The sequence below is a fragment of the Crinia signifera genome, chromosome 5, assembly GCF_055691185.1.
Source record: "Crinia signifera chromosome 5, ASM5569118v1, whole genome shotgun sequence".
In the NCBI taxonomy this organism is placed as follows: Eukaryota; Metazoa; Chordata; class Amphibia; order Anura; family Myobatrachidae; genus Crinia; species Crinia signifera.
The window spans coordinates 313958185-314534900 of NC_139221.1; the positions used below are offsets into that span (position 1 = coordinate 313958185).

General features: G+C 47.7%; 6 protein-coding genes across 8 annotated transcripts in view; 3 read left to right on the forward strand and 3 right to left on the reverse strand.

Annotated features, from left to right (window-relative positions):
• Positions 1-45888, reverse strand: part of GLCCI1 (glucocorticoid induced 1) — a 59439-nt gene extending 13551 nt beyond the window's left edge. Inside the window, exons 1-4 of one of the 2 annotated variants that reach the window (XM_083144829.1) lie at positions 45458-45888; positions 9118-9269; positions 6783-6872; positions 4131-4244 (exon numbers count right to left, since the gene is read on the reverse strand). In XM_083144829.1, coding sequence (XP_083000955.1) covers positions 4131-4244; positions 6783-6872; positions 9118-9269; positions 45458-45755 — 654 coding nt within the window. In that variant the 5' untranslated portion in view covers positions 45756-45888. The remainder of the gene's footprint in view (positions 1-4130; positions 4245-6782; positions 6873-9117; positions 9270-45457) is intronic. The other variant, XM_083144828.1, reaches the window with a different exon arrangement.
• A 54364-nt stretch (positions 45889-100252) lies between these two features.
• Positions 100253-115268, reverse strand: UMAD1 (UBAP1-MVB12-associated (UMA) domain containing 1). Its single transcript, XM_083144830.1, has 4 exons — positions 115064-115268; positions 111327-111432; positions 104536-104612; positions 100253-101506 (listed from the first exon to the last, which is right to left on the reverse strand). The coding sequence occupies exons 2-4, from the start codon at positions 111406-111408 to the stop codon at positions 101249-101251; spliced, it is 417 nt and encodes a 138-aa protein (XP_083000956.1). The 5' UTR covers positions 111409-111432; positions 115064-115268; the 3' UTR covers positions 100253-101248.
• Positions 115269-115564: 296 nt separating this feature from the next.
• RPA3 (replication protein A3) lies at positions 115565-119048 on the forward strand. Its single transcript, XM_083144831.1, has 4 exons — positions 115565-115772; positions 116763-116837; positions 118156-118264; positions 118584-119048. Exons 1-4 carry the CDS (start codon positions 115674-115676, stop codon positions 118664-118666), a joined length of 366 nt encoding a protein of 121 aa, XP_083000957.1. The 5' UTR covers positions 115565-115673; the 3' UTR covers positions 118667-119048.
• A 9641-nt stretch (positions 119049-128689) lies between these two features.
• Positions 128690-164656, reverse strand: WASHC5 (WASH complex subunit 5). Of its 2 annotated transcripts, none has more exons than XM_083144834.1 (29): positions 164548-164656; positions 161240-161471; positions 158578-158723; positions 157818-157902; positions 157260-157360; positions 154332-154524; positions 153979-154131; positions 152233-152346; positions 151674-151845; positions 151338-151465; positions 147707-147836; positions 147265-147377; positions 146928-147094; positions 146670-146745; positions 144886-144996; positions 143239-143379; positions 142179-142259; positions 140936-141037; positions 140649-140828; positions 139810-139934; positions 138868-139030; positions 135969-136071; positions 134313-134392; positions 133841-133944; positions 133151-133280; positions 132046-132142; positions 130088-130241; positions 129640-129727; positions 128690-129014 (listed from the first exon to the last, which is right to left on the reverse strand). In XM_083144834.1, exons 2-29 carry the CDS (start codon positions 161423-161425, stop codon positions 128958-128960), a joined length of 3480 nt encoding a protein of 1159 aa, XP_083000960.1. In that variant the 5' UTR covers positions 161426-161471; positions 164548-164656; the 3' UTR covers positions 128690-128957. The 2 variants fall into 2 exon arrangements, with proteins under 2 accessions (XP_083000960.1, XP_083000959.1); XM_083144833.1 differs by lacking the exon at positions 164548-164656 and adding an exon at positions 164255-164378.
• On the forward strand, positions 164357-345661 carry NSMCE2 (NSE2 SUMO ligase component of SMC5/6 complex). The gene is made up of 7 exons (XM_083144835.1): positions 164357-164508; positions 172528-172673; positions 230322-230428; positions 248242-248395; positions 339968-340068; positions 344019-344125; positions 345192-345661. The coding sequence occupies exons 2-7, from the start codon at positions 172535-172537 to the stop codon at positions 345301-345303; spliced, it is 720 nt and encodes a 239-aa protein (XP_083000961.1). The 5' UTR covers positions 164357-164508; positions 172528-172534; the 3' UTR covers positions 345304-345661.
• A 45966-nt stretch (positions 345662-391627) lies between these two features.
• Positions 391628-400101, forward strand: TRIB1 (tribbles pseudokinase 1). The gene is made up of 3 exons (XM_083144836.1): positions 391628-392882; positions 395637-395929; positions 397844-400101. Exons 1-3 carry the CDS (start codon positions 392592-392594, stop codon positions 398310-398312), a joined length of 1053 nt encoding a protein of 350 aa, XP_083000962.1. The 5' UTR covers positions 391628-392591; the 3' UTR covers positions 398313-400101.
• The last annotated feature ends 176615 nt before the right edge of the window (positions 400102-576716 follow it).

Here is a 576716-nt window from a genome sequence, read left to right on the forward strand (position 1 = left end):
AAGACTGCCTGCGTGAGACGTCATATCCATAGGAATATATGTGATCAGAACAGCGCTGTGAGACGGTGTATTATGATCGCACGCACCGATGGATATGCTATTTCATACAGTTTCATTGTGAGATCTCTTCTCTGACAGATCTACTTCCTAGTTCTAGCTCCAAAAGGAGACTTCAGATGACCTAAAATATTCTATTACAATATACAAGAGAACATTGTGCTGTAGTATAAAAGGAACAAATAGCAGAACACACAACCACTATGGAGTCTGCCATTAAAAATACCAAGTGTTGCAGAAAAACAAAGTTATTTTTGAGACATTAGTGTCCGGTAATCAACAGGTCAGATGTTGGTTCCATATAGGCCGGGGGCCCAGGCGCGCACACCAGAGGCCCAGGTCCGCTATGACCAGTTTCATTATTCTCACAATGGGCCTTATTTTGGTTCATTCTTTCTGACAAAATCCTTCTTAGATGGACAAAACCATGTGCACTGCAGGGGGGCAGATGTAACATGTGCAGAGAGAATTAGATTTGGGTGAGTAATTTTGTTTCTGTGCAGGGAAAATACTGACTGCTTTAATTTTACACTGCATTATAGATCTCACTTTGAAGTAAAACCCCACCCAAATCTGCCCCACCCGCAGTGCACATGGTTTTGCCCATCTAAGAAGGATTTTGTCAGAAAGAATGAACCAAAATAAGGCCCAATGTCCAATAATGCGGCATTCACAAACTCAGGGGCAGATTTATTAAGCTCAGTGAAGTGATAAACTGTCTGGTATTTATCACCGGCCAATCAGCTCCTACCTGTGAAGTTACAGTCTTGGTTTGAAACATGACAGGTTGGAGCTGATTGGCCGGTGATAAAAACCAGACAGTTTATCACTTCACCAAGCTTAATAAATTTGCCCCTGAGCAGTCACATGATGTGACTATCAGGACTGCATCGCCTCAAACGTTCTCAGAGGTAAACACGACTACAATATACTATGTACCATGTACAATATACTATGTACCATGTAATACAAACAGATGCAGGTAGATTTTCCTTGATTCTGTGAAATGCAACCAAAATCTAAAACAAGACACTGAAGCATTTATGCTGAATGGCTATGGGGTAAAAAAATAAAAATAAAAAACACAAATCTTAAAATGTAAAATGGTTAAATATATACTTTACATACAGATGTGTGCTCATACACCAGGCCAAAATACACCATGCGTCACAAGACACCGGGTGCAAGTGAAATGAGCCAAGCGGGGTTTCTCGATTTCTTTTTCTTTAAAAAAAAAAAATTAAAATTTGCATCTTATTTAACACCGCAGCTCAAGAGGATGTAAAAAAAGATGAAGCACAGCTGAACTTGGCATGGGCACTGTATGTACAGACTGTACAAGCAGTGCATTTAAAACAAATCAGTGGGGTGGAGTAAGAAATCCAGGGGGTCAGAATCCCAACACTGAAAATGCAGATGGCTTCTGGGTTGGTATTTTATCCCTACCCATCCAGCATTCCAAGCCGAAGCCCTGCAGCCTGTACCTAACCCTCATACTCACCATGGGGGATCCATCATCATCCTCCTGCTTCTCAATCAGCGCAGTCATGTTAAAAAAATTTTAATCGGATTGTTCACTACAGTGACCGAGACACACATTTGAGTGTAGGAGACACATGGAGGCTAACGGAGAAGGATGTTCCGTGTGACGGCAGCAGCAGCCGTATGAGGACACCTCTGTACGTACACCATTGCTCAGTAATATTACTGCTACAAAAGGAAATTACTAATTTGATATTAAACTATTGCACGGAGTATTTCAGACACCTTGTGCTACAGCGTGCAATTACATTGAAAGTGTGGAAAGAACGGGTCGATTTCTACACTTACCCGGGGAGAGGTAGAGAGATGAGTCTTCCTACACCGGTATAAATGTACTAAAGCTTTTAAAAATAATTTAAAAAAAAGTCGTTGCTTATAGCAACCAGATTCTGGCTATCGTTTCTCTATTGCATCCTAGAAAATAACAGACAGAATCGGATTGGTTGCGATGGGCAACATCTCCCCTTTTCACTATACAGTGTGAGAGAGACACTCTGGGAAGTAGCATCCTATCTTTCTGAACACAGGGGGGGGGGGTTGGTTTAAGCTGACATGTGCCGACATGTATTATTTTGTGTTAAACATCCATGTGTAGCCTGTGCGTACGAACACGGCGTGCGAGTGGGGGGGGGGGTGCGTATCGGCATTCACGGTGCGATGTCTCGTGTACTTGCAAGGCTCCAAACTTGCAGCCTTGCGAATCAGCCAGAATAAGGTTCTTTAAAGTTGAGAAAATAGTACATCCAGAGCTGGTGCCCCTACAGGATTCTCAGAGTACTGCAGTCTCCTGATTAATCAACTCTACCATGATGGGGTGTGCGATGTTCGCATTTATGGATTAAAGTAGGGGTGGCCAAACCAGTCCTCGAGATCTACCAACGGTCCACGTTTTCCAGGTTACCAAGCCGGTGCACAGCTGTAGTCATTACAAACTGTCACATTTTAAAACATGCTGCATTCATTCCTACTATAGATCCACAGGTGGCCTGAAAAACATGCACCATTGGTAGATCTTGAGGACAGGTTTGGCCACCCCTGGATTAAAGTATTTGAACAGCACATTGCAAGTCCTGTCCCTCACCACATAACTGAACCAAACGATGACCTATAAATTAATTTGACTTAACGGAATACCTTTTTTCTAAATTCCTCCATAAGTAATTTGCCCTGGAAAAAAAATCTGATACTTGGGGGCGCTGTAATTCTAAAGTTTGGGAACCGATGATCTATACACAGCCGAAACTGTGACTTTTGCATTTTGAAGGAGGCCTTTGTGACCTTCCCTCTGCAGATATGTATCCTTAACTTCCACGGAGAACTCCATTCTGGACCTGTCCACCCCAAAGCTTCAAAGCCAAATTCCAAGATTTGAGTTTCAAAATGGGCCAATGAGAACGGGATCTGAAAAGAGACGGTTTTCTCGGTACTGGATTTTACTACCCCTGGTGTCTTCACAAATAGGAACCTGATGGTCTTCTTGGAACTGCTCCAAGCACTTTTTCGTCACCTTGTTAACACAAGCAAAGTATGCAATATCTAACAGTCCCCATCTATAACAAAGACTTTGTGGAATGCCTTGGACAGGTGCATTAACACCATCTTTAAGAGTTGCCATGACTGGGAAAGGAACAATAGTGGTGCTGGGCCTACTACATGGGCAGAACTCAACAGCCTACATCTCGCTGTCCAGAAAAATTCTAAATCAATTTCAAGAAATCAAGACTTCCATCTTTGGCCACTCTTCATCCCAGAGTCGGACCTCAAAAGGTGTGAACCACTGCAATATGCTAGGATTTTGATGGCCTTGTTGTAGAGACGGACGCTCTTTGTGTGCTTGGGCAGGGATCTCCGGTCTCCATTGGTGCAGAGTGGGAAATGGTACAAATTTACCCTAGTATGACCCCTTTGGTATAAGCTACATCATGCCCACAAAATACTGCTTTTAAGCCCAAGCTGGTTCTCCTACATATTACGTTGCAACAGATGGTCACCAACAGCACGGAGGTTGATCATTAGCCAAGGCTGATCTGCCCAAATAAATCCCTCATAAGAAGTGGAAGAGATGGCAGCGAGAACTACCCAGACTGCACTTCATCAAACCCCAGCCACAGAACAGCTGCCTGATTGGCTCTGAATCACCACAAAGTTGAAAGGGTAAATAGAAAAAAAAAATGGGGAGCGCATTATTCTCGTTGTGCATTTAACTCGCAAATAGGGGGCTATTGAAATATCAGTGAAAAAACTGGTTGTGAAACATAAAAAGAAAAACCCATAATCCACACCTTAAAAACACATCGGTTTGGAACAAAACCGCCGCCTATGTAATGAGAAAAACAGAAACCAGTGATGATAATATTCTGCTCCACATTTATAGTTTGGTTTTCCGTGAGTAAAAACACGACTTGAGTCACGCCCAGATTATAGTGCACTTAAAGAGCAATTTAGATACCGAAAGAGATACAAGATAACTCTGCATCTAATTTACGACTTACAGGCTTTGCCCTGGCACTTCACGCGATGAGCACACTTACCTGAGTATGAGCAATTGCTATATGGTTTCCTTGAAGAGGCGAGGGACTGTCCTTATCCTTGATGTGACGATTGTTGTTCTTCGTACGCTGGAGTTGCTGTCGCAGCTTGGCGATCTGTGGAGAAAATGCAGGGAAAGTGCACCATTTAATATCTCTGCGCCTTGAAGCCACATGCAGAAAGACTTACAAAGCTTTAATGACTTTCGGTAACTTACGCGTTTCGCTACTCAAGGTAGCTTTGTCAAGACCTTTGATTAAGCTACCTTAAGTAGCGAAACACGCAAGGACCTTCTGCTTTGTGCTGCTAACGCTACCCTGACCATGGAATCAAGTCCGGAGCAGCCCCAACGAACTGTGCTTTAATTGCTTCACTGGATAAAGGGAGTCATTTTGCACCATCCTTCCTTGCTTGGGAGTATCAAGGCATTGTTCCTACTTGCAAAATTCCAACGTAAGGATAAAAATGGGACACCATCAATAATCATCTACAGGTGGTAACTATAGCTCCCAAAACCAGCTGCATTGTTTAACAGGGGTATATGAAGGAACATACAATCCAGGCTAATACAACCACATAGGGTAACCAGTACTATTATCCACTATTGTTTTCAATGTGTTGTGTTTATTTGAGAATTTTATATTCAATCTGTAAAGACAATCCAATCTTTTTTTTTTTATCATCTTTTAAAAAGGTATAATTTAGCGCTGCTTTTCTTTCTTTGTTGTTTTTGTTACTAACTATACAGTACTAAATCCTGGTTTAGCAGCTGCTGGTACAACCATTCGTGACTGGTGCCTCTAGTATCCGTTGCTTCCTAGCGGAGTATAGGACATTTCTTTTCTGAGAGCAGTTAAGAGATTAGAATTTCTTAGAACTGATTAGTATAAAAAATAAATAGAATTATATGTGATCTTTAAAGCTCAATTTACAAGTTGTCCATATAAATCCATTTGGATTTGGAAGGGGGAGGGGACTTAGGATGTCGCCATGTCCAACTTGTCATGCTCTGCCCACTTCCATGGCTCATGTAGACCGATGTGCATTTAGATGCAGTTTAGCAGTCAATAAGCAGAGTAAAATTAAATGAATGTAAGTTTTTCTACAAGCTACTTGAAAAAAAAAAAAGGTTTGTTTGTTTTGTTTTTTATTTAAAAAAAGAAATTAAAAAATAAAATACTTCCGTAAAAAAAAAAAAAAGTCTGACGTTCTAAACTGTTTTCACCGATGCGGACACGACGTAGTGAAGAAGTGAACATGCTCGTTGTAATTAAGCTAACTAGAACAATACGGATGTCTAGGTTACTGAGAGTGGGTGTAAAGTAGCTAGCGAGCAGCGTAACGTTAGGGGCGTGGGCGCAGTATGCATGACACATAGTAATTTGCAGCCTGTGCTTTTATGTGAACTGCGCAGCTCTTGTTGGGGATGACAGATTGGGGGTATTCAGGATGGTAATAGCTGATGACCTGAAATGACATTCAGTGCTCAGGCACATCTTTCTCCTGCTGCACAGCTCTGGGAGATGGGGCTTACAGCAGCTCCATCGAAGGAAAATCTTCCACCTACAGATGACTAATTTACTGGCGAGCAGACTAGGTTGTACATCATACATGTTCTTAAAGTGGCATGCTACAAATATATCCAGATATTTAACGTAAGACTAATTCTAATATATACATGCAAGCACATGTGCCCATGTTCATATTTGCTGCAAGTAGAGGAAATTGCGGGTTGTTTGCAGCGGCCACTGTGCCCACGAACTTGCGCGGGTACTGTGCATGCACCAGTGACCCATAGATCTTAATGTTGCATAGACTCCCGCAAAGGAGTCACAAGCAAGGGTGCGAGTAGTTGACACTTTGACACATATTCGCAACCACAGTCCAATTTTTGTCAAGGATGAATGTGGGCACTTCTGTCTAAAAATTGTTTTTTACATATGTCGACTTTTTTAGTGGCATTTAGATACATGTTTAAAATATTCCACCGTTATCAATTTGTTCTGAATTTTGGGAAAATCAATTTATCACTTCCTCACCCGGACCGATTTCTTGTATCAGTTATGGGATGGTCAGCTGACCTCTTTAGTATAGTTTTAAGATTACATATGTACTTTGATCCATTTACGCTCCCCTTTCCCCCTTTTTTATTCCTGCTTCTTAGTGGTGGCATCTCAGAACCTTGTCTAGAGTAAGTCAAATGGACTTTTCCGTTAGTCAAAAATCAGGCCAGACCCAAAGGATTGGCAGCCGCATATAGCCAGCGGCCTGGGGGTAATGAGTCCAGCACAAGAGAACATCCCTTTTAACCAGAGGTGACCAAACAAGTCCTCGAGATCTACCAACAGATCACATGTACCCAGACCACCCAGCTGGAGCACAGGTGCAGTCATTACTGCCACATTGCCCAGACCACCCAGCTGGAGCACAGGTGCAGTCATTGCCAACTGTCACATTTACAAACACGTGCTCCATTCATTCCTAACTGCCACATTCTACAGATCCACGGGTGTTCTGGAAAACATGAACTGTTGGTAGATCTCGAGAACCGGTTTAGCCGGCACTACTGTAAACAAGAGATGAGTGAATGGACTAGCACTGGTATGCGTGTAGGTGGAACCGCTCTCCTACAATTAGTAAGGCGAATACAATACCTCTTTCAGTTGGTCTGCACTGCCCCAGGACGCAGATCGCTGATGGCCGGCCTTCTTCTCTACGCCCTCGTCGCCCCAGCAGCTCGGTGTCTAGGGAAAAGGACACGTTTAAGGTCACAGTAAGACGTGCCATCCATCGTCTAAACAAGACAAACCATGTGTTCTTCCATATACCTAGATCTACCTACGGCATGACACGAAATAACCAGAATTCATTGGTTAGAATTGGCCATATCCGATGCCGAATGGCTGACCATAAGATGGTTGACAGTCATTAGATCAACACCATTGTGTCGTCATACAGGAAAGTCGACAGGGGACAATGTCCACATGGGTCAAGGTGGACAAGGGACTAGGTCGACATGGGTTTAGGTAAACAGTCAAAAGGCCGACATGGGTTTTTTGACAGTTTTTTTGAGCCGACGTGCCGACAGGCGGTATTTCATGCCCTAGTGGATGATCGTGGGAGAATAAAATATAGTGTGCTGAGCATAGCAAGGCACCGTGCCCGAAGCATGGGGAGCGATGCAAGGGGATGCGGTACACTTAAAATTGTGTCCATGTCGACTGTATCGAGATTTGGTTGAAAAAAAAACCATCAAAAACCCATGTCGACCTAACACGTGTCGAGCTAACCCCATGTCGAACTAGACCCCGGTTGACCTTCCTGTATGTCGACCAAACTGTGTCAACCATCTTATGGTCGGCATAACAATCCCATTCCCCACAAACCACTGCTAGTGATGTTCCAGAGGCAAGGACACGTTCCAGAGGGCACAATAGGAGGTGGGGGGTATAAAGAAGCTTTGAAATGCCAAGGTGATTGTTCTCCTATGTGTCCAACTACCCCAAAAAAAAAAAAAAAATCTGCATCATTACAACCTAGATGTAGATCAGTCTCTGGAGCAGCGGACAAGCAGGTCCGATAAGCAAACAGACTGTAACGTTACCAATTAAGTGGAGGGATCACAGCTTCACCTCCCTTCTGTTACAGTCTCCTGTTTCTCTGCAAGTAAGAACCCACACTCCCACCTCTGACAGAGGACATTCCGCCCCAACTGTACCAGGTAAAACAGGTCCGTCATGCTAGAGCCGCCCGGTCAGAACCGCACTTGAGGATTGGACGCCACAGACTGAACTCCCACCCAGTCTGGGTCATTCTGTATCACTTAGTAAGGCGAGGGTTAAACAGTCACTAGCGTCAGCTCCAAGTGGCATCCTATGGAAGGATGGGAACTGAACTTAACTTCGTACTCTAACACGAACGCCAACTTTCAAACCATTTCCTGGGACCCCATATTTTTTTGTTAAACCCACATACATATCACATGCATTACATTAGCTTACTCTCTCACGCCGCAAAGCAGCATACGCAATCTAGCTAGAAAACAACCGGAGTGTAGGAAAGGGTCTCTGACCAGGGTTGCGCATTCGACTAAAACCCAGCTAAAAGTAATGCAGAGTATTTCAGGGATAAGAGTAAAAAAAAAAAAAAAATCCAACAACTTTATTTGTCGGTTAATTATGACAAACATGAGTATCCAGCTCGGCGTCAGGCCGAGGGTCTGTGCAATTGCAGGATTACCATTAACACAGATATTGTGCAGGATGGATGATCAGCAGGGCCTCCAGCACTAAAACAAACGTGCATTAAACATGTAAAACGCAGGAGTCTGCAGCTTTCCAAGCTGCCTAGAGGTGCGGAAAGGCTGACTGCTATTCTATTACTAATTCTAAGCCAGTGTGAAATATTAAAGAAGCCTCTCAAGTCACTGAGTATTATCAGCCAAATTCAGCATACCATGACACAGCAAGATACCCAGCTGCTGCTCGGGACCGTTCCTACCAACTGATGAGGGAGACGTAGGATACGCCAACAGCCCTGATCTTCCAAAGCAGCATATATCTATTAATGGGAAGTAAAGCCGGCAATACGCACACCTTTGTCTCACGCAGAACTTCGGCGGACCGACGCGAAAAGATACGGCCACAAAACCGTCATAAAATCACAAAAACACTGAATAAATTTGTATGACACCACAAAAAGAGCCATTGTGCCATTATCTTCTTCATTATAATCAGGGCGTTGTGTTGTCACAAATGTAATTCATGTGATGTCACAGTCACCAAACTGCAGGAAGTTCCGGATGTGGAGAGAGTTTAAAAAGGACAATTTGACTTCTGGGTATCCAACGGCCCTTTTAAAAAATGGCTCGCTGCGTTAATCTAGGACGTATAGCGTATCTGTACAATAGGCCCAATCTGCACATGATCCCGGTACGGAGAAGAGACTAAACCCACTGCAATATAAAACACAGAACCCTGAAGACGTTACCTGGGTGGACTTGTCATTCATACACGAAGGATGGTGCACATGATGGTCCCGCGGCCAATGTCCGCTCAGGTACGATCCAGTTATCGTGTCCAAGGAAGAAGTCCGTCTTATGGTGTTCGATGTTCTTAGGTGATGGGAATTTGACCGATCAGCTGTGAAATTAAAAGGGGGAGAAAAAGAATATGAGTTTCGTAATTCAGTAATTATTCCCACCGGTGTAGTGTGGTGGAGATCTGATGTGCACCACCTATTGTAGCAGAGAGACCTTGTGGTCGCAGAACTCCTTGGTAACTTCCAACAACAGACTACATTGTACAATATATACACATACAAAAAAAAACAAAAAAAACAAACAACACAGAACTATATAAAAAGCATTTACAATCATTGATATTCAGTTCTCCCAGACCGCGCAAACCCTCCCAATCTCATGCAGGTAAGGCTCATTGGTTGGACCAACAATAGAGAAACATGCGCTGGGTCGACATGGCTTAAATCGACACGGATGGAAGGTCGACAGAAGCATTAGGGCAACAATGACGACAGTCAAAAGTTCAGCATGGGCTTTCCACTTTTTTGGGGCCTGAATGTCAACATGGTCGACATGGACACCAGATCTATTCTTCCTCCGCACCCTAGTGGATGGTAGGTCATGAAATACCGCCTGTCGGCTCAATAAACAAGAGACAAAAACCCATGTGGCCCTTTTGACGTTCGACCTAGCCATTATCGACCGAATGCTCGTGTCGAACTCCTGTCCATGTCGGCCTAAGCCTTGCCGACCGTTAGTGGTCGACCCAACGCATTGTCGACATACATTGTGTCGATCCAAAGACCGTATACCCCTCACGCAAGGCAGCCATTCACCTGCAAAACAGTTCTGAAGGTCTTAACTGAAATCCACATGACCAAAATGAGCAAATGGCAGAGGCCTCAGATACACGCAGCAGCCATCTTTACCCACAAGGCTAGAGATCAGCTCATCTAGCCTTCAAAAGGTTTTAGGCAGCCCAATTCAAAAAGGATTCCGGGCTGACCTACAGCTGCACCCAAAACCTGTATGTGGGGGAAGTAGGACAGATACTGGACACAGTACACACAACGTACGCAGCTACATCGGGGAAATACCAGCTCAGACACACAGGGATTATTCATACCATGCCAACTTGGATGTGAAAACAGCTGTGGTCAAAACGATTTCCCCTATAACCCTTGTACTAAACCTCACCCCTTCCTAATATTTATGTGGGATCCCCTTCTGGGACACGTACCACTGACTCTGGGCCCAACGTATACATACAGTATAGCTGGGACTTCACGCAATCAGCATTGTGGCTCAGACCGGACCATAGATTGAAAAATATCCTCATTAGTGCATAGACAAAGGGGGACTTGTTCCATTTATCGTGGTTCTGGTGCTGCTAGCCAGGGCTTCTGCAAAAGCAATGTATTGGGAATCGACTAGAGTTAATTAATGGGTTACATGAAATGGAAACAAGTTTTAAACTAGAAAAGAATTCACGAGATGCTCGGAAACATGAAAACCGTCACACTTTCAATTTACAATCCAAAAGTTAAAACGCAACGCTTTCATTCATGCGTACCAGATTGGGCGGTTCAAAAAGAGCGCAGTTAAAACAGTATATAATTGAAATACACGGCAGAACAGCTTACTGTCCCCAGCAGGGGGATTCAATACAGCTCCAAGCCACGCCCCTACTGGTTTCGTCGTGGTTATCACATTGCACAGCGCCATAGGAGTATGGATCATAAAAGGTTGTCAGTCAATAAGTGAACACCAAAACAGCGACATGCACATAGTCCACACGAAAAAGGTCACCAGATTTTAAAAAAAGTCTAAATTAATTTTTCATGTTTTTTTACATTAACTTTGACACCTGAGCACTTGGTTTGCCCATCCCACGATGGCTGGTTGCCATGTTTCGGGGCCACCCTACCTGAGTGATCCGGACACCCCTGCGTTGTTCGGACTACTCCTACAAAACACTTTGTTTGATGCCTTGTCAATGGCCGCCCTCTCCCAGTTGAGCTGCAATCGCGGCGAGACCGCAGTTTGAGTGGCCGCGAAGATGCAGAACTCCACAATCGCAGAATAGTGATTTAGCTTAAGATACTATACATCTCCTGCTTCTGTCCTTCCCCATTCCATCACTGAACACACACCTGGTGGCGGTCAGTCGTTCTGGTGGATCACAGCAATAGAAAACCCAATGATCCCAATAGAGACCAGCTCACCTGTGGTGCCATTTTCAGACACTAGGGGCAGCACAGAGCAAATACTGATAGCAGCAGATACCAGCAATGGTTACTAAAGGTTCCTGTAACAGTGCCCATTTTATATGACCCTAATGTACAACAGGTGTCCTTAAGATGACAACATCTACGTGTTAAGCTTGGATGCTCAGAAAAAAAGGGATTTTTGTAAGAACTTACCGTTCGAATCCCTTTCTCTGATATGGTCCTGGTGACACAGCTCAACACTGGGATGTAGGAGGGTCCGAAGGAGCCAGGCACCTATCCTAAAGTTTTAGAGGGTAGGCTCCTCCCCTACTGCATCCCTGGACTCTTCAGTTCATCTTTCAAAGCCACTGGAATACATTAACTCAGTACAAACGCCTGCACATATTATATGCACATTTTATAACAGAAAACTGTTAACTTTTAACCATTTTAACATGAACATCATGAAACTTCTGGCATACTTACTGAGCGTAAGGGAGGGATCGCTGTGTCACCAGGACCATATCAGAGAAAGGGATTCGAACGGTAAGTTCTTACAAAAATCCCTTTTTCTCTTTCAATGGTCCTGGTGACACAGCTCAACACTGGGACGTTCCAGAGCCGGTCCTTTGGGAGGGTACGCTCAGGTCTGCAGCTCTCAGCACTGCTCGCCCGAATGATGCGTCCTCCGACGCGAACTCATGGAATCTATAGAATTTGGCAAATGTGTGAACAGATGACCAAGTGGCAGCTCTGCAAACCTGCTCAGCTGTGGCCCCATGTCGAACCGCCCAAGAGGTGGCAACTGACCTGGTGGTATGCGCATTTATTTTGGCCGGTACTGGTCTACCCACTTTGGTGTATGCAAAGGCTATCACAGACCGCAACCACCTAGCAATAGTCTGCTTAGATGCAGGCCAACCAATTTTGTGTACGTCATACAATACCAACAATGTGTCAGTCTTCCTGACACTCTTCACTCTGTCCACATATATGCGTAAGGCACGCACAACATCCAAAGTTCTCAACTTGTCCCTTTTGAACCCTCTGGGGGTTGAAACACAGGTAGAACTATCTCCTGATTTAAATGGAAGGTAGATACCACCTTCGGTAAAAACTGAGGCACTGTTCTTAAAACAGCCCTGTCATCATGAAAAATTAAGAAGGGAGATTTACATGACAAAGCTCCCAATTCTGAAACTCTTTTAGCAGATGCTACTGCTAACAAAAACACTAGCTTCCACGTGAGAAACTTAAAGTCAGCCGACCTTAAAGGTTCAAAAGGTGCCTTTTGAAGGCATTCCAAAACCAGTGATAGATCCCAAGGTGCTACTGGTTGCTTGTATGGAGGTTTCAACCTGGATACTCCTTGTAAAAAGGTTTGAATTTCCGGCAAAATGGCTATCTTTTTCTGGAAATAGATGGACAAGGCCGAAATCTGTACCTTCAGTGACTGAAGGCTTAGGCCCGATGAAAAACCATCTTGTAAGAATTCCATCATTCTTGATAGCTTAAAATGAGATGTATGAGCCTTTCTTCTCTCACACCATCGAATGTAAGTCTTCCAGACTCTATAATAATTTGCCGAAGATACAGCTTTTCTGGCTTTTATCATCGTCTGTACTACTGCCTCAGAAAACCCTTTTCTTTTCAAAATGGTGGTTTCAATAGCCAGGCCGTCAAAATCAATCGATCAGAATCCAGGTGATTGAATGGGCCTAGTCTTAGAAGGTCTGGTCTCAGAGGTAGTCGCCATGAGTCCACAGACAACCTCTGAAGCCTCGAGTACCAGGACCTCCTTGGCCAATCTGGGGCCACTAAGATCACTGGAACCTTCTGCCCCTGTATTTTCTTCAGAAGTCTCGGTAACATTGGTACTGGTGGGAATGCATAAAGGAGATCTCCCTGCCAGTGAATAGTCATGGCATCCACTGCCTCCGCCAGTGGATCCCTCGTTCTGGCATAAAACCTGGGCACTTGACGGTTGACCCTGGATGCCATCAGGTCCACATCCGGGATTCCCCACCTCGAGGTGATCTGGTGAAACACCTGAGGGTGTAAGCTCCATTCCCCTTCCTTGAGCTCCTCCCTGCTCAGGAAGTCGGCTTCTATGTTCTCTATTCCTGGAATGAATATAGCCGATACAGCTGGAACATTCTGTTCCGCCCATAGGAAGATTCTGGACACTTCCCACATGGCCAATCTGCTGCGTGTACCTCCCTGGTGATTCAGATACGCCACAGCTGTGGCATTGTCGGTCTGAATCCTCAAAGGGAGGTTCTGTAACCTGTCTCCCGCCAAGGAAATCACTTTCCAGACAGCTCTCAGCTCCAAGATGTTGATCGGTAACGCTGATTCCTCTGCCGTCTACAAGCCCTGAAGCCTGAGATCCAGGACTACTGCCCCCCAGCCCCTGAGACTGGCGTCGGTAGTTACTATCAACCAGTCCCAGGTCTGTAATGACCGACCCCACTGAAGGGAATCTACTTCTGTCCACCATTTCAAGGATTCCTGAGTGTCCGAAGACAGCACTATCATCTCGGATTTCATGGTCAAAGTGTTTCCTGACCAGGCTGACAAAATGTTCCATTGGAACCTCCGAGAGTGGAATCTGGCAAATTGAAGCGTCTCGAATGACGCCACCATTTTCCCCAGGAGCTTGAGGCACCTCCATGCTGAAATGCTCTGAGCCCTGAGAATCTCCTGGACTAGGGTGACCAGATCCCTGGCCTTTATCTCCGGGAGGAAAACCCGATGAAGATGGGTGTCCATTATAACTCCCAGGAATTGGAGTCTTTGTGACGGTACCAACTGAGATTTTTGCAAATTTAAAATCCAGCCGTGAGCCTGCAAAAAACTGATGGCCTCTGCCAAGTGACTCTGCAGCATGGCTGCTGACTCCGCTTTGAACAGGAGATCGTCCAAATAGGGTATTACTGTGATTCCCCTGAGCCTCAGCACCGCCGCCATCACTGACATTATCTTTGTGAATACCCTTGGCGCGGTTGCTAGCCCAAAGGGTAACGCCCGGAATTGTAAATGCAGGTCTCCTATGGCAAACCTAAACAAGGTCTGATGCTCCGGGTGTATAGGGACGTGCAGATATGCGTCCTGGACATCCATGGACGCCAAAAATTCTCCCTGGTCCAGACTCAGGAGTACTGACCGTAGAGACTCCATTTTGAAATGGTCTACCCATAAATGAACATTTAGAGACTTCAAATTTAGTATTGGTCTGAAAGACCCGTCTGGTTTGGGCACCAGGAACAGCGTGGAGTAAAAGCCTTTCTTCCACTCTGTCTTGGGGACTAGTGTAACCACCCCTTTTTCCAAAAGGGAGTGCGCTGCTCTCACAAGAGCTGTACGCAGTCGTGCCTCCTTTGGTAAGGATGTGGGAATGAACCTCTTCGGAGGTGGCCCTCTGAAAGGGATTTTGTAACCCTGTGTTATGATGTCTAGCACCCAGGCATCCTGGCCTAGAGAGGCCCAAGCGTCCCTGAAGAGTGTGAGACGCCCGCCCACTTTTGTCACTGTCGGGCAAAGCCCCCGACAGTCATGCAGAGGGTTTATCCTCTCCTTTATTGGCAGGCTTCTTGTGAAAAGAGCCAAATTTTGACTTTTGTGTCTTGCCTCTAGAGGGCTGAAACCTTCCCCTGAAAGACTGTCCTCGAAAGGACGCACCACCTCTAGGGGAGGGCCGAAAGGACGGCTTAAAAGCAGAAAATCTGGATGTCTGCTTTGCTGAGGAGGCCGGCAGGAATGTACTTTTGCCGCCTGTGGCCTGTTTTATAATCTCCTCTAATTCGGTACCAAAGAGTACCTTTCCTTTGAAGGCTAATGTTTCCAGAGCCTTCTTGGACTCATTGTCTGCTTCCCAGGCTTTAAGCCAAAGCACTCTCCTGGCATTAATGGAGACTGTGGACACTCTGGTTGCCATTTTAATAGCTTCCTCCTCTGCTTCAACTGCATATTCTGCTGCTGCCTTAATCTTTTCTGCAAGCAGTAATGCACCCGGGTCAGCCTGCAGCATGGTGCATAATTCACCAGCCCACTCTATCATGGCCTTAGAAACCCAGGCTGAAGCAATAAGGGGTCGTAAGGTAAACCCCACCCCTTCAAAGATAGCCTTGAGGTTTCCCTCCAGCTTTTTATCCACAGAATCTTTAAAAGCTGCACCGCCTTGTACTGGTAATACAGTAGCCTTGGACAAACGTGCCACTGAAGCGTCCACAACTGGGACCCTTTCCCAGAGCTCCGCATGAGACTCTGGCATGGGGTACAGACTAAGGAATCGTTTTGGCATCTGAAGCCTCTTATCAGGAGTTTTCCAAGCCCCTTCTAACAATTCCTGTAACCCCTCATCTGAAGGAAAAGTAACAGCCTCCTTCCGCTGTCGCTTAAAAACACCTTTAACAGGAGTCTTATCCTCCACAGTCAGCTTTAAAGCCTGCTTCACAGCTACAATGAGATCCTCTATACCAGCAGCAGAGTTCTCTTCCAAATCATCACCCTGATCCCAGGGGATGTCAGTATACTCTCCTTCCTCTTCATCTACCACAGTAGTTAAAGCATAAGACCTTCTAGGGGTCCCTGCCACATCATCCATTTTGTCCAGCATTTCACTGAACCTGTTAATCCCTTTTGCAGTATCCTGCATCACCTGGATAAGTGCAGGATCTGCCTGGGTAAGAGGCAAGGAGCCAGACGACTGCTGAGATGATGGCATAGGTCTCTGTGATTCTACCAGCCCATCACTCTGCCTGTCCAAAAGCTGCACCAAAGCGTTTACTGACCTGCCTAGGGCCCTGGCCCACGCAGGTTCCATCTGCTCTGCCCTATGGGGATCACTGCCCATGGGTCTCACATCAGCGCAAGTAATACATAAGCCCCCCTTGGCCATCTGCTCAGGGACAAACTTTTGTGTGCAAACATTGCACGCGCTCAGTGCATTAAGGGCTCCCTCCCCCAAAACCACAGCCTGATGCTCAGACATGATGCAAGTGATAAATGTATATCTATCAGTATACACAGTGCAAACAATGTACAAGCGTTTATACAGAGCAATGCACCCAGTCACTTATCTGTCTGTTGGTTTCAACTGCGGGGAAGCGATGCCCAGGAAATCCAAGTCACTCTGCCAGGATCAGTAAGCCAGCTCAGCTCCGCTGCAAGCGTTCTGAAAGGCGCCAAAGTCAGAGTGAAGGAAGAGACCACAGGTCCCTGCTGCTGCGGGGTCCGTGACCTTTTGGCGCCAACCACCCCCAGCAAGCCGCTCCTTAGGTAGGATTTCCTAGTTCCAGTGTCTCCCCCTCAAATGGGGATCACTTGGAACATGCCTGTCACAACGCTGCTGTCCTCTCATCTAGGAGCTCAGCGTGTAAGCTCCGCATAAAATGGCCGCCGCCATCACGGAGCGCCTGTCCCCCATGATCCCCACCTAAACGTGGAGCCGGTTTCAGGGTACTCCGGAGCCCAGGCAGCCTTTTAGAAAAGGCTATAAGCGCTGCACAGGGAGACCAGACAGTGTCTCCCCTGTGCACAGTGAGCTGACAGGACGCGCTTCTGTCAGCTCCTGCTGCGCAAGCAGTGTGAGGATTCACTATGAGAATCCTCACACTGTGCCTACCTAGCTAGGGTAAAAGTTAATAAAATAATAAAAATCCCCTAACTACTCTAATTCTTCGGCTGCTCCTGCAGCCCTTTAGAATAGCACCCACTCCAGTGGGCACCTAACACGAACTGAAGAGTCCAGGGATGCAGTAGGGGAGGAGCCTACCCTCTAAAACTTTAGGATAGGTGCCTGGCTCCTTCGGACCCTCCTACATCCCAGTGTTGAGCTGTGTCACCAGGACCATTGAAAGAGAAATATGTATTGATTTCTAGGGTAGTGTGCATGTAATCAATGATCTCTCCTAGGCCCGGATCAGTGAAAGGCCTCCTCCTTTGCATTCCTTCCTTCCCTCTGCAAACACTTATGAACAAAAGAGGACATAGAAAAGGTGTGTGGCCTGCTCAGAACTTACCACCCCAACGCTAAACATGTTATAATCCATGGCCGAGTCACATCTAGTACCGATTGGTTGGCTGAGTGCAGTCCACCCACTCCACCAGATTGGCCACTTTACTCATACAACCTCTACCATTGGTGCAGAACTCCAAGTGCTTATTTGTAAGGAACCTTCAAGATGACAGGTTAAGTTGTCCATAGCAACCAGATTCCCACAAACCTTTATCAAGCACATTCTGTAAAACAAACACGAAAATAAAATGGATTCCGACGGGTAACATTTCCATCTGTCTTTAGGTTTGATACACCCCACACCTATGTATGAAGGACACATGGCTGCATTCTGTGGGCCCCACTTCTGGATGAGCTGTTGGTAGAACAACCCAACTTGCAACAGTCCTTTAAAAAATTAACATCAGCAATAAGCCCCACTCTTTTTACAAGGTCCTGAATGACTGCTATTACCAGATGTAGTCCTCTAATCCAGGGTTACCAAACTATTTTGCTTCGGGACTCGTTTATAGACAATAAATAAAACATATCTCAGCAAGTTACCGCAGAATGGTCTCCACACGGGTGGTCAAAATACCACACATGCATGGCGAAGATTGTGGAGGCACAAAGTGATGCATGTGAAGTGATAATGAAGTAACTGATTTTTCAGACTCCTTGGATCACTTACTGAGAGATTAGAGGAGTCATCAGCCTGGCGGTCAGCAAGATGGAGTCCTGACTCAATGCTGAGATGGCCCCGACCCAATTTGGGACCAGCTGCTCTAATCCCATCATCACCTTTCCTGTGTAGAACCTAGTTTCCCTGTCAACGCCCTACCGGAAACCCTGCAGATCCAAAGTAGGTGGTAACAAACCACCACCAGACACCGGCAAAGATGGTCTGCAGACGTTAAACCAAGAACCACAAGCAAGGGCGGATGAGACCGCTGGTGGCAGCAACTGGGGTGCAAATGTAGATTTGAGCATCTGGTAGATAAGCAACAACAGAATGGGGTGGGGGGGGGGGGGGAATTCGATAACGGTAGTCTGCAAACGGCAAAATGGAACCATGGATAAATGGACAAGGTGGTCAGCATTCTACCATAAGGTCACAGTGAATATTTAAGGTTTAACTCATTCAAATTTGCAGCGTCGGGTGAAATGAAACCATCCTGTCGACTGTCCAACAGTCGGGGCAGAGTGCTGGCTGGCTGCCTTCCAGGAGAACTCTCAGCACAAACACTAAGCTGGACTTTACTCTCAACAAGAGGACTGAGGTCATAGTGGACCTCTCGCTTTCTAAGAACTATAGAGAAACGCATGAGCCGCCTTGAATACAAATAACATCAGGTCATTACGAGCAAAACAAACAGTAAGGAATGAGCAGGCTCTTCTCATTGTAAAAACCTCCATAGAATTCCACTACAGAAGGGGTGGGGAACCTTTTTTGTGGCAAGGGCTGTTTGCATGGGGAAAAAATCCCTTGGGTGGGCCATATGTAAAAATGTCACTTACTATTTGTCCTGCTGCAGCCGTCCCACACTCCGGCGGCTGCCTCTCAATGAGACTCCGTGTCTCCGGCTGCTGCAGATTAAGAGGAATCTCGCGGGAACTCCTCTGTACTTCACTCTCGGAAAGCCGCGGAGCGGGTGGTCGGGCCACGCAGACTGCCTACGGGGGCCATTTATGAGGTTCCCTACCCCTGCACTACAGCCATCAGTAACATCAACAGAAATGGATAGGATAATCATTTCAGAATCAGCTTTATTTGCCAGGTATACTTGCATAGAAAAGGAATTAGATTTGGATTGCTCTGCAACAGCCAGAACAGTTACAGGTAAACAGTGACAGTACAGATGTATCTAACATGTACAGATATATACTAGATGGGGGACCCGGACATGGGGAACATATTTACTGACAGCAAGATAGGTAACAAGTAATAACAGTTCAGATATAGGACACGTACAGATATACACTAGCTGTATCCTGATGGGGGACAAGGACATGGGGAACATGTAGTTACTGAGCTGTGCAGCACCCAGGCAGCCATTCAGCAGCACCACTTGGTGATTGCACCAGCCAGGTAGGTAGACAGTAATAACAGTATATATAGGACACATACAGATATGAAACACTACCGGGGAGACACGGGGTACTTATTCTGGCTGGGTGGCACAGATACTAGGGCGTCATTTTGCCTTCACTACTTCCAGGGCAGCAATGGAAGGGCTTAAACAGGCCCTCTCCCTTTCAGAACACCATGGCCAAATGGTAGGGTCCAAAATCTGACCTGCTGTGGGGATGGTCCAGCATGTCAGGGGCCCCTTGCCGAAGGAAAACCACAGCTTGGGAGGGGGGTGTAGAGTGAATAGAGTGAGCACGGGGGGACCCCCCCTCTCTAGGCTGAGGTCCATTTCCGCTGCCCAAACAACCAGTTGCAGGACACGTTACCTCCTCCCTTGGGGGTGCTCAGGGAGGGGCGCCGCTAAGATCTCCTGGTGCAGCCTGGAGCAGGAACCTCTCGCCACCTCCTCCTGCAGGCTGGAGATTTCCACTAGCGTAGCAGAGAGAGAGGGGGGGGGGGGGCGGGTCCCAAGGACCATATTCCCTGGTAAGTCCCTGCCTTAACTTGTGTGAAAGGGGTATAAGCAGTATCATTAGTAAATGAGTACAGAATGCAGGGGTCATCTTAACAATGTTATCAGGCCGACATCCATGGGGTGACAGGAGTAGGACAAAGGCTATTAATACCAATCAATTCACAGCCAAAGGCGATGGGTTTACAAACAATTTTGGGCACAGAGGAAGTAGTAAGACCCATAAATGGATTCGCAAGTGCCCTGAGATTATCAAAGCAATATACAATGATTATATGGCTTTGTAAAGATGAATTCATCTGTTTAAATCTTTAGGCATTTAAAGATATTGTCAATCGTGTAGGAAGGAGTAGACGATAAAGTTGTCCAAGTCTAGTTCCCCACTGAGATGTTTCATGCATACTGTAGCAAATTATACAGCCAATGTGCGTCTAAGCAGAAGTGGCTGGAAACATTGGCTGAACAATTCTTAGCTATCGGTAGGTAGCAATGGAACCTGTGTCCTTCAGTGTCCAAAGCCCATCTCCGGATACAGAGGTAGGTATTCAATTAAAAGTGTCACCCTGTGCAGCGAATCCTGTTTAGGATGCGCTGCACATTCGCAGGGTTCCGGATTCCCTCTATTCAATGCGTCAGGGGCTCGCAGCGAATTTTAAACACCGCCCCATTCCTCCACCACCATTGAAATACACCAGCGAATTGCAGCAAGCATGAAATGGGGAACTGGCCAGCATTCACTGTTCGCTTTCGGGGAACAGTAAACACTGAATAAATAGGGTGAATCAGATTGTCGGTGAAAACATTCACCGCAGGGAGTGAAAACAGCTCGATTCACCGAAAAAAAAACGATAAATCGGGAGCACTGAATACTGCCCAGAGAAACCATATTAAAGAATTTTTTTTTTTTTTTAATTACATTATCACACTGCACATCTAATAGTACTATACCGTACATCTGCCAGTTTCCACGGTCACTTGCGTTTTCTCTCTGCCTCCTCCTTACCCTCTAACCAGAAGTCGTCTGGTGAGTTTTCGGAGAACCAGCAGATTCTCCAACCGGTCCACAAGTCAACTGGTAACATAAGACAGTGCACCTATGGCAAAAACCCCTGTGGAACGTCCCTCACTAGCAGTCAGCCATTTTGTACAGAAAGTGCTGTCCTATTGGGTCAAGGCTCGAGACAACCAGAATCTAAAGGTGATCATGATTCTTTCTCTGTATCAGATCATGCCTGGAATCAAAAACCGGAGGGCGCCTGCTGATGCACAGGGGCGAGCTAGGTGGCAGCAGATGTGTGGCTTATGGCTCTTGTTGGATTGGTCAGGGATGACGGACTGGATGGAATAGGACATTGAACTTGGTCCACACCTTGTGGCAAAGAAGAACTAGTTTCTTTTAGTTGACCTTGTAATATTTTTTCAATGAGATGTTGTAATCTGGCGCCTCCAAATATACAACAAAGTACCTTTAGATTACCCACTATTCACCAAGGTGACCTGGTACCTAGAAGGGTTACTAGGCATGCCACACGCATTGCCCTGTATCGGTTCCACGCAGCCACAAGGCACTGTCTGCAGCTTTCTTACACTCTTCCTGCAAGCAGCAGATATCAGAGAGGAGCCAAGGTAGAACTGGCACGAGCCCGGTGCAGACAATCACACTGCAAGGCACGAGTACTATGCAAGATGCTGTAACATCGCTTGGTCACACGGATGACTGCTGATACTGAGGAATGATCTGCAGCAGCCAGATACGGCACAGGGGAGATAAGGAGCAGCATCGTGCTAAAGGCTGAGAGAGTTATTTACAAGTTTCCATAAGTCCCCAGGGACTTAGACCTAGGGAGGTGCGTTACCGTTAGTTACTGCTGCAGGTCTTCCTTCCACCACTTTGATATGCATGGTGCCAATGGTGGCTTCCTGCACCAGCTGCTGGTTTGCAGACTTAAGTGTTTTGAATAAAGGAAATATCTGATGTTCTTCAGTCAATCAGCAGAGTATAAATATATTTGGGCAGGAAGCACCACTAAGAGACCGTCTATAGAAGGGAATAAAAGTGCAACTTAACACTAAAAAAGGCTACAAGGAGAGAACTTGGAAGTAACAAGAACATTGGTCTTTGTATATAATCGCTGCATCAGCCTCTATTAATATTTAAGGGGACATGTCCAGTTTGCATGAGTGGGGCATGGTATATTTGGTATACTCATGTTGACCATTTGTGTCGACCTATCAGTCTGTTTAAAGCAGGGTGTTCCTGGGGAATCACCATGTAGGTGCACTGGACAGATCAAGGTCATCTGATTTCCTTGGTCTGCTGCCCACACGCATAACGACCGGGGGGGGGGGGGGGGGGGGGGGGGGGGCGCGGAGACATTCCTGCCCGAAAGTCTCGGCAGTTCAAAAAGTACCTCCGCAGGTCTATGATTGCAGGCAGGCCAGAAGACTGCAACACTTCCAATAGTTAATGTAGATCGGTCTCCAAGGCCCTTTTACAGTATTTCACATACAACAGTGTCTAAAACAATTATGGAGACCGGATTAGCACACAGTACAGTACCTGCGGAGGGACTTCCCGAACTCCCTGTATATTTCTTATTAACAGTAATAGACCTTTATACTTTCATTCAATATTTATGTGTTGTTTTGGTTTTGTTTTTCGGCTACAAGCCCCATTTTTCTCAGCATAAAAAGAGGATTTTTTCCAAGAGGCGGGTAGGGGATTATAGTTGGTCAAACCCACATCCCTCGTATGTAACACATCCAAACTGGAGTGAAAATGGTCACAGTAAATAAAAATTCTAAATAAATTCACTCTGCGGAAGCAAAAATATATACAAGTGGAACGATACATTAACATAGCATATGATTTACTGTTTACATTACCCACATGAGGAATAAACACATAAATGCCTATATAATACTGCTTTCACATTGCAGAAATGGGTAATGACACGGTATTCTTAAATGGGACTTTAAAACGGGTCTGAGCCTTGAGACCTTTCACATTGCAGGTGAAAACCGTTTTAAAAATCATTTAATACCATTCAAACATTCAACCCGTTTAACCCCCAAGGGACACGTTTCAAGCCATTGAAATAGAGCTGTTCAAACTGCCAAAAAAACGGCTTTAAAACGTGTAGGACTCTGCTTTTTAACCGTGTTAATCCACCGGTTAACTTTAACCGGTAAATCAACTCTGGCACTCACACTGCAGCCTTAAACGTTTTAAAATGGAAAAAAAACGGCAATATACCGTTTTAAAAGTGCGATGTGAAAGGGGTATAAATGGTGATGACCTTATACATAAACGAGATCGGCCAGGAACGGTGCAGTGCATCTAACAGTACGTATACAAGGGAACAGGTGAAGGGAATCCTCATACTGAAAAGACAACCAGGGGTATATACTGTAGGCCACAGAAACCGGATTCAATTCGTCCAATCTATAAAATGATACCTGAACTCCGGTTGCTATTGGCAACATCTGGTTGCTATGGTTTCATAAATTTCCCTATGAGATTAAGAAAAAACCAAAAGCAGCGGTTTATTATAATGTGAGGAACGGGCTCCTGCGAGATCCCCATTGGAAATCTACATATAAAGATACTCATATATTTGATAGCTCTGTAATGCCAAGCAAATCGGTCCCCGCAGGGTCTGTATGGATAGATGAAACTAGATGGGAAACTAGAATGCAGCCCTATTAAAGCTACACAAGGGTCCTGATTCAGGCTCAATCGGCCCGGTTTCCGATTGCTTGGGCCTGCGCATGCGGGAATTTGCCCATGTGCAGACACCCTGTGCAAACGGGTGTTGGGGCAGGTTCCCCTGGGCACGCAGGCCCCGTTTCCCATATCGGAGGTCTGTGCATGTGCTCTCTTAGGAACGCCTTCGGTGAGTTTCACACTTTGTTGAGGGAGGGGCAGAGAGGGGATCGCCCGCCATTTTATGAGCGGGTCACATGACATCAACACCCGCCCACTTTTCGGTGATCTGTGGTGGTAATAAAAGTCAGTTCAGACCGACTTATCACCGAAGAGGGGAGAAATCATTCGATGGTCGGGGATTTGTCACATGCTAACGCGGTGGATGCGGGCAGAGCTGACCTGTTCGCTAGCCTAGCTTACAGGTCAGAATTCCAAAGCCTGTAACAGTACAGTTAGGAGCTGATTGGGTGATACTTTCTTCCACATCGCAATCCCAGGTCCGGCACTACTTATAACCCGGGTCGAATTATCGGGTTGGTCGACCCAGGTTATTATCTTTGGTGCATTCATACCCTTTTCACACCGCACCCCGCACCCGGGTAACTGCTGGGTTGGTGACGTGTTGAGGTGCAGTGTGAGGTCACCTGTGCGAAAGGATGGTTAGATGAACCTTGGGTACGTTTCTCAGAAGGCCAGGTGACCAGAGATTACACCTATAACCCCTGGTTACCTGGAAAACACTCATATCTGCATCACACCAGACAATCAGAGTTTGTCGTGTGCTGCAAACAATTTGCATTTAATTTAATGATTGCTAAACAATATATACATGTCAGTTTCCAGAACATGCAAAAGGTGGCAGGCAGACACAGCCTTTCCTTCCGGTTATGTGTTAGTCACTAGTCAGAGTTTCTCAAGTCACAGGAAAGATTAGCGTTACATAAAAGCCATCGCAGGGACATTAAACTGCATCGCGCACCTGAACATACACTATACACAGCAGGATTGCTTATGTTCAACTACAGGGCCCTGGTTAATCCACTGCCTGACTTATTTCACTTTTGCAGTGGGCGCTGAGAAAATCGGCCCAGCGGTACGTAAATCCCACCAAGCTTAAAATAGAACACGGCTTTCATAAGACAATAGTTATTAAAACATCCATAAATAGACGTATAAAACTTTCAGGAGCTTATCAGGCTGGCCTGTGGGGGACAATACTTTACCACGCACAGCAGACATCCTGTCTGGTAATGCCACTGAACGGTGCTGCAGCCAGCCTCTCCCCAGCCTGTAATGGCTGAGAATACAGAACAGCTTTATTCCCTCCCCTTCTGTCCAATACTATAACCCCATACACACAAGATTCATTTTTTTTAATCTATTGTTTAAAAAAAAGTTGTGTGTATGCTCACTATGGTTTACGATACGTGCTGCCGCGCATTAACTCCCCTCCCCCTTTGTTCGTGTTGTCTGCTCGATGTTGGCTATACAGTCAACAAGGCATGACGTTACTGATGTTATCATTTACCAATATTGTTCAGTGTGTAATGTTCATTCTAGCACCCTTCAAAAACACATGAAGTTGCTCTTCCCTGCCTGAGGTGTCACTAGCACATTCATGGCCTGCATATCAGTGCTGAAATACAGACCACACTGTGCTAGAATGAACACTAGACTGTATGCACAATATCGTTCGGCCGGGCTTACCAGTTGTACACATATTCCGTAGCGCTTTACAGAGAATATTAGAACATTCACATCAGTCCCTGCCCCAGTGGAGCTTACAATCTATATTCCCAACCACATATACACGCACACAGACTTTCTAGGGTTAATTTTTGTTAGGAGCCAATTAACCTACCAGTATATTTTTGGATTGTGGGAGGAAACCGGAGTACCCGGAGGAAACCCACGCAGGCACTGGGAGAATATACAAACTCCACACAGTCAGGGCCGTGTGGGAATAGAACCCATGACCTCAGCACTGTGAGGCAGTAATGCTAACCATTACACCATCCGTGCTGCCCCGTATATATAACACATGGTGGGAATAGAACCCATGACCTCACTGCTGTGAGGCAGTAATGCTAACCATTACACCGTCCGTACTGCCCCGTATATATAACACATGGTGGAAATAGAACCCATGACCTCAGCGCTGTGAGGCAGTAATGCTAACCATTACACCATCTGTACTGCCCCGTATATATAACACATGGTGGGGATAGAACCCATGACCTCAGCGCTGTGAGGCAGTAATGCTAACCATTACACCATCCGTACTGCCCCGTATATATAACACATGGTGGGGATAGAACCCATGACCTCAGCGCTGTGAGGCAGTAATGCTAACCATTACACCGTCCGTACTGCCCCGTATATATAACACATGGTGGGAATAGACTCCGTGACCTCAGTACTGTGAGGCAGTAATGCTAACCATTACACCATCCATGCTGCCCTGTATATATAACACATGGTGGGAATAGAACCCATGACCTCAGCGCTGTGAGGCAGTAATGCTAACCACTACACCATCCGTACTGCTCCATATATATATAACACATGGTGGGGATAGAACCCATGACCTCAGTGCTGTGAGGCAGCAATGCTAACCATTACACCATCCGTACTGCCCCGTATATATAACACATGGTGGGGATAGAACCCATGACCTCAGCACTGTGAGACAGTAATGTAACCATTACACCATCCGTACTGCCCTGTATATATAACACATGGTGGGAATAGAACCCATGACCTCAGCACTGTGAGGCAGTAATGTAACCATTACACCATCCGTACTGCCCTGTATATATAACACATGGTGGGAATAGAACCCATGACCTCAGCACTGTGAGGCAGTAATGTAACCATTACACCATCCGTACTGCCCCGTATATATAACACATGGTGGGGATAGAACCCATGACCTCAGCACTGTGAGACAGTAATGTAACCATTACACCATCCGTACTGCCCTGTATATATAACACATGGTGGGGATAGAACCCATGACCTCAGCACTGTGAGACAGTAATGTAACCATTACACCATCCGTACTACCCCGTATATATAACACATGGTGGGGATAGAACCCATGACCTCAGCACTGTGAGACAGTAATGTAACCATTACACCATCCGTACTGCCCTGTATATATAACACATGGTGGGAATAGAACCCATGACCTCAGTGCTGTGAGGCAGTAATGTAACCATTACACCATCCGTACTGCCCTGTATATATAACACATGGTGGGGATAGAACCCATGACCTCAGCACTGTGAGACAGTAATGTAACCATTACACCATCCGTACTGCCCTGTATATATAACACATGGTGGGAATAGAACCCATGACCTCAGCACTGTGAGGCAGTAATGTAATCATTACACCATCCGTACTGCCCTACGCATTGTATATAAATCTGAACTTCGTCTTTCTTCACACAGGGTCATTCCCCTTTAAGAACAAAAAACCATTAATTAGACTTCAGCTATTTATGAGGAACATGGGACAGACAATGCATGTGTGTGACTGATAAGGCCTCAAAATAGCTTGGTCATTTAAGCCTTCGCTGCTAAGAAATGTATAAAAATAAAATCTCTATCGTCATCTACATTTTATGGAATGTGATATGAACGGGCTAAAGGGTTATGATGCTTTAGTATATTATGTCAACATTGACCATGTCGATGTGAGAATGTTGCGATCAAAGAGTCAACATCACAATATCAACAATATATTTTCCAGGTACTTATGTGAATGTGAACTCCATATTTAAATTCTACATTTTTTAACCGTCAACATTCTGTTGGGTACTCTTTACCTAGCAGGGCGCCCGTCGCGGGCATCGCGGGTACATTTATGTATGGCCGCGACGCGACCGACGCGACCGACGCGATGCCCGCGATTTCCCATTGAAACCCATGTTAAACATGGAAATCGTGTCGGTCGCGTCGCGGCCGGCCATAAATGTACCCGCGACGCGATGCTCCCGATTTCCCATAGGAATCAATGTTAAAAGGCGCGATGGACCCGATTTTACTGTTAAATGGCTCAATGGACCCGATTTGGCCATAGAAATCAATGTTAAATGGGCCACAGAGCCCATTAACCCTTAAATGACCCCCCCAATTTTTAACGCCACCCCACGATCCACGCGAACCCGAAGCGTGGCGAGCGCAGCGAGGCCGCGAGGGGCGGCGGTACACGTCCTCCGACCTTTTCATGCCCTACTATCCACTAGGGGCGTGGAGTGAGAATATAATAGTGTGGCGAGCGCAGCGAACCACCGAGCCCGAAGCGTGGCGAGCGCAGCGAGCCCCGCGAGGGGACGCGGATACCTTCACAGTTATACGCGTCCCCTCGCGGGCTTCACAGGTGTCCGTGGCGACGCCGACACCTGTGAAGCCCGCGAGGGGACGCGTCCACCTGTGAAGGTATCCGCTGCGCTCGCCACGCTTCGGGCTCGGTGGCTCGCTGCGCTCGCCACACTATTATATTCTCACTCCACGCCCTAGTGGATAGTAGGGCATGAAAAGGTCGGAGGACGCGTACCGCCGCCCCTCGCGGGCTCGCTGTGCTCGCCACACTTCGGGTTCGCGTGGATCGTAGGGTGGCGTTAAAAATTGGGGGGGACATTTAAGGGTTAATTGTGCTTATTTGGGCTCTGTGGCCCATTTAACATTGATTCCTAGGGCCAAATCGGGTCCATTGAGGCATTTAACAGTCAAATCGCGGTCAATCAGCCTTTTTAACATTGTTCCCTATGGGAAAATCGTGGTCATCGCGGCCATCCCGATTTACCCGCGATTTTTACCCCCGACGACCGCGATTTCAATCGCTGGCACCCTTCTAGGTAAAGAGTACCTTCTGTTGTCAGGTAGAACGTAGCTATGGACACTGGTTTAACAATCATTGACCAGAGTGGGACGGACCTCTCGCTGAAAAACGGAAGCGTGCATCGAGTAACTACTTATTATATTCCAATAACTCAGAAATGACCACATATTCCAGAGACAGCAAGATCACACAATGCCACAACACAAATTACTGGACTCTAATTGCTTGCATTAAAACTTGGGTATCAACCAATGCCCAGCCCGGGAATAAGATCTCACTAGGACAGAGAATCCTCCAAACCTCGACGAGCGTAACACGCCATACCCATGTGCAAACTGGGCATTTGAGATCGAAACTGCCCAATAGCTGCCAATACCACAGTGCCACCATACCCAGCTTTGTATAAATAGCAGCTGCCGGATCACATGCTGCAGATCCATATTTCACAATAGCCTAAGATCATCTTGTTATTAACCTATTAGAAAGGTGTGAGGAACAATGAGAGGACACTTTTCCAGGTATTCCAGCAGCTAGGACAAGGCTGCCCTGTGCACGAGACATGTAATAAGTACCATTGGGTTCCACCTAGCAATGCTGACAGCCCCCTCCTCTCCATGCTATTACCAGCAGAGCCTAGAGGAAAATAGCTTATTGATCTCATTAGACAATTAACTGTTGGTGTTATGTTCTTCTGTATGTGTTCGTAATGAAGGATGGGGGAGGTGTTTGCACAGTGGGGTGGGGTGGGGGAGGGGGGGGGCGACGGACGACACAATTAATGCCACTGTAGAGGCAGCGCGAGGCACTATAGCTGTCAGGTAATAGTGGGTGGTCAGGCCCGGAGGTATGATTTGGTGGCAGTGAGAGGCCCTATAGCGGTCAGGTAATACTGGGTGGTCAGGCCCGGAGGTATGATTTGGTGGCAGTGAGAGGCACTATAGCTGTCAGGTAATACTGGGTGGTCAGGCCCAGAGGTATGATTTGGTGGCAGTGAGAGGCACTATAGCGGTCAGGTAATACTGGGTGGTCAGGTCCAGAGGTATGATTTGGTGGCAGTGAGAGGCCCTATAGCGTCAGGTAATACTGGGTGGTCAGGCCCGGAGGTATGATTTGGTGGCAGTGAGAGGCACTATAGCTATCAGGTAATACTGGGTGGTCAGGCCTAGGGGTATGATTTGGTGCCAGTAAGAGGCACTATAGCTGTCAGGTAATACTGGGTGGTCAGGCCCAGAGGTATGATTTGGTGGCAGTGAGAGGCACTATAGCTGTCAGGTAATACTGGGTGGTCAGGGCCAGAGGTATGATTTGGTGGCAGTGAGAGGCACTATAGCTGTCAGGTAATACTGGGTGGTCAGGCCCAGAGGTATGATTTGGTGCCAGTGAGAGGCACTATAGCTATCAGGTAATACTGGGTGGTCAGGGCCAGAGGTATGATTTGGTGGCAGTGAGAGGCACTATAGCTCTCAGGTAATACTGGGTGGTCAGGCCCAGAGGTATGATTTGGTGGCAGTGAGAGGCACTATAGCGGTCAGGTAATACTGGGTGGTCAGGCCCAGAGGTATGATTTGGTGGCAGTGAGGCACTATAGCGGTCAGGTAATACTGGGAGGTCAGGCCCAGAGGTATGATTTGGTGCCAGTGAGAGGCACTATAGCTATCAGGTAATACTAGGTGGTCAGGGCCAGAGGTATGATTTGGTGCCAGTAAGAGGCACTATAGCTATCAGGTAATACTGGGTGGTCAGGCCCGGAGGTATGATTTGGTGGCAGTGAGAGGCACTATAGCTGTCAGGTAATACTGGGTGGTCAGGGCCAGAGGTATGATTTGGTGGCAGTGAGAGGCACTATAGCTGTCAGGTAATACTGGGTGGTCAGGCCCAGAGGTATGATTTGGTGCCAGTGAGAGGCACTATAGCTATCAGGTAATACTGGGTGGTCAGGGCCAGAGGTATGATTTGGTGGCAGTGAGAGGCACTATAGCTCTCAGGTAATACTGGGTGGTCAGGCCCAGAGGTATGATTTGGTGGCAGTGAGAGGCACTATAGCGGTCAGGTAATACTGGGTGGTCAGGCCCAGAGGTATGATTTGGTGGCAGTGAGGCACTATAGCGGTCAGGTAATACTGGGAGGTCAGGCCCAGAGGTATGATTTGGTGCCAGTGAGAGGCACTATAGCTATCAGGTAATACTAGGTGGTCAGGGCCAGAGGTATGATTTGGTGCCAGTAAGAGGCACTATAGCTATCAGGTAATACTAGGTGGTCAGGGCCAGAGGTATGATTTGGTGCCAGTAAGAGGCACTATAGCTATCAGGTAATACTAGGTGGTCAGGCCCGGAGGTATGATTTGGTGCCAGTAAGAGGCACTATAGCTATCAGGTAATACTAGGTGGTCAGGCCCGGAGGTATGATTTGGTGCCAGTAAGAGGCACTATAGCTATCAGGTAATACTGGGTGGTCAGGCCCGGAGGTATGATTTGGGCAGCTAGAGGCATAGTATAGTTCTATGGTATATGGAAGGGGATGCGGTCATCTATTAGAATGAACTTAGGTCTACAGTCATTAGGTCGACCCCACTAGGTCGACTGGCAGGAAGGTCGACCTGACTTAAGGTCGACATGGGCCAAGGTCGACATGACTTAAGGTCGAATTTGCATAAAGGTCGACTGGTCATAAGGTCGACATGGGGTTTTTCACTGTTTTTTGAGCCGACATGTGCCGACAGACGGTATTTCATGCCCTACCATCCACTAGGGCGTGGAGGAGGTTATTAAAGCTGTGGCGAGTGAAGCGAGCCACCGTGCCCGAAGCATCGCGAGCGTCCGATTCTCATTGCCAACTGTGTCCATGTCGACTGTGTCGACATTCGGATAAAAAAACTGTGAAAAACCCATGTCAACCTTATGACCAGTCGACCTTTCTCATGTCGACCTTTATGCACATTCAACCTTAAGTCATGTCGACCTTGGCCCATGTCGATCTTAAGTCAGGTCGACCTTTCTGCCAGTCGACCTAGTGGGGTCGACCTAATGACTGTAGACCTAAGTTCATTCTGACAGATGTACCGATTCCTATGGAAGCTAGGTGTGCGAGCAACCGATTCCTATGGAAGCTAGGTGTGCGAGCAACATCTGTAACTGACTGCTCAGGCATGGATAGCCTTAAAACCTGTACTGTCAGGGGGGGGGGGGGTCCTCTGGTGGTGAGCATTTACGCACCCAAATTCACCGGGAGTAGCCACGTGAAGCACCTTCTCCTGTGCAAACTACTGGGCGAGCTGCAGTTACTGTAGGGTGCCCAAAAGACTTACCAAAAGGAGGGTGCGGGAAGAAATCTGCAATAAGTGATGGACACTCCAAAAATCAAAAGAGCAGTTGCGGGTCATTTTAGATAGGAGCAATGGGTGAAAGAAACAATTTCATTTTCTCCCTAAACCTGGGTACACACACAAAGATTTATCTGTCCAATCTGTTTGTTGGGAACAAAAATCAGTTTCTCCCAAATTATGGAAAATGGATAAAAACCATTGTTCTTATTAGTTTGCCAAATCAAATCGCTTTTACCAATTTGTCTAAATTACTGTTTCCCAGTGTTTGGGAGCAAATGTACGATTCTCATTTCATCCCATACATTGTCAGATTTGTATTGCCACCAGACAGATTGGAAAGATACATCTATAGGTGTGTACAAACTAGACCAGGAATGGGAAAGCTTTGGACCTCCTGCTGTTGCTGAACTACACATCCCAGCATACCCTGCTACAGTTTTGCTATTTGGCCACGCTAAAACTGTTGCAGAGCATGCTGGGATGTGTAGTTCAACAACTGCTGGAGTGCCAAACGTGTTCCCCACATCCCTGCACTAGACGATAAATTAAACAATATGCAAAGTAACGACCATCGTTAACAATATTTGTGTATATTTGGGAGAGATGTACGGAGTCTGGAAAAGTGAATAAATGAAAAGTGATAAAATTGCCAACCAATCAGCTCATAACTGTCATTTTTTTTCAAATACAGCCTGTACTGTGACAATTAGGAGCGGACTGGCCGGTGATTTATCACTTTTCAAGATTAGTACATCTGGCCCATTGTCTGATGTGTTCACACTATCGTTAACGATGTGCGCTCCCCGTGTGTACATGCAGGACAACAGAGGATCGCGCTACCACTGCACCTCCAACCCCCTCCCCGCACTACACATGCCGATGCCGGCTGCACCAATGTAACCAGTCTCTCCCGAACCGTGCTAGGTACACAGTGTAATGTGTACCCAACTTAAGGGGTACAGGAGTGAGTAAGTTTGGGAACCACTAGACTGGTCGGTAATAAAACAATAAAAAAACACAACCACACATAAACGCAACAAGCGAATAAATTCTATTAATTTGGCCTGACAGCAGCTCGAGCTGTTAAACCCAAACATCATAGTTTGTAACATTTAAACATTAACTTCTACAGAACAGTTTTCGCAATATAACGCTTCAAGACGGACTACAGATCACACAAAAACAATAACCATATCGGGCAGTACGGATGGTGCAATGGCCATAACTGTGTGGAGTTTGTATATTCTCCCCGCGCTTGAATGGGTTTCCTCTGGGTACTCCGGTTTCCTCCCACAATCCAAAAATATACTGGGAGGCTAATTGGCTCCCGACAATTTTAACCCTAGAATGTCTGTGTGCGTGTGTATATGTGGTAGGGAATATAGAATGTAAGCTCCACTGGGGCAGGGACGGATGTGAAGGTTCATATATTCTCTGTACAGCGCTGCGGAATATGTGTGCGCTATATAAGAAACTTAATAAACAAACAATAGGTTACATGAAAGCAGTCAATCGAGTTTTATCTACTAAACGCAGCTACAGCCTCCATCATCCGGCTGATGGGAGAAAAACAAAAGGTAAGTGGTAGTTGCTATAGCAGGAGATTCCGAAATAAGCAAAACAAACGACAGCCCTGGATTTACTAAAGGAGTTTGTTTTGGCTGGTGCTGGCAGGGCCTGGAGCGAGAGACCGTGTGTCCCGGGGAGGATGAACCCACAGTCACCAAGCACTGAACACACAGTCCTCCAGGATTATAAAGTGCTATCTGCTTACCAGTGAGCCTCGTGGTCTCTCTCTCCCCCCATCTGCTCTGTGCATGCAGGCAAGGCTTCCTAATCCGCTCTGCAACTATATGCAAAGGAGGGAGAGCCCAGCAATGAGAAACTTTAGTCAGGGCCCAGATTAAATAGACATTTACTCTACCAAAATGGCGTTCTGTTTTCGGTTTAAAAAAATTGAACAGAGCTCAAAACATACATTAAAGCCTGGAGTTTTCCAGGCCTGTGCGTCGCACGCGGACTGCCAATCTGTGGGATATTATTTTAGCTTGACTTCTGCGTGAGCGTTCACTCCCAGGATACTCTCTAGAATTTCCATCCGAGCTTTGACCTTGATTCCATTACTTTAAGCAGAATTGTAAAGACATTTTTTTTTTTTTTTAAATTGTATAGAAGAAAAAAAAAATTGCATTTGCAAATAGACGCATAAAGGAGAAATAACAACACGCGTGTAAAAGCCTTCAGCACTTTATAAAGTATAAAAGGCCAGGGCATGCACCCTTTGTGGGCCGCTCTGCTGCACAGTACAGAAGTATATCCTTGTCTGCTTGGCCGCAATCAATTCAACTAGGGGGCCGATTTGTCCCCATTCCAATGGTGGGGGGGTGTGCATGCATATATGACATGGCATATATATCACACTCGCCAAAGGTGTGTTCGCACGGGTAGGGGAGGGAGGTGGTATCAGAGAGGGGGGGGGGGGAGAGACGCCCATCATTTTATGTACATTCCCCTGGAGACGCAGGTGTGGTGATGCCTGTTGGGGGCGGGTGGCTGACATCACATTACGCCAGGGTCCGCCCCCTTTTTGTCGATCTACGGAGGAAATAAGAGTCCGTTCTATTTAGAAGGGGAGAAAAATCATTCGATGGTCATGGAAAATGCCAAAACAAGCCTTGAAGACGATGAGATCGCTTGCAGCAGTTACAGCCTCAAACAATCAACAACAACACCGCCATAGTAACTGTATGAAGGGCGGGGGACAAAGGACAGATACCGTATACATCGCCCACATAGTGCACGCACAGAGAGGCTGCAGAGCATTGCAACTGAACTTTAAAGCACTAATAAAAGCCCTTTTGCAGGTTTTATGGACTGGTTGAGCTGACAATCTAAATGGCAGTTCTCTTTGGGAAGCGTGTGTGTCAGTCTCAATAGGTATTCAGTCCCTGGGTCAACAATGACTAGGTAGACCAATAATGGTAGACAGTGACTATGTCGGTACCTAAGAATAGTCAGAATACCCTACAGACATTGACAGGTCGACAAGCTTTAGGTCAACATAAGTGTTTAACACTTTTTTTTTCTTAAAATGTAGTTTTTCATACTTATTATCCCTGATATTTAGCAGAGGGATGATGCAATGATCAATGATTAATACCCCGCCCCAACAATATCGCACTGCAGATGTAAAGCCATTGCTTTCTACAGCCCTTCCCCATAAACGCTGACATGTCAGACTGACACACCCCCCCCCCCCCCCCCTCCAGTCCTTCCTGGTGATCAGTGACAGGAGGTCCGGCAGCCTCAGTGCAAAGGGTGGCTGCTTTTGTCGACATGCCCGGCATCTATGTAATGTGGTCATGCGAAGGCAGAAAGTTGCCCTGCGCCCCTTTCCCCCCCCCAAAGCCAAGATCCGGGACACCGTTCCACTCGGCTCTCCAGTGGCAGAACAGTGGGAATGGGGGCTGTCAAACATGGCTGCCTCAGCCAATAACAACCAGCCTTATCCCTATTGGCTAACCGCTGCTGCAGCAATCCTGCAATACCTAGTGTAACAGGTCGTGGCCTCCTTTTGGCTCTGGAAAGCAGAAGTGACACTTGGTCCCAAATGTCAGCCCTGTGTCTTCCCACCCAATAAAGTATACGACCATACGTTACTGGGCCGCCTGATCTCGTCCGATCTCAGCAGCTAAACAGTAATTGGCAGGATCAGTACCTATTGGGAGACTGATGGGGAATATCTGGTGCCGTATAAATTGAGGTGAATCCGAAACACTAGGCACCACAGGAAGGGCCACTTTCTGTCCTTTATTCCCCCTTTTTTCTCTATACTGTATGGTCCACAGCAACGTACCCATAAGTGTTGTGAACGTCATTTAATGTGTATATTGCTTGAAATTTGCATTCGATTAAATTTACGGGGGGGGGGGGGGGGGGGGTCCCCAGGGAGAAAACATTTTCGCCCATTTCACTGTGATTTATTGTGATTTAACGGTAATATTTGTGATTCACCGTGTAATCATTCCAATATATTTTGTGTTAATGACTTGTAATTATTTACGCCTTACCCTGACGCGCATATATTTTAAGTGTATATTATTAAAAGTTATGTATTAATCTAACCATTACTCACCTTGTATACTACTTTAAAAGAGTGCCCCAAAAACCTACATTGTTCTTCCTTTTTGTCCTCTCTTTGGACAACCCCTTCTCAATCAGCTTCACCGCTGAACCTTTTGGGAGCACCACCAACCCAGTACCACTGTCAATTACAGCCACTATTGGTCTAATGTTGGTACACCAGGTATCTTTCTATATGTTTCTTCTACAATTTTTCAATAATACATGTGTTTGCTTGTGACGATCCACCCCTTTCCTTTGAGCAAGCCAATAGAAATCAGCCGATTGTTACCTATACTGGTATTGCCAGTGCATCACGATCGACCAGTCAATCATTATCAACCCATTGGCTAAAGATGCTCACATACGGTGCGATTCTCACTTTTTAGTTCAAACCGCATTGCACCTAGTTAAAAATCACACTGGGTTTATTTTGCCTTGCGATGCGCGCTCCCGTGTAGTCCATATTGCAAGGCAGACTAGTATGTGCAGGAAGGCATTTTTGTGCTGCATCGCATCATGTCTAGTTCCAATTACACCCTGTAGGGCAGGGATGGGGAACCTTCGGCCCACCAGCTGTTGTTGAACTACACATCCCAGCATGCCCTGCTACAGTTTTGCTATTTGGCCATGCTAAAACTGTTGCAGGGCATGCTGGGTTGTGTAGTTCAACAACATCTGGAGGGCCGAAGGTTCCCCATCCCTGCTGTAGGGAATCGCATGCGATATGAACTCTACATACACAAATTACATATTGTAGTCTAGTCCAAATCTTATGTAGTCCAAATAACCGTGTATTAAGTTCAAATGACATAGCACTGGAGTCCAAATCGCATAGCACACATTGTATGGCTCAAATCGCTCCTAGCACACATCTCACCATGAGTGGGCACCATCTCTTATATATTTAGCCAGATCTGTCACTCAACCCCTGTGGAGAACGTTCCTGTGTAAAACAGTTTCACTTTCATGTGTCTGACGTTCCACCCCCTTGACATCACCTCCCCCCGCCCAGCCAGGGCTACAGTACACGCCCACCATCCACCATTACTCCACAGCCACCATCCACCATTACTCCTGCACATCCCTACCCTCTGCCAGGACCCCCGCGACCCCCCTCCCGCGATTCGCGGCCCCCCCGCGACCCCTCCCGCAAATCGCGGGACCCCCGCAACTCCCCCTCCCGCGATTCGCGGGACCCCCGTGCCCCCCCCTCCCGCCATTCGCGGGACCCCGCACCCCCCCTCCCGCGATTCGCGGGACTCCCGCTTTCCACCCTCCCGCGAGTCGCGGGACCCCCGCGACTACCACGGTATCCGGACTATTGTTAGACAGCACTTACATCGACAGCCATTACATCGACACCATTAGTTCGACACCTCAATAGGTCGACATGGTTTTAGGTCGACATACCATTAGGTCGACATGTTATTATGTCGACAGCTCATTAGGTCGACAGCTCATTTGGTCGACAGCTCATTAGGTCGACATGTTTTTAGGTCGCCACTGCCATTAGGTCGACTGTGTCTATGTCGACAGTCAAAAGGTCGACATGGGTTTTTTCACTGTTTATTGAGCCGACATGTGCCGACAGGCGGTATTTCATGCCCTACTATCCACTAGGGCGTGGTGGGAGAATAAAATAGTGTGCCCGAAGCATAGCGAGCGGCTGCGGTACACTTCAAACTGTGTCCATGTCGACTGTGTCGACATTTCGGCCAAAAAACAGTGAAAAAACCCATGTCGACCTTTTGACTGTCGACATAGACTCTGTCGACCTAATGGCAGTTTCGACCTAAAAACATGTCGACCTAATGAGCTGTCGACCTAATGAGCTGTCGACATAATGACATGTCGACCTAATGGTATGTCGACCTAAAACCATGTCGACCTATTGAGCTGTCGAACTAATGGTGTCGATGTAATGGCTGTCGATGTAAGTGCTGTCTAATATCCGTCCCAGACCCGACCACCCCCTCCCGCGATTCGCTGGACCTCCGCAACCACCCCCTCCCGCGAAACGCGGGACCCCCGCGACCCTCCCACAAATCGCGGGACCCCAGCGACCCCTCCCTCCCGCGAGCCCCCTCCCGCGATTCGCAGGACCCCTGCATCCTCCCCTCCCGCGATTCGCGGGACCCCTGCGTCCCCCCCTCCCGGCATTAAAAGGGCCCCCGCGACCCCCCTCCCGCGATTCACGGCACCCCCCCCCCCCCTACTGTGATTGCGACCCCCCCTCCCGCAATTCGCACCGCCCCCTCCCGCCAATTCACGGAACCCCCCGTAGCGCCCCCCTCCCGCGATTTGCGGGCCCCCTCGGCACTTCTCGCGATTCACGGCACCCCCCACACCCCCCTTCCTGCAATTCGCAACCCCCACGACCCCCCTCCGCGATTCACGAAACCCCCCGTAGCGCCCCCCTCCCGCCGATTTGCGGGCCCCCTCGGCACCTCTCGCGATTTGCGACCACCCCGTAATTCACACATTCGGGGACCCCCCTCCCGCGATTCATGCCCCCCTCACGCAATTCACGGCACCCCCCATACCCCCCTTCCTGCGATTCGGAACCCCCCACGACCCCCCCTCCGCGATTCCTGCCCCCTCCCGCGATTCACGGACCCCGCACCACCCCCCTGCGCCCACCCTCCCTTGATTCACGCCCCCCTCATGCAATTCACGGCAACCCCCCACACCCCCCTCCTGCGATTCGCAGCCCCCCACGACCCCCGCCTCCTGCGATTCATGACCCCTCCCGTGATTCACGGACCCCCGCACCACCCCCCCTTGACTCACGGCACCCCACGCGCCCCTCCCGCAATTCACAGACCTCCGCAACCCCCCCTCCCGCAATTCACTAACCCCGACAACCCCCCTCCCGCAATTTGCGGACCCCCCTTCCCACGATTCAAGCCCCCCCGCACCCCCGCCCACGATTTGCGGACCCCCGCCCCCTCCCGCTAACCGCGGATCCCCACACACCACCCCCCCTCCCGCAATTTGCAGACCCCCTTCCGGCAATTCCACCCCCCAGCGGACCACCGCGGCCCCCGCTCCCGCATTTCACGTACCCCCGTGACAATGGGGGGATCCTGTACCACCACAAGCAGGTACCGCCCCTAGGTGGGAAATCCGGGCCTGGCTGCCGCACTGCAGGTTTCCCCACTGCCCTCTGCACCAGCGCCACAACTTTTATCAATGTCTTGCCCACATACCACTATTATACAGCCTCCTGCTCTCATGCACGCTCACTCCCTCCAGTGGGAGGAGACGCTCACCCACTGCCGGAGCTGCATACTGTCCCCCACCCTCCTCCAGTTCTAGGGATGCCCATCGACCATCAATGATTTTCAAATAATCGATGGTTTATGGCCGATGTTGAATACTTTTGCCATCAATGTGGGAGGACACTGCCCTGCCTCCTGTTCTCCTGCCCCGTAACTTCCGCCAGTGGAGACCCGCTCACCCTGTGTTGCCCACATTCCCCTATCATGCTTTACCGCCCAGCCTCCTGCTCTCATGCACCCTAACTCCCACCCAGTCGGAGGAGACACTGACTCCTGTATTTCTGTGCTGCCTCCCTGGACCCTCACCCACTGGCAGAAGCTGCACAGTGTCCACCACCCTCTTTAGTCCCCCGTATGCCCACACACCCCTATCACTACCCAGCTTCCTGCTCTCCTGAACCGTAACTTCCACCACTGGGTAATCGCTGACGCTGTGTTGCCCACATATCCCTATCATGCCTCATATCCCAGCCTCCTGCTCTCATGCACCCTAACTCCCACCCAGTAGGAGGAGACACTGACTCAGGGCCACCGTCCGGTACTCCTGTGCTGCCACGCTGGACCCTCACCCACTGCCAGAAGCTGCAATACAGGGCATCTTTCATACAATTCTAACCATATTTCTCACAATACAAATGTTCACAAATTAAGGGGGCGCAGCCCCTTACGCCGGTGTGAAGAGCGCCCGTAGGGCGCGATGAATCACCTAGTTAGAACATAAAATGCCATCTCAGAATGACATTATATGAAGAAAAAAATATATTATTTCAGCCTGAAACTGTGGTGACAGAGGGCTCTTGTCCAATCGTTCTCTGTAGTGGACCTTTCGAAATCCGTGCAATTCCTCTGCCCTGCCTGTGGCGTCACTCTATGGCTGGGGTAGGGTTACCACCTAGTCCCTTTAATTCCGGACACATGTTAATTACACAGGTTCTGTGGCAGTTTAAAATCAGGTGAAGTGGAGTCTTAAAGTCAGCCAGCCACAGAACCTGTGTTATTAATATGTGTCCGGAATTAAAGGGACTAGGTGGTAACCCTAGGCTGGGGTAGCCAACCCTGGTCCTCGAGAGCTACCAACAGTGCATGTTTTGCAGGTCCCCTCACAGAATCACAAGTGAGCTAATTAGCTCCATCTGTGGATCTTTTAAAATGTGTCAGTGATTAATGAGTGCAGCAGCTAGGTTGTCTGAAAAATGTGAACTGTTGGTAGCTCTCGAGGGCTAGGGTTGGCTACCACTGCTCTATGGAGTGTCTAGCACAGACTGATCTGTATTTCAGTACAGAGATACAGACCAAACTGTGCTTTAAGCACCAGGAGCAAAAAGAGTGACACCCCAGGTAGGAAAGAGGAACTGCATGGATTTTCAAAGGTGCATTGTGCTAGAATGAGTGCGATTCAAGGGTGTCCCAGTTTAAAGGGATAGTATGGTAAGCTTAGTTATATTATAGCAGGAAAACCAATGGACAAAAAAATATCTACTGTGCCAGCCCTACCGAAGATTTACCAAACCAAGACGTTGTAGTATCTGTGTGTGGTTTCATTCCAGAGAACAATGTATACATACACACACACACACACACACACACACACCATCTATTGTTTTCCGAGAGTGAGAACTAGATTTAGGGCAGAGAGACGTTACAGGCTGAGGCGCACGTAATTGCTAAATTATTATTTGGACAAGTGTGTTTATGACACAGGCCGTCCCTTCCTGTGCTGTCTATGTCAATAAACCACTGCAAAATATACACACTACAACTACAGTAATACACGTGTCCTGGGAGAGCTGCAAAGCTGGTTTATGGCGCGCACCAATTAAGCTTCGTGTTCTAATTAGAAAGACTGCTCTCCATTCACCCCTGCAAATAGGTCTCTGGTGTTTTATGAATGATGTCACTACTAGAAGAAAACGCATTAATAAAGTTAAAGCCCATCTGTACCCCATGCGAGAAATACTACCAAGATAAGGATGTTCCGAATACACGGATGAAAAGCAAGAAGGATAAAAGCTTCTGCTCTAGACATCTTGTCTGATCCGTGAATGTTTGTGCCGGCCTCTAGCAAAGGAGTAAACACACAATTACTATAAATGAGTCCAACGTCATTTCATCACCTCAAGGGCCTTGTAACAGATTCCCAATGGAAGAAAGCTGGAGTTGTAAACGTACATATTTCCCTGCAAGTCTGAACAGCACACGCCTGTATTTATCACATGGAGAGATGAACGGAGCAGATTACTGATGCAGGACTGCCAGGCTATCACTCTGGTTACAGTCTGGGGCTGTTAGATAACCAATAACTACAGTAGTTAAAGGGATTTAAATCAGCTGAGTTTTAAAGACTCGGGGCATGGGGAGGGGAAGTGGAGGCAGAGGATACTAGGTGTTTGTAGGGGCCTGAGCACGGGGCAGGCAATTGGAGGGGTAAATTCTGCAGTGGGGTTCATGCACGGGGCAGATGAGAGAAGGGGCAGATGATGTAGGGGGAAGTCACAGCATGGGGCAGTTGAGAAAAGGGGGCAGATGCTGTAGGGTAATTAGGGCAAAGGGGAGTGAAAAAATAGGGCAGGTGCCGTAGAGGAGTTACTACATTGTGCAGGTGGGAGAAGAGGGCAGATGCCGTCATAGATTTAGGACATTGGGCATATAAGACAAGAGAACAAATGCTGTAGAGGAATGGGGGGGGGGGGAGCAGATGAGGTATTGGTCATGGCATGGGGCAGATAAGACACTAGAGCAGATTCCATAGAGGAATCATGGGACAGATGCTGTAGTGGAGTCAGGGCATGGGGCCGATAAGACAAGAGGACAGATGCGGTAGTGGTCATGGCATGGGACAGATGCTGCAGTGGAGTCAGGGCATGTGGCAGATGCTGCAGTGAAAGCCGGTATTACGGGATTGAAGTAGAGGAGATAGATGCTGCAGGGGAGTCAGAATGGTGCAAGTACAGGTGACAGATGCTGAAGAAATGTCAGAAGGGGCAGGTGTTACATCCAGGCAGTGGAGTAGAGGTGGCAGATGGTGTACAGGAGAAAGGGCATGGGCCAGATGAGAAGATGTAGCAGATTCTGAATACAGTCAGAGAGTGAGGCACAGGGTGGTGGAGGCGCAGGGCAGATGCTGCAGTGTAGACAGGCCATGGGGCAGAAATATACAAGGGTAGATGATGCAATGCAGTAAGGGCCTTGGGGGAGGCAGATGCCAGCCAGAGCATGGTGTGGGTGCAGATGCTGTGGCTCAGCCACGGCATGGGGGGGGGGGGGGGTCAGATGCTGTGCCAAAGTCAGGGAATTGGGGGGGGGGCAGATGCTGTGCCAAAATCAGGGCATTGGGGGGGGGGGGGGGGGGGGCAGATGCTGTGACAATTTCAGTGCATGGGGGGGTGGGGGGCAGATGCTGTGCCAAAGTCAGGGAATGGGGGGGGGGGGGCAGATGCTGTGCCAAAGTCAGGGCATGGGGGGGGGGGGGAGATGCTGTGACACAGTCAGGGCATGGGGGGGCCTAGATGCTGTGACAATGTCAGGCTATGGGGGGGGGGGGCAGATGCTGTGACAAAGTCAGGGCATGGAGGGGGCCCAGATGCTGTGACAAAGTCGGGGGATGGGGGGGCAATAGCTGCAGCAGTCAGGGCATGGGTGGGGGCAGATGCTGTGCCAAAGTCAGGGCATGGGGGGGGGGGGGGCAGATACTGTGCCAAAGTCAGGGCATGGGGGGGGGTAGATGCTGTGACAAAGTCAGGGCATGGGGGGGGGCAGATGCTGTGACAATGTCAGGGCATGGGGGGCAATAGCTGCAGCAGTCAGGGCATGGGTGGGGGCCACATGACTGGAAGGGACAGATCGATACAGTACTACAGGGGAGTAAGAAGCAAGGGGCAGGTGCTACAGTGAAGTCAGGGCACATGGCAGGTGATAGAGGGAGCAGGTGCTGCACAGGAGTCAAGGTCACAGGGCAGGTGATTTAGGGGACAGGCGCTGCACAGGAGTCAAGGTCACAGGGCAGGTGATTTAGGGGACAGGCGCTGCACAGGAGTCAAGGCAGAGCAGTCAAATGCTGCAGGGGAGTCAGTCATAGCATGGCACAGGGGTCAAATGCTGCAGGGGAGTCAGTCATAGCATGGCACAGGGGTCAAATGCTGCAGGGGAGTCAGTCATAGCATGGCACAGGGGTCAAATGCTGCAGGGGAGTCAGTCATAGCATGGCACAGGGGTCAAATGCTGCAGGGGAGTCAGTCATAGCATGGCACAGGGGTCAAATGCTGCAGGGGAGTCAGTCATAGCATGGCACAGGGGTCAAATGCTGCAGGGGAGTCAGTCATAGCATGGCACAGGGGTCAAATGCTGCAGGGGAGTCAGTCATAGCATGGCACAGGGGTCAAATGCTGCAGGGGAGTCAGTCATAGCATGGCACACGGGTCAAATGCTGCAGGGGAGTCAGTCATAGCATGGCACACGGGTCAAATGCTGCAGGGGAGTCAGTCATAGCATGGCACACGGGTCAAATGCTGCAGGGGAGTCAGTCATAGCATGGCACAGGGGTCAAATGCTGCAGGGGAGTCAGTCATAGCGTGGCACAGGGGTCAAATGCTGCAGGGGAGTCAGTCATAGCATGGCACATGGGTCAAATGCTGCAGGGGAGTCAGTCATAGCATGGCACAGGGGTCAAATGCTGCAGGGGAGTCAGTCATAGCATGGCACAGGGGTCAAATGCTGCAGGGGAGTCAGTCATAGCGTGGCACAGGGGTCAAATGCTGCAGGGGAGTCAGTCATAGCATGGCACAGGGGTCAAATGCTGCAGGGGAGTCAGTCATAGCATGGCACAGGGGTCAAATGCTGCAAGGGAGTCAGTCATAGCATGGCACAGGGGTCAAATGCTGCAGGGGAGTCAGTCATAGCATGGCACAGGGGTCAAATGCTGCAGGGGAGTCAGTCATAGCATGGCACACGGGTCAAATGCTGCAGGGGAGTCAGTCATAGCATGGCACAGGGGTCAAATGCTGCAGGGGAGTCAGTCATAGCATGGCACAGGGGTCAAATGCTGCAAGGGAGTCAGTCATAGCATGGCACAGGGGTCAAATGCTGCAGGGGAGTCAGTCATAGCATGGCACAGGGGTCAAATGCTGCAGGGGAGTCAGTCATAGCATGGCACAGGGGTCAAATGCTGCAAGGGAGTCAGTCATAGCATGGCACAGGGGTCAAATGCTGCAGGGGAGTCAGTCATAGCATGGCACAGGGGTCAAATGCTGCAGGGGAGTCAGTCATAGCATGGCACAGGGGTCAAATGCTGCAGGGGAGTCAGTCATAGCATGGCACAGGGGTCAAATGCTGCAGGGGAGTCAGTCATAGCATGGCACAGGGGTCAAATGCTGCAAGGGAGTCAGTCATAGCATGGCACAGGGGTCAAATGCTGCAGGGGAGTCAGTCATAGCATGGCACAGGGGTCAAATGCTGCAAGGGAGGGCACAACAATGAAGCACCTGGGGAGTGAGGACATGGAGCAGGTGAATAGGGGGCAGATGGCACATGTACTTGTGGGGGGGGGGGCAGATAAGATGGGGCATGTGCTTGGGGGGAGCAGAGGAGATGGGGCATGTGCTTTGGGGGGGGGCAAGTGAGATGGGGCATGTGCTTGGGGGGGCAAGTGAGATGGGGCATGTGCTTTGGGGGGGGGGGCAAGTGAGATGGGGCATGTGCTTTGGGGGGGGGCAAGTGAGATGGGGCATGTGCTTGGGGGGGCAAGTGAGATGGGGCATGTGCTTGGGGGGGCAAGTGAGATGGGGCATGTGCTCGCAGGGAAGGGGGGGGTCAGATGAGATGGGGCATATGCTTGGGGGGGGAGCAGATGAGATGGGGCATATGCTTGGGGGGGGGGAGCAGATGAGATGGGGCATATGCTTGGGGGGGGAGCAGATGAGATGGGGCATATGCTTGGGGGGGGGGGAGCAGATGAGATGGGGCATATGCTTGGGGGGGGAGCAGATGAGATGGTTCATGTGCTTGAATGGGGGGGGGGTTATGGGCAGATCTGAAGTTGCCGGAAAAGTTACATGAAGGCTGCATGGCTGGTCAGATGGACAGAGCAGCACTTCTAGTGATCCCAGCCCAGAACCCTGCCAGCTACTGCGGTACTACAAGTCCCAGCATGCCCGGGCAGCACGCTGCTGCACACCTGCTCCGCCACGCTGACCTCGGAGCCGGGGGTCCCGTTCTCACCTTTGCTCCCGGGGGAACCGGCGTTTCTCCTCTCCGGGGAGGTGCTCCTCCTCCTGCGGACTCTGGCCGCCTCCGGGCTGCTGTGCGGATGGGGGAGCAGCGGGGAGGGCGGGGTGCCGTGCGGGGGGCTCGGGGGGCCGGGTTCGGTGTTGCTCCCCACGGAGGCGGACGGGGAGCGGCTGGGGCTGTGCAGGAGCTGGAAGGGCACGGTGGCCCGGATGGGCTGCAGGAGGCGGGCGGAGTTGCCGTTGGGGGGTGAACCGGAGCCGCGCTTCACTCGGGGGTGAGTGGAAGACATGAGGGCGGCGGGTGCACTCGGGGGTCCCCCCCGCGCTGTCACTCGGCCGCCGGTGACGATGCTGCTCCACCTCGGCCCCCGGATGGCCGGCGACTGTCACACAGCGGGGAGGAGGGAAGGGGCAGGCCCGAGCCGTGACGGGGGAGCGAGAGCCAATGGGAAGGCGAGATGTCTCAGCTGCGCGGTCAGGGGGCTGGGCCTGTAGTGTGGTGTGACGTCAGCAAGAGTACACACTATAGATTACACATGGTATTATTACACTGCTCTGCCCACTGTGTATGTGTCCTGCTACTATACTATATACTATACTGCCCACCAGTGTATGTGTATATATATATACACAGCACATACATACTGCTCCCCTCACACAGCACATACATGCACATATATGTCTTGTTACACTCACACAGCACATACTGTACATGTCATGCTCACACTATATACACTGGTGGCCAAAATTGCAGACACTTTGAAATTTTAATGTTTTTCAACTTTGAATGCTTATAAAAAATGTTACACTTCATGCAGTGCAGTGATTCATATATCAAATTAAAGGGAATTTAATGCTAAATTCAACACAATAAACAGAGGTCAAATATTTACATGTGTGAGATAGGGTCGTATTTTGGATGTTTGGTACTCTTTACCTAGAAGGGCGCCCGTCGCGGGCATCACGGGTACATTTATGTATGGCCGCGACGCGACCGACGCGATACCCGCGATTTCCCATTGAAACCAATGTTAAACATGGAAATCGTGTCGGTCGCGTCGCGGCCGGCCATAAATGTACCCGCGATGCCCGCGACGCGATGCTCCCGATTTCCCATAGGAATCAATGTTAAAAGGCGCGATGGACCCGATTTTACTGTTAAATGGCTCAATCCACCCGATTTGGCCATAGGAATCAATGTTAAATGGGCCACAGAGCCCATTAACCCTTAAATGTCCCCCCAAATTTTTAACGCCACCCCACGATCCACGCCAACCCGAAGCGTGGCGAGCGCAGCGAGCCCGCGAGGGGCGGCGGTACGCGTCCTCCGACCTTTTCATGCCCTACTATCCACTAGGGCGTGGTGTGAGAATATAATAGTGTGGCGAGCGCAGCGAGCCACCGAGCCCGAAGCGTGGCGAGCGCAGCGAGCCCCGCGAGGGGATGCGGATACCTTCACAGTTATGCGCGTCCCCTCGCGGGCTTCACAGGTGTCCGTGGCGAGGCGGACACCTGTGAAGCCCGCGAGGGGACGCGTATACCTGTGAAGGTATCCGCGTCCCCTCGCGGGGCTCGCTGCGCTCGCCACGCTTCGGGCTCGGTGGCTCGCTGCGCTCGCCACACTATTATATTCTCACACCACGCCCTAGTGGATAGTAGGGCATGAAAAGGTCGGAGGACGCGTACCGCCGCCCCTCGCGGGCTCGCTGCGCTCGCCACGCTTCGGGTTGGCGTGGATCGTGGGGTGGCGTTAAAAATTTGGGGGGACATTTAAGGGTTAATTTGGCCTATTTGGCCCCAAATCGGGTCCATTGAGGCATTTAACAGTAAAATCGCGGTCAATCTGCCGTTTTAACATTGTTCCCTACGGGAAAATCGCGGTGATCGCGGGCATCGCGGCCATCCCGATTTACCCGCGATGCCCGCGATGACCGCGATTTTTACCCGTGACGACCGCGATTTCAATCGAATCGCTGGCGCCGTTCTAGGTAAAGAGTACCGGATGTTTTTAGATGCATGTAACATGATTTGGAGACAGATTGAATGTGGGGAACAAAGGACACGTCAGAGTTGAGGATGACCCCTAGGCAACGAGCTTGTGGGGTACGGTAGATTGGCAAGTTGTCCATAGTGATGGAGATATCAGGATGGTAACTGTTCTTGGATGGTGGAAATATAAGTAGTGCCGTTTCGGAAATATTGAGTTTGAGGTAGCGAGAAGACATCCAAGATTACAGAAAGGCATTCAGAGACTTGGCCTACAACCACTGGTGACAACTCTGGTACACCCTAAAAGAGGGGCAAGTCCCAAGCATTGCCGCTAGTCTCCTGCGACAATCCCCCTGCCCCCGGCATTGTACCTCACCTACCACTGTGCAATGCGTGTAATTTCGGCATTGCATGGCAAGGGGTGCGGCAACAATGATGCCATCATGTGGGCCAATCTCCAAACAACGTATTACCTTTATAGTTCAGCCCCCATCCAACCACTTTCTCATCACGGAGCTGGCTGGGAGATCCAACCCTGTTTTTCCTAGGATGTATTGGGAATCACTGACTGATTAGCAGCACCTGGTGATTCCTGTTATATGTGTGTACAAGACAGAAAGTTGGTGTTCACAATGACAGTTAGTGTCAGGGCAATAGGCTTGCGAGAGCCAAGGGATTTCGTTAGGGATTCTCTGGAAGTACCCTTATTTTGAGTACTGCCATTGCTGTAACCTGAGAACTGCCATGCTATAATTTAAGAATTACAATCTGTTATCCTGGAATTCTGTCTACCTACTGAGAATAAAAAAACACACTTCGGGGGAAATTTACTAAGCCAAATACGGCTTTTTAGGCGTATCAGTATTTTCAGGATTTACTATCCTAAAAATACATTAATTCGTATTCATGGCACATTTGTAATTTTTTTTACAAATACCAATGTATACGCCATCGATAGAATACGAATCGGAATCACCTTTCAAAAGAATGATGATTCCTAATTTACTAAGTGGCCGTATTGAAAATACGGCTGCTAATTTGCGGCAATTAGCGGGATACGGATGCTATTTGCAAGCCAAATACGCCAGGAAAATACACTTAATTTTCCTGACGTATTAGCGGCATTCAGGAGACGGAGCCAACATGGAACGAAGAGGACCCAATCTATGCCGGAGGACCCTGGTAAGTATAATGTCCTTCCACAGGTACCCCTATGGATTTCTTCAGGACGGAGGCTCAAGATAGGTAAGTATCAGTATGTGTGGGCTATGTATGTAATAAAGATTTATTTTTCTGGTGTTTGTGTCACTATTTGTATTGCTATGGAAGTATAAGTTCCAGCGGGCCCATTAATGCCCCTGCATGCGGGGGAGGCTTGCTGGGACTCATAGTTCATCAGCGGTAGTTTCTATTTTTACACCATATATCAACCCAGTGCCCACCGTCCAGGGGCACCGGGGACAGCCCCAGGCTTCAGCTTGGGTAGGTAAATTCTGGAGGGGGAGGATCCCTTCATTGGGGGGTCTCCACTCCCCCAAGAACCCTGCCCAGGCTGACAGGTCAGGGGGTTAATGCTTTGGCCTGGGGCACTTGTATAAAAAGTCTTCCCCCAGCCGTAGCATTACCCTGCTGGCTGGTTGGGCCTGGTGCTGGTTCTTAAAATACAGGGGGCCCCTATTAATTTTGTCCCCCTGTATTTTGGGAACCAGGACCGGCCCTTGGGCCTGGTGCTGGTTTTAAAAAATACAGGGGAACCCATCGTGATTGTTTCCCTGAATTTTTAAAACCAGGACTTGCTCTTTGAGCCTGGGTCTGGTTATAGCCGTGGGGGTACCTCACGCCGTTTTTTTTATTATTATTATTATTTATTTTTTTACCACTGCAGCCGATACGAATTCGTATTTTAAAATACAAATTTTTATTTAAAAATATGAATTTGTATTTAAAATACGAATTCCTATCGGCAAAAATACGAATCCATACGCCATGGGTAAATACGACTCAGTCAAATACTACTGATTAGTAAATTTTCTTCTGGAATACGAATTCGTAAATTCAATACTACGGCATACCTCCCAACTTTTGTAGTTGGGAGGTCGGGACGTTCACGCGGCTAAGCCCCGCACGCTCCCGAAAAGGGGGCGCGGCCTCACGAAAAGGAGGCGTGGCCTCGCGGGATGATGCAAACTCCGTTTTCGCAGCTCGGCGCACAGCGTCTATTCTTGGCAGGCTGGGGGGGCTCCCAACTGTCCCCCCCACCGCGGATATATCGGGACGTTCCCGCGGTAAGCGGGACAGTTGGGAGGTATGCTACGGCGATGCCAGTCGAATGCATTCGTATACGAATTTTTGTATTCGTAGTAAATTAGTAAATTTTCCCTTTCAGCTTTAACCAATGACTTTGATTAATTTTCACATTTGGCACCCATTGCCAGAGATTGCAAAATGTCAGGGACCCTGGCAAGAAAGTTAGCAAAAATTGTTCTTCATTACAAATTGTGCAGTTGGCTGTAAATATTGTTATTGTGGTGTGCCTATGTGTCTGGTTAGCCCAGGCATGTCCAAACTATGGCCCTCCAGCTGTTGTGAATCTACTCATCCCAGCATGCCTTGCCATAGTTTTAGCATTCAGGCATGATGGGAGTTGTAGTTTCACAACAGCTGGAGGGCCATAGTTTGGACATGCCTGCCTAGCCTGGTAAATCCAGTGGCAGTCAACCTTAATGGGTCACTTTAGTGTAAAATATTATTTGCTGTTTTGTGTTAAGTGGCCGATGAAGCAGGCAAGTGTATGGTAATCTTTTTTGTAAGTCTTCTAAGTTTGCCCTTAAAGGGAAAATGCAGGCTACTATGGAGCCATTAATAAAAATGGTGGCTAAACTGTCTCCAGGGCAACAAACCCAGATACAGGGGAAACAAGCTCAGCTGCAGTTGCTGCAGGAGGTGCAGCAAGCTCATATTAAAGACCAGCAGCACCTGGCTGAACAACAGCAAACCCAGACACAGGGGCAGAAAGTCCACATTAAGATGCTGCATGAGGAGATAAAAGAGCTTAGAAATGGTGGGCAGGAGCGGAAGAGGCTACCGCAGCTCACCCCTGCTGATGACATTGAGGCATTTCTCTGCACACTTGAGCACACAGCTATGCGTTTGGGATGGCCTGAGGAGGAATGGTCTAAAACATTGGGTACTCCAAAGACTAGTTGGGGGTTCTTGAATATAATATTGGTAATGGCGGAAGAAGAAGTCTCCCGATGGCGGAAAAAAGTCTCCCGTTGCCATGGAGATGAACTAAGTTACACCACTTCCGGTTCAGTCTGCAGCATCATCAGCATCTCCTTGTGCTTTTGCTCAACCAGCAATCCACTGGGAGCTACCCGCACTGCCCTCAGACTTCAGTGATCATCTGCCCTGCACTGACGCGGGTGGAGGAAGCAGAAGTATTAATCCTACAGGCGTTAGCGGGAATCCGGAGACAGTACACAGTCAGCGGCCAGACAGAGAGGGGCCCGATTCCTGACCGCACACTACTCCACCGCTACTCCTTAATATATGGATACACATACCGCTCATTTCCACTCCACCAGCAAGTACTGCGGATAATTCAAATTGAGAGGAGGTGATACTTATTAATGAAAACCCTAATCCAGGGGTACGGGAGAGGAAAAAGGTTGGGAACTGCTGGTCTAAAAGGCTTGCTCCCTGTTTAACAGGGGAGCCACATAAGGCCTATTTCAATATGTCTATTTCAATATGCCAGTATATCCTTCTAGCCTTAAGAAGGCTATACTTCAAAGCTCAAGAGTTTCACGACTGGCAGCTGAATGGCTCAGAGCCTCTGAGGATTCAGCTGGCCAAGATATCCAGGCTGGCTTGGGCCTGGTTGCATCTGGATAAAAACTCGGCAGCGCAAATTGTGGCGATAGTCGCGCTGGACCAGGTCCTGTGGGTATTAGAGCGGAATGTACAACAATGGGCCCTGCAGGCCAACCCCCAAACTTTCCAAACATTCAGTGGGGCAGCGTTAACCTGATTGCTGGGCTCCAAACACACACAGCCCAGTGAGTAGGTCTAAATATGACCCCATAAGTGGTTTCGTTTATCTCGATTCACGCCAGCAACTCTCCAAAATGATGCAACATTTCCATGCGTCTTCTTAGCCAATCCCATTCACAGGTCAGGTACGCCCCTCACATTTCTATACCGTGCATCCACGGTGATTCCATATGAAGAATTGGGTTATTCATAACAGAGCCCTGCAATCAGATAGTCGCCGCCCCACCAGAGTAAAATCCGGCCCGGTTCTGGGTTCTTTCACTGAATGGCTCAGCGCATGAAAGCTACAAATTGTGAGCATGCTCAACCAAACAATAATCGACCACCCTGTGAAATCGCACAGCTGCGATCAGGTCTGAATGACCCCAAACTCAGAAAGCAGTCATTGTTTACTTAGTCTACAGAGCAGTCATTGTTTACTGAGTCTACATAAAGTCATTGTCTAGTATGGAGCAGTTATTGTCTACTGAGTCTATCGAACATCTTTGACTATTGAATCTATGGAGCAGACATCATCTACTGAGTCTACGATGAAGTCATTGTCTACTGAGTCTATAAAAACAGCCATTGTCTACTGAATCTATCGAGCAGTCATAGTCTACTGAGTCTACGGAGCAATCATTGTCTACTGAGTCTCCGGAGCAGTCATTGCCTACTGAGTTTATGAAAACAGCCACTGTCTACTGAGTCTACAGAGCATTGTCTACTGAATCTACAGAGCAGCCATTGTCTACTGAGTCTGTGAAAACAGCCATTGTCTACTGACTCTACTGTCTACTGACTCTAAAGAGCAGTCATTGTCTACTGAATCTACGGAGCAGCCATTGTCTACTGAGTCTATGAAAACAGCCATTGTCTACTGAATCTATGGAGCAGTCATTGTCTACTGAATCTACGGAGCAGCCATTGGGCGGTATTCAATGATGATTTTGGCGATGTGCAGCGAATCCTGTTTAGGATTCGCTGCACATTCGACACTGGTCGCCGTGTTCCGGAGCCTCGCCGGCTCCAGTATTCAACGAGTCAGGGGCTCGCTGCCCCTGACCGGCGAATTTTAACTCCTGCGCCGATGCCGCAGGGAGCCTGAGGACGGTGGCAGGCAGGGAGATGGAAGTCTCCCTGCCTGCCCCAGAACGTTTGTGGGGGGGAGGTGGGCTCCCCGGGTGCCAGGCAGCACAGGCTGCCCCCCGGGGGTGCCAGCAGGGGACCGGGTATATTCACTACACCCGATCATGCATATGTAATGATCGGGTGAAGTGAATATATGAATATCTAATGAGCGGCTCGGCTCCGGCCCCCTGCTGTCTGCTCTGTGTAAAAAAAAAAAAATGAATAAAAATAGCATGCCCCTCCTCAGAATAAAATTCCTGATTTTTTGCCACCAAATGTAAAAAACAAAACACTTTATTTTAAAAGTTCACATTTCACTTCACCATAAAAAGATAGCGATTGCTACTCGGTGAATCATGGCGAAAAAAACCTTGAAATGTATTCGCCATCTGGTCATTGAATAGGGTGATTCACCGTTTTAGTCAAAAATTCGCCTTACAGCACAAAATCGCCATAAAAACCTGGCGAATCAGCCTCATTGAATACCGCCCATTGTCTACTGAGTCTATCGAGCAGTAACTATCTACTGAGTGTAGGGAGCAGTCATTGTCTACTGAGTGTAAGGCGCGGTCATTGTCTACTGCATCTACGAAAGACTCATTGTCTACTGAATCTACGGAGCAGTCATAGTCTACGGAGCACTCATTGTCTACTGAGTCTACGGAGCAGTCATAGTCTGCTGAGTCTACGGAGCAGTGATTGTCTACTGAGTCTATGGAGCAGTCGTTGTCTACTGAGTGTCAGGGTCCAGGTATCAGGTGTCTCAGTGAGCCAGTGAAGGATTCTGAGAACTTGAAACTGGGGGTTTTGGTATAGTGATGGTGCATGTACTCTGAAACGTGGTACACTGAGGACACAGCTAAGGAGAGTGTTGGAGGAGACTCTGTACAGAGGTGCAGAGTCTAAACCCACTGGTGGTCTTCTCAAGGGACCCCCGCAAGGGCATATGGGTTTCGCTGCAACCTATGGGCAGGTCGCAGCCCTCTGTCAGAGTCACTCTGCACCTACCTGGACCTGGGACTGCCGGGCCACACACTACATTACAGCTATGAGGTGACCATGGGACATCATTCCAGCCCATTGCACTACCAGCAACACCAGCAACGGATCTGCAACAGAGTACTAACCGCGTGCAAGTGATGCTTTTCCTGACACGGAGTCTACAGAGCTGTCATTGTCTACTGCGTCTACGGAACAGTCATTGTTTACTGAATCTACAGAACAGTCATTATCTACTGAGTCCAAGGAGCAGTCATTGTCTACTGAGTCTACAGAGCAGTCATTATCTATTGAATCCATGGAGCAGTCATTATCTACCTGTTAGGGTTTCAAAAAAGTCAGTCTTTTAAACATGACTTTACATAAGACATGTCTCCTCCATGCTGTTTTTTCTCTGAACCGTGGCTGCAGTAATAATCTGCTATGTGAAGTTACTGTTGTCTACAGCTCTGCAGGATTGCATCATGATCACTTGTACACTTGTCCAACTTGTCTGATGGACAAGTTGGACCTTATTGACTTGAGATTTATCCTATGTGCAGGAGGATCAATCTTTTTGTTAGACCCAATGCGCATGGGAATGTGCATTGGGTCCTACAGCATCAGGCACACCAGATTTTGTCAGATAAATTGGCCCATTCCATCTGAATTGGGTCAAATCGGAAAAATCTCACAAGTGTAAAGGCCCCCATACATTAGGCCAACTTGTCCTTAGGACAAGTCTGACCCAATTCTCCTGTGAGTCGCCCGGCAGCTCCCAGGGAGGCTCACATACAATTTGGCACTTGATGGGCCATTTTTTACATGTGATAAATCGCTTGCGATTTATCACATGTAACGGGGAGCTGCAGCAGGCGGTGAGGAGCAGAGGGTGGGCGGATGTTCATCATCATCTGCGGGACGCAGGGGCGTACAGCAGGCGGCGAGTGCTTTCACTAGCGGGCGGCGAGTCCTGACCTGGCGGTGAACGCAGATATCATCAGCGGGATGGGCAGTGCAGTGGCGGGCATTAGATTTTTAAAATAACCTGTCAAATCACTGGCCGTTCTCTGATTGGCTGAGAGCTCTTTCAGCCAATCAGAGAACGGTCAATCATTTGACAGGTTATTTTAAAAATCGAATGCCCGCCACTGCACTGCCCTTCCCGCTGATGATATCTGCGTTCACCGCCAGGTCAAGACTCGCCGCCCGCTGCACGACCCGGTGTCCCGCAGATGATGATGACCGCCCACCCCTCTGCTCCCCCAGTCAGGCATATATACAGGGAGGTCGGACGTGATCTTATGTGCTGACCGTCCGACCTCCCTGATCCAGCACTGGACCGCGCATCGGATCGGATCAGATGTCACACACCTGCGATTTTGGGCCGATTTCACCCAGTTATCAGCCCAAAGTGCCGAAATCGGATGAAATCGGCCCAAAATCTCATAGTGTATGGGGGCCTTAAGGGACAAATGTAATAGGGTGTGAGAATCAGAAAGTGAGAGATTTTGGGAGAGTTTTACCATTTTATTAAGGTGGCAATTATTTACACTGGATAATCCAGGTTAATTTTGCCATGTAATTGATTGCCGCTTTAAAAAAATAGGAACACTCTCCAAAAATATCTCACTTCTGATTTTCACACCCTATTACATTTGGTTCTATAAAGAGATCATTCATGAATGTAATATGTACTGACAAATAAGGGAATGACCACCAAATGTAGGCCCAGGTCCAGACCGGGACAAGGGTTCATCCAGTGAACCATCCATCGCATGTTTGGCTGAGTGTAGAAAAGTTGGAACATTTGCAGTGTACTTAAAGGAAGACATATGCAGAATCTTACCACTCAATAGGTCAGATGTATTAAGCCTAGAGAAGAGATAAACTGTAGATAAAGTGAAAGGAGATAACACACCAGCCAATGAGCTGTGTTTGAAAATGACAGTTGGGAGCTGATTGGCTGGTGCTTTATCTCCTTTCACTTTATCTCCAGTTTATCTCTTCTCCAGGCTTAATACATCTGCCCTAATATCAGAATTGTCAAAGTATTAGAAGCAGAGGGTGGAATCATAATGATCTGATGGTCTTCAAACATGCATCCTTCTAACCCTAGAAGAGATGAACACCAATGTTTATTCCAATATATCAGGGAGTGCACAGAGCAATGAATGGTGGAATATGAAGAATCCCATGGTCCTCCCTTCAACTCTGCCAGGGGAAAGCCTACTCAATTACTGATGCTGAAGATCGATGCGATGATTAGAATTCTACCTCAAAGCTCAGATTATTTTGCAAGTCCAGAGCTTGACATCCCATGTCATAGAGGCCACCATACCAACAAGCTGTGCTAAAGAGTTACATGTCTTAATACCACATGTACCATTCAAGTGCTTACCATTGCAGGTAACCACAAAGTTGTATTTTGCCATTGCCACCAAAAACTCTATTTTCAAAATTATAAGGAATAACGTAAGGAATCTATCCTATGTGTATGGTGGCCTCTTGGAACTTGGGCTAGCTTGGTACTAACTCATGAGTTATTTATCAGCCTTTAAGGCTAAGAACAGCTTTGGATGCTCATGTATGCTGTGGGACTTTCAGGTACAGCCCATAGGCACTGGACCATCACCTGGACAAAGGGCCAGTTGAGGGAAGCCTAAGATGCAGCATGGTCCTTGTGACATCTGCACCAGGAACAGTTAGTACTCCGCTTTACAGAAGCTCTCCACTTTGCTATCTATGTAGCACATCAGGGGTGGCCAAACCAGTCCTCGATCTACCAACAGTTCACGTTTTCCAGACCACCTAGCTGGTGAGCAGGTCAAGCCATTAAAAACTCAACTGGGTACTTCTTTACTTTCACGGCGCCAGCATGGCGCCGCGCTACTTCCGGGTTACGCTCACCACAAACTAAGTAAAATAAACAAAGTTAACGCCATGCCAACATGGATAGTTCATACCTCCACTATCCATGTTGGCATGGAGTTGATTTTAATTAGCGTGGCGAGCGTAGCGAGCCACCGAGCCCCCAGCGTGGGCGAGCGAAGCGAGCCCCGCAAGGGGACTCTGACGCGCGGCGCCATGCTGGCGCCGTGAAAGTAAAGAAGTACCCTCAACTGTCAAACATGCAGTGAATGAATTCATAACTGATACATTTGCAGATCCACAGGTGGTCTGGAAACATGAACTGTTGGTAGATCTGGAGGACCGGTTTGTCCACCTCAGTAGTACATGATACCAGGGCCGAAACTAGGGTTTCCGGCGCCCAGGGCAAGGCAGTCATTTGGTGCCCCCCCCCCCCCTTCCCCTGACAACATACATACCTGTGTGCTGCCAGCGGGGGTCCGGGGACAGGCAGCGGGGTTCTGGGGACTGGTGTAGCCGCTGTAGCGGAAGCTTGACTCTGTCCGTCTCTCCTGCTAGCGTGGCGGCGGGAAGCGCTGATGACTTTGAAAAGACTTGCCGGATGCTGATTGTCTGAATTCGGCCAATCAGCGTCCGGCAAGTCTTTTCAAAGTCATCAGCGCTTCCTGCTGCCGCGCTAGTAGGAGAGACGGATGGAGTCAAGCTGCCGCTACAGCGGCTACCCGGAACACCGCTGCCTGTCACGGACCTCCCCTGGCTGTCCCCGGACCTGACAGCACCCCCCTCCAGCGCCCGGTGCGCGTGACCCCCCCAGCCCCCCCCTAGTTACAGCCCTGATGATACATCCCATGTCAAGTTATTTATTGTTATTCTAGAAATTATTTTACTTTAAGCTTTTAGTCTTGTGTTTGTTTCTGTGCTGTTATCATAATACTGTTCGGGCCTGTCTGCAAGTCAGATGTAGAGAGTGATACAGAAAGCCTTGTGGTGAGCAGAGATAAGTTATCAGAACCTCTGCGACGTTCCTGGACTCACGTAGAGGCATGGTGAGATGATGTAATGTGGTCCATTCATCTGGCTATCAGCCTATTCGTACAAATGCATGTATAAGAAAATCCCAAATGAGGAAAGCTATTAAAGTAGGGTGGAAAATGCAGAAGGGCTCATGCTGTGTTATGAATCATTGCAACTCTCTACTGTATATGGGACTCCTGTATTTCCCAGAGGTTTGTCCTCGTAGGCTTTGAGTGGCTCTCATAGCACCAGGAAACAGCCAAAAAGGATCCTACGTAAAAACAACCAATTCTGAACACGAATATGATGTTTAAAATTGTTTATTAGTTCAAGTTTTTAAGATCCTTATACAAAGTTCTGCTGTTTTTTTTTCTATGTGAATGGGACAGCCGGGCAAGAACACACCATTACATAGAGAAGGAGTGACCTATTCGACAGTCCATGATCCAGGAGTAAAGACTGTACAACATGTGCCATTGGTTGATTCAAAGAACATATTGCTGCCACCACTTCACATTCAACTTGGTTTCATGAAGAACTTTGTGAAGGCAACGGATAGAGATGGGCAAGCATTTCAGTTGTAAAGGTGCCCATACACGTACCAATTACCCGGTACTTTTTGTGCTAAGATAGCATCGCATCCCATGCACAGCATATGCACAACGATGCTATTTTAGCACAAAAAGTACCGGGTAATTGGTACGTGTATGGGCACCTTTAGGTTTCGGGTGTGACCCCGCAGCCGGGCCTGCTGTTTAGGACAGCCACGGCAAAACCCTACTCTGCCTCTGTTGTACCCCCCAGGCTGGGTGACCGACTCCTGCAGATATTCTAGGCTTTGCCTGTAGCCGCCACGTTTGAATGGGCGAGTTAAGCCCGCCCAAGCTCCGGTGCAGCCAGGAGTTAAGGAAGGACAAGGAGTCAGGGACCCCCCTAGGGTACGGCCAAGAGGAAAGCTGGCTAAGGGTCCTAACTGAAATTAACAAACGGCAACTTGCCAAACCCTGGCTAACGCAGCTAAGCGCCAGCGACCTGGTCGCCACAACCCGCGACACCAGTCGCCCAGGGAACAAAAAGAATAAGATACTAAATACAGAAGCACCACGGATCAAAGGGAACAGGAAGTCCCAGACGGCCTGGGAAACGGAAGAAATGAACCAAATAAGAGCTAAACAGATGTACCAACATCAAGGACCTGCCTAATCGGCAGACAGAAAAACGGGGAACAGGGCAATGAATAATAATAGAAAAAAGACCAGAGGAAACTACCCCAAGTAGGGCAACTCACGGTACTCGGAGGACCCGAGGGAATGATGTCCACGAGGGTAACACTGGGAACAGCGGAGAACAGACCGGACAGGAGCTGGCAGATAGCACCAAACGGAAGCTATCACCGGCGAGGACTGCTGGGCTGACTCCCTTGATAAGGAAAGCAGGAGCCAATGGAGAGCAGTCCCTGTACTAATTTCCCCCTCGGACACCTGCGGTCCGTCTCCTATTTAGCCTATTATAGGCTGACCTGCCTCTCTGCCTGACATCGTCTGCCGTTGCTAGGCAACGGCGCTGCCGCAGGCAGGAAGTCCCCCCGGCGTCCTGCAGCGTCCCAGGTTGCTGGGAGACGCTGGTTAGGAGGGCGGGCGTAGCGTCCTGACGCCGCGTCCTCCGGCGTCCCTGGTTGCCTAGCAACCGGACGTCAGACCTGGAAGGACAGGCGGCTGGACGGACGCGCCGCTCTGTCCTTCCCTGAGCGCTCCTGCAGCGCATAACAGTACCCCCCCCCCTTGAGGAGGGGTTAGCAAACCACTATACCCAGCTTTCTGAGGAAACTCCCGAAAGAAGCTTGCTTTAAGTCTAGGGGCGTGCAGATCACTGTCGGAAACCCAGGACCTCTCTTCAGGCCCATATACCTTCCAATGGACAAGGAAATACAAGGAACCTCGAGAGACCCTGCAATCCAGGATCTTTTCTACAAGAAATTCTGATTGTCCATGGACATTAACTGGGGGTTTACCTAGATCTGCTCTTCGAGGGAATTTCCTAGAAATAAAAACTGGTTTGAGAAGAGAGGCATGGAACGTATTAGCTATCCTCAAAGCCCTGGGGATCTGTAACCGAAAAGCGACAGGATTGACTCTCTTAACAATGAGAAATGGGCCAATAAATTTTGGGCCGAATTTAGAAGTTCCTTGTCGCAGTCTAATGTTACGCGTCAACAGCCAGACTTTATCGCCTACTCTAAACTTGCATGGCCGTCTTGACCGGTCAGCGAAAACCTTCTCCCGAAGAGCAGCCTTTTTTAAAGCGTTATGTACCTCCTTCCAAATGACCCTTAAACGGGCAGTAGAGGAAGAGAGTACCACTGGTCCCTCTGGAGCCAGGGCAGTGGCTTTGGGATGAAAGCCATAGTTGGCTAAAAAAGGCGAAGTCTGAGTAGCCGAGTGGTGGGAGTTATATACGAACTCGGCAATGGGGAGAAACTCCGACCAGTCATTCTGTGTTTTAGAAACAAAAAGACGCAGATATTGCTTCAAGGACTGATTAAGACGTTCCGTCTGCCCATTGGATTGGGGATGATAGGCGGAAGTCAAACTCAACTTGATTTTTAGCGCCTTGCAAAAAAGTTTCCAAAACCGGGCAATGAACTGCGGACCCCGATCAGAAACTATATCGGTCGGTAGACCATGAAGTTTGAAAACATGAAACAAAAATAGCTTGGCCAACTTATTGGCTGAAGGCAACTGGGGCAAAGGAACCCGGTGGGGGATGCTTACAGCATCCCAAAATGCGGTAAAAACCCAGATAACGGGGTTTTTACCGCATTTTTAGCTTAGAGAATCTCCCCCTCTGTGAGGGCTGATTTAAGCAGCATTTGGGCGGAGAACCGGAGTTATCTTGGCGCCAAAAGCTGGGGGGAGGAACTGCAGGCAAGCGCCTCCTCTCCCTTACTGGTCTTCCCCCACCGGTATAATGAGCCTGTGTACAAATGGAGACCAATCCCCTGCCCAATGGGGACTAGTCTCCTGCCTGCGCTCTGTACCCTGGTGGTATAGTGGAGTCCCTGCTATTGTGGGCAGTGTCCACCCCAGCGACTGTGGGACGCCTCCCTATCCCACAGCCATGGACAGCGATTTGTTGCTTTAAAATAAAAGTATTTATCCTCCCCGATCTCCGGCCAGGCTGTCCTGGACGCGCTGCTCTGGCTGTGCTAACACCAGGTATGCTTCATTTAGCTGCAGGGAGGTAATGGACGCCGGCGGAGGTGTCGGAGCGGCAGCGCTGAAGTTGTTCTGACTGTCAACGCTGACTGCTCAGTAAAAAGAAAGCTGGGGATTGCCTGAGGCAATCCCTGGAGAAAAAATGGAGCACTGATATCCTGTACCTGGAGGCAGGGTTATAAGAGGAGAGGAATCAGGCATGCTGGGAACTTTCCAAGCTTTGGAGATTGGTACCTGATCCTCTGGATCCACCTACTACCCCGATGTCATCCCTGTGGGACCAGGAACCCTGAAGAGGAAACAACAAATGTGAACAGCCCAGCGAGTGTGTAACTCGCCGAGGCCATTGGTTGCCAGGGTCTGCACATGTGCAAATACGCACTTGGGCATGCGCCGACCCCCAATTGTGCCCTGTTCTGAAAGAATCAGAATTAGGCCCTATGTTGGGACCATCGGTGTTTACTGGTCATGATTAGCAGGGGGGATGTCTTGGTGGTCTACATTTGCCACAAGAATAACGTACAGACCTTCCTCAGCCTTGGGGTCAGCATTGGAGTCAGTTTAAAGGAATGGCAACGAGTTATGAATAATAACTGATCACGCGGCTGCGAATTCATACAGTGGACGATTATCGCTGTATTGCGCATGCGTGACGCCGTGCAGCGATGAAGTCCTGATACTTTTTCTATTCCCAAGCTAAGTTTGCAAGGTGATTGACAGGACGTAAACACCTGCGAGTGGTATCCGGTAGTTTAGTGGGAGTGTAAAGGAAAACACTAGACGTGCCAAATAAAACCCCACTGAGAGTGTCAGGGAAAATGCCGATGGGGCCGGAGCCTGTTAGTAGAGTGTTTGCCATGTCATCACAGGCATCATTCGATGGTGAGCCCACACATGGGGCGGTTTCAGCCAAAATCGGCGGGGATATGGTCGCTGAATTACCATATTCTCGTGCATATATGGCGACGGTCGTTGGGAGGTCGCTCCGGCGGCCAGCCCTACAGTTGGCTTCCGCCGGCAGCGTTGTCCGCTGATGAAAAATGGGACACTCCGCGATTTAGTCAAAATCGCTCAGCGACCAAATCACTCTGTGTGTACGGAGCTTTACGAATGGATTAGGACATTTTTTGCATGGCTGCAAAGCCGTTCACTTCCATTGGCATGGTGTACACGTTAATTTATGAAGCAGGATTTCACTATAGTGGGGCAGCATTCTCGGATGGATCAGGCCTGAATTACCCCTTTAGTATTGAAGCGTGAGAGGCGAGATATGTCATCTTCAAGATGTAAGTGAGAGTAGCTGGAGAACACTACTGCACGTACTCTATCTTCAAGTTCCTACATGGAGGCTTCAAACCCCTAACCAAAATGGCCACCAACCCTATTTGTGCACATGCGTTGTGCCAACTTGTGAATTGGTTGATGCGTACCAGTTGGAGATGGACATGTTCTGCTTAGCTCCTGATTGCTGTCTCAGTTATCGCTACAGAGCCTGGCACAAATGGTATCCGCACCCTACCAAGATACAGTCAACGGCTGGTGACCTGTATGCTCTTCTTAAGCTCAACAGAAGTCTGTGTGTGCCAAAGTCTGTGAGTCCTGCTTTACAGTCACACCGCTACTTCAATAAACAATCTTACTCGTTAAGTCCTGGACTGTTTGTTGACTCAAGGCTACCACTGGTCTGAATATGCATCCTGCCATATACCAACGCCACCTGTACACACATAGGGGGTTATTCTGGTTGATTTGCTCGGATGCGAATTTGAGTAACCAATGAATAATTTTGGTACTTGTGTAGTTTCACGGAGGCACTTCCCTGCAGATCGCATCATATGCAAATCGTATGCAAATATCACTGAAGCGTGGCGAGCACAGGGAGGGGTGGCGGTATGAATCCTCGCGACCTGTTCATACCTCCACTACCCACGTCGGCGTGGCGTTGTGTTCATAAAGTGTGGCGAGCGCAGCGAGCCAGAAGCGTGGCGAGTGCATTGAGCCCCACGAGGGGACACGGATTTCTTGAGGTGTATTCTGCGCCCCCCCCCACACGGGGCTCACTGCGCTTGCCATGCTTCGGGCTCGTTTTCCGCGTCCCCACGCCGGGCTCGCTGCTTTCGCTACGCTCACCACACTTTATAAATTCAACTCCACGCCGACGTGGATAGTGGGGGTATGAACAGGTCGGGAGGACGCGTACTTCATGGATAGTGGGGGTGTGCTAAACCGCATTGCAGATAGAATCGTATGCAAATCGTATGCAAATATCGCATGCGATTTGCATACGATCTGCTTACGATCCGCTGGGAAGTGCCGCCATGGGCGGAGGGGGGGCGTGCGTTTGCTAGGGTGGCATTAACCTGCAGGCTAGACAGACAATATACGCAGTCTAGCGAATAGGTCTGAATTACCCCCCCCCCCCCCGTAGTTCTTTAGTTCATTCTCATATAAAATCCCGGTAATCCCGTCTCGTATTCTACACTTCGAATATTGAAATATTTATACATATTTGTGCTGTTTACAAACGTAGGTGGAAGTAACGCGTCCCATCAGCGGCTATTTTAAGGCTTTACCTCAGCCTGTCAGACGGTCTCAGCGCCTACTGTATGCTCTGACAGATTAGCCTTATATTAAAACGGATGGAAGGAACTCACTGCACCATTAACGGAGCATTATCCCGAGAGAGCAGCTGCCTTCCCGAGTGTAAAATATGCCCAGAATAAAACGTGTTTTCTTTTTATAGTAAATGCAGGAATCGTGTCACAGCTTTTTTTTTCCGCTGTATAAAGCAAGAAAATGTACTCAGAAGTATTGCCGAATCCAGGCCACAGTTACAGGGGAATAACAGCAACATATACAGTAATACGTCCATCTGGCGCAATCACCAAGGACAACACTGGTTGGGGGAGGGGAAAATACAACCTTTTATGATTTCTATCCATTCAAGAATAGAAAATTCTGTATAAATATATATCCATGCAGATTATCTGAAATGAGGAGGGTGGGATATACAGGATTATTCCTCATTTTGGGTATAATATTTAACAATAAGTCCACCATTTGGTTTCCGTCTGACTCAGCTGCGTTCTCAGAGCTTTATACTATATCAGTGACCACATCTATTATGTAAAAATCAGCTACTATATCCATCTATTACAGGACAGGCCAACCTGTGGCTCACCAGATGTTGTGAAACTACAAATCCCAGCATGCGTTGCCACTGTTGTAACACTCCCTTATAGCAAAACTGTGGCAAGGCATGATGGGATTTGTAGTTTCACAACATCTGGAGAGCCACAGGTTGGCCAGGCCTGATAGTAGGTGTGCAGTGAGAGACTGGGAGTTAGCCACGCCCTCCCTGACAGCTCTCACTGGCTGCCTGACACCCAGAAACAGCTTCTCGTCTCCCCACAGTGCTTAACTAGTAACCCACATCCTCTGTCTGAAGAGCACATGGCATTATGATATAACACAAGCACAGGAGGATCATGGGAGCAGGAATATGGCTACTTTGAGGCTTCCCCTGCCAGAAGAGGGTAGCAGGATGCCGATGGGGTAGTGACTGTGCCTCCCCTTGCTCTAAAGCTGGCACCATCTGTTAAACATCCCTGGTTACAGCATGGGGGGCATTCAATAAAGGAGCGAGTGGCTTCAATTCCCAAACAAAAGACCATAGCTGGTTAGAGGAAGAATTCTGGGCTTGACATGACTCCTGCATGCAGCTGCGACCTGGGATCCAACACTGCGACAATTGGTTTGCCGAGTACGCTTCGTCTTGCGCAGCTGATCAACAGAAGAGGGGTCTGCAAGGCCAGGAAGTCTGCATGGTGACACGCTGAACACTGACTCTCCGCTACCAGAAAACAAAGGAGATGGGGAGGCCTCCCCTCACCTTCTCCCAACCCCTCAACACCACTGCCTGTCAATTAACCAACAGCAGAGGGGACCTATGGGCAGCTGTAGACTACAGTTCTAATCTGCATCAAAGTCCTGATACAGGCTGACTCGATAAGCTGGGGAGAGCCCACCCTGCCGAATACCTGATTCCCCGCCCCCACACACACACCCTCCGCTGCCATTTCCCTTTGCATGCTGCCGCTGCTGGAGAAATCATTCGATAGAGGCTAACCATCCAATTATTGTGTGTACTTGTGTATTATCACGGCGACGGTTACGTAGTTGCCGTAGTGTCCCTGTCAGAATCAGTGTAGTGTTCCCGTGGCCAGAGCAGTCAGCGTCCCTGTCAGTATCAGCGTCGTGTTCCTGCAGCCAGCATACGCAGTACTAGCTGGACTAGCGTAGTCAGCGTTACGCAGTTAGCGTAGCCAGTCAGCGCTTATTACATTGTGTGGGAACCATTGACCATTTTAACCTGTCTGACATGACAGGTGTGAGTGTGTTCCTGAAACTCCCCCACTATCCACGTCTGCCCGAAGCCTGGATAGTGGGGGTTTGAAATGGAGGCATTTGCCAGTATGTAACATGGAGCACTGGCAAATGCGTCCATTATTGTGCATGAGACGCACACGCTACCGATACCCTAACCCTGTCCTTCTCTCTGAACCGGACACGGGCAGGATTGCCGTACCCTGCCGCAAGAATTACTGAGATGCACAAGCGTATGAGACGCTCGTGCGTCTCAGGCAGATGGAGTGCCTCTCTGCCAGCGCCCGCATGATCGCCTCTCTGCCGGCATCCGACAGAGCAGGGGATCTGACGGTTACCGGAGCTGTGTGAGAGGCGCTAACTAGGCTTGCCAGGGACGCCGGGGACAGTGCTGCAGCTCGCGGGCGGGGCTGGATTATAATAGGGGCACAAGGGGTCAGTACCCCTGGGCCCCCTTATAGCTAGGGGCCCCATGTGGTTGGCATGTTTTTTTTTTTTTTGAACTAAAGGTTTTGTGCATGGCAGTGGGGTAGTGCTGCAGCTTCACCTATCTGCCAATGTGACAATGATTAATGGTGCTAAGCATTGGGTGCCAAGGCACACTGAGTGCACAAGTGTGCAGTGCATTACTGGGAGTTGACTCTAATGACACTTTGCAGCAGAGGCTGAGACGTTTGAGCTGAGCTCTGATTGGTGGAGCTCATTACATGCTTCTCAGGCCCATGGAGAACAGCAGCAGCAGCCGACATGGGAGGGTTTTTAATCAGAGGCAGCACTAGGACTGTGAGGTCTCCTACAGAGTAAGGTGCAGAGGGACAAACACAGGCTTTTTGTGTGATATGTATTTATGAGTGTGTGTGTGTGTGTGTGTGTGTGTGTGTGTGTGTGTGTGTATGTATATATATATATCTATCCCCTGCAGTTACCCATTGACCAAGTTTATACTGCCTTTACTCTGTGTTTTGACAGTGTAATAGTCTCCCATGCAGTTTGCGGCCAGTAATGACAAGTGCAAGGGGGCCCCCCTGTCTAAAGTGCCCCGGGCCCCCCGAAGGCTTAATCTGGCACTGCTCGCGGGGACAGTACGGTGACTACGCTGCCTGATGGGGACACTATGCTGACTGCGCAGGGCTGCCGCGGGGACATTGCACTGACTACGTAGCGTAGGATGTCGCCATGATAATACACAATTACCATGATTTCTCCTGGCTTCGCAAAAAAAAGTCAGTGTAAACTGACTGTTATTAGCGAGCGCCGCCCGGGATGAAGACAGGGCCGGCGACTGACATCGTCCTGCCCGCATTCCCATGGGAAAGTCCAGTATTTTCATAGGGATACTCCCCGTCCCCCCCAGGCTTCCCCTATCCTTGCGAATGGCTCAGCATCTATGCAAGTCGCCAAAGCCATTCACAATGGGGAGCTGCACATGCGCCTAATATACCACGCACATACGCAGTCCTCAAACCATCAGAACGTCAAACCGTCCGAACAAATCAGAATAACCCCCTAAAAACTTAGCTAATAACACGTTGCACATGCGCAGTCCCCAAACCAATGGAACATCAAACCGTCCAAACATATCTGCTGTTATTTTTCTAATCTTCACCTGACTGATTAAAGCTAATGTGTGATTGGCTGGTGAAGGTGCTGCCAGGGTTACAGACCACAGTGGCATTCTTCTCCACGCTGGAGCGAATCGGTGCCCTTCCAACCGGCTTGTTTGTACATGCTGCCTGCACCAGAGCACAAAGGCAGCAGCTATCATATACAGTGTAGTGCTGGTGCAATACCATCTGTCTTTGTGTACAACCGGCAAACTCTCATGACTAATGTTCCAGCTATTTAAGTCGATAAGCAGAGAGGCTGCTTTGGCATAAACTAATAGGTGTCCAGTCCATGGAATGCAAACTGCACAGAAACAGTTGTGTAAAGTCAACATAGTCACAGTACTGGGTGTAACTGTCCTGCCTGAGCTCCTCAATGGCACTTATGGAAATATGAAGCGGAGATAAGCAACCGTGTAGAACCGGCTGGAAAAACAGAATACGACAAGGGGGAAATATCCATTAAAGGGGAACTGTAATAAAACCAATGTGAAGGAGGGGGTCTGCTGGCATGCCGTCCCCCCACCACTGCTAGTCACTGCCGCTGGGGCCCGTTCCCACTGCCGGTCCCAACCCCCGTCCGCATAGCTTCTACGGTACTGCACATTGATTCGCTGTCCCCCAGCCTCCATGGGCTGCTTCGGCAGCAGTCCATAGAAGCATATTCACTGTCCCGGGTTTGGCGCATGCACAGAACCCGTTTTTATGGACTGCCCCTGCAGCAGCCCATAGAGGCATCTCAGAGGGAGGGAACACCTCCTAATGGGACTGCCTTGGGTGACTGGCAGGTCGGACTTCCAATAGGATGTCACTGCCAGTCACAGTGCAGCCATTGCAGTCTCACAGGGTCGACAAGCATTATGTCAACATGCATGAAGGTCGACATGCAGGATGGGCGACATGGGTTAGTTTGACAGGGTCATTAGGTCGACACAAGCATTAGGTTTACTTGGGGAAGGTCAACTGTCAAAAGGTTGACATGGGGTTTTTCACCTTTTCTTTAGCCGACATGTGCCGACATGTGGCGACAGGCGGTATTTCATGCCCTACCATCCACTAGGGCGTGGTGCGGGAATAAAATAGTGTGCTGAGCTTGGCGAGCCATGCGAGGGGACGCGGTGCTACGTTTTACTATCTATGTCTACTGTGTCGACATTTGGGACAAAAAAAGTGAAAAGTACCATGTCCAGCTTTTGTCTGTCGACATTCCCCTTATTAACCTAATGACCCTGTCGACCTAACCCATGTTGACCTTCAGTCATGTCGACCTTCCTGCATGTCAACCTGCGTGCATGTCGACCTAATGCTTGTAGTCCTGGTTGCTGTCTACCCAATGATCCATACCCGCGCAAGCGTTCGTGGGCGGAACGCCGGCATTTTTTGGGAGTGCTCCAGAAAACTCCGGCTGCGCTCAACCGTTGGCAGGGAGAGCCGTTGATGTCAGCAGCTGTCCCGATCCCGATCTCTAAGTCTAGACTCGGCAGCTGCGAACATTTCATGGCGAGTGATTGCGAATGGATTTCACCCTATGTACGAACGCATTAGCGGGAATTCACACTGGCGGGGAGCCGTTTTCCTGAACGCTGGGCTGCAAAGATTCGCAGACCAGTAAACCGGTCTGAATCAGGCCCACAGAGCGGGCCCTGGTGCCAGAGGAGGTGTGACCTAACATGTACATGTGACCACACACACATACTCATTACCTTCTATTACTATGCTCTACAGTGGTAGCACCTGTAACGGAGCATTCCATCTCTTCCATGGTTGGTCCTTATCCCCTTCAGACCTGGACCGGGGTAATCACACAGCGCATGCACAGACATAATGCGGTCACACCCCGGAGGGATGCATTCGCAGACTGGTAGAAGTCAACCCTTACTTCCTTCTACAATTAAATTGTGATCGCACTTTGCATTCTGCCCTAATATTGTGTTCTGTTCCCCCGTCTGCCCATCCATCCTTCCATTCCTCCCTTCTGTCTGTCCTGCCCATTTATGCCCCCTTCTGTAGTCAGGTAGTGTCTCTCCTGCTCACTCTCACTCCCTTTATTTCTCTCACCCCCTCTCTCCCCCTTGACACCCTCTCTCTCTCTCGCTCTCTGACACTGTCTCTACCTATTTCTCTCTCTCTTTGGGGCAGATGTATTAAGCGTCGTGAAGAGAAGTTATCTCCACTTTATCTCCAGTTTATCTCTTCTCCAGGCTTAATACATCTGCCCCGCCTTATTCTGATCGGTGCGGATATTCCCGCATGCGGACGGACCGCCGATGTTGATTGTCTGCGCATGTGCAGAGGTCACTCTGCGCATGTGCAGGCGATTTCGCCGCACGGATTCTTTATACGCCGCACAGGGGGCGTAGAGGGGCGTGAGGGGCTACTTAGCCTCATTACCCTATGCATACGCCCCCCGTTTCATGGGCGTTCCCATGCAAACGCGGGGCGTATGCATGGTAATGAGGCCGTGACGCGTGGGTACGGGGCGGGCATCTGACATCGCCGGATGTCAGCTGCCCGCCCCCATACATGATTTCACACGGACAAGTGTCCGTGTGGTCTTGTGTTGCGGGACCTGGTGGAGCGTGCGGCCCTGCATTCGATGTTCGGCGACCATCGAATGCAGGGGCAGCTCCCAAGACGGAGGAGGCGTATCCCCGTCCAATTTCATGCGGATCGCCACATATCCGCGTACGGACGGCAGGTGGCGATCCGTATGGAAGGCGGGGATTCGCCTGCACGGTTGCGGCCGCATATTCTGATCGGGCCGCACCGATCAGAATAAGGCCCTTTGTGACACTGTCTGTCCCTCTATCCCTCTGACATTATCTTTCCCTGACACTTTCTCCCTTTCTCTCTCCCTGACACTGTCTCTCTCCCTCACTGACACTGTCTCTCTCTCACACACACACACACACACACACACACACACACACACACACACACTGTCTCTCCTTGAACCTCTCTCTCCCTGACACTGTGTTTCTCTCTATCCCTCTCTCTTCTCGACTATCTTTCTCTCTGACACTGTCTGTCCCTCTATCTCTCTGAAACTATCTCCCTGACACTGTTTCTCCCTTTCTCTCTCCCTGACACTGTCTCTCTCACTCACTGACCTCTCTTCCTCTCCCTAACACTGTCTCTCTCACTCACACACACACACTGTCTCTCCTTGAACCTCTCTCTCCCTGACACTGTTTTCCTCTCTATCCTTCTCTCTTCTCAACTCTCTTTCTCTCTGACACTGTCTCTCTATTCCTCTCTCTCTCTCCCCCTGACACTGTCTCTCTCCCTGACACTGTCTCTCTCACTCACACACACACACACACTGTCTCTCCTTGAACCTCTTTCTCCCTGACACTGTTTTTCTCTCTATCCCTCTCTCTCTCGACTCTCCTTCTCTCTGACACTGTCTCTCTATCCCTCTCTCTCCCCTTGACACTGTCTCTCTCCCTCACTGACCTCTCACTTTCTCTCCATGTCTCTCTCTCATACACTGTCTCTCCTTGAACCTCTCTCTCCCTGGCACTGTCTTTTCTCTCTCCCTCCCTGACACACTCTCTCACTGCACTCACAGCCCTCCATCTCTCTTTTTCTCTCTCCCCCTGATACCCTCTGTCTCCCACCTTCCCTTTCAAGATTTTGCTATGGGGCTCAAAATCTTCTAGTTTTGCCCCTGCCACATATGATATGTGGCATTTGGTTTTCTTGCAGCCACCACCAGCCCCCTTATACCCCTCCATTGGAGGGCCCCCATCCCCCACCACCCAAACCCCCCACTACTGGATGTAATTTTATACTAATGACAAATAAACACCTTTGCTTTCAATATACTGCACATTGTTGTTATTCACTAACCCTATCTATACACGCAGGATATATCACACTATATCTCACCTCCAAAATCAATCTAAAGCCAGAGCGCTAGTCAATTCTTGTTATTTATATGTGGCATTTGCCAAGTCCCAAAATACACGTGGGGGTCTGTCCAAACCACAAGAAAAAGGGCGGATGTTTTAGGCATGTTTACATACAATACATACCAACACCACCTTTAGGGGGTGATTCATTATCATTTGGTCCCCAGCAGTCCAACAAATTGAATTATTTAGATAGGGACATTTGCATCTATTACAACTAATTAAGGTGAAAAAGCCACCGAGAAAGTTGGAGGTTTCCTTAAATATTTCAGTACAATCATTCCTCAGTCCTTTCACATCATCATCTACGGTTCTACAAGGCTGAACAGTGTAATGTGGGCTAGGTGACATGAGGGAGATTGCTAGACTAATGAGGGAGAGAGGGAGATTGCTGTTATTTCAGGGAGTCTCCTGCAGAATGCAGGAGGGGAGGTAACTATGATGTAACAGTGTAATGTGGGCTAGGTGACATGAGGGAGATTGCTAGACTAATGAGGGAGAGAGGGAGATTGCTGTTATTTCAGGGAGTCTCCTGCAGAATGCAGGAGGGTTGGCAACTATGGGCTGAACCAACATCCATAAATGTATTTTTGTTGATGCACTGTTAGCACAGGGGCTGACAGTCTTCCCTTGGTGGTTTTGTGGTCACAGGTGTGGAACGCACTGGCAGGAGCTGAGCAGTTCTGACCATACTGGGAGTCAGTCTTCCCTGGGTGGTTTTGTGGTCACAGGTGTGGAACGCACTGACAGGAGCTGAGCAGTTCTGACCATACTGGGAGTTAGTCTCGGAGACTGATGATCGTTGGCCTAATTTGATAAATCTATACAAATGTAGGACAGAACAGAGATGCTGGGGGCAGATGTGATCCTACTACCTGAAACCGTCACAATGTGACGTGAATGGAGTGTTCCAATTATCCCCATGAAATGCCTGTGACACGCGTCTATTTATAAACGCAGCCAGCGACATATTGCTGAGAGCCTTTGTGGATGTGGCACTGTTTCCCCTCCGCAGGGATAATTCTATCCTCTGCCTTTGACAAATGATTGAAAGTGCACACGTAAAAATCTGACGTTTCCTACGTCATCGGGACAGATTGACATTTGCAAACACCGTGGCTGTGATAATAGATGCGGATAAATGTCTGTATTCATAGATATCGCCGTTTATGAGGTGGCACAGTCCTGGTCCACATGTGGGGAGAACGCAATTTCGTCTATACACCCACAGAGCTTTTATCCTCAGTGTCTACTCCCAGTTGCCGTCCTGTTACACCCGCTGAACACTGAGAAAATGCAGGTGAACAAGTATAATGAACTCGAGAACTTGAGGTTCTTAGTCCCAACTGTCCTGGTTTTCCCAGGAATGTTTTTTGGGACGTTCCCATCTTCTGCCTGGCATTATCCTGCGGCGGGGGGTGGGTGCGGGGGTACAGTTGGGAGTAGCCCCCCTGTCACTCCATGCGCACAGCGTCTATTGCTGCAGCCAGAGGGGCTGGGGTATGCCTCCAACAGCACCAAAAATGGGGCATGGCCTTGCGAGTACAGACCACGCCCCCACCGTTTTGGAGCGTGCAGTCTGCCCCTCCTCACAGCACTCAAATGTTGGGAGGTATGTTAGCATAGTACCACGCTCGTGACCTCATCAAGTGGGGTCGTAACATTCCTAAGGTTGAAGTTTAGGGCACGGGACCCCCTGGGCCAGCACAACTCCAGTGGCGCTGAGAGGGGGGGGGGGGTTCATTTTGTGCCTGGCCCAGGTCTGATGGAGGGGCCTGGGTCTCGCTACCCCCTCTCCAGCTGCAGAGAGCCAGGCAGTGGGAGAAGAGAGCACAGTCTCTCTCCTGGGCCCCGTGCATGCTGCTCAGTGCTGTGTGCTGAGTGGTGGAGAGGCAGCTCTCTGAGCGGTCCGAATTCGGCATGTGCACCAGCGGGCGGTGTTTCAGGGATAGCTAAGCAGCGAAAAACCTCTGAGCCTTACTGAATCAGTCCCTATGTTTAATACTGTGTCATTCCCAATTGATATCAGGATAGTATGTAATTAGGGCAGAAGAAAGCTAAGCCGAGCTTGTTCTCTGCCCATGGTGCGTCCGTTTCACCACAACCTCGTCTTATAACAGTGTATAAATGCCAGCTCCAGTTCCCCAGGCCCCTTCTGTGTCACTGCCTCAGCAGCTAAATGCCGTTTTTAACAGCCTGCGTCACATAATGAATTCAGCCAGCTTACAGCTATAGGGAAATAAGAGTGGGCCGAGGCTCCTGGACCCAGCGTAAGGGGTGATACTATGAATATTTCAGCAGAGGAGATGGGAAACGGCATTGTGGGGGATGGGCTTTGCGTTTCATATTAAAAGTATTTGGATCATTGCTTATTCTAGCACTTGACAACTTAAAGAAAAAAAAAAAGGCCACAGTGCACTGTAATATGTGGGACATGAACACAGTGGGGCTATGGGAGTTATGGAACGGCAAGATTACACTGAATAATTCATACTCCTGGTATTCAGGAAACCATTACATAGCGTCTCAATGTGGCGGCGGAATGACTGTCTCAGCAGGCGCAAGATGAATTGGCCGAAGCTGGGAAGTCTCTGGACCATGGCAGTCACCGGTCTAAGCAGCTGAGACTTCACATAATGCCCATCAAGGCAGGGTAGTGGGGGGACTTATCAAAGGTACAGTAACCCATAGCAACCTATGGATCAGACATCTGCTTTCATTGTGTCACTGAAACATGTAAAGCTACAGTACCTGAGGTCAGTGATGTCATTTTGCGCCGACCGCCCAAAAAAGTTCTCCCCCCCCATATATTAATTATAGTTTTTGTACCAACATGCTCATTACCAGGGGTTTCTTGATTGTTGCTAGGGGTTACAAGTTAGTTGCCAGTGGTATCACGCTCGTTGCCAGGGGTTACAAGCTTGTTGCCAGGGGTTTAACCATACCTCCCAACATGACCCATTCCAGGAGGGACAAGATGCTCTGTTTCTGGACATCCCTGCTAGTGGCAGTTGCAGAGTTGCAGGGCTGTAGTAGCACAGTCCAAAATTCAGATAGGGGAGCTGCATCAACTGCCACCCTAAACTCCACAGTCAGGGAATCACTGGCAGGTGTGGCTCCTCTATTTGAATTTTGGACAGTGGCGCAGTCCCACCTCTGCAACTGCCACTGGCAAGGAAGTCCTGGAGCAGAGCATTTTGGGGCGCATTTATCATTCTATAGCGATCCCGGCGTGATGACAACGCCGGGCATCGCATTGCGGTATCATCTGATACCGCAGGAATTTAACATTCTGGGGGCGCAGGGACAGGGCTCCGATAGGAGCCCTTCCCTGCAAAGCCCTAACCCGGAAGCCGGGAGGTCAGCGCATGCGCCGTTATGCGCTGACCCCCGCCGACCTCTCTGACCGCACCGCCCTGCTCGGGCAGTGCGAAGTGTAGCCATAGGCTACAATGGGCTATCGCCACATTAGAATGGCGATAGCCCAGGGGTGCGATGCCGGGCTGCCCGATTTTGATACATCGGGCAGCTTTGCATCCCCCATAGAAACCTATGGGGGATGCGGCCGGTGGCGGTGCAGGGGGGGATCGCAGCAGGGATCGGAGATTCCTGCTGTGGTCACCTTTAATACATTTCAAGGATACATAATATTTGCGGTTAACCCCCGAAAACGGGTGTTTTACTTGATAAATGGGCCCCTTTGTCCCTCCTGGAATGGGTCATGTTGGGAGTAGGGATGCCAATCCCAGGGCATTTTTTCAGTCCCGGGATTGAAAAATGCTCAATCCCGGGATTCCCGGGATTGGCATCCCTTATAATAAAAAATGCCCTGGCTGCCCACTATTTACTTACAGTAAGGAGCAGGGTATGCTGAGTGGGCGGGCGGGAGGGCTGCTGGCTGGGTTGCCGGGAGCCGGGAAGGTTGAGCGGGCGGGCTGTTCGGCTGTGACCTGCGCAGCGTGACCTCTGACCTCGTCACGCTGCGCAGTACAGCACTACCGGCCATGGGAGAAGCTGGGCAGCGAGTGCTCAGATGCTGCCTGGAATTAGACTGCGCATGCGCTTTGGTAGCCGAATCTCGGGATCCCGCCGATCCCAATCCCGGGATTGGCCACCCTAGTTGGGAGGTATGGTTTAAAACTCATTGCTAGGGGTTTCACACTTGTTGCCAGGGGTTACATGCTCATTGCCCTTTGTTTCACGGTCCTTACAAGCTTGTTGCCAGGGGTTACAAGTTTGTTGCCAGGGGTTACATGCTTGTTGACAGGTATTTCATGTTTGTGGCTAGGGGTTTCTATGTTTGTTGCCAGATGTTTCATGCTCATTGCCAGGGCGTGGCCTATGGATCGCAACACTTCCTTGAGGTCACACCCCTGTTTTGCCGCTGTGGGGGCATGGCCAGCACTGTGAGAGCTGCTGGCCTTGCCCCCAGCCCTTCTGCCTGCGGGAATAGACGCTGTGTGCATACGGGTGACAGGGGGGGACTACCAACTGGCCCCCAACGCCGGACACTGCCAGACTTGAGGCGGGACACGGGAACGTTGTGACAGTTGGGAGGTATGCCAGGGGTTCCATGCCCGTTGCCAGGCTCACAGCGCACCAGTGCTCCTGGAATCCGGCACTTCTGGGTAGCGCGGTACATGCCTCACTCCGTTGACAGACGCAAGAGGTCCCGTTTCAGCAGGAATGGACAAAGGTTCTCTGTACTGCGCTGCGGAATATGTGTGCGCTATATAAATAACTGGCAATAAATAAGGAGGCCCCTGTGCAACTCATGTTTCTCTCATAGGCTAAATGTATAATGGCAGGGTACAGTGACGTATAATATTTGTCTAGGTTTCAAGACAATGTTTACTTTTATATGTTCCAGATGGACAGAAATCCGAGCCAACTATATACACTTTATTGATATTGTCCTCCATTTTACACCCCGTCCAATAGTTCCTGAAGAAGAGATGTAAGCGGTAAATACGGCGGGTGCGGAGACAGTAGAAATGTGATTCACAGCTAAATGAGTCCTCGTACCTCCCATCCTACTTACTTCAGTAGGGATGACTCACCGTACCAGCCAGTCAGCCGCTAACTGCCATCTTTCAAACACAGCCTACAACATGACAATAGCTGATTGGTTGGAACTTTGGGCCTTATTCAGCCCTGACCGCAGGGCTACGAATTTGCATCGCATGCGATTATCAGATGAGCTGCATTTGCAGTGTTCGTGAGCCGGAGGCATTGCCCGGCCCTTGGGAGGGAGCAGCCTCCTTCTCCCCGCATCCATCGCATCACCTTGGTGGCTGCGAACATGGAGAAAACCATTCTATCGTGAGTGATTGCCAATGGATTCCTCCCTGTGTGCACGGCTGCAAACTTATCCGCACCGTGCACAGGGGCAGGGATACACTCCGGCTGGGCGGCGTTTACCTGGTCACTGGGCTCCAAAAATTCCCAGGTCTGATTCAGGCCTTGGCATGGCCATGACCAGCTGTTGTGGAACTACACATCCCAGCATGCATTGCCACAGTTTTAGCATTCCCTAATAGCAAAACTGTGGCAAGGCATGATGGGACTTGTAGTTTCACAACAGCTGGAGGGCCATAGTTTAGTCATGCCTTCCGAGAGGATTTGATATATCTCCACCTAGGCACACACTGTGCTCCAATCAGGGTTATCAGCCAAAGTGATTGACAGGAAGACAGCATTTTGGGGTGGTAACAGGGAGGGGTTGGGTGCACTAGCAGTTGAGAACTTACTTGCTACTGTGGAGCCCACTGTGTCCCAGGATACATCTGCTCATTGACAGAAGCACCCGGAATCTGTGTGATGACCCATTTTGAGATCAGACGTCCAGCTGTCACAATAAATATTGGGTATCGCTCCTCTTATTTGCCTGGTGTGTGCCCTGGGTTAGGGATCATTTAGGCCATTGCTATGTTAAAAATGGCTATTCTCTGGGAATATTATTACTTTATATAGAGTCGTTTAGTCATCTTCCTCCGTAATATTCTGTAGCTGACTCAGTTTTATGTTGTAGAGTTATACAGTATATGATGCATTCGATGCTTTAAGCTACACAGATGTCTTATATACTCTGTCCAAGAACCTAAAATAAACACAAGCAGATGGTGCAGTGAAACTACGCGTGAGATCCAAGGTCAATGTGTTTACTCGTCATCTGCTCCGTGTTACATGCACTGATATAACGAGAGATGGCAGAAATCTGGGCCACAGCGTGTAAATAACTCACAGGGGTTATTCAGCACAACACGTTAGTAGGGATCATGTAATCATCAGTGAGAAACATCCGCGCTTCTAGGTGCAACGTTCACAATCTCCCTGACACGCTTTTTCCAAAGTAGGTAAGTCATACTTAGCTACAAAGAGGCAGAGGGAGGGGATGCGGGGCCCCGCTAAATACAGCCATTCCGGGAGGGTAAATCATACTTACCTACCCTCCCGGAATTGCCGTATTTAGCGGGGCCCCGCACCCCCTCCCACTGCCTCTTTGTGGAGGGGGGCGGGGCTAAAATGACACAAATCACTTTGGACTACCCCTTCCCCAAAGAGCCGCAAATCATGGCAGTTACTGGAATGGGGGCAGGGCTTGATGACGTCAAGCCCCGCCAGAAAAGCTAAAAAGTCTCCTCTCTGGGCTTCTCAGGCAAGTATGAGGTACGTAAACAGGATTGCTTATTTCTAGGACAGCCAGCTCCGAGCAGCGGGGACACCAGGGGTGTCATAAAAGAGGTGGGATCTATGTTTGAAGGGCATGGCCAGCATGATCAAGTCATCCTGGCCACGCCCCGTCATCTAGTAACAGGCATTGCACAGTGGGAGGTGGGGCTACGCAGAGCCAGCCCTAGGCATAGACAAACTAGGCAAATGCCTAGGGGCACCAGCAGCTTCTGCTGATTAAAATGATATGCAGCATGCCTATATTCTGTGTGTGAGTGAGGCTGTATCTGCATATGAAATAGTGTATTCATGGAAATCACTGTAACATAGCATTCCGTATGCAGGTACAGCCACAGTCGCACACAGAATATAGGCATGCCGCAACGGAATCTGCTGCGCTATATAAGAAACTGTTAATAAATAATAAATAAATAATATCATTTTAATCAGCAGAAGCTCCTTGTGTGTCCTGGTCACATAACAATGCAAATAAGACCAATTTTCAGCAAAAAAGGCACCCAACGTTAGCAGAACTGGCCAGGAGCTGCATGGCCTATTGAGGCAAGATGTATGAGGAAACATCAGTATCCAAGCAGAGGCAGAGGTCACAGTGTTAGCGGCTGTGCGAGTGCTGTCTGCGGGTGGGTTGGTTGTGCAATAGTGTTCGGCATATGTGTAAGGGGCATTATGTGTATCATGTATAAATGCATTAATAATGTGCGACATATGTGTAACATGCATTAGGTGTGTCATGTGTATAAGGGCATTAATAATGTGCAACATATGTGTAATGGGCATTATGTGTGTCATATGTATAAGGGCATTAATAATGTGCAACATATGTGTAATGGGCATTATGTGTGTCATTATGTGTATGAAGGGCATTAATAATGTGCAACATATGTGTAATGGGCAGTATGTGTGTCATGTGTATAAGGGCATTAATAATGTGCAACATATGTGTAATGGGCAGTATGTGTGTCATGTGTATAAGGGCATTAATAATGTGCAACATATGTGTAATGGGCAGTATGTGTGTCATGTGTATAAGGGCATTAATAATGTGCAACATATGTGTAATGGGCATTCTGTGTGTCATTATGTGTATGAAGGGCATTAATAATGTGCAACATATGTGTAATGGGCAGTATGTGTGTCATGTGTATAAGGGCATTAATAATGTGCAACATATGTGTAATGGGCATTATGTGTGTCATGTATAAATGCATTAATAATGTGCGACATATGTGTTACAGGCATTATGTGTGTCATGTGTATAAGGGCATTAATAATGTGTGACATATGTGTAAAGGGCATTATGTGTGTCATTATGTGTATGAAGGGCATTAATAAAGGTTGGCATATGTGTAAGGGGCATTATGTTTATAAGGACATTAATAATGTGTGTCATGTGTAAGGGGCATTACTGTGTGGTATTATCAGGGGTGCCGAGAGAAAGGGGTAGGGGGTACAAATTACCCAGGCCAAAGTCTGATGGAAGTGCCCAGTGGGGGCCCCGGGCCCCCTCCCCTTAAGTGACAGCAGCAGCTGCAGCTCTTCTCCTCTGCCCAGCACACACTGCTTTGTGCTGGGTTGCAGTGTGGCCATGGAGGTGCTTAAAATACAATATTTTATCAGGATTTTTTTCTAAGGGTATAATGTGAATAATGTGACGAGTAATGTATATAAGGTAAAGTGGTACTACTGTGTGATGTAATGTGAATAAGGGACACCATCACATGATATAATGTGAATAAAGTTGCACTACTGTGCGGTATAATTTGAATTGGGGGGTACTATTGTGTGGCCATGCGACATTCCCAGCAAGAACACACCCCTGTTTGGGCTGCGCACCGAATGTGTGCACTGTTTCTATTTAAAATATTGCGGGAAGGAGCACCAAAATGATGACTGCTATGATGAGGGTTGATGGTGCTGGGAAAGGGGAGCAGGTCAGAGGCGGAACTAGTGGCGGTGCTAGGGGGCACTAGCCAAAATCTTGCCTAGGGCGTCATTTAGGTTAGGGCCGGCTCTGGGGCTACGATACATGTCATTTGATCTCCACGGAGGGATGGGAGACTGGCGGCAATGTGGGGGCCTTGCCTTCCTTTCTGGGGGGCTGGGAGGCGATTCCAGGAGGGTAGGCAACCCTGTAAGTATAGTACAGCTCACCCTGAGACTGCAGCCAATTGTGGGCCTGTTTCAGCATACCTCCCAACTGTCGCGTTTTTCGCGGGACCGTCCCGCTTTTTTGCGACTGTCCCGCGTCCCTCCAGGGGCCGGCAGTGTCCCGCGGCGAGGGGGGGGCACAGTGTCTATTCAGCGCAGCAGATGGAGAAAACAGGGCGTGGCCTAATCATGGCTAATTTGCATATGCAAGGGGGCCATCCCCTTTTCGGATGCGCGTGCAGCTCTGCCGCGTGAGTCCCTACTTTAGAGGAACAGAAGTTGGGAGCTATATTTCAGTGACATAAGCTAATGCAGCGGCTGTCCAAATATCACAGATGCTGGGAGTTGTACAGTGACAACCATACTTGTCATCTGTGACCTGCCACTTGTGTATAGAGCAAGGGAGCTGGACTCCGGGAACATGGCACCCGCTACACATTCCCGGGGACATCTCTATTGCGCATTCGCAAATCAATGGAAAATGTCCGCGCCTGCCTTTTTCCTGGTGATTTTTGCCATTGCACTGTAGGAGCAAACGAGAGGTAAGTATGATACAATGGGTGCAGGCTGTGCGGTGTGTGAGCCCTCCTGGTCTCAGGGTCTGTATTCACCACACAGTTTCTATAACTAGAGGTAGCGAGGTTCAGGGGATATTTGAGGAAAAATTACTTCATAGAAAGGGTAGTGGACATATGGAATAGCCTCCCATCAGAGGTGGTAGAGGATAATGCGGGGTACACACCAGGACGACCCGCTCACGATGCACATCGTGAGCGGGTCGTCAGTGTCTCGTCCAACCCGCTCACGGTGACGCGGGGGGGCACGACCCGCTCACGATGTGCACCGTGAGCGGGTCCGATCCGATGGCGACCCGCACCCGGCTGTATGGTCGTCATTGAGATCCTACCTGCAGCAGGTAGGATCTCAATAACGACCGACCGACCCGCGGGACCGCGCATCGGATCGGTATCGGTCCACACCAGGACAGAAAAGGGCCCAATCAGCACACAATCTACATCCAATTGATCGGAATTGGATCGAGATTGTGGGGATCGGGCCCTAGTTGTCCTGGTGTGTACCCAGCATTAGACAGTAGAGCAACTTAAACATGCTTGGGATAGACATAAGGACATCCTTACAAAGACATAAGGATCAAATAGGGTTTGAGGTAACAATATGGTTAAAAAAGGGGCAGACTAGTTGGGCCAAATTGTTCTTACTTTGCACCCATTAAAAATAAGCAAGTGGCACAGATACAACGTAGATTGGACAACCACTGAGTCAGCTGATCAATCCAATATGGCGGTGTCCATGCAGAGCTGACTTAAGGGGAAATGTTAACACTCAGATGATAACAACTTGCTAGAGCCTGTTTTATATTTACAGTTCTGCTCAGTGGAAGCACGCCAGCCGAGAGGACTCAGGGTCCATTGTGTGACGTGTCCAATGATAGCCATTATCAGGGCTATTTTTCTGCAGGCGCCAGCAGGAACTGTGGCCCTTATTCTAGTTCACTCTTTCCTACAAAATATTTCTTAGATGGACAAAACCATGGGCCCTTATTCTGATCGGTTCGGAAACGGCCGCATGCGGCCGTTCCGCCGATGTTTTCGCACTGCGCATGTGCAGAGGGCACTCTGCGCATGTGCAGGCGAAATCGCCGCACACTTCTTTTGACCGCCGCAAAGGGGGCGGATAGGGGCGTGAGGGGCTACTTAGCCTCATTTCCCTATGCATACGCCCCGCGTTTCATGGGCGTTCCCATGCAAACGCGGGGCGTATGCATGGTAATGAGGCCATGACGCGCGTGTAGGGGGCGGGCAGCTGACATCGCCGGATGTCAGCTGCCCGCCCCAATACAAGATTTCACACGGACAAGTGTCCGTGTGGTCTTGTGTTGCGGGACCTGGTGGAGCGTGCGGCCCTGCATTCGATGTTCGGCGACCATCGAATGCAGGGGCAGCTCCCAAGGTGGAGGAGGCGTATCCCCGTCCACTTTCATACGGATCGCCACATATCCGCGTACGGACGGAGGTGGCGATCCGTACGCAAGGCAGGGATTCGTCTGTGCGGTCGGAGCCGCATATGCGGCTCCGGCCGCACCGATCAGAATAAGGGCCCATGTGCACTGCAGGTGAGGCAGGTGTTACTTGTGCAGAGATAATTAGATTTGGGTGGGGTTTTACACCTGCCTCACCTGCAGTGCACATGGTTTTGTCCATCTAAGAAATATTTTGTCAGAAAGAGTGAACTAGAATAAGGGCCACAGTTCCTGCTGGAGCCTGCAGAAAAATAGCCCTGGCCAATATCATTTATATTCTTACAGACATGGCTAAGTCTTCCGCATTGGAGTGTCAGCTCTTGTGTGGCCATTGTCAAAGGATTTCTTGAAACAATCCTGAGTGCGCTGGTGGTGTTTAAAAAAGGAGGAAACTTTACCGAGACATGGGAAAAAGGTGTGACGGCCATTTTCCTAAAAGATTTCCACATGCACCATACCTCCCAACTTTGGCAGCTCAGCAGGCGGGACGCTGCTGCTGCGCGCCGCAGGCGCGCCGAAATTGTCGGGGCGTGGCCTAAATTGGGGGCATGGCCTATACTCGCGGCTCTCCCGCAAGGTCACGCCCCCATTTTGCCGCTATGGGGGCATGACCCAGAGGCTCTGTGAGCCTCTAGCCATGCCCCCTGGCTGCGGGAATAGACGCTGTGCGCATGCGCACAGCGTTTATTCCCCGCTGCTTAGCAGCTGACAGGGGGGACTCCCAACAGCCCCCCCACACCACGGGACACTGCCGCCCGCGGGTGGGACAGCGGGACAGGCCCTGATAATCGGGACTGTCCTGCTAAAATCGGGACTGTTGGGAGGTATGCATGCACAGTAGAGATGTCCCCTGGAACAAGAAGCATCCGCCATGTTTCCGGAGCCCTGTGCATGCACAGTAGACACTGGCACAATGTCAGCTGACAGAGTCTATAGCATTGCTTTCTCTCTGCAAGCCTCATCACTAAGGTACCTTGAAGTATGACAGCTAGCTTGCTGGTACTTTGGACTTCATGCTGGTGCATGCACACCCATGCAAAGTGTCTGGGCATGATTTAAAAGACACGCAGCGCTGCATACCAACCAGAATCATCCCTTTTATCTCTCTCCTCACAACTTTGGACATAGACCCATATTCAATGACAGCATCCCTTTTACTGGCTGTAAATACATATCAGTGCATTCACTGGTATACATGAAGCTCACACAGGGTTTGCAAAGCTAGCTGGGGATTTTAGGACTTCAACTCGCTGAGCAGATGTCACTCCCCCCCCCCTCCAGCACCGACACGCAGACCTCAACTGTTACAACGATGATTTCCTGTATAGCGAATGCTGTCACCATCTGCAGAAATATTTTGATATGACCCATTAACCTTTTTCTACCTTTTCATTGCACTCAATAGAAGCCACAAATAAAAAATAAAAAAAGTGGCGAAAACAGAACCGTCTCTTCTATGCAAATCCTGTCATTAAAAAGTGCAATGCGGTATGCAGGTGTAGGTCAAGTAAATGAAATGTTTAACGGCAAATGTGTATATCCTGTGTTATGGGGCCTGTGGTGAGCTGTCAGATGTCTGAAGCCGAGCACTTTAGTTCTGTGGAGAAATACCTGCAGCATTTAGATTCGATTTACTGAAACTTTTTTGAAACGGGAAAAAAATAAATGAATAAATAATACAGTAACCCATAGCAACCGATTGTAACTCCTGTTTTACTGGATCAGTTAAACAAACTGCTTAAAGTTGCGCTGTCGTTACCATTTCCTCCTTCTTCCTTAAAAGTGTCACATGGTGTTTAAAGGTGCATCCACACTGTACAATTCCATTGAACCATACTTGCCGACTTTGGCATACTCCTCTCCGGGAGAAGCCCGGAGAGGAGTGAAAGGGGGTGGGTAGAGGCTTCGTTTTGGGGGCGGGGCATGGGTGATGTCATCAAGCCCCGCCCCCATGACGGGCTGAAGCCTCAATTTGCGGGTCCGTGGGTGGGGCTAAAAATGACGCAAAATTCCGCAAATTGCGTCATTTAGCCCCGCCCCCTCCCCAAAAGTCATAGTTTTTAGACCGCGGGGAGAGGGGGAGCCGGGGTTGTAGGGAAATGCGGGAGACTTGCCCCCCTTCCCGGGGGACCGGGAGGGGGACCCGATTTGCGGGACCCTCCCGGCCATTCCGGGAGGGTAGGCAAGTATGATTGAACCCAGTGTCCTGGATGAAAGATATTGACGAAAGATCTAGCTACAGTTTATAGGCTCTTTTGATAAAGCGAGGGCTGCATAGGCATGAGGACATACAAGAGCCTTGCAATTTTGTGATTGGTATAATAAAGTTAGTGAAATGTTTCTTACCCCATAGAGTCCAGTGTTGTAGGTGTAGCCAATCAGGTGTAGAATGGGCGGTAGCTTATGCAGGGGTATATAAGGGGTAGTCAGGGTTTCCTTCTTCCTCTTTGAGTCTGGATTCCCACCCTCCTTCCCTTGCTTTCTTCAATTACCACCCGGCCTTTCGGCCTTCACACAATTTGGTTTCACAAATATCAATTTATAATTGGCGGGAGGGCGCTCTCGATCAGCAGTCCAGTTTGAAGTACAGGAGGTCACTGTGCGGTATTGCCACCCTCTGCCAGGACAGCTGGTGAGTCCTGCCCCTGAGGGGGGACGATGGCCACTTACTAGAACTGTCCTCACCATGCAATAGGAGGGGCGGTAAGACCGTCACAGTGCGGGCTGTGCCTTGAATTCAATGGGGGCGGTTCATCGCCCTGGTTACAAGTTGGGGCGTTGTAGTCGCCGCCATTGTTAACGTTTGTGACTTAGCTGGTCTCCAAGCGTTCTCCAAGCCATCCCCTTATCAATAGGGTCATACCAACAATAAATACTGTTGACCTTTTAAACTTATGCAGTGGTTGTCTGTGTGGTTATTTCAGGTTAACGTGTCCATGTTTCTAGGGGTAATAAATGTTAATGTTAAGGTAAAGGTCAATCACAATAATTCAATAGGCGCCTTATGAAAATTGAGCTGCATGCAGTTGATGAACAATCTTGATGAACAACTGGCGGGTATGCGCATCATCGTTCATCTGTCGTCAACATCTTTCGTCCAGGACACTGGGTTCAATGGAATTGTCTTTTAACAAAATTGGTCAAAAAAAAAATTGTGTGTATGCACCTTAAGGGGTGAATGTACTAAGTATTGGAGAGAGATAAAGTGCCAGCCAGTCATCTCCTGTCATGTTTAAAACATAGCCTGTAACATGACAGTTGGGCAGGGGACCGGTGCAAGAGGAGTGGCTCGGTATAGGGGGAGGTGAGGGGCATGGTTGTACGATCAAGTCATTGTGGTCATGCACCCCACTATACTATGATGGTGCAATCTGGTGTGAATTGCGTCATTAGTCACTGGGAGGTAGATGTATGAAGCAGTGACAAGGGAGGAGAAGTGATAAAAAAAAAAAAACTTTATCCCCAGCCAATCAGCTCCTGACTGTTAAGTTACAGGCTGAATTTAAACAGTTAGGAGCTGATTGGCCGGTGATAAAGTACCAGGCATGTTATCACTTCTCCTCCCTTTTCACTGCTTCGTACATCTACCCCTAGGTCCGCCCACTTCACTCGACAAGTGTACGGCTGGGAGGAGGCCCGATCCGGGAGACTTGCCCACGCTCCTGGGCGGTGCCTGATTTTTTATGACCGGGTGACATACGCAGCCTAGCAAATAGGTCTGAATCAGGCTCATTGTCTGTCCTGCAAGAGCCAAGAGGCCTGAGATGAGTCTGAGGAGATGATTTACAGTCATGGGGAGAATTCAGTTGTATTCTCACACCCTTATCTACCGTCTAAAGTGACGGGTGATATTCAATTGTTTGTGCATTAGGGAGCCCATTACACCATTACTTATCACACGTGCTGTCCCCAAATGCTTCTGGATGTGCTTCCCTAAAGACCAGATTTCTGCTTGCCACCTCCAGAGAGACAACAGAGTGACCTAAAAGGTCCAGGAGACTCCCACATTTCTGTGAGTTCAACGGCACTCCTGTTAGACCAAAGCTCGTTTTCGGTTGATCCGACAGTAACTGGACAGCCGACTGTCAATTCAAATACGACTTTTTGAAAAGTCGGATCTAACACCCTTCAGTAGTGTTCCCGCTAGGCTGTTTTAGCGGGGCGCTGCGCCCTGTTCGATTTTTAAAGGGCAACATGCGCCCTGCCCCTCTGGCAGCTCCCCGCTAAAACAGCCTGCCTCCTACTCCTATGGTGGTACCGGGGAAGACCGGCACCGCAGTAGATAGCGGTGCCCGGCGCTTCCCCGGCAGTGCAGAGCCTTCAGGGAGGCCAGGCCTGCCCCCTTCAGTGACGACGGCGGTCGGGCCCGCCCCTTTTCTTGACGGCGGTGGCCAGGCCCGCCCCTTTTCGGCATGGCACGTGCACGCCCCTTTTGTGACGTTGTCGGCCCAGGACCGCCCAGAACAGTGACGTCGGCAGGCCCGGTCCGCCTCCTCGATGCTGCCCCTGTTCAGCGGCGACCTGTCCGCCCCTGTTCCTAGAAGGAACACTACTTCAGTGCTGTCGTTAACATCAGCATTGAATAGATGAGTGCCTCATTTCACTGATACATTGCTCCCATAATTCTGTAACATGTAATGGAATTCATGTTTCCCATATTGAAAGCTCGAGCACAGGGATGAGATAATGCACCCTAGGCATCAATAGCCGCAGAACAAACCGCGCACAAAGGAAAACATTTGTGTATTCTCTTACTTTGTGTACTCTGCTGGTGTCACTGTTTTCCTTGGCTTTGTGTCGCATGCAGTCATGGCATACCATCACAGCGAAGACACAATAGTGTTGTATCCAAGTCACAAACGATAGCACCCTGCTGAATACACACCGTCCGTGCATTCCGCTGTGAGATGCATTTTCCTGGGGTCAGGGGACTTACGGCATCTACTAATGCAAACAGGTTTCCTAACCTACGAACGGGTTTGCTAAACGATCATAGGAGCAAATAAATCAGTTCAGGCTGAGTCTATAAACAGTTTGTTAACAAAAAAAATTCTTCTCAACTTTCTTTCTTTGTGGGGAATTTAACTGCCAGCGCGCCAGCAGATGGCGCACAACCAAGGGCCTTATTTTGGTTCATTCTTTCTGACAAAATCCTTCTTAGATGGGCAAAACCATGTGCACTGCAGGTGGGGCAGATGTAACTTGTGCAGAGAGAATTAGATTTGGGTGGGGTTTTACTTCAAAGTGAGATCTATATTGCAGTGTAAAAATAAAGCAGTCAGTATTTTCCCTGCACAGAAACAAAATTACTCACCCAAATCTAATTCTCTCTGCACATGTTACATCTGCCCCCCCTGCAGTGCACATGGTTTTGTCCATCTAAGAAGGATTTTGTCAGAAAGAATGAACCAAAATAAGGCCCCAAGTTATTTAATTGTTCTCCATTAAGGCGCGTTAAGTGAGGTATTAGGGCATGGGTCCTCAAACTGCGGCCCTCCAGATGTTGTGAAACTACAAATCCCAGCATGCCTTGTCACAGTTTTAACACTCCCTTATAGCAAAACTGTGGCAAGGCATGCTGGGATTTGTAGTTTCACAACATCTGGAGGGCCGCAGTTTGAGGACCCATGTATTAGGGCACTCAAACAGGTCTTTTCACTTTTCCCCCATTCCTTTATTTGAGTTTAGCCGCTATGCTCAGCACATGACCGTGATGAGCCTGATCAATTAAATATATCGCCACATGGTCTCCCATGGGCCATGCATCCGTAACTGTAAACAGCACACACACTAGACCAGGCATGTCCAAACTATGGCCCTCCAGCTGTTGTGAAACTACAATTCCCATCATACCTTGCCACAGTTTTGCTATTAGGGAATGCTAAAACTATTGCAAGGCATGCTGGGATGTGCAGTTTCACAACAGCTGGAGGGCCACAGTTTGGACATTCCTGCGACTAGACGATCTGCACAAAAACATTGTTAACCTGATGTGCATGCCATTTAAAAGTGAATCTAGTGTGTATGCACGGTTACAGTTGGGAGGGGGCTTGGCCTACACCAACTCTAAACTGCACGGTGACAATGAAGCAGCCAGTACATTTCCTGCACAGAATAAAAATAAATGTGCAGTATTTGCATCTTGCATTGCAACACGGTTTGCCCGGAAGCAAAGTTACTTTCTTGTTTTTGCTTTGCTGCCAGTGCTGCGTTAGCTCTAATGTTAATTTTATTCTCATTCAAAAGAGGAAAATGAACAGAATCTACACTGGGACACTACAATTGCCTGAGATTGGGTATCGCTGTCATCTGTAGAAGGGTGTGTACAGTTCTATCCAGACTGGATCAATAAATGCATTGATCTTTATCTAGTCTAGGAAAGTGGAGAAACGCGCTTCTGACAACAGGCTTGGGGCCAGATTCTCTAAGCTTCAAAAGTGATAAAATGGAGAGTGATAAACAGCCAGCCAATCAGCTCCTGCCTGACATTTTTTTCAAACACAGTCTGTGACATGGCAGGTAGGAGCTGATTGGCTGGCTGTTTATCACTCTCCATTTTATCACTATTGAAGCTTAGAGAATCTGGCCCTTGGTCACTAAGGTATAAAGTACCCAACACCCAGATACGAAATAGTTAAGTAATAAAAAAATTACTAGGACTGGATAAGGACCAACGTTTCTTCTTGGCAAATACACACTTCAAACTGAAGAAATAATTATACCTGTCAGAATTTCCGCTCTACATTCAGAAAGTCCTTTGTAAATGGCAGCTGTATTTCTACATAATCTACATTCCGAGTCAGTAAATGTGTGGTTACATATATAAGCTATTCTCCTTAGTAGGGATTTATATTCCAGGAAACACTTTTACCTCAGAAATCATACGTTATTTTACCCGGCTAGATTTTTCATTTAATGGGATTTTATTTGCTTGTAAAATACGCAGAACATTACCGCCTCCTGTGAGGTCATCATGGCAGCTGGCAATCACAGAAAGATGAGAAAACTGGGGCGGGATGTAATTCCAAATGAGTTTGACGGCCAAGCGGGATGCTGGCTGAAATTGGCCATTTTGTTTAAAGGGGCAATCAATTACAAGGCAAAAAAAAGGTCAGAATTCCTCCGGCATCCCACACGGCCACCAAACCCGGGCGGCATTACATCCCGCTCTACGGGTGTGATTCCTTGGGCCAACCAGACATAGGTTGACAGTCAAGTTCTTTTTATGTCAACAATAAAATGGGGAATGGGCTATGGGTTTTAACAAAAGTGGCGTAACTAGATATTTTGCACCCCCCCTGCCAAAAAAGTTTCCTTTACCCATACATCAATTTTTTTTTAACCGACATGCTCATTGCCCTGAATTTATTGCTTGTTGCCAGGGGTTCTATGCTCATTGCCAGGAGGTTACATGCTCACAACACACCAGCACTCCCAGAATCCAGCAGTTCCAGGTAGCGCTGTATGTACTGCCCTCCCCTGATAGACACTAGAGGTCCAGTAGGTGCCCATTTTTGGAGGGCCATTGTAGCAGACTACATGCAGACAATCAGGCCGCATGAAATCTGCAGAGACCCTGCACCGGCTTTCCGCCACCGATTGGACTGAGTGCCCCAGTTATGCCACTTACTGACAAACAAGCAGAAATCTGCAATGTACACAATTGCCTTTGCAGCTGCGAATTATAGATGGCGCAGCCGCCTGGATTTGTATTAAAATGCCCATTGGCGGGGTCTCAGATCCACTGTTTGTGAGAAAGACACAACCATCGGATGCAAATCATAGACGTTTTTGAGTTTGTGCAGCATCGCCGTGGAAATCAAGGCGCTGGAACCGTGGTAACTGCAGTTGCAAGCTGTGACAAGCCCTCGAAAAGATAGCACGTGGCCCTAAAACTAATAAGATTCCCAACAATAATCGAACTGTAGCTAAAGACGCCTGCTGTCGGCAGTGTGGTTACTTTCTAACTGACATATCAGTCCCCAAATGTGTTGAAAGCCATTTTCGGAGTGACACCGGCATACTGATGAAGCGAACAGTCTGCGTTCAGAATTCCCAAGCTTCGAGTATGTCCCGACACTTTGCATGCTGGGTAATTACAGAAATCTGTGCCCCCCAGGAACTCTGTGCCTTCTGTCACAGCTAAAAAGGCACCATACGGGGACATATAAAAACTAGCAGCTCACCTGTTTATTGAGCTTTATCTGTGAAACCAAGGGCATCTCAAAGCCTCAGTGTAGTTCGGTTACATTCCTTATAGTACTGTCAACGGTAGAATGTGGTGTAAGGAGAACGCAGCTAAATTGCCCTTAAAATGAGGTTATTATGAAGAAATATAAGCACTCCTTAGTCCTTAGCGGACTTGTTCTGCAATTCCCAAAGTGCATGCAAGTTGGCAAAAAGCGGATATAGTGCCAGATATGTATTAAGCCTGGGGAAGAGATAAACTGGAGATAAAGTAGAAGAGGATAACGCACCAGCCAGCTGTGTTTGAAATATGACAGTTCAGTAGCGCACGCAGGGGGGTTTCTGAGTACCCAGAAACCCCCACAGGGCCCTAGGCTGAAAGTTGAGGGTCCCCTCTTTCCATGGGTACATGAATTTTAAAAATCGGCCCTTGGGAACCGGAGATATCTAACTTCAAAACAGTGGTCCCCATCCAAGCCTGTTAATTGTTCTTCCCAGTCAGATATTTCAGGTTCTGTTTGACTTAGAGTTTTTTTTGAGGGTATATTCCAAAAGCTGGGACTCTCCCCCTTTGATGGACACTAGTAGCTTGTCTCTACTGTTCCCAGAACCAGAGATATCAGCCTTCCAGCAGCTGATTACTGCTCCAGCTCCACACACCTGGGGCGAAATGTAATAGGGTGCGATTTTTTAGACATGTGCGATTTTTGGTCAAAAACGGCCGAAATCGCACATTTTCCGAAAATCGCACATTTAATAGGTTAAAAATCGCGGTAAAAAGCGCACTTTTTACCGCGAAATCGCACATTTTAAAGATGCGATTTTCAGTCACACTGAAAATCGCATCCAGATGTTTTCCCATAGGAAACTATAGAACTCGCATATGTAATAGGATGCGAGTTCTAAAGTCGCATATGGGACCTTACCAAAAAACGCAAAAAAAATAGACCAGCTTCTTGCTGGCGATTTTTACAGAACCATGCACAAATCTGTGTGATCTGTGCATGGTTCTGTCCAAAAAAAGGCTAAAAGTTAAAGTAAAAAAAAAAAACGGCGTGGGGTCCCCCCTCCAGAGCATAACCAGCCCCGGGCTGAAAGAGCCGGTCCTGGTTTCATAAAATCACAGGAACAAACAAGTTGGGGTTCCGTGCATTTTATAAAACCAGCACCAGGCTCAAGGGCCGGTCCTGGTTCCCAAAATACGGGGGACAAAATGACTAGGGGTCCCCCGTATTTCAAGAACCAGCACCGGGCCCAACCAGCCAGCAGGGTAATGCCACAGCCGGGGGGAGACTTTTTATACAAGTCCCCCCGGCCAAAGCATTTAGCCCTCTGACCGGTCAGCATGGGCAGGGGTCCTGGGGGAGTGGGGACCCCCCCAAAGAAGGGGTCCCCCCCCTCCAGAACTTACCAGCCCATGCTGAAGCCCGGGGCTGTCCTCGATGCCCCTGGGCGGTGGGCATCGAGCTGATATTTGGTGTAAAAAAATAGATAAACTATTGTTTTTTACTGTGGCACTACAAGTGCCAGCAAGCCTCCCCAGCAAGCTGGGACTTGGAGAACCACAAGTCCCAGCCTGCTGGGCATTAAAGGGCCCGCTGGCACTTGTAGTTCCACAGTTAAAAAAATAGTGCACAAAACACACTGACACACATTTTAAATAAAACTTTAATACACACATTACACACATACTAATACTTACCTATCTTCTTCCCGTAGGTAGCCCTGGTCCTGATGTCCTCCGGTCCTGTGTCGGCGTTCCTCTTCATGTCGACGTCCTTCTTGAAGTCGACGTCCCTGTCGGCGATGGCGTCCGGTGTCCGGGTCCGACGAAATCCATGGAGGAAGCTGTGGAAGGAAACCATACTCACCTGTCCCAGCGCGACGTAGTCCAGGTAAGGGTCTTGGAAAACAAACAAACCGACACCCGAATCCAAGCGGACACGACGGAGACGCACGTGTGTTTGTTTACATCGTGCGGCTCCGCCTTCCGAATGCCGCTATTGGCCGCCTTGCGGCCTAGCGGCTCCTGATTGGCCGCTAGGCCGCAAGGCGGCCAATAGCGGCATTCGGGAGGCGGAGCCGCACGATGTAAACACCGTGCGTCTCCGTCGTGTCCGCTTGGATTCGGGTGTCGGTTTGTTTTTTTTCCAAGACCCTTACCTGGACTACGTCGCGCTGGGACAGGTGAGTATGGTTTCCTTCCACAGCTTCCTCCATGGATTTCGTCGGACCCGGACACCGGACGCCATCGCCGACAGGGACGTCGACTTCAAGAAGGACGTCGACATGAAGAGGAACGCCGACACAGGACCGGAGGACATCAGGACCAGGGCTACCTACGGGAAGAAGATAGGTAAGTATTAGTATGTGTGTAATGTGTGTATTAAAGTTTTATTTAAAATGTGTGTCAGTGTGTTTTGTGCACTATTTTTTTAACTGTGGAACTACAAGTGCCAGCGGGCCCTTTAATGCCCAGCAGGCTGGGACTTGTGGTTCTCCAAGTCCCAGCTTGCTGGGGAGGCTTGCTGGCACTTGTAGTGCCACAGTAAAAAACAATAGTTTATCTATTTTTTTACACCAAATATCAGCTCGATGCCCACCGCCCAGGGGCATCGAGGACAGCCCCGGGCTTCAGCATGGGCTGGTAAGTTCTGGAGGGGGGGACCCCTTCTTTGGGGGGGTCCCCACTCCCCCAGGACCCCTGCCCATGCTGACCGGTCAGAGGGCTAAATGCTTTGGCCGGGGGGACTTGTATAAAAAGTCTCCCCCCGGCTGTGGCATTACCCTGCTGGCTGGTTGGGCCCGGTGCTGGTTCTTGAAATACGGGGGACCCCTAGTCATTTTGTCCCCCGTATTTTGGGAACCAGGACCGGCCCTTGAGCCTGGTGCTGGTTTTATAAAATGCACGGAACCCCAACTTGTTTGTTCCTGTGATTTTATGAAACCAGGACCGTCTCTTTCAGCCCGGGGCTGGTTTTGCTCTGGAGGGGGGACCCCACGCCGTTTTTTTTTTTTTATTTTATTTTTTTACCCAAAATCGCATATATGAAAATGCGCACATTTTCATGACTGAAAATGCGCACATTTTCATGACTGGAAATCGCGGCAAATCGCATTTTTTGCCGCTAATTCGCATCTCATTACATATGCGAATTCGCGGCAAAAAACGCGATTTTTAAAGGTGCGATTTGGTGCGATTTTTTTTTAGTCTAAAAAAACGCACCCTATTACATTTCGCCCCTGGTATGTAGTTTTATATACTCATTGGCAGATTGCTCTGCCTCCTGAATTCTGATCTGATCCCCTAGTCCCCAATACCATTTGGTAGGTGGGATTCTCTAGTTTTTAATTCCATTAAAATCTAAGAAATCTATTTCTGGGAACTGGAGATATCTGCAGTCAAGCAAGCTGTCCTCCCACCAGAAAATTATGAATAATAAGCCCACTCCACTATACACCCCTCCTCTGCATATTAAACATCCTCTACCACCCTGGAAGTTATGTATCAGGGCCCCTTCATTCAGCCCAATGCCCCTTCTCCCACCCTATATCCCACCATCTGTGCAGTTAAGGGGTAATTAGTGGAAATTACTGATCCAGGCCCTACATGCTGAGTGGTTGATATAATACCCCCTACCACCCGGGGGACATCAAAGCTTCCCCCACCCCTACTGCTGGAGGATCGGTAGGGGCCCCAATATATTGCTATGCCCAGGGGTCTACACTGCTGTTATGTATGTATGTATATATATATTTGTGTGTGTGTATTATTATTATTATTTATATATATACATTTGATCTACCTATAATACTTTAACTGACCCGACATATACTGGGTCACCTAAGTGTCCATCTCCGTGCTTTGCTCCGCCCCTCTGGAAACCCCCTTCTAAAAATCCTGCGTTTGCCACTGCAGTTGGAAGTTGATTGGCTGGGCCGTTATCTCTTCGCCAGGATTAATACATCTGCCCCATGGTTAAAATGAGACCAAAAGACAAAGGGCCTGATGCGCTAAGCTTCAAAAGTGATAAAATGGAGAGTGATAAACAACCAACCAATCAGCTCCTGTCTGACATTTTTCAAACACAGTCTGTGACATGGCAGGTAGGAGCTGATTGGCTGGCTGTTAATCACTCTCCATGTTATCACTTTTGAAGCTTAGAGCATCTGGCCCAAAGTATTTTTGTATGAAGTCTAAAAATGACTCTTAAACAAGAAAAGTGAAAAACAAAATAGCAACTGACAAAAGTGACTACATAGTGACACTCAGCCTGTGAACCCTGGCACACAGGAACACCCAGACGGTACCTCGGGTTCTGGGTGTCTGTGATGGGTGCGGCAAGAAAGGTGGGACTGTGGAGGGACTGTAGGGATAAGGAGGAGACTGCACAGTGGCAGCTAGCACCAGGGGACTGCATTACTTGCCGTTTGGAGGGGAAGGCGTTACCTAGAAGAGCGAGACAGCCAGCAGACCCTTCTGGCTCGGAACCCGGTGGCAGGCGATGGAAGTTCCACCATCGCACGGAAGTGAATAACCACATTAAAAGCAGAACACTAAACCCGGGTCACCTATTATACACAGAGCGACCCAGGTTTAACCTTTCTTATAACACGGGCGTGATTGTCGGGTTGCTCGACACGGGTTCTAAGATTTGGTGCTTCCACAATGCTCCCCGACCCGTATCGATATACATGAGATGTGTAGGTTCGGATTTACTCGCTTCTTATCGCCACATTATCGGATACATACATAGCCCCAGGAAATGGTGATAAAGCTTCAGCATTTTATTTCACAACCTCTAGATTTCGTCAGACTTCATTCCTCTTTCTGCGCGCTGTATTTCTATAAAAGAAACCATAAATAGTAACTCGATAAAGGCCACAGTAACAATAAATGATAAGGGTTTGGTGTAAGTTTTGTTTTCGGCAGGAACTGAGACCTCAAGAGATGACGAGATGCAGTTTCCCCCCAGGACGCTTCCTGTCACGTTGCAGTATATGGTGTATACAGCACAATGTGATCACACGTACAGACAATGAGGGCCGGAGTCACTCTGATTATCAGCAGTGTCGCAGCGATAGAGAATAGAATAGGGTGCTAAGCGCAACGAGCCATGCAGGGGGAAGCGGGGCGCCGATATGATGTCCGTGTCGACATTCATGACTAAAAAAACGTACAGTAAAAACCCATGTTGACCTTTTGACCTTCCATCCGTGTCGACCTTCAGTAGTCGACCCAATGGCCCATACCCAGTGCGGTTATATACTGCAAGCCAGAACAATAAGCCTGTCTCAGCAAACAGCAGATGTGACGGCAAATGGGGAGAAAGCGGCAAATGTTATGGTGCAGAGAACATGTGTCTGACAATAATGAATGGGGTTCTAGGCTTTGCTATTTGTAGTGCAGACACATGTACGCATATCCAGAAATACACATGAGGTTTACAAGATCTAAAGTATAAAGACACAAAGCGATGTGATTACACAAGTCATCGTTACTGGCTCCCATTCATGATTACAGGACTTCCTTCGGGCTGCACCCAGTGCCAGGTTAAGCCTTCAGGGGGGCATAGACAGGGGGGCCCCCTTGCACTTGTCATTACTGGCCGCAAACTGCATGGAAGTATAAACTTGGTCATACATACATACCACATGAAAAGCCTGGTTTGTCTCTCTGCACCTTACTCTGTAGGACTGTAGGAGAACTCACAGGCTCAGCGCTGCCTCAGATTAAAAACCCTCCCATGACTAGGCTGCTGCTGCTGTCCTCCATGGGGCTGAGAAGCTTGTAATGAGCTAAGCACAAACCTCTCAGCCTCTGTCCTCTTGTGCAAAGTTTCATGGGACTTAGGGCCTGATTCAGATCCGTTCGGTATTCGCACGCAGTACCGATGTTGTGCGTCTGCGCATGTGGGTATCTGCGCATGGTAATGAGGCAGTGACGCGGGAGTGGGGGACGGGTAGCTGACATCACCGGATGCCAGCTGCCCGGCCGTATCCACACCAGCGTACATGCATATATACGCAACTGAAAAGTCACTTATATATGCGTGCACCCTAAACATTATTCGATGGTCGGTGACCATCGAAAGATGTGGGCGGTTACCCGAGCCATGCGAATGGATGTTTATGCAAAACATCCATTCGCAGCTGTTCGGGCGAAGCCGCACTTTGAGGGGGCGGCAGGGGGGCGGTCGTTTGCCGGGCGGGGTTTAGTGAACTCGCAAGGCTGCGAATTCGCAGCCTTCCGAATCAACCTGAATAACCCCCTTAGTCAACTGTCAACTCCCAGTAATGCACTGCACACTTGTGCAGTCAGTGTGCCTTGGTTGGGATGCAGTTAAAATCCCGGAGGTCGGGATCCCGGCGTTCAGAATCCCGACCGCTGAAATCCTGACACTTTCTCCCCCCATGGGTGTCCACGACACCCCTGGAGGGAGAATAACTTAGCGTGTCGAGCGCCGCGAGCCCGCAAGGGGGAGGCGATCCACGTCCCCCCTTGTTGGGATTTTGGCGGTCGGGATTCCGGCGTCGGGATTTTGAACGCCGGGATTCCGGCGTCGGGATTTTGAACGCCGGGATCCCGACTGCCGGGATTTCATACTGAATCCCCTTGGTTGCCTTGCTCAGCACCATTAATCATTGTCAGATAGGTGAAGCTGCAGCACTACCCCACTCCCATGCACAAAACCTCTAGCTAAAAAATACATTTTTTTTAAATACATGCCAACCACAGGGGGCCCCTAGCTAGAGGGGGGCCCAGGGATACTGACCCCCTTTGCCCCATCCGGCCCTGGCTGCAACCACTCTGTGGAATGCCATCCCATGCACAATAAGACTCTCCTCCAGTCTCCAAACATTCAAGCGTTCCCTGAAAACTCACCTCTACCGACAGCCTATAATATTCCAGAACCGCCCACATTACCTTCATAAACCTCTCCTATCCAATCACATCCCCACTGTACAGGCCACGCCCAAATGGAACATTCTGCACATGTTACATTTGTATTACCTGCAGTGCAACAGGTTGCAAGTTGACAGGGTCAAAATGGCGAAAGGGTAAAAAGATTGACAAGAAACCAGTTGACAGGGTCAAAAGGTCAACAAGGAAAAAGGTAGACGCATGACTAGGTCGACATGAGTTTTTCATGTTTTTTTTTAAACCGGATAGTTCTTACTTCAGCATCCATGTCGGCTTTGAGAGAGAATATAATGGTGTGCTGCCGGTACTGAATCACGGGCCCCATGCATGGTGAGCGAAGCAAGGACCGCCAGCTGTTGACATGGTGGTCCATGTACAAGACACCAAAAAAAGTTGTAGAAACTCATGTTGACGTTTTGACCTTGCCAACATATTGCACGCCAACCTTAGCAATTTTACCTCTGTCCATCTAATAATCCGCACCCATGGTTTTGCCCGTTAGAGAAAGATTTGGCTTTTGAGATCCTTACTGAATAACCTCCCTTGGTATACAAATGACTATTTTCCTATTGAATGTAAGCTTTTGAGCAGGGCCCTCCTACCTCTATGATTGACCCAGTTTGTTTTATTACTGCTGTTTCCCATTGTAAAGTGCATCGGAATTTGCAGCACTATATAAGTAATCTGTTAATAAATAATACAAGAAACAATGCAGCCACTGTGTAAGGTCTGAGGATCAGGTAACAGATCCTAAATTCCACATTACAGGTATATTATTGTATTAGAACATACTTGTGTACCTGAAGTACAGATCAGCAGCGTTACTGTCCCATACCGTATGCATACAGTGAGCGCTGCAGTTACACGTTATCTGGGTGTGACGCTGTCAGTACCCTCCCTATGTGACAGTCAGGGACTGAAGAAAACAATCAGCAACCATAACAACCAAACAATTATATGTAATAAACTGCTACAATATCCACAGCTAGGAGATTAGAACCTCGCTTTCTCATATTATATATTTATATATTATTGCTGGGCACATTAACGCGTTAATAACGCGTTAACGCACCAGCACCTTAACGCAGATTAAATCTTTTAACGCCGTTAACGCTGGGGGGGGGCGCCCAGCGGCAGGGGTAGTGGCATCGCGAAGGCGCAGAGTCTCTGACAGCAATACAGAGACCATGCGCCTATCCAAAAATGTCCGCCGCCAGAGAAGAAGACACGCTAGAAGTACTTCTGTACCTCTAGCGGCTGTCTCCTCTGCTGCGGTGGCCATCTTTGGAGGGGCGCTGAGTCTCGACTGTCAGAGACTCTGCGCAGGCTAGTGGGGAGGTGCTGGTTGTTTCTGCTGCCGATCAATGCCTAGCACTGCTGCCGTTGGTGGGGAGACACAGATCTGACTGGTGGCGCTGCTCCCCCTCACAACTAAGATTTATCTCCCCCTTCACAATGAGCATTTAACCCCCATGGCAGCAAGCATGTATTCCCCCCTGGCAATGATCATTTCACCCACTATGGCAGCATGCATGGAAAGACCATGTAATCACCCCTGGCAACGAGCATGGAACCCCTTGCAACGAACATGGAGCCCCCTATGACAATGAGCATGCAATCCCCCCTTGGCAACAAGCCTGTAATCCCCCCTGGCAACTAGCATGGCACTCTTGGCTACGAGATTGTAGGTAAGCAGCACCTTTGTGCCTAAAAATGCGATTAATCGCAAAAATTTCATGCGATTAATCGCGATTAAAAAATGTAATCATTGCCCACCACTAATTATATATATATATATATATATATATATATATATATATATATATATATATATATATATACACACACACACACACCCACACACAGATGGGGCAGCTCTCAATGGAGCTACTCCTGGTGCTAGAATCGCCACCTCGCTCCAGCTGACAGAAGAGGGCGTGTGTGCACAAGACGCGCGTGCGCCCCGTTCCATCAGAGCCCGCAGCCGCCGGTCCCCAGCACCTCCCTACAGCCCCCACTCCCTGAAGCGGAGATGGGCAGGGTAGCCGCTCCCCGGTGCCTTGCCGAGAAGGACGCGCGTCACTGTCCACCAGCCCAGGAGATGTGGCGATGCTGCAGGCTGGTTGGTGGGCGCTCCATCTCTACATCCAGTACACACAATTATAGCAGAACACTTCACAACAGGCTCCGCATTATTTCCTATTCATACATTACCCTCCCTCACTTGAATGGTGTCAGCGAGATAACTAACTAATCTTATCCAATTCATATACTGTATTATAGTACATTCAAACTAAGGGGCTGATTCAGCCCCTTGCGCATGTGCAAACCTAGGGAGCGAACGGCTACGGCGAGTTTCTGAGGCGTTTGCTCCAGAGGGAACGCAGACTCGCGGCTGGAGCAGGGGGAAGGCCCAGCATTTTATGGGCGTCCCCATGAGAATGCTGGGTGGTCCCTTGGGAACGCAGGCTCGCGATGCCTGCTCGGGGACGGGCAGCTGACATCACATCAGTGCCCGCCCGCTTTACGGCCGTCTCCGTCTGAAATAAAAATCAGTTTTCACCGACTTATTTCTTATGGGGAGAGAAATCAGTCGTTGAATTATTTCTGTTCCCTTCGGCTGCCTGCGAGAGGGGAGGTGTTCTGGTACATATCCCCTCACAGGAGATGCGGGCGGTGCACGTTTAATCGGGCAGCGCTGAACTGTCCACTGGGCTGCAGGTGTACGCAGCCCAGCGAAAAGGTTCTGAATGTCAGAGTTAGCAAATCACAAACAAATAGAATTAGCTGTAACAATTCCAACATCAGCTTTCTATAGAGCAGTAATTAAAGCTAACACCTGATTGGATGCCTCCGAGCTCACATCCTAACCTACCCACCCCGTGTCACCCACGTCTTCCTCGCCCGTTTAGTCTCAAAGCGCTGACGAGCAGGGCCCTCTTGTGCTTTCCCTCACGTATACCATCATCACATTACTGCTACCCACAGCACCACACCTTCCGCCTGGACCATCCTGCTACGGACTTCGGTCTTACGTCCTGTAATGTTTTGTCCTAACTGTTACTGTTGTAAGGTGCTGCAAACACTGAATCAGCGTCGACATGCATCAACAAGTCGACATGATGTAAACATATAACAAACTGAGGACAGTTGTACATTATCTTGGTAAGCTATAATCACACCTGGGTTTGTGTCTGTCATATACACACCCTTCAGTCCTTTCTAGACCCCGGTGACATCATAATTTGTCCCTATGATGTCATATCTGTCAAAACATGTTACAATGACTGCATTGCGTGCCGATTATAATTCTCTGGGAAGTAGATAGAAGACACTAGGGGAAGAGAGGATAAACAATGGCAACTGTACTGAATGGTGACGCTCAATCATAAAGTCCTAAAGCAGGCCTAGGCAAACTGTGGCTCTTCAGCTGTTGGGAAACTACTCATCGCCTTGCCACAGTTTTTGCATTCTCTAATTTAAAAAAAAAAAAAATGTGGCAAGGCATGCTGGGATTTGTAGTCACAGGTTTGCCAGGCCTGTCCTAGAAGGATATTTGAATATTTGCCTTACACAAACAACATAAAAATATAGGATTTAAAAGGACAATTACCATTTAATGAAAAAAAAAAAAACCCCAAAAAACAGCAAAATGATACATTTTTCAAAGTATTTATTGTATTATTATGTGTCTGCGGTGCAATATAGAATGAGGTCATAGGCTTGGATTGCCGCAGTTGCTACAGATGGCTGTGGAAAAGGTTTGTGCAAATACTGTAAGTTCTTTGCAGACAGCAACATGAGAGACATAATAACACAACAGAGAAGCGAGAAAACTCTTAGTACATTGCAAACGGTAATTTATACCCAACTTTACACATAAAATGTAGTGTACATTTTATACATACACGCTAGTTACTAGCCCGTCACAATGATGGAGCTGCAGCTCGGTCATGCTGAGAGGTGTGTGTGTACAAGTCTGAATAAAGCTCTGTGGGTCGCCATCTAGTGGCCGCCGGGGCACCACACAGGCACGTTATTAATGCTGTATTTGATTTATTCTGTCACCGGTCAGTGCTTCCACAATGTGACTAACTTCGGAGGTTGTGTAACCAGGATATCGCACTCTGGTCCAGTAGTCCTGAGACCTGTTAACCGCCATACGGTTTGGCATCACATACATACAGGGAATAGTGTTGTCTGCAGATGAAGGAGGCAGCCATTTTGTGGTATGGATGCCTATTCATGAACAGGATTCCCTGAATCAGCGACATCACTGGTTCGTACTAGATAAGTTCCAGTATTATGAATATTGCTTAAGACCACAACATGGCCGCCTGCATCCTATGCCTCAGAAATGTAATCAATTCCTGATGGACTGAAGTGTACTTTGTGTCATGAATATTGCTTAAGACCACAACATGGCTGCCTCCACATGGGACAGTTTCCTAGTGGACTGGTGTGCTGTATCCGCAGCTATGCCATTGGTTCCTAAAGAACAGGCTGCACTCTTACGACCGTTGCTTCAGCCCATGGTGGAAGTAGTGGTTGAGTAGGTTGTAATATTCCGCTGAAGGTGGTGAGTGTTGAATAATACACAAAGTGCCTAAATAAGTCAGTAAGGTTTGTGTAACACGAGACGCAGCAAACCCTTAAAGCCCACACAGCACAGAGTTCTCCAGGGTGAAGTCGTAGTGGAACCTGGCAAAGCTCTCGTCCAGGTGGCATGCTGGGGGAGGCTCTGGCAGCTCCTGACAGATGTTCTGCACCTCCAGGACATGTGGTGCTAGGATAAAAGGAATGTCACTGAGAAGCTCCGCCTTTGCTGGGTTCCCCTCTGACAGCTGGCGGCTAATCTTGGGGGCTTCAGAGTCATTTCTGTTTAATGGAGAGACGTTTCCTTGAGGCATCTGAAAAATAATACAGAAACCACCTGAAAAACAAGCATAGCTTCACATTGAGGGGCCTGTGCAGTGTACTTCTGCTGAGGTTTCTGATCCCTTTCCCCACGTGCTCTATCTAATTCATTCCCTGACTTTTTACTACAAGCGCAGCGCTAATCTCCCACAACATACAGGATATAAAGCTGGAAGTCAGGCAGAGCGCGGATAGGGGAAAGGGAAGAGGAGGGCACACGCCTGGTATAATAGTTAGTGGGTGGGTATACGCTTTACACTAGGGCCCTCTAACGGTTGTGAAACTACACATCCCAGCATGCCTTGGAATAGATTTACCATTCCCTAATAGCAAAACTGTGGCAAGGCATGATGGGCCTTGTAGTTTCACAACAGCTGGAGGGCCATAGTTTGAACATATTACACCCATATTATGCCCCTAGAGAAGAAATACTGATAAATATACAGGGTGGTTTCACTCGCTATTGGACCGAAAGTTCTTCTTAGAACTTTTAAAGTATAGGACACGTATGTACCTTGGTCTATGAGAACTATAAGAAAGTCATAGCAAGTGTTTCCATTAGCATGTAGGGCAGCCGTTCACACATGTGCAAAGTGACGGTCAGCTGTTCACCAACCAAGTCAGGATGTGTTTCTGCTTCTCAGGGTGGTGCTGTGTACTGTGGGGTCCAGAGTCAGTGGGTGCGCGCGCGTGTGTACACAGTTGAAGAAAGTGTATTTCTTGTCCAGACATATTGGAAATCAGAGCTGATAAAGGCATGCCAAAGACAATGTAGCAGTTTGGAGGTTGGAAACTGTGGCAAAGTTCACCATTTAGAGGGGTATTCAATCGCCAGCGACCATCTCCCCGCACCGGGCCCTATTCAATGCTGTCTTCCCAGACAGCATTGAGCAGGGTTTCTCGGCAGAACGACTTTACAAGCTATCTGGCTCGGTCTGCAGCTCGCCTCTTCCTGGCCGCAACTCGCGGCCATGCCCCATTCTCGCTCCCCGGCAGGCGGACATTGACATCTAGCGCAGTTATCCATCTTCCTGTACTTGGACATTGAATCCCGCCTGCATGTTCTCGGTCGAGCTTACCGAGAACGGGACAGGGTCACGGCAGTCGAGCAAGTTCGACCGATGTGACCTAAACATTGAATACCCCCGTTAGTATCTGTAGAGAAAACTGGCCACCACAGGAACATTACAGGATGTCCACGGAGGAGGTTGTCTTATCGGGTCAGAAGTGATGGTGCAGAAAGTGACAAGTACACGCTGCGGTGTAAATTTACTAAGATGGAAGTACTATGGCAGATGGGATGTTGCCCATGGCAACCAAACAGATTCTATCTAGAAGGTGCTAAATATAGCAGTAGTGGAATATGATTGGTTGCTATTGGCAACATCCCATCTTCAATTGAACTTTACAATTGGACACCAAAAAACAAACAGAATTACACCCGGTTCCCATCCTGATGCTCTTCCCGTCCGCACTGGCTCTCAGCCAATATACTGCTGGCCCTGATCATTTATTGCTACTTTTGTGCAGGTTCTCCCTGCGTAAAAACACACTCACAAGCCCTTATGTGTCGATCCTATTAACCCCGAAGGGTGCGGATGATTGCCGAGTGCGAATCATCACGTCACCGGCCACACTTTACGGTGGTCCGAATTCGCTGAAAAGTGCTCTCGTCTCCATAGGGGTGCGGCAAATATCAGTGAATTTGGTGCAAGTTAGGGTTAATTCGGGTGCCGTTTTCAGCGTGAACGCGGCACCTGAGCGGCAACTCGTGCCCTTCGGGGTTAATAGGATTGGCCCCTTAGAAGGAGGTGGTCTCATTAACGGGATACACCCTCTCGCGCCTCTCCACTGAATACGTGCTAAACTGACAGCAAAGCTAAATGTCCCCATCCACTACTGCGACTTCTCCCAGTGGAGAAGTCGCAACTGATCCCACTTGGTCCCCCCTTCTGCGTGATCCGGTGGATCCTTGGTGCAGAAGTGACAATCTTCGGCTACGTTCCGATGCGTACGAGACCTGCGCATCGTATTGGAATCGGAGATTAAACACATGCGATTTGGGCCCTTTTCATCCGATTCAGATGAAAAGGGCCCGAATTGAACTAGTGGACAATCTGTATCTGGATGTAGACCACGGGATGCGACATATAACTGCACCTCACTACACTCATCACACTGTACCTGAGCAAGGTTTTGATGTATATATTCTAGAGATGTGCAGGTTCTGATTTACTCTGATTTCAAAGCAGGATCTTATTGGCTATCCCAAATCACATGATAGTTGATAACCAATAAGATCCTGCTTTGAAATCAGAGTAAATCAGAGCCTGCACATCTCTAATATAGTCTCATCAATAACCTGAAGCGGAGAACACATTAGATGACTTGCAAACAAAGCAATGCCACCAATGGTTTAACTCCCCGACAAACGATACAGTGCATAAATACTGTGCAGTGTTGCCTAAGATATGGTCAATGGCCACACACAGGAGTAAGAGAGCGTGGGAGGAATCACAAGGGAAATGTATAACATCTCTAACAGACCCTGAAATACACACACACACACACACACACACACACACACACACACACACACACACACACACACACGTTACTATACAGTATCTATATACAGTCCATCTTGTATAACGCTCAGTGCAGCCAGGTCACACAGGGTGGCCCTTATATGACCAGGATGACATATTTCATTAGACACTTGGATATAAATGGACGGTGGATCACGCACATTTACACCGTATCCATAATACTAGCTGTGCAGCATGAAGGACGGAACAGAGAACCCTTGGAGATGCTCGGAGAATGTCTTACATCCTGAATGCTATGAGAAAACCCAGCGACGCCGCTACTGACACACACACTTCCATTATTCATTGACCTTTCTTGGATTCCAAAGCTTTTCATTGTAAAAGGCGACGGGAATTTGGCTCTGAGCCAAAGGCAAAAAGTGCTGCTTGTGATCCTTAATACAGCAATGGATGGAAGGAGGGTTCTAGATTACCTGGTAGGGCAGATTGTAGGGGAGATCGGTCCCAGGATACGGGGGAGTGGCGTCTCGCTGCTCGGCAGGTGTCTGACCTGTACAATACACAAGGAGAGGGCGCACGGTGAGAGGTAAAAGGGACCGCTAGCATGTGAAGGCAAACACAATCACGTCACCGCCCACGGTAATGCACAGCATGTACTAGTCAGACAGCAACAAAGAACTGTATACAGTAACTAAGGGCCTTATTCAGACATGGCGATGCTGACCGTTCATAAATGACGCAGGAGGCAGGGGTGCAGTACGAAATATCGTAGCTGCGCTATGCCTCCTGCCCTGCACTGCCACGCCGCCCAGCAGGTGTCAGATCAGGTGGAAGCGCTATCCTGCCTTAACACATGGGGATAGCGCATATTCCCCTGATCGACACATCATAAATCTACCCCTTAATTACATGGCTGTCACTGATGCTATGTTACGTGGCAGGTACAGATCACTCTATATTATATGGCTGTCACAGTGCTCTCTGTATTGTATGGCAGTCACTGATGCTGTGCTGTATGGTGGTTATAGATCTCCCTATTATATGGCTGTCACAAGGCTCTCTGTATTGTATGGCAGTCACTGATGCTGTGCTGTATGGTGGTTACAGATCTCCCTATTATACGGCTGTCACAGTGCTCTCTGTATTGTATAACAGTTGCAGATCTCTCTATATTATATGGCAGTCACAGTGCTCTCTGTATTGTATGGCTGTCATGGAGCTCTCTATATTATATGGCTGTCACAGTGCTCTCTGTATTGTATGGCAGTCACTGATGCTGTGCTGTATGGTGGTTACAGATCTCCCTATTATATGGCTGTCACAAGACTCTCTGTATTGTATGGCAGTCACTGATGCTGTGCGGTATGGTGGTTACAGATCTTGCTATATTATATGGCTGTCACAGTGCTCTCTGTATTGTATGGCAGTCGCTGATGCTGTGCTGTATGGTGGTTACAGATCTTGCTATATTATATGGCTCTCTGTATTGTATGGCAGTCACTGATGCTGTGCGGTATGGTGGTTACAGATCTCCCTATTATATGGCTGTCACAGTGCTCTCTGTATTGTATGGCAGTCACTGATGCTGTGCTGTATGGTGGTTACAGATCTTCCTATTATATGGCTGTCACAGTGCTCTCTGTATTGTATGGCAGTCGCTGATGCTGTGCTGTATGGTGGTTACAGATCTTGCTATATTATATGGCTGTCACAAGGCTCTCTGTATTGTATGGCAGTCACTGATGCTGTGCTGTATGGTGGTTACAGATCTCCCTATTATATGGCTGTCACAGTGCTCTCTGTATTGTATGGCAGTCACTGATGCTGTGCGGTATGGTGGTTACAGATCTTGCTATATTATATGGCTCTCTGGATTGTATGGCAGTCGCTGTCTCCCTCTGGGGTGAGGCAATGTAGTACAGACAGCAGCAGTGTGTGTCTGAGACAGTGGAGCCTGAATACTCCATTAAACCTGGAGAGGAGCCATTGACCAGGGTGAGGGTGGTGTAAGGTGGCAGTATATCAGAACAGAAGAATGCATTAAGTGTAAAAGCAATTGTTATTTCTATAAATCCTAAGTGCTGTTTTGGAGAAGTGGACGGATTCCAGAACAAGAACCGCAAAGTGTTCCTTTGTTGTGCAATAATACAGATTTGCCATTTCGGTAACACCCCAAACAGCTTTTCTGGCCGTTTATGATAGATTTTTATTGCTGTATGAGGCAGTATAAACAAATTAAAGGGTTTCTTGAGAAAGCTCTCAGCAAAAAGGAATAATATATTTGGGAAGAACATATAAGAAATGACTGACTGACCACAGAAAAACCTGGCAGAACTCAGCACAAGGGGTGAGAGAACCCTCAGTGGGCCAGGGGGTACACAAAGCCGTGTTTTATCCTTACAGTAACCAATCTGACAAACACAGGGCTGACGTCAGGCATACACTGGGAGAGATTACTGCTCATACACAGTGATCAGGACCAGGCAGATGCTGATCTGTAACAGGAGAAACAGAAACTACTGATGATCACAGCAGGTGAGGGCATTAGGCCAGTGGTTCTCAAACTCGGTCCTCAGGACCCCACGCAGTGCACGTTTTCCAGGTCACCCGACAGGTGCACTCCATACTTGTCTACTTTTGAAAAGGAGATTTTTAAATGTTAGCAAAATGCATCAAGCACAGCTCGGTGCACTATTGACGGGGTGAGTCATGATTAACCCAAGGGGAGTGTCTAGCAACACCTATGGGCGGGTGTATCTATTTCCACCCAAGGGTGTGTCCTGCAGTGGCTGATGAAAAAAGTACGAAAAGCGGCGTATCACCAGAGAAAGTTTGTGTATGCTAGGGAGACTATTCGTTCTATCAGTGTGTCAGTTCTTCACTCCGACCCACTGCAGCTCCTGCTCCACTGCCGCTCCGTCCTTGATTCTGCTGCTGCACCTCAGTTCTCCATGCTCCATCACTACAGCCACAGCTACGCTACACACACAACCCCGCGGTTGTGTGGGTAGCGTAGCAAGCAAGACACCTAAATCATGCACACACCTAGTATCCCCAGTCTTTTCCAACCCCGATCCTCATGGGACCCTAACAGTGCATGTTTTCTAGGTATCCTCAGGAGTAACTAGTACCCCCTCTAAATCTATTGTCTAAGTCAATTATTGCACCTGTACTCAAGCTAGAAGATCCAGAAAACATGCACTGTTATAGTGTTCACTCTAGGATTTTTTTAAGGCAGAGTGCTGACCACCAGGCAGGGCACTTTTTTCAATCGGGTGGGCACATTTTAGATTACAAATCTACATTAGCAACAACAACAAAAAATATATAAATTGCACACTGCACTAGGATTACGCCCATTAAACAAGGTCATACTCTGTCGTAAAGACAATTACACATTATGGCACACACTGTAATGCCTCTTACACATAATAGCATACACAGTAATACCCATTACACGTGCATGCTAAACATTGCTGCAAATACACTGCCACTAATACAGGGTTTCCTAAACATGGCCGTCAAGGTATCCTAAAGGTGCCCATACACCTGTAAGATTTATCTTCAGATCTGGGTGGTTGGAATCAAAACATGGTTATGGATGAGTGACAGTTTGTCAGTTTTCCAGCATTTCCAAGCAAATGGTCAACTGTCATTTGCTCTCATCCATAACCATGTTTTTGTTCCAACCAGCCAGATCTGAAGATAAATCTGCGTGTGTATGGCCACCTTAACAGTCCAAGTTTTAAAAATATCCAAGGTTGTGCTCAGATGGTATAACGGTAATCAATCTGACTGAGGCGCTATTAAGTCACCTGAGCTAAAGGTTAATTATTAGATAAGGAAGTGGCCCGCATTATACTTCCAATCTCATAATGAGACCCTTCTGCCCTAGAGGAACCAACTACTACCTGTTTGTATGTTAATTCTCAAACAGCGTACATGATGGGCAGCACGGACGGTGTAATGGTTAGCATTACTGCCTCACAGCACTGAGTTGGGTCAGATTCCCATGGTTATTTCTATATTTTCCCTGAGGTCCCCCTGCTCAGCGGCTGGGAAATTAAAATCAGCACTAATGCTGTGTACACACGGCAGCGATAGGGGCTGAAATCGCTGGGAATATGGTCGCTGAGCGACCATATTGCCAGTGATTGGAGTGTGCACCAGCAATAAATCGCCGGGTGCGCGCTCCCGTTTTCAGCCCCTGAATGGTCGCTGGTCGGAGGAGCATGCTCCCCAGACCAGCGACATCCCCTGCCTCTTCACCCGGCAGTGTTTTAATTTTCATCTGCGACCATCTCTGGTCGCAGATGAAAACGGGACACGGGGCAATATGATTGCGGAGCAATATATTGCCAGCGGTCATATTGCCCCGTGTGTACGCACCTTAACTCCCACAATAAAATAGTCAAAGGGGACAGCAAAATCTTGAGTGCTGCATGACCGCCCGACACTGTTAAAATTTCGACAATCAGAATCCCAACTGACAGGGGCTATTCGCCCTCGTGGGGGTCCACAAGCGCAGCGAGTCACTGAGCACGCAAGGGGCTTCTTTGTGCTCGCCCCACTATCGGAGTACCCGCGTTCTGGATTCCGATGTCGGTCTAACTACCATCAGAATCCCGACTATCCACACACACATATATATATATATATATATATATATATATATATATATATATATATATATATATATATATATATATATATATATATATATACACATACACACACACACACACACACACACACACACACATATATACACATACATATACATATACACATACATACATACATATATATATGCGCTTTCTACATGTCCTGCTTGGCGATAGTTATATAAGTTTGCCATGATGTAAATGTGCATAAAAACCAACATAAAGACCGTCCTGGGATTACTGCTCCCTATTGTGAAGCCACAGTGTCACTTCCACGCTGTATGAGAACAGACTGTTTAGCCGTTACCTATCTGAACAATGCCATTACCCTGACCTGGCTGCGTATCACCATGTGACCACGACACTAATATTATCACAACCTTCATGCCCAGCACAGTGACCAAGTAACCGTCTTGTTTTCTCTGCCATAAATCTAAATGAGTTACTGTAAAAATAACAAGATAGTGAATACTGGGCGGTGTATGCAAACAGGACATAGGAACAGCCAGCAGGTCAGCAATCCTGCTGCTCAGCCACATACTGTACACTGGAACCGGAGATAACCCTGGAACTGTGGTGACTGAAGTCCTTGTGGCCAGCAGCCATTCATTTTACTGTAGCTGTATATTTGTAGCTTATTGTTACCTGGTGTCTTAAGGCCCCCATACATTAGTCCGACTTGTCCTAAGGACAAGTCGGACCTGATTTCCCCCTGCAGCTCCCCGGGAGGGGGACACACGATTTGGCACTTGATGTGCCAAGCTTTGCAAATGATACATCGCATGCGATGTATCATTTGCAACTCCCGGGGAGCTGCAATGTGGAGCGAGCAGGGGGGCCGGGGACATCGAGGCGGCGGGCGGGGGATGCTGCAAGGCGGCTGGGGGGACGGACGCACGCTGCTAGTAGTGCGGACGCTGCGGGGGACACAGGCGGCAGTAACATAGAGCCGGGCGGGGGGAGCCGGGAGCTGTCAGTACTGAAAAAAAAAAAAAGCCCATACAATGAATGGGCAGCCTGTGATTGGCTGAGCGCTCTCTCAGCCAATTGCCGACAGGCTGAGAGAGCTCTCAGCCAATCACAGGCTGCCCATTCATTGTATGGGCTTTTTTTTTTTTCAGTGCTGACAGCTCCCGGCTCCCCCCGCCCGGCTCTATGTTACTGCCGCCTGTGTCCCCCGCAGCGTCCGCACTACTAGCGGCGTGTCCCCCCCCCCCCTACCCGGACGGAGCATGACAGCTCCCTGCTCCGGCTCCCCCTGCCGCCCCCCTCCCTCGCCGGCGTCTCCCGCCCCCTCCCGCGTCCTCAGAGTCCCCACGGCTGAACATAAGATTTATCTTATGTGCAGCCGATCCGACGTCCCAACTCTGACCCGACGGGACCGCGCATCGGGTCGGACCGGGTGTCAAAACCTGCGATTTGGTCCGATTTCACTGCCCGGTCCATCTGGATCGGGTGAAATCGGGGCCAAATCGCATAGTGTATGGCGGCCTTTACTGTAAGGCTGCCACCTACTGATATAAAAGGATACTGCACCACCAGCTCACCTTTACAGCACCGCTATGCTCAAAAACATACAGAAATGATAGATAAGACCGTAATATGCCATTTAATAACTTGTAAATTCCACCTAGACCCCCAGCTGCCCTTAATAGGATGAGAACATTAACTGTCAAACGCGTCCTGTCTATTAAATGTATTAGGCCCAAACACACATTTACCAGTACAAGATGTAAGCGCTGAACTTCAGTGTAGTAGAACGCCCAGGTTCCTGCAGAGGCAGATCTGTGGTTGCCCTGGGAAACAGACACTTCTACGTAGCCTTGGGAGTTCTTTTGAATCAGAATCTACCGATTTATGGGTTGGGATCGTTTGGTCTAAAGCATGTTGGTCGATAAGAATTAGGTCCACAATATTAGGTCGACATGGGACAAGGTCGACACAAGGTCGACACAAGCATTAGGTCGACAGTCAAAAGGTTGACATGGGGTTTTTCACTGTTTTTTACCCGAATATCGACACAGACACAGTTTCCAGTGCACCGGATCCCATCGCTTCGGGAACGGTGCCCCACTGCGCTCGGCACACTTTTTTATTCTCCCGCCACGCCCTAGTGGATGGTAGGGCATGAAATACCACCTGTCGGCACATGTCGGCTCAAAAAACAGTGAAAAACCCCATGTTGACCTTTTGACTGTCGACCTAGACACTGTAGACCTAATGCTTGTAGACCCAATGACCATATCCCTTATTTATTTAGCACTTTCTAGAAGATAATAGATAGAATATAAATCGGTTGCTATGGGCAACATCCCATCTTCGATAGAACTCCTATCTTAGTAAATGAACCCCATAGTGTCTGCTCCATCTCCAATGTATTGTGTGTATGCAACAGCTGACACAGTCTCACACTACTGAGAGTCAAATAAAATGTTATTCAAAGACCAACTGAATGGCGCCATCTAGCTGCCACTTGGTAAACTGTCCAATGCTTGAGTGGAATTATAAATGGTTAACATTGACATGGGAAAATCCCTGTAATCAGCATTAAGATGCTTACAAAGTGGGGTTGCCTTTAATATCCCTACATAACTACTTACCTAGGAAAACAAACTCATCTGTGTCTTTGTCCGGCGCTGGAGTTTTCTTTGCATCTTGGTTTTTCCGGAAAAAACTGAACATCTCCGGGATTTTATCACTGCTCAACTACAGGGAAATTGTAAAGGAGGCATTCACAATTGTCATAATGATAAACAGCACGGTACTCTTTACCTAGCACGGCGCCCACGATGTCCATCGCAGTCATCGGGGGTAAAAAGTCGCGGCCATCGCATGCACTAAAAAAACGGGTGCGACGCGATGCCCGCGATTTCCCATAGGGATCAATGTTAAAAGTGTGATTGGACGCGATTTTACTGTTCAATGCCTCAATGCCCGCGATTTTTCCATAGGAAACCATGTTAAATAGGCCACAGAGCCCTAATAGTCCCCCTGAAGTCTGAAATGGCCCCCACAATTGTTAACGCCACCCCACGATCAACGTGAACCCGAAGCGTGGCGAGCACAGCAAGCCCGCGAGGGGCGGCGGTACGCGTCCTACGACCTTTTCATACCCCCACTATCCACGTCGGCGTGGAGTTGAGAATAGAATAGTGTGGCGAGCGCAGCGAGCCACCGAGCCCGAAGCGTGGCGAGCGCAGCGAGCCCCGCGAGGGGACGCGGATACCTGTGAAGCCCGCGAAGGGACGCGTTTACCTGTGAAGGTATCCGCGTCCCCTCACCACGCTTCGGGCTCGGTGGCTCGCCACACTATTCTATTCTCAACTCCACGCCAACATGGATAGTGGGGGTATGAAAAGGTGGGAGGACGCGTACCGCCGCCCCTCGCGGGCTCGCTGCGCTCGCCACGCTTCGGGTTCACGTTGATTGTGGGGTGGCGTTAACAATTGTGGGGGCCATTTCAGACTTCAGGGGGACTATTTGGCCTCTGTGGCCCATTTAACATTGTTTTCTATGGAAAAATCGCGGGCATTGAGTCATTGAACAGTAAAATCGCGTCCAATCACACTTTTAACATTGTTCCCTATGGGAAATCGCGGGCATCGCGTCGCACCCGTTTTTTAGTGCATTTGATGGTCGCGATGCCCGCGATGGGCGCCGTGCTAGGTAAAGAGTACCAAACGCACTAATAAAACAAATTAGGTAGGAGAGAGGGGGATAATTGGGTAGGAAGAATGAGAGGGTGGGGTATTTGGGTAGGTGAGAGGGAAGTAATCTGGTAGGGGAGAAGAGAAGGTGTGGTAACTGGGTAGGATAGGTAGTAGTAGTTTGTTTATTTATAAGGCGCCACAAAGAACTAAAATCAGCATTCATTCTGACGTAGGTGTCGAAATTGTCGAGGAGACTGAAGATGAAGTAGAGGAAGGGAAGAACAGGGCAGGAGCGCTGGTGAGGTAAAGAGGTAGGGTGAGTACGTGAGGAAGGAGGGCCCTACTCATAAGAGTTAACAGACTAAAAGGAGGTGGGTGTACGAACGAGAAACAATAGGATAAGTAGTAACGGATGGGAATGGATGGAGGGGTAGGGTAGGCAGGATAGGAGGAGCGAAAGATGTTAGGAGGAGGAGGGATAGGCTAGTCGGAAGAAGTGGGTTTTGAGGGAGCGCTTGAAGGAGGTAAGGGAATCAGAAAGCCTGATGGGTGGCGGGAGGTTGTTCCAGTGCAGGGGGGCAGCGCGAGAGAAGTCTTGGACATGGGAGTGGGAGGAGGTGATTAGGTGAGAGGTCAGTCGGCGGCAGAGCGAAGAGGACGGGAGGGAGTGTGGATAGAGATCAGTGAAGAGAGGTAAGGAGCGGTGGAGGAGGAGAGAGCCTTGTAGGTGGTGGTGAGGAGTTTAAAGAGAAACCGGAAAGGAATGGGGAGCCAGTGTAGAGATAGACAGAGGGGGAGGCGGAGGTAGATCGGCGGGAGAGGAAGATGAGCCTAGCAGCAGCGTTAAGATTGGAGAGGGGCGAGAGGTAGCCTGGAGAGATGGATGTTGCAGTAGTCAAGGCGGGAGATGACAAGAGAGTGAATGAGAATTTTGGTCGTGTCAGTGGAGAGGAATGGTCTGATGCGCGAGATGTTGCGTAGGTGAAAGCGGCAAGACTGTGAGAGAGCACGAATGTGGGGGGTGAAAGAGAGGGAGGAATCAATGATGACACAGAGGCAGCGTGTTTGGTCAGTGGAGGTGATCTCGGTAACCAGGTAGGAGAGGAGGGGAGGTAATTGTGTAGACCAGTAGTTCCCAAACTGTATGCTGTGGCACCCTCAGTGAGAAACTTTTATCCTAGGGGCTCCATGAAAAAATTGATCATATGCAAGGGTGCCGGAATTCAGAAAAGTTTGGGAACTACTGGTGTTATTCATAATAAAAAAGGAGCATGTGAGAGTGGAGGGAGGGCTTGGGATGAAAGCAGGTGAGAGCTCGCGAGGAGAGCCGGTGGGAGCGGAGAGTGGGCTCGCGAGGAGAGCGGAGAGTGGGCTCGCGAGGAGAGCCGGTGGGAGCGGAGAGTGGGCTCGCGAGGAGAGCCGGTGGGAGCGGAGAGTGGGCTCGCGAGGAGAGCCGGTGGGAGCGGAGAGTGGGCTCGCGAGGAGAGCCGGTGGGAGCGGAGAGTGGGCTCGCGAGGAGAGCCGGTGGGAGCGGAGAGTGGGCTCGCGAGGAGAGCCGGTGGGAGCGGAGAGTGGGCTCGCGAGGAGAGCCGGTGGGAGCGGAGAGTGGGCTCGCGAGGAGAGCCGGTGGGAGCGGAGAGTGGGCTCGCGAGGAGAGCCGGTGGGAGCGGAGAGTGGGCTCGCGAGGAGAGCCGGTGGGAGCGGAGAGTGGGCTCGCGAGGAGAGCCGGTGGGAGCGAAGAGTGGGCTCGCGAGGAGAGCGCAGAGTGGGCTCGCGAGGAGAGTCGGTGGGAGCAGAGAGTGGGCTCGCGAGGAGAGTCGGTGGGAGCAGAGAGTGGGCTCGCGAGGAGAGCCGGTGGGAGCAGAGAGTGGGCTCGCGAAAGAGAGCAAGTGGCGGGAGGGGTTGAGGGAAGTGTCAGGAGGAGAGAAGGTGGGAGTGGAGAGAAGGAAGAGGGAGTTAAGGGTCGGGATGAGAGCAGGTGGGAGCGGAGCTAGTGGTCGGGAAGAAAGCAGAGGGAGGGGTGACAACAGGTGAGAGAGAAAGCAGGATTTGGGTTGAAAGCAAGTGGGAGCAGAGACAGGGGTCAGGATGAGAGGAGGTGAGAGCTAAGGTAAGGGAATGAGAGCAAGTGGTAGCGGTGGGAGGGGTTGGGATGAGAGATGTGGTCAGATAGATGAGATATATATGTTACATCCTATTCTGTAGTGATAAGGTACTGCTGGTATCGGTACTTCCTCATCTTTGCGGCCACCGCTTACGCCAGTTACATCAGCTGCTACGTGAATCGAGATTGTCCCCTCGCGGGCTCGCCACAACTTTACTAAAGGTAATAGATAGTGGCGTGGACACCGGAGGGTGGCATGGACCACGGAAAAAAACAGTTGCGGCTTAAGCAGTGGCAGCAAAGATGAGGAAGTACCCAGGTATCATTGTATGCTAGTCACAAGTAACCACTAAAGGGTGGGGAAACTGCAAGCGTCAGCAGCACCCCCCAACATTTTAGCTCAGACTAGATGGGCCAAGTGGTTCTTATCGACGCATTGTGCTGCCATGGAAACAGATAGTCTCTCACTACACCAGTCACAGAGTTATGCTGTACAGCAGCTGCAGGGGGCTGACCCCGGCACATGCCCCTCACTAACTGATGTATAATGCGGGTGACTGGTGGTCCCTACAGGAGTACTTACCCACAGCAGCCAGGGCGACGAGCTCTCAGTCCTGACCACGCCCACCGCGAGTGCCACTCACTGTCCGGCGACGTCAGGCACCTGGGTGCAGCAAAGAAACTCTTCCCGGGCACTCGGGCCGTAATAGGTTCCGCCGCCCCCATAGTTCTCAGTCGTCTCCGAGAGAAGATTGCGAGGCCGCTAATGCCACCACACCACGCAATTTACCAGCTACGGCCCCTTTACTCACAGAGCCACTCGCCGTCAAACAACCGTTACCCGCCAATATACTTCGGACGAGACGGTGGCGTGCCCACATCAAACATGGCTCCTCCGGCGCCACAGTCTCCTGCCTTCAGGCTCCCACAGCGTCGCCCTCCCCGATTGGCTGGTTTGGCGCCTGCGTGACCACCAGATCGCCAATCGGAAGAGATCCGAAACTACGCACGCGCGTGTCGACAGGTCTACGCTGTGCTGATTGGATGTCTCTGCGCCAGCCAGGTGTCGCTGTTCGTGATTGGTTACTGGTAGATGCGGTGATTGGCGGTTGCCTGTGTGGGTGTGTCCCCGCGTTTCCCGCCAGGAGCAGTGCTGCTGCTGCTGTGTGACCGGCTCCGGTAACTGCGTGATAATGGCAGATCTTCAGGATGTCCCGCGGGTCAGGATTAATACCAGCATGCTGGCCCAGCACATGGGTCAGCCCGTCTGCTTTGTGGGACGTGTGGAGAAGGTAACACCCCCCCCCCCCCCCTGCTTTCTGTTGCTCGCTGTCATATGGCACCCCATGGTAGAGATGGGCATAATGGCTCACTAAAAACACCGCTGCATATTTGATCGCTCAGTGAAAAGTGTTATTTTGAAAGGTTCCCTGGCTCACAAATGAATAAGCTCTCCTGAAACTCCCACCATGCCTCAAGGTTGAAGTTGGCTTCTTATTCACTTATTATACAAGCTCCAGCGTCTTTCTCAGAACATTATTTATTTAAAGTTTCTTATATAGCGCAGCAGATTCCGTTGCGCTTTACAATTGGAAACAACAGTGATTAAACAAACTATTTAGATACAAACCGACGTAGAGGTAGGAGGGCCCTGCTTGCAATCTATAGGACATTCAGTTTTACAAGGGTTAACGAGTCTTGGGCAAAAAAATAGTTGCCGCATGCTGGGTGGATGGTGGCATCGGGCCCATTTAACCCCTTGGGCCTGATATTTCAGCCCCCGAATCAGCGGGTTGACCAGTCCAGACGGGGATTTCCTTTTGCAACTTCACTGGGGAAGGGGGTGGTTGGGTGCCGCTGTGATCTACTCTTGCTCTTTGGCTCCACCCCCATGTCGCCCAGCATCTGACGTCATAAAATGAAATCCTGGCCCGCTTCTTGCGGACTGCTGTAATGCAACAACAAGCGGCTCAGCTAGTCAGGCTGCTTGTCATTGCACACTGGTGGGGGGGCAGTGGGACAGTCTGTATCGGTTTGCTGGCCGCTTCTGGCCCTCGAGCCGTATTTTGCCCACCCCTTAACCTAGGATGTCCCAAATGGATCCTGGAATGTTTACAGTAAAATTATGACTCGCGTGTAAATACACAAAGAACATTTTTTATAATGATCCATGAGTTGTATACACATCAGATAGGCCCTGGCAGGAAATGTGACTGCTAAGGCTCTTGAAACGTTAATTTCTATTCAATTCTACATTGACTAACATCTATTTTTTATGTTAGGTTCATCCGACAGGCAAATCGTTTGTCCTCTCTGATGGGGCGGGGAAGAATACAACTGTTGAATTAGCAGAACCGGTAAGTCTCTCGCTTTATGATGATTGATGTGAATACCGTTACCAACGAATAATGCCGCACATACACAGTGCGATTTAAACTAGATTGCATCGCATCTAGTTCAAAACGCATGCGATGTGCTAAAGCACTATGCCTTTTGAACTAGATGCGATGCAATCTAGTTCAAAAAGTACCTGCAGCATGTACTTTTTGGACTGTACGATGTGATTTGCGCAGCACAAAACCACCATGTGTGGGCAGCTTAGGAGTTGTGATCTATACTTTCCCTGCTACTATGACTAGTGTTCCCGCTAGGCTGTTTTAGCGAGGCGCTGCGTCCTGCCCGATTTTTAAAGCGCAGAATGCGCCTTGCCCCTCTAGAAGCGCCGCGCTAAAACAGCCTGCTGCCTGCCCGCCGGAGTGCACCGGTGAAGCCCAGCGCCGCCATAGATTGCGGTGCACGGCGCTTTCCCGGCAGCTCGGGGACTTAGTTACGGCCGGGCACACCCCCTTCAGTGATGCGGCGGCCCGGGCACGCCCCCTTCAGTGATGCGGCGGCCCGGGCACGCCCCCTTCAGTGATGCGGCGGCCCGGGCACGCCCCCTTCAGTGACGCGGCGGCCCGGGCACGCCCCCTTCAGTGACGTTGGCGTGCCCGGTCCGCCCCTCCAGCGCCCTGCCCCATTTGGTTCCTAGAAGGAACACTTTATGACATATGTCACCCGATCATACACACATCTCCTATACAGCCCTTCTGCTCAAAAGTTCGAGACTCCACTTCCCTGAGAAGGGATCTTTTGAAAAACCAACGCAGTGTTAAAGAATTAAAGGGGTAAAATAATTATTCTTTGACTGGAGCAAAATTTGATTATGGAAGTCGGATGTTACAGGCCACTTGCAGGAATGTCAACTTGATGCCTAGCTTTACCATAAGTATATATGCACTTACTAGTGCTCAGATTCTGCTACAGGTTTTTCAACACCTGGTGGTCCAGAACCGCTTTTAGTCTGGACACAGGTGGGGGGACTTAATAGGCCAGCGGAGGGTTAAATTGGAGTTGCGTTGCAGGGGAGGGATGAGCGGCGGAGAGAAATACATTCAGAGGACTTGCTCCGCAGCAGGGACACGTTGAAAGTAGCTGGCTGTAGGGGGGTTGTGTTGTGCAGGGAATGCCACCAACACTTCTATCAACTGGAACCAATCTTCAATACTTGCTGAAACAGAGACCTTCATTACACACACATGAAGGAATACCTACACAAATGCGTTTCACAATATGCTCGCTGGTAGTAAAACAAGTTCTTGTTGTTGTACTGAAGATGATTTTGTTTTTTCAAAGCTGGAGGAAGAGATATCCGGCATCATTGAAGTTGTTGGCAAGGTCACACCAAAGGCTACAATAATGGGGGTGTCGTATGTGCCTTTCCGAGAAGAAGCCATCTCTTTCGGTGAGGTAGACTGTTCCGACTATAAGCTGAAGGCTTTTGTGGATACTTTTGACAGCTCTCTCCTGTAGCTGATGTTACATATATGTCCAGTTATGGTTATTTGGGGGGTGGTTAGGAACCTTTTACTATGGGTAATCAAGATATTTGGAAACTTGTCTTCTTGGCTTAACGGGACGTTAAGAACTCACATGGATGCTACAGATAATCTGATGTTGATCTTTTTGAATGAGTCCTTACAATGTGTATTGTTTTTTTGTCCCTGCTGGAAGTTTAACCCTCTGATTGCGTTCCTTACTGTTCCTGTATTTCTATTTTCCAGATATCGGGCTTTATGATGAGGCTTTAAAGATAATTCACGAATTTCCTCAGTATTATCCATTTGGACAAAAAGGATACGAATAACACCAGAAAATAAAATGCACAAAACCCCATAAGAACTGATGGATTTGGATTGCTACAGTTACTAAAGAGTGGTCCCAGCTATTTTACCCGGTCTGCTTTCCCTGGTAATACCTTTGGAGAACATGTGACCTGCTCATACGGAGGAATAGAAGATTTGGAGATAATATAAAGAATTGTTCTGGTTTCGTCAGTCTGTGAGATGTAAATAGACTTTCAGTAACAGCATCACTTGCTATAATTGTTGCAAATGTTAATAAAATGGCAAACCAGCAGTTAGAGCTAATGACTTTCCACAAGTCTGTCGCAGACTAGTTTGCTGTATAGATGTTTGTATGCTTAATACAGTTACTTTTTTTTATAATGAATAAATGTTTTTTTTTTTTCTTACATATAACATTACTTTAAGGTACATTGTAAAAGCGTGTGCTTGGGTGTAAGTGTACAATATTTTTTTAGTAGTTTCAATATAAGACACACCAGTTTGTTATTGGTAATTGTAACTTTTACACCTGCTGTATAACCATGCCCAGATTTGTGGTTTAAGAATTATAAAGTGGCAATATATTTGGACATAAAATCTACCCATGAGGCTCTTTTGTTGCCTTCCTCGATTATCGTGCTTTGCACAAGTGTCACTGGCTGTTGCTCGTGGAGGAATTGATGTTTTCCGTAATATATTCTGATGAAACAAACTGGACTTCAGTATTTTAGGTTTTGTTGATGTCTTGGTTTACAGTTTTCAAATGGGAATGTGAACATTTGTTTTCCTTTGGATTCTAATGGCAGTAAAAATGGTCAATCCAGCTAACTGGAAGACACGAGTTACCATTGCAGCATCGTTGAAATGCTTACAAGGGCACAGCGATTTGTCACGCTCGTGACCAAATCTTGCCTCAGATTCTTGTGCAGCACCATCAGTGTGACAAAGCCACGTGTTCTTGTAGTTAATTGGACCGCTAAGTGATGGCTGTATGAACATAACATGCATGTAGGTTATACTATCACACAATGTGCAGGCCCCATAAAGGCCGTGGGATATGGTCATTGGGTCACCACCCAAGTAGGTTGACGTGGGTTATGTTGACAGGGTCATTCGGTCAACATGTTCTGACAAGCGCTATTTCATGCCCTACCATCCACTAGGGCGTGGTGGGAGAATAAAATAGTGTGCCGAGCACAGTGAGCCATGGGGGGTTGACGTGGTGGTACGTTTCAGGGTCCGTGTGGACACGACATGTGCCGACAGGCGGTATTTTATGCCCTACCATCCACTAGGGCGTGGTGGGAGAATAAAATAGTGGGCCGAGCACAGTGAGCCATGGGGGGTTGACGTGGTGGTACGTTTCAGGGTCCGTGTGGACACGACATGTGCCGACAGGTGGTATTTCATGCCCTCACATTCACTAGAGCGTGGTGGGAAAATAACAGTGTAGCGAACTATCTTTTACTGTTTATGTTGACATTCGGGTGTAAAATAAAAAACATGTCGACTTTAACTAACTGTCAACCTTACCCATGTCGACCTAAGGACTATGTTGACCTCGTTGCTGGAGACCTAATGATCCATACGCCTAGCCCAGGCCTGGTCAACCTGTGGCTCTCCAGATGTTGTCAAACTACAAATCCATAATGCCTTGCCACAGTTTTGCTATAAGGGAGTGTTAAAACTGTGGCAAGGCATGCTGGGATTTGTAGTTTCACAACATCTGGAGAGCCACAGGTTGGCTTGTCCTGCCCTAGCCCATGGTGATACATATTTTTTTTTTTTATGAATTTTATAAATATAAGGGAGCTAGTTTCACATCATTATTAACCAAGACAGTTGTTTGTATAGTCACATATAATATATACCGACGAATAAAGTGGCACTCTGAAGACTTCACTGCAGGTACAAAAACATTATTCTTCGGGACACGTCAGGGGCCACAGGGCTAACGCTGGGTAGTGAGTGGGGGAGTGAGCAATCCAGCACCAGAACTTCTTGCTGCTTCCCAGGCAGCCAGGCTCCTCCCCTCCTCCAGGCCAGTGCCAACATGCACCAGAGAGGGGCTGTACTTTGCAGCCTTCTTTCTAAATCTTTATTAGTCTTTTATTTTTATTTTACACTGGTAGTGTCAGGGTAGCAGCGCTGGGGGTCTATTAGACACCCGCACTACTGCTCCATCACTCGGGCCCGACAGCCTCACACCACTCGCAGGTGTCTGACCACAGCTGGCCCTGGGCATTCGGGGGAGCACGACCATGACCGGGCAGCGTCAAAAGGTGCTCCCTGCTAGGAGTGCACGTGTGTAGCGACCCAGCGGGGGGGGGGGGGGCTGCGCTAGCAGCGGCACAGATGCCATTTGCTAGCAGGGGAGTGGGCTCCCCTCACCGCTCCTTCCCCTGGGGACAGTAGGCGGCGTGCCCAGACAGGTTCCTGCCATTGATCTTTTCCTGCCTGCTACACGTGTGGAGGGACATAGAGAGCTCCCAGCCATCCAGGGTTCCACTCCTTCACTGCCAGGACAATTGGGCAAGTCCCTCCTATACCTCTCCTCCAAGGACACTGGTTACAGCGTTTTAAGCTGCAGTCAGCCATAGCTGCATAAGGAGCTGAGTGACATTTTTTTCTCTGCCTTGTATGCTTGCTGTATATTGTGTACAATTGATTACATACACAAGGGTTTATGTCAAAGCTGTCACAATGCGCAGGTGCAGCCTACAGCTACGGCCTCCTGGCAGGAGCCTGCGTGGGCGAAGTCCCTTACTCAGATGATGTCGCAGCTAGTGGATCAGCTCTCAGCTGCACCTCCCCTGCAGGCTGTTGGGCCATCCTCATCCTTGCCATTAGCCCCCACCCCCTGTGGTGGAGCCCCCTTGGTTGCCTGCTGTATCTGCCTCTGTACATGGTATCCAAAAGTCTTTAAAGGGTAGGATTGACAGCTGCAAGGCTCCAGTCAGGGGTTGTCATCCTGCCCCTCCTCCATCAGGATACTGATTCAGAGGAGGAGGGATAATCGGTAGATGACAAGGATGATGACGACCCCTCCAGGGGGGACTTCTCATCACGTATTGATGTGGCAGCCTTGGTTGCGGCGGTAAAAGAGGTCCTAAATTTACAGGACCCCGCTGACCCGACTAGGTCCTCCGGTCCAATAGCTAGTTTACACTCCCTAGGCGGTTTGCCTCCCTTTACCCCAGGGATGGGGGCAACCTTTGTCCCTCCAGCTGTTGTTGAACTATACATCCCAACATACCCTGCTTCAGTTTTGCTATTTGGCCATGTTAAAAATTGCAGGGCATGCTGGGATGTGTAGTTCAACATAGCTGGAGGGCCAAAGGTCCCCGTCCCTGCTTTACCCCTCCCTCAGGAGGAGAGGGTCGGCTGGGAAACAGCCCTGAGAGTGGTTGCACATGTCACTAAGATTGTGTGATCCTTTACTCTCCCTATTCCAACTGCGTCCCTAAAGGACTCAGTAGACCGGAGGTTAGAGAACTTCTTAAAACTCATTCATACCACTTCAGGGGTGGCGGCTAGGCCTACCCTGGCTTTGGCCTGGGTGGCTAAGGCAATCGGGGAAAGCTACAGCTGCAAAGAGGGGGGGTTTGCAGATGACCTATTGACATCACGAATCAGGCCACTATCTATTTTGGTGAGACACTTGATGCAGCCACCCTGACCTCCTGCGTGTCTGCTTCAGCTGTGGCAGCAGGTCGGTCTCCTGGAAACCGGACTTTCCTTCCGTCCACCCCTACTCCACGTCCCCGTGCGACCTTCCAGTCCTTTCATTTCCAGGGCGGGGGACACTTCTTTGCAAGAACCCAATCCCAGCCCACCAAGTCCTCCAAGGCTAAGGGCAATCATCCCTGGGCCACCAGGTGACCTGACTCTAAGCCCTCCGCATGACAGGGCGTTGCTCCACCTGAAGAATCTCAGGGTGGGGGTTGCCTGCTGCGGTTTTCAGACGTCTGGCGGGAATCCACAACAGACACATGGGTTCTTGATGTGGTCTCCAAAGGCTACTCCATAACCTTTCACGTCGTCCACCAAGCTCGTTCTTTTTCCATAAATTCTCCAAGTGTCTTAGAAAAGTCGCTCTGGCGCAGGCCACCCAGAAGCTCCTTTTGTCTGCGAGTAGATGATAATTTATATTTGCTAAACTGACAGCTGCACATGTTCGGACGGGCGGTGTTTATGGGCTTGTTAGGCAGCAAATGTATGCTGCCTAGAGAGCCAACCTGAATCAGGCCAAAAGTCCTTTCCTGGCTGGCAGATTATTCAATGAAATGAGTGCTACCAACTTTGACCATCAAATACATCCTTCATCCTGATACTGTTACTTGCTATTTTCCTTCCAGTAGATAAACCTGTAGGAGTATCCCCAGCATGGTGAAGGTTAAGCTTTTCTCCCAAACTGACTTGGGCTAGGATGCGTAACTATGTGATGTGCAGTAATAATTACCAGACTCACCGTATTATCTTTAGTCTATTAAGGCTGGTTAGTTGGGCTTCCTTTGTATGTACATTAGTTCATCAGTGCCTCCCGTGTACTGTCTGTTGCCGGACTCCCTGTCACTATTGCCGGGGCGTCTATGCTGTTCTCTGTCACTCAATCTGCCTGCCTACCTGTTACTGAGTCTCCGGGAATTGTGACAGAGTCCGTCCCTGAAGAACCTGCATCAGCGCGGCCGCCGTGTTTTAAACTCGACACACTGTCACTCAATCCATACCTCCCAACATGATCCATTCCAGGAGGGACACAATACCTGGGCTTCCTTGCCAGTGGCAGTTGCAGAGCTGCACCAATGTACACAATTCAAATAGGGGAGCCACACCTGCCAGTGAATCCCAGACTGTGGTGTTTGTGATGGCATGGAAGTCCAGGAACAGAGAATCTTGTCCCTTCTGGAATGGGTCATGTGGGGAGGTATGGTCAATCACAGCTTGGACGCACCTGTGGGTGAGATATATGCAGGGGAAGGCTCTCGCCTACAGCTGTTATCACTTACAGTTAGTACACGCCTCTGGTCAGCTCTTTCAAAGAGTGGTGCCCTCAGGTAACTGGTCCTGTCAGCATTGCTCTGCGTACACATGTAATCCATGCAGGAGATACGCAGATCTTTTGCAGAGCAGAGTGGTTGAGTTGGGAGCTATTTACAGATGAGTAAAGAGATATATGCTGGTGCAGTATGGTTAATAGCTTTATATGTGAGTAGAAGTTATTTATATTGAATACGGGAATATACAGGCAACCAATGGAGGAACTGGTAGAGTGGATCAGCAGACGATGAGCATCTTGCTAGGAAGATCAGCCTAGCAGCAGCATATAGAATGGATTGCAATGGCGAGAGTCTGTTCTTGGGAAGACCAGTTAAGAGACTATTGCAATAATCTATGTGGGATATCATAAGTGCATGGATAAGAGATTTAGCAGTGTCCTGTGTAAGGTATGTTTTTTGAGATGCATGTAACATGATTTAGAGGCATTGAACGTGGGGAACAAAGGACAGTTCAGAGTCGAAGATGACCCCTAGGCAACGACCTTGTGGGGTAGGGTAGATTGTCACGTTGTCAACTGTTATGGAGATATCAGGATGGTAACTGTTCTTGGCTGGTAGGAATTAATTAGTTCATTTTTGGAAATATTTAGTTTGAGGTGGCGAGAAGACATCCAAGATGAGATGGCAGATAGGCATTCAGAGACTCGGCCCAAAACCACTGGTGACAACTCTGAGGTTGATAGATAGATTTGAGTATCATCCGCATACAAGTGATAGTGAAATCCAAAAGTGCTGATTAGTTTGCCAAGAGATGAGGTATAGATTGAGAAAAGCAGAGGACCTAAGACTGAGCCTTGCGGAACTCCGATTGACAGAGGTAGTGAAGAGAAAGTAGAGTCAGAGAAGCGAACACTGAAAGAGTGATCAGATAGGTAAGATGAGAACCAGGAAAGGGCTGTATTATTAAGACCTAGGGAGTGCAGTGTTTGTATGAGAAGAGTGTGATCAACAGTGTCAAAAGCAGAAGAAAGATCTAGCAAATGAGTAGTGCGTAATGGCCTTTAGACTTCGCAATGACCAGATCATTCACCACTTTAGTCAGTGCTGTCTTAGTGGAGTGTTAGGAATGAAAGCCTGACTGAAGTGGGTCTAATAGGGTGTGAGAGTTAAGAAAGTGTGTGAAGCCAAAGTAGACAAGTCTCTCGAGTAGCTTGGAGAGGCATGGGAGCTGATGGGATGGTAGTTAGAGAGAGAGTTAGAATTGTTTTTTTCAGAATGGGGGTAATCACTGCATGTTTGAGCAGAGAAGGAAAAGTACCAGTAGCAAGAGAGAGATTAAAGATTTTAGTTAAAGTTGGTATAAGCACAGGAGATCGTTTTAATGACTTGTGCAGGTATATGATCAAGAGGAGAGGTAGTGGAGTAGGAGGATAAGAGTGTGGATACTTCCTTTTCATTTGTGAGCTGAAAGGAAGAGAAAGTGCCAGAGGGTTCAGGTGGGGAAGTAAGTCAGTTAAGGTGCCCACACACTAGAACGATTTTTGGGCCGATTTTCGATAAATCGGCCGATATATCGTCCGATGTTTACCGATAATCGGTCAAAAGTCGGCCGATTTTTGTCCGATGCGCGCTCCCGTGGATCTTTAGCTTAATCTTCTGATCTAACGTGCTGCACAAAAGATCAGAAGATTTAACAAAAGATCCATAGGAACACATAAGAAAAATCTTTGGTAAAGATGTGCGCTTGCCTGAAATCTTTTGTCCAGGACGGAAAAAAGATTTCAAGGCTAATTTATGCACACATCTTACGATCGCACCTTTAGAGGCTGCACAAGAGCACACCATTTCATCTCAGGTTTTATCAATCTTTTCCTTAAGAGGCAAGTTGTGCACTGATGGTAGCTAGTGGGGGAGGAGGGTACAGAAGAGACTTAAATGTGTTAAAGAGTCGCTTAGGGCAGTGTCCAAAGCATTGCAGTAGGAGTGGTAGATAGTCTTATATGTAAGGCAATTAGTCAGATTACGAGAATTACGCCACTGGCGTTCTATTTTATGTGACTGATTGCATGGTTTTCTTGTTATTTCGGAGTGCTAAGAGTCTGGTACAGGTGGGAAACAGCAGTCAGGAGAAATACATGTAGGAATTGTTGAAAGCCGTTGTTGCAGAGAGGTGGAAAGTTAATGGTGTTAGTATTTCTGAAGGTTAGACTAGGCTTGCATGATTTCTATGTCAGTGAGCTTGGAGTAATGGAGGAGAGCGAGAGGGTAATGAGATTGTGACCAGAGAGAAGCGAGTGTTTGTAAAATCAGAGCACAACCTGTGAATACAAGATCAAGGCAGTGACCTTACCACCTGACACTGGTCATGTGACCTGCTCATCCTTTTAAGCAGTTCCCAGGGCTGCTGGGAATTCAGTGAAAGACATTATATATTGCCTAGCAGGATATCACACATGCGCAGAGGGAGCCTTTGGCTGCTGATATTCCTTGACTGTTCAGAATAGCTTCTTCTGTGATAGCATAACCCATCAATGCTTCAAGCTGAAGAGTTAATCAATGGCAGCAGTCAAATGTGCGGGTCCTGATGGCCAACCCACTGTCACGATCTGGATAATTATACAGACATTCTTACCATCTAAGTGCCTTTCCAGATTGTCTATGCATGCCATGCCTGGGTGCTGTCGGTGCCCTGTGTGCAATCTCCCCTATGTCCATCCAGTACCGCTGACTGCGGCTGTGCAGCAAGTCTCCTTTCTGCCACTGGCCCACAGCTCTCCGCTCCCCGCGGCCTCCCAGTCTGCCACTACTGCTCCAGGCCACAATCTTGTACATTTCTTTCTCGTCAGAGCCAAACATGGGGGCTATCATGTTTGGTTTGGTCACCTGTTCTCCTGAGCCAATCCTGTGAGGTCTGTTTCCCTGTCAGCCAATCCCTGCTTCCCAGTGGGTATATGTATGCTGGGGAATCCAGTCCTAATTGCTAGTGCTTCAGTTGTGTCTCTCTGCTGCAGTGTACTTACTTCCATGTATTCCAGCTACTGTGATCCTCTGCCCAGAGAAGGATACTTAACTAAGTGCAGTCCTACCTAGCTGTTGATGCTCCGCCATTGTTCCCAAGCGATTGATGTTCCACCATCGTTCCTGAGCTACCGATGTCTTATCACCAGTCCTGAAAATCGATGGTTTACCATCACACCCCAGTCATTGATGTTATACCATCTTTTCTGCATTCATCTCTGGCACCAACAGTAACGTACCCAGCTGCATATTGTGGTTAGCAGCCCCTGCCGCATTACAGAACTGCATCAGTATTATCACTGCACCGGTTACCATATTCTGGTCTCATGCACAAAGGCTTCTTTAAACCTCCCCGGTGTATACATCGGTCAGAATCGATGCCTGTGGCCTTTGTCACTCAGACTCAAACCTTGGGCGTGACACCTTTCTCCCAGGAAGGAAGCCTCCAGCTAGCATTCCCATCACATGACGCCGATCTGTCATGTGACCAATCACCAGCCCTCCCCCTGCTAACAGTGCCGTGAGCCCGCTGCCATAGTAACAGCACACAACGGCCTGGTACTGAGGGGGAGAATCCCGCAGCTGTATTCCCGCCAGGAGCCACACCCCAACCTCTGCTGGTCCCAGCACTGCCACAGTTATGGTCAGAACTGTGGAACTACATGTCCCAGCAGCTCTAGGAGTGCCGGGTTTGTGGCAGTGTATGAGGGAGGCTTCAAGAAAACCTAAGTCAGCCCTGTCCTTATTACAGGGTCTGCCATTATTATGTTCTGTGCATGGCTGCTTCTATGGTAGGCTTCCGCCTGTGCTCGTCAGCCATTATTATGTGCCATAGCCACAACACTGCTCTGTGTAGAGAATATTATATAATAACAATATGGTATTACATTCACAAAGCTTGTTATGTGGACTGTTCTGGCTGAGGGATTGAAGACAGAAATTATATTTATAATATTAAATGGATAGGACTCTTGGTTATGCATTTAATAATCCTGGCATTGTAAATCCCACGGCCAGAAGGTATTCACACAGGCTTTGCTTACCACAGTTCAACCGCCCGACCATCGCAACCCTGACCAACAGGCTATTCTCCCTATACGGGGGCCATGGACTCCCTCCCCCGAGGGAGAATAGCCCGTTGGTCAGGGTTGCGACAGTCAAGAAGTTGAACAGTCAGGATTTCGGCGTCGGTATACGGACTATCGGGATTGAGATTTACAGGGGCGATTCTCCCTCGTGTGGTCAAAACTAGGGATGCCAATCCCGGGGCATTTTTTCAATCCCAGGATTCGGGATTGAAAAATGCTCAATCCTCTCGAGATCCCGGGATTGGCCTCCCTAATAAAAAATAAAAACTGCAACAGATCCCAACTAATCCGCCCCAATCCTCCCCATCCCCCCTGCCCTGCACTGTCACTTACACATCGTTGGTGACATGCAGCAGGACCATCTCTGGTCTTCACAGCAGGCTGAGTCGGGTGTCTGGGTCGGGATCGGCACAGCAACGGGGGGCGGGGGGCATGGCGACTGAATTCAGCAGACACAGAAACGGCATGCCGGTGCCTGGGCTGCGCAGCGTGACCCTTGACCTCACGTCACGCCACGCCACGCTGCTCTCTGTGCACAGCCGTACCACCGGGGGTCAGTAATAGCAGCCGGGCAGCACATCTGAGCTATGTAAGGTGCTTTTAAAAAATAGGTTAATTTTGCATTACCGCAGTAATCCCGGAATCCCGGGATTAAGAGCTTCAATCCCAGGATTCAAATCCCGCCTATTTTAGGCCAGGGGGGGGGAGAGGTTTAGGGAGCGCTCCCAAAAAAAAAAAAAAACTTGCCCAGCGGAGGGCGCTCCCTACAAAAAGCCCATCACTGAAAGGGTTAAACTCGGAACCTATTAAAGCCCCTGATACTTGTCTTAGTCTAAACGTATGATATTTTCTATCAATTTATAGCAGCCCAGACAAAGTTACAGGATCAATTCTTCTTGTCCACCCAGAGCCTCAGAAAAAATGGAAACAAAGATGGTTCTACAGAAGGAACTAGAAGCAGAGATAGATCTAAATCTCCACCAGGTCCATTTATAAATCACGTCCACATATGTAAGTGCTATGTACTGTATATGCCTCTTCTCTAGAACAGGTGTGTATTCCACAATGATTGCGGGGAACCGCAGCTCTGGGCGACTGGTCACTGGCTATGTAGGGGCTGTACAGGCCTGACCGGGCACACATCTGCCTAGCTGCGTCCCCATAGAACCACCAATCAGCTTCTCTCACGACGGTCTTCTGTCCAATCACAGGATTGTCCTAAACTCATCAAAGATGAAATTGGGGACGTGAGCTTCAACCACCTGGAAAACAAAACGTGGTCACATTTCAATAGACAGTAGCCTAGCGCTATATATCCCAGAATAACACCAGTACAATATCCAGTATTACCCCGTACACAAATCAGTAAGGTAAAGATTCCCGAGAACTCTCCCATAGTGATCTCAGGAATAAGTGCTGCAGCGGCCATAAATATTCAACCCTCAACAGTGACAGTTCCAAAACATCGTGTGAGTCCCGTAACTGGCATTTAGACTGCGTTACAGACACATCTGGTCCGATCTGTTGGCAAATAAGCTTCACACCTACAATGGGTTTCCCGATACAGTATGTGGGTTATTTTGTTTCTGTGCAGGGTAAATATTGGCTGCTTTATTTTTACACTGCAATTTATATTTCAGTTTGAACAAATCTCATCCAAATGATTGGTTAGGTATTTTATTTCTCGCCCATCTTAGATGAATCTCCCCCAAAGTGTAGAAGTTGCACATGGCAACCAATCGGCTTTTACCTGCCATTTTTCTAGCACAGCATGTAAGGCGAGAGTCAAAAGCCGATTGGTCGGTCTGGACAACTCCTCCGCTTTCTCTCTCCCCAAGTCAAGTCTTGCTACATCTCCCCCACACAGCGCCCTCAGACACATCTTACCCTCCTGGGCAGCTTGGCAAAGTGAACATAATCTTCAAGGAACATAAGTGCCCCAACCACATCTGCCGGCATCTCCGGGATCTTCTGGCTGTAACCGAAAAACCGAGACACAAGTCACCATATCTGAGTGATAAGATCAGCCGTCAGTGTCATTCCCCCAATGACGATACCTATGTACTGCGACCCCCGCTGGTACTTAGTGGAAACATATGTTATAAAAACAAACATTTCTGTAGAACAATGTAAAGTGCTATAAGTAACATTGTAACATTTACTATCATTATTTGTCACACAGGCTGCACTGAGTCGATGAAATCAAGCTGATGGGTAACAAAGCGACTTGTCTCCAGCACACGGCGGCTGCTTGCATGTGACACAACCTGAAGCATTGGGAACAGGGAGAGACGTGAGGGCTAAGCACACATTGCAGGATTTCTCAAGCTCTCACCTTGCGCTCTGCTCCATTGTGGAGCGAATGAACTGGCCAATGAGGGACAGGAACTGCTGCGTGTAGCGGAAGTGGAACTGCTTCAGTACTGTGAGGAGACCCAGCACTAAGGGCGGCCAGTCGATGGCGTCTGTGGGCTTCCTGCAGGTCATACCTGGGAATGGCAGACAGGGAAGCTCAGGGTCTGAAGGAAGTAATGATCATTTCTTCACAAGGAAGGAGAGGGAGGGAGGTGAGTGTAAGAGAGCGAGGGAGGGAGGTGAGTGTAAGAGAGAGGGAGGTGAGTGTAAGAGCGAGACAGAAGGAGAGACGTGAGTGTAAGAGCGAGATGGATGGAGGGAGAAAGGTCCATGGTAGTGCCAGATGGAGGGAGAGAGCGGTGATAAGGAAGATAAGTGAGTGTAAAGGAGAAAAGAGATTGTGGCCTAGCAACAAAGGGTGCCTCGCCTAGCAACAGGAGGGCGCCTCGACATGGGGGGGCACCTCGACCAGCAACAGGGGGGGGGGGGGGGCGTCATCTTGCAAGGGGTGTGCAGTGCGTAGTCTAGCAACAAGGGGTGTGCAGTGCGTAGTCTAGCAACAAGGGGTGTGCAGTGCGTAGTCTAGCAACAAGGGGTGTGCAGTGCGTAGTCTAGCAACAAGGGGTGTGCAGTGCGTAGTCTAGCAACAAGGGGTGTGCAGTGCGTAGTCTAGCAACAAGGGGTGTGCAGTGCGTAGTCTAGCAACAAGGGGTGTGCAGTGCGTAGTCTAGCAACAAGGGGTGTGCAGTGCGTAGTCTAGCAACAAGGGGTGTGCAGTGCGTAGTCTAGCAACAAGGGGTGTGCAGTGCGTAGTCTAGCAACAAGGGGTGTGCAGTGCGTAGTCTAGCAACAAGGGGTGTGCAGTGCGTAGTCTAGCAACAAGGGGTGTGCAGTGCGTAGTCTAGCAACAAGGGGTGTGCAGTGCGTAGTCTAGCAACAAGGGGTGTGCAGTGCGTAGTCTAGCAACAAGGGGTGTGCAGTGCGTAGTCTAGCAACAAGGGGTGTGCACTGCGCAGTCTAGCAACAAGGGGTGTGCACTGCGCAGTCTAGCAACAAGGGGTGTGCAGTGCGCAGTCTAGCAACAAGGGGTGTGCAGTGCGCAGTCTAGCAACAAGGGGTGTGCAGTGCGCAGTCTAGCAACAAGGGGTGTGCAGTGCGCAGTCTAGCAACAAGGGGTGTGCAGTGCGCAGTCTAGCAACAAGGGGTGCGCAGTCTAGCAACAAGGGGTGCGCAGTCTAGCAACAAGGGGTGTGCAGTCTAGCAACAAGGGGTGTGCAGTCTAGCAACAAGGGGTGTGCAGTCTAGCAACAAGGGGTGTGCAGTCTAGCAACAAGGGGTGTGCAGTCTAGCAACAAGGGGTGTGCAGTCTAGCAACAAGGGGTGTGCAGTCTAGCAACAAGGGGTGTGCAGTCTAGCAACAAGGGGTGTGCAGTCTAGCAACAAGGGGTGTGCAGTCTAGCAACAAGGGGTGTGCAGTCTAGCAACAAGGGGTGTGCAGTCTAGCAACAAGGGGTGTGCAGTCTAGCAACAAGGGGTGTGCAGTCTAGCAACAAGGGGTGTGCAGTCTAGCAACAAGGGGTGTGCAGTCTAGCAACAAGGGGTGTGCAGTCTAGCAACAAGGGGTGTGCAGTCTAGCAACAAGGGGTGTGCAGTCTAGCAACAAGGGGTGTGCAGTCTAGCAACAAGGGGTGTGCAGTCTAGCAACAAGGGGTGTGCAGTCTAGCAACAAGGGGTGTGCAGTTTAGCAACAAGGGGTGTGCAGTCTAGCAACAAGGGGTGTGCAGTCTAGCAACAAGGGGTGTGCAGTTTAGCAACAAGGGGTGTGCAGTCTAGCAACAAGGGGTGTGCAGTCTAGCAACAGGAAGGGTGTAGAAAGGGCTACTGTGGTCATGGCTGGACTGGGTGGATCAGATAATAGCAGGCAGCACATGTCAGTACCGAGGTTCTTATTATACTGCAGCTTGGGCAGCTGAGAAATCAGGAACAGGAAGGTGACGATGGGGAAGAAGGACAGCTGCTTAGTGGTGACGTAGATCTGAAAAACAAAATGATAATATCAATAAAAAGCAGCAAATGATTCAAACAAGAATCAGTTCATTCGTTTCGGGATTATTTCTTGGCAGTTACAGTATTGCCCTGCAGTTGCCCCATCTGCGAAACAATCACCGCAGACATACCACGGCACAGAGTGCCACCGATCTCTGTACCAAGTGGCCTAATTATCCTTGTGGTTGTCGCGTATAAGCGCTTGGTGAGCCACGGTCAGAGATAATCACCTTATATAATAAGTTCTGGGGGTATCCGGCACTAGTGACGGCACAGTGTTACCGGGGAAACCACCGTTAGGATGGCTGGGAACAGTGCAGTGACGGACAAGTACTACCCCACTGATCCCCATTACCTGCTATTGCTCCGTGCGGCCTCCTCTCATATTGGAGGAGGTGTGAGGAGATGGAGGGATCGGGGGGTAATTCAGCGCTAAGCACCAGCCTAAGCAGTGGGAGCAGCATGGACTTTATACATAATGCAAGTGAATAGGGTCATACAGGATGAGGCGTCCCTTTAACGAATCAGAACATGATGGAAATCGGTGTAAGATGAGCCCTGTTCTCACACACTCGGTGACTTCTGTAGTGGCTGCAGGTAGCCCTGTGTTCCTTTAGTGAGAATTGGGAAACAGATTGCTCACAGCCACTGTGGAACTACAAGCCCCAGAATAACCTACCAGAACTCCTCCTCTCTATGTTAGATTAGAGCAACCAGTGGTTTCCAGACGTTGTGGAACTACAAGCCCCAGAATAACCTACAATAACTCCTCCTCCCTTCTATGTTAGATTAGAGTAACCTGTGGCTCCCAGACGCTGTGGAACTACAAGCCCCAGAATAACCTAGTTACTTCTATTCTCTTCTGTATTAGACTTGATTAACCTGTGACTCATCTTGCTGCTGTGGAACTACAAGTCTCAGCATGGTAGGCTATACTGTGGCTCTCAGACTATGCACGCACTTGTAGTTCTGCAGGACGTACATGAGAGAGGGTTACCTTATTCAGAGGGTTGTGTGTCCCCGCAGCTTCCAGGTAGGCAGTGATCTCATACAGCAGGGTGTTGTCTTCTTTGGGGCACGGTAGAGTCGGGTCCTTGTAATGAGCCTGTATATCAGATAATATGGCTCTAGGAGGGACACAAGAAAAGCCACAATCAGTATAACCCAGTATCTCCCCCTAGAGGTGGTTTTACAGAGGACATGCTAAGGACTCCTGTCTGATCACTTCCTGTGTCACATGATCAGGGTGACAGATTGTCTTGAAATACCGGCTATAGAATAGAATCGAATCAACTTTATTGGCCATGTATGCTTGCGCACACTAGGAATTTTTTGTGGATTTACAGTGCAGCATCAAGCAGGGATGAAGGGGGGGGGGGAAGGCATTACATCATAACAGTAATGTAAGCACAGGTGTCTGTGCCTGTCCGAATGGAGCAACATTTTAATTGTTAACAGTTAGAGTGCTTTGAGGAACACGTTTGGGACCCTGTGCACTAGACAATGTATCACAGAGGAAATGTACTAGGATTCCGTCCGTTTCACCTGCAGTCTCTATGGGCCTGATTCAGCCCTCCTCGCTGGGTTTCGAGTGTGTTTGGAGCCCAGCGAGCAGGTAAACGCCTCCCTGCAGAACAGAGACCCACCCCCCCCCCCAAAAAAAAGTACAACAGAATTTCTCTCTTACTCATTGAAGTTCTCCAGAGCCGCTGCCAGGTGCTTGGAGTCGAACTTACAGGAGTAATTTAATTCATTCGCAATCTGCCGCCTCAGAATCTGCATATGCCCCACCTGCAACACAACAAAGTAGAAGTCTGGCTGGGTCATGAGAGATAGACCTAGTAGTGTTGTTAGCGCCATCTAGAGGAAACCCCTCTCTCAGTCTGGGAGGTGGCACAGCACAGGCCGAACACACGGAGTGACCAGCCATGTCCTAGAATGCTCCATCCACTTCATGTTATGGCCTGGAGACAGTGCAGTGTGACTCCCACACACCCGCAGTGTCTGTACAAACACAGGGACATGGGGAAAACTAACCCACCGCCTAGAGTAGGTGGTCTGGCAGGAATCATAAAATTAGTAAAAGGTCTTGTGGGAGCTGTTGGGGGTGACCCGGTTATCAGTGGTAAGAACTAGTCAGCAGGACATACTGCTCTTACCTTCATTATGGCATCCAGGTACGGAGCCCAGATCTTCTGTGTTTTGGTGGAGGCTGAGGAATATATTTTGGCAGAATTGGCTGTGGAGAAACAGGACATGTTTGCATGGATTTCCCTTCTGTGCCCGACACATAAGCCCCTGTGTTCTGTCAGTTCATTATTCAGATTTATTTCCAATGTTAGAGCTCACAGACAGGCCAGGTTTTCTGACTGCTGGTAGCCAGACCCAGGTCTGGTCAGCTCCTACTAGCGCATGCGATGCCCCCCGGGGTCCTAGTGTGGGCTGCCAGGATGCAGTGTGTTTGCTGGATTCATGCAGGATGCATCACAGGCAATGGGAAATCTCTGCCGCCAACGCAGAAGGCTACAATCCCTGGATTTACTATCCCGTGGTTTGTCATAGACGCCATTAATCAATTACTTTAAATGGAAACAGCATGAAATGCTGAAGTTTACCACTTTAAATCAATAGGTGCAAACCTACTTTTAGAACCTAATTCAGGTTGGCTTGCTAAGCAGCGGCCCTTAAAAACTGCGCAACTGCCCGAACACCCCCCCCCCCCCCACAGGATCCCCTTAGTACCATGCTAGGCGATATAATTCTGGGCGTTCCCTTGATGCCGCCCCCTACACACCCCCAGCCCTACCTGCCCGCTGCCAGGGTTTGGACATGCTCAGAAAGGCGCATACTCCGACCATCAGGGCTTGGACCGGAATTGGATCGTAGGGAGCGATTCTGAATCAGCCCCTACATTTAGTACACTGACCCTTAAGGCCCCCATACACTAGGGCGACTTGTCCTTAGGACAAGTCACCACCGACTTCCCCCTGAGCTTCCCCAGCTGCTCCCCGGGGGAGCTTGATTAGATTGGCACTTGATGTGCCATTTTTTACATGTGATAAATCGTCTCGATTTATCACATGTAAAAAACCCGGGGAGCAGGGGGGGGGCTGCTGGTGGGAGCAGGGGGGCTGGGGACGCTGCGGGGACACAGACGCTGCGGGGGACACAGACGCTGTGGGGGACACAGGCGGCATAGAGCCAGGCAGAGGGAGCCGGGAGCTGTCAGTGCTAGAAAAAAAAGCCTACTGTATACAATGAATGGGCAGCCTGTGATTGGCTGAGCGCTCTCTCAGCCAATTGCTGACTGGCTGAGAGAGCGCTCAGCCAATCACAGGCCGCCCATTCATTGTATGGGCTTTTTTTTTTTTATTCAGTGCTGACAGCTCCCGGCTCCCCCCGCTCGGCTCTATGCTGCCTGTGTCCCTCGCAGCGTCCCCAGCCCCCCCTGCTCCCTCCACCGCCGCGCCGCCCTACTAGGTCCCAATTCGGGTGGTCGGACGTGCAGCAGGTCCGACCACCCGACGCAGATCCGATGCGCACGGGACCGCGCATCGGATCTGAGGGGACATCAAAACTAGCCGATTTTGGTCCGATTTAGGCCAGATCCGACTGATCTGGCCTAAATCTGACCAAAATCGGCTAGTGTATGGGGGCCTTTAGTGTCAGTCTGTGACCTTTATAGGTCTAGACCTTCATTCTAGGACTGGCTGCTTTCCTAGCGCACGTTACTGTAACAGTCCGCAGACGCATTGCTCCATAACGCCCGATATCAGTGCTCACATCCCGTGACAGCAGCACCACACAGCACTTACCGATAATCCCCTTTAGTGGGCTGACGACTTTCTGCAGAGCGCGCAGGGTGTCCTGAGTGGTTTTATCCTTCAGGATTGTCCTCTGATAAAACCTGAGGAAGTTCTGTACAGACACAGGAATAATAACAGTTGTAGAGGGAACAGCACGGATTTGAGAAGAGAACGGGCTTAAGGATAGGAGGCAACCGTTATACATGGAACAGACTCAGACTGGGATAAAGTAACTCTGTGTCCTACTGTGGGATTCTGGGACATTGGCTCTGATTGGATGAGATCTGGGATATAAACGTTCTGGATGCTGCTGATTGACCTTTATGTGTTTTTATCATGAATTTTTCTCATAAGACACTGAAGGGGTACATTTTAGAAGGTGCTAAATGAATAGCAAGTAGAATCTGATTGGTTGCTACGGGCAACATCCCATCTTCAATAGAACTCCCATATTAGTAAATTTACCCCTAATTGTCTGACCTAGCGCAGGTGTCTGTGCGTTACTGCTACTGTCTGACATAGTGCAGGTGTCTGTGTGTTACTGCTACTGCCTGACGTAGTGCAGGTGTCTGTGTGTTACTGCTACTGTCTGATGTAGTGCATGTGTCTGTGTGTTACTGCTACTGCCTGACCTAGCGCAGGTGTCTGTGCGTTACTGCTACTGTCTGACGTAGAGCAGGTGTCTGTGCGTTACTGCTACTGTCTGACATAGTGCACGTGTCTGTGTGTTACTGCTACTGCCTGACGTAGTGCACGTGTCTGTGTGTTACTGCTACTGTCTGACGTAGTGCACGTGTCTGTGTGTTACTGCTACTGTCTGACATAGCGCACGTGTCTGTGTGTTACTGCTACTGTCTGACGTAGCGCACGTGTCTGTGTGTTACTGCTACTGTCTGACGTAGCGCACGTGTCTGTGTGTTACTGCTATTGTCTGACGTAGTGCACGTGTCTGTGTGTTACTGCTACTGTCTGACATAGTGCACGTGTCTGTGTGTTACTGCTACTGTCTGACGTAGCGCACGTGTCTGTGTGTTACTGCTACTGTCTGACGTAGCGCACGTGTCTGTGTGTTACTGCTACTGTCTGATGTAGTGCATGTGTCTGTGTGTTACTGCTACTGTCTGACATAGTGCACGTGTCTGTGTGTTACTGCTACTGTCTGACGTAGCGCACGTGTCTGTGTGTTACTGCTACTGTCTGACGTAGTGCACGTGTCTGTGTGTTACTGCTACTGTCTGACATAGTGCACGTGTCTGTGTGTTACTGCTACTGCCTGAAGTAGCGCACGTGTCTGTGTGTTACTGCTACTGTCTGACATAGTGCACGTGTCTGTGCGTTACTGCTACTGTCTGATGTAGTGCATGTGTCTGTGCGTTACTGCTACTGTCTGACATAGTGCACGTGTCTGTGTGTTACTGCTACTGTCTGACGTAGAGCAGGTGTCTGTGCGTTACTGCTACTGTCTGACATAGTGCACGTGTCTGTGCGTTACTGCTACTGCCTGACATAGTGCACGTGTCTGTGTGTTACTGCTACTGTCTGACATAGTGCACGTGTCTGTGCGTTACTGCTACTGTCTGACATAGTGCACGTGTCTGTGTTACTGCTACTGTCTGACATAGTGCACGTGTCTGTGTTACTGCTACTGCCTGACGTAGCGCACGTGTCTGTGTGTTACTGCTACTGCCTGACGTAGCGCACGTGTCTGTGTGTTACTGCTACTGTCTGACATAGTGCACGTGTCTGTGTGTTACTGCTACTGTCTGATGTAGAGCAGGTGTCTGTGCGTTACTGCTACTGTCTGACATAGTGCACGTGTCTGTGCGTTACTGCTACTGCCTGACATAGTGCACGTGTCTGTGTGTTACTGCTACTGTCTGACATAGTGCAGGTGTCTGTGTGTTACTGCTACTGTCTGACGTAGCGCAGGTGTCTGTGTGTTACTGCTACTGTCTGACGTAGTGCACGTGTCTGTGCGTTACTGCTACTGCCTGACGTAGCACATTTGTCTGTGCGTTACTGCTACTGTCTGACTACATAATGTGTGTGTGTACATTACTGCTGCTGTCAGAATGCAGCAGTAACTCACGATTGATGCATGACACTTGTATATTTCACGAGACCTGGCGCACCGGGAGGGGATGTTTGGTGCGGTTGCAGCAAATATGTATGAGAACACGTCTGTCTATTGCTGTGCTGAATATCTCGCCTCTGTCCCTTTTCTCCCCAATAAATATTTTCACTATTTCTGTAGCTATATTTGGCTTGCTCAAGGATCCGTACACAGGTACAGTCATTCGATAATCGATAGGATTGCAAATTCACACAATAGCGATCAACTCTGAATAACCCCCATGCAGTAGATACAAAATCAATACAACAAAAATCCTTATTTTATAATGTTACACGTGACTACTGTGGCCTTCTCTCATCATCGAGCGTTACCCTCACCCATCTATCCCTGCTCAATGTTTGCCAAGATGTATGGCAAGACAGATCTTCCTCTCCAGCCGCAATACCCTGCAGATCCCTACACCTGCCTCCCCATCTCCTTCATAATCAAACGCAAACTACTTCCTACTGTACAAAACCCATACTCGCATCTCATTACAGCGTACAGCGGTCCGGTCAGGACCTCTTACACCAGCATCTTGTTTTCATACGGTAAGCTTGGAGAGGACTTGGTTGGCTGAAAATTTATCTTCACCCACGTTATCTCCATGGCTTAGTACATAGACCCCTTTATCTCTCTTCACGTTTTCATAAATCTACCCCTCATGTCCTGATTTCTAGATTTCTTTAATACCGCTACACAGCTAATGGATAATTATAGAGGAACCAATGCGCTGGTGTACCTTTAAGAGGCTCTAGGACACCCAACAACAAACTAAAGCTCCAGCACTTTTACCTGCAGCTCTTTCACAGTCATGAAGCACAGTAACCGGTCCAGGCCATTTAAGCCAAATGTTCCTAGAGAATCCTGGATCTCGGAGAAGAGATGGCTGTTTGTAACTTCTTGGTGGGTCCTCATGTCGTACCAGGTGTTCATCTGATCTATGTAACACGTCACCCTGCAATGTACAGACATTGGGTGAGATGTAATAGGGTGCGATTTTTTTAGACAGCTACAAAACAAAACAAACAAAAAAATGCACCATATCGCACATAGGATTTTTTAGAACAAGCCAGAAATGATCCAATCCCGGGATTAGACTGCCCGGCTGTTCCCAACGCTCCCCGGCTATTGCTGCACCTCCAGCACTGGAGTCTTCTCGCTGCTCGCAGTGACCCAAGCACCTTCGGCGTCATACCGGCCGTCTGCCTCCATTCTGCCTCTGTACCCCCCCCCCCCCCGCCACTCCCCAAAAGTAAGTCAATGTGGGGGGGTGCCAAACCCATTTCAATCAAGATTAACGGGATTGAAAAAATGCCCCGGGATTGGCATCCCTAGTTCTGTCCAAAAAAGTAAAAAAATGGCGTGGGGTCCCCCGTCAGCATAACCAGCCCCGGGCTCTCTGGGCTGGTCAAGTATGGGGGAACAAACCAGCACCAGGCTCTTGCACCGGTGCTGGTTCCAAAAATACGGGGGACAAAACGACTAGGGTTCCCCCATATTTTGGAACCAACATCAAGCTCCAACAGCCAGCTGGGGGATGCTACAGCCGGGGGAGACTTTTATATAAACTCCTCCAGCCAAAACATCACCCCCTGGCAAAGTAGGCCCTGGACAGAGTCCCTGGGGGTGTGGGGACCACTCCCAAATAAAACAGGTACCCCCTCCCACCAGTCTCCACTCATCCAGGGCTGATATTTTGGTGTCAAACAATTATAAGGGTGATCTAGGACTTACTTTGGATCGGTTATTCTCAGGATCTCCCGGCAAAGTCGCCCAATAAAGGTCACAGACTCATCCACAGGAGGGAACTTGGGGATGGGGATGTGAGTGGACTGGTACATGCTTTGCCAGTCCTGAATCTGATGGGAAGAAGAAGCAAAGCGGTTAGGTGGATAAGCACAAACTCTATGGAGGTCACTGAGCTCTACAGGTCTAGGCCTGTTATCTTGCAGGTTACATGGTGGGAACTGTGCAAAGACAGGGACACCTGTACAGGCAGTGATAGCAGCCCAATGCCGGCAATGTGATGTCACCAGGGTAACAGGAAATACATAAGTCAGTCATAGAGGCGAGAGCCACGTCATAGAGGCGAGAGCCACGTCATAGAGGAGAGAGCCACGTCATAGAGGAGAGAGCCACGTCATAGAGGAGAGAGCCACGTCATAGAGGAGAGAGCCACGTCATAGAGGAGAGAGCCACAGCATAGAGGAGAGAGCCACGTCATAGAGGAGAGAGCCACGTCATAGAGGAGAGAGCCACGTCATAGAGGAGAGAGCCACGTCATAGAGGAGAGAGCCACGTCATAGAGGAGAGAGCCACGTCATAGAGGAGAGAGCCACGTCATAGAGGAGAGAGCCACGTCATAGAGGAGAGAGCCACAGCATAGAGGCGAGAGCCACGGCATAGAGGCGAGAGCCACAGCATAGAGGTGAGAGCCACGGCATAGAGGAGAGAGCCACGTCATAGAAGAGAGAGCCACGTCATAGAAGTGGGAGCCAGATGTGATCTGGGCCACAGAACATTGCAGCGGGCGCTGGTAACACACATATCACTGTCCCCAGGGAACATCAGACCTTTGTCCGCAGGAAGTTATTGCACTCCTGTTCCACGTTGTAGTTTACAATACGAGACACTTCTTCCTGCCAGATCTTCAGGCCGTAGATGCTGACATAGTCCTGGATGTACTCAAACGAGCGGTGAAACCCATCCATCGTGGCCGCCATTTCCTTCAGCTTTGGCAGCAGCTCGCTGGGCTAGAATTACAATGAGATAGCTATGAGGAAGAGCAGGACGTTTGCAGATTGGTTCTGCCCAGTAAGGTAACAATCAGACAGAACTGGGCCTCAGCGTCAGGCTGTACCTTGGCTCTAGGGTTGAAGATGAGACCTTTATGTAGGGCCAGAGCCACCCTCTTCACCAGCTCCTTCCGGATCCCGTCCTCCAGCAGCTGTTTAGGGTCCACCTGGAAGCAGCCATATATTACCCACCTCACATCACTTATCACTAAGGAGATTATTCATATCTACGGTGGCCATGGAAGGACATTTCTCCTCCATTCCAGTTAGTGACACAGATAATCTGCTTGCCATGTGCTGACACGGCAAATTAGGCTTTTTCTCCATCATAATTACAGCGCATAAAGCATATAATACTAATACAATATTTATCAAGGGGCTCAGATCATGCGCTCTCTTATGGCTAGCCAAGACTGTATGGTGGCTGGTCATACCCCCCCATCTGGTGTTGGCCACACCCCCAAAGCATGGATCGCCAACACTGCATTCTCCTGGGGGCTTATCGTACCCCAGTTCAACACTGGCAATAGGTGGCTCTGCCATCAACTGTCCATGATATTAAGCCATCAGCAAGAAAACCATACATCGAGTCACTGATGCTTGAATACTACACATGCACAGACCTACAACATCGGACAGTCACTGATGTCCCCAACATTGGGATACCTCTGGCATTGGTGGCCTGCCATCTATGGTATCTTTTTAAAACAAATAAAGACTTGACAGTTAACCATAGACCATCGATGAATCCTTATCTATCGATGGCTATTTCTAATGCATTGACACCTCCTCCGATATGGGAGTGTTACAGATGTCACTGTAAGGGGAGCTTTATGCGATATATCTGATTGTAAACCCTACAGTACTCTAGTTTATAATGTGATGCAGTTGCAAATGAATCACTGGGGCAAACACTAGTGAATAGAAGCAGTTTAAAAACCTAGAACTTATTATAGTACTAGTATATTAGCAAATAATCTCCAGCAGACTGGCCAGTAATATCCGCTACTTTGTTTGATTGGGTTTAACTTAAAGTTTCCTACTCTTGTAGCAAATGTGCAATTCACCACGAGAACAAAACGTCGCATGATATCACTTCTATAAATCTAGGGAACCAATCACCAAATCTAATTATTAGCGTGTAATACTATGGCAGGTCATGCTGGGATGTGTAGTTCCACAAATTTGATCTAAGACAAAGGTAGAGCAAGTGATGTGTGTGGGGTCACAGTGTAATTTCGGAGGCTGCAGTCTGACTGTCAGGGTCACCACTTATTAACCTGCTCAGCCGAATACTTGTCCTCATACCTTGATTATTCCGACTAGCGTGGTCTTCATCATTAGGATCCCTTCAGTAAATATGGAAATGGCGTTGGTCAGTCTGGCCACCTGTGGAATCAACGCAGCGGTCAGTTATCGACAGGTAAAGCAACATTTGTTAGTACCATCTATACCTGCAAAGAAGAATTACATTTATATACATCAGAATAAAATAGTGAAGTTGATCTAAATCATAAAAAAAAATCCTAAAAGATTTCTATTCAAAGATGTGTGATGCTGTATGCATGGTATGGGCAGACTTAGGGACTGTAGGGATACGGATCACCTGCAGGGGGCAGCAATGTAACCACAAGTTTCTCCTCCCTATAACTTCCTGGTTTCCCTTTTCCTCCTTCCAGCACAATAAACAAGAAAGGGATAAAGCAGAGGCAGATACTTATGGGCGAGTCGCTGAGTAAGGAATATAACAGTGAGTACAGCGATTGCCTTTTCCCTATTACCAGTAGGCTGACACGCATAGGGGTCATAGGGTCAACAGGTCACATGAAATAGGTCAACATGATCATTAGATTGACATGGAAAAGGTTGACATGAGTTTTTCAGCGTTTTTTGTATGTGTGTATGTCAGTATGGACACAGTATAAGTGATCCGCGTCATCTCGTCATGCTTATATTCTCCCTCTATGCCCACGTGGATAGCAAAGTATGGAAAAAAAACACCTTTTTTGTATAAAAAAAAAACTTGGGACAGTCATTGGCTCCCATACACTATCAGACTTATGTTCCAACTAGTGCGGAAGGGGCCATCGCCAACATATCCAACATTCACCAGAAGCCTGACCAGCACAGGAGAGGGATGACGCAACGGCAGGCTTCACTTTTACTGGACAGATCCGCACTGGGCTGAATTCTGGACATGCTCCTGTTAATGAGCAGCACACATGACATCACAATGACAGTGACGAGGTCTAGATAAGGTTTCATATACAGAGCAGGACACTCGCCGTCCTGTACATGAGACTACGCGCAGTAGACACCCTTCCTTCATAGACACATACAGCGGCCGGCACATCGGGCTCCTCCTCACCTCATATCTAGCTCCCAGCTGAGCATAGTCTCTCAGCTTATCCTTGTCCAGGCGCGTTGGAACCTCTATTATATCATGGGTCTGGAGCTTAATGATTTTAGCTAGAGATGTAAACATGCTCTCTGGAATAATCTGCAGAACCTGTGGGGAAAAACAATCGTTCAATCCTGATATTCGGTCAAGTAATGTTACACAACACACTGTGGGGGCAGCCATTTTGTGGGCTGAAGCAACATTTAAAAGAGATAGAATTATTGTACCCCAGTAATCAGAGCTGACACTAGGAATTTGGGGCCCAGGACCTCACTCCTGCTCCCTCATCCCCTCCTGCTGAACGCAGTGGGTTCCGAAGCAAAGGCTTCTTAAATGCAGGACACCGGCAGCCAATTAAAATGCAGCACCAACTGGTGAGCCAATCAGAGCTCATGTACCAGCAGCCACTCTGATTGGCTAACGGTACACACGTTCTGATTGGCTCAAAAGCCAGTGCAGAATTTGAATTGCCCGCCGGCGTCCTACATTGAAGAAGGGTATGGGTAAAAACCGGACCAGGACAAAACCCCCGGACCGCTGGACCAGACATCAAACTCTGCATTTTGGAGCTTGTAGCGTCCTGTCCGGGGGTGTCCTGTCTGGAGGTTCTGCCTGTGACACCTGTCACCAGGTAGAGGAGGAGGGGTAGAATAAAGCCTCCCTGTAAGGTCCGGGCATGTAGCAAAAACCGGACGGTCCGGACCACACGGGGAGGCTGTAATCTCCCCTCCCCCATGTCCCTGATGATAGCTATCACAGGGACCCCCCCCCCCCCCCCCCCGGACAAGACACCCCCCGAACAGGACACCCCCCGGACCGGACCCTGTAAGCTCTGGACTGCAGATTTTGATGTCCTGTCCGGCGGTCCGGAGTTTAGTCCGGTCCGGTTTTTACATAGTCCCATTGAAGAAACATGTGCTTCGTTCAGTGCACCGAGCGCAGCGCAGGCAGCACAGCGGAGGTAGTATGTTAATTACACAGTACACAGCAAGTGTCCTGCATCAGGGACGGACAGGTTTGTAATGGAGGAGAGACCAGTGTCAGCGGCTATGCTTGCTGGCCAGAAGCTGCTCAAAGTCCAGAGATGTGGGGGATAAGTCTGGAGATAAACATAGAATGGGGGAAAGAGATTGATGGTGCACTTCTTACTTCCTGAGTAAAAGCTGCATGAAGACACAGATCACTGCAATCACAAAACGTTAGTATATATAAACCAGGGTTGCCGACTTACTCATTCTCCTCTCCGGGAGAAGCCCGGGGAGGAGAGATTCAGTACCCGCTCAGGGGGCGGGGCTTACACGTGACATCACTAAGCCCCGCCCCATGCTGGTAAACCAGCAAATTCAGTGATCTCCGTGGAGGGGGCGGGGCTAAAATGACGCGATTGTGTCATTTTAGCTCCGCCCCCTCCTCTGAGACCCGAGGATTGCGGCATTTTAATGCCGCGATCCGGGGGACAGCGGGGGTCCCCTCTGAATCCGGGAGGGTTGCCCACCCTTCCGGGGGCCCGGGAGGGAGCCCCGATTTTCGGGAGACTCCCGGAAATTTCGGGAGGGTCGGCAACCCTGATATAAACACGGACACCGTCAGTATGTAGGCTAGAGCGTCACCTACCTTCCTGACATAGGACACCAGCTCCCCGGAGTAATACTGAGATACACTGAGGAGATCAGAGCTGTTTGCCTGGTTGATCCGCAGTAAGGGCAAGTCCAGGGCAGATGCCAGCTACAATAAAAACACACTATTGTTATGAGATGACTGGATTTTTGCTGAAAATATCACTACAAGAAGCTACACACTGTACCGTTCTCGTTTTATCTGGTCACCCGGCAGCTGCACTCATTACTCATTGACATATTTTAAAAGATTCACAGGTGGAGCTAATTATTTCACTTGTGATTCAGGGGTATATTAATTAAGCTCGGTGAAGTGATAAAGTGTCTGGTTTTTATCACCGGGCCGATCAGTTCCTACCTGTCGTTTTTTAAACCATGCCTGTAACTTCATTTAGAAGCAGATTGTTTTTTATTACCGGCCAATCAGCTTCTAACTGTGAAGTTACAGGCATGGTTTAAAAAATGACAGGTAGGAACTGATTGGCCCGGTGATAAAAATCAGACACTTTATCACTTCAACGAGCTTAATAAATCTGCCCCTCTGTGAGGAGACCTGCACTGTGAGGGGTCCTGAGGACCGAGTTTGAAAAGCTGGGTCCTAACATGACCCATTCCAGGAGGGATGAAATGCTCTGTTCCTGGACTTTAATCTTAATTTAGGATTGCTGCCACCTCAACACCTTTCTTATTAACTGGTCCAACACAGGTGATTGCAATTATAACAGGGAAGCCTAGAAACCGCGTTTTGTCCCTCCTAAAATGGGTCATGTTGGGAGCTAGGCTTCCATATTGCAATAGCCCAGCAATGGGTACAGGACTTATCTAGAGGTTTCTCATAACCACAGAAACATAACTAAAAAGTTATGTAAATAATGTCTGGCGATAGGCAATAATTTCACACACCAACATGATCAGGGAGAGCATCTAATGTCACTGTGAGGAGCTCTGCTAAACCATGAAGTGGGCGACGGAACAGACGCAGACAGCGAGGAGGACAATTATATAAGCCATTTACAAGACAAAGCCATACCTTGTGAATGATTGCCCCTTTAAAAAAAATCTCTGCGTTCGGCCATCATCCCGTATGGGTGCCGGACTCGTACCGCCATAAACCCGCCCCCTTGTGTTAATAGTCTGGATGAATCCCATTAGGAGGAACACTTCTCAGGCACTTGGTATAATAGATACAATGTCTCTATACAATATCTTATTAAGAAATACTCCCACCAAGCGGGTAAAGATCGTACAATGGATCTCCAGGTAATCCCACCAATAGCAGCACCCCTGCTCTACTAGAGGAAAGCACAATGCAATTATCCTGGATACAGAGGGGTCGATTTATTAAGCTCGGTGAAGTGATAAAGTGTCTGTTTTTTCTCACCGGCCAATCAGTTCCTAACTGCGAAGTTACAGGCTTGGTTTTAAAAATGACAGTTAGGAGCTGATTGGACGGTTTTATCACCAGACACTTTATCACTTCACCGAGCTTAATAAATCTGCCCCAGAGAGTGCAGCAAGCAGAGAGATGCTAGGGAACCCGCTGTGGATTTACTAGTTGGCACAGGGGTGGCGGTTGGGGCTGGTAGGGGGGGGCGTAACTGTAACAGAGGCCGTCCTGATGGAGCCACACTACCATTATAGTACTATGGAGTAGGTGGTGTTCTTGAGATCTTGAGTTGCAATCTGGTGTAGGGTGACTGTATATGGATGGTGACCTGTCTTTAGTCTGACATGTAACATGTACGCAAGTAGCAGGACGAACGTGACTTGCCAAATGCTCACCTTTAGAAACGTGGCTCTAAGTTTGGTGACCATGGTGGGACTGATTCTTATACTCTCCTGCATGATACACGTGTAGCTGGAAACAAAGCAGATATTATTACACTCCGCACCAGACGCACACACAGTAATGGATCAGCAGGAAGATTGCTCTCATTACAGATTCTAGCAGACACTTTCCTGATTACATAAGCAAACGCTCCAGCGGCAGAGATGGAAGGGGAACGGTGGGGATGAGTAATCTGGTACAGGAGCCGTTACCTATCAATCAGCTGCCAGGCGTAGGACAGGTCCCCCACTATCTGCATGGTGATTAGTCCCTCCTCTTTGATGTTGATTGTACGAATCATCTGATGCAGGAACTTCCTTGTATCAGCCAGGAACTGGCACACCTGAAGGTTACTCTCCAGCTGGTGGAACTCCTGGACCTGCAGGGATACATATAGGCAAGAATATGCTGTAGCTGGTTACATAGTACAGTACATAGGAAAAGGTTGCCCAATTAAAGGACACCAAGCTACAAGAGGACTGACTGGAAAGGTTCTGCGTCCGGCCACTACAGCTAGAAGCAATGATTGGAAATAGAAGGGAGCCGAACCTCTTCCAGGGCCTGTATGAGCTGCACGGTTTTCCTCCCGGCAGCAGTGGAGTCTTCGTAGTTTAAAGACTGTATCTGTTTGGAAATCTCCCGGAACCAGGCCTGCAGGTTCTCTGCAGAGGAACACAACATCAGAGCAGGGTACATAGAAATTGGTTAAAATATACATTAAACTCATGATCATTCCATTATAACATAAATGTCAGCGCCGGCGGCTGTGCATGTCTGAATGGAGCAATACTTTAGTTGCTCCATCGGGCACCATCTAGTACCCGCAACACTTGAATTTACACAGAGGTGAGGAGTTTTATTATATAGGATTATTTTTAGAGAGCAAACTAGGATACAGCATATATAAAGGAATGAAAGCAGGCACTAGGACCCTGATGAGAAACCTCAGGCTCACAAGACAAGTAGCACAGGCTATGTAATGTCATCTCACCATTTTTCTCCACTCTAGTGAGAGGTTTCACCCCAGAGAAGACATCTGCAAGCTCCGTCATACGTTCCGAGCCCTCCGTCTTATACTTCTCCCACTTGGTTTGTTTCTCCGACAGCATCTGCTTAAACATCTGAAAGGAAATGTATAATGAGAAGACGCGTCGTGTTCAGATCACATCATCAGGGTTATTGTTAGGGCAGTCTGTTCCATCAGTATCAGTGTCACCATCTGTGTCGGTAGTGATATGGATTTTTAATTATTAATAATTATTTTTAAAGCATACACATATTCCGAGAGTATAGTTGAACACTCACACCAGTCCCTGCCCCAGTGGAGCTTACAATCTATATTCCCTACCACATGTACATGCACACAGACATTCTAGGTTTAATTTTTGTTTGGAGCCAATTGGCCTACCAGTATATTTTTGGATTGTGGGAGGAAACCGGAGTACCCGGAGGAAGCCCACGCAAGTATGGGGAGAATATACAAACTCTGCACAGTTAGAGCCATGGTGGGAATAGAACCCATAACCTCAGCGTTGTGAGGCAGCAATGCTAACCATTACACCGTCCGTGATGTTAACACTATTACAGCAAATACATAATCCCTGTCCTACCTGTAAATGTATGGGACATACTATCATGACTTATGTAGTACTTACCTAACCTGTAGTGGCAGATACACTCCGGTGAGAAGGACATGACGGGACCCCCGTCTAAGGCCATCTACAATAGTCACATTATCAGCACCTTATTCCCAGTAACTCTCCCAATTATAACCCCACCTTTTAAGTCTGTAAGTTCTGACGAGCAGGGCCCTCGCCACACTATCCATATCCCACCCAGTGCGCACCCATTTATGGTTGCGGTTAATGATCATTTCTGTCGGCCACACCAGGGCACTGGGCCACTGAGTGCGACTATTTCCTTGTGGCTCATGTAGATATTTTAGTGATTGAGTTTTCCATCGGTTCTCTCCCTATAGCAACTTGGTGGAAGCAGCTTGTGCTACACACAATGGACAATGGTGCTGTAACCCAGGAGAGAGGGGCCGCCATGCGCAGAGGACACAGTAGATGGCAGGAAAGCGAAGGGCTCCCCAATCTCCGGTAGAAAACTGTATATAGGAAACAGTTACAGATAGGCTAGCAATTATATTTGCAAAAAAAAATAGGTACTTATGTAGTATCTGGGCTGCCGATTTTTTGATTGTATGCCTTAAGTTAAGGCATACAATCAGATGCGATGCGATGCGATGACCCGATTTTTCCATAGGATTCAATGTTAAAATGGACTGAGTCCATTTTAACATGAAATTCAATGGGAAAAAGGGGTCCTTTTCATACCCCTACTATCCAAGTGGGCATGGAGTTGGATATAAACCTGTGGCGAGCGTAGTTAGAGCCATGGTGGGAATAGAACCCATAACCTCAGCGTTGTGAGGCAGCAATGCTAACCATTACACCGTCCGTGATGTTAACACTATTACAGCAAATACATAATCCCTGTCCTACCTGTAAATGTATGGGACATACTATCATGACTTATGTAGTACTTACCTAACCTGTAGTGGCAGATACACTCCGGTGAGAAGGACATGACGGGACCCCCGTCTAAGGCCATCTACAATAGTCACATTATCAGCACCTTATTCCCAGTAACTCTCCCAATTATAACCCCACCTTTTAAGTCTGTAAGTTCTGACGAGCAGGGCCCTCGCCACACTATCCATATCCCACCCAGTGCGCACCCATTTATGGTTGCGGTTAATGATCATTTCTGTCGGCCACACCAGGGCACTGGGCCACTGAGTGCGACTATTTCCTTGTGGCTCATGTAGATATTTTAGTGATTGAGTTTTCCATCGGTTCTCTCCCTATAGCAACTTGGTGGAAGCAGCTTGTGCTACACACAATGGACAATGGTGCTGTAACCCAGGAGAGAGGGGCCGCCATGCGCAGAGGACACAGTAGATGGCAGGAAAGCGAAGGGCTCCCCAATCTCCGGTAGAAAACTGTATATAGGAAACAGTTACAGATAGGCTAGCAATTATATTTGCAAAAAAAAATAGGTACTTATGTAGTATCTGGGCTGCCGATTTTTTGATTGTATGCCTTAAGTTAAGGCATACAATCAGATGCGATGCGATGCGATGACCCGATTTTTCCATAGGATTCAATGTTAAAATGGACTGAGTCCATTTTAACATGAAATTCAATGGGAAAAAGGGGTCCTTTTCATACCCCTACTATCCAAGTGGGCATGGAGTTGGATATAAACCTGTGGCGAGCGTAGCGAGCCACCGAGCCCGAAGCGTGGCGAGCGAAGCGAGCCCCGCGAGGGGACGGTATTCTGTGTCCCCTCGCGGGGCTCGCTACGCTCGCCACGCTTCGGGCTCGGTGGCTCGCTACGCTCGCCACAGGTTTATATCCAACTCCATGCCCACTTGGATAGTAGGGGTATGAAAAGGACCCCTTTTTCCCATTGAATTCCATGTTAAAATGGACTCAGTCCATTTTAACATTGAATCCTATGGAAAAATCGGGTCCATCGCATCGCATCGCATGCGATTTGGTCGGGTGCGATGCGATGGACCCGATTTCAAAATCGGCAGCCCAGTTACTACATAAGTACCAAAAAATAACATTTTTCACAAAGCCCTCAAAAAACAAACAAAGTGTTCTCATCTTTCAAGTATGGAATTTGAAATCTCAGCGATCACACAGTGTGGTAAGGATGGGTAAACTACCTCGATATCGGCCCGATATTTCGTCTTTGGGCAAACAGGAATGACGAATCCGGCATATTGCTCAGTGTGTATGTCCGATTTGCGCATTTCTGTGGTCACAGGTAACATCTTGTGGTTGGCCCTGCTGCTGTGTCAAACAGAAGATGTCGCTAACAATGACATGCTGCACGTTAGACCGCACTGTCACACCCTGCATACTGCACGCGTCTATGCACTCATCGATGCAGGGTCCCATTGCCGATCTGGTCGGCCAGCTACACATCATTCTAGGGTGTAGCTGGCCTACCAGTTAAAAGCATTTTGTCCACATTCCATCTAGTACACTGTAATACAGATGTGTCCTCCTCTATCCAGGCAGCAGACACATTAAACATCCCTTCTAGTTGCGCAATGCTGTGGTGTGACTCGGCAGCGCCAAGCTTCTTTTTGTGCGGCTTTCCCTTTTAAAACGCAACTTATTCTCATCACGCAAATAGGATGCACAAGCAGCGTCTGCTGAGTAAAATAATAAGCAGCATGCATATATTCTGTGTGCGATCATGGCTGTATCTGCATATGAAATGCTATGCGACAGTGTCTTCCTGGAAGACTCTATAATTATTTCAGCCGCGGTCACGCACACAATATATGCATTACGTATGTCGGTTTAATCAGCAGAATGTGCTTGTGCGTCCCGATTAGCGATACAATGAAGGCACAATTTCAGCAAAAAAAAAAAAACACCCAACGTTAGCAGAACTGCTGTCTCACTTCCGCCAGGCATTTCGGGGCTTGATGTATGTGGACACATCTTTAAGTTGAGGCCTAGTAAAAATATAAACGGTAAAAGCAACAGTTTTCCCATCACAGTAACCACAAATTGAGGAATGGGCGGAGTTACCTCTTTCAGAATGAACTCAAACTGTGCCGTGTCCAGCAGCAGCTGGAACAAGACCTTGGAGTTGTACTTGGATTCCGCCAGGACTTGGTCTTTCACTTGGCGAAGACGCTTGTTGTTTTGGTCGTAGGCTGGAATAAAAGATTGTTTACAACAGGTTTCAAATGCCAGAAACTAGTAACACCTATCATGGTCGTAAAATCTAAATGGATTTATTTTTAACTTAAAAGTAATATTTTTCTGCATATACCTTTTTTTATTCACAAATCAAATGCGGCTGAATACCCGACAGATGTGCGGCTGTCTGCTGGAGGAGGCTGTGGTCTGTGCAGGACTTACCTGAATCTGCAGTATGAAGCATCAGCCACCGGATGGCGACGTTGCAGTCCCGCAGGCAGTTTAGCAGTTTGGGAATGTTGTCCAGTACAAACTCCTCTCTCAGGAATCCCTCCTTTAGGAACTGCTGGACCTGGGGGTGCAGGCGTTCAACGATGGCAGCATACCTGGAGGCCTGTTACGGAAAAAGTAAACAAACAAAAATTAAAACATATTTGCCAACATTTCCGAGTGGACCAGTCACCTGCACACTGTAGCTGTGACTACTGTATGGGCTTATTCAATATTGTAGTAACAGTCTGGACAGTAGGATTTCGGTCATTAGCTACGGTGGTCATATATTACAGCCGGTGCACCAGGATCTGGCACGCTCTCACCACTGATCTGCCGACACCGGCTCTATTCCTGATCAGCACACTGAGTTATCAGGAAGGGGAGGACTATCGCACTGTCCTCCGTACTCCGCTCCTCTGGACCTGGTGTTTTATCATACAGTGAGAGCACTGACCACCCATGTCAGGGGACCCATTGAGCAATGAGAATGGCGGACCATCCGCCTTACCTGCTCCTTGATGTTGGGCAGGTCCAGCGTGTAGTTCAGAGCAGTCTTGGCAGCTTTGTAAGGGTCCCAGGCCTCCATAAGGTTTACTGTGATCCCCATGTAAATACTAATCACCTAATGGGGAAACCAAGACATTACAATGAGTCTGTGAGAGGCCACCAACAATCTGTCATGTCAGGTGTGTTCCTACATCGTGGATAGAGAGATATATATATATACACATACATACACACACATACACATACACACTGGCCAGTATTCAATGCCGGTGTGAGCGGCCGGCGAGGGGGTTAAACTGCGAGGATCACAGAAAACCAGTGATCCTCGCAGTTTAACCCCCGCGCCGGCCGCTCGCACTATTCAACGTTCCGGGGGAATCCTCGCAGTCACAAAACTGCGAGGATTCCCCTAAACTGCGAGAGCCGCGGCTAGTGCAGCAAACTCGCTGTAATTAGCCTCGGCTCTCGCAGCTTTTGGAGGCACATTCGCAAATTCCCCCTCGCTCAAAAAACGGAGCGAGGGGGAATTTGCGAATGAGGGGGGTCAGTTGAATACTGACAGGGTGAGCGGTGACTGCGAGCAAAAAGTCCTGCTCGCAGTCACCGCTCGCCCACGGCATTGAATATATGCCACTAAGTCTGCTCAAAGCAAATGCTTTGGTACTTTTTTGTACAATCACGGCTCCCACGATGTCCATCGCATAGTAAAAAATCGCATCGCATGCGATTTTTAACAGAAATGCATCCAAATGCATTGAAATTACTATCAGACATGTTCAATGGACCCCAAATGTAATTTTTGAGGCTGTACAACCCCCACTATCAACGCGAACCCGAAGCGTGGCGAGCGCAGCGGTACGCGTCCTACGACCTTTTCATACCCCCACTATCCACGTCGGCATGGCGAGCGCAGCGAGCTCCGCGAGGGGACATGGATACCTTCACAGGTATACGCGTCCCCTCGCGGGCTTCACAGGTGTCCGCGTCCCCTCGCCACACTTTCTATTCTCAACTCCACGCCGACGTGGATAGTGGGGGTATGAAAAGGTCGTAGGACGCGTACCGCCGCCGCTCACCACGCTTCGGGTTCGCGTTGATAGTGGGGGTGGTACAGCCCTGAAAAATGACATTTGGGGGCCATTGAACATGTTTGATACTAATTTCAATGCATTTGGATGCATTTCTGTTAAAAATAGCATGCGATTGCATGCGATTTAAAAAAAATGCTTAAAAACTGCAAAAATCGCATCCCATCGCATGCGATGGGAGCCGTGAAAGTACACAAGTACCAATGCTTTGAAAGCTAGTCTGCTACCTTGTGATTGCCTCTGTGTCTCTGTATGTGTGATTGCCTCTGTGTTTCTGTATGTGTGAAAGAAAATGTAGTTTCACTAGCTGCCAGCCTCCTCCCAAAATGTTCTTCCTCTCACTCCCCCAAGATATTGCCTGTGGTGCTCCTAACCCCTGGAACACTCTCCCTGATCAGATTCTCTGCCTCTACACAAAGCTTCAGATGACATCTCAAGACCCACTTCTTTATCCAAGCCTTCCTGCTCTCATCCTAACCCACTGCCCCATGTTCCCAGTCTGCACCGTGTCAGCCCTATCCATACAAATGGCTTATCAGAAGCAGTGAATTCTAATGTTTATAGGAAATAGAAGACATGGATTCCGGTAACGCGGGCCTGGAAACCTGACCTGCTTCATGGACACAATATCGTATTAAGAATGGCCACCATCAACTCACCCAGTTATCAGGGAAATATTTATCCACTATCTCCCTCATCTTGGCTTGGTGGGTATGCAGGGTGGAGGGGTGGAAGTAGAGGATCACGTACAGCATGGCAGCTTGCGTGGCGAGAGCGGTGCTCCGGTGCTCGGGTAAGGGATATGCTGACACCTAAACAACAGTTTCACAAAATGATATCAAATGACCAAAAGACAAATAAATGTGACCGCTCAGCCAGCGGTGTCCATACAATGACTCAGGACCAGAGAACCGTACGTTACGCCTGTTCCTGTAAGCAGGTAGGACATTAGGATAAGAGGGAGAGGGAGGAAGGTCCGGTGACTGACTGTGCTTCTAGGCAATGATCTCACCTGATTATAAATATCATCAGATCTCAGTCTGGCAATCACCATGCTGACGAAGGTCTCGCTGATGGGCACACGGCTGAAGTAGGTGTCAGGGTAGTTTGGAGGACGCTTGGACCCTGGCTGGCTGGAGTAGCCTGTGCTCCGCAGCAGCTTGCAGATGTCATCCATGTTGGAGTCGCCAGAAGATCTGGCTGCACTGGAGAACCAAGAACAGCTGATAGATATATGCGGACATTGAAAGGGATGGAGGGAGGAGGGTGCTGTGAGGTATATCTCATATGCTTCAGCCAAGGCGCACAGACTACGGAGAGGAGCCAGCCGGTTACAGTCGCTTGGAACGGCCACCAGGATGATGTGGACACTGACTCGGAGACAAGACCCACGGCATGGCAAGCAGGTAATCATCATTGCCTTGTTTATTCTGTGTACCCTGTGCCCCCATTGTGATAATGAGGCATGTAGCTCATGGGGGAAACCTATTGCCGCTACTACCCTTCCCATACTGTGGTTCCCCTGCCATTGTCTTCTGGATCCACAACTGATGCCACATCTCCCATATGAGGGAAAGACAGGCAGATGTTTGCTCAATCCCACATACATAAAGAGTAGTGTACTGTATGCCTGAGCAGCAATCATTCATCACAACGTGTTCAGCATTAGTGGCGCCCATCATCCGCTACTTATAACTGTCCTTGACTAGCAGAAGATCACTTGGCTCTCAGGAACACATATAAGCCTGTGTCTCGGTCTGCATCTGTTCTCTATTGTGCAAACAAGTCTTGTACTTGGCCCAAGTCAGAACACCCCATGTCCCGGAGCAGTGGGGTGTAACTGGCAGAAGCACCCAACTCTGCATAGGTGTATATGCGAATGCCCACTTTCCAGCCAGTATACCCCGAAGTAACTGACGTAGAACACACTCTGGCCTAGAATGCCCGTCTAGTCTAGTCTTAATATTTTAAATCTAGATGTTGATTTTAGAACAGGGTCTTACCTTGCATACAGACCCAAGTACATGATCTATAGCAGTGGTTCTCAACCGATGGTACACATACCACTGAGCTTGAGTACCACCTACATAGCTTTGTAGGGATACAAACCATCTGGAATCATAGTTATCCCGGATGGGCAGTGTCTGGAAGTCATTGACCAATCTCTGTGCAGGGCTCTTCTCCAGCGGTGTCACGCTATGCGCTGCGGTTGGCTGCTACTTCCTGGCTGCGGTTCTCAGAGACCCTCCCGCTACTCAGACACCCCCTGCTACCTCCCATTGGCTGGGACTACCCCACACGTGGCGGCTCAGCCTATAACAAGGTGCAGTTTGAAGCTGCACTGGAGCCAATTTCCAGGTTACCTACTAGCACCATTATGCCAAGATATGGGCCAATGAATATTACCAGCAGCCACACTGAGGTCACATAAACCATCACCAGGAAATGTCAAATGAGCATATGGACACATAGGGGCAGATGTATTAAGCCTGGGGAGGAGATAAACTGGATATAAAGTGGAGATAAAGTGGAAGGAGATAACGAACAAGCCAATCAGCTGTGTTTGAAATATGACAGTTAAGGGCCCCATACATCAGCAATTAATTGTGACAATTTTCAAATATGGAGATGATTGCCACAATTAATTTTAGATGTGTGGGCTCCCCCTTTTGGCAATCTCAATCAAAAATCGCCAATCGATTGCTTAATCAGGTTTTTAAACATGTTTAATAATCTGGTATTATCTGCAGATCTTTTTTATATGTGTGGCCATTCCCAATTCATCTTCTTCATCTATTTACATTATGAACAGCTGAAATGACAATAGATTAGGCAATTTCCAGATATGAAGATGCAATCTTTAGATGGAAAAATCTGCCGATCACTGAAATAAATCTGTAATGTGTGGGCAAAGTCAGATAGATTGTAAAATCCATTTATCTGGCCAAAAAATCCCTGTATCTGGAAATCAATAAATTGTGATTGCTGATGTATGGGGCCCATTAGGAGTTGATTGGCTGGTGCGTTATCTCCTTCCACTTTATCTCTCCGCCAGGCTTAATACATCTGCCCCATTATTTCCACAGTGGATAAGCCAGCAGGGCTCTGACAGTAAAGGCCCCCATACACTAGGGCGACTTGTCCTTAGGACAAGTCGCCCCTGACTTCCCCCTGAGCTTCCCCGGCTGCTCCCCGGGGGAGCTTGATTAGATTGGCACTTGATGTGCCATTTTTTACATGTGATAAATCGTCTCGATTTATCACAAGTAAAAAACCCGGGGAGCAGGGGGGGGGGCTACAGAGCAGGGCTGCTGGTGGGAGCAGGGGACGCTGGGGACGCTGCGGGGGACACAGGCGGCATAGAGCCGGGCAGAGGGAGCCGGGAGCTGTCAGTGCTAGAAAAAAAAGCCTATACAATGAATGGGCAGCCTGTGATTGGCTGAGCGCTCTCTCAGCCAATTGCTGACTGGCTGAGAGAGCGCTCAGCCAATCACAGGCCGCCCATTCATTGTATGGGCTTTTTTTTGTTATTCAGTACTGACAGCTCCCGGCTCCCCCTGCCTGGCTCTATGCCGCCTGTGTCCCCCGCAGTGTCCCCAGCCCCCCCTGCTCCCTCCACCGCCGCGCCACCCCACTAGGTCCCAAGTCGGGTGGTCGGACGTGCAGCAGGTCCGACTACCCGACGCAGATCCGATGCGCACGGGACCGCGCATCGGATCTGAGGGGACATCAAAACAAGCCGATTTTGGTCCGATTTCGACCAGATCCGACTGATCTGGCCGAAATCGGACCAAAATCGGCTAGTGTATGGGGGCCTTAAGCCAAGACATTTATGGTTACTGTACGTGAACTGTTCCCATAGTCACTCTATGGTAATGGCCATGACAAGGCTGAGGAACCTTGATCTATAATGCAGGTGTTTGCATGCTGTGAGATATACCTGTATCTGTAGTACGAGACCAGCATTCTCTCCCGCACCTCGCCCTCAATCTTCTGATCGATGACCAGCAGCATCACCCCGTACAGGTACAAAGCTTCACACTGACCAGAGAGACCGCGAGAGAGACGTTATTTCACCCTTTCATTTCCTATTAATATTTATCGTACAGAACAAGCCATATAATAGCTACGGGAGAATCTGACCCTGCGAGTTACGGCGCAAGAAAGGAGCCGTCATGAGAGATAAAGGAATAGCCACATAAGGATATATATATATGTATTCGTGTTCATTCTAGCACCCGCCATCTTTGAAAACACATGCAGTTCCTCTTCCCTGCCTGGGGTGTCGCTGTCTGCTGTAGTGCTTCTAGCACAGTGCGGTCTGTATCAGCACTGATATGCAAACCAGACATGTGCTAGAAACACCACAGCAGACAGCGACACCCCAGGCAGGGAAGAGGAACTGCATGTGCTTTCAAAGATGGCGGGTGCTAGAATGAACACTATGTATATTCTATATTACACATGCAGTATGAACATACATCTCGCCATCACTCACCAGCAGCTGCTTCCCATCCTCATTGAGAAGTACGGTTTCCAAGGTTTGCTGGATATAAATGCCTTCGTTCAGATCTTCCAGGTACCTAGAAAAATGTTTTAGAAGTATAAAGTATATTCAGCCTTTTATATTTAGATTGTAAAATGTAACTTTTGTTTGAAATGTTAACCCCTTGAGTGGTGGGATTTGCTGGGGCAGGACAGGTTCGTCCTGCCACAGCAATATCACCACTCAAGGGCAGCAGCCAGAATTGTCACCAATCCACGGCCGTTTACGTGGACACGCCCCCTCTTCGCCGATCACCGGGCGGAACATTGAATCCCAGCTGGTGATATGCAGTTGAGCAAATCGAAAACGGGCCAGGCTCCCGGCTGTCGTGACGGATCGACAGTCGTGACCCAGGATTGAATACCCCCCTAAGAGACTGAGATGATAGGGGGGGGGGGGGTTTGAACATCCAGCTGAGCGTTGCCCTACTCCAGCCCCTTCCCTCCCTTGACAGCTAGCAGGACTGGTGCTTTCATCAAGATCTAGGGGTACATTTACTAAAGCTTCTAAAAAATGAAAAGAGGTGATGTTGCCCATGGCAACCAATCAGATTTTGTATATCATTCCTCAATTGCAGCCTAGAAAATGATAGACATAATCTGATTAGTTGTTATGTGCACCTCTTATCCTTCTTAGAAGCTTTAGTAGATGTATCCCTAGTCCCCCATTTGTAAGCAGACACACAGCCCTGCAGGACGTAGAACTCGCATACCTAATGATATCCGTAATGTATTTGTGGACACTCTCAAAGGCCAAGTAAAACCTGGTCAGGATCTCTATGTTGTTTTCCCGGAATTCCTCGTCCAGATCCTGAAGCTCCGGTTTGGCCTCCAGCCTCCCCTCCCAGTTCTCAGGTCCCTGTGGAGACAAACACTATGTTACACTGTGCGGGTCCTAGTATCAGCCAAGTTCCCTGGCGGCGGTCGCTCTCTCTGTCGCCAGTGAGGATACATCACAGCAAATCATTTCCATTAATGCTCTGGGTAGAGGGAAGGAAGGTGGATGATTGGATGGAGGAGACTAACAGCAGAACTGATTAACACTGTACCAGGCAGTGACCCAAGCTATTACCGTCTGCAGAGAAAGGCGCCATAGCTGATGTACACAGCAGTACATCGTGCCCCTGAGTTCTGCATTCCCAGTTATGGGCTCTGGCAACAGATACAGTATATGAAACATGCATAGAGTATAAATCAGATGCTGATATGTGCTGTAATCTAAGCCCCGCCCTAGAACGCTGGTTACTCTGCAATCTGATTGGGTACTTAGCGGTTTAGCCACACACTGAGAGCTGCATGGATCCAGGCAGAGCGCTGTAGATACTGGGCACAGGCTCCTCCTTATCGCGTCACCAGCATCACTTATGTGCTGATGCGAGTCGGAATAGTTTTCCTTACTGCGGGATCACATCCAATGTAATTGGATTAGAATTCTGTAGGGTGTGGCCGCACACTGGGCAATGGCCGGCCAATATGCCCATAAGCATCCACCTCAGCTGACACAATCTCCAGCACTTACACAAGGTAGAAGAAACTATTTTCTGTGCAGATAGGAGAGAAGCATAAAGTTGCACTAGAAAACACTGGGAGTCTGATTCGGGATCTACATTAATACTGTGCAAGTATAATTCACATCACGCTGGGATTTGTATTAAGATGCCCACCGGTGGCTTTGCAAATCCAAGCGGCTGTGTAAGAATCTGCAGCATCAGTTACAGATCAGTCGATTTATGGTATCTCCAGGTAACCCGATGGATACTTAGAATAGGTGACGGAACTAAGATGCTGGATTTAGTGAAAATACAAACAAATAAACAGTCACTGGCTGTGGACCGACTCTTATAACGGTCGTAATACGTCCACATATTCTAACCACACACCACTTACCACTTACTAACAGTCCATCATTGTTCTCATCAGCCAACTACAGAAACACCAGAGAAGTGTACATCAAACAGGCCCCGGGATTAACGTTCCCCCTACCCTGAGTTTATAGATTATAGAAGTAATGGGGCCTATACACATAGCGATTTACGGGCATTTTCTAAAATTTTCTACATCGCTCTGTGTGTATAGGGGCTTAGCGATATTAATTGTTGCTAATGCCCAGTGATTAATATCCGGCATGCTGGATAAATCTATAATCGCTGGTGTCAGGGCCATTGTTCTCACCGGAGAACACTGGCCCTGACAGATCGCTCAGCAAACATCTCCCTATTAATATATTAGTGTTCCCTCTAGGAAATGAGGGCGGGCAGGGCGCCGCAGCGCAAGGAGGGCAGACCGGGCCCGCCGACGTCACAATTGTGGGGGGCAGTCCCGGGCAGCGACGTCACGAAAAGGGGCGTTCCCGGGCCGCGACGTCGCAAAAAGGGGCGGGCCCGGCCGGCTCCGTCACTAAAGGAGGCGGGGCCGGCACCGCCGAAGTTACCGTGCTGCCGGGGAAGCGCTGGGAATCGCCGGGCAGGCACCACGCTGTTTTAGCGGGGCGCTGCTAGCAGGGCAGGGCGCATTTTGCCCTGTAAAAATCGGGCAGGGCGCAGCACCCCGCTAAAACAGCCTAACGGGAACACTATATATATATGTATGTTACTAGTATACTATATAGGATGTGTCTTGTCTGAGATAGCTTTGTATGTATTATAACCTGGTTCCTGTAATCTGTTTACAGCATTAGGACGAAGTCCGTGCTGACCAAATGCATTGGAGCGGTCTAAAGTCAGCGGTAAAGGCTGGAGCGCAGGTATAGCTGGAAATCGGTAGCCGTGGCACCATTTTAAAGATGTGTAAACATATGCTGAAGGTGCTTTCATCATTGCGCACACAGAGATGTCAATGTGCTCACATAGAGAAACGACCGTTTGCACAGAAACACCGCTGCGCGGAATAACGGAAGTGTAACTAGTACAAGTGGTACAATACTCAGTCGATTTTACACCCACGCGCCAACAGAGTTTAATATGAAATCTAGTCCTTGTAGGGCTATCCCCACATTTTAAACTGCGCTACACCTGGTCATTCATATTTCTGTACATAGTAATGCACAGCTTAACGCCGACGTGCGTTTTGCTATATCGAAGATAAAGGTCAGCAATAGATTAAAATAATACATACAGAGGTGTCCCACTGCATTGTTGCTGTTCATTGTCACAGGACTGTGGAGCGAATGCAGAGTGGCCTGCCTTGCTCATTCACATTGCTGCCGGGTACCATTGAAGTAAATCGGAGGCGGGCGTGAATGTGCACACCGGCTCCCATTTACTTTAATAACATAGCTGGAGCGTGCAAACAGAACCTCCCCAAAATGCCGCGACATCCTTGCTGCAATGCCGTATGAGGTCACATCTGTAGGAGCCAGATCACTTACTCGCTTACCTTGAAGTAACTGAAGTCATATATGATCTCGCCATATTTCTGCTGGTCGGCTTTATCCTTAAGTCTGAAGACAGCAGGCACAAACTCAGAGAGTCTCAGCAGCTCAGCAATAATAGCATTCCCCCGAGAGACAATGCGCAGGATGGCTTGCCCGCAAAGGTTGTTCTCTGCCAGAAAGTCAACCATGTTTATTCACTTTCTGTAGCTGGACCACCCATCTGGATAGGAAAACCTGTGTGAGGGATTCAACATACACAGAAATGACTACAATAATCTAGGAGCGATAAAAAAAAAAAAAATGAAACAGTAATAATGAATTAATTTGATCCTCATCTATACACTAAGAGAATGATGTTGAATTAAACCCATCGGCCATAAAAGATTGTGCCCTGCATGCACAGAACTAAATGTGGATAACAGGATTACGACAGGGCTGTAACTAGGGTGATGCATGTGGACAGGGCCGGATTCACTTGGGGGGGAAGCCATCATACACACTGCAGCTGCCAGAATCCCTACTGTTGGTGCACTCGAGCGGTGCACATGGGGGGGGGGGGATTTCTATATGGACAGGGGGGAAGCTGTATAATGTTATATGTATGGGGGCAGCTATATAGCTTTACACATATCAGGGGTAGTACTGTGCGGGAATAATGTGTAAAGAGCACTACTGCTGAGTGCGTAATGTGTTTAAGGGGTACTTCTGTGTAGCGTAATGTGAATAGGGGCTCTAGTTTGTGATGTAACATGTAGAAGAGTACTACTGAAGAGCATAATGCGTAAGGGGCACTACTACTGTTGTGCATAAAGTGTAAGGGGCACTACTGCTGTGGGGACATAACATCTAAGGAGCACTATTCCTGCATGGGCATAATGGGTAATGGGCACTACTACTGTGGGGGGCATAACATCTATGGAGCATTACTAATATGGGGGTATTATAGGTGCACTACTACTTTGCGGGCACAATGTTCAAGGGACACTACTACTTTGTGGGCAAAATGTGTAAGGACCGCATGGGCATAATGTGTAAGGGCCACTACTACTGTGTGTGGGCATATAATTTAAGGGCCATTAATACTGTGTTGCATAATGTGTAACAGGATTATTATTATTATTATTATAGTGTTTTGCAGGACCGTACAAAAGAACAGTACAGGGAGACAAGTAAAAAGTGTGCCACAATTCAATACACACTACAGATTAGATGTAAGTAGTGAGTATATGATCAACATATTATTAGGGGCTGGTGGCCAAAGATGGAGATGAGTATGTGTACGAAAATGGTATCTGAGTGTTTGAGTATGGGAGAGCTGTGAGTGAAATGTAAAGAGAAGAGGGCTTTGACAACAGGGGGGGGGAAGATGGTCGTGCTCTGAGGAGCTGTATGCCACACAGTATTAGTGGCCCTTACATGATATGCCCACATACACATTAAATAATGTGTAACAGGCACTACTACTATGAACATGTGTTTAGGGGGTACTACTGTGTAGAATAATGTGAATAAAGAAATCTAGTGTGTGATGCAACATGTGTAAGGGGTACTACTGTAAGGCATAACATGTAAGGGGCACTACTAGTTTGTTGTATAATGTGTAGGGAGCAGTACTGTGTGACGTAACATGAATAAGGGACACTACTTTGTAGTGTGATTTGAATAAGGGGCTCTAGTGTGGGATGTGATGTGTATAATGGGTACTACTGTCAGACATAATGTGTAAAGGGGCACTATTATTGTGTGGCATAATATATTGGGGGCTACTATAGTGCAGCATAATGATAATAAGCATACTACTGTGTAGCATAATATGAATAACGGGAACTACTGAGTAGCATAATGGGAATAAGAGGCTCTAGTGTGATGTATATCATGGTAAAGGGGTACTACTGGGAGGCATAATGTGTAAGGAGAAGCACTGTGTGACATTACATGAATGATGGGTGTGGTATAGCCCAGTGGTTCTCAACCTCAGTCCCCAAGGACCCCCAACAGTGCACGTTTCCCAGGTCTCCACAAACAATCAAAGGTGAAATAATTAGCTCCACCTGTGATCTTTTTAAATGTGTCAATGACTAATGAGTACACCTGCTCACCTCCCAAGTGACCTGGAAAACGGGTACTGTTGAGGGTCCTTGCGGACCGAGTTTGAGAACCACTGGTATAACACACCGACAGTTGGGATTCCGACAGTCATTAGTCCGACATCAGAATCCCCATTGCCGGGACTCAGAAAGTGGGGCAAGTGCAAAGAAAGCCCCTTGCGGGCTCGCCACACTGCAGTCACAATGCATACCTCCCAACATGACCCTCTCCAGGAGGGACACAATGCTCTGTTCCTGGACTTCCCTCTTAATGTATGATTGCCATCACCTGTTTAAAACAGGTTGATTGATAAGAAAGGTGTTTCACCACTGGTGATGACAATCATACATTACCAGGGAAGTCCAGGAGCAGAGCATTGTGTCCCTCCTGGAGAGGGTCATGTTGGGAGGTATGACAATGGCTCGCTACGTTTGCCACCTCTTCTATTCTCCCTCTATGGGGGTCGTGGACGACGCTGTCCGTCTGTTGGGGTTTTAACAGTCGGGATTCCAATGTTGGCGTAATGACTGTCAGAATTCCGACTGTCGGTCAGTCATCCGGCACCCTGAATAAGAGATGCTATTGTGCAGTCCTACATGAATAGTATGCGTTGTCTAATGCACTATCACTATTGGGGGAGGGGAGAGATGGCAGGGTGGGGGGAGAGGTTACCCTGTACCCTGTCAGTAGGGGGGGGAGCAGTGTTATCTGTATTGGGGGGAGAGAAGTTACCCTATCAGGATGGGGAGGAGAGGGTAGCACGGTTATCTGTATTGGAGTGGGGAGAGAGATGTTACCCTGTCAGGATGAGGGGGAGGTGTTATCTGTATTAGGGTGAGAGGAGTTACCCTGTCAGTTGGGGAGGGGGGCAGTAATCTGTATTGGGGTGACTCTGTCAGGGGGGGAGGGGGGGGGGGACCCGCTGTTACCTGTATAACGGCTGGCTGGCTGGCCTGGACCCTCAGCAGCAGTTAGCAGAATGTAGTAGCCGTAGAACAAGTCTATCCCAGCCAGAAGCCAGCATCCCCGTCACATGACCCCCGGGCTGTCATGTGACCGGCCCGCCCTGCTGATGATGACAGCCCCGCGCGCCCGCTGCCATAGTAACTTCCACATGGCGGCCTGGTGCCGCTGAGGAGAGAATCCCGCCGCTGGAGTACTGCCACTGCCCGCCCAGACTCAGGTTAGAGCTGCGCCGCCACAGTAATAGTCTGACTCTTACCTCCATATGTACTACAAGTCCCAGCAACTGTACGGCACCCGGGTCTGTGGCAGTCTGCTATTTCTTGTGTTGCTAAAGTAAAGCATTATTTCAGTGCTGTCCTCATTACAAGGGGCTGTCTCGTCATCATCATTATGTTCTGTGTATGGCTGCTTACTAGGTACATGTCTTTTATGGGGTATGGGTATGACTAAGGTTGACGGTCAAAAGGCCGACATGAGCATTAGGTCGACAATGGGAAGGTTGACAGTGAAAACTAGACATGAGTTGTTTTACTCATGGCGACCTTCCCATTGTTGTCCTAATGATTGTCGATCTTTTGACCCTGTTGACATTAGTCATGTTGACATTTATAGTGTCGCCCTAACTATACCCTTTTATAGTAGGCTTTTTCCTGTGCGTGTCAGACATTATTATTTGTCATTAGCACCAACACTGCTCTGTACAGATCATATTATAGGATATCATTATAGCAACACAGTTGGCATAGTGGTTGGCACTGCCACCTCACAGCACTGAAGTCCTCATGAAAACGTTTCCAAAAACAGGTCTGCCAGGTAAATCCCCTTTCACACCGCATCTCTTAAACGGTATATTACCATTTAAGTGCGTTTTTTTGGACACTGGCAGACCCATTTTTGGAAACTTTCCAAATACAGGGTCAAAGCCAGTCTTCAGCCCCCCCCCCCCCCCCTCCCCCCCTCCCCCCCCTGGGTTAACACACACAAAACCCATTTTAACCGTTTTACAAAAACGGCTTTTGTAAAACGGTAAAGTGGTCCTGCACCTTTCAGACCGCACAGATTACCGTTTTAAAACGGTAAAAATTCTGCAAAATACCGGTTTTTAAGTGCGGTCTGAAAGGGGCATTAATGTATCCGAGTACACACACACAGATATCCGTAAAACCTGGACTGCTAGGGTGCCTTGAGAAATTAGTTTTTGGAACCATTGGTATATGCTCTTTAGAACGGCACAGCAGAGGTCTATCATTTCCTAGGCCTAGAGTAATCTAAATAAACAGCTCTACCTGATTATATTTTTTATATACAGTGGGGATTGAAAGTTTGGGCACCCCAGGCAAAAAAAATCATTTTAATGTGCAAAAAGAAGCCAAGGAAAGATGTAAAAACCTCCAAAAGGCATTCGAATTACAGATTAGACATTCTTATAATATGTCAAAAAAAGTTTAACGTCTGCAAAAGTTTGGGCACCCTGCAGAGTTAATACCTTGTACAAGTATCAAAGTATCAAAGCTTGTAAACACTTGGCAAGTATCAAAGCTTGTAAACACTTGGCAAGTATCAAAGTTTGTAAACACTTTTTGTAGCCAGCCAAGAGTCTTTCAATTCTTGTTTGAGGTATCTTCGCCCATTCTTCCTTACAAAAGTCTTCCAGTTCTTTGAGATTCCTGGGCTGTCTGTGGCGCATTGCTCTTTTAAGGTCTATCCATAGATTTTCAATTATGTTGAAGATTGTGAAGGCCATGGCAAAACCTTCAGTTTACACCTCTTGATGTAATCCACCGTGGATTTTGAGGTGTGTTTAGGATCAGTATCTATTTGTAGAAGCCAGCCTAACTTCAGCTTTTTCACAGATGGCATCAAGTTAACATCCAAAATGTGCTGGAATCTTATTGAATCCATTTTTCCTTCTACTTGTAAAATGTTCCTTGAGCCACTGGCTGCAATACAACCCCAAAGCATGATTGATCCACCCCCATGCTTAACAGTTGGACAGAGGTTCTTTTCATAAAATTCTGTGCTCTTCCTTCTCCAAATGTACCTTTGCTCATTCCAGCCAAAAAGTTCTATTTTAACCTCATCGGTCCACAGAACTTGATTCCAAAATGCATCAGGCTTGTCTATATGTTCATTTGCAAAATTCAAATGCTGATTTTTGTGGTGAGGATGTAGAAGATGTTTTCTTCTGATGACTCTTACATGAAGACCATATTTGTACAAGTATCTCTTTGTAGTGGAATGGTGTTCCACAACTCCAGTGTCTGCCAGATCTTCCTGGAGGGATCATGCAGTCAAACGTGGATTTTGACTTGATTTTCTGACAATCCTGCAAGCTGTTCTGTCTGATATTTTTCTTGGTCTTCCAGATCTTGCTTTAACTTCCACTGTTCCTGATGACTGCCATTTCTTAATTACATTCCGAACAGAGGATATGGGCATCTGATAACGCTTTGCTATCTTCTTATAGCCTTCTCCTGCTTTGTGAGCGTCAACTATTCTCAGTTACAGTGTTCTACACAACTGCTTAGAGCAGTGGTTCCCAACCCTGGTCCTCAAGTACCCCCAACAGTGCATGTTTTCCAGGTCACCCGGCAGGTGCACTCATTATTCAGACACATTTTAAAAGATCCACAGGTGGAGCTAATTATGTCTCTTATGATTCTGTGTGGAGACCTGGAAAACGTGCACTGTTGGGGGTACTTGAGGACCAGGGTCGGGAACCACTGGCTTAGAGGAACCCATGGTGCTGATTGTTGGGGCAAGGTCAGATTAGTCTGGGCTTTTAAAACCTTTGAGATTGACATCGCCTGGTCTTTCCAGATGATGATTGAGAACAATCCATGACACTGCCAGGTCTCAGCTGTCCAAAGGGGGCACAGTGCATGCTATAAACTCTGCAGGGTGCCCAAACTTTTGCAGAGGCCATTTTTTGTTTTCTGTTATTTTTAAAGTGTAAATGATGGAAATAAAATCAAACTTTTTTTGACATGTTATAAGAATGTCTAATCTGCAATTTGATGCCTTTTGGAGATTTTTCCATCTTTCCTTGGCTTCTTTTTGCACATTAAAATAAATTTTTGCCAGGGATGCCCAAACTTTTGCTCCCCACTGTATAGATAGACATACAGACAGTGCCCTGCAAGCCATACTCTCCAGCCTAATATGAGACTGAGAACTTGTGTGACTATCAGGTGCAGTTGTCACTACAAGGGGGTAGGTGAATCCAGAGGTGGCATAAAAAATGCACACAGCCGGCAGCGTGCTCTCTAGTGTCTTTCTGCAATTTGATGCCTTTTGGAGATTTTTCCATCTTTCCTTGGCTTCTTTTTGCACATTAAAATAAATTTTTGCCAGGGATGCCCAAACTTTTGCTCCCCACTGTATAGATAGACATACAGACAGTGCCCTGCAAGCCATACTCTCCAGCCTAATATGAGACTGAGAACTTGTGTGACTATCAGGTGCAGTTGTCACTACAAGGGGGTAGGTGAATCCAGAGGTGGCATAAAAAATGCACACAGCCGGCAGCGTGCTCTCTAGTGTCTTGCTGTAAAAGCCATCAGTGTAATAGGGGGTAGCCCACTGACAGGTATGGGGGGGGGAATACCAGAATGAGCATTTTCTGTACAGAGTGGATGTTGAAGATCTGGCTGCATACAACATACCCACTGATATTGCTAGGTTTCCAGGTTCTCCATTTTTTTTCTATGTCCCTGATTAACTATAATCTCTAGGCTTTCTTACATATAAAGTTCTGGAAATAACAACAGAATGGTAAGACATCTTTAAATGGGCAGCACGGAGAGTGTCATGGTTAGCATTACTGCCTCACAGCACTGAGGTCATGGGTTTGAGTCCCACCATGACCCTAACTGTGCAGAATTAGAATTTGTATAGGTACTCTTTACCTAGAAGGGCGCCCACGATTTTGATCTTGGGCATCGTAAGGAAAAAAAATTGCGTCGATCGCATGCGACCAAAAAAGCGACGCGATTACCGCGATTTCCCATAGGGAACCATGTTAAATGTCCCACAGAGGCCAAATAGGCACCCTGAAGTGTGAAATGGCCCCCCCAATTGTTAACACCACCCCACGATCAACGTCAACCCGAAGCGTGGCGAGGGGCGGCGGTACGCGTTTTACGACCTTTTCATACCCCCACTATCCACGTCGGCGTGGAGTTGAGAATAGAAAGTGTGGCGAGAGCAGCGAGCCACCGAGCCCGAAGCGTGGCGAGGGGACGCGGACACCTTCACAGGTATACGCGTCCCCTCGCGGCCTTCACAGGTGTCCGCGTCCCCTCGCTGCGCTCGCCACGCTTCGGACTCGGAGGCTCACTGCGCTCGCCACACTTTCTATTCTCAACTCCACGCCAACGTGGATAGTGGGGGTATGAAAAGGTCAGAGGATGCGTAACGCCGCCCCTCGCGGGCTCACTGCGCTCGCCACGTTTCGGGTTGACGTTGATCGTGGGGTGGCGTTAACAATTGTGGGGGCCATTTCACACTTCAGGGTGGCTATTTGGCCTCTGTGGGCCATTTAACATTGTTTCCTATGGAAAATCGGGTCAATTGGGACATTTAACATTGTTCCCTATGGGTAATCGCGTCGGTCGCAACGCATGCACTTTTTTGGTACATGCGATGGCCGCCCTTCTAGGTAAAGAGTACCTTTGTATATTCTCCCCGTACTTACGAGGGTTTCCTCAGTATACTCAGTTGGCTCCCAACAAATTAACCCTAGAATGTCTGTGTGTACGTGAACATGTGGTAGGGAATACAGATTGTAAGCTCAACTGGGGCAGGGACTGATGTCAGTGTTCAAATATTCTTTGTACAGCGCTGCAGAGGGGATTGGTACTAAATCCCGGCGGTCGGAATCCCTGCGTTCAAAATCCCGACGCCGAAATCCCGACAAGGGGGGGGGACGTGGATCGCCCCCCCCCCCCCCCTTGCGGGCTCGCTGCGCTCACCACGCAGAGTATGTGTGCGCTATATAAATACCTGGTAATTATAAATGGGAACTAAACACAGTTATCGCATTCACATCATCCTAACCAATGTGACCATAGATTGTGCATTAGTACCACTTTTCTATACAGAACCATTGCTCATACACTGCTGTGATGTAGAGGCAAGATCTCATGCGATACATTGCATGGAAAGATCTCATGTGATACATGTATCACATGTAGTGTTCCCTCTAGGAATTTTTGGGGGCAGGGCGCCGCTGCACGGGGGTAGCGCAACTGAGCGTCACTGAAGGGGGGCGTGCCCGGGCTGCCGCGTCACTGAAGGGGGCGTGCCCGAGCTGCCGCGTCACTGAAGGGGGCGTGCCCGGGCTGCCGGGTCACTGAAGGGGGCGTGCCCGGGCTGCCGGGTCACTGAAGGGGGCGTGCCCGGGCTGCCGGGTCACTGAAGGGGGCGTGCCCGGGCCGCCACCGTCGTGCAAGGGGGGCGGACCTGGCCCGGCAGAAGTCCCTGAGCTGCCTGGGAAGCCTAGCACCGCCGAGATTGCAATGCCTGGAGCTTCCCCGGGCACACCAGCAAGAAAGGCAGCAGGCTCTTTTACCGGGGTGCTTCTGGAGGGGCAGGGCGCATTTTGCCCTTTAAAAATCGGGCAGGGCGCAGCACCCCGCTAAAACAGCCTAGCGGGAACACTAACATGCAACCCTGTTCCCTGCCGCTGGGGAGGGGGCCCGAGTCGGAGGTCGGATGGGCAGCTGTTCCGAACTCCGGCTTAGGTTCGACGTGCACAGGACCGCACATCAAACCCGAGGGGGATGTCAAACACATCCGATTTGCGGCGATTTCTTGGCCCAATCGGAATGCGGTGAAATGGGCCCAAATCGGTCTAGTGCAGCAAACTGTGGGTTCCGACCTTCTCAGCATGGGGTCGCAACTCCATGTTGCTGACAATCAGGCTGATGACTTTCCTAATCTCAGTCAGTGATTCAAGGAGTCTGAACAATCTGTTGAATTGTCTGTTATGTTAGACTCCTCCCATCACTCTTTGCCTCCACAATGCTGCCATGTATGTGCTGTCTGCTGACTACACATGTGATGGGTTATGGTACATTAGACTCCTCCCATTACTCTGTGCCTCCACAATGCTGCCATGTATGTGCTGTCTGCTGACTACACGTGTGATGTGATGGGTTATGGTATATCAGACTCCTCCCATCACTCTGTGCCTCCACAATGCTGCCTCTGGCTCCACCTCACCACCTTCTATCCTTCCTGTCGGGGTCCCTCAGGGTTCCGTCCTTGGCCCCCTTCTGTTCTCTCTGTACACCTCCTCTCTGGGTGCACTCATTAACTCCTTTGGCTTCCAATATCACCTCTATGCGGATGACACCCAAATCTACCTCTCCTCTCCTGATCTGTCCCCCACTGTTTTCTCTCAAGTTTCCAACTGCCTCTCTGCCATCTCCACCTGGATGTCTGAGCGATTTCTGAAGCTAAATATGGACAAAACCGAACTTATTATCTTTCCCCCACCCAGAGCTATGCCCCCTACTAATATCTCTATCACTGTAAACAACACCATCATCTCCCCCGTTCCCCAACTCCGCTGCCTGGGTTGTCACTCTTGACTCCTCCCTCTCCTTTGCACCCCACATCCAAGCCCTGGCCCATTCTTGCCGGTTCCAGTTACGCAACATTGCTCGCATCAGGCCCTTTCTCTCACAGAGTGCAACTAAGCTGATCATCCACTCATTGGTCATCTCACGGCTCGACTACTGCAATGTTCTCCTCACCGGCCTCGCTCAATCCCAACTGGCTCCTCTCCAATCTGTCCTCAATGCTGCAGCCAGGCTTATCTTTCTCTCCCGCCGCTCTAATTCCGCCACTCCCCTTCAACAAAATCTGCACTGGCTTCCATTCCCCTACAGAATCCTCTTCAAACACCTCACACTCACATACAGGGCCATCTCTAATTCCATTGCTCCATATATCTCTAACCTCATCTCCATTCATACACCCTCCCGCCCTCTACGGTCAGCTGACGACTGTCGTCTCTCCTCCACCCTGATCACTGCTTCCCATGCTAGAGTACAGGACTTTGCGCGTGCTGCACCCCTTCAGTGGAACGCACTCCCTCGCTCCATTAGACTCTCCCCGACCATGCAAAGCTTCAAACGGGCACTGAAAACTCACCTATTCATCAAAGCGTACCCTTCCACTGCATAAACCAGCTGGTTCTCCGACCCCTTGCCTGTTTACATCCTGCTATCTAACCACCACCCACTCGCTTGCACCTCTTGTAATCTGTCTGTCTCCACTTCCTACTAGATTGTAAGCTCCTCCGAGTAGGGCCCTCTTCCCTCCTGTTGTCAAAGCCCACTTCTCTTCACATTTCACTCACAGCTCTCCTATACTCCAACACTCAGTGACCATCTTTGTCCGCATACTCCTCTCCATCATTGGCATCAAGCCTCTAGTTGTATGTTGATTGAGTCCTCACTACTTACATTTAAGCTGTAATGTGTATTGAACTGTGGCTCTCTTTATTTGTACTGTATTTTTGTTATTTATTCAATGTTATGCCAAGCTTTGTCTCCCTGTATTGTTCCTTTGTACGGCGCTGCAAAACACTTGTGGCGCCTTATAAATAAAATTATAATAATAATGTACGTGCTGTCTGCTGACTACACGTGTGATGTGATGACCTTCTGCAGTATCCTGCTGGGGTCCTGTAATTATTTTTACTGTCTGATCGGGTCCCAGAACAAAATAGTTTGAGGACCCCTGGTCTAGTGCATTAGCACCTTTAAGCTGGTTACACATTAGAAGATATATCTGCTGATTGATTGTTCTGCAGATATATCTCTCCTTGGTTCGGGCAGAGTGTTTTCCATACACACTGCCCAATCCATTGTGACTGACATCACAGCTAGGCAGGTATCGTCATGATGCACCGATACATCTTTAGGTATCTTGCACAGCCGACGTGATTTATGTCTGTGAACTACGTCTTTCACAAATGCTAGTACACACTGGCCATTGGTCCATCGATATATTTTGGCCGTCCAGTTGAATGGTTCATATTTGGGCCAATGTGCAGCCAGCGTTAGAGGTTTTGCTACAACTGTTCATTTAATTTGCCCTTTTGTTTTATTTTCTACCACAAGAGGCATTATGAAGTGCCACGGATAAATGGCAGTACTCCCTGTACTATAGAATATGCAGAGGTACAAATGAGTATTTACTACTGATGTATTTCTTTTATTAGGGTCAACATGGCTGGCCGTGCTGCTTCGCTGATCTCCTTCTCCTCCGTGGACACATCCCTTTCTTCCCTGAAGGGCTGCCAAGCGTATATAGATACAGGGATGGACACGACAGCAGGGGTGGCGCTAGATCTGCTTCAGACAGGATGTAAGTTGTTCCTTTGTTATTCATTCCTAAGTCTTCTATATCAAACACTAGCTGAATGCCCGTACCTCGCTACTAGGAAGCCATCCATCCCCCGCTCCCTGCCGTTTTGCTGACAGGGACGCACAAGTGATTGAGACGCTTGCGCGGCCCAGTCTTCCAGCGTGCGCCAACACATGAAATATTGTGATCGGGCAGGCTGGCTGACGGCGGCTCCATCTGTATATGGCGCAGTCACCAGTGTGGCAAGGTTGAACTTTAGTGGGTGCTTCAGGTCAACCCTTGGACAGTGAGGCACCCCTGGCATGGTTGGCAGATAATGCCAGCTTTAGAGATTAGAGGACCTGTTTCCAGGGCCATGTATGTAACATGTGTACATGGGAAGAAAACATGGCACCTGGTCCCGTGGCATCCCCCCAGCAGTGACACAGTGGGCTAGTGCAGGTGTGAGTAATGCACAGCATCGGGCTTGTGACAGTAATCCCCCAAATGGAAGGGAGATGCACATATACACCTGACCCCTCCCCCACCACCCATACAGCAGAGTTCGTCTTTCCGGAGCGGGATCCTCCGTGCAGTCAATGGGGGACTGTGGCAATAGCTGTAACCTCCCACACTAACGTACCTGCTGACGGTCATGGAATCTAGTGGATGACCCACCACTGGGTACGGTTGGCTACTGCACTCATACTCCCTAGCATGGAAAGTGCCAGTGTCAGCAGAGGAGCAGGCTGGCTGCGTGCGTGGGTCTCCCGCAGCAGCAGCTCCATGGTGCCTGGGATTACTGCACTTTATGTCTGTGGTTGTGGGATTCCGCTGTCACTGGTGATTATTATGCCCACTGAGCATCAGTGCTGTGCTAACCTCTGTACAGGGATCGTACGCAGAAGGATGATGGTGTCACTTGAGAGAGAAAATAGCAAATTTATGGTTTACGGGTTTATTTTGCGATCTATGTGGATGGTCAGTGACGTTTCTAAAACCCAGTCTTAGCAAGCACCTAGGACCTAAGGAGAAGCTACCTGCCTGTTTCAAGATTGTAAGCCTTGTGGTTTAAGATTTCGTGATGAGTCAATCTTGGTTTTTGCCTTTTTAAATATATAGATTTCATGCGCGTTTACAAACCTCTAGATGGCGATCACGTCATTTCCATTCTGTGCCTCATGAGTAGTATTGTATTGAACAGCCACCTCCTTAATGTGCCTTGAAAATTAAATTAAGGCCACATTTCAGTGTGTATCTATCACAAACTCCAAGCACCGGTGTGTGGCAGATAAGTTTAGTTAATTTTCATTATTTTGCACTTGTAGCAGTGGACTTCTACTCCTTTCACACTGCACGTTTTTTTTTGTCCAGTCCACTTGGGTGAGTGTGCAGTGTGAGAGGGCCATTTTTAATACCCTGGGTCCAGCAACCCAACCCGGGGTAAAAGCAGTGTTGTACGTGTGTCGGAGCTGGGTTACTGGGCAGTCTGAACCGGAACCTCCGGTCAAGCGACCTGGATCCCATTCACTACTATGGAGGAGGCAGCAGCGTCAGTACTGCCTCCTCTCCCGCCCCGCACAATGTGCCGCTGCTCCGGCCTGCCTCCGCCTGATGTCAGCGCTCGGCAATACTGTATGCCGGTTTCTGACAGGGAAGCTTTATCGCAAATGATAGGTCACTTCTGTCCCTGAACCGGGTCCAAATTCCAGGGGGCGACCTGGCGTTTGCGATGTGAAAGAGGTAGTGTTCATTCTAGCACCCGCTATCTTTGAAAACCCATGCAGTTCCTCTTCACTGCCCGGGGTGTCGCTGTCTGCTGTGGTGTTTCTAGCACAGGTCTGGTTTGCATATCAGTGCTGACCATTGAATGATTTCTCTCCCCTTCGGAAATGAAAGTCCGTGAAAACATATATATTTTTTTTTTATTTCCGATGCTATCCGCCAATGACGGGGCGGGCGCTGATGTCATGTGACATCAGCCTCCCGCCCCGAGCAGAGAACGCCACGCCTAGTGTGCACTCTTGGATTTTTTTAGGGCAGGGCGCTTTGTTTCAATCAGGAGGGCACATTTTATATTCAAAATTTACATCCAAAACAGAAATGAAAACCTATATAAAAAAAATCGCACACTGCACTGAGATTACACACATTAAACATTGTTATACTCTGCTATGCCCAATACATATTCTGTCATAATGACAATTACACATTATGGCACATACTGTAATGCCTCTTACACGTTATACCACACGCCATAATGCCTCTTACACATTATACCACACGCCATAATGCCTCACACATTATACCACACGCCATAATGCCTCTTACACATTATACCACACACCATAATGCCCATTACACTTTATACCACACACCATAATGCCCCTTACACGTTATACCACACACCATAATGCCTCTTACACGTTATACCACACGCCATAATGCCTCTTACACGTTATACCACACGCCATAATGCCTCTTACACGTTATACCACACGCCATAATGCCTCTTACACGTTATACCACACGCCATAATGCCTCTTACACGTTATACCACACACCATAATGCCTCTTACACATTATACCACACACACCATAATGCCCATTACGCCTGATGGAACACACTAAAAGTTCTCAGCGGCATGTCAGCATGGTGGGGGGCAGCGTAAGGGTGCACAGTGCCACACACAAAAAGAGCTGGGTGCGTTTTGAGGTTTTACAAACTGGCAGGGTGCGGCACCCTGCAAAAGAAGCTTAGAGGGAATACTACACGCCTACGGGGACGCCCATAAAATGGTACTGAGCAGAGTGTGTTGAGCGGAGGAGAGAAGATGTGCTGCTGCGGCAGCCTCTGCTACCTACTCCCACTGCCCGGTCTCTGCAGCAGGGTCTCGAAACAGACCTGGGCCCACTTCCCCCCCCCCCTTAAGTGGACCTTTAACCCCTTGAATGGCCGATGCAGGGGAAGGTCGTTAACCGAGCGCGCATCGTTAACGATAACGTTAACGTCAACACTAGACAATATTGTAAACTGTATTGCCTAGTGTGTATGGGGCTTAATCCATAACCATTTTTTTATATTTTCCTTTTATTTTAGTTTTAAATCCACATGTCAGATTTCGGCATCTTGACTATAACCATTTTAAACTGATTTCAGGCCTTGGAGTAAAGTCATTGTGACCTTATACACGCTTCGTGTTTGCGGCCTTGGTCCTAGCGTGATCTGTGTGTGTTCCACCTGGCTCTGCATTTTCTATTTCCGTCCGTCCGCGTTGGATGTATAAGTCAGAAACTTGTCTGCTTCTCGCGACGCCACTTTCTGCTTTTGTGACCAGAATATTCTCAACTAATATTAGCGAAACAAGGTTGTATTCCCGTAGACCAAAGAAGAAGTAGTTTTAGAACAGCTGTGTCATGGAAGCGTATATATATCTTTTAGTTTTATAAATGGATACGGAAATGTAAGTGAAAGTACTATTCATACAAGATCATTTTAGAACAATCTGTAAATGACTGAATTCCGCCTACCTGGTATGTGACGTTACCTAGCAATTACTTATACCCCTTTCACATCAGCCAAGATCCCCGGGTTGGCCCTGGTAGCAACCCGCAACTAGCGCCGGTGTGAAAGGTTCTTGGGCCAAATTCCTGGGAAAATTTACCGGGATTTCATCCCTGCTAGCTTTTTATTTATTTATTAACTGTTTCTTATATAGCGCAGCATAGTCCGTTGTCCTTTACAAAAGGAGACAGTAATACAACAAACTCCCGTGACCAGCCCGGGTTACTGGCTGGTGTGAATGCTACTGACCCAGGCAGCGGGGTCCGGACAGCGAGTGGCGGGCAGCAGGGTGCGGGAATCTGGGCAGCGGCGACTGGGAGCTTGTATCGCTATTTACCGGGCAGCGGGGTGGGAAGTGCTGCTGAATTTGAAAACATATTGAATAGACTGGCCGTATGCTCTCAGCCAATCAGCGTCCGGCCCTTCTTTTCAAAATGTTTTCAAATTCAGCAGCGTGGCGAAAAGCGCTACAAGCTCCCAGCCACCGCTGCCTAGATCCCTGCAGTCTGGACCCCGCTGCATGCTGCCTGGACCCCGCTGCTTGCTGCCTGGACCCCGCTGCTGCACATAAGTGCCCTCCCAGTGCTGTCTCTCCCCCCTCACACCAGAAAATGCAGGGATGCTGGAATTATGTAGCAGTAGTTTGTTTCAAAACGTAAAACCAAAGTGTAACACATATTCATTTTTTCCATTTGGTTATTGGTGATCAGTGAATTCTGAAACACTTCCCTAAAAGAAGAGGATTTAAATGTCTTTTTATACGGTAGTCAATGGGATTTTAACTCTGAACACTCACATGCTATAGATTGTAAGCTTGCAAGCAGGGCCCTCATACCTTTTGACTGTCTGTAAATACACAGTTTGTTGTATCACTGCCCCCTATTGTAAAGTGCATCTGAATATGCTGCGTTATATAAGAAACTAATAAATAATTTAAACTCAACATCTTGTTTTGTTGAGGATTGTGTAATACATGCACATGTCCTCAAGGCGGCGGCAAATCCTAACAAGCCATCGGACATTAGTGTCATAGTAACTTTGACATTACAACCTGACACTGGGGTAATGTAGACCTCAAGTATTTGACCGTAGCTAGTCACTGGACTGTGGTGAGGCGTGGAAAAATGTGCTGAACTAGTGAGAAAATCTTTGTTTTTATAGCTGTGCGATGTAATGGATTCTTCATTTGTGGTTTAAGTGTCTCCTGATTTAGAATCTTTTGCTCATAGATTCTTGAACGATCTGTCCAATAGTAGTAGTAGTACGTTTATTTATAAGGCGCCGCAAAGTGTCTGCAGCGCCGTACATAGCAAACAAAAAACAAATTCCAAGGTAACGTACAGGGTGTGTTGAAAAATACAGTATGAATAGTGGTATAGCTGGTAGAACTAAAATCAGCATCAGTTCAGAAGTAGGTGTCAAAATTGTCGAGGAGACTGAAGATGAAGTGGAGGAAGGGAAGAACAGGACAGGAGCACAGGTGAGGTAAAGAGGTAGGGTGAGTACGTGAGGAAGGAGGGCCCTACTCATAAGAGTTACATACTAAAAATAGGTGGGTGGACGAACGAAAAACAACAGGATAAGTAGGAACAGAGGGGAACGGAGGCCGGATAGGAGGATCAAAAGAGGTTAGGAGGAGGGATAGGCTAGTCGAAAAAAGTGGGTTTTGAGGGAGCGCTTGAAGGAGGTAAGGGAATCAGAAAGCCTGATGGGTGGTGGGAGGTTGTTCCAGTGCAGGGGGGCAGCGCGAGAGAAGTCTTGGACACGGGAGTGGGAGGAGGTGATTAGGTGAGAGGTCAGTCGGCGGTCAGCGATGGAGCGAAGAGGACGGGAGGGAGTGTGGATAGAGATCAGTGAAGAGAGGTAGGGAGCGGTGGAGGAGGAGAGAGCCTTGTAGGTGGTGGTGAGGAGTTTAAAGAGAACTCGGAAAGGAATGGGGAGCCAGTGAAGAGATAGACAGAGGGAGGAGGCGGAGGTCCAATATGTCTTGCCAGAAGCACAGGTACTTTTAGATGACCTTTAATGATTTTTACCTAGTGTCAACATAGCATATTTTCAATGATGTATCATGTCTTGAAGAGAGATAAAGTGCAGTTGCGTAACAATAGCACCGCGGTGGCGATGAGGTGCTGAGAAAGTGTGGGCGCAGGGGGTCTGAGGCTATTGTTACACGTCTGCAGTCCTGGCTCTCCTCCTGGCTCCTGCAGCTAATGAAAACTGACACTCACAAAATGGCTGCCCCCGTACAGCAGACAGTTTTTGAGGATGCTAGAGGAGGGGGTGGCCTCCTCTAGCATCCTTAAAAATGGTCTGCTATTCGGGGCAGCCAGTTTGTGAGGGTCCATTTTCATTAGCAGGAGAGTCTGGGATTTCAGACCAGACTGGCGGCAGATGTGGCATGATGCGGAGGGGTAAGGCAGGGTTAGGGTTGGGGGCAGTGTTCCCTCTAAGCTGTGCGCACGCACACAACTCGACGAGCGTGCGCACAGACATTACAACAGAGCGCACAAAGCAGCAGTGGTCCCTTTTTGCAGTTGTGGACTCAATCACTGTGTGTTTCACCCATTAACTACATTGTGTGCTGTGTTTTGAATGTTTAAATGTTTAATATGATTTTGAAGTAAAGTTAACACAAATGCTGGATGTCATTTTCCAGTTATATAGAAGTGACGCACAAAAATGTAAATTTCCTTCCAAAGTTGCACAGCCGAAATCTTTTGCCGCACACAGCCTTCTGCCAACAGTTTCAGCAGGGGGGGTGCGAATTTAATAATTACACCACTGATAAAGTGGATTCATTGCCCCAGCAACCATCTCTACTTCTTTCTCCAAGGCTTGGTACAGATGTGCCCACCTACATCTAGCCTCCTTTCAGGTTAAACAGCCCTTCTAGTACCTTTTGGCATTTATTTTATGACTCTTTTTTTTTTTTGTTTAGTTAAAATGTTTTTATTTGCAAAGCAGATTGAAAAAGGATCCATAAGCTGCTTCTGCTGATTAAAATGTTATGAGGCGTGCCTATGTTCTGTGTGTGACGCTGTATATCTACGTAAGAAATGCTACACTATTTCTTGTGCAGATGCAGCGGCAGTCCCATACAGAACAGAGGCATGCCTCACATATCATTTTAATCAGCAAAAGCTGGTTATACGTCCTTTTCCCTGTTTTGCAAATAAGACTCATTAAAAAAAAAAAGGCTACTGGTGCCACAAAGTCACATGGTGATCACGTGTAATGCATAATGTGACATCTATGGCATGGACGATAGATGTAGGCGGACAATGCTGCTTGAGTGTTTTCATCATTTTATATGTATTGTAGTTTCCTTTTGTCTGCGTAGTTATTATTCAGTGAGCACCGAGGGTCAGTCCATAGCAACCAATCAGGTTCTTTTTCTGTTTTATACAGCACCATCTAGAACAGTGGTTCTCAACCCCTGTCCTCAGGACCCCCACACAGTGCACATCTTCCAGGTCACCAGCAGCTGCCCTCTGTATCACCAACTGTCACATTTTAAAAATGCACAGGTGACCTGGAAAACATGAACTGTGTGGGGGGTCCTGAGGACCGAGATCGAGAACCACTGTTCTAGAATATGATCGGTTGTCACGGACAAATGATTCCCCCCCCCCCCTTCGGTAATAAGTCAGTCTAAACTTTTTTTTATATATCCGCCAAATACGGGGCGGGGGCTGGAATCACGTGACGTCAACTGCCCATCCCGAGCCTTCACCGCCACACATGCATCCCCATAAAAATGCTGGGTGTTCCCCTGCTCTAGCTTCATATCCACCCCCGCCTGCCCCCTCTGGAGCGAATGGTGAAACTCGCGAAGCCGTGCACTTGCCCATACCCCAAATGCGGCACGCTACGGGCAGATCTGAATCGGCCCTAAAATATTGAAGCCGTAATACGTTTTGGTGCGGACCTATGTAGATTCCGGCTGATCGTCATGTACAATGTGAGCGTGCCGCCTCTCCGTCTAGCCAGCATTGTGCTGAATGTAAGCAGCGGGGAGAGTTCAGCATCGTATGATATGAATCATAGAGGGAACGTGACATACATGCCTCTTTTTGGGCATAATTCCTTATGAGAGTTAGTGGGAAGAAAATGAAGGTTGTTTTACTTATGCTAAAAGCTGATTATCAGCAGATCTGCCTATTGTAGAAATGTAGACACAGGAGCTGAGGTAACCAGGGCTGGCTAGCGTTTAACTGTTGCAGCGGGCCAGGGAGCGTTCTCCAGTGCGTTTTAGTCTATGGAAGCTGCCATTACGGTTTGGGGGATTATTATTATTTTTTTAAAATGTTTCCAAGTTTTTTTTGTTTTTTTTTGCTCCTTATAGATGGGGCTGGTTTTACCCATTACACATCCAAATGTCACTAATAATACCGGGTAAGGATTGTAGGCTTGCAAGCAGGGCCCTCCTACCTCTCTGGCTGTTAATACCCAGGGGGCTGTGAGTAACGTTGAGTTCCCAGCAAGTCTGCCCAATTTTTAAATGAGGAAATAATTTAAAAGGCAAAACCAACCTGATTTTAATTCATACATAGAACATTGAAGCTGGCCATACACTACTGCGATGTATCGCAGCCGTGTATAGCCAGCCGATCCCCGCGGACCTTTCTGGGCGGCAGGATCGTGTGCGATACATAGCATGTGGCCCTTTAGGCCCCCATACACTACAATGATTTTGCACAATTTCATTCGATTACGACCTTTCGGGCCAAAATATCGTTTGTAAAGTGTCAAATCGTATGTGTTTGCCATCTGATGTGCGGGGTCGGGTAGGAGCACCTAGATCGCTCGTACTGCACCATGGATTGATCAGAATCCGATGGGAAAAGCTGTGCTTTTTGTGCATGCGATATATCACAGGAAGCTTGACTGACGTTTCCAGTCCCTCTAGCCCCCTAATCCAGCCCATCAGATATATCTTCTGGTACAATTGTATTCCACAAGATCTATACACCAAAGTACAAATACAAAATCGGATGGAATCTCTCCCGGGAAGTTCCAAGGGGACTTCAGGGTCAGACATATGGTTGTAGTGTATGGAGCCCTTTTCACATGTGATGTATTATATGCAACCCCTGTTCCCCGCTGACCTCCGACTCAGGTCCGCCGCGCACGGGACCGCAAATCAGACCCGAGGGGACATCAAAGGCACCCAATTTGGCCTGATATCTCGGCCTAAGCCGTTGGAATCAGGTCAGATTGGACTAGTTTATGGGGACCTTTACATTATGGATAATTACAAGGCTTACAAGTTAAAACATTGTGTCTTAGATTAAAAACCCTGGCCTTCTACATGTGTCTAATTTACAAATGTCACAGCAGATACATTACACGGATATCGGCTACAGTAACAGATTACCTGCAGAGGTGGCTGCAGCTCTCTTTTTTTGGAAAGAAATTTCTGCCAAATTCTCTGTGCCCATTGCTGTACCAATATGTCTGCGTCGTCTCACAGAAGTGATTGAGTGTGGGAGAGTTTGGGGTAAAAAGATGTAAACTAGAAAAGGAAGTAAAGGCCCATACACAATGGGCGAGTTTGAGCTGAAAGCCGCTCAAAGTAGCAAGTTTGAGCGGCTTTCAGCTCAAAGCCACCCAGTGTGTATGGCCTGGTCATGTGCGTCGATGCACACTCCCGCATTGTCTGGTATTACCAACAGATGATCGGCTTTGTGGACGGCTTGGCATAGTGCTGCGCTATGGAAAGCCGTCTGCTTGGCCACCCTGGGTTCTCACCCAGTCAATGGAAGACAGTAGAGTGGAGGGGCAGCTCCCTTACTTAGGCCGGTTTCACACAGTCCGGCTCCTGCCGGACGGGAAATTACCGCACGGCTTAAAAGCCGTGCCGCCCCTACAGTGTGTGATGGACAGCCCTGTGTCCATTCACACTGGACGGTCACGGGTAGCAGCCGGATCTTACCTCTGCAGCGTGCGGCTGCCGTGCCGTGGCCGTCCCGTTCTGCCCATTCAGTGTGGTGTGGAAGGCAATGGGCGCCTTCACACACCACGGAATTTGCCGGATACTTACACCCGCCCCCATGTGACGAGTAGGGCGGGCGTACACCCCGTCAGACTGGACATGCCAGTCAAACTGTTTGGACCCACCCCCATGTGACGAGGGGGCGGGGCCACAGGATCGCCAAACCGGACCATGTGAAAGGTCCTGAAATCCGGCTAAAAACCGGACAAAGTGGGTCCGGCTATTTTCCGTCTGGTCAAAACCGGAGTGTATGAAACCAGCCTTACAGTACATCACAGGGGCCCGCTATCTGTATCTCCTGCTCTAGAATGGAGTAAAGGAAGGGAATTACCGGTGAGTATAATCCATTATATTATTGGTTTCTGTTGGAAATGTAGTTTGGCAATAGGTGTGGAGACCAACTAGTATTGTCAACCTGGTATAGTACAGCACCACTATTCGCACTTGTTACAGTACAGAGTTCCTGTCCTCTCTCCACTCGCTGGCAGCACCCGCACTTGTTACAGTACAGCATCACTATCCTCTCTCCACACACTCGCAGCACCTGCACTTGTTACAGTACAGAGTCCCTGTCCTCTCTCCACACACTGGCAGCACCTGCACTTGTTACAGTAGAGAGTCCCTGTCCGCTCTCCACACGCTGGCTGCACCAGCATTTGTTACAGTACAGCATTACTGTCCTCTCTCCACTCGCTGGCAGCACCCGCACTTGTTACAGTACAGCATCACTATCCTCTCTCCACACGCTGGCAGCACCTGCACTTGTTACAGTACAGCATCACTATCCTCTCTCCACACGCTGGCAGCACCTGCACTTGTTACAGTACAGCATCACTATCCTCTCTACACGCTGGCAGCACCCGCACTTGTTACAGTACAGCATCACTATCCTCTCTACACACCGGCTTTCGGCACCTGCACTTATTACAGTACAGCATCACTATCCTCTCTCCACACGCTGGAGTACTTGTTACAGTACAGCATGAATTACTGTTGTTATGAGTCAGTTCTGTACAACTGACACGGTTTGGGGGAAGTCTGGTTTATTGAGAATGTTCTGTACTTCTAGAAATGTCATGGGCTCAATGTCATATGATGGATTTATTCATATTCGCCTGTCATTTGTATCATTTTACAATTCAGGAGATTTAGAAACTTAACATTTGGTTTACTCATGTCTCAAACTCCTCATTGGAAAATAACCAGTTAAAGCCATAACTGATTAATTAGTGGTGTGGTTCCTTTAGGGCTGATAAAGGGGAAATGGTTTACCCTCTGGTGGCTCTACCCAATTACTTAGGATACAACAGAAATTTTTTGTAAATCCACTGGCAAGTTTTCACACAAAAAGAGGTATAAATCACTTCCACAATGATTAATATACTCTCAAATGGAGTCTCTTTGGATCTAAAAGAAACTCAAACAGAAGAAAAGACCATAGTGCAACAATGTTTTAAACGTGATGTGATGATATTATTTATTCAGTTCACTCACATTCCATAGGGAAAAAATGCGCATATCAATAGGTCTTTTTCCTTTTTCAATCCAACATGATCCTCCAAATATACGTTCCCTAGGGGCTCGATGAAAGATATACTGTATAGTGCAACAACGTTTTTTATATATTTAAAATAACATTTCTTTATTACACTCACATGTGGTTGATACAACTTCCTCAGGCTTCTGAGGAAGGGCTTTACCTGCCCGAAAGCGCGCTCAAGCTGAATGCACACCACCGAATGGATCCTACCCTGAGGCCATTGGAGGAAGTTGTATCCCCGCTGAGGACCGCTGGTCGGCTACTTAGAGGGTTTTCACCTGATGTTCCACGGCACAGTCTAAGGATCCTGTCACCCTGATGGGTATTTTGCCTGTTTTTATCAACCACATGTGAGTGTAATAAAGAAATGTTATTTTAAATATATAAAAAACGTTGTTGCACTATATATCTTTCATCAAACCCCTAGGGAACGTAGGGGTTAAAAAGACCTATTGATATGCGCATTTTTTCCCTATGGAATGTGAGTGAACTGAATAAATAATATCATCACATCACGTTTAAAACATTGTTGCACTATGGTCTTTTCTTCTGTTTGAGTTTCTTTTAGATCCAAAGAGACTCCATTTGAGAGTATATTAATCATTGTGGAAGTGATTTATTCCTTATTTTTGTGTGAAAACTCGCCAGTGGATTTACAAAAAATTTCTGTTGTATCCTATGTCCTTTTAAGCTTTTTGGTGAAGGCTTTTTTTGTTTTTCCTGGGCAGAGTGTCACTAATTGCGCCATGGGTGGCTCAGTAAAAATTCTTTCTACCCAATTACTTGCAAATAAGTTCCATGAAGATGGTCACTAATTTCCACTTTATAAGTCTCGCCCCCAATTTTGGCCAGCACGTCGGTCAGAACCCGCAAGCGTGAAGTGTTTCTCCTGGCTGGAATTGAGTAGGTGATGAATAGAGGATGTTATATTTTCTTTTCCTCCCTCTGCCAAAACTAAAGGACTAACTTTGTACTTGTACTACTGTACTGTGCTAGAACATCTAATCTTGTGGCTGTACAGAGCGGAATCTCCATGAGATTCCGTGACGTATATGGGGAGGGAAGCCTGTTCCTGACCGGTCTCTGGGGCTGGTGCATGGCCGTTGACCGTCATAGCAACTGTCATAAAAACAATAGGCTTCCCAATTGCAGAAGCTCGGAGCCCCCGCGCATCAGCTGAGAAAGAGCTCACATTAGCATAAGGTGGTAAATCCGGCATTGGGTGCGGCTCAGCATCAGCCCAATGACATCATTCTCACCGAAACATGATCCCGGATCAGGTCAAACATTCAACTTCCTCCTCTTATATAAGTGTACGTGAAAACACCAATAAAGTTTTGTTGTGATCCGGTTCCTTCTCCATGACTACAGCCGTGGTAATAGCTGTTGCCTCCTCCCAGCATCTCAGGAAAGAGGCAGCCTCGTTTGGAATCCAAGGTCGCCGATGTGGGGGCCGCCTTCCGTGGGGGCCAGCTGAGACGTGGGGAGGAGGGCTGCCTTACAGAGTGTGTACTATTTGCAGGCCTGTGACCTTTTCCTTCTATGCGCTCTGTATTTTAGTCCGAAAGTCAATTAAAGTTTTATTTTTATTAGCATAAGGTTACTTTTCACTATCCCATTAATTTCAACCTTTGCGTCTTTCTCCTGAAATGCTGCTCATTTAAACATTGTTTATAAGTCATGAGATGAGGACTTTGTCACACCTGTACATTGTAATGTTTTTACAATATTGCTATTTTTGCACATTATAAAGTACATTTCTGTGAGGAAGAGAACACGAGCCACAGATGATATTTCATACAGGCTGAATGCTAAATCACATAGCTGAGGATGCATCTGTGTGTGTGTGTGTGTGTGTGTGTGTGTGTTACTGCACACCCTAATTTCAAACCTAATCGGTGTTATCATGCTGAGACTTTTTTGTTCCACACACAGGGAAAAAAATACAGTTGCATGCCACATCAAGTTGACCTCATCCATTGGGTCTTTAACGCTAAAGTTGGGTATACATTACACAATGTGTACCCGGCAAAAGATCATGACTGGTGGGACCCGGTGTGGTATCCAGCAACATTAGGGGCATACACACTTGCCGATCCTGAGTGCTACAGGGGCTAAAGGCGGCATGGCCAGGGCCGGTGCCACCACTAGGCAGCTCTAGGCATTTGCCGAGGGCGGCAGTTTGCAGCAGGTCCCCCCCCCCCCCCCAGATGGAGGTGATTGGCACCGGCGGCCGAAACTCCCCCCACCCCCTCTGGAGCGACTAGGTGGCCTGACCCCCCTCCCCACCCCTGGAGTTACTTAGCGACACCCCCCCCCCCCCAATGGAATGACGCCGCGGCCTACCGGCATTACCCGGCACACTTAGCGGCACCCGGCACCCCCTGGCAAAGCTTCCCCCCCCCCCAGGGGAACTCCGCAGCGGACTGCAGCTGCAATTACCTCCCCCAAACCCCCCCTGTGTAGAGCAGCCGGATCGGAGCACACCTTCCCCCCCCCCCCCCGGCACTGGGCATGGCTCTTGTTAGCGATAGCCTCATATATAATTGAGGACATGCCTAATGACCTCATCCTTAATGATATAGTGCGTATACACTAGATGATATACACAATAATGTCCTTCTGTTATGTATTTATTATGTTTTTATTGTGGATATTTGTTTAAAAACAAAATCTCATTGGGATGCGGTCATTTGGTCTACTGCATTATGGTAGAAAGTCATTAGGTCGAATCCATTAGGTCGACATGCTAAAAGGTCGACATGACTCTAGGTCGACATGGGAAAAGGTCGACATGATTCTAGTTCGAAAGGTCATTAGTTCGACAAGGTCATTAGTTCGACATTGTCTATGTCGACATTCACAAGGTCGACATGGAGTTTTTCACTGTTTTTTGAGCCAACATGTGCCGACAGGCGGTATTTCATGCCCTACCATCCACTAGGGCGTGGTGGGAGAATAAAATAGTGTGCCGAGCGTAGCGAGGCACCGTGCCCGACGCGCAGCGAGCGATGCGAGGGGATGCAGTGCACTTTAAACTGTGTCCATGTCGACTGTGTTGACATTCAGGTAAAAAAACAGTGAAAAACCCCATGTCGACCTTGTGAATGTCGACATAGACAATGTCGAACTAATGACCTTGTCGAACTAATGACCTGTCGAACTAATGACCTTTCGACCTAGAATCATTTCGACCTTTTCCCATGTCGACCTAGACTCATGTCGACCTTTTAGCATGTCGACCTAATGGATTCGACCTAATGACTTTCTACCATAATGCAATAGACCAAATGATCCCAACCCATCTCATTTGTATGCACCTTTTTAGGTTCAAGTCCAGGGTGTGAGACCCACCAATTCAGCACAGGCTAGCCGCCCCAGTCTTTTAACAAAGGTTACCCAAATATTTTAATGAAAACAGATATGTCTAGAGGAATGTTTGGCTCGGCCCCCAATGTTAAACTACCTCCCATTGGTCACCGATCCCTTCAGTGATAATCTCCGTAACGTTATATCCCTCCTCTCGGTAGTAAAGGATATCCCGTTGTATAAGCCTCACCCCGGGTGTTAAATGGTCCTGTTTACTTATGGGTAATCAGGCATATGTGATAGTGGGGGGAAGTGTTACACCTTCACTTTAACGTCACTATCAGAATGATTGAGCGCTATGGGATATAGTTTAGTACAATAACATGCCTGACTGCTGCTTCCTCTTCATGGCCGAGGGTTATACTATTTGGGTGGGTTGGGACAGGGGGGAGATTAGGGAAGATTAGGATAGGGTACTCGCTGGATCACCGATCCAGGACACGGGTTACTCGTTTACCAGCCACTCGCAGTTGTCAAGAGCAAGGAAGTCAACACTTGGGCAAGCAGGGATGATAGTGTCGGCATCTGATCCCGTGAACATTTCTTCACAATCTGAATGTCGACATTCCATTATCAACATCATATGGGTGTAGTACCATAGGTCAGCGTATATACAGTCAGTGTGTATATAATCTCCTGCTGTATTTTATATAATGACAGGAGGTTCTCCGTTCTTTATCTGCCGGTAGTAAAGCCTGAAACGTTACTTGGACAGATGTGAGTGTTAGAAATGTGTCTGGCACATGCAAATGACAGATTATTATGCGAGTTGTTGGCTGCGCCTCATTCGACCATCTGCTGCCAACGCACCGTCTGCGCAATGTTAATAATCCGCGTTCTGTTGCTGTTATTCAGATTTTCTGTGCCGTTCCACCATAAACTACAATTGTATTACACATGCTGATGTATATACAGTAAGCTACCGAAGCAGATTCACCTACTGTTTATATTTTGTCTTTTTTTCCAATGAAGAGAAATAACAAATGAATTAGTTATTAGACGTTATCGTGTCAAAGACCATGTGAAATAATTAATCGAAACACTATTAACCGTTGCTTATATAGCGCAGAAACTGTGATGAAGCAAACTAAAGGCCCCCATACATTAGGCCGACTTGTCCTTAGGACAAGTCGGACCCAATTCTCCTGTGTGCCACCCGGCAGCTCCCCGGGAGGCTCACATACAATTTGGCACTTGATGAGCCAGTTCTACATGTGATCAATCGCTTGCGATTTATCACATGTAACGGGGAGCTGCAGGGGGTGGGCGGTGATCCTCATCAGGGGGACGCCGGAGCGGGCAGCGGGTCCTGACACTTTAACTAGACGGCGGCGCCGGCGAGTGCTGACATGGCCGGGCGGTGTGATCAGCAGCGCTGCGGGTCGGGCAGTGCAGTGGCGGGTATTCGATTTTTAAAATACCAGTCAGCTCTCAGCCAATCAGAGAACGGGCAGTCATTTGACAGGAATTTTAAAAATCGAATACCCGCCAGTCCGCCACTACTGCACTTCCCGTCCCGCAGCGCTGTTGATCACACCGCCCGGCCAGGTCGGCACTTGCCGGCGCCGCCAGCTATTTAAAGCGTCAGGGCCCGCTCCGGCGTCCCCCTGATGAGCCCTGCTGACCCCACTGCTCCCCGGGCCGTCTGCATGCATATGCCTGTCAGGCGGGCAGGCATGTGCACATCGGGAGGTCGGACGTGATCTTATGTGCTGACCGTCCGACCTCCCTGATCCAATCCGATGCGCACGGGACCACGCATCAGATCGGATCAGATGTCACACACCTACAATTTGTGTCCGATTTTACCTGGTTATCGGCCCAAAGTGCCAAAATCGGATGAAATCATCCCAAAATTGCATAATGTATGGGGGCCTTAAGTATTTACAAACAGACATAGAGGTAGGAGGGCCCCGGCTTACAATCTATAGGGAAATAGGCATTGATACACAGGGATACGTGTTCTCTATTACATAAAGTCCACCAGATTGCAAAGGTTCTTAATGGGCCGTGTGATCACTGTATCCCAGCAGTGGTGGCCTGGTGCTGGGCCAGATTAAACCTTCGGGGAGCCCGGGTCTCTTCAGACAGGGGGGCCCCCTTGCTCTTGTCATTACTGGCCGCAAACAGAAGAATATTACACTATCAAAACAAAGTAATGGCAGAATAAACGTGGTCAATGGTAACTGGGGGGAGGGGATTAATAAATATATATACACAGTCAGTGTGCCTTGGCTCCCGATGCTCAGCACCAATAATCAGTGTCACATTGGCTGATAGATTAGGCTGCAGCACTACCCCACTGCCATGCACAATTATTATTATTATTTTTTTTAAATTCTTTTCAACCTCAGGGTACTGAGCCTCCCCTTAATCCGGCCTTGGTTGGTGCGAAAGAGAATGTATGAAGTTATTGGGGTAAATTCAATTGTCTGTTATCCTGGTAAATTGGGGTAAATTCAATTGTCTGTTATACTCCCCTTCAACAAAATCTGCACTGGCTTCCATTCCCCTACAGAATCCTCTTCAAACACCTCACACTCACATACAGGGCCATCTCTAATTCCATTGCTCCATATATCTCTAACCTCATCTCCATTCATACACCCTCCCGCCCTCTACGGTCAGCTGACGACTGTCGTCTCTGCTCCACCCTGATCACTACTTCCCATGCTAGAGTACAGGACTTTGCCCGTGCTGCACCCCTTCAGTGGAACGCACTCCCTCGCTCCATTAGACTCTCCCCGACCTTGCAAAGCTTCAAACGGGCACTGAAAACTCACCTATTCATCAAAGCGTACCCTTCCACTGCATAAACCAGCTGGTTCTCCGACCCCTTGCCTGTTTACATCCTGCTATCTAACCACCACCCCCTCGCTTGCACCTCTTGTAATCTGTCTGTCTCCCCTTCCTACTAGATTGTAAGCTCCTCCGAGTAGGGCCCTCTTCCCTCCTGTTGTCAAAGCCCTCTTCTCTTCACATGTCACTCACAGCTCTCCTATACTCAAACTCTCAGTGACCATCTTCGTCTGCATACTCATCTCCATCATTGGCCTCTAGTTGTATGTTGATTGAGTCCTTACTACTTACAATTAAGCTGTAATGTGTATTGAACTGTGGTGCTCTTTATTTGTACTGTATTTTTGTTATTTATTCAATGTTATGCCAAGTTTTGTCTCCCTGTATTGTTCCTTTGTACGGCGCTGCGAAACACTTGTGGCGCCTTATAAATAAAATTATAATAATAAAATTATAATAAAATTATAATAATAATAATCCTGGCTACCACTAGATGGTGCCCAATGGAGCAATTCAAATGCCACCAGGGGGACATTTTAGCTTTAGCTTGTAGCCTCCTGAAGTTTGAGCTGAAGTGTGTAAAACTCTGTGGTTTGGGCGTTCAGCTCCCTTACCTGCACTTTGGCTACACCCAGTACTAATGGGCGAACACACGGGCATGTACGCTCAATGGAGGGGACAATTGAATAGCTCCACTGAGTGCCCACAAAATAATTGAATCCCCAACCCCCCCCATCTATCCATTTTCTATACCCCAGATGTTTTTGAAGAAACTGAAATGGAACTTCTATATGAAGAGGGTCCTGCTTCTCTACCTTGTATGACGACTTGTGTATGTATATACCTTAATTACGCACAGGGCCTGATTCATGTTGGTATGTAAACAAAACCTGTACAGAGAGTTACAAATTGCAGTATAAAAATGAAGCTGTGAAAATGTAATGGCTTACATTTGTGGCCTACATGCAAAAGCAGCCAGCATTTACCCTGCACAGAAAAATATTACCCCACCCAAATCTAAATCTCTGCATATGTTGCATCTGCCTCCCCTGCAATGCAACATTGTTTTGCCCAGTTGTCTTTGTAGTTTTATTTAGTTTTTTAGCTTTACATACAGACATGAATGTGGCTCATAGTAAGACACTTACAGTATGTACAATTGATTGGTCCAGTTTGCTGGGACCACCAGATGCCTCTGTAATTCTAGTGTTAGAACAATATCTGACATCTCATGAATATTGATTTGGGCCACAGAAATGTTTTTAACGGTCTCCATCTAAAAATCTATTCCTTCCCGTGCGTTGTGTAACAATTGTGTCTCCATTGCAAAATAAAATGTATTCATGCAACTTTAGAAGCCAAGGCGATGGGTTTGAGAAGAACTTTGACACTGGTCCGATGATTCAGGCGCTTTATTGTTTAGACCCTGCTGTTCACTTGCAAAATGACTGGATGATTAACAGTAATAACAGACCCGGACTGTGCAACCAATCTGATTCACAATTGTTCATTTCCTTATTACTAGTATTTGGGCTAAAAACAGATTTGCTGCAGTCTAGATTTTTTATTTTTTTTTGTCTTCCTTTTATTTTGATTTGTTGTTTATGTTGTTTACATGTTGGACTGGAGTTTGCTGTCCCCATACACTTGTGCGACTTCTCTGAACCAGATGTAAATGGGCTAAATTGCAGTAGTATTTGGCCACCTTAAGACCTAATACCCACCCATTAATCTAGCAAATTTTTTTTGCACCATTACTGTACGAATAAACCAGTCAGCGGATCCCATTGTGTTCAGATTTGCAATTCAATTGTCATCATGCCGATCATTATGGTTGGGTGTTTGAACCCCGACCAAGCTAATGGGCGCGCCGCACTCAAAAGTTACATATTGCATGGGTGGTATTGGTGTGTGTATACTGTGTGTGCGTGTGCAGGATTAGTATGGGTGGTATTGGTGTGTGTATACTGTGTGTGTGTGTGTGTGTGTGTGCAGGATTAGTATTGGTGTGTGTGTGTGCAGGATTAGTATTGGTGTGTGGGTGCAGGATTAGTATGGGTGGTATTGGTGCGTGTATACTGTGTGGGTGCGGAATTAGTATGGGTGGTATTGGTGCATGTATACTGTGTGGGTGCGGGATTAGTATGGGTGGTATTGGTGCAGGATTAGTATGGGTGGTATTGGTGCATGTATACTGTGTGGGTGCGGAATTAGTATGGGTGGTATTGGTGCGTGTATACTGTGTGGGTGCGGAATTAGTATGGGTGGTATTGGTGCATGTATACTGTGTGGGTGCAGGATTAGTATGGGTGGTATTGGTGCATGTATACTGTGTGGGTGCAGGATTAGTATGGGTGGTATTGGTGCATGTATACTGTGTGGGTGTGGAATTAGTATGGGTGGTATTGGTGCATGTATACTGTGTGGGTGTGGGATTAGTATGGGTGGTATTGGTGCATGTATACTGTGTGGGTGCGGAATTAGTATGGGTGGTATTGGTGCATGTATACTGTGTGGGTGCAGGATTAGTATGGGTGGTATTGGTGCATGTATACTGTGTGGGTGCAGGATTAGTATGGGTGGTATTGGTGCATGTATACTGTGTGGGTGTGGAATTAGTATGGGTGGTATTGGTGCATGTATACTGTGTGGGTGTGGGATTAGTATGGGTGGTATTGGTGCATGTATACTGTGTAGGTGTGGGATTAGTATGGGTGGTATTGGTGCATGTATACTGTGTGGGTGCGGGATTAGTATGGGTGGTATTGGTGCATGTATACTGTGTGGGTGCAGGATTAGTATGGGTGGTATTGGTGTGTATGTATGCTGTGTGGGTGCGGGATTAGTATGGGTGGTATTGGTGCGTGTATACTGTGTGGGTGCGGGATTAGTATAGGTGGTATTAGTATGGGTGGTATTGGTGCATGTATACTGTGTGGGTGCGGGATTAGTATGGGTGGTATTGGTGCATGTATACTGTGTGGGTGCAGGATTAGTATGGGTGGTATTGGTGTGTATGTATGCTGTGTGGGTGCGGGATTAGTATGGGTGGTATTGGTGCGTGTATACTGTGTGGGTGCGGGATTAGTATAGGTGGTATTGGTGCGTGTATACTGTGTGGGTGCAGGATTAGTATGGGTGGTATTGGTGCATGTATACTGTGTGGGTGCAGGATTAGTATGGGTGGTATTGGTGCATGTATACTGTGTGGGTGCGGGATTAGTATGGGTGGTATTGGTGTGTAATGTATACTGTGTGGGTGCAGGATTAGTATGGGTGGTATTGGTGCATGTACTGTATACTGTGTGGGTGCAGGATTAGTATGGGTGGTATTTGTGTGTATACTGTGTGGGTGCAGAATTAGTATGGGTGGTATTGGTGTATATACACTGTGTGTTGCAGGATTAGTATGGATGGTATTGGTGCGTGTATACTGTGTGGGTGCAGGATTAGTATGGGTGGTATTGGTGCATGTATACTGTGTGGGTGCAGGATTAGTATGGGTGGTATTGGTGTGTATACTGTGTGGGTGCAGGATTAGTATGGGTGGTATTGGTGCGTGTATACTGTGTGGGTGCAGGATTAGTATGGGTGGTATTGGTGCATGTACTGTATACTGTGTGGGTGCAGGATTAGTATGGGTGGTTTTTGTGTGTATACTGTGTGGGTGCAGAATTAGTATGGGTGGTATTGGTGTATATACACTGTGTGTTGCAGGATTAGTATGGATGGTATTGGTGCGTGTATACTGTGTTGGTGCAGGATTAGTATGGGTGGTATTGGTGCATGTATACTGTGTGGGTGCAGGATTAGTATGGGTGGTATTGGTGCATGTACTGTATACTGTGTGGGTGCAGGATTAGTATGGGTGGTTTTTGTGTGTATACTGTGTGGGTGCAGAATTAGTATGGGTGGTATTGGTGTATATACACTGTGTGTTGCAGGATTAGTATGGATGGTATTGGTGCGTGTATACTGTGTTGGTGCAGGATTAGTATGGGTGGTATTGGTGCATGTATACTGTGTGGGTGCAGGATTAGTATGGGTGGTATTGGTGTGTATACTGTGTGGGTGCAGGATTAGTATGGGTGGTATTGGTGCATGTACTGTATACTGTGTGGGTGCAGGATTAGTATGGGTGGTTTTTGTGTGTATACTGTGTGGGTGCAGGATTAGTATGGGTGGTATTGGTGTATATACACTGTGTGTTGCAGGATTAGTATGGGTGGTATTGGTGCATGTATACTGTGTGGGTGCAGGATTAGTATGGGTGGTATTGGTGCATGTATACTGTGTGGGTGCAGGATTAGTATGGGTGGTATTGGTGTATATACACTGTGTGTTGCAGGATTAGTATGGGTGGTATTGGTGTATATACACTGTGTGTTGCAGGATTAGTATGGGTGGTATTGATGTGTGTATACTGTGGGTGCAGGATTAGTATGGGTGGTATTGGTGTATATACACTGTGTGGGTGCAGGATTAGTATGGGTGGTATTGGTGTATATACACTGTGTGTTGCAGGATTAGTATGGGTGGTATTGGTGCGTGTATACTTTGTGGGTGTGGGATTAGTATGGGTGGTATTGGTGCAGGATTAGTATGGGTGGTATTGGTGCATGTATACTGTGTGGGTGCGGAATTAGTATGGGTGGTATTGGTGCATGTATACTGTGTGGGTGCGGAATTAGTATGGGTGGTATTGGTGCATGTATACTGTGTGGGTGCGGAATTAGTATGGGTGGTATTGGTGCATGTATACTGTGTGGGTGCGGAATTAGTATGGGTGGTATTGGTGCATGTATACTGTGTGGGTGCAGGATTAGTATGGGTGGTATTGGTGCATGTATACTGTGTGGGTGCAGGATTAGTATGGGTGGTATTGGTGCATGTATACTGTGTGGGTGCAGGATTAGTATGGGTGGTATTGGTGCATGTATACTGTGTGGGTGCGGAATTAGTATGGGTGGTATTGGTGCGTGTATACTGTGTGGGTGCGGAATTAGTATGGGTGGTATTGGTGCATGTATACTGTGTGGGTGTGGGATTAGTATGGGTGGTATTGGTGCATGTATACTGTGTGGGTGCGGGATTAGTATGGGTGGTATTGGTGTGTATGTATGCTGTGTGGGTGCGGGATTAGTATGGGTGGTATTGGTGCGTGTATACTGTGTGGGTGAGGGATTAGTATGGGTGGTATTGGTGCGTGTATACTGTGTGGGTGCAGGATTAGTATGGGTGGTATTGGTGCATGTATACTGTGTGGGTGCAGGATTAGTATGGGTGGTATTGGTGCATGTATACTGTGTGGGTGCAGGATTAGTATGGGTGGTATTGGTGCATGTATACTGTGTGGGTGCGGGATTAGTATGGGTGGTATTGGTGTGTAATGTATACTGTGTGGGTGCGGGATTAGTATGGGTGGTATTGGTGCATGTATACTGTGTGGGTGCGGGATTAGTATGGGTGGTATTGGTGCATGTACTGTATACTGTGTGGGTGCAGGATTAGTATGGGTGGTTTTTGTGTGTATACTGTGTGGGTGCAGAATTAGTATGGGTGGTATTGGTGTATATACACTGTGTGTTGCAGGATTAGTATGGATGGTATTGGTGCGTGTATACTGTGTTGGTGCAGGATTAGTATGGGTGGTATTGGTGCATGTATACTGTGTGGGTGCAGGATTAGTATGGGTGGTATTGGTGCATGTACTGTATACTGTGTGGGTGCAGGATTAGTATGGGTGGTTTTTGTGTGTATACTGTGTGGGTGCAGAATTAGTATGGGTGGTATTGGTGTATATACACTGTGTGTTGCAGGATTAGTATGGATGGTATTGGTGCGTGTATACTGTGTTGGTGCAGGATTAGTATGGGTGGTATTGGTGCATGTATACTGTGTGGGTGCAGGATTAGTATGGGTGGTATTGGTGTGTATACTGTGTGGGTGCAGGATTAGTATGGGTGGTATTGGTGCATGTACTGTATACTGTGTGGGTGCAGGATTAGTATGGGTGGTTTTTGTGTGTATACTGTGTGGGTGCAGGATTAGTATGGGTGGTATTGGTGTATATACACTGTGTGTTGCAGGATCAGTATGGGTGGTATTGGTGCGTGTATACTGTGTGGGTGCAGGATTAGTATGGGTGGTATTGGTGCATGTATACTGTGTGGGTGCAGGATTAGTATGGGTGGTATTGGTGCATGTATACTGTGTGGGTGCAGGATTAGTATGGGTGGTATTGGTGTATATACACTGTGTGTTGCAGGATCAGTATGGGTGGTATTGGTGCGTGTATACTGTGTGGGTGCAGGATTAGTATGGGTGGTATTGGTGCATGTATACTGTGTGGGTGCAGGATTAGTATGGGTGGTATTGGTGCATGTATACTGTGTGGGTGCAGGATCAGTATGGGTGGTATTGGTGTATATACACTGTGTGTTGCAGGATTAGTATGGGTGGTATCGGTGTGTATGTATACTGTGTGTGCGTAGGATAAGTAAGAGTGTTAGAAGTGTGTGTGTGTGTGTGTGTGTGTGTGTGTGTATACTGTTGGTCACAAGCAGGAGACATGAGTGTGAGACACAGGCAATTCTTGGTCACTGTGGCCTGTATATTGGCCCTAGCCTGGTTTACGAGGTCGCTGGTACCAGTAGACTTGGCATCACAGACTGGAATCGGTGTGATCTGTACCAGTTATTGCAGCGTGTGTGGCCGGGTGTGTCAGTGACGTGTACCCGGAATTAGGTGAGGCCCTTATCCCATGTCTATTGGCAGTATAATTACTATGAATTGTGCATTGTTTTTGTTTTTTCCCAACTTGTAATTTAGATCTCACATTCGCTGAATACATGCAGCAAAGCTTCGTACCCCTTAGTTTGTTGTATGTGGGGACGGCTTGTTGTGTGGCCCCTGCTATATCTCCGCTATACAAGGATGATATCATTGCGGCTTTCTGTGATTCATGCGAGAAACATTTTTCATGCCCTACTCATCTCTCTTAACTAACGACTGCTTCTGTCTCCACTCGGTAATTAACATTCATAAATTCTGGTCTATGGGAAACCTGCACAGATGGCAAATAAAAATCCTCTCATTAAAGAATGACAATCTACCCGAGCGTCTGCACAAACATCCAAGTAACGGCTTCCAGTCAGCGGCTGCCATTGTTGTGTAGTCTGCGCGGGAGAGCCAGGATCGGGGTGAGGGGAGGACACAAACCATACGATATAAACTCTTATTGTTGATCCAAGCATGTGATCACCTTTCCTTCATAGCCACACTGAGGGAATAACCCCAGTTTGGATGATGTGATCTGTACACAGCGGCATTTAGACCCCATGGTCCCTATATACTAAGCTTTGGAGAGAGATCAAGTACCAGCCAATCCGCTCCTAACTGCCATGTTGCAGGCTGTGTTTTAAAAATGACAGCGGTTTGCTGGTATTTATTAACAGTTTCTTATATAGAGCAGCAAATTCCGTTGCGCTTTACAATTGAACACACAGGTCAAACAAAACTGGTGAGTGACAAACCGTAATAGAGGTAGGAAGGCCCTGCTCACAAGCTTACAGATTATCTCTGTCTACTTTATCTCTCTCTCTTAGTACATAGACCTCGAAATAGCTGTTTTTTTTTTTCAGTTTGTAGATGCTTAAAGGTCACTCCAGCTTAACTCTGTTGAATAGCAAAAAGTGGAACCACTGCATAGTACGGATGGTGTGATGATTAGCATTACTGCCTCACGGCACTGAGGTCATGGGTTCCATTCCCACCATGGCCCTAACTGTGCGGAGTTTGTACATTCTCCCTGTGCTTGCGTGGGTTTCCTCTGGGTACTCCGGTTTCCTCCCACAATCCAAAAATATACAGGTAGGTTAATTGGCTCCCACAAAATGAACCCTAGAATGTCTGTGTGTGTGTGTACATGTGGTAGGGAATATAGATTGTAAGCTCCACTGGGGCAGGGACTCAAATATTCTCTGTACAGCACTGTGGGGGGGGGGGGGGGGGGGGTGGTTGTATGGATACTCTTTGTGTGGGGGCTGCAGTGTTGATCTACATATACAGAACTTATTTCCCTCTACGATCCCCATGGCAGCCATAACTCTGGAGATCTTCCCTTTCCTTTAGTTTAGACAGGATGTTTTTTCCTAGGCACCGCCCACCTGGTGGTCTATAACCTCACTCCTCCCCTTCCTCCTTCCTGTCTCCTAACTAGTTTGGATCGGTAGGGAGTGGTATTTTTCTTTCCTGCTAGGGCTTACCTCTATCTCAGCATGGAGCTGAAAGGGGGTGGCTCCCCAGGGGAAAGGAAGAGTATCCGGGACGGGTGTGGTTTACGGTTCCGACACTCGGGATCCTGACTGGATGCTTCCAGACAGCATGGTGAGCGCAGCAAAGCCCCTTGCGGGCTCGCTGCGCTCGCCACGATGCGGGCACGGTGGTTCGCTACTCTCGCCACCTATTCTATTCTCCCTCTATGGGGGTCGGGTTTTGACTGTCGGGACCCCGTCCGGCACCCTCTGGGAGTGTGGCCTGTATAGATTCCTGCCCGTGTATACTAGGACTTGGTACCTTTTAGGGAGTGTGGCCTTTTCATACTCCTGCCCGCCTGTTTATTCGGCTGTAGCTGCCTAAAAACCCACACTGGGCTGCATTGGGGATCGCGGACACTGAGGGCGCCAAGGGCCATTATGTATCTGCAGTTCACCAAGTGCTGAAAGCCTCGTCTGCTTCTGGATGGCCAGAGAGCCCCACTGTGCGGCATGACCCCACGGCGGTGCAATTTTACACTCTTGCAGCTGTTAAACAGCTTTGTGCTGTGTCGGTAAGTCACCCTATGGGGGTAGAACTGTGTCACCACTACTTTTATAATTTATACATCATAGTCCTCTTTGATCCCAGAGCGTCCGATTTTCTCGGGCATATAATTACTGGTCCGAGTGTAGACACGCTGGGCCTGTATCGGGATGAGAGGAAGCCCTGGGAAAGGCAGCATTAGTTTGATGAATCTCCAAGCTTTGGTTTATATGGAAGCTGCAAGCCTGACATGTTTTATGAATGGGTTCTCACGCCCCTCCGGGATGAAGGATGATTTGGCAGATGACACTGGGAAGACGCAGCAGCTGAAACAAAGCGTATTCCTACATCAGCCGGGTTCAGAACTTCCAGAGAAATAGTTTCAGCATCTAAGCAGATTTGTGCTGGAAAACTTGGCAGAGATCCCTTCTCCCGTACACTACAGTGTTGGTGACCGCCAAGTATAAATGGATATTTCTAAATCCATCAGAAAGTAGCAGAATCTGTTCGTTACACTCTGTGTATCGCTGCAAAACATGACACTGGCCATCTGCACCGTATGCCGGCATGTCAGTGAGCAGTGATCTCACACTGCATGTTCCAGATGTGCAGCGCACGCACATCCTGTACAGAGGTGTCCTCCTACATTTTTGGTGGATGCCAAGGCGCGTCCGACTCTTCCAGCATCAGACATCGTAATTTTTTTTCTGTCAACGCATCTTGGTTACAATGCAGTGCACAAAGAGACTGCAATGATTAATGTAATATATGGTAGGGTTCATTCTAGCACCCTGCACCTTTTCAAAATCCAGGCAGTTCCTTTATATACCAATATGGAAAAAAGGTAGCAAAACTACTTAGTCGAGAAGGGCGACTAAGCTAGTAATAGGTCTCGAATCACTAGAATACAAGGATAGTTAACCAGGCTGAATATGTTATCACTGGAGAAACGGAGGTTGAGAGGTGATAGGATTAGTATGTTCAAATACAGGATTGGGAATCATATGGAATTGGGAGATGATTTGTTCACTATACCAGAGGTTCCCAATCTTTTTCTAATCACGGTACCCTAGAGCAGGCATGTTCAACGTTGGCCCTCCAGATGTTGTGAAACTACACATCCCAGCATGCTTTGCAATAGTTTTAGCATTCTCTAATAGCAAAACTGTGGCAAAGCATGCTGGGATGTGTAGTTTCACAACATCTGGAGGGCCAACGTTGGACATGAGTGCCCTAGAGTATTAGAATTTTTTCACGGCACCCCTAGGCCCAACAAAATATATATAAAATTAAGTAGATTGTGCTTATATGTGCTTCTTAGGTTCAGTTATGTGGTAAAGGGCAGGATTTGGTTCTGATTGTAAACATAGTTTATGATTGGCAGCCACCAGCACTGGTTTTATCCATAAATAATTGATCATAAATAATTTGAATTGTCCTGGATGACCAACCCGAGGCACCCCAGGGAGCCTAGGCGCACAGTTTGGGAACCACTGCACTATACTATACTTGCTCGAGGAAAATAAATTCCATACTGAATTAAGAAGAGGATTCTTCACCATTAGAGCAGTAACATTCTGGAACTCATTGCCGGTGGGGGTGATAACAGCAACTACTGTTAATGAATTCAAACCAAAACTGGAGACAGTTTTGGCCACTAAGGGAATCCTAAAGGGGATGCAGTTACAATCCCACCCATAGAGGGAGAATAAATTAGTGTAGTGAGCTCGCAAGAAGGGGGGGGGGGGGTGTGATTCCCCCCCCTTGTTGGGATTTTGGCGGTCCGGATTCCGGCGTCCGTATTTTGAACGCCGCGATTCCGACCGCTGGGATTTAGTTCCAATCCCTCCTAAAGATATGAATTACTCAAGTCAGTAGTTACAAGTTAGAAAGGTTGAACTCGATGGACTAAGGTATTTTTTCAGCCTTAATTACTATGTTACTTTTTCCTGCCTGGAAGGTCACACTCTGGTGTGGTGCTTCTAGCACAGTTTGATCTGTATATCTGTGCTGAAATACAGCGCAGTCTGTGCTAGAAGCACCACAGCAGAGAGTGACATCCCAGCCAGGGAAGAGAAACTGCACAGGTTTTGAAAAGGTGCAGGGTGCTAGAATGATCACTACTTGGCGCATGCATATCTCTCTGGGACAGTGGGGTGTATTTTATGCGGCGGCGAGGGGGGTGGGGTTTGTACGGCGAGGATGGCTTTTTTTTCAGCAAGGAAATGCCGTCCAAGCCCCTCCCCATATTCAAAGTTTTGCTGGAATCCTTGCAGAGGATCCTCTTAAGCGGTGAGGTTTGCTACAAATGCAGCACTTTGTGGCGAGCCCCACAGTTTTGATGGCCGCACTCGCCGTTTCCACCTTGCTGAAAGGAACCAGGTAGGGGTAAACGCAGTTGAATACTTTGATGGTGAGCTATCGGTGCTGCTCGCCGTCATAGCTCGCCAGCAGAGCATTGAATACACCTCAATGTCTAAACACTAACACGCAGCTTTCTGATCGCCTAAGATGCCACTCGTCCGAACGCCCTCCAAATGCTGATGGGTTAACGTCTCCACTGCTTGATAAGAAGCCTGTAAGAAGCAGTGGATATTTCCTGGTCATATTTCATGTAGTTGTTTTTCAATGGACTATAAGAAATATCTGCATTTTTGTTTTGGTACTTGTGTATTATCACGGCGCCCATCGCATCGCATACCACTAAATATGGTATGGCATGCGATGCCATGCAATTTTTAATTGTACAAGCACCCTGATGGGTGCATACAATGTTAAATGCACCCCCATTGTCAACGCGACCCCCACTATCAACGCCAACACGAAGCGTTGCGAGCATAGTCAGCCTGCGAGGGGCGGCGGTACGCGTCCTCGGACCTTTTCATACCCCCACTATCCACGTTGGCGTGGAGTTGATTTTAGATAGTGTGGCGAGTGGACGCGGAATACATGTAAAGTAATCCGCGGGGCTCGGGGGCTCGCTGCACTCGACACACTATCTAAAATCAACTCCACGCCGACGTAGATAAGTGAGGGTATGAAAAGGTTGGAGGACGAGTACCTCCGCCCCTCGCGGGCTCGCTGAGCTCGCCACGCTCCGGGTTGGCGTTGATAGAGGGGGTGGCGTTGACAATGGGGGTGCATTTAACATTGTAAGCACCCATCAGGGTGCTTGTACAATTAAAAATCGCATTGCATGCAATGAGATGCAGTACGATCAACATCGTGGGCGCCGTGATCATACACAAGTACCTTTTTTTTTTTATAGTAATTGTCAACTATATTCTAAACTTCTAAACCACTTTCAACTGATGTATGTACTTAGCTTGGTATTAATGTCCATATTGGGTGTGCTAAAGGTAACCCCAACCCAGACCCTCAGAGAATTGACTGCATTTCTGCAGGTGTCAACATTGATGTTGACCTTTTATCCACGTAAGCATCATGATTGTCAATGTTTTGAATGTAGGCAACATGAATGGGCTGCATGCCCTTGGTTTCCCTGGACTTGGACGTTCCCTGGCCTCATCCTGCTTACCATACAGTTCCTTCGGTTAGCCTACCACAAGGCCCAGAGCCAGGCCCTCTGCGCCCCTCTATACTTACCACTTCTCTCGGAGAGTTCATAAACTCCTTTTTAGATTTCGGTGTTTCCCCTATGTTGGTGACACACAAACTTCTCATCCCCTCCGGATCTCTCGCCATCTGTGTTGGACCCTATCACTGAATGTCTTCCTGCCGTTTCATCCTGGATGTCCTTTCGCCACATGAAACTCAATCTTTCAGGAACTAAGCTTGTAATAATCCCACAGATGAAATTCTGAGGTATTGACCGTTCTCCCTGTGGCTTCTGTCCGCATCCATTGTAGTTTATAAGGTTCCGTCCATATTTTGTACTTCGGTAGACAATCTGCGTAGGTGATTTAAGTAGTGTTTCCAAGCCTTAATTACTCAATCTTTTACCTATATAATGAAATCTTAGTCATTTTGTAAGCTTCTATAGATAGAGACTATTATTTAATGTGAGGACCCCAATGGTTTTTATTTAACCCTTTGAGTGCCAAGTGAATTTGCCAAAGGTGTGAAAATTGCCAAGCAAACATTTTGTAGTCCTCACAATGACCTGTAATGTTACCTTTATAGAGGAAATATTGTCATTTTTTTAAATTTGAATTTATATAACAAATGTGAGGGACGCTGGGATTATTAGCAGATATTTTGAACATCTGTCACAGATGTTGGCCCTCAAAGGGTTACTATTAATTGGTCAGGGCCAGTGTTCTCACCGGAGGGCCCTGACAGATCGCTCAGCACACAACACCGACGCATGCCAGTGTGCTGTGAGATCTTGCTGAGCGATCTAGTATCGCTCACAACGCTTAGCACGTCTCCCTGTGTGGAGGCCCCTTAAGTCTGCTGGCTGACATTTCTTGTCACCGCTTGGGCCACATTTGAGGTTACTTGCTCTCTGATCCGGTTACCCGCACGTCTATATGTGACACAGTGCAGATGTCTCTCACATGCCGTAGAAGTATTTCCAGTGCGTATCCTGCCAATATTTGATGCTGTGTTCCGTCATGTTACGTGCTATGACCGTTCTGGACGTTTTATTTTAAGCCGGTCTGAGCAACTGAAATAAAATCAGTCAGAGATTTCACAATGACAATGGAAAGTTGCAGTCTCACCTCAGACGGGATACGATTCTGTGGCGCTACATGTCTGGGCAGGTTATACATGCGGACTGCACCTTCCAGCTGAGCCATGGTACAATAACCAGCAGCACCTTGGAGGCACTCAGTAAACTATCAGATCCGATTGTGGCAGCAGAGAGAACTGGTGGATTGTGGAAGTGAGGTGGGCACATTGGGTTAGATTTGGGTGGCCTGCCCTTTAAGCTGTGTGGCTTGTTCTCTTCCACTTTTGGATCAGCTGATGACTGCTATGCACTAGGGATGGCCATTGACACTATTGCCGTCAATGGTTGCCCTCGATGGTGATAGTGCAAATGATCATCGATGGTAGGGTACTATATGATGTATGACCATCAATAGTTTTAACTATCGATGGCCATACCTTTTACTTGACTGACTGACCCGTGGACCAGTCAAAAGCTTGGGGGAGGGGCTTTGAGGGTGTCAGGGCCGTGGCTATGCCCGGCCCCTTCGATAAGGAAACAAAAAAAACTATTCTACATCAGTCATAAAGCATCAATGACTTTGAATCATCGATGGTCGATGGCCATCCATGTGATTCACTATTGGCAGGCATCTTACTACCGTATTTTCCATCTTGTTACTCAGGTTTAATATGCAATCAGGATGTCGACATAATGTTGGCAGCAGGATGTTCGACATAGGCAAAAGGACATGTTGATATCGTGAAAATGTTGACTTGAAAATGACATGCCACCAGTGTGACCACGTCAACATTTCATTAATGTCGGCATGCTGAACATGTCAGTATGTATACCCTGTCCACATTCTCATGTTGACATTATAAATGATGACTGTGGGCTACACCTGATTGTAGGGCACGTTTTGTTTGCAATCATGCTGCACTGCAGGTGGGGCAGATGTAACATGTGCAGAGAGAGTTAGATCTGGGTGGGGTTTGCTGAAACAGAATTTTATATTGCAGTGTAAAAATAAAGCAGTCAGTATTTACTCTGCACAGGAACAAAATAACTCGCCCAAATCTAATGCTCTCTGCACATGTTACATCTGCCACCTCTGCAGTGCAGCATGGTTTTAAGTCCATTTGCAAACAGGGTGTGCCCGGCAATCAGGTCTGAATATACAGAACCCAGTTTACCCTAGCATGGGTTTTCTGCCTTATGCCGTGGTCTACTATAATTAGGTTTAAACTGAGTACACACTGGGTGATATATCATGAACGCTATGGACGATATTGTTAACGATGTCTCGTGGATATATTGTCCAGTGTGTACAGGCAATATCATTAACCATGCACGTGGCTGCAGGTCATTAACGACCACCCCTGTCGTTTTTACATGCGACTCAATCTGACCATATCATCAGCAACGGCATGTGGGGGGAGGGTGACGTCACTGACCGATATCTGTCACTGTGTGCGATCAATATCATCTCCTGCAGCACCGCCTATATAGTTCACTGTATGGTCTGCCAGGGGAATTGCTAAATGTGTACACTGCACAAGAGGACGATGGTGATTTATTATAAGAAGCATAACACAGAAATGCTTTATGTGTCTGGTGACTGCAGAGAAACAGATGTGTAATCTCCTTGCACAATTCAATAAATCAGGAACTCTTCTGCTTCTGTATTTGCTGTGATTGTCATATCTTACAGTATTACATGCATCAGCCAAGACACGGAGATTAAATAGGCGGCACTCTGAGATCCATGTAATATCCATGTGAGGTGTGTAATAGTCAGTGCATCTGTGCTGTCCAGCTGTGCAGGTGCTCCATGTAATATCCCAGCTACAGTATACTAATCTGTCACTGATACCCCGGGTACATTACTATAAGGTGTAGTGTAATAGTCAGTGCATCTGTGCTGTCCAGCTGTGCAGGTGCTCCATGTAATATCCCAGCTACAGTATACTAATCTGTCACTGATACCCCGGGTACATTACTATAAGGTGTAGTGTAATAGTCACTGCATCTGTGCTGTCCAGCTGTGCAGGTGCTCCATGTAATATCCCAGCTACAGTATACTAATCTGTCACTGATACCCCGAGTACATTACTATAAGGTGTAGTGTAATACAGTGCATCTGTGCTGTCCAGCTGTGCAGGTGCTCCATGTAATATCCCAGCTACAGTATACTAATCTGTCACTGATACCCCGGGTACATTACTATAAGGTGTAGTGCAATAGTCACTGCATCTGTGCTGTCCAGCTGTGCAGGTGCTCCATGTAATATCCCAGCTACAGTATACTAATCTGTCACTGATACCCCGGGTACATTACTGTAAGGTGTAGTGTAATAGTCACTGCATCTGTGCTGTCCAGCTGTGCAGGAGCTCCCTGTAATATCCCAGCTACAGTATACTAATCTGTCACTGATACCCCGGGTATATTACTATAAGGTGTAGTGTAATAGTCACTGCATCTGTGCTGTCCAGCAGTGCAGGTGCCCCATGTAATATCCCAGCTACAGTATACTAATCTGTCACTGATACCCCGGGTACATTACTATAAGGTGTATTGTAATAGTCAGTGCATCTGTGCTGTCCAGCTGTGCAGGTGCTCCATGTAATACCCCAGCTACACACCGCTACAGTATACTAATATGTCACTGATACCCTGGGTACATTACTATAAGGTGTAGTGTAATAGTCAGTGCATCTGTGCTGTCCAGCTGTGCAGGTGCTCAAAGTAATATCCCAGCTACACACCGCTACAGTATACTAATCTGTCACTGATACCCCGGGTACATTACTATAAGGTGTAGTGTAATAGTCACTGCATCTGTGCTGTCCAGCAATGCAGGTGCCCCATGTAATATCCCAGCTACAGTATACTAATATGTCACTGATACCCCGGGTACATTACTATAAGGTGTAGTGTAATAGTCACTGCATCTGTGCTGTGCAGGTGCTCCATGTAATATCCCAGCTACAGTATACTAATCTGTCACTGATACCCCGGGTACATTACTATAAGGTGTAGTGCAATAGTCACTGCATCTGTGCTGTCCAGCTGTGCAGGTGCTCCATGTAATATCCCAGCTACAGTATACTAATCTGTCACTGATACCCCGGGTACATTACTGTAAGGTGTAGTGTAATAGTCACTGCATCTGTGCTGTCCAGCTGTGCAGGAGCTCCCTGTAATATCCCAGCTACAGTATACTAATCTGTCACTGATACCCCGGGTATATTACTATAAGGTGTAGTGTAATAGTCACTGCATCTGTGCTGTCCAGCAGTGCAGGTGCCCCATGTAATATCCCAGCTACAGTATACTAATCTGTCACTGATACCCCGGGTACATTACTATAAGGTGTAGTGTAATAGTCAGTGCATCTGTGCTGTCCAGCTGTGCAGGTGCTCCATGTAATATCCCAGCTACAGTATACTAATCTGTCACTGATACCCCGGGTACATTACTATAAGGTGTAGTGTAATAGTCACTGCATCTGCGCTGTCCAGCTGTGCAGGAGCTCCATGTAATATCCCAGCTACAGTATACTAATCTGTCACTGATACCCAGGGTACATTACTATAAGGTATAGTGTAATAGTCAGTGCATCTGTGCTGTCCAGCTGTGCAGGAGCTCCATGTAATATCCCAGCTACAGTATACTAATCTGTCACTGATACCCCTGGTACATTACTATAAGGTGTAGTGTAATAGTCACTGCATCTGCGCTGTCCAGCTGTGCAGGAGCTCCATGTAATATCCCAGCTACAGTATACTAATCTGTCACTGATACCCCGGGTACATTACTATAAGGTGTAGTGTAATAGTCACTGCATCTGTGCTGTCCAGCTGTGCAGGTGCTCCATGTAATATCCCAGCTACAGTATACTAATCTGTCACTGATTCCCCGGGTACATTACTGTAAGGTGTAGTGTAATAGTCACTGCATCTGTGCTGTCCAGCTGTGCAGGTGCTCCATGTGATATCCCAGCTACAGTATACTAATCTGTCACTGATACCCCGGGTACATTACTATAAGGTGTAGTGTAATAGTCAGTGCATCTGTGCTGTCCAGCTGTGCAGGTGCTCCATGTAATATCCCAGCTGCACACAGCTACAGTATACTAATATGTCACTGATACCCCGGGTACATTACTATAAGGTGTAGTGTAATAGTCACTGCATCTGTGCTGTGCATGTGCTCCATGTAATATCCCAGCTACACACCGCTACAGTATACTAATCTGTCACTGATACCCCGGGTACATTACTATAAGGTGTAGTGTAATAGTCACTGCATCTGTGCTGTCCAGCAGTGCAGTACAGTCCAGCTACAGTATACTAATCTGTCACTGATACCCCGGGTACATTACTATAAGGTGTAGTGTAATAGTCACTGCATCTGTGCTGTCCAGCAATGCAGGAGCTCCATGTAATATCCCAGCTACAGTATACTAATCTGTCACTGATACCCCGGGTACATTACTACAAGGTGTAGTGTAATAGTCAGTGCATCTGTGCTGTCCAGCAGTGCAGGAGCTCCATGTAATATCCCAGCTACAGTATACTAATCTGTCACTGATACCTCGGGTACATTACTATAAGGTGTAGTGTAATAGTCAGTGCATCTGTGCTGTCCAGCAGTGCTGGAGCTCCATGTAATATCCCAGCTACAGTATACTAATCTGTCACTGATACCCCGGGTACATTACTATAAGGTGTAGTGTAATAGTCACTGCATCTGTGCTGTCCAGCAGTGCAGGTGCTCCATGTAATATCCCAGCTACAGTATACTAATCTGTCACTGATACCCCGGGTACATTACTGCAAGGTGTAGTGTAATAGTCACTGCATCTGTGCTGTCCAGCAGTGCCGGTGCTCCATGTAATATCCCAGCTACAGTATACTAATCTGTCACTGATACCTCGGGTACATTTCTATAAGGTGTAGTGTAATAGTCAGTGCATCTGTGCTGTCCAGCAGTGCAGGTGCTCCATGTAATATCCCAGCTACAGTATACTAATCTGTCACTGATACCCCGGGTACATTACTATAAGGTGTAGTGTAATAGTCACTGCATCTGTGCTGTCCAGCTGTGCAGGAGCTCCATGTAATATCCCAGCTACAGTATACTAATCTGTCACTGATACCCCGGGTACATTACTATAAGGTGCAGTGTAATAGTCACTGCATCTGTGCTGTCCAGCTGTGCAGCAGCTCCCTGTAATATCCCAGCTACACACAGCTACAGTATACTAATCTGTCACTGATACCCCGGGTACATTACTATAAGGTGCAGTGTAATAGTCACTGCATCTGTGCTGTCTAGCTGTGCAGGTGCTCCATGTAATATCCCAGCTACAGTATACTAATTGGTCACTGATACCCTGGGTACATTACTATAAGGTGTAGTGTAATAGTCAGTGCATCTGTGCTGTCCAGCTGTGCAGGAGCTCCATGTAATATCCCAGCTACAGTATACTAATCTGTCACTGATACCCCGGGTACATTACTATAAGGTGTAGTGTAATAGTCAGTGCATCTGTGCTGTCCAGCAGTGCAGGTGCTCCATGTAATATCCCAGCTACACTATACTAATCTGTCACTGATACCCCGGGTACATTACTATAAGGTGTAGTGTAATAGTCACTGCATCTGTGCTGTCCAGCAGTGCAGGTGCTCCATGTAATATCCCAGCTACAGTATACTAATCTGTCACTGATACCCCGGGTACATTACTGCAAGGTGTAGTGTAATAGTCACTGCATCTGTGCTGTCCAGCAGTGCCGGTGCTCCATGTAATATCCCAGCTACAGTATACTAATCTGTCACTGATACCTCGGGTACATTACTATAAGGTGTAGTGTAATAGTCAGTGCATCTGTGCTGTCCAGCAGTGCTGGAGCTCCATGTAATATCCCAGCTACAGTATACTAATCTGTCACTGATACCCCGGGTACATTACTATAAGGTGTAGTGTAATAGTCACTGCATCTGTGCTGTCCAGCAGTGCAGGTGCTCCATGTAATATCCCAGCTACAGTATACTAATCTGTCACTGATACCCCGGGTACATTACTGCAAGGTGTAGTGTAATAGTCACTGCATCTGTGCTGTCCAGCAGTGCCGGTGCTCCATGTAATATCCCAGCTACAGTATACTAATCTGTCACTGATACCCCGGGTACATTACTATAAGGTGCAGTGTAATAGTCACTGCATCTGTGCTGTCCAGCTGTGCAGGAGCTCCCTGTAATATCCCAGCTACACACAGCTACAGTATACTAATCTGTCACTGATACCCCGGGTACATTACTATAAGGTGCAGTGTAATAGTCACTGCATCTGTGCTGTCTAGCTGTGCAGGTGCTCCATGTAATATCCCAGCTACAGTATACTAATTGGTCACTGATACCCTGGGTACATTACTATAAGGTGTAGTGTAATAGTCAGTGCATCTGTGCTGTCCAGCTGTGCAGGAGCTCCATGTAATATCCCAGCTACAGTATACTAATCTGTCACTGATACCCCGGGTACATTACTATAAGGTGTAGTGTAATAGTCAGTGCATCTGTGCTGTCCAGCAGTGCAGGTGCTCCATGTAATATCCCAGCTACACTATACTAATCTGTCACTGATACCCCGGGTACATTACTATAAGGTGTAGTGTAATAGTCACTGCATCTGTGCTGTCCAGCAGTGCAGGTGCTCCATGTAATATCCCAGCTACAGTATACTAATCTGTCACTGATACCCCGGGTACATTACTGCAAGGTGTAGTGTAATAGTCACTGCATCTGTGCTGTCCAGCAGTGCAGGTGCTCCATGTAATATCCCAGCTACAGTATACTAATCTGTCACTGATACCCCGAGTACATTACTATAAGGTGTAGTGTAATAGTCACTGCATCTGTGCTGTCCAGCAGTGCCGGTGCTCCATGTAATATCCCAGCTACAGTATACTAATCTGTCACTGATACCTCGGGTACATTTCTATAAGGTGTAGTGTAATAGTCAGTGCATCTGTGCTGTCCAGCAGTGCAGGTGCTCCATGTAATATCCCAGCTACAGTATACTAATCTGTCACTGATACCCCGGGTACATTACTATAAGGTGTAGTGTAATAGTCACTGCATCTGTGCTGTCCAGCTGTGCAGGAGCTCCATGTAATATCCCAGCTACAGTATACTAATCTGTCACTGATACCCCGGGTACATTACTATAAGGTGCAGTGTAATAGTCACTGCATCTGTGCTGTCCAGCTGTGCAGGAGCTCCCTGTAATATCCCAGCTACACACAGCTACAGTATACTAATCTGTCACTGATACCCCGGGTACATTACTATAAGGTGCAGTGTAATAGTCACTGCATCTGTGCTGTCTAGCTGTGCAGGTGCTCCATGTAATATCCCAGCTACAGTATACTAATTGGTCACTGATACCCTGGGTACATTACTATAAGGTGTAGTGTAATAGTCAGTGCATCTGTGCTGTCCAGCTGTGCAGGAGCTCCATGTAATATCCCAGCTACAGTATACTAATCTGTCACTGATACCCCGGGTACATTACTATAAGGTGTAGTGTAATAGTCAGTGCATCTGTGCTGTCCAGCAGTGCAGGTGCTCCATGTAATATCCCAGCTACACTATACTAATCTGTCACTGATACCCCGGGTACATTACTATAAGGTGTAGTGTAATAGTCACTGCATCTGTGCTGTCTAGCTGTGCCGGTGCTCCATGTAATATCCCAGCTACAGTATACTAATCTGTCACTGATACCCCGGGTACATTACTATAAGGTGTAGTGTAATAGTCACTGCATCTGTACTGTCCAGCAGTGCAGGTGCCCCATGTAATATCCCAGCAACAGTATACTAATCTGTCACTGATACCCCGGGTACATTACTATAAGGTGTAGTGTAATAGTCACTGCATCTGTGCTGTCCAGCAGTGCAGGTGCTCCATGTAATATCCCAGCTACAGTATACTAATCTGTCACTGATACCCCGGGTACATTACTATAAGGTGTAGTGTAATAGTCACTGCATCTGTACTGTCCAGCAGTGCAGGTGCCCCATGTAATATCCCAGCAACAGTATACTAATCTGTCACTGATACCCCGGGTACATTACTATAAGGTGTAGTGTAATAGTCACTGCATCTGTGCTGTCCAGCAGTGCAGGTGCTCCATGTAATATCCCAGCTACAGTATACTAATCTGTCACTGATACCCCGGGTACATTACTATAAGGTGTAGTGTAATAGTCACTGCATCTGTGCTGTCCAGCTGTGCAGGTGCTCCATGTAATATCCCAGCTACAGTATACCAATATGTCACTGATACCCCGGGTACATTACTATAAGGTGTAGTGTAATAGTCAGTGCATCTGTGCTGTCCAGCAGTGCCGGTGCTCCATGTAATATCCCAGCTACAGTATACTAATCTGTCACTGATACCCCGGGTACATTACTATAAGGTGTAGTGTAATAGTCAGTGCATCTGTGCTGTCCAGCAGTGCAGGAGCTCTATGTAATATCCCAGCTACAGTATACTAATCTGTCACTGATACCCCGGGTACATTACTATAAGGTGTAGTGTAATAGTCAGTGCATCTGTGCTGTCCAGCAGTGCAGGTGCTCCATGTAATATCCCAGCTACAGTATACTAATCAGTCACTGATACCCCGGGTACATTACTATAAGGTGTAGTGTAATAGTCAGTGCATCTGTGCTGTCCAGCAGTGCAGGTGCTCCATGTAATATCCCAGCTACAGAATACTAATCTGTCACTGATACCCCGGGTACATTACTATAAGGTGTAGTGTAATAGTCACTGCATCTGTGCTGTCCAGCAGTGCAGGTGCTCCATGTAATATCCCAGCTACAGTATACTAATCTGTCACTGATACCCCGGGTACATTACTATAAGGTGTAGTGTAATAGTCACAGCATCTGTGCTGTCCAGCTGTGCAGGTGCTCCATGTAATATCCCATCTACAGTATACCAATATGTCACTGATACCCCGGGTACATTACTATAAGGTGTAGTGTAATAGTCAGTGCATCTGTGCTGTCCAGCAGTGCCGGTGCTCCATGTAATATCCCAGCTACAGTATACTAATCTGTCACTGATACCCCGGGTACATTACTATAAGGTGTAGTGTAATAGTCAGTGCATCTGTGCTGTCCAGCAGTGCAGGAGCTCTATGTAATATCCCAGCTACAGTATACTAATCTGTCACTGATACCCCGGGTACATTACTATAAGGTGTAGTGTAATAGTCAGTGCATCTGTGCTGTCCAGCAGTGCAGGTGCTCCATGTAATATCCCAGCTACAGTATACTAATCAGTCACTGATACCCCGGGTACATTACTATAAGGTGTAGTGTAATAGTCAGTGCATCTGTGCTGTCCAGCAGTGCAGGTGCTCCATGTAATATCCCAGCTACAGAATACTAATCTGTCACTGATACCCCGGGTACATTAGTATAAGGTGTAGTGTAATAGTCACTGCATCTGTGCTGTCCAGCAGTGCAGGTGCTCCATGTAATATCCCAGCTACAGTATACTAATCTGTCACTGATACCCCGGGTACATTACTATAAGGTGTAGTGTAATAGTCACTGCATCTGTGCTGTCCAGCTGTGCAGGTGCTCCATGTAATATCCCAGCTACAGTATACCAATATGTCACTGATACCCCGGGTACATTACTATAAGGTGTAGTGTAATAGTCAGTGCATCTGTGCTGTCCAGCAGTGCCGGTGCTCCATGTAATATCCCAGCTACAGTATACTAATCTGTCACTGATACCCCGGGTACATTACTATAAGGTGTAGTGTAATAGTCAGTGCATCTGTGCTGTCCAGCAGTGCAGGAGCTCTATGTAATATCCCAGCTACAGTATACTAATCTGTCACTGATACCCCGGGTACATTACTATAAGGTGTAGTGTAATAGTCAGTGCATCTGTGCTGTCCAGCAGTGCAGGTGCTCCATGTAATATCCCAGCTACAGTATACTAATCTGTCACTGATACCCCTGGTACATTACTATAAGGTGTAGTGTAATAGTCACTGCATCTGTGCTGTCCAGCAGTGCAGGTGCTCCATGTAATATCCCAGCTACAGTATACTAATCTGTCACTGATACCCCGGGTACATTACTATAAGGTGTAGTGTAATAGTCACTGCATCTGTGCTGTCCAGCAGTGCAGGTGCTCCATGTAATATCCCAGCTACAGTATACTAATCTGTCACTGATACCCCGGGTACATTACTATAAGGTGTAGTGTAATAGTCACTGCATCTGTGCTGTCCAGCTGTGCAGGTGCTCCATGTAATATCCCAGCTACAGTATACCAATATGTCACTGATACCCCGGGTACATTACTATAAGGTGTAGTGTAATAGTCAGTGCATCTGTGCTATCCAGCAGTGCCGGTGCTCCATGTAATATCCCAGCTACAGTATACTAATCTGTCACTGATACCCCGGGTACATTACTATAAGGTGTAGTGTAATAGTCAGTGCATCTGTGCTGTCCAGCAGTGCAGGTGCTCCATGTAATATCCCAGCTACAGTATACTAATCAGTCACTGATACCCCGGGTACATTACTATAAGGTGTAGTGTAATAGTCAGTGCATCTGTGCTGTCCAGCAGTGCAGGTGCTCCATGTAATATCCCAGCTACAGAATACTAATCTGTCACTGATACCCCGGGTACATTACTATAAGGTGTAGTGTAATAGTCACTGCATCTGTGCTGTCCAGCAGTGCCGGTGCTCCATGTAATATCCCAGCTACTGTATACTAATCTGTCACTGATACCTCGGGTACATTACTATAAGGTGTAGTGTAATAGTCAGTGCATCTGTGCTGTCCAGCAGTGCAGGTGCTCCATGTAATATCCCAGCTACACACAGCTACAGTATACTAATCTGTCACTGATACCCCGGGTACATTACTATAAGGTGTAGTGTAATAGTCACTACATCTGTGCTGTCCAGCAGTGCAGGTGCCCCTTGTAAGATCCCAGCTACAGTATACTAATCTGTCACTGATACCCCGGGTACATTACTATAAGGTGCAGTGTAATAGTCACTGCATCTGTGCTGTCCAGCAGTGCAGGAGCTCTATGTAATATCCCAGCTACAGTATACTAATCTGTCACTGATACCCCGGGTACATTACTATAAGGTGTAGTGTAATAGTCAGTGCATCTGTGCTGTCCAGCAGTGCAGGTGCTCCATGTAATATCCCAGCTACAGTATACTAATCAGTCACTCATACCCCGGGTACATTACTATAAGGTGTAGTGTAATAGTCAGTGCATCTGTGCTGTCCAGCAGTGCAGGAGCTCTATGTAATATCCCAGCTACAGTATACTAATCTGTCACTGATACCCCGGGTACATTACTATAAGGTGTAGTGTAATAGTCAGTGCATCTGTGCTGTCCAGCAGTGCCGGTGCTCCATGTAATATCCCAGCTACTGTATACTAATCTGTCACTGATACCTCGGGTACATTACTATAAGGTGTAGTGTAATAGTCACTGCATCTGTGCTGTCCAGCAGTGCCGGTGCTCCATGTAATATCCCAGCTACAGTATACTAATCTGTCACTGATACCCCGGGTACATTACTATAAGGTGTAGTGTAATAGTCAGTGCATCTGTGCTGTCCAGCAGTGCCGGTGCTCCATGTAATATCCCAGCTACAGTATACTAATCTGTCACTGATACCCCGGGTACATTACTATAAGGTGTAGTGTAATAGTCAGTGCATCTGTGCTGTCCAGCAGTGCAGGTGCTCCATGTAATATTCCAGCTACAGTATACTAATCAGTCACTGATACCCCGGGTACATTACTATAAGGTGTAGTGTAATAGTCAGTGCATCTGTGCTGTCCAGCAGTGCAGGTGCTCCATGTAATATCCCAGCTACAGAATACTAATCTGTCACTGATACCCCGGGTACATTACTATAAGGTGTAGTGTAATAGTCAGTGCATCTGTGCTGTCCAGCAGTGCAGGTGCTCCATGTAATATCCCAGCTACTGTATACTAATCTGTCACTGATACCCCGGGTACATTACTATAAGGTGTAGTGTAATAGTCAGTGCATCTGTGCTGTCCAGCAGTGCAGGTGCTCCATGTAATATTCCAGCTACAGTATACTAATCAGTCACTGATACCCCGGGTACATTACTATAAGGTGTAGTGTAATAGTCAGTGCATCTGTGCTGTCCAGCAGTGCAGGTGCTCCATGTAATATCCCAGCTACAGAATACTAATCTGTCACTGATACCCCGGGTACATTACTATAAGGTGTTGTGTAATAGTCAGTGCATCTGTGCTGTCCAGCAGTGCCGGTGCTCCATGTAATATCCCAGCTACTGTATACTAATCTGTCACTGATACCTCGGGTACATTACTATAAGGTGTAGTGTAATAGTCAGTGCATCTGTGCTGTCCAGCAGTGCAGGTGCTCCATGTAATATCCCAGCTACAGTATACTAATCTGTCACTGATACCCCGGGTACATTACTATAAGGTGTAGTGTAATAGTCACTACATCTGTGCTGTCCATCAGTGCAGGTGCCCCTTGTAAGATCCCAGCTACAGTATACTAATCTGTCACTGATACCCCGGGTACATTACTATAAGGTGCAGTGTAATAGTCACTGCATCTGTGCTGTCCAGCAGTGCAGGTGCTCCTTGTTATATCCCAGCTACAGTATACTAATCTGTCACTGATACCCCGGGTACATTACTATAAGGTGTAGTGTAATAGTCAGTGCATCTGTGCTGTCCAGCAGTGCAGGTGCTCCATGTAATATCCCAGCTACAGTATACTAATCTGTCACTGATACCCCGGGTACATTACTATAAGGTGCAGTGTAATAGTCACTGCATCTGTGCTGTCCAGCTGTGCAGGTGCTCCATATAATATCACAGCTACACCGCTACAGTATACTAATCTGTCACTGATACCCCGGGTACATTACTATAAGGTGTAGTGTAATAGTCAGTGCATCTGTGCTGTCCAGCTGTGCAAGTGCTCCATGTAATATCCCAGCTAAAGTATAGTAATCTGTCACTGATACCCCGGGTACATTACTATAAGGTGTAGTGTAATAGTCAGTGCATCTGTGCTGTCCAGCTGTGCCGGTGCCCCATGTAATATCCCAGCTACAGTATACTAATCTGTCACTGATACCCCGGGTACATTACTATAAGGTGTAGTGTAATAGTCAGTGCATCTGTGCTGTCCAGCAGTGCAGGTGCTCCATGTAATATCCCAGCTACAGTATACTAATCTGTCACTGATACCCCGGGTACATTACTATAAGGTGTAGTGTAATAGTCAGTGCATCTGTGCTGTCCAGCTGTGCAGGTGCTCCATGTAATATCCCAGCTACAGTATACTAATCTGTCACTGATACCCCGGGTATATTACTATAAGGTGTAGTGTAATAGTCAGTGCATCTGTGCTGTCCAGCTGTGCAGGACATCTCCAGGCTAAACCTAATAGTATATCCCCCTAACTCTGTAGTTTGTGCATCCTCCTGTATTGCTCCCCTCTCACTGTCTGCAGCTGCCTATATGTACTCTGCAATGCCTTTTCTCTATTGTAGTTATGTAATTGACAGGTTGTAATTATGTATATTTGTTAATTGTTAAACTTGCCTGTAGCTACCTGTTTGACCCTCGGGACGATCCCCTATGCATGGCACCATTTTAATTAAATATGCTAATCAGGTCTTCATTAACACACAGACCCATTCATTTTAGGTGGAGTTGTTCTTTTAAAACTTCCCTTCAGCCTCCTGACAGATCCTCTGTTCTGTCTCATCAGCACTTCCCTATGTACCATAAGGAGTTATACACAACACTTCTTTCCCTGCCTTTTATGGCTAAGTGACTAACTTTATCCTTAAGGTGTCCATGAGCCAATTAACTACCACAATGTGCCATTATATTCTGATTCATTATCTGACATGTCCATAAATGTGATTGGAAAGTAATTATCTCTAAACTAGAGATCTACTGGTAGGCTAATTGGCTCACAACAAATTAACCCTAGAATGTCTGTGTGTGTGCGTGTACATGTGGTAGGGAATATAGATTGTAAGCTCCACTGGGGCAGGGACTGATGTGAATGTTCAACTATTCTCTATACAGCGCTGCGGAATATGTGTGCGCTATATACGAAACTGGTAATATATAAAATAATAAATAATGTTCTTTGATTCTTTCATTCATTCACCCTTGTGGGGCTTTTAGCCTGTCATATTTTGCCAGGGATCATTCTGCACATATAGCTGTATTATCATTAGCCAGGGCCCCCATCTGAATATGAGGGAACAAACTGTTGGCTGGGTGTACGCACCCATCCTTGGGGGCGGGGGCATGGGGCGGCGGGCTGGCCCATTAGCATATGGGAACGCCTAGTGTTTTATGGGCATCCCCCACCTGAGTGTACACACATATGCGTGCACCTTCCACATGTTTCAATGGTTAGCGACCATCGAAAGATGTGGTAGGGTCCCAGTGGCATGCGAATGGGTGGTTAGGTGAAACCTCCACATGCTGTGCGAAGGATGGCATCTTGCGAATGTTGGGCCGGCATACCACCATTCGCACGGCGGGATCTGGTTGACTCGCAAGGATGCGAATTTGCATCCTAGCGAATCAACCAGAATAATCCCCTAATTGCCTATTACAGAGGTGGCCAAACCGGTCTTCGAGATCTACCAACGGTGCACATTTTCCAAATCCTAGCTGGTGCACAGTTGTAGTCATTACTAACTGTCACATTTCCCAGACTCCCTAGATGGTGCAAACCTGTTGTCATTACTAACTGTCATATTCCCCAAACCACCTAGCTGGCGCACAGGTGTAGTCATTACTAACTCAAATTTCCCAGACTCCCTAGCTGGTGCACAGCGGTAGTCATTACTAACTGTCACATTCCCCAGATCACCTAGCTGGTGCACAGCGGTATTCCTTACCAGCTGTCACAAATGGTCAACTGTCATTTGCTCTCATCCATAACCATGTTTTTGTTCCAACCAGACTGATCTGCAGATAAATCTGCATGTGTATGACCACCTTTACTGTCACATTTCCCAGACCACCTAGCTGGTGCACAGATGCAGTCATTACTGTCACATTTCCCAGACTCCCTAGCTGGTGCACAGCTGTAGCCATTACTAACGGTCACAATTTCAAACCTGCTGCATTTATTCCTACTATAGATCCACCGGTTGCCTGAAAACTGTTGGTAGATGTTGAGGACAGGTTTGGCCTCACCTGGTCTAGTGTTCATGGGGTTTTTACTTTTGTATTTAGAAAGTAGTTCCTAGGCAGCCTGCTTCCACATTCAATGGATTCCCTACCCGTGACGCAGAGGCCGTGTGCCTGGATGACTGATCTCGCCCTGGCTCTCGTACACACACTGCAGACCTCCTTCACTATTGCAACACAGCCCAGCTCAGGCTGAAATGAAAGGGCTGACAGTGGTTGCGCAAGTCAGGTTCCAGTTGCGTAACCCAGCATTACATTTTGCTGCCTATGATAAATCTAACCCACGCGCTCTCAGCCAACACTGCATTGGCTCATCCAGCTGCCGGCTGGCCACAGACCTGTCATAAACACGTTTGATGTATTTACACTCAAACAGGCTTTTACTGTCTTGTGAAAGAATCCAGAACTAAGAGCAAGCGGTTACTATGTGGGAAGAATCCAGATCGTGCCGGAGATTAGATCCTATACTTACATCCAGCACGTCGACATGATAAATGGTAAACCGTTATGTCAGCATTGGGCCTAGCGGTTAGATTTAGAGGTTACAGTTAACATTATGGATAGTCTTCATTCTGTGTATATCAACATGTTATTGGTGTCGACATGGCGAATGTTGACATCAATCTCCAAACATTTATATATAATACCCTGATTCGTTACTTGAGTACTTTATTGTCCAGCTTTCTGGGCAGTGTCGTGATACATATGAAAACATGGCTGCCAAGGTACATGTGAAGCCTGTGTAGAACCGCTCAATTAAAAGTTCCCAGTGTTGCGCTAGTTCTCCGGACCCGATTTGGTCGCGGACGTTTTCTGACTCCGGAGTCATTTTAGGATTTCTGCTAAATGTGAAATATAGGAATTTCCGTCCTTCCCAGGGCCGTTTCCCCCAATCATTCCTGTATCTTATGTAAGTGACAGGTGACCATGCTTTGTTCTGTATTTCCTTTGTCAGCGGGTGATGTGCATATCCTGGAGAGGTCTGGGGGGGATCAGGGTGTTATATTCTGCCTTGCGCACTAATCTTGTATCACAAGTAAAATCCCTCCGCTCTCCTGCAGGAGAGAACCGGTCCTGCAATGTGGATTACACAACATTTCGCACTCTTTCACAAGGAATAGCAAGTTGCTGGACAAGACCCAGGGACAAAGTAACATTAGACACTCCTCCTGTTTTGTGCTGTTCGCTCTTATTGTGGATTTCATTTGGCGGGGAGATGGCTACCTGGTCGATGCTCTCCGAGGATTTGCAAGCGATCCACTCTGAATTAGCCCCAAAGTGCTGGGTTGAACTGCATCAACCAATTTCCGTCTGCCAGACCGCAGAAGGGGACGCGTGTCCTGTTCTGACGGAGCCCGCCACTCCCCTGTTGCTGCCCTCACCCCTAATGCAGCCCACACACGCGCCGATGCCGGCGGTGCGATAGCTGTACGATGGGGTGCGCGCTCCCGCGGCACCTCATCGTACAGTACAAAAAGTATGTGCTGCACATACTTTTTGTACTAGCTTTTTCTAGCACAGCATCGCATCGCATCGCATGCACATCGTATGCACAAGGCATACGATGCGATGCTATGTGTGCTAGTTAAGCCCACAACGCACACTGGAATCGGTGCGTGTGTGGGCTGCATTACTCTACCCATCTCCCTGAAGCTGAGACGGGCAGGGTTTCCGCCATCTGCCACCGAGTGAAGGGGACGCACATGCGTGTGAGATGCTTGCGCGTCCCTGTCAGATTCAGCGCCTCTCTGCCAGCGATCTCCAGCTCAGGGAATCTGCTACAGAGGGCTTATTCCTTCATGAAGGCTGATGCACCTTTCAGACCACACAAAAAAAATGGTATTTTGCCGATTTTTAACCGTTTTGAAACGGTAATCTGTGTGGTCTGAAAGGTGCAAAGTGATTTTACCGTTTCCCCCCCAAAAAACTGTAAAAAAGCAGAGTCATACCCGTTTCAGACCTGTTTTTTTTGGTGTCACAACGGATCTGAAACTGTATTTCTCCCCCCCTCCCCTCTCCCCCCTGGGCAGCGCAGGGAAGGGAATAATCGCGCTGGGGGTCTCTACAGTGTTTGTTATATCAGTGGCGGGGTCCCTGCAGCTACTAGTTCCCATATGCTGCAGGGACCCCGCCACTGATATAACATACACTGTAGGGACCCCCTGCCCCCAGTGCGATTATTCCCTTCTCTGTGCTGCGCTGCCCAGTTAGGATCCGTGCTGTGGGGCTGGCTGGCTGCTGCTCTCCCCCCCACCCCCACCGTGAGCGTTTTGTGGGAGCCCTGCTCCCAGACTTACAATAAGTCCTGTGCTCCTCAGTGCACTGTGGCCGCTCCGGGGGGTGGGATGAGAGGCAGCCCGGAGATCCTCACGCCACACTGATTCATGGGTGGGGGATGCCCACAGTGAGTAAGCCCAGGGGCCCTAATGTTGACACGGCCCGTGGGGAGGTGCAAAGCTGCCCAGAATTTACTGTTTTCACTATCGCTTTCACACCGCAAACCTGCTTTAGACCAGGTATTTAGATACAGTGTGAAAGGGGTTAAACTTGCTCTTACCCGTTTTAAAAAAACGTTTTAAATACCTGGTCTAAGCAGGTTTTGCGGTGTGAAATCAGCATGAGATTACATTCCTCACGTTAGCCCTAACTGCATTTGGGTAACTGGCTGGCAGAGGCACAGAGCGATGGGGCAAGACACAGGAAAGGAAAAGGATAGGAAAAGGAGCAGAGATGGAAATAGCAAGGATCAGGAAGGAAGTCATTTATAAAGACCAGGAGGAAGGAAAAGTAAAAATACTAAAAAGATATTGAAAGAGTAGGAAAGAGCTCAGGGCCTGATTCAGGTTGGCACGCTAGGCAGCGAACATAACCCTTTAGATGGATTAGACCAGGTAGCAGTGGGCATCCCTATACGCAGGTTCACTTCTGCCAATATTAGCATATAGTCGCAATTGTAAACAGCAAAAGACAGAAACTGTAAATTCAGGGTTAGGCCCAGTAGTGCATCTGCCAGTTACAGCAGAACAGCTGCTTCTCAGGTGCCATTGAATCATGCACCAACAGAGAGAGAGCAAATAAGATCAGATAACAACAGGTACAGACAAAAAGATGGGGAAAGAGATGGGGCGGAAGATGGGGAGCAAGTAAAAGGAAGAAACCGCCAACAGTGCTGGGCAAAATAGATAGCAACCTGGAGAATGAGTCCAGAACTCTAAAAACCTAAGGACTACTTTGAGTGAGTTCACTTGATCCTCACAACATAATACTCCTGGCTGCTTAATCTGGATATTCCTCCGTAATAACATCACCTTTTGACATCTGCAAGAACATTCACTATCACTGTTAATGCTTGTATTTGCACTTTCAGTTATGCAAATGCACAGATGTACCTCTAATGCCTCCACCTGTCCTGCACTTTCACTGGCAGTAGATGTCTCCCAAGGCTCTGTTCTTGGTTCTCTCTCTCTCTCTCTCTCTCTCTCTCTCTCTCTCTCTCTCTCTCTCGGTGAGCTCATTGGCCCACTCAACGTCAAATATCAATTTTATGCTGATAATACTCAACTCCTCTCCTTTCCTGACCTCTCTCCCTCTATCCTCACTTATATCTCCAACTGTCTCTCTGCTGTCTATTCTTGGATGATCCAGCGCTTTCTTAGACTTAAAATGTCTAGGACTGAACTGATCATCTTCCCACCCTCCCGCATAAAATCCAACCATCTCTCATCCTAACCTTCTATTTATGCTCACTGCTACCCCTTCTGTGTCACCCCTGTCTGTCTGCCCCTCCCCTTTAGAATGTAAGCTCTCACGAGCAGGGCCCTTTCTCCTCATGCACTTTTCTTGGAATACATATACAGGTATCTCTGCCACCCTGGTAATTGCTTCAGTGTCCTCTACCCTGATGGAACTATCCTTATTTGGATTCGGTATAGAATCCCGGCGGTCAAAATCCCGATGCTGGAATTCCGACAAGGGGGGGGGGACGTGGATCGCCCCCTTTCCCCCTTGCGGGCTCGCTACGCTAATTTATTCTCCCTCTATGGGTGTCGTGGACTCGTGACCTCCAGGATTTCGGCCGCTGGTAAATTGACCACATCCCCCTTATTTACCATCTAATTGTCCTAAATTGTCTTGTACTCTAATTGTTATTTGTTTTGTTCTCATTTATGTATTGTTAGGCGCTGCGGAACCCTAGTGGCGCCATATACACAAACGATAATAATAAGGAGTTTAAAGTAATCTTTTTAAAGAACAAGACAGTGATTTACATCTGACCGATGTCTAATCAGAGATGCTGAATGTTATCACGTTTGACCTTCGTGGTTAGTCATAGCAGTAATCCTCATTGCCCCTAGTGTTAGGGGATACTTGGAAAATCTTATCAAAGAATAATGCATTTTCTTTGCTCTCCAAGCACGCACGTGTAATTATCTGTTCCCAGCAAGAATGCACAGTATCAGGTGCATCCACTGGGAAATCCTAACAGTGACCACATGTTTTCCCAGACTCATTCCACACGGACACCTGCTAAACACATGACTTTCACTCACTTGTCCATTCCCGACCGGGGATAGATACACATTACACAAATGTGGGCCTCTGCCTCAGGAATGTTGGGGTCCAGGGTCCTGTACCTGGAATGTTATGCTTGTTAGCGTGATAATTTATAAGGCATGTTGTTGTACCGTGTGTCCTAATGGGGTTTAGTTGTAGTAGTAGTTATCACATTTACAGGTAGAACAAAACAAAGGATTATTTCCAGCATCTGGGAAATCGCTGTCGTTTTAGTTTATTCCAGAAATGAGGATTTACTGCACCTCCTCCTAGTTTGTCAAGAAGCAGGAGAATGTTGGAGTCATTTGGAAAGAATGCAACACATCCAACTATTGTTTTGTCTCAAGGAACGGCGCTGCCATCCGTAGAAGGACGTCTGCGTACTTAACTCTTCCACTGCCATTGTTATAAGCTTGTAACAAAACTCATTTTACATGAGATTTTATGGTACCAATTGAGCAAGTACGTCTTTTAATGTGATCACTGGTTGCAGATCTGTCATTTGTGTTATTGTACTAGTAAATGGATCCAGTAAATGACAAGTACAACCTCAGCGTTCCCCTCCCTGCCATGTTCTGCCATACTTAGGGGGTTATTCTGGTTCACTCGGAAAGGCACAATCACTCTCTAATGGACAAAACCATGTGCACTGCAGGTGGGGCTGATGGAACATGCAGAGAGAGTTAGATTTGGGTGTTTTATTGTTTCTGTGCAGGGTAAATACTGGCTGCTTTATTTGGTACTTGTGTAGTTTCACGGCGGCAGTTACGTAGACAGAGTAGCATCCTTGTCAGAATCAGCGTAGTGTTCTCGTGGCCAGTGTAGTTAGCGTAGTCAGCGTCCCTGTCAGAATCAGTGTAGTGTTTCCCACGGCCAGTGTAGTCAGTCAGCGTTACGCAGTTATCGTAGTCAGTCAGCATTCTGTCAGCACCTTATTACATTGTGTCAGTTATGGCTGCCGACAAATGAACCATCTTTAACTACTATCCACGCCACCCCGAAGCGTGGCGAGCGGACGCGTTGCGCGTCCTCCAGACCGTTTCATACCACCACTATCCACGTCGGCGTGGAGTTGACTTGATAAAGTGTGCTTGTCACTTGCTCATTAGGTAGTGTATAAAGATAAAACATCGGTCTAATAGGAGTGATATGCTCTATGTATTGTTATGCTTAATCCGTGATTTTTTACTAGGGATTGCCATCGATGGCAATAGTGCAACTGGCCATTGATAGTGCTAAACTATGCAATGGATGACCATCAATATTTTTACCTAGCGATGGCCATCCATTGTGTTTGACTGATTGGCCTGTGGGCCAATCAAAACATGGGGGTGGGGCTTCTTGTGTTTCAGGGGACGGAGCTCTGCTCTATGCCCTGACACTTTAAGAAAAAAAAAAACATTGTTTTGCTGTGCTATCGATGGAGGGAAACCATCTGGTTCTCCCCCATTGATGGCAAAAGCATTCAACATCGGCCATAAACCATCGATGATTTAAACTCCTCGATGGTCATCCCTACTTTATACGAATTCCTTTGCTGTAAATACTAGCCCTAAATACCTGGTATATTAAAAGGAAGCTATGAGCGCGGTATTGAGCCGAGCCAGGCGCCACATATGGCAAAGTAAGGATTGCTGTGTAAGGGACACCTCTGTAGCTCAGTCAAGTGCACATAGAAGACTTTAATCCCTTCCCTGGCACTCCCGAGAATTTTCTGGGCTATGCTCCAGTGCCCAGACTGGCAAACCCGGAAAATTCTCGTGGTCTCTACTACTTAGCACCGGGCATCGCCAGCGGGTGCTGAATCTAGCTTCAGCCTCTGCCCGGCTCCGGCTGCCCTACCCCGCCTCCTCCCCCCCAGCTGTGTGCAACATGACCTTGTAATGTCACGCCGGGGGGCAGGGCCGGCAGCGGCTGCCCCAGCTGTGCTCAGCAGTGCTTTTGTTGTTTTTTTTTATTTTTTTTAGGGAGCGCTCTAAAAAACAAAACAAAAAAAAAACCCTGCCCTGTGGTGAGTGCGCCCTAAAAAAAAAAAAAAAAACACAGCTGAAGGGGTTAAACCTGATTCAGAAAAGTTTGATAGGCTGCGTATGTTACCAGCCTAGTGAACGGATAAATGGCGCCCCTACTGCTACACGATTTATGTACACTTACACATCCCCTCGCACCCCCCCCCCCCCCCCCAGTCTAGACTGACCTTTTATCTTGGCCGAATTTGGGGTTGGCGCTGGCGTCATGTGATGAACCAGGCATCTACAGGGAATGCCCAGCATTTTTGCGCCGATAAAACGCTGGCCGTTCCCCCTGCTTCCGCCCCTGCCCGACCTTTCCCCTCCTCGATCGAACAACCTGGCGAGTGTGAAACTTCCCGAAGCCGTTCGCATCCCGGGGGTTTGCGTGTGCGCATATTCGCACATGCGCAAAACCGATCACCGTAGACTGGCCCAAACTCGCACCGTAAGGTATGCGTCTGAATCAGCCCCTTTGTATCGATTGTGGGATTGCAAAGTGCTGTTATATATTGAATCCCCAACCTCATTGTTCTAAGTTCCAATCTTTATATGTATGCTTAATGGCACCAGCCCCTCACCCTTATCACTACTGATGGTAAAATCACATGACTTCCTTCTCTGGTGTTTGATTTGTGGGTGAGAGGGTGAGTAGTGTGATGTCACCTGGGGGGGGATGTGTGTCTTAATGTGCACAAACAGATATTGTCACGTATATATGCCCGTGTGTTTGCTTTCCGTGTGCGTGCCTTACACCAATTACACTTCCATCGCCTTTGCACTGTATGTGCTGTTTTTGTTATCTTTTATCCGGTATTTAACTTTCTCCATAAACATTGTTTCTGTTTTTTTTTGTTGTTGTGCCTCATGATTACGCCTTGTGAATTGTGTACGCCGACCTTTTAATGCACAATAACTGTGCGCTTGTCCTTCATATGTAATTATAGGTCTCATAATTATCGTCTCGCTCGAAGACACATTACAAAAAAAAGAGTTTCTTGGAAATGTGGGTTTGCGTGTGTAGAGCGAAGTTTTCTTTCGAGGTTTTCAGCACCATGGCAGAAGACTCAGCAGGAAGGAATGTAGTGCACGCGGCTGATCAGGTTTTACCCTGCAAACATTCGTTAGCTCAGATCCTACTGTTCATGCTCACCAGGAAAGTGCAGCCAGGGCCCTGAGTGAGGGTTGCAGGTAGCTGATGTATATAAAGTGAGGCCAGTACACTGTATGATCCCGCAGAAGTACCTGTGAACCCCGCCCCAGTGCCCCCCTTCTCTTACTGCTGCCTCCATAGACGAGAGGTTTGTTAATGCTATGAATGAGGTTATGCAGCACTGTCCAGCTGTTGGCGGATGCTGCAACTCCCGACGACCAAGGGGTATTTTTGTTTTGCTTACCTTTGTTTAACACCATTTGATAGTATTTTAAAGTAAATCAATAATAATGCAGCTGCCATATGGGTCCCATTTCATGCTATATTTATCTATTATCCTTTATTTAGCGTTACAAGGGTTCCACAGCGCCTAACCACGTACATAAACCAGATAACCACAACTTCCTGCACTGTAATATTGGGTCCGAATTCGTCTTCGATGTTCGGGATTAGCACGTGCACGAATATGCGCCTGCGTAATTCCCGGGAGCAAAGCGCTTCAGGGGCAGGCAGGGGCATCAGAAAGGAAAACGTCCAGTGTTTCATGGGCGTCTCCATAAATACGGTGGGCGTTCCCCTGAGAACGCAGGCATGGCGATGCCTGCTCATGGCGGGTTGCTGACAGCGCAGCGCTCGTCCAGAGTTCGGCGGGTAGCGGACGGAATAGAAGTCCGTCTAGACTGACTTTTTTATTACCGAAGGGAAGAAAAATGATTAGATGGTCAGGGACTATCGAATGATTTGGTACTCTTTACCTAGAACGGCGCCCGCGATTGGCATCGCGGGCGTCGGGGGTAAAAAATCGCGGGCATCGCGGTCATTGTATGCACATAAAAAACGGGTGCGACGCGATGCCCGCGATTTTCCCATAGGGATCAATGTTAAAACTCAGATTGGACGCGATTTTAGTGTTAAATGCCTCAATGGCCGCGATTTTTACATAGGAAACAATGTTAAATGGGCCACAGAGCCCTAATAGTCCCCCTGAAGTCATAAATGGCCCCCACAATTTTTAACGCCACCCCACGATCAATTTGAACCCGAAGCGTGGCGAGCGGCGGCGGTACGCGTCCTCCGACCTTTTCATACCCTCACTATCCACGTCGGCGTGGAGTTGAGAATAGAATAGTGTGGCGAGCGTACGCGGATACCTGTGAAGCCCGCGAAGGGACGCGTATAGCTGTGAAGGTATCCGCGTCCCCTCGCGGGGCTCGCCACGCTTCGGGCTCGGTGGCTCGCTGCGCTCGCCACACTATTCTATTCTCAACTCCACGCCAACGTGGATAGTGGGGGTATGAAAAGGTCGGAGGACGCGTACCGCCGCCCCTCGCGGGCTCGCTGCGCTCGCCACGCTTCGGGTTCACGTTGATCGTGGGGTGGCGTTAACAATTGTGGGGGCCATTTCAGACTTTAGGGTGACTATTTGGGCTCTGTGGCCTATTTAACATGGTTTCCTATGGAAAAATCGCGGGCATTGAGGCATTGAACACTAAAATCGCGTCCAATCTGACTTTTAACATTGATCCCTATGGAAAATCGCGGGCATCGCATCGCACCCGTTTTTTAGTGCATACGATGGTCGCGATGGGCGCCGTTCTAGGTAAAGAGTACCAATGATTTCACTCCTGTTTGACCATATGCAAGGAATTTGAACGGCGGGGTGTGGGAGGGGGGGGGGGGGGAGGGAGGGGGGAGGGAGGGAGGGAGAGACACGCTGGAGTTTTTTCTATTCCATTCAGGGATTCATTTACTATCATTGCTACAGTACATCTGTAAGTTATGAACTCATTAATTGGTCCTTGTTAAAAGCATATTTTTTAATCCTAATGCAAATTACATTTATTTACCTGGAAAAATAGGGGTGTTTGTAAAACGTTAGACCAGTAGCGCATACACACTCACGGTGGCATGATGGAGTCTCTCAGTGGCTGCACATCTGGCGGCAGCGCATTCATGCTGCAAATCTCCCTATCCACCAAATCCCAAACGTGCTCTAGTGTACGAGATCTGGCGAGCTCCGGAGTACTCTGCACTCATTGCCATGTGCTTGGAACCAATGTGATTGAGAACCCTGCATCTTTCTAAACTCGTGCAGTTCCACTTCCCTTTCTGGGGGTGTCGCTCTCTGCTGTGTTGCTAGCACAGTTCTGTTCTTCATAAGAGTGCTGAAATACACACCATACTGTGCTAGAAACACCACGTCATAGAGCGACGCCACAGGCAGGGAAGAAGAACTGCATGGTTTTGGAGGATGCAAGGTGCTACAATGAATACTATGAGGTAAATTTTGGAGTTCTAAGATGGAATGTTGCCCCTAGCACCGAATCCGATACTATCGGGGGGTGGCTCCAGAGGCGGGGCTGCAGCACAGTTCAAAAATCAAATAGGGGAGCCACACCCTCTGCCATTCCAAACGGACTCACTGGCAGTTGGTGTTTCTCCCCTATGTCAGATAATGTTTGTATAGTTACATGCCGTTTGTTTGTCCCAGTCCCGAGGCAAGATAAATATTGGTGCCCCCCAAATAGCTCAATCAGTACGGTGTCTGTCTCCAGTAAGACAGGTCATGGGTTCTAATACAGGGTGTGACACTTGCAAAAACGATGTTAGGAGGGGAATCAGCCACAGAAGCGATATCAAAGGCTTTCAATTAACTGGTTCAAACTCGAAGGGTAGAGGTGCCCCATTGAGAGCCGGAGCCCGGCGGCCGATGACTCCATTGCCTCCCAGAGTTACGCCTCTGCTCTGTATACCATCACCTGCCGAAACGGCACTGCTTGGCAGAAACAGACATTCAGGCAACAAAGACGGAGTTCCGCCATTCTGCACATTGACTGTTATTTATAAATAAACTTCTAAATCATTCTTGTCCTTCGTCCGAACACATCACAACTCAGGCATCCCTGTACTGTTTTGTTTAATATTCTACTTTTTATTAATATTATTTTTATCACCAGCAGTAGTATACTTAATGACAGGAGGTGATAACTACAGCAACAGAACCATGTTGCCCAATATAGAAAGTGACTTGAATTGCACAATATGGAGCCTTTTAAGGAACTTGGAAAACACCTACAGTTTAATGCTGGTGTCTGGGGACTGATTTCATTCATGAATATAGAAAGTGGGGTCATTTATAGGAAACAGTAGTGGTGAGGATATATATATGTCGTTTAGGCAATAGCTTAACCAGACACTTACACACTACTCATACTGTGATGTTTGGGGAAGAAGGCGGGTGACGTCACCGAACGATAGAATTCATACTCACTGAACGATATCGTTAACAATATGGCTCGCCTGGGAGGTCAAGGGGAAATCGTTGATGATATTGTACATAGACGATATTGAATAGTGCGTACGCATCTTTAAGCTGCGTATGCATAATACAATTCTCCTGAACTAGATGAATGATATTGTTTACGATATAGTCACGCTTACCATTCAGTGTGTACTCAGTATATCGTTCACCATGTGCTCTCCAGCGGATCGTTAACTGTCTGAACATGCAGACCGATCTGATGATATCAACAGTGACGGCGTGTTCGGCTACTTCCGGTGTGGGGACTCACCATGCTCGGCACACCATTATAATCTTATTTGTCCACTTGTATAGTAGTATCAAGTATTGTGTTCTTTAAAGCCACGGACATTCCCATTTCCTGGCGCCTGTTTTCTATAGCGTGGATTTTCCTTTTAATGAAATTCCAGCCACAACTTGGATTTTTTTCCCCATAGCTCTATCTCTGGGTGTACCTAGATTGTAAGCTCTTGCGTTGTATCTCTCTACCATATATCCGTTATTCCTTGTATGTCCATTCATGTCTGGGTACTGGACAGTAGGGGGAGGTGATACCTGAGCATGTGTATATACTGTATGTCGCACTTGTTACACTGTACAATGGTCTCACCTGACTGAGAATCCCTGTTTGTCTCCCCATAGGTGACACAGAAGATGTGGACGGCATGGAATCTGTCATGTTGGAATACGCTGCGCTGAACAGAGATGTAAACCAATACATACACGCCGTAGAGGAAACCGTACGCCAGGTAATAATGGGAAGCAAGTCCCGGCCTGTCCTCTGTTCTAGCTTGTGTGTGAGTGTGACACAAGGTTCCCTGCCCTTTGTCAGATTTATGTGTTACTCTTTAGGCGATACAAAGTGTTGTGTGTGTACAGTGAGGGGAGCGTGTTTCAGGCTGACCACAGGCTGGGGTGTGCCTGTAATGGGGCCAACTCAGGCAGCGGAATGGAAACAATTCATTTAGAAGTGATTTTATTTAATGGGCGCATTAGTCATGTGCTAACGGTGATCAGTATAAGGGGTGAGAAGGACGCTTGTGTCCTCTCCGGCAGCGGAATGGTTTGTTGGGTCAGAGTGTTCTACTGTCACATAGAATAAACTTAGGATAACCTTGGGCCACTTTCACACCAGAAGCACATTTAGCGGGTTAAAGCTTTTCAACCCAGGAATTTGCTGAAAAACCCGTGTTATTCTGTGGTGTGAAAGGGTCAACACGGGTCTTAAATCCCAGCCTTCCGACCCTGCTCTTGACCAGGGTTGGTGAGCTGGGATTTAGGGGAGAAGTCGCCACAGTGTATGGGGACCTTAGCGGGTGATAGCAGATTGCTGATGTGGATGTTTACCTGATGTTATTCCTCCTAATGTCTGTACATTGTCACCCCGTTATCTGGATAATAACATGTCTGAGGGGCCCATTTATCATAGGATCGCATATACAATGCAGGATCTACCACCCAGCATCGCATTGCAATATGCGCTCCTATCCGCGGGATGTATGTCCCTGCAGACTGCTTTGCCGGGTGCTGGAGGTCTGCATATGCGCTGTTAATGCTGACCTGTGCTGACCACACTGCCCCGCTTGCTGTACGGTTTGTAGCCCATAGGCCACGCAGAATGGCGGTGACCCTGGTACATGATGTGATGCTGTCTGATATTGATGTATCAGGTGGCATCACATACCCCATAGAAACCTTATGGAGGATGTGGCTGCCGGCGGGCAGAAGGGATCGCAGCAGGTATGGAGATTACTGCTGCGTTGTGTGTGTGTGTGTATGTATGTATGTATGTATGTATGTATGTGTGTGTGTGTGTGTGTTCCACGATAACTCTCAAACACTTTAACTTGTCTTCAGACTATGCATACTATTGTATCATCTTAAGGGACGATCTAATTTAGGAGGTGGGTTTAATCGGACGAGCCCAGGGTGCTGTCATAAGGGTCCATGCTATTTCCATTGTATTCATGCATTGTGATGTCGTTGGAAAGCTTATGGCTTTCTGAATACAACCAGAGCTGCTGAAAGCGCCACCGGGGCCCCGGTAAAACAAAGGGACGTGGCCCATGGGAGGGGGTGTAACCACACCCCTGTAAAAAAAAATTGCAGGGGGTACGGGCTGTGTGGCGGTGCACAGGTAGCTGCTGCCTCTCTCCCCCACTCTGCACACAGAACTGAGCAGCGTTTTCTGAGAGGGGAGAGAGGCTGTGCTGCTGTGGCTGATGGCCGAACCGCCCCAGAGCACCCCCCAACCTCCCCGATTGGCGACAGGGAGGATCTGCAACAGCGGAGGGGGGATTGTGGTCTGCCAGTGTTTCACAGCTGGAGGCTCCAAAAGGTGCCTTGTGAGAAAAGGTATAATTTACTAGCAGACATATCACATATCTTCATACACAAGCATGAAAACCAGGGACACGATTACAACATTTTTGACACACAAGATTCCAGCTATTGTACGAAGAAGAATGCACAGATAATCTGCAAATCTGTCACACAATCTGCACGCGAGATGGAAATACTGCATCACTTCCTGGTTCCCTGTATGACCAGCGTTGGGGGCAGGACACCACTGCATGGAGGCGGAGCCTACTGAGGTGGTCAGTCAGCCTCTGGTGTGATCATTAACAGAGGAACAGATCTCCCAGACAATTGTAAATAACCGTACAAACACTACATGGATTTATATTTTCCCAAGTGACCACTTAATGGGTGGACGGCTTTCCATAGCGGGAAAATCACTTGTACGGTCCGAAGGGTCCGAAGGTCAACCCAAGCATTAGGTTGACAATGGGAAGGTCGCCTGAGTGTACCGCATCCCCTGACTCGTCATCCTGTTCTCCCACCACGCCGTGGATAGTAGGGCATGAAATACCACCTGTCGGCACATGCCGGCTCAAAAAAAAACACAAAACTGTATTTCCACCTAATTCTTGTGTCGAACTTCTGACCCTGTCAACCTAAGGCCTTCAGTGGTCCACCCAATGCACAGTATGTCGACCTTAATACGCTTGATCTAATGACCGTATCCTGTTGCTCAGTGGATGCAGAGTGGACAGCAAAGACACCTTCTTCTACTGAAGCCCATATAGATATACAGTAGGTGTGCCATTCATCCAGATCCATGTAGAGTCATTGGCTAAGTCCCAGAATGTGTATTTGTTGCGTTTCCCACAGTTTCATTGGTTGAAATGAGAGATAATTGTCACCACTGGGCCTGCACTGCAGTCATCCAGCGATATCTTCAGTAACTTGGTTCCTTTAAAGATTATCGGACACATTCCTCCAACAGGGATAAATGGCGATTCTGGAAATGTCTCACACGGCCGGATCTGCATTCTTTGGAAGTTAGTAACCGACCAGCTGGTTACGGGAACTTGTCATTATTCCCTAGATCTGGATTATTGTGATGTGTGAAGCAGATCATTTCTGTAAATACCCTTCTGTGTGTCCTATCTGCTCAGCCAGGCAATACATCATTTATAGGAGAACCGTCCTAATGGTTTCTATTTATTTATTGATGTATTAGTGTTTGCTGCCTTGTTCTAGTTGCTATGTAAGGTTATACGGTCCCTTTGTTATGCCCTGCCTGTATTCCGGCAGAGGAGTATATAGTGTACGCCAGTGGTTCCCAAACCTTTTTTGAATCACGGCAGCCAGTAGTATCAGAATTTACTTTTGGGGCACCCCTAGGCCAAAAGATTCTTATGCCCCCCTCCTCAGATGTATTAGGCCTGTTGAAGAGATAAAGTGGAGATAAAGTAGAACGTGATAACGCACCAGCAAATCGGCTATGTTTAACAAATGACAGACAGGAGTTGATGGGCCGGTGCATTATCACCTTCCACTTTATTTCCACTGATCAGTAGCCATGCGCCAGTGGTGCCTCCAGCAGTGCACCACCACTAGGGCACACACAACTCCAGAGTAAAGCTGGGTACACATATGTACAATCGTCGGGCCGTTCTTCCGTTCTGCGGACGAACGGCCGTTCGATTGTATATATATGTACGCAGTCCCGATCCCTTCGTTGCGATCGATAAACGGCCAAAAACGCTCTTGGCCGTCGTCGGTCGGTCGAAGGTTCTTTGCTGCTTAATATTCTTCCGACAGGACGGCTCCATATCGAAAGAAAAGTGACATGTGTACGCACGTTCGATCGATATGCAGCCCGTTACTGCGATCATTCCTCCCAAAAGCAGCACGCCCTCTTTTTCTTTCGATTGTTTGGACGGGAGTACATCGGACGTCGCAAGTAAAATTGTACATATGTGTACGCGCAGATCGGTCGTATGTTTTGGACGGTCGAACGTGTATTCGGTCAATCGAACGGTCGCAAGAAAAATGAAATTGTACATATGTGTACCCAGCTTTACACCCCACCTTCGGTGCATACCATCACCCTGCCCCCCCCTGCCGAGCACTGAGGCCACGCCCCGCTCGGGAGCCCTCAGACGTTCGTGTGTTCCTCTAACCCCCCACCCCCTCTACCCCCCGTGAGCACCCAGAAACAGCCGAAGCTGACAGCAGCAGCCCCAGGGGAGCATGCGCTGCTGCATAAGACCAGCGACTGGAGCTTGAGTGGTGAGTATTTCTGAGGCAGGACAAACCGGCCCTGGTAGGTTTGTCCTGCCCCGGGGAAAACCAGCACTCAAGCGGTTAATATCTCTGCCCTACTGTATCGTATGCGACCCCCCCAGCAAGTGCTGCCGGATTCGATCTTATGTACACAGGTCCACACATCAGAATCGGACCCTTTTCACCTGATTTCTCAGCATTGGATGAAAAGGCCCCAAATCACGCTACTGGATGGCAACCTAAAGGGGCATACACACGTAGAGATCTGTGCTAAGCAATTTTTCTAAGCAATTTTGCTGGTGTCAAGATCTCCCATGGAGAGCACATACACACGCAGAGATTTGTGCTAAGCAATTTTGCTTAAGCAAAAAAAGGCCAGGTAGTGCTTCAGAATGAGAGATTGCGATCAGTATCTCTCATTCTGTACACACACAGAGATTTGCAGTCATTTGCTAAGCAATTTGACTAGATTTTGACTGCATGCACTGACTTAGTTAGCAAGAGATAATTAATCTCTCGGAGCATACACATGGAGAGATCTGTGCTTACTTTCTAAGCAATCTAGTTAGATTGCTTAGAAAATAGCACAAATTTGCTCCGTGTGTACACCCCTTAAGTGCGCTCAAGATCTGACACCTATGGATCTCATGACCACTGCAGAATCTTCCTGCAACTCATGTACAGACCTCGTGTGCTGTTTATGACGCGTACCTGGTCTGTGTGCTTCTGGTTTCTCATAATGCGTAAAACGTTTGGTAGACATCAAAGATTTAATGCAGTTTAATACTGAAAATATATTTGGTGGTGAGGGGTATAATGTGAGAACACTGTATTGTCATGGATGGAGTACTGATCCCTTTGCTGGTTTATATTGCCACTAGTTTCCGACAATATACCTGTAACGTCAGCACCGAGCGGAGTAACACTTGAATTGCTCCGTTGAGCCCCATCTAGTGGCTGCTGGTGTGCTCAGCACTTGAATGCCCCCCCTTAGAGGTGAGTAGCAGAGCCATTTGTTATATAGGATAGTGCAGAGTGATTACTTACCACTCACAGTAATGTGACAGCACAGAGGAGATCAGGGGCTTAGGAATGATTGCGTGTAACCAGATTGCACTCTGTGTTACCTTTTCCTGTAGGGTGATCTGCTGTCTGAGCCGGGAGGATGTGGTATGTGAGTGTACACAGCAGTAGTATCTGTTGTTGCGGTGAAGCTTTCCGGAGGAGACATTCTCTAAGCTCTTGCTGTTCCGGATACATTCTCTTGTTCTGAGCAGATGAGCAAAATTCCCCTAAAATACCCTTCTGTAGTGTATGCGGCATTTCCTCAGCCACAATTATTCTAATGCCTCACTGTGCCCTGCGCCAGTCTCTTACACCTGGATGTGTGTCTGCGCCTCTCGCAGGCCCTGTTGTGATCACTTAGAAATAGGGCTTAAATCGCCCTGTGTGTATGTCCCTTATCAGTTAATAATAATAATATCTGACTGGGGCAACTAGTGATGGAGTACTGATGTGCCGTCAGACACGGCCATGCTGTCTGTATACGCACGTTACCATCTGTCACAGTAGACCGTCATTTCCTGTATACCACCCTGTGTGGTGTGGAAAAAGTATCAAAGTCTGTGGCCTCAAAGTGTCTTTACCCAACAGTATCAGGCGGAATTGTCATTGGGACAATTCATTGAACAATGGCAGTTAATGACTGATTGGGCATACACTCTGCATCAGTGGTTCCCAACCTGGGGTACACTGCAGACCAGTTGGGGGTACTTGAAATAAATATTGGTAATGGCGGAAGAAAAGGAAGAAGTCTCCCGATGGCGGAGAAGTCTCCCGTTGTCGTGGAGATGAATCACGTCACTTCTGGTTCCATCTGCAGTGTTTTGCCTGAACAGCAATCCACTGGGAGCAACACGCGCTGCCCTCGGACATCAGTGGTCATCTGGAGGACGCAGCGGCATTAATCCTGCAGGTGTACACAGCCAACGGCTAGACACAGAGAGACCGATTCCTGACCACACACTGGGGCAGATGTATTAAGCTTGGCGAAGAGATAAACTGGAGGTAAAGTGGAAGGAGATAACGCACCAGCCAATCAGCTGTGTTTGAAATATGAAAGTTGGGAGTTGCTTGGCTGGTGCGTTTATTTATCTCTCCACCAGGCTTAATACAACTGCCGCACTATTCCGCCACTACTCCTTATTTATATTTTGCCATACACTAGTGCAATTTGGCCACTTTTTACTGACTGGATAGAGAAATTGGATGAAAAGTGGCAGAGCAGATTTGACACACAGGGATGCAGTTTTGCTGGTTGTCTAGGTAAAGTATTTGCGGGTGCGTCAGGGTCAGCGACTGAGTCTTTTGTAGCAGTTGCACCGGCGGCCATGTTCAGATGGAAATTATTTGGCTGTATAGGACCCATGGTGCATCTTTGCGGACACAGCGTCAGATGAGCGCTGCAGCCTGTGGGTGTGACCAATGGTTGCGTCATTAGCGTAAAGACGCTATCGCACAGTGTAAACAGATGCAGCTGCAATAGCGTCCACCTCTGAGTCATGCCAATAGCCTTATGCCTGTTCTAATATTGACCCAGGATATGACGTGATACATACGGATGTCCTGTGATCAGAACACAGATACTGGCATCTGTGTTCCTCCCTGCAGCCTGACCCTAAACCTCCCCGCTAGTGCCTAACCCTAACCCCCTTCCCCGCCACCTAACCCTAGCTTCCATTCCCTGGGGGCATTGTCCCACTCCCCGCATACTCACCAATTGGGGAGCTGTCTGTCCAGGTTCTAGTGTTGGGATCCTGACCACTTTGGTGTTCCGGTGCCGGTACGGTAGAGGGCAGTCGTGTTGCCGGTGTGGATGTAATGAATGCTAACTTCATACCGATATGTTAATTATTGTACCTCTATCCCCAGGTTAGGAAGGGAGAATAGGTCACCATGTCCTATTCATGAACCAGACTATATCATATGTCTCACATATTCCTGGAAATGTTTCTAGGTTGCGGCCACATTGTCACTCTGACTATGCATCTGTCACATTAATAGTCACGCCGCTGGGCGAACGTCAGGAAACGAGTCTCCATTGCTCGTTTACCTTCACCGCCCGTAATCTCCACTTTTTCTTTTATTTTAAGCAGATTTCAAGAAAGCTTTGTATAAAGTGCTAACGGGAAAACTTTCTCAGAGCCTCTGGCAGGGAAGCAGGAAACATTTGCATCCTCTTTAGGGCGATCATCTAAGAGGACCTTTCCTGTGTTCTGGTCACAGCTCGCTGGGGCGAGCGCTCAGGCTGCCTGCGACATCAGCAGCGCCGGCCAGTGGTTATTTCTGGCTGCATGGGAAGACATGCGACTTCATTTCATGTCCCGCTTTCCATGCAAAGGTTGCAGGAGCCGCAAACTCTGAACTTCCATGGAAAGCTTCCTCTGTAATAGACGTAGGTCTGTAGGGAAAGTCACGCACTGCAGACATCACGGAGGGTGGGAATGTGCTTGGCTTTGCAGTACTCCTGCCGTTTGTGTACATTCTCAGCCTCCCTCCTACCACCCGCCTTTATGCATGCTTGCAAGAACATCAACTACTACCTCGAAAGCTACATAAACCCTACACAATACACAGCCGCTGGGATGTCCGTGTGTATACAGCACCCGGACAGACTACCGCTCCAAACCCGGCTGCTGCCTGATCTGGCCGGATCCATTATAGTCTTCATCCCCCGATGAGCCGCCACGGCACTGAGGGGATCAGCAATGTGGTGGTAAAGTTATGGGCGGAGACAAGTATATATCATTAGGTCGACAAGATTTCGGTCAACGGTCATTCGTTTGACCAGTGTTGGTCGACACATGAAGGTTGACGTGCATCAGGTCAACACAAGCAAATGTTGACACGGAAAACGTGGACATAAGGTTTTTTTTTAGGGTCTCTGTCGATGAAGGTCGACATGAACACTGTATAAGTGTACCGGGTCCCCTTGCCTGGCTGCGTTCGGCACCCTGTTATACAACATATATATATATATATATATATATATATATATATATATATATATATATATATATATATAAAAAAGTGAAAATCTCATGTCGACTTTTTGCGTGTGTTGACCTTTTTACCAACCGACTGCACGTTGACCTTTTTCATGTGTCCACCCACTGCCTTTCAACCAATAGTGGTCGTCCTAATGAATGTTGACTGAAGGACCGTATACCAGCGGCGATTGGCAGGTGGCCAGTAGGGAACACAAAGTAGTCCATCCAGTGGACGTGTTATGGGAGTGGCGTGGGCGTGTCATGGCAAGCAACTGCGTTCACAGAAGCACAGGCATGGGAGAACATGGTCAGGCGGAGAAAGTGCACGTGCAATGAGGCTGCTGGACGTTTCTATGACGAGGACGCACCAGTTGATATTGCATCACGCACAGATTCTAGAAGTAGGCGTCTCAGACGGTGCACACAAGGGGCGGAGTTTGTAGTGGTATTTGCATACACTCACAGAAGGGGACTTGCCAATACATGCCACTGCCAGGAACTCAGAACCTGGCCTGTCGTTATGTAGCTAATTGTCTTGTAACTAGGCTACATCATCTGGTCCAGCGGATCAGACGGACATATTGGGCACATTGTCTAGTGTATTCCAATTATGTTGCTGACAGTTGTCAGACTTCATTGGAGGCTAGGGGGGGACGGGGCGCTTTTGTGGCCAAGAGGTAACTCCACCTAAGACTTAAATATTGCAGCAATCCTATGAAAACAGACACACTAGGAATAACCACAAAGGTACATTAATAATTAGGCCGGTAAGTGCGGCAAGTCACACAGTCAGAGCTGATCACATATTTATGTTGTATCTCCAGGGAATGAGATGAGACTTCTGGCCATTGTTACTCATCTCTTTATTCCTAATTTTAGATTACATGTGTAACCCGAGGAAGATACTTTCTTCTAAATAAAATGACTTGTGGTCTGTGGTCAGAGATTGATGAATACATAGAACTGTGAACAGCTCCTACTGTCTGATTCTCGCACCTTATTACTTTCTACCCAACCACCATTGGGGCAATTCAATTGTCTTCTCGCTAGGACCAACTCTTCATATCCCGTCATTCTAGTCGGAGTGATGTTCAGTTGATTGTATTGGTGGTGGCCGTTTTTGTAATGGGCATGTGATGGGGTTTAGACACACATCGTTTGTCGAAATATGCCCGAAAGCCAAATGTTTCACACATCTGTGCTTGGCACCTCAGGAGGGTGTGAACAGAAATAATGGGTGCCTTTTGAGATTTGCGTATGATCGGGGAAACAATTGAATAGCTCCGTTGGATACAGGGCACCCCAAAGAGTTCCCAACGGAGAGAGGCAAAGCTCCAATCAGAATGAGATGCACAGAAACAGGGCACAGCTAGAGGAATGTCTTGTGTTACACATTGCAAGGGAGGGGATTGGGAAGGATCACTGAGAATTCAGTTAAAGGGGGTGATCCTTCCCAAGGGTGTGGTACAGGGGTCCTACAGTCAGGTTCCCAACAGTCATTAGCCCCAGGGTGAGCGCAACTAAGCCCCTTGCTCGCTACGCAAGCCACCTATTCTATTCTCCCTCTATGGGGGTCGTGGACCCCCATGAGGAAAAATACCCGACGGCCGTCGGGAAGCCGGCTGTTGTGTTTTGACAGTTGGGTAAATGCCTGTCGGGATCCTGACTGTCGGGACCCCGTCCGGCACCCCTTCCCAATGCCCTATAACACATGTAAAAAAAAATCTAATTGCAATCCCCTCGCATTTTGGCTGACAAGAAGCCGGCATTTGTGGGTAGGATCCGATCTTTTTCCGGCATTGACAGAATAAACGTAGGTATTCCCAGGCATTGGGAGAGGGTCTGTGCCATCAGCTTCAGCCTCGATCAGACTGTCTGTCGCAGTGTTGTGAGAGGGGCAGGGTTACGCACACTTGCGCAGACTGGGGAACTCATTCAATGGATTAGGAATCGTGTACAGATTTGCAGGTGAACAGCGATATTTTCAAATTTGCGCGGGGCAGGTTTGGTTTCTGTCTGTACGGCGGCTATCTGTTCACAGTCATCTGTAACTTTTGCAGATCAATGATCAGGTCTGAATCAGGCCCCATCTAAAAAAATCATCACTTTGAAATCTTCACTTTGTTCTCACGTGTACGTCGGCTGTGTATGACAGCGAGGGAGGCAGCTGTATATGACAGCGGGACACACAGTCTGTTTCCCTGCTCATGACCCAGTAATGGAACGAGATTCCTCTTAGTCTTGGACAAGTCATGTGCTGTGATCCCCTGGCGCCTCTGGCTCTCAGCAGCCGAACCCTGTGGCTTCTGGTTGTTTATTAATCAGGCGGCCATCTCTCCCTGTGCCTTCCTCTGTTACAGAGAAGGGAAGTCCCTTCCACACGGTGGGGCCCATGTACTTTCCACAGCTGTAACCTGCTGCTGTGTAAGAAGCGGCTCTGTGGTGGTGTTATGCTCCCCATAGGTATAGAGGAACCCGCTGTTGTGTGTATCCTGCTGCTGCTGCTGCTCACATAAAGGACCTGCTTCACTTCCATACGGAACGGGGCAAATTTAGCTTAAACTGACTTTTATTTCCGAAGGCAGAAATCATTCGATGGGCAGCAACCACTGAATGATTTATTCTGCTAGCGGAGGCATGCAAGATCGCATGGTACTGAGGGGATCTGATGGTGGGCATTTGGCACGGCTGCGTTTCAGCACTCTGTAGCCAACGGTTTTTGCTGCTTACCTAGCCTTACAGAATCACCTCCAAAGTGCTCGATGATAAAATGTAGAACAATGGGGTTGATGTATGAAGCAGTGAGGCCAGTGGAGAAGCTGTAGGACTCTCAGCAGCTCCTGTTCTCCAAGCGACCTGGCAGGTGCACGCATTACGCACTGGCATTTTTTAAAAGATCCACAGTTGGAGCTAATTATTTCTCTTGTGATTATTGGGGTTATGCTGGTTTAATTTGCTCGGATGAGAATTGGCATCCTTGCGAGTCAACCAGATCCCGCCTTGCGGATGGCGGTACTCCGGGCCAGAGGGCGCATACGTTCATATCAACATCCATTCACATGTCAGTGGGCACCTCCCACATCTTTCGATGGTCGCCGACCACTAAAAGATGTGGAAGGTGCACGCATATGTAAGGTTCTACTTAGGAACCTTACATATGAGTGCAGGTTCAGGAGGAAGGGGGCGGGCAGCTGACATCCAGTGCTGTCCGCTGGCCACCCCCCCTGCATCTCCGTCACGGCCGCATTAGCATGAGAACGCCCATGATATGCTGGGCATTCCCATATGCTAATGGGCCAGCCCCACGACCCCCCTGCCCGTGGGCGCACACACCCAGCGCATGCACATTGCTGAATAAGGTCCTATGTGAGGAGACCTGGAAAACATGAACTTGAGGACTGAGGTTGGGAACCACTGCTGTAGCCTTATGGAAGTTTCCAACTGGTCATCATATGACATCACAGAAACCTGGATCCAATGAGTGTGATCCTTTTGAAATGGGCGAGTGCTTGATACGTTCTCTTTAAAGGTTTATCTGTAAATAATCACGCATAGGACATAAGTAGTGTTTGCACTAAAACAAACTAACCAGGTCCATTGCGCCCTTTTAATAAAATGCTTCCAAACTTGCCTCAACTTGTAACATCCCATCAGTTAAGTGAGAAATTGCTGTCACCCGATTGGTAGCTGGGGCTTACGTCACAGTAGTTTATAGAACTATAGGATTCCTTCTCCAATTATAAACAAGATAACTGTACATCATAAATAACAGACAATTCGTTTATAGCCCGCAGCAATTAGAAGAGAGTTCCAAAAAAAAGTCTGCTGTAGCCTTACATAATCCTGGACCAATGTTCTTGTGAGTTCCTCGTTTCCCAGGGATCTGTAATGCATTACTGTGCAGCTCAGAGACAGACACCCAGATTGTTCCTATAAATCAACGTTCATCTGGACGATATTTCTGTAATACATACTGGCAGACGCTCAATCTGTTTAGTGATATCACTCAGGTGCATGAAAGGGAGAGGTAATACCGAATAAGAAAAAAATACTGAGCGATAGATTTAAAAGTCACATGGTAGTAGAATTCAGAGATCTTGGTTACTTATATTTGCAAATACCTGGGTTGGACCCCAAGCCATTTGTGAAGGCTTCTCTGACCATATGGCTTTGACCTATTGACTGTCTATATAGGTAGTATAGATATAACATCTGTATACACGTCACATTGTGGTGCCATTGATCGTCTCTCTGCAGGAGGAGCGGGGTCCCCTCCTGACAGCCGGCACTGGCATATTGGCACCCCACACTACCACAGTATAATTGGCTGTAGTGTTGCTGATCCTTCTAGCACATCTACAGCAGTTGGACATTATCTAAAGCAGTGATTTTCAACCTTTTTTTCAACTCGTGGCACACCAAACAAGATTTTAAAATTGCCAAGGCTCACCAACCGATCCCCACTGGGAAAATACATTGTGCCCCACAGGAAAAAATAAACCTATTGACTCCCATATGAAAAAACAACAATCACATTGGTCCTCACAGGTAACAAAAATAAAATACAATGGCCCTCACAGGAAAACAAAAGACCAGCGAATATGCGTTAAACTGGCGGTGGTGGCTGTAAATTGGCGGACATCCCTAGATCTGGTGACACACTCGAGAACAGCTCAAGGCCCACTAGTGTACCACGGCACAGTGGTTGAAAAAGACTGATCCTTCCTTGTGTAATTCATCAGTCTGTCCATCAGTATCTCGCCAACACCTGATCCTTCCTCTCCGCCCAGCACTGAACCAGCTGCTGTTGTGACTGCAGAGTTATAGACTCCTGTTATACATATGTCTCTCTTATAGAAAACATATTCCAGCTCTCCGTGTTTGACACCCAGCTCAACTCTCTCGGAATTATACCTTTTTTTTACTTTTTGTTTTTTCTCTGAAAATTCCCTGTGGAATTTCTGTCTCCAAATGATTTGTTAGTGTAACTACAGCTGTAGAGTTCAGTTTATACAATTATGCAATAAAAAAAACACTAGCAGATGTTTACTTTACCACTAGTTCAGTCTGCAGACTTGGTCGGCACGGCTGGTAATGTGATCGCGTTGCTGGTTTACACAGCGGTTAAGCTGTGTTCCACCCACCTGTCTCAAAGCTGAAATAAGAAATGATAATGGCTCAGGGCAGGCAATGCTTAGATAGACAGAAATATGCATTCCTGTATTCTCAGTCCAGAACAGTCTAATGGGGGAGACTGGGGCACGCGGGGCCCACCATGGTATGCAGGGGTAGGGGCCCAAGCTTGTGAGAATGAGAGAATGTGACCAACCACCGCAGGTGGACTTAGCCAACAATTAGAGGGGACTCTCAGAGAACCAGGGCCCCTTTATAAAGGAGTAGGTGGTACTGTGTCAGGACCACCTATTTTGATTGGCTGGAAGGGCAATCTTGGTGTAGTTTCCAAAGAAACAAATTAAGAATCAAAGTTCTTCAAGATTTTAGTCCACTGAGTTATTGATCCCTACAAGAGCGTGTGATGCCCACCTGGAATTTCCCCTGTGGGACAGTCCATTCTTTTCTGGGAGATGTATCAAACCTTCTTCAAGAGCGATAGCCAATTTGATACACTCCAGGGTCTGTACTTTGCAGCGCTGTAACATTCCAAAGGGAGAAGGCACGTGTTCCTTAGATTCAGTAGCAAGTTAAATAAATTCATTGATGAAGAGGACTCTACCTTGTGTAATAATTTTATCAGACCTTATAAGGAATAACAAACACACAGGGGTAGATGTATTAATCGGTGATAAGGGAGTAGAAGTGGCCCATGGCAACCAATCAGCTGCTCTGTATAATTTTTTTTAGTGCTGATTGGTTGCCATGGGCCACTTCTCCTCTGGCTCACTTCTCCTGCCTTATTACTGTTTCATACATCTGCCCCATAGCTACAGGAGGGAACTGATGGGGATGCAAGTGAAGACATGAGAGGCTGCCTTTTGCCAATCCCTGTTCTAAAGTCAGTCAGGCTACCTCTGGCAAGCACATGGAGGGCTGTGGGGCCCCCCAAAGAAATGCCACCCCACACTATTACTGACCCACTGCCAAACCGGTCATGCTTTAGGATGTTGCAGGCAGCAGAACATTCTCCTTGGTGTCTCCAGACTCTGGGCCTTATTTTGGTTCATTCTTTCTGACAAAATCCTTCTTAGATGGACAAAACCATGTGCACTGCAGGGGGGGCAGATGTAACATGTGCAGAGAGAATTAGATTTAGGTGAGTAATTTTGTTTCTGTGCAGGGAAAATACTGACTGCTTTATTTTTACACTGCAATATAGATCTCACTTTGAAGTAAAACCACACCCAAATCTAATTCTCTCTGCACATGTTACATCTGCCCCACCTGCAGTGCACATGGTTTTGCCCATCTAAGAAGGATTTTGTCAGAAAGAATGAACCAAAATAAGGCCCTCTGTCACATCTGTCACGTGCTCTGTGTGAACCTGCTTTCATCTGTGAAGAGCACAGGGCGCCAGTGGGAAATTTGCCAATCTTGGTGTTCTCTGGCAAACGCCAAACTTCCTGCATGGTGTTGGGCTATAAGCACAACCACCACCTGTGGACTTTGGGCCCTCATTACCACCCTCATGGAGTCTGTTTCTGACCGTTTGAGTAGACACATGCACATTTGTGGCCTGCTTTAGGTCATTTTGCAGGGCTCTGGCAGTGCTCCTCCTGTTCCTCCTTGCACAAAGGCAGAGGTAGCGGTCCTGCTGCTGGGTTGTTGCCCTCCTAATGCCTCCTACGCATCTCCTGATGTACTGGCCTTTCTCCTGGTAGTGCCTCCATGCTCTGGACACTACGCTGACAGACACAGCAAACCTTCTTGCCACAGCTCGCATTGATGTGCCATCCTGGATGAGCTGCACTGGGATGCAGTTAAAATCCCGGCGGTCGGGATCCCGGCGTTCAGAATCCCGACGACGGCGAGCGCAGCGAGCCCGCAATGGGGGACGATCCACATCCCCCCCCTTGTTGGGATTTCGGCGGTCGGGATTCCGGCGTCAGGATTTTGAACACCGGGATCCCGTCCGCCGGGATTTCATACTGAATCCGCTGCACTACCTGAGCCACTGGTGTGGGTTGTAGACTCCGTCTCATGCTACCACTAGAGTGAAAGCACCGCCAGTTTTCAAAAGTGACCAAAACATCAGCCAGAAAGCATTGGAGCTGAGAAGTGGTCTGTGGTCACCACCTGGAGAACAACTCCTTTATTGGGGGTGTCTCGCTAATTGCCTATAATTTCCACCTGTTGTCTATTCCATTCTCACAACAGCATGCGGAACTGATTGTCAATCAGTGTTGCTTCCTAAGTGGACAGTTTGATTTCACAGAAGTGTGATTGACTTGGAGTTACATTGTGTTGTTTAAGTGTTCTCTTTATTTTTGAGCAGTGTATATTCCCTACCACATGTAATGGTAGTACCCGGAGGAAACCCACACAAGCACGGGGAGAATATACAAACTCCGCACATGGTGGGAATTGAGCCTATGACCTCAGTGTTGAGAGGCAGTAATGCTAACCATTACACCATCTGTACTGCCCACCATAGTAACCCCCCCCCCCCCCCCCCCTCATTTACTTCCCTATATGTATATTTTGGCTGATAGCTGCAGTTATCCTGGTAACTCGCCTGGACAGTGTTGCAGTAGCATTACCGCCCTTGCAGATAGGCTTTGCTGAGTCTCCCTAGCAAATGGGCCATTCATTTAATGTGATGGTAATCTCCAGTAAGTCACCATGCCTATTGTTATTTAGGATTTGTTAGTTTGGTTTCTGCTGTTTTAGCCCATTCCAGTTTAGTAAATTGCAGGTATCTTGTTGCTTGTTCTGAACCTACACCCACCCGGCGTGACAAAGCTAAGGTAATATTAAATAATGGGGGGGGGGGGGGTCACATGCTGCGTATAATTGTGACATAGGCTCACACCTTGGATCAGTCCTCTTACCGTTGGGATGACAGCCGTGAAAGTACCTGGCAGCTTTCTTTCTCTTTGTAAACACCAAAAAATCGTTGTGGAGGTGATGAAAGAGTCATTAAGGAATGCAGTGTAAACAGGTCACGATAGGCATTTGTGTACGTTGGCTGCGTTCCCTGTATTGTATACGTGATGTTTGCCAAGCCTGAAAAAAGGCTACTAGGTACCACACAATTGTCTGCTCAAATTCCAGTATCCAAGTACACTGAGTATGGGAATAGGGATAGGGGTGGCTTGCCTATTGGACAAGTACTCCCATTTGTCATACACAATAATAACAATTTCTTACAGTATGTGGTGCTTTTCTCCAATACGACTACACAGGGGCACGATGTCAGATGTGACCATGTCAGGAAAAGCCCAACCTAGTGTGCTTGCATCAACCACACCAGGCACATGGGATTTTCCCCACCTATGAGCATGTTGGGTTTTTAGAGTCCACTATCCTTCTCTTAAAGCAGTGGTGTGCGGTCCTCAAGGCACCCCAGCAGTCCAGGTGTTAAGTATGTTCATGTTTAGGTACAGGTGACTGTGCCATCTGTGCACAAGCGGGGATAGCTCTAAATCCTGCACTTTTGGGTGCCTCGAGGACGGCGCTTTTGAACCAGTGTCTTAAAGCAGACTTGTATGTCCAGTGTAGAAAACCATGCTGTGGGTTCAGCAAATATTGTTTGAATAAGAGCGTCTGACAGCCCTGAGGTATGAGGTTCCTTGTGCCACAGTGATGTCGCTAGTTCTGAGCACATTAATCAGCTACACTAATTGTATCGGTTACCATAATACTGGGTTCATATGTTATAGCCTCAGTGTTCACCAGAAGAGCGGGTTCCAAGTTCCACCAGCATCCTGCAACTCCGGTAACTCGAATTGTAACTTCCTTTGGTTCTCATTAGCCCTCTTCAATTTCAGCGACTGTCTATACCTGCATCTCCTCTCACTTGTAATCATACAGCGCTAAGAGCGACCTGCCTCTGGTAGTATGCCGACAACTCCTCTGCTTCCCTACATCTCCGCTGCACAGTGGTTTTTGTGAGCCAGAGGAGGAGTGGCCCATGGCAACCAATCAGCTGCACTGTATAATTTTATATTATGCAAATTAGAGATGTTACTTCAGTGCTGATTGGTTGCCATTGACCACTTCTCCTCTGGCTCTCTTCTCCTCCCTTATCACTGCTTCGTACATCTACCCCACAGTTACTGTTCTCTTTAGTTCTGTGTCCCCTGTATTGTTATAATGTGTACAGCGCTGCTAACCTCTTGTGGCGCCTTATAAATAAAATGTAGTCCTAATAATCATACATATGCCCTTCGTCTGAAAGTTTGTTAATACAAAAACCTGATTTTGTTACATTTAAACCTATTCCTATGAGTAATAAATATAGAGGCAGCTGTATGGAAAAAGATTGGATTTACAAAAGCGCAAATGGCTGTCACATGACCAGTGACCTCACTCATCGGGAGCGGGAAGACATTGCTTTATACCTCCTCTCTTTTCATATTAGATCATTCTTTTTTGTTTGGGATTAAGTGCCTTTTAAATTAAAGCTGTCATTCAATCAGGGTGTTTGGTTTCGTTGTTAATTTGGCTTTTTTTTTTTTTTTATGATTTCTGTGATTGACAAATCCGCTAATAAACTTGTGATTTGTAACGCAAACAGGACAAAGTTGATTAAAGCTTGTAGCTGTGATAAAGTCCAGCTATCCTACACAGCATGTAGACTGCAAAGCGTTTTGTCAATCAGAATTGTATTGTGTGTGTGTGTGTGTGTGTGTGTGTGTGTGTGTGACACAATCATCCATTTTATGGCAGTCAATCTGGTTCCAAAATCCGATGGTAATGTCATACGCTCAAGGATTCCTATGGAATAATTTGTGTGTTCTTTCACCTCTTTCTCTCTGCAGCTAAAACGTGATCCTCCGGACGAGATCCCAGATTTAAAAGAACTTGTTCTGGAGCGTTATGCCACACTTCAGGGCGAGAACACCGATGAGGCCCTGAGGAAGGCCGATAAGTACGTCCAGTTGAAAGAGCAGCTAAGAGACCTGAGAGCACAAAGTAAGGAAACATTAGTTATGGTTTCTGCTGGTTATTGTGTTGTTTAGTGCATTAAGCCTTGCGTTGTGCTTGTATGGTCTCTCCAGTCCCCTTAGACTTCTCCAGTGCTTTTAACACCATTCTTCTGGGGGAAAAGCTGGTTGATTCTGGGGAGGATAATCACCTGGATTACCTTACTAACCACCCACAGTATGTGAGGACCAGGGAGTGCCAGTCCGATACTATGGGGTCTATTCAATGATGTGGGCGAGCGGGGCTTCCTGCTCGCTGTCACCGCTCGCCCTGTCAGTATTCAACTCACCCCCTCATACGCCAATTTCCCCTCGCTCCGTTTTTTGGGCGAGGGGGGGAATCGGCGTATGCGGCTGCAGAAGCAGTGAGACTCGCGGCTAAATACTGTGGGTTCGCTGCGGGTCTCGCTGTTTGGGGGAATCTTCCCCAACCTATGACGGCGAGGATTCCCCCGGAACGTTGAATAGGGCGAGCGGCCGGCGTGGGGGTTAAACAGCGAGGATCGCTGGTTTTCTGCAATCCTCACTGTTTAACCCCCTCACCGGCCGCGGCGAGCGGCATTGAATCCTACAGACTCTATCTGTAGTACAGGGGCGCCGCAGGGAACGGTTTTGGCACCATTTCTCTTTACCTTCTGTACTGCGGATTTCACATATAATACATCAACCTGTGTCATCTGCAGAAGTTCTCTGATGACCCTGCTGTTGTGGGCCTTATCGTAGATGGGGACGATGGGGAGTACAGAGAACTTGTGCAGAACTTTGCTATTTGGTGTCAGGGGAACCATCTTCAGCTTAATATGAGAAAGACTAGGGAGTTGGTAGTTGGTTTCAGGAAACGTCAGTATACTCCCCCAACACCAGTGAGGATTTAGGAAATGGATATTGAGATCGTAAGAACTTACAAGTATCTGGGTTTTCACCTTAACAATAAACTGGACTGGTCTGATAATTCTGCTGCTCTGTACAGGAAGGGGCAGAGTAGACTTTATCTGCTGAGGAGACTGAGGTCCTTTGGAGTGCAGGGAGCGCTCCTGAAGACCTTCTTCAACTGTGTAGTGGCATCGGCCATATTCTACGGAGTGGTCTGCTGGGGCAGCAGTGTTTCCACAGCCGACAATAAGAGACTAAACAGACTGGTAAAGAAGGCCAGTTCTGTCCTAGGAATGCCTTTGGATTCTGTAGAGGTTGTGGGTGAGAGGAGAATGATCAGCAAGAGAACATCCTTATTGGATAATGCATCAAAACCACTCCAGAATATTGTGACTGATCTGTGCAGCTCTTTCAGTGATAGGTTGCTTCACCCTCGATGCTCAACGGAGAGATACCGCAGGTCTTTTCTTCCTGCTGCGATTAGAATGTACAACTGTCATGGTCTGTAGGAGACCTGCATGTTCTTAGGTGCCCACACACTAGAAAGATCTGTGATCTTAAGATGTGCACATAAATTAGTCCTGGACAAAAGATTTCAGGCAAGCGCACATCTTTACCAAAGGTTTTTCTTAAGATCCCATGTGCGTTCCTATGGATCTTTTGTTAAATCTTCTGATCTTTCCTGCAGCACGTAAGATCAGAAGATTTAGCAAAAGATCCACGGGAGCACGCATCGGACAGATATCGGCCGATTTATCGGTAAACATCGTACGATATATCGGCCATCGGCAAAAAAATCGTTCTAGTGTGTGGGCACCTAGATCCTAGATGTATATTGTTTGGACTTCGTATCATGTGTGGCGTTATTATACTATTTTACTCTTATCTGTAATTTTGAACCGTGTAAATTTCTCCATTGTGAGACGAATAAAGGAATTCTATAGATGACCCTTCTCCCTCCCTGTACCACGCTGTGGTCAGGGAACCCGGAATGGCTTTAACATGTTCTTAACAGTTTTTTTTTTTACCTGATATTTATAACCTGTTAAGCACAAAGCATGCAGTCTATCAAATCTTTGTACAGATGAGCCACATCATAAGTAGGATCACCTCACTACACTGAGCGGATGTATACGCTTATACTGTACATCCACCCGCAAGCACCCGCACAGACCAATGCTTGCAAGCGGATGTGTAAACTGTTCTGTGCTGACTTGCCAGGGTCCCACCATGCCCTGGTCTTGAACCTTGGGGGTACGGACCCACTGGGAAGTTGTTTGGTGGACCCATATAATTTTGGCTAGAAATGATGCTGAACACCTCTGTTTTGCTCTGTTAGATTGTGGAGATTATTAGAATTGTTCTGGTAAATTGGGTGCTTAGTTCTGTGGGGGAGCCATACAATGTTGTGGAACGTATGTGCTAAAAACGCCAGCTTCGCCCACATTTGTTATATAAATTCAAATAAATAATTTTGTGTAAAAAAAATGATTATATTACCTCTATAAGGTAAGATTACAGGTCATTATGATGAATAACAAAGTTTGCTTGCCATATTTTCACACCTATTTTGACTAATTCCACATTTACACTTATCTTTGGAGTCCTGGAGGACAGACAGAGGGGAGGACACCACTGTGGAATAGAAATTTAGCTCATAGGGCTGATTCAGAGACTTCGACAGTTAATGTTATGCCGCAGGAGCCATCTTGTGCAAATAGATGTCTCCTGCCGGGTTCTCTGTCCCGCTGCTGCATCCACGGAAGCAGCATCAGATTACTCTCCGGGTTATGCGGGACAGCCGGGGTTTTCATGCTGCTGGGGCCAGGCGTTGCATATGAAACAGAGGCGACACTCCCCTGTTTTGTGACGCGTGCACTGCAAGTGATTTATGACGCTGCAAGCAATCTGAAGGCCCCCATACACTGGGCTGGTTTGTCCTAAGGACAAGTCGGAGCAGTTTTCCTGGAGCCCCCCGACAGCCCCCTGAGAGGCTAACATGCGATCTTAATGTGCCATTTTTACATGCAATAATCACATGCAATGTGATTTATTGCATGTAATACCCCCGGTGAGCTGCTGCGGCGGGGGGGTGGGCAGCGGGGTCCGGCCAGCTGGTGGTGGTGGCTGCGGGGGGCAGGCAGCTCGTGGTGGCGGGCAGCCGCTACTGGGAGCTTGTAGCCACATTTTGCTGGGTGTTGAGTTGGTATGTGGCTGCTGAATATTTTGAAATGATTGGCCCGGACACTGATTGGCTGAGAGAATTCTCTCAGCTAATCAGCGGCCTCCCATCTGATTGCAATCAACGTCTGGCCAGTCATTTCAAAATATTTAGCAGCTGCATCTCGCCCTGCCGCCAGGCAAAATGATGCTACAAGCTCCCAGCCGCCTCCGCTGCTCTGACAGACCCCGCTGCCCAACACTACGAGCTGCCCGCCGCCACCTCCAACTGGCCGGACCGTGCTGCCGACCCACCGCCGCACGGGGAGGGATGTCCCAGGTCGGACGGCCAGCAGGTCCAACGACCGGCTCAGGTCTGATGCGCATGGGACCGACCTCACGCCCCGATTCGTTGGAATCGGCCCAAATTGGTGGCTCAGTGTATGGGCACCTTTACAGGAGACCTGCCTGTGCGCAATACTGATCCTGCGCCTGCCGAGATCTCTCACCATCGGTGTGTGCGCAGACTGACAAGATTGCGTACTGCACTGAATCAGGCCTGTAGTGTTTCCATATTTTTGCTTCTGTGGTCAAAGTGTATGAACCAGGATGCAACTGGTCTGTCAGTATACATTATACTGTATGTTACATGGGGACTACGTTGCTTCCTTTGCTTTGGAAAGTTTACGTGGTGCCTTTTGTTCATCTAACCTGTTTAATGGTTTAGGACGGTGTCTGTTTCATGTGAAGGTTTAATGGCTTGCACAGCAGTTACAGTGTACTGGGTGTTGCAATACTTGGGAGACCTTTGATTTCTCTGTAGACCGAATGCATCACTGGAAAATTGTCAGGTTTCCTGGTTTTGTTTATTAGCAGGAATCTCCGATCCCTCCGGTACCGCCACCGGGTGCATCACCCATAGTTTTCTATGGGGGGTGCAATGCTGCCCGATGTATCAACATCTGGGAACAGCACATTTATCCCAAGGCTACCACCATTCTGAGACTGCAGTAGCCCATTGCAGCCGAGAAGCTACACACCACACTGCTGCCGGGGCAGTGCGGTCAGTGGGGTTGGCGGGGGTGGGGGGCCGCTCTAAGCACTCATGCACAGACCACCCGACTCAGCACATTGCACCTTTCAGAGCCCTTTCCCTGCGTGTCTGGGGTGATACATCCCTGTGATAAGATCATTTTACAATGCGATCTTGGGCGGTAATATTCCACCCAGATCGCGTTGTAAATGCGATCCATGATAAATGAAAAATTCCAGAGCACAATGGTGATGCACCATTGTGCTCTGTAATGTTTCAGAGAGCACTTATTTTTTGAGTCATTTCTGCCCGTTTTGCTACAAACTGTGCATCAGTCCCCGGATCAGCATATTAACGCTCCATGGGGCCATTGGTTCCCCCTGAAAATAAATACCGTGGCAGCATGTTGTGCACAGCCCACAAGGGTGTGCAACATTTAGGTCGACAGTGTCTACGTCAACAGTAAATAAGTCGACCACTGTTGGTCAACCGGAAAAAGGTTGATGCGTCAAAATGGTCGAAATGCCATAGGCCACCATTGACAAAAGGTTGACATGGAAAAGGTTGACACAGATAAAAAATCAAAATGTGTTTTTCCCTCCATCTTGTTGATGTCTGTCGACATCATCTATTTCTGACATGGAGGAGAAATAAGAACAAGTTGGTTTAAATAAAAATAATGAAAAACTCATGTTGACCTCTTCCTGTGTCAACTATTAGCTTGTGTCGACCTAGACACTGGATCAACCAGAACCAAGCCCACTAAGTTACTGCCAGCAGACATTGGACATGCTATCTGCATCTGATAGTATGAGATGTACAGGTACTATACAAACAGCTGCTCCCAGCATCAGACTCAGCTGAGGGAATACAGCAACAAGGGAATCTCTGTCTCTCGGACACAGACTGAGAAATCCCAGCAGGTATACAGGCCGGTTAGGTATTTGCAGACACATCCAATATAAATAATAACATATTTGGGGCTAATCTTGCTCATTACAGCTAAGCAAGGAAAGTCCCTGACCTCAGATCCGAATACATAGTGCACATTGCCGTGTGTGTCAGTGATATCACAGTGTAAAACCAGAATATAAAGGGGAAACAACCAAATTAGCGCGAGGGAACTTCTCCCATGCAGGAGACATCTCAGTAGCAGAAATGCCTCCAACATGCAGCTGAGATTCCAGCACTGTAACCAACGATGTAACCCAGAATCTCACTGGTGATTTTCCATGGAGATGGCGCAAAGTAAGTCACAGCTGACCGACGTAAGGCCGGGATGTTTGCGAGTTAACGCCCTTGGCTCTCCCCTTCCATAAAACATGGGGCCATTACACCCCCATTTCTGGAAATGCACCTCCCCACCCCCTCAACGCCGCTGCATGTTGATCTGGCAAAAGGGAAGATCAGGCGAGTGAACAAGGTCCGTTCTGCGCATGTAACCACAGATTCCAGATGCCTGCATCATTTTGAACACAGTCTAGCACAAAGTACCACCTAGTATGGACTGTACACTTGGGCGACATCTAGCTGTCCTGGCAATATATGCCCAATACTTTACATCTTCCAGGTAGAACAGGTCCATCTACCATTGAGACCCATGAAGAACGCAGGAGTGGTATTCAGTATTGCAGCAAAGAACGTGGTAACTGGTGTCTCTCTAGCAGATCAGCACCGGTGGCCAGACCACTTCCTACCAGTAAACGATGAACACGGCTAATAACAAGGGCCACCCATGCTGAATAAAAACCTTTACTAGCCTATGAAGGAAATGGAGCATGGCGTCGTAGAGGAGTAACATGGGTGGGATATTGGGATAGGCAGACTGCCTTTAATGGAATCCTAGATAGCAAGAGGGAACGTGAGGGAACAGATTGTAGATTATAGTCAAATCCGAATTCTGTTCCGTGTTTTTTTTAAATAACTGATTTGTGCTTTGATATTAGTGTTCATTCTAGCACTCTGCATCTTTCATAATGTGTGCAGTACCTCTTCCCTGCCTGGGGTGTCGCTGTCTGCTGTGGTGCTTCTAGCACTGGTCCGGTCTGCATATATCCGTGCGATTCAGTGACGTCACTGGGACCCGCTAAGCATGCAGGTCGTTTGGCTGTATGTCCAAATTGACCTGCATGTTCTGCAGACCGCAATCCTCACTAACGATGCGCGGGAGGGCACATCAGTAACGATATTGAGCGTACACACTTTACATTATTGTGGAAGATATCACTCAGAAGCCCCTTTGTGTGTATGGAGGCTTAAGGTGCCTAGGACAAAAATCTAAGTGTCCCCCCCTCAATGCTGATAATCAATAGGAACCAGGAAACTGCAGCTAATGTCTCTGGACCCCGTTGCTGGACCATGGACCTGCTCTGTTAATGACACAACTCGGGGACAAGGTTTTATTTTCTTCCTGAGAGGTTTCAAAAAATTTTTAAACCCTCGGAAATGTACAAGGAACATGCCGAGAAGGAAGCATATGATGTTCAGCAATTAGGTGATAAATACACACTATAAATAGAACGCACGCATTTCTCACAGAAATCCCTTTTCCATGTCAGTTGTCGTGACTGCGCGGTGCATGTCATTATCATGCCACTCATCAACAATGGAGAGATCTGTGAGAGGTTAGTGCGCAGTCTGAGGAGTGCGGAGGCGACTCACTAACCCATCCGACGCGTTCATCTGCACTTACCACCACCCGCTACTCATTGTGCTGACAGAGTCAGCAGGGTAATAGACGCCAAGTGGGACAATCAGAAGGTGCTGTAATATGCGCTGAGAATGGAGCATGTGTCTGACAGTGATGCGGGTGCCCAGCCATTTCATTGGCTGAAAACAGCCTCTCAGATCACAGCATACTAGTTTATAGTCTTCATAGTGACGTGCGGTTTTCACAATTTTTCTTTTGATTTTTTTATTGTTTTCGATCCATATAGACTCTGATTGGGAACAGCAAAGTGTGCCGGGTGGAGCGCGTCACATGGCCCAAAGGTTCACTCGTCGTGCTAGGGTACTCACTAAACTAATTCGAGGTCTGTGTCGTCATTGACACCAAAACCATGAAAACTCATTTCGATCTTTTCACGTGTTGACCTTTTCCATTGCTTGTCAAACGGTTGTCTATGTCGACTTATGACATATCAACCCTTTTCCCATGTCAACCTTCTGCCTGTTGACAATACATGATGGACCTATTTACTTTTTTATTTCTTGTCTATCGATCCTTTGATCCACGCTCAGAGAATGAAATGGAACAATGTAGTTATGATTAAGTTATTTCTTGCTAAATACAGGGGCAGAGTTCCTATTTTCTGTCCCCGGTCTGACCCTTCTGCAGCATGAAACGTCTTATGATAATCTGATGTGGGTGCGATTACTTGCCAGGTTGAGCCAGTGGGCTAGCTACTGGTCATGTCTATGAGGTGAAGTACCCCCAGTGACCACTGGAGGCCACTCAATGGACCACATTACTCCTTTGTGTGCTAAATGATGCCACAACAGAAAGTGAGAGCAGTTTTGCAGGGAAACGCAGGCGGGGTTTCCGGTTGCACAGAAACCACCATCCTCTTGGAAAGTTGTTCAAATTATGACAATAGCAATGGAATATTATAGGATTACTAGAGCTGCCACAACATCATGCAGTGTAAGGGACAGAGCAGCACTTGGCCAGAGAGTAGCTACCAGGAAGAAGAGACAGGAGCCTTACCATGAAGTGGGAGAATGTGAGCTTTGAAAGTGCAGTACTGGTTCTATTATGTTTGTGTATTTATTAATGATGGTAGGTTTAACCTTTTTCCTGACAACTTATTTATATTATTTAAAAGTTTAATACAGCCCATAATATAGTTAGACATATATAGTGATAAATATTATTACTGTATTCCATACAGCATCCAGTGTATAAAAAGACCAGTGTGTACATTAATGTCCAGGGTCGGTATTATGTTCCTCTAGCGCTCCCCCACACTCCATCTCTTTTTACAATGGTCCACAGACTGATAATTTGTGTACTGCATTTGGAAACCCTCCTCTAGAAATCCTGCGTTTGCCACTGATCTGTCTCAAACTTGCTGCATACGTGGAGGGGGAGCTGGGAAGACAGAGATTGGATTTAGGAGCAGATAGGGACTGCGGGTGGGGTAGAGCATTTGTGATCCTACCTGCTGCAGGTAGGATCTCAGAACCGACCATTGCAGTGGGTGGGGTTCGTGATCGGATCGCAATCACATCAGCGGCATTTTTTCGCGGCGCGGCCGTCAGCTCGTGAGCGGGTCGTACGTTCCTGTGACGACCCGCTCACGAGCACCATCGTCCTGGTGTGCACTGTTCCTTTGTATGGATTTGCTTTATGCCGCGCAGTTCTGCCTTTTACCCTGTAGATGTCACTATTGTAGTTGCTGCCCATCTCTTCATATTGGGCAGTGGAAAGTCTGTGACCTGCTGTCCTAAACTATTAGTAGCTTACCTGTATCTTTGATTAGTACCTTGCTGTAACCTGTAAGACTATATCCCAGCGTACACGATTCCCTATTGGTGTACAGTCATGTTTATTAGTGACTTCATGAGAAAGCAGCCAATTTATCCGCAATCTTATTGCAGACGGATTGCGAACTGAATTCTGTTGCGCCTATTTGCACTTCCTGATTAGTACACTACCCACTGCCTCATACATGAGACTATCAGGCATTGTTATCTTTGGTGCTTACATTTACCCCATGCTTAGATATAACAAGTGCAACGTTAGAATTCAGCTGTGTGTGCAACTCCGATCCATAATGAGAATGCAGCCAATGATTAACTAAACCCTGTGACATCAGCGCACTTAGTATGATTTATCTCTGTGGTAAGAACCTGTGAAATAGTTGGTGACCTCATGACAGTACAGTGTTTTTAGAACCAATGACATCACTGGTGAAGACATAAAGAGAGTACAGCTCACTAAGAACCAGTGTCGTCATGAGTTCAGCAGATTTTTATTCACTAAGAACCTGTGACATCATCAGAGTACAGCTGGGTTTTTCCACTAAGAACCTGTGACATCATGACCGTATAGCATTTTTATTCACGAAGAAACAATGACATCACTGATGACATGAGTGCAGTGTTTTTATTCACTAAGAACCAGTGTCGTCATGAGTGCAGTGTTTTTTGTTTTTTTTTGCTAAGAACCTGTGACCTCATGAGAGTACAGCGCATTTTTATTCACTAAGAACCTGTGACATCATGAGAGTATAGCGCATTTTTATTCACTAAGAACCTGTGACATCATGAGAGTACAGCAGGGTTTTATTCAGTAAGAACCTGTGACATCATGAGAGTACAGCGGATTTTTATTCACTAAGAACCTGTGACATCATGAGAGTATAGCGCATTTTTATTCACTAAGAACCTGTGACATCATGAGAGTACAGCAGGGTTTTATTCAGTAAGAACCTGTGACATCATGAGAGTACAGCGGATTTTTATTCACTAAGAGCCTGTGACATCATGAGAGTACAGCGGATTTTTATTCACTAAGAACCTGTGACATCATGAGAGTACAGCTGGTTTTTTTTCACCAATAACCTGTGACATCATGAGAGTACAGCTGGTTTTTTTTCACCAATAACCTGTGACATCATGAGAGCACAGCAGGTTTTTTCACTAAGAATCTGTGACTTCACTGGTGACATCATGAGGACAATTATTAATTGAGAACCTCTGAACTCACTGGAGGACACTTCTTTTTTGCTGGATGTATGTACTTCATTCCCATGAAAGTTGGTTCTGTGCTATCGCTCATCAGCAAAGTCTGAGAAGAGTGCATGTATTCATCGGGTGCAAACGCTGGGCCTAGTAACACCTGGCATTTGTTTTTGTACAAATACATGTGATTGTTATCACTTGTGTTTTGCTTGGGTGGTCTGGTCACTGAAGGTGACCTAGGTTTCTCTGAATCTAGGTTTCTCTGAATATATCCATTCGCCATAGATCAGCAGCATTCGGTGTAAACACCATACTACCACAACACACCAGAGCCTGGGTGACAACGCTAGTCCCTATGGGCTCAAGAGTAACAAGGCGATAAAGCACCTAAAGTTTTCGTATTGGCGGCATACACCCTCTTCTGCGTAATACCACATACAGGTGGAAGCGTCTGTGTACATTTCCAGGACAGGAGGAGCAGAGGGAAAGACCTAGAGAGCGGTAACAAAAGCCTCATTCATCATCCTGACAATGTACCAACGCAGATGTAACATTACACCACATAAACAGCACGACAGGTTTTGTTGTGTAAGATTTTCAAATTCTAGAATAACTGCTACAAATGGGACAGAGGCAGCTATTGGATAGTTCTAACAATGCCATACCGACCTCTGGTACCATTACTAGAGTCACGCTAAGTAGACGCAGATGTCAGGCAGTCGGCTCTATTCATTGCCGACATGGGAGACTCCATCGTTAATTTTGACGATAAAGATAATGAACTAATAATGATCATAGATTCCTTTGAACCTTTAGAGGATTAACTTTTGGCTTATGCTGCCAGAATAGTGCTGTAGCCAGTGCTGTCGAGGGAGGGGGGACCGGGTACTTATTACCCGGACCCAGGTCTGATCGAGGAGCCCTTGCCCCACGCCCCCTTCCCCAGCTGCAGAGAGAGAGGAAAGGCTGCCGCAGCAGCAAAGCCTCTCTCCCCAGCCCAGTGGGGGAGAGAGGCGGCGGCAGCCTGTCCCCCGGCACACAGCCCACACCCCCTGCAATTTTATTTTGACATGGTCATGACAACGCCCCTTACCATTGGCCGTGCCCCCACTTGTTGGCCACACCCCCTTTCAGCTGCCCTGGCTGTTGCACAGTGTATATAGAGTAGTGTTTCCATCAGTAAGTTACATTGGCATAGCTATCTATGGGGCTTTTCAGAGTTTAGTACATAGGGGTCAGAATGTCTTATGTATAACATTCATTAGTCTGTTTGTAAGGTTTTGCTTCCACATCCCTGCACTGATTGGGATGAAGCCAATGTGAGGTGGTCCAGATGGGTCCTGGACAGATTATATGTTAGGGTCCCCTCTTGGCAGAACTGTGACCCATAGAGCCTGTCCTGAGCTTTCCGCCGGGTGGATTTGGACGAAAACTTCTTAGAGTGGTGACATTGGGTTCCAGAACACTTACTAGAGGGTTAAGGTCCTGTTCAGACCTCACAATGGTGTAAAAAGAATAAAAATACCTTTCACATTCCAAAAATGACATTTGTTAGTAAATCCTGCAACCGTATAGGTGTTGGTGAGTTCTCTGTGACTGGGATATGACTCCGGCAGCCTGTATATCGCAGACCACTGACCATGTTCTCACATGCTCCTCTCTGTGTGGTCCACCAGCCACATCTGAGCAGTCTCCATGTGCGTAGAACCCGGCTGTACACTGCGGCACGTTTCCATATACACAGGACAAGAATAGAAGTACAATAATCAATGTCAGGATCTTTACTGAATGGAACAAACACACGTCACAGGCCGAACATGAAAACCTCTATTGATGCTGCTTATGAGAAAGCAAACAGCCTCCATCCCCCAGGGCCCGAATCACAATATTGCTCAGATTGATTACTAAGATGCAATTTCCCTTGTCCTGGATTATACACTGTGTTTTGTTTCCATTTCTGTACTCTCATTAGAAGATTAACTGTTGCACTGAAAGCGTTGTGTTACGTCAATGTCCGTGGGACCATAGAGTTGTGCAGGTGGTTTAAGAGGGGTAGACGGGACTCTAATAGGTAGGATAGGCCAGGAGGTGTCTGGCTGTACAGTCTGCAATTGTGTCCAGTTTACTACTACCCCTTTTTCCACTTCCACACCAACCAATCATCTCCTGTCCTTTTACAGGCTGAGTTTGAAATGACAGGAGCTGATTGGTTGGTGTTTTCTCTTTTTAAAGAACCATCCTCATGGACCTACTTATGACCGTTTTTCCCTACAGTAAAAGGACAAGCCAGCCTGCCACAGAACAGACAGCCACGGTTCCCCCAGTCTTGGACACTGGTGGCAGCACAATCAACAGATCAGTGAAATTCGGGCGAATTCAGACTCACTTTCTGTGTGTTTGTGTTCTACACTCCGTGCCAATAGATCCAACTCGGAGCTGGTATCGCATGTGTCTCCCTATGGTGAATGGACCGCACTGCATGTTCTCCTATGCATCTTAAAGGTGGCCATACATCTACAGATCGATTGTCAGATTGGGCTGGTTGGAACAAACACCTGGTAATATCTGAATGACAGTTTTTGGCAGTTTTCCAGCATTTCAAAGCAAAAGGTCAACTGTCATTTACTCTCATCCATTGCCAGGATTTTGTTCCAACCAGCCCAATCTGACAATCGATCTGTAGATGTATGGCCACCTTAACACTTTGCATTTTAAATGATATATTTACAACAAAACCCCATCTCTAATGTAATTTAATTTAATTTTCGGTATCTCACTAGGATCTGTAACTTCTTTGTATTGGGCAGAGACCATGAATACAGACTCTCTCTCCCCTGCTGTGTCACTTACACAACACCATCACATATACAATGGAAGTGTGAATAGTCCTTTGGCCCCCGGTGATGCTGATAATTAGCTTTTGTTTGTGCCCTGCAACAAAAGACTTGTTATCTCGCTCTGTATAAAGGCAGTGTCAGGTCTTTTGCAGTTGTATCAATGGACGGATTCTTAATCATCTCAAGTAACACCCGATTCTGTCTCCATCTAATACTTTTCCAATTACCGCTTTCCCTCGGTAAGCAAAGGAAATGAAGCTCTGTGCTAGGTGCCAGAGACAGGCGAGACTGCATTGTCCTGAGCAGGCAAGGTGACCTTCCTCACTGTGTCTCAGTCCCATATTCTTTCTAGTGCTGATAAGATTTCCATGTCCAGATTTTAGCACGCCCTTGTCTGCATTCACTGGGGCCTGTGTATTAATGATCACAGCAGAGATTAGCACATAGGGGTCAGGCCGTCCTCTCCACTGATAATAATTAGGCAGGCGGTCAGCAATTAGCCTTCTGCAGGAGATTTATCCCACATTCGGTTGTTACAGCATAGCAACAATTCAGAAAGTTATGCTGAAACGTAGTGGCGGATCCAGAGGGGGGGCTGCAGCACAGTGCAAAATTCAAATAGAGGAGCCACACCCACTTCAGTCAGTTTGTAATGGCAGTGGGTGTGGCTCCCCTATTTAAATTGTAAACTGCGCTGCAGCTCCGCCTCTGGAGCCGTCCCTGCAGAAACAGCTGTTTCTACGTCCTTTTTCCGAAACAAACGCTTGATAAATAGGACTCCCAAGCCTTTAATTGGGACATAACATTTGCAAAGCGTAGCCACGCTCAAATCCCATCTGTTTCCACTTCTAATACAAAATAAAAAGAAGCCTGGACTGTGAGATATTGCTTCACACCTTTGTCTTTGGCAGTTACATGGGATTATCTGTCTATGAATGGGACAATTGAGGTGTAGATTACATTGCCACCACAGCAGTGTTCCCTGTATGTATCACTAGGTGCTGGGGGACACTGCAGTAGAGGGTGGCGGTCAGGTGGACAGTGTCCCGTTCCACCTGAATCGAGTGAAGACAGGCCAAATTATGTTAGTGTATGAGGGTCTTAAATTGTAATCTTGTACAATATTGCATAATGTTTATGGGCCCTTGTTATTATTATTATTATTAGCAGTTATTTATACATTGCACACATATTCCACAGCGCTGTATAGAGAATTTTGTACACTCACATCAGTCCCTGCCCCAGTAGAGCTTACAATCTATATTCCCTACCACATGTACACGCACACACAGACATTCTAGGGTTAATTTTGTTGGAAGCCAATTAACCTACCAGTATGTTTTTGGATTGTGGGAGAAAACCCGGAGGAAAGCCACTCAAGCACGGGGAGAATATACAAACTCCACACAGTCAGGGACATGGTGGGAATAGACCCCGTGACCTAAGCGATGTAACCATTACACCATCCGTACTGCCCCGTATATATAACACATGGTGGGGATAGAACCCATGACCTCAGCGCTGTGAGGCAGTAATGCTAACCATTACACCCTCCGTACTGCCCCGTATATATAACACATGGTGGGGATAGACCCCGTGACCTAAGTGCTGTGAGGCAGTAATGTAACCATTACACCGTCCGTACTGCCCCGTATATATAACACATGGTGGGGATAGACCCCGTGACCTAAGTGCTGTGAGGCAGTAATGTAACCATTACACCATCCTTACTGCCCCGTATATATAACACATGGTGGGGATAGACCCTGTGACCTAAGTGCTGTGAGGCAGTAATGTAACCATTACACCGTCCGTACTGCCCCGTATATATAACACATGGTGGGGATAGACCCCGTGATAAAAGTGCTGTGAGGCAGTAACGCTAACCATTACACCGTCCGTACTGCCCCGTATATATAACACATGGTGGGGATAGACCCCGTGACCTCAGTTCTGTGAGGCAGTAATGCTAACCATTACACCATCCGTACTGCCCCGTGTATATTTAACACATGGTGGGGATAGAACCCATGACCTAAGTGCTGTGAGGCAGTAATGCTAACCATTACACCATCCGTACTGCCCTGTATATATAACACATGGTGGGGATAGATCCCGTGACCTCAGCGCTGTGAGGCAGTAATGTAACCATTACACCATCCGTACTGCCCCGTATATATAACACATGGTGGGGATAGACCCCGTGACGAAGTGCTGTGAGGCAGTAATGCTAACCATTACACCATCCGTACTGCCCCGTATATATAACACATGGTTGGGATAGACCCTGTGACCGAAATGCTGTGAGGCAGTAATGCTAACCATTACACCGTCCGTGGTTGCTCTCGCGGTGATCAGCAGCAGCTGTACAGTGAGACGGTACAGTAGGACACCCTGCCTGTACTATGTCATGGCGTCATCACCGGGAAATAGCAGCTCCTATAAGCGTTGTACAGCCCCTATAAGCGATGCGCCATTTCATTGGTTCATGTTTCTCTTTCAATGGTCCTGGTGACACAGCTCAACACTGGGATGTAGGAGGGTCCGAAGGAGCTAGGCACCTATCCTAAAGCTTTAGAGGGTAGGCTCCTCCCCTACTGCATCCCCGGACTCTCCAGTTCGTGTTAGGTGCCCACTGGAGTGGGTGCTATTCTAAAGGGCTGCGGAGCAGCCGAAGAAATAGAGTAGTTAGGGGATTTTTATTATTTTATTAACTATTACCCTAGCTAGGTAGGCACAGTGTGAGGATTTTCATAGTGAATCCTCACACTGCTAGCGCAGCAGGAGCTGACAGAAGCGCGTCCTGTCAGCTATCTGTGCACAGGGTAGACACTGTCTGGTCTCCCTGTGCTGCGCTCATAGCCTCTATTAAGAGGCTGCCTGGGCTCCGGAGTAGCCTGAAACCGGCTCCACAGTTAGGTGGGGATCATGGGGGACAGGCGCTCCGTGATGGCGGCGGCCATTTTATGCGGAGCTTACACGCTGAGCTCCTGACTGAGAGGACAGCAGCGCTGTGACAGGCATGTTCCAAGTGGTCCCCATTTGAGGGGGAGACACTGGAACAAGGAAATCCTACCTAAGGAGCGGCTAGCTGGGGGTGGTTGGCGCCAAAAGGTCACGGACCCCGCAGCAGCAGGGACTTTTGGTCTCTTCCTTCACTCTGACTTTGGCGCCTTTCAGAACGCTTGCAGCGGAGCTGAGCTGGCTAATTGATCCTGGCAGAGTGACTTGGATTTCCTGGGCATCGCTTCCCCGCAGTTGAAACCTACAGACAGCTAAGTGACTGGGTGCATTGACTTTGTATAAACGCTTGTACAATTGTTTGCACTGTGTATATTGAGATATATATATTTTTCACTTGCATCATGTCTGAGCATCAGGCTGTGGTTTTGGGGGAGGGAGCCCTTAGTGCACTGAGCGCGTGCAATGTTTGCACACAAAAGTTTGTCCCTGAGCAGATGGCCAAGGGGGGCTTATGCATTACTTGCGCTGATGTGAGACCCATGGGCAGTGAACACCATAGGGCAGAGCAGAGTGAACCTGCGTGGGCCAGTGCCCTAGGCAGGTCTGTAAACGCTTTGGTGCAGCTTCTGGACAGGCAGAGTGATGTGCTGGTAGAATCACAGAGACCTATGCCATCATCTCAGCAGTCGTCTGGCTCCTTGCCTCTTACCCAGGCAGATCCTGCGCTTATTCAAGTGATGCAGGATACTGCTAAAGGGATCAACAGATTCAGTGAAATACTGGACAAAATGGATGATGTTGCAGGGACCCCTAAAAGGTCTTATGCTATGCCTAATGTGTTAGAGGAGGAGGAAGGAGAGTATACTGACACACCCTGGGACCAGGGTGATGATTTTGAAGAGACCTCTGCTGCTGGTATAGAGGATCTCATTGTAGCTGTTAAACAGGCGTTAAAACTGTCTGTTGAGGATAAGACCCCTGTTAAGGGTGTTTTTAAGCGACAGCGGAAGGAGGCTGTTACTTTTCCCTCAGATGAGGGGTTACAGGAACTATTGGAAGGGGCTTGGAAAACCCCAGATAAGAGGCTACAGATGCCTAAAAGATTCCTTAGTCTGTACCCCATGCCGGAGTCTCATTCTGAACTCTGGGAAAAAGTGCCTGTTGTGGATGCTTCTGTGGCACGTTTATCAAAAGCTACGGTATTGCCTGTACAGGGTGGTGCAGCTTTTAAAGATTCTGTGGATAAAAAGCTCGAGGGAAACCTCAAAGCTATTTTTGAAGGGGTGGGGTTTACCCTGCGCCCCCTTATTGCTTCAGCCTGGGTCTCTAAGGCCATTATAGAGTGGGCTGGTGAGTTATGCACCATGCTGCAGGCTGACCCTGGTGCTTTGCTGGTAGCAGAAAAGATTAAGGCCGCGGCAGAATATGCGGTGGAAGCAGAGGAGGAAGCTCTTAAAATGGCTACCAGAGTGTCCACAGTCTCTATTAATGCCAGGAGAGTGCTCTGGCTTAAGGCCTGGGAAGCGGACAATGAGTCCAAAAAGGCCCTAGAATTGTTAGCTTTCAAGGGAAAGTTACTTTTTGGTTCTGAGCTTGAGGAGATTATAAAACAAGCCACAGGCGGCAAGAGTACGTTTCTGCCGGCCTCCTCAACAAAGCAGTCATCCAGATTCGCTGCTTTTAGGCCGTCCTTTCGGCCCTCCCCTAGAGGTGGTGCGTCCTTTCGGGGACAGTCGTTCAGGGGAAGGTTTCAGACCTCCAGGGGCAAATCTCAAAGGTCCAAGTTTGGCTCTTTCCATAAGAAGCCTGCCTCTAAAGGAGAGGATAAACCCTCCGCATGACTGCCTGGGGATAAGCCCGGCAGGGATAAAGGTGGGGGGGCGTCTCACACACTTCAGGGACGCTTGGGCTTCTCTAGACCAGGATACCTGGGTCTTAGAGATTATTACCCAGGGTTACAAAATCCCTTTCAGAGGGCGCCCTCCGAAGAGGTTCATCCCCACACCCATACCAAAGCAGGCGCTCCTGCGCACAGCTCTGATGAGAGCGGCTCATTCCCTTTTGGAAAAAGGGGTGGTAATTCCGGTTCCCAGGGCAGAGTGGAAGAAAGGATTTTACTCCACGCTGTTCCTGGTGCCCAAACCAGACGGGTCTTTCAGACCAATACTAAATTTGAAGTCCTTAAATGTTCACCTATGGGTAGACCATTTCAAAATGGAGTCTTTGAGGTCTGTTCTCCTGAGTCTGGACCAGGGAGAATTTCTGGCGTCCATGGATGTCCAAGACGCATATCTGCACGTTCCCATTCACCCGGAACATCAGACGCTGTTGAGATTTGCCATAGGAGACCTGCATTTACAGTTCCGGGCGTTACCCTTTGGGCTAGCAACCGCGCCAAGGGTATTTACAAAGATAATGTCTGTGATGGCGGCAGTGCTGAGGCTCAGGGGAATCACAGTAATACCCTATTTGGACGATCTCCTGTTCAAGGCGGAGTCAGCAACCCTGCTGCAAAGTCACTTGAAAGAGGCCATCAGTTTTTTGCAGGCTCACGGCTGGATTTTAAACTTACAAAAATCTCAGTTGGTACCATCACAGAGGATCCAGTTCTTGGGAGTCATACTGGATACCCATCTCTATCGGGTATTTCTCCCGGAGATAAAGGCCAGGGACCTGGTCACCCTAGTTCAGGAGATTCTCAGAGCTCCGAGCTTGTCAGTATGGAGGTGCCTCAAACTACTGGGGAAAATGGTGGCGTCATTCGAAACGCTTCAATTTGCCAGGTTCCACTCACGAGTATTCCAATGGAACATTTTGTCAGCCTGGTCAGGAAACACTTTGTCCATGAAGACGGAGTTGATAGTGCTGTCCGCGGACACTCGGGACTCCTTGAAATGGTGGACAGAGGTAGATTCCCTTCAATGGGGTCGGTCATTACAGACCTGGGACTGGTTGGTAGTAACTACCGATGCCAGTCTCAGGGGCTGGGGGGCAGTAGCCCTGGATCTCAGGCTGCAGGGCCTGTGGACGGCAGACGAATCAGTGTTACCAATCAATATCTTGGAGCTGAGAGCTGTCTGGAAAGTGATCTCCTTGGCGGAAGACAGGTTAAGGAACCTCCCCTTGAGGATTCAGACCGACAATGCCACAGCTGTGGCGTATCTGAATCACCAGGGAGGTACACGCAGCAGATTGGCCATGTGGGAGGTGTCCAGAATCTTCCTATGGGCGGAACAGAATGTTCCTGCCATATCGGCTATATTCATTCCAGGAGTGGAGAATATAGAAGCAGACTTCCTGAGCAGGGAGGAGCTCAAGGAAGGAGAATGGAGCCTACATCCTCAGGTGTTTCACCAGATCACGGCAATGTGGGGAACTCCGGATTTGGACCTAATGGCATCCAGGTTCAACCATCAGGTGCCCAGGTTCTATGCCAGAACGAGAGATCCGCTAGCAGAGGCAGTGGATGCCATGACTACTCATTGGCAGGGAGACCTTCTTTATGCATTCCCTCCAATTCCAATGTTAGCGAGACTGTTGAAGAGGGTACAGGACCAGAAGGTTCCGGTGATCCTTGTGGCCCCAGATTGGCCAAGGAGGTCTTGGTACTCGAGGCTTCAGAGGTTATCAGTGGATTCATGGCGTCTACCTCTGAGACCAGACCTGTTAAGACAAGGCCCATTCAATCACCTGGATTCCGATCGATTGATTTTGACGGCTTGGTTATTGAAACCGCCATTTTAAAAAAGAAAGGATTTTCTGACGCAGTAGTGCAGACTATGATAAAAGCCAGAAAAGCTGTTTCTTCGGCAAATTATTATAGAGTCTGGAAGACTTATATTAGATGGTGTGAGAGGCAAAAAGCTCACACATCTCACTTCAAATTATCAAAAATGTTGGATTTTCTACAAGATGGATTTTCTTCGGGCCTAAGCCTTCAGTCGTTGAAGGTGCAGATTTCGGCCTTGTCCATCTATTTTCAAAAAAGAATTGCCATTTTACCGGAGATTCAAACCTTTTTACAAGGGGTATCCAGACTGAAACCCCCTTACAAGCAACCAGTAGCACCTTGGGATCTGTCACTGGTTTTGGATTGCCTTCAGAAGGCACCTTTTGAGCCTTTAAGGTCGGCTGACTTTAAGTTTCTCACGTGGAAGCTAGTGTTTTTGTTAGCAGTAGCATCTGCTAAAAGGGTGTCAGAGCTGGGAGCCTTGTCATGCAAATCTCCCTTCTTAATTTTTCACGATGACAGGGCTGTTCTGAGAACAGTGCCGCAATTTTTACCGAAGGTAGTCTCTGCCTTCCATTTAAATCAGGAGATAGTTCTACCTGTGTTTCAACCCCCAGAGGGTTCCAAGAAAAGGGACAAGTTGAAGACTTTGGATGTTGTGCGTGCCTTACGCATATATGTGGACAGAGTGAAGAGTGTTAGGAAAACTGACACTTTATTGGTACTGTATGACGTACATAAAATTGGTTGGCCTGCATCTAAGCAGACCATTGCTAGGTGGTTGCGTTCTGTGATAGCCTTTGCATACACCAAAGTGGGTAGGCCTGTACCGGCCAGAATAAATGCGCATACCACCAGGTCAGTTGCCACCTCTTGGGCGGTCCGACATGGGGCCACAGCTGAGCAGGTTTGCAGAGCTGCCACTTGGTCATCTGTTCACACATTTGCCAAATTCTATAGATTCCATGAGTTCGCGTCGGAGGACGCATCATTCGGGCGAGCAGTGCTGAGAGCTGCAGACCTGAGCGTACCCTCCCAAAGGACCGGCTCTGGAACGTCCCAGTGTTGAGCTGTGTCACCAGGACCATTGAAAGAGAAAAAGGGATTTTTGTAAGAACTTACCGTTCGAATCCCTTTCTCTGATATGGTCCTGGTGACACAGCGATCCCTCCCTTACGCTCAGTAAGTATGCCAGAATTTCATGATGTTCATGTTAAAATGGTTAAGAGTTAACAGTTTCTGTTATAAAATGTGCATATAATATGTGCAGGCGTTTGTACTGAGTTAATGTATTCCAGTGGCTTTGAAAGATTGAACTGAAGAGTCCGGGGATGCAGTAGGGGAGGAGCCTACCCTCTAAAGCTTTAGGATAGGTGCCTGGCTCCTTCGGACCCTCCTACATCCCAGTGTTGAGCTGTGTCACCAGGACCATATCAGAGAAAGGGATTCGAACGGTAAGTTCTTACAAAAATCCCTTTTTATATAAAATTCTACAAATCAGCTGTTTACAGTGATTGTTCCCTGGAAGGAGCCTGAAATGTAATTTCTCTATCACCGGCACACATACACGGTATGTGGTCGATGGGTTGACCATCATTGGTCGCAGACCTTATAGTCAACATATTTTGGTCAACTCATACTTGCCGACTTTTCAAATAGCCTCTCCGGGAGAAGCCCAGAGAGGACAGCCGGATCTCCAGGTCGGGGGGCGGGGATGGGGCTGATGACTGAAAGCCCCGCCCCCAATCCACGCAAACGCCGTGATTCACGGGTCCGCGAGTAGGTGGCTGGGCTAAAATGATGCGAAATGACGCAATTTGCGTCATTTTAGTCCCGCTGTGGACCCGCGAAAACCCGGTAATTAGTTCGGCACGGAAGGGGGGTGCGGTAACTGCCTGGCAATTTCGGGAGGATTTCCAACCTTCCCTGGGGGCCGGGAGGAGGACCCGATTTTCGGGAGGGTAAGCAAGCCTGGGTCAACTATAGGTTTTGTCTTATGTAGACATTTCGACCCTGTTGAACTTTTGCATGTTGCCCTTTTTGGGGTAGTCCTATTGACTGTCTATATAGACATTGTAGATCTATCAGCCGGAACCAAGATTTTTGTTTCTTCTGTTTTATTTCCTGCATGTTACACAGTGTCACCGTATACAGTTACACTGCTGTCCACATCTCTGGTCTATAACCGGAGCCCCGCTGTCACCAGCCATCCCTGCATCTTCGTTCTCTCACAGCAAAACTAAGAAACTGAACAAAATGACAGAAATAAATCTTTGGCCCTTTTCTGACGCCAGAACCTGATCTATGTTGCATGAACGCATGAATTCATTGAAGACTGTAGCCGGTGGGAGAACAGGACAGGAAGGAGTGTCATGTAATACCCTGTGCTCTGTGCTCTCAGCGCTGTTGGGGATTACTCAGGTGATTTGCAGGAAGACTTATACTGTTACAGTAACTGATGCCAGTGCCTGGTAACAGCCGCCAGCTACTGTGATCAGTAATGCCATCATGGCACAGCTATCCAGAGACTCGCATATGTGACTATGCAGTGGCTAAATGTTACTTCATGTGTACGGATCTTTTGAAAGACATTCTCACGTTTGGCCAATGGCTTCTTGTTGTCAGCGGCTATGGCGATCTCTGCCCCAGCCATAAGCACACATGTGCTCTGTTATAGGTTTCATATGCTGCTGATGAGTCTCTGTGTGTGATGCTCCTTATTCTAGGATGCATGTGTCTCCTATCATTGTGTATAATAAGGAAGGCCGGCACAACAGCAGATTATAGTAATTACACCATGCTGTGTATTCTAGTAATTTACAGGAGATCCGGCCACCAGATGTTGCAGTAGGCGCACGCCAAGTCTTAGTCTGGGGGTTATTCATGCTGCAGGGGTGTACATGTGTTTGTACTCATGCCGGACACTTACAGGCATCACGCCGTCTCCTGGATTTCAGCAGGAAAGGAAAACGGCGATAAAATGTATTCGATTATAATATATGAATAAAGTTTGAATAATGCGCATAGCCTGTGCGTACCTCCCAACTGTCCATTGGGATAGTCCCGCGTCCCTCACTGGGCCGGCAGTGGTGGTCGGGGGCAGTTGGGAGTCCCCCCTCTGTAATGGCACTGCTCAGCGGTGAGTAGATGCTGTGCACATATGCACAGCGTTTATTCCCGGAGACAGAGGGGATAGGGCAGTGATGGATAACCTTGATGCTCCAGCTGTTGTTGAACTACACATCCCAGCATTCCCTGCATCAGTTTTAGCATGGCCAAATAGTAAAACTGTAGCAGGGATTGCTGGGATGTGTAGTTCAACAACAGCTGGAGAGTCAAGGTTTGCCATCACTGGGATAGGGGCATGGCCAGAAGCTCACAGAGCCACTGGCCATTCCACAGTGGCGGAAAACAGGGGGCGTTGTCTTGCGGGAGTGTCTCAAGTATACGCCACGCACAAAGTCCCTATTTCATTACTTGTTGTGGATAGGATTGACAGGAATCCAGATGATACACCGACAGTAATAAGGTTGACAGTCAATCGGTAGGCCCCATATTTCGACGTGCATTACAAAAAGGTCAACGCGGTCAATAGGCCAACATGTAAAAGGTGGACAGGTTCAATGGTCAATACAAATATTTATTTTATTTTCAGATTTTTTTTACTTTTTTTTTAAACTTGTTTGTGCTTTTGAGGTTTTTGCTTATTCTCTGTCGACCTATTCACCCTGCTGACCTTTTTTCCATGTCAACCATAACTGAGTCATGTGACCCGATATTGGTCGACCTAATGGTCCACACCCAAAGTGATCACATGTGTTTTAATTAATAGTAAAGTGGCTCTATATAACAATCAAGGATAATGGAGAATAAACATATGCTTTGGGTATACGCAGCTGGACCTTTAGATCGCAACTTGAAATAAAGTCCCCAATTAGAAGGTTGAGCCCACCAGTGTGTGGTCTTTGTTCATAGAATTGAGGTTAAAGGATACATTTACTAAGTATTGAAGATGGCATGTTGCCCATAGCAACCAATCCCATTCTATTATCTTCTAGAAGGTGCTAAATATAGAGTCTAGTTGTTATGGGCAACATCTCTGCTTCAATAGAACTTCCATCTTATTAAATTTACCCCTAATAGTCAATACGGATATTCCAGTCAGGTTTAAAGAATATTACTAGTTGGTGGTGAATAGTGTCCGGTCAGTCGTCTGACAAGAAGACCATAGTGTCCAGTCAGTCGTCTGACAAGAAGACCATAGTGTCCAGTCAGTCGTCTGACAAGAAGACCATAGTGTCCAGTCTGACAAGAAGACCATAGTGTCCAGTCAGTCGTCTGACAAGAAGACCATAGTGTCCAGTCAGTCGTCTGACAAGAAGACCATAGTGTCCAGTCAGCCGTCTGACAAGAAGACCATAGTGTCCAGTCAGTCGTCTGACAAGAAGACCATAGTGTCCAGTCAGTCGTCTGACAAGAAGACCATAGTGTCCAGTCAGTCGTCTGACAAGAAGACCATAGTGTCCAGTCAGTCGTCTGACAAGAAGACCATAGTGTCCAGTCAGTTGTCTGACAAGAAGACCATAGTGTCCAGTCAGTCATCTGACAAGAAGACCATAGTGTCCTGTGACTAGAAGACCATAGTGTCGAGTCGGTCCTTTGACTAGAAGAACCTGGTGTCCAATCAGTTCTTTGGAAGACCTCACCTTATGTAGAGTTCCCGGGACTGGTGTGAAATATGAGTGGAGGTTGCAGTAATGATGTCATAGTTTGTTAGGAATGACTCAACGCTTTTTGCTGATGTATTGCAATGCAAGACTTTTCCTCTTTATAAAGAAAAAGCAGCACAAATGTTGTGCAGTAAGTCAGATGCCAGCTTGGGCCAGTAATTGATAGCCACTTATCACATATACCCTTTAATTGGTCCTTCGTATAAAATAATATTCAGGCCTCAGGTTTGGTTGGGTTCGTTACATTACAAAATACATATAAACTCTGCTTATGTTAAGGGTGAACACAAACCTAGTTTTTAAGCAGAATCATTTATTCAACTGAATCCTAAAGAACCCTCTTATTATCTTGTTTACCCTTCCTTACATTTTCCATTTCACCTTGGTGTTTATAGCCCACGCATTAACCTCACACTCTGGTCTGAGCCTGTATAATGTGACCACAGGCTGCATTACAGGTCTTTCTTGTTATATCGCCACTGGAAATCTGCAGCTGGCCTTTTTTACTGGGTACACATACAGGGGTATATTTACTAAAGTGGATATGTTTCCCATAGCAACCAATCCGATTCTAATTCGCATTGAACTAGCACCTTCTAAAAAATAATAGTTAGAATCTGGTTGTTATGGGCAAAAACTTGACCTCTAAAAACCTTCACTTTAGTGAATAACCGCATGTCCCCCATAATTGGATCATTACTACATCTGGCACCTCACATTTCTTATAGCTGATCTCCCAATTGTAGGCATTAAACTATCGCATCTTTCGTCTTGGACCCAACCATCGCATCTCTTCGATCTTGGACACAAGTTTACAACCATTAAATCGCTCTTATGACAAACACATTATCACCTCAACATGAAATTACAGCCAGTACATAAATCACCCCCGAGGACATACTGCTAAATAGAACAAATCTTGGTAAGGGAGAGAAGAGGTGATCAGACCCGGCTAAAAGCCTGAAATCCTAGTTTCCCAGGTTCTTCCGGGAGATATAAATAGTGATTAGGCCATTTTGGCACTCCAGAATTAATGTCCACAGGTGTTTTTTACCCTGGAGATCGCAAAGTAGATAGATTGCTTACCCTCTCCTTAAATTTGTTATTTTATTCATCAGGCAGCTTGTGGCCACCGTCTGTATCGTGTCTCAGGCTCCGATCCGAAAGCCGTAATGACAGATGGAGCCGCCTTCAATCAGCGGGGGTCTGGCGGTTGGATCGCCAGCTGCCGAAAGGGGACGTGCCCCGGTGCTGGCTGAGAGGCGCTCCATCTGTACTTTCAGCAGACCCCTTTAATACATATTCATTTATTTACAGTTTCTTATACATATTTGATCAGTGCCGCAGATGGGAGAGAAGGACTATCCCCTCAAAAAATGCTTAAGAGATGTAATAAATTCAGTGCTATTGGTATATAAGTTTTGATGGAAAAATATACATAGTAAATTCCTGAGACCTGACCAAAGCAATCCCATTACTGTGCACACACTTCACAATAAAAGCGACTTGTAAACACTCTTGAAAGGGAATCTACAAAAATAATAATTCTAGGATATATATGTTTTTTTTAATCTCTCCTCCCACCCACCCATCCAGTAGCTCTTGTATGCTGGGCTACGATCTATTAAATCCGCCTCTTTCCAGGAATCCAGTAAACAATGTCTGGTCATGGAACGCGCCTGACTGTTGTCTATATTTGGTGGGAAAGTTTGACGGAGGCTGTTTGTTTAACAGTCTAAAAATAAGTGACTTCAGCGATGGCGGAGTCAATATTTTTGTTAAATAGTGCTTCGTATAAAATCCCATTTATAATAACTGCTGACATCCAGGGATCAGGACAGTATTATACATTCGCCAGAAGCGTCCTGCAGCTCGTCCTGTGCCTCAGGTGGCTGTGATGTGCTGTAAACCCCATCACCCGCTACCGTACTCTGGGGTAAATGTTTGGAGAAGTGGTATCTATCCCCATAAGGAACATTATGTGCAAGGTGATAATGTTACAGCCACTCGGCTCCTAACTGTCAGCAAGGTGGCGGGGACCGGGTGCCTATAAGGTCCATTAAATGAAAAACATTTTCACTTTACAAAATTTTTGAGAAACTGAAATTTGAGGGTTTTCTGGATTTTCTGTACCTGCTGAGGCAACTCTTGCCCTGCTGTGGTTGGGAAGATGGATAGTTGGAGATTTGCTGTGCCTGCAGCAGCAGCTTCTACTCTGCTGTGGTTGGGTAGGGTAGGTTGATAGTTGGAGACCTGCTCTGGCTGCTGCAGCAGCTTCTGCCCTGCTTTGGCTGGGAAGGTAAGGTGGATAGTTGGAGACTTAGGGGCGCATTTATCATGATCGCATTTACAATGCGATCTGGGCGGAATATTACAGCCCAGGATCGCATTGTAAAATGCGATCATATCGGGGAGATGTATCATTTTTAAGGGCGCAGGGACAGTGCTCCGATAGGAGCCCGTCCCTGCGAAGCCCTAACCTGGAAGCCGGGAGGTCAGCGCATGCGCGGTTATGCGCTGACCCCCGCCGACCCCTCTTACCGCACTGCCCTGCTCGGGCAGTGTGAAGTGTACATTACAAAGGCGATAGCCCAGGGGTGCGCTGCCGGGCTGCCCGATGTTGATACATCGGGCAGCTTCGCATCCCCCATAGAAACCTTTGGGGGATGCGGCCGGAGGCGCAGCAGGGATCGGAGATCCCTGCTGCGTTCCACGGTTAATACATTTGGGGGATACTAAATATTTGCGGTGAACCCCCGAAAATTGATGTTTTCGGGGATTTAACCGCAAATATTGCTTGATAAATGCGGCCCTTAGTCTGGCTGCTGCAGCAGCTTCTGCTCTGCTGTGGTTGGGTAGGGTAGGTGGATAGTTGGAGATTTGCTGTGCCTGCTGCAGCAGCTTCTGCCCTGCTGTGGTTGGGAAGGTAAGAGGGATAGGTAGAGACCTGCTCTGGCTGCTGCAGCAGCTTCTGCTCTGCTGTGGTTGGGTAGGGTAGGTGGATAGTTGGAGACCTACTCTGGCTGCTGCAGCAGCTTCTGCCCTGTTGTGGTTGGCAAGGGAAGATGGATAGTTGGAGACTTGCTGTGCTTGCTGAAGCAGCTTCTGCTCTGCTGTGGTTGAGTAAGGTAGGTTGATAGTTGGAGACCTGCTCTGGCTGTTGCAGCAGCTTCTGCCCTGTTGTGGCTGGGAAGGTAAGGTGGATAGTTGGAGACTTAGTCTGGCTGCTGCAGCAGCTTCTGCTCTGCTGTGGTTGGGTAGGGTAGGTGGATAGTTGGAGACTTGGTCTGCCTGCTGCAGTAGCTTCTGCCCTGCTGGGCTTGGGAAGGGAAGGTGGATAGTTGGAGACTTGGTCTGGCTGCTGCAGCAGCTTCTGCCCTTCTGTGGTTGGGAAGGGAAGGTGGATAGTTGGAGACTTAGTCTGGCTTCTGCCCTGCTGTGGTTGGGAAGGGAAGGTGGATAGTTGGAGACTTATTATGGCTGCTGCAACAGCTTCTGCCCTGCTGTGGTTGGGAAGGGAAGGTGGATAGTTGGAGACTTGGCCTGGCTGCTGCAGCAGCTTCTGCCCTGCTCTGTTGGGAAGGGAAGGTGCAACTAGAATTGCATAAGCATAAACTTTCGCCTGTCAGTCGGACGGGCCAGGTTGGGAGATGCGGAGATGCACCATTCCCCTATAACTGTGCTGCACATCTGTAGTATTACTGAATGGAGTGGATGAGGATAGTATGGGGGTGACCTGGTGCAGGTTGGGAGATGAGGTAACACACCATTCCCCTATAACTGTGCTGCACATCTGTAGTGTTACTGAATGGAGTGGATGAGGATAGTATAGGAGGATCTGGTGCAGGTTAGGAGATGAGGTAACACACCATTCCCCTATAACTGTGCTGCACATCTGTAGTGTTACTGAATGGAGTGGATGAGGATAGTGTAGGAGGATCTGGTGCAGGTTAGGAGATGAGGTAACACACCATTCCCCTATAACTGTGCTGCACATCTGTAGTGTTACTGAATGGAGTAGATGAGGATAGTATAGTAGGATCTGGTGCAGGTTGGGAGATGAGGTTATGAGGGTCTGACCCTGCTTTTGCGATCTGAAAGGAGTATAATTGTTTTAACCTGTAAACAATTGTATAATTATATGCTATTGTGTGATAAAAAGGCAACACAGTCTGACACGGTAAACCAACAAAGAAGTCCGAAAACTCTTCTCAACAAGAATTCCCACTCATCTGTAAGGAAGTTAAACCCCGCCCTGGACTTTAGTTTACATTGCAAATATTATGGCAACTGTAGTGTGTGTGTGTGTGTGTGTGTGTGTGTATGTGTGCGTGCATTCTTTAAAAGTGGTTAGTTGCTGGATATGGAGTTCACAGGTTTGTGCAATCTGTCACCTATTGGTTCTTAATGACAACGCATTGGGAGATACAGTATTTGCGTCACAGTTCAAGGTTCATTGTGTCACACAAAGTTAGATTTCTTAGGCTAAACATCTTTAAAAAATGCAAATGATTTTATATGTATTTAATTATAACTTGTCTCAAAGTTTACATAATGCTATACAATGATTATAGCTATATTTTATTCAAAGGTTGGTTTAAATGAAATCCCTCCCTGAAATTGGATTGTTTTTCATATGAACCATATTTTATCGTCATGATTTTGGTTGTATTTTAACATTATCAGGTAGCATTGGTTTTATAAAGGGGGGTTGTATATTTATAATTGCTGTAGAGAACCTTTAGTCTACAGCAAAGTTTTTTTGGGGGGGAAGAAAAACGTAACCACAAAAAAAAAAGCCCCCATTAACAAATCAATTGGCGTAGTTGAGAGATCGACTTGTGAAGGGGGGGATGCTGATATTTTTTGCTGGAAGCCAGCTCAGCTAATAAGAAGCCCAGATGCAAGTAAAGGCCCCATACACTTGTCGACACAAACATTAGGTCGACAATGGGAAGTTCTTTACATTTGTTTTGTCTGGAATTTCGACATAAGTCGACATGGACACCATATCAGTGTACCGCGTCCCCTCATGTGGCCCACTTCGCTCGGCACACCATTATATTCTGTCTCCGCGCCCTAGCGGATGGTAGGGTATGAAATACAGCCGTTTTTGGGGAATAAATTTGAAAACTTTATGTTGACCTTCCTTCCCATTGTCGACCTAATGATTGTGTTGACCATCTGACCCTTTCGACCTGAGCCCTGTCGACCTTCATAGTGTCAATTTAGCATCTGTATCCCGTTGATCCATGCAGACGGGTCACCTGGGAGTGAGGGGGATGTTGGGCACAGCTGTAGCACACGGTGTATGACAGGCATGTCCAAACTGTGGCCTTCCAGCTGTTGTGGAACTACACATCCCAGCATGCCTTGCCATAGTTTTAGCATTCCCTAATAGCAAAACTGTGGCAAGGCATGCTGGGACTTGTAGTTTCACAACAGCTGGAGGGCCATAGTTTGGGCATGCCTGATGTATGAGCATACATCGGTGTGAGGCAGAGGTGTCTGTGCCTCTCAGCGGATGGACACTCATTTTCTGTACGTTTTGGTTTTCTAACAATTTTGTGAACAGCTTCTGTATCCGCCCAATGGTATCTAAAGATAGCCTTTTATTTGTCCCCTATAGTAACAGTACACTGTTTTTATATGACAGCCCTGAGGTTGTTTATTTTAAGGCAATATGGAGCCTCTTCCCTCTCCCCCACAATGCAGGTCAGCCCCGGCAGGCAAGCACACCGGGTGGATGACAGTAAGTAATGAGCGCGTGTTTGCACATTTCATGTATTTATTTGCATTAAGAGCTTGCGCACCTCAGCTGTTAGATACACCCTGCAGGCTTGCGCAGAGAACGGGGCGCATCATCCTCTGTGGCACCAAACATCTCCTCTTCTAAACATGTATTACAGCTTGTATAATCCAAAGGCTCCCTTCAAGCTAATAATTATGAGGTCCTTACACCAAGCAACGCTTGGGGAATCTTTCATAGGATGACCAGGCTTGGAGACCAGTTTACTTCATACGGGGAGAAAGGAGACACCATTGTGCCATCTCTGCCCTGTTCCGGATATGTACGCATGGCACGGCACATCCATGTTCACTGCAGGTCACCAACTAGTACCAGTGCACTGATTCAGTGCCTATGCTATATAATCAAATGCTGATGCTTCTCCTTGCCTCTATGGGGAGGATTCAAGTGTTTTTGCATGAAAGCGGCCAGTAGATGGCGCCAGGCGGAGCATTTCAAGTGTTGTTCCGTTCGAGAGCGCAGCTGTCCCCGCCAACATTAATATTACGGCTTTCCGATATTTTGACGGACTTGTAATTGGTTTATTAATGTTTTCTGTACTGGAACTCCTGCTGGATTTAAGTATCATGCTGGTTTAACAGATACGAACAACTCAGACCATGGGTCTCATTTATTCTTAATGAGGCCAGTGAGCCTGGGTTAGCATATCAAGTTCTATAGAACTTTATTTTATAGTACCATACTTCAATAGCCCTTGTTGTTGTTATTCTATGTGAGGGAGCATCGTCGAGCGATGTCAGCTGATCCCTACCCAGAATCCTCCTGGCTCCTCCCCTTCCGCTAATCTCATATCTGTTGCTTTACCAAAAAGCTTTTCACTGGGCATCTTTTTTTTTTTTTTATAAATACTCTCGTACTTATTTTTCATCTACTCTTGTGCGTTTCTGGGCCCCATTGCCACCCATGATAAACCGACCCATTAAAATTCACTTGAAACGTTCTATATTTTCTCCAACCTGGTTTTGGGTGTAATATCCTAATTGCAACCCAGGGTGTAATGTTTTCTTCCCTTGATTCAGCATTAGCGCTGTGCCTGATACCTGCTGTGCACTAGCCACTGTGCCGCTTACACCCAACAGAAGGGAGGAGAGTGCCGCAAGACTTAGAGCTATTTCACATGCTCCGGCTCCTGCCGGGCGGCGATACCCCACACAGCCAAAAGCCGTGCCGCACACAGTAGTTAATAATAGACATGATAGTGTCTATTCACATGGGACGGCCACGTCCCCGGCCGCCTGGTTGCAGCCGGATCCCACCACTGGAAAGAACGGCTGCCGGGCTGTGGTCATCCCCTCAATTGTAAACTTCTCAGTGCGGCACGGCTTCTTGGCCGTGCGGGGTTTCGCCGCCCGGCAAGAGCCGGAACGTGTGAAAGGGGCCTTAAGATCAACAACCCAGCAGCATCATATTTCTCCAGCTCTGATATACAGTGCATCCAGAAAGTATTCACAGCGTGTCCCTTTTTCCACATTTTGTTTCCACATTACAGCCTAATTCCAAAATAGAATCGATTCATTTGTTCCCTCAAAATTCTATACACCATACCCCAATATTTGCAATATAAAAAAAGTGTTGGGGGAAATTTTTGGAACTTTGTAATAAAAAGCTAAGAAATCACATGTACATAAATATTCACAGCCTTTGCTCAGTACTTTGTTGATGCACCTTTGGCGGCAATTACAGCCTCAAGTCTTTTTGAATATGATGCCACAGGCTTATATGGCACCAATTGTCTTGCTGAAAGATGAACCATCGCCCCAGTCTGGGGTCAAGAGCAGGTTTTCATCCAGGATGTCTCTGTACATTACTGCATTCATATTTCCTTCTAACCTAACTAGTCTCCCAGTTCCTGCCACAGAAATACATCCCACAGCATGATGCTGCCATCACCATGCTTCACTGTAGGGATGGCATTGGTCTCGTGCCTGGTTTCCTGCCAACATAATGCCTGGCATTCATGCCAAAGAGTTCAATCTTTGTCTTAATCAGACCAGAGAAATTTGTTTCTCATGGTGCATTTTGGCAAACTCCAGGCTGGCTGCCATGTGCTTTTTACTAAGGAGTGGCTTCCGTTTGGCCACTCTACCATACAGGCCTGACTGGTTGATAGCGGCAGAGATGGTTGTCCTTCTGGAAGGTTCTCCTTTCTCCACAGAGGAATGCTGTGGCTCTGACAGAATGACCATCTGGTTCTTGGTCACCTCCCTGACTAGGGGGCATATTTATCAAAGAATATTGCGTCTAAATCCCCGAAAAGACACGTTTTCAGGGGTTAGCCGCAAATATTAACCCCTTCCTGACACAGCATGTTTTTGCCTTCCTGACAGAGCCCTTTTTTTCAAATCTGACATGTATCACTTAAGTGGGGATAACTTTTTTTTGCTTTTACTTATCCCAGTGATTTTGAGATTGTTTTCTCGTGACACATTGTACTTCAAATTAGTGGTAAATTTGGGTCGATACAGTCTGTGTTTTTTTTGTGAAAAATACCAAAATGTCGTAAAAAAATGGAAAATTTAGCAATTTGCAAAATGTTAAATTTTCTGCTTGTGAGACAAATAATCATACCACTCAAAATAGTTAATAACTAACATAGACCATATGTCTACTTTATGTTTCCATCATTATTTCAACTTCCTTTTAATTTTTTTGGACACTAGGAGGCTTACAATATGAATAGCAAATTCTCAAATTTTCAAGAAAATTTCAAACACTGATTTTTTTAGGGACCAGTTCAGTTCTGATGTGACTTTGAGGGACTTGTATGTGAGACACCCCCATAAATGATGCCATTTCAAAAACTGCACCCCTCACAGTATTCAAAACAGCATTTTGGAAGTTTGTTAACCCTTTAGGTGTTTCACAGGAATTAAAACAAAGTGTAGGTGAAATTTCAAAATTTCATTTTTTTTGCAGATTTGCAATTTTAATACATTTTTCTAAGGAACACCGTAGATTTTACTAGAGAAATGTGACTAAAAATTGATTCCCCCAATTCTTTTGTTTTCATAAATATCCTATATGTGGCCCTAGTGTGCACGTTGACCAAACTACAGGCTTCATAATAGAAGGAGCACCTACTTGATTTTGGAGCCTCCTTTTTATGAGATTATTTTTTAGGCACCATGTAGGTTTCTAGGCACCATAAGATGCTAAAATTTAGGAACCCCCCCACAAGTGACCCCATTTTGCAAACTACACCCCTCAGGGAATTCATCTAGGGGTATAGTGTACATTTCAAACCCCCAGGGGTTTCACCAATTGTGGTACAACTGGGCAGTGAAAATGAAAAATTAAATTTTTTACACAAAAATGCAGTTCTGGCTCAAAATTTTTCATTTTTACAAGGAATGAAGGAGACAAAGCACCCCAAAATCTGTGCCCCAATTTCTCCCGAGTACGGCAATGCCTCACATGTGACCAAAAAATACCATTTGGGTGCATGGCAGGACTCAGAAGGGAAGGAGTGATTTTTGGATTTTGCAGCTCAGATTCTGGTGGAATGCTGGTGGGTGCTATGTCGCATTAGCAAGACCCCCCAAGCACCAATACAGTGGAACCCCCCCACAAGTGACCCCCTTTTGCAAACTACACCCCTCAGGGAATTCATCTAGGGGTATAGTGTACATTTCAAACCCCCAGGGGTTTCACCAATTTTGATACAACTGGGCAGTGAAAATGAAAAATTACATTTTTTTACACAAAAATGCAGTTCTGTCTCAAAATTTTTCATTTTCAGAAGATATGAAGGAGAAAAAGCACCCCAAAATCTGTGCCCCAATTTCTCCCGAGTACGGCAATGCCTCATGTGTGACCAAAAAGTGGCAGGACTCAGAAGGGAAGGAGTGATATTTGGATTTTGCAGCACAAATTCTGGTGGAATGTTGGTGGGTGCTATGTCGCATTAGCAAGACCCCCAAAGCACCAATACAGTGGAACCCCCCCACAAGTGACCCCATTTTGCAAACTACACCCCTCAGGGAATTCATCTAGGGGTATAGTGTACATTTCAAACCCCCAGGGGTTTCACCAATTTTGATACAACTGGGCAGTGAAAATGAAAAATTACATTTTTTTACACAAAAATGCAGTTCTGTCTCAAAATTTTTCATTTTCAGAAGATATGAAGGAGAAAAAGCACCCCAAAATCTGTGCCCCAATTTCTCCCGAGTACGGCAATGCCTCATGTGTGACCAAAAAGTGGCAGGACTCAGAAGGGAAGGAGTGATATTTGGATTTTGCAGCACAAATTCTGGTGGAATGTTGGTGGGTGCTATGTCGCATTAGCAAGACCCCCAAAGCACCAATACAGTGGAACCCCCCCACAAGTGACCCCATTTTGCAAACTACACCCCTCAGGGAATTCATCTAGGGGTATAGTGTACATTTCAAACCCCCAGGGGTTTCACCAATTTTGATACAACTGGGCTGTGCAAATGAAAAATTACATTTTTTTACACAAAAATGCAGTTCTGGCTCAAAATTTTTCATTTTCAGAAGGTATGAAGGAGAAAAAGCACCCCAAAATCTGTGCCCCAATTTCTCCCGAGTACGGCAATGCCTCACATGTGACCAAAAAATACCAGTTGGGTGCATGGCAGGACTCAGAAGGGAAGGAGTGATTTTTGGATTTTGCGGCTCAGATTCTGGTGGAATGAATGGTGGGTGCTATGTCGCATTAGCAAGACCCCCCAAGCACCAATACAGTGGAACCCCCCCACAAGTGACCCCCTTTTGCAAACTACACCCCTCAGGGAATTCATCTAGGGGTATAGTGTACATTTCAAACCCCCAGGGGTTTCACCAATTTTGATACAACTGGGCTGTGAAAATGAAAAATTACATTTTTTTACACAAAAATGCAGTTCTGTCTCAAAATTTTTCATTTTCAGAAGATATGAAGGAGAAAAAGCACCCCAAAATCTGTGCCCCAATTTCTCCCGAGTACGGCAATGCCTCACATGTGACCAAAAAATACCAGTTGGGTGCATGGCAGGACTCAGAAGGGAAGGAGTGATTTTTGGATTTTGCGGCTCAGATTCTGGTGGAATGAATGGTGGGTGCTATGTGGCATTAGCAAGACCCCCGAAGCACGGTGAAATTATGAACCTAATAATCCATAGATGTGTGGTATATTTTAAAACACTCCTTTATACATAGGCCGGGTTTGTCGGGGCAAGTGTCACACTGGAAAATAGTTTGCTTTCTTATTCCCTTTTTATAGCAAACTTTGCACCTTTTTTGTGTCCTGCCCTTTTTTCCAGTGGAGGGGATTTCATCAGGAAAATGCTGCCCTGGTACAATACGGGGGCCAGTACTAGAAGTACTGGGGCCCTCTGCCTGCTGGTTCCCGAATATTAGGCCCTTTATGACTTCCTCTTGAAAGTGCATAAATGTCCCCCTCTGGCCGGTAGAACGGAATAGCACGTAAGCGTTATACAGTGCCATCTGGATGATATACACGGCCAGCTTCTTGTACCAGATTTTTGTTTTCCGCAGGGCACTGTACGGCTTCAGTACCTGATCTGAAAGATCCACTCCGCCCATGTACCTATTGTAATCCAGGATACAATTAGGTTTTGAGGTGTGGGTACTGGTACCTCGTACAGGGACGGAGGTGGTACTGTCTCCGTGAATTGTTGTCAGTATAAGGACATCCCTCTTGTCCTTATATTTGACCAACAACATATTTTCGGTGCATATTCCCCTGCTTTCACCCCTTCTCATTACTTGGGCAATGTGCGTTTTTGGGAGGCCTCTTTGGTTCTTGCGCACAGTACCGCAAGCTGCTGTACCTCTTGAACCAAGGGCCTTAAACAGGGGGATGCTAGTGTAAAAGTTATCCACATAGAGGTGATAACCTTTATCCAGGAAGGGGTGCACTAAATCCCAGACAATTTTTCCACTAACACCTACGAGGGAGGGGGGGCATTCTGGCGGTTCAATTCTTGAATCCTTCCCTTCATATACCCTAAACATGTGGGTGTACCCTGAGGTGCTTTCACACAGCTTATACATTTTTATGCCATACCTTGCCCTCTTACTGGGAAGGTACTGGCGGAATTTAACCCTTCCTTTAAAATGTATAAGGGACTCGTCAATACAAATGAATTTATCTGGGATGTACATCTCTTCAAATTTGGCACTGAAGTGATCAATGACCGGCCTGACTTTGAATAGCCGGTCAAAGGTGGGATCATCTCTGGGTGGGCACTGTGCATTATCGTTGTAATGCAAAAATTTAAGGATCATCTCAAAACGAGCCCGAGTCATGGCCATACGGTAAAATGGGGTGCTGTACAGAACATCTGTACTCCAATATTGCCTATTTTCTGGCTTTTTTACTATGCCCATATGAAACACCAGACCCCAAAACGTCATCATCTCTACTGCATCTACAGGGGTCCACCTAGCAAATGATGACGTGGGGTTTTGAGCAATAAACTGCTGGGCATATAAATTAGTTTGGTCCACCATTAAATTTATAAAATCATCAGAGAAAAATAATTTGAAAAAGTCAATTTCTCTGAGACCTGTGGAATCAAATTGGATTCCTGGCATGGCCAAAAACTCAGGAACCTGGGGCTCAAAATTGTCTGGTGGTGGGGTCCATACGAGATCAATTATTGGGGGGGGGGTCTCAGCTGCTCTACGGGGGCGTCTTTGAGGGGGTCCCTCATCACCAGAGGAGGAAGAGGAGCTTAAGACGAATCCTTCAAATTCCCCGCTTGCCTCACTGGCTGTGTCAGAGTCAGAGGCAAGCATGGCATATGCCTCCTCCGCTGAATACATTCTTCTGGATGACTGGGATGACATTTGGGATGCCATTTTTATTTTTGTGTTACTGGTAGTGAAATGTTTCAACACGTGTATAGTGTAGGGGGGGGGTACAAACTTTATTTCAACCCGGGGGGTATGTAGTGTGTAGTGTGTATGTAGTGCAGAAAAAAAAAATACTTTATACAGGAATTTGATCCCAATAAAAAAAAAAAAAAATTGAAGGGGTTAAAAAAAAAAAAATTGAAGGGGTTAAAAAAAAAAAAAAAAAAAGGTCCTGCGCCAAAAATTGAGCACAGATGTTGGTCAGTAACGTCCGTCACTGAACAGCGCTCAAAGGCAACAGGAATTTGATCAAAAAAAAAAAAAATAGATCAACCCTGTGCCGAAAAAGCTGATCAGTGATGTACGTCACTGATCAGCGCACAGTGGCCACAGGACACCCACAAAATCACAGTGTGTGTAAAAAAAAAAAATTAAAAAAAGACCCCACAGCACCCTTAAAAAAAAAAAAAGGTGATCAGTGATGCGACACTGATTACCAGTGAGGGGCAGCAGGTGCACAACCTTTGGTGCAACTGACAGTGCAACTGGCAGCAACTGACAGGTATATATATAAAAAAAAAAAAACCTCTGCACCCCCAAAAAGTTGCTGATCACCTCAGATATAGTGATCAGCACAAAAGGCGGGGGCAGCAGACACAAAATATAGCACTCTCTATCACTCTCTGTCACTATCTCTCTCTATCTCTCTATCTCTCACTATCTATCACTCTATGACACTGCAGCAGCAGCACTGACAGGTATATATATATATATAAAAAAAACCTGCGCCTCCAAAAAGTTGCTGATCAGTTAATTTATACTGATCAGCACAAAAGGGGGGGGCAGCAGTCAGTTATATAAAAAATATATAGCACAATCTGTCACTATCTCTCTATCTCTCTCTATCTCTCTATCTATAACTCTATCACACTGCAGCAGCACAAAATATAGCACTCTGTCACTAGCCCTCTCTATCTCTCTCTATCTCTCTCTCTCTATCTCTCTATCTATAACTCGATGACACTGCAGCAGCACAACACAGCACAACACAGCACAGGAAGTCACAAGAAGTAGCAAGATCCAGGCAGTGATCAGGTAAGTATTTTGCAAGGTTCAGGTCAGTATACTGCGGCAGCTAGGCACGGTGACCGCACTGCACGCAATTCCAGACCGGAATGGCGTCTGCAGTGCAGTCACCGTTAGTTTAAACCCCCCTCCATGGCTGTGATTGGTTCGTCGGTCCGACGAACCAATCACGGCCTTTGGGGGCGGGTGAGGTGACACCAGTGTCACCCTTACACCCCGCGGTGATTGGTGCTGTACTTTACAGCACCAATCACCTCCGATCCCTGTGTCACCGGCGAACGTTATTCGCCGGTGACACAGAAAACGCTGTGAATGGCTGTTCACACTGAACAGCCAATCACAGCGATCGCCGACGGGGGGGCGGCATCGCAGCCCCCCCTGGGCATGCAGGGACATGTCTGCTGTCAGGGACAGCAGACATGTTTAAACTGTCACCGCGTCTATAGACGCGGTGGCAGTTAAATGGCATGACGTACATTTATGCCATGTGTCGGGAAGTACTTCCCGACCATGACGTAAATGTACGTCAAATGTCGGGAAGGGGTTAAGTAGACCCCGAATGTATCAAAGGGGGACCGCAGCAGGCATCTCTGATCCCTGCTGCGATCCCACCTTCACCGCCACTGGCTGCCTCCCCCATAGGTTTCTATGGGGGATGCAAAGCTGCCTGATGTATCAACATCGGGCAGCCCGGCTTCGCATCCCTGGACTATTGCCATTCTGAGATGGCGACAGCCCGTTGTAGCCTATGGCTACGGGATCACACTGAACCGGCGGCAGCAGCGTTGTCAGCGGGGGGTCAGCGCTAACCATGCATGAGTAGACCCCCTGGCTTCCGTCTCCAGACATCGCAGGGGCAGGCTCTTTTCGGAGCCCTGTCACTGCTCCCTGGGGTATGATACATACCTCCGATGGGTTCGCATTTTTCAATGCACTCCCGGGTGGTAACATTCCGCCCAGATCTCATTGTAAATGCGTTCCATGGTAAATGGCTCCCTAGGGCCGTTCTCCTCTGATTGCTCAGTTTAGACAGATGGCCAGCTCTAAGAAGAGTCCTGGTGGTTCTAAACTTCTATTTAAGTATGATGGAGGCCACTGTGCTCATTGGGACCTTCAAAGCAGCAGATATTTTTCTGTACCCTTCCCAAATTTGTGCCTCGAGACAATCCGGTCTCGGAGGTCTACAAACAATTCTTTTGACTTCATGATTGGTTTTTGCTCTGACATCCACTGGCAAGTGTGGGACCCTATATAGACAGGTGAGCGCCTTTCGAAATCCTGTCCAATCACCTGAATTTACCACAGGTGGACTCCAACGAAGCTGTAGGAACATCTCAAGGATGATCAGTGGAAATAGGATTCACCAGACCTCAATTTTGAGCTTCATGGCAAAGGCGCGAATCCTTACAGTATGTACATGTGACTTTGTTTTTTTATTTTTAATAAATTTGCAAAAATCTCCCAAATTTTTTTTTCCACATTGTCATTACGGTGTGTTCTGAGGGAATAAATTAAATGAGTTTTATTTTGGAATAAGGCTGTAAAGTAAAATAACAAAATGTGCAGAAAGTGAAGCGCTGTGAATACTTCTTGTGTGCACTGTATTTATAATCCGCAGATCTATCATTGTGCATGAAAACTGTCACAGTAGAATATTTAAGTGGGTTGTCTGGTGGAAATGATTTTGCGCAATGTGTTCTGATTAAATACCAGGAAAATGAAAAGGATGATTACTAAATTGCAGCTCTGATTACTGAGTCCGCTTAATTTAATCAGGTAAAAGTTCTCCTTTAGCCCAGACGTAGCTGCCGTTCTTTGGCTCCCGTCTCATCTGATTAGTAATACTGTGTTACATAACTTGGGTCCATGCCTGCAGACAGCTGTATTTGTGCTTGCGGTTTTGTACATTTCAATAAACCTGAATGTGAAAATATCCTTCATGTCTGCAGCTGCCTAACTATTAACGGTTGTTTCATCATTATTGGGACTAACTGGAAGCCGAGATAAATGTCTTTATCACAGGCCTCTGGGACGTTTCACTGTTCAAACAGTCAGACCTTACTGTATGGGACACGAATAATATGGTAATTGTCTTCCTTTATGTAAAGCATCACCGGTACTTGTGTATTATAGCGGCATGCGTTGCGACGCGATATCGCATGATATTGTACAATGTCATACAATTTTAAAATTGTATGACATTGTGTATGGCATACAATGCGATGCGATTAAAAATTGTATAAGCACCCTAATGGGTGCTTACAATGTTAAATGCCACCCCCCACTATAAACGTGAACCCGAAGCGTGGCGATCACAGCGAGCCCGCGAGGGGTGGCGGTACGCGTCCGCCGACCTTTTCATACCCCCACTATCTATCCACGTCGGCGTGGAGTTGAGAATAGAAAGTGTGGCGAGCGTAGCGGATACCTTTATTATTTATCTAGAGGTGCCACTCTTAGTACACACAATTTGTCACAGGGAGCGGCTGTTTCCTCATGACCACCCACTTTTTCCACCAGCACTCCTGGATAATGCTGGGCTTGATCCTTGGCTCATCCCGCAGTGTGTGTAGACGCTGTGTTGGCATTTTATATGGTGTACTCGCCCACTGCAGAGCAAAATGAGAGTTCTCCCCCCACATTTTCCTGCAGGAGACTCCTGGTTTATCGGCTAGTCCTCCGCACCTCCAGGAGAGCAGGCGGATTTTCTGCACATTCCTAGTGAAGCGGGCAGTATGTAGAGATAATACGGGGATTCGTGGCTGCCTGTGGAGAAGGCCAGGCTTAATGATATAGAACATATCCAGAGCACCCCTCGAGGGGGAGACAGATATGTCCAGCTGTGCAGACGTGAGGCATACTGGATCTTTTGTCTAAGAACCCTCAGCCCTCTGGGCCTAAATGATAGCATCGAATTAAACAATATTTAAATTCATCAGAGTATTTTACTATAAATTTGTGTCAATGTTTATTTAGATCAGACTGCGCTTCTTAAAGTGACAGCATCCCAATTATTTGGGATAAAATCACTTTCTTCCCCCTCCTGTTTTTTGATATTTGAAGAGGTCACACATCCTCTTTTGAAAGCGGCAGCAGTCTCATCTATTATTAAATCGATGTAATTATTTTTATTGTGATCCACTTCACCAATTATAGTGATCCAGCGCTCTTAAGTGCCCTTAGGGACACCATTCCTTCTTAATGATACCAAATTGCTGTCTTAGCACCACCCATTCTACATTGACCCGCAACGCAACACATTTTACCGCTAATGTTGCAGGACCTAATAACGCAAACACCCAGCCTCGCCCCCTAAACTGACCAATTGCATCTGCCTGCTTGCTTTGGTCTATTGCATGTTCTGCACCTCTGGGAATTATACTGAACAACACTTGTTTTATTGCCAATTATATTAGAGCGACTCTGGGGTAATATATAATATGACATATGTTTTGCTAAATTGAACACCTAGGGAGGGCATATGTAGTAGTGTCCAAATTTGCCAAAGATGTGGAATGCTGACTGATCTCTGACTTTTTTTTTTTTTTTAAAGCAGCATTACCTTGCCTTGTAAATGATTGCCGTTTTAAGAAACAGTCTGAGATCGGCCGGCATCCTACAAATTTGGCAGGGTTGCCTACTTTTAAAGCCTCCTCGAGAAGCCCGGAGAGGAGACTATCAGCAGCACTTTGGGGAGCGGAGCCTGATTTAGACGTTATCAAGCCCCGCCTCTAGCACGTCAAATCCTGCAATTCGCGGGTCTACGAGGAAGGGGCGGGGATAAATGATAAAATTTGCATCTTTCACCCCTCCCCAAAAGCGGTAAAATAACACTGTGTGTACCTACCGTCCCTGAAATGTGGCAAACTTAGACCCTATTACATATAGCATCTAGAGCAGGCATGTCCAAACTGTGGCCCTCCAGCTGTTGTAAAACTATACATCCCAGCATGCTTTGCCAAAGTTCTAGCATTCCCTAATAGCAAAACTGGCAAGGCATGACGGGACTTGTAGTTTCACAACAGCTGGAGGGACATGGTTTGTACACGCCTGCTCTAGAGTCTTCTGGTAAATTCCCATATGCACACGTTATGGCTAAATTCCCAGTTTACGTAATGTATCCATTAAAAAACGACTTTCTCGTTTTGTATTCAGCGAACCCAAAAGGGTCTGATTTAGACCTGTCTGCTTGACTGTGTATACTCACAGTCTACCGAACAAGTAAGATCCCCCCTTCCGCCTGCATCCCCTCACTAGCATGCGAGAGTATATGTCTAAGAACACATATAGGCGCATGCGGCCGCCCAGGCAAAAAATCGCCCGATGGTCGCCAACCATCAAATTATTTCTGGAGCCCCCCTGCTGCTGCCCCTCACAGTGTGAACGCCTCCGCGAATGTGATACTCTCGTTCCCACTGGGGGTTGGCACATGTGCATATTCGTACATGGACAGACCCCCGCCAACGAAAACAGGGCCGAATTCGAACCCGTCTGCATGGGCCCCTAAATATTGACATTTTTGTTGGGCTGTGTTATTAGCGTCACTTTATAAAAGCCTTACTAATAGTAAGTGTTGGTGCACAGTTGGAGTAAATGGGGGACCGCGGCCTTTGTTATGCAGAGTGCGTTCCTCCCTGTGTATTGATGATTGATCTTCGAGCGCTTTGCAGTGTAGAACAGAACGGCGCTGAGTCATCCGTTGGAAATTGCATGTCTGTGCACGATACTGTATATCTCATGTAGGGAACCACAGAAAGACTCCGTGACACATTTCTAAGAGATTACATAGGGATCTGTGATTCAGCCGAATTGCGGATCACCGCAATGTGTGACTTTCACTGGTCGTATCGGAGCCTTACCCACCTAATGCCCAGAATGTGCTTTCTTGTTGGCACATCACTGCCTGGCATATTCTTCCTCATTAAACTGTTTACCTGTACTGTAAAGCATTTCACTGCGATGATGGTGATAATAATTCTGTGATTATAATATTTAGGATTGTGCATTTTTATTGCATTATATTGCTCAGCATAATTATATGTCCATTATACTGTGCAAGACCCCCCCCCCCCGCCCTCCCAGCAACTCCGCCACGTCTGAATCTGGCCCATTCAGCGAAGGACTAGGGTCACACACGAACATATCTGTAATGGGGGATATACAAATTGTCGTTTTCTAATCACAGCGACTAATACATGTAAAGCTACGTTCCATATCTTTAGATATTTAATTTTCTTGCTTTATTTTGAGCAATATAGATTATAATAGTATCAGAATTCATAATGTCCCCTTCTCTAGAAGTAACTCAGGGATCAAAGGTTCTGGCTTATATAGACTGAGTCACCTTCGGATGTTGCTGCTTTCTAAACCTAGATAAGCCACTTATGTTCTGCGCAGATTCCCCCTCTGAGACCTATAAACCACAGATCTGCACGTAAAGGTTCTCAGAAGTATCCACTGTGCCTGCTTTCAGATTGCACACCTACAGATGGAGCCACGCACCCTCATCTATGCTACCTAGTGATATGATCGCATTTTACAATGCAATCCTGGGCGGTAATATTCCGCCCAGATCGCATTGTAAATGCGATCTTGATAAATGCGCCCCTATGACTTTTGTCTCAATAACACGTCACAGCGCTGCTGGACGCACAGCGGCGCAGTAGGTCTCACAGCATAGTGTTTGGCATTGGTGTCAAACACAAGGCCCGCGGGCCAAATCCGGCCCACCAGACCTCTTCATGTGGCCCGCGCAGCCGCCGCCAGCCTTCACCTTTTATTCTCGATTTTTTTTTTTAAACAAGAAAGCCGCCTCTTCAGCGCATGCGCGGCAGCCTACAAGCCAGAGAACGTCTGCCCTCTAGCGCAGTGCCGCCGGTCGTCAACCCCTCCTCTGCTCCCACCTGCTGTATAGGAGCCAGAGAGAGGTAAGAGCAGGTCCGTCGTGGTGAATGGTGCTGCTGCTGCTGCTGTGCGCTCCAGGTCACATACAGCTGAGTGTGCACTGCACAGTGACCGGGAGCACACTGCCCCCCCACTCCTGGATAGATAGTGCGAGGAGCGCTACTCACAGGAGGGAGGGGGAAATGCGCCTGTGTGAGAGCGCAGCTGTGTCCTTGGTGGTGGAGCAGCTCAGACTGGAGTGGACGCATCAGAGCGGGTAAGTGTCAAACTCTCTGCCTATGTGTGTGTGTGTGCACTGGCACATGGCAGCCCATCATTAATTGCTGTGTCCCATGATAATAAGCAGGACATATGCCCTAAGACTGAGTGCTGCCCCCCTGTGCAGGCAGCGTGTGCCCTAATGCACTGCAGTTCACAGCAATAGCAGGAGGGAAATGCTACTGCTGAGTATACAATAATTGAATGCAGTGACAATAATTTATGATAATAAAGAGTGGACACATAGTCCTACAGATACAACCGTCCCTTTGAGGGTGACCAAACTGATGATGCGGCCCCCCGATGAATTTGAGTTTGACACCCCTGGTGTATGGTGTTACCGGTGAGTACAATACCAGCCATCCTCCACTAGAATCACCAATGCGCATGCGTCAAATGTGTAATGCAATTCTATAGCAAAATAATGCGCATTGCGTGTGCGTGAAGTTGTCATTGAAATGCACCAGAACTACTTTACTGTACAGTATGTTAAATGGACAATTTTTTTCTCAGAAAATACTATTGCATAGGCGTGTGTCACTTTAAGTGGTTTATAATGGGCTATGGTGATAAGTGAGCAAATATACAGTATTGTTGAAGTCTGTACAGTAGCAGGCCAGACTTGGGTTAACAAAATGGCCACCGTGTTTCAACCAGGGCTTCATGGGAGCCCACATCTATGGAGCGAGCAGCTGCTTAGGTTTTACATGTTTAAAATCATTGCTGCTTGTGCGTCTCATTGCGCTAGTTAAAACAGGGGCAATGGGGATAAACAAGCTACACTATGAGCAAAGTAGCAGGCCAAAATCGAGCATGAGCTGGTTCACCAAACGGTAGCCGCACGTGAATTAGCTCCTCCTAGAAGCCCACATGTATGAAGTGAGTGATGGCTTAGGTTTAACATGTCTAAGGGCAATGCTATAGGCTAGTAAGAACACACAGGGGCTGCTGCGTGGCTCCATCTGTAGCACTCAATAAAAGCAATGTGCTGTCTTGCAGAAGTGGGGCGAACGGCATCTTATCAGAAGTGTAGGTATTAGGGTCTAAGGGGTAAATTTCCGGATTATGTTTATAATTTTTCTAGGATTCAACAGAAAGATAATAGACTGAATCTGATAGGTGGTTATGGTGTTATGGGAAACATCACCTTTTTTCATTTTTAGAAGTAAATTGACACCTTGCAGAGCCCCAGGGGGGGGGGGGGCGCCCTGCCGCTCACCCATTTGGGGGGTTTGTGTGTGTGTGATGCGCCGCCGGGTCACTCCACGGGGGGGGGTTGAGCTTGAGGGAAGACCGCCGCCGGCCGGATGGCAGACTACCCCGGAGGGGATACAACTCACCCATTTGCAGTCTCCCGGCGCCGTCATGCTTCCGGCATCGTGAGATCCCTGCACAGCCGCCACTGCTCGGTGCTCCAGGGCCGCTCCCTCCTTGTGAACTAGGCCTGGCTCCCGGACATCTCACTCAACGCCTCCGGCCGGCCTGGTCCTCATCTGCTCCCTGGAGCCATGTCAAATGAAGGGAATACCTCCTCACCACTTCCGAGGCTGCTGCCAGCCCTTCCATCCCCCGCTGTCAATCATCGCCCAGGAGAGTTCCTGCATAGCGCCGCAGGGGATTTCTGATCAGCGCCACCGCAGCAGCTCACCTCACCTGGCTCCAGGGTGGGGGGTACACCTGCTCTGTCCCAAGTGCTGCCCGCCAGTGGCCGGCGCCTTAGGCAAATGCCTAGAGCTGCTTAGTGGTGGCGCCGGCCCTTGGTGGATACCCCCACGAATAAGTTAAACACCTTCCACTCCCTTCCTCTCTATATGGTTAACATCACAGAACTGAACCCAGCTGAACCCATATATATGGGACATTCTGCAGTGGTCTGTGCACCATCAGGTCCTCCACGATGAGAAAGTAGCTGCAACCCTCTTGCCCACATTGGGAGACACAACACCACAATGTGTACTGACCATGGCGGCCCAATGCAGTATGAAGAGACCTAATGTGGGTGTATGGAGTCTGTCCGCACACCTGCCTGTATAATGTACAGTCTATATCCAGGAAAGGGTACTGGCAGCCTCCGTCATACCTTGCCAGAGATATCTCACTTGTCCTCTAGTTAGAACGGTCATTGAATGTTTGTATGAATGTGAGTTTAGCTAATACTGTAATCACAATAAAAATCAATGCCCAGATAAGCTGTTTACAAGGGCCGGCCCAGCTGGGGGGGGGGGGGGGGGGGGGGGGGGGGGTGGGGGTGTGTGAAGTCCCAGCAGCCCCGTGATGTTTACAACGTAAGCCGACCAGTGTTTCCATAGAGCCCAGTGACCATCCCGGGATTTCTAAGTACATCATTGGGACGTGACTACAGATCTGGCAATTATTTCTCAGGATAAATGGGCAGGAGGGTTCTGTGTTACTCTTCCGCTGCCGGCGGTGTGTGCAAAGGTTTCTTACCTAAATTTATTTTAGAAAATGATAAATTATATTTTGTAACGGCAGAATAAAGGGACAATATTACATTATTTGTAGGTACATAGACCCCTTTGTCATCTGATTCCATGCAGACTTTCCGTTTACAATTAAGTTTCTTGCAACAAAGACACTAGCCAATCCCGTGTATTGTATAACTCTCCCAGGGTAACGCTCCCAGGGCCTCATTAACCAATAGGCTGATAAGGCTGGAGCGCTGGGTCCTGGGGGGGTTGCTCACAGTATTGGTATAATAGTTTGCGCTGGGATGGGAGCACCTTCTGGTGCCTCTGGAGTTGGGGCCAAGCAAGGTCTCGTGAGATCTTCTCCAGGAACTGTGGGAGTAGCGGTGCTTGCTGGGATCGGTGGACGCCGGGAAGAGGAGATCGCATAAGAGCCGCAGCTGGCTCCGCCCCCAAGGCTGTGATTGATGTCACTGCCGCCAGCTCTGCTCGAGCGGTAAGTGACATATGAATGGGGTTGAGGCTCGAGCCAGTTACAGATTTTAGCTGAATATATAAAAATTGGCGGTGGAGAAAGGCGGGTGGGTGCAGCCACTCCTTTATTAGCCTGGGAAGGCTGGAACCCTTAGTCAGATCTTGAACGCTCCATATTACATCCTGATACTGGGCGGATGCGGTGGTGTCGGGACGCAGTAGAGCGATTTATTTTGTTCTGCGCATGTGTCTAGATGGGTATAGACTAGGGATGGCCATCGTTGCCATTGCCATCATGGCAATTCTGCAACTGGCCATCGATAGTGCTAAATTATGCAATGGATGACCATCGATATTTTTACATATCGATGGTCATGCATTGTGTTTGATTGATTTGGCCTGTGGGCCAATCAAATCACGGGGGCGGGGCTTCGCGGGTGTAGGGGGCGGAGCTATGTTCAGTGTCCCGGCACTTTGAGGAAAAAAAACAGCAAAACATAATTTTGCTGTCCCATTGATGGAGGGAAACCATCTGGTTCTCCCCCATCGATGGCAAAAGTATTCGACATCGGCCATGAACCATCGATAATTTCAAATCATCGATGGTCATCCCTAGTATAGACCGGGGAGAAACGGGGTCTTAGAGAAATTTGAAAAATGTATTGGGCATTCCTGTGTAGTCACAGGTAGGTGGCATAGAGGATGCATGGAGCTCGTCCGTCTGATATGTTTGCTGCATATAGCGGGTACATTTGCAGATCCAGAACCGTTCACATAGGAGGCCATAATGTAGGGTGCGCGATAAGCGATGCTCCAGTCATTTACAGGATTGTAATAAACACACTGCATATAATCTGAAGTCTGTGCTTTAGAATAATGGGTCAATTCTAATGCCAGAGGCGGAACTACCATTGATGCAGCAGGTGCAGTGCCTCAGGGCCCCCTGAGGACTAAGGGGCCCACTGCGACCCATGTCACCCTCTGCCTCTCCCTGTCACCCAGCTTATCCCGGACCCTACACGTGGCAGGGTGACTTGCTCCGCAGCTATCCATGAGCAGGACAGGCCCGGTGATATGCTATCAAGAACTGAAACTAAACGTACATGCATCTTGGGTAATAAACACAAACCATCACTTTCCTACATTTACTGCCCTGAATTCCTTCCGCTGATTACTGTGTGCAGCATAAATATTATGCAGAAGCTGCCATGGAGACTGTTGTGTTCCCGGCTTGCTAAATTTACTCTCCAGTTGAATATTAACGTAGTGACTGTGGCAGTACATGAAAAGCAAAAAAAATAGCTGAAGTGTGACTCACGATGATTCATCCCTGCGAGATCCGTAGCGCGGCTTAGACACTGACATCCCAACAGCTGGCCGGGAGGGAGACCCGCTGCGTTTCTTCTTCTAGGCAAACTCTCGCCAGCCACCTCCGTAAGAACTGACCCGTTGCTGACAAAAGCATGCACCCAGTGCCATGCATGTTGTGTGTGAAGGCCGGCAATGGTCTGCCATGCCATCATGCAGTATGGCACCGATAATCCTGCTGACATGCATCACTCAACCCGCATTTTAGGAGACCTGATTGATCATCTTCAAATTTGCAGCTGCCCAGATAGAATGAAAACCCGCCTGGTGCAAATCCGCGAGGGAATTGCGAATGCGTTGCTATCCGCTATCCTGACGCCCATCCGGTATGCGGTCATTCGGTAGACATACATTGGGTCAACCACTGAAGGTCAACCGGCCTTCGGCTGGCACCGGAAATAGGTCAAGGTCATGGGTAAGGAGGACAGGGTCAGAAGGTCAACATAAGCTTTAGGTTGACAATGAGAAAGTCAACCTGTCCACATGAGTTTTTCACGTTTTTTTTTACCGACATGTACCGACAGGCGGTATTTCATGCCCTACCATCCACTACAGCGTGATCACAGCACGGTGAGCCGTGCGAGGGACACAGTGCACTTAGACGGTGTCCGTGTAGGGACAAAAAAAAAAAATCTCATGACTTATTATCTATCGACCTTCCCATTGTCAACCACAAGCTTCCGACCCTGTCCACCATAAATTGGGTCGACCCATACCCACACATCCATATGCAATTCGCTCATATCTAATGAGTTTCCCGGTCTGTGCAATGTGAGAATCTCTGAACCTCCCACAAGTGAGCGATAGAATCAGGCTGATGGAGGCCGGGGCTGACGTCACCGGCCCTCCCTAAAAACACTTGGGAACGTCTGCCACAATCAGCGGCTTCTTGGCAATTGCGAGGGATTAGATCATTTTGCTACATTTTGAACATGTTCCTGCTCCTCTTCTCTGGGTGCTCAGTCCCGTCCAGTGCATTATATTTACCCCCTACCCCCGGTCTCTCTGTCAGGGTGTTCTATCCTGTTGCTGCCGTGGGACCCTGCACCTTACACCTCTGCCCCAAGTGCACGCACGGCAAGTTCGTGAGGTGTCCAGTACATTTGTGATGTCATTTTTATCACCCTTTCCAACTGTGTTCTCTTTGCAGAACAGCACCGCTGAGAAAGTCTCACAATTTAAGCTTCATTTTATTTAATTGCTGATAAATGACACAAACACCTAATGTAGCGGTCTACAGATAATATTTTATTACAGATTGTGGCCTCTTCCACGCATACACATACTACCACGCATACACATACTAATCTGGTTCCTTCCTGGGTACATGAACCTACAGATGCATGGGGCGGACTTGCTGCCATAAATACGTATTAAGTGGGAAATTCTTGCGGTGTTGGGATAGATATGGAATTAGCTTCGCTGTAAAACTAGCATGCAAAAAAGCCATGTCCTGTACTGGGTGGACCCTGACATGTCTTACTGCAATAAACCCTACACTATAAACATAAAGCCTCCTGACGTGTGTGAGGCATAATTACTGCTATACTTTCTGCGTAACCTTTGAGTCACATGTAATGTGAGCGAGGCGCAGGTTATTGCAGATTTGCCGGGCTTGGCGGGAGTGCAGTGTGCAGACTCAGTCACCTTTCCTTGGTATCGCTGTGTGAACTTGGATCTGAAGGGTAGAAATATGGTTCAGTGACCTCACTTGGCCTCCCGCTGGCCATGCAGTAGATGCCGCGACCCATGGGAGCACTCCTTGTTAGCAATATAGTTAGCACACACTAAATGATGCACACAGTATGGGTAACAATATTGTATCTTGCAAATATTGCATAGTGGGCAATAAGGATGTCAACATTATATATACCGATGCCGGCATTTCCACTTCCCTCACAACAACCTATAAGTGCAGGACACGTGCCACTCAGCATACGGACCGTAGCTGTGCACAAGTGCAGGACACGTGCCGCTCAGCATACAGACCGTAGCTATGCACAAGTGCAGAACGCGTGCCGCTCAGCATACGGACCGTAGCTATGCACAAGTGCAGAACGCGTGCCGCTCAGCATACGGACCGTAGCTGTGCACAAGTGCAGGACACGTGCCGCTCAGCATACAGACCGTAGCTGTGCACAAGTGCAGGACACGTGCCGCTCAGCATACAGACCGTAGCTGTGCACAAGTGCAGGACACGTGCCGCTCGGCATACGGACCGTAGCTGTGCACAAGTGCAGGACGCGTGCCGCTCGGCATACGGGCCGTAGCTGTGCACAAGTGCAGGACACGTGCCGCTCAGCATACGGACTGTAGCTGTGCACAAGGGCAGGACACGTGCCGCTCGGCATACGGACCGTAGCTGTGCACAAGAGCAGGACACGTGCCGCTCGGCATACGGACTGTAGCTATGCACAAGGGCAGGACACGTGCCGCTCGGCATACGGACCGTAGCTGTGCAGGACACATGCCGCTCAGCATACGGACCGTAGCTGTGCACAAGTGCAGGACACTGGCCGCTCAGCATACGGACCGTAGCTGTGCACAAGTGCAGGACACGTGCCACTCAGCATATGGACCGTAGCTGTGCACAAGTGCAGGACGCGTGCCGCTCAGCATACGGACCGTAGCTTTGCACAAGTGCAGGACACGTGCCGCTCAGCATACGGGCCGTAGCTGTGCACAAGTGCAGGACACGTGCCGCTCAGCATACGGGCCGTAGCTGTGCACAAGTGCAGGACACGTGCCGCTCAGCATACGGGCCGTAGCTGTGCACAAGTGCAGGACACGTGCCGCGCAGCATACGGGCCGTAGCTGTGCAGTACACGTGCCGCTCAGCATACAGATCGTAGCTGTGCACAAGTGCAGGACACGTGCCGCTCAGCATACGGACCGTAACTGTGCACAAGTGCAGGACACGTGCCGCTCAGCATACGGACCATAGCTGTGCGCAAGTGCAGGACACGTGCCGCTCAGCATACGGACCGTAGCTGTGCACAAGGGCAGGACACGTGCTGCTCGGCATACGGACTGTAGCTGTGCACAAGTGCAGATCACTGGCCGCTCAGCATACGGACTGTAGCTGTGCACAAGGGCAGGACACGTGCTGCTCGGCATACGGACTGTAGCTGTGCACAAGGGCAGGACACGTGCCGCTCGGCATACGGACCGTAGCTGTGCACAAGGGCAGGACACGTGCCGCTCGGCATACGGACTGTAGCTATGCACAAGGGCAGGACACGTGCCGCTCGGCATACGGACCGTAGCTGTGCAGGACACGTGCCGCTCAGCATACGGACTGTAGCTGTGCATAAGTGCAGGACACTGGCCGCTCAGCATACGGACCGTAGCTGTGCACAAGTGCGGGACACGTGCCGCTCGGCATACGGACCATAGCTGTGCACAAGTGCAGGACACTGCCGCTCAGCATACGGACCGTAGCTGTGCACAAGTGCAGGACGCGTGCCGCTCGGCATACGGACCGTAGCTGTGCAGGACACGTACCGCTCAGCATGCGGACTGCAGCTGTGCACATGTGCAGGACGTGTGCCGCTCGGCATACGGACCGTAGCTGTGCACAAGTGCAGGACACGTGCCGCTCGGCATACGGACCGTAGCTGTGCACAAGTGCAGGACACGTGCCGCTCAGCATACGGACCGTAGCTGTGCACAAGTGCAGGACACGTGCCGCTCAGCATACGGACCGTAGCTGTGCACAAGTGCAGGACACGTGCCACTCAGCATACAGACCGTAGCTGTGCACAAGTGCAGGACACGTGCCGCTCGGCATACGGACCGTAGCTTTGCACAAGTGCAGGACACGTGCCGCTCAGCATATGGGCCGTAGCTGTGCACAAGTGCAGGACACGTGCTGCTCAGCATACGGGCCGTAGCTGTGCACAAGTGCAGGACACGTGCCGCTCAGCATACGGACCGTAGCTGTGCACAAGTGCAGGACACGTGCCACTCAGCATATGGACCGTAGCTGTGCACAAGTGCAGGACGCGTGCCGCTCAGCATACGGACCGTAGCTTTGCACAAGTGCAGGACACGTGCCGCTCAGCATATGGGCCGTAGCTGTGCACAAGTGCAGGACACGTGCTGCTCAGCATACGGGCCGTAGCTGTGCACAAGTTCAGGACACGTGCTGCTCAGCATACGGGCCATAGCTGTGCACAAGTGCAGGACACGTGCCGCGCAGCATACGGGCCGTAGCTGTGCAGGACACGTGCCGCTCAGCATACGGACCGTAGCTGTGCACAAGTGCAGGACACGTGCCGCTCAGCATACGGACCGTAGCTGTGCACAAGTGCAGGACACGTGCCGCTCAGCATACGGACCGTAGCTGTGCACAAGTGCAGGACACGTGCCGCTCAGCATACGGACCGGAACTGTGCACAAGTGCAGGACACGTGCCGCTCAGCATACAGACCATAGCTCTGCACAAGTGCAGGACACGTGCCGCTCAGCATACGGGCCGTAGCTGTGCACAAGTGCAGGACACGTGCCGCTCAGCATACGGACCGTAGCTGTGCACAAGTGCAGGACACGTGCCGCTCAGCATACGGACCATAGCTGTGCACAAGTGCAGGACACGTGCCGCTCAGCATACAGACCATAGCTGTGCACAAGTGCAGGACGCGTGCCGCTCAGCATAAGGACCATAGCTGTGCACAAGTGCAGGTTGTACACGCTTTGGGCATGGTTATGGTTAGGCTACAGGGCGGGGTTATAGTTAGGCTCTGGGGGGGAGGGATTATGATGTGGTATCGCCTGCATCCCTACCGACGGTCGTCTGTATGTATCCCCCACAAATGTTGTCATTGCTGCATTTTACCCTGATAAAAACAAACCCGGCTCTATATTTGGCCGTACAGTTTGTAACCTTCTAATTAGAGGTCCCCTCTTATTACAGTTATATCGCCTATTATGTACTGATCTATCTGCACGTCGCTGAGCGGGTGAAGGCCTGTGTTGTGTAATAATGGTAACAAGTGACACCTGTATGCTGTGGGATGTTTGCTGACTAAGGATTACAGATATCATTTAGAGATATGTTATGATAGACATCTGTAATATAAAGTAACTTTACATAAATATAGGATTTTATAGCCTTTATCTCAGTGCCACCGTTATCTGCTTGTGACGCCACTGAGCGAGATTTTTACTCCAACCTTGGCTAGCGTCTACATACACTGTAACACTTACATGCCATGTCACAAGGAAACTACCGTTAACTACCTGTTTATGACTAACCTGATTTATTGTATGCATTTAGCATTTTTTTTCTCTCGGTCACTTTAGTGGAAGCTGCCATACTACCTGCCTGGGTTTGGGAAGGTCGACAGTCAAAATGTCAGCATTCACATTTTTTTTTGTCCCGAATGTTGACATGAACACTGTATCATTGCACCACGTCCCCACGTATAGCTTGCAGACCCCTCTGCCTCGCTACACTCAACACTATTCTGTTCTTCCTCCATACCCTAGTGCAGCGGTTCCCAAACTGTGGATCCTGACCCCAAAGTGGGTCCTGACCTTCTCAGTATGGGGTCGCGACGCCATGTTGTTGACCATCAGGCTGATGACTTTTCTAATCTCAGTCAGTGATTCAAGGAGTCTGAAAGATCTGTTGAATTGTCTGTTACTTCAGACTCCTCCCATCATTTTGTGCCTCCACAATGCTGCATACACCTGATGTGATGACCTTTTGCAGTCACTTGCTGGGGTCCTGTAATTATTTTTATCGTCTGATGGGGTCCCAGAGCAAATTAGTTTGAGAATCCGTGCCCTAGTGGATGGTAGGACATGAAATACCGCCTTTCAGCTCAAAAACAAAAGTTTATTATAACCTTTTGACTGTCGAGCCCATGCAGGAACAGATACCCAGACATTATTATATACCAAAATGTAAAGCTGCCATGGATGAGGTTTCCTCTTGTGTCAGGTGATAACTACCTCAGCCATGTTAAATGAGCTGTACAGTTGGTGATCAGTTGATCAGCCATCACCTGACTTCTGTAGAGCCAATCACGTGACTTTATTCCAATCTGTATAATAAAATCGAGTGCTGAAAAAAAGAAACATCACCATGTTGGAATGTAATGACAGTTGGTCTGAATTCATCAGCTGACCTCATGCTCGCCCTTCACTGTGGTGTACAGTCTCACTGATTGTTCTCCACCCCAACTCTATATCACTTTTTTTTTCTTTTTGCAATTTTCCAAAATGAAAGGAGTAAGTAAACACATATAAACCGTTCTGCCAATCAAGCAATAGCCGTAAAGGTGTGTACACGCTTTACCATTTTGTTTACATGATCTGCACAATACCGACATAATATAATGACAGTATCGTGTATATCATCTAGTGCAGGCAAGTCCAACGTTGGCCCTCCAGATGTGAAACTATACATCCCAGCATGCTTTGCCACAGTTTTGCTATTTGAGAATGCTAAAACTATTGCAAAGCATGCTGGGATGTGTAGTTTCACAACATCTGGAGGGCCAATGTTGGACATGCCTGATCTAGTGTGAAGAAGATATATATTTTTTAGAGTGATAACCTCTGGTCAGGAGACCAGTCAGTCCATTCCCAATATATCGCCAAAACAGCCAATTAGCCTACCAGTATATTTTTGGATTGTGGGATGAAACCGGAGTACCCAGAGGAAACCCACGCAAGCTAAGGCCATAGTGGGAATCGAACCCATGACCTCAGCGCTGTGAGGCAGTAATGCTAACCATTACACCGTCTGTGCTGCCCATAATATTTCCCATTTACCCATATAAATTGTTTCTACACCTCTCCGAACATGTGGAAAAGCAGCACGATGTTTAAAAAAAGACCCTCTAAAACCGGGGTGGCCAAACCTGTCCTCAAGAGCTACCAACAGTGCATGTTTTTCAGGCAACCTGTGGATCTATAGTAGAAATGAATGCAGCAGGTTTGAAATGTGACAGTTAGTAATGACTACAGCTGTATACCAGCAGGGTGATTTGGAAAACGTGGACCGTTGGTAGATCTCGAAGACCGGTTTGGCCAGCCCTGCTCTAAAAGATTATGTTTCTCAAAGAAAAGGGGGGATAGCAGGATGGCCGTATTCAGAGTTATTTTTAGTCAAGACAACCATCAAAAAAGGAAGTGGACGTGTACTGGGTTGTATAAATGGTAGGTTGTCAAAATAACAAGCGGTTCGGATCATTAGGACAGGCTTGTCATGTAATGTTATTTATATAAGATAACCCAGAACGTCTCATCACCCTGTTACCACAGAATTTAGTGTCACAGCTCTTGTGTAACCCAGCAGCTGTATTCGGGTTCAGGAGAACTGGCCTGCGGGTCTCTGTATAAATGGACATTTGACTGCAATAATCTATAACTGTGCTTCCTCTTCTTTATTAATGCATGTGGCGGTTTCATCATACATGTCCTGATTCCAATGATTACATTATGTTGCAAGACATAAGAATGTCATTAACCAGAATGCGGCTCCAATTTCCTGTAGGGCAAGTTGAATTAATTGGAAACTCAGCTAAAAATAGCAAATACATGGAAAGTAATTTTAACAGCATTGACCCATTTTTTTCTTGTATTAGATTCTTGTGGGGGGATATTAAAAATAAATGGTTTATATTGGGTGTGTGTTTAGTTATAGTTAGCCAGAAGACAAATGAAGGACACCTGTTGTGCACACGCAGCGAATGGGCAACCATTTTGTGGTGACCATCAACAATCTCAAGACTGTAACCAGTAGTAATGTTTCTGGTTACCAGGGGATCAAAAGAGCAGAGCAGGTGCCTCAGGATGGTGGACTGGCATTGTGAGGCCCCTTTTCCCTCTGGTCCCATAGGGGCTGCAAACAAAATGGCTGCCTGCAGGTTTCGCACCTGACCGAAATCTTAGATCTTTCAAAGAGGAAGTTGGCTTTAACAAGGGGATTAATTTGCACACAGCAAGTGTGTGCTTGTGTTATTGCTTTTAAGGACAGGTTAACGGAGTTTATAATAAAAATCAATTCTACTATGGGAAAATCACTACTGTGTTTCCCTTTAAAACCGTTTGGAAACAAACCCCTACTGTACAATTATGTACCCAAACCCTCAATAATTCCACAAATACTGTACACTGAAATTCTGTACACTGAAATACTGTACAAGTGAAAACAAATACAGCACAACACTACTGTAACACTGGGCAACAGTGAAAAAATTCTGGGTAATGTGAAGAAAATAGTTACCAAACCTGTTAGCAGTTTCCCAACATTTCTGCTGTAAAATGCAATGACTTCAAGTGAATTTAAGGCAGGGAAGCAATTTAACAAAGCAATGAGGAAGGCAAGTCAGATGCCTGGAGCATAGGGAGAGGAATCAGGCAGCAGAAAGAAGTAAAAATGTGTCACTGTATAGGTCATTTGTACGGCCTAGTTCTGTATAGGTCACTGGTGCGGCCTCATCTAGATATTGTGTCCAGTTCTGTATAGGTCATTGCTACGGCCTCATCTAGAGTACTGTGTCCAGTTCTGTATAGGTCCTTGGTACGGCCTCATCTAGAGTACTGTGTCCAGTTCTGTATAGGTCCTTGGTACGGCCTCATCTAGAGTACTGTGTCCAGTTCTGTATAGGTCATTGGTGCAGCCTCATCTTGATACTGTGTCCAGTTCTGTATAGGTCATTGCTATGGCCTCATCTAGAGTACTGTGTCCAGTTCTGTATAGGTCATTGGTGCAGCCTCATCTCGAACACTGTCTCTAGTTCTGTATAGGTCATTGGTACGGCCTTATCTAGAGTACTGTGTCCAGTTCTGTATAGGTCATTGGTGCAGCCTCATCTAGATACTGTGTCCAGTTCTGTATAGGTCATTGGTGCAGCCTCATCTAGAATACTGTGTCCATTTCTGTATAGGTCATTGGTATGGCCTAATCTAGAATACTGTGTCCATTTCTGTATAGGTCATTGGTACGGCCTCATCTAGATATTGTGTCCAGTTCTGAATAAGTCATTGGTACGTCCTCATCTAAAATACTGTGTCCAGTTCTGAATAGGTCATTGGTATGGCATCATCTAGATACTGTCCAGTTATATATCGGTCATTGGTACGTCCTCATCTAGAATACAGTGTTCTGTTCTGTATAGGTCATTGGTACGTCCTCATCTAGAATACAGTGTTCTGTTCTGTATAGGTCATTGGTACAGCCTCATCTAGATACTGTGTCCAGTTCTGGAGTCCATATTTCCAGGATATAAATACATTACAGACAATACAAAGAAGGGCAACTAAAATGGTGCATGGCCTACACCACAAAACTTACTCCGAAAGCCAAAAAAATGTGATATGTATAGTTTGGAGCAGAAAGGCAAAATTGGACACATGGTAGAAACGTTCAAATATACAGTACAATGTCCAGGAGGGAAATATTCTTCAAATTAAGGGTTAGAACATGAGGACATGCACTGACACTGGATAGAGTGGAGGGGGGAAAAATTACTTCACAGGGTAGTGAACAAGTGGAATAGCCTCCCATCAGACGGTTGCCGGATGACTCTCCGACAGTCAGGATTTTGATGGTTGTTTCTCCAAAATCGGAATCCCAACTGCTAAATGCCCAACAGTTGGAATCCCAACTGCCAGGTGCTATGTTCCCTTGTGAACCATTGTCCATGATCCCGCATGATGAGCGATGAGTGTAGCAAGTTCGCAAGGGGCTCCGACGCGCTCATCCCTGGTCAGACTACTGACAGTTGGGATTCCAATGTCAGAGAAATGACTGTCGCAATACCGATGGTTGGGAACGCATAGCACACCCCATCAGACGTGGTAGAGGCTTAGACAGGAGAGCAATTTAAACATGCCTGGGGTAGATATAAGGACATCCTTACAAAGAACTAAGGATCAGATAGGGTCAGGCTTAATGGGCTGGATGGTTCTTATCTGCCATCACATTATAAGTTTCTGTGTTTCCTGTTGCAGTAATTTATTTTGGTCAAATCTTTGGCGCAATCTTTCTGTAATCTATATTGTACGTTATTGGTACACCCAACATACCCGTGGTCCCTTACACATTTTATATTCTTATATTTACGGCATGATATCAATGATGTAGCATCACTCAGGAATGTAGTCGACATTCAAAATGTCTGCCTAAAATGAATGTCAACACATTTGGTAATAATGTTGACACTAATTGAATGTAGAAATTGAAAATCTATCATGAAATTAGAATTAAGCTGCTACCCCTCCTCCCCCCACCCCACACCTGCTGCTCCTTACATCCATCGCCTGGATGCCTGAGCCCTCCAGTATACCCAAACAGCCGACTGCGCCTGAACAGTTTAGCATCAGAATGCAGCTGAATAACCGATCATTCAAACGTGCACAAACGCAATCAAAGATACGAGCGCCTGAAGATCCAAGCTCACTAGTGCATGCAAACACGGCCGAACTCCCGAATACCCAACTGCACAAATTTGCCCAAGCGCCTGAACTCTACTGAGCAGTCGAATCCATTGGCATCCAATAGTGTAAACAAGTCCGAACACACCCGAACATCGGAATCCCTGAGCCCACAAACTCCTCCAAGCAAGAGTTTGGATGTTGGGGTGCATTCGGCCACGCACCCGAGCTCACTAATTCCCAAATACCTAACTGTGCGAATGCACCCAAGTGCCCAAATATTAGAGCGCACCTGCCACATATAAAGAATGTAAAGAGAAATGTAAAAATACAATCAAGATGGCTAAATTCGAGACTGAGCATAAAATAGCTGCAGATAGCAAATCTAATCCCCAAAAATTCTACAGTTATATAAACAGGAAACATTTAAGGAAGGAAAATATTGTGGGCCACTAAAAAATAAGCAGGGTACCCTGTTAATAAAAGAAAAAGAGAAAGCAGAATTATTCGATGGATTTTTTGCTTCAGTATTTACAAGGGAAGACTCTTCAGAAGCTCTCCCACAGATTAAATGCTCGGCTCTTGATTGCTCCCAAACTGTATGTTTGAGGGAGGAAATAGTGAAAAATAGATTAAAGAACCTAAATACAAACAAATCTGATGGGCAGGACAAAATACACCGTAGGATACTAAAATAATTAAGTTCTGTCATAGCACTACCATTATATCTGATATTCGAGGAATCAATAAACTTGGGGATGGTATCAAGGGACTGGTGCATAGCTAACGTAGTACCAATATGGAAGAAAGGTAGCAAAACTAACCCTGAAAATGATAGACCGGTAAGCCTTCCATCCATTGTGGGGAAAATATTAGAAGAATAATAAGAGAGAGTAGCCAAAATTTCTTAGAACGGGAGAAAGTGATAAGTAAGGCTCAGCATGGGTTCGTCAAAATTAGATTGTGTCAGACTAATTTAATTAGCTTCTATGAGGAAGTCAGTAGGGGGCTGGACTTAGGGAAATCTGTTGATGTAATACTGCTTGATTTCGCTAAAGCTTTTGACACGATGCGTCATAAAAGGTTATTAATGATACTAGGTAATTTAGGGTTAGGAGATAAAATTTGTAATTGGATTAAAAACTGGTTGCACAATCGAGGACAGAGAGTGGTGGTAAATGGCATACATTCCAGTTGGGGTAAGGTCCAAAGTGGAGTCGCGCAAGGTTCAATATTTGGACCCACCTTGTTTAATATATTCATTAATGATATTGGAAGTGACATAGTGAGTAAAATTGCAATATTTGCGAAAGACATGATGTTAAGTAAGGAAATTGACTCAGGAGAGGATGTGGAAACACTACAAAGTGGCGTAAATAAACTGGAAAGGTGGGCGAAAAGGTCTAAAATTTAAGTAATTCATTATGGGAACAAAAATGAAGAAGCTACTTATAGGCTAAATGGAGTTATTATATGGAATTCTGCTGTAGAGAAGGACTTGGGGGTCATCATAGATGGAAAATTGGGTAATAGTGCACACTGCTCAATATAGCACACTGCTAGCAGCAAAAGCAAGGGGTGCCAATGTGATAGTGCCTCTTTACAAGGCATTGGTGAGACCACACTTGGAATATTGTGTTCAGTTCTGGGCACTGCACCTTAAAAAGGACATAAATCAATTGGAACAGGTACAGAGAAGGACAACTAAGCTAGTAAAAGGTCTTGAATCACTAAGATAGGTTAACCAGGCTGAATATGTTGTCACTGCAGAAACGGAGGTTGAGCGGTGATATTAGTATGTTGAAATACAGGATTGGGAATCATATGGAACTGGGAGATGATTGGTCACTAACAGGCCTATACTTAGGACACGCGGGCATGTACTGAGGCTCGAGGAAAAGAAATTCCATACTGAATTAAGAAGGGGATTCTTCACCATTAGAGCAGTAACATTCTGGAACTCATTGCCGGTGGGGGTGATTACAGAAACTAATGTTAATGAATTTAAATCAAAACTGGATGCATTTTTGGCCACTAAGGGAATCCTATAGATATAACTTACTCAATTCAGTTAGATAGGTTGAACTCGATGGACGAACGTCTTTTTTCAGCCTTAATTACTATGTTACTATGTTACCTAAACACCCAAATCCCTGAGCACCCAAACTCTACCAAACCTGTGAATGCGCCCGATGGCATCAACTCCCATATACCAAACTGTGTGAGCTTGCCCGAATGTCATAACATCCGAATGCGGCTGCGCACGCCAACTCCCAAATACCCATACTCATGAAGTCCGAAGACCTGAGTCCACAGGTTGTCTTAAGTCAGTCCTAAGGACCCCACACAGTGAATGTTTTGCAGGTCTCCTCTCAGAATCACAAGTGAAATAATTAGCCCCACCTGTGAATCTTTTCAAACGTGTCAGTGAAGTAATGAATTCACTTGTCGGGTGACCTGGAAAACGTGAACTGTGTGGGGTCCTGTGGACCACTGTCCTAGTCCCACAGACCTTTATCTGCATCTTCTGATCTTCCCTGCAGCAGCTAAGATAAAGAAAATCCATCTAAAGATCTGCGGCCAAAATAATGCTGTAGTGTGTGGGCACCTTACGGCTGAAATGTCACACTGTATATAGACCGGTACTAGAGACCTCCATCCTTCATGATGGTAGTAATGCAGAGATCTCTGTTACATACATAGGCTCCATAAGTCACTAGCCGCGGCAAGGCCTCCCTGATCTGGTGCTTCTACGCTACAAGATCATAGCACCACTTTGGCTCTCAATTTAGAAATACATGAACATATAGTATGACACAACCTCCTGTAGGAACCCCCGGGATCTCCCAATATGGCACCACAAGGACCCATACTCTGCAGCTTCTGATCCCATCCATGTCTCACAGAATCCAAGTTGCTCAAATCAACGGTACTTGTGTATTTTAGCGGCGCCCATCGCATCGCATACCAAAAGGCATGCAATGCGATATCGCGCGATGTTGTACAATGTCATACAATTTTAAAATTGTATGACATTGTATATGGCATACAAACCATACAATGCGATGCGATTAAACATTGTATAAGCACCCTAATGGGTGCTTACAATGTGAAATGCACCCCCACGCAACCCCCCCCCTCCCCCCCCCACTATAAACGTGAACCCGAAGCGCGGCGAGCGCAGCGGTACGCGTCCTACAACCTTTTCATACCCCCACTATCCACGTCGGCGTGGAGTTGAGAATAGAAAGTGTGGCGAGCGCAGCGAGCCACCGTGCCCAAAGCGTGGCGAGGGGACGCGGATACCAGTGAAGCCCGCGAGGGGACGCGGATACCAGTGAAGCCCGCGAGGGGACGCGGATACCTGTGAAGGTATCCGCGTCCCCTCGCGGGGCTCGCCACGCTTCGGGCTCGGTGGCTCGCTGCGCTCGCCACACTTTCTATTCTCAACTCCACGCCGACGTGGATAGTGGGGGTATGAAAAGGTCGTAGGACGCGTACCGCCGCCGCTCACGGGCTCGCTGCGCTCGCCACGCTTCGGGTTCACGTTTATAGTGGGGGGTTGGCGTGGGGCTGCATTTAACATCGTAAGCACCCATTAGGGTTCTTAAAAGCACCCTTTAGGGTGCTTATACAATTTTTAATGGTATAGGAGGCCAAAATCACTATGCATGCCATCGGGTACATGGCATGCGATGCGATTAAAATATCGCGCAACCAACATCGGGGGCGCCGCTAAAATACACAAGTACCAAATCAACTTATAGACCTATTGTAGCTACATGTAAGGGAGGGGTTAATATATAAAAGAAACAAAGAAAAGGATTCATGCCATGTCAACATTATGGTGTCGATATAATTGAGTTAATTTTATGATCGTGACAAAACGTATGTCAACATACAGTTGGAGCAGCTCGCATTAGTGCTGCTCCTGGTGATTCAATAGCCGCCGTTCGCCAGAAGGGGGCGTGCACGCACCCCGTTCTGATGGAGCTCTCCGCCACATCGCTGCTGCTCCCCAGTCCTCCCCGTAGCTGCCCGGACTCCCCCCTAACCTTGCCCGTCTCCCTGAAGCAGAGACGGGCAGGGATTCCGCTCCCCGACGCCGTGTAACTGGGAGCTCCATCTGTAACACCCCTGAGAAAGGGCCCAATTTAGATTAGAATGCAGCCCTGCCGATTATCGAATGACTATGTGTGCACACAGTCGATGCAGTGATGGGGAGGTGTTTACCGAAATCTTAAAGCCCCGCGACCAGTTGTGAATCGGGCCCAAAGCCCTGTCCCGTTCTCTCTGCGTTTTTAGATTTGACGACGTGGATTCTGCCTCTTCCGATGAATGGATTTGCTAAAAGTCACTTTGATTTGTGTCCAAGCGCTTGACGTATCCTGCTAGACTTGTGCTTAGTATTCGTCTCTGCACAGATACACTCTGCAAGCTGCCAGGATATCACTCTGCTTATACCTGTAATCTCCAAGGGATTTGGTTCTTCCGCTGATTACATCCTGGCCTGTTCCTGTATCAGATCTTTTACTCTCATGTATTTTTCATTGACTGAGCAGGTTGAGGAGAAACGGAAATGTCTCTCCGTGTTTAAAATGCAAACCTAATTACCAAGTACTTAGAAAGTGCGCTCGCTCAGAAAGGGACACTGTAACGGAGGATGCTGCTTGTCCCTGACGGCCTGCATTTTATCAGGACATTCTATACTTTCACATCTCCTAGGTGACTGGTGCGAGTTACCAAGGCATCCTTCCCCAGGATCAGGCTATGTTTTCTGGGTTACTCTGTTATTTAATGAGGGAACATAACCTCCGATCATGCCGCCGGGCTTTGCTCCTATATCAAGTGCTCCAGATTTTGCAATCGCCCGTCCTTTATGCGGACGGAGCGCTGATTGAGGCCAGTGTGTTCCAATTCTCTTCTGTCAAACATGTGACAGTGTTTATATTGTGCTTGATTAGTGGAGTGGGAAATGGGGAACAAGTAGTCTGTTTACCACATTACTGCCGTCCTCTGGCTTTTTGGGGACTGTCACGTACCTTGCAGTCGTGATGTTAATAACAAGTCGATCGATAAAGCTAGTTTTAATCCACCACCATCAAGGAATAAAATGCACTTACAAGACATCAGCAGTGTATAGCATCACCTACTCCATTCCTTCCAGAAAGTAGAGATTTGACAATAAATGTAATTGACACATTGGGTCTAATTCAGCAAGGCTCGCTTAGCAGCACTCATTCCCCGCTTAGTGAACCCATAAACGCCTCTCACTTGCAGCCGAAGGTCAGAGAAATAATTCAATGGACACTGACTTTTATTTTCGTTGGTGTTCGACGAAGACTTGGGTTGGGGGGGGGGGGGGGGGAAATGATCCTGAATCATCCCTATTACATTGTATGGGTATGCTTACGCCTTAATTATTATTTATTAAAGGTTGCATGATGAATTTGGACGCTTCGTTTGTTTCTTGACGTCACTTTCAAGGAAAAATGACTTCACAGAAAGGGTAGCGGATAAGTGGAATAGTCTCCCGACAGAGGTGGACATAAGGACATCCTTACCAAGATCAAAGTTCAAAAACGATTCAGATTGCCTGAAGTATAAACGAAAGGGCAGATCGGATGGGTCAAGTGGTTCTTATCTGCCGTCACATTCTCTGTTTCCATGTTTATAGGGTTTGTTATATTACATCGACATGTTTAATCTATTGACATTGATAATAGGGTAGCTATTTCCTGGCGTTCAGTTGCCTGAATATCGGCATATTCTCGTGGAGCCAGCCCGCTCTGCCGCAAAGTGGGCGGGGCTGTGACGATGGGCACAGAATCACCATTCGCAGCAGGGGTAGGTTGGGATGATGCAAATTGCCGGCATCACACTCCCCATACCCCCACCTAGGTAATTGCATATTTGTTTATAGTCGTCCATATGCAGTAGAGACCAGCATTTTGTTAACACAGCTTATGAATTAATAAGGAGGATGTAATATCATATGGCTGAGAGTCCATTTGTCGGCTATAGCAATAGTATCGCAACATATGGGGCGAGATGTAATAGGATGCGGTTTCTTTTAGACGTCTAAAAATTGCACCATATCTTTTTTCCCCCGAAATTCACACATGTAATAGAGTCGACTGACATCACAGGGACTCCCATGAGAGGGCTGGGCTATGAGAGGAACCGCTCTGTTGGGGGAACGTGGATAGGGTAAGTATGTATGTTTTTTTTTTACATTGTTTTCACAGTAGAACTACACGTCTAAGCGGGCCCATTAAGGCCCTGCATTGTGGTTCTCCAAGTCCCAGCATCCAGGGGGAGGCCTGCTGGGAAAAAGTGTCCCCCAGCTGTGACATGACACCACTGGCTGTTGGAGCCCGGTGCTAGTTCCAAAAAATGGGGGACCCCCTACTCTTTTTGTCCCCCATGTTTATGGAACCAGGACCATTCTGGCTTCTTAAATACAAGGGATCCACACTATTTTTCCCCCCATATGTTGGAAACCAGGAACGGCTCAATGAGCCCGGGGCTGGCTATCCTCAGGGGAAGGGACCGCATGCAGTTTTTTTTTTTTTTTTTACAGAACCATGCACAGGTCCCACTGATCTGTGCACGGTTCTGTCAAACTTACCAGGCTGGACCTGGTCTGTTTGTTCTCTATATTCTGGACCTGGCCTATTCATGTTTAGGGTACCATTGGAAAAATGACATCCTATTACATTTGCAATTTTGAGGTTTTCTTTTGAGAAAACGGTACTCTTTACCTAGAACGGCGCCCGCGATTAGAATCGCGGGCGTCGGGGGTAAAAAATCGCGGGCATCGCGGGTAAATCGCGGGTACATAAAAATCGTGTACCCGCGATCACCGCGATTTTCCCATAGGGAACAATGTTAAAAAGCCTGATTGACCGCGATTTTACTTTAAAATGCCTCAATGCCCGCGATTTTCACATAGGAATCAATGTTAAATGGGCTACAGAGCCCAAATAGGCACAATTAACCCTTAAATGTCACCCCAATTTTTGTACGCCACCCCACGATCCACGCCAACCCGAAGCGTGGCGAGCGCAGCGAGCCCGCGAGGGGTGGCGGTACGCGTCCTCCGACCTTTTCATGCCCTACTATCCACGTCGGCGTGGAGTTGAGAATAGAATAGTGTGGAGAGCGCAGCGAGCCACCGAGCCCGAAGCGTGGCGAGCGGACGCGGATACCTTCACAGTTATACGCGTCCCCTCGCGGGCTTCACAGGTATCCGTGGCGAAAAGCGGACACCTGTGAAGCCCGCGAGGGGACGCGTTTACCTGTGAAGGTATCCGCGTCCCCTCGCGGGGCTCGCTGCGCTCGCCACGCTTCGGGCTCGGTGGCTCGCTACGCTCGCCACACTATTCTATTCTCAACTCCACGCCGACGTGGATAGTAGGGCATGAAAAGGTCGGAGGACGCGTACCGCCGCCCCTCGCGGGCTCGCTGCGCTCGCCACGCTTCGGGTTGGCGTGGATCGTAGGGTGGCGTACAAAAATTGGGGGGACATTTAAGGGTTAATTCTGCCTATTTGGGCTCTGTAGCCCATTTAACATTGATTCCTATGTGAAAATCGCGGGCATTGAGGCATTGAATGCAAAATCGCGGTCAATCAGGCTTTTTAACATTGTTCCCTATGGGAAAATCGCGGTGATCGCGGGCATCGCGTCGCGGCCGTTTATGTACTGCCCGCGATGTCGCGATCATCGCGATGGGCGCCGTTCTAGGTAAAGAGTACCGAGAAAACATCTAGATGCGGTTTTTGAATGCGCAATTTATTCAAAGGGCGGTATTCAATGTGAATACCGGCGACGTGCAGCGAATCCTGTTTAGGATTCGCTGCACATTCGCCATGGGTCGCCGCGTACCGGAGCCTCGCCGGCTCCGGTATTCAACGAGTCAGGGGCTCGCTGCCCCTGACCGGCGAATTTGAGCTCCTGCAGCGGACGCCGCAGGGAGCCTGAGGACGGTGGCAGGCAGGGAGATGGAAGTCTCCCTGCCTGCCCCACAACGTTTGTGGGGGGGGGAGGTGGGCTCCCCGGGTGCCAGGCAGCACAGGCTGGCCCCCGGGGGTGCCAGCAGGGGACCGGGCATATTCACTACACCCGATCATGAATATGTAATGATCGGGTGAAGTGAATAAATGAATATCTAATGAGCGGCTCGGCTCCGGCGCCCCCTGCTGGCTGGTCAGTGTAAAAAAAAAATATATATATATATTTTTTTTTTTATTAAATATATATTCATGTGCTTACAGCACATGAATAAAAGTAGCATGCCCCTCCTCAGAATAAAATTCCTGATTTTTTTACATCAAATGTAAAAAACAAAACACTTTATTTTAAAAGTTCACATTCCACTTCACCATAAAAAGATAGCGATTGCTACTCGGTGAATCATGGCGAAAAAAACCTTCAAATGTATTCGCCATCTGGTCATTGAATAGGGTGATTCACCGTTTTAGTCAAAAATTCGCCAAACAGCACAAATTCGCCATAAAAACGGCGAATCAGGCTCATTGAATACCGCCCAAAGTATCATGCACATTTTAGCGCAATTCGAACATTACAACATGTACGATTTTAGCAGTTTTTTGCCTAAAAATCACACATTACCAAAACTCGAATTTTACTACATTTGGCCCGTGATGTGTATACATTATGGGTGGCCTATCATTATTATTATTATTATTATTATTGTTTGCATAGTTGTATCAGTCAGTGAGAACCCGGATCTGAGCGGAGACGCCGTGCTTGTGTATCAGTGTGCGATTATTTATAGTTCACCTTCTGGGTTGAGGGAAATTTCTGCAGCGTGTAAGAGCCGGAAAGACAGAAATAGGAACAAGATTCTCTTTTCCAGAGCCTGTAAACAAAGCAATTTCCGCTTTAGCAGTAGGGGTTACAGATGGTAGGATTATGTGTCACCCCCAAAAACAGGGCACTCACTGCTGAGGGTTATGACAGCCCCTAGTCTATACAATTCCTCTTCCAGTTTCCAATAGCATGTGAATGTATGTTTTTATGAATGAATGTTCATTATATTTCATCTATATCAAATCACCGATACAGTATTATGTTACCCATAGTCCTCTATTTCTCCCAGAACTTTCAGAGCATCGTCTGACATTGCAGTCCGTGTAGCTCAAGGCATGACAAAATACCCAGAATTCCCCTGCACTGGGGCCAATGTGTTGATACTGTCATGTCCATAGTTTCAGTGCTGAAATTCCAGAATGAAAGAACCCTAGGCAATGCAATTCATCGGTCAGTGTTACCATGTACCGGACACAGCCTGGGTACCATCATTATTAGCAAAACTCTGCAAATTTGGACTACAATATAAGTATATTAGAGGTGTGGGGAATTATTTGGTTCCGCGCTTTTTATGGGAGCAGCTCCTATAGGCTTAGAAATATGAAGATTTTTGAAGGAGCGCTTGGTGAATTTTATACTACAGTATATGGCTCTTGTATATAAGTGGGGAAAGGGGTGGCTATGAAGAAATTATGTTTTGACAAGTGGTACCTGTAAGGAATAGAAAGGTTAATAAAAAAAGTTTACACCCTTTTGGGGAAAAACTTGGTTTTTGTGTGCTTTTTTTGGATAATTGATACTCCCGGTATCGCTGTCCCTGTCTTACCCTAATTTCAAAGTTTGTACCTTCTCTGTCTCTCTTCTGGTTCGCTGTGGTGGTGTAGGGAGGGCTCCTAAGCGCAAAGACTAGCTGACACCACATATGTATGTGGCAGCCGTTGCGCCGATGCTCCGTCCGTGACGAGTGAACCGGAAGTCATGGACGGAGCATCGGCTTAGAAGCCCTCCCTACACCACCACAGCGAACCAGAAGAGAGACAGAGAAGGTACAAACTTTGAAATTAGGGTAAGACAGGGACAGCGATACCGGGAGTATCAATTATCCAAAACAGCACACAAAAACCAAGTTTTTCCCCCAAAAGGGTGTAAACATTTTTTATTAACCTTTCTATTCCTTACAGGTACCACTTGTCAAAACATTATTTCTTCATAGCCACCCCTTTCCCCACTTATATACAAGAGCCATATAGTATAAAATTCACCAAGTGCTTCTTCAAAAATCTTTATATTAGAGGTGTGCCATACATAAGCTATGGAGGAAGGCTCGCCATCCAGCAGGCTGGCACAAGAGGGCAGTGAATGCTCATTCGGTATGACAGTAGAGCTTGTTATAGGATCTGCTGGAAGGTACATGAGCGAAGTAATCATGCAGTGGCTTAGAAATAACTGGTTTCCTTCTTAAGCCCTGTGAGCTGAGGGATCAGCCTGTGATTTATACAGCTCAGCCTTGCTGTAATTGTCCTTCTATAAATCTGTTCTGCAACGCTTCCTAGTAATTGGGGAAGTTATTTATTCTTTAAGGCTGTGTGTCGTCGCCCCCCCCCCCCCCCCCCCCATTTTTCTCTTTAAAATTCCTCCCTTTAGTTTTAGATGATCAGTACATGCAACAGACTTTAAAGTGGGTACGGGTTGTTAGATCAACAGTCAAAAGGTCAACATGGGAAATCGTCAACCTGAGTTTTTCACGTTTTTGGTGTCTTTCGACCATAGGTCAGCATGGTCATCGTGTAAGTGTACCGCTTCCCCTCGCATGGATCGCTGCACTCACCTTGCTTCAAGCACTAAGATATTGTCCCCCTATGCCCACTGGGACAGTCAGTATGGACAAGTCTTTTTTATTTATTTTTAATCCTAGAAAAACTCATGTCAAACTTTTGACCATTTCAACTTTTTTCAACTTAGTGCACTGGGGGCCTTCAGAGAGGTTGCAGAAGTGTCAACGGGCAAAAGTGAAACTTATTTTAAATGTTTAGGGTAAAGGTATTGGAGGGTAAAGGAGCTGATGATTCTTCCATGGTAGAAGTTTCTAGGCAGAGGAAGGGGAATGGGTGGAGTTATAGGTAGAGATAGACAGCAATCCTATAGAAAAGGTCAAGAGAAGAAATCCACCAATAACCAAAAGTTAAAGTATCGCTCTAAAAAGGAATGAGACAAAATTGTCACCAGCTGATGTGTTGGACTTTAGCAACAATTACTGTCAGCGTTTCTATTGAAGTCATTGCTGCTCAATGGGCATACACTACTTTCTGGAGGAGATTCGGTTGCAGATGATGTTCAGATCAATGTTCGTTTGTGCACCGTCAAAAAAGTATTAACTGTTGCGTATGAAAGTGAGTCTTAGGCCCCATACACACCAGAAAGATTAGCTCACGATTAGGGCTAATTTCGACCGTTGTAACGACGGTTGTGCATGCATTGTGGGTCAATCGTTCGTTTTTCACTCACAATCAGGATCGTTTGCGACGGGATGCGCGCTCCCGTCACGTCGTGTGTCGCATTGGAGATTTTGCCTCCTGCAGCAGAATCTCCAATCCGACCGCAGGTCGGGTGCTGATTGTATGCACATCTGAAGCACATTGTGTGTGCTCCCGTCGTACGGACCGTCGTTCCAATCCGGCTTGTTTATAAAGACACTCCCACCGCAGATTTACTAACGATCCGCACATCCGACGGTCGTACGACCATCGTTACCGATGTCGGATCGTTAGCTAATCGTGTGCACCAGGGAACATGATCGTTCCCTAGTCGTTTACCGGCAGCGGGAGAGCGCACCAGGAAAGTGCACGCCAAATCGGTAGCCGATCGTTAGACGATCCTGGTCGTTCTGGTGTGTATGGGGCCTTACACTATGGGTTTGGATCAATCCAAATTCAGGCAAATACGTCCACCCTTCCAAATAGCACAACAATGGTTGTTTTATACAGCATCTTGATCTCGCACACAAGTGTTCACTGACCCAAAGAGTAACGAGCACCTTTTGTGAAAATCTGCCCTTCGGCCTACCGGATTAAGGGTGCAAGACATGATGCCGTTGTTGGGGTTTAGATGCTGTTGGAATTGCAACCCTGTAGAGTTCTCCTATTACAATTTTTTTTTTTTTGGGGGGGGGGGGGGGGGTCAAATCTTGTATGTTTGATAACATGTGACCACCATCATTAAAGATGTGGCTATAACTGGATTAAAGGTGCCAGTAGTAGTAGCACCACCATTACTCAACGCATCACTTAGCAATTTTGTTTATTAAGGTGACATTGTACCCTGCCATACTATAGTTCAACATCAGCAGTATATACAGCTCACACATAATAATCCATATAATTAATTTTTTATGATCAGGCCTATACACGTCAGCCATGAGACTCCATTGGCTGTGCTTAAAAATGAAGCCTCAACAATCATCTAGAGCAGGTTCCAGGAAAGTTTTTATTCCTGTTTGTCACAAAGATTTATAGAATAGATAAATATTGTTTTGGTAAACATTCAGCAGTAACCATAGTAACATCTATTTGATCTTGCAATAATTAGCTAAGCATTCGGTTGCACAATTCTTTTGCAATATCTGTGCAATCGCTCTCTTGCATAGAACCAGCCTTTGTTTGAACAGTGATGTCATGCAGTTACTTTCTGAGAGTCAGTGTGTGTGGAAATACAAGAAAATGTGTGTTGTAACACTGCCTTCAGTTCACTCATTTCATATTTCAATTCACAAACCTGCATTGAGGTATCAAATTCATGGGAAGATATGTTTGTGGATGATACCTACATGATACCTACTAGATTGTAAGCTCCTCCGAGCAGGGCCCTCTTCCCTCCTGTTGTCCTCTGAGCAGGGCCCTCTTCCCTCCTGTTGTCCTCCGAGCAGGGCCCTCTTCCCTCCTGTTGTCCTCCGAGCAGGGCCCTCTTCCCTCCTGTTGTCCTCCGAGCAGGGCCCTCTTCCCTCCTGTTGTCAAAGCCCTCTTCTCTTCACATTTCACTCACAGCTTTCCTATACTCAAACACTCAGTGACCATCTTCGTCTGCATACTCATCTCCATCACTGGCCTCAAGCCTCTAGTAGTACGTTGATTGCGTCCTCACTACTTATGTTTAAGCTGTAATGTGTATTGAACTGTGGCGCTCTTTATTTGTACTCTATTTTTGTTATTTATTCAATGTTATGCCAAGTTTTGTCTTCCTGTACTGTTTCTTTGTACGGCGCTGCGAAACACTTGTGGCGCCTTATAAATAAAATAAAATAATAATAATACTAAGGGGGGCATTCAATCTCTGTTATTTCCACTAGGGGAAATATCGTCCCCCTCCTATTCAATGCTGCCATTTCTGACAGCACTGAAGGCAGATTACGACAAAACCGATCCGACTTTAAAAAAGAGTTGGATCTGTTTTGTCGGAAACGCCCGTGGATTGTCAAATCCACGGCCATTTTTTAACAGTCCACGGCTGTTTTCTCCGACACGCACACTTCCTGACACTCGACAGACAGAACATCGAATTCCGGTTGTCCAATTAACATTCGAGCAGAGCAAAATTGGCCCAGGATTCCGACTGTCAGGACGTTCCAACATTCGGAATCCGGGGTTGAATACCGCCCTAAAGGGGGTATGGGTCATAGGGTCTGATACTACGAAGGTCGACATACAGTAGTTTGACCACTAAAGGTCGACAGGGCTTTAAGTAAGCATCAGGTCGACAATGGGAAGGTCGAAAGTCAAACAGGTTCATGACACATGTCTAATTCTGTTCATGACATGTCAAACGATTGCTTGTGACAACCGTTCCTCGATCTAGCGTATATCGACCTTTTGCCTGTCAACTGATTGATTGTCAACTTAAGAACTGGGACCAGTGTTGGTGACTTACAGATCAAGAGGGAGATTCTGTAAACTAAAAATGCAGTAAAAACCCGTTATCTGGGTTTTTACCGCATTTTGGGATGCTCTAAGCAAAAAAAAATTCTGGCGATGCACCATAGAAGCCTATGGGCTTCTAACGCGACCCCTCACCGCCCTGCATTGACCTCCCGCCGCCCCGCATCGACCCCCCCTCTCCTCACCTGTGTCCGGGCAGCACAGTGCCCGGACCTGTGACCTCCTCCTCCCTGCACTATGATCCTCTTCTGGGTGCAGGGAGGAAGAGGGATGGGACCTAGTGTTCCCGCTAGGCTGTTCTAGCGGAGCGCTGTGCCCTGCACGATTTTTACAGGCCAAAATGCGCCCTGCCCTGCTAGCAGCGCCCCGCTAAAACAGCCTGGTGCCTGCCCCGGCTGTGTGCACGGGGAAGCGCAGCGCCGCCTTAGCCGACGATTCCCAGCGCTTCCCCGGCAGCACGGTAACTTCGGCGGTGCTGGGCCCGCCCCCTTTAGTGACGGCGGTGGCCGGGCCCGCCCCTTTTCGTGACGTCGCGGCCCGGGCACGCCCCCTTTGTGACGTCGGCTGCCCGGGACTGCCCACAACTGTGATGTTGGCGGGCCAGGTCTGCCCCCCTTGCGCTGCCCCCGTGAAGCGGCACCCTGCCCGCCCTCATTTCTAGAGGGAACACTAGGGACCCGCTGTCTCTCACCGCAAAGGACAGCTCTTAACGCAAGAGCTGTCCTTTGCCATAATTATCGCATATGTTAGAGCATATACGATAATTATGTAGGCGATCTACGGCGGTAAGGGGGCGCGGATGTTAGAGCATCCCCCCCAAGACCGTATAGAACAAGTACAGGGTATATAAACATATCGGCATCAGCAGCCAATATGAACCAAGTATAAAGATGGCATAGAACAGGGATTAGATGCTGCCACAAGAAGTATGGAGATGATTTATGTAAAAGAAGAAGGGCACATGAGGGAGTGAGGGCCCTGCTCGTGAGAGCTTTCATACTAATGGTGGTGGGAAGACAGATAGGGGTGACACAGGTGGGGTAGACAGTGATGCCTTCTTGGTGATAGGGGTGCTGCCCTCTCAGGGGGCAGCACCCTGCCCTAAGACATTAAGCATTAGGTCGATAAAGAGGTCTATAAAGGGAAGTTCGACAGTCAAAAGTCAACATGAGTTTTTCACTTTTTTTCTCCATCTCAGAATGGCGGTAGCACGGGACTGCTGCCCGATGTTGATATTCTCTGTACTGCGCTGCGGAATATGTATGCGCTATATAACAAGCTATTAATAAATAAATATGAATGTATGATATATTGCTGGTCTCCTTTAAATGTGTTGCGCTTTGAGTAGGATTGGAGCAACACTTGAATTGCTCCATCAGATGCCACCCAGTGGCCTCCGGCGAGTAAAACACTTGAATTTTGTATTCCCCCCCCCCCCCATAGAGGTGAGGAGCAGCGCTAGCCTTTTTCTATAGGATTATTATTTAATGAATTTAAAAGGCTTCTCCCCAGCTGTCAGAGCGATAACGGTTATCTGCCTGCACCAGGCCCTTGGACACAACCAAAATGTCCTTACAGGATACGGTCATTTGCTTGACTCTATTAAGGTCGACATGGTCTGAAGGTTGACAATGGGAAGGTCAACAGGTCGACATGAGTTTTTTTAGCCACATGTGCCGACATAGTGCCCCCAAAACATGGCGAGCGGACGCAGTACACTTTGATGGTGTCCATATCGACTTTTAATGCTTGTGTCGACCGTACCCATGTCTACCTATTTCAGGTGTCGACCTAGGAGCCTGTTGATCCAATGCATGTCGACCAAATGATTCATACCCGTCCTTACTGGAGTGGTTCCTGGCTAGTGCAGCGCGATCTGGGACAGTCATCCGAATAAATATGTCCCCCTACAGCCAGCAGACATTTCCTCTATTGCGTTAGATCATGGTAACTACAGCCGGGCAATGCAGATAGCTCCGGGTGTATCGCCTCTTTCCTGCATCAGTGTCCCCAGAATGTCATCATATACACAATGTCATGAGGAGGTTTCAATTCCTTCCCCTTACTCACAGTATAAACAAATGGTGAGGCCTGAAATTATATGGAAGTGTAATCAAGTGACATATTGTCTCCAGCCAACATCCGTCTTAATCATTTTCTCTGACTCGGGGCAAAATGCTGGCATGTGATTCAGGATGACGGGATGTATTTTATCACTTCGCTTAGTCTCTGGCATTCTTCTCTCTTCCTCACATTCCTAATGAACATAGACAAGGCTCAGGGTAACAGTGTCTGCAGAGAGGTCCCGGCAAGCCCGGCCTTCAGATCATTGTCTGAGGGTTCCTCTGTACAGTCGTTCTATTCGTGTTATGGGGACCCCCCAATAATGCCCCCAGTGTGCCGGCTTACATGATATGCAGTGAGTAATCAGGTTCTACGGTTTGGATCATCCATCCTTGTGCCAGTCGCAGGAGGGTGCAGGGTGTATCATTGTGCCAGTTGCAGGAGGGTGCAGGGTATATCATTGTGCCAGTCGCAGGAGGGTGCATCGTGCCAGTTGCAGGAGGGTGCTGGGTATATCATTGTGCCAGTTTCGCAGGAGGGTGCAGGGTATATCATTGTGCCAGTCGCAGGAGGGTGCAGGGTATATCGTTGTGCCAGTCGCAGGAGGGTGCAGGGTGTATCGTTGTGCCAGTTGCAGGAGGGTGCAGGGTGTATCGTTGTGCCAGCTGCAGGAGGGTGCAGGGTATATCATTGTGCCAGTCGCAGGAGGGAGCAGGGTGTATCATTGTGCCAGCTGCAGGAGGGTGCAGGGTATATCATTGTGCCAGTCGCAGGAGGGTGCAGGGTATATCATTGTGCCAGTTGCAGGAGGGTGCATGGTGTATCGTGCCAGTTGCATGAGGGTACAGGGTGTATCATTGTGCCAGTTGCAGGAGGGTGCAGGGTATATCATTGTGCCAGTCGCAGGAGGGTGCAGGGTGTATCATTGTGCCAGTTGCAGGAGGGTGCAGGGTATATCATTGTGCCAGTCGCAGGAGGGTGCAGGGTGTATCATTGTGCCAGTTGCAGGAGGGTGCAGGGTATATCATTGTGCCAGTTGCAGGAGGGTGCAGGGTGTATCATGCCAGTTGCAGGAGGGTGCAGGTTGTACATGCTGCCTGCTCACAGTGGAGGAAGCCATATTCATGAATTACTGTAGGTGAGCCATTAAGGGATAAGACACATAAGGCCCCACATATGCCGGTGGTCGGAACATGCATCTTGCGTGTTCTCGTGCTATGCATGCCCCGGAGATGTGCACACGCTGGTGCAAGTGATGCTTTGTCCTTTACATTTCGGTTACACATACAGTTCAATTTCTTTTTTTCTTTTTAAAAAACAAGGAGACCTAATTTGGGTTTCTTGATCTGGCATCAGCCCACATCTCCGTAACATGAAATAGAACCACAGAATGTTATACTGTACATAGGCTTTCATAATAAAGTCTATGGGGGATATTCAATCTCCTGCAGCCATTCCCGATGGAGGAGATGGCTGCGGGGCCCTATTCAATGCTGTCCTTCGCATTGAACAGGGGATCTCGGCAGAACGAGTGGCTATGGGTGCTGCAGTGCAGTGACCCTATTGACCAACACCGGGCTTGTAAGTTGTGTGGTTGACTGGTGTAGCAAAGGGCCAGGGGGGGAGGGAGCCATGCTGATTAAGGCCCTTATTCTGGACCAGAATCTTCTCATCAATGGTGGCGGCCAGCTTTTCATGGGCAATCTCATGCTAATGGGCCGGGGGGGGGGGGGGGGGGGGGGGCAGCTGGCCGTCCGGCCGTCCACGCATATACAGTATGTGTGCGCCTTCGCCATCATTTGTGGGAGGATCGTGAATGGATGTTACTATGTAACGTCCAATCGCAAGCCCCTGCGAATGAGTCGCCCTTGGGTGAATGGGTGTCAGAATAACCCCCAAAGTGTGTAGTGACCGGTGCCCAGGCCAGCAGTGATTGTTGATCTTTGCCCAGGACCACCAGTGTGTGGCGGCGGGGGCCCAGGACAGTAAATTACGCAGTGTATAGTATCTTGTACATACTGTGCATTGTTCAGTAATATACATCACCAAACCTAAATACACCTCCAAAAATGTGTACACATCCTGCTAATTGGTCCAAAATTGCTGGCCCTCAGCTTACGTACCTTTCGGAGAAGCGCGCACCCTCCTATGACCTACACAAGGTACATCCAGGACACCCCTGCATTCTACTGCTCTGAAGAAGACCGGATGCTCTGCTCCTGACATATGAGAAATGGGGGCATCATCAATTAAACAGTGCGGTGCCATTTAGTAAGCGGCCTCATTAGCACAAACCAGACCATTTCCTAAGCCAGGCCCTTAGGTGCACTCAAAGTTAATAAGTGCATCTAGCTCAGCGGATGCGTGTGATTGGCCGCTTGCGTTCATTGTTAATGTTTCATAATGCTCTGACCTAGATGATCCCGTCCTCAGCAATTTCTGCTGGTCCCCGTCCAGCTCATCTGGCAGATCACATCCTGCCTCTTCTAATTAGTGTCCGTGTAAACAACTTGCCAGCGTTCCCTTCTCTGTGCATGGTGCTTCTTCTCCCTCGTCTGGACATGCTGGACGAGGAGGGGGGCATTAACGCTGCACGAGGGCACGCATCATTAACGACATCAAGCGCACACACTAGAAGATAAAATAAGATGTCTTTCAGTACGGGCTTTCTATTACTTTATCTACAAGTGTGTTTGGGGGCTTAAATTATCTTTCCAATTGTTTGCAAACCACGTCAATAAGTTCAAATGTGATTACTCCACTTAAATATGAATTAACTACAAAATTGCTTTTAACTTGCTTCCCTCATTGGAAGAAAATCACAAATACGGCGGTGTATTAAAATGAATGGCCGAAAGTGTACCTGGTAAACATCAGAAAGATATCCTGAGGAACGAAACGAACCCTCGCTGACTACTTCATTGGCTGAAAGACGCCTCACACGTGTCCGTCCGGTTGGCTATGCAGATTGGCCGTGTACACTGAACAATCCGCCGATATGCCGTTACCATTCGGCCGCAAATTCCATATCGGACCCATTTACCGTAGCTCCAGTTTGTACCCAGCTTATGCCGCCAGTGATGGTCAGTGTAGGGTAAACCTACAGTTAGTAATGTATTGTGCAGTTCTATTAACTATATATTATTAAAAGCTAAATTGAACGATACATATTTACTAAGGTGTGGGTTTTCACAGCTCTCACGAGATCTAAAAGGACAGTAATATTACATGCAGAAAATATTACATTATAGAAAATATTTAACTGTAAAGAGGCAAAATACAGGATAAAGTACAGTAATTTGTTACAGGACCTGACTTTATAGATTTCTACCATCCGGTAGTTCTACCACCAACACCGCAAGTACTTGTGTTACTGCAACATCTTCCAGACTGCGATGGATACAAAGATATATCTCACTGCTGCTTACGTACCAGAACTAGCTGTATAATTCCACTTATACCCCATTCTTACTGACGCAAAAACCCGGGTATTTGCCAGGGCGAGCAGTAATTTCACGTTTCCGGTCTCAGTGTGAAAGGGTCTTTGTGAAATTCCCGGGTGTTATGCCCTGGGAATTAGACACAGGTTTTTTGCAGGGTTTTTCCTGGGTAATACACGGGTGTACTGCAGTGTGAACAGCACAGACCCGTGTTTTTCACACATGATGCCAAAAAACAAGCTCATTGGGGGATGTAATGTGACAGCCAGCCAATAAAAGCTGGTTTTTAAACAGCCAATCACAGCAATTTGTACAAATTTCCCAACACCCAATAAAATTCCACACACTTGTTGGAAGGCAGCTAAGGAAAGCAGTGTGAAAGGGGCAGACACGGGATATTCCCGGGTCTGAGGTGCAGTATGAAGCGGGTCTGTTGAGCTGGGAAGCTCTGTGCCCCGCCCAAAATCCGGGATTTTGCAGGGGCGGCATTAGTGAGACCCCATTATCTATGTCTGTAATATGGAAGTAGGCACTGCTGCGGGTTCTTATAGAGATGCTTTTCCTGCTTATTTAACCGCGGCTTTGCGCAGTAATGGCTGCCGCCCACATCTGAGAGAATGACACAAACAATGTGTATGTTCTGTTTATCCTTCCGCTGAATGATTCATGTACAGTGCAGCAGATCGGACCTAAAGCTTTTTATAGCAATCATTAGCCTTAGTCGGCCTCCTACAACAGGAGCCTTGAGAGGAAAGTAAAATGAGTTCTACAGCATATGATCCTTCCTGTTCCTCGATCTTCCTTTTGATCAGTCGTGTGCTTTATTTCTAGGTTATTATCATTTTATGGGTGCAGAGTGTGCGGTTTGCCCCCATCCCCTGGGCCCAGGAGCCCCTGTACACATAGCAGCCCTTGTAAATATAATGCCAATAGCATGCACAGTACTTAAAATATTGTCCCACTGCATACATACCGTCTTAGCATGAGCCTCCGAGTCAGGCCCATCACTGCCACCTGCAACATACAGAATTACGTAATAAGACAAGAGAAAGGGCCCTGTTCACAAAAGCTTACATTTTACAGTTAGCATCACAGTGATGAGGTCATGGGCTTGTATCCCACCATGTCCCTGACTGTGTGGAGTTTGTATATTCTCCCCGTGCTTGCGTGGGTTTCCTCTGGGTACTCCGGTTTCCTCCCACACTCCAAAAATATACTGGTAGGTCAGTTGACTGCCAACAAAATGAACCCTAGAATGTCTGTGTGTGCGTGTACATGTGGTAGGCAATATAGATTGGGAATTGGGAATTATTTTCTGATCAGCGCTGCGGAATAAGTAACATTTTAAAAGGGCCAAAACCATTGCGATTCGCCCCCCCCCCCCCCATGCATTGAATAGCAGGGTGTGGGTCCACGATAATATGAACATGACGATGCACCAGGACCACCCCCATACCCCTCATCGTCGATCCAGCTGCCTCATCCGGCATGGGGCTGCCAGAAAGTGAGTATGAAGGAAATCCCTGCCTCCGCTAATCCATATTATTGCAGAGACCAGCTTCATCACATACTTTGCAACATAGGGCTTACCAGCTGCTTGGCTTGGTGTGGCATGCTGAGCCTTGTACAGTAGTTTGGTAGCAGCTGGTCACAGGTTGCCAAAGCCTGACTTGTCCAACCACATGAAGATCTTGTAGATACTAATATAACCTCAACATTTCCACCATAGTATTGTGGGGCAGAGACCTTTGTATAACCAAGTAGAAGGTTACAATGATTACGTATGGAAAGGCTGGGGCCATATACTAATGGGTGCCAGATGACTCACCGACGGATACGGTTCGTTTTATCGAATGACATTAGGTCGAATGTCATTTGGTCGACCCCACTAGGTCGAATGTGTAAAAAGGTCGACATGGGTTTATGTCGAACTTCCGACTATGTGGACTGCCATTAGGTCGACTGGGGTTAGGTCGAATTGCTCTTTTTGGGGTTTTTTTGGCCGAAATGTCAACAGTGTCGACATGGACACTGTTGACATAGTGAATCGGACCCTCGCATCGCTCGCTTCGCTTGCAATGCTTCGGGCACGGTGGCTCGCTTCGCTCGCCACAGCTTTAATAACCTCCTCCACGCCCTAGTGGATGGTAGGGCATGAACCACCGCCTGTCGGCACATGTCGGCACCAAAAAACCCCCCAAAAAGAGCAATTCGACCTAACCCCAGTCGACCTAATGGCAGTCGACATAGTCGGAAGTTCGACATAAACCCATGTCGACCTTTTTACACATTCGACCTAGTGGGGTCGACCAAATGACATTCGACCTAATGTCATTCGATAAAACGACCGTATCCCCTCACCGACAGTTGGGATTTCAACAGTCATTTCTCCAACATCGGAAACCCGACGGTCAGGAGCCGTGGTATTTGAATCCTGACTTACACGACCTATTTCCTCTCGTTGGGGTCCACAACCCCCATAGAGGTGGCTAGCACAGCTAGTCTGCAAGGGGCTTGAACGCGCTCACCCAACTGTCGGGTTCCGATGTCGGTGAAACGATGGTCGGAATTCTGCCTGTCTGAGAGTTATACCATACCCATTCTAATACAGTAACACAGAGAAATGCAAACCGTAACTTACATGTAAGAAGCACAAATCTGGGATCAGCTGTGCTCTGTATACTCCCCCCCTCCCCATAGGGAAGCCTCACCCATGGGCAGCTGTCCAGTACAGGATCCATTCCAAGGGATCACAAACATTTGCCCAATTGTGGCCATGGAATAAAAAAATATAAATTCCAATGTGACGTTACTGTAGTACCAGCAGTAAAGTGATGTCATTTTGCAGCAGTATGTACTAGCTGTATTTGTATGACATTACGCCTGTTTATAGGAATTTAACATTCAGATGTTTCCTTCCTTGCTCCCTTCCTTCCCACTTCAGTGCCTAACGTGAAGTCCAAACCTGCCCATTCCTGGGGACACGGGCCGGATCTCACTGGGGGCTTGTGCTGATCTTACACACATTGTGTTTGCAGGTAATTTTTGAACTATGCGATTTTCCCAGAAACCTGCAATCTTGTCATGACTTCAGTACCGGAGGCGTCTCACCCCTGCATGACCAGACCTGAGTATTCTGCTCTCTGTCCAACAAAAGCCGCAGTACATTTGGGGATCAGTTACAAGCGAAGTTCAAACGTGCAGTAACCAATATCAGTTACCACTGAGTGCCGCTCTGTGTGCAGCGGAAAAGGCCTCAGCAGCCTGATGCACACCAGCAGCGTGCCACCTGCATAGTTCTTTATGCATCCAGTATACATTCTCGGGAACACCAGTGTTTAAGCAGGGCTACTTATTACAAGCAGTATAAAGGTCAGGGTTCCCTTGGGAAGCCCCGAATTACAGGGCTTGTGTTGGCTCTGTTGATTGAACGTATTAGTGCCTTCTAGGAATCTATTTTCCTGCAGTCATTATGTCAACATTCACTATATCTTATCCAGAATGTCGACACTTATGTCAACATGTTAAAATGTCAACTTGGACAAAATAATGACACATCAACATTATTGTTAGGCTTACATAAAGGGGAAATAGGGATACTTGAGAAATGCGTTGTCGACATTATGACTGTGTTGACACGATGAATGTCAACATGGTCACTATAAACATAATATGCCGAAATGCCATCCCCTCAATGCATCCTTCATTACCATTTGTCAGATGCCATCTTACTGGCATTTTACTTACATGTTGCAAAATGATTACGGTGCCTTGTTATTTTCTGCTCATCGCCGTTGCAGATTAACATATTATGGTGTCTAATGATTTTAGGGGCAGACCTTCTGAAGAGGGCAAGTGGAGGTGGTTCTGTAGCAATGTGCTAAATAAATAATAGCTGGTTGCTATGGACAAGGTATGATAAACTAAATCCCTCTGGGTTTTTTTATAACTTTTTGTTTGCACACCCCAGGAGGGGCAGTGACTACACCCATCAGCTTAATGTACTGATAGGGGTCGGGGTGTGGTACATATGCGGAATTCCACTGGGATAGACCCCTTTGTGTATCCCACCACGGCTTTATATTACATAAGCTGGCCATACACTGTAGCGAGTTTGCCACTTTTCTCCCCGCTTCCAACAGATCGGGCCGAGAAATCGAGTGAAAAAAGTGCTGCGCGTCCGAACGCCAACTCGGACAGCGTCCGAGCAGTGGGGGGGGGGGTATGGATCATTGGGTTAACAGCAAGTAGGTCGATATGACTGAATGTCGACATGGGTTAGGTCAGCAGGTCATTAGTTCGACATGGGGTTTTTCACTTTCTTTTGTCCCGAATTTCAACAGTCGACATGGACGTTGAAATGTTGCACCGCGTCCCCACGCATGTGAAAAGCACCGTTTCGACCTTCAATCATGTCGACCTAATGCTTGTAGACCTAGTGACCATATCCCGCAGCGGGAATGTGATCGCATACGATATATCATAAGCATGAGACTTCTCTGAGGGGCCTATAGAAAATACCACTGGATAAACTATAACTTCTGTGACACTTTTGTAAACTGGTTTGGCCACTAGCACTTAGTGATTAGCACCGGAGACGCAATAATTCTCCAGCATTATCACCGCTGATCACAAAGGGCAGTAAGTGGTAATTAGTGAACAAAAGAACTCCCCCAGCCCTATCCCCGGGGGCTTCCTGTGAGTGCCCAGGGCAGCGATGCAGAAGTACTACACTGTGTTCCAAGCACCAGTCATCTGTACCTATTAGTACCTTGCACAGCAGTATAAACTGATTTGGCAGGTTTTTCCTAGGCATTGGGTGATGCTGCACTGTACTAAGGACACGTGAGAGGAGATCATTCATTTACCCGTGCCATTCCTGGATTTACGCCATGGCTAAAGCCGTATATACTGTAGATACTGATTGCATTACTCAGACATGCTTCATTCAGAGAGTCCGTGAAAACCATTATACCCATGGACACTTGTATTATAAAAGGTACTGGTCATTCTAGAACCCAGCACCTGTCACAATCTGTGCAGTTCCTTTTGACTGCCTGGGGTGTCACGCTCTCTGCTCTGGTGCTTCTAGCGCAGACTGCTCTGCATCTCAGTGCTGAGATACAGACCAGAGTGTGCTAGAAAAAAAAAAAGCAGAGCAACATTTTAGGCATGAAAGAGGAACTGCACAGGTTGTGACAGGTTCACACTTCTAGAATGAACACCATAAGCAGTAATATTAATCCACTCAAAGGCCTCTGTGAGTCTAAACTTGCTAAGGGCATCTGTATAATGTCAGTGTTTATAGAATGTTGTTTTTTGTTACATACTATGACTTCTTCCTTGTTACTATCACTTTACTTCAATGTGGCCTAATAAGTCTACTGGGTGATTTGAGAGGTCAATGAGTCACACATATTAAATATCTGATCCAATGCACAAAAGGCCTGCCGGCTTAACCCCGGCCTCTGTCTTCCCCACATTCTCCGGCCACTCCAGTGGACACAAGGCACTTGCAGCCTGTGCCCGAGATTCGCATTCATTCCTGTACTAACCAGTACGTCTGTCTAGTTCCATCCTACAAGTGCGCCTGCCCTCCCCGCAGATACGGAATAAATATCAGCAATGAAATCTCATTGATGAAAGCCTTTGAGGAATTTGAGGAGCAGATGCGTCTCCTTCTCATTACTCACCCCTTCCTGCTGCCTCCAAATGGTCCCCGTCTTACTCATCCGCGTGCTGCCAAGAACAAACTGTGGTGCAGGAGACGCAGATTGGCGCATATGGCTGCAGCCGGGAAAACATGACATTCCTGGCTTCCCTTCTTCTGTCTCATTTATGTTTTGCATTTTTTTGTTGTTTTGAATCCTTTGTAGTAAACAGAAAAATGGGCATTTGCTTGTTCTGCGCTTTATCGCAGCCACCAAAACTGTACAGTCGCCCCTTGCGTGGAGAGTTTATCTAACATCGTCTCCGCTCAGATATCCCCATATTACAGGCAGGAGAAAAATAGAAAAAAAGCAGGTAAATGCACCTGGAACTAATCCTGCTGCAAGGCTAGGGGAAAAATCCATTTGTTGTTTTTGCATGCAGGGTAAACACTGGCTGTTTTTACATGCAGCCCACCAATACAGGTGTTAGTTTGTTTTTTTACACTGCAATTTAAATTTGAGTCTGGGAATGTTTCTCTCTAATCTAATTCTCTGCACATACAGTTTTACACCTGCCCTACTGGCAGAGCAGCATGGTGTTAGCCAGGTGCACACTTAGGGCAGAGCCGAATTTCCCATTAGGCACGTGAGGCACCGGCCTAGGGGCGGCACATGTTTGGGGGCGGCACTTGGATGCCTGTGATAGTACTGTCAGCCCAAAATGTACCAATAACTGCAAAATATCCACTGTACTGTACTATATTCCATCTTAAATAGAGTGTAAATGGATAGGACATGCAGATACTGCCCCTATAAACTGTCCTACTTAGTAAACATTATTGTTGTGCCTAGGGGCGCCCTCATCCCTAAATCCGCCCCTGACTTAGGGGTGTATTCAATGCCATGGGCGAGCGGTGACAGCGAGCAGGACTTCCTGCTCGCTGTCACCGCTCACCCTGCCAGTATTCTACTCACCCCACTCATACGCCAATTCCCCCTTGCGCCGTTTTTTGAGCGAGGGCGAATTGGCGTATGTGGCTCCAGAAGCAGCGAGACTCGCTGCTAAATACAGCAGGGTCGCTGCTTTAGCCGCGGGTCTCGCTGTTTGGGGGAATCCTCGCCGCAACGTTGAATAAAGCGAGCGGCCGGCGAGGAGGTGCAACAGCGAGGATCGCTGGTTTTCTGCGATCCTCACTGTTTAACCCCCTTGCCGGCCGCTTGCCGTGGCATTGAATACTACCATTAAACCCCATACACACTGGGGGTTATTCTGGTTAAGTTAACCTGCAAAGGAAAATTCCTTCTCAAATGGACAAAACCATGTGCACTGCAGGTGGGGCAGATGTAACATGTGCAGAGAGAGTTCGATTTAGGTTGGGTGTTACTTCAAAGTGAGATCTATATTGCAGTGTAAAAATAAAGCAGCCAGTATTTACCCTGCACAGAAACAAAACAACTCACCCAAATGCAATTCTCTCTGCACTTGTTACATCTGCCCCCCTGCAGTGCACATGTTTTGTCCATTTGAGAAGGAATTTGCCTTTGTAAGTGAACCAGAATAAGGGCCACTGTCAAGTTCATTAACGTTATCTGCGGTGCTCCTGAGCAACTATCTATTGCATACACGCTAAAACATCTCATTAACAATACTGTTAGTCTGCTGCCCCCGCATATATTGATGGACAAATTGGACGGGATCTGGTATGAGTATCACCATCTTTTGTTCCCAGGCCATTGAGGCTTCTTTAAAAATCAGGAACCAAAGAGAATTGATTCATTTGATTTGGCAGCTTTACATTAGTATACCAATATAAGAGAACTGGTCACCTGCTCACAGAGGAGACATCAGCCTATGAGACGGCCGGACAGCTGGTGACTACATAGGGAAACCAACTGACTAATATTCATGAGGTCTGCCTAATATTCATGAGTAGCTGGCTTTAAGTGATGTGATTGGCTGATTTCGCAGGGATGCATAGTTCCACTTTGTAAGGGAAGGGACAGGTTCACTTTAAGCAGTATGCTTGTATTATTAGGCTGTTCTTATACCAAACACCCTGCACCCATATACGCCTCTCCAGAGTCCCACACTGGAAAAATGGTGCAGCAGCCATATTGCCGGAGACCTGCGCGTACACAGTAGAGCGGGAAGAGCCTGCACAAGGCCTTCTCCTTGCTTGACCAGACAAGGAGACCACAAGTGTCAGAGTGCTGGCGTTGCTGAGCTTCTCTTCCCCGTGAGCAATACTTCTGGGTGTGGACCGTAACTAGGAGTAATAATAACGTGTGTGCGTGGGAAATAGTGTGAAAGATGTCCTCATACCTGCAGTGAAGGAGGTGAGAAAGCTCCAGTTACTCATCTGGAGCAGCTGGCTGACTCACAGGGCCACCCCTGTTATGTCAATGAACAGGATCTGTCACCGCAGAGCACAGAATTAGCCCAGGCTAGTCATCCTTTCTGTGTGTGATGAGTAAGGTGCACAAGGTATAGCATGCATAGGGTTTATTTATAGTGCCTCATGTTTATTCGGTTGATCAGGAGAGATAAGATGGTGCTACTGTATATCCTGGATCATGCCAGATGTTGCCATATACCTCAGGCTGCCTGGTATCTAGGATCTTATGACTTCCTGGTGAACGGTCAGGCTGCATTGTTGTAGATGGTGTTGGTGGGACCTATGTTGCCTCATATGCAGGGCTGTCTATCCAGCTCTGCAGGCCCGTGCAAAGCAATGCATGAGGGCCCCAACACACTCATTCATGGGAACCAATACATTATAAATGAGGCTGGGAGAGAGAGGCAGGTAGTGAATGCTGCTGGGTCAGTGGCATAACTATAAATGTTGCTCCCCCCTGCCCAAAAATGCTAGTTGCTAGGGGGTTACATGCTCATAGAAGGGGAGGGGGACACAGTCTTGTTTCCAGGGGTTTCTTATTCGTTGCCAGTGGGGTTTGTACCTCCAGCATCTGTACCCTCTAAGGCGGTGGCGGCCATATTTGGGTCTGGACAATGTATAAATTGTGTCATAAGTATATCATTGAGTTGCCTCCATAGCCGGCTTTCTACAGTTCAAGGCTCCCGACATCTCCTCTCTGACATACGTGTGATGTAGAGTATCGGCCGGCTGGATTGGCTGCTGGGGTTTGTGGTGTTGGTTGCTGTTAGTCAGTGGTTGTGTTGGTCTTTAGAAGGTAATGTAGCCAGGTCCTGATGTCATTGTTCAGCTGTAATCACATTTAAAGCATTCCCACCACAACAATGCAAAGTCCAGGTTATCCTGAATCATGTGAAACGTAGATCCAGGGCTGCTGTGCCAGGGCGTTCTGGACATTTGCCATTCAATAAACAAATCAAACGTTACGGGAGCAGCTTCGGGAGGTACAGGCACAGCTTCAGAAACTGTATACACTCCGTGTGCAGTCAGCTCTGGTCATACTGCCGATAACAAAGCCTCCCAGCTTCTCACATGTAAGTTCTGTCCTAAGCAGGCCTGACGTGGTGTAGGAATAAATGTATGCTCGTCCCTTCTGGTGTTACATGCCTTTACCCTCTAGATATTGCTAACTTGTTTTCTGCCTATTACACTAATCGCATCCATGCCCCCTCCCTGGATTGCTCACTTGTGGACAAATGCAAGGGAAGAGGTGTTGGAAGATGTGGGAGGGTTGCGTCCTGCTGGGAGAATTTCACACTCCCATTCGGAGAGGCCAGGAGTGCCACCTGATTTTCGGAAACCACTTCCAAGCGGTTCTGGGAGATTAGGCAAGTGCAGTATGCAGAAACCCCAAATATTAATGTCATGTCCATATTAAATGGAAGCTGTCTACCTCGATGAAAGTGCTTTTCGTGCTGCTGCAATCAAAATAAAGTGTTATACTTGGGTAGTCTGGTCATAAATAATGTGCCACTTTAATATGCAGGATTTGGACGTTGTATAGGTTGGATCAGGAATACTGTATGTATGTGGAGACTTGAGTATTATGCTTTGGTTGTGAAGTTAAAGAATGTGAAAAGAGATTGGGAGAATAGGGATTATAACCATAACACGAGCGTGTTCCCATGATCGCCCTCACAGGAGCGTGTTCCGTGTTTGCCCTCACAGGAGCGTGTTCCCATGTCTGATCTCATAGGAACGTGTTCGTGTATGCCGTCAAAGACATGGGTTCCTGGGCCCGCCATCGGAGACATGGCTTCCTGGGTCAGCCGTCAAAGACATGGGTTCCTGGGTCCGCCGTCGGAGACATGGGTTCCTGGGTCCGCCGTCGGAGACATGGGTTCCTGGGTCAGCCGTCGGAGACATGGGTTCCTGGGTCCGCCGTCGGTTACATGGGTTCCTGGGTCCGCCGTCGGAGACATGGGTTCCTGGGTCCGCCGTCGGTGACATGGGTTCCTGGGTCCGCCGTCGGAGACAGGGGTTCCTGGGTCCGCCGTCGGAGACAGGGGTTCCTGGGTCCGCCGTCGGAGACAGGGGTTCCTGGGTCCGCCGTCGGAGACAGGGGTTCCTGGGTCCGCCGTCGGAGACAGGGGTTCCTGGGTCCGCCGTCGGAGACAGGGGTTCCTGGGTCCGCCGTCGGAGACAGGGGTTCCTGGGTCCGCCGTCGGAGACAAGGGTTCCTGGGTCCGCCGTCGGAGACAGGGGTTCCTGGGTCCGCCGTCGGAGACAGGGGTTCCTGGGTCCGCCGTCGGAGACAGGGGTTCCTGGGTCCGCCGTCGGAGACAGGGGTTCCTGGGTCCGCCGTCGGAGACGGGTTCCTGGGTCCGCCGTCGGAGACATGGATTCCTGGGTCCGCCGTCGGAGACATGGATTTCTGGGTCCGCCATGGTAGACAGGGGTTCCTGGGTCCGCCGTCGGAGACAGGGGTTCCTGGGTCCGCCGTCGGAGACAGGGGTTCCTGGGTCCGCCGTCAGAGACGGGTTCCTCGGGCTGCCGTTTCCATCACAATCAGCCGAGTAGGAAATTGTAACATTATGATTACATAGTCTCCTTAGCGGGGAGCAATCGGTTGTCTCAGAATACGCTGTAAATTGCAGCATTCTCATTGAAGATCACTCCTCGGCAAGGCGGTTACATTGCAGAAATACCCTTTGAGTTACGATTATGATGTGAGCACAACATTTATGCTTTGTGTCTCAGAGCACAGCCCCAGATAATACAGTAGTAGCCTACGCTTGTCAGGGATGTTTAGGTTTGTGGAACTGGCATAGAAACCAGTGGAATATTTACAGTAAGGAACTGGTGTTAGTGGGCTTTTGTCTACATTGCTCACACGTAATCGTTTCCAGGAATAATAACAACTTTAATGGTGTAGCAGTGTGTATGTAGCCCGTTATACAGATTTATATAGAACAAAGTCTATCTGCAAAATCCTTTATACAGAATAAAACTCTGTGGGTTGCATTCAATTCTTTTTCACCAGCATTTCAGCTTGCTATCCTGGGGGGTGATGAGCGGAAATGTGCAAAAGCATGGCTAAACCTGACCGTAATGAGCACGATATGCGCAAAATATAGAATATCGACCTACGATACGACAATTGAATACCACCTTGAGAGTCCTACAACTGCCAATGAATATTGGGCTGCAAATGAGCAGGCTGGGCGATATTGATAGACTATGGGCCATACGCATGTGGGTGGCCATCCTCTGATAAAATCATGCTACTTTTTTAATCACTGGCTGTTGACAGGAAGCCAGCGTGTGGGGGATGGTAACCGGCCATTTTACGGGAGTCTCCGAGAAAACCCAGGCCTGCCCAGGCATTTGAGGGGAAGTCATGTGATGTCAGCTCCGGCCCCCGATCCAACTGCTTCTATTGCAGCCGAGTAAGTCCAGGGCTATGCACACACTTCACACACTGGGGAATCATTACATGGTGAGCGGCTGTTATCTGGGAGTGTCAGGGAATACGCAGGCGTGGCCAGGTGTGTGAGGGGAAGTCATGTGACGTCAGCTCTGCCCCCGATCAGCCTGATTCTATCACAGCCGCTGAGTAAGTCCTGTGCTACACACAAACTGCACACACTGGGGAATCATTACATGGTGAGCGGCTATTATCTGGGAGTGCCAGGGAATACGCAGGCGTGGCCTGGAGTGTGAGGGGAAGTCATGTGACGTCAGCTCCGCCCCCGATCAGCCTGATTCTATCACAGCCGCTGAGTAAGTCCTGGGCTACGCACACACTGGGGAATCATTACATGGTGAGCGGCTGGGAGTGTCAGGGAATACGCAGGTGTACCCAGGTGTATGAGGGGAAGTCATGTGATGTCAGCTCCGCCCCCGATCAGCCTGATTCTGATTCTATCGCAGCTGCTGAGTAAGTCCTGGGCTACGCACACTGGAAAGGATCATTCGATGGTGAGCAGCTTGCGCAGGGATTTGCTGCTAATCGCAGGCATGCAATATTTCACAATTCACAGGCTAGCACAGGGCGGGATTTCACTCTGGCTGGGCGGCGTACCCTATACCTGATCGCAGTGCAATCTAGTCTGATACAGGCACTTAATCTGGATGGGGAGGTCAGTTGTACTGGTGCATTTTAGGTTTTTGTGTTTTCTTTTGTGTGTTTTTGTAACCAGCTTGCAGGGTTTGGTTCATGGTGTTACAGAAGTGTAGCTCAGCACCTGTGGAATGTCTGGCAGATGCCCATGTACATAATCACACAGGTCATGGTGACATCGCACAGGAGGTTGCGTAATATTTCCAGCAGCAGAGTTCTAAGCTGTGTGAGAGTCTTCTAGGAAATGATTGAACATTTCTCAGCTTGGTCACCCGTCTGTCTCTCTCTGTTCTAGAAGGGTTTCCATAGGGATGAATGCCATCGAGGTAACCTAAAAATGTGATCTTGTTGAAAAACAAGATTTCCTAATATGTAACATAATAGTCCCCCATTTGTCTGCCCAAAAAATTGCATTACTCCCAAGCTTAGAGGCTTATGAAAATCCCATGATCAGGATTGGCAGGATCCTGGGATTTAGGGCAAAATGTGCCGGGATTACAGGATTTTTATTTTTTCTGCTGGGCCGCGGTAAGCGCCAGCAGCACTTGGCCCAGGCGCTGCCCAGCAACCATGTTGTGTGGCTGCGCAGCTTAACGTTAGAAGTCACACTGCGCAGCCGCACACCTGACTGCTGGAGACCAATCCCCGGGATCCTGGTAATCCCAGGATTGGCCTCCCTAATGCACTGGAACCGCTGGCATCACGTGACTCATTAGAATTTATATACATTTAGGAGGTTCTACTGGTTGACACGCAAAGCTGCGAAATTCACGGATTTGCTGGGCATTCCCATGGGCGCAACCTGTCACCACTAACCCATGGGGGGTGCCTGAACTGCTAGGTGCAAATGGGACAGCAAACAAGCAGTTCACCACGCCCGCTCACACCGTGCGGCTAGACATGCACATAACGGTATATGTGCATGCACAGTCACTAACCATCACACCACTGCACGAACACACAGGGGAGCGTGGCAATCAGAATAAGGTCCATGGTTTGAAATTACACACATTTGTCATCTGCAATTTGTTTACACGACTGGAGATAAGTTATTTTACAAATTGTGTTGTTTAATTACTTTATTTCAAAACTCAAATTTATCTGGAGCTTACCAAGATAAGACGAGTCTTTCCTTTGCTGTGGAGTTCCCCATGGGTCCTCCCATCTGTCCTGCTTCTCCCCCTACTCATCATAGAGTGTGGAGCACAGTGCCGGACTGTTGGGGGTCCCCATGGGGACTCATCCGGTTCAGGAGCAGCGCACCAAATACTGTACAAGTAAGAGTGTTTTTGTGATCATAACTTAGACAACTCCATGTTAAATGCATTTTCGACCTTGAGTCACCATTTAACACCATGTAAGTGATAGTGTCCACCCTCTGCCTGGTTCATGGCTATAGACCGCAGCTGATGGTGACAGACCTCGGGAAAGTGTGTGACCGGTGCAGTAATAGTGATAGTGTAATGTGTACTATGCACAGTGGGTATAGTGTAATGTGTACTATGCACAGTGGGTATAGATTCTCCCACCTACACTGTATGCCGACAGTGATATCTCATGTAACATCATTACCGTGTCTCCTTGTCTTCTAGTGGGGGTTTCCCAGGACTCCGCAGACAGGAATTTGGAAGATGAAGATGAAGACATAGCGGTCACCCAGAGCTCTGCCAATTTCACTTGTCCTATAACACAGGTATAATACTTTGCTTGTTATATGTGCAGACCTGTCCTGATCACCACAGCTATAAACAGTATAGAATCTGGAGTCAGAATTCAGATCATTAGTCCCATAGTAGCCACACCCCCATTGCTTACATACTAGCACATGGTAATAACCACAGTGCCAGGTACACTACATGCGGTCCTGACGGCGCAAGGTACACTGCGTGCTGCCCTTCTTGCTTAGTGCATATTGGACGGAGGTGCCCTCCCTGGCACATGGCTTTCTTTATCTGTTATGTTTTAGCACACAAAGAAGTAAATTTGGGCCGTCTAGTGGTCACTGGAGGTACTTCACTTCACAGAGGTGAGGAGTAGTCAGCCTTTTATATATATATATATAGATAGAGAGAGAGAGATTACAGTATTATGCCCATAAATATTACAATTTTTTCCAACTAATCTTCGTTATTAACATGTCTTTCTTTTCTAACCCTATGGATACATAATTGTGGACACTTAATTCACAAAAAAAAGAAGGCTCTTAAGGTGCCCATACACTATGCGAGTTCATGTGATTTCGGGATGGGATCAATCACACTTACCTGCATAAAAAACCGGGGAGCTGAAGGGCGGTGAGGAGCAGTGGGGCGGCGGCAGGCGCAATGGTGGTGCCGGTGCCCCTCACAGTGGGGCAGGTGGGGGCCTGGGTGCAGCGGTGTTGATCATCAGTGCAGCGGGCAATGTCGGCTATTAGAATTTTAAAATATTGTGTCATGACTGTCCGGTTTCTGAGATATAGAGCACCCTCCACCAATCAGCGGCCGCCGGGAGGGAGGTCGCTGATTGGCAGCTGAGAGTGCTTTATCTCAGCCAATCAGAGGCTGGATAGTCATGACACATTATTTAAAAATTCTAGTAGCCGCTGCTGCCCGCTGCAATGATGATCACCGCCGCCCTCCCCACTGCTCCTTACAAGGACTGCCTCTGCCCCACTGCTCCTCACCAGCACCACCATTGTGCCCGCCACCCGCCCCCACTGCTCCTCACCGCACTTCAGCTCCTTGTTTTTTTTTACATGTGATAAATCGCATGCCATTTATCACATGTTGCCAAATTGTATGTGGGCCTCCCAGGGAGCTGCTGGGCAGTTCGCAGGAGAATTAGGTCCGACTTGTCCTATTGTGAAATTGTAAAACTGAGAGGGGACATTAACGTGAGTCATCGCTGCCATATATCGCAGAGCTGGTTACTAACAATCTGGCAGCCGGGATAGATTATGGATTGTTCCTGTAACAATTGGACTGATTCCATTGGCGGCTACTGTACATTATCCAGCACATGCTGCCGGGAACAGAATGTGTAAGGTTCGGCTCTATCTATTGGCTGTTCTATAAAGACATTGTGCAGACACTTGCTCCTTCCTTGTAACAGTTGTCTGTTCCATGTACTGTCTCTTCTACAGTAGTCGTGTCGAAGGGAACCAGTATCCTGCTCTGAAATAACATTTTGCATGCAATGTTCCCAAACAGAGACATTTTGGGAACGGTAGCATATTCTCCAAGTGTTTGCCAAGAGAGAGCAATGGTATATGTGCCATGTTGGTGTCAGGATAAGACAACAGCATACAGGGCATCTGGTTTGCACCAGGACATATGACTGGCCAGTGTTACTAGTATATAATTACAATAATCTGTTCTTACGTAGTATCACTCGGTGCAGGATGTTGCGGTAGTAACGTACCTGATAGAGGTGCATAGTATCACTCAGTGCCGGATGTTGGGGTAGTAACGTACCTGATAGAGGTGCATAGTATCACTCGGTGCCGGATGTTGGGGTAGTAACGTACCTAATAGAGGTGCATAGTATCAGTCGGTGCAGGATGTTGGGGTAGTAACGTACCTGATAGTGGTGCATAGTATCACTCGGTGCAGGATGTTGGGGTAGTAACGTACCTGATAGAGGTGCATAGTATCACTCGGTGCAGGATGTTGGGGTAGTAAAGTACCTGATAGTGGTGCATAGTTTAACTCGGTGCAGGATGTTGGGGTAGTAACGTACCTGATAGTGGTGCATAGTATCACTCGGTGCTGGATGTTGGGGTAGTAAAGTACCTGATAGAGGTGCATAGTATCACTCGGTGCTGGATGTTGGGGTAGTAAAGTACCTGATAGTGGTGCATAGTATCACTCAGTGCCAGATGTTGGGATAGTAAAGTACAGTACCTGATAGAGGTGCATAGTATCAGTCGGTGCCGGATGTTGGGATAGTAAAGTACCTGATAGCGGTGCATAGTATCACTCAGTGCAGGATGTTGGGGTAGTAAAGTACCTGATAGCAGTACATAGTATCACTCGGTGCTGGATGTTGGGGTAGTAACGTACCTGATAGAGGTGCATAGTATCACTGTATGGAGTCTGCACTGGAGACCCATATACACACCACCTGCCAACTGCTCCCACTGCGACACTGGAGACCCCCACACACCTCCTGCCGACTGCTCCCACTGTGGCACTAGAGACCCCCATAGACGGCCTGCGAATTACTCCCACTGTGACACTGGAGTCCCATATACATTCCCCCCCCCCCCCCGCCGCCGACCGCTGCCACTGCGACACTGGAGACCCGCACACAAACACCACCTGCCGACTGTTCCCACTGCAGCACTGGAGACCCCCAAACACACCCTACGAACTACTCCAACTGTGACACAGGAGACCCGTACACACACCCCCTGCCAACTGCTCCCACTGCGACACTGGAGACCCATATTCACACCCCTGACAATTTCTCCCACTTGCGGCACTAGAGACCTGTACATACGCCCACTGCGGCACTAAAGACCCGTACATACGCCCACTGCGGCACTAGAGACCCGTACATACGCCCACTGCGGCACTAGAGACCCGTACATACGCCCACTGAGGCACTAGAGACCCGTACATACGCCCACTGAGGCACTAGAGACCCGTACATACGCCCACTGCGGCACTAGAGACCCGTACATACGCCCACTGCGGCACTAGAGACCCGTACATACGCCCACTGCGGCACTAGAGACCCGTACAGACGCCCACTGCGGCACTAGAGACCCGTACAGACGCCCACTGCGGCACTAGAGACCCGTACAGACGCCCACTGCGGCACTAGAGACCCGTACAGACGCCCACTGCGGCACTAGAGACCCGTACAGACGCCCACTGCGGCACTAGAGACCCGTACAGACGCCCACTGCGGCACTAGAGACCCGTACAGACGCCCACTGCGGCACTAGAGACCCGTACATACGCCCACTGAGGCACTAGAGACCCGTACATACGCCCACTGCGGCACTAGAGACCCGTACATACGCCCACTGAGGCACTAGAGACCCGTACATACGCCCACTGAGGCACTAGAGACCCGTACATACGCCCACTGCGGCACTAGAGACCAGTACATACGCCCACTGCGGCACTAGAGACCCGTACATACGCCCACTGCGGCACTAGAGACCCGTACATACGCCCACTGCGGCACTAGAGACCCGTACATACGCCCACTGCGGCACTAGAGACCCGTACATACGCCCACTGCGGCACTAGAGACCCGTACATACGCCCACTGAGGCACTAGAGACCCGTACATACGCCCACTGAGGCACTAGAGACCCGTACATACGCCCACTGAGGCACTAGAGACCCGTACAAACGCCCACTGCAGCACTAGAGACCCGTACACATGCCCAGTGCGGCACTAGAGACCCGTACACACGCCCACTGCGGCACTAGAGATGGTAGAGTGAAGGGCACTGGGAAGCAGGGGGTGAGACGAGATGGACACTATAAGACATCAGTGGAAAGATCATGAGAACAATAAATAAACAAGTAGTAATATAAATGGCAATCATCTGCTGATGTAGTAAACTCTGCACTAATTCCGGCCTACTGTGATATGTCCGTGTCACTGTGAGCTCTGTGACGTCATTCTGTCCTCTTATTACAGATGGAAATGGTGAACCCAGTGAAGAACAAAGTGTGCGGCCACACGTATGAGAGAGAAGCCATAGAACGCATGATCCAGAGAAGGCACCAGCAGAAGAAGGCCTCCAGGTGAGTCCCTGAATGTCGCCGTTATGTACAAGTGACACAGGATCTGGTGCTTCTGTGCAGCAGTGCGCTAGTAGTGGGTCGTCCCCCCCCCCCGAAGTGACTGGTGCAGATAACACTGTGCAATGCTGCACCCACCAGCCTGCGGACCCTGGGCAAGTGTCATGCAGAAGCCAGAACCCGGGTGTGCCCTGTTCTTGGTTATTATTCGCTAACCCCTCCCCCCCCCCCCCCCATCTCCCCATGGATTGTGGTGAGACTCCACCCCAAAATGTTTTTTCCCCCAGACCCTTTCTGGGCTTAAGGTGGCCATACATCAGAAAGATATTGTACCCAATCATACAATCTCAACTGATTGTAAGATGGATTGTATGCAGATTGTGTGCACATCTTATGTACATAATCATACAATCAATCAGCAGATGGATTGTATGACTGATTGTATGCAGATTGTGTGCACATCTTGTGTACACAATCATGCAGTAGATGGATTGTATGATTGATTGTATGATCGATTGTGTGTAGATTGTGTGTCCAAAAACCACCAAGGACTGCCGGGGATTTCAAGGGAAATTGTACACAATCATGAGCGCAATCGATCTTAAGATCGATCTTTCTGATGTATGGCCAGCTTAATACGTTCCTCCTAATTGCTGCTGGACTAGATATGTGCCCATTACTATACCCCAGATGCATCATGGGGATGTACAGTAGTGTTTGCCCACATTGTTGCCACGCAGAAACAACCCAATAACGACCACAGAGTCCTCCTCAATATATACACAGGGCCTATAATTCTGCATAATAAGCAGGGCTAGGGTGCCCACTCTGTCTGCGGCTGGTTGTATTATGGGAAACCTCAGTAACGAAAACTTGCCAGCAGCGAATGAAGCAGAGCTGCGGCAGATGTGTGTGATTGTGTAACAAGACGTGTTCTAGATGTCACGCTTCAATGTCACTAGTTGCAACAGGCTACAAGTCACAGTTTATACAATTATACAGGACTTTGTGTTATACATTGTGTTGGTAAGGCCTTTACATTTATAGTCTGATTCTATTGTCTCCCTAGGTGCCCCAAGATTGGTTGCGATCACTCGAACATGAGCATAGCGGACCTTGTCCCGGACAATGCACTAAAAAGAGCCATCGAGGTTCACAACAGAAGGCAAAGTCAGCGCTGAGCTGAGAATCGGTCCCATTCCCCCAACAAGATGAAGTAGTTCTATACCTGTGACCGTAGGGTGCAGATCACAGACCATGTGCAGTGGCTGAAGGTCTCCTGTACACACCGGTATATAGGCCTCTGCCTACGTCATATCGGCAGTAGTTTCGATACACGTTGTCTTCCGGTCTTTCTACTCGTTTGTATCATTTTCCTTTCAATTCATGCACAACGATGTTACTTTTTGTATTACTGATCATTATTGATCCTGCTTAGTTTATAAAGGTTTTATTTGGATTTTCCAGACAGAATAACGGGTAATGGAGGATTCTTCTGAGGCAAAGATGTTTCCAATAAAATAAAGACTTAATACTGAATGGTTCTTATTATTTGCTACATAGAAATAAGAGCAGGTGATGGTGCGTCTACATAGCGTCCAATTATGAGGAACCTGGTTCTTAACATTGAAGACATGGTCTCCAAAATAGTGAATGTCACTTGTCATACATAGAACACGGCTTACTAACCGCAGTTACACCACAGAGCAGATCTGTAACCAGGCCTGTAACGCTCGTCTAGCACTAGTAATGGAGGCTAAGATATTCGGTGGCTGGTAGTATACTTTAAAGCCAAGCCACCATATTGTTCTTACTGCCCGAGGCTGACCCATCCCCTGCTCTCTTACTACTTGTCACACGGATCGGAGCAGTAAACGCCTGGAGCTGGCTCTGTGGCCTCCTGGGTAGCAGCCAATGGGAGAGTCATAATGGGCAGCATGGACGGTGTAGTGGTTAGCATTACTGCCTCACAGTGCTGAGGTCATGGGTTTGATTCCCACAATGGCCCTAACTGTGCGTAGTTTGTATATTCTCCCCGTGCTTGCGTGGGTTTCCTCCGGGTACTCTGGTTTCCTCCCAATACAAAAATATACTGGTAGGCTAATCGGCTCCCAACAAATTAACCCTAGAATGTCTGTATGTGCGTGTACATGTGGTAGGGAAAATAGATTGTAAGCACCACTGGGGCAGGGACTGATGTGAGTGTTCATATATTCTCTGTACAGTGCTGCAGAATATGTGTGCGCTATATAAATAACTGGTAATGAATACATAATAAATAGGGAGATAGGGGAGGAGCTAAGGTTAGGATAGGTACTAATTCGGTTTACAAAATATGTGTTAGACCTATATCAAATGATCCCAGAATTGTAGATTTACATATATACAATATTAGGAAGGCCAATAGTACTGGGATTGAAAAAATGCTGTGGGCTGGCCATACCTACTGATAAGGCACAATGGGGCAGATGTATGATGGTGGCCATAACGATTTTAAAATTATGGGTCCCGCTTCTCCTGCATAATGTGGAGAAGCGGGCACCCGTTATGGGCAAATGTATTAACCCTCCCCTCCCAGCTGATAAGTAGAGCCGTTATGCCCAGTGTTACCGTCTCTCCTTATCGGCTACCCTGCACATGCACACTTGCGCTTTCCCCCAGCCGGCTGTAATGGGCATTAGCAAGATCTCACTTTTATCGCGAGATCTCCAGCGCAGCCCGGAGCCAGCAGCAGGGCTAGCGTTGTCCCCGCAGTGGGGGGTAGGACAGCGCTAGCAAAAGGGCCCGGGACGATTTAACGCAGGGATTGCAGGGGACAGCCCCGCCGAGCGCACATTAGGTGCGTTAGTAATACACTAGGGAAAAAATAATCCCCCCCCATTTAAAAAGCGTGAAGTACTTTTCTGCACTTAATTATGGCTAGTAGATCTGCCCACTTGTTCCTGTACTTGTTCTACATTGCAATCACTAAAACATTTAGTGCTACACCAGCCATAACATTAAAACCAGTGACAGGATAAGTGAATAGCGGCACAGTGGCACCTGTAGAGCGGAGGGATATATTAGGTAGCAAGTGAACAGTCCGTTCTTGCAGTTAAGATGTTGGAAGCAGGAAAATTGGGCAAGCGTAAGGATCTGAGCGACTCTTAAAGATGGCCATATTGCGAGGGTTGACGAACGCCTTGTCCTGAGGGGGTGCAGTGGTTACTCCTTACCAAAAGTGTTCCAAGGAAGGACATCCTGTGAACCGGTGCCAGTGAAGGATTGCCGCGTGGCCCAATGCCATAGAAGAGCTACTGTAGCACAGATTGTTTAACATTAATGCTGGCTGTTATAGAAAGGGGGCAGTGCACACAGCAGTGGCATATTTATATTCTGGTGCAATATGTGCGTGGTCCCAGGGGGGCCCACACCGCGTACACTGCACCCATTTCTCAATACTTACCTTCCGGCGTTCTGTGTTGAAGTCAGCAGCGTTGCTGGAAAAAATGTCTGCCGCGCCATTTTTCTGGAGGTCTGCGCATGTAAATTAGTCTGAGCGCTCTAGTGCTTAGACTTTATTTTGCTGGACGGTTGGGAAGCTGCAGGCTGGTGAGAGGAGAAGGTCCGGTCAGAGAAGGCTGCACATGGGCCTCCTCCTTGCTTGAAGGGTCCCTGACACACAGTGCATCACTGCCTGCTGTGTAGCCTCAGACTGTCCATTCTGGCCCCTACCTACTGCCAAAAGCTCTGACAATGGGCATGTGAGTTGGTAGCCTGGTCTGATGAATCCTGTTTTCTTATGTAACATGTGGACAGACAGAAGCATGTGTGTTATCTTTTACACCTGATATGAAGGTTTTGGGAGGTGGCAGGGAGGCATTGGGTGACTGGAGGAGGCAGAGGATGGCAGGAAGAGGCAGTGGGTGATGGGAGGAGGAAGAGTATGGCAGGAAGAGGCAGTGGGTGAGCAGAGTATGGCTGGAAGAGGCAGTGGAAGACTGGGGAAGCAGATTATGACATGAAGAGGCAGTGGGTGACGGGGAGACAGAGTATGGCTGGCTTAGGCAGTGGAGGGCAGGAAGAGGCACTGACAAGGGGAGGCAAAGGATGGCAGGAGGAAGAGGCAGTGGGTTATGGGGAAGGCAGAGTATGGCAGGAAGAGGCAGGGGATGGCAGGAAAATGCGGTGGGTGACAGGGAGGCAGTGGACGACAGGGGCAGACGGTAGATGGCAGGAAGAGGCAGTGGGTGACGGGGAGACAGAGGATGGCAGGAAGCCTACCTGATGAATCCTCATATCTCTAAGCCAGGGATGTGAGAAGTCTGAAGTAACAGACAATTCAACTGATTTCTAAGATTCCTTGGATGACTAAGAGATCAGAGAAGTTATTAGCCTGATGGTCAGCAACATGGAGTCACGACCCCATGCTGAAACAATCGCACCCCACTTTGAGGTCAGGACCCACAGTTTAAGAGCCGCTGATTTAAAGAAATTTTGTGAAATTGAAGGTCAGATTGCAGAAACGCGGTCTCACTCTGTTCTATGTTTTGTCTAGAAGAAGTGGATGTCTCAATATGTCCCAGATGACAGTGTTATGAGTAATTACCCGTATATGTGTATAACAGAGCTCGGGGTAGCCTCACCCAATAATATAACACCACCATCTTCATTATCCTACTGAGCAATGTAGAGCAGCTGCCTATTCTGAGTTCCTGTGCACTGTCTGCATCACTGATGCCCGGAGTGATGTGCGCTGGTCCTGATTGGCCGAGTGTCCCGGCGCTGAGTGTAACAGGTGTAGTGAACGATGAGGATCTGTGCACTGCAGGCTGTGACTCATATGCTGAGTGAAGTGGGCGCAGAACCTCAGGCTTAGAGGAAGTCACCACAAAACTGTAGAGAAAGTTCTAATTATAAATGTGCCTATAATAGGCGCTCAGATCACAGGTATGTGCCCATAAAACACAGACGTCATTAACCCTTCATCAGCTCTGCTAAATATATATGTATGCGTATATAACTATATATATATCCAAACACAAAGTGCTGATGGTACATGGTCATGTTGTAGCCTGTGCGCCTCATTCTATCATTACTGTGTCTGGTGGTTGGCGGAGTCTGAGTTGCTTTGGATCTTTATTGTCTAGATCCACTGTGCACTGATAGAACACGTCTAATGACATGTTCCTGGTACCTTGATCTATCCTTGCACTGTGAGGACACTGTTCTGAGTATCTAGCCATACAGAGCTTCTTTAGCCTCAGTCTGCTGCGTTCTCTTCTAGCCCCGTGTGTCCTGCCTGCAAGGCGATCCAGCGTTCAGGCCCTGCAATATACTCGGTGGGTATGTTTACACCTGCTCGGCCAGACTGGTTCAAGCTGACAGGTAGGTAACGGTAACAACCATATCATCAAGCGGATGGGTGACAGCAGCAGAAGACCCCACCAGGTACCACCCGTGGCGGCTGAGAACAGGACAATAGAGTGGGGACTAAAGTCTGCAAAAATGCTGCCTGCTCTGACAATTCTGAACCAGGCCCAAAGGGTCAACAGTAAACATTAAAATGTTGACATGAGTTTTTAATGTTTTTTTTTTTTTACGGATGTTGACCTTTTTTTTGTGTTGACATTTTGCCTACCGACTGGATCCCCAGATAGCGTACTGCCACACAGTACATGCCATTTCAAGCTGGTTCCATTACCATAAGTTCTGGGTTCTCCGGTACAATAGGGCACTGTTGGGATGTGGAAAGTGCATCTGCATTATGATGTTGTCATAGACCAGGATCTGTAGGGAACGTCTCCATGTCTTGAGGAATTGTGGCGGTGCTGGGGGACACAGAGGTCCTGGCTAATAGCAGATACTGTAGGTGCACAATAATGCGACTGCCACTGTACGTTCTGCTACTTGTCCCAGGCTTCTGCCAGGATCCCGCTGACACCCCTGTGGCCCCGGTCCGTGCTTACTGCTCCTGTTGTTCAGGAATCGGAGTAAGATGTTGCAATTATTGCAGCTATCCAGCAATGTTTATTCTCTTTGAAATGTCCGTGTTCTTGGGTAAAAGTCAAGAGCTACAGTGTGTTGCATAAAGTTTTGTTTCGGCAGAAAGAACAGTGAAGTAACCCTTTCACCTGCAATATCCATATACCCAAGGGTTACTGTATAGCGTAGTGGTTCCCAACCTTTCTTCTCTCCCGTACCTGAGGAGGCTTTTCATTTATGAGTACCCCTCCTCTCAATTTGAAATATCCGCAGTACTTCCGAGTGGAGTGGAAATGAGCGGTATGCATGTCGTTATATTAATGAGTAGCGGAGGAGTAGTGTGCAGTCAGGATTCGGTCCCCATACCTCCCAACTGTCACGATTTTAGAGGGACAGTCCCGATTTTCGGGTCCTGTCCCGCTGTCCCACCCGCGGCAGGCATTGTCCCGCTGCGGGGGGTGGCAGTTGGGAGACCCCCAATCTAGTAGAATAGACGCTGTGCGCATGCGCACAGCGTCTATTCTCGTATGAAAATGAGGTCGCAGCTAATTAGCATAAGCCGCACCCTCATTTGCATACACCACGCCCCCTTTTCGGGCGCTCGCACGGCTTCGCCGCGCGAGTGTCCCTATTTCTTCAGATCAAAAGTTGGGAGGTATGGGTCCCTCTGTGTCTGGCCGCTGGCTGTGTGCTTCCTCCACCTGAGTCAGTGTGGGGCAGATGATTGCTGAGCGCAGTGCTGGTAGCTCCCAGTGGATTGCTGGTTGGGTAAACACACGAGGAGACGCTGCAGATGAAAGCAAAATTAACACACCGTGGTTAGTCTACACAAGGCATGTCCAAACTATAGCCCTCCAGGAACTACACATCCCAGCATGCCTTGCCATAGTTTTAGCATTCCCTAATAGCAAAACTGTTACTGATACTCAGACACAGCGGCTGATTCAGATACTGGAGTGAACCCTCACTGTATTTACTCATCAGGTGTGAGGATGTGCGATTACACAAAGAGGGTAACTGCAGTATAAGTGCACTTCCCCCCCTATTCCGTTCTGTAGGACATTTCATTTTCTTTCATAAAGTGGCTTAAAAAAAATGTCATGGTGTAATTTTTCCAGTCTGAGTTAGCTTTGGACGCAGTGGAGCGATGTTTGGTGCCAGAGCGGTAATGCGCAGCGGTAAGCTGCTGATACCTGGCGTCATTCTGAGACCGCATAGGGTTGCTTAGTGGTGCAATCATGTGACCAATGATCCCGCCCAGGGGCGCCTATAATCACCAGTTGATGGCTGAGTCAGCAGTGGGCTGCATACACAATCGCTACCGCACATGCAGACGCCGGCCCCTCTGGATCGCGCACAATGTTAGATTTTGTGTGTCAGCTAAATGTGCTTTATAAAAAGTAAGAGAGTAAAATACTTCATATACTGAAAATGTAATTATAAAGCTCTAGGATTCATATTATATTGTCTTAGCGCGCATACTGATTATGGTGAAGGTAGGCTGAAATTGTGGGGTTCAATAAATCATCAGTAAATAAACAGTAGGTTGACCCGATATGGTCGGCAGGGTCAAAAGGTCGATTGTACCTAATGTCAACACATAAAAAACATAGAAAATGCCAACTTATTTTTTTTTATATTTTTTGTGCCCTTTTTTTTTTGTCATTAGATGTGACCACAATTAGTGTACAGTATACCCGCGCACGGAGCCTCACTGGCACGGATTCCCATCGTGGTCCGCAGGGATGGTGAAATATTTTAATGGTCATGGTCATGTCAACCCATTAAACCATTGGCCTAATGACAATGTCAACCTATGGAATGTCAGCATACTGGCCGGCTAAGTCAGGCATGTCCAAACTGTGGCCCTCCAGCTGTTGTGAAACTACACATCCCAGCATGTCTTGCCATAGTTTTAGCATTCCTTAATAGCAAAACTGTGGCAAGGCATGATGGGATTTGTAGTTTCACAACAGCTGGAGGGCCATAGTTTGGACATGCCTGGTCTAAGTCATTGGTTCCCAAACCCTGTCCTGAGGACCCCACACAGTGCAGGTTTTTCCAGGTTTCACAAAATCACAAGTGGAATAATTAGCGCAACCTGTTGATTTATTAAATGTTTCAGTGAGTAATGAGTACACCTGTGTACCTGCTGGTGACCTGGGAAATGTGTCAGTCAGTAATGAGTACACCTGTGCACCTGCCGGGTGACCTGGGAAATGTGTGAGAGAGTAATGAGTGCACCTGTGTACCTGCTGGTGACCTGGGAAATGTGTCAGTGAGTAATCAGTGCACCTGCTGGGTGACCTGGGAAATGTGTCTGTGAATGATCAGTACACCGATGCCCCTGCCTGGTGACCTGGGAAATGTGTGAGAGAGTAATGAGTGCACCTGTGCCCCTGCTAGGTGACCTGGGAAATGTGTCTGTGAATGATCAGTACACCAATGCACCTGCCTGGTGACCTGGGAAATGTGTGAGAGAGTAATGAGTGCACCAGTGCACCTGCTGGGTGACCTGGGAAATGTGTCAGTGAATGATAAGTACACCTGTGTACCTGCCGAGTAACCTGCAGTCCGTCCTCCATAACCTGCGCTCTGCTCATTGGTGCACGCAATCTACACGAGAACAGTGAAGCCCTGTTTCCCTGTTTTGACCTTGCTGTACTTGGTTACCCAATACCTAGTATATTGAAGAGACGGGGATGGTAATCGCACAGGAAGAAAATAGATATGAGTAAAGGAAGTTCGGCCCCTCGATTTATGTCAAGAATATTTTAATTCCTTATGACAGGTGAGGGTGTGCTACCACAGGACATCAAACGATTGCATATAAGGTTTTGGACAGAAAAGAAATGTCACTTCGTGGTGCACCAAATAAAGAGTCAAATTAAAATCTAACTTTTATTGTTTATCGAATATAATAGTAGCGAAAATATAAAAGACACAAAACATGAATGACATACACAATTGTTAAAAAAGGAAAACAAATTATCCTTACGACGTGGGATCCCACACTCCCAAGTTTCCAAATTTCCACTTGTATTAAGGTACGTGTTCTGTCTGGTTTATATGTGGCGGGCAGTGAGCACACAGGATAAATTATCCCATTAATGGGGAGAGGGTAAATACACCTTTGGGTAGGCTGTTAGGGCAGGCGAGCCAATTTTTAATGTTTCGATTGTTTAATCGTAGCTCACGTGGTGGTTTAGAAAGTACAATTTCAAATGGTCAGTGTTCATATAGGGACAAAGGTGTCCGTCCCAATTCGACACTGATATAATGTTCTGCACGTAATCAGATGCGCAATGATTGTGCTAGGGATGCCGATAATGGTTCAGTGTGTAATGTTTCCACACTCATTAGAGCGCATCTATAGTACTGTATTTTGCCGGATATACCGGTAATAGTGTTTCTACAATCCTTGGAGTGCAACGTATCTATATTGTTTAGGACAGTTGTCCCTCACTATAACAGGACTGGATAACACAAAGTGATCAGTTGTACTTCATATGCCACCTAGATAGTTTAGGATAGATCGCTGTCACGCTTGTATCAAGTGGTCTTTAGATTAGGGATACAATTGGAATGGCGGTGTTCTCAGAATAAAATTTCATATAATTTCATATGACCAATGCCTGTTTAGTGGGGGCATCGGTAACCGCTCTAGGTCGACACTAATATGCTGTTCTTGTATTAAGTCATATGTTGGTGTTGATTATACCTTTATTCAACTTAGTCAGCAAAAAATGAACAGTACTTATATGTGGGAGTACTGGGGATTGCTTAGTGTGTAATGTTCACACGATATCTCCCAGCTGGGACAGAGCTGAATAGCGAAAGTAAATGAAGTATGCTCAGTTTATACATCAGCCGGGTATATTGATATACAGAAGTATCATGTACCGCCAGTGGTCAGTATGCTTTGACACGGTGCAGCGTTATGATATTACCCCTTTACACAATTTTTCAGCAGTTTAAACAGTACTTATAGATGAAGGTACTGATAGTTGCCTAGTGTGTAGTGTTCACCCAGTATCTTTCAAAAGAGGCAAGGTTGGATGGTGATATTAAATGGGGTATACTCAGATCACACATCAGCTGAGTATGTTGGTATATCGGGATATCATGTATCGATAATCTTTATTACACATTGACAGGGTACAGCATTATAGGTATAGTGTCCACAGTCCCTGGAGCACGGCGTGCGTGATTAAATAAACGCCGTCTCACAATCAGCAGGACTATGAGATTTTGAGACAAGCCTGGATAGTAATATTATAATGGTGGTGCTTATGATCGTGCGCCAACCAAATATATCAGTGACAGCAGCGATCTATACGTATTCACAAGGTACAGCACTCTCAGCGTTTAATCTACAGTCCCTGGAGCGCGGCGTGTGTGATAATTACACGCCGTCTCACAATGGACAGGACTGTGTGACGGTTATAATTCAAATGCCCTTCAGCCAACAGACTGTGTGCTCGTGCGCTCGTTCAATGGTAAAATACCACAATTAATTAAGCTAGACAGATCAAAATTATGTACATTTCAATGGGGATAGGGGAGTGGGGATAACCCACGAAGTGTACGGTCGGCGTACGCTTCGCTAGGGAGCTTCGTCCTGACGAAGCTCCCTAGCGAAGCGTACGCCGACCGTACACTTCGTGGGCTATCCCCACTCCCCTATCCCCATTGAAATGTACATAATTTTGATCTGTCTAGCTTAATTAATTGTGGTATTTTACCATTGAACGAGCGCACAAGCACACAGTCTGTTGGCTGAAGGGCATTTGAATTATAACCGTCACACAGTCCTGTCCATTGTGAGACGGCGTGTAATTATCACACACGCCGCGCTCCAGGGACTGTAGATTAAACGCTGAGAGTGCTGTACCTTGTGAATACGTATAGATCGCGGCTGTCACTGATATATTTGGTTGGCGCACGATCATAAGCACCACCATTATAATATTACTATCCAGGCTTGTCTCAAAATCTCATAGTCCTGCTGATTGTGAGACGGCGTTTATTTAATCACGCACGCCGTGCTCCAGGGACTGTGGACACTATACCTATAATGCTGTACCCTGTCAATGTGTAATAAAGATTATCGATACATGATATCCCGATATACCAACATACTCAGCTGATGTGTGATCTGAGTATACCCCATTTAATATCACCATCCAACCTTGCCTCTTTTGAAAGATACTGGGTGAACACTACACACTAGGCAACTATCAGTACCTTCATCTATAAGTACTGTTTAAACTGCTGAAAAATTGTGTAAAGGGGTAATATCATAACGCTGCACCGTGTCAAAGCATACTGACCACTGGCGGTACATGATACTTCTGTATATCAATATACCCGGCTGATGTATAAACTGAGCATACTTCATTTACTTTCGCTATTCAGCTCTGTCCCAGCTGGGAGATATCGTGTGAACATTACACACTAAGCAATCCCCAGTACTCCCACATATAAGTACTGTTCATTTTTTGCTGACTAAGTTGAATAAAGGTATAATCAACACCAACATATGACTTAATACAAGAACAGCATATTAGTGTCGACCTAGAGCGGTTACCGATGCCCCCACTAAACAGGCATTGGTCATATGAAATTATATGAAATTTTATTCTGAGAACACCGCCATTCCAATTGTATCCCTAATCTAAAGACCACTTGATACAAGCGCGACAGCGATCTATCCTAAACTATCTAGGTGGCATATGAAGTACAACTGATCACTTTGTGTTATCCAGTCCTGTTATAGTGAGGGACAACTGTCCTAAACAATATAGATACGTTGCACTCCAAGGATTGTAGAAACACTATTACCGGTATATCCGGCAAAATACAGTACTATAGATGCGCTCTAATGAGTGTGGAAACATTACACACTGAACCATTATCGGCATCCCTAGCACAATCATTGCGCATCTGATTACGTGCAGAACATTATATCAGTGTCGAATTGGGACAGACACCTTTGTCCCTATATGAACACTGACCATTTGAAATTGTACTTTCTAAACCACCACGTGAGCTACGATTAAACAATCGAAACATTAAAAATTGGCTCGTCTGCCCTAACAGCCTACCCAAAGGTGTATTTACCCTCTCCCCATTAATGGGATAATTTATCCTGTGTGCTCACTGCCCGCCACATATAAACCAGACAGAACACGTACCTTAATACAAGTGGGAATTTGGAAACTTGGGAGTGTGGGATCCCACGTCGTAAGGATAATTCGTTTTCCTTTTTTAACAATTGTGTATGTCATTCATGTTTTGTGTCTTTTATATTTTCGCTACTATTTTATTCGATAAACAATAAAAGTTAGATTTTAATTTGACTCTTTATTTGGTGCACCACGAAGTGACATTTCTTTTCTGTCCAAAACCTTATATTACCCAATACCTAGTTGTCCCACCTCTGTCAACTTGTTCAGAATGTCAACAGTCAAAATGCTGATTGCAATTGGACACAATCTGCATCCCAACCCTAATCAACGCCAAAAGGTGCCCATACACAGTACAATTATTGTATACAATATTGCATCTCATTGCATAGGTTTTGCAATACGATGAGATGAGATCTAGTACATATAGTACTTGCAGCACATACTTTTTGAGCTGTGTGATGAGATGTGTGACGGGAGCGCGCAGCTCATCGCACCCAACAATTGTACCGCGTATGGGCACCTTAAGCCTATTCCTAAATGATCAAGTTGACTTTCACCAAGTCTGCGTTATGTCAATGATGACAATAAAACCATGTGGACATGACCAGTGTATACTGTATTCTGTATACCTAATTACTCTTACTTCCCCTTAATTCTATTAGCATTTTCTTTGCTGAATTAACAAGAAGTGTATTTACAGACACATTCAGGTAATTGCAATAATTATTTTATTTTAGTATAGGAAGTTAATACATTTTTTATTATTATTATTATTTAAAACTTTTATTTCACTTGAATTGTTCCCAACAATATGTACATAAAAAAGTGCAACAAAATCCCCACTTTGTCTTTTTTTTTTCTTTCCCTGTTCATTGTCTTAAAGATTTCCAGGAAGGAAATCAGGGGAATCCCAAGCAACTGGGTAACATCATGCTGCACTGCAGGTGGGGCAACTGTAAAGGCCTCCATACACTATGAGAAGTCGGATTTCGCATCCAATCCCCCTCTTGAGCTGCCGGGGAACTTCCCGGGTGACATTTCTGCATGAGATCCCCATTCCCTGCCGCCGGGAGGGATTCAGACCCAGAGATCTTAGAGGCGGCACGTATGGGACCCTATTTGAATTTTTGACTGTGCTTCATTCCCACCTCTGCATCTAAGGAAGTCCAGGAACAGAGCATTTTGTCCCTCCTGGAATGGGTCACGTTGGGAGGTATTCTCCAGTCTATGACTACAACAACAATTAGCGACGCACCCATGACATCACCATGCATCTATGTGCCGCTATTGCTTCCCAATCAATTCTCATCTTTTATTAGTCTTCCCACATCTCACCTTCCAGTCCACCCCCATTCACTTATAGGGCGGTATTCAATGTGAATTTTGGCGATGTGCAGCTAATCCTGTTTAGGATTCGCTGCACATTTGCGACTGGTCGCAGCGTTCCGCAGCCTCGCCGGCTCCGGTATTCAATGAGTCAGGGGCTCGCTGCCCCTGACCGGCGAATTTGAGCTCCTGCGGCGAACGCCGCAGGGAGCCTGAGGACAGTGGCAGGCAGGGAGATGGAAGTCTCCCTGCCTGCCCCAGAACGTTTGTGGGGGGGAGGTGGGCTCCCCGGGTGCCAGGCAGCACAGGCTGCCCCCCGGGGGTGTCAGCAGGGGACCGGGTATATTCACTACACCCGATCATGAATATGTAATGATCGGGTGAAGTGAATATATGAATATCTAATGAGCGGCTCGGCTCTGGCCCCCTGCTGGCTGGTCTGTGTAAAAAAAAATAAAACTTTTTTAAAATTAAATATATATTCATGTGCTTACAGCACATGAATAAAAATAGCATGCCCCTCCTCAGAATAAAATTCCAGATTTTTTGACACCAATTGTAAAAATCAAAACACTTTATTTTAAAAGTTCACCTTCCACTTCACCATAAAAAGATAGCGATTGCTACTCGGTGAATCATGGCGAAAAAAACCTTGAAATGTATTCGCCATCTGGTCATTGAATAGGGTGATTCACCGTTTTAGTCAGAAATTCGCCTTACAGCACAAAATCGCCATAAAAACCTGGCGAATCAGCCTCATTGAATACCGCCCATAGTGGTACTCCTAGTCCCCACTGCTCTCTGCTTCCCACTGTATTACTCCCTCTCACCTGCTTCTCATCAACATGTGTGATATTGGGAGGGGGAGGTCAAGGAAACCTAAATATTGCTCAGAATAAATTTTGTCCTGGAAGAGGGAATTGAAGGTGAATGTGGTTACCACTAGAACAAGGTTAAGTGACAATAAAAACAAGGGAATCGCCGTTGTATGTGCAGCAAAATTCCTCTGCTGGGAAAAACCAAGGAGGTGGGCGGATAGGGGAATCGGCAGAACAGGAAGTTGGATCCATTATATTATCAAGTAAGAGAGAGGGTATTTCATAGGTAATAAAGTGTGGGAGTCAAGCCGTGGTGTAACCTAAGGATGGAAGGTGACGACTACATAGAAAACAAAAAGTACACAAAAGTCTGGAGAAGTGATTAGCCATAAGACAGGTTTCGGTTACAGCCGGTGTGGATGGGGTATAACAGAAAAATCAGAATCCAAATTCTCTTTATTGCCCAGTATATTTGCACACACAACAATTGACTTGGTGAGGTGGGTGCATAAACAAGATATAGATAAAAAAAAATGTAAATCAAAATTTACAATAAATCAAGACTGAGTATACATTAAATTTTTGGCCATTTCAACTACATCCATGGGTAACCGCTGTATACAGTCCCGCAGTCTCCAAGTGTCAAAGTGCATTAAAATTGTCTGTCCTTGGTTGCAGCACTCATCCCTAAGTTCCAAACTCATCCTGCAATCTATGGGCCTAATTAAGATTTGGAAGAGCATCGCTGCAGCTTACTTGGTAGTAGCATCGATGCTCAGATATGTTAATGCAGCAGGAGGCATCTGGTACAAGTAGATGCCTCTGCATGAGTGATCCGGTGCTGCGTACATTGACACCATCAGCCCATGAAGTCACGAAGGTCAGCCGCATCAGCTGCTATGTCATCACCAGAACTGATCATTGAAAGCTTTGGAAATTGGGTTTCCATAGCTAAACAAGTCCTAGATCATGCCAAGCATCAGCTGCCACTGACTCCAGAGATGTCTACTCCGGATTGATGAATCAAGTGTGTATTGTACAGATCTGGCTTTGCACAATGTGAAGAGGAGGCTTCCTGCCCAAATGCGTTCCACCGGCTGTAAATTTTGGTGGAGGAGGAGTAGTGGTATGGAGCTGTTTCGATGCTTGTAGTCTGGGCCCCTTTAGCTTCAGTGAATCCTAACCCTACAGCATATAATGAAGTTGATTAGGATTCTGTGTTTTCATCTCTGTGGCAGCCGTTTGGGGAAGGCCCCGTTCCTGTTTCAGAATGACCATGCTCCATGCATAAAGCCAGGTGCATCACGGGGTGCCACGTTTTGGAAGACTTCTTCTGGCCTACTCAGAGCCCTGACCTCAGCCCCATCCAACACCAGGAACGTCGGCGGTGACTTCTGCAAACTGAATTCATGGAACCCTTTAATTAAATATATTGATATGATGTCATGCTTGAAGCTCAGTGGACCCAGCTGTGTCTTCTGCACAGTTACCTATGACCTCATGCACGTGACTTGCTGCTGATGATGGCTCACTGGCCCCTGAAACGTACAGACGTCAGCGTTCCGCAGCTGAGAATTTCCTTCCTAAGCAAAGCTAATATTTGTTATAATTAAGGGATGCTGACATCCAGGGGAAGGATGTGCTGCTCTGCAAACACAGCACTGACCTCATCCCACTCCCGTGTATGTAATTTTTTCGTGCGGGTTTCAGATTCCACTGAATTGTCCGACTCATCATTCTACACTAAATTGCCTGTAAAATCAAAATACCTGTAACACCGCGTAACAATCCCAGATATATAGCGTTCCACTGACATATACGTAAATGTTCCAGAAGATCGCAACCACTGTCTTTTAAAGATGGTGGAACAGGTCTATTTGCCAACTCTCGGTGACAAGGAGACTCCCGGAAACTGCAGCAATCTCCCTGATTATTTAGTAACAGTTATTTAAACAGTGGGCTCTGGATTCCGGTCCGTGGGATTCAGCAGGCCCATGGTTTGTATAGAGAGAAAAAGGGGTTATGAACAGCTTGAGTTTAACTGAATAGAGAATAAATACAAATTTTATAAATTCAAAACATTAATTTATCCTTTAAAAAAGACAAATACAGATTTTGAAAAGTTTTTTTTGTTCATGAATATATAGAAGAAAAGAGTATTCACAATAAAAAACTCTGGCTTATCTATGGCTATATATGATTAAAAAAAATGACAAAAACACTTTGAGGGGTACACTAGTCCCTTACTCCAGTGGTACAGGGATAAGGATCATAGTGGTCTTTTTGTTGTTTCGAGCAGTATACCAGTGTTCGGGATCACTGAAAATTCCACTAAGGGTCAATAGCATGTAAACAAGGTATGTAGTTCCAGTTACTTACCCAGTAGGATATTGGTTACCCAGTGTTGGTCAGAGTCCTTGGAAGTATGTCCAAAATTAGCAAGAGCTTCTTGCATGGATGGCAATCAAAGACGACGGGCTGTGATATCCTGGAGAAAAGTTAGATGTCGACGGTCTGGAACCAATAAAAGAGTAAATGGAGGGTGGATGGATCCGTGTAAGCTCAACGCGTTTCTTTGTGGAAAGCCTACACCTTCCTCAGGTATAGACTCTACATGAGAGGTACACGGACACAACCCCTAGAACATCCGCTGTGACTGCGCTCAGTGATCCACCCTTTGGGCCCATGGTTTGTTCTGGTGCACAGTTGCTGTACTTTATTGCTTTATTCCAGTTACTGTACTTTATTGCTTTACTCCTGTAGCTATAATGAGTTCTGGACATTATGTGGGCAATTGATCCACTGAATTTATAGAGCTGTCATGTATGATATATTAGGAGGGAATTTTTTTTTACCCTATGAGGTTAAACGCAAATGTCACCAAGTTTTGTTGTCTTCTCTGGATCAACAGAACTAAAACTAAAGGGGTGTACACACGGAACGATTTTTGCTAGTGAGCGACTTTAACTAAGCGATTTGACTAGATACAACAGCAATTTTGACAAAGCGATTTTGTCTATGGGCGATTTTGACTATTCAAGAATTAACATACTTGTCAAAATATTCTTGCCTGGCAACTCTTTTTTACTAAGTGATATTATAGGGCGATTTGTCTAACCTTGACAGCGATCTTTACTAACCTTCTAAGCAATTTGGCTATGTAGTCAAAATCACTTAAGGTGCGTACACACGTACAGATTTTCTGTCTGATCTATCTGGTGGGAACAAAAACCTGGAAATGTATGGGAGCATATGAAATCAAAAATCTCCACCCAAATGCAGGAAAACAGAAAAAAATATATGCTTTGATAAATTTGTTATATCCGAATGATTTGAACAATTTATCTGACTGATCACTGTCTATTTTCAAGTGTTTTAAATTTTTTGATTGTCATTTGCTCCCATACATTTCCAGGTTTTTGTTCCCACCAGATAGATCAGACAGAAAATCTGTACGTGTGTACGCAGCTTTAGAAGGATCGCTCCGTGTGTACACCCCTTTAGCTGAAAGCAATGGTTTTCTGTATCTTTTCCACCCTTAGTAATTATGCAGGATGTCTTTTTTTTTTTTTATAAATCTATTCCTTGCTGAGAGAATTCTAAACTCCCACATAATATTTATATCTACATGAATGTATACATTTACCTTAAATTACAGCTACAGTATGTTTAGCGGCATATTTATGAAGCGGTATTAAATATTATGCCCGACAGTAGTAGCGGCCCTTACATATTATGCCACACAGTAGTAGTGCCCTTAAAACATTGTCACACAGTAGTTGTGCCCCTTACATATTACGGCCACAGTAGTAGTGCCCCTTACACATCAGGCCACACAGTAGTACCCCTTACACCTTATGTCACACAGTAGTTGTGTCCCTAACACATTACGCCTTACAATAGTAGTGCCCCTTATGCCACACAGTAGTAGTGCCCCTAGCACATTATGTCACCCAGTTGTAGTGCTCCTTACATATTATGGCCACAGTAGTAGTGCACCTTACACATCAGGCCAAATAGTAGTGCCCCTTACATCTTATGCCACACAGTAGTAGTGCCCCTTGTACATGTCACACAGTAGTAGTGTCCCTAACACATTACACCTTACAATAGTAGTGCCCCTTATGCCACACAGTAGTAGTGCCCCTAGTACATTATGTCACCCAGTTGTAGTGCTCCTTACATATTATGGACACAGTAGTAGTGCACCTTACACATCAGGCCAAACAGTAGTGCCTCTTAAACCTTATGCCACACAGTAGTAGTGCCCCTAGCACATTATGTCACCCAGTTGTAGTGCTCCTTACATATTATAGCCACAGTAGTAGTGCACCTTACACATTTAGGCCAAACAGTAGTGCCCCTTACACCTTATGCCACACAGTAGTAGTGCCCCTTTTACATGTCACAGTAGTAGTACTGCATACATTTTATCACTTTCCAAGCTTAGTACATCTGGCCCCAAAATAAATGGTGTGGCAGCCGGTTCCACCCACATGACACCTGTGCTTTGTGCAATGGCACCAGCTGCACCACCCTATTTACAGCCTGGGGTTTACATTCGTAAAATGATTTAAATTTCTTGGGTCTAGGACCACTTTAAGGCGAATGCTTATTTAGAATGAGTTAGATCAGCTATTGCTGGTAATTGTACGGTGTGTCTGTGTGTGTACGTGCGTTCGTTCGTGCGTGCGTGCCTGTGTGTGTGTGTGTGTGTGTGAGTGAGTAAGAAAGAGAGAACAGTGTCTGGTTTAAACGGGAACGAGTGGGCCGGGTAAAGCTGTGAATCTATGAGTAGCATGGTATAGACTAATGTATACATATAGAAGTTTCCCTCCCACTCACTGCACGAATTACAGCTGCAGTACTGAGGACCTGCACATGTCATATACAGAAGTGTCAGATTTATTTGTCAACTGCGGCAAATTGTAAAACATTAAATATCCATTGACGGTATAATATTCATCACAAAGCATAAGAACTTACGGTACTCTTTACCTAGCACGGCGCCCACAATTTTGATCGTGGGCATCGCAGGTAAAAAAATCGCGGGCATCGCGGCCATTGAATGCACTAAAAATCGGGTGCGATGCGATGCCCGCGATTTCCCATAGGGAACAATGTTAAATTTCTCAATTGACCCGATTTTACTGTTCAATGCCTCAATTGACACGATTTTTCCATAGGAAACAATGTTAAATGGCCCACAGAGGCCAAATAGCCACCCTGAAGTGTGAAATGGCCCCCACAATTGCTAACGCCACCCCACGATCAACGTCAACCCGAAGCGTGGCGAGCGCAGCAAGCCCGCGAGGGGCGGCGGTACGCGTCCTACGACCTTTTCATACCCCCACTATCCACGTCGGCGTGGAGTTGAGAATAGATTAGTGTGGCAAGCGCAGCGAGGCGAGCGGACGCGGATACCTTCACAGGTAAACGCGTCCCTTCGCGGGCTTCACAGGTATCCGCGTCCCCTCGCCACGCTTCGGGCTCGGTGGCTCGCTACGCTCGCTACACTATTCTATTCTCAACTCCACGCCGACGTGGATAGTGGGGGTATGAAAAGGTCGTAGGACGCGTACCGCCGCCCCTCGCGGGCTCGCTGCGCTCGCCACGCTTCGGGTTCACATTGATCGTGGGGTGGCGTTAGCAATTGTGGGGGCCATTTCACACTTCATTTGGCTATTTGGCCTCTGTGGCCCATTTAACATTGTTTCCTATGGAAAAATCGTGTCAACTGAGGCATTGAACAGTAAAATCGGGTCAATTGAGAAATTTAACATTGTTCCCTATGGGAAATCGCGGGCATCGCGTCGGTCGCGTCGCACCCGATTTTTTAGTGCATTCAATGCCCGCGATGGGCGCCGTGCTAGGTAAAGAGTACCGAACTTACTGTAGATCCGTACTGAACAACTGACCTAAGGCTTGTGTCAACCTAATGACCCTGTTGACCTAACCCATGTCTACCTAGTGGTGCTGACCTAATACTTGTAGACCTAGTGACTGTATCCCATTTGTGGAGCAAAGAAGGCGGCGGGAGTATGAAGGGAGATGAGATCAGAGATGGCAGCTTAAAATCGCTCAGTGTGTATGGGCCGTCAGTGAGATCCGAGTGCTGCATCTGAGGATGCAATGTCGGATCAATATCCTGACCGGGGGGGAAGGACAGGACACTCCGGCGCTCACCTGCTCCAGTCGCTCCATGAGGGTGCCCCAGTAATGCGGTGCGGCTGCCGCGACGTTCAACGGGAGGGAACGGGAGAGGGCTGGTGTGATGCGGCTAGGGCCGCGGAGTAACTCCACGGGGTGGGGGGGGATTGCCGCTAACCTCCATCCATGGGGATCAGCTCCTAACTGCCACCCTCCAGTGGCCGGCGCCTAAGGCTGCCTAGTGGTGGCGCCATCCCTGTGTAGACCAGGATCCTTCACAGCAAAGAGGGGCAACATTGAAGAATGGTGCTGAGTGCCATCCCCCCCCCCCCAAACGCCGCTGCACGATTGCCAGGACTGCGAGACCCATTCTGCACATGCCCCTGCACAGACCCCCAAACATCGTATCTGCATGCAAACTATCGGATTTGCGTACAAAAATGAATCGGGCCCTTTGCAGGCAAGCGATTTCTTGCCTTGATACATTGATATGATTTCCCTGTGAAATGAACACTGGGAACAAACGGCATTTTTACATCAGGGTGTCTTGTTTTATCTTTTTGACTGTTTTACTTCTAGGTTATGAACAGGAAAAGGCCTCAGGTTCCTCTGCAGACATGTGGGAGGTTGCATGAACCGGCTTCTAGGAGATGGGGGATGTGGAAGGTAGAAAATAATCTATACAAGTCGGAAACCTTTATTTAAGACTGTACAGGATGACTGTGCGCTGCGTGCGTCTAAATATATACACGTGTATTCTGTTAGCTGTGGGCTGTAGTCAGTGGTTCCGCAGCAGAGATGTCGTTTGCATCTTTCCTGCAGAATAAAACAGTTATTAGTCAGTTGCCACTTTATTAGGTACAACCGTCCACCTGTTTCTTAGTGCAAATAACCAATCCCGTGGCTGCAGCTTAATGCAACCAAAGCAGGTGATGTGGTCAAGAGGTTCAGTTGTTGTTTACATCAAACACCAGACTTTGACCGTGGAAATCAGAAAATAAAGACCTGCACTGATCGCTACTAACAATGAGATATACTGTATTTATATATATATAGATATAACTAAACCATAGTTGCCTACCCCCCCTGCATTCTGCAGGAGACTCCCTGACATAGCAGCAATCTCCCTCTATCCCTCATTAGTCAAGCAATCTCCCTCATGTCACCTAGCCCACATTTCACTGTTACATCATAGTTACCTCTCCTCCTGCATTCTGCAGGAGACTCTTTGAAATGGCAGCAATCTCCCTCTCTCCCACAATAGTCTAACAATCTCCCTCATTTCACCTAGCCCACATTTCACTGTTACATCATAGTTACCTCTCCTCCTGCATTCTGCAGGAGACTCCCTGACATAGCAGCAATCTCCCTCTATCCCTCATTAGTCTAGCAATCTCCCTCATGTCCCCTAGCCCACATTACACTGTTACATCATAGTTACCTCCCCTCCTGGATTCTGCAGGAGACTCCCTGACATAGCAGCAATCTCCCTCTCTCCCTCATTAGTCTAGCAATCTCCCTCATGTCACCTAGCCCACATTACACTGTTACATTTTTTGGGAAAAAAGGAATGAGAGATAGATACATTTACATTGATCATCATCAGCATTTCCCAGCACTTTACCAAGTATAGTAGCTCTTACTAACTGCTTTGGGGCTCATCTACATTTGTTTATAAGTCATTTTAAAAGATTCCTCTCAGATGTAGCAGTGCACACCCACGCTTCTAGGGGCCACGTTCACAATCTTTTTTTCAAAATCTCTCCATATATGGAGCTAGACACGCCCTTTGGGTGGAGCATGACACGCCCCCTCAGTGGGGCGCTGTGCAAAATTATGCTATCAACTATAATGTCCCTGAAACTAGTTTTCAGAAGTAGGCAAGTATGAACTAAACTATTGAATAAAGGGGTCTATGTAATCAGTCTTTATAGGGATACATTGGAGAGAGAAACTACAGACTTAGGGGGTTATTCTAGTTCATTCTTTCTGACAAAATCCTTCTTAGATGGACAAAACCATGTGCACTGCGGGTGGGGCAGATGTAACTTGTGCAGAGAGAATTAGATTTGGGTGGGGTTTTTCTTCAAAGTGAGATCTATATTGCAGTGTAAAATCATGCAGTCAGTATTTTCCCTGCACAGAAACAAAAAAACTCACCCAAATCTAATTCTCTCTGCACATGTTACATCTGCCCCCCCTGCAGTGCACATGGTTTTGTCCATCTAAGAAGGATTTTGTCAGAAAGAATGAACTAGAATAAACCCCTTAATTACTGTACCTGTCATTTTTTTTAAGCACATCCTGTAACATGGCAGCTACAAGCTGATTGGTTGGTATCTCCAAGGCTTAGTACATATATCCCCTCTATGAGGCAGTGAGGCATTCCATAGTAAATATTAAAATTGCCCCATAGCAACCAATCAGATTGTACTTCTTAGTAGCTATGGGCCAAATCATGGGCGAGATGTAAAAGCATGAAATCTTTAGTCTTGTTCCAAATTACAATGTTTTGAAACCGTGATGTTTTTTTTTTGTCAAATTCGCAAATGTAACGTGAAAAATGCGATTTTGTGAGATTTTTGGTAATAAAAAAGTGAGGTTTTCGGTAAGAAAAAAAAGGCTTGAAACCCCCTAGCCCCCCCCCCCCCAGTTTCAGAAATTCAAGGGAACGAAATTCATATGGGATCCCCGTCAAGGGCCGGTCCTGGTTCCCAAAATAAGGGAGACAGAATGAGTAGGGGCCCCCCTGTATTTTGTGAACCAGCGCCGGGCTCAGATGTCCAGCAGGGTAATGCCATAGCCGTGGAAAACGTTTTATGCAAGTTCCCTCAGCCAAAGCATTATTCCTGTGGCTAATCAGCCTGGGCGGGGAGCCTGGAGGCCACAAAATGAGCAAATCGGGGAACTTGTGCTAAAACGGGATCTTACGTTCTCTTCTGAGATGTATCTCCACAATCTCTACAATCCAGCCTGGTCAGTTTATAATCTTCAGAGGGCCAGATGCCCTAAACTTCAAAAAGTGGTAAAATGGAGAGTGATAAACAAACAACCAATCAGCACCTGCCTGACATTTTTCAAACACAGTCAGTGACATGGCAGGTAGGAGCTGATTGGCTCTCCATTTTATTACTTTTGAAGCTTAGAGCATCTGTCCCTAAACTGAAGGGGCACCACCTAGCTGTCTTTTTATAACATGTACTAGATTAATGCTCGTTGGGAGATGAGTCGTTGCTATGGGCAACTCCTCCATTTGCCTTTTTTTGAACTTTTGATCTCCCCCTTAACGTTAAATTGCCAATAACAAGTTATCCAATAAACAGGCCCATGGGTCACTACACAGGCACTGGCCTATGTGCAGGGTGCTGTATGTATATGATAGTACAGCTGCTTATTCCTCTGTTATGTTTCCCAATGAGGCACCGGGCAGCCTCCTCACCCCCTCCCGTCTTGCTAAAGACACCGTTAAAATTGTGGTTTTGTTAAGGTCAGAAGTTGAGGACAGTCTGATGTCTGCGAGGACCCAGCCTAAACCCATGCAATGTGATAATTAGATAAGGCCGGCTCCTTCAGACCTAGACAGTATTCGCTCATCTAACAATGACATCATGGCCTTAAGTAGAAAATAACATCAGGCACAAATGGACGGATTCCTGTCCTGCTACGTAATACACTAATGCAGCGGTTCTCAAACTGTGTGTCCTGACCCCAAAGTGGGTCCCAACCTGCTCAGCATGGGGTCGCAACTCCATGTTGCTGACCATCAGGCAGGTGACTTTTCTAATCTCAGTCAGTGAATCAAGGAGTTTGAACAATCTGTTGAGTTGTCTGTTATGTTAGACTCCTCCCATCACTCTGTGCCTCCACAATGCTGCCATGTATGTGCTGTCTGCTGACTACACGTGTGATGTGATGGGTTATGGTATATTAGACTCCTCTCATCACTCTGTGCCTCCACAATGCTGCCATGTATGTGCTGTCTGCTGACTACACATGTGATGTGATGGGTTATGATATATTAGACTCCTCCCATCACTCTGTGCCTCCATAATGCTGCCATGTATGTGCTGTCTGCTGACTACACGTGTGATGTGATGGGTTATGGTATATTAGACTCCTCCCATCACTCTGTGCCTCCACAATGCTGCCATGTATGTGCTGTCTGCTGACTACACGTGTGATGTGATGGGTTATGGTATATCAGACTCCTCCCATCACTCTGGGCCTCCACAATGCTGCCATGTATGTGCTGTCTGCTGACTACACGTGTGATGTGATGGGTTATGGTATATCAGACTCCTCCCATCACTCTGGGCCTCCACAATGCTGCCATGTATGTGCTGTCTGCTGACTACACGTGTGATGTGATGGGTTATGGTATATCAGACTCCTCCCATCACTCTGGGCCTCCACAATGCTGCCATGTATGTGCTGTCTGCTGACTACACCTGTGATGTGATGGGTTCTGGTATATCAGACTCCTCCCATCACTCTGTGCCCCCACAATGCTGCCATGTATGTGCTGTCTGCTGACTACACATGTGATGTGATGGGTTATGGTATATTAGACTCCTCCCATCACTCTGTGCCTCCACAATGCTGCCATGTATGTGCTGTCTGCTGACTACACGTGTGATGTGATGGGTTATGGTATATCAGACTCCTCCCATCACTCTGTGCCTCCACAATGCTGCCATGTATGTGCTGTCTGCTGACTACACGTGTGATGTGATGGGTTATGGTATATTAGACTCCTCCCATCACTCTGTGCCTCCACAATGCTGCCATGTATGTGCTGTCTGCTGACTACACGTGTGATGTGATGGGTTATGGTATATTAGACTCCTCCCATCACTCTGTGCCTCCACAATGCTGCCATGTATGTGCTGTCTGCTGACTACACCTGTGATGTGATGGGTTCTGGTATATCAGACTCCTCCCATCACTCTGTGCCCCCACAATGCTGCCATGTATGTGCTGTCTGCTGACTACACATGTGATGTGATGGGTTATGGTATATTAGACTCCTCCCATCACTCTGTGCCTCCACAATGCTGCCATGTATGTGCTGTCTGCTGACTACACGTGTGATGTGATGGGTTATGGTATATCAGACTCCTCCCATCACTCTGTGCCTCCACAATGCTGCCATGTATGTGCTGTCTGCTGACTACACATATGATGTGAAGGGTTATGGTATATCAGACTCCTCCCATCACTCTGTGCCTCCACAATGCTGCCATGTATGTGCTGTCTGCTGACTACACGTGTGATGTGATGGGTTATGGTATATCAGACTCCTCCCATCACTCTGGGCCTCCACAATGCTGCCATGTATGTGCTGTCTGCTGACTACACGTGTGATGTGATCACCTTATGCAGTAACTTGCTGGGGTCCTGTCATTATTTTTATTGTCTAATGGGATCCCAGAGCAAATTAGTTTGAGGACCACTGCACTAATGCATGAAATGATTAGCAGGGGAGACGCACAGTTATATTCTCCTGGGGTAATGATGGCGAGCGCCGGTAGCCCTCCCTCCTTCTGCCCTCCTATGTTGCACACATTCACAGCCGCCTGACAGCTTGCGGCAATAGCGGTTCTGCTTTTCTCACTTCTTTTCCATTTGCCGCAACCTGCGGGGGTGAAGAACAATCGCCTGACAACAATCCTCGCCCCGATTTGACATCTGCGGGGAAAAAAAAACAAACAAAAACAGAAAAATCTGAGGTAAACGTGACAGACAATGCCCCCGTTCATGAAGAGCTTATGTTTTTCCTGTGATATATTATTATCTATACTATATACTTATCACAGACTTTAGAAGGGCATGAAAAGGTCACGTCACATTATACAAATAACCCATGACAACAGCGTGACTCACTAAAGGTTATACGGCCTCCTATGATCTTATCAGTGCAGGCTAATACCCCAGCTAGGAGCAATGCCTGGAACCTGTGTAGATTATGGGTGTGATCTGGTACTAAAGATTACACACCTGTGAGCACCTCAGTGAAGCAAAATCATAGTGTAAGAACAGGTTCTGTAACCATGGAGATCTTCACCACTGACATACCCCATTCAGTATCCGTAGTTATTCCTAGATACCTAGAAAGTGCTTCCAGTGTAGGGTAACTGGTCTATCAAATGCTATTCCAATATAAAGCAGGTTATGGCATTGCTGCTTTTGGGTGTCAGGTAGGGAGTTTGGCTGGGTCAAAAGGGCTCAACGGCAGGTTTCTGTCCCAGTAGAGCTCACCTACTGTAAATATAAGAGACTGATGGGTCTACTCTGGGAAAATGGGCCTGGAGCTCTATTCAACCCCTCAGACATTATATCCACTGGGATGGGCACCGTCACTGCTCCCACTGTCCTGAATTTTATCGAACAGTCCTAATTTTTAAGACCGTTGGTATGTACAGCAGTTCATTGATCATTTTAAGGGAGAGGTGGAGGGGTTGGGGGTCAGCCTAGCCCTTCAGAAATGCCTGGCAATGCCCATTGCACCATAGGCTCAGCCTCCGCCCCTATATATCGCGTCCATGTTCAGTTTTTTAAAAGTTTCTCAATTTGTAAAAATTTAGAGATGTGCATTGTAATCACACATGGATACCTCCCAGCGTTGTAATCACACATGGATACCACCCAGCATTGTAATCACACATGGATACCTCCCAGCGTTGTAATCACACATGGATACCTCCCAGCGTTGTAATCACACATGGATACCTCCCAGCGTTGTAATCACACATGGATACCTCCCAGCGTTGTAATCACACATGGATACCTCCCAGCGTTGTAATCACACATGGATACCTCCCAGCGTTGTAATCACACATGGATACCTCCCAGCGTTGTAATCACACATGGATACCTCCCAGCGTTGTAATCACACATGGATACCTCCCAGCGTTGCAATCACACATGGAATCCTCCCAGCGTTGCAATCACGCATGGAATCCTCCCAGCGTTGCAATCACGCATGGATACCTCCCAGCGTTGTAATCACACATGGATACCTCCCAGCGTTGCAATCACACATGGATACCTCCCAGCATTGCAATCACACATGGATACCTCCCAGCGTTGCAATCACACATGGAATCCTCCCAGTGTTGCAATCACGCATGGATACCTCCCAGCGTTGTAATCACACATGGATACCTCCCAGCGTTGCAATCACACATGGAATCCTCCCAGCGTTGTAATCACACATGGCTACCTCCCAGCATTGTGATCACACACGGATGCCTCCCAGCGTTGCGATCACACATGGATACCGCCCAGCGTTGCATTCACACATGGATGCCTCCCAGCGTTGCAATCACACATGGATACCTCCCAGCGTTGCAATCACACATGGAATCCTCCCAGCGTTGCAATCACGCATGGATACCTCCCAGCGTTGCAATCACACATGGAATCCTCCCAGCGTTGTAATCACACATGGATACCTCCCAGCGTTGTGATCACACATGGATGCCTCCCAGCGTTGCGATCACACATGGATACCTCCTAGCGCTGCGATCATGGATGCCTCATGAATCCTCCCAGCGTTGTAATCACACATGGATACCTCCCAGCGTTGTGATCACACATGGATACCTCCCAGCGTTGTGATCACACATGGATACCTCCCAGCGTTGTGATCACACATGGAATCCTCCCAGCGTTGTAATCACACATGGATACCTCCCAGCGTTGTGATCACACATGGATACCTCCCAGCGTTGTGATCACACATGAATGCCTCCCAGCGTTGCGATCACACATGGATACCTCCTAGCGTTGTGATCACACATGGATACCTCCCAGCATTGTGATCACACATGAATGCCTCCCAGTGTTGCGATCACACATGGATACCTCCTAGCGTTGTGATCACACATGGACACCTCCCAGCGTTACGATCACACACGGATACCTCCCTGCGTTGCGATCACACACGGATGCCTCCCAGCATTGCAATTACACACGGATACCTCCCAGCGTTGCGATCACACATGGATACCTCCTAGCGTTGTGATCACACATGGACACCTCCCAGCGTTACGATCACACACGGATACCTCCCTGAGTTGCGATCACACACGGATGCCTCCCAGCATTGCAATTACACACGGATACCTCCCAGCGTTGCGATCACACACACACGGATACCTCCCAACATTTGTGGCCTTCTACAGGTGGCTGTATCCTATAGTAGCTTATAGATTATTGTTTTGCAAATATTTATGGAAAGGGATCCGTCGGGACCCTCACTGTCAGCACCCGGTAATACATGCGCCGGCCGGCCGGCCACCGCCCGTGCATGCGCAGTGTGCACCAATGACTTTAACCAGGAAGCGGTGTGATTGCGTTACCCTGTTACACCGCTTCCAGCTCTTGGCCGGCAGGGACTCCTATCTGAGCCTGTCTCCTGCCATGAGAAACATAGTCAATTTGCGTGGAAATATACATTTTCACGTTACATATTTTAAACCGTAAAAATGCGTCTGGTGATAAATAGGCCCCATAGTGAGCAAGTCTGGGCATGGTCCGGGCTGTCCTGTGCTTCCACTGTCAGACAGAGAGCTGCAGAGTATCCAGGCACATTGCGTGCAAAGATCTGAGACAGTTCCTAGAAACAGATTCTGCCTGAAGAAGAGAACTCAGTGGATGCAGCCAGAGGCGTAAATCCCTCACATTAACCACCTGACTGCCGGCAACATTCCTGCACCTAAGTGGTTAATCTGAGCGCAGAGCTGTGATACATGATGTCATCCGAGCCCACTCCAGGAGCCAGGAAACTGATGTAACATCCCTGCGTAATGCACAGTGAAGCCATTTAATTGTCCTCAGATAAATGCAGCAGGCCGGAATGATGTCACCTTGTAACGCAAAACGTACAATCACGCCACGTTCGGCTTGACAAATGGCACACTGTTTGTTTTGTTAGTAATGTACAATTACACGAATGGCTCCAGGCCGTCCAGGGGATAAAACATGTTCCCAAAGTTCTAGGAAAGTGCAAAAACTTTGCCGAGTTCTAGAATTGCTTCATGGACGAGTTTTCTAAGCCAGTGCTTCCCAAATCCTAGAAATGTTCGTTCTAACTATGGGCCTTATTCTAGTTCACTGTTTCTGACAAAATCCTTCTTAGATGGAGAAAACCATGTGCACTGCAGGTGGGGCAGATGTAAAATGTGCAGAGAGAATTAGATTTGGGGGAGTTATTTTGTTTCTGTGCAGGGGAAATACTGACTGCTTTATTTTTACACTGCAATATAGATCTCACTTTGAAGTAAAACCCCACCCAAATCTAATTCTCTCTGCACAAGTAACATCTGCCCCACCTGCAGTGCACATGGTTTTGTCCATCTAAGAAGGATTTTGTCCGAAAGAGTGAACTAGAATAAGGCCCTATTTCACTTGCGATTCTGTGAGGAGACCCGGAAAACATGACCTGCTGGTGTGTCCAAAGAAGACTGGATTTGAGAAGCAACTGCTAAATTAGACGTACTATTTTGGGTTAATTTAATAAAGCTTGAATGAAAAGAGGTGAAGTCTGATCAGCAGTCAGCTGCAAAGTCCATCCTCAACTCAATCAAATTATTTTCCCAGTCTGTGCAAGTGCTTGTAACGCTGAGCCTTCCCCAGGCTGATTGAGGCCTGCGGTGACGTCACAGACCCTCCCAGAATACACCTGGGCATGCCTGTATTTTTCCGGTCACCCACAAATTTGCAGCTTCCTATCAGTTAAATTGGGAGGGGATTGCGAGTAATCGCTGATTTTTTTTCCCTTGCGCATGCGTGCTATGATTTTTACTTACGCTCTCACCGGGAAATGTGTGCAAGTCTCCCGGAGCCATCCAGGGCAGTATCGGGCAGACCTGGGCAGTACAGGTAGCTGATGATGAAATGCACATTGATCACGTGAGCATGTCCCCAGCTCCACCCACCCTTGTCTGACCACACCCCTCTTAGTGGCAACATGGCTGCCCCTTTCTGGAGGGAGGAGCTCAAAGGGCACCAAGTATGTTAAAAGTATAAAAACTGCATCATTTTGTGAGGAAAATAATAACAAAAATCTTAATACTTCAGATTTATGGCCAAACGTGTGACCAGCAGTGGCTAGTTATTATAACGCTTTTATGAGGATGGGCTTAGCTTTATAAATGTCCTGGAGCAGAATCAAAATAAGAAATTGATGCTAAACAATCTATATTAAATTATAAATTGATAGCTCTATTCAATCAATCAAGTAATTTATTGTCACTACATTAGGAATGCTTAATTGAAATGACATGGAGGAGAATACTCACATCACACAATGATATTAAAATTTCAAACTTAAACTAACAGAGGAAAAGAAACTGTTACGTACCATGCGGCATCCTAAGTACCTGTAATGTTTCCTAGAAGGCAACAGTGAGAAAAGAGAATAACAAGGATGGCAAAATGCGCCCTGCCCCTCTAGCAGCGCCGTGCTAAAACAGCCTGCTGCCTGTCCCTGCCGGTGTGCGCGAGGAAGCCCAGCACTGCCGTAGTTGCCCGGCACTTCCTACGGCAGTGACTTCGGTGGGGCCAGGCTCGCCACCTTTGGTGATGTCAACGGGCGCGACCCACCTACTTTTGGTGACGTCAGTGGCCGGACCGACTCTTTTGGGGACGTTGGAGGCCGGGCCCACCCCCTTTGGTGACATCGGCGGCCGGGCCACCCCTTTGGTGACGGCAGCGGCTGGGCATGCCCCGTTTGGTGACGTCGGTGGCTGGGCCTGTCCCCTTTGGTCACTTCGGTGACCCGGGCCCACCCACAACGGTAAACTCGGTGGGCCCAGCGGCCGGGCCACCCCTTTGGTGACGGCGGCGGCCGGGCATGCCCCCTTTGGTGACGTCGGTGGCCGGGCCTGTCCCCTTTGGAGACGTCGGCGATCCGGGCCCACCCACAATGGTAAACTCGGCGAGCCCGGTCCACCTCTCACCCAATCTAACATAGTACTCTCTGTTCTTCAGGTAATCCTATGAAAAACATTAAGAGCAGCATCCTCTGTTGGACCTATATGTAAACAACCCACCGGAATGACACCCTTTACGTGATCCACAACCTCTCGTGTTGTTATTCACAGTCACGCTTTGCTCCAACCAGGCGAGAAGCCACGATTAGCATCTGTTTCCCTGTGGCAAGCTATCCTGTGCGCCCACTCTGCCGTTGGGTGCTTAATCTCTGAAAGGGGAACCTGATAACCCGGCCTACAGAGGTGAGTTCAGCGACCTCTTGCTTAGACAATACCGGTGAAATAACCTGCGTAATTATAGTCCGTTGTCACATTTATTGCCGGGTGTATAACTTCCCCAGCTCACGTAGAACAATCGGCTTCAGTTCACGTATTTGATCAAAGTGTATCTGTAATAACTTAGACGTAACATTTAGCATTTCCTCTGAACAATTCTGTACAGGAGGGGCACACTAAGCTTAACCCTCTGAGTGCCAAGTGAATTTGATAAAATAGGTGTGAAAATTGGCAAGCAAACATTGGCCCTTATTCTGATCGGTGCGGCCGGATCCGAATATGCGGCCAGCACCGTGCGTCCTAAACCCCGCCTTCCATACGAATCGCCAACTCCGTCCGTACGCGGTAAGAAGCTGACCGCACGGAGCACGAGTGGATTTCTCATGTATACACCTCCTCCATCTCAGGGAACCTCCCCCATCATTCGATGGTCGCAGAACATCGAATGCAGGGCCGAGTGGTCCGCCAGCTCCCGCAACCTCAGACCACACGGGCATTTCTCCGTGCAAAAGCAGGGATCTGGGCGGGCAGCTGACATCCGGCAATGTCATATGTCCGCCCCCTACACGTGCGTCACGGCCGCATTACCATACGTACGCCCAGCGTTTTCATGGGAACGCCCATGAAACGCGGGGTGTAAACATATGATAATGAGCCCAAACAGCCCTTCACGCCCCTCTCCACCCCCTGATCGTAGTGTTCACATTTCATGCGGAATATGGCCGTGCGTCCGGCTCGCACATGCGCAGACACAAAACATCGGCGGCACGAACGCACGCGGATATTACCGCACCAACCAGAATAAGGGCCATTGTTATCCATCATAATGACCTGCAATGTTACCTTATATAGGGAATCTAATCTTTATTTTACACAACATTTTTTATTTTTTTTTGCATTTATTTAACAAATGTGAGCGACGCTGGCGGTTTTAGCGGATATTTTGTGCATCTCTTACATAGATGTTGGCACTCAAAGGGTTAAGAAGCTGCTTAACTAGAGACAGGTTACAGGGGCAGGCCGATCGATCTACTTGTAAGGCCACAGTACATTGGGGTGTGTAACAATTTTGGAAGAAAATATGCGGGGTAGATAATTCAGGGTGCATAACTGCCAATACTTGAATAAGTCATAGTCATCTTTGCCTCGCGTCACACCTGGGAGCACGGAGAAGGAGGCCGGCATCACATCGGGCGCTTGCACTACTGACACAAATATAGCCCTAGCTGTAGGTGTTTTTGAGCACTGAAGGAAACTGAGGAGTGTCAAAACAATTCACATACTCTATGCAAATAATCGTCCTTCTAGGTGCGTCCTTTGGGTAAATGTTTCAGTTATATTTAGTAAGAATGCAATGAAAGAACTTCCAGGTATTTGTTATGAAACATTCTGCTGAAACAGGGGGGGGGGAGATGTGCAACAACATGGAAATCTATAACGGGGCTGATGTACTAAGCCTTGGCAAGAGATATAAAGTGCTAGCCAATCAGCAAGGATGCCGACTGGTCAGCCGGGCAGCGATAAAATTGAGGTGGCGTGGTCACCGATGGGGTGGGGGCGTGGCTACAGCCCCATGAAAAACATAGGAGAGGGAGAGAGAGAGGACAGGCTGCTGCTGCAGCTGTCTCTCTCCCCAGGTCAGCACATGGCGCTGAGCTGGGGAGAGAGGCTGTGCTGCGGTGGAAGCCTGTCATCTCTCTCCCCGCTGCCCGGCTCCCCCTGCAATGGGGGAGAGGGAAAAAGTATCCGCTCCCCCCCCATGAGTTGACAATAGAAAAGGTTGTGTGTTGACCTTCTGCCTGTCGAACAGTAGTGGTCCACCTTTTGACTGTCAACTTACACAACCTATTGACCTATCGCGCGCATACCCTGCCATGTTACAGGCTGTGCTGGAATAATACCAGTTAGGAGCTGATTGATTGGTACTTTATCACTCTCCAACGTTTAGGACATTTGCCCACTTGCTGACTCTCACTGAGGGAATCTCTCCATATATGGAACTAGACACGCCCTTTGGGAGGAGCATGGCACGCCCCCTCAATGGGGAGGCTTGCAAAATTCTATTACCAACTATAATCTCCCTGAAACTAGTTTTCAAAAGTAGGCAAGTATGCCCCATACACTATGCGATTTGGGCCCGATTTCACCCGATTCGGATGGATCAGGCAGTAAAATCAGGCCAAATCGCTGTCTAGACACCCCATCCAATGCGCGGTCCTGTGAGCATCGGATTGGAGTCGGGAGGTGTAAAATCTCATGTGCAGCCTCCGGGAAGGAAGGGGACACTGTGAGGCGGGTAGGGACGGGGGACGCTGCGAGGCAGGCAGGGGCAGCGGACGCGAGGTAGGTAAGGGCAGGGGACGTGAGGCAGGCAGGGGCGGGGGACACAGAGGAGGTGGACGCTGGTGACAAGAACGGAGAGCCAGGCAGGAGGAGCAGCAAGAAAAAAAAAAACAATGCAAATGAATGGACAGCCACTGATTGACTGAGCGCTCTCTCAGCCAATTGCTGAATGGCTGAGAGAGCGCTCAGCCAATCACTGGCTGCCCATTCATTTGTATTGGGTTCTTTTTTTTTCCTCTTGCAGCACTGTGACTGACAGGTCCCTCTCCCCCTGCCTGTCTCTCCGTTCCCGGACTAATGTATGGGGGACAGACTGAAAGTTCTACCACTGTACATAACAATATAAAAACATATAAATCCAGGTAACTGATATTTCTGGATATGCAGTCAAGAACTATACTGTGCTGAAATTCATACTGTCAACACTGAGGGCCAGATGTATCAAGCTTCAAAAAGTGATAAAGTGTAGAGGGATAAACAGCCAGCCAATCAGCAAGTCACAGGCCGGGTTTAAAAAAATGGCAGGTAGGAGCTGATTGGCTGGCTGTTTATCACACCCCGTTGTATCACTTTTGATACAATTGATACTTGATACATCTGGCCTAAAACTTTTACAGTTATGATGTCGATATGGTTCAAATAAAAAATCTTGACATTGATAGAATGTCGATAAATAAAATGTTGACAGGAAAAATGCCAACGTTAGCAGTAGGCTTTTAAAATTCTCCGAGATCGACCAGCAACCCCACCTCCGGCAAATTTCAGATCCTATTACCTATGCCAGGAAGTGTCGACATGATGACCATTTGGACATTTTATCACTGCTGACATCACCATGTCGACACTCGTGTCGGACATAATTTTTCGGTTTATTTACCTTGATGTGTTTAATATGACATGGAAGAGAGGAATGACTTTTAGAAACTAGGGCCATTTTATAGACCAAGGATTTTTTTTGTCCAGGTCCCAAATGACATCTTCAAAATCAGCTTTTGTGATCTAGCGATCATTAATAATTTCCTTCCACAAATGATGTCACTCTCACCTACATAGTGACAGGATTAGTTTACAGTGGAATGAGTAGTAAATTAGGGGGAAATTTACTAAGATGGGACTTTTTCAGAAGCCATGTTGCTATGGGAAACCAATTAGAGTATATGTATTATCTTCTAGAAAGTGCTAAATAAATAAGTAAATTCTGATTGTTTGCCCCTAGCAACATCCCATGGGAAATAAAACTCCCTTAGTCAATTCTCCCCTTAAAGTCTAAGGGCCAGATGTACTAAGCTTGAAAAGTGATAAAATGGAGAGTGATAAACCATAGTTGCCGACTTTTGAGCTGCCCTCTCCGGGAGAGGGCAGCCAGCTCTGTCAGGCAGGGGGCGGGGCTATTTCCATGACTGGAAAAAGAGGCGGTCCGGGGCGTGGCCACACAGATGATGCCCTGTTGGGGGCATGTCTACAGCGTCACGGCATTTTAGCCCCGCCCCCCGCCGTGCAATGCCGGTATTTCAGTCATTGCACTGCGGGGGGCGGGGCTAAAATGCCGCGATCGCGGCATTTTACCTGCAGACCCCCCGCCAAGTGACACATGACATGACATCGCAGGAGCTGGGGGGGATATGCGGGAGGATTGCCACCCTTTCCGGGGGACCGGGAGGGGGACCCGATTTCCGGGACCCTCCCGGCCATTCCGGGAGGGTAGGCAACCCTGTGATAAACAACCAGCCAGCTCCAACCTGCCATGTCACAGGCTGGGTTTGAAAAACGACAGGTAGGAGCTGATTGGTTGGTTGTTTATCACTGCATCTGGCCATGTAAAACAAACAAACAAACAAAAAACATTGAAACCTACGTACTTATCACAATAGGTAATCAGCGATATAATAGGAGTGAAGGACGCTCTGTTGCAGAATGTGATACATCTGGTAGTATAACATGCTTTCACAACTATACACATACCCAGCTTCAAAGGTCAGAGCAGCGGTCACATACTGTATATACATACTGACGTCAGACGCTCACTGCAGGGCTCACAGGTGTGACCGTACTGTCTCTAAGAAACCTTAAGGGGTACATTTACTAAGATGGAATGTTGCCAATAGCAAGCCAATAAGATTCTACTTCTTATTTATTTCATAGTTACCTCCCCCCCCCCCCCCCCGCATTATGCAGGAGACTCCCTGAAATAGCAGCACTCTCCTTCTCTCCCTCATTAGTCTAGCAATCTCCCTCATGTCACCTAGCCCACATTACACTGTTACATCATAGTTAACTCCCCTCCTGCATTCTGCAGGAGACTCCCAGACATAGCAGCAATCTCCCTCTCTCCCTCATTAGTCTAGCAATCTCCCTCATGTCACCTAGCTCACATTACACTGTTATATTTTTTGGGGAAAAGGAGTGAGAGACAGATACATTTACATTGAATCATCTGCACCATTTCCCAGCACGTTACCAAGTATAGTATCTCTTACTAACTGCACTGGGGCTCATCTACATTGGGATATAAGTCATATTACAAGATTCCTCTCAGATGTAGCAGTACACACCCACGCTTCTAGGTGCCACATTCACAATCACTTTTCACAATCTCTCCATATATGGAAGTAGACACGCCCAAAGGGCGTGTCTAGTTTCATATATGGAGAGATTGTGAACGTGGCTCAATGGGGCGCTGTGCTACCAACTATAATCTCCCTGAATCTAGTTTTCAAAAGTAGGCAAGTATGATTTATTTAGCACCTTCCAAAAGATAATGGATATAATCTGGTTGGTTGCTATGGGTAACATCCCATCTTCAATAGAACTCCCATCTGTCAGGGCTCGGGTCACTGGTGTACCCGGCTGCGGCAGCGGTGAGCCAGCGGAGGATGCTGGGTACTTTGAGGTATGAAGGGTCCTTAAGACACGGGAACTGCGGACGCAGCCAGGTGGGGAATTGACGTGACTCTGATCAGAGGCGCGGAGTCTAACACCACCGACGGTCTTCACCCGGGACCCCCGCAAGGAGGTTTGGACTCCGCTGCGTTCGGTGGTACTAACAAACTGGGCTCAGGGAAGGCCAGCAGGGGACCGGTCCAAGTCAGCTGCTGTCCACTCCCCTCAGTACCTGGGCCCGTGTCTGCTCTCGGCGGCCCTGCCCTCTTTTGCCACTTTCTCCCATATACGATATAAAGTATGGACCATTGGGGGTAATTCAGACTTGATTGCATGCCGAGAAAGTGCAGCAGCCAGCGATCAGATAGATGCGCATTAATGTGCTTGCTGTGTGTGTGAATGGGTGGGTATGGCTAGCGAAGACTTGTCAGCCCTCCAAAAATAGCTTAATCCCTTCGTAAGATGCTCACCATCAAACGATTTTTCCACTGGGCACCAGTCATCACAAGCTCGATGGGCCAGAGACTGCGATCAAATCAGCCAAATCAAGGCTGGAGATGACATCACACACCCTTCCCTAACAGGCTTGGGCACGTCTGCATTTAGCACCACCCCTAGACGCCTCCTTTCTGTCAATCACCTTGTGAGCAGCGAGCGAAGGAAAAAAGTAGCATGTTTTCATCGCAGCACGGCATCGCGCACTTGCGGCCCATAGGCATGCACAGTCTTATCGATAATCAGCCGCTGTGCTCATTTGCAGCCTTGCGTTCGTCTGAATCGGCCCAATTATTTCAAATGTTTCGTAACACATTTTGGTCCAAGGAAAATTCCAGGACCCACGATGACCCATTCACAGCAACACGGAAACCAGTTTTTTTTTCCAGGTCCTTGCCTTGTCGGAAAAGGGATAACAAAGATAGGCAATCGATGTTACACCAGGGTTGCCGACTTTTTAAATCTCCTCTCCAGGAGAAGCCCGGAGAGGAGACATTAGCAGGAGTTTGTGGGGGCGGGGCTTGAACGTGACGTCATTAAGCACCGCCCCATGCTTGAAAATAATCCGTTTTGCACATCCCCGTGGAGGGGGCGGTGCTAAAATGACGTGTTTATGACACTTTAGCCCCGCCCCCTCATCGGAGATAAGCATATCGGGTTATTTAAATGGTGCGGTGGGGGAGTTTTAGCCGCGATCGGGGGGGGGGGGGGGGGGGGGGGAGCAGGGCTCCCCCAGAAACCGGGAGGCTTGCCCACATTTCCGGGGGACCGGGAGGGGGACCCGATTTTCGGGACCCTCCCGGCCATTCCGGGAGAGTAGGCAACCCTGTAGTTACACCACATGGTGAGGGACTACAAATCTCAGCATGCACAGATGCTAGAGGCTGACAGTGATGTTAGATTATGATATTCAGTGCTATAATGGCCTCATATACTTAGACTAGATACGAGGGTAGTATTGTCCATGGACCAGAAGGACATGCCAGATAACTGTATATACAATTTACTTTTAAAAGGTTGACCTGTCCAGTGGAAACAAGTGTACGGCAACTTAAGATTAATGGTAATTTTTTACCAACGTGACAATTTCTGGTAATGCAACTCCCTGTTCCGGATTACCCAACGCCAGTGTGACACTCATACTGCGCATATCTTCCCGATTACAAAACTGGCATGAACAATTTCTCTTTGTTTTCCGATGCAAAGCAACGCGCCTCAACCGTCTACGAAATCCCTATTTTCACAAGAAGGCAAATTCAGCCTGCGGAGGAACCTCTCCTTGACTTTTTTAAAGTTGAAAATGTGTTCTAGGAGCTGCAAAGAGATGAGTCACGGAACACAAGAGCCGCATGTGGTTCTCAAAATACACTCTTGTATAGCTACAGGCATGTATGAAACAGCAGCATCATTATCTGATCACAGGAAACGGTGCGCTGATCTACTATTCAGGCCTGGATGACATTTAAAGATAATTTTACCTTTGTTCAAAAAAATAATAATGTGAATAGAGTTCTGCATCATTCATTAATGGCTGAGAACGTGTGGGCAGGGATACTTGTTTTCAAAATCTGCGTCTGTTGCTGACCTCAAATACAAAAAATGTGGTTAAAGAAAATCTTTTGTGTGAGCACAATCTGGCCCACGCACCAATAATATGTATGCAGATAGTTTGTCACAACCTGGGGACCGGTAGGAACTCTGGCAATGGCCATAGAGGTTTGAGTAGAGTCATGATGTAAAATAACTATATGTGTGATTATAAAGCTTACAGCAGGGTCAGCATTTCATTGTGCGCAAAAGGACCTCATTCCCATTCTGGATTTACCACTGGAAAAGATGCTGTGAGGGATCGGATGCGGCTGGAGATGGCGGAAAGAGTTCAATCATCCTCCCTACCACCACCACCACCACCACGAGGACCACGCCACTAATTCATTTAAATGTTTTCCTTTTTTTATCATAAAATCAGTGGTGGCTCCTGCCTTTAGACTTAAGGGGGGCTGCAATTTCCTGGGTGCTGCTCGTTGCAGACGGTCATTATATACTTGCAGGTTATTAGTTTGATTTGCTCTGTACCAGTGTTTGTGTGCATTTACAGTAAATATATGCACACAAACACAGGTACAGAGAAAAATACACACTTTTAATAACTTTAATAGGTACTTATGTAGTATCTGGGCTGCCGATTTTTTGATTGTATGCCTTAAGTTAAGGCATACAATCAGATGCGATGCGATATCGCATCGCATCGCATCGCATCGCATCGCATCGCATCCGATATCGGATGCGATGACCCGATTTTTCCATAGGAATCAATGTTAAAATGATTCCTATGGAAAAATGGGTCCTTTTCATACCCCTACTATCCAAGTGGGCATGGAGTTGGATATAAACCTGTGGCGAGCGTAGCGAGCCACCGAGCCCGAAGCGTGGCGAGCGAAGCGAGCCCCGCGAGGGGACGGTATTCGTCCCCTCGCGGGGCTCGCTTCGCTCGCCACGCTTCGGGCTCGGTGGCTCGCTACGCTCGCCACAGGTTTATATCCAACTCCATGCCCACTTGGATAGTAGGGGTATGAAAAGGACCCATTTTTCCCATTGAATTCCATGTTAAAATGGACTCAGTCCATTTTAACATTGATTCCTATGGAAAAATCGGGTCATCGCATCGCATCGCATCGCATCGAATCGCATGGTCGCATGCGATGCGATGCGATCTCCCGATCCGACCCGATTTTGAAATCGGCAGCCCAGATACTACATAAGTACCCTTTAATATTAATTAAAGTACACAAAAGGATACTCTTAAGTAGAGATTAGCGGGTCTGGATCCCTGAGATCCGACAGATCCAAATATCGGGGATCCGGGCCAGATCCGAGCCGGCTCGGGAGTTCCCGCCTGAATTCCGGACCAATAACGAGGCCGAACGTCATCATCGCGCTGTCGGATTCTCGCGGGAGCGGGATCTTATAAAAGATGCACGCGCGCCCCGCCATCTTCACTCCAATCTTGGAGAGGGAAGAGGGTGGTTGGGAAGCTCCGTGTGCTCCGTGCTGTGCTCTGTGCCATGTGCTCCGTGCTGTGCTCCGTGATCTGCCCTGTGCCCTCACTGCCCTGTGCTGTGCTCCATGCCATGTGCTCCGTGCTGTGCTGTGCTCCGTGACCTGCCCTGTGCCCTCACTGCCCTGTGCTGTGCTCCGTGACCTGCCCTGTGCCCTCACTGCCCTGTGCTATGCTGTGCTCCGTGACCTGCCCTGTGCCCTCACTGCCCTGTGTTGTAGACTTGTATTGAGAGTCAGTGACTGTTTATAGGCCTGAGCCCTGTAGTGTGATTTAACTAACTAGGTGCTGCAGTGCTCACACGCAGGGGCTGCAGTGTCCACTGTCCAGGGGCTGTCCTGTGGCCCGTGCCCTGTTGTGATTTATTTAGCCCTGAACCCTGTGTTTTTTTGTGATTTAACTAACTCAGTGCTGCAGTGCTCACACGCAGGGGCTGCAGTGCTGCTGAGTAGTACACTGTGTACAGGGGCTGCAGTAATACAAGGAGCTGTGTCCAGTGTGACGGCCTATATCTTATCCATTGTCCAGTGTCACGAGTCACTCACGACATATATCCTGTGTCCTGTCCTGTGTGACGACATATCCTGTGTCCAGTGTGACGACATATATCCTGTGTCCAGTGTGACGACATCTATCCAGTGTCCAGTGTGACGACAATATATCCTGTGTCCAGTGTCACAAGTCACTACATATATCCCGTGTCCAGTGTGACATGTAATGTGTGCCGGCATATATCCTGTGTCCAGCGTGACATATATCCATTGTCCAGTGTGACGACATATATCCAGTCTCCAGTGTGACGACATATATCCTGTGTCCAGTGTGACGACATATATCCTGTGTCCAGTGTGACGACATATATCCAGTGGCCAGTTTGACGACAATATATCCTGTGTCCAGTGTCACAAGTCACAACATATATCCTGTGTCCAGTGTGACATGTAATGTGTGCCGGCATATATCCTGTGTCCAGCGTGACATATATCCATTGTCCAGTGTGACGACATATATCCTGTGTCCAGTGTGACGACATATATCCTGTGTCCAGTGTGACGACATATATCCTGTGTCCACTGTGACGACATATATCCATTGTCCAGTGTGACGACATATATCCAGTGTCCAGTGTGACGACATATAGCCAGTGTCCAGTGTGACGACATATATCCAGTCTCCAGTGTGATGACATATATCCTGTGTCCAGTGTGACGACAAATATCCTGTGTCCAGTGTGACGACATATATCCAGTGGCCAGTGTGACGACAATATATCCTGTGTCCAGTGTCACAACATATATCCTGTGTCCAGTGTGACATGTAATGTGTGCCGGCATATATCCTGTGTCCAGCGTAACATATATCCATTGTCCAGTGTGACGACATATATCCTGTGTCCAGTGTGACAACATATATCCTGTGTCCAGTGTGACGACATATATCCTGTGTCCACTGTGACGACATATATCCATTGTCCAGTGTGACGACATATATCCAGTGTCCAGTGTGACGACATATATCCAGTGTCCAGTGTGACGACATATATCCTGTGTCCAGTGTGACGACATATATCCTGTGTCCACTGTGACGACATATATCCAGTGTCCAGTGTGACGACATATATCCTGTTTCCAGTGTGACGACATATATCCAGTGTCCAGCGTGACATATATCTAGTGGCCAGTGTGACATCTAACCATTGTGTGACGGCATATATCCAGTGTCCAGTGTACAGGAGCTGTGTCCAGGGGCGGTGTCCAGAGGCTGTGTCCAGTGTGACAGCTGTGTCCAGTGTACAGGAGCTGTGTCCAGAGGCTGTGTCCATTGTCCAGGGGCTGTGTCCAGGGTGACAGGCTGTGTCCAGGGGCAGTGTCCAGGGGCTGTGTCCAGGGGCAGTGTCCAGTGTCCAAGGGGCTGTGTCCAGTGTGACAGGCTGTGTCCAGTGTAAAGTAAGAAAAAGAAATAAAAGTAATAAATAAAATAAAAACACATTTTTGGAGGATGATGGAGGAGGAAATAGTGGGAGATCAGCAACCTGATAGAAGTGCTGAAGCTGCTACCACCAGTCATGACAAGGCCGATACCTCTTTGTATTTGCTGTTTGGAGCATTTCTCTTTTTTTGGGATAGTTTATTAAACTGCCACCCTGTCTGCCCCTGCAGTGCCGCTCTGCCAGGTTGGAAGTGTAAGGTCCACATGTATGTGATGCCCACTGCTGTCGCTTAGCTTAGTCATCCAGCTACCTCGGTATACCCTTTTGGCCCAACTACAGTAAATTAAAACAATTTTGTAAGCTGTGAAGTGATCAAAATTTACTAGAAATAAGTGGAAACTAATGTTATTGAGGTTAATAATAATTTAGGGGCAAAAACAGGCCCAAATTCTGTTATTTTAGCCATTTTTAGCATTTTTTCATAAAAATCCAGATCCAAAACCAAAACCCACAAGGGTGGTTTTGCCAAAACCAATCCAGATCCAAAACACGAAGGGAGATCCAGATCCAAAACCAAAACCCGAAAAAGTGGCCGCCGCACATCTCTACTCTTAATAAAGATCTACACACAAATATTATTAACATAACATAAACTTCCATGCGGCTCTCTGGTGCACTGCATACCTTCCTTCAGCTGCATCACACCGAGTGACTCACTGAAGTCTGGGCATGCTCACTGCAGAGGATTGCTTCTGGGCTGCACAGACAGCAGCCCATAGAAGCACTGTAGCTCTGCTGATGTGCACAGAATGGCTTCCTGTTAAAAGCTATTGCTGTCATCACTCCTTATACTGGCAGCCCAAGAGGGGGAGGAGTTTCCAGCTCTGTGTATGATGAGCAGGAGCAGCTTCCAATAGGAATCTACTTCATGCTGAACTCCTCCCCACAGGGTTGGGCTGTTGCTGTGTCTGCTCTGCTGCTTCATGGAGCCTGGTGAGAGGAGGCTACCAGTGTGTCAGAGACACAGACAGCCAGGAGCCGCCACTGCATAAAATACAGGGGTTCTGCAGAAGGCATGAGCTTCTAAACATGTAAACATTTGTCACAGGAACCACCAAAAGGTGGCTTGCCCCTCACAGCTGGTAGGTGCACAAGTCTCAGGCCTAAAAGTGTACTGTAGAAGGAACTGATACACGTGGGCTGTGGAACCAAAAAGAGAACCGGAAGGAATGTTCTGACTAACCATAAAGGCAAGCATAACGTCAGGAACAGGCTGAGGGCCAGGTGCACTAAGCTTCAAAGAGTAATAAAATGGAGCCACAGCCAATCAGCTCCTACCTGCCATGTCACAGGCTGGGGTTACATGTCAGGCAGAAGCTAATTGGTTGGCTGTTTATTACTTTCCATTTTATCACTTTTTGTCCCAAAGTCCTATACAGAAGACCAGGATGCAGGATGCAGGTCTGTGCTCTGAGCTACAATAAAATGGCTGCATACATTTGGTGGGCTGATAAGCTTAGTGGTCATGTGACTACCCCTTTTCATTGCTGTCAGAGTTGTGCACTGCCTGCCTGGAAAACTCAGCCATCATTAAGAGCAGGCAGTGGGGAACCAAACCCAATAACTATAAGTGATCACCGTTCGCTGGCAGCATAGGTAAAACTATTGTCATAGTATGTCACTATTGATGGCTGGTTGCAGTATCGCCATCAATAGCGACCACACCGATGGCCATCCCTACTGTAGACCTAAAGTCCGTGGTAGAGGCAGGCGAGAGAGCGGTGTCCGGGGGAGCTGCAGGTGGGGTAGAGGCAGGAGAGGAAGCGCAGGGTCCGTGGTGGAGGCAGGCGAGGACCGGAGAGCAGTGTCTGGGGTAGATGCAGGAGAGGAAGCGCAGGGTCCGTGGTAGAGGCAGGCAAGGACCGGAGAGCAGTGTCCGGGGGAGCTGCAGGCAGGAGAGGAAGCGCAGGGTCCGTGGTAGAGGCAGGCAGGGACCGGGGGAGCTGCAGGCGGGGTAGAGGCAGGAGAGGAACCGCAGAGTCCGTGGTAGAGGCAGGCAAGGACCGGAGAGCAGTGTCCGGGGGAGCTGCAGGCAGGAGAGGAAGCGCAGGGTCCGTGGTAGAGGCAGGCAGGGACCGGGGGAGCTGCAGGCGGGGTAGAGGCAGGAGAGGAACCGCAGAGTCCGTGGTAGAGGCAGGTGGGGACCGGCGAGCAGTGTCTGGGGGAGCTACAGGTGGGGTAGTGGCAGGAGAGGAAGCGCAGGGTCCGTGGTAGAGGCAGGCGAGGACCGGAGAGCGGTGTCCAGGGGAGCTGCAGGCGGGGTAGTGGCAGGAGAGGAAGCGCAGGGTCTGTGGTAGAGGCAGGCGAGGACCGGCGAGCAGTGTCTGGGGGAGCTGCAGGCGGGGTAGTGGCAGGAGAGGAAGCGCAGGGTCCGTGGTAGAGGCAGGTGAGGACCGGCGAGCAGTGTCTGGGGGAGCTGCAGGTGGGGTAGTGGCAGGAGAGGAAGCGCAGGGTCCGTGGTAGAGGCAGGCGAGGATCGGAGAGCAGAGACCAGGGGAGCTGCAGGCGGGGTAGCAGCAGGAGAGGAAGCGCTGGATCCGTGGTAGAGGCAGGTGGGGACCGGAGAGCAGAGTCCTGAGGAGTGGTGAGCGGCAGTAGAATAGAAAAAACACTCTATTCAAAAGACTGGACGGATGCTGATTGGCTGAGCTGTCAGCCAATCAGCGGCCGCCCAGTCTTTTAAATAAGATTTTTACTAGCTTGCCGCTATCCCAGACACTGCTCCCGGTCCCTGCTCCCCACCTGCCTCTACCACGGACCCTGCTTTCCTGCCGCTACCCCGCCTGCAGCTCCCCCGGACCTCTCTCCCTGCCGCACCGACGGCTGCACTTATGTGCAGACCGTCCAACCTCCGGATCTGATCCACAGCGCACAGGACTGAGCATCGGATCAGATTGGATTGGGGAATTTCACCCGATTTCTCGGCCCGATTCTTCATAATCGGGTTAAATCGGACCCCAATATTATCATTAGAATTTGGAAATTTTTGATTGGTCAGTTGGATTCAGTATTGAATCCCGGCGGTCGGGATCCCGGCGTTCAGAATCCCGACGCCGGAATCCCGACAGCCGAAATGCCGACAAGGGGGGGACGTGGATCGCCCGCCCCCTATCGGGCTCGCTGCGCTCGCCACGCGGCGGGCCCGGTGCCTCGCTACGCTCGGCACACTAATTTATTCTCCCTCCAGGGGTGTCGTGGACACCCCAGGAGGGAGAAAGTGTCGGCATTTCGGCGGTCGGGATTCTGAATGCCGGGATCCCGACCGCCGGGATTGTAACTGCATCCCGGTCAGTTGTGGTTCCCTTCAGTGTTCTCCCTGCAGATATCTCCTCAGCTCTGATATGCTTTGCTGGAATATACTGTATTTGTTTCACAAAGGCCCAGCAGATGTCTGCTACTTCTCTGACTAAACAGACGAGGCGTACTGAGTACACATACGCCGGTGGGGATCAGTAGCTGTGACAGAGTATCTCTCAGGAGCCTGTTCTCTAGCTGGCGTGTTTTGGTGCTGGCACCGCTGGCAGCGCAGTCTGAGCTATGTAATAACAACATGTAAAGGTCTGTTAGTGCTAATATGAAGTACAGTGCTATTTATAGTGTGAAAACCTGAGGTGTAACCAGACGTAACTGCAATAAATTGTGGAGGAATATTAACATTCTTTCCCTGCCACTTCCTCTTGCACTGGTAGGCCGAGACCAGACCCGAGTAATAAGCCCACAGGTTAAGCCGTCCAGTTCCCAATTACTGTAGGTATTCCTGTACAATGACGCAGCATGGCATTCTCTTGGCATGCTTGTGATAGGTGGGTGCATGGTTGGTGTAATGGTTAGCTTTACTGCCTCACAAGCCTGAGGTCTTCCTTTAGATTTCTGTGTGGAGTTTGTATATTCTCCCCGTGCTTGCGTGGGGTTCCTCCGGGTGCTCCGGTTTCCTCCCACAATCCACAAATATACTGGTAGGTTAATTGGCACCCAAAAAAATTATTCCTAGAATGTCTGTGTGTGAGAGTGTACATGTGGTAGGGAATATAGATTGTAAGCTTCACTGGGGCAGGGACTGATGTGAATGTACTAATATTCTCTGTAAAGCGCTGCGGAAAAAATTCCCCCCCCCCCCAAAAAATAACGAAAAACCCATGTTGACCTTTTCGCGCTTCGACAATTGACACGTCTACCTTTTGCATGCAGTATATATATCTAGTAAGGCGATAGCGACGCTTTGATCCAGACAATGACAAAACCAATATTCAGCAGCCCCAGAAACCTCTGTGACAGATTTTACAGCTCAGTTCTGTGCATCAGACACATGGAGGAGAAACACAGTCCAATAATACACAGTACACACCCTAGGCTGCTGCACATATACATGTGACATACAATATTATCACAGTGTGACTCGCTAGGAAGTGCTGACAATGTAACAAGTGACCTCACATTCCACCTCCTATTACAGTATCGCTGCCCATTTGTCAGATCGCTGCGCTCCCTCTAGCGGACACTCCGTGTAACTGCAATAACTGATTGATTTTGCCACTTGCTGTACAGTGTAATTATTATTATTTATATATCATATATCATTATTAATTAAAGCTACACAATCTATATAACTAAAATGCTTTATATATATTTTGAAAAAATATATATTTATTTATTTGCAGAAGCAGAGAGCAGATATATCACAGCAGCTCATCAGTTAAATTCCTTTCTTGCAAAGGCTTATTTCATGCAAGCAGTGTGTGCCAGCCTCAGCCTGGCATGCATGCATCCCTGTGCCCGGGTCTGCCGCCTGTCGGCGGTTGTGAATGATGAAAATGCAGGTAACCCAAGCTAAGCTCTGGCTGTGAGAAGTGCAGGGTATGATGCAAGGCAGCACAGGAATGACTGACTGAGCCCTCCCCGTCCCATTGCAATGTGATTATCAATGTGTTGCACAAGCCCAGGAGGGAGGCGGGGCCCCATACACTGCGCACACACACACACAGTGTGTCAGGGGGTGAGTCACACAGGAGGAGGGCACAGTGAGTGTGTGTGTCTCTCAGTCACACAGGAGGAGGGCACAGAGAGTGTGTGTCTCTCAGTCACACAGGAGGAGGGCACAGAGAGTGTGTGTCTCTCAGTCACACAGGAGGAGGGCACAGAGAGTGTGTGTACTGTGTCTGATCACACATCACAGGGCTGCAGGAGAGGCAGATGCAACCTGGAGCTCACACACTCTACATCTGCCACAGGCTGCACAGTACCTGAGCCACCAGTACTGAGCACAGTAACAGCTCAGGACCCTCAGCAACAGCACTGGGAACATTATCCACTCAGGACCCTCACCATAAGGACTGGGAACAAAACTACTAAGGACTCTCACCATAAGGACTGGGAACAAAACTACTAAGGACTCTCACCATAAGGACTGGGCACATAACTACTAAGGACTCTGGGCACATAACTACTAAGGACTCTCACCATAAGGACTGGGAACAAAACTACTAAGGACTCTCACCATAAGGACTGGGCACATAACTACTAAGGACTCTCACCATAAGGACTGGGCACATAACTACTAAGGACTCTCACCATAAGGACTGGGCACATAACTACTAAGGACTCTTACCATAAGGACTGGGCACATAACTGCTAAGGACTCTTACCATAAGGACTGGGCACATAACTGCTAAGGTCTCTCACCATAAGGACTGGGCATATAACTACTAAGGACCCTCTGCACCAGGACTGGGCACATAACTGCTAAGGACTCTTACCATAAGGACTGGGCACATAAATACTAAGGTCTCTCACCATAAGTACTGGGCACATAACTACTAAGGAACCTCTGCACCAGGACTGGGCACATACCCCAGCAGGACCCCCTGCCCCAGGACTGGGCACATACCACACCAGCACCCCCAGGACTGGCACATTACGCATGCCCTGGAGGGGCACACAGTGGGCACACTGCTGTATAGGGCTTTGTTCTCCTCGCATCCCCTATGATCGCCAACGTGCACAGGCAGAGCCGGCTGGCAGCATGCAGAGCCCCCCACTCCAAGAGGCTGGAGAGCGATGAGCCTCCGGCCAAGTGCCTCAGGCTCAGTGAGTCTCCCCCGGACAGCGGGTTACTGCCCTCCCCCGGCTCCCCGCACCCCCCATCTCTGCACAGCGCGTCCCCCCAGCACCAAGGACCTACCTGCATAGGGAACTACCTGCTGCTGCCGGCCGGGGACCGGGAGAACGCGTCCAGAGCCCTGAACCTGCACACTGGGGAGGAGCTGCAATGCAAGGTGAGCCCAGGGCACCAGGGTCTGCTGCACCACAAGTCCCAGCCTGCTGAATGCAGAGTCTCGGGAACCCCAAGGGAAAGGGGACATGTTTGTTCAATACAGCCCCATTTGCAAACCCCCCCCCCCAAAAAAAAAAAAAAAAAAACTTCTAAGTAGGACCTAAATAATAGGTGGCCAAATTACTTATAAGTGTAGGACCAGGTCATAGTAGGGCTGTCATATGCACAGCACAGTACCAATACCCAGTGAGCCCTGGGTGCAGTGCTGGGAGGGGGTGCATTCTCATGGTTAACTCCATCTATCCAGGCTGCTTCCTGCACTGCCCCGGGGGGTGCACCGTGATACTGTATGTGGCATGCTGGTACCTCCAGGGAACCCGTCCCTGCTTCCTGCACTGCCCCGGGGGGTACACCGCGATACTGTATGTGGCATGCTGGTACCTCCAGGGAACCCGTCCCTGCTTCCTGCACTGCCCCGGAGGGTACACCGCAATACTGTATGTGGCATGCTGATACCTCCAGGGAACCCGTCCCTGCTTCCTGCACTGCCCCGGAGGGTACACCGCAATACTGTATGTGGCATGCTGATACCTCCAGGGAACCCGTCCCTGCTTCCTGAAATGCCCCGGGGGTGCACCGCGATACTGTATGTGGCATGCTGGTACCTCCAGGGAACCCGTCCCTGCTTCCTGCACTGCCCGGGGGGTACTACCGTGATACTGTATGTGGCATGCCAGTACCTCCAGGGAACCCGTCCCTGCACTGCCCCGGGGGTACACCGTGATACTGTATGTGGCATGACGGTACCTAAAGGGAACCCATCCCTGCTTCCTGCACTGCCCCGGGAGGTACACCGCAATACTGTATGTGGCATGCTGGTACCTCCAGGGAACCCGTCCCTGCTTCCTGCACTGCCCGGGGGGGTACACCGTGATACTGTATGTGGCATGCCAGTACCTCCAGGGAACCCGTCCCTGCTTCCTGCACTGCCCCGGGGGGTACACCGCGGTACCTCCAGGGAACCCGTCCCTGCTTCCTGCACTGCCCGGGGGGGTACACCGTGATACTGTATGTGGCATGCCAGTACCTCCAGGGAACCCGTCCCTGCTTCCTGCACTGCCCGGGGGGTACTACCGTGATACTGTATGTGGCATGCCGGTACCTCCAGGGAACCCGTCCCTGCACTGCCCGGGGGGTACAGCGTGATACTATATGTGGCATGCTGGTACCTCCAGGGAACCCGTCCCTGCTTCCTGCACTGCCCGGGGGGTACTACCGTGATACTGTATGTGGCATGCCGGTACCTCCAGGGAACCCGTCCCTGCACTGCCCGGGGGGTACACTGCCATACTGTATGTGGCATGCCAGTACCTCCAGGGAACCCGTCCCTGTTTCCTGCACTGCCCGGGGGGTACACCGTGATACTGTATGTGGCATGCCAGTACCTCCAGGGAACCCGTCCCTGCTTCCTGCACTGCCCGGGGGGTACTACCGTGATACTGTATGTGGCATGCCGGTACCTCCAGGGAACCCGTCCCTGCACTGCCCGGGGGGTACAGCGTGATACTATATGTGGCATGCTGGTACCTCCAGGGAATCCGTCCCTGCTTCCTGCACTGCCCGGGGGGTACACCGTGATACTGTATGTGACACGCTGGTACCTCCAGGGAACCCGTCCCTGCTTCCTGAAATGCCCTGGGGAGTACACGTGATACTGTATGTGGCATGACGGTACCTCCAGGGAACCCGTCCCTGCACTGCCCGGGGGGTACACCGTGATATTGTATGTAGCATGCCGGTACCTCCAGGGAACCCGTCCCTGCACTGCCCGGGGGGGTACACCGTGATACTATATGTGGCATGCCGGTACCTCCAGGGAACCCGTCCCTGCTTCCTGCATTGTCCCTGAAGATCCCTGTTTAGGCAGCAGCCTGACTTACGCCTGTTACTACCAGTGATCGCCTGCACATTACTAATGGGGTACACACTGCTGCTGTCCATTTACTGCTAATGTGAGCAGCTTCTGACTATCCAGCTGCTGGGAAACTACAAGTCCCAGCAAGCCCTAGCCTATAATAATGAATAATCTTCCTGCAGTCCAGAATGAGCTTCTTACAGCATCCAGCTTGTACATATCGCCGTCACCTTATTTAACCCCATTGTCAGAGAAAGCCATTACTGTAAGCACCAGCGTACGAGTCACCTATACATTCTGCTATCAAAGAGCATATAAGTAACTACGATATGTAGTCACATGCCCCCCCCCCCCTCCTCCTCCCTTACCATGTGCAGTAGTGAAGACTTTAACTACAGTATGTTTTATGGTGACATCAAACAGGTGGTCAGTAATTGCTGAGACCATTTGCTGGCTGCACATGTAATGTGTCCCCCACTTTCCCCATACCAACCCCTGAGCTGAGCATGACCGTGTGCTTGTTATCAGCACTGTCACATTTAACTGGTCTTTTAAATAAATTTGACAAGTTACGTCAGCACAGATGCACCTCTGGTAACCCCGGCCCTGGTTTGCTGCCCACTGCTGTTTCTAGTGAGTAGTGACTGCTCATCTACTGGTAACCCTCACATTGGTAATACGCCTTCACGGTTCCTGTACGCTGTAAATAGAGGAAGCGTTTTGCATTAATGCGGCGGGCATATGTCAGGTGTGCTGTAGGCGTGTGCAGTGTTCTACATTTTAAATGCCTTTAAACCAGCAGTTTACAGCAAAATGACCGTTACCTGTCTTATTTTACAGGTGTTCCCCTTGAAGCACTACCAGAAAAAAATCCAGCCTTATATCCACCTGCCCTGGCACCAGAACATCACTGGGATTGTCGAAATCATCCAAGGGGAGTGCAAGGCTTACGTGTTTTTCGAGAAGGAGTTTGGAGACATGCACTCGCACGTGCGGAGCTGCAAGCGGCTGGGCGAGGATCAGGCGGCCAAACTCTTTAAGCAGATCATCAGCGCCGTGTCCCACTGCCACCGCTCTTCCATCGTCTTAGGAGACCTCAAGCTGAGGAAGTTTGTGTTCTCCGACAAAGAGAGGTGAGGCATCACCCTAGACGTGCAAACTGGTCTTAGGCGCCAGGAACCTGGGCCAGAGAGTTGTCAAAACCGTACCTGCCGCCTTACACACCATGGAGGCGGCGAGGCAGGAAATTGCCACCTGTCTGTTCACTGGGAACCAGTGACATCACTAGTGCCTCACGCCTCAGTGACATCACCCGCTTTCAGTGAATTAAGCAAATGCTAACCACACTCCGCTGTGTCTCTATTTGGGCACAGGTGCCATGCTATGTAAGGAAGCTGGTATGACTTGCCTCGTTCTACCATTCTACCATAACAAATGGCACTACGGTTTGGTCAACAAACCACATGTGTCCACCACCCCCTGCCCCCCACCCTCTTCCCGAGTCGTTGCCAAATATTGATCTTTCCATTAGTCTGTGTTTGTTCGGATTGTTTACAGTAATATCGTCCATAGCAGAACAGGATGCCCCCCATCCTACTGCATGCAACGCCACCTGTGTCCACGTAGCAGTAGGTGGTCCTGTGTACATGCTAACTCTGTGTGTGCACAACAGAGGAACAGCCCAGCAGCAGCCATACATTGTGATGGAACATTGCATTCCACCGACAGGTGTTCTGCACAGCGGAGCACGTTAAAGCGATTGCACTGTTTGGTTTTTACACCTCAGCAATCTGTAACATCTGGTAAACTGGGAGAGAAGTATTGTCGCACCGTCTTCTTACCCTGCATGTTTAGATTGTCAGCTCTTGCAGTCAGAATCCTGGACACCTCCGATCTGACATCAATGTATAGTCAGAACTATTTTAACTGGTGTCAGCGGGAAGTGCTGCGACTGCGTCATCACAGGATGTATCTGATCATATCCCAGTCCAGGACCAGGCGTAGATGTAGAAGCCCAGTGATATATTGCAGGAGGTATTAGATTCCCAATCGCCAAATCCACTCCCAGCTGCTGAAATACATTTTGTCCGCGGTGTTCCATCTGGGGTATTTACAAATGTCACGTCACTGGTATGTAAGCCGACGCAGAGAGGGGCGAGCAGCCAAAAGCAGAGGGGAGGGGGGAGCTTGCGGTCGGGAGAATGATTTCAGCGGTCGCTTTTAGACATTTGGCCAGATGTAATTTTGAATGTCACTTTTTATATCCATGCAAGGTGCAGTGAGCCAGGACTGGTATGCAAGGGAGGGGGGGGGGGGGGGGGGGGGGGGGGGGGGGGCTGGGGGGGGGGGGGGAATCACTGTAAATCTAGACCAGTTTGAAAGGACATTTAAACTGCACATAGCCCAAGAAGTTTCCATTCCGCAGCACAGCAGTGGTTCCCTGTATGGGTGACCGATATTATTTAGCTAATCCCCGCAATATATAACTGTGATGCTCTTCTTATTCTTCGTCAGTAACTTAAAGAGGGAACATTGTCTAATTATTGAAATGAATAATGTAGGTCTCGGTTACGTAAACGTCACGGTACAGTGAAATGTTCCCCAGGATTTAGTAACCGGAGGGTTAAGCAATTTGTGGCTGGAATTTTGTATATCGCAAGCACAGGTGCTAGGTTATTAGTGTGGTGCCGGACGATTGCTGCCAGTTTCTAGGCCCGCTTGAGTCATTTTTTCCATCCGCTGTGCTAGAGATACTCTGCTCCACGGGAGTTCTGGTTGAGGGCACCCCCCTCCCCCAGCACACATCCTGACTTCCTAGGCAGCTGTCTAGAACCGATCACCGATGATATCCTCTCATGATGATTAAACACTGGGTTGGCGTGACCAGTTATGACCTACTGCATGTTGGTCTGGTGATGATCATCACATGGAGGATATGAACTGCAATCTGATTATTACCAAAGAGGGTTTTCTGAACTCGGTTTATCTTGTCTGTTGCACAGTCATTATCGCAAGCTCAGTCTTAAGAGTCTTTCCTTCTTTTTCAGGACCCAACTGCGGTTGGAAAGTTTGGAGGACGCGCACATCATGAAAGGTGAAGATGACGCCTTGTCAGACAAGCACGGTTGTCCGGCTTACGTGAGCCCAGAGATTCTGAACACCACAGGGACTTATTCTGGGAGGGCTGCTGATGTATGGAGCCTAGGGGTGATGCTTTTCACTCTGCTGGTGGGACGTTACCCTTTCCATGACTCGGACCCCAGCTCCCTCTTTTCAAAAATACGACGTGGACAGTTCTGTATCCCCGATCATGTCTCTCCCAAAGCCAGGTGCCTTATTCGAAGCTTGTTGAGAAAGGAACCCAACGAGAGACTCACAGCCGATGAAATCTTATTACACCCCTGGTTTGACGCCGCATCTCAACCCAGTTTGGCGGACCAGGAACCGAGTAACACTGACCAACTGGTGCCCGATGTCCCACAGAACTGTGAGGACCTAGACTCCTTCTTCTGCTAGCTTGCCCTGGGGCAGGTCATCGTCTCTATAAGTGCTATACCCGGGACTGGTAACCAGTCTTAGAGCCCATGAAATGGTGGCGTGGAAGCCAAGCTTGTATATTACACTTTACCTAAGTACCCTTCTGACTTTGCCAACAATTATCCTATTGCAAAAGCTTCTGCTCTGGGAGCTATTGTGTGTTCTAAAATTCTATAATGGTGCTTAATCCAGGAGGTATAATGGTAGGGACTCAGGGGGGAGATGTATCAAAGGTTGGAGAGAGAGATAAAGAACCAACCAACCAGCTCGTAACTGAATATTTTCAAGCACAGCTTGGGAAGTGGCAGAAGGCAATTGGTTGGTACTTTATCTCTCTCCAAGATTTGATGCATTAACCATTGAAACAGGTCTTAGGTGGAATGCAAATGGTGGATAACAAAACGCATCTTCTATTACATTTTTTCTTCAAACAATGCATCATATTGGTGTTTTATAGACAATCTAATGTTACCAAATAGTACCAGTCGGGGGGGAACAGGCCTCAGACTTGGCACGCATTCGGCTTTTACTTCCCCACAGTTTTTGTAAGGGAGACTCAGCTTATTGTTGAATTTTTCAGTCAGAAATGGCGACTTTTTAGTCAGAAATGGTGACTTTTCAGTCAGAAATGGCGACTTTTCAGTCAGAAATGGTGACTTTTCAGTCAGAAATGACATAACAAGGTCAGGAATTGTCTGCTGACCTGCAGATGTATTGGGCAATAGATGACTCAGTGCATTCTGGGTATTTTAGTTTTGCTCACCACATACTTACTGAATCTAAGGCATAATAACTAACAGCATATTTCCCACCACGGCCACGACAGGCCATTGGTTCTTACTTGGGTATATTACAATACGGCCCGGACACCTTAAGGGGCTAGGCCCCAGCGAGCTTTCACAGGAGTAAAAATGGCATATATATACCTCATGTACTTTATTTTTCTGCTCACAGAGCCATACATTTCACAGGTTCAGTACTGAATAACTTATAAATTAAGTTTTCTTTTTATATATTTTTTTAAATATACACTCTGTGATGTCTATACTTTTTTTTTTTTACGTGAAATTAATAGTTTATCAATTCTTTTTATATTAACATTTAATTCATTAGTGAATCAAACATTGCTCAGGATGATGGTATGCAGTAACCACAGCATCCAATCGGCAGGGCCGTAGACAGCCTGGATGGGCCCCTGGTACCCACTCGACACCACTGTCAATCGGGTATTGTCTTATAGCTGTGTATTGTAGTGTGACTAAAGAAAGCTGGTGCCTGATTGGATGCTACGGCACCTGCACCATTCCCTGTTATAAGATGGTGCTTTCGCGCCCTGCTGTATAAGAGTGTGATCTTATACAACATTTTTGGGAGGTTTGGGTGACTATTAGGCCCTGCTGGCAGCGAAGTATTTTTTTCTATCTCTAAGCCGTAAATAAAAAGATCAGACAAAAACAAATCCCAATATTAATCAGCCATTGTAATGTGAATAACTGTTGGCAAAAAGCATCTGTCAAAATAAAAGAAGGCGACAGAAAATCGTGAGAGACCCACAGAGGCCTCAGGACCTCCTTTTGCACTAACTGCCTCACGGTTGTCCCAACCTGTATCTGTGATACGCTGTACATAGAAGAGTCTGTAAATAATGACAGTAAGCGTTTGCTTAAAACAGAATTGAATAACACTATGTTGTGTAAATATGTGGAAACAAAAACCCTAATTACAGTAAAATTTGTAAAGTACGTTGTAATAAATATTTTTTTTTTAATCCTGTGTTCTGTCCTGTTGTTTGTCTTGTTGGTAGACCCGTGCAATCCTCATTTTTGGTGCAGTTTGCCCTCATGATTAAGGTTTTTCTGCCCCCACTACACAGTGGTGGTGGCAGCCATATTGGAGACGCCAATATGACGTTGTCCGCACAGTGTGGCTAGGGATGACGATACTGCAAGCAGCCATCGATATTGACATACTACAGTATGTGATAGATGACCATTGTAGTTTTACCTATTGATGGTCATTCATTCTCTCTGACTGACTGGCCCCATAGGCCAGTCAACAAGGGGGTGGGGCTTCAAGAGTGTCGGGGGCAGAGCTATGCTCAGTTTCCTAGCAACTTGGTAAAAAAAATTATTTGGTTCTGCGGTGCCATCGATGGAAGCAAAAGTATTCTACATTGGCCATAAACCATCGATAATTTAGAATCATCGATGGCCGGTGGCCATTCCTAACGAGGGGCAAGTGCAGGGTGCTGAAACACATGCTGCACAAAGCCGCAATACAGGGGGTATGATGATGGCTCTGTGGCCATCCGCTGACACGCAGCTTAGCACTATGGACCTTATTCTGGTTCACACGCAGCACTGCAAATTTCGCAGCAATTTCCCTTTAATAAGAGCCATTGTTTGGCAAAAGTCTGTATTATCGGCCCCTGCTTTCTGCTAAGGAACCAATAAGAGGAAGGACCTATAGTCACTCATACACACCTGAAACTCACATGCACCTGACCAGCCAGTGGCTCAGTCTGGAGATTTACATGATGTGAAACTGGAATCATGAGACCGTACATCATGCAGGTTACCAGGCAAATATTATAAACCTGGATTATGTTCTCTGCCTCTGAGTGTTGTAGCTATTTCCGGAACAAGTCATGCAACCGCAAGTACAGCATATAATCGGCTACCAAGCCAGTCCTTATCTAGTATTTTATTACCTTAAAATATGGCAGCACTCATGAAGCAACTTATATAAGTGGACACAATGGGGGAAACGTAATAGGATGAGAGATTCAGAAAGTGAGAGATTTGGTAAGAAATCTCCAGGTTTTTTAAAGCGGCAATCATTTACACAGCAAAACCAGTTTGATGTTGCAGTGTAAATGATTGCCGCTTAAAAAAACCCTGGAGATTTCTTACCAAATATCTCACTTTCTGAATCTCTCACCCTATTACATTTCACCCTTTGCCTCAATGGAAGGCAGTAGAGTTCACCCTGTAACATATTAGCACATGCAACCAGGTTTAGTAGCTTTCCCCATATCCCCCACCTGTCATGTCAGCTGCCCATTACAGAACACATACCTAGCTGGTATCTCTGCTTCATAGGTCTGGCATGATTGTGTATCACATACAGTGGCATCAGGGTTCTCTCTACACTTATTTATCTATCCTATAAAAGGGAAGAAAATCTGCTGCTGAGCACCGCTTGTCCTTACTTCCAAACTTGGCTGCAAGGTGCATAGGGACAGGTATCAGTTACGTGTTCCAAGTGCAAAGGAATCCAGGCTGAGTAATCAGCTAAGAGCGGCCGCTGGCCTGTGCATCGCAGGGAGCTCAGCATTCCTGTGGGGGAAATGTGACCCCAGGAAGAGGAATACTGACCTTACTACTGTAATCTTTGCCCCCGGTGCATATAACCAAAGTGACATTTAGCATATAATGGCTGCACATTTCTACCTGGCCAAACAGATGCAAATTTATATTTGCATGCAGGGAAAATATGCACTGACTTTGCATGTAGCTCCCAGCGACCGGGCGGCTTTATATTAAGAACTGCAATTAAGGTTTGAGCTAGGATGTGGAAGGGGAGGTTCAATTAACAGTGGGCCTCCACCAAAATCTCTCAAGCTGATATAATAATAGAGGTGCAAGACAAAACCATGCTGCACTACAGGTGGGGCAGATGTAACAGGTGCAGAGAGAGAGAGAGAGAGTTAGATTTGGGTGGGGTGTGTTCAGGCCAAAATCTATATTGCAGTGTAACAATAAAGCAGCCAGTATTTACCCTGCACAGAAAAAATATAACCCCTCTCCCAAATATAACTCTCTCTGATCTTGTTACATCTGCCCCACCTGCAGTGCATGGGGTTTTTGCCCAGTTATGTCCTTTCACAAAGCTGAATCAGGCCCACTGGCATTAGCATATAGTGTGAGAACATGTTACTGGCATCTGCGCCCTATGTTTGGGCGGGATACGGTCATTTGGTCTACTGCATTATGGTCGACAGTCATTAGGTCGAATCCATTAGGTCGACATGCTAAAAGGTCGACATGACTCTAGGTCGACATGGGAAAAGGTCGACATGATTCTAGTTCGAAAGGTCATTAGTTCGACAGGTCATTAGTTCGACAAGGTCATTAGTTCGACATTGTCTATGTCGACATTCACAAGGTCGACATGGAGTTTTTCACTGTTTTTTGAGCCAACATGTGCCGACAGGCGGTATTTCATGCCCTACCATCCACTAGGGCGTGGTGGGAGAATAAAATAGTGTGCCGAGCGTAGCGAGGCACCGTGCCCGACGCATTGCGAGCGCAGCGAGCGATGCGAGGGGATGCAGTGCACTTTAAACTGTGTCCATGTCGACTGTGTTGACATTCAGGTAAAAAAACAGTGAAAAACCCCATGTCGACCTTGTGAATGTCGAAATAGACAATGTCGAACTAATGACCTTGTCGAACTAATGACCTGTCGAACTAATGACCTTTCGACCTAGAATCATGTCGACCTTTTCCCATGTCGACCTAGAATCATGTCGACCTTTTAGCATGTCGACCTAATGGATTCGACCTAATGACTTTCTACCATAATGCAATAGACCAAATGATCCCAACCCGTTTGGGCAGTTGTGGCATCTGGTCCTCTCCGTTAATACAACTGTGGCCTGCGGTATAGAATATATAGGGGCTTGTGCAAAAAAAAAAAAAACGTCAGGCACATTATGGGTTAACCAAAATTCTGTAAATGTTCTAAACTCCTGGAATTTGTGCTGTCCCCAGGGAGGAAGACGAGTAACCCGAGTACGTTGCCCGTGGCACATGACCACCACCCCGAATGCTTACAGTAATAGGCAGCCTATGTGAGGAATGCGGCAGAAAAACAGCGATGAGCTGGTGTAACGTCAATGCTGCCCAACTGGCTGGGAGCGTCCGAACACTGCGCTCCTCTGTGCGCGCTCAGGAGGGTCGGTCACATGGCTGTTACTTTTACGGTCAGGAATTCCTAGAGGGGATGGGGAAACAAAACTTGTCCAAACAAAGTGTCCTAATTGTCCAGCCCTCATTACCTAACATTAAATACACTGTGGAGGTCATTCTGGTTGACTCGCATAGCTGCGAAATTCAACTAAACGCCGCACGAACACCCGCCCACCGCACGCACGCCAATTTCATCTGCACGCATGTGAATGGATGTTTTGCATAAAAACGTATTCGCACCTTGCGCACGTGGAAAAAATAATTTGATGGTCACCAACCTTCGAATGCTTTCTAAGGCGTTCGCAAAGCGTTCGCAAAGCTAAGTCATTCTCTGGTGACTTAGATATGCGGTGCCTTAGTACGGGAAGACATCCGGTGATGTCATCTGCCCGCCCCCTGTGAGGTCCGGGCAGCTCGGGTCCAGGGACAGGCAGTGGGGATCCAGGGACAACCAGCGGGGATCTGGGGACAGCCAGTGGGGCGTCCGGGGACAGGCCGCGGGGTTCCGGGGACTGGTGTAGCCACTGTAGCGGCAGCAGGGGGGGGGGGGTGTCGCTCAGCCTCTGGCGCCAGGGGCAAGGTGGTCATTTGATGGGGGGGCGAACAAATGACTGCCTTGCCCCGGGCGCCGGAAACCCTAGTTTCGGCCCTGCCATCACCATCGCTCATTGTTTAAAATTCGCAACGGGTAATATGAATTAGAATTACCTCCTCAAAGTGTACAGATAAACCATAAACTGTAACCTAACCCCAGTCTCTAGGGGTAAGATGTATCAAACCATGGACTATGGGTAACTATAAAGTACCAATCTATTAGCTCCTAACTGTTATTTTTCGAACTCAGCCTGTAACATGGCAGTTAGAAGATGATTGCATGGTACTTTATCTCTGTCCACTTGATTGTTCTCCATGCCGGTCCTGGAGCTCTACCAATGGTCCACGTTTTCCAAATCACCTAGCTGGTGCACAGGTACAGTAATTACTGATACACCTTTCAGACCGCACTTATTACCGGGTAAAATGCTGTTTTTTTACCGTATTAAAACGGTAATATGTGCGGTGTGAAAGGTCCGTTTTGAATTTACCGGTTCAAGAAAACCGGTAATTCAAAACGGTTAAAAAGCAGGGTCCTACCCATTTCAGTGTCCCTCTGTAATGTGATGGGACAAAACGGCATTGGAATGGTAATACCCCTTTCAGACCGCAGTTAAACAGGTAAAATACCGTTTAAGATATGCAGTGTGAAAGGGGTTAAGGCTGCCTGACCCATCTTTAAAAACGTTTTAAATTACCGGGTCAATGCCATTTTTGCGGTGTGAAAGCAGCATAACTGTCACATTTCCCAGACTCCCTAGCTGATGTACAGCTGTAGTCATTACTAACTGTCACATTCCCATACTCCATAGCTGGTGTACAGGTGCAGTCATTACTAACTGTCACATTACCCAGATCACCTAGCTGGTGCACAACTATAGTCATTACTAACTGTCACATTTCCCAGACGCACTAGCTGGTGCACAACTATAGTCATTACTAACTGTCACATTTCCCAGACTCCCTAGCTGGTGCACAGGTGTAGTCGTTACTAACTGTCACATTACCCAGATCACCTAGCTGATGCACAACTATAGTCATTACTAACTGTCACATTTCTCAGACTCCCTAGCTGCATACTTGCCTACTTTCAATTTAACCTCTCCGGGAGAAGCCCGGAGAGGCAACACATCAGGGGGGCGGGAGCAAAGCTGACATCACTTGGCCCCGCCCCTCATGCCGGAAAACTCCTTGATTCGTGGGCCTCGATCACATCATTTTAGCCCCGCCCCCTCTCTGCGGACCCGCGATTTCAGGTAATTAAACCAGCGGGCAAGGGGGAGCGGGGGCTATCTCTAGAAAGCAGGAGACTTGCCCACCTTCCCGGGGACCGGGAGAAGGAGACAAATTCTGGGAGGCTCCTGGCCATTCCGGGAGGGTAGGCAAGCCTGCCTAGCTGGTGCACAGGTGTAGTCATTACTAACTGTCACATTTCCCCAGACTCCCTAGCTGGTGTACAGGTGTAGTCATTACTAATTGTCACATTTTAAAACATGCTGCATTCATTCCTACCATAGGCTTACCTCCCAACATCATACCTCCCAACTTTAAGGAGGGAGGAGGAGGAACACTCTCGCAATGCTCCAGTGAGGCCATGCCCCCGTTTTCGGCACTGTGGCAGCATGAATAGACACTGGGTGACAGGGGGGACTCCCAACTGCCTCCTCCTGCTGTAGGACACTGCCGGCCCCGGGCGGGACAGGGGAACTTCCCCATAAATGGGACGTTCCCACAGAAACCAGGACAGTTGGGAGGTATGCATGACCCTCCCCAGGAGGGTAAGAACGCTCTGCTCCTGGACTTCCCTCTTAACTTATGACCTGTGGTGAAACACTTTTCTTAATACAGCAATGGCAGGTAGCACTTGTTATACTGTACATGTAATCAGACCTAACACACAGTGGCTGACCAGGGCATTGTTACTATTACATTGATCCCAGCATTTATCTAGAGCTCTATTCAGTCTCTCCAGTGCTGCCTTTGTGCATACCTCCCAACTGTCACGCTTTTCGCGGGAACGTCCCGATATTCGGGGACGTTCCCGCGTCCCGCCCGGGGCCGCCATTGTCCCACGGTGGGGGGGACAGTTGGGAGCCCCCCCAGCTTGCCGAAAATAGACGCTGTGCGCATGCGCACAGCGTCTATTCAGCGCCGACGAGCGGCGAAAACGGGGGCGTGGCCGGAGTTCGCGTCACCCCGCGAGGCCACGCCCCCATTTCTTGAGGCCGCGCCCCTTTTTCGGGAGCGCACGCGGCTTCGCCGCGCGAACGTCCCGACCTCCCAACTTCAAAAGTTGGGAGGTATGCTTTGTGTCATGGTCGTCATCCCTAAATGTACCCGAGAAGGGGTGGTTCGGCCCCTGTGCACAGTATCAGATTTCTTCTCTGGCTGCTGAAGCCGGTATTAGAGGGATCCGGAAGCGTTGAAGGCTGTTGGTTGCCTGATATCCCAGATTCCTGTGATTCTTCTTTGGCTTTTTGGGCTTGTGGCTTGGTCCAAGCCATTTTTCTGAGCTGTGCAGTGTCCACCAGAGAACTGTAAATAATAATAAATGACATGCCTGCTTGGATACTGTCACTGAATGAAATAAATAATCCTCCACCATTCTTTCAATGGAGACAGGATCATATGCATTGACAGCAGACATGTCTGTCATTGCAGCGGATGTGTTTTGAAAATATTTGCCGCTGAAATAAAAGAAGGAGATGTTGCCATGTCAAGTTCCGATTGAGCTGACTATTTTCTCACCAACAGCTCTTTGCGCCTCTGCAGATTTGTGTCCATCAGAAACAAAGATATGGGTTTACAACACCTGGGAATAAGTACAGTGGCCAAAATACAGTGATCTGATTTCAACAGATTGACCACCCTTTTCGGGCCACCGACAGCATCTCCTGCATGCCCCTGTTATTTTATGGGATAAAATTAGCCTCCGCTATCAAATAAATTGTGTCAGAAACACATGGGACATTTAGGAATTTGCAGTTATTTCTCTCACAACATAAAGTATCCCTAAAATGAATGTGTTCACGTACAATAATACATGTGGTTAGAGAATACAGATAATTGGGGGTTGTTCTGGTTATTCAGATAAGACATTGGGGGTTATTCTGGTTCACTCACAAAGACAAGTTCACTCTCAGATGGACAAAACCATATGCACTGCAGGTGGGGCAGATGTATCATGTGCAGAGAGTTAGATTTGGGTGGGGTTTGTACTTATATCTATCTATACTGAAGTGTAAAAATAAAGCAGCCAGTATTTACCCTGCACAGAAACAATAAAACACCGAAATCTAACTCTGCACATGTTACATCAGCCCCACCTGCAGTGCACATGGTTTTGTCCATCTGATTTTGCCTATGCGAGTGAACCAGAATAACCCCCATTGTGCAATGACGTCCCTCTGTTTCTCTAAAAGTTTCTCCGCTTTCTTATCTTACTGAAACCGGTCATACCCAGCATAGCCTGCCTAGGGATGAGTTGTTGTTTGTGTGATGCTTCTGCTGCTACTGTTGGTGGTGGACCGTCACAATCATTTAGATCTTACTTTGTCCCGTTCCACTTGTCCACATGTTGATGGCTAAGTGGACAGTGGGTACAATAGCATCTCTGAGCTGCATCTTGGCTGCATACTTGCCTTCCCTCCTGAAATGGCTGGGAGGCTCACGAAAATCATGTCTGCCTCCCATAATCTCCCCTCCATGCGGGGTCTGTGGGGACCTGATGACGCAGATCCCGTCATTGTGGCCCCACCCCCACTGTATAATGCCTGTAATACTGGCATTTCACAGTGGGGGGGGGGGGGTGGCCATGATGATGCAATCCCAATGGCCATGACCCCACACAAGACTTAGTTGTTGAGCCCTGCACCTTTCGCGGCACACCTGCCGGCCCCGTTCCATGTATCTGGCTGTCCTCTTCCGGAGAGCATAAAAGTAGGCATCCGAGGTTGGAAGGTATGCATGTGTTACTGTGACCTATCCTAATCACTACCAATTTCCAGAGTAGGTTAGTATGGCTATTTGAAAAATGACAGTTAAAGTGCCAACCAATCAGCCAGTGCAATCTTTCCCATTGGGCTTAATGGGCAGTTTCCCAGGGGTCCAAGGTTTGTAGGTGCCCATCCCAATGGGGAAGATGGCACTGCTCTGGGGAGCGGCAGTGGGTGGCGGGGATCCGGGCAGCAGCGGTCAGTGGCGTCTAGGAAGCGGTGACTCAGAGCTTGTAGTAGTGAAGCACTGCTTAGTTTGAATAGATTGACCGGACGCTCAGCCAATCAGCAGCACTTGCTGCCCGGAAAATAGCGCTACAAAAATGCACATAGGTGGGTAGAGGGGGATTGTGAGGGTGGTTGAGGGGGGGCCTTCAAATTATTTTGCCCAGGGGCCCGCTCTATTGTAAAGACGGTCCTGCAATCAGCTTCTATCTCTCTCCGGGTATCGGTCATTGAGTCCACTTAATGTAGTTTGACATACATTGGGTCGACACCCTTAGGTCAACAGGCCAAATGTCGACACGAAAAAGGTTGACATGGTGACATTTTTTGGTGTACCTGTGGGGAGAGTATAACTAACACACAGGGTCAGGGACTGCAAATGACACAGAGAAAAAACTCACAGATGTTCCAGATGCTACCGGCTTCCCCCCTATATATCCCACATATTCCATAAACAAGTCCATATTGCCTTTCCCGCCTCTCACCACTAGGTACAGCCCCGCGGCCGCTCAGACATGTCACACTACCACTATTTTTGCTTGCTGGGTTCCTGCATGACAAATGACAATGGGGGGTTTGAGCTGCAGTGTCAGTGAACTTGCACATTTATCTGATAGTGGAGGGGAGGATAAGCAACTGCTCCTTCCTGCTCTGTAACAGAAGATATCCGGCTGGGTGACCTCTGTGCTACTAATGTATCTCTGATTGCATGGGAACTGTCCTTCAGGAAACGCTTTATCCTACAGCAACGACCTCTATCTCCGCTTCCTGACAATTAACCAGTTCACTGCGCACAATGTTCCGTTCTTCATGTAATGAAAGACCATGTCAGTATTGTATCTCCGCACTTAGCAGCTGACAGTAGACAGCGGAGTGACTGACAGCTCCTGTACATGTGTGTGCGTCATAGTTTCCTACTTTCTGGCTGCTCTTTCCAGGAGAGGGCAGCCAGTTCAGTGAGGTAGGGGGGCGGGGCCGATGATGGGGCGGGGCAGCCGGCGTATCATCAGGTGTGGGGGTGTGGCACGATTGCGCCCTTGTGGCTTTGCCCCCCACTGTACAATTCCAGTATTTCAGGCATTGCACAGTGGGGGGCAGGGCTACAATGACGTGATTTGCGTACTTTGCTCCCACAGACACCCCCCCCCCCCACACACACACACCGAGGGTGGTAGGCGGGAGACTGCATGTATTCCAGAAGGCTTGCCACACTTTGCAGGGGGCCGGGAGGGGGACCCAATTTCCGGGACCCTCCCGGACATGTAACTGTGCAACTGCGTGATGATGTAAATGATATGTGTGTAGGTGTTGATATTGCAGAGACTCAAACTATGAACAGCCCAGTTACTGTGCATAACCGGCGGTTTAGTGATAGATAGCAGGTGCAGCCGTACTCACTGTTACATGTACACCGGAGATGGAGCTGGGCTTGAGCAGAGTAGGTTTTCATACAGCATACTTCCCAGCTGTCCCGGGTACAGCAAGACAGTCACGATAATTGGAGACGGTCCGTGCTGTCCCACCCGTGGGTCACAGTGTCCCACGGTAGGAGGGTGGGGCAGATTGGGGGAGCCGGTTATCAATGAATATATGTTGTGCACATTAAGTGCAGGGAGCAGGGAAGGAAGCCGCGGGCTGCCCAGCTCCTTGGGGAATGCTGGCCATGCCCCCAAAATGTTGAAAACTGGGTTCCTGGAACTAGGCCGTGCGCCATCTTGGGATACGGCATGAAGCCTCCCTGGAGTCTTTGGAGAAGCACACTCCTCTTTCATTTCATTAATGAGCAGGTGGACAGTATAAAGGTCGTTATTAGGACCTGATTACACTGCTCAGGGTAATAATCGATAGTCTGCACATGCAAATGGTTCACAGTACATATGTGCGAGGCCATCCTGTGATCTAATCCTGCTCAATTTTTGATCAATGGCCATACGCAAGTTGTTTGGCAGGAAGCCGGATTTTGTGGGTAATAACCGGACACTTTCTGGGAGTGTCAGGGAAAACGCAGGCGGGACCAGGTGTTTGTGGGAGTCATGTGACATCAGCTCCGGCCCAGATCAATTGCCGATTTAAGGCCCATACACACTTGCCTATGTCGGCTGTCGACAGCAGGGGCGGCGCTTAATGATGACCTCACTCGTCCAGACCTGCTTGGAACGAGGGAGGGGGTCGTTAATAATGCGCGGGAGTGCTCATTGTTAATGACGGGGAGTGTATACACTAGGCCCTGAACAATATCGCCTAGTAGTGTGTATAGGGCATAAGTCCTGGGCTACGCACACACTGCACACACTGGGAAAATCATCGCATGGCCGTGAATGGATTTTGCAGCAAACCGCCGTTCCAGTTATTTTGTGTAAGCCCTGCTATGCAAAGGGCGGGATTTCACTCTGTCTATCTTTTCTGCTCTTCCGCCACCTACACACGTCTGGCTGATCTGTCAGAGAATCAGAGCACGGATATAACAGAACCGCCTACTGATAATTACATTTCATTTCTAATTTGGGAGAACCGCAGCTTTTAAGTCTAGTGACACATGTGACATCTGAGCGATAGAGGCGCAGAGCTATCGCTGTGTTCTGCGCGGACTGATACAGTGACATGCGAGCAGGTGGGGTACAGACATAGATAATAGTGCTATATATAATGCCTCTGTTATTCACAATTCTGTCATCTAGATTTTCCATTGATAACTGTAAAGAAATTCCATCGGTGAAGAAGAATAACAGATAAAATAAATGTTTCTCTATTTACTACAACGCAGTGGGACGCAGCAAAATGTGTATATTTTCCTGTATACTGAGTTATACGCCACTCTGATACCAGGCCGCACGTATCCCTACGCCTGGCTTCGTAGTCACCAACTATAGTGCACATCCACCAGTCCAGGCGGATGTACACACTCTTTGTAGCCCCGCCTACGTCAGAAGCCCATGAAGCTCTAAGTGGACCTGCCACTAGATTGCGTGTGGTATGACTGTACGCCGCCTATACTGTAGTTGCACAGCAGAGAAACTGCAAGATATGGCCTGTAAACTTACTGTATGTACTACCAGGGGTGCAAGTTCCTCTCAGTCGCCTGGAGGCAAGTTGGAGTTCGGTGTCATCTATACAACTCTTGAGTGTGTGGCCACGCTCTAATGTATAAACTCCTTGGTGTGCGCTGTGACGCATGTGCGTACATCAGAGCTACACCGCACACCCAAGAGCGATATATCTATCTTATAACATGGTTCCAAAATAGTCCTATGTGGAGATAATGTAGGGTGAGTCAGAAGGGATTCGGTTGATTGATCCTCAGTGATTAGGTAGACAGAAAATAGGTCGGCACATGAAAAAGACCGACAGGTTTTACGGTCGGCATCTTAGTTCCTGGCATTACGCCATGGCCGCAGTAGTCTGCCGGTGTAGCTGTGGTCTGCACCGTGGTCCTGCAAGTGCGGTAAGTGGACGGTTCTGGTGGCATTTGAGCTGGCCAGGCCACCTAAAAATGGTCCACAGTGATTAGGTCGACACCACTAGGTCGACATACTGCAAGGTCGACGTGGGTCTAGGTTGACATGGGACAAGGTCGACGGGTCATTAGTTCGACACAAGCATTAGGTCGACATGGCCTAGGTCGACAGTCAAAAGGTTGACATGGGGTTTTTCACAGTTTTTAACCCAAATGCCGACACAGTCGACATGGACACAGGATTAAGTGCACCACGTCCCCTCGCTTGACTCGCTGCGCTCGGCACACTATTTTATTCTCCCACCACGCCCTAGTGGATGGTAGGGCATGAAATACCACCTGTCGGCACATGTCGGCTCAAAAAACTGTGAAAAATCTCATGTCGACCTTTTGACTGTCGATCTAGACCATGTTGACCTAGTGGTGTCGTCCATCTTTAGGTCGACCAACCGACTGTATCCCGTCTATTGGGAGGTCCGCTACACCCCAGGACCACCCCTTAGATACGTCTTTGCCTCTAATGCCTGGTACACACCAGGACGACTAGGGCCCGATCCCCTCAATCTAGATCCAATTCCGACCAATTGGATGTAGATTGTGTGGTGATTGGGCCCTTTTCTGTCCTGGTGTGGACCGATACCGATCCGATGCGCGGTCCCGCGGGTCGGTCGTTATTCAGATCCTACCTGCTGCAGGTAGGATCTGAATAACGACCATACTGCCGGGTGCGGGTCGCCATTGGATCGGACCCGCTCACGGTGCACATCGTAAGCGGGTCGTGCCCCCCCTCCGCGCATCATCGTGAGCGGGTCTGAAGAAACACTGACGACCCGCTCACAATGTGCATCGTGAGCGGGTCGTCGTGGTGTGTACCCTACATTAGTGCAGTATGGATGTGGAGATCCAGGTCCACCATTGAGGTACTCCTGAATCCTGCTTCAGAAAAGCCTTTTACCTCCGCATGTCCCGAAGGCTGCAGAAGTTTGTGAATTGATGATACTGATGGACTCACTTGTGGAATGAACGTATGCATGCGGCTTAAAGGTTAGGGGAACTCAAAATATTGGGGGTGGGGGGGGGGATGTATCAAGCAGTTTAAAGGTGAAGTGGAACAGTGGAGAAATATAGCAAGCAACCAATCAGCATTAACCTTTCATTTTATAGAATGTACTTGTAAAAATGTTACCTTAAAGCTTATTGGTCCTCATTGATTGTGGACTTATGTTGGGGACGAGATCCCCAGTAAGTGCGTTGATGAAGGGTTTTAAAAAAAAGGTTGTGTTGTGTTCCCGCGGCAGCCCTGCGTAGTGTCCCCGTCAGGCAGCATAGTCACTGTTCTGTCCCTGCGAGCTGCAGCTCTGTCCCCGGCATCCCTGGCAAGCTCTAGTGAGTGCCTCCCACACAGCGCCGGTAACCACCAGATCCGCTGTGCTGGCGGACACCGGCAGAGAGGCGATCGTGCGGGCATCGGTGGAGAGGCACTCCATCTGCCTGAGACGCACGTCTCAATAATTCTTGCAACCCTGCCTGTGTCCACTTCAGGGAGACGGGGTTAGGGGTTCGGTAGCACGTGCGTCTCGTGCACAAAGGGGGGGGGGGGGATGCGGTGCACAAGTGCGTCTCATGCACAATAATGGACGCATTTGCCAGTGCTCTATGTTACCTACTGACCAAATGCCTCCTTTTCAAACCCCCACTATCCACAACAGCCCGAATCATGGCGAGCGCAGCGAGCCCCACGAGGGGACGCGGTACACATCCTCCCGACCTGTTCATACCCCACTATCTATGTCGGCGTGGAATTGATTGTATAAAGTGTGGCGAGCACAGCGAGCCACTGAGCCCGAAGCGTGGTGAGCACAGTGAGCCCCGCGAGGGGACACGGAATACACGTCAAGTAATACGCGTCCACTCACCACGCTTTGGGCTTGGTGGCTCGCTGCGCTCGCCACACTTTATAGAATCTACTCCACGCCAAAGTGGATAGTGGAGGATGCGTACCGCGTCCGCTCGCCACGCTTCTGGCTGGCGTGGATAGTGGGGGTGTTTCAGGAACACATTCACATCTGTCATGTCATCCTACGCTAACTACGTAAGCTCTGACTAGCCGCGAACATACTGACTATGCTGACTACACGCTAACTGAGTAACGCTGACTGAGTAACGCTGACTGACTACGCTAACTACGTAAGCTCCAGCTAGCCGCAAACGTACTGACTACGCTGGTTGCAGGAACATAATGCTGATACTGACAGGGAAGTTGACTACGTTGACTACAATAACTACGCTGGCCGTGGGAACACTACACTGATTCTGACAGGGACACTACGCTGACTACGTAACTGCCACTGTGAAAAAAACAGCAGCAAATTAAGCTAATATGGAACACTCTTTTGATTACCGGCTGAAGGTTGAAATCAGATTTGAGATGAACAGATTTGAGCAGCTTGTTTTAGAATTTACCTCAAGCTATACTTCCCTGGGGGCTGGACCACGTGAATTGTGTCATTATGCCTAAAATGTCATATCCGTGCGTCATTAAGCCCCTCCCCCACTGCAGAACATGCAGAGACGTTGTAATTATCTTTGTATTCTGCCCACTTGACTAGGAAGTATTGTTCTCAGCTGCAATACAATACAATCTCCGAACTGTCCCAATTTTCATGGGAGAGTCATCATATGCTTCTCAGGTCAATGGAGGACAGCAGCAGCAGCCTCGTCATGGGAGGGTTTTTAATCAGAGGCAGTGCTGAGTCTGTCAGGGCTCCTACAGAGTAAGGTACAGAGGGACAATATATATATATATATATATATATAACTTGTAGCAATGTGGTCGGTGCCTCCGCAGCATAGAGAATGCAATGTAGCAGACACTAACAAGAATCTTGCAAATAGCCAAGTTAATGATCAACGTTTCAAAATTTAATTTGTCGTCAGGATATGTATCAAGTGGGAGGGGGACTCCCTGTCTAAAGTGACCCGGGCTCCCTGATGGCTTACCCCGGCCCTGTGCACAGCATCTATCACAGTCAGAGGCACAGGGGGCGTGGCCAATAACTCTTATCGCTCTGGCCATTCCCCCATAATGAAGACATAAGGAGGCGTGGCTCACAAGATCACCATCCCTTAAAGCCACACCCCTTTTGGTGATGCCACACCCCCTGCAAATAGATACAGTACGAGAGCCACAACGCCAGATCTGACTGACGTGTTCTGCAGAAATAAAGCACCTGCAGTACCGGGACGTTGTGCTGCCAGAGAAATAATTGAGATTTCACAATTACTGCGAAAGCTTAGAAGTGGCTGTTGTGACAACTGCTGTAAAAACACGTCTATAGTGTTTATATCTGACTCCTGTCTCACCAGTTCCAGGACATAACGATGAAGTCACTAACAGATCTAAATTAGGCAAAGATAAACAGAGCTTTAAGTGCAACCAGAACAGACAGATTGTCTCCGCTTCAGGGACAGAATAGGCAAACGGGCATAATACGGGGAAGCAGGGGGTGGTGGTGGTGGTGGTGGGGGGGGGGGTGGATGCTGCAGAGATTAAACGGGAACAATCATAGTGATAACCAGCTAATAATTTATGTTGAGCAGGGCCGCCACTAGTAATGTTGGGGCCCAGCACTGACCTTCAGCCCGGACTCCCAGCGGCACTCCTCCACCCCCCCGGGCACCGGCACCCCCCCCCCCGCCGGCACCCCGCCTCCCCCTACGCCCCCCCAATTAGTATTACTTGCCAACATCTACCTCCAGCAGCGGCGGCGCAGCATCTTCTCCCTCCTCCAACAGTCGGCACTCACTGCACAGTGCAGCCTGCAGAGCGCCGAGCCCCTCTGTATCCTAGGCTCGGCGCTCTGAAGGCTGCACTGTGTATTGTGCGTGCCTGGCCGGGGGGCGCCGGGGGGGGGGGGGGTTTGCCGTGCCACTGTGGGCAGCTGCCCGGGCCCCTCCAGAGGCCAGGGCAGGGCCCAGGACAGTTGTACCCACTGCACCCCCCTGTCGGCGGCCCTGATATTGAGGGACACTGGCTACTACAGAAGTTTCCCCCAATATATTAATGATCATTTTTCTTACCTATGTGCTCGCTGCCAAGGTTTTCTTGCTCCTTGCCAGGGAACACTTGTTCGTTGCCCGGGGTTAAATGCTCGTTGCCAGGAGGTTACATGCTCATCGCCAGGGGTTACATGCTCGTTACCAGGGGGTTACGGCTCAGGGTGCACCAGTGCTCCCGGATTCCAGAAAGTGCTGGGCGCACTGCCTTCCACTGACTGATGCTAGAGGTTAAGAAGGGGATCTATTGTCTGTCTCCCAGAAGGAGGCAGCCATTTTTGGGAGGCTGTTTTTTTGCAGATTCCATGCCGTCTGCATTGATCTGCAGAGCCCCCCTTCCCCCCGCTCCACAGCTTCCAGTAGTAGATGTAACTGTATCGTCTATTGTGCCAGCACTCGGCCCCCCCCCCCCCCTCCCCTCAATACCTGGTGCACTAGTCTACAGCCTGATCATCCTATTGGTTGATCAGGCCCTGCGCCTGATAGTGGAACGCTTATTTCATTATCAGGGGTAATTTACTAAGATGTGAGCTCTGTTGAAGATGGGATGTTGCCCATCATGGAATCATGGACAGGTTTCAACCTCCCAAAACCATTTCTGCATGTGCTCTGACCCATAGCTACCTATCTTTAGAGTCCCCTATCTGGGAGAAGTCCAGAGTGTAGACTCTGCTTGCGCCTAGTGAGCCCAGCCCCGCCCCCAAATAACGTGTTCCGTGGACCTGCAACTAGGGGGCGGAACTAAATGACACACATTTGCATCTTTAGACCCCACCTCTCCTTGCGTAAACAGCAACGACTCCACAAAATCTCCTACTCCTGCCTGCTTCACTAGCTCTTCTGTGGGTGCGGGGGGGGGGGGGGGGATGTCCGTAAAACTCTGACCTTGTTCGTAGTAACATTGATAATGATGACTTTGTTGTGCGATTGGTCACACATGGTAAAGACACGCCCAGTTCATTAAATACAAACCATAAAACTACAGAAACAATGTTTTAAAGGTAACTTACACAACAGAGCACATTCGTTTCACAACTAAGGAACAGTTCTTACTGAGGCGGGAAGGGAGTTGCCTGTATACATACTGTATATTTAAGTGGTGTCATAAATAAATAAAAATGATATTTGCCTCTAACTTTCTTCACATTTTGCATGATCCGAGCCACTTGGGGGCTAATTCTCCGCACGCTCCAGCCATTAACTGTAAAGCGAATGCACTGTGCGCAGTTTCAGAGATCGCTATGGAAAAGTGCCTCTAGTATGCTCCAAAAAGGTCGACACCAGTTATTTACATTTTTGATTGATTTGATTTACGTTGCCATGGACAATGGTTAGTGTATCGCATCCCCTCGCATTGCTGGATTCGCTCACCATGCTTCGAGCGCTATTATATTCTCCCCTTATGTCCACTGGGATAGGTAAGTATGAAAAAACACCTGTTCTGGGTGAAAAAAATGTGAAAAACCACCTGTCGGCCTATTGCATTTGTTGACATTTTGACCATGTCGACCAATAGTGGATGGATATAGGGAGATGGCTATTCAGACGCACAGAGATCGTCCGTCCTATGGGTGTGATAGGGGAGTGTCATGGCCGTGACTAGGGTGGCCAATCCCGGGATCGGCGGGATCCTGGGATTTGGCCCCCAAAACGCCAGGATTTCAATCCCGGGATTGGAGTTTCCAATCCCGGGATTTCGGGATTAAACTGTGCATGCGCAGTCTAATGCCGGGCAGCTTCTGAGCACTCAGACGCTGCACGGCTTCTCCCATACCCGGCAGTGCAGCACTGCGCAGCGTGACAAGGTCAGAGGTCACGCTGCGCAGGGCACAGCTGCACATCCCGCCTCGGCCACCCGGCCGCCCACCCAGCGCTCCCGCCCGCCCACCCAGCGCTCCATGCACTATAATGCCCATATGACATTGACACACATTATGCTACACATAATGCCCCGAGTACTCCTGCATATGCCCACATTTGTTGCTTATTCATAACACCCACACCAGTTGCGAAAAGTAGTTACTCTGCTTACAAGTAGTGCCCACATCAGTTGCCGACAGTAGTAGCGCTGCGTAACCATATACCCACACCAGATGCTGACAGTAGTAGTGCTGCCTATATGTAAGCCCACACCAGATGCTGACAGTAGTAGTGCTGCCTATATGTAAGCCCACACCAGTTGCCGACATTAGTAGCACTGCGTAACCATATACCCACACCAGATGCTGCCAGTAGTACCTCTGCTTATAAATAACACCTACACCAGTTGCCAAAAGTAGTTGCTCTGCTTATAAACGTGCCCACACCAGTTGCCGACAGTAGTAGCACTGTGTAACCATATGCCCACACCAGTTGCCGACATTAGTAGAGCTGCCTATACACGTGCCCACACCAGTTGCCGACATTAGTAGTCCTGCCTATACACATGCCTACACCAGTTGCCGACATTAGTAGCACTGCCTCTACACGTGCCTACACCAGTTGCCGACATTAGTAGTGCTGCCTCTACACGTGCCCACACCAGTTGCCGACATTAGTAGTGCGGCCTATACACGTGCCCACACCAGTTGCCGCCATTAGTAGTGCTGCCTACACACGTGCCCACACCAGTTGCCGACGTTAGTAGCGCTGCCTATACACATGCCCACATCAGCTGCCGTCATTAGTAGCGTTGCCTATATGCGTGCCCACACCAGTTGCCGACATTAGCAGCGCTGCATATATACGTGCCCACACCAGTTGCCGACATTAGTAGCGCTGCCTACACATGTGCCCACACCAGTTGCCGACATGAGCAGCGCTGCCTATATACGTGCCCACACCAGTTGCCAACATTGGTAGTGCTGCCTACACATGTGCCCACACCAGTTGCTGACATTAGTAGCGCTGCCTACACATGTGCCCACACCAGTTGCTGACATTAGTAGCGCTGCCTACACACGTGCTCACATCAGTTGCCGACATTAGTACACTCACACTTTACAATGGTGGCAGCTCATCCTCTCCTGTTTCCTGGTGTCTTCAGTCAGTCTTTCACCCTTGTAGCTCCGCCCCTTATGGTCCATGTAGCCACGCCCCATCCGCCAGTGTTGCCCCGCCCCCTTTCGGCCCCTGCCGATGACCAGCTGATAATGAGCCAGGAGGGATCTCTGTGCCTCCGGCGCTGCTGCCTGTGATGAAGTGTGACAGGCGCAGCAGCAGCCGGCAGGCACGGAGGACAGCAGAGGATTACAGCAGGGACAGCGCCTCTCCTGCCCGGCGCCTACCTGCTTTGCATCCTCTGCTGAGTGGGTAGCGCTGGCCCTGCTGAGCAGGGGTTAACTCTGGAGGGGGGGACCCCTTTATTGGTGGGGTCTCCAATCCATTAGAGTCCCTGCCCAGGCTGTCCAGCCACGGGGCTTTGGTCGGGGGAACCTGCGTAAAAAGTTTCCTCCGGCTGTGGCATTAGCCTGTTGGCTGGACCCCTACTCATTTTGTCACCCGTGTTTTGGGAACCAGGACCGGCCCATGAGTTTGGTGCTGGTTTTTGAAATCCTGGAATCCCCTATGTTTTTTTGTCCCCTGAATTTCTAAAACGAGTACACCTTCTTTGGGTCCAGGGCTGGTTATGCTCAGGAGGGGGGACCTCACACCGTTTTAAAAACTTTTTATTACCTTTACACATTTTTTTGGACAGAACCATGCACTGGGCAAACTCACCTGCCAGAACCTGGTCTATTTGTTGCGATTTTTGATAACGTTTTCCAATAATTACATCCTATTAAATGTGCGAGCACATTTTGAAAAATCGACAGGTCAGAATGTGCGATTTTCATGGCAAAAAGTGAGTTTTTTACCGCAATACGCATCCTATTAAATGTGCGATTTTTGGAAAATGGACGAATTCAGATGTTTTTGTTGACAAAAAATGGCATAAATCGAAATATCTCATCCTATTAAATGTCCCCTAATAATTCTATGTCAATAGTTTTGCTCCTCAGCCTCTAATCAGTCTCAGTTTCAGAGTAACATTCATGTGTATATATAGCTACAATTTAGCAACACAGTGTAAGCAAAGACACATGTATCATATTCAAATATATCCGCATTCTGCCAGCGCATTTTAGCCCGCCCCCTCCTTGGAGACCTGCATATCGAGCTATTTGCAGTACTGAGGGCGGGGCTTGATGATGTCGAGATTAGGCCCTGCCCTCCGAAGAGCTGCTGATAGTCTCCTCTTTGGACTTCTCGTGGAGAGGAGACTGCTGTTTCTATAGCAGTCGCTGAGTAATTCCTGGGCTACGCACAGACTGCACACACTGGGAAAATCATTTGTGAGTGGCTGCATATGGATTTGCTCGGGCGGGGTGGCGTACAGGGCCGGATTAAGGGGGGGGGGGTCTCAAGGGGTCAGTACTCCTGGTCCCCTCTCTATCTAGGGCCCCCCTCTGGTTGGCATGTATTTTTTTTTTTTTTTTATGTTTTGTGCATGGGAGTGGGGTAGTGCTACAGCTTCATCTATCTGCTAATGTGACAATGATTAATGGTGCTGAGCATCTGGAACCAAGGCACACTGACTGCACAAGTATGCAGTGCATTACTGGGAGTTGATGAAGTCCCATGAGACTTAGCAAAACAGGTCAGAAGATGAGAGGCTTGTGCTGAGCTCTGATTGGTGGAGCTAATCACATGCTTCTCAGGCGCATGGAGAACAGCAGCAGCCTCATCATGGGAGGGTTTATAATCAGAGGCAGCGCTGAGCCTTTGAGGTCTCCAACAGAGTAAGGTACAGAGGGACAAACACAGACTCTTCTTGTGATTCTATTAACCCCCTCCCCCCTTTAGTTACCCATTGACCAAGTTTATACTGACTTTACTCCTGTGCAGTTTGGGGCCAGTAATGAGGGGGCCCCCCTGTCTAAAGTGACCCAGCCCCCCTGAAGGCTTAATCCGGCCCTAGTGGTGTATACCTGATCGCTGGTCTCTGCAATTTAGCAGAGCAGCAATCAGATCTAAATAATCCCCTAAGTGCAGGCTATGATACGTACTGTATATATCGCATTCTGTCAAATGGAAACAGAAGACACACAATAAATTATTAGGGAATTTTTTTTGCTATCCTGGTTGCGCAAAACAACAGATTAGGAAAGGATTAACTAATAACAGGCCGGCTGAGATATTACACATAGAGCTGGCTGCAGACCAAGGAATGCAATAGCTGACATTGCCTAACAAGTCAATTATAGCTCAGGGCTGCGCTGTGTATGGATAGACGGGCCGAGCCTATGACAGCAGTCAGCAGTTCCCTGGGCAGACAAAGGCATGGTTGTGCACAGACCGGAGCTGTTCTGCTGAGAGTGCTAGAAAGCAGTAACTGCCTCGCTGTGCAATAGCAACTTCCCAACAGTCAAAGTACGGCCGCCGGCCGCTGCTCGGCTAGATGGCTCCAGAGATGGGGCTGACAAATCACAGTGCTTTCAATTTCAATGGGGTTGTTGCAATACCGGCGTTCAGACATTGGTGTTACCCTAAGGTGCATCGCGGTACAGGGCCGCCACTAGAAGTGTTGGGGCCCGGGACTGACCTACAGTCCTGGCCGCAAGCGGCACAGTGCTACATCTTCGTCTGCACACCCTAAACCCTCCAACCCCCCGCGCGCGCACCAGCCCACCCCTGCCAGCACCCTGCCTCCCAGTGCCGGTGCAAGTCACCAGAGCGCCCCAGGCGGGATGGAGGGCGCCCCCCGTCGCTCAGCCGCTCCAACAGGGTGGAGGGGTTGGGGGTGCTGGCGATGCTGGCCTCTAAGTCACTCACAAGGGGGGTTGGGTGAGGCGGCGGCGCTTACCTCCATCCAGGGGGGGTCCCTGCTCACAATTGCCGCCCTCCAGTGGCCGGCGCCCTAGGCAAATGCCTAAAGCTGCCTAGTGGTGGCGCCGGCCCTGCTGCCTCCCCCTACTCATTACCATTACTTACCATCATGCAGCATCGCTCTCCAGCTCCTTCAGCCTACACGTTGGTCAGGTCCGGGGCGCACACTGCACAGTGCAGCCTGCAGAGTGCCGAGCCCCTCTGTGTCCTAGGCTCGGCTCTCTGCAGGCTGCACTGGGCATTGTGCGTGGATGGCCGGGGGGCCGCCGGCGCTGGGAGGGGGAGGCGGTGTGCGGGTGCCCGGGGGGAGGGTGGGGGGGGCGGGGCCCGGGACAGCTGTACCCAGGGCACCCCCCTGTCGGCGGCCCTGTCGAGGTATGTACATAACATGCTCCCAATGTCTAATGTGGGCAAGGCTGGGGCCTAAGAACTGTTCTACTTCTTATGCTGGGAAGACAATAAGACGATCATGATCGTGAAACTATTTCCTTGAAATTGCACTAAGGTTGCACGATGGACTGGACATCAGATCGGAAACGTTCTGAAAACAGGTACGATTTTGCACTTTTTACATCCATCGTGCGATGCATCAAAATTGGGGGAATTGAACACAGATCGTCCTGGTGTGTACCCTACATTAGTTTAAACCCTGTCAAGAACTGGAATACAGCATAAACAATAATGATGACACTATAATCAATAAAACACAGTGTATAGGTTATGAGTAGACACACCCCTGATCTCTTTTGGTCACACCCCCGCTTAGCCCTAGATCCAGATGGCCCCCACCCAAGAAGAAACAGACCACACCCACTTTGACTACTCCTTTGACTACCATGGATGCACATGAATTGCAGTATCTGAGTGGCCATGCGTTTTATAGGTCAGCTGTCGGTATTTTGACCATGTCGGGATTTTGACCGTCGGGATTTTGACCATCAGTATTTCATACCGAATCCGATCTAACATATAAAGCAATTATTCCATTTTGGTTGTATTTTATTTTAGCATCTCACAGTTCAGGAAACGGCTCAGCAAATGCGTCTGGGTTATATATTGATTTACCTTATATGAGATATGCAGGAAATTGGTGCTGAACTGTATTCGGATCTGCAGACAACACGCGATTATGTAAGACATTGCACTGAGAACAGGATGTTTCCTCTGGGAAAGGAATTTGAGCAAGTGAAAGAGGCGAGATGGCAAATTTCACACAGATAAATGCAAGGCTGCACAACCGGGGAATAAAGGATTTATAGCTAAATAATTAACTAGAAGGATCTGGTTTATCAGTAATTGTGTTACAATACCACACACTTAGAAAAAAAAATTTCGCAAGACTATCAAAAAAATACATAGGGCCGCACATTGGCACAATAGTTATCATTGCCATCCTAAAGCAATGGAGCGGAGAACGCAATGTCAATGTGTGTCCAGTGTTTGCGTTTGTAGTCAAGTGACCGGTCAGAGACATCAATTATCATCAATCATTTTAATGTTCCCCACATAGTGAAGTATGGCACCTAGTGGGGAATTTGGCATTAGACAGGTGTCACTTTTTAGGGGCAGCACTTTTTTGTGGGGGGCACTAGGATGCTTGTGGTGGTAGTGCCACCCATGCTGAAATTTTATCAGTAATTTCGGTACTCTTTACCTAGCACGGCGCCCACGATTTTGATCGTGGTCATCGCAGGTAAAAAAATCGCGGCGATTTCCTATAGGGAACAATGTTAAATGTCTCAATTGACCCGATTTTCCTGTTCAATGCCTCAATTGACCCGATTTTTCCCTAGGAAACAATGTTAAATGGCCCACAGAGGCCAAATAGCCACCCTGAAGTGTGAAATGGCCCCCACAATTGTTAACGCCACCCCACGATCAACGTGAACCCGAAGCGCGGCGAGCGGCGGCGGTACGCGTCCTATGACCTTTTCATACCCCCACTATCCACGTCGGCGTGGAGTTGAGAATAGAATAGTGTGGCGAGCGCAGCGAGCCACCGAGCCCGAAGCGTGGCGAGCGTAGCGAGCCCCGCGCGGGGACGCGGATACCTTCACAGGTAAACGCGTCCCTTCGCGGGCTTCACAGGTATCCGCGTCCCCTCGCGGGGCTCGCTGCGCTCGCCACGCTTCGGGCTCGGTGGCTCGCTGCGCTCGCCACACTATTCTAATCTCAACTCCACGCCGACGTGGATAGTGGGGGTATGAAAAGGTCGTAGGACGCGTACCGCCGCCCCTCGCGGGCTCGCTGCGCTCGCCACGCTTTGGGTTCACGTTGATCGTGGGGTGGAGTTAACAATTGTGGGGGCCATTTCACACTTCAGGGTGCCTATTTGGCCTCTGTGGGCCATTTAACATTGTTTCCTATGGAAAAATCGGGTCAATTGAGGCATTGAACAGGAAAATCGGGTCAATTGAGACATTTAACATTGTTCCCTATGGGAAATCGCGGGCATCGCGTCGGTCGCATCGCACCCGATTTTTTAGTGCATTCAATGCCCGCGATGGCCGCCCTTCTAGGTAAAGAGTACCGTAATTTCAAATTATTTCCACAGTACTGTACCATGGGTCCGATTTAGGGTGAGACAGAGATTAGTAAAAAAAAATGCTATTTTCTAAGATTTTTTGCTTGTGTGAAGGCCGGAGCAAGCCCTGAAAAAAAGCGGTGGACACGCGGTGCGATTCTGGCTATCGATCTTGACTATATCGCCAAAATCGAATAGAAAGTTAGTCTGAATTGCACAGTGTTCAGCAAAGGAGATGCCGATTCATTGTCGATGAGCACCCCCTTTAGTCAGTACGTACTTGCTTACCCTCCCGGAATGGCCTGGAGGGTCCCGCAAAATCGGGTCCCCCTCCGCCCCCCCCGGGAAGGTGGGTAAGTCTCCCGCATTATCACCACAGCCCCTGCTTCCCCCTTCCCCGCAATATAAAATGGTGAATTTCGCAGGTCCGCTGGGAGGGAGCGGGGCTAAAATGACACGAATCACGTCATTTTGTGTATTTTTAGCCCCTCCCCCATCCACAGACCCGCAAATTAATGCGGCTGCCTGTCGTTGGGGTGGGTCTTGGTGAAATCGGCCTTGCCCCACCCCCGAAACTTAGCCTCGTCCCGCCCCCCTTTCACTCCTCTCCGGGCTTCTCCCAGAGAGGAGTCTTTAAAAGTCGGCAGGTATGAGTCAGTATCACATATCGCATGCATGATAGCAATAGCTAGGGAGGGACTCGGCCTGCATATACGGCCCCTGTAATCTGTCCGTATATATACATAATAAAAAATGTGCCAGTTAGTGGCTTTTTTAATTATTCTACTAAATTGTCTATCATCAAATGAGGGCTTATAACCAATGAAAATAATATAGTTAGGAATGGGGGGGGGGGCAGCCATCACTGTTTTGCCTAGAGGCACCCTTACCCCTAAATCCGCCCATGACGCCACCCGTTAACTCGCTGGTTATCGGGAATTTTTTTTCACCTCTCATGTTTATCCCCTGACAGAAAACAGCACACATCAGTAACTATGCAACAGCCCTGCCTGTAATATCAGCACCCAGCCCTGCGTTTCCATTACATCCCCATTAATGGCCTGTGTGTGATCTACTGATGCCTGTTGACTAAACACGTTATCATCAGCAAGTACAGACAGCTGGCCAGGTCACCCCACTGAGGCAGCAGAGTGTGACTTTGTTCAGTGGATACTGTGACGACAGGGCCCATCTCACACATGAGACATCTGTGTCCCTCGCCCAGGACGGTGGAACCAAGTACGCAGGAATTGTCAGGCTGCGAGATCGAGTTGCTGGAGGTGACATCATGCCAGGTCAGTTGCTGACATATTGCTGAGCAGGGCTTACGGGTGATCCGGATAAAAATAAACAACTTGCGATTGAGCCGAACTTGGGTGACACAGGGCCAGATGCACTAAGCTTCAAAAGTGATAAAATGGAAAGTGATAAACAACCAGCCAATCAGCTCCTACCTGCCATTTTTCAAACACAGTCTGTGACATGGCAGGTAGGAGCTGATTGGCTGGATGTTTATCTCTCTCAATTTTATCACTATTGTAGCTTAGTGCATTTGGCCCATCGCCTGTAAATTATATCAGGGCAGATGGGGGTGGTGGCGCCGTTCCGACATGAGAACGCCCAGCGTTTCATGGGCGTTCACATACAAACGCTGGGCGTTCCCAGGTAAATGCGGGGGTGAAGCAATGCTTACCGTCCAACATGGCCCATTCCATTAGGTACAAAATGCTCTGTTCCTGGACTTCCCTGCCAGTGGCAGTTGCACCTATGAGGCTGCAGCACAGTCCAATATTCAAATAGGGGAGCCTATTTCTCCTGCTATGGGCACATGCGAGTTGATGTGTTTTTATAACTGCTATGGGCGCATGGTTGCGAGGGGATATGGCAGCGGCGAGGGCCTTTTTTTCAACAGAGCAGGCACTCTTGGACGTTGCAGCTTACCGAGTCAACCTGAATCAGGCCCATACTCTGTAAACTGGAACAAGTAGAATGGACTAAACCGGCTGGGAAGATGTATGAAACCTTGCTCCGCTCCAGCTCTGCTCCATCACCAGTGTGCATGTAACAGTGAGTACGGTTGTGCCGAGTTCCCCGCATGGCTGCGAATGTATGTTTTGCATAAACATCCATTCATAGCCTTGGGTGTGGGGACCAAGTTATTCGATGGTTGGCGACCATCAAATGATTTGGTATGAACATGGAAAATGAAGACGTTCTGAGGTGCCCGCCGCCTTTGGCAGCCGCGGCGCTGCCAAATTTCCATGCGAACGACCAGCATTTTCATGGGAACACCCATGAAACACTGGGCTTTCCCATGGGCGTGTCCACCTGCCACCGCCACACGCCCGCACTGGTGGGTGCGAATGGGACAGCAAACTAGCAGTTCATCGTGCCTGCTTGCACCCAGTGTCTGCACACGCCATTTGAACATGCAGGGGAGCGATGAGATTAGAATCAGGCCCATTATTTGCAACAATTTGCTGGTCCGGGTGCAATTCTGGCGAGATAGACTCTAGATCCAAAGGAAGTCAATTAGGTTGAACTCGATGGACTAACGTCTTTTTTTTCAACCGTAATTACGACAAATGATTAGTTGAAGCATAAACAACCTGGTTTTGCAATATACACTAAGTAATTGCTGCTTTCGATGTACCTTGCTGGAATGACTCAGGAACCAGCAAATTGAGCCTAATGTAATGTTTCATACCAGCAAAATCCTCCAACTCTGCAAAATGTTGCAGACACAATAGTGCTAACGTCTTTTTTTAGGACAGAATAACAGCTGCGGGGAAGAGCATTGACAGATTGTGAGGTCATTCTGTGAGCCGCATGGTGTCAGACACTAAGGGGAATTTACAGACGTTGGAAACAGAGAGAGAAGAGTGGGTGGTAATGGATGAATTTAACACTTCAAATTTTTTTCTTCTTCTTGAAAGCATAGAGTGCCAGCCAAGAATCACCCTGTAACAGCCCATATTAAATGCTTAAATAACGTCAAAAGAGTTTTGCATATTATTTTGAAAGCTGACATCACCCAGGAGGCGGAGTCCGGACGTGTCATCACCGGAATATCAGAACCGGAGCTGCCGGACTGGTTAGCCTGGAGAGCCCTGGGAACTTGCCGCTAACCATTTCCTACTACATCCATGGTCGCTTTTATCAGATTTCCAACCGTGGTTTGTTATTCACCTAATGATCATTGACTATTGATCAGCGAAACGCGTTGAGCCTTTTTTTTAAAAATATCCAATGGCTGGATGCACCAAGATCCGCCACCCCTCTCGGCCACCCAATGCCGGCTACCGCATAGACAATTATCCCATATGCACTAACGTATGCGATAATTATTGCACAGGACAGCTCTTGCGTTAAGAGCTGTCCTTTGCGTTGCGCCGGAGATGTGCAGCGGGTCCCTGGCGACTCCCCCTCCCTCCCTTACCCAGCTGCTGATGATGCTGCTATTGCTGCTCAGGGCCGGGCGGCTCTCCTCCTCCTCCTCCTCCCTGCACCCAGAAGAGGATGTACAGTGCAGGGAGGAGGAGCGAGGAGGAGGGAGGAGGAGGTCACTGGGACACAGGTGACGGGGGGGTTGGTGGGGTCTCTGCAGGACGGCGGTGGGTCGTGTTAAGAAGCCCATAGGCTTCTATGGGGTATAGCCAGCTCCTGCATTTCAAAAAAATGTGGTAAAAACCCCGATAACAGGAATTTACTGCGTTTTTTCGTTGAGTGCATCCCGTCCCATCCCATCCCATTCCTTTTGGACTCCTGCAACACAATTCCTGGATGTACTTTGGACAACTTAGCATAGCAGCGGTGAACAGATGCTATTCTCTGGAGAGAGGTACTGGGGGCATGGCCAGCTGCTCATAGAGTGCTGGTCTTACCCCTCACAGTAATGGCAAATGGGTGGTGTGGCTCGTTATAGTATTGTTCTCATGAAGCCATCTGCCCATTTGCAGAGGCCACACCCCTTTTGGGGGCACTACTTTACCCCATGGAGGAGTATTGATTGGGACTTAAAGAATGCTAGGAGGTTTGAAGCCGAACAACAGTGAAAACATGATCCAGATTCATCCAGCAGTTTTTGAGTGATGCCGGAACGAACAGACAGACAGACAAAATGTATGAACAATTCTTCCTAAGGTCATAAACAGTCCCAAGGAGTATATTTCTCAAATAAAGGGCCTGATTCAGACAAACATAGGAACAAAAGGTTAACCCCACCTGTCACCCGACTGAACCCCCCCCCCCACCCACCCACATGCGAATACCTGCATTTGCATGCGGCGGGATGCATACGCCTCTGGCGGCACGGAGGAGAAATCATTTAGATGGTCGCTTACCAGTGAATGATTTTTCCAGCCTTCGTTCTGTAATTTAAGTCAATACTTACTTTTAAGATGGCCGCTACAGTCTGAATTCAGGGCGGGCGCTGACAGCATGTGACATCAGCCGCCCGCTTCCAGCAGGCATCGACCCGCCTGCCTTCCCAGGGGAACGCTCCCATAAAACACTGGCCGTTACTCTGATGCCGGCCCCTGAGCACCCCCCCCCCTCCTCTGCCCATGAAACGCCTCAGCAAGTGTTATACTCACCGAAGGCGTTTGCACATGAGGTTTGCACATTCGCACAATCCCACAAGTGCGTGCACAGACCCCCTATCATCGGAAATGGGGGCCGAATTTGGCCCCGTCCGATCAAGCCGTAAGTAGGCTCTTTGTCTGTTGGAACTTACATAAAATTAAAAAAAAAACTATCCAAATATGTCACTAGCATGTGAATAACATCAATTAAATATTTCTCTTTTATCTGCATCCAAGAAAAGATTTCACAAATACTCTGGAGAGCGGCCATGAGTCCTATTCATGTTCTTGTCTGCAGTATATGAGATCCCAGTCTGGAGGCATCTACAAATAGTTTCATTTATCAGTGGCGGAAAATGTGGAAAATAAACCTTAGAGCTAAAGAACTGAAAAACGATTTGCCCTTCAAGAATGACGTACTGTATATACATTACAAGGGTGGTTCAATAAGTAAGGCCGCAAGACCTCTCTTGTTTACCTCTCCAGGGGCAGTGGCTCTTGTTGCTGCGGAGATCCTCAGGAGACCATCATCTCGAGTACATGGCGGCTGCATCTAGTACTGTCACGCACCTACACAGGGATTTTGTAGGCTGTATTGGTATCCCCCAGCACTGGACACATGGCACCATGATGTCTGTTCAGATCAGGTGACTGCTGTCCCACCAATGAAATCCAAGTTTCAGGCCACATGACACCAGAAGCCAATCCACATCCAACAGTCACTGTAAAAAGACTTCCTGGAGGGCTGGCTGGTTGTCAGTGCAAAGTTTCGAACAGACCCTCTGTGCGTCTCTGAGTTTATTCTCTTAGGCTACTATTGCAAATATTTGATCCAGACTTATGTCCTGTTCCACTTGGTGTAGCCCGTGTACAGTTTCACTGGTTCCAGCTTGGTGTCCAGCTTCTGTCTCATTGGGTCCTGCTCGGCTTCCAGTATCACTGGAGCCCTTGTGGTTTCAGCTCCTGTTTCACTGGTCGCAGTCTGGTGTCCAACTCCTGCTCCACTACTCTCAGCCCAGTGTTCAACTTAAGGACCATTGGTCCCGATCCAGTGTCCAGTTCCTATGGTTCCAGTCAGGGGTCCAGCACAAGAGCCAGATTAACAATCCAGGAACACAAACGTACCCAAACATGACCCACTCATTATTTCCCTGCACATCTCTTAATCTGACTGACAGAATATGTTTTCAGTTTCGGAAGGATGGCCTTTTCCCCCAAATTATGGAAAAACCTAAAATGCAGGAGTCTCCCATCTTTAATAAAACTCCCATCTTCGGAATTTTACTCCTTTGAGTGCAGTCTCTGGAACTTGACATTAGAGTAAGTGGAGGGGCCCTCAGGCAGTGGGGGCCACTTGGGATTTTCTTATATCCTTTAGGCCAGGTCAACCCTGATTATAGCCTATACACAGAAAAAGGAGTTAGTATGTTGGCTGCTTCCTACAAAGACACAAGACTTTTTTTTTTAAGCATTTTTAATTAAGTAATTCATAAATTATTAATTAACGAGGACAGGTGCACCTTACCTGCACGGATAGCCTAGGGCAGTGTTTTTCAACCACCATGCCGTGGCACATTAGTGTGCCATGAGCTGTTCTCAAGTGTACCCCCCTCAGATCTAGAGATGCCCAAACCAGTTTACAGCCACCACCAGTTCAACTGTTCTTTACTGGTCTCTTCTTTCATGTAAAGGGCCAATGTATTTGATTTTGTTACCTGTGTGGACCATTGTAAGTGTTTTTTTATATGGGGACCAATAGTTTATTTTTTTTCCTCTGGGGGCCAATGTGTTTTTCCCTGTGGGGATCTCACGGTGTTTTAAAATCTTTTTTAGTGTGCCGCAAGGTAAAAAGGTTGGTTTTTGGCTTACAACCATAAGCGCAGGAAATGTAACTATGGGGCCCAGAGCTGTGGGGGGGCCCACCTTCCCTGTCAAAGTAATGTGCTACAATATATACATACTGTATTTCAGCACCGGGTGGTACATAGGGGCCCTTACAAGCTTTGGCTTTGGGGCCCACAAATATCTAGTGGCGGGGGCACTGCTGATAGCCATAACAGAAGCCCCTCAGTAGTAAGTCATACAAACACCTATAATTTAATTCCTAATGCATAGCTCTTTTTGTGTGTCCTGCCTCTGTCCCTGTGCTGTGTTCCTCAATGGGACATGGAGCAATGAATGACAAAACAACACATGATAAAATGAAATCGTGTGAGGCCTCTCAGCTTGGCCCATACCCTTGTTACCACACAGTAAATTGAGAGATATTGTATTCACATTTCCTATTACACCTGAGTGCAACGTACTTGCATCAGCTCCGTGTGTGTGTTCATTTGTCTATCTTGCTAACATCAGAGTGTGTGTTGTACACGTAGGCATCTGCCAAGACGCCAGTGCTCAACTGGTCACTTATGCCGTGTTCTCACTGCGAGTGAGAAATACATGGCTTTTCCCCGGCATTGAAATGCCAGGGACTGCCGCGCTGGACCCCCGTTCTCACTGCAAGGCAAATTCCCGGGTGAAGAAGTTCTACACGGGAATTTGCCTTTAAACACGAGTTTTTCGGCAGTGTGAACGGGTCAACCTGTGTCTGCATTCCCAGATCTCAGACACGGGTAAAAATAATGTTTTTACCCGTGTATGAGATCCGGATATGCAACCCGTTCACACTGCCAAAAATCCTGTGTAAAAAGGCAAATTCCCGGGACCACATGCTAGACCGGGGAATTTGGCTGCAGTGAGAACGGGGTTTTACTTGTCTAATTTATATGTTAGAACAGATGTGTAGATAGTACAGGCACTAATGATAGCAGCAGCCCGGCTGTCACAGGAACAACTCTCCGACGGCTAAATGTACTTATATTACTGAGCTAGGCTTCACTCAGCTCTTCTGGCTGTTTGTAATTTTTGGAGAAATGGAGTTTTTCAAATAAGGCCGGAAAAAGGGGCTTATTAATAATTGGTCTAAAAAATAGAAATCTTCCCTATCAATCACCACATATAATACTGATCAATATATTGGTTATATAGTTACAAAGGCTGTATATTATCTGAGACTAGTTAAAAGTGCGTCAAAATAACAGCTTCTGCAACATACTTGCACTTTGAGCTGTGACCGTTTTTACTTTCACTTTGAGCTGTGACAGTTTTTAGCCCACAATCCCTCCATATAGAGGCGAGGAGTAGTTATCCTTTTATTTTTATATATATATAGATTTAGAAGTCTTAGCACTGAACTACAGTAAATTACTAGACATACTTTTCCCAATATGTGTGTGTGCATTTCCTGTGAGCAATAGGTTGCAAGGGTTTTAATCACTGGGATTGGTCAGATCTAGTAAATGACACCTACCAATTAGACTGCATCTAAAAATAGAAACAAAACAGTTAAGTAATCACATTAATGAAGTAAAAACACATGGCGACAATTATCACAGTAATCTTCCTGATAAGCCTAGTATATGTATACACATGCTATAAAATGTAATATATTAATGGAAATGCTAATAATAAACATTAGCGTCATGTGGAATCATCAGTAATCGTCACATAGCTCCTAGTACAATGGCTGTATCCTCTAGGTCAGTGGTTCGCAAAGGTTTTTCTGTCATGACACACGGAAGAGTGACATCCACATATGTGACGCAAAGAACAGTGATATCCTCATATGTGACACACAGAAGAGTGACATCCTCATATGTGACGCAAAATTATAAAAATAAATATAAATTAACCTTATTGTACCCAGGAACATAGTAATTGAGGAGGAGGCCAGATGTACTAAGCTTCAAAAGTGATAAAATGGAGAGTGATAAACAATCAACCAATCAGCTCCTGCCTGCCATTTTTCAAACTCAGCCTGTGACATGGAAGTTAGGAGCTGATTGGCTGGCTGTTTATCACTCTCCATTTTATCACTTTTGAAGCTTAGTGCATTATACCCTCCATAACTGGACAGCATAATCTCACTGGGGATATTTGGGAAGATGACTCTGGCCACTAGAGAGTAAACACTCTGCCACAGTGCAGGGTCATTTCTTCGAACATGCACCACCATATTACCGAAGCTATCACCGGGATGATGGCGCTTGCCACAGATATACTCCGGAGGAGGGGGCAGCAGACCCAGGACCCTCCAGCAACCTGGGCTTGGGGATTTAAGGAATCAGCGAAAGCAAAGGGACCCAGAATTTATTTTTTGCCATCCCATTGTTTTATGTGTGACACGAGTTTGTGAAGTGCTGTTCTGGATTCTTTTGGTTGTACTGTAGATTCTTTTGTAGAACCCAGATGGAAACAGGATTGGTGGACATTGAACAGTTCCTCATTAATCAGCCCTCCAAAAATGGCCACTGCCTTAAAGGAGACTGATGCTAGAGGTCCTACTAGCGTCTGTCAGGGAAGCACAGTGCATATAGCACTACCCGGAAGTGCCAGAGTCCTTAAATACTGGTGCGCCTTCAAGCATGTATACCCTAGCAACCAGCATCTAAGCCCTGGCAATGAGCATGAAACCACTGGCAATAAGCATGCAACTCCTGGCAATGAGAAAATAAATCCCTGGCAACAAGCATGTAGATAAAAAAATTACAATTAATTCATGTGGGGGTGCCAGAAACATTTTTGGCAGGCTGCACAAAATGTCTAGTTATTATTTATTTATTTATTAACAGTTTCTTATATAGCGCGCACAGATTCCGCAGCGCTTTACAGAGCATAGTTATGAGCAAAAACACATACCGAATTACAGCACAAGACAGTTTAGTACAAGTACATGGTAAATATGGATAGTTGCATTAGGGAACAGGACACTGAAGCAATCATCAGGGTGGCAGAGGTTTATATATTCGAAGAAAGGCAAATGAGGAGAGAGGGCCCTGCCTGTGAGAGCTTACATTCTAAAGGGGAGGGTTAGACAGACAGGGGTGACACAGAAGGGAAAGAAGTGGGCATAAACAGTAGGTTAGGATGAGAGATGGTCAGGTTTTTTGCTGGAGGGTGGGAAGAGGTCATCTTAGTCTGATATTTTAAGTCTAAAAATGTGCTGGATCATCCAAGAGTAGACAGCAGAGAGACAGTTGGAGATATGAGAGAGGATAGAGGAGAGAGATCAGGAGAGGAGAGGTAGATTTCAGTATTATCAGCATAGAGGTGATAGTGGAAGTCGAGTGAGCCAATAAGCTCACCCAGTGAGGACATGTAGAGATAGAGAAGAAGAGGGCCAAGAATAAAATGTTGAGGGACACCTACTATCAATGGAAGAGCAGGAGAGGTGAAGTCATTAGAGGTACAGCTGGGCATTTTCAAAACAGACAGTGCACATACAAGCATAAAGAGTGATATTCAAAGTTTTAGCAGTTGGAGAACTGGGGATATTATGGATGACTAGCCAGATTAAGCAGCCAGGAGTAGTATGTTGTATGAAGTGAGCTCACTCAAAGCAGTCCTTTAGTTTTCTGAGTTGCTGTTGTTTTCTATCTTTCTGAGTCACTTTGATATGAAGATGTCAAGTTGGTTGGCAGTTTCTGTCCAGTTTAAGTCCAGGCTAAGTCCAGGCTATAAGCTATGTAACTGTTTCTTCCTACTTTACAAATCTTCCTACATTAAAATTGAACAAAATATCAATAGTCAACTTTCAATGGTCAGCCTGGTATTCTCAATAAATAAATGCTACTGACCTCTAAACTTTACATTCTGAAATATTAGATTTTGGTGGAAATGATATTCAAAAAATATTACCCTTTGGCTATATTAGACCTGAGTTTATAATGACATAGTGAAGGGGGTTTGTTATGAAAGTAGGTGGTTTCTGTCACAATCCGGCCTAAATTTGCTACTCCCCGTCATGCAGCAGAATTTAGGGGGACAGCAGTAATCGTAGAGGGTGCAGCTCAGCCCTCTTCTCCCTTTGCCGATATCTATGGCTAACCTAAAATCTCCTAGTACACTCTACTTTTGGAAGAGGGGGCCCCTCAGTCAGTGACCGATCACTATATGAAGATATATAGAGTTATGCTGGGAAAATGCCAAAAGATAAATGTGACCATTGCATAATGTTACTGTTGTCATAAGCTCTGGCCTTTGGGGGCGGCAAGGAGAGCAATTGCCCAGGATATCCGGCCAGATGGTGACAGAACCTCTCGACATTCATAGTGTTGATCAGTGGCCTAAGTTCTTCCCATAGTTCTTAGAATAAGAGAGTGTGAAGTCTATGGTTCTGCTAGGAGGGGGAGTCAGCCACAGAAGCAATATTGACGGCTTCTAATTAACTGATTCAAACTGGCAAGGGAGGAGAGGTGCCCCCTTGGTGGCAGGAACCCGGCAGTGGATTGCACCATTGTCTCCCTGAGTTTCACCTCTGGGGTTGATCGACACCACAATGAGACACAAGCTGTCAACATGCACCATGTTGGCAACCTTAGAATGTTGACATCTGAAATGTCACTAAATTAAATGTTAACATCCTCAGGGTGCTGGCGGTTAGGTTTAGATGTAGGCAAAAGTATAAGGTTTGGCTTCGGGAGCAGGCTAGGCACTAGGGGCTTAATAGTTACCAAAACGCTCAAGTATAGGAGGAATGCAATGCACATGATCACTTTCACCTGGAAGCAGATGCTGGGTAAGCCGAAGCCACTGGGAGTCGGTAAGAGACCACTAGACCACCAGGGACGGTTGTCATCGTGTTCCACCAGGTAGGCTTGATTCATTCCCATTTCCGTTTTGTTGAGATTACTGTCAACATGGTAGCTGTCGGCAAATATCATACCACACCCTAGACCAGGTTCCAGGCCCTTAATAAGGAAACCAGGCTCTGTGTTAGATGCAGAACTACCATTGGTGCAGCAGGCGCAATGCACCGGGGCCCCTGAGGACTAAACGGCTCACTGCTGTCCCCGTCACCCACTTCCCGTCACCTACTGTTTTACCCTGTCACACTCTGCCTCCTCCTGCCTCTCCCTGTCACACTCTGCCTCCTCCTGCCTCTCCCTGTCACACTCTGCCTCCTCCTGTCTCTCCCTGTCACACTCTGACTCCCCCTGCCTCTTCCTGTCACACTCTGCCTCCCCCTCTCTCTCCCTGTCACACTCTGCCTCCTCCTGTCTCTCCCTGTCACACTCTGACTCCCCCTGCCTCTTCCTGTCACACTCTGCCTCCCCCTCTCTCTCCCTGTCACACTCTGCCTCCTCCTGTCTCTCCATGTCACACTCTGCCTCCTCTTGTCTCTCCCGGTCACACTCTGCCTCCCCCTGCGCAGTACTTCACCATCTCTCCCCGGTGCGTTTTAGTTTTTCAATCATAAATGCCAAGTAACAAGCACTGCGTGAATCAGTCGTTACCGTTCTAGACTTTATCTGGCACAGCCAACGTGATGGAGCGAAGCACGAGCCGGGTGTGTCCGTCCTGTTTTTCTTTCACCGCCTGTCCGGTAACATAATGCTCTGACAATGCGCTCATCGCTGTGCCTAATTGTGCAGGCTGATTACTTTCTATTGAAAAAAGTCACAATGTGTGGAGCAGCATTACATATACTGTACTGCCGGTGAGGTCATTCTATAAATACAGTGGTCCTTATTGTTATCATTGCATACATACGCACACTCTCCTACTTATAGCACTCTGCAATGATACGGGACATGATTCAGTGCTTTAAAATAGAAGATAAGACGTAACATGTTTGTATCAGCGTCACCAGCACATATACATGGCTAAGAACGGGCAGCACTGACGACATGCGACATCAGGTACCCGTCTGTGATCTCGTGGGGATGCCCAATGTTTTTCTGGCCACACCCACTGCTTTATTTTGCAACTGTGATAGTCGCCGAAGGCACAGGCACAGCGGCCCTGCACATGCGCATATTTGCCGATATGCATGTGCAATGCTGCACCATTGGTTCCCTCAGCGAATTTGTCCGAATGAACCTGAATCACCCCCACTGTGTGTTCCTGGGTGGCAGCAGTGGTTTAGTATTAAAATACTGAATACTCCCTATGTCCTGTGACTCTTGGTCCAGTTTAAGTTCCCCCTAGGAAAAGAGGAGTACCATTGTGGGGCGTGGCCTCTCAGCTTTCATCGCCCCTGCGGTCCGGCCGGGAGATGCTCAACTGCCCCCCGGCTTCACTGCCTGCTCCTTCGCTGTTACAGGAGCCAATCGCTGCAATCTTACAGCACAGCACCTGGCTCCTCTCAATGAGGAAGAGCAAGCATTTTGGCATCGCCCCTTGGAGGGTGACACCTGGGAGCAGCCTGCACCAGGGCCAGCAACAGAAATCTCGGGGCCCTATATAATGGCTGCCCCCATTGAAGACAGTCTCACTTCTGAACTGACAGCTACTATACAAATTGCCACACACCATAATGCCTACTACACATTATACCACACAGCGCCCTGCACTCCTGCAACGCCCTAATGATGCCACTGCTCTGGCAGAGATTCTGGGGCCACATCTACAAGAAAAATGGAAACATCTTTGCAGAGCTCGCTGTGCACCGCTCACTGTAAACATAGCCCTCTCTATATATACAAAGCATTTAGTTACCCCCCCATGATTCCTGCACAGCCAGAAGGACAGGTTATGCATTTACGGTCTTACATTGTTCAATATTTGTGCTCACCCAGCAGTGAGTCAGTGCCTATAGACACAGGTACTGTATGCATCACACAGGAAAAGCTATTCATTTTCTTTTCTTGGTAACCTGCAAATCACTAGAAGAGGACGCTGAATGGTGAAGTGATTACTCTCAGCATTGTCAGTGCAGCGGTGAGTCAAACCGCTTAATCGTCCCCTCTCTAAAAATAGAATTCAAAGAAAGTGAGGAGCGAGTGTCACCTGATTGTGCTATCAGCAGATACAGTAATGGTGAATACAGTCTGATTTACAGAGGCCTGGCGTCAGCTTCAGGCTGACTTGTAATTCAAGGTGCAATAACTGCTTGTCAGGGTGCTGGATACCTGCCCATTTCTATGTGTAATGTCATTAAAATATATATTTCAAGTATATGTCCAGTTTTGGTTATATTCTTATAAAAATATATCACTCGGCGAACAGAGGTGTAGCACGCAGCATTTAAAACTCTCCTCTGCCTGACTGCCACTGTGGGAGGCTGGAATGGGGAGGCACGGCACAGATGTAACATGTGCAGGGAGAGTTAGATTCGGGTGAGTTATTTTGTTTCTGTGCAGGATAAATACTGGCTGCTTTATTTTTACACTGCAATATAGATATCGGATTGAAGTACAAACCCCACCCAAATCGAACTCTCTCTACACGTGTTTCATCTACCTCACCTGCAGTTCGGCATGGTTTTGTCCATTAAAGAGAGAATTTTCTATTGCAAGTGAACTATTGCAATGTTCACTCAATAGCACTCTCTCTGCACCTGTTACATCTGCCCTACCTGCAGTGCAGCATGAGTTTGCCCATCTGCTAAAATTGCAGCTTTGCTAACAGGTATTGCTAACAGGCCCTATTGCACACCGAGAACTGAGGTCGCATTGAGAAAAATGCGACCGCAGTCTAAGACACAAAGGGTGACAATTTAATAGAATGCGATTTTTAGACACTTTCAAATTCGCCCATTATCGCACTTTTTAAAATTGCAATTTTTTGCTGCAAATTCGCATATTTAATGAGGTGCGTGTTCCGGGCGAACTTTAGTCATGACAATGTGCGAATTTTAAGCATGAAAATGTGCGAATTTGACGTAATGTGCGAATTTGTGTTTAAAAAAAATGGCGTGAGGTCCCTCCTCATTGAGTAGTACCTGGTTCCAAAAATACAGGGGACAAAAAGCAAAGGGGTCTCCCTTATTTCTGAAACCAGCCCCGGACTCTTGGACCGGTCCTGGTTCCAAAAATACGGGGGACAAAAAAATCTGGCGGCCCCCCGTATTTTGAAACCAGCACCGGGCTCCAACAACCCGCAGTGTCATACCACAGCCGGGGGACACTTTTTATATAAGGTCCCCCGGCCGAAACATGAACACCGTGGCTGGTCAACCTTGGACGGGGTACCTGGAGGAGTAGGGTCCCCCCCCCCCAGGCTTCACCCATCCAGGGCTGAAGCCCGGGGCTGTCACTGGCGTCCGTGGCCAGTGGACCCCGGCCTGATAGGGTTAATTCACACATTCCTAACATTGCTTTATGCCGGAGAACTACAAGTGCCAGCAGACCTCCCCCGCATGCTGGGACTTGGAGAACCACAAGTCCCAGCATGCGGGGCATTAATGGGCCCGCTGGGACTTGTAGTCCACCTGTAAAAAGAATGTTAAAAGAAAAGACACACACACACAGAAAAGTGCAACTTTATTTCACACACAAACACACACCTCACTTTTACCATTCCAGGGTTGTGTTTTTTTTTCTTTTTCTTCTTTCTGTTATATGTCTGCTTTTTTTTTGTGCATGAACTATATTAGGTTAAAATAAATAAAAATGACTAAATAAAAAAAAACCACAGTCCAACAAATAAACTCATAAACATGCCATATCTTCCCTTTGCACACAGTACAGATGATAATGTTTATAAAGGGATAATCCCATGAACGAAACACTATGTAACATTCTTTCTTCAAAACACAGAGCATGACCCAACAGCTAACGGAACACTGGCCATCATTGTGAAAGCCCGTATCGAGAAAGTTATCTTTGTCCCGAGTCGCGTCCCCCCCCTCCCACCCCCGAGGTCAGGCTGGTTGCTTAATTAAGTTGACAAATTCCAGAATTACCAATAACATGTGTAGAAGCTACAAAGTACAAGCGCCAGTAGTCACTTGCCCCCAAGTCACTGTCTCAGGGGGTATGGGTCATTGGGTAGACCCTATTTAGGCCAACAATGAACGTCGACGGGGCTTACGTCAACACCTGAAATAGGTGACATGGCTAAGGTCGACAGGGTTGGAAGGTAGACACACGAGCATTAGGTCGACAATGGGAAGTTCGACAGTCAAAAGGTCACATATTTTTGTCCCAAATGTCGACATAGTCGACACAGACAACATCTAAGTCAGGCATGTCCAAACCACGGCCCTCCAGCTGTTGTGAAACTACACGCCTTGCTACAGTTTTGCTATTGGGAAATGCTACAACTATGGCAAGGCATGCTGGGATGTGTAGTTTCACAACAGCTGGAGGGCCACAGTTTGGACATGCCTGATCTAAGTGTACCGTGTCCCCTCGCTGTGCTTGGCACACTGCTATATTCTCCCACCACGCCGTAGTGGATGGTGGAGCATGAGATACCGCCTGTCGGCACATGTCGGCTAAAAAAGCCTTGAAACTAACATCGACTTTTTGTCTGTCGAACGTATGACCCGCTCATGAGCTGACGGCGCCGCAGATCCGCCGCCGACCCGCAGCGAAAATGCCCCTATTGTGATCACTACAATGGTCTTTCTGAGATTCTACCTGCAGGAGGTAGGATCTCAGAAAAGACAGACCGACCCGCGGGGCCGCGCATCGGAACGGCGTCGCATCAAAAGGCACAAAACACGGCCGATTTACATACAATCGGTCGAGATTGTATCTAAATTGGCTCGTTTTGGGCCATATCGTCCTGGTGTGTACCCCACATTAGTGTGTACACTCAATATCGTTAATGAGGCCAGAATGTCGTGTTTGCAATACAAGCAAGAGAAATTTATAGCGGCAGCCCCCAATGGGGGAGGTGGGATCCCTCCTCCTAGGGCCTGATGGCAAGTTGGATTGTAAGTGATTTCTTTTTGAGCACACTCCACCCAAATCTAAAGCCGCCCACACACTGGGGGTTATTCTAATTTGATCGGTCCCCCGCATTTCTGTGCATGTGCAGATGCAAGCGGGTACCGCGAACTACATGTTCGCCATCCGGCTTACACCTAGCAGTGTGGGTGGGGGGCGTGGGTGGTGGCGGGGGGCACAGCCCATGGGGGGGGGGGGGGTGCAGCATGGTTGCGCCCATTTTACATTTGGGTGAGTTACTTTGTTTCTGTGCAGGGTAAATACCGGCTGCTTTATTTTAACATTGCAATATAAATAACAGTTTCAACACCCCCCCCCCCCACATCTAAAGACCTCCATACACTAGTCCGACTTGCCTCAAGGCATACTTACCTACCCAGAATGTCTGGGAGGGTGCTGAAAATCAGGTCCTCCTCCCGGCCCCCCAGAAGGGTGGGCAAACCCCCGCATTTAGTGGGGGTCACCCCATCTCTCTGCCAGTCAAATCCCGGCTCTTTGAGGAGTGGGCGGGGCTGAAATGATGCAAATCGTGTTGGAATTGTCAGAAAGGCTGCAGAGAGGCTTCTCCGGGAGAGGAGACTCATAAGGTAGGCAAGTATGTCATCAGGGCATGTCGGACCCAATTTACTGGGAGGGCTCACATCGGCTTGCTGCGCCATTTTTGTTCATGCAATAATTCTCCCGCGATTAAACGCATGAAAAAAGGACTCCTGGGGAGCTGCCGGGGAGTTCAAGGGAAGTCGGATGCGACAGATTGTGGGTGCTAAAAAGCTCACACAATGTGCCGCTGATTGTTGCACATATGATTTATCCACTCCACCCTGCCAAGCGGTGTCAGCCGTCAGCGACCAAGCTTAATGCTGGGTCGCTAGGGGGGGGGGGACAATCAACGCAACTGCTGGGACCCGTGTCCAAATTCCGGTTGTGACCCGGCATTTGCAATGTGAACACTATGGCGTAAGAAAAGCGGTTCCATCAATGTTGCTTTTATAAAACGCTTACAGATTGCTGCACTTTTTGTGCCAAATGACAGCTGTCAGAGTAGAACGCCGGCTCCCTGGCCGGCTAACAGTACACGTCACACGTCTATCGCTGTGTGGGCTGAAGTATGCCCGGGAGACTATGCTGCTGTCAGTGGGGTAAATGGGATAAGGGAGGAACCCCATCTCTCCTTACTACAGTACATAATGTGCCAGCTACTATTAATAAAAAACAAACTGAAGTGTATAGAGAGCCAGTGTGCTGGTAACAGGTCCTCCGTAACGTACATCAGCGCAGGACTGTAATCACTGAAATATGACCAATATCAGAAACAGCTTTTCTCCTCTTTCAAGTCGTTTCATAATCACAGGGCACAGGTTGGAGAACGGCTCCATACATATTTCTGCAGGCATTTCCAGAAAGCGATTAAGTCCGGAATTCCTGGAACAGCCTCGGTGCCATGTGAACAGTTGCATAAGAGCAGCGTAGATGACTGTATTTGTTTTCGCAATCTGCAATACTGTAGAATGTTCTTTTAAAGCTAGTTACACTTTACACTATAGGCATTTCCAGACTATTTCACTGCCATCTGAGTTGTGCGTGGATGCTGCCTGGTTCTTAACCCCATCGATAAAGCTGATTTACCCCGTGGTAGATGCAGGAGAAACAACGGGTCTGATTCAGACCTGTTTGCTAGGCTGTGTGTATTTGCAGCCTATTAAGCAGGTAAACGCAGCCTGTCGCCACACCGAATGCCCCCCCCCCACTGCACGAATCCCCGCATTAGCATGTGAGTGGATGTTTACGTTTACACATCCACTCGGGCAAAAAATTCAAAAGAGAATTCTCTCAGCCAGCCAGTCTTTTGAAAACGTTTTGCCAAATTCTGCTGCCACTTCCCACCCTGCTGCCTGGCACTTGCTACTACCAGTTGCCCGGCACCCAGAGCTGCCGGCCCCACAAATCACCACCGCCCGGCTCTCCTGCTCCCCGCTGCTACTGCAGCTCCCCGGGAGTTTACATGCGATAAATCACATCAAGTGCCAAAGTGTACATGTCTACTGGATTGCCGTGGTCTAAGTTCCCACTGACATCCTCAAAGAAACTAATTAAGTTTAACATGACCCATTCCTCACAAATCCATGCTAATAATGTTCCCTCCAGTAGCTTCCTGACTATTGATGTAGGACTTACCGCTCTATAATTTCCCAAATGTGTTTTATTTCCCTTTTTAAATATTGGTGCTACTTCTGCTATTCCCCAGTCCATTGGTACTAAACCAGATTAAATTGAAATTAGAAAAAGTAAGTGAAATGGCCTAGCTATTTCCAAGCTCCGTTTCGATAGAACCCATGGGTGAATACCTGGTGCTTTATTTACTTTAAGTTTGCAGTTGATACCGGACATCTTCCACAGTAATTCCATATTTAGTAGTGTAGCATTACTGCATTTATTGCTGTTTATTGTTTCCTCCCGTTCGCTCCTCCCTAGTAAACACTGATGAAAAGAAGGTGATTAGATGTACTGTATATGACTGTAACAGGCATTGACCATACGCAACTCCGGCTACTTACTCATGACACACCCACTGAAGATTTCCACAGATGTGCCACAGGTGGGTACACAGGCTGCGGCACATGCAAAGTTTGCTAGAATTCACTATTCTTAATGCCTATTCTCCCAGAAGATGCTGGTTTTTCAGGTAGTCCCCAGGACCCCACATAAGTAGGCGGAGCTCTTGAATCTCATCTTTTTCCAAGTGAAGTGGGCAGGATGGCTAGATAATACCAGGTACATGGGTCCTATGCAGGTGGCACATTAAGTGAATGGCATCGTTTTAACCCTGTCCCCTTCCCACGGAGCCTGTTATTTAGTTATATAGGAAGAGAACTATATGTATTCTTGATCTGTGGCTACTGCGGATAAGCAGATCTCTGGCATCCGTGCCATTTTCCCGCTGATTTTTCTATTGTGCGTGTGTAGATCTCCGGGGAAAATGGCTGCCACACTATTTTGCTGATGATTTGTTCAGTGCCACAGTGGAACTCTGGAGAAGTCTAATATAATATATGGATTCGAGGTCCATTATAGACATGCCAGTCAAAGTAGCTGCACACCGAGGTAATACTCCCTGTAGTGGAAACGCTTAGTTCCTTTTAGGGCCGGCAACAGAAACCAGGGGTCATGTACACCTATCTTTTTAGGGGCCCTCCATCCCCATTGCAGCATCCCTGCAGACAGCCCCCACAGTGTCTCTCCAGCTGCGTTCTTTTGCTCTAGCCAGCCCCACAGTGTAACTCCAGCCAGCCCCAATACACCTCCAGCCATGGTCAACACGGGGTAACTGCAGCCAGCCACGGAGCCCCTCCATCCATAGTCCCCAAAGCCTACCTCCAGCCATGGTCCACACAGGGTAACTCCAGCCAGCCACAGAGCCCCACCAGCCATCCAGCCATAGTCCCCAAAGCATACCTCCAGCCATGGTCCACACAGGGTAACTCCAGCCAACCACAGAGCCCCCCCAAGCCATAGTCCCCAAAGCATACCTCCAGCCATGGTCCACACAGTGTAACTCCAGCCAGCCACAGAGCCTATCCAGCGATAGTCCCCAAAGCATAACTCCAGCCATGGTCCACACAGGGTAACTCCAGCCAGCCACAGAGCCCATCCAGCCATAGTCCCCAAAGCATACCTCCAGCCATAGTCCACACAGGGTAACTCCAGCCAACCACAGAGCCCCCCCAGCCATAGTCCCCAAAGCATACCTCCAGCCAGGGCTATTTTTCTGCAGGCTCCAGCAGGAACTGTGGCCCTTATTCTAGTTCACTCTTTCTGACAAAATATTTCTTAGATGGACAAAACCATGTGCACTGCAGGTGAGGCAGGTGTAAAACCCCACCCAAATCTAATTATCTCTGCACAAGTAACACCTGCCTCACCTGCAGTGCACATGGTTTTGTCCATCTAAGAAATATTTTGTCAGAAAGAGTGAACTAGAATAAGGGCCACAGTTCCTGCTGGAGCCTGCAGAAAAATAGCCCTGCCTACAGCCATAGTCCACACAGCATAACTCCAGCCAGCCACAGAGCCCCTCCAGCCATAGTCCACACAGCATAACTCCAGCCAGCCACAGAGCCCCTCCAGCCATAGTCCACACAGTATAACTCCAGCCATTCTCATTGCCCTCACAGCCATAATCCACACAGCGTAACTCCAGACAGCCTCATTGCCCCTACAACCATAGTCCTCACAGCATAACTCCAGCCAGCCACACAACATTTCTTCAGCTTGGAGACTGTTATTTGCTGTCTGCCACAGCTCCTCTGCTGTCCGTTTGTGGGGTGTTGACTTGTGATGTCACATGTGATGTCATGCAAGCCACACCTTTCAACAATAAACAAAAATACTTTATCACACCAGTGATGGCTCAGTGCAATTACAGTATGCTGCAGTTCCTATTGGACATGGGTCCCATACTTGAACACAGTGGCGTAACTTGTAGGTGGCGGGCCCAGGTGCAAAAATATAATTTGGACCCCCCCCCCCCCTCCTCCTTCTCTGGAACCCAAGTTCACAATATGCAAGTTTCATGATCTGGTGTGAGCAAAGAACATTTTTACGAAAGCTTCTAAAAATAAAAAGAGGGGATGTTGCCAACAGCAACCAACCAGATTCTGTCTGTCTATTGCATCCTAGAAAATGATGACAGAATCTGATTGGTTGCTATGGGCAATATCACTCTGAGGAATACAGGCATATCCGCCCTGTTGCTGACGTCACACACACACTCCCCTAAAACACTTGGGCACGCCTGCATTTTCCCGGACACTCCCAGCGTTTTTTTTCCTGGAACGCCGGTTTTATCTTAGCACTCCCACATGGCCGGTTTCCACCCCCAGATGCCGGCTTCCCAAGAAATTGTAGTAGGAGTTAATCGCAGGACAGCCTCGCGCATTTATACTGCAAACCGTACACATGCGCAATGTATCGATAATCGGCCTTCACGTGAATTTGTGGCTCTGTGTACAGGTCTGAATGACCCCCTTAGTGTAGATCAGTGGTTCTCAAACTTGGTCCTCAGGACTCTAAACAGGTCACCTTTTCCCAGTCACCCAGCAGGAGCGCTGCGTATAACCAACTGTCACATTTTCAAAATCCACAGGCAACCTGAAAAAAAAAAAAAATTGAGAACCTGTGGTGTAGATGATTGCACCAGAACTGCATCATTGCTAATCAGAAACAGGGCCGATGTTCTGTATGTTCCCAGCTGTTCCTTCCCTGCTGCTCTGACACGCCGCTGTACAGAACACAGACACGTTGTCTTTTCTGCTTCCCTTCCATGTAGCTGTTACTTAATCAGGAGGAAGCAGCGGAAGGAAGACTCTCATCCTTTCCTGAGAGGAAGCCTCACCTTTCCTGCCTCGCCGACTACTATAACATTAAGGAAAGAGGTGTAGGACTTCCATGAAGACAAAGATGCGCTTCAGCAGTGATGTCATGCGTTTAACAGAATGATGTCACCAGGCAACATAGGGTTTAGAGATTATCGAGGGATCACTGCTTTCTCGTAGCGTACAGATCTCATATCGCCCGGCGTCAGATTTTCCACGTTTCTCTGCCAGAGATTTGCCATAAGTGTTCCTGGTATATATTTCTGTCCCATCTCACCTATTATATACACAGTGCACAGTTATTTACTCCATTGTCTCTGGCATTTCTCCAGCTTTATCTACAGCCGAGAAAGGGTGGGTTACTCTAACATCCGCGCCCCCCTGTCCGCCGCACATCGCCGGCTACCGCAGACGTAATTATCGCATATGCTCTAACATATCTGATAACTATGGCAAAGGACAGCTCTTGCGTTAAGAGCTGTCCTTTGCGGTGAGCCAGCGATGCGCAGAGGGCTCCGGCGCCTCCCCCCTCCCTCCCTTACCCATCTATTTTGCTGCTGCTGCAGGCGGCCTCTCCTCCTCCTCCCTGCACCCGGCAGAGGATTTTCAGTGAAGGGAGGAGGAGGTCACAGGTCCGAGCAGCACAGTGCTAAATACGGAACTCATACAAATCTGATGGTTGGGGAAGACCTGCACTGAGCATGTGCAAATCAGGTCTTACGTCATCACTCACAGCCCTGTGTCAGTCACAGTATGATTGATATACTGATGTATAGGGGTGGTGGGGGGGTGGAACATGGGCGACACTCAATGTGTTCGTGGAAATTGAGGCTTATTTAAAGGCATGATGGGTTCAGGGTTTTCCACGCCGGATGCAGGGCGTTTGGATCCATCCGCCAAGGGAGCGGAATACAAACATGGATTAGACCCAAAGGGTGACATTTAATAGGATGAGAGATTCAGAAAGTGAGAGATTTTAAAGCGGCAATCATTTACACGGCAAACCCAGTTTGATTTTGCAGTGTAAATGATTGCCGCTTTAAAAAAAAAAAAAACCCTGGAGATTTCTTACCAAATCCCTCACTTTCTGAATCTCTCATCCTATTAAATGTCACTTATAGAGGCTGATTTATCAATGAGTTTTGTCTTACGCAACGAGTTTTAAAACTTGTTCTGTATGATAAATCTTGGTCCAGCCAATCAGATTCCAATTGTTGTGTTTGAAAAATGTTGCAGTTGGGAGCTGAGTGGCTGTTTAAAATTAATTGACAGCGTGCCAAATATCAGTATCTGGTGGCTGCTGGCGGAGGGCGGGCCGGCGAACATGGATGCACTAGCGTCTCACATGCTCGCGCATCCATTGCCAAGAATGGGGCAAACGCGCATCTCCAGCGTGCGCGTGCCCTGTTCCCCGGCTGGCGGAAGGTGCGCTGGGAGCTGCTCAGATGAGAGCGGCTCCAGGATTTCTATAGCGTGGCTGCTACCGCTGTGGGACTCGGGATTGTTTGTATGGAAATGTGGTGTGTGGTGGTGTGTGGTGTGACGTGGCAACCCCGTAATTTGTGTGGGGTGGCGGGCGGGATCCTCCTCACACTCACAGGGGAGAGATATGACAGGCTGCGGCTGCCAATGTCTCTCTCCACAGCTCAACAGACAGCACTAAGCAGCTTGTGCTGAGCTGGGGAGAGAGGCTGTGCTGCTGCCTGTCATCTCTCTCCCCACTGCCCGGCTCCCTGCAAGGAGGGAGGGTGAAGTGGGACCTGCCCGGCTCCCTGCAAGGAGGGAGGGAGGAACGGGACCCGCCCCTGTAAAATGTACCCGCCTTCACCTCTTGATGACACAGGGTGTGACCCCCGGGACCTGTGTTTACCACATACACTGCACCCTTTATAAATGTACCGTGAGCCTTACTGTATTTATACAGAATCTTGAGTCCTTATTTTGGTCCTCATGCTCCTCTGCATGCGGGGAGCGTCAGTGAGTGACTGCTCATGTGCATCGGAGCATTCCCGTTCGCACCTAGAAGTGTGGGAAGTTGGCTCAGGGTGATGGGCAGAGCCCATGGGAACACCCAGCATTTCATGGGCATTGCCATGAAAACGCTGGGAGGTCCCATGGTGATTTCCCGATGACGCGGGTGCGGGGGGCGACCATTGAATAATTTTCTCCCCGCTGTGCATTCACACGCTTTTGGGGGTACACGGTGTGCAAGCAGGGGGTGGACGGCCGTGCGGGCAGCATTCAAATGACACGGAAAGCTGCGAATTTTGCAGGTTTGCGTGCCAACCAGAATCATACCTCCCAACTTTGGACTAGTCGGAAGCGGGATGCAGCTGCTGCGTGCCGCAGGCGCGGCGCAAATTTCTGGGGGCGTGGTCTAATTTGGGGGCATGGCCTATACTCGCAGCTCTCCCACGAGGCCACGCCCCCATTTTGCCGCTATGGGGGCATGACCCAGAGGCTCTGTGAGCCTCTAGCCATGCCCCCAGCCCCCTTGCTATGGGAATAGTCGCTGTGCGCATGCGCACAGCGTTTATTCCCCGCTGCTTAGCAGCAGACAGGGGGGACTCCCAACAGCCCCCCTCACCGCGGGACACTGCCGGCCACGGGAGGGACAGCGGGACAGGCCCTGATAATCGGGACTGTCCCGCTGTAATCGGGACTGTTGGGAGGTATGCAGAATAACCTCCTTAATCTGATATACTGAGGTTCCAATACAGCTGACAATATCTGCAATTTATGTGATAAAGCAAATTGTTTAGCTTGCTGTATCTTCGTTATGAATACCCATAAAACAGTAATATATCATAACCGACAGGGACCTCAAGGGATTTTTTTGAAATATAATATTCCAGTACTTGCTGTTTGGGACATCTGAACCCAGTCACCTGGGTACAACAAGCCGCCCATTGTGTGCACATGTGACTTCATACCCCTGCTCTAAACTGCAGCGTCGTACAATGTGCGTAAGCCAGGCACGGCTCCCTAGTAACCTAGACGATGGAATTGCCGAGGTCTGAGTGGTAAATTGCCCCTGGAGCCATCAGACGGCTGATAGCCCTCTCCTAATCAGTGTAATGTTTCTGAATTATTGCAGATCTCACCGAGCCAACGTGACTCTGTATGATATCATTGTCTTAGATATTCCACGGCTCTTCCACTTATGCCAAAATAAAGTTCAGCTTTAGGTCAGAGCACTTTGCTATCGTCAGCGACGGGTCTCTGGGTCGGAGCGGGTCCATTTAAAGACCAAGAATACCCTTGGCTTGCCATGTGCTTTCATTGGCACCGCGTGCCCTGGAAGCTTTTCGGCAAGTCTCTGCTACTGTACCTATGATGCAAGAAACATCGCTATTGCATGATACCTGTGTCCTGTACACAGAGAGAGGGAACAGGATCACGCGCAGTACAGTGAGACATTCATTTAATCCCACGTGGTTGGGTGTACACAGCTCATTAAAGGATTAATTTCAAATAAGGGAACAGAAGTCTGGAAACTCTGCCTATTCTCTATTGATAAAACAAGCGGACTGAGACTTTCTGCTGGATCGGCGGCGGGTTTTACATTGTTTATATTAAATTGAGCGTGCTACAGTGCAGAGATTTACTGTAGGACCAAGGCATTAAGGGGGGGTGGTCTGGCACACATTGGAGTTCTGGCCAAGCCCCATCGTGAATAACCGGTTGACCTTTGTATGCTGTGCCACCATAGTCGTAAAGGTTCAGGGGCCACGCGGTCTTGGGGTTGGGACTGTGACTCCTTAGTCACATCACATTTATCATCTAAATTTGCGGCAGTAATATCTGATCGCTGGACAGTATACAGATGGAGCGGGACTTATCTATCCAGGGGATGGCGATGGCGACGCAGCCCCCTGCAGCCCCCTGAAGCGGGAGGCGGACAGGATTGCAGTCCCCTGAAGCCCCCCGCAGCCCCCTGAAGCGGGAGGTGGACAGGATTGCGTCCGCCTCGTCGCCCCGCCGCCCGGATACTGAGACGCGCGTGCGTGGGGGACGCACGCGCGTCTCAGTCAGATGGAGCGCCGTGTTGCTGGCGGATCGCCAGCAACATGCTGCTGGCGATTCGCCAACAACAATAAGACCCGCTACATCTGTAAGTCTGAGTCGTTTGGTTTGGTCTTGCGAGTTGGGCTGATAGTATAACCGCCCATCCTCAGATGCGGATGGTGATAAATCGGCCCTGTGGGCACTTTGGCACGGAGAGTGATTATAGTGGGTACCGTGATAAGGAGTGAGATTTATCTAAACTTGGCAAGCCATAAAGTGGGGAGAGGAAAAGTATCAAACACTCAGCTTCTATCCTGTCAGAGGCTGTGTTACATGAGCTGATTGGTTGGTACTTTATCTCTCTCTAAAATGTGCTAAATCTCCCCCAAAGTGCCGTTAATACACAGTAGTTCTTTAATAGGTTACATTTATACCTGTATTACATAAACATTGCAATAGCCGATGTGTGACCTTCTGCATGGTACAGATGACATATGTAACCTTAAACTCTATTCATGAAATAAAGACACGGAGACATGATTTGGCAGAAATTTGTTAGCTGAAATTTATTTTGAAATAATTTTTAAACTAAGTTTTTTTTATTTTATTTTATTTTATTTTAAATGGTGGCCCAGAAAAGGACGGCTATTACTAATCTCCACCCCCAACCAGCATACGTAATTTGGCCTAAAACAAGAAGCGGTCTCCACTCAACCCACAGCATTGACTGCCCACCCAGCCGGGTGGGTTCGCCATCCCCGGTCGGGTAATCTAGCGAAGGCCTAAGCCAATGAGGGGCAAGCGCACCGAAAGATACCAAATACGCAATCAACATAACTCAATAACGACTAAAAGTCTAAACTTGCCGTCCTTTCCCGCCAACGCGGGGGCTCAGCTCCCTGAGGCCCCGCCCTGCCACCAACTAAACTACCGAATCTATCACTACCAGAATGTCCTCAATAAACATCAACAGACCCTCCTTCACCAAATGAATTCCGTCAGGTCTGAAGAGCTGGTGATACCGATACCTGATCCGCTCGTGTGGGACAATGGCACCACCAGCCCCCAACACCCATCGGGCAACAGCAGAGTTCAGCTTCTTCCTGGACTCATCAATAGCCTTACAATCCCTCGCACCCCTCCAGCATAATCGAGGGATCACGAATGACCAAATTATAATGCATGTGGGCCAAGCAGCTTTTATAGCGGTCAGGTCACATAAGATCAAGGCTCTCAGCTCCAACTGGGACATTTTCCCAAGATCATTTCCACCCAGATGGATAGCCAGTATTTCAGGCAATCCGAACATTCTCACTTTCATCAAGAGGAAGGTCCTTAGCTCGCGCCAGGACATGCCCCTCACTCCTAACCATCTTATCATGTTGGAGCACCCAAAGTTGGGCCCTTTGCCCGAAGCCACAAGCCTGGCCGCCCAATGCACGAAGGAGTGGCCCACTATCCACACCTTGAAACCATCGAAGCCCACACCTATAGGAAAAATGTTTAAAAGGGGTATTAGAAGTATTTCTTAACCTATGGACAAGTATCAACAGTTTAGGAGGGTCTGCCAAAAGAAAAATAATTTGGATTGGTGCACAAATTTTGGTGCAGTAGAACCACTTCAATCACGATTGAAGTCACTCCTAGAGACAAAAGGGTAAGAGACGAACAAGGTAGGTAAAGGGTGATGGATAGGTAGAGGAAAACAGGGGATTACTCGGAGAAAAAACGTCTGAACCTGCTGAGGGACTCTTAATTAGTGCCGAATTAGCCGAATTAGGATTAGCCGAATTCAGTCCGTCAGGTCAGGCAAAAAAGCGTGAAAACTCCGGACGCTGGCCCAACAACAGAGCGTAGCTAACCCCCAAGTAGGTAACTGTGGGGTAGGGTTAACACAGGAGTACAACCAATCAACTGGAAACCATACACGCATAGACATTATATCAGGAGGTTAGGGCGGATATACTTCCAACGCCCTAACTTTTTAATATTCTTTACTGACCAGCCAAAGCCCGCAGCTGTTGTTGCAGCGCCAATTCTAAAGGAGTGGGTGCCAAACTCACCGGGTGACAAGCCCAGCTCTGCCAGGCATTTGCGCATCATCCAGCCAAACTGATATCTTGTGAGTGGGGACCCATTGTAATGCACAAGCCATGAGTCACCCATGCTGGGCCGCACCAGAGCATAACGCTCTGCTAGCGCAACAGGGCATGCTGAAACTGGTACCACAGGACCTAAGTGCACCCACGCTCCCTTGGCTGTCTGGTCAGTCTTTGATCTTCTAACCCTGCACCATAGTGATTCGTGCCCTATGCGTATATCTGAAACAAGAAGAGCAGCCTCTCTGTGCTTAGAAGGCGCGACTAACTCTAAAACACGGAAAGCCCCGTGAAACGCCACGGAGAAAGCTAAACTAAATAGCAATGTCTCGAAAGCGGACTCTGCAAACAAAATAACCTTGCTTAAAAGAGACAGCAAAAGGGGGAAATCAATGGGGCGTCTATGATCAGGTGCAACCGGCGCCAGGCGTGACCATCCTTTCATGGCCCTACGTACAAGGAAGCACTTCGTAAAGTCATCAACCCCTTTCAGCTGCGCAAAAAAGGATATACCTGCAAGATAGCGCGCCGCCACAGCTCTTGATTTGCCTGCGTTATAAAGTTTCCACACAAAAGAAAGCAACATCTTCTGACCACGCCTACCTTGCGGCGCAGAGCTTCCAGAAAAAGCTTCCCACTCTGGCCACGCTTGCCGATACGTCCTGAGGGTAGCTGGCGCCACGTATAGCTCTGCTAGCCCCTCCAATCCGACCTGATGACCTGCCAAACATAAAGTGGGCACGAGACCCCGACAGCATCAGCACCTGGTGCCAGCTCCCTAAACCGATCCCATTGAAAGCGCGATAGTGCGTCAGCTACCTCATTCTGTGTATCCGGTACGTGCTTGGCCTTAAACAAAATGTTGTAGCGGAGACACTGTAGGAAAAGCTGTGACAACACTCTCAATACCAGCAGAGACTTCGCCTTTTGATTGTTAATGGCATGGACGGTACTGATATTGTCCGACCAGAAGAGTACGCTGTGATTCGCTAAGCGCTCACCCCAGATTTCTATAGCTACCATGATTGGAAATAGCTCGAGCAGCAACATATCCTTCGTCAGGCCCTCAGCAGACCATGCTGCCGGCCATGCCTGTGCGCACCAGCTGCCGTCCAAGAAGCACCCAAAACCAGTTGAGCCAGCAGCGTCAGTGTAAAGTTGCAGCCTGGAGTTGTCAAGCACCGGGGTCAGCCAAATGCGAATTCCATTGAACTCCTCTAGGAAAGTCCACCAGACCAACATGTCACGCCTAATTTCGGCTGACAAGCGGACGAAATGGTGCGCTCGTGAGACCCCGGTGGTTGCCCTCTCCAGTTTGCGACAAAACAGACGACCCATAGGGATGACTCTGCATGCGAAATTGAGCTGGCCTAGTAGGGACTGAGTCTGGCGCAAAGTAATCTTACGCGCAGCGCAACAACTGGCTATAGTCTCTTTCAGCTTGGCAACCTTATCCTGGGGCAAACAGCATTGACCCAAACTGGTGTCGATCAGAATCCCAAGGAATGACAGGGACGTAACCGGACCTTCCGTTTTGTCTTCAGCAATAGGCACGCCAAATTGCTTAAAGACAGAACGGGTCGTCTCTAATAAGTCGGAGCACTGGCCCGAGCCTGCAGGGCCAACGCATAGGAAGTCGTCCAGGTAGTGAGCGATCCCGCTCACACCTGCCGACTTCTCCACGCACCAATGCAGAAAGGTACTGAACCTCTCAAAAAATGCACAGGATACAGAGCACCCCATCGGCAAGCATTTGTCAACGAAGTACTCCTCACCAATGCGGAAGCCCATGTACCTAAACGCATCGGGGTGTAGCGGTAATAGCCGGAAGGCCGATTCAACATCAATTTTAGCCAAAAGTGCACAGGTTCCATAGGCCCGAACCATGGCAAGTGCCTCATCAAATGACTGATAGACAACTGAGCAACACACAGTAGGAATGGCGTCATTAACCGAGAAGCCCACAGGATAAGTGCTGAATGAGTCTGAACTTACCAGGGTCTTTCTTCGGCACCACCCCAACTGGAGAAATCACCAAGTTTGGCAGGGGAGGAGCCGGAAAAGGCCCGGCCATGCGCCCCAACTGCAACTCCTTGTCAACCTTTTCTCTTAAAACAGGAGCCAGCGAACGTGCCGACTGTAAGTTCCTGAACGATCCCCCCAAAACTTCGCCAACAATAGGGAGGCGAAAACCATGTGTGAAACCCTCCTGAAGGAAAGCGGCCGCTTCCCTACCGGGTACTGATCGAGCCAAGGAATCATGGCTCGGATCCGCACCGGAGTGGCTGCCCTATCGAGCATTTGCGGGTGCGGAGGGTCTGGGCGCCGAGGAGGCAACAGCCCCTCTAGAGGGGCGGCCACCTCGAAAGCAGTGAGATGCCGGGTGGTTCCCCGAGCAATTAATGCAAGTTTGTTTGTAGCGGCAGCGCTGTCCCTGCCCACAAAAGGAATTATTGAAGGCGTAGCACTTCCCTTTTGCTGCGCCGGGGGTGAAAGTTCTACCCCCTGGCGTGAAACGCTTGTGAGCGATATCCCCAGGAGGCCGCTGTTGTGTGGCCGCCGGGGGAGCCGCGGCTGTGGCTGGGTGAGGGGCTTCCGCCACTTCCATTTGCGCTCTGGTTAATCCCATCCATACTTCTACGTCCTTACATCCAAAATCAATAATATGGAGGCAATCCTGCTTGCGCCAAAACTGCTCATCGTATGTCCTCCAAAAGACGCCCCCGTATGTCCGGTACATGTCATGGACCATGTGAATATAACGAATTATATTCATATGTTCATCCGGCCTATCCTCCAAATAGCAAGCGGCGAACACACAAAAACCCGCTAACCAATTGCCATATAAACGGAACACTTCCGCACCTACACCGCCCTTAGCTTTTGCAGCCTTAAAAGCCTTTTTGGACTCATCAGTTAGGCTGAATAGGTCCACGAACTCCCCTTTTTGGATTTTTGCCCTGCAACTGTCTCGCAGGCCCCTTAGGACCGCTGTGTAATCGCAATGAACCACCCCGGGCAGGTTCCTGCGCTTACGCTCCCTCCTAGACAAGGCTTCAGTGCGCCGGCGCTTACTGCTCTGAGCTTGGCGGCCTGCTTCCTTCTTAGCGTATTTAGCCGCTCGCTTACGCGCTTTCTTGTTGCTACCCCCTTCAGAGCCACCCGGGGAAGAGGAAGAAGACGTGGAGGAGTCACGGCTGGAACCTGACCCTACTGTGGAGGAGTGAACCACCGAATCGGCCCCCTCATCGGCAGAGTCCTCATCTGAATCATCCGGCTGAGCGGCCCAAGTGTCATCATCCCTGTCAGTATCCTCTTCGTCAACCGCATCCTCGCCTCTGGCCAGATTGGCTCCAGTGTCCTCGGCATCTGAGGAAACAACAGACAAAGGCCTGGCGGGCCACTCGCCTCTCTCGCGCCTGCCTCCGGCTGCTCTACGCCTCCTGGCTGATGAATTACCAACGGGCTCCCGGGATGGCCTGCTGCCCCTACTGGGCGTTGGGTATCCCAAACCGCTAAAGGCCCTGACAAATTCACTGCAACCCGGGATAAAATGCCCACCCGAGGATGAACTACGCCTACGAGCGCCAGCACTTGTGCCCGGCTCCTCCTGCACCAATGGGGCTAATGCCCCTGCCATGGAAGATAGGGCCGCAGACAATCGGGCAGGGTCAAAGGCGGGTGTCGTAACCCCACGACCGCCATCCCTCCCGGGGCCTGCTGCAGCCCTCCGGCGACTGCTGCGGGACGGGGACCGCCCCCCACGCCTCTCACTGCTCACAGGCCTCACTGGCCCCCTTATACCCTCATCTGCACTTGCATCAGGCATATCCCATGACGGCCTATACCCATAGTAAGGGGTCTCCGGGTCAGGAGAGGGGAGCCCCTCCGCCTCCATTTCATCATCTGTATCCCTTGCAGCACCCAAATAACGGGGAAACCCCCGCTCCCTGCCTTGACTAGGGCCGGCCGCCATGTTAGGCCTACCGCCCGTGACATCTAATGGCCGCCGCGCGCGGCCTTGCCTACCAACAGCGGCGTCTAATGGCGGCACACTATCCCCAGGTTGATTATCCTCCTCCTGTGGGGACTCGCGGCGGCCGCCGTCATTTGACCGGCGCCCCCCGCGTGACGCACCCCGGCCGCGCGGCGCAACCGCCGCGTCATCCGGCAGCCGCCGGGACACGGCCGCAGCAGCGCGGCCTCTGCCCTGACGCCTCACACCAGCGCCAGCCAGCCCCCGCACGCCTGCCGCGTCAGCCGCCGCCTGAGGAGAGGCCGCAGCCCCAGCCCTGCCAGCGCGACGGGCGCGCCCAGAGGACGAGCGCCCGCCACGCCGCACAGCCCCTCCACGACCTACTCGGGGCCCAGGATCAGCCAGCGCTGAAGCCACCGTCGCGGGTGCAGCCGCAGCACCGCGCCTCCTTCCTGAATCCCCAGCCATGGCCTGGAGAGCGCTGTTGAGGGGCACAGACACCGCATCATCCCCAGCACCGGCAGCCTCAGCAAAGCGGGCAGGTGGCCTGACCACTCGCCTGGGATGCCTAGCAGCAGAACGGGGCATTATACTGAGGTAAAGTCTAAAGCTTAAAGCAATGCAACTAAGGCCTAGTTAGAGCTAAGCACAAGCTGCGTCTACTCACACTGAATTTTTCAGGAAGAGAGGGAGACTCCTCCCTTCTCCTGATGTATTATCCTTAAGCTAACAAGCCAAAGCCTACAACCATAGGCTCCCCGTGTCACATGCTATCCCAGGCCACACCCAGCTATCATGTTTAAGTCACTCCATGTCTATCCCAGCCACTGCGTTGTTCTTCTGCTGATACACTAGGCAAGGGCGTAACTACCATAGGTGCATGCGGTGCAGCTGCTGTGGGGCCCAGAGCTGAAGGGGGCCCGTATGTACCATCTAAGTAATATGTTTTATATACATTTAGCACCATCAGTTGCTACATAGGGGTCCCCTTACAAACTTTTGCTATGGGGCCTACAGATATCTAGTTATGATTCAGACCTGTTTGCTAGGCTGTGTATACATTTATACCTTGAGTAGCAGATCCTAAGCCCCCCCCCCCCCCCAACCTTGGCAAAACAATGCTACAGGTCTCCTACACACCCATTCAGGGGAACCAATCGCTTAAAATCATAACATGCCCCTCCTGCGCAGTCTCTCCACATGCTTCCATACAGTGAATAGCTGTCCACCAGTCAGCATTCTGATGAAGGGGATACAGCTACACCCCCCCCCCTACAGTCACCAACTCCGGATGTACTGTACCCATCTCCCCTCAAAGCACCCCCATTGCAGGTGGCAGCGTTTACTATACTTGGTCGGCTACCCAGAAAACCAAGAATCAACAACACTGTGGACGTGTGGCAGGAGAGCTAACGAGCTGTGCAAACAAATTAATTTTAATTTGATTAGCAAACAGAGTCATCCTTCCAGCTGTATTGATTCATTTAGGAAGCTGCATTTCATTACGCTGGCATGTTACACAGAGCTCACCCCGTTTCACCTTGCCAACACATTGCAACATGCCGGAATTTGGTAACACAAACTCTATTGTTCTGAACCCTCCATTATCAAAATGTTTCCAAGCACCGGAATAAAAAATGATTTATTGTGCTCCAAAACTCGCTTTATGGTGCATAGAAACACGTAGGGGCAGATTTGTAAATCAGTGTGAACGCTCGGACTGACTTTGCCAGGTAAAGTACAAAGTATTTAAGATTTGCAAAAGCAATATCCAGAAAATCTTAATTTGTGCACTGATAACACGTACACAGGCAAAGTCACCAAACGCCTCTTTCTGCAGTCACTGCGAGGAGCACCACAACGCGGTTTAAGGCGGGCAGGTGTAAATCTAGGGCGGGTAACCTCTACCAACTGCACCTTGGCACAGTAAAACTTAAACGATGTACACACGCTTCAATTTGCTTTTGATTCGATGTTAGATTCGATTTTCTATTAGATCTGGCATTAGATCTTCCCATTCAATTTGGCATTAGATCTGTACTTTTGCATTAGATATCGAATTCGATTTACATTCATGGTACATTGTACACATTCGATTTACTCGATCGAATTCAATATTGTCTTGGCTGCACAGTAGATTTTTCTTTTCGATTTTGAGAAAACGGGAGTGCGCATCGAATCGAATGCAGATCGAAAGTGTCCTAAAAACCATTCAATGTGGATTCAATTTTGCTTCTATATGCAAAATCGAAAATAGCCAAAAATAGATGCATGTGTACACAGCTTAAGAAATCATCCCAAAAATCAAAAGAGCTTTTGGACGGGAGCAATTGCACCAACGTTGTACATTCTGTGTGCACCGGCGTTCTGAATGCCAATAAATGCATTTACTTTAATGCCACCGGGAAACAAGGCCTACAGCCACCCGTGAGTAATGCTCTACTTCTGTGTGCGTTTCAGCCGTGGAGACAATGCTGATAATAGCCCGATTGTCCTATGGAACATTTTGCTATTGTCAGGGCAGAATCTCTATGAAATGAGTAGCAGCTGTAACAAGGTTTGGTGAATCATGCATTTCAATCTTTAACCTTATGTTCTCATTGTTATAATAAACAACTATGTGATGTTCTGATGATTATTCTAGAAACTGGGAGTTAAAACACAAAACTTTTCATTTCAACTACTACTCCTAACACTAATACTACTATACTACTACTACTACTACTACTACTACTACTACTACTACTACTACTACTACTACTATACTACTACTACTCATCCTACTCTTACCACCAACCCTACTCCTTCCTCTACCACTACTATACTATTACTATTACTACTATACTACTCCAACCACTACTACTACTACTATACTACTACTACTACTCCTACCACTAATACCACTATACTACTCCAACCACTACTACTACTACTACTATACTACTACTCCTACCACTAATACCACTCTACTACTACTCATCCTACTCTTACCACCAACCCTACTCCTTCCTCTACCACTACTATACTACTACTACTACTACTACCACTACTGCTATACTACTCATCCTACTCCAACCACTACCACTAATACTACTATACTCCTACCACTAATACTACTATACTACTACTACTATACTACTACTACTACTCATCCTACTCTTACCACCAACCCTACTCCTTCCTCTACCACTACTATACTATTACTATTACTACTATACTACTCCAACCACTACTACTACTACTACTACTACTATACTACTACTCCTACCACTAATACTACTATACTACATACTCATCCTACTCTTACCACCAACCCTACTCCTTCCTCTACCACTACTATACTATTACTACTACTACCACTACTGCTATACTACTCATCCTACTCCAACCACTACCACTAATACTACTATACTCCTACCACTAATACTACTATACTACTACTACTACTATACTACTACTCATCCTACTCTTACCACCAACCCTACTCCTTCCTCTACCACTACTATACTATTACTTTTACTACTATACTACTCCAACCACTACTACTACTACTACTATACTACTACTACCACTAATACCACTATACTACTACTCATCCTACTCTTACCACCAACCCTACTCCTTCCTCTACCACTACTATACTATTACTATTACTACTATACTACTCCAACCACTACTACTACTACTATACTACTACTACTACTCCTACCACTAATACCACTATACTACTACTCATCCTACCACCAACCCTACTCCTTCCTCTACCACTACTATACTATTACTACTACTACCACTACTGCTATACTACTCATCCTACTCCAACCACTACCACTAATACTACTATACTCCTACCACTAATTCTACTATACTACTACTCATCCTACTCTTACCACCAACCCTACTCCTTCCTCTACCACTACTATACTATTACTACTACTACCACTACTGCTATACTACTCATCCTACTCCAACCACTACCACTAATACTACTATACTCCTACCACTAATACTACTATACTACTACTCATCCTACTCTTACCACCAATGCTACTCCTTCCTCTACCACTACTATACTACTCATCCTACTCCAACCACTACTCCTACTACTAATACTACTATACTACTACTCATCCTACTCTTACCACCAATTCTACTCCTTCCTCTACCTCTACTATACTATTACTACTACCACTACTGCTATACTACTCATCCTACTCCAACCACTACCACTAATACTACTATACTACTACTCATCCTACTCCTTCCTCTACCACTACTATACTATTACTACTATTCTACTCCAACCACTACCACTAATACTACTATACTCCTACCACTAATACTACTATACTACTACTCATCCTACTCTTACCACCAATCCTACTCCTACCTCTACTATACTATTACTACTACCACTATACTACTCCAACCACTACTACTACTACTATACTATTACTCCTACCACTAATACTACTATACTACTACTAATCCTACTCTTGCCACCAACCCTACTCCTTCCTCTACCACTACTATACTATTACTATTACTACTATACTACTACTACCAGCGGTGTAGCTAGGTGCCGCGGTGCCTGGAGCAAGGGCATGTTTTGCGGGCGCCCCCCCCCCCCATTTGTAGTAGGCAGGGCTCTTGCATGGCAAAAAGGGGACACGGCCTAACATTATACCACACACCGTAATTTGACACACATGATTCCCATTACACATTATTTGACACACTGTAATGCCCATTACATATTATACGGCACAGGACAGACAGGAGGGGCAAAGATGGACAGATAGAACAACATAGATAGAAAGATGGACGAGGGGAGGGGGAGCACAGATGGATGGATCAAGGGGAGCATAGACAGATGGGGACAAAGTACCATGTTGGGGGACAGACTGACAGATGGATGGAGGGGCAGCATAGACAGAGGGAAGAGTTGGGGGGCAAAGACAAACAGATGCTGGGATGCTCACCATTACTTTCCCTCCTTCATAAGACAATGGCAGCGGCTCCTCCTCCCTGTGCGAAGCAAAGGCGTCAGCAGTGGATCTTCTCCCCCCTTCATGGTGAGGCTATGGGCAGGTGTCCTCATGATGTGGCTCTGGGCTGCGGCTAGTCCCCACCCCACACACCACGCGGCTCCAGGCTCGATGACACCGCGCAGCTCCGGGCTGCGGCTAGTCCCCAACCCCCCGTGCGCACGCCTATGCCTGGGATGCCTGGCTGGGAGACGTGCACTGCTATTTAAAATTCACATCTCCCGATGGACCGCGCTAGCCAATAGGCGCTCGCGGTCCAGCAGCCACCAGTTGAAGCGCCTATTGGCTAGCGGTCCAGCGGGAGAGGTGAATTTTAAATAGCACCGCGTCACGGTCTCCCAGACACATCGGGGACTCGCCGGGAGCCAGCGAGGGAGATGGCGGCGGCGCGGCAGAGATAGCGCAGGGGAGTTGGCGGTGCCGGCGCAGCTCTGGCGCCATGATACCTACCTGCGCCCGGAGCTGGTACTCCACCGGCACCGCCCTCGCTACGCCTCTGACTACTACTACTATACTACTACTCCTACCACTAATACTACTATACTACTACTCATCCTACTCTTACCACCAATCCTACTCCTTCCTCTACCACTACTATACTATTACTGCTACTGCTATACTACTCATCCTACTCCAACCACTACCACTACTCCTACAACTAATACTTATATACTACTACTCATCCTACTCTTACCACCAATCCTACTCCTTCCTCTACCACTACTATACTACTACCACTACTGCTATACTACTCATCCTACTCCAACCACTACCACTAATACTACTATACTACTACTCATCCTACACCAAACACTATCACTGATACTACTATACTACTACTAATCCTACTCTTACCCCCAATCCAACTCCTTCCTCTACCACTACTATACTATTACTACTACTACCACTACTGCTATACTACTCATCCTACTCCAACCACTACCACTAATACTACTATACTCCTACCACTAATACTACTATACTACTACTTATCCTACTCTTACCACCAATCCTAGTCCTTCCTCTACCACTACTATACTATTATTACTACTACTACTACCACTACTGCTATACTACTCATCCTACTCCAACCACTACCACTAATACTACTATACTACTACTCATCCTACTCCTTCCACTACTCCTACTACTACTGTGCTGCTACTACTATTTCTCATATTACTACTCCTACCACTACTGCTACTTTTACTTTACTCATACCAATACTTCTACTACACTACTCCTACTACTACTATACTACAATTACTTCTACCAATACTACTACTACTACACTGCTTTTACTACTACTACTACTACTACTACTATTACTCCTACCACCACTACTACTACTACTATACTACAATGACTCCTATCAATACTGCTACTACACTGCTTTTACTACTACTATTACTCCTACTACTACTACTCCTACCACTACTGCTACTCCTCCTACTATTACTCCTACCACCACTACTACCACTACTATACTACAATTACTCCTATCAATACTGCTACTACACTGCTTTTACTACTACTATTACTACTACTATTACTCCTACCACTACTGCTACTCCTCCTACTATTACTCCTACAACTACTATTACTCCTCCTACTATAACTCCTACCACTACTACTCCTACTATTACTCCTCCTACTATTACTCCTACCATTACTATTAGTCCTCCAATTATTACTTCTACCACTACTATTACTCCTCCTACTATTACTCCTACCACTACTATTACTCCTCCTACTATTACTCCTACCACTACTACTACTCCTCCTCCTCCTACTGTTACTCCTACCACAACTACTCCTCCTCCTACTGTTACTCCTATCACTACTTCTACTACTCCTACTCTTACTCCTTCTACTATTACTCCTACCACTACTGTTACTCCTCCTGCTATTACTCCTTCTACTATTACTCCTACCACTACTATTACTCCTCCTACTATTACTGCTACCACTACTATTACTCCTCCTACTTTTACTCCTACCACTACTATTTCTCCTCCTACTATTACTCCTACAACTACTATTACTCCTCCTACTATTACTCCTACCACTACTATTACTCCTCCTACTATTACTCCTACCACTACTACTACTCCTACCACTACTGCTACTCCTTCTACTACTCCTACCACCACTATGAATACTAATCCTTTACTAATACTCCTACCACTACTATTACTCCTCCTACTATTACTCCTACCACTACTATTACTCCTTCTACTATTACTCCTACCACTACTACTACTACTACCAGCACTACTGCTACTCCTACTACTCCTACCACCACTACGAATACTAATCTTCTACTAATACTCCTACCACTACTATTACTCCTTCTACTATTACTCCTACCACTACTACTACTACTACTACTACTACTACTACCACTACTGCTAGTCCTTCTACTACTCCTACCACCACTATGAATATTAATCTTCTACTAATACTCCTACCACTACTGTGGTAAAGCAACATCACCAACAGCAATCCAGCACACTTGGCTCCCACCCTTTGTTTAAACACTGTGGGATATTACGTCAGTATCCTTATCATTTATATAAACTTCCTCACAACACCCAAGATCATCATTTGTATTTGTTTAGGTTTATCTACCACCATAAATACCAATTTCGTATATATATAGAATCCTATATGTACATATATGTATTTTTATACTTTTTAATTACTGTTTTAATATTTGAATTTATTCTGTTTCATATCAATCTTAACCTATGAAGTAAACCTTTTACATATATTTCACGTCTGTCCTTATCACCTCCTATATCATTATTAAGCATTATTTTACCAAATACCTTCCAAACACCTCATTAGGTTGCACTAACCCAGACACCACGGGTTGGTCACCCAATAGCTGCCGCAGCTAGTCGCCACACGCCTCTCGGTGCGCAGGATGACCCCAGCAACGATTCTATATCCTGCTGTCCGCCCTCAGCTAAAAGATCCTCAAAGACCTGGATGAAATATTCAGGATCACCATGGAAGCATCTTTGCACTCAGCTTGGTACCAGACAGGCAGCGGCTCCAAACGGCTTCACTTGAACTGAAAACTAGGAAATATCTAATTGGGTAGGCAAGCTCACTACCCAGGTATGAATAAGCTATGTAGAGACACGTTTGACACCTGCTCGGTGTCTAGCTTGGATGACATAAATTCACGGCAGAGCATGTAGAGCAGGGGTGTCAAACACAAGGTCCGCGGGCCAAATCCGGCCCGCCAGACCTCTTCCATGTGGCTCGCGCAGCCGCCGCCAGCCTTCACCTTTTATTCTTGTTTTTTTATTTTAAACAATAAAGCCGCCTCTTCAGCGCATGCGCAGCAGCCTACAAGCCAGAGAACGTCTGCCCTCTAGCGCAGTGCCGCCGGTCGTCAACCCCTCCTCCGCTCCCACCTGCTGTATAGGAGCCAGAGAGAGGAAAGAGCAGGTCCGTCGTGGTGAATGGTGCTGCTGCTGTGCGCTCCAGGTCACTTACTGCTGAGTGTGCACTGCACAGTGACTGGGAGCACGCTGCTCCCCACTCCTGGATAGATAGTGCAAGGAGCGCTACTCACAGGAGGGAGGGGGAAATGCGCCTGTGTGAGAGCGCAGCTGTGTCCTTGGTGGTGGAGCAGCTCAGACTGGAGTGGACGCATCAGAGCGGGTAAGTGTCAAACTCTCTGCCTATGTGTGTGTGTGTGTGTGCACTGGCACATTGCAGCCCATCATTAATTGCTGTGTCCCATGATAATAAGCAGGACATATGCCCTAAGACTGAGTGCTGCCCCCCTGTGCAGGCAGCGTGTGCCCTAATGCACTGCAATTCACAGCAATAGCAGGAGGGAAATGCTACTGCTGAGTTCCAGTGGTATTATTTGGGACATACTTGTATGAAGGACACTATTATGATAATAAAGAGTGGACACATAGTCCTACAGATACAACCGGCCCTTTGAGGGTGACCAAACTGCTGATGCGGCCCCCGATGAATTTGAGTTTGACACCCCTGATGTAGAGGAACATTATATTGGGTGGATTGATGATGCTGATGGTCTGACAGACTCCAGTGAGGGACTTGTCTCCAGCGGTCAGCCATTGAGCAATATGTATTGGCGATACTTGCTGCTTACACCTGCAACAGATAAACTCCTCGAGACTGGCCAGCAGCTCGCTGGTGGATGCTTGCACCATCTTGGCTTTTGGTGGCGAGAAGTCTTTCTTTTCTTCAGCAGGCTTACAGACCTGTGTGTAGGTTGATTAGTCAACGCAGGAGAGAGAATACTTCAAGTTCTCACTGACAATGGGTAACATCGACCTGCCCATTTTTGAACTTCTTTTAGCCATAGTAAAACATAGTTAACTACCCTCCTGAAATAGTAACGATCTCCCTGAAGGGTTGGGGAATCCCCCCCTATTCACCTAACCCACATTATACAGCTGTTTCATTTTTGGGGAAAAAAGAAATCTGAAATCTATACATACAAATAGTATCACCAGTGGCATTTCTCTGCACTGGTTATAAGCCTGGTAAGGTTATAAAGTGGTGAAAAAGTGAAGAGGGATAATACACCAGCCAATCAACTCCTAACTGTAATTTTTCAAACACACCTGATTGGCTGGTATAATAACTGACATATAGAGGAACTGAGAAAGACTTAACTTTTTTAATGGAAGGTATTAAGGAAAATCAACCAAAGCGTTTCGCCCCGCTGAATAAGTTAAGCCAGGCATGTCCAAACTATGGCCCTCCAGCTGTTGCAAAACTACACATCCCAGCATCCCTTGCCAATAGCTAAACTGTGGCATGGCATGATGGGACTTGTAGTTTCACACCAGCTGGAGGGCCATATTTTGAGTTAAGCCTTTTTCAATTCCTCTATATGTCTGTTATTATGCACTCTATATTTTTTTATTTCGTGTGGGAATTTTGTATAGATGTAATTCCTAATAAATATTTGTTTTCTATACTTATTTGTCCACAATTCTATCTGGTTTAAAAAAATACTCTTTTATAATTATTACCTACCGTCACTGAACCCCACTACTTTCCACTTAGGGGATAGCTGACACCCTCAAAATAAGGAGTTTTATTATAATTTTAAATACATGTATATACAGTAACTTTCATACACCCTTATACCGTTTAATATAGTGGCCTTTAAAAGGTAGCAAAGCTATAGGAGTCGCAGGTGGCACCTAACATCCCTCGTGTTCAACACCAGGAGGGATGGTAGAATGTGAACTGGTGGCACCGTGTGGCAGAATGTGAATAGTGAGAACTACAATGTGGCTTACTGTAAACAGGTGGCACTACAGTGTGCTCAATTCACTTGTAGTTCTGGGAGTATTTAAATTCAGCAGACCATAACTTTGACAGTATTATTAGTAGGAGTACCACGTATCTTGTCTAGAATGAAAACTCTCCTGAGTACAGTCTGGACCTTTTAACCTACTGTCCTGTAAGTAATTATAGCAATTCTGGATTATTATTTTTGTCTAATATGAAAATTGCACCCAGGCTGCATTCGTTTAATTTAATTTCAATATTTTGATGTGTGCTGCTGCTGTCAATGAAAAGTGCTATAGAATCGCTATTTAACCCTTTGAGTGCCAACAGCTCTGTGAGAGATGTTCAAAATATCCGCTAAAAATGCCGGCGTCTCTCACATTTGTTATATAAATTCAAATAAAAAAAATGTTGTGTAAAAAAAAAAAAAGATTCTATTTCCTATATAAGGTAACCGTAACAGGTCATTACGATGAATAAAAATTGGCAATTTTTACACCCATTTTGACAAATTTACTCGGCACTCAAAGGGTTAAATAAAAAAAATATATAATACTTATAAGAAGAATATACAGTATAGAGACATTTATGTACTTTCTATACTGTACTGGGCAGGATATCTACCATTTAGTTAAACGGCCGTGGTATTTTTTTTCGTGAATCACAAGCAATATGATGGCTATATCTAAAAATCTATAACATCAGCGCAATGTGATCCGAACGCGGGGGAGTGGGGGTGCTGTCACTATCCCAGTTTCCCTTAGTAAGTAAAATATAAATGCGAGCATCATATGAAGATCACATCACAGATTTTTGAGGCTTGGGCTGCCCTGACTCATCCTGGGAGGGGGATTTAGTCGGTTCATTTCAGGATAACAGGCTGATCTTAAATGGAATATACAGTACAATATACAGTGCGCAATGACCGCTGTATAGATCAAAGCCAACCCAGTGCCCGGTGACTCATCAGTCGAGACGGATCTAGATTCTGATCTTATAGACACTACGGTATGTGAAGACCGAGCTGTAGGCAATACTCATACTATAACAATAGAAAACATAACTAGTCTATGGGCCTGATTAAGCTTTGGGCAAAACTATGCTGCACTGCAGGTGGGGCAGATGTCACATTTGCACAGAGAGAGAGTTACATTTGGGTGAGGTATGTTTAAACCGAATCTAAATTGCAGTGCAAATCTAACATTTGTGGGCTACATTGAAAAGCTAGAATGGGACGTACCACACTCACAATAAAGTGTGTGTGTTGAAACTCATATAGGTATCTTTAGTGATGTTGATAGCCTTCACCAAAATGCACCGAGTGTTTGAAGAGTTTTTAAACGTACATTTTTCACTCACTCAAAACACAAGGATGCACACATATAGAGGTTTCTTTCAAATATGCGTATCAATAGCTCACAATTTACAGGGAGGTTTTCAAACACATTTGGGTATCTTTATCTTGAAATTCCAAACGACCAAATAGTGAAAAGTTGAATAAAAAACCTTTAATAATATCTTTCTAAAATGGATCAAACTTGGGTTACACTGGAACAACGAATCAAAAGGCAAGCGGATGATGTCAGAGACTCTCTACACCAACAAGGAAGACCGTCTGGATAAGTCTTAAATGTTAAGGAGTCCACCGCGTAAATACCTCAAATAAGTGTCCAGAGATAACAAAAAGTAGTCCAAAAGAGTGCAAGTCCAGATAGCCAGCCTGGCTGGCTATCTGGACTTGCACTCTTTTGGACTACGCATATTTGAAAAATGTACGTTTAAAAACTCTTCAAACACTCGGTGCATTTTGGTGAAGGCTATCAACACCACTAAAGATACCTTTATGAGTTTCAACACACACACTTTATTGTGAGTGTGGTACGTCCCGTTCAAGTTATATCTATCCCTTTTTTTAAAAGCACAAAGTGATAATGATGATTTTTTTCCGACCCGATCTCCAACACATTGAATTCTTCTCCTTCTTTTTACCTATTATCATCTGGTGAGAATTGGAGAAGAAGGAGAATCTGATACAGACAGCGCTCTGGATATATCCTAAAAATGTTTTTCTTGTATTGTATTGTCTTTACTTGTTTTTGGGTTGAACAAGTTTTTGGATATTATTGAGCTGCTTCCCTGTTTCTCTTGCGGCTTGAAACCCTTCAGTATTTTTCATTTAATTATACATGCAAAAGCTGCCAGTATTTGCCCTGCACAGAAGCAATTTAAATGTATTTGCTATCCTTGCATAGCATTGTGATTCGTTCTAATTGTAAAATTACTTGCTTTTTCGCTTGAAATAATTATTTATAGATCCCTATTTTTACCTACCCTCCTCGCCCCGAATGGTGGGCAAGCCTCCTGCATTTAGTATCAGCCCCAGCACCCCCTCCCTCTGCCGGTAAATACCTGCATTGGTGAGGGGCTAAAATTATGCAAACCGCATCATTAAGTACCACCCCCTCTCTGAAGAACCGCGACTCTCAGCATTTACAGAAAAGGGGGCAGGGTGTAATGACAGCAAGCTCCGCCCCATGGAAAAGCTGCAGAGAGTCTCCCCCCCCGGGCTTCTCCCAGAGAGAAGACACTTAGGCATGTTTGATTGATCTCTGATTGTCTGGCTTTAGTTTCTTTCTCTGTGGTCGGTGCAATTGTGTATAATGTGATACAACACAAAATACTATACTATAGACATCTTTCTGACATCTGGTTTAAACTTATGTGGGAGGAGCTTATATCTATTCTGCTTCTCAGCTATTTGCCCAATTGATAAGATAATGTTTAAACTTGACAATCAATTTTTTTTGTGTGTCTAACACTACAAAATAATTTTTTTTCTCTTTGTGAACAGAAATGATCGGACAACTTAGTGGCGGATGCTTCCTTTGGGATATCTGTCCACAACAAAGGGACTTTTTTCTTAAAAGACAAGTCAATTATCTTCCCTGGACATTGTGGCTGGTTTGTTGCTCATTTGTAATTGCCTGACTGGGATGCTCAGCTTTCTGTCTGCAGACTGTCTACAGCTTTATGGACCTCAAGTGTTCATCCTGTAGATACAGATCTTCTTCCAGGAATCTCAGTGTTAGAGAACTTAGATAATGACATCATTTTTTCCTACACGAAAACATAGGTGACAGAACGATTCAGTTCATAAATCAGGGCTGATGCAGAGATGTAGAAGCAGAAATAGATCTTTTTCCAAAAATGGTATCATACAGTATACCGTTATACAATATATATATATATTTTTTTCTAACAGAAACCTTTAAGTGGCCTTGGCACCCGCAAGTTGATTCCTAAGTGTGCAGTTTGACATACTACCATTATATATATATTCTCCTCTTCCTCATTCCATTCATGATATTCTGGTATCCCACTACAAGAAAAAGATAAGACAGGTGACAGGGTAGGCAGAGGGAAAAAGGGGCATGCAGATTGGAGGGGATGGGGGAGGCAGAGGGTGACAGGGAGGGATTGGAGGTTATGGGGGAGGCAGAGGGTGACAGAGAGGGATTGGGGGTAATGGGGGAGGCAGAGGGTGACAGAGAGGGATTGAAGGTAATGGAGGAGGCAGAGGGTGACAGAGAGGGATTGGGGGTAATGGGGTAGGCAGAGGGTGACAGAGAGGAATTGGAGGTAATGGAGGAGGCAGAGGGTGACAGAGAGGAATTGGAGGTAATGGAGGAGGCAGAGGGTGACAGAGAGGGATTAGGGGTAATGGGGTAGGCAGAGGGTGACAGAGAGGGATTGGAGGTAATGGGGAAGGCAGAGGGTGACAGGGAGGGATTGGAGGTTATGGGGGAGGCAGAGGGTGACAGAGAGGAATTGGAGGTTATGGGGGAGGCAGAGGGTGACAGAGAGGGATTTGAGGTAATGGGGGAGGCAGAGGGTGACAGAGAGGGATTTGAGGTAATGGGGGAGGCAGAGGGTCATAGGAGGGAGACAGAATGTGATAGGGAGGGACAGGAGGTGATGGGGAGGCAGAGGGTGACAGAGAGGAATTGGAGGTAATGGAGGAGGCAGAGGGTGACAGAGAGGAATTGGAGGTAATGGAGGAGGCAGAGGGTGACAGAGAGGGATTAGGGGTTATGGGGTAGGCAGAGGGTGACAGAGAGGGATTGGAGGTAATGGGGGAGGCAGAGGGTGACAGGGAGGGATTGGAGGTTATGGGGGAGGCAGAGGGTGACAGAGAGGAATTGGAGGTTATGGGGGAGGCAGAGGGTGACAGAGAGGGATTTGAGGTAATGGGGGAGGCAGAGGGTCATAGGAGGGAGACAGAATGTGATAGGGAGGGACAGGAGGTGATGGGGAGGCAGTGGGTGATAGAGAGATTGGTACAGTCAGGCCCTTACCATGGTAATCCTGCGCCTAATGTTGGAAAAAAGGGGCCAAGGCAGACCCGCTCGTAGCGGGCCGAATTTGGTCCAGTCCCCGATGGTTGGGGTTTGCGCATGTGCAAACCCCGGGAGCGAGTGGTACACTCGATGGACACACCCATGAAACGCTGGGTGGACGCTTGGGGCAGGCAACTAATGTCACATGACGAATTTGGCCATCTGCGGCCATAATAGAAGTCAGTCTTTTAAATCTGATGACGTCAGCTTCCAGTCCACAGAAGGCAGGTGGCCACCCCTGTTCGCATGGGGACTCCCTGAGTTTTTCTGGGTGCAGCCAGCGCTTTCGTGGGTACGCCCAGGAAACGCAGGGCGTTCGCATACAAATGCCCCCTAGAAAATGCAGAGTGTTCGCATGCAAATGCCCCCCTGGTCGCCTCCTGCATGCCTACCCCGGGTGGGTGTGCCACGGAGACTATACGTCTCCGAGGACGCTCGCAGAAAGACCTGCAAATGCGCATATTCGCTTATGTGCATGAGCAGATGATCAACATCGCTCCCCGTTGCGAATTCTCAATGGACCAATTAGATCAGTATCACAGCCATAGTACTTAAACAATAAGTATTTCAGTGGCAAAAAAAAACAAAGGGATTTGGGGCCGTCGAAGGGAGCATGGAGTAGAAGTTGGTTTAAGTAAAAGAAGAAAGGACACATGAGGGTAGAGGGCCCTGCTCGTGAGAGCGTAGATTCTTAAGTTATAGATATATAATATACTCATTTAGACAGTGTATAATATTTGGGGACTGTCCTGTGATCAGGATGTCCATCCAAAATTCTGGGTGGGAAGGTAGTTTGTGGGAAACCGGCCCCATTCTGCAAACACTAGGGTATTCACACACCCATTCTGCGGTTGGTACCTAATTAAATTAAAAGTAAATTAAAAAATATTCTTTGAGCAGCATCAGCAAATGCAGGCTTCCTGCGTTATATGACTGATGCGAGTTGAAACATAGAATAATAAAGTACAATTGAAATAGTATAATTGAATCTTGAAATGTAATGAACAACATATGGTGGAATTGTAGCATTATTTAATATATCATGAAATCCATCTGTTATTGCTCTGGAACTCAATGGCAAGCTTTATGGACATCCTGTGATACCACGTGTAGGAAGTTACTTACCCACAAAGCAAATGTCCCCTGATATAACACATTAGAGCCAGCTTTGTGCGCTAATTTAGGAATCACGTGGCTATAGTGAATCGCAATAACATAGTTTGCAAACATCTAATCGCAGAGAGTTGGAAGGAAAAATGACCAACAAGGGTAGAGTTTTTGTCCTCTTTATTGTAAGGTGAGCGCTAGGATGCTCTGTGTATTGTATGGAGGTCACAAGGATACTCTCTGCTGAAATAAGTCTGCACTTGCAGTCAGGGACAGGATTACTGTGGTATGCTAGTAGCAGTCCTCTGTAGACACCGGAACAGCAACAGGACACGGATAACTGAAAGACAGACACAGCTGGGCACAGTCCAGACAAGAGTTGATCCGTGATAGCATGGTGGCTGAATGGTCTGATATAGAGGTACATACCTCCCAACATGACCCATTCCAGGAAGGATAAAATGCTCTGTTCCTGGACTTCCTTACCAGTGGCTGTTGCAGAGGTGGGGCTCTAGCATAGTTGAAAATTCACATAGGGCCGCCCCACCAACTGACACTCCTAACACTGCCATACATTACAGTGCATGACTCACTGGCAGTTGGTGTGGCTCCCCTATTTGAATTTTGGACTGTGCTGCTGCTCCACCTCTGCAACCGCCACTGGCAAGGAAGACCAGTAACAGAACATTTTGTCCCTCCTTGAATGGGTCATGTTAGGAGGTATGCAGGTAGTCACATATATCCAGGCAAAGTACAAGCAAGATGATAATTGTCGTAACCTGGTCAGCAGCAGAATTGGTAAACAGGTAGTCATATGTTTCCAGGGGACAGACAAGAATGCTAGCAAGAGTGTGGTCAGAATAACAAACACTAGGTTAAGGTCCTTGGTGGTCACAGTCACTTTTAATACTCAGCCCAGATTGCTAGGTGGATCTTCCCTCAATAGACAGAAGGCCTGTGACATCAGTACCTTTGTAGTGAGCTTCTTTGACCCTGCAGATGGGCACGGCACCTGTAAGCCACAATGGTCATGGACCAGTGGACACAGGGATTGTGAGCTAACTTCTGGAACCGTGCCGGCCACAAGGCAAGCAGTTGCAGACTCTTCTGTGGCAGTTTACTTGTACATTGAGTACTGGAAACACTGCTTTTGTCCAGATGTCTGCTAGAACTCAGAGAAGAATCAACAGCATGCCCCAGTGCCCAAGTTCAGTAAACATGTACCCTCCAAAAGAGACGTCACTCGGAGACGATTACATAAACAAGTGAGTGTATTAGTCAATGTTTCAGTTCCTAGACCAGATAGTAGGTGCTCAACAAATCTTCAGATAAGCATATTTAATAACAGTGCTCAGGCTTATACATACAATATTGCAACATTTCAGTCATGTAAGACCTTTGTCAGGCATTGCATCATACTACTCCAGGTTCAATATATATAGCAAACACACCATATCAAAAGTGTATAGAGAATATGCCTATTACCTGGCAGCGTCATAACTGTATCCCATGTGCCACCTGCACTTATTCCAGCATGCGTTCCATGCAGGGAACTCAATTGACAAATGAGTCCAGACCACCAGTTGTCATTTCTCTGCTCTCTAGTTCCTTTGTTGGTCGCTTGGTCTCATTTTCACATCAAAGGTATCACTTTTTGGCTGGCCAAACTTCTCCGAACAGAAGATACAGTAGGTGTACCTGGGTCCCATTGGTTTCTGCCAGTTCCAAGTTGATGGCATTGCTGAACATCTTCTGAGTTTGAAGGAAAGTAAGCATGATGTGTCCTTCATCGGATGCACTGTTTCCTTGGCCAACCCCTAGGTCTACAGTCATCAATGTTGCCGGTTTCTTTGTGCTTCTTCAAAAGAACTTCAAAAGCAACATCTTGAAACCTCAGTCTGATTTGAAATCTTTCCCTGGGAGAGACCTTGCTGATGCAGTATATCTAGTGTCTTTTTGCTGTGCTCAGTCTTGCCATGGTGTATGACCTGTGACATGAAACTGTCTTCCACAACCTCACCTTTGTAGCAAAGTTTGGGTGTTCCTCACCCAGTTATTGACTGTGTTTCAACCTACAACTGAAAACTATGATCATTATTACCTGCTTGGAAAGATTGGTAAATCATACACCTGACATTCTACATAATCCTTGACATTGGGTAGGCTTTTTACCGCATTTCATAATGCACTAAATTAAGTAAATTGGGGCTTGGGTGCTTATGTTTATAGAAATTGCCTCCGCTGACTGCAAGTGACTGCTTAGGATACTCTTACCATTGCATTTGTCTTTAGGATACTTTTTGTTGATGTTGATGTTCATCATGATGGTACTGAACGCTAGTGCTCTAAATATTACATTTTAGATTAAGATCAATATACCATGTGCTTATAAGCAGCTCTGAGTGCCGTACTGATTATTTGAAGAACCACTTCAACATAACATACAATACCAACAAGAAAAATCAGACCGTTCCATGGGAGCTGGATGTAATGAAGCTCTCTTTTTTCTTTCCGGGATATTGGCCCCAAAAGAGAAAAAAAGAGGCTTGGAAGGGCAGAGGACGTTTCCTAGAACCTTCACTGTGTACCAGCATCCAGGGATGCCTGTTTTGGATATACATCTTCTTATTTTGTCTGCACTTGATTGTGGACAAAAACACATGGGCCCTTATTCTGGTTCGGACGGTACGGCCCGCGTGCGGCCGTACCGCCGATGTTTTTATTCTGCACATGCGCAGAGGTCAATCTGCGCATGTGCAGCCCCCTTCGCCGCAGACGTATTTCGTCCGCCGCAAAGGGGGCGTATAGGGGCGTGAGGGGCTTCAGACCCTCATTTCCCTATGTGTACGCCCCGCGTTTCATGGGCGTTCCCATGCAAACGCGGGGCGTATGCATGGTAATGAGGGTATGACGCAACTCATGGGGGCGGAAAGCTGACGTCGCCGGATGTCAGCTCTCAGCCCCCATACAAGCTAGCACACGGACGATTGTCCGTGTGGTCTCAGCTTGCGGGAGCTGCTGGGGCGTGCGGACCTGCCTTCGATGGTCGACGACCATCGAATGCAGGGGGCAGCTCCCACCATGGTGGAGGCGTACGCCTCCACCATTTTTATGCGGATCGCCAGCCGTCCGTGTACGGACGGCCGTGGCGATCCGTCTCGTGGGCGGGGATTGGTTTGTGCGGCCAGAGCACCGTGTGCGGCTCTGGCCGCACCAACCAGAATAAGGGCCATGGTGAGAGTCCTCTGATTCAAACTCTGCTTGTTGTATGTATTTTAAAATGAAAAGAAGTTATTGCACTATATTGTGTTTTCCTATCCTTTTGAGTGACTATACTTCGGATTATGTCCCTCAACTAAGCGCATGTGTTTGCTATTTCTGGTCGACATATCTGATTGGTACGAGTCACAGATTTTGTCCAGTGTTTCTCTTTTTTTCTCTTTTGGGGCAATATCCCGGAAAGAAAAAAGAGCGCTTCATTACATCCAGCGCCCAGGGAACTGTCTGATTTTTTTTGTTGGTATTGTATGCTCTAAATATTGTACAGATGTAGAGCCGCTCATCCAGTGCCGGGACTCGCCAGACCACCCCTAGTGGCGAGTGGCGCTACATCTGACTGTGACGCGTGTCCCAGTTTCCCGTCGGCGGGGGGGACGGGAACCTTGCCCGTCTCCAATTCAGGGAGACGGACAGGGTTAGAAGGGGGAGCGGGTAGGTGGGGGAATGTGGCGGGGACCAGCGGCAAGGCGGCGGAACCCGGGAGGGAGCCCTGTTGTAGGGGGGTGCACACGCGTCCCTTTCCGGCGGTTGGCGGGGGCTGGTGCGTGGCGAATCCACCGCCAGCCCCTGCAAAGATGAAGGCTGCTTCATCTGTATGTGATCACAGGTATTCTCTTTATTGTATAATACTATGGCTGAAATGTAATAGGATGAGAGATTCGGAAAGTGAGAGATTTGGTAAGAAATCTCAAGATTTTTTAAAGCGGCAATCATTTACACTGCAAAACAAGTTTGATTAAATGATTGCCGCTTTAAAAAACCAGGAGATTTTTTACCAAACCTCTCACTTTCCGAATCTCTCATCTTATTAAATTTCCCCCTAGATGTAGATTGTATTGTATGGTGGTCTTTAGGATGATCTATACATTTTATGGTGGCTACTAGGATGCTCTTTATTGAATGCCACTGTTACGCTCTCTGTATTATATATGTATCTTGTGCTGTTAGACGGACGTCAATAAAAAAGAAAAAAAGTCAAAAGTTGAGTTGGCCTTAATGAAATCACATTGCTAATTTGGTTTAATGTAATGAGTTCTATTGAGCAATCACATTGTTCTCATGTTTTTGCCTTGACTATCGCTATGTCTGTTATGCAAGTAAAGACCTTGTGAGTCACTGTTGGTTTCACTGTGCGGTATTTCTCTGTCCTTTTAGATTTCACGAAAGTGAAATGGCTGTATTTGGCGACATGGTGATTTTCTGACTGTCATATCCTGGTGACAGAGACAATGACTAAGCTGTAAAAAGAAAGCATGTATATATGAAAGGGCACAGAGTGTATATGTTAATATGTTGCTATATCACATCAGTTCCATATTGTTGTGCCCAAATGCGTCAGTTTCTAAAGGAAGTGCCTAAAATTGTGGGACAAAGTAGAGGAGCATGTGAAAACCACACAACGTAAAGTGCCCAATGTCCAATCTGCCGTCTATCCAATTTCCCTTGAAATCCAGAACACCCCTGATCATGCCCACAAACAGAACAATTGAGATAAACTATCAGAGGGTACATGGGTCATTTAACGACTATATTTAATTTTATCTTTATTGTATACATTGCCTGGGGATAGAGGTGGAGATGCCGTTTCCATATCCGTATCAGCTAGAGCAGTATGTAACGCCTGGTATTGAGCATGTAGGTAAGCGGCACTTATGTGGCATAATATGTAACAGGCAATATGGTGTGTTATAATATGTAATGTGCGGTGTGTGGCATAATGTGCAATGGGCATCATAGTGTGTCTGGTACAATGTGTAATGGGCATAATGGTGCATGACATAATATGTAATAGGCATTACAGCTTGCGGAATAATGTGTAACGTGCATTACGGCATAATGAATAATGTGTAATGGGCATTACGATGTGTGGTATAATGTGTAATGAGCATTACAGTGTTTGCTATAATGTGTAATGGGCAATACGGTGTGTGGTATAATGTGTAATGCCACACCCACTTTTTGTGAGGCCAAGCCCCCTTTTTGATGCGGAGTAGTTAAATCTGGGACCATCCATTTCAATATTTCTAGACTGACCAGTGCAGCCTGCTGAAGAGATCACCAATCCGCTGGCACCTGAATTGGCACTTGCCGCGGGCACCACAAACGGTAAGTTTTTAAACGACTGGTCATTCTGATCGGTCGGAAACGGCCGTATCATTTAAAAAATCTTACCGTGTGTGGGCACCTTTTAGTTTCTTCTGGGCAGATCAGGAAGTACATATCTAAATGCTGGGTAAGGGCCTGATTCTTGTGGTTCGATACGATTCACTGATCAATCAAAACTACGACTGTAGGCTGAATTGCAAGTCATTATTTAAAGATGCTAAAATGATTCAATCTGGTTCCAAATTTGAACAAATTGGGCTACTTCGGTGGTCCAGAAATTGATTTGGGCACAACTACTATGATTTGGGGCTGATCCGATTTGTAGTCACCCTGTCCTCAAATGAGTAACATCAAATTTGTAGCCTGGGCTTACAGCACTAAGGTGCTAATTCAGATGTGTTCGCTAGGCTGTGTAAATTTGCAGCCTAACGAACCAGGCAGCTCCGCCCACCGCCCCAATGAACGCCCAATGGTCAAACAACACCAAACGATTTCTCTCCCCTTCGGTAGAGTAAGCATTATAATGGGGCATATTTCCTCCACAGATACTCTCAACCAATGTACTGTTATACTGGAATGTTGTTTTATTGCTTGCAGATTGTGTGACATTACTTGCGGGCTGTATGATACATACTTATTGAAAAATCAAAATCAACCTAGTTTTGCAGTGTAAATGATTGCCGCTTTAAAAAAATGGGAAAACTCTCCCAAAATCTCTCACTTTCTGAAACTCTCAACTAGTACATTACATTTGGCCCCCAATATCAGTTTGCCAGTACTTATTGACAGTGTGCCAAGCAACGGAATCTTTAAGATATGTCTTAAAAGGCATCTTCTACCAGCCAGATATATAAAAATGCGTTTCATATAATTTCACTGGGATATACAAATCCGATACTGGGCGGGATGCACCAAACGGAAAATGCGGTAAAAACCCTGTTATCCGGGTTATTATCGCATTTTGATAAGCAGGAAAACCCAAACGGCGGGATTTCACTGCAATACTCCATAGAAGCCTATGGGCTTCTTAACGCGACCCACCGCCGCCCCGCACGGACCCCCGACAATCCCCTTTGTCCGGGCAGCACAGTGCTGTGCTGCCCAGACCAGTGATCTCCTCCTCCCTGCACTGTACATAATCTTCTGGGTGCAGGGAAGAGGAGGAGAGCCCGCCCGCAGCAGCATCATCATCATCAGCAGCCGTGTAAGGGAGGGATGGGGAGCCGCTTGAGAGCTGCCAGGGACCCGCTGCACATTACCGGCACAACAAAAACAGCAGCTCTTAACGCAAGAGATGTCCTTTGCAATAATTATCGCATATGTTAGGGCATATGCGATAATTATCTATGTGGCGGCCGGCGATGTGCGGGGAAGTGGGGGGATGGGGGCGCGGATGTTAGTGCACCCCGCCCACTATGCCTCTATGTTACTATTTGTCTGTCTGTCATTTATATATGTGTGTATGCATTCTATTTTATGCATTACATTAAAAGCTAAGTTTAAATATTAGTATTCACAAAGGGAATGTTCCCCACTCCTCTACGAATAATCTGGTACACATTTGAGGGCTGATTACCCCATTATATGTATGTCCTTACTTATGTATAGTCATCCACACTATACTATACATTCGTCTTATATTTTGAATACGATACTATTTCAAATAAGAGTGCCCCAACAAAAAGAGTATTTTTTTTCTCAAGGTATCCATACGCAGTGGTGTAACTAGAACCTTTGTATCCCCCTGCCAAAAAAGTTTCTGCCCTCCACCCCTCATACATTAGGGTTTTTTTTTCTTACAAACATGCTTGTTACCGGGGGTTTCTTGCTTGTTGCTAGGGGTTTCATGCTCCTTTCCAGGGGTTACATGCTCGTTGTCAGGGGTTTCATGTTCTTTGCCAGGGATTTCTTGCTCATTGCCAGGGGTTACATGCTCAATTGCTAGGTGTTTCTTGCTCGTTGCTATGAGTTTCTTGCTCTTTGACATGAGTTTCTTGCTCGTTGCCAGGAGTTTCTTGCTCGTTGCCAGGGGTTACATGCTCATTTTCAGGGGTTTCATGTTCTTTGCCAGGGGTTTCTTGCTCATTGGCAGGAGTTTCTTGCTCATTGGCAGGAGTTTCTTGCTTGTTTCCAGGGGTTTCTTTCTCATTGCCAGGGGTTTCTTCCTCGTTGCCAGGAGTTTATTGCTCGTTTCCATGTGTTTCTTGCTCGTTTCCAGGGGTTTCTTGCTCGTTTCCAGGGGTTTCTTGCTCATTGTCAGGGGGTTCTTGCTCATTGCCAGGGGTTCTTGCTCATTGCCAGGAATTCCTTGCTGGTTGCCTGGTTTCTTGCCCGTTTTCTTCCCTGGGGTTTCTTGCTTGCAGGCGCATAAGAATTCCTGGAATCTGGCACTTCGGGGGTAACACTGTATATGCTATGCTTCAATGAAAAATGCTAGAGGTCCAGTAGAGACCTCTAGCACCTGTCTCCTCCAAGGAGGCAGACATTTTTGGAGAGCTATTTTCAGCAGATTACATGCGGCTGGCCAGAATGTATGGAATTTTCAGAGACCATACACCCAACTGCAGCACTAGCTCTTCGTAAAACCATCACTTGGACTGTGCCACTGCCCTTACGGTCAAGGATTTAAGTATATCCATGGACGGTATGGTATTTTGAGAACCAAATTTGGAGAGCTCTGGTATAGTGTTTTCAGCAGAGAATTGCAGAGTAATTCTCAATTTATTAGCTATCTACTGGTTCTCTAAGGTGTTCTTGATTATATATAGATTATATTTGTAAAATCATTGTTATCCTGGTTGCTCAAATTAAAGGGAGCACCGTCGCCCACACTGTCACCCACCCATTACCCCTTCTTTTGGCTGCAAGGTGCATGGAACGGCACCTTGCAGCCAGTAACATGGCAGTAGTGCCCCGCAGGGTCCACCTACTGTCTACTACAGCAGCCCATTGACTGTTGTAGTTTCCAAGTGCCAGCGACCTGCTTCCTGTGTGTGATGTCACACAAAGGAGGCGGGGCCATCACAGTGTGCGGGGAGCATTTCATACAGCGCTGCAGCTCTGAAGTTGTCTCCTCCGTCAATGAACCCCTGGGAAAAGTTTCACCTAATGTATATATTTCACAACAGTAGGATTAACCGCAATCCAAAAATTCATCCGGTTAATCCGTTTACATTACCATAATCCACAATCATTTCCATTGCTATATAAAGCTGTTTAGATAATCAAACTAACTAGGAGGTGACATTTACGCTACTATTAAGATTTTTTTTATCATGTAAATTAAAACGATATTGTCAGGCTTAGTTGAAAATTAGGAACATGGATGCGCCAATAACTCATGGCCAGATACTAATGACTGCTAATCATCATCTCAATTTATAGAATTTTATAAGGTTATATTGGGAGTTCTGGGGGTGATGGCTAATGTTTTTGGGGTGGTGTCTGTACAGGTTGGGATATCTACCTTTTATGGTGCTCTGTATCTCAACGCCATAATACAGCCCAATTACTCCTCTCCAGCAGAGGCGGGTTTAAACCTCATGGGGCATTAGGCAAGACACCGGTTTGGGGCCCTCCTCCTTCAACCAATCCATAGCACTATATGTCTCCCGCTGATTACCTGTGGCATCAATAGAGTACCTTGGCACATGCACAACCGGCAACTTGGGCTGATCACAAGTCAAGTGCCCTCAATAGGGTCACCTTGTGGTCAGCCTGGATTTCCGGTTCCCACCACTCCTGATTGGCTGAGTCAAGACCCAGCGACCTTAATTCCCACATTTTTGGGGAGGGGCTGCTTGTGTAAATCTGCCTGGTGCTGGTTATAAAAATACAGGGGGGCCCTATTTGATTCCCCCCCCCCCCTGTATTTCTGCAACCAGGAGCAGCTTTATGAGCCTGGGGGCGGTTATGGTCATGGGGGAGATCCGAAGTGGTTTTCATTTATTATTTATCTATTTTTCTGATTTTTTCCACAGAGAAACCTTGCACAGATCTGACTGATATGATGGATCTGACTGATCATTGCACAGATCTGACTGATATGATGGATCTGACTGATCATTGCACAGATCTGACTGATATGATGGATCTGACTGATCATTGCACAGATCTGACTGATATGATGGATCTGACTGATCAGTGCCGGCTTCAGCCAAATACGCCAGGAAAATTAGTATTTTCCAGTCGTATTTTCTGCTGAATTACCAAATTCAGCAGTACGAATGACAGTAAAGTAACCGATCAGATATAACTCTATGACCATAGATGGCCGAGTTCTATCGATGGTGTAATCAATTATACAGCTGAATTCAGCTGAAGTTGCTGGCAATTAAGCTGTATTCAGCTGATTATAAATTAGCTGGGCATCGGGTTCTGGCCGTATTTAACATCTAATGGGTAGGAATGGGTTCACGATATGGCAAATGGCAACTATTTCTATTTGACAACCGATTGCAGGGTAAGTGACAAGGGGTGAGCGTGTGGATCCTGGCCATTTAAAAAATGGTGGGCGTGCCCAATGATATGCTGGGAGTGGCCAGGAAAACGCAGGCGTTCTTAAGGCCAGCGGCCAGCAGGAAGCAGCTGTTTTGTTTGCAGCCGCCGAGTTAGTCCTGGGCTATGCGGTGTCCTTTAAACAGCAAGGACTAGAGGCAAAGTCCTTCGCTAGGTGGCCGGATGCAAAGAGATGTGTATCCATACACAGCAAATCGCAGCTGCTGCAAACCTAAGAGCAAGGATTGTGATTTCACAGAGCAGGGGGGCCATTCGGCTCTCTGCAAACGGGTCTGAATCAGGCCATAAGAGCAAAGGTCAGATGGAAACTATTACTTCTGTAAATCAGAAAATGTCACTTAAATTTCTGCTCAAACCACAGAAGCTGTGAAGTTTCACTTTTTATGCCACTGTCCAGCGCTGGGGTTTCCCTTAGAATTCCCCGTCACTTTCCTCTCTCTGCATGGGAAAGGAAGCATAAATTGTTCCGTCCATCTGTATACAAAATGGAAATGACTTCTAAGCTGAGATCCTGGTGTGACACTGAGATCAGGGGCTGGGCTTGGATCCTGGGAGAAAACAACACGTATTGCTCAATCATATGCTTCCACTAAAATAGCATTTCTTATAATTCATGTGGACAGGCTCAGCCGACGCATATTATTACTCAGCTGATCTGCACAACGGTCTCTGTTTCTGTGTATCTTCAGTTTTGCTTAGTTTCAACTTTCTTAGCTATTTCCACATGTGTACGCCAACGTTATCCACAAGTGCATATGGTACTGAAAGAACACTTCAGATCATGCAACGTGCAAATAAATGGCTGCTATAGCGAAAACACAGCTCAGAACCTGCCGTGCGTCCAGCCCCTACAGCCCTAGAAGCGCTGCGTGGCATGTGGGCACTGGGCGTCTGCACATGACTATTGTTACAACACTGCCAGGACCTGCAGAAACTAGTCTGCAGCCCCCCCCCCCCCATTGAAAATGTCCCTTCCAAAATGGCCGCCGATTTGTTTTTGTCCTGGACCACTTTCCGGGATTTTGTGCATGGGTCCAATCAAGATGCAACCCAGCTGAGACCCCTTCAGACTAGAGGCTGGTTAATGTTACACTGCACCATGACCTAGGTAGGTTTCCTGTTTTAACCCTTGTAGCAATCTGCCCAGTTTTAAATCCCAGCGGTGCATTGGTCTGGAACAGCGGGAAAACATTGTGGATCTCAGGACCCAAAAGGGAGGACATCCATCCTCCACCATGTTGCTAATACACAGTGGCAAGATGGTGCTGCGAAAAACTCATCTGCATTATTGGCAGCCATCCTGGTTAGGGAATGGACTTTCCCTAGAGGAGCCATTTTGTTGGAGACCAAGGTCCTAATAGTCCCCAGTTTAGATGTTTACACTGCGGCTAATGTGCAGCTTTGCTATAATTTCATAACCAAAATAAAATCCAACGGTGGTATTTTAAAAATATGTCTGAAAAAAAAAAAAACAGTTCTATATAGAAAAGGGCCATCATTTATTCCACGGAACGGGAGGTAGGCGGTGAGAATTTATACTGTAATCATATATGTTCTAGGTGACTCACCAAACAGGCACGTTAATGTATTAATTCCCGCTTATACATGAGAGTTATAGCTGCACAATGTAATCTCGCAGCAGCTGCGCTCACTCAGGGGGATGCTCTGAATCAGGGGAGAATTATATAGTCACAGTAATTGTCTCCAGTTCACATTAATGCACCAGGAGAATAATCGGCCTTCAAATGACTCACCAGGCAAGTATTCAGACACATGTACAATTCACACGGATAACACACATGTACACCACTCCGCCACCTCAGACACGTGTACTCAGTACTTCTGATGGATAAAAGGCAAACGTGTATCTCGAAAATCAATATTGGCGCGATGGGCAGCAGGACGTTCCTGCGTTTTTTGGGGCACCAGAAAATTCTGCATTACTGCCTTCAAACGACCGCAGGGTGTCAATCACCCTGCCAGCAGCGAGCGAAGGTTAGCCTTCGTTCGTTGCCTTCGTCAGGACGGCTGGTGCACGGACACTGCGTGCCGGTGCAGCTAGGTAAATTGTATACAATATCTTATCGTACCCCATTGTACAGCCTCAGGCTATGTGCACATTAGAACGATGGGATACGATAAGTACCGAGTTGGCCATTCCCTCCTGTTGGAACTTGGATTTATATCTTGAGTTTTGGATTACTTGTTAGGCCTAATTCAACACCATTCTGAACGTTGAACTACCACCTTAAGTCTTTCAGATGTCACTTCACACAGGAGAATGCAGACAAAAACTTACTGGAAATCAAAGTCATTGATTTGAGACAAAAAATACATCCAAATGACAAGGTTTTAGCTGTTTTTAAGAGCGTGCGTACCCAAGGTAATGCAAAAGCGTGAGGTCTGTGGTTTTCTTTTGCTGCAAAAACCTTGCATACGATTGAATTACCCCCATTATTAGTACAGTACCTCAGTGAATTTGATTGAATCAACTGTGCTAACCCAGAGATGTACATAAAAGATGGCCTGTTGGGGTGCCTTGAGGGCCGCGGTTGGGAACCTCAGCATTAATCAGCAGATATTATACGCAGTTTGAGTTGTGCAATATTGGGTGAAATTTTTTTTAAAGCGGCAATTATTTACAAAAGCAAGCATCTCATCTTATTAAATTTCCCCCAATATGTTTGGCGCTGACACTGCTACACACATACGTACATTCTGCCGGTATTTGTTAAAGGAGATTCTTCAGGATAGTTTTGTAGATAAATTCCCGTTTAGTAGAATGTAATATCTAATGATTAATGCAATGATGGATAAAATATAACGTGAGTCACAATTAGGTGTGTTATTGATACAAGGCTCCGTCTGTTTCCTCCTCTCATGTGAACACACTGCTGTTACTAACATTCACAATGCTGGGAAACTCTATTTACTGTACACATGTGTTTGTTTGTCTTATTCGGCAAATATTTAGTGTAACATTCGGGCGTTCTGCGTAGAGAACCAGATTAGCCAGAATTCTCTGCGTACTTGCCGGGAATTGCACAGTACATAACCCATATCTTCTTGCTTTGTGACGTCATAGACATCATACCCTACCTCCCAACATTTGAAACTTAGGATTCGGAACCTGCAGCTCCAAAGGCGTGGCTGACCCAAAAAAGAGGTGGAGCTACTAAGTGGGTGGGCATGACTGTGTAGAAGGCGTGGCCTAGCACCACAACCTCTGTTTTTGTCATTTCCGGGGTGTGGTGATCTCCAGCTCACCAACTGCCCGCGGGACATTGCCAGCAGAGGGAGGAACAGCGGGACAGTCTCCAAATAGTCAGACTGTCCCGCTGTAATCGGGACAGTTGTATGTTCATATATTAAAATTTGTACCCTAGCTTTCTCTGGGCCAGATGTATCAAGCTTCAAAAAGAGATAAAATGGAGAGTGATAAACAGCCAGCCAATCAGCAGCTACCTGCCATGTTACAGGCTTGGTTTGAAAAATGACAGGTAGGAGCTGATTGGCTGGTTGTTCATCACTCTCCACTTTATCACTTTTTAAAGATTGATACATCTGGCCCTCCGGGAGGCTCAGCCACATGGTTGGTGAGGTAGTGGGGAAGGATGTATCAAGGGGCATTGTGGGTGGTATGGGGCGTGGTGGCAGCATGTCACCTTAGCCACACCATCCTCACTATGGGCCTTATTTTGGTTCATTCTTTCTGACAAAATCCTTCTTAGATGGACAAAACCATGTGCACTGCAGGGGGGGCAGATGTAACATGTGCAGAGAGAATTAGATTTGGGTGAGTAATTTTGTTTCTGTGCAGGGAAAATACTGACTGCTTTATTTTTACACTGCAATATAGATCTCACTTTGAAGTAAAACCCCACCCAAATCTAATTCTCTCTGCACATGTTACATCTGCCCCACCTGCAGTGCACATGGTTTTGCCCATCTAAGAAGGATTTTGTCAGAAAGAATGAACCAAAATAAGGCCCTATATAACACAGAGGGGCTGGGTTTACATGATGCAATTCAAAAATCGATGGATAAATCCATTGTTGGCCGTCGAACCCTCCCACCTCACTCACAAAGGGGACAGCTAGGTCCAGGGAACCTTTCTTCGAGAGCCGCCGGACAGATCCGGAACAGTAGGCAAGTATAGGTTACTGTAGAATAGGAAGGAGACCAGAAGCCACCACACGGGACTCAATCGATGTGAAGTATGCACTAATGGTGAGAATAAGGCCACACCCACCACAGGCCCCTTCTCAGTTTGGGCCCAGGTTCTCCAGTCCGTCAGTCCCACTCCTGATGGTTGCCCTGGGTCTGTGCAGTAAGAGGCTACTTAACTACATTTTTTGGAAAACATCCACCCTTTCCATCTACAAAAGGCACCAATATGAGCCCACACAAGCCATTTAGCTGGTGTAGGCTCATATTGGTGCAGCTACACGCTTCCCCATTACACCATCAACCTTTTATGACTAGTCACTTGCAGGGCTGCCACTAGGAATTTTGGGGCCCGGGACTGATTTCTAGTCCCGGCCCTGGGCCCCGATAACCCCTCCATTCCGGCCCCTCCCTCAACCTCACTTCACTTACCGCCCAGCACAACCCATCCCCCCTTCCGCTGTGCTTCTTCACCTCCAGACACCGGCAGCCAATTAATATGCGGCACCGGATGGTGAGCCAAAAAGCGCTTGCGTACCGGCAACCGATCCAATTGGCTAACGGTGCGCAAGCTCTGATTGGCTCACCATCCGGTGCTGCATATTATTTGGCCACCAGAGTCCTGATGTGAGGAAGCCCAGGCAGCGCAGCGGAGGTGGTTGTGGTGGTGGGGGGTGCCGTGGGCAAAATGAGCGGCCCGGGCCCTTCCCTTTCTCTCAGAGAAGCCTGGTCACTTGTTGTGTTTGTCCTTAGCACAGCTTGTTCCCAGGTCTGGGAATCAGTTTGATGCACTGATAAGATAGCGCATTAGGGGTATCCCACAGCATTCCTAGTCCTCCCATCACCGTCTCGGGTGTCAGGATTTCCTTAGAAGAATGCCAGATTCTAGTAAACGTTCAGCTAGTCTGAGAGTTTTGATTTACAAGAAGACTGAGACCAGAAGTCTGACAGCCTTCCAGCAGGTCCACACGTGGCCCGTCCCACGGCATACTGTATGCGATTCAGTCTAACTAGCATGTTTCACTTCTATAGGGGAAAACATCTGTAATCTTTCCTCATCACTATTCCATCAGCCTGATGATGCTCTTATTTCCTAATCCCTCCAGTTCCGCTTTCTCGTTTTTGCAAGGCTAAGTGTTCCTTAACGCAGCCATCCCTTTATTCATGAAAACTAAAGCTGCAAGTTGCATAAGAGGTGGTTTCAAATCAATTGCCGGAGGCATTTCAAGATGCCTATGCTATCTATATGCAAGCGGGAGATACTGATGCCCCCCCATACACTTGCCAATTTACCGGCAATTTGGAAAAAGAACCAGAATTGCAGATGGCTGACAGCGGGTCCGGTGCAATGCTTGGTCCCGTGCGCATTGCACCGGACCCTCCGAATCGCACCTGCTGCAGAAGCAATTCCTTCAGTCTCAAAAACTAACTCAATAGTGCCAACGTCTCAAAACATCTCCTAATAATGCCGGCGTCGCTCACATTTGTTATATAAATTCAAATAAAAAAAGCTGTATAAAAAACATTATATTTTCTATATAAGGTAACATTATAAGTCATTGTGATGAATACAAAGGTTTTCTCTGCAATTTTCACACCTATTTTGCCAAATTCACTTGGCACTCAAAGTGTTCAAGATGATCATATTCTTTAGATTGTAAGCTCTCAGGGGCAGGGCCCTCTTTCCTCATGTGCTTTTCCAATTTATGCTTAAACTATCTTTTAGTCCATACTCCATTCAACTGCATCTAATCCCTCAGTTTTCTGTCCTCCTGATAGCTGTTTATATACCCTGTACTTGTCCTTGTATTGTTAGTCACTGTGTTCTTGATCTGCTTATTTGTCCATGTGCTCTGTAACTGGGCACCGCGGATCCCCATTGTAGTAAATTTCCCCCAACATCCCTCCAAGGTTTGATACATCTACTCCTGTTTTTGGCAATACAATTTCATATAGAAGAAGTTGGGTTTGTCCATTGCTTGAGGCTGATATATAAAATTGCTGAACTAGACCAATCTGTGCTTAGTACCACTCAGTACATACGGTGTAACAGCCGTGGCGTTTCTGGTCAGATGTATACTAATACAGACCTCATTTTACATTCTGTATCCATTTACTTAAACTGCACTTTAATTTGATCATGTATCCGGCTTACAGCTGCTGGCCAGGTGTCCTCCACATTTACATTGCCCCAGGCCCTGTGAGTATACGATCACACATACCGCAACCTGATAGATGGTATGGGGATGATTCACAAAGCAGGATTCTTTTGTTTAGTCATCCCAGGCTGGGTGAAGCAAGGCCACTGTACTCAGCAACTCAATGTAAAGGAATAAGGGATACAGGGGGAGACCTTCCAACCAATTCCCTGTTACTTTAGGGGTGCCGCAGCAAACATGGAACTTCGGAGAGCTGGGTACTGAAGGAATGGGTGCAGTGTGTACGGTGTGGTCCCCTGGACCTAAGAGGCCTGTAATACCCCCATTATAGACTTAATGTAGCTAATCAAATAGTTACCAAGTCTCCCAGAGTCCCCAATTTGGGGGGGCTCTCCTGGGGTTATTTTATAGTGGATTGACGACTACGCTCAATCTAGTTAGACACTTAAAGATAGTCGACCGCGTCTAGATAGTAACAGAAGTTGGCTGGTGTGAAAGGGTTACAAGTTACTGTCCTATAGAGGAGAGGGGAGGGTCAGTAGGCAATAGGACCCACCAGGGATTTTCCCTGTTTACCAGTGGGCCAGTCTGACCCTGCCAATCAGCGTTATTAATAAACACCCCACTCTATCAGCTACCAATTGAAAAACCAAAATGGACGTTTTTTTCCTGCAGTAAGCCAATGAAAATGAAGAATCTCTATATCAGTCCTCATTTGTTTATTTTGAATTTGTTTCATTTTCTTTTTTATTATTTCACTTCTCCCCAAAGGCACGGAACGTGTTTCGCCATTTCTCTGGCGCTATGCCACCCCTGTTATATTACTTCTTGAATAACTATCTTATGTCAGCAAAATGTTGCAAGTAGAAGAGTTCCTCAAATGCAGCAGCAATCTGCGCTAGGACACAAATGTTTGTCTATTTCCTTCTTCAATTCATTACTTATTGTGTGATAAACCTAGGGGGTACATTCAGGAGGGTGGCATGGGAGCAGCTCCCCCCCCCCACTTGGAGCCATATGAGCGGCATCCCCCGGACTCTGCGGCGGTGGACGCCGCTTCAAGCTTCCCCCCCTCTGCTCGGCAGCAGCGGCCACATACCCCCCCCCCCAGACTCAGCGCGGACGCCACATCAGCCCCCCCCCGTGAGCAGGTAAGCGGCAGGGCAGCAGAGCGCCCGCCCCCCCGCCTCCTGGGGCGCTACGGTGCGTCGCACCGGCCCTGGGTAGATTTACTAAAGTGTGAGTTTTTAGCAGTAGGAGATGTTGCCCATAGCAACCAGATTCAGATTCAAGCTATAGTGAGCGTGTGAGACGCTCGCGTGTCCACGATTGCTAGCGCGCCAGCTGGCAGATCCCGGCGGCAACATCTCACACCTTCTTATATTAAAATCTTTTAAAAATCTTTTTAAAGTGTACCTACAGTATATCTATACCAGTGGTGGCAGCCATTTTGTGGTGGTCAAACAATATAAATACAGAACAATATTTATTGTCTGTAGCAGTACAAAGTAGAAACTGTACACTGAAATTTAGAGAAATGGGCAACTATCGATGATTCAAAATCATCGCTGGTCTACAACTGATGTTGAATACTTTTCCATCGATGGGTGATAACCGGATGGTTTCCCTCCATCGATGATACAAAAGCCAGGACACAGAGCTTATCTCCACCCCTGATTCTCCACCCCCAGGCTTCTATTAGTCCACAACCTACAGAACTGTAAATCAGATGTGACCATCGGTGGTTGAAACTACAGTATCAATAGTCCTCTTGCAGATAGTTTCAATTCACATTCACAGAATGCCACTCACCTGTCCTCTCTCCAATGCTGACTGTTATGGCCCCCAGGGGACGTTGGGTGGCATGCGATACTCAGTGCAGACAAGCGTAGTGCCAAATCTGTGCCAGTCCCCATATTATTACCAACTTCAATGTCGGAATCACGATTACATACATAACCAGCCCCCTTGTTGTAAACCAGGGATGGGAAACCTTTGGCCCTCCAGCTGTTGTTGAACAACACATCCCAGCATGCCTTGCAACAGTTTTAGCATGGCCAAATAACAAAACTGTTGCAGGGCATGCTGGGATGAGTAGTTCAACAACAGCTGGAGGACTGAAGTTTCCCCATCCCTGCTGTAAACGGACTCCAGGAACCGTCTTCTTATCATATTTCTCTGACTTCAGTTTACATTTTATCAATCAAGAGGTTACTCCATAGTCCATTGCCTCACAATGCTTGTGATCACCGCGAGGTGTCCTCAGACTCTGTTGCTACAGTCCCACAGTGTCCACATATGGGCCTAGGGTGACCAACTCATCCCTTCAGCTCCTGCCTGACATTTTTCAAACACAACATGTGACATGGCAGGTAGGAGCTGATTGGCTGGCTGCTTATCACTCTCCATTTTGTTACTTTTGAAGCTTAGTGCATCTGGCCCATGGTTTTTGAATGGTTGGGATCAAAGAAGTAATATTAATTTCTTAGGGGTAAATTTACTAAAGTTTGATTTTTTTTTTTTTTTTTTTTTAGAAGAGATGTTGTCCGTAGCAATCAAACAGATTCTAGTTATCGTTTATCTAGCACCTTCTAGAGAATAATAGCTAGTACCTGATTGATTGCTATAGGCAACAGCTCCCACTTCTATAAACTCAAATTTTAGTAAATTTACTCATTATCGGGCCTACACACGTAGCGATATATAGGCATTTTCTGAGCGATTTCATTTTAACTACATCGCTCAGAAAATGCCCCTACATCGCTGTGTGTGTAGGGACCATAGTGATAGCAATGCGCGGCCCACGCGCGTCACTATCTCTCGGCGATTAGGAAAGGCGCAGGCAGCTAATTTTGCCCACAGCAACCACCCTTGCCTGCCTCCGCTGAGCTGAGCTCAGTGCGCTGAACAAAGCAGGTCACGGAGCGCAGGCCGCCAGAGGCCAATTAAAATGGTGCACAGGCTTTTGCGCCAATCAGAGCTTGCGTACCGGCAGCTAATCAGAGCGGTACGCGAGCTCTGATTGGCTCACCATCCGGTGCTGCATTTTAATTGGCCACCGGCATCCTAAGTTGAAGAAGCTTGCGCTCTGGGACCACAGTTCAGCGGAAGAGGAGATGGGGGTACAGGAGCCGGGCCCCAAAATTACTGATGGCAGCCCTGCTCAGAACAATCGTTGGTGCACATCGCTGAGCTATTTAGAGTCCGGGAAGCTCACGGGGGAATTGCCCTGCTAAATCACTCATCGCTGCCACACATCACTTTAACCATTTAAAACCCAGGCTATTTGGGTGTTCATCCCATTGCAGAATGCAGAATAAAGTGGGTTTGTTTAGCTACACGTGAAATAAATGAAGTGTCTGTGTGAGTGGGAAAGGCATGCGATGGCTGACATTCAGGACGTAGGAGGGATGAAAGGAAAATTCTCTAACATTCCCACATCGCCTTTACAAGTGCGCTTCCAATAATCATCCCTCTGTTCTTGCCCCTCTCTCGCTGTCCGCAGGCCTCTAACTCCCAGCAGTGCTTGAATCATGCGCTTTAATGAAGAAGGCTGAAAAGGTTTATTTTCGCTTAGTACATCGGTAATCAGGGAGGAATTTAACAAGCAAAGCTTTATAAAAGGCAGAACAAATAGAAACTCGCGGGAACGCAGTTTGTGAGCGCTTCGTTTTCCGAAAATGACCCCTTGTGAAGTCTGGCACTGATTCAGGTTGGTTCGAAATGAGCCCAATTCACAACGGGGTCCGATGTTGTGGGTCTGCGCATGCGTTTTGGCAAAACCATAGGCATGTGCAGACCTGCCGCGTTCACTCGCCGATATGTTCGCACAGTGTTGCGGACAGGAGGCGGGCAGAGGGATGGAGCATGGGACGCCAAGCATTTCCCGGGCCTTCCCACAAAAAACAGTGGATGAGCCCATAAAAATGCTGGTTGTCCTCCCCATGTGAATGCAGGCACGACGAAGGATGACGTTACAGATGTTGTCACCTGCGTCCAGGCGCTTGCAAATAAATGTCAGCCTATGTCAGTCGCCGACCATCGAATGATTGCTCTCCCAGTGTTTTTTGACCCAAATGTCGACACAGTCGACATGGGCACAGTTGGAGTTGAACCGCAGCCCCTCGCTGCTTCGGGCGCGGTGCCTCGCTGCGCACGGCACACTATTTTATTCTCCCGCAACGCCCTAGTGGATGGTAGGGCATGAAATACCGCCTGTCGGCACATGTCGGCTCAAAAAACAGTGAAAAACTCATGTCGACCTAATGAATGTCGACCTAAAACCATGTCGACCTTGGCCCATGTCGACCTTAAGTCAAGTCGACCTTGAGCCATGTCGACCTTTAACCATGTCGACCTTGGGGACAGTCGACCTTCCGGGGTCAACCTAATGACTGTCGACCTAAGTCTGGTCTGACAGATGACCGTTTCCCTCCATTGCACACCTTGCGTCCATTATAGAAACGCCTGTATTTTACCTATATTATATATATATCATAATAGTTTAAAATAGGCTGTGAAATATACGTTATCAAAGAAACACTGGATCTACTTATGGTAAAGATGGGATTTTTACATTATAATAATAATTTTCTCCAAAATTGGTTCTCATTTTCACTATGAACCATTTCCATTTCCTAATATAAATATATAGAATTTAAAGAATTCTAAAAAGAGTAAAAACAGTGGGGGAAATTTGCCTAGATGGGATTTCTATTTCACATGGAATGTTGTCCATTGCAAAATTTAGTGTGAAACAGAACTCCAATATTAGTAAATTTCCCCAAGTAAATTTTATTAAAGCTGGCCATATACTACTGTGTAGCTGCCCGGAAACATGAACTCACCATTGGGTATCTTTATGCCCCACAATTTATAAACTTACACCATAACTTACTCTAACTTAAGACTAAAATAAAGACACAGACACAAGTGCTGGTGTTTCAAAACTTGAATGTCAAAGTTATTTTGACAACTTATTATAGACTATCCAAGTGGTGGCGGCGCCATAGAATGGTCAAGATAGGAAAGTGGGGGTAAGCATCACCATACCATCCATACACCGCTGGTGATCACTCTCCCTGCACCACCACTCTTGCAGATGGTGCCGCCATCCCTCGGGCAGAAGCATGGCCCATGACAATCGATGCCGGGGAGAGTGCACCCAATATCTACAAACTCACACAACTACACAAGATGACCGCTCTTTACCACCACCAAGAAGAAGAAATAGGGATGGGAGGGCGAGGATTCACAAAAACAGAGGAAGATCACTATAGCATGTGATCCTTTCTATCCTGCCTACTCCTCCTTGAACACCCTGATTGGCTCACCCCTATCTCATTTACATATGACCTGACTAACTAAAGTGTCGGCATGTCAGCACCCTTTGTTGGTTCATGTTTCTTCATTGGTTCCTCAGCATTTGGATTTTCTATACATTGCATGCCGGCCTTTCATTAGGGGCCGGGGGAGGAGGCAGTGCTTCGAGCTGACGCTGCCTCCTCCTTAGAGTGTGAATGGGACCCGGGTCACTCGACCCGGGTTATCCGTTCACACTGCCCAGCAACCGACCCGGGTAAAACTCTTCTTTTAATCCGGATCTAATTATCGGGTTGATGATCCCGGGTTTGTTCAAAGGGCCATTTGACACTGCACAGTGACCCGAGTGAACAACCCAGGCCGGAGGCAGGTTATTTGTGCGGGGTGAAAGTGTCATAACTTGAATCTAGTTTATTAAAGCCTAAAAAAAAGGCATTTTCTGTATGGTTATTTCCCAACCTTCTACTAGTGACAGTGAAGTATTACCGAACTGATTTACCCTGCAGGAATATAATGCATTAAAGTTTGCTGGAAGTTAGCAGCGGACTTCAAAGACATCAATATGTGTTAGCGTAAAGCACAGAGACATTAGAGGGAGAACTGTTGCAAAATCAGCTCATTAGTCACACAGGAGAACGTTCCTGGATGTTGTCTGGGCTGCAATCTGCTGCATCTAACGGACAGCCAGACAATGTTCTACAACATACCCAAGCAGACGCGTTTTATGAGAGGAGGGGCCCCCACCTCTCTGGCGGTGCAGTAGACCCTGGCATGTTATCATGTATTAGTAATTTTAACAAATGTACGTTATGAATATTAGCCTTGAATGAACAATTATTCCGGTATAAGCCTCATCATTCCCAGTCCGGCATAAGCCTCATCATTCCCAGTCCAGTATAAGCCTCATCATTCCCAGTCCAGTATAAGCCTCATCATTCCCAGTCCAGTATAAGCCTCATCGTTCACAGTCCAGTATAAACCTCATCATTCTTAGTCTGGTATAACCCTCATCATTCCCAGTCCAGTATAAGCCTCATCATTCCCAGTCCAGTATAAGCCTCATCATTCCCAGTCCAGTATAAGCCTCATCATTCCCAGTCCAGTATAAGCCTCATCGTTCCCAGCCGGCATAAGCCTCATCATTCCCAGTCCAGTATAAGCCTCATCATTCCCAGTCCAGTATAAGCCTAATCATTCCCAGTCCGGTATAACCCTCATCATTCCCAGTCCAGTATAAGCCTCATCATTCCCAGTCCAGTATAAGCCTCATCATTCCCAGTCCAGTATAAGCCTCATCATTCCCAGTCCAATATAAGCTCCATCATTCCCAGTCCAGTATAACCATCATCGTTCACAGTCCAGTATAAGCCTCATCGTTCCCAGTCCGGTATAAGCGTCATCATTCCCAGTCCAGTATAAGCTCCATCATTCCCAGTCCAATATAATCTCCATCATTCCCAGTCCAGTATAAGCCTCATCATTCCCAGTCCGGTATAAGCCTCATCATTCCCAGTCCAATATAAGCTCCATCATCCCCAGTCCAGTATAAGCCTCATCATTCCCAGTCCAGTATAAGCCTCATCATTCCCAGTCCAGTATAAGCCTCGTCATTCCCAGTCCGGTATAAGCCTCATCATTCCCAGTCTGGTATAAGCCTCATCATTCCCAGTCCGGTATAAGCCTCGTCATTCCCAGTCTGGTATAAGCCTTATCATTCCCAGTCCGGTATAAACCTCATCATTCCCAGTCCGGTATAAGCCTCGTCATTCCCAGTCTGGTATAAGCCTTATCATTCCCAGTCCGGTATAAACCTCATCATTCCCAGTCCGGTATAAGCCTCGTCATTCCCAGTCTGGTATAAGCCTTATCATTCCCAGTCCGGTATAAACCTCATTATTCCCAGTCCGGTATAGGCCTCATTGTTCTCAGTCCAGTATAAGCCTCATCATTCCCAGCCTGGTATAATCCAGATCATTCCTAGTCCGGTGTAAGCCTCATCATCCCCAGTCCAGTATGTCTCATCATTCCCAGTCTGGTATAAGCCTCATCATTCCCAGTCCGGTATAAGCCTCATCGTTCCCAGTCCAGTATAAGCCTCATCGTTCCCAGTCCAGTATAAGCCTCATCGTCCCCAGTCCGGTATAAGCCTTATCATTCCCAGTCTGGTATAAACCACATCGTTCCCAGTCTGGTATAAGCCTCGTCATTCCCAGTCTGGTATAAGCCTTATCATTCCCAGTCCAGTATAAGCCTCATCATTCCCAGTCTGGTATAAGCCTCATCATTCCCAGTCCGGTATAAGCCTCGTCATTCCCAGTCTGGTATAAGCCTTATCATTCCCAGTCCGGTATAAGCCTTATCATTCCCAGTCCGGTATAAACCTCATCATTCCCAGTCCGGTATAGGCCTCATTGTTCTCAGTCCAATATAAGCCTCATCATTCCCAGCCTGGTATAATCCTGATCATTCCTAGTCCGGTATAAACCTCATCATCCCCAGTCCGGTATAAGACTCATCATCCCTAGTCCAGTATAAGCCTCATCATCCCCAGTCCGGTATAAGCCTCATCATCCCCAGTCCGGTATAAGCCTCATCATCCCCAGTCCAGTATAAGCCTCATCATCCCCAGTCCGGTATAAGACTCATCATTCCCAGTCCGGTATAAGCCTCATCATTCCCAGTCCGGTATGAGCCTCGTCATTCCCAGTCCAGTATAAGCCTCATCATCCCCAGTCCAGTGTAAGCCTCATCATCCCCAGTCCGGTATAAGACTCATCATCCCCAGTCCAGTATAAGCCTCATCATCCCCAGTCCGGTATGAGCCTCGTCATTCCCAGTCCGGGATAAATCGCATCATTCCCAGTCTGGTATAAGCCTCATCATCCCCAGTCCGGTATAAGACTCATCATTCCCAGTCCGTTATAAGCCTCATCATTCCCAGTCCGGTATGAGCCTCATCGTTCACAGGGCCTGATTGAGAGTTGATTGCTGAAACAGCAAATTTCCAAATGAAGCTATTATTGAATGACTACATGCTGTATGTATGACCCCGGAAAGTGACACAAAATGTGAATGAATCATAAACGCAAAGCAGCCGGAGATTGACGGACAGGAAGCCGGTGTTTGGGGGTGTACGGACAGGAAGACGGTGTTTGGGGGTGGACAGACAGTAAGCCGGTGTTTGGGGGTGGTAACCTGCCAAGTGTTTTAAGGGAGTGTCTGTGATGTCAGCGCAGTGCTCATACAGTCTGTCTCTATTGGAGATTTATAGAAGGTCAGAATCGCATTTGCACAGACTCGAAACAAACATCAGATGATGCAGGAATTGCATATGGACTTGTAAATGGATAGCTGATCAGATCTGAATCAGTACCAGTCTGATACAAGCCTCATCGGTTTCAGTGCAATATCAGTCTCATCGTTTCCAATCCGATATCAGTCTCATCAGTTCCCGTCCAATACTGGCGTCATCGGTTCCAGATCAAAATCAGCATAATAAGTTTCAGTCCTACTTTGTCTCCAGTACTGGAGAGCTCCCAACATACCAACAACTAATCTATCTTCTAATAAGGTTGTCCCAGCTACTGCAGCCACCAGATTTCAATGTGTTATCTCCTTGACCACTACATTTGGGAGAAAATGACCCTATCACAGTGGAACTAATGACTTGTATTTTGCATGTATATGGTAAAATGTTTATATTGTTTTGACCCTCTCTCCCTTTTCTCTCTCTCTCCTTCCGTCTCTCCCATTCCTCTCCATCAGGATCTCTCATCTTCTTCTTTCTGGATTTTTCTCCCTCAGGTTCTCTCTTCTTCTCTCCTCCTTTTTATTTATCATTATCTCAGGCTCCTTCTTACCCCTCTCTTCTCCCTCTACCCCAGGTTGTTCTCTTCCTCAGGTTCTCATTTCTTCTTACCCCATTCCGGTTCTTTATCCATCATATTCCCTCTCCTACCTCTTCCTTAGGGTTCTCTTCCTCTTCTTCTCTCCCCTTTCGATGATCTCTTACCCTCAGTTTCCTTCTGCTTACCCGTCTTTTCCGCTTCTCAAGCTTTCTCTCATCCTTCTGGTTCTCTCTGCATTACTCTCTGGTTCCTCTCTAAGGTCCTCTTTCTATCAGTTCTCTCTTCTTTCCTCCCTTTTTTTCTTATTCTCTCTCTCTCTCAATCCTTCTATTTACGTCTCTCCCATTCCTCTCCATCAGAATCTCTCTTCTTCTTTCACCCTTTCTGGATCTTTCTCCCTCAGGTTCTCTCTACTTCTCTCCTCCTTTTTATTTATCATTATCTCAGGCTCCTCCTTACCCCTCTCTTCTCCCTCTTCCCCAGGTTCTCATATCTACTTATCCCAGAACTTCCGGTTCTTTATCCATCATATTCCCTCTCCTACCCCTCCCTTGGGTACTCTCCCCCTTTTGATGATCTCTCACCCTCAGTTTCCTTCTACTCACCCTTCTTTTCTCCTTCTCAAGCTTTCTCTCATCCTTCTGGTTCTCTCTGCATTACTCTCTGGTTCCTCTCTAAGGTTCTCTTTCTATCAGCTCTCTCTTCTTTCCTCACTATTCCCTCACGTTCTCTCTCTTTCTTCTTCACCGGTATTTTCTGTTTATTTATATTTGCGCAAAGTGTAACCATGAATTCATGACGCACACGCATCCAAGTCTGATGGAGTCCCTCTCCACCGGCGCTCGCCAGCGGGGATGTTCTGGCGAGCGCCAGGCAAAGAAGTGAGGGACTACATCTGTAGGTCGGCAGTCATGAGGTCAACACCAAAAGGTTGACACGCAAAGTAAACGTCCCAACGGACAGAATCCTTGGCCGTTTTTGCTCAGCTCGACTGTAACTCGACAGCCGGAATTCAATGTTCAGGCTGTCGAGTGTTGGAAAGTGGGCATGTCAGCCGCGGATTGGCAAAAAATAGCAGCATATTTGACAATCCGCGGCCCTTTCTCGTCAAAACAGATCCGACTTTAAAACAAAAGTTGGAACCCGCATAATTGATTAGGTGATGGACGCTATTTCCGCAGGTGAAAATAGCGTCCGGGATTGAATACCGCCTTTAAGCCCCCACACATTAGCCAACTCCCCGCCGACACTGATATTGCATACACACTTGGCAATGTCGTCGAGGAAGGAAGCGATGGTGCGGGGGAGGGGTGGGGGGCACAGCATGGTCAAAACTGGAAATAGAGTCATATAGGGGTATAGTTACTAAAATGGGAGTTCTAGTGAAGATGAGATGTTGTATCATTCTTGATACATTGCCCTGATATACAGTATAGATTTATATTGCTGTGATATATGGAGATAATCAATTAAACTCATTGGGGCTAAAATATCGGGCATTCATAGTAAATAAGCCCCTACAGTAAATATTCAATAATGTCTCCTTTTGAAATAAAATGCACATTTATTCACGACAAGCCGATTACAGGGAAGTTCTGTGAGTGTCTGGAAACATGGTGCGTTAGTAAATATGGAAATCAAAGTGAAGAAATGGTGAGTGAAGAAATTGAGCTTTGTTGAAACTAAACTGCGAAAGAAAATGCTGAAATTCAGGTTTAGTGCAACAATGGAGACTTTGTGACACAAAACTTCTCTTTTATAGTCTGAAAACACAAACAACTCCTTACAAAAGGTAACTGGTAACTGGTCTGTCACCTGGTTTTCTGGGAGCTCCTGCGAACGGGAACATTCCCAGGCTGCGACGGTGTTGTCTAAAGCCCGCTACCCCATCTGCCTTCGTAGCCCGCTCAAATGTGCATATGTGATTCATGACCTATGGTTAAGGTGCACATTGATGCACCCCAATTACAATACTCATATCTGCTGCATGTGTATTGGGGACACTGTCTGAAGTATCAGCAGCGGAGGTCCCTCTGCCAATTTGAGTGACAATATTACTCGTCAAGGTGGTTAAACATATGTACAAATAAAGTTTGCACACATTAATCACAGCCCCTTCTTGTACCAGCAATACCCCTGATGGGACATGAGACAATACTGCCTGAATAAACACTCAGACTGATACTGCTTTCACATTGCAGAAACGGGTATTGACCCTGTATTCTTAAATGGGACTTTAAAACGGGTCTGAACCTTAAGACCTTTCACATTGCAGGTGAAAACCGTTTTAAAAAACATTTAATACCAAACCTGTTTAACCCCCAAGGGACACGTTTCAAGCCATAGAAATAGAGCCATTCACACTGCCTAAAACACGGCTTTGAAACGTGTAGGACTCGTCTTTTTAAACGTGTTGAAATACCAGTTAACTTTAACCGGTAAATCAACTCTGGCACCTTCACACTGCAGCCTTAAACGTTTTAAAAAGGAAAAAAAACGGCAATATACCATTTTAAAAGTGCAGTGTGAAAGGGGTATGAGTTCTTCTTTAGGCCAATACACCTACTGTTACCTGAATATAAAACAGTGCCTGTTTTGACTGCAACAGTGTATGTGAATTAAAATTGTATAACTGCAACATTGAAACAAGCCATACCAGCATAACTAATGTTTGAAGTTGCATAGAATAGAGCACACTCAGCGGCTCGACTCATATCTGTTGCATGTGTATTGGGGACACTGTCTGAAGTATCAGCAGCGGAGGTCCCTTTGCCAATTTCAGTGACAATATTACCCGTCACAGCGGTGAAACATATGTACAAATAAAGTTGGCACATATCAGTCACAGCCCATTTCTGTATCAGTAATATCCCTGACGGGACTTGAGACAATACTGCCTGAATAAATACTCGGACTGAGCTGTACTCAGGCTAATACACTGTTACCTGAATTAGAAAACAGTGCCTGTTCTGACTGCAACAGTGTATGGGAATCAGAATTGAAAAAAAACATTTAAACAGACGGTACTTATGTAGTAACTGGGCTGCCGATTTCTAAATCGGGTCGGATCGGGAGATCGCATCGCATCGCATGCGACCATGCGATTCGATGCGATGCGATGCGATGCGATGACCCGATTTTTCCATAGGAATCAATGTTAAAATGGACTGAGTCCATTTTAACATGGAATTCAATGGGAAAAATGGGTCCTTTTCATACCCCTACTATCCAAGTGGGCATGGAGTTGGATATAAACCTGTGGCGAGCGTAGCGAGCCACCGAGCCCGAAGCGTGGCGAGCGAAGCGAGCCCCGCGAGGGGACGAATACCGTCCCCTCGCGGGGCTCGCTTCGCTCGCCACGCTTCGGGCTCGGTGGCTCGCTACGCTCGCCACAGGTTTATATCCAACTCCATGCCCACTTGGATAGTAGGGGTATGAAAAGGACCCATTTTTCCCATTGAATTCCATGTTAAAATGGACTCAGTCCATTTTAACATTGATTCCTATGGAAAAATCGGGTCATCGCATCCGATATCGCATCCGATATCGGATGCGATGCGATGCGATATCGCATCGCATCGCATCTGATTGTATGCCTTAACTTAAGGCATACAATCAAAAAATCGGCAGCCCAGATACTACATAAGTACCAAACAGACTATAGCAGCAAAATTAATGTTTGAAGTTGCACACAATATAGCACAGTTTTTAATCTCCTTATTTTCTTTTCTACTCTATATTCACTACTTTGTTTTTAATATTTCGCCATCAATATCCCTGATACAGGGACCTAGTATATCAGGTCATAGACAATTAATACAATTGACCAATAAAAATAACAAATGATGGCCTTTTACCTTTAATTGCCTATTAATAAAGATATAAAAAAAACCCGTTAATTAACTTTTATGTCCTAAGGGACAACGTGGATGAGGAGCGCATCCTAGTCAAACTGATTTCCTTTTTCCTCTCCTTGTACAACTAAATCTTAAGGGGCATGGGAGTATGGGTGGATGTATTAAGCGGAAAATGCGGTGATAAAACCCGTTTTACCGCATTTTCTTATGTACTAAAACCCGGCCGCACCGATACCGCCGGTCAGGATATTGCAACCTTAGGGTGGCAATGCCCTATAGAAGCCTATGGGCTTCTTTTCGCCGCCTCCGCCGCAGCCCCGCCGACCCCCCTTTCCCCCTGCCTCCAGCTTACCTTCCTGAAAGGTCTTTCTGGACCCCGGAAGGTAAACCCCTCCTCCCCCTAGCGGACATCCTTCCGGCTGCAGGGGGAGGAGGAGGCGCCGGGGACAGCTGTCCTGGCTGCAGGGGAGGTGTAGGCGGCTGGGGGGTGATGTAGACCCCCCCGCACACCACAGTATAGGTATCGAGGGGGCCTCCGTCACCGCACCGCGATGCCAGATGCATATGTTAGTACATATGCGCTGGCATCGCAGTGTATTAATACATACTGCTCTATATCTCACAGGTAAGCTACTTGAGACATACTATTAGGTCTGAGTAGCATGTAGGGAAGTCTTGGTGTACATGTGTATACACCCCAACTTTTACTGGCAGGTAAGCAGGACTTGATGTGCTGGAGGCAGGCCCGCGCACAAAAATGGGGTGGGGTTGTGGTTGGAGGGGCAGGGCAGAGGGGCAGGGCAGAGTGGCATCATCTCCTTTTTTGTCATTTTAGTGGTCGTGCCCATCCCTGTTTGCATGTGCGTGCAAACAGGAGATCTAGGTTGGCATGTGTTGGAATTTTGATGCCAGTGACTGGCATGTGTGGGATCAGTGATGTGGGTGTGCTAAGGTTGCGCTTTGCTTCATAATTAAAATGAATACTTATGTGCTGCCTTATTGTAGGTTCTAATGCCGCCCATACACGCTGCGATTCCCCGCGGTGCGATGTGTGCTTTGAGGTGCGCGCTACCGCTGCACCTCATCGCACAGTACAAAAAGTATGTGCTGCACATACTTTTTGTACTTGCTTTTCATCACATCGCATCGCATTGCATGCACAAGGCATGCAATGCGATGTGATGGATGCTATTTAAGCCCAGAATGCACTCCGGGATCGCAGCGTGTATGGGCAGCTTCTGGACTTTATCTAACTGTCCATGAACCATTCCATTCTCACCTCTCCAAGGGCAGCATGGATGGCGTAATGGTTAGCATTACTGTCTCAGAGCACTGAGGTCATGGGATTGATTCCCACCATGCAGAGTTTGTATATTCTCCCCTTACTTGCGTGGGTTTACTCCGGGTACTCCGGTTTCCTCCCACAATCCACAAATTTACTGGTAGGTTAACCCTAGAATGTCTGTGTGTGCGTGTACATGTGGTAGGGAATATAGATTGTAAGCTCCACTGGGGCAGGGACCGATGTGAGTGTTCTAATATTCTCTGTACAGCGCTGCGTTATAAGTGTGCGCTATATAAGAAACTGGTAATAAATAAACAAGGTCTAGAATCTCCAGAAGGATATAAATACATTAGAGACTGTACAAAGAAGAGCAACTAAAATGGTGCATGGCCTACATCACAAAACGTACCAGGAAAGACTAAAAGATCTTAATATGTATACTGTAGAGCAGAGAAGGGAAATGGGGGACATGATAGAAACTTTCACATATATCAAGGGCTTTAACAAGGTACAGGTGGGAGACATTCTTCACAGGAAGAGGAGCAACAGAACACGAGGACATGCACTGACACTAGAGGGAGGAAGATTCAGGGGAAATGTGAGGAAGAATTTTTTCACAGAGAGAGTAGTAGATAAGTGGAATAGCCTCCCAACAGAGGTGGTAGACGCAAATACAGTTGTACAATTTAAACATGCTTGGGATAAGCATATTGATATCCTTACAAAAAAATAAGGATCAAATATGGTTTGAGGTAACATGTTTAAAAAAAGGGGCAGACTAGATGGGCCAAGTGGTTCTTATCTGCCGTCAAATTCTATGTTTCTATGTTTCTATGAATTGCCTGCCTGTGTTTTGTCAAAGTCACCAATAAAGTGGCAGCCCGAGGTCTCGAGTTTAATACCTACCATAGCTATAACTGTGTGGAGTTTGTATATTCTCCCTGTGCTTGTATGGATTTTCTCCCACCATCCAAAGATATACTGGTAAGTTTACTGGCTCCTGGCAAAAAGCAATACGTGTGTATGTGGTAGGGAGTTTAGATTGTAAGCTCCACTGGGGCAGGAACTTAATACAGATGGGGCCACATGTATTTGAGTGCGAGTCCGGCGGCTGTGCGTGTAGATGGATGAACTGTGAGTTTTTTTTTTAAAGGGCAGTGATTTACAAGGCATGGTTTTCCCTTGTAAATGATTGCCCCTTTAAGAAATCCCCATCCCACATGACCGCCGGACTCGCACTGCAATACATCAGGGCCCAGATGTCATATTGGGGGTCATTTTGATTTACTTGCATTCTTGCCAGTTCGACCCATCTCGATGTTTGTTGGACTGTGCATGCGCATGGTCATTTATGTGCAGCTGCGAATGGCTTTGGCGGGATCGTGGTGGGCCACGGGGCCGCCGGTGGAGGGGACGTGCAAATGCCATCAATGAAAACAGCATCACAGGTGTTATCTGCTTTGTAATCTGCACCAGTAATCCTGTTTTAGAATTGCAAAATCTTGATGGAAATTTATTTACTTGTGTATGTCATTTTAATACCATGAATTTGAATTGTTCTGTCTTTCAAAATAAAGATATTTAAAAAAAACATGTCCCCAACAAGAAATCAACAAATCTGTATATACTAGGTGATTCATCGCGCCCTACGGGCGCTCTTCACACCGGCGTAAGGGGCTACGCCCCTTAATTTGTGAACATTTGTATTGTGAGAAATATGGTTAGAATTGTATGAAAGATGCCCTGTATTGCAGCGGCGCGAATTGCGGGAGGGGGGTCGCAAATCACAGTAGGGGGGGGGGGGGTGGTGCCGTGAATCGTGGGAGGGGGGGTCGCGGTAGGCCCTTTTAATGCCGGGAGGGGGGGTCGCAGGGGTCCCGCGAATCGCGTGAGGGGAGGATGCAGGGGTCCTGCGAATAGCGGGAGGGGGGGTCACTGGGGTTCCGCAAATCGCGGGAGGGGGGGGTCGCAGGGGTCCCGTGAATCGCGGGAGGGGGGTCGCGGGGGTCCCGCGATTCGCGGGAGGGGGGGGTCGCGGGGGTCCTGCGAATCGCGGGAGGGGGGGTCACGGGGGGTCCCGCGAATCGCGGGAGGGGGGGTCGCGGGGGGGCCCGCGAATCGCGGGAGGGGGGTCGCAGGGGTCCTGGCAGAGGGTAGGGATGTGCAGGAGTAATGGTGGATGGTGGCTGTGGAGTAATGGTGGATGGTGGGCGTGTACTGTAGCCCTGGCTGGGCGGGGGGAGGTGATGTCAAGGGGGTGGAACGTCAGACACATGAAAGTGAAACTGTTCTACACAGGAACGTTCTCCACAGTGGTTGAGTGACAGATCTGGCTAACTATATAAGAGATAAAAGGCTAACTACCCCTCACCTATTTTAAGGCGAAGTACCATCAGTGACCACTAGAGGACACTCAATGGACCAAATTACTCCTTAACATGAAGGGAAAGCAAAATGATATGTCTCAAACTTGAGATTGGAGGTAGGAGCAGATAGGGACTAAGCTGTCATTTTGATGGGTTTTTAACTAGTCAGTGTATAATTTTTTGACATTTTACCTGCACATTTTGAGCTTACTTCTGCAAATGCGCACTATATACACATGTGATGTTTTTACCATAAATAAATTGCTGTTTTGTGACTTGATGATTCATCTGTATTGTTGTTGAGTCTCTATTTGCGGATAAATAACCGTACAATGAATTTGTTTGCCAAGTGGCTTACTCACTCCTGTTCCTTTGTATAAAGGGCTGCGAGGTCTGTTTTGTGATCATCCGCAGGTGATGGTGGAAAGGTGCAATGATGTGAGTCATTTTTTCTATTTAAAGGTACATTGTATGTTTAGCGACGATGCCTGCGCCCACAACGGTTAACTAATCATGCTCGCCAACTTTCTGGCTGCCCCATGCAGAGTGTGCAGCCGTGTCTGCGAAACAGAGGGTTTGGCCTCTCAACAGGGGTCGTGCGGTGGTGTGGAAGTGTGTTTGTGTCATCATTGGGGTGTTGCCTTGCAAGAGGTGGGTGGTGCGGGGCTGTGGGTGCATGATCACATCAACATGGAGCCGGAGACTAGCCTACCCTTACATAGGCCAGGGTGGATTTCAGGAGCCTCCAGGTTGTTCCAGGAGGGTAGGAAAGTATATAACTAGCACCCCTTAACATTACAATGCTGTTTTTGTATATGGGTACAGGCTGGTCTTTAAGGGTGGTGGCTGGACCCGGCTATTGCCTTGTCAGTGATGTCACTGGACATGGGAGCAACCCTGGTGCTTGAAGGTGAGATCATCTCCCACAACCGATTCTCCCTATAATGAGAGAGAGCTCTCAACCAATTAGTGATCGCCCGAATAGAATGCAGCTGATTGGCTGACAGAGCTCTCTCAGCGGCCGCCCAGTCTTTGGTATAGAATTTTTCAATTCTGTTGCCCCCCGCCTGCATCTCCTCGGGCTTACATGTGATAAATCACATAAAAATATGGCACTGCCATGGGAGCTCAGGGGAAATCGGGGCCTTAACTCTATCTGCACATTTCACATCTTCCCCACCTGCAGTGCAAGCATGGTTTTATTCATCTGCAAAAATTGCAGCCTTGCTATCAGGTAGAAGTCACCTACTTAGATCTTATGAGAGACCTGGTTATTGCCTATTATAAAGCTGTCCTCGGCCAACCACTCATGGAAAAAGCGGGAAACACGGCACTATTACCAGCAACACCGGCAGCCACCGTTCCTCCCCCAAGACCTCTGTCTGCCAATCAGGCAAAGGCAAATCTACAATGCGATCAAAGGACCCATCCTGCACCTGAGCAGTGGTCTAGAAACTGCTATCAGTCATGAATTAGCCCCTTCGTTTGGATTATATTAGTCTTACTGACAGAACCCATCGCCTCGGAGAACATGATTTATTTCCCTCATCTTCTCAGAAACATGTGTGCACTTTCCACACTGTGCAGATTGCATTCCAGGAAACACACAACACAGGTTAAACAATCCCACAATCTGTGTTTCCTTCCACAACATATTAAATTCCAGCAGCCATTTAGCTGTTACGACGCGGGCATAAAGTATCATAAGCAGGCAAAGGGCAGCTTAGGTCAGGCTACGATTTTTTTTTTTTGACTCTCTGTGCCAAGTTAAGAAGTGAGTCACATCCCGATAAACATAAGGTGTGGTGTTGTGACACAACGCAAAAACTCAGAAAACCACTCCCCACTCTTGGAACCATGACACATCACACTGATGGGCGAATTCCAAAATCAACCTATCTGAGAAAGAAAATACCATTTATTTATATACGGCCTTGTTCCTCTGTGCTTTCATGTTTGGAGAGGTTTCATAATCATATGTAATCGGTAGAGCTTGCACAAGCACAATTGCTTTCTGTGAATTGTTTTGTACGCTTGTGAAATAATCGGGGCTGTGCGCATATTGTTTTTCTCGCCAGCTGCTCGCAAAAAGGCAGCGCTGGGCAAAAGCAATTATGCACTATATATAGATACAATGAATATGCATTTGTTGCATTTTTTTTCCGCAGTATGTACATTTCTCGATTGAGATCAGTTTTATTTATATACCTTTTGCATCGATTAAGCGTACGCTGACGGAATTTCTTTATTTATGGATTTAATGTATTGTTAGGGATTTGTTGGAGAAAGGAAGCAGAGGAAACAGTTTTAATACCGCCTTCACATTGTAAAATGCAGGGTCGCACCAGGACTTTGAAACGGTTCAGTTCCGGTAAGCCCCTGCATTTTGCTTTCTCAGGCCCCTTCAGCGACCCGGCAATAGTACCGGTTTGCTGATGTCATGCGGGGGTTTGGTGGAGCGGCGGATCGGCATCGGGGGCTGGGGAGGAGGCAGTGCTTGGAGCTGGAGCTGCTCCAAGCACTGCACTGCCTCCACTTGGCCGGGTTGCTGGACCCTTTAAGCCCTTTCAGATCGCACCGATTACCGGGTCGAACCGATACCAAACCGGCATGAACCTAGTAATTAGGTGCGATCTGAAAGGGGTCTTAGGGGAGCATTGAGACTCGGATTCCGACTGACGTCCTAACAGTCAGAATCTGGGACTTTTTCGTTACTTCCAACTGGAACTCGACTGTTGGTATTCAATGTACCGACTGTTGAGTGTTGGAAAGTTCGCGAAAACGGGCGCGGATTGGCAAAAAACTTCCAGGAATTAAAAAAAAAACAGCCGTTTCTGGACCTGACAAATCCTTTTTGGCAGCCATGGTGATCTCTGGTTCCGATCCGATTTGCACGGGACTGTGCATTGGATAAGAGAATGGCGGCCTTTACACAATGTTGTAAAAGGAGGAGATCTAAATATAAAAGTATATTTCAGAAAAGAGGATTCCGGGAAAAAGTAGGAGACTGAACGACTCAGCACTGAAAGCCACTAGGGCAGGGGTGGCCAAACCGGTCCTCGAGATCTACCAACGGTCCACGTTTTGCAGGTTACCTAGCTGGTGCACAGCTGTAGTCATTACTAACTGTCACATTTTAAAACCTGCTGCATTCATTCCTTCCGTTGCCTGGAAAACATGCACCATTGGTAGATCTTGAGGACAGGTTTGGCCACCCCTGCATTTGGGCAACCTTGAAAGCGTGGGATGGGTGGATAGAATAATTAGGGTCTTTCAGTGGCCCTCTCCTGTCTCTCTCCACACAGTCCATCTCAAAACGTATCCCTGACTTAAAACTGGGGGTGCGGAGGCAGAGGGGTATGACATTTTTAAAAGATCTATACGTGGATCAGGAGTTAATGTCCTTCTCCCAACTGAGCGAGAAGAAGTTTGAGATTCTGAAGTCCGATTTTTATGAATACCTCCGAATCGGACATTGGATAGAGTCCTTTCCTAAAGACCCCTTGGCATTAAGTAACATACCAGAGAAAATCTTTACCCACTTAAAGTATACGCCTGGGGGAAAAAGTTGGTATTTCATTAATATATAAAGAAAATTGAGACACACCAAGCTCAGAAAAGACCAAATGACAAAATAAGTGGGAGGAGGATCTGTACTTCTTAATGGACAGGGAAGGATGGGCGCTTGACATTTAAAACCTTTAGATCCTCCACATGTATAGGAAGACATGCTATCATATGTACTGGACTCCGGCTAAGATATATAGTCCGTCCGAACTCAACTGATATGTGTTGGAGATGCAGGGAAGAGGTTGGAGATATGATTGATATGTTTTGGTCTTGTGAAAAACTAAGCCCCTCTTGGGACAAACTGGAAGCCCCGATACATCAGGTGTGTGGGACCAGAGTAAGCTCACTCCACTCTGATCCACGTATTTCAGTTAGATCTCATATAGCCACAGAAATGTATAATCTTACATATATTAATGGTTGCCAAAACCTGCTTAGCTCAATTATGGAAGCCGGAGCATATCCCAAGCATTCATATGGTTATTTGTAAGATAAATTATTGCTACAAAATGGAGAACACAAGGTACAAGAGTAAAGCAGTTAAAAATTGGCAATAATGGGCCTTATGTTGAGCAGGGTTGCCGACTTTTTAAATCGGACAATCCCGGATAGGAGACGTTCAGCAGGCGTTCAGGGGCGGAGCTTGAGCGTGACATCATTAAGCCCCGCCTCAATGATGGGAAATTACCCGATTTGCTGATCGCCGCCGAGGGGGTGGGGCTACAATGACACGATTCTGCCACTTTAGCCCCACCCCCTCAGCGGAGACCGGCCAATCCGGTTATTTAAACGACACGGTCAGGGGTGAGATAGCCGGGAACAGGGGGGAGGAGGAGCAGGTGTCGCCCAGAAACTGGGAGGGTTGCCCACCTTTCCGGGAGGCCGGGAGGGGGACCCGATTTTTGGGACCCTCCCGGCCATTCCGGGAGGGTAGGTAACCCTGATTTAGAGACATATGTAGTCCGGAAAGGACAGCCGGATCTCCAGGTCGGGGGTGGGGACGTGGGCTGATGATTGAAAGCCCCACCCCCAATCCATGCAAACGCCGCTATTAGTGGTTCCGCGAGTAGGGGGCGGAGCCAAAATTATGCGAAATGACGCGATTTGCGCCATTTTAGCCCCGCCCCTTGCGGCGGACCCGCGAAAACCCGGTAATTAGTGCGGCATGGAAAGGGGGTGCGGGAACTGCCTGGCAATTGTGGGAGGATTGCCAACCTTCCTGGGGGGCCGGAAGGGGGACCCGATTTTCAGTGTACAATGTCAGTCAATGATCCACTTGGAAATTCTGCCACAGTAGGTTAATAGTCTATATAGTGCTGGGATAGTGTCATTTCACTCGGCTGTCTAGTGTGCTTGGGGTATAGCAATCTCTGCTAAGTTCTGCTGGAGAAATGTGCAAAAGTTTTGAATTTTGTTCTCTACAAAAAATATTTAACATGACTTTATGGGCTCTGCATCGCCACCTGGTGGTCATTAGGTGTTACTGCTTTATCTCTTTCTTTTTTTTTTGTAAAATAGTGACATCTGAATTGTTGCTGGGACTCTGAGAGGGTGAAGCTGTGTACACACGGGGGCAATAGGGGCTGAAATCGCTGGAAATATGGTCGCTGGCGACCATATTGCCAGTGATGGGAGTTTGCCCCAGCGATAAATCGCCGGGTGCGCGCTCCCGTTTTCAGCCCCGTTCTAATCGCTGGTCGCAGGAACATGCTCCTGCGACTAGCTGATTACCTCTGCTGCTCCCCCAGCAGAGGTTCCCTTTCATCACCAACCATCTTTGGTCGCTGATGTAAAGGAGACACTGAGCAATATATTGCTCAGCAATAAATCTCCCCCGTGTGTGCGGGGCTTTAGGGTTAGGCACTAGGGGAGGATTAGAGACAACCACTGGAAGTGCTGGTCACATGGTGTCAGAACATGTCGACGTACTGTAGCATTTACTGTATGACATGGTTGCTAAGCATGTCCAGATTGTGTCCATGTCCCATGTTGACATTTTCATTCTGCATCTGTAAATCAATTAATCTATCTATACACTGACATAAAATTAACCAAGGACGCTACTGAACATGCAGCGGTCCCGCGACCACAGTGGGGACAGCAGCTGCTGGGAACAGCGGAGGGGGCAGGCGGCATTGCGGCCAGAGGCAGCCCCCCTCTTGCATTGAGGCAGTTCAGTTGTATGACTGGTCATTGATCACTAGAGACAGGATTATATGCAACAGAAAAAGCTTGAAATATGCATGCAAATATGCATGAAAAATACTTAAAATATGCATGAAAAGTGTTAAAATATGCTACATTAAATAATAAAAAAAGTAATTTTTAATTTATTTATTTAAAAATCAGCATAAAATTTGTTGCAAATAAACCTCAAAAATAGGCCCACAGCATCTGCAGATGCTGCGCTTTACCTAGATTTTTTCCTTCCTGGCTGCTACAGCATACGGCAGCGTCCAAAGCTCTACTTGCATCAACTACACGGACCCTCATCTCCAGCGCCGATGGATCAAATGTCAGCATAGCGTGTGAGGGTGGCGCAGTGGAAGGCTTCCTCCCTGCGCCGCATACTCACTGTGACACGGCATTTCCTCCGCGCCGCGTGATGTAACAACCCTTCTGCCTGCCTCCTCTGCTGCAGAAGTCTGTCTCTTGGTGTAAAGTCCCAGGCCAGGGGCAGGCAAAGGTTCAGGTTAAGGTTAAGGTTCAAATGGCATCCGCCCGACTGACTTTTATAACATGGATTGGCAGTTTAGAGCAGTGTCAGACATAGCGTACATCCAAGGTTCCCCACACTGTGGACATATTGCCCCAGCCTGCACACTCTACCACTACCTGGCCAGCAGCAGCAGGGCAAAGCAGTGCTGTGACCCGTGGGTGGAAAGGGGGAGGGGCCTAAAATATGCACCATCACTAGATTTTAGGTAACATATGCAATAACCAGTGAGAATGGGCAAAATATGCAATATATCCTAATACTGATGTTAATCAATCTCCTAATTAGTACCATCGTCTAAATCATTCATGCTTTTTTCTTTTTTTGCATTCTTTTATTTTAGTTATTGTTTTAGAAAGTTTTGTTAAACAGGCGGTGTTGACACATTAATAATACACAGGTTTATAGTGCTGCGCTTTACCTATATGTTGTGGTGCTTCAAAGAAAAATTATATAAGTACATATTTACTTGTTAAAATTAACCTTACTGAAGTATTCAATGTGTACAATGGGCCTTATTCTGGTTCACTCTTAGAGGCAAATTCCTTCTCAAATGGACAAAACCATGTGCAGTGCAGGGGGGCAGATGTAATGTGCTGAGAGAATTAGATTTGGGTGAGTTATTTTGTTTCTGTGCAGGGAAAATACTGACTGCTTTATTTCTACACTGCAATATAGATCTCACTTTGAAGAAAAACCCCCACCCAAATCTAACTCTCTCTGCACATGTTACATCTGCCCCACCTGCAGTCAGTGCACATGGTTTTGTCCATTTGAGAAGGAATTTGCCTCTAAGTGTGAACCAGAATAAGGCCCAATGTTTCCTTGTGCGGCTATCCAGTTGATAACAGGGTTCTGTGTTGACATATTGCCTGTGCTCACATTGGTGAGCCGTATAGTGTTAATGTTTGCAGACTTGGCACCGGAGCAGAAGTCCTGCCTGGATTATTACATGCATGTGCGTCCCCGCAGCCTTTGTCAGAGGTCCCAGCACTATTTGCCCTGTAATGAATATGGAATATTTACTCCTAACAATCCGCTGTCCTCCTCGGTGACTCAGTGCATTTGTTACCTATGTTTAGTGAAAGATGTCCTTTGTTTTATGACCTTGTGCTAACACAACCCAAGCTATGCTGAAATACTGTGTGAACCACACACATTAGCATAAACACCATACAGGTAGAAATTCTATTATGGTGTGCGAGAGAGAGAGAGAGAGAGAGAGAGAGAGAGAGAGAGAGAGCGAGAGAGAGACAAGGAGAGAGAGAGCATATGTGTAAGAGAGAGTTTGTGTTAAGCTCAGTACACACGGGGGCGATAGGGGCTATAATCGCTGGGAATATGGTCGCAGGCGACCATATTGCCAGTGATTGGAGTGCGCGCCAGCGATAAATCGCCGGGTGCGCGCTCCCGTTTTCTGCCCCATTGTAATCGCTGGTCGCAGGAGCTTGCTCCTGCGACCAGCTAATTACCTCTGCGGCTCCCCCAGCAGAGGTTCCTTTTCATCAGTGACCATCTCTGGTCGCTGATGCAAAGGAGACACTGGGCAATATATTGCTCAGCAATATATTGCTAGCAATATATTGCTGAGCAATATATCTCCCCCCGTGTGTACGGGGCTTAAGAGAGAGTTTGCATACCTCCCAACTGTCACGATTTTAGAGGGACAGTCCCGATTTTCGGGTCCTGTCCCTCTGTCCCACCCGCGGCAGGCATTGTCCCGCTGCGGGGGGTGGCAGTTGGGAGACCCCCCAATCTAGTAGAATAGACGCTGTGCGCATGCGCACAGCGTCTATTCTCGTATGAAAATGAGGTCGCGGCTAATTAGCTTAAGCCGAGCCCTCATTTACATACACCCCGCCCCCTTTTCGAAGCCACGCGAGTGTCCCTATTTCTTCAAGCCAAAAGTTGGGAGGTATGAGTTTGTGTTAGTGAGAGGGGGTCCCATTTATCATATTTGAGGCAAATTCCCCGAAAACGGGTTAGCCACAAATCAGGGTTGCCTACCCTACATTAAATGGCCGGGAGGCTCCAAAAATTGGGTCCCCCTACCGGCCCCTGGAAAGGTGGGCAACCCTCCTGTATAACGCAAGACCCCCACATCTCCCCGGCGGAAGCGTTAAATTACTGCAGTTCACAACTTTTTGGGCAGGGGCGGGGCTAAATAAGCAAATATTTAGCCCTGCCATCAGGCCACGCCCCCAGAAGTGCTGCTGATTCTCCCGGAGAGGAGACTTTAAAAGTAGGAAAGTATGCCACAAATATTACGTGCCCCCTGCATTTATCATGGAGGGACTGCACCAGAAATCTCCAATCCCTGACGATCCCTGCTGCGATCCCTCCTGCCCCGCCGGAAGCCGTATCCCCAATAGTGTTCTATGGGGTTTGTGATGCTGCCCGATGTATCAACATCGGGCAGCATTGCATCGGGTCCCAGGGTTGCCGCCATTCTGAGATGGGCTACAGATACAGACCACACTCTGTATCTGTAGTAGAATATGAGAATATGCACACGTGCAGAGATTTACCATCGGTCCCACATGTTAACACGCGGGGGACTGATGCCCACTGTTGTAGTGCCCAATGTTGTAGTTTGTAAGAGGCACTACTATGGTGGTTATATTGTGTAAGGGGCATTTAATATGCCCTTTACAAACTATCCACAATTGTAGTGTCCCATATACAGTACATTATGTTCAATGTTGTAGTGCCCCATACACATACTCACCCTAGTAATACCTCTTGCACACTATGCCCACTGTTGTAGGGCCCTATACACATTATGCCCACTGTTGTAGTGCCTCTTACATATATTTTGCACACTGTTGTAGTGCCCCATATACATTCAATGATTACATTGTCACACATCCTATATATGATGCATTGCTGAGGGTAAAAGCGGCTGCACAAGTCTTACCTCCTAATATTCCAACAGCTATCACAATATTGTTGACTGTTGGGTGGGCAGATTCGGTATGAAATCCCGACAGGGTCAAATCCCGGGTCAAATCCCGACAGGGGTCAAAATGCCGACAAGGACAAAATCCCGACATGGACAAAATCCCGATATTTAAAATCCCGACAGGGTCAAAATCCCAACATTTAAAATCCCGACAGGGTCAAAATCCCGACATATAGAATGTACAGGTGAAACAGTCTAAATGACTTTCGGTTGACATGTGCGAGGTCGACATTGACACAGTTGCAAGTGAACCGCAGCCCCTCGCATCGCTCGCTTCGCTCGCAATGCTTCGGGCACACTATTTTATTCTCCCACCATGCCATAGTGGATGGTAGGGCATGAAATACCGCCTGTCGGCACATGTCGGTTAAAAAAAGAATAGTCAAAAAACCCATGTCGACCTCGCACCTGTCGACCGAGAGGCATGTAGACTGTTTCACTTGTACATTCTATATGTCGGTATTTTGACCCTGTCGGGATTTTAAATGTCGGGATTTTGACCCTGTCGGGATTTTAAATGTCGGGATTTTGTCCATGTCAGGATTTTGTCCTTGTCGGTATTTTGACCCATTCGGGATTTTGACCCTGTCCGGATTTTGACCGTCTGGATTTTGACTGCATCCTGGGTGGGCATGTGATACCCCTCCAATTATTCCAGACAACAGATAGGTAAGAAAATGAGTATAACATAAGAAGTATTATACAAAAAAAATAAACAACAACAGCAAAGAAATATGGTCCGAAAGTGTTATTATTCAGGTCATTCCAGTGACACATTTACTTTCTCAGCCATGTACTTATGAAGCAAAATAATCGTAACTTTTGTTGGCCTCCCTGTCTTATCATTGCTTCCCGTACTAGGTCGCTGTCTCCCCAGTCACTGCTGTGCAGGTTTGAATGTGTTACATCTGTTCATTCGTACAAGAGAAATGGCTGCCCTACTTATGATTTGCATTAAATAAATGCACCATGCAGTGATTCGTTTTTTTGCGGTCTGAGGGTGTGTCTGCTGACGATATTTATCGAAGACTTTGTGCACAGTATGGAGAAAGTGTTTTGTCATGAAGAAGTGTGTGCGAATGGATAGAGAAGATCAAAGAAGGTCGCAGAAGTGTCAGCCCTGAAGAAGGAGCCGGATCATTTGCAAATCATCAACCATGGCTCTGCTTATGCAATAATCCACAACAGACTTGGGTTTTCAAAAGGTTTGGAGCGATGGGTACCGAAACAACTCCCCAAAGAGATAATTTTTCACCAAGGACAGGTTGACAAAAAATAATGCATTAGCCTTTTCTGCAAGTTAACTAAAAATATATTCTACAGCCAGAGAAGCATTAACAACCAAACAACATAACCTTTCTCTTATTTAAGGTTTTGGCTTAATTATAATTGTGGGAAAAGACAAATTCTGAAATACACGTTGCACTAAAATAGGTTTTCTGTTATTAATATTTACAGAAGACGCACAACTCTGGGAGCCAGTTGACTAAACATCCTGTGGAACGCAGGAAGACCGAAAGCAGCAAAACCAGAATATAAAGTTATTAATATTACAGTTTCCCATCTCAACAGAGCAAACAGAAAGGAGAAGTTTATTTATAACCAACTGGCTCAATGCAAAATTTATCAATGAAATTGTGAGACTTGCTTATGCTTGTACTAAGCCTTGTCCTAAGAGAGACTTAACCAGCTCCTAACTGTAATTTTCCAAACAGCCTGTTCATCGCAGTTGGTGTGGTATCTTATCTCCTTCCTCTTTACCCTTTCCACATTGTCCCTCTTCTTGGCTTAGAACATAGACTCCACATTACCAACCAATAACTCATAACTGCCATTTTTCAAACACCTGTAAGATGGCAGTTAGTTGCGAATTGACTGGTTCTTTTTCTCTCTCCCCACACATTAATAAATCAGGGCCTTAGATTAAATTAATTATAGACAGGTAGATTGGGATTGACGCTGAGTTGGATGTAAGGCCAAAGACAGAGGGATTGCAAATGGCACAATCAAAGACAGTATGAACAGTTCGATCCCACCATTTGCAGATCACTCTCCTTGTGAAATAGGCATTTGGGCGATAACTTGAGGGTGACTATTCACTCACAAGCAGGGCCGCCATCAAGGGGGTACTGTGGGCAAATCTGTCCCGGACACAGCCACTATGACAGAGAGAGAGAAGGGACCGGGTGGCTCACTCCACCCACCACACCCCTTCTGGAGTGCTTCTAGAAGAGCGCAATCTTCTACACCTCTTGACGCCGGTGACCATTTCAAATATGTCACTGTCTGGTAAGCCAATCAGAGCATTTTGTACCGGCAGCTGCTTTAATTGGCTGCCGGGCCATGAGCTACGATTGGCTTACCAGTCCGCGCCATATTTTAAATGGCCACCAGTGCCTGGAGGTGTAGGAGAAGCCTGCACTTCTCTACAAGTGCTTCGGGAGCAGTGAGCTTCAGTAGGGGCAGCGCAACGGAAGAGGGGGAAACCTGTGCTCCGTTCCTCTCCCACCATAACCAGCACTACAGGGGCATTATGGGAATAATTGCTCTACAGGGGGCATTAAGGTGGCTGACTTGATCTTTATTTCTTTTTTTGGGTGGAGGGGGGGGTGACTATTTTGTCAGTCCCAGGCCCCACAGTTCCTAGTGGCAGCCCTGCTCACAAGTAACTGATTTGTTCCATGGGAGTGTTTTTGGGGGGCACTGCTGGTGCATGGGCCAACTCCAATACTTGGTTGTGGCAAGTAGATGGAGTTGCAACGGATGGACATCCAGATAATAATGCGGTTGGAAAAACAGTGGGTGGGCCCGGTAGTCTGAATGAAGAAGGCCGGGAAATTCGGCAGAGGCGGTCAGCATAAGGTAATATTAGACTAGAACCTCAGCTGTGCGCGTTCAATAGTGATTCATCTCCTGTATTCCATGAAGGGATAGGCTACTGAAGGGCATGCAATACAGCCGGTCCTATGTGAAGTCCAGTCCACAGATTACTTTCTATAAAAGTGTTATTATTCTCCACGTTCAGCATTTACTTATGAAAGGGAACATCGTGACGCCCATTAGAGTCACTAGAGAACATTCTTTCCAGATTCGTGACAAACGAGCGAGAGATGGGCTCTTGGAAGTGGCTGTCATTGAGCGTTTCTGAGAATGTAGCCGGCTACCGCCTGGTACACGGATTACTCACAGGACTGAAAGGACAAAGCAATATGTCACAGCAGATGAAAAGAAGTAATTCAGCACTGCGTCTTCCATTCTTCCTTCTGTACACTCTGTATACTTTATTATTTATGCATCTGTGGTTACATGAAGGGGTTTAGACCTCAGCCACAGGGAAATATAACAGTTTGTTTCCAGTTTCTTTGATAAGCCCATATTGGCAGCGGCTACTGTAGTCTGATCACTTGGTTAAGAAGCTTACAGTAATTCAGTAGGAGAGGTACGCAGGTTGCAACATACAGTATTGAATACAATGGGTACAAGTTCAACTTTGTGGCAGGATAAATGAATAGCAACAATGTAACTAGACGTAATTTAAGCTGGGCATATACTTGCGGGAATGCATGTGAAATGTTGTATGCGGTCCTTTCGCCTCTGGGCCCTTATTCAGATCTGAGCTCAGTACAAATTTGTTCTCAAAATGGGCAAAACCATGTGCACTGCAGGTGGGGCAGGTGTAACATGTGCAGAGAGAGTTAAATTCGGGTGGGGTGTGTTGAAACTGAAATCTAAATTGCAGTGTAAAAATAATGCAGCCAGTATTTACCCTGCACAGAAACAAAAAAACTCACACAAATCTAACTCTCTCTGCACATGTTACATCAGCCCCACCTGCAGTGCACATGGTTTTGCCCATTTTGAGAACAAATTTGTACTGCGATCAGATCTGAATAAGGGTCATGATATATTGTATGTCCTGCTCAGATGGGATACAGCAGGCTCCGGTGTGATACCCACTGTAAGTCGCATTGCATCGGACCAATGGTCAATCACATGCTATTTGGGCACTTTTCATGTCATTGATCGCAGCAATCGCATGCAAAGAGCCCAAATTGCATGTGATTCACCTAGTGTATGGGCACCTTGTTATTTCCGGGCATGCTACTGATAAGTACAGATGGAGCAGCTCTCATCTGGTGATTCCCAGCGCTGGCTGAGAGGCGCTACATCTGTGCACACTGGTGCACCACCTCTAGGGGCACACACATTCCTTGTATCGCCACCCACCCACCGGCGCATACCTCCTCCCGACACATACCTCTCCGGCAAGAGGGCTGTCTTAACAGCAGTGTGGGCCCCTGGGCAAAGCAATGCACTGGGGCCCTTACCCATTCTCCCCTCCTATCAGCAGCAGCTTTGATGTCCCACGGGTGGCAGGGGGTGCTCTATTTTCCACTCAACATGTAGGACCTGGAGCAGTAACTTCTGCTAATTACTCCTTTACTGCACAGGTGGTGGGAGGGAGAACACACGTGTGGAAGGGGGCACTGAGCTGAATGAAGGGTACCTTGTAAATGACTTCCAGGGAGGTAGGGAGTGTTTTATACACAGGGGACGGTTGGATAATGGAGTGGGCTTAATATTCGTCACTTTCCGGTGGAAGTGCATCTTGTTTGACTGCAGATATCGCCATTATCTGGAAATAGATTTCTTAGCCTTCAATAGTATAAAAACCTAGAGCCCCAACTTTCAGGAGGTGCTGGGGACTTGGGGATCAGAGATCAGGAGCCAGAGCAATCCATTGACAAAAATATAAAACTGTACACCAGATGTTTGGAGCTGGAGCAGGGACCGGCTGCTGGAAGGCTGATATCTCTGGTTCTGGGCATGATAGAGACAAGCTGCTAGTGTCGACAGAAAGGGAAAAGTCCCAGCTTTTGGTATCCCTGGAAAAGGGGGATCCTCAGCTATCAGCAGATGGCCCTTACACACCTGGGGACCCTGGGCAAGTGCCCATTAAGCTCATACAAAAAGATGTCCCTGCCCGGCGATCATACGCTGGATCGATGGGGCTCCATCCCTGCAGCTGCCCTTCTGCCAAGGCCAGGCCCTGCTCCGGAAATTCAGAGCCGCTCAGGAGCCCTCAACATTCATGTGTTCGGGCACCTGAACACGCAAATGCCAGAGCAACCAAACACCTGAATGCACCAGAGCCCCACCCTGCTGAACTCTCATTGACCCTCTCAAGTCTCAGAATTTCCCTGAGCACCATGTGGCCAGAAACAGCTGAAGCCTTCAGCAGCAGCCCCAGAGGAGAAGTTGCTGCTGCATAAAATACCATTGGCTGCAGCTTGAGTGGTGATTTTTTCTGGGGAAGGACAAACTTGCTCTGGTAGGTTTGTCCTGCCCCAGGAAAACCCATCACTCAAGGGGTTAATATAGTTGATAAGCCTAATTTGTTGTATTAGCAAACACTAATGTAAGTCACCCCAATCTTAGTTGTGTTAAGTTCAAGAAATCTCTGGAAGATCTAGGAAGAGTTGGCAGAGAGATAGTTGGAGATACAAGAGAGGAGAGAGGAGGAGAGGTAGATCTGTTTGTCATCAGCTTAGAGACAATATTGGAGGCCAAAAGAGCAGCTGAGCTCACCTATAGAGGACATATAGATGGAGAATAGGAGAGGTCCAACCTGCCTGTAGTGGAAGTGGTGGCAGTGGTGCTGGTGGGGGAGTAAGTGGAGTTATGAGAAGAAAAAGAGAAATAAAGTTCAGGGAGGTAGAAGATTAGGCAGGAGAGTGCAGTATCACACAAACTGTGGAAGTGTGGGAATTGCATGAGAAAGGGGTGGTTCCAGGGGCGTAACAACTACCTTCTGGGCCCCATAGCAAAATTTTGAAAGGGCCCCCCACCACAGGAGGAGAGGGTGACAGGTGTGTGTGTGTGTGGGGGGGGGGGGGGGGGGGGGGGAGGGAGATAGAGAGAGATTATATGGAAGGGGCCGAGGTGTAAAGGGGAGGTTGTAGCAGAATAGAGGGAGAAAAAGAGGAGAGACATGGTGGGGAGGGAGTAAATGAGAGGAGGTGGAGAGAGACAGACAGAGAGAGAGACAGATAGAGAGAGTCAGACACAGAGAGACATACAGAGAGAGAGACAGACACAGAGAGACAGACCGGAAAAGGAAAGGAAGTAATAAAACACGAGGACATGCACTGAAACTGGAGGGAGGTAGATTCAGGGGAAATGTTAGAAAGAATTACTTCACAGAAAGGGTAGTGGATAAGTGGAATTGCCTCCCATCAGAGGTGGTAGAGGCTAAGACAGTAGAACAATTTAAACATGCTTGGGATAAGCATATGAATATCCTTACAAAGAAATAAGGATTAAAAAGGGTTGAGTTTACCTGAAGGGTAAAAAAAGGGGCAGACTAGATGGGCCAAATGGTTCTTATCTGCCATCAAATTCTATGTTTCTATGTTTCTATGACAGAGAGAGAGAGAGTGAGACAGAAAGAGAGACATACAGAGAGAGATACAGAGAGAGAAAGACATACAGAGAGAGAGAGACATATAGAGAGAGAGAGAGACATACAGAGAGAGACATACAGAGAGAGAGAGACAGACATACAGAGAGAGAAAGACATACAGAGAGAGACAGACAGACAGACCGAGAGAGACAGACAGACAGACCGAGAGAGACAGACAGACCGAGAGAGAGAGACAGACAGAGAGAGAGACATACAGAGAGAGAGACAGAGAGAGAGAGACAGACAGAGAGACATACAGAGAGAGAGAGACATACAGAGAGAGATAGAGAGACATACAGAGAGAGAGAGAGACATACAGAGAGAGACATACAGAGATAAAGAGACATACAGAGAGAGACATACAGAGAGAGACAGAGAGAGAGAGAGACACACACAGACAGACAGAAAGAGACAGAGAGAGAGAGACATACAGACACAGGGCGAGATTCTCTATTACAGAAATGCGATAAAACCCCCGTTATCGGGGTTTTTACCGCATTTCTGTATTCTCTAACCTCCCTCCGCAGTGTCACCGCTGCGGAGGGAATCGCCAGCAAAAGCTGGCGGTTCCCTGCAGAAGCCTATGGGCTTCTTACCGCAGCAGTGTGTGTGAGGGATCCGTCACGGATCCCTCCCAGCATGCCCTGCGGCCGGCGCGTCAGTCTGCGCATGCGCAGACGGACTCCCGGGTCATAGACCCGGAAGACCAGCAACGGCGCCGCATCGCAAGGGACAGCTCTTACCGCAAGAGCTGTCCCTTGCGTTAATGACCGCATATTTTAGAGAATATGCGGTCATTAGAAATGCGGTGGCCGGCGAAGAGGGCTGCGGATTTTAGAGAATCCCGCCCACAGAGAGAGAGAGAGAGCAGGGAAGAAAATGAGGAGGGGGCACCTGCATCGCTTTTTTTTTCTCCTATTCACATCCTCCCCCCCCCCCTCCCCTCCGAGGCTCCGACCCACAGTTAACCCTCGTCCCCCCCTTACCAGTATAATTCATGCTGTCAGTGCCGAGTCTTCCTGCACTGACAGCTCCGTGTCTCTGTTTCCCAGGGCCTGGGTCTCTCCCACACAGAGCAGGCAAAAAGCAGCACAGCGTGTTTGACGCCGGGGCTGGTCACTAGATAGTGATGTCAGTCAGTCCCCGGCAGGATCAAAGAAGGGAGATGGGGGAAGGCTGCAACAGCCAAACCACCACATTCTCCTTAATTATGTAGTGCATTGTCGCTAGCGGGGGAGGGGGCAGAGGCACCACCAACACTGCCAGGCGAGCGGCACTAATAAGGAAAAAGGGTGCAGGGGATGCCTGCTGTGCTATGGGGCCCCCCAAGGGCCCGGGCCGGCCCCATAGCAGCTGCATCCCCTGCACCCTTCATAGTTACGCCACTGGGTGGTTCACAGTGTCAAAAGTAGCAGATGCAGAGAGCATGGATTTGGCGCAAAGGAGGTCAATGACGGCAGTTTAAGTGGAGTAGAGACGACTAAACCAAACTAAAATGGTCAAAAAATCAAGCAGTGAGTGTGAGGACATAACATAGTTGTAGATAACTTTTTTTTTTTAAGATCGAGCATGCTTAAATGAATGCAGAAGAGACATTGCCTGAAATGGTGGAGAGGTTAAAGAGATGGGGGCTTGCCACACCCCATCTTTTTCCTCCCTTCTTGACTCACTTCTCTCTCCACAAGGTTATGCCTGGTGATGATAACGTTGAGAGGTAAGAGAAGGAGTGAGGGATAAGGTAAAGAGTGAAGTTGATGATTGAGGGAAATTGGTGAAATCAGCGATATCACAATGATGAAGACCACACCAAGTAAGTGCACAATCACATGGAATGGTGACGAGGTCCATTGGGGTAGAACAAATTATGATGTGAGGGTAAGGCATTTAGAGGCAGAATGGTTAGTGGGGACATCAGTTGGGTTATTGAAGTCACCAAAGATGTGTAGAGTACGCTGTTAAGCCAGAAAGGAAAATTGGGAGTAAGGGCTTTGGGATGATAAATGACAGATACTCAAAAGTGAACAAGTTGGAAGAGTCCAATTTAGACCCTAACCCTGGGATGCAATTCTTCAGAGCCCAGTGATCATTTAGACGCTGCCCCACCAGAGTGAAATCTTGCCTTGCATCTGGCACGCCCACGTTTTCTGAGGCCCCCCTGCATTTTTACTTACACGCCCAGTGTTTTCCCCGAGAATTCCCGGTTACTGTCCCTAGACGCCTACTTTTTTTCAATCACCTTGTGAATGGCTACTGAAAAGAAAAACTAGCATGGTTTGTTCATAAGCCCTGGTAGCGGACGCGCATTGCGGCTCTTGCACATACACAGCCTATGGATTATCGTCTGCTGTGGGACTTTCCAGCAGTGCGATCAGGCCTGAATGGGACCCATAGAGAGATTGATAGATACAGATCTGTCCTCCACCAAATTGGACACTAGCTGCGGTAATCGTTACACGTTTGGCACGACTAGTATTCCCGCGGCTGTGCTCGTGTGAGTGTACACACTTGTGATCCATAGGTGTGTGCTGCCATGAATGTGCCACATCCAGGCGTGGCTAGTTGCATTAACTATGCAGCCGCATGTGCAATACATCCACAGGTAACAGTGTAGGTATCTATAGATACAGTAGATGCTCTTGCCCTGCTCCTTTATCGATCCACTATCTGTCTCTCCTGCCTTCACGCTACTTTCCCACCTACTGCCACCTGCTTTCAGATGCCACCTCCCTCACCACACACCACAGCTCATGTGATGTTCTCCTAACATCTTAAACATCTGTAAAGGATGCTGGGAAAATCAGGGTTACATTTTTTTTTATTCTAATCACTTACCCCTACAGAAGTGTCCTTCTTTGCCCATCTTTTCTTTAACTAATCCCTAATCCTAACCCTCCCCTCCCGCAGACGAACCAAACCACTATTGTCTCAAACTAGCACACGCTTCCTGCAGCCTAACCCTATATCCCCTTTTAGGGTCTCACAGCACTGAGGTCATGGGTTTGATTCCCACCCTGCAGGGCCGCTGGAGGGCGGTACTGAGCCGCTGAGGTACCATAAAGAGGTACCCGAAAGCGGGGAGCAGGTAAGTCTGTGTGATCCATCCTCCCTCTCCCCTCTCCTATCCCGCCCGTGGCATGGTCCCTGCTCCCCCCGCGCCGCCCGCTCCCCGCTGGGGGGATTTCAGCGCGGCACCACCTATGCTCCGGGGGGGGGGGGGAGTTAGGGGGGTAGTATCGCCCATCGCAGTATCGCCAACCGCACCCCCTCCCCCCTGTGCCGCAGTATCATCTGCACCCATCCCCCCCCCCCGGCGGGCGGAGGGGCGGCGCCGGGTTTTTTGCCTGGGGCGGGGGGCTTGCACCGGCCCTGCCACGCTGGCCCTAACTGTGCAGATTAGGAGTTCCCAAAAGCATCCCATCTCCCCTCTCTTAGGTCCCTCAAGCGTGACACTGTGGTGGTCATTCTGTGGGAACCAAAGGCCAAACCCCAGGAACAACACCCCCATTCCCAGTTGGGGTCCTGACATCATCTATATTAAAAAAATATATATATTTGACCACATCATGCATTAGGCATCTTAATTACACACAATAGGCACATACCCCATACACCCATCACCACACCACTCTACATTTACCCATCCAACCTCACCCATCACCCTCCCCACCCCTGATCCCCTTTTAAAGTGCGCATTTCCCCCCAAGATTTCCTAACTGTGTGGAGTTTGTATATTCTCCCCGTACTTGCGTGGGTTTCCTCCGGGTACTCCGGTTTCCTCCCACAATCCAAACATATACTTGTAGGTTAATTGGCTTCCAACAACATTAACCCTAGAATGTCTGTGTACGTGTACATGTGGTAGGGAATATAGATTACAAGCTCCACTGGGGCAGGGACTGATGTGAATGTTGTAATATTCTCTGTACAGCGTTGCGGAATATTTGCGTGTGTGGTAATAGTAATATTTAATAGAACAAGCCTACATTTAGTATGTATTTATTACAGCATGCTACCGTATTAAAGTTATTACAGTTCTATGGAAGTAAACAAGGTCCTGGACTCAAAGTACTATAATTGTACATTAGCTGGTTCATAGAATTGCGCGGTTTCAGAACGTACAAATATCTCCCTCCCTGATCATTAAACCAATAAGTGCCTCATGCATAATAAAGTCTATTTCTGCAAGGCTACTGTAGCCTCATGTATATTACTCACTCTCACCAGCTGCGAGCTGAATTATATGTAATTTATGTAACAGATATATAAAAAAGCTAAAAATACTGCGGAGAAAATAAAACGAAAAGGTCAAGGAGTGGAAATAAAGCGACTGCAGACAGTTATATAAGCATATTACTTGTACTCATTTCATAGGTTAGACAGGGACATGGTTCTGGTCATTCAGGAGTCATTATCAAATGACCCTAATAGTCAAGTGCTCTTGTGTCCAGCAATAGGAAATACACAATCTGTATGTCACTGCCTATAACGCTGAAACTCCATGATTGACAAGGTGATGAATATAGACAGTCCTTCTGCCGTCAGCTGCCCCCGAACAGCAGACTGTTTTTGAGGATACTAGAGGAGCCCGACGTGTCTGCTGTAAGGGGTCGGACATTTTTTGAGGGTTATTTTCATTAACAAGCCTGCCAGGAGGAGAGCCGCCCGGGACCGCAGACAAGAGATAAGTAGATCTGCGGGTCCCGGCGGCAGCGGCAAACAGAGGGGCCCCAGCAGCAGCATGATAGCCCCGCAGACCCCCGGCGCCCGTACTTAATCAGCGCCTCCCCGCGACCGCGGGGTCTGCGGGGCTATTGTTACGCCACTGCCCCTGTGTATAACACATGGAACTGTGGCAGGGAAGGTGGCCCCTCTCAGCTCTGGGCCCCATAGCAGCTGCATCCCCTGCACCTATGGTAGCTACACCCTGTATATAACACATGGAACTGTGACAGGGAAGGTGGCCCCTCTCAACCCTGGGCCCCCTAGAAGCTGCACTCCCTGCACCTATGATAGTTACTCCTGTATATAACACATGTGACAGGGAAGGTGGCCCCTGACAGCATTCACCCAACGTCGGGATCCCGACTGTCAAAACACCGACAGCCGGGTTCCCGACAGCCATCAGCTATTTTCCCTCATGGGTGTCCACGACCCCCATAGAGGGAGAATAGAAAAGATGGCTGGCGTAGCGAGCCACCGTGCCCGCAAGGGGCTTTGTTGTGCTCGCCATGCTGTCTGGGTCCGGCCAGTCGGGATAATGACTGTCAGGATCCCAACTGTCGGACCCCTATACCACACCCTCAGCTTTTGCCCCCTAGCAGCTGCACCTATGACAGTTTCAACTTTGATCTTCCATCTGTGCCATAGGAACACATAAATCAGTGGCACACAAGCACCCACCGGTCCACTTAAGTTTGGCCTTGTTTGTAACTTCTGTTTCCTATGTTTAATGTTTCCTCCGTTTTCAGTAGATCAGGCTCAGAGTAATATAATCCGCACTTAGCGTTCTTAATAAGTCGCTTGTTTCGCACTGAAATGAAGAGAGGGAAACAATACATTACCATTATTTTAATTGTGTTGATGAAACATTTAACAAGGCAGCTGGCATGGAGCAGGTAATCTGATAAATGCCAGCGTGTGCCAATGCCCTATTTGTGTTTGCTACATTGTGCAACCAAGACATGCCTCTTTGTGATGCAATCGCACACAGAGTCACAGACAGACACAGCCCCACAAATCGTCCGGGACCCCCTGGGGTTCCATACACATGTTAGATCTTGGACTTAAACAAACATAATTCAGGTCACTAGATTCCAATGACAGAGAAAAATATCTTGGATAAAAGACATCTCTGCAGAGTCAGTTTTGGGATCTCCTCCCCGGCTGTGTTCTTGGCTCTGTTCTCCGCCTGCCTTCCTGTATTACTCATGTTTTTCAGTGTCCTCAGATTCCCTGGTTTTACACGTGTACTTAATTATTGCGAAAGAAGAGCCTTGAGATATTCCATCTGCCGCCCCAAACAGTCAAATCTCTTATTGGGGCTCCAAAATCAGGTTCGAAAAATTCTGGAGCACTTGACGCTACCAGCTAAGTTTTATATGAGAGTGTTTCTGTCTGTCATGTATAATGATCGGAAAAAGGAATGATATAATTACTATACAATCAGCGTTAGATTGCAGCCTTCAGGTGAGACATGTTATAACGTACAATTCTTAGAAATCCCCCATTACTCTACTAAAGGAATTGTTGGAATAATACAGAATGCTTTCCACCCCCCCCCCCCCCCGGTTGTGGGCATCTGCCTCCTGAACTTCTTGGGAGGCAGTAGAGAAAGCTTCTTGGCAGAATTCTCTTCCTGCTTCCCAGCCTGCAGCCAGACAGTGAATGACTATCAGCATCCTGATTGGTTGAGCTTTCCACCAGTCAGAGTGTTGAAAGCTATTCACAGTATGGAACAAGTATGGAACAAGTGGAGAGATGGCATTGGACCACAGGAGGGGTGTGTTATGTTTTGTTTACATTTTTACCTGTGAATGGGTGTGAAATTGCCCCAAATGCATTGCCGGGGCCGACATTGCCCTATGTAGCATGGTGGCTTCAAATTGGTTCCGCTTGTTATGTTGACAGTGTTTAGGTCGACCGCTATTGGTCAATGGGCAATGTATGGACATGGTCAAAAGATCAACATGCAGTAGGTCAACGCTGTCAAAAGGTCGACAATCTAAAGTTGAACTGGTTTACACATGAAAATGTTGACACGTCTTTTTTGCATTTTTATTCTTTTTAACCCCTTCACGACATTTGACGTATATATACGTCATGGCCGGGAAGTACTTCCCGACACATGACGTATATATACGTCATGACTTTAAACTGTCACTGCGTCTCGAGACGCAGTGACAGAGGGACGATGTCTGCTGTCCCTGACAGCAGACATGTCCCTGCATGCCCAGGGGGGGCTGCGATGCCGCCCCCCCGTCGGCGATCGCTGTGATTGGCTGTTCAGTGTGAACAGCCATTCACAGCGTTTTTCTGTGTTACCAGCGAATCAGACGCTTGGTAACACAGGTGTCAATCACCGCCGGGCGTCAGGGGGCATGAGGGGGTCATCGGTGACGATGACACCTCACCCCACCCTCACCCCACCTGCCCCCAAGGCTGTGATTGGTCCGTGGGACCCACGGACCAATCACAGCCAAGGCGCGACATTTAAACTAACGGTGACTGCGCTGCAGACGCCATTCCGGTCTGGAGTAGCGTGCAGAGCGGTCACCGTGCCTATCTGCCGTGATACTGACCTGATCCTTGCTAATACTTACCTGATCCTTGCAAATACCTTACCTGATCACCTTATCACTGCTTGTAGCGTGCTGGACGCTTCCTGGATCTGACTTCCTGAGACTTCCTGCTGCTGCTGCAGTGTGATAGAGAGATAGAGAGATAGAGAGAGAGAGATAGAGAGATAGTGACAGAGAGAGCTATATTTTGTGTCTGCTACCCCCCCTTTTTGGGGGTGCAGGGGTTTTTTATATATAAATAACTGTCACTGCTGCTGCTGCAGCAGTGTCATAGTGATAGATAGTGATAGATAGTGAGAGATAGTGATAGATAGTGATAGATAGTGAGAGATAGAGAGATTTGTGTCTGCTACCCCCCCTTTTTGGGGGTGCAGGTGGTACTTATGTATTATCTGGGCTCCCAATTTAAATGCACCCCATTTTTTCATGCCCCTACTATCCAATTACGCATGGAGTTGATTTTATATAGTGTGGCGAGCGCAGCGAGCCACCGTGCCCGAAGCGTGGCGAGCGCAGCGAGCCCCGCGAGGGGAGGCGGTCTCATAAGAAAAACGGGAGCCCAGATATTACATAAGTACCCAGGTTTTTTTTTTATATATATATAACTGTCAGTGCTGCTGCTGCAGTGTCATAGTGATAGATAGTGATAGATAGTGAGAGATAGAGAGAGATAGTGACAGAGAGTGATAGAGAGTGTATATTTTGTGTCTGCTACCCCCCCTTTTTGGGGGTGCAGGTTTTTTTTATACATATAACTGTCAGTGCTGCTGCTGCAGTGTGATAGATAGTGATAGATAGTGATAGATAGTGATAGATAGTGAGAGATAGAGAGAGATAGTGACAGAGAGTGATAGAGAGTGTATATTTTGTGTCTGCTACCCCCGCCTTTTGTGCTGATCACTATATCTGAGGTGATCAGCAACTTTTTGGGGGCGCAGAGGTTTTTTTTTTTTATATATACCTGTCAGTTGCTGCCAGTTGCACCAAAGGTTGTGCACCTGCTGCCCCTCACTGGTAATCAGTGTCGCATCACTGATCACCTTTTTTTTTTTTTTGTGGGTGCTGTGTGGTCTTTTTTTAATTTTTTTTTTACACACATTGTGATTTTGTGGGTGTCCTGTGGCCACTGTGCGCTGATCAGTGACGTACATCACTGATCAGCTTTTTCGGCACAGGGTTGATCTATTTTTTTTTTTTTTTGATCAAATTCCTGTTGCCTTTGAGCGCTGTTCAGTGACGGACGTTACTGACCGACATCTGTGCTCAATTTTTGGCGCAGGACCTTTTTTTTTGTTTTTTTAACCCCTTCAATTTTTTTTTTTTTTAACCCCTTCAATTTTTTTTTTTTTTAACCCCTTCAATTTTTTTTTTTGTATAAAGTATTTTTTTTTCTGCACTACATACACACTACACACTACATACCCCCCGGGTTGAAATAAAGTTTGTACCCCCCCCTACACTATACACGTGTTGAAACATTTCACTACCAGTAACACAAAAATAAAAATGTCATCCCAAATGTCATCCCAAATGTCATCCCAGTCATCCAGAAGAATGTATTCAGTGGAGGAGGCATATGCCATGCTTGCTTCTGATTCTGACACAGCCAGTGAGGCAAGCGGGGAATTTGAAGGATTCGTCTTAAGCTCCTCTTCCTCCTCTGGTGATGAGGGACCCCCTCAAAGACGCCCCCGTAGAGCAGCTGAGACCCCCCCCCCCCAATAATTGATCTCGTATGGACCCCACCACCAGACAATTTTGAGCCCCAGGTTCCTGAGTTTTTGGCCATGCCAGGAATCCAATTTGATTCCACAGGTCTCAGAGAAATTGACTTTTTCAAATTATTTTTCTCTGATGATTTTATAAATTTAATGGTGGACCAAACTAATTTATATGCCCAGCAGTTTATTGCTCAAAACCCCACGTCATCATTTGCTAGGTGGACCCCTGTAGATGCAGTAGAGATGATGACGTTTTGGGGTCTGGTGTTTCATATGGGCATAGTAAAAAAGCCACAAATTAGGCAATATTGGAGTACAGATGTTCTGTACAGCACCCCATTTTACCGTATGGCCATGACTCGGACTCGTTTTGAGGCAATCCATAAATTTATACATTACACCGATAATGCACAGTGCCCACCCAGAGATGATCCCACCTTTGACAGGCTATTCAAAGTCAGGCCGGTCATTGATCATTTCAGTGCCAAATTTGCAGAGCTATACATCCCTGATAAATGTATTAGCATCGACGAGTCCCTTATACATTTTAAAGGAAGGGTTAAATTCCGCCAGTACCTTCCCAGTAAGAGGGCAAGGTATGGCATAAAAATGTATAAGCTGTGTGAAAGCACCACAGGGTACACCCACAAGTTTAGGGTATATGAAGGGAAGGATTCAAGAATTGAACCGCCAGAATGCCCCCCCTCCCTCGTAGGTGTTAGTGGAAAAATTGTCTGGGATTTAATGCACCCCTTCCTGGATAAGGGTTATCACCTCTATGTGGATAACTTTTACACCAGCATCCCCCTGTTTAAGGCCCTTGGTTCAAGAGGTACAGCAGCTTGCGGTACTGTGCGTAAGAACCAAAGAGGCCTCCCAAAAACGCACATTGCCCAAGTAATGAGAAGGGGTGAAAGCAGGGGAATATGCACCGAAAATATGTTGTTGGTCAAATATAAGGACAAGAGGGATGTCCTTATACTGACAACAATTCATGGAGACAGTACCACCTCCATCCCTGTACGAGGTACCAGTACCCACACCTCAAAACCAAATTGTATCCTAGATTACAATAAGTACATGGGCGGAGTGGATCTTTCAGATCAGGTACTGAAGCCGTACAGTGCCCTGCGGAAAACAAATATCTGGTACAAGAAGCTGGCCGTGTATATCATCCAGATGGCACTGTATAACGCTTACGTGCTATTCCGTTCTACCGGCCAGAGGGGGACATTTATGCACTTTCAAGAGGAAGTCATAAAGGGCCTAATATTTGGGAACCAGCAGGCAGAGGCAGGGGAGCCGAGAGAGGGGGGGAGAGGGTACTAATTACCCGGGCCCACGCTTGCTGAAGGGGCCCCGCAGGGGCCATGGTCTGACCCCTCCCTTCCCCCTCCATCCCTCCCGGGTAGCAACAGTAGCACACACTTCTACAGCATGTGCTGTGCTGACAGCAGGCTCAGCATGAGTGTCTCACTGACAGCGTGAGAGGTCATGCTGAGCCTGCAGTCAGCACAGCACATGCTGTAGGTGTGTGCTGCTTCTGAGATTACAGTTTTTAGAATTTTCTTTCACCCTCCTCTAAACATTTTGGGGGCGTGGCCTAAGTGTGGGAGGTTCCCACAACACACACACTTAGGCCACGCCCCAAAAATTTTACCGGGGCCCGGCATTCCTCTCGGCTGCCCTGGGCAGAGGGCCCCAGTACTTCTAGTACTGGCCCCCGTATTGTACCAGGGCAGCATTTTCCCAACGAAATCCCCTCCACTGCAAGAAAGGGCAGGACACAAAAAAGGTGCAAAGTTTGCTATAAAAAGGGAATAAGAAAGGAAACTATTTTCCACTGTGAAACTTGCCCCGACAAACCCGGCCTATGTATAAAGGAGTGTTTCAAAATATACCACACATCTATGGATTATTAGGTTCATCATTTCACCGTGCTTCGGGGGTCTTGCTAATGCCACATAGCACCCACCATTCATTCCACCAGAATCTGAGCTGCAAAATCCAAAAATCACTCCTTCCCTTCTGAGTCCTGCCATGCACCCAACTGGTATTTTTTGGTCACATGTGAGGCATTGCCGTACTCTGGAGAAATGGGGGCACAGATTTTGGGGTGCTTTGTCTCCTTCATTCCTTGTGAAAATGAAAAATTTTGAGCCAGAACTGCATTTTTGTGTAAAAAAATGTAATTTTTCATTTTCACTGCCCAGTTGTATCAAAATTGGTGAAACCCCTGGGGGTTTGAAATGTACACTATACCCCTAGATGAATTCCCTGAGGGGTGTAGTTTGCAAAATGGGGTCACTTGTGGGGGGGTTCCACTGTATTGGTAATGCAACATAGCACCCACCATTCATTCCACCAAAATCTGTGCTCCAAAATCCAAAAATCACTCCTTCCCTTCTGAGTCCTGCCATGCACCCAACTGGTATTTTTTGGTCACATGTGAGGCATTGCCGTACTCTGGAGAAATGGGGGCACAGATTTTGGGGTGCTTTGTCTCCTTCATTCCTTGTGAAAATGAAAAATTTTGAGCCAGAACTGCATTTTTGTGTAAAAAAATGTAATTTTTCATTTTCACTGCCCAGTTGTATCAAAATTGGTGAAACCCCTGGGGGTTTGAAATGTACACTATACCCCTAGATGAATTCCCTGAGGGGTGTACTTTGCAAAATGGGGTGACTTGTGGGGGGGTTCCACTGTATTGGTGCTTTGGGAGTCTTGCTAATGCAACATGGCACCCACCATTCATTCCACCAAAATCTGTGCTCCAAAATCCAAAAATCACTCCTTCCCTTCTGAGTCCTGCCATGCGCCCAACTGGTATTTTTTGGTCACATGTGAGGCATTGCCGTACTCTGGAGAAATGGGGGCACAGATTTTGGGGTGCTTTGTCTCCTTCATTCCTTGTGAAAATGAAAAATTTTGAGCCAGAACTGCATTTTTGTGTAAAAAAATGTAATTTTTCATTTTCACTGCCCAGTTGTATCAAAATTGGTGAAACCCCTGGGGGTTTGAAATGTACACTATACCCCTAGATAAATTCCCTGAGGGGTGTACTTTGCAAAATGGGGTGACTTGTGGGGGGGTTCCACTGTATTGGTGCTTTGGGAGTCTTGCTAATGCAACATGGCACCCACCATTCATTCCACCAAAATCTGTGCTGCCAAATCCAAAAATCACTCCTTCCCTTCTGAGTCCTGCCATGCGCCCAACTGGTATTTTTTGGTCACATGTGAGGCATTGCCGTACTCTGGAGAAATGGGGGCACAGATTTTGGGGTGCTTTGTCTCCTTCATTCCTTGTGAAAATGAAAAATTTTGAGCCAGAACTGCATTTTTGTGTAAAAAAATGTAATTTTTCATTTTCACTGCCCAGTTGTATCAAAATTGGTGAAACCCCTGGGGGTTTGAAATGTACACTATACCCCTAAATGAATTCCCTGAGGGGTGTAGTTTGCAAAATGGGGTGACTTGTGGGGGGGTTCCACTGTATTGGTGCTTTGGGAGTCTTGCTAATGCAACATGGCACCCACCATTCATTCCACCAAAATCTGTGCTGCCAAATCCAAAAATCACTCCTTCCCTTCTGAGTCCTGCCATGCGCCCAACTGGTATTTTTTGGTCACATGTGAGGCATTGCCGTACTCTGGAGAAATGGGGGCACAGATTTTGGGGTGCTTTGTCTCCTTCATTCCTTGTGAAAATGAAAAATTTTGAGCCAGAACTGCATTTTTGTGTAAAAAAATGTAATTTTTCATTTTCACTGCCCAGTTGTATCAAAATTGGTGAAACCCCTGGGGGTTTGACATGTACACTATACCCCTAGATGAATTCCCTGAGGGGTGTACTTTGCAAAATGGGGTGACTTGTGGGGGGGTTCCACTGTATTGGTGCTTTGGGAGTCTTGCTAATGCAACATGGCACCCACCATTCATTCCACCAAAATCTGTGCTGCCAAATCCAAAAATCACTCCTTCCCTTCTGAGTCCTGCCATGCGCCCAACTGGTATTTTTTGGTCACATGTGAGGCATTGCCGTACTCGGGAGAAATTGGGGCACAGATTTTGGGGTGCTTTGTCTCCTTCATTCCTTGTGAAAATTAAAAATTTTGAGCCAGAACTGCATGTTTGTGTAAAAAAATGTAATTTTCCATTTTCACATCCCAGTTGTACCAAAATTGGTGAAACCCCTGGGGGTTTGAAATGTACACTATACCCCTAGATGAATTCCCTGAGGGGTGTAGATTGCAAAATGGGGTGACTTGTGGGGGAGGTTCCTAACTTTTAGCACTTATGGTGCCTAGAAACCTACATGGTGCCTAAAAAATAATCTCATAAAAAGGAGGCTCCAAAATCAAGTAGGTGCTCCTTCTATTATGAAGCCTGTGGTTTGGTCAACGTGCACACTAGGGCCACATATAGGATATTTTTGAAAACAAAAGAATTGGGGGAATCAATTTTTAGTCACATTTCTCTAGTAAAATCTACTGTATTCGTTAGAAAAATGTATTAAAATTGAAACTCTGCAAAAAAAAAGAAATTTTGAAATTTCACCTACACTTTGTTTTAATTCCTGTGAAACACCTAAAGGGTTAACAAACTTCCAAAATGCTGTTTTGAATACTGTGAGGGGTGCAGTTTTTGAAATGGCATCATTTATGGGGGTGTCTCACATACAAGTCCCTCAAAGTCACATCAGAACTGAACTGGTCCCTAAAAAAATCAGTGTTTGAAATTTTCTTGAAAATTTGAGAATTTGCTAGTCATATCTGAAGCCTCCTAGTGTCCAAAAAAATGAAAAGGAGGTTGAAATAATGATTGCAACATAAAGTAGACATATGGTCTTTGTTAGTTATTAACTATTTTGAGTGGTATGATTATTTGTCTCACAAGCAGAAAATGTGACATTTTGCATATTGCTAAATTTTCCATTTTTTCACGATATTTTGGTATTTTTCACAAAAAAACACAGACTGTATCGACCAAAATTTACCACTAACTTGAAGTACAATGTGTCACGAGAAAACAATCTCAAAATCACTGGGATAAGTAAAAGCAAAAAAAAGTTATCCCCACTTAAGTGAGACATGTCAGATTTGAAAAAAAGGGCTCTGTCATGAAGGCACAAACTGGCTCTGTCATGAAGGGGTTAATTTACTTTACCATCCACGTCGACTACAATTGGGAAGGGTAAAGTGTGCTGAGCAAAGTGAGCCATGCGACGGTACACATTGCATGGCCGTCGACACAACACGTGAAAACAGCATGTTGACCTTTTCCTGTGTCAATCATTCCCATGTTGACCTTTGCTTGAAATGTGCATGTGCATGTTGACCTTATTCCCGTGTCCACCTTCTCACTGTCGACCAATAACGGTCAACCTATTCTGTCTGTCGAGTCCGGAAGGCATTGTTGGACCGCGGCATAAGGGTGTTAAACTCCATTATTTAGTAAACCGATGGACATAAGTCACCGAGCTGTTACCCTTTGTATCTAACTACGGGCATAGCGTCGCACAGCGTACATTATCAGCGTCCGTGATGATATAATAATACCCTTATGGCGGTATCTTTAGCAATAACAATGCACTTACTCAGACCTTAATATATATCAGGGAGCGTTTCTGACGCTCCGTCAGCTTTCAGTAAATCATTTACACAAGACTGTTTTAGAGTACGGGGAAAAAAAACCCTAATCGTATGTATTTAGTCACTGGCGGATGCAAAGGGATAACAAAGTATAATATTATGAAATATACATAACAGATACAATCTTACAATATCAACAAGGGAAACAAATGTAACAGCTATAATACAACCGCACCAATACAAAGAGTAACAGTTACCGTCATCAATTCGCAGTTTGTCCTGGACCAGCGAACTGTAGTCCATGAATGAATACAGCGTACTGAGTTCCTAGCCCAGGAACAACAATTGATAGGGAATAAAAAATAGGGTCCAGAAGGTCTTCCATTGGTCAAGGGGTCACATTTCACCTCTTCTGATTGGTACAGTAAATATGCACAGCTGGGTCTTTGTTCTAGGCTTGTCATCATGTCCTAGGGGTCCCGCTTTGCAACTGGTTCAAACTGGTCATCGTATACCTATAGTACATAACTTGCGAATGGTATACGCTGCTTTTTCCAATCGAGCACCTGAGCGCTGCAAGTTAGACGCTAATCGCAGATACCAAACACGATGGGGAAAGAATGTGTTTTAACATTAAACTGTGTGTAGTGCAATGTTAAGATAAATGAAAATATTTTATTATTTGTGGATATGAGTACAATACTATGTGTATCATTATGGCTGCAAACAGAAATCTCATATTCTCCCGCTCTCCTCCGTACGCCCTTTACGTAAATATGCGAACGCAAATGGCGGCCATACTATTCTAAAGTAGCGTAGATGCAGTTCTACTTCGACAAGGGTTCATCAGGGGAATGCAAACCCCAAAAGGGGTGTGGTTAGTCTAACTCTAGAGAGTGCATCGTCTGGCCTCCTTTATAAATATATATATACTAGGTGATTCATCGCGCCCTACGGGCGCTCTTCACACCGGCGTAAGGGGCTACGCCCCTTAATTTGTGAACATTTGTATTGTGAGAAATATGGTTAGAATTGTATGAAAGATGCCCTGTATTGCAGCTTCTGGCAGTGGGTGAGGGTCCAGCGTGGCAGCACAGGAGTACTGGACGGTGGCCCTGAGTCAGTGTCTCCTCCTACTGGGTGGGAGTTAGGGTGCATGAGAGCAGGAGGCTGGGATATGAGGCATGATAGGGGTATGTGGGCAACACAGCGTCAGCGATTACCCAGTGGTGGAAGTTACGGTTCAGGAGAGCAGGAAGCTGGGTAGTGATAGGGGTGTGTGGGCATACGGGGGACTAAAGAGGGTGGTGGACACTGTGCAGCTTCTGCCAGTGGGTGAGGGTCCAGCGTGGCAGCACAGAAATACAGGAGTCAGTGTCTCCTCCGACTGGGTGGGAGTTAGGGTGCATGAGAGCAGGAGGCTGGGCGGTAAAGCATGATAGGGGAATGTGGGCAACACAGGGTGAGCGGGTCTCCACTGGCGGAAGTTACGGGGCAGGAGAACAGGAGGCAGGGCAGTGTCCTCCCACATTGATGGCAAAAGTATTCAACATCGGCCATAAACCATCGATTATTTGAAAATCATTGATGGTCGATGGGCATCCCTAGAACTGGAGGAGGGTGGGGGACAGTATGCAGCTCCCGGCAGTGGGTGAGCGTCTCCTCCCACTGGGAGGGAGTGAGCGTGCATGAGAGCAGGAGGCTGTATAATAGTGGTATGTGGGCAAGACATTGATAAAAGTTGTGGCGCTGGTGCAGAGGGCAGTGGGGAAACCTGCAGTGCGGCAGCCAGGGCCGGATTTCCCACCTAGGGGCGGTACCTGCTTGTGGTGGTACAGGATCGCCCATTGTCACGGGGGTACGTGAAATGCGGGAGCGGGGGCCACGGTGGTCCGCTGGGGGGTGGAATTGCCGGAAGGGGGTCTGGGGGGTCTGCAAATTGCGGGAGGGGGGGTGGTGTGTGGGGATCCGCGGTTAGCGGGAGGGGTCCGCAAATCGTGGGCGGGGGCGCGGGGGGGCTTGAATCGTGGGAAGGGGGGGTTGTCGGGGTTAGTGAATTGCGGGAGGGGGGGTTGCGGAGGTCCGTGAATTGCGGGAGGAGCGCGTGGGGTGCCGTGAGTCAAGGGGGGGTGGTGCGGGGGTCCGTGAATCACGGGAGGGGTCATGAATTGCAGGAGGGGGGGGGTCGTGGGGGGGCTGCGAATCGCAGGAGGGGGGTTGTGGGGGGTTGCCGTGAATTGCATGAGGGGGGCGTGAATCAAGGGAGGGTGGGCGCAGGGGGTGGTGCGGGGGTCCGTGAATCGCGGGAGGGGGCATGAATCGCGGGAGGGGGGGTCGTGGGGGGGTTCCGAATCGCAGGAAGGGGGGTATGGGGGGTGCCGTGAATTGCGTGAGGGGGACATGAATCGCGGGAGGGGGGGTCCCCGAATGTGTGAATTATGGGGCGGTCGCAAATCGCGAGAGGTGCCGAGGGGGCCCGCAAATCGCGGGAGGGGGGCGCTACGGGGGGTTTCGTGAATCGCGGGAGGGGGGGTCGTGGGGGGTAGCGAATCGCAGGAAGGGGGGTGTGGGGGGTGCCGTGAATTGCGTGAGGGGGCATGAATCGCGGGAGGTGGGGTCCCCGAATGTGTGAATTAGGGGGCGGTCGCAAATCGCGAGAAGTGCCGAGGGGGCCCACAAATCGCGGGAGGGGGGCGCTACGGGGGGTTCCGTGAATCGCGGGAGGGGGCGGCGCGAATTGCGGGAGGGGGGTCGCAAATCACAGTAGGGGGGGGGTGCCGTGAATCGCGGGAGGGAGGGTCGTGGGGGGCCCTTTTAATGCCGGGAGGGGGGGTCGCAGGGGTCCCGCGAATCGCGGGAGGGGAGGATGCAGGGGTCCTGCGAATCGCGGGAGGGGGCTCGCGGGAGGGAGGGGTCGCTGGGGTCCCGCGATTTTCGGGAGGGTCGCGGGGGTCCCGCATTTCGCGGGAGGGGGTGGTCGCGGAGGTCCAGCGAATCGCGGGAGGGGGTGGTCGGGTCTGGGACGGATATTAGACAGCACTTACATCGACAGCCATTACATCGACACCATTAGTTCGACAGCTCAATAGGTCGACATGGTTTTAGGTCGACATACCATTAGGTCGACATGTCATTATGTCGACAGCTCATTAGGTCGACAGCTCATTAGGTCGACATGTTTTTAGGTCGACACTGCCATTAGGTCGACAGAGTCTATGTCGACAGTCAAAAGGTCGACATGGGTTTTTTCACTGTTTTTTTTTGGCCGAAATGTCGACACAGTCGACATGGACACAGTTTGAAGTGTACCGCAGCCGTTTGCTATGCTTTGGGCACGGTGCCTCGCTGCGCTCGGCACACTATTTTATTCTCCCACCACGCCCTAGTGGATAGTAGGGCATGAAATACCGCCTGTCGGCACATGTCGGCTCAATAAACAGTGAAAAAACCCATGTCGACCCTTTGACTGTCGACATAGACACTGTCGACCTAATGGCCGTGTCGACCTAAAAACATGTCGACCTAATGAGCTGTCGACCTAATGAGCTGTCGACTTAATGGGCTGTCGACATAATGACATGTCGACCTAATGGTATGTCGACCTAAAACCATGTCGACCTATTGAGCTGTCGAACTAATGGTGTCGATGTAATGGCTGTCGATGTAAGTGCTGTCTAACAATAGTCCGGATACCGGGGTGGTCGCGGGGGTCCCGCGAATCGCGGGAGGGGGGTCGCGGGGGTCCCGCGAATCGCGGGATAGGGGGTTCGCGGGGGTCCCGCGAATCACGGGAGGGGGGGTCGCGGGGCTCCCGAGACTCGCGGGAGGGTGGAAAGCGGGGGTCCCGCGAATCGCGGGAGGGGGGGTGCGGGGTCCCGCGAGTGGTGGGAGGGGGGTCACGGGGGTTCCGCAAATCGCGGGAGGGGGGGTCGCGGGGGTCCCGCGAATCGCGGGAGGGGGGTCGCGGGGGTCCCGCGATTCGCGGGAGGGGGGGGCGCGGGGGTCCTGCGATTCGCGGGAGGGGAGGTCGCGGGGGGTCCCGCGAATCGCGGGAGGGGGGGTCGCGGGGGGGTCCCGCAAATCGCGGGAGGGGGGGGGTCGCGGGGGGTCCCGCGAATCGCGGGAGGGGGGTCCTGGCAGAGGGTAGGGATGTGCAGGAGTAATGGTGGATGGTGGCTGTGGAGTAATGGTGGATGGTGGGCGTGTACTGTAGCCCTGGCTGGGTGGGGGGAGGTGATGTCAAGGGGGTGGAACATCATACACATGAAAGTGAAACTGTTCTACACAGGAACGTTCTCCACAGGGGTTGAGTGACAGATCTGGCTAAATATATAAGAGATAGTAAATACAACTACTGCATGTGTGATATTGTACCAGATTAATGGCAGCAATACACTGCAGAGGATACACCAACTGTGTTTGGTCTAGACATTAGGGTGGAGTTATTGTGTGTGGAGGGTGGGACTAATGGGGGGGTGGGGAGTTAGGGTTATGCTGCAGGTAGGTAGGGAGGGTTAGGGGTTTAGGGGGAGCCCCTGTAAAGATTCTTAAAAATGAAATGCCGCTGTCCTTGATACAAACTGGTTTAATATAACCAGCCAAATCTGACAGGTTCTCAAACTCGGTTCTCAGGTCCCCACACAGTGCAGGTTTGCAGGTTCCTCACAGAATCACAAATGAAACAATTTGCTTCACCTGTGGATCTCTTTAAAATGTGTCAATGAGTAATGAGTGCACCTGTGTGACCTGGAAAACATGAACTGTGTTGGGTCCTGAGGACCAGGTTTGAGAACCCCTGGTATAGTGTATGCTCAGCTTAACTCTGACATATACACTGTGGGCCAACTGCCTTCTCGCAACCTCAACAAATCAAATAAGGATGTGGCCAACTGCCATCTCATCCTTACTAACCCAACCAGAATGGGAGCCAGCTGCCAGCCTGTTTGGGAAATTAAGCTTAAGGATAGCGGCCAACTGACACCCATATACATCAACTTCACCCTCCCCAAGACACAAGAAGTCCACCTTCACATGTGGTGCTGCATATGGTATTATAGTGGGTATATACTAGTCAATTCTCATCACTGCCGATATTATTAACTATACAGGCGGTGTCACTGGAGTCATAATATAGTGCATACACACTGACCGGTAACTTACCTGCAGTCATTGACTAGATAGTCAAGATTGCGCTGCATGTACAGATGACATTCGGGTCGATAACTATGCACGGGAGTGCTCATCGTTAATGATATTGAGTGTACACACTGGCCGATATGCATGAGATACTGTCAACAATAACAATATCATTCATATTGTTAAGACAATATCACCCAGTGTGTACCCACCATAACTCTGGTGGGGAGAGCACCTTTAGGCACTTGTAGGTAGGGCACCTCAGGGCACTGGTGGGGAGAGCATCTCAGAGCACTGGTAAATAGGTCACCTTGGGGCACTGGCAGGGGCGGATCCAGGATAAAATGACAGGGGGGGCACCATGATAAAAGAGGGTTTAGGTAGGGGATGGGCGGTGTTAGTGGTGCCAGTGTACATGCTAAGAGATCGGCAGAGAAAGGGTGGGAATGGGATTAAAAATAGGCCCTGGCATTTAAAGTACGCAGGCCCACCATGGTGACAAAAGGGAAGGATGTAGTTGTGCGCGCGCCGAAGGCGCGCTCCGGAAAATGGGATGTGGCCACTCAACAGGGGGCATGTCCTTGAGTGTAGTGTACAACACCATATACAACTTCTACACATTATGCAACAAAATACTAGACCCCATTATACTTGCCCCTTACACATGATGCCAAATGGAATGAGCCAAAATTCACATAATGCCACACGGATTGAGCCAAAATTCAAATAATGCCACATGGATTGTGTCAAAATTCACATCAAGCCACACGGATTGAGCCAAAATTCAAATAATGCCACATGGATTGAGCCAAAATTCAAATAGTGCCACATGGATTGTGTCAAAATTCACATAATGCCACACGGATTGAGCCAAAGTTTACATAATGACACACGGATTGAGCCAAAATTCACATAATGCCAAATGGATTGAGCCAAAATAAACATAATGCCATATGGATTGTGTCAAAATTCACATAATGCCACATGGATTGAGCCAAAATTCACATAATGCCACACGGATTGAGACAAAATTCACATACAGTAATGGCACACATATTGAGCCAAAATTCACATAATGCCACACAGATTGTGACAAAATTCACATAAAGCCACACGGATTGAGCCAAAATTCACATAATGCCACACGAATTGAGCCAGAATTCACATAATGCCACACAGATTAAGCCAAAATTTACAATACGTTTCATAAACAGGAACATTGTCCACCAATGGCGTGCATTAAACATTTACACCATAATGTCCATTACACGTTAAGTTACACGCCATTATGTCCATTATGTATTATGTCAAACACCGTAATGCCTATTAAAAATTATGCTACATAAGTGCTGCTTATCTACATGCTCATTGCCAAGAGTTCCATGCTCATTGCCAGAGGTTCCATGCTCATTGCCATGTGGGATTACATGCTCATTGCCAAGGGGAATACATGCTAGCGGTAAATGGGGGACAGCCGCCAGGCAGAAGTGATAGCCACTGACAGTGGCAGAGCCTGGCTGTATTCAGAGCACTGCAGGTCCCGGCTATTTGAAATAATACCCCTTTCACACCAGAAAATGCATTCCCAGGTTGGCCCCTTTTACACCAGCCTAGTCCCTGCTTTTTCTGGTGTGAGGGGGAGAGAAAACCACCCCTCCCCCCCTTTAACCAGTTATCTTATTTAACCGGCTATATCTTCGGAACCAACTGATCCATTTACATGAGACAAGTATCATATTGAATAACTTTTGAGTGGGCTTTGAATGATTTTGGTCCAGTGAAACTGGAACGTTTGGTTCCAGAGTAATCTGCCCTCAAAGAACAAGAACAGCCATGAAATTACATTTCAAAAATAAAAAAAATAGTTTACACGTAATATCTCTGGAACCGATTGACCGATATGGACCAGCCTGGTATCATATTGAAGGCCCAGCGATTTGGAATTGAATGAGATGAGAACACAAGCTTCTGTGATGCCAGGGGGGGAACTGGCAGCCGTCGGAACCGGGTGGGGGTCGGAATTGACGGGTCCCATATTATCCTATGGGCAAAAAACTTTACAGCTTTGCCAGGCGATATCTCTGGTTCCCGGGGGGGCTAGAGACACGGGGCTGGGCTCGTTGGAAAGCCCTGGTCCTCAGCTACAAAATGAAATGACAGAGGGGGCACGTGCCCGGGTACCCCCCCTGAATCCGCCACTGGGCACTGGTAGGTAGGGCACCTTAGGGCACTAGTGGGAAGAGCACCTGGGGGAACTGGTAGGTAGGGCACCTCAGGGCACTGGTGGGGAGAGCATCTCAGAGCACTGGTAGGTAGGTCACCTTAGGGCACTGGTAGGTAGGGCACCTTAGGGCACTAGTGGGGACAGCACCTCAGGGTACTGGTGGGTAGAGCACCTCAGGGCACTGGTAGGTACCTCAGGGTAATGGTGGAGAGAGCACTGGTGGGGAGAGCGTCTCAGGACACTGGTGGGGGGGGGCCATCTCAGGGCACTGGTTGGTGGAGCACCTCAGGGTTCTGGTGGGGGGGGGGGGCCCTCAGGACACATGTGTGGAGAGCAACTCAGGGCACTGGTGGCAAGAGTACCCCAGGGCACTGGTGGCAAGAGTACCCCAGGGCACTGGTGGGAAGAGTACCCCACGGCACTGGTGGGCAGAGCACCTCTTGGCAGTGGTGGGGTGATCGCCTCAGGGCCTCAGGGTACTGGTGAGGAGAGCACCTCAGGGCACTGGTGGGGAGAGCACCTGAGGGCACTAGTAGGGAAAGCACCTCAAAGCACTGGTAGGGCACCTCAAGGCACTGGTGGGGAGACATCTCAGAGCACTGGTAGGTAGGTTACCTTAGGGCACTGGTAGGTAGGGCACCTCAAAGCACTGGCAGGTTGGGCACCTCAGGGTACTGGTGAGGAGAGTACCCCAGGGCACTGGTGAGTAAAGCACCTCAGGGCACTGGTGGTGAGAGCGTCTCAGGGCACTGGTGGGGGGGACCATCTCAGGGCACTGGTTGGGGGAGCACCTCAGGGTTCTGGTGGGGGGACACCTCAGGGCACAGGTGTGGAGAGCACCTCAGGGCACTGGTGGGGAGAGTACCTCAGGGCACTGGTAGGTAGGGCACCTCAGGGCACATCTCCCCTACTGTACACTAAAAATGACTTTCTTTCCCACAACAAAGAAATAACCTAAACTAGGGCAGGAGGTTGGGCAACCGAATCCAGGAGAGAGAACTCCTCACGACTCCAAAATAACCGAAACAACCCACTTATATGTACTTAAAGTACTTATGACTGGACCAGAACCTCTGTAAGGTCACATCATAACTAATCTGACAGATGCACCCCTATATTCCTAACTAAGACCTGACCCTTAGCCTGGCGGTTAATGTAAGGCCAGTCATAGCATGTCCAGCTCCATGCATACTGTACTACAGAATTACAGTACTGTTTATGGCACTGTACAGTCCCGTAATAGTCCTGAGATGGGGGAGCAGGTTCCTCACCTGTAACACAGTAACTCCCAGATTATGCTACAAGCAATTCTCACAGCACCTTTATTTCACAATCTATCAAAACTGGATAAACCTGGTGTGAAAATAAATGTTGGTGACTGTTTATTTAATTGCGCCATGAAACAATTAATGTCTCTGATGCAACAGTTATATTACCATTGTGCATTATTTTATAACCAGCTATAATGTTTGTCTGTGCCGCCTCTATCATTACCGCGACACGGCTCTGGCTTTGCATGCTGTGTTACGGCTAATGCTGTTCATTTATTGATTGCTAAAAACCAGGGCCGGATTATAATGGAGGCACAAGGGGTCAGTACCCCTGGGCCCCCCTCTAGCTAGGGGCCCCCTGTGGTTGACATGTATTTTTCAAAAAATAGCTAAAGATTTTCTGCATGGGGTTGGGGTAGTGCTGCAGCTTCACCTCTCTGCCAATGTGACAATGAATAATGGTGCAGAGCATCAGGAGCCGATGCACACTGACTGCCAAGTGTGCTGTGCATTACTGGGAGCTGACTAAGTCCCATGACACTTTGCACCAGAGCGCAGAGGCTGAGAGGTTTGTGCTGAGCTCTGATTGGTGGAGCTCATTACATGCTTCTCAGGCCCATGGAGAACAGCAGCAGCTTAGTCATGGGAGGGTTTTTAATCAGAGGCAGCACTAGGACTGTGAGGTCTCCCCCTGCAGTTACCCATTGCCCAAGTTTATTCTGCCTTTACTCTGTGTTTTGACAGTGTAATATTCTCCCATGCAGTTTGCAGCCAGTAATGACAAGTGCAAGGGGGCCCCACTGTCTAAAGTACCCCGGGCCCCCCGAAGGCTTAATCTAGCACTGGCTAAAACTGTGTTAATGATGTTATTGGTTGCTTCGATTTGAAATGTATGCCTGCCCTTTACAATGCATCTTCATTGTGCTCTGGAACATGTGACAGTTGGTGAACGCCTGGACACCTGCTGAGTGACCTGGAACATGGGATCTGATTGGTGATCTGCAAATGTGCCAGTTATTTGCAGCCACCCACTGATACTGTACTTGCCTACCCTCCTGGTCTCCTGGGAAGTTGGGCCAGTTTCCCGGATCTCCCCCGCACCGGCCCTTCCCTGCAGCAACAAATACCGGATTATGTGGGTCAGTGGCGAGTGGGGAGGGGCTAAATTTACGGGAAAAAGTCATTTGGTGTAATTTTAGCCCCTTCCCCCAATCCGTGGACCCATGAATTGCCATGTGTGACTGGCATGGGGTGGGGCTTGGTGACGTTAGCCTTCTCTTGCCTGCTGGCTGGTTGGGCCCGGTGCTGGTTCTTGAAATATGGGGGACCCCTAGTAATTTTGTCCCTCATATTTTGGGAACCAGGACCGGCCCTTGAGCCTGGTGCTGGTATTATAAAATCCTAGGGACCCCTATTTGTTTTGCCCTGTGATTTTATGAAACCAGGACAGGTTATTTTTAGCCCGGGGCTGGTTATGCTCAGGAGGGGGGACCCCACGCCGTTTTTTTTCCCCATTTTTTTCTTTTGCATTTTACCCTTTTTGTGGACAGAACTTTGCACAGACCACAATGATATGTGCATGGTTCTGTCAAATTCTCCAGTCAGAACCAGGTCTATTTTTTTTTGTGGCTATTTTTAGTAACGTTTACCAAAAATCGCATCCCATTAAATTTGCGAATTGTATTCTTTCTAATGAGAAAACACCTGGATGCGATTTGAAGTCTCCGGGAAATCCCGATGCCTGACCATGATTGGCAGGTAGGCGGGCATAACTCCCAGTCTGGGGGCATGGCTAGAAGCTCACAGAGCCTCTGGGCTATGCCCCCCCAAATTTTGGTTGCCAGAGGTGCGCACAGATATCCCGCTGCGAGCATCCAGAACATTGGGCGGTATGGGAAAAGGAACCCCTACCCTGATCTCCTCACGTATATTTGAGGTATTATGGCTGTTACATCTGCAAATACACAAGAAGGCAAGCAGAATGGTGCAACAGCACAGAGGGGCCCTGTGATAGGACAGTTGAAAGTCAGGGGACAGTTTATAAAAATAAATGCTGATCACTGTCTTTCAATGGCTGTTGATACTTTGGTGAAATAAGGAATTTCTGTATATTAAGAAATCACTTTCTGTTCCGTCCTAGCAAAAAATTGTCTCTCAGTGAATTTGCATTACGTCGACATACATTTAAGTCGTTCTCTAAAGGTTGACAAGGCTTAGATCGACACATAAAATAGGTCGACAGGCCTAAGGTCGACAGCTTTGGAAGGTCGACACAAGCATTAAGTAGATAATGGGATGGTCGACATCCAAAAAGGTCGACATGATTTTTTTTCACGTTCTTTTGTGACGAATGGCCACGTAATGCAATGTGATCATCTAGAACAGTGGTTCTCAACCTTGGTCCTCAAGGAACCTCAACAGTGCACGTTTTCCAGGTCTCCTGGCAGTTGCACAGGTGCACTCATTATTCACTGACACATTTTAAAAGATCACAGGTGGAGCTAACTAGTTCACCTGAGATTCTGGGTGGAGACCTGGAAAACGTGCACTGTTGGGGGTCCTTGAGGACCGAGGTTGAGAAAACTGATCTAGAGCAAAAAGTACGGGCTGCACATAGTTTTGGTTCTGTGCGATTTGATGTGCGGCAGAGTTAGTGAACCAAAGATATGAAGCAGGATCCTGTATGAATTGTAGACTATTATTCAACGTTCAGAACTGTGAATTTAGGCAACTTGCAGAAGCTGCTCGCTCAGTATTTCCTGTTTCACTTTCCCTATGAAAAGCCATACAAGTCACAATTACAGCTTTCAGTTTGACATTCCCGGAATTCTACAAATTGTAAGCAATCAAATATATGCTGACACTTGTAGAATATTAATAATAATAATAATAATAATAATAATAATAATATTAAAATGATTTAGTTCCTTTGACTTGGCTAGGATTGGCCTATAGATGCCTACCCTTCTGCATTCTGAGACTCCCTGACATAGCAGCAATCTCCCTCTCTCCCTCATAGTCTAGCAATCTCCCTCATATCACCTAGCCCACATTACACTGTTACATCATAGTTACCTCCCCTCCTGCATTCTGCAGGATACTCCCTGACATAGCAGCAATCTCCCTCTCTCCCTCATAGTCTAGCAATCTCCCTCATGTCACCTAGCCCACATTACACTGTTACACCATAGTTACCTCCCCTCCTGCATTCTGCAGGAGACTCCCTGACATAGCAGCAATCTCCCTCTCTCCCTCATTAGTCTAGCAATCTCCCTCATGTCACCTAGCCCATATTACACTGTTACACCATAGTTGCCTACCCTCCTGCATTCTGCAGGAGACTCCCTGACATAGCAGCAATCTACCTCTCTCCCTGAATAGTCTACCAAACTCCCTGATTTCACCTAACCCACATTATGCAGCTCTTTTATTTTTTGGGAAAAAAATAAATCAGAGATATATACATCAGGGTTGCCTACCCTCCCGGAATGGCCGGGAGGGTCCCCAAAATTGGGTCCCCCTCCCAGCCCCCCGGAAAGGGGGGCAAGGTCAAATGACGCGATCGTGAAATACAGCCATTGCACTGTGGGGGGCCGGGGCTAAAATTATGCAATCACTATAGACATACCCCCAATAGACTAGCCTGTCCATGGCTCCGCCCCGAAACACCCCTTTTCCCCTCCCGGCGATGGCCCTGCCTCCCTGCTTCAGTGTCCTGGCTGCACTCACCCGAAGAGGGCTGCAAAATAGTCGTCAACTATGATATACATTCATATGGGGTAATCAGTGACATTTCCCTGCATTGGTAATAAAGCATGATAATTCCTATGGCTACATACATTTAAAATAAGGTTTCCCATGGCCACTTATATGGAACCACATGTTAAACACAATACACATGTATCAGCGTCTTTTGTTCAACAGGTTCAGTAGTTACAGCTTTGGGGCTCATCTACATTTACATGTGAGTCATTATTTGACCACATCTCAGATGTAGTAGTCTATGTCCATACTTATAGCTGCCATCTTCACACTCTCCCTGACATGCTTTTTTAAAAGTAGGCAAGTACTGTATGGTTAAATTGCATTCGGATAGGCAGCACATTAATTATCATGTACGAGGGTGGATCAATAAGTTTGTGTGTTAAGATTGAACACAACATTTTTCACAATTATTTTTATTTATTTCTCAACATAATCTCCTATCACGACAATACACACAATTCGCAACGTCCCTGCCATTTCTTTAAACCCTCTAAAAAGTATGATTTGTCAAACTCACGTAGGCTTCTGTCTGACCTCCTCGTTTAAACTGAATGTTTTTGCCGCGAGCCACGTTTTCAGGTTAGGGAACAGAAAGAAGTCGCTGGGAGCCAAGTCGGGCAAGTACGGTGGATGCGGCAACAATTCATAGCGCAATTCATGTAATTTGGCCGCAACAATTCCGGATGAGGGAGCTGGTGCATTGTCGTGGTGAAAAAAAAAAAATCAAACCTATAAATCAATCTGAAATTTGGTAATGCGATGTTTGAAATATGGTAGTACACAATAGTAATACCAACTTTCCTCAGCAACACCGCCTGTCTTCAAACATAGGTACCTTTTGATCCACCCTTGTATACTGCGCTAGTTAGAAGAACATAAATATCACAGCAAATAGTTGCAAAGAAATCCAACATTGCAGGCAGCAATCAATTCTTGCTAAATACCTCAAGAAATATAGGCCCTTATTCAAATCTGATCGCAGTACAAATTTGTTTGGAAAATGGGCAAAACCATGTGCACTGCAGGTGGGGCAGATGTAACATGTGAGAGAGTTAAATTTGGGTGGGGTGTGTTGAAAGTGAAAACTTAATTGCAGTGTAAAAATAATGCGGCCAGTATTGACCATGAGCAGAAAAAAAATAACTCACACAAATCTAACTCTCTCTGCACATGTTACATCTGCCCCACCTGCAGTGCACATGGTTTTTGCACATTTTCCAAACAAATTTATACTGCGATCAAATCTGAATAAGGGCCATCGTATATAGTTAATGTTGTTTAGAAATATATTTCAACAAGTTTTTAAGCACATGTACGCCCATATAAGGAACTAGTTGTGCCCCTTGGGTGGAGCATGACACGCTCCCTTTACTGGGCACTGTGCAAACTTGTACAGATGGAGTGCCTGGTGAGATCTGGCAGAGAGGAGCTTCATCTGATGTGGAGGCGCGGAATACCTGCCCGTCTCCACTTCAGGGAGACGGGCAGGGTTAGGAGGGGGGGCAGGGGGGGGGCGGCTGAGGGCACCGGCGCGGGGGTGGCAGGGAAACGACGGGAGGCGGCAATGGGCAAAGATGGAATGTGGGGTGCGAGCACCTTGTGCGCACGTGCCCCGTTTCTTCTTATGGCGGGTCCTGGCAATTGCTAGTACCCGCAACATTGAGAGGCGTCCATCTGTACTACCAACTTTAATCTCCCTAAAACTAGTTTTTAAAAGTAGGCAAGTATGGATTGGCCATACAGGTCCTCTCCATTGTTTGGGACTGTCCCGCGTCCCACCCAGAGTCAACAGTGTCCCACGGTGGGGGCAGTTAATGAGTCTCCCCTGCCTGTCACTGCTCTGTTGCATCCACGCGAGGCCCGCTTTGACAGATACCACGACCCAATCAGCTCAGACAAAATGTTGGGAGCTATGGATTGGCTACACACTAGCTTAGTCCCTTGCATTTCACAAGATATGGCAGACTTAAAATAATATGTGCCGCTGTGAGTGGCTGCAGGATGTTCTAACCCATACTTGCCCAACCTCCTTAAAAATGTACACTATGTGGAAGAAAGTCATTGGACCCCCTGGTTTAACTCTAAAATAATGGAATCTTCCTGACAAAGTGAATATGGACTCTTCCTACATGTATAAATATGGAAGCAAGCGTCATAGCAGATCATTTGCTGATAAAATGACGGCCAGGAAACGCACTCGGTTATCATGGTCGAGCTGCGGCTCACAAGCCTCTGATCACAAAAACCAATACACGATAGGGACTTTGTTGGTGTAAGGAGCGGAAAAACTGGACGGTGGAGCAATGGAAACAAGTTCTATGGAGCGATGAATCACGCTTCACATTGTTTCGATCAGATGGGAGAGTGCGGGTATGGCAATTGCCTGGAGAACGCCTGTTACCCGAATGTGTAGTGCCAACAGTAAAATTTGGAGGTGGCGGCATCATGTTCTGGGGTTGTTTCTGCTGGCACGGCGTGGGCACCCTGGTCCAGGTGCATGGGAACATGACATCGGCGACCTACCGAGATATTCTGGATAACTCCATGTTACCTACGTTGTGGCATTTCTATGGGAATGACGATTGTGTGTTCCAGGACGACAATGTGACATGTCATGTTTCGAGGGCTACAATGGAGTGGTATGACGAAAATCGCGTCACCCGACTAGCGTGGCCTGCGCAAAGCCCTGATTTGACCCCATAGAACACCTGTGGGATGAACTTGAGCGCAGGTTGCGGTCGTGATCGCCTCGCCCTTCTACACTACCACAGTTGGTGACTGTACTGCAGGAGGAACGGCACAATATCCCACGATGTGTAGCTGCTGTTATTTCTGCAAAAGGTGGACCTACCCCCTATTGATTGTAAATAAACGCATGGTTTCCGTTGACATGTGGTGTCCAATGACTTTCTTTCATGTAGTGTATGAAATAAGATTTATAAACATTGGTCGAACTCAGAAAACCTCATGGCTGGTGTTAGTAGTTAAAAGAACGGAAAAAAAAAAAAAAAATGCATTTCTAACAGAGTGAATTAGCTGCAGATTATTCTCATGGCTCCGTACAACAGATCACTGCGTAACATAAACATCTCATGTCCTAAATAGGAAAAAGTCAGTCAAATATTTCTGGAGAGATGTGTGAATATATTACGGTCTCTTACAACATACTCAGTTGCCTAATGAGAAAAAGACCTGGGTGTGCATCTTTTCCACGTTGAGCAGTAACCCTTTAATTGATGATTATTACACAAATATTAAGTTCATTTGCAAACCAGAGTTCTGAGTAACCCTTCAGCGTGATTTTTGTTTTTGCAGATTTGCTTCTTTATCCACCTTGCACATTTCTAGGTGCCCACATTCCATTTCCAGCAAGTAGTATGGCCGGAAATGTATTTGATGAAACGCGTTAAAAAGTATTGTGCCCTAATTGTCCAGCTTGCCATAGGTTTAAGACTCCTAAGGTACAGTTATGCTTGTGCTCATCTTACATAAATTATGCTGAGTATGAAGCATTGGGACTGTCCTTAATGTGTCACTATCAAATGTTTGTATGTTTTTATGACATTTGGCGAAACGCGTCTGTTTCAAAGATTACATTTAGCGGAAAAAGGTGTCAAACATGATATATTCTGAGGCATGTTACTGCTACACCTGCAGATTTGTAAACAATCAAGTTCTTTCCTGTAAAGACCTCTACATCCTCCCCAATAAACAGGAAACACTCATTAATGTAGACTTCTGCACCTCTCTGCATCACACATCCTAACAGTCCCAGTTTTGCACAACTTCCTGAAACTCAGCACGCTGCTGTACCCACATTGCTAGAAAGCTGGTGTGTCCTTACGCCTTGGTGGCCTCATGGCTGGCACAGTGTAGAATTTCACCGAGCCACGTGGTAATGTGGATGGTACACTTTTGCATCCAGCTGATGAGGGAGAGCAAGGGTGCGCAAGCTGCTAATACAAGCTCACCCACCTAGTAACCTAGAGACAAGGTTATCTGTCTGTAGCTGTGAAGTGCTTGTCACTGGCTTATGGGGCAGCGTTGTACAGGAAACAAGCACCACAGAGGTGAATGTGAACCAAGGGCCCGATTCATATCTTATAGAATTCTCAAGCTGTCGTTCAGTTAATTCACCTCCCCTCTAGGGTGAAATGTTGAGGGAATCTATTTGCAGCCATGTAAATATGTCCTAAACCAGGATCACCATCAAATGAATTTTATAGATATAGAACAGTGATATAGAACAACAGGGTGTGGTTGATTGAATCCAGGTCAGGTTTTGAGATGTGGTCAAATCTAAAGCAAGCCTGATTGCATATACCTGTCAGTTGGTTTTGCAATGCTTTCAGAGACAGGAGACAGAGCTCCTGATCCTGGGCAAGCTGCCCTGGGAAAAGGCCTGAAAGTGGTTAGTGTTAGGGGTCCTGGAACTTAGTGGTCTCGGAAGGAATTCACATCCTGTTTGTAAAATACCTGCTGTGACCTATGGTATGTCCCGTAACTTGCTTGTAAACTGCTGACATTCTGCTAAGAACCGCCTGTTTGTGAAACCTGTGGAGAAATAAACCATGTTCATGTGGAATTTCGTCCGGTGTTGTGTCACAGAAGTTTATATGGACCGTTATACTGTGTTCATTGTGTATAATTGTTAATAGTAATAAGTAAATAGTAATAAGACAGTTGGGAGTCTCATCTTCTCTGTATCTATTCAGTGAGACAGAGAGACTGGGGGCGCGGTCAGCTGCTCTCAGCAGCGTTTGGCCATGACCCCACAGTGGCAAAATGGGGCGTGGCCTTGCAGGAGTACTGCAATCATAGGCCACACCCCATTACTCTGAGGCCACCCCCCCCATTTTCAGTGCCACCAATGTTGGGAGGTATGACTGTGGGAAAGTGAGGTGGATTTAAGCAGACGGATAGGAGCTGCAGTCCAAGGGGTCAATCCAATTCATCGCAAAGGGAGCAATGTGCCAGCATTAACAGCAGTAACGGCACTTGAATTTGCACCCTTCGTGGGCTCAAATAAGCCCCACTTTGTGCAAAAGTGTTTGGAGCTCTATGGGACAGTGAAAACCTTGGTGTGAATCTCAACCTCCGTAAAGTGAATTCACTGCCGCGAGTTCATCATGCAGAATTGGATTGACCCCCAAATACGTTTAGTAGGCAAAATATTATTATGATTTCATATACCTCTTGAAAAGGGCATGCCTATTCCAAACCAACTGGGGAGGGGTGTTATAGAGAGCACAGGAATCCCTGTGCGCAGATCTGAGTGTAATGGGTGCTGATGTGGGCTTTGCTGTAAGTAATCGTCAGGAATCACACATGAGTGAATCATGCTGCTTTGGTTAATGTAATGTCAGTGCTTTCCCCAATGATGAATCATAAGGATTCCTAAACAAACACAGCAGTGTAAGTGTAGATCTCTTTTACGCAGGAGCCTCAAGAATGTAACAGAGAAATGTTTCCGTGGAAACTGAAATGCTATGTTCCTGCGCTCTGCAGGATAAAACTTAGGCGCAAATAGTAATTATTAACTCGCAATAAAACTCAAATTTGAATATGTTTATTATTACACTGGTCAACAAAATTTTCATTGCAATAAGCTTAGGTGCTGAATTCAGATCTGAAGTTAGTTTTTCTCTGTAAGCTACAGTTATTTTTTTTGCAATTCAATATTAAGATTTTCCATCTTATTGTTAATTTTTCAAAATGCAATTCAATAATTTCAAGTTGGATACTATCTTGAATTCCATCATTGTGAAGATATTCTTTATATATTCACAAAAATGTGTAGGTGCATCACAGTATCCATACGTAAAAGACAGAAAAAGACAGAAAAAAAATAGAAAAATAAAACCACTTGTTCAGAGAGATAAACATTTATTCCATATAGTAAAATCTTATATCTTACACATTTGTTGTCTGTTATTTGTCTGTTTATCTGGTATGCATTCAGACACTGTTGGACCGATTTGGACAAAACCTATGCGAGGCGGCTTGATTGGGTCCCCATTAGGTTTACTGCCACTAAAACCCCCAATCCCATCCCTGTGAAAAGGCCGGATTAAGCCTTCGGGGTCCCGCGGTCACTTTAGACAGAGGGGGGGGGGGGGGGGGGCAGCTGGGAAGCCTGTGTTTGTCCTTCTGTACATTACTCTGTAGGAGCCTTGACAGACTCAGCGCTGTCTCTAATTATAAACCATCCCATGACGATGCCGCTGCTGCTGTCCTCCATGGGCCTGAGAAGCATATGATGAGCTCCACCAAGCAGAGCTCAGCACAAGCCTCTCAGCCTCATACCTCTTGTGCAAAGTCTCATGGTCAACTCCTAGTAGTGCACTTGTGCAGTCAGTGTGCCTTGACTTCCGATGCTCAGCACCATTAATCATTGTCACATTGGCAGATAGGTGAAGCTGCAGCACTCACTCACTTTTAAATACACGCCAACCACAGGGGGCCCCTAGATAGAGTGGGGGCCCAGGGGTACCGACCCCCTGTGCCCCACCTTAATGTCTGTGGGGTCCCGGGCCCAAAAAGGGTCCGGAAACTTCACAAAGTGGTAAGGGAAGCAAGATATGGCAAAGTTGCAGAACATAGAGGGGGTACATGGGACATGGGGTTTAAGAAAAAAAAATATTGGGCCCAGATTAGGTTTACAGCCACTAAGAAGCCCAAATCTCGTCCCCATGGGGTTTTAAGAAAAAAAAATGTGTCCAGATCTGGGATAAATATATTAAGGCACTAATGAATTCACCTGTGTTCAAGCTTCATTATCCCTAAAACCTGGACTGTAAGGGTGCCGTGGGGACCGAGTTTGAGAACCTCGGCCTTACAACATTCTTACTAGCATCAGTAATAAGAAATGATCTCTTGAACGTGTGACATTGCAGAGACCTGAATCATAGCATGTGCGCAATGTTACATTCATCTGGCTTCCAGCACAAGACTGTCGGCAGCACAATGGTATCCTCTAATAAGGTCCCAATGTGTGTTTGCATTCTGTTTCGCACAAGGAAAATGTTGTTCTTCTCCAGTGAACAACTCTTCTCTGTGTTATTGGTTGAATAGGCGACTGCAAGGTTTTCCCATGTTTGTGCATCAGCAGGGGCTCTGGGGAAATAACATTCTTAGCATGCTTACCGTAACTTATATCATCTTGAAAAAGACTTACATTCCCAGTATTAAAATATGTCTTTCTTTAGTTCTTAAGGGGTATACTCACAGAGCAATTTTCACCCCATTTCTAAAGGCCTCATACACTTAACCGATTTGGGCCAATTTTGCCCGATTCCGAAGGGATTGGGCCGAGAAATCGCCCCGAATCGGATGTGTTTGACATCTCATCCGATCCGATGCGCTGTCCCGTCCACATCGGGTTGGACCCTACAGATTGAACTTGCTGCAGGTTCAATCTGTCAGATCGGACTCATCAGCGGCACATTGCGGGTGCTTTTTATCACCCACGATGTATCCGGTCCAATTCTGAGGTGTGTGCCAGCGGTACCGCAAGGCTGGCACACACCTTTCAGCATGTCCTCTGCAGCGGGTGGTGTGGAGCAGTGGGGCGGGTGGTGGGTGCTGAGCGGTAGCTACCGGTGAGAAGCCGTGGGGTGAGGTGATCAGCAGGAAGGGCACGTTGGGCAGCGGCGGGTATTAGAATTTGAAAAAAAGTGTCAAATGATTAGCCGTCATCTGATTGGCTTAGAGCTTTCTCAGCCAATCAGTGGCCATCCAGTTATTTGACACTTTTTAAAAATTCTAATACCCGCCGCTGCCCTCTGATCACCACCCACCCCACTGCTCCTCACCGCCCGCTACAGCTCCTCACCTGCAATCCGCCCCACACCGCCCGCTGCAGCTCCACGGTTACATGTGATAAATCGCGATTTAATATTTTAATATTTCAATGATGTTTTTTGAAGTATCTTGCATTCATGCTGTATAAACACATTAAACACATGAAATATACACAAATATGTTTTATTTGTTCAAAAAAGAAGGTTTCAAAACGTGAAACAAAGTTTGTGTACTATCTCCGTTACTGAATGTGAATGGCAAGCGATCATTGTCTTGCACCTATATAATGCCAGTTACATAGCATGTCCTCAGTAGTGCGCTTACAGATGTCCCCAGTAAGTTTTTAGCAAAAAAAATTATAACAATTTTTTCACTTTCTGGAATGTATGGTTTTCAGAATAATTTGGATAACGGATATTTCATACCCTCCAACATTCTGAACTAAAAAAAACGGTACAGGGGTGTGGGCATTGATGGAGGGGTGTGGCCATGGGTAAAGGGGCGTGGCTTTGTCCATATTACTTTTGACTACACGGCCAATTTCTTTAAGTGTTCCATTTTAATATAAATATTGTGCTGGCTGACCCTACCTTGTCCACTGTACAGGGTCTGGCCATATCGCTCACTGTCCCTGATGTTGGGTTCACCATGCTGCGGCACATCCATGCTGCAATAACGTCACGCCGCCCCGGAGGTGGTGGCTTGTGCTGTAGCTTGATTGGGTCCCCATTAGGTTTACTGCCACTAAAACCCCCAATCCCATCCCTGTGGCCAGGGCCGGATTAAGCCTTCGGGGTCCCGCGGTCACTTTAGACGGGGGGGGGGGGGGGGGGAGCCTGTGTTTGTCCTTCTGTACATTACTCTGTAGGAGCCCTGACAGGCTCAGCGCTGTCTCTAATTATAAACCATCCCATGACGAGGCCGCTGCTGTTGCTGTCCTCCATGGGCCTGAGAAGCATATGATGAGCTCCACCAAGCAGAGCTCAGCACAAGCCTCTCAGCCTCATACCTCTTGTGCAAAGTCTCATGGTCAACTCCTAGTAATGCACTTGTGCAGTCAGTGTGCCTTGACTTCCGATGCTCAGCACCATTAATCATTGTCACATTGGCAGATAGGTGAAGCTGCAGCACTCACTCACATGCACAAAACCTTTATCTAAAAAAAATATTTTTTTTAAATTAACTCCAACCACAGGGGGCCCCTAGATAGAGTGGAGGCCCAGGGGTACTGACCCCCTGTGCCCCACCTTAATCCGGCCCTGCCTGTGGGGTCCTGGGCCCAAAAAGGGGTCCGGAAACTTCACAAAGTGGTCAGGGAAGCAAGATATGGCAAAGTTGCAGAACATAGAGGGGGTACATGGGACATGGGGTTTAAGAAAAAAAATATTGGGCCCAGATTAGGTTTACAGCCACTAAGATGCCCAAATCTCGACCCCATGGGGTTTTAAGAAAAAAAAATGTGTCCAGATCTGGGATCTTAGTAAATGTCCCCCTTTGAATAAAATTTATTAAGGCACTAATGAATTCACCTGTGTTCAAGCTTTGTTATCCTTAAAACCTGGACTGTAAGGGTGCCTTGGGGACCGAGTTTGAGAACCTCGGCCTTACAACATTCTTACTAGCATCCGTAATAAGAAATGATCTCTTGAACGTGTGACATTGCAGAGACTTGTATCATAGCATGTGCGCAATGTTACATTTATCTGGCTTCCAGCACAAGACTGCCGGCAGCACAATGGTATCCTCTAATAAGGTCCCAATGTGTGTTTGCATTCTGTTTCGCACAAGGAAAATGTTGTTCTTCTCCAGTGAACAACTCTTCTCTGTGTTATTGGTTGAATAGGCGACTGCAAGGTTTTCCCATGTTTGTGCATCAGAGCAGGGGCTCTGGGAAATAGCATTCTTAGCATGCTTACCGTAACTTATATCATCTTGAAAAAGACTTAAGGGCCCTACACACGGAGAGATTTGTCCCAGTTCTAATCGCACCTGGTATAGGGAATCGCACGCTTTATGTACTCTACATATATAAATTACATATTGTAGTCTAGTCCAAATCTTATGTAGTTCAAATAGCACAGTGGATAGAGGGCATGATTCATTCCTGCATGCTAGGCTGCAGGTAAACGCCGCCCTACCAAATGCACGAAACCCCCCCCCCCTCCCCCTGCTCTGAGCGAATACCCGCACTAGCATGAGAGAGGATATGTACGATATCACAAGATACAAATCTGCAAGGCGAGTCCCGGCATTGAATACTGACGGCCCAATATGTCTGCAGATAGGAATAATGCGATTAATCTGCTTTGCATTGGCTATTGATGAGCATTGGGTTTTATTTCTCACATCCTTTTATGTAAACCGAAGCATTTCCTCCAGGTCAAGCTGTTAATTTTTGTGGTTTTGGCAAACAAAGGAAAACATATATGTATATGTATTGAAGAGAACGGAGCCGACGTGTTATCTACAAAGAGGAAGAAACAACCAACCCGGCCAGGCAGCGGCGTAGCTACGTTTTGGGCGCCCCCCCGCCGTTAGGGGGGGCGCCCCCCGCTGCCCATTCAAACCCCCCCAACCCTCCGCACCCTTACCTATAGCACCGCAGCCCCCGCCACCGCGGGGGGGGGGCGCTGTGCATATGGGGGCGCCGGGGGCTGCGGTGCTATAGTTACACCTCCCCCCAATCCCCCGCAGGCTTACCTATTTCGCTGGTCCCGGCAGCTCCGTTCTTCTGCTGAGGACCACCACAAAATGGCCGCCCCCATACAGCAGACAGTTTCAGAGAACTGTGTGCTATATGGGGGCGGCCATTTTGTGGTGGTCCTCAGCAGAAGAACGGAGCTGCCTGGACCAGCGAAATAGGTAAGCCTGCGGGGGATTGGGGGGAGGTGTAACTATAGCACCGCAGCCCCCGGCGCCCCCATATGCACAGCGCCCCCCCCCCGCGGTGGCGGGGGCTGCGGTGCTATAGTTACGCCACTGCGACCAGGTTAATGTAAAGTCCTTGGTGAAAAACACTGAAAAAAACCCTAAAAAAGTTAAATGTAATAAAATTTGACTTGTAGAAATTCCTACATTTGAGCGACAATTAAGTATGACAACATCCAAGGGCATGCATAAATATTACATACAGCTCATGTCATGCAGAACATGGAAAGTGACTGGTCCAGCAGTAATTATCACATCTTCCCTACTAGAACTTGCAGATGTAATCACTGTTATGAAAATTTCTGTCTCATGTCTCACCTGGTCCAGTGTTCTACATTGCATGCCATATATGCATTACAGCTGTCTCCTTAGTAATATCTAAATGTTATCTTTAGGTCACTCTTATACAGAGAGCCACTCTGGGACGGGTCCTGGGAAAAAGATGGGCTTTGCTTAAAAGTGGACTTGAGGGTATCGTGACGTTTTAACACAGTGTCACGTCCTGCCGCAGGGGAGCGCCAGTGGTCCGGGACTTACCAGTGTGGGCATTCTGGAGGGGTTCCACCAGTGGAGGTGCGGGGTGTCTTGCGTCGCTGGGCGTCCTCCCGGCAGGCAGGCGAGGTGTGGGCTTGCTGGAACCTCGAGCGGCTCTCTGGGCGCCAGCATCCCGCGCCGCCATCTTGGATGTAGGCAAACAGCGTCTTTTGTCCTTACTTGCCTCCTGAATACCCCAGCTGCTGGGAACCGCCCCTAAGGGTATTTAACAGGATGGCCTGCTGTAGGAAGTTGCCAGTGGAACATCTCCACAGTCTAGTACTATGGCCATCAGTTCTCTGCGCTCCACAATAGTCTTGATTAAGATTCCAGTTCCCAGCCTTACTATCCTGTTCGGTTGCCTGTTCCTGCTGAGGTCTTGCCCGCCAGTATATTTCTGCTGCCTGTACTCCGTGTTCCTGGTGGTTCACCAAGGGTTTCCGCACCACAGTGAACCCCACCGACAGTGCCTACCCTCGCATCAGTGATATTGGCAAAACTAAGTGTGGACGTTCCTCCTTGGGGGGCGCCCAAAACGTAGCTCCGCCACTGCCAGATGCCCTAGGCAAATACACTTGTAGCTCCCCTTGTAATGCTGATATACACACATGTATGGGCGCTCAGGGACTCGGCAGTCATACTGCCCATGTGCATGTAACGGAGGTTTTACAACTGGCGTGTAGAATCTAAAGGTGCCCATACACTAGTAAGATTTATCTTCAGATCTGGCTGGTTGGAACAAAAACATGGTTATGGATGAGTGACAGTTTGTCAGATTTCCAAGCAAATGGTCAACTGTCATTTGCTCTCATCCATAACCATGTTTTTGTTCCAACCAGCCAGATATGAAGATAAATCTGCGTGTGTATGGCCACCTTTATGCTTGTGGTGTGTGAAGGAGACTTTGGCGTTAGGCTGCCCGGCTGGCGCTGTAGCACAATGTACATAAAGTAATGGTTCCATCCGTAAATTACATTGGCACAGCCATCTGGCAGTCACCTTAAGAACTTTATCCCCCACAGTACATCGAGATGGGTGATAGCTAACAAGCATGGAATATATTAGGGCTTATTTTTATCGTGCGGCTGCGTAATACATGAATGTCATGATGGATCTGTTCATTTTTGGTATTTGTAAAGCATCAACTTGTGAGACATTTATAGTACGTACATTTAAGTACTTCTGTTAAAATCTGATATAGTTAATTATTGATGAAAACATTTCTATCTGGTTGTATAATTTATTGCACTGCCATATTATCTGCCACAGCTGTACTGCTAGATTTCTTATATGTGCTTATAAAGTAACTGCCTTGGGTTTGTGCAGCTGCTCTGTTGCTTCGCTTACCCAGCCTGCCTTTCACCAATATTGGAAGAAATGACTGCAACTGAATGTTATTGATTTGAATAATATTGCAGAAACAATAACAGCTCCAAATAACATGATATTAGCTAGTTTTATCATTTTTTTAAAGAAATCCAAAACCAAACTACAGTATGATGAAATTTTAGAGCCAAAAAGAAAATCACGGTGGTCCGTGCGCAGTGCTCCTACCAGTGGTACATTTTTTTTAGCATTAGTTTTTTTTTTTTTTATAAAGGCTGTGTACTTACAGCTACAACAGGGGATCAGAATGGAGCTGAGCATACAGAGCACCAGCTGGTCCATACGCAGAAGACCAAACGGCGGCCATCTTGGTAACGGATTTCCCCCCTTATAGGAGCATCCTGGAGTCTGCACAGCTTCTCAATGTTACACACATTTCTTATTTTCTGCATCATTGCTGCTACTTGAGGATTAGAAGAGCAGGACGATATCAACATTTCATGTAAGTCCCAGTACACATTTTTCTAGGAACATGACTGCGACGTAATTCCCTAGAAAAGCGCGTCAGCTGGTTTCTACGTGAATCACACCAACTGCTCCCTTCTCCATGAGCTCACATAATAAATGATGTCGCTATGTTTGCATCTTCTATGATTTGACAACCGGTGGTGCAAGTAGAACTTTATTCTTGGTGGTAGTGATAGGCGACAAAATGGGCGTGGCCACTTGTCATGAGGGGGTGTGGTCACACAAAGCTAGAGGAGTGTCTTCATGACAATAGGGACGTGGCCACGTTATGCCACATACTGTAATGTTCATTACACAAGATGTCACACACCGCATTGCCCATTACACATGACACCACACGGGATGCCGTTAAAATCCCGGCGGTCATGATCCCGGCATTCAGAATCCCGACGCCGGACTCCCGACCGCCGAAATCCCGACACTTTCTCCCTCCGTGGGTGTCCACGACACCCCTGGAGGGAGAATAAATTAGTGTGCTGAGCGCAGCGAGGCACCGGTCCCGCTGCGTGGCGAGCGCAGCGGGCCCGCAGGGGGGGGGGGGGGGGGGCGATCCACGTCCCCCCCTTGTCGGGATTTCGGCGGTTGGGATTCCGGCATCGGGATTTTCAATGCCGGGATCCCGACCGCCGGTATTTCATACTGAATCCCGCCACACACCATAATGCCCCTTATACATGACGCCACACGCCGTAATGCCCATTATACATGACGCCACATGCCATAATGCCCATTACTTACGATGCCACATGCCATAATGCCCATTACACAAGACCTCACACACTGTAATGCCAATAACACATGATGCCACACACCATAATGCCCATTACACATGATGCCACACACCATAGTGCCCATTATACATGACGCCACACGCCGTAATGCCCATTACTTATGATGCCACATGCCATGCCTATTACACAAGATGTCACACACACTGTAATGCCAATAACACATGACGCCACACACCATAATGCCCTTTACACATGATGCCACACGCTGTAATGCCCATTGCACATAAAGCCACATGCCATAATGCCCATTATACATGATGCTACATGCCATAATGCCCATTACTTACAATGCCACATGCCATAATGCCCATTACATAAGACGTCACACACTGTAATGCCAATAACACATGACGCCACACACTATAATGCCCTTTACACATGATGCCACACACTGTAATGCCCATTACACATGAAGCCACACACTGTAATGCCCATTACACATGAAGCGACACGCCATAATGCCCATTTCACATGAAGCCACACACAATAATGCCCATTACATATTATGTCACATAAGTGCCACTTACTCACATGCTTATTGCTAGGAGTTTCTTTCTCATTGCCAGGGGCTTCATGCTTGGGGAACTACAACAACATGATTATTGCCAAGGGGGTTTCATGCTCGTTGCCACGGGGTAGTGAAGCTCGTGGTGACAGCCGCCAGCCCAGCAGACTGGAAGCACTGTAACAGCTGGGCAAAGAACTGTGCTGCTGTGCTGTATACTCAAACAAGGTCCGTGGCTATTTTGAACTCTCCCACTGGACTGTGAGCTAATTGGAGCAGTCCAGCAGCCAATCAGGAGCAAACACTACCGCATCTAATTTTCTGCCGGACTCTGAGCACCGATTGGCTCAAGTGGGATTGAAGGTGAGGCTGATCACTGGGATGGGGATGGAGATGTCTGATGTCTGATGTGACGTCAGCCGCCTGCCCCCGGCACAACTCAGCATGCCTGTTTTTCCATTAGAACACCCAGTCATGGGTGCAATCCGAGTCCGCCGCCCCACGCTCCCAACCCTCATCGCTACCGGACAAACTAGAATGACCCCCAATGTGTCAGCATAGTATGTATATTGAATCAGGAACCAAAACAGTGCTCAAACAATCCATGCGGTCCAATGCTTGCATAATCAGCTGCACACTGTCGGTCTAATCAGTAGGAGTAAGGCTGTAAGCCGGCATCATCAGCAGAGACAATTAAAGCTCTCCAGTAGTTGTTATTTTATTATTATTATTATTGTTAGGTGAAACTGTGGAGGTGGGGTCTTTGAGGTTCAACATCTTCCATTTGCATTAAGTTCAACATGGATGCCTCTCATCAGGGCCGCCGACAGGGGGGTGCCAGGGGTACAGCTGTCCTGGGTCCTGGAATCTGGAGGGGACTGGGCAGCTGCCCACAGTGGCACAGTACCACCCCCCCTCGCACCCACACAAATCCCCCCACTCGGCGGCCAGGCGCGCACAATACACAGTGCAGCCTGCAGAGAGCCGAGCCTAGGATACAGAGGGGCTCGGCGCTCTGCAGGCTGCACTGCGCAGTGAATGCTCCAAGCCCCGAGTCACAGAGGGAAAAGATGCTGCGCCGACGCCACCACTGGTAAGTAATGGTAATTGGGGGGGGCGGGGTGCCAGCACGCACGAGGGGCGGGGGTGCCGCTGGGGGCCTGGGCTGAAGGTCAGTAACGGGCCCCAACATTACTAGTGGCGGCCCTGCCTCTCATCCTTCCTTTTGCGATAGTTAGACTCAGGGGAGCCCCCAGATCCTGGAGCCTCTAGGCAGCTGTCTAATGATGGTGCCGGCCCTGAACATAAGTCCCCCATATAACTTTTTTAACTCATATTAAAGACTGAAAATGACAGATAACAGAGGCAAGGGTAGAAGAACTTTCAGAACTAGATGTCACAGGACAGAGTAGATTCACAGCTAAGAGTCCGAATCATGGAAGTGGAGAGGAAGACAATGAGAGCATCATGGAGTCTGCACAGCTTCTCAATGTTACACACATTTCTTATTTTCTGCATCATTGCTGCTACTTGAGATTTAGAAAAGCAGGAAGATATCAACATTTCATGTAAGTCCCAGTACACATTTTTCTAGGAACATGGCCAATGACTGCGACGTAATTCCCTAGAAAAGCGCGTCAGCTGGTTTCTACGTGAATCACACCAACTGCTCCCTTCTCCATGAGCTCACATAATAAATGATGTCGCTATGTTTGCATCTTCTATGATTTGACAACCAGTGGTGCAAGTAGAACTTTTTCTTGGTGGTAGTGATAGTGGACAAAATGGGCGTGGCCACTTGACATGAGGGGGTGTGGTCACACAAAGCTAGAGGAGTGTCTTCATGACAATAGGGACGTGGCCACGTTATGCAACATACTGTAATGCTCATTACACAAGAGACGTCACACACCACAATGCCCATTACACATGATGCCACACACCATAAAGCCCATTAAACATGACACCACACGCCATAATGCCCATTACTTATGATGCCACATGCCATAATGCCCATTACACAAGACGTCACACACTGTAATGCCAATAACACATGACGCCACACAACATAATGAAATTGACAAATGATGCCACAAGCTGTAATGCCCATTACACATGAAGCCACACGCCGTAATGCCCATTATACATGATGCCACATGCCATAATTCCCATTACTTACGACGCCACATGCCATAATGCCCATAACACATGACGTCACACACTGTAATGCCAATAACACATGATGCCACACACTATAATGCCCTTTACACATGACACCACACACTGTAATGCCCATTACACATGAAGCCACACACCTTAATGCCCATTACATATTATGCCACATAAGTGCCACTTACCCACATGCTTATTGCTAGGAGTTTCTTTATCATTGCCAGGGGCTTCATGCTTGGGGAACTACATGCTTGTTGCTATGGGGATTACATGATCTTTGCCAGGGGGAATTACATGATTTTTGCCATGGGGGATTATATGATCATTGTCAAGGGGGTTTCAGGCTCGTTGCCACAGGATAGTGAAGCACGTGGTGACAGCCGCCAGCCCGGCAGACTGGAAGCATTGTGACAGCTGGGCAAAGAACTGTGCGGCTGTATACTCAAATCAGGTCCGTGGCTATTTTGAACTCTCCCACTGGACCGTGAGCTAATCAGAGCTGGCAGTCCAGCAGCCAATCAGGAGCCAACACTACCGCATCCAATTTTCTGCCAGACCCTGAGCTCCGATTGGCTCACGGTCCAGTGGCTGAGAGATCTGAGGAGTCTTCAGGTAGCTCCAGTAGAGTCAGTTTCTGCACAGTTTGAGAGGCTCTGACTCTAGAATCCTTCAAAAACAGACTCAAGACTTTCCTATTTACTCAAGTTTATGAAAACTTTTATGTACTTCATTGTTCCTGAACTGTATTACATTTATTCTATCTGTTAGGGGCCTTGAGTCCTATTGGAGAAAGAGCGCTATATAAGTAAAATTATTATTATTATTACTCAGGGGAAAAGGGTTTCTCACAGTCACGGTCCCCATTAGCTCCTACTCTACTTGCTCAGGCATTTCTGCCTTTTGTGTCAGTTTTTGTTTGCTCCCCCCCCCCCAAATTCCCTCGCATGTGCCGGCAGTTTGCCGACCATCAAATGATTTCTCCAGGCCTTGCAGATATAAGTCAGCTGAGACTGACTTACATTTGCGGGCTTCTGCCCGAAGACAGAACAGGCGGCTGATGTCATGTGACGTCAACCGCCTGCCCCCGGCACAACTCAGCATACCTGTTTTTCCATTAGAACCCCCAGCCATGGGCGCAATCCGAGTCTGCCGTCCCACGCTCCCAACCCTCATCGCTACCGGACAAACTAGAATGACCCCCAATGTGTCAGCATAGTATGTATATTGAATCAGGAACCAAAACAGTGCTGAAACAATCCATGCGGTCCAATGCTTGCATAATCAGCTGCACACTGTCTGTCTAATCAGTAGGAGTAAGGCTGTAAGCCGGCATCATCAGCAGAGACAATTAAAGCTCTCCAGTAGTTGTTATTTTATTATTATTATTATTATTATTATTATTATTATTATTATTGTTGTTAGGTGAAAGTGTGGAGGTGGGGTGTTTGAGGTTCAACATCTTCCATTTGCATTAAGTTCAACATGGATGCCTCTCATCAGGGCCGCCGACAGGGGGGTGCCAGGGGTACAGCTGTCCCGGGTCCTGGAATCTGGAGGGGACCGGGCAGCTGCCCACAGTGGTACAGTACCACCCCCCCCCTCACCCACACAAATCCCCCCACTCGGCGCCGGCGGCCAGGCGCGCACAATACACAGTGCAGCCTGCAGAGAGCCGAGCCTAGGATACAGAGGGGCTCGGCGCTCTGCAGGCTGCACTGTGCAGTGAATGCTCCAAGCCCCGAGTCCCGGAGGGAGAAGATGCTGCGCCGCTGCCACCGCTGGTAAGTAATGGTAATTAGGGGGGGGGGGGGGCGGGGGTGCCGCTGGGGGCCTGGGCTGAAGGTCAGTAACGGGCCCCAACATTACTAGTGGCGGCCCTGCCTCTCATCCTTTCTTTTGCGATAGTTAGACTCAGGGGAGCCCCAAGATCCTGGAGCCCCTAGGCAGCTGTCTAATGATGGTGCCGGCCCTGAACATAAGTCCCCCATATAACTTTTTTTACTCATATTAAAGACTGAAAATGACAGATAACAGAAGCAAGGGTAGAAGAACTTTCAGAACTAGATGTCACAGGACAGAGTAGATTCACAGCTAAGAGTCCGAATCATGGAAGTGGAGAGGAAGACAATGAGATGGAGCTCGGTGACATAGAGCCTTCTAGGGAGGGATACGTGGGAGGAGGGCCCTGTCTGTTAGAAGGGGGAAGGGATGAACAGTTGAAATGTGGGGAAGGGATGAACAGTTGAAATGTGAATTTGAAAAACATACACGGTAGAGGGGTGGGAGGGGAAAATATTTGCTCAATACATGTAAAGGCTTCATTTGCATCTTTAGGCCCCACCCCCTGCAGGGAAAAGTATGCCATTGGATCATATATGTTTAAGGGGCAGGGCTAAAATGATTAACATAGAATTGTACATTCACTGTATTTAACTCCCCATTCTGCCCACTTTACTCTTTTTGAATATATTACTAAAATCATCTATACAGGTGTTCAGCATGATAATCTCCAGGTGTTCTACCTTCATAAAAGCAATAAGAATACAGTGTATACTGTTAATGCTTACCTTTGTTAAACAAGCTGATTTTATCCTATGAAATGTGACAACCCCTGACATACAAAGGCTGTAAAGGCACCCGCGTTCCCATGCTTCCGCTTAATCCATCTTAGTTGTAAAGGATACCGAAATAGTAAATGACTTTACAGCCCTTATCACGTGTAGTAAAGTAGTTTTTTCCCATAAGAAAACCAATTTCCTTCCTCTTTCTTAGTGGTCTATTTCGGACCTTTGATTCCAACCCCCAGCAAGCAGACCATACGGTATATGAGAAATTCTCTATTTTCTCACGGACCTATTAAGTGAACAGAGAAAGTGACACAACTTTTATCTAAAAGGCATTTGTAGTGAAGGCATTTTATTGCATTGATGCACAGTACAATTGATACGCATACAATGCATACAATCTCTGCTGCAGATGAAAGGTAGCAGTATTGGAATCTCAAATGACTCGGTACTTGTGTATTTTGGCGGCGCCCATCGCATCGCATACCATAAGGCATACGATGGTATGCGATGCGACGCGATATCGCGCGATATTGTACAATGCCATACAATTTTAAAATTGTATGACATTGTATATGGCATACAATGCCATACAATGCGATGCGATGCGATTAAACATTGTATAAGCACCCTAATGGGTGCTTACAATGTTAAATGCACCCCCCCACTATAAACGTGAACCCGAAGCGTGGCGAGCGCAGCGAGCCCGCGAGGGGCGGCGGTACGCGTCCTCCGACCTTTTCATACACCCACTATCCACGTCGACGTGGAGTTGAGAATAGAAAGTGTGGCGAGCGCAGCGAGCCCAAAGCGTGGCGAGCGCAGTGAGCCCTGCGAGGGGACGCGGTTACCTGTAAAGGCCACGAGGGGACTCCGATACCTGTGAAGGTATCCGCGTCCGCTCGCCACGCTTCGGGCTCGGTGTCTCGCTGCGCTCGCCACACTTTCTATTCTCAACTCTACGCCGACGTGGATAGTGGGGGTATAAAAAAAGGTCGGAGGACGCGTACCGCCGCCACTCGCGGGCTAGCTGCGCTCGCCGCGCTTCGGGTTCACGTTTATAGTGGGGGGGGGGGTGGCGTGGGGGTGCATTTAACATTGTAAGCACCCATTACGGTGCTTATACAATCTTTCATCGTATAGGGGGCAAAAATCGCGTGCATGGCATGCGATGCGATTAAAACATCGCGCGATGGAAATCGGGGGCGCCGCTATAATACACAAGTACCAATGACTCCTTATACATTGAGCCTTTAGGTAGTGCAAAATGGCTAACGCACAACTCAAAGTTCTCCTTGTCTACTGTATTTTGAAATCTTTGCCTGGGAGAGACCTTGCTGATGCAGTATTGGTTGCAGTTGCTGTGCGCAGTCTTGCCATGATGTATGACCTGTGACATGAAACTGTTTTCCATAGCCTCATCTTTGTAGCAGAATTTTAAGCCCCCTACACAGCTGTTTCTGTTCCAGTTAATGACTCTTTTTCAATCTATATACTAAAAGGATGATCATTAGCCCCTGTTTGGTATGATTGGGTAATTGTACACCCGACTGTCCTACAAAATCCCTGACTAGAAAAATTGATTCTGTTTTGAAAGCAAAGGGTGGTCTCACCAAATGTTGATTTGATGTAGAGTTCTCATCTGTTCATTCACTTTGCATTTTATTAATTGCCAAAAATAAATAATTGACACTTCGATTTTTGATTTTACTTTGCAGTATTTTTTCCTACACAGTGGGCCAGATTGTGGTGCGGAGCAGGGATGGATGGTGGGAGTAGTAGTGCGGAGTAGGAAGGGAGTAGTGGTACGGAGCAGGGAGGGAGGGTCCACACATTACTTCACTGCCTACAGGGAGGAAGGTAGGGTGGGGGTGGGGGTACAGGCGGCAGGGCTATGATCTTTAAGGCTGCAGCGGCAAGGCAGGAAGGAGCAGAGTACTGCCTGATTCGGAGGGCGGTGCACAGCAGAGAGTAGGCTGTCTAAGTTCTCCTTAACCGTGGCTGCACTACTGTTGGCCATGCGGAGGCGGAACCGTTCTGCCTCTAATTTGAACTGATGGAATGCAGTTCCGCCCCATTCCGGCCAACTTTAACCCCCTGGCTATGAACCATATGGCTCTATTTAATAACTACGGAAAGACAACAGGGGAGTTGCCCCCAAAAATGTCAGTCACAACGTTTGAAATATATACAAATTATCAAGAATGGGTTGGGGTGGAACACTAATCTCCCAATATATAAGTCGACTCCTGGAAATGTTCCCCATACCATAGGTAGGCATTAATGGAATGTCAACACAAGCTCAAGGTCGACTCAAAAGGTCGACATGAGTTTTTCTTGTTTTTTCTTGGTTCTTACTTTATTATCCATGTGCACATACAGTGATAATATGGTATTGCCACGAGCACCATGAGCGCACGCGCTACACTTATACGGTGTGCATGTCGACACATGTTGACAACGACATGTCAGGTGTGGATTTAGACATTGCAATTGCCGGCACCACCGATATTGTTATCTATATTGACTGTGCGACAGGGGAACAATATAATGAATACACATTGACTGATATTGTTAACAATATTGGTCAATGATGCATCGATGACTAGATAGTGAAGATTGAGCTGCATGTACAGACGGAGGATGGGAGGGTTACACACTGGACAGTGAGAGGCCTATTCAGAGCCATTCGGATGGTTGTCCAGCGGTGTATTTCAATATTGGCCAGCGTTTTAGCTCTGGTGCACCATTATCTGCAACAAAGTCTACTTCACCTGTGCACATTAAACTTAGACATACGATAACACGACTTATGGATGCTAGCGTTATATTCCTGCTATACTGTAATAGATTTATTTATTATTATTTTTTCATTTAAAGTGTTTGGATTACATGGCCTGCACTGATAACTAGCTGCAGGCTCAGACTTTCTCCCATATCCCACAAATCTCCTGGAATCTCATTCTGTAAATTAGTGTTCGCAGCGGAACACATTGATGCCAGACAGGGGCTCTAAGGAACATATAGGAACATATATAACATCCATATAGGACCTTATTCTGGTCTGTTCGCAGCCAGCGTTCGTTTGCACGGGACCCGCGAGTCACTTAGATATGCGTGCACATTCCACATCATTCGATGGTCAGTTGGGAGCCCCCCCCCCCCCCCCCCCGCCCGGCCCTGCAGAGTAGAGAATAGCGCAAATTGGGTCATCAGGTTTCCATCGGTCCACCCACTTTTATTCTGTAAGTGGGCAGCTGAGGGCGGGTTTAAGGGGGTCAGGAGGGATGTAGTGGACTTGCCCACTGTTCCGGGTGGCTGGGAGGGTGACTTGATTGTGGGGAGCCTCCTGGCAAGTATGAAATTCAGGGGTAGATTTATTAAGCTCGGTGAAGTGATAAACTGTCTGTTTTTTTTTTATCACCGTCCAATCAGTTCCTACCTGTCATTTCTCAAACCAAGCCTGTAACTTCACAGGTAGGAGCTGATTCAGTGGCGTAGCTTGGTTTGGGGCGCCCCCCCGCTGTTAATGGGGGGCGCCCCCCCCTCCCCGCCGGCCTCCCCCCCCGGCCGCCCGTGTAGTAATGCCCCCGCCCCCCCATCCCCCGCAGGCTTACCTGTCTGCACGTCCCGGCGCCCCTCCTGGCTTCAATCAATTCTATGCAGATGGACCACGATAAAATGGCCGCCCTCATACCGCAGACAGTTTCAGAGAACTGTCTGCTTTATGGGGCGGCCATTTTATCGTGGTCCGTCTCCATAGAATTGAATAAAGCCAGGAGGGAAGCCTGGACGCGCAGACAGGTAAGCCTGTGAGTGATGGGGGGCGGGGGCATTACTATAGCACCACAGCCCCCCTAGCACCCCCACATGCACAGCGCCCCCCCGCCATCAGCATTGAATGGGCCAAAATGAACAGAGACACAATGTAGCATCAGGGGAACTGTAATCCTGCTGCAGCTGATGCACCTTTATCTGAGTCTGAGTTGGATAGTAGGAGAATACGTGAAGTCTCCACTAAAATACACTACAGCGCAAGATCTACTTTACAGGACAACACTGTACAATACCGTACCCCTGAATTATGAATAATCGGTAGTATCAGCAGCATTCACAACAGCCACCCCCCCCCCCCCCCCCCCAAAGCCTACTTCTACCCTGCAGTCAGACAGAATAGGTGACAGCCACTCACTCCAGGCAGGCATCAACCCGCCCGCAAACCCATGGGACCACCCAGCATTTTCTTGGGAACGTACATAAATCACGGTGTTCCCATGGCCCAGCGATGCCACCGCCCCCTCCCTCCTCACTGCAAACGGCCTGGCCCCTAAATGTCCTGCAGCATGACCCCCCCCCCCCCTGCAGAATGACACCCCCCCCCCCCCCTCTGCAGACTGACCCTTGCCCACAACTTTATTTGGCACTTGTTGTATCCGAATTAAAATAGGTGCTGGACCATTAGGTGCCTCTAAATGTGTGCGCCTGTAATTCAGTCTGAGTTTCCATTCTTAATAATGTTATGGGTACCAGAAAAGCGGTGTAACCACATTTTACAGTCATTTGTGAATAGTGTCATTAATAAATATTTGAAGTGGGAAGAGACTGCTGAAACACACGCGGTGTACTTTGTCAGCTGCAGATAAGTATACTGTAAATGTAACACAATTATACAGTGACATCTGCTGGATGCTTGTGGGTACTACAACACATTTTTGATGGAAGTGGATGTAATGTATAAAACGTATGTACACCACAATCGCTTTCACGGCGCACACCCCCAACCAGTGCCCCTGGGAGAGACAGCGATGCACCCTAGATTTGCACTTACGTAGTTGTAAGGTGAAGTATTCAGTTCTACATAAGAAATCAGTGCTGTCTTTCAGTTTATCCCTAATTATATGTAATAAGTAGGCAAAATGCTGCAATTTGTAGGTTCACTGGTAGTAGCAGGGCTAAATGATGTCAATTTGCGTAGTAGAGTCTCATCCCCTTCATTCGGAGCTTTAAATCCCAGATATAACCCCTCATCCTACCCGTTTAGCTAGGAAAAGGGACTCCCAACTGCAAACACCCCCCCCCCCCCCCCACCCCAGTGCCGGACCATCCCAAAAAACTGGGACGGTCCCGCAAAAATCAGGACAGTTGGGAGGTATCGATATGGGTGCTGAGGACTACCTGGAAAATCGACAAAAAATGTTGAATGTAGAGGAGGATGTTGGAAGAGTCAACATAAAGGAGTTGGACACTTAAACAGAGGGACTGGCACCCTGAACCAACAGAGGTTCTATAGCATTCTGCTGCACCATGTAATGCCCCCTGGTCTACTTCTTGTTGGCCAGGGGTTCATCCCATAACAAGAGTCCATACCTCCAAATTCTTGATTGGATATGTTACCTGACTTGTCATTGAATCCACAATAACCACTGTTCTGTGCTTAGCCAAATACTGCACAAATTCCATTGGCGACTCCAGGGGGGCTGTAGTACACTACAAAAATCAAATAGGGGAGTCATACCAACTGCCATTGAGCCAGTTTTGAATCCCAGTTAGTGGCAGTGAGGGTGGTTTCCCTATTTGAATTTTGAACTGTGCTGTCTGGCTGTATAGTAAGGGAATTGCTTATTGCCAAGGGGGACTGACTGTGAGGCAGTCGCTGGATGCACCTAATTTAAAGAAATGACAGCCGGGCAGAGAGAGCTGTTTGCTGCCCGGCTGTAGTCTAAAACAGGAGCATCAACATTTTCAATTCTCCTTCTGGATCGCTGGCAGCCAATCAGGAGCAACATTGGTGGTATTGGTAACTGTTCCTGATTGGCTGCCAGACCACAAGCTCCTATTGGCTCGTGGCTCCTATTGGCTATTGGCTCGTGGCCCAGAGGTGGGAGAACTGAAAATATCGATGCTCCTTCTTAGACTACAGCCGGGCAGCACACAGTTCTCTCTGCCAGGCTGTAATTTCTTTAAATTAGGTGAGTCCCTCCCCCCTTGGCAACAAGCTATTCCCTCCCCCCTTTGGCAATGAGCTATTCCCTCCCCCCTTGGCAATGAGCAATTCCCCCAACTGTCATTTCACTCCCCCTTTGCAATGAGCATTTAACTCAAGCATGTATTCCCCCTTGGCAACGAGCATGAAGCCCCCTTGGCAACAAACATGAAGTCCCCTTGGCAACGAGCATGAAGTCCCTGGCATCGAGCATAAAGCCCCTTGGCATTGAGCATGGAGCCACTGACATCAAGCAAGAACCCCCTAGCAATGAGCACGTAAGTGTAATACCACCCCCCTTTTTGTGATGCCACGCCTCCTTCCCTCGAGGTCACGCCCACTTTTCAGTCCGCCCTGTGGCATAAAGGGCCCACAATGGGGAATGCAGTGATAGGGGCACATGTTTAGGGGTATGGCCGGTCTTCTGAGGAGGTGTGACCAACTTCCATGAAGGTGTGGCTAATACTGAGTGAGTCTGCCCTTGATAAATATAGAGTATATATAGTATATACTGCTAGTGCATGCGTGGTAATGTACCAGACTATAGTGCTGTATAGTATAATGTAACATATGTATAATGTTATTCAACTGCACAGTTTGGATCCTGATCCCTACAGGAGGAGGTGGCAGTAGGCAGTGGTGCCCACTGGTTTCCCCTGTGGGCCAGTGAAACCCTAGCAGCCAGCACATATATTACATAGATTATTTGCATGTTTAGATGTGCTAACACCCCCCCATGCAATCGGTGATTGACGCTGAAGCCCTAGGACAGCACCCGCCACAGCACCCGCCCAGACATATTCGGAACCAACGAATAGTTTTCCCAGTCTGCGACAGAGACAGACTGATCGTGGCTGGCACCGACATCACAGACCCTCCCATAGAATGCCTGACACTCCCAGAAAACAGATGGTTTCCAACCCCAAGGGCCGGCTTCCTGTCAGTCCAACTGTGTGTGTGGGAGAATTGCGATTACGATCCATACACTTTGGGCGGGGTGTACACTGTCCGCCACTAATAAAGTTTTCTTTAAAAAAAGTATTTTCTCCTCCGCTGCGTGAAATGCTGCAATACTTGTATTTCCATTGAAGTCACTGTGAGGATTGCGGGCTCCGATCTACTAAAAGCACCCGCGGGGTGCGATTGTATTTTTGTGTTTCCCGCCCTTTATTTGTTGCAGGGCCAGATTAAGGTATGTGGGGGCCCTGGACAACTCCCAACCCTTCACTCGCCGTTTCCACCTCGCTGGTTCCATTCGGCAAGGTGGAAATGACGAGTACAGATGTAGCAGGCTACATCTTTGCAGGGGCTGGCGATTCTATGTGGCCGGCTACCGCCAGGGACGCGCGCGCATGAGACGCTCGCGTGCCCCATGGCAACGGAGCCTGCCGCCGGTCCCCGCTGTCGACGCCGGTCCCCCTCGCCGCCCGACACCCCCACCAAATTGGGCAGTGTCTCCCTGAAGTGGAGATGGGCAGGGAGACGATGCCCAGCCGCCGCGCGTCCCAGTCCCTATCACCGGCGCTCGCCATTGAAGGGGATCTGGCGGGAGCCGGCTCCATCTGTATGTCCATTAAAACAGCGAGGCTCACCACAAAATGCAGTGGACTCACTGCATTTACGGCAAACCTCGCCCTTTAAGGGGATCCTCGCCGTCCTCTCGCAGGGCGGGATGTTATAACATCCGCGGCCCCCCTTCGCCGGACATCGCATTATTAGTAACGGCATATGCTATAACATATGCCGTTATTCATGCAAGGGACAGCTCTTGCGGTAAGAGCTGTCCCTTGCGATGCGGTGCCGGCACTGGACTTCCGGGTCTGTGACCCGGGAGTCCATCTGCGCATGCGCAGACCCCGGCGCCGGCCGCAGGGCACGCTGGGAGGGATCCGTGACGGATCCCTCAAACAGCGCTGCGGTAAGAAGCCCATAGGCTTCTGCAGGGATTCGCCAGCTTTAGCTGGCGATTCCCTCCGCAGCGCTGACACTGCGGAGGCGCCATATAGCATATAGAAATGCGGTAGAAACCCCGAAAACGGGGTTTTTACCGCATTTCTGCTATATAGCATCCCGCCCAATGTGAGGATTTCTCCCTAAAATCGAATACGACATTTTAAACCGTCCATAATCTGAATTGGAATTATCCTAATAAAAGATAAAACAACCTGATTCTTAGCTGGTTACAGGTATCTGATTCTACAAGTTACTTTACGCTAATAATTAGTCACACGGCGGCCTCTGCTCCCTCCCGGATCTGCTGCAGTATTCTTCGCACATTCGGATGGTATTTTTAGCTCCACGGCTGGCATGTGAGTGCCAACAATAGTAAGGAAACACTCTGAAAAACATGACAGCAGCCCATGCCTCACCGAGGTACAGGCACATGTTATTACCAGGACCACGCGGCCGGCAGGGTGAGATCACTGTCTGAGGGTGTAGGTGTGAGTAGGTAGCAGAACATATTGCTCAGTGCTGTGAATCAGGCAGTGTTATAATTAGCAGCTTACTGTACAGTACATCTCTGCGGATGGTCATTGTGGCTTGTGCTTGTTACCAGTATAACAAATGTACTTATTCCTCTTACGGCAACACTGAGCAACACAAATAGCCAGTGTGACATTGGTTTCCTCAGCACACTCTGTGACTGACGCACTGTGCCTGGCAGGGTGAGGCAAAAGTTCCTCTAATCCAGTTATATATAAAAGTTATGGGACAGTTTGTAGCGGCGCAGCCAAACCGGTCCTGGAGATCTGCCAACGGTCCATGTCTTCCTAGCTGGTGCACAGGTGTAGTCATTACTAACTATCACATTTTCTAGATCACCTAGCTGGTGCACAGGTGTAGTCAGACATTACTAGCTGTCACATTTCCCAGATCACCTAGCTGGTGCACAGCTGTTGTCAGTCATTACTAGCTGTTACATTTCCCAGATCACCTACCTGGTGCACAGGTGCAGTCGTTACTAACTGTCACATTTCCCAGACCACCTAGCTGGGACACAGCTGTAGTCATTACTAACTGCCACATTTCCCAGATCACCTAGCTGGGGCACAGCTGTAGTCATTACTAACTGTCACATTTCCCAGATCACCTAGCTGGTGCACAGCTGTAGTCATTACTAGCTGTTACATTTCCCAGATCACCTACCTGGTGCACAGGTGCAGTCGTTACTAACTGTCACATTTCCCAGACCACCTAGCTGGGGCACAGCTGTAGTCATTACTAACTGTCACATTTCCCAGATCACCTAGCTGGGGCACAGCTGTAGTCATTACTAACTGTCACATTTCCCAGATCACCTAGCTGGTGCACAGCTGTAGTCATTACTAACTGTCACATTTCCCAGATCACCTAGCTGGTGAACAACTGTAGTCGTTACTAACTGTCACATTTCCCAGATCACCTAGCTGGTGAACAACTGTAGTCGTTACTAACTGTCACATTTCCCAGATCACCTAGCTGGTGCACAGCTGTAGTCATTACTAACTGTCACATTTCCCAGACCACCTAGCTGGTGCACAGCTGTAGTCATTACTAACTGTCACATTTCCCAGACCACCTAGCTGGTGCACAGCTGTAGTCATTACTAACTGTCACATTTCCCAGATCACCTAGCTAGTGCACAGCTGTAGTCATTACTAACTGTCACATTTCCCAGATCACCTAGCTGGTGCACAGCTGTAGTCATTACTAACTGTCACATTTCCCAGATCACCTAGCTGGTGCACAGCTGTAGTCATTACTAACTGTCACATTTCCCAGATCACCTAGCTGGTGCACAGTTGTAGTCATTAATAACTGACATTTTCAAACCTGCTACATTCATTCCTAGTAGATCCACAGGTTGCCCGATATACATGAACTGTAGGTAGATCTTGAGGTACAGGTTTGGCCACCCCTGGTTTACAGGCACTGTAAGATCACTTTGGTTTATTAACTTGTACAGTTGTGTCCCCTAACTAGATGTTGGTCGAGCCACATTTACCCCCCCCTACTTTTGTGTTCTCAGTGGCACCAGAGTCATGGCTGGCAAAAGGGGCAGAGCCACAGAAGGGTTGGACATGGCCTGCACTCCTTGAGCAGTTGGACAGCTGTTAGATGTGGTGCTCCTGTAGTTCCCCCAACTGTCCCCCCGCCTGTGGGACTCTGCAACCTGCTGGTGGGACAGCAGGACAGTGTCCTTTTGGTGTGACTTTTCCACTGAAACCAGGACAGTTGGGAGGAATGGTTTACAGCGCAGGGATTGGTTAAATACGAAACGGTGCCTGTGACAACTGTCATCAGGGAGGACAAGATTACATGTGGGGGATTCACTCAGAAAGGCACAATCACTCTCTAATGAACA

Coding starts and splice junctions, on each gene's coding strand:
- UMAD1 (XM_083144830.1), bottom strand. CDS start 111,408: ATGTTCAGTTTTTTCCGGAAAAACCAAGATGCAAAGAAAACTCCAGCG. Junction 104,613..111,326: donor AGATGAGTTTGTTTTCCTAG/GTAAGTAGTTAT, acceptor TGTATTGTACAG/GTCAGACACCTGCCGAGCAG. Junction 101,507..104,535: donor CCTACAATCTGCCCTACCAG/GTAATCTAGAAC, acceptor ATTATTTTTCAG/ATGCCTCAAGGAAACGTCTC.
- RPA3 (XM_083144831.1), top strand. CDS start 115,674: ATGGCAGATCTTCAGGATGTCCCGCGGGTCAGGATTAATACCAGCATG. Junction 115,773..116,762: donor TTGTGGGACGTGTGGAGAAG/GTAACACCCCCC, acceptor TTTTTATGTTAG/GTTCATCCGACAGGCAAATC. Junction 116,838..118,155: donor CTGTTGAATTAGCAGAACCG/GTAAGTCTCTCG, acceptor GTTTTTTCAAAG/CTGGAGGAAGAGATATCCGG.
- WASHC5 (XM_083144834.1), bottom strand. CDS start 161,425: ATGGTTGACTTTCTGGCAGAGAACAACCTTTGCGGGCAAGCCATCCTG. Junction 157,903..158,577: donor TACATTACGGATATCATTAG/GTATGCGAGTTC, acceptor ACATTTTTCTAG/GTACCTGGAAGATCTGAACG. Junction 151,846..152,232: donor TGCCCAACATCAAGGAGCAG/GTAAGGCGGATG, acceptor TTTCCGTAACAG/GCCTCCAGGTATGCTGCCAT.
- TRIB1 (XM_083144836.1), top strand. CDS start 392,592: ATGATCGCCAACGTGCACAGGCAGAGCCGGCTGGCAGCATGCAGAGCC. Junction 392,883..395,636: donor GGGAGGAGCTGCAATGCAAG/GTGAGCCCAGGG, acceptor CTTATTTTACAG/GTGTTCCCCTTGAAGCACTA. Junction 395,930..397,843: donor GTGTTCTCCGACAAAGAGAG/GTGAGGCATCAC, acceptor CTTCTTTTTCAG/GACCCAACTGCGGTTGGAAA.
- NSMCE2 (XM_083144835.1), top strand. CDS start 172,535: ATGGCTGGCCGTGCTGCTTCGCTGATCTCCTTCTCCTCCGTGGACACA. Junction 248,396..339,967: donor AAGAGACCTGAGAGCACAAA/GTAAGGAAACAT, acceptor CTTGTCTTCTAG/TGGGGGTTTCCCAGGACTCC. Junction 344,126..345,191: donor CAGCAGAAGAAGGCCTCCAG/GTGAGTCCCTGA, acceptor TTGTCTCCCTAG/GTGCCCCAAGATTGGTTGCG.